This window comes from Drosophila subobscura, chromosome O (assembly GCF_008121235.1).
Source record: "Drosophila subobscura isolate 14011-0131.10 chromosome O, UCBerk_Dsub_1.0, whole genome shotgun sequence".
Taxonomy (NCBI): domain Eukaryota; kingdom Metazoa; phylum Arthropoda; class Insecta; order Diptera; family Drosophilidae; genus Drosophila; species Drosophila subobscura.
The window spans coordinates 15454151-15962468 of NC_048533.1; the positions used below are offsets into that span (position 1 = coordinate 15454151).

General features: G+C 46.6%; 50 protein-coding genes, 2 long non-coding RNA genes, 2 other non-coding genes and 1 pseudogene across 131 annotated transcripts; 32 read left to right on the top strand and 23 right to left on the bottom strand.

Annotated features, from left to right (window-relative positions):
- The first annotated feature begins 1119 nt into the window (after window positions 1-1119).
- On the top strand, window positions 1120-24572 carry LOC117899024 (probable myosin light chain kinase DDB_G0279831). Its single transcript, XM_034808783.1, has 6 exons — window positions 1120-1182; window positions 1275-1986; window positions 21048-21307; window positions 21374-21572; window positions 21638-21744; window positions 21829-24572. Exons 1-6 carry the CDS (start codon window positions 1120-1122, stop codon window positions 21958-21960), a joined length of 1473 nt encoding a protein of 490 aa, XP_034664674.1. The 3' UTR covers window positions 21961-24572.
- Window positions 2452-20379, bottom strand: LOC117897011. Of its 6 annotated transcripts, none has more exons than XM_034805583.1 (6): window positions 5538-5708; window positions 5384-5471; window positions 4936-5323; window positions 4599-4870; window positions 2913-3008; window positions 2452-2852 (listed from the first exon to the last, which is right to left on the bottom strand). In XM_034805583.1, the coding sequence occupies exons 1-6, from the start codon at window positions 5706-5708 to the stop codon at window positions 2683-2685; spliced, it is 1185 nt and encodes a 394-aa protein (XP_034661474.1). In that variant the 3' UTR covers window positions 2452-2682. The 6 variants fall into 6 exon arrangements, with proteins under 6 accessions (XP_034661474.1, XP_034661468.1, XP_034661472.1 ...); XM_034805577.1 differs by lacking the exons at window positions 2452-2852; window positions 2913-3008 and adding exons at window positions 3968-4409; window positions 20227-20379 and having other exon boundaries at window positions 5538-5730; XM_034805581.1 differs by lacking the exons at window positions 2452-2852; window positions 2913-3008 and adding exons at window positions 3968-4409; window positions 19239-19320 and having other exon boundaries at window positions 5538-5730.
- Window positions 24573-25433: 861 nt separating the features above from the next.
- Window positions 25434-31229, bottom strand: LOC117897866 (glutamate receptor ionotropic, kainate 3). Of its 3 annotated transcripts, XM_034806939.1 has the most exons (14): window positions 30940-31229; window positions 30565-30728; window positions 29902-30508; window positions 29513-29670; window positions 29223-29444; window positions 28938-29144; window positions 27674-27758; window positions 27341-27617; window positions 27017-27218; window positions 26729-26951; window positions 26553-26668; window positions 26337-26486; window positions 26033-26179; window positions 25434-25693 (listed from the first exon to the last, which is right to left on the bottom strand). In XM_034806939.1, the coding sequence occupies exons 1-14, from the start codon at window positions 31049-31051 to the stop codon at window positions 25487-25489; spliced, it is 2877 nt and encodes a 958-aa protein (XP_034662830.1). In that variant the 5' UTR covers window positions 31052-31229; the 3' UTR covers window positions 25434-25486. The 3 variants fall into 3 exon arrangements, with proteins under 3 accessions (XP_034662830.1, XP_034662831.1, XP_034662832.1); XM_034806940.1 differs by lacking the exon at window positions 26033-26179; XM_034806941.1 differs by lacking the exon at window positions 26337-26486 and having other exon boundaries at window positions 25436-25693; window positions 30940-31228.
- On the top strand, window positions 28133-28672 carry LOC117897867 (protein Turandot Z). The gene is made up of 2 exons (XM_034806942.1): window positions 28133-28207; window positions 28261-28672. Exons 1-2 carry the CDS (start codon window positions 28185-28187, stop codon window positions 28655-28657), a joined length of 420 nt encoding a protein of 139 aa, XP_034662833.1. The 5' UTR covers window positions 28133-28184; the 3' UTR covers window positions 28658-28672.
- Window positions 31230-33920: 2691 nt separating the features above from the next.
- On the bottom strand, window positions 33921-34608 carry LOC117896950 (protein Turandot M-like). Its single transcript, XM_034805494.1, has 2 exons — window positions 34501-34608; window positions 33921-34434 (listed from the first exon to the last, which is right to left on the bottom strand). The coding sequence occupies exons 1-2, from the start codon at window positions 34596-34598 to the stop codon at window positions 33975-33977; spliced, it is 558 nt and encodes a 185-aa protein (XP_034661385.1). The 5' UTR covers window positions 34599-34608; the 3' UTR covers window positions 33921-33974.
- Window positions 34609-41134: 6526 nt separating this feature from the next.
- Window positions 41135-41533, bottom strand: LOC117897127 (protein Turandot X). Its single transcript, XM_034805780.1, has one exon. It carries the CDS (start codon window positions 41531-41533, stop codon window positions 41147-41149), a length of 387 nt encoding a protein of 128 aa, XP_034661671.1. The 3' UTR covers window positions 41135-41146.
- A 2292-nt stretch (window positions 41534-43825) lies between these two features.
- Window positions 43826-45959, top strand: LOC117897839 (BTB/POZ domain-containing protein KCTD12). The gene is made up of 2 exons (XM_034806905.1): window positions 43826-44061; window positions 44097-45959. The coding sequence occupies exon 2, from the start codon at window positions 44130-44132 to the stop codon at window positions 44817-44819; it is 690 nt and encodes a 229-aa protein (XP_034662796.1). The 5' UTR covers window positions 43826-44061; window positions 44097-44129; the 3' UTR covers window positions 44820-45959.
- Window positions 45960-50436: 4477 nt separating this feature from the next.
- Trnat-cgu lies at window positions 50437-50508 on the bottom strand. Its single transcript has one exon. It is a non-coding gene; the product is annotated as a tRNA-Thr (tRNA).
- Window positions 50509-50778: 270 nt separating this feature from the next.
- Trnat-cgu lies at window positions 50779-50850 on the bottom strand. The gene has a single exon. It is a non-coding gene; the product is annotated as a tRNA-Thr (tRNA).
- Window positions 50851-72668: 21818 nt separating this feature from the next.
- LOC117898693 (glutamate receptor ionotropic, kainate 2) lies at window positions 72669-78669 on the top strand. The gene is made up of 13 exons (XM_034808307.1): window positions 72669-73092; window positions 73461-73616; window positions 75395-75489; window positions 75637-75726; window positions 75797-75954; window positions 76022-76697; window positions 76766-76935; window positions 76996-77256; window positions 77315-77446; window positions 77506-77704; window positions 77767-77878; window positions 77951-78070; window positions 78130-78669. The coding sequence occupies exons 1-13, from the start codon at window positions 72975-72977 to the stop codon at window positions 78423-78425; spliced, it is 2583 nt and encodes an 860-aa protein (XP_034664198.1). The 5' UTR covers window positions 72669-72974; the 3' UTR covers window positions 78426-78669.
- A 1087-nt stretch (window positions 78670-79756) lies between these two features.
- LOC117898707 (ionotropic receptor 93a) lies at window positions 79757-83025 on the top strand (the record flags this gene model as incomplete). Its single annotated transcript, XM_034808324.1, has 10 exons — window positions 79757-79946; window positions 80000-80152; window positions 80202-80338; window positions 80392-80500; window positions 80555-81102; window positions 81162-81264; window positions 81324-81472; window positions 81533-81706; window positions 81762-82137; window positions 82201-83025. Coding segments are annotated over 10 exons (2676 nt in total), but the record flags the coding sequence as incomplete, so codon positions are not given.
- On the bottom strand, window positions 82991-83885 carry LOC117898704. The gene is made up of 3 exons (XM_034808322.1): window positions 83809-83885; window positions 83492-83580; window positions 82991-83416 (listed from the first exon to the last, which is right to left on the bottom strand). Exons 2-3 carry the CDS (start codon window positions 83567-83569, stop codon window positions 83096-83098), a joined length of 399 nt encoding a protein of 132 aa, XP_034664213.1. The 5' UTR covers window positions 83570-83580; window positions 83809-83885; the 3' UTR covers window positions 82991-83095.
- Window positions 83886-85116: 1231 nt separating this feature from the next.
- Window positions 85117-123574, top strand: LOC117898689 (serine/threonine-protein kinase Doa). 12 transcript variants are annotated; one of them, XM_034808304.1, is made up of 13 exons: window positions 85117-85514; window positions 86945-87063; window positions 87179-87277; window positions 99234-99441; window positions 120065-120140; window positions 120841-120907; window positions 120970-121083; window positions 121158-121248; window positions 121321-121491; window positions 121559-121728; window positions 121801-121914; window positions 122004-122194; window positions 122264-123574. In XM_034808304.1, exons 1-13 carry the CDS (start codon window positions 85344-85346, stop codon window positions 122389-122391), a joined length of 1719 nt encoding a protein of 572 aa, XP_034664195.1. In that variant the 5' UTR covers window positions 85117-85343; the 3' UTR covers window positions 122392-123574. The 12 variants fall into 12 exon arrangements, with proteins under 12 accessions (XP_034664195.1, XP_034664190.1, XP_034664196.1 ...); XM_034808302.1 differs by lacking the exons at window positions 85117-85514; window positions 86945-87063; window positions 87179-87277; window positions 99234-99441 and adding exons at window positions 112292-112767; window positions 114764-114984; window positions 115015-115268; window positions 116481-117494 and having other exon boundaries at window positions 121556-121728; window positions 121986-122194; XM_034808296.1 differs by lacking the exons at window positions 85117-85514; window positions 86945-87063; window positions 87179-87277; window positions 99234-99441 and adding exons at window positions 112268-112767; window positions 114764-115268; window positions 116481-118352 and having other exon boundaries at window positions 121986-122194.
- Window positions 112790-114664, top strand: LOC117898708. 2 transcript variants are annotated; one of them, XR_004649160.1, is made up of 2 exons: window positions 112790-113131; window positions 114568-114664. It is a non-coding gene; the product is annotated as an uncharacterized LOC117898708 (long non-coding RNA). The 2 variants fall into 2 exon arrangements; XR_004649159.1 differs by having other exon boundaries at window positions 112794-113267.
- A 1687-nt stretch (window positions 123575-125261) lies between the features above and the next one.
- Window positions 125262-154802, bottom strand: LOC117898688 (mucin-12). The gene is made up of 10 exons (XM_034808291.1): window positions 154459-154802; window positions 153089-153304; window positions 151693-152504; window positions 145386-145509; window positions 134455-134785; window positions 128411-130914; window positions 128250-128343; window positions 127761-128180; window positions 127088-127502; window positions 125262-126411 (listed from the first exon to the last, which is right to left on the bottom strand). Exons 3-10 carry the CDS (start codon window positions 152457-152459, stop codon window positions 125943-125945), a joined length of 5124 nt encoding a protein of 1707 aa, XP_034664182.1. The 5' UTR covers window positions 152460-152504; window positions 153089-153304; window positions 154459-154802; the 3' UTR covers window positions 125262-125942.
- Window positions 154803-155392: 590 nt separating this feature from the next.
- LOC117898695 (nucleoporin Ndc1) lies at window positions 155393-157419 on the top strand. The gene is made up of 2 exons (XM_034808310.1): window positions 155393-155906; window positions 155967-157419. The coding sequence occupies exons 1-2, from the start codon at window positions 155509-155511 to the stop codon at window positions 157306-157308; spliced, it is 1740 nt and encodes a 579-aa protein (XP_034664201.1). The 5' UTR covers window positions 155393-155508; the 3' UTR covers window positions 157309-157419.
- Window positions 157341-158636, bottom strand: LOC117898700 (putative OPA3-like protein CG13603). The gene is made up of 4 exons (XM_034808318.1): window positions 158399-158636; window positions 158157-158328; window positions 157948-158090; window positions 157341-157879 (listed from the first exon to the last, which is right to left on the bottom strand). Exons 1-4 carry the CDS (start codon window positions 158538-158540, stop codon window positions 157569-157571), a joined length of 768 nt encoding a protein of 255 aa, XP_034664209.1. The 5' UTR covers window positions 158541-158636; the 3' UTR covers window positions 157341-157568.
- Window positions 158637-158663: 27 nt separating this feature from the next.
- Window positions 158664-159247, bottom strand: LOC117898703 (putative OPA3-like protein CG43998). Its single transcript, XM_034808321.1, has 2 exons — window positions 158915-159247; window positions 158664-158842 (listed from the first exon to the last, which is right to left on the bottom strand). The coding sequence occupies exons 1-2, from the start codon at window positions 159223-159225 to the stop codon at window positions 158692-158694; spliced, it is 462 nt and encodes a 153-aa protein (XP_034664212.1). The 5' UTR covers window positions 159226-159247; the 3' UTR covers window positions 158664-158691.
- Window positions 159248-159276: 29 nt separating this feature from the next.
- On the bottom strand, window positions 159277-159936 carry LOC117898702 (putative OPA3-like protein CG13603). The gene is made up of 3 exons (XM_034808320.1): window positions 159737-159936; window positions 159509-159677; window positions 159277-159450 (listed from the first exon to the last, which is right to left on the bottom strand). The coding sequence occupies exons 1-3, from the start codon at window positions 159876-159878 to the stop codon at window positions 159282-159284; spliced, it is 480 nt and encodes a 159-aa protein (XP_034664211.1). The 5' UTR covers window positions 159879-159936; the 3' UTR covers window positions 159277-159281.
- A 369-nt stretch (window positions 159937-160305) lies between these two features.
- LOC117898697 (pyruvate kinase) lies at window positions 160306-164433 on the top strand. Of its 3 annotated transcripts, none has more exons than XM_034808314.1 (4): window positions 160306-160459; window positions 162491-163880; window positions 163942-164098; window positions 164163-164433. In XM_034808314.1, exons 2-4 carry the CDS (start codon window positions 162512-162514, stop codon window positions 164173-164175), a joined length of 1539 nt encoding a protein of 512 aa, XP_034664205.1. In that variant the 5' UTR covers window positions 160306-160459; window positions 162491-162511; the 3' UTR covers window positions 164176-164433. The 3 variants fall into 3 exon arrangements, with proteins under 3 accessions (XP_034664205.1, XP_034664203.1, XP_034664204.1); XM_034808312.1 differs by lacking the exon at window positions 160306-160459 and adding an exon at window positions 161731-161942; XM_034808313.1 differs by lacking the exons at window positions 160306-160459; window positions 164163-164433 and adding an exon at window positions 161731-161942 and having other exon boundaries at window positions 163942-164102.
- Window positions 164434-164551: 118 nt separating this feature from the next.
- LOC117898698 (pyruvate kinase) lies at window positions 164552-166557 on the top strand. Its single transcript, XM_034808315.1, has 2 exons — window positions 164552-164705; window positions 164765-166557. The coding sequence occupies exon 2, from the start codon at window positions 164939-164941 to the stop codon at window positions 166463-166465; it is 1527 nt and encodes a 508-aa protein (XP_034664206.1). The 5' UTR covers window positions 164552-164705; window positions 164765-164938; the 3' UTR covers window positions 166466-166557.
- A 238-nt stretch (window positions 166558-166795) lies between these two features.
- On the top strand, window positions 166796-170980 carry LOC117898692. The gene is made up of 7 exons (XM_034808306.1): window positions 166796-168192; window positions 168257-168912; window positions 168975-169163; window positions 169225-169812; window positions 169873-170421; window positions 170485-170655; window positions 170719-170980. The coding sequence occupies exons 1-7, from the start codon at window positions 166984-166986 to the stop codon at window positions 170864-170866; spliced, it is 3510 nt and encodes a 1169-aa protein (XP_034664197.1). The 5' UTR covers window positions 166796-166983; the 3' UTR covers window positions 170867-170980.
- A 145-nt stretch (window positions 170981-171125) lies between these two features.
- Window positions 171126-172637, top strand: LOC117898699 (protein suppressor of variegation 3-7). The gene is made up of 2 exons (XM_034808317.1): window positions 171126-171540; window positions 171596-172637. Exons 1-2 carry the CDS (start codon window positions 171506-171508, stop codon window positions 172590-172592), a joined length of 1032 nt encoding a protein of 343 aa, XP_034664208.1. The 5' UTR covers window positions 171126-171505; the 3' UTR covers window positions 172593-172637.
- Window positions 172638-172786: 149 nt separating this feature from the next.
- On the top strand, window positions 172787-173498 carry LOC117898701 (tRNA-specific adenosine deaminase 2). Its single transcript, XM_034808319.1, has one exon. It carries the CDS (start codon window positions 172889-172891, stop codon window positions 173372-173374), a length of 486 nt encoding a protein of 161 aa, XP_034664210.1. The 5' UTR covers window positions 172787-172888; the 3' UTR covers window positions 173375-173498.
- A 598-nt stretch (window positions 173499-174096) lies between these two features.
- On the top strand, window positions 174097-186904 carry LOC117898694 (leishmanolysin-like peptidase). Its single transcript, XM_034808309.1, has 9 exons — window positions 174097-175010; window positions 182669-182817; window positions 184105-184135; window positions 184217-184299; window positions 184374-184485; window positions 184547-184932; window positions 184987-185400; window positions 185475-185767; window positions 185831-186904. Exons 1-9 carry the CDS (start codon window positions 174885-174887, stop codon window positions 186289-186291), a joined length of 2055 nt encoding a protein of 684 aa, XP_034664200.1. The 5' UTR covers window positions 174097-174884; the 3' UTR covers window positions 186292-186904.
- LOC117898705 lies at window positions 179794-180289 on the bottom strand. The gene is made up of 2 exons (XM_034808323.1): window positions 180123-180289; window positions 179794-180052 (listed from the first exon to the last, which is right to left on the bottom strand). The coding sequence occupies exons 1-2, from the start codon at window positions 180279-180281 to the stop codon at window positions 179894-179896; spliced, it is 318 nt and encodes a 105-aa protein (XP_034664214.1). The 5' UTR covers window positions 180282-180289; the 3' UTR covers window positions 179794-179893.
- Window positions 186905-186933: 29 nt separating the features above from the next.
- Window positions 186934-188883, bottom strand: LOC117898696 (zinc finger protein weckle). Its single transcript, XM_034808311.1, is given in 5 exon segments — window positions 186934-187047; window positions 187049-187127; window positions 187188-187537; window positions 187596-188579; window positions 188637-188883. Coding segments are annotated over 5 exon segments (1653 nt in total). The 5' UTR covers window positions 188823-188883; the 3' UTR covers window positions 186934-186993.
- A 198-nt stretch (window positions 188884-189081) lies between these two features.
- On the bottom strand, window positions 189082-197509 carry LOC117897212 (bestrophin-2). 5 transcript variants are annotated; one of them, XM_034805917.1, is made up of 8 exons: window positions 197019-197509; window positions 194151-194369; window positions 192847-192957; window positions 192030-192786; window positions 191574-191966; window positions 190242-190899; window positions 190096-190140; window positions 189082-189678 (listed from the first exon to the last, which is right to left on the bottom strand). In XM_034805917.1, the coding sequence occupies exons 2-8, from the start codon at window positions 194219-194221 to the stop codon at window positions 189365-189367; spliced, it is 2349 nt and encodes a 782-aa protein (XP_034661808.1). In that variant the 5' UTR covers window positions 194222-194369; window positions 197019-197509; the 3' UTR covers window positions 189082-189364. The 5 variants fall into 5 exon arrangements, with proteins under 5 accessions (XP_034661808.1, XP_034661810.1, XP_034661807.1 ...); XM_034805919.1 differs by having other exon boundaries at window positions 191724-191966; window positions 197015-197509; XM_034805916.1 differs by having other exon boundaries at window positions 197015-197509.
- A 1025-nt stretch (window positions 197510-198534) lies between these two features.
- LOC117899425 lies at window positions 198535-216356 on the bottom strand. Of its 3 annotated transcripts, none has more exons than XM_034809421.1 (11): window positions 216207-216356; window positions 214427-214611; window positions 205234-205479; window positions 201860-201966; window positions 200644-200753; window positions 200496-200574; window positions 200334-200431; window positions 200063-200254; window positions 199856-199998; window positions 199645-199790; window positions 198535-198926 (listed from the first exon to the last, which is right to left on the bottom strand). In XM_034809421.1, the coding sequence occupies exons 2-11, from the start codon at window positions 214511-214513 to the stop codon at window positions 198812-198814; spliced, it is 1323 nt and encodes a 440-aa protein (XP_034665312.1). In that variant the 5' UTR covers window positions 214514-214611; window positions 216207-216356; the 3' UTR covers window positions 198535-198811. The 3 variants fall into 3 exon arrangements, with proteins under 3 accessions (XP_034665312.1, XP_034665311.1, XP_034665313.1); XM_034809420.1 differs by having other exon boundaries at window positions 205219-205479; XM_034809422.1 differs by having other exon boundaries at window positions 198535-199790; window positions 205219-205479.
- Window positions 216357-221859: 5503 nt separating this feature from the next.
- LOC117899424 (synapsin) lies at window positions 221860-241799 on the top strand. Its single transcript, XM_034809419.1, is given in 11 exon segments — window positions 221860-222023; window positions 222392-222744; window positions 222819-222982; window positions 223078-223149; window positions 224401-224544; window positions 224613-224717; window positions 235870-236087; window positions 236444-236540; window positions 237796-237963; window positions 238031-239495; window positions 240695-241799. Coding segments are annotated over 10 exon segments (3027 nt in total). The 5' UTR covers window positions 221860-222023; window positions 222392-222518; the 3' UTR covers window positions 241063-241799.
- On the bottom strand, window positions 224314-240333 carry LOC117899427 (tissue inhibitor of metalloproteinase). Of its 2 annotated transcripts, XM_034809426.1 has the most exons (6): window positions 240323-240333; window positions 233651-233812; window positions 225601-225829; window positions 225450-225535; window positions 225160-225378; window positions 224314-225092 (listed from the first exon to the last, which is right to left on the bottom strand). In XM_034809426.1, exons 3-6 carry the CDS (start codon window positions 225731-225733, stop codon window positions 224898-224900), a joined length of 633 nt encoding a protein of 210 aa, XP_034665317.1. In that variant the 5' UTR covers window positions 225734-225829; window positions 233651-233812; window positions 240323-240333; the 3' UTR covers window positions 224314-224897. The 2 variants fall into 2 exon arrangements, with proteins under 2 accessions (XP_034665317.1, XP_034665316.1); XM_034809425.1 differs by lacking the exon at window positions 240323-240333 and having other exon boundaries at window positions 233651-233879.
- Window positions 241800-243901: 2102 nt separating the features above from the next.
- LOC117899426 lies at window positions 243902-244880 on the top strand. Its single transcript, XM_034809424.1, has 3 exons — window positions 243902-244246; window positions 244312-244625; window positions 244686-244880. Exons 1-3 carry the CDS (start codon window positions 243965-243967, stop codon window positions 244801-244803), a joined length of 714 nt encoding a protein of 237 aa, XP_034665315.1. The 5' UTR covers window positions 243902-243964; the 3' UTR covers window positions 244804-244880.
- Window positions 244871-245762, bottom strand: LOC117899428 (multiple coagulation factor deficiency protein 2 homolog). Its single transcript, XM_034809427.1, has 4 exons — window positions 245605-245762; window positions 245459-245546; window positions 245252-245393; window positions 244871-245186 (listed from the first exon to the last, which is right to left on the bottom strand). Exons 1-4 carry the CDS (start codon window positions 245760-245762, stop codon window positions 245059-245061), a joined length of 516 nt encoding a protein of 171 aa, XP_034665318.1. The 3' UTR covers window positions 244871-245058.
- A 198-nt stretch (window positions 245763-245960) lies between these two features.
- Window positions 245961-260338, top strand: LOC117896251 (UPF0691 protein C9orf116 homolog). The gene is made up of 4 exons (XM_034804421.1): window positions 245961-246190; window positions 246253-246465; window positions 247804-247814; window positions 260328-260338. The coding sequence occupies exons 1-2, from the start codon at window positions 246052-246054 to the stop codon at window positions 246456-246458; spliced, it is 345 nt and encodes a 114-aa protein (XP_034660312.1). The 5' UTR covers window positions 245961-246051; the 3' UTR covers window positions 246459-246465; window positions 247804-247814; window positions 260328-260338.
- LOC117899028 lies at window positions 247290-247848 on the top strand. The gene is made up of 2 exons (XM_034808787.1): window positions 247290-247416; window positions 247488-247848. Exons 1-2 carry the CDS (start codon window positions 247412-247414, stop codon window positions 247846-247848), a joined length of 366 nt encoding a protein of 121 aa, XP_034664678.1. The 5' UTR covers window positions 247290-247411.
- Window positions 247804-266698, top strand: LOC117896249 (serine-rich adhesin for platelets-like). 12 transcript variants are annotated; one of them, XM_034804416.1, is made up of 11 exons: window positions 247984-248087; window positions 250173-250354; window positions 255155-255175; window positions 255308-255633; window positions 255701-255826; window positions 255886-256005; window positions 256076-256467; window positions 257030-257230; window positions 257293-263701; window positions 263850-264314; window positions 266334-266698. In XM_034804416.1, the coding sequence occupies exons 2-11, from the start codon at window positions 250351-250353 to the stop codon at window positions 266478-266480; spliced, it is 8211 nt and encodes a 2736-aa protein (XP_034660307.1). In that variant the 5' UTR covers window positions 247984-248087; window positions 250173-250350; the 3' UTR covers window positions 266481-266698. The 12 variants fall into 12 exon arrangements, with proteins under 12 accessions (XP_034660310.1, XP_034660311.1, XP_034660302.1 ...); XM_034804413.1 differs by having other exon boundaries at window positions 263850-265031; window positions 265083-266390; XM_034804414.1 differs by having other exon boundaries at window positions 257293-263542; window positions 263612-263701; window positions 263850-266390.
- Window positions 266699-266914: 216 nt separating this feature from the next.
- Window positions 266915-270441, top strand: LOC117897302 (glycine dehydrogenase (decarboxylating), mitochondrial). Its single transcript, XM_034806049.1, has 6 exons — window positions 266915-267152; window positions 267216-267294; window positions 267497-268023; window positions 268082-268815; window positions 268872-270201; window positions 270264-270441. Exons 1-6 carry the CDS (start codon window positions 266976-266978, stop codon window positions 270372-270374), a joined length of 2958 nt encoding a protein of 985 aa, XP_034661940.1. The 5' UTR covers window positions 266915-266975; the 3' UTR covers window positions 270375-270441.
- A 186-nt stretch (window positions 270442-270627) lies between these two features.
- LOC117897837 (ruvB-like helicase 1) lies at window positions 270628-272329 on the top strand. Its single transcript, XM_034806901.1, has 3 exons — window positions 270628-271584; window positions 271643-271841; window positions 271902-272329. Exons 1-3 carry the CDS (start codon window positions 270768-270770, stop codon window positions 272254-272256), a joined length of 1371 nt encoding a protein of 456 aa, XP_034662792.1. The 5' UTR covers window positions 270628-270767; the 3' UTR covers window positions 272257-272329.
- A 1070-nt stretch (window positions 272330-273399) lies between these two features.
- LOC117898317 (serine/threonine-protein kinase par-1) lies at window positions 273400-322835 on the top strand. 13 transcript variants are annotated; one of them, XM_034807613.1, is made up of 16 exons: window positions 273402-273954; window positions 304829-305173; window positions 305245-305444; window positions 305512-305729; window positions 305791-306391; window positions 306772-308001; window positions 308951-309616; window positions 310439-310808; window positions 310891-311160; window positions 311227-311358; window positions 311563-311692; window positions 311781-311926; window positions 312389-312451; window positions 313057-313178; window positions 317530-321691; window positions 321750-322835. In XM_034807613.1, exons 2-16 carry the CDS (start codon window positions 304959-304961, stop codon window positions 321802-321804), a joined length of 8580 nt encoding a protein of 2859 aa, XP_034663504.1. In that variant the 5' UTR covers window positions 273402-273954; window positions 304829-304958; the 3' UTR covers window positions 321805-322835. The 13 variants fall into 13 exon arrangements, with proteins under 13 accessions (XP_034663512.1, XP_034663504.1, XP_034663507.1 ...); XM_034807616.1 differs by having other exon boundaries at window positions 312398-312451; XM_034807615.1 differs by lacking the exon at window positions 273402-273954 and adding an exon at window positions 296570-296709.
- Window positions 322744-347109, bottom strand: LOC117898316 (solute carrier family 23 member 1-like). Of its 13 annotated transcripts, none has more exons than XM_034807601.1 (31): window positions 346754-347107; window positions 345574-345884; window positions 344445-345513; window positions 343588-344385; window positions 342681-343530; window positions 342392-342612; window positions 342105-342326; window positions 340832-341152; window positions 340316-340730; window positions 339822-340252; window positions 339521-339750; window positions 337871-339456; window positions 337534-337802; window positions 337291-337472; window positions 336555-337188; window positions 336279-336350; window positions 335008-335792; window positions 334673-334931; window positions 334380-334603; window positions 334199-334316; window positions 333903-334133; window positions 333652-333836; window positions 333039-333577; window positions 332519-332982; window positions 331068-332456; window positions 330679-330969; window positions 330000-330611; window positions 329075-329936; window positions 328543-329014; window positions 328054-328482; window positions 326861-327996 (listed from the first exon to the last, which is right to left on the bottom strand). In XM_034807601.1, the coding sequence occupies exons 1-31, from the start codon at window positions 346959-346961 to the stop codon at window positions 327466-327468; spliced, it is 15210 nt and encodes a 5069-aa protein (XP_034663492.1). In that variant the 5' UTR covers window positions 346962-347107; the 3' UTR covers window positions 326861-327465. The 13 variants fall into 13 exon arrangements, with proteins under 13 accessions (XP_034663499.1, XP_034663500.1, XP_034663492.1 ...); XM_034807604.1 differs by having other exon boundaries at window positions 330679-330936; window positions 337303-337478; XM_034807602.1 differs by having other exon boundaries at window positions 337303-337478.
- LOC117898322 lies at window positions 341951-366854 on the top strand. Of its 3 annotated transcripts, XM_034807641.1 has the most exons (4): window positions 341951-341961; window positions 355543-355999; window positions 363749-365584; window positions 365651-366854. In XM_034807641.1, the coding sequence occupies exons 2-4, from the start codon at window positions 355940-355942 to the stop codon at window positions 365966-365968; spliced, it is 2214 nt and encodes a 737-aa protein (XP_034663532.1). In that variant the 5' UTR covers window positions 341951-341961; window positions 355543-355939; the 3' UTR covers window positions 365969-366854. The 3 variants fall into 3 exon arrangements, with proteins under 3 accessions (XP_034663532.1, XP_034663531.1, XP_034663533.1); XM_034807640.1 differs by lacking the exon at window positions 341951-341961 and having other exon boundaries at window positions 355383-355999; XM_034807642.1 differs by lacking the exon at window positions 341951-341961 and having other exon boundaries at window positions 355383-355999; window positions 363749-365533.
- LOC117898324 (leukocyte receptor cluster member 1 homolog) lies at window positions 348127-349398 on the top strand. The gene is made up of 3 exons (XM_034807648.1): window positions 348127-348320; window positions 348382-348481; window positions 348538-349398. The coding sequence occupies exons 1-3, from the start codon at window positions 348298-348300 to the stop codon at window positions 349336-349338; spliced, it is 924 nt and encodes a 307-aa protein (XP_034663539.1). The 5' UTR covers window positions 348127-348297; the 3' UTR covers window positions 349339-349398.
- Window positions 349591-354736, top strand: LOC117898319 (protein slender lobes). Of its 2 annotated transcripts, XM_034807629.1 has the most exons (6): window positions 349591-349891; window positions 350126-350212; window positions 350279-353309; window positions 353352-353571; window positions 353635-353862; window positions 353928-354736. In XM_034807629.1, exons 1-6 carry the CDS (start codon window positions 349855-349857, stop codon window positions 354387-354389), a joined length of 4065 nt encoding a protein of 1354 aa, XP_034663520.1. In that variant the 5' UTR covers window positions 349591-349854; the 3' UTR covers window positions 354390-354736. The 2 variants fall into 2 exon arrangements, with proteins under 2 accessions (XP_034663520.1, XP_034663518.1); XM_034807627.1 differs by having other exon boundaries at window positions 350279-353571.
- A 2636-nt stretch (window positions 366855-369490) lies between the features above and the next one.
- On the bottom strand, window positions 369491-385432 carry LOC117898320 (DNA-binding protein RFX2). Of its 8 annotated transcripts, XM_034807635.1 has the most exons (11): window positions 384893-385429; window positions 379955-380482; window positions 379531-379897; window positions 372845-372923; window positions 372462-372687; window positions 372207-372374; window positions 371663-372106; window positions 371303-371605; window positions 370920-371234; window positions 370480-370848; window positions 369491-370417 (listed from the first exon to the last, which is right to left on the bottom strand). In XM_034807635.1, exons 2-11 carry the CDS (start codon window positions 380261-380263, stop codon window positions 370283-370285), a joined length of 2715 nt encoding a protein of 904 aa, XP_034663526.1. In that variant the 5' UTR covers window positions 380264-380482; window positions 384893-385429; the 3' UTR covers window positions 369491-370282. The 8 variants fall into 8 exon arrangements, with proteins under 8 accessions (XP_034663526.1, XP_034663524.1, XP_034663523.1 ...); XM_034807633.1 differs by having other exon boundaries at window positions 372207-372687; window positions 379531-379888; window positions 384893-385431; XM_034807632.1 differs by having other exon boundaries at window positions 369491-370414; window positions 372207-372687; window positions 384893-385431.
- Window positions 385187-404230, top strand: LOC117898323 (transcription factor cwo). 4 transcript variants are annotated; one of them, XM_034807643.1, is made up of 5 exons: window positions 385187-385207; window positions 392499-393837; window positions 401013-401136; window positions 401785-402106; window positions 402171-404230. In XM_034807643.1, exons 2-5 carry the CDS (start codon window positions 393779-393781, stop codon window positions 403775-403777), a joined length of 2112 nt encoding a protein of 703 aa, XP_034663534.1. In that variant the 5' UTR covers window positions 385187-385207; window positions 392499-393778; the 3' UTR covers window positions 403778-404230. The 4 variants fall into 4 exon arrangements, with proteins under 4 accessions (XP_034663534.1, XP_034663536.1, XP_034663537.1 ...); XM_034807646.1 differs by lacking the exon at window positions 385187-385207 and adding an exon at window positions 385875-385958 and having other exon boundaries at window positions 393757-393837; XM_034807645.1 differs by lacking the exon at window positions 401013-401136.
- Window positions 385811-387406, top strand: LOC117898325 (mitochondrial import receptor subunit TOM20 homolog). Its single transcript, XM_034807649.1, has 4 exons — window positions 385811-386390; window positions 386424-386542; window positions 386986-387216; window positions 387276-387406. Exon 1 carries the CDS (start codon window positions 385842-385844, stop codon window positions 386373-386375), a length of 534 nt encoding a protein of 177 aa, XP_034663540.1. The 5' UTR covers window positions 385811-385841; the 3' UTR covers window positions 386376-386390; window positions 386424-386542; window positions 386986-387216; window positions 387276-387406.
- Window positions 394858-400185, top strand: LOC117898326. The gene is made up of 3 exons (XR_004649128.1): window positions 394858-394867; window positions 398756-398759; window positions 399136-400185. It is a non-coding gene; the product is annotated as an uncharacterized LOC117898326 (long non-coding RNA).
- A 1105-nt stretch (window positions 404231-405335) lies between the features above and the next one.
- On the top strand, window positions 405336-407285 carry LOC117899029 (probable G-protein coupled receptor Mth-like 11). Its single transcript, XM_034808788.1, has 7 exons — window positions 405336-405857; window positions 405918-406068; window positions 406124-406306; window positions 406370-406642; window positions 406704-406872; window positions 406931-407125; window positions 407180-407285. Exons 1-7 carry the CDS (start codon window positions 405387-405389, stop codon window positions 407283-407285), a joined length of 1548 nt encoding a protein of 515 aa, XP_034664679.1. The 5' UTR covers window positions 405336-405386.
- A 384-nt stretch (window positions 407286-407669) lies between these two features.
- Window positions 407670-409577, top strand: LOC117899040 (probable G-protein coupled receptor Mth-like 11). The gene is made up of 7 exons (XM_034808801.1): window positions 407670-408161; window positions 408220-408370; window positions 408430-408615; window positions 408682-408942; window positions 409005-409173; window positions 409232-409426; window positions 409487-409577. The coding sequence occupies exons 1-7, from the start codon at window positions 407670-407672 to the stop codon at window positions 409575-409577; spliced, it is 1545 nt and encodes a 514-aa protein (XP_034664692.1).
- Window positions 409578-409622: 45 nt separating this feature from the next.
- Window positions 409623-413469, bottom strand: LOC117898321. Its single transcript, XM_034807639.1, has 7 exons — window positions 413028-413469; window positions 412826-412947; window positions 412651-412764; window positions 412340-412584; window positions 411593-412281; window positions 410794-411523; window positions 409623-410737 (listed from the first exon to the last, which is right to left on the bottom strand). Exons 1-7 carry the CDS (start codon window positions 413193-413195, stop codon window positions 410058-410060), a joined length of 2748 nt encoding a protein of 915 aa, XP_034663530.1. The 5' UTR covers window positions 413196-413469; the 3' UTR covers window positions 409623-410057.
- A 1746-nt stretch (window positions 413470-415215) lies between these two features.
- Window positions 415216-419464, bottom strand: LOC117896215 (cytoplasmic aconitate hydratase). Of its 2 annotated transcripts, none has more exons than XM_034804348.1 (9): window positions 419318-419464; window positions 419147-419242; window positions 418183-418352; window positions 417398-418124; window positions 417236-417336; window positions 417054-417170; window positions 416341-416995; window positions 415561-416279; window positions 415216-415489 (listed from the first exon to the last, which is right to left on the bottom strand). In XM_034804348.1, the coding sequence occupies exons 1-9, from the start codon at window positions 419322-419324 to the stop codon at window positions 415379-415381; spliced, it is 2703 nt and encodes a 900-aa protein (XP_034660239.1). In that variant the 5' UTR covers window positions 419325-419464; the 3' UTR covers window positions 415216-415378. The 2 variants fall into 2 exon arrangements, with proteins under 2 accessions (XP_034660239.1, XP_034660240.1); XM_034804349.1 differs by having other exon boundaries at window positions 419147-419239; window positions 419318-419339.
- A 177-nt stretch (window positions 419465-419641) lies between these two features.
- LOC117896217 (exosome complex component RRP46) lies at window positions 419642-420583 on the top strand. The gene is made up of 3 exons (XM_034804351.1): window positions 419642-419804; window positions 419873-420108; window positions 420171-420583. Exons 1-3 carry the CDS (start codon window positions 419696-419698, stop codon window positions 420531-420533), a joined length of 708 nt encoding a protein of 235 aa, XP_034660242.1. The 5' UTR covers window positions 419642-419695; the 3' UTR covers window positions 420534-420583.
- LOC117896216 (CDK5RAP1-like protein) lies at window positions 420544-422406 on the bottom strand. Its single transcript, XM_034804350.1, has one exon. The coding sequence runs from the start codon at window positions 422353-422355 to the stop codon at window positions 420568-420570; it is 1788 nt and encodes a 595-aa protein (XP_034660241.1). The 5' UTR covers window positions 422356-422406; the 3' UTR covers window positions 420544-420567.
- Window positions 422407-441462: 19056 nt separating this feature from the next.
- LOC117897871 (probable cytochrome P450 12e1, mitochondrial) lies at window positions 441463-443457 on the top strand. Its single transcript, XM_034806945.1, has 6 exons — window positions 441463-441588; window positions 441647-441749; window positions 441822-442065; window positions 442120-442236; window positions 442292-442745; window positions 442805-443457. The coding sequence occupies exons 1-6, from the start codon at window positions 441511-441513 to the stop codon at window positions 443393-443395; spliced, it is 1587 nt and encodes a 528-aa protein (XP_034662836.1). The 5' UTR covers window positions 441463-441510; the 3' UTR covers window positions 443396-443457.
- A 40654-nt stretch (window positions 443458-484111) lies between these two features.
- LOC117899041 lies at window positions 484112-494701 on the bottom strand (annotated as a pseudogene).
- Window positions 494702-508318: the final 13617 nt, after the last annotated feature.

Genomic DNA, 508318 nt, shown 5'->3' on the forward strand with positions numbered 1-508318 from the left:
ACAAAGACAAATGAAAAGGCTTCTCGCTGTGGGTCCTGGCAAATGAGCTGGCCAATGAGTGCCAGTGGGACGCTGGGACCCACTGGAATGATGTGCTCTGTGTCGCATCTGCCACAAGCTGGCACTGAACTGGCAGCTGCTCTTGACCAGAGCAAGTCTCTCTGCCTTATTGGTCTGTGTGCTGATTTGCCACTTGAGACCTGTATGCCTGGCCATAATTTAATATCATGCGAAATGAGTTTATGGCAACTGCAATTTTATTTGCATGGCCAGCACTCAAACCTCAATGAACACAGACTTACATACACAGAGTCATGTGCATGGCCAGAGCTGGGAGTTTGTCGCTGATTCGATTTGAGTTTCTCAGTTAATCAATTGATTTTTCCTTCTGCATTTGTGTTTGTGTGTTACCTGTGGAGCTGTGACCAACAGCTTCCATTCCACTTGCATTTCTCTCTGTAATAAATTGCACATTGATTTCTATTGCTATTTCCTCGACTTTTATTGCCTCGAATGCCTCGAATGTAAATGTCGCAGGAAGAAGCTGTTGCTGTGGCAACTGAATTCATATTTCCCACTTGTCGCCGTCGCCGGGTAATTTCCTTTGTCTCGCCTTGAGCGTTTCCCTCTTTTATGTGTAGGCTTCATTAAATTTTCAATTGTCGCGCGCGACTTAATCAATTTTGATTGTCCAACAGCCAATAATCCCCCGAAAAACACTAACGGAATACATAGATGCTCAAATTAATGGTATTTCTCTGTAAATCTTTATGTTGTAGCCAGCAGAAGGGAGGCTTTAAGGGCTGGCTGTGTGGTGTGTCGCATTTTGTGGTTTTGGCATTTTAGAGGAAATCAATGAACCGCCGCCGCCCGCTCCACCCACTGGGCGTTACATTTTATTAGCGCAAAATGATTTCATGTGCCAAATATTTGCCAAAATTGACGACGACCGACTGACCGAGAGAGCGACCGCCCATGGCTGTCCTAAATGGCATTGCTAATGGCCGACATTAACGGGGCGTATGCGCAATCTGCGTTGTCATGCCGGACACGGAGTTGGCTTTAAGTGCACTTTGGCCCTCAATCCCCCAATCCCTCTTGTGTGTGCGTGTGCAGTTAATGTCCGCTCATCGATGGGGCTACAAATGCGATTACAGAACCAAAGTTATCCGCAACTTTTGTGTATGTTTTCACGTTCTCTGTCTCTCTCACTCTTTGCAGGCATCTGGTACAACAGTGACCGTCGCGATTGGGTACGCGTTGCCGGACGATAGTACCCATTGTACCCTGTCAAAGGGTTGAGACCATCGTCACTGCGCAAATCATCTTCAGCCAGCAGCAGCAGCGCCAGCATCAACAACGCCTGCCCCCCGCCACCGCCCACACCGCACCAAGTGAACACCAACAGCAGCAACAACAACGGCAACAGCAGCAGCTGCAGCACTCCGCACCATACACAGGCATCGTCACATTCCCAGCAACAGCATCCGCATCAGCATCAGCATCCGCATCAGCATCATCATCCGCAGTACCAGCACAGACGCAGCAGCAGCTCCAGTCACAACAGCCACGCGGAAAACACGAGTAGCCTGGCCACAAAACCGGCCATCAATTTGCTCGGCAATCAACTGCAGGTCAACTACTTCGAGTTCCCGCCCACCACTCGTCCACCAACGGCTGCTGGCCAGCCACTGTGGGTCAGTCGCGGTCGCAACACAGCCTCCACCCCGGCACTAAACACAAACTGCAGCTCGTACTCCAACTCCAACTCCAACTCGCACTCCAACAACAGTCAGTACAGCTCGGCAGTTGCTAAAGCGGCAGCCACAACAGCTTCTACACTTCTTGCCACGTGCCACGTGTCCGGAGACTCAGCCCATAACAAGGAAGAGCCACAAACACCAAGCAGCAGCAGCATGGGTCGCCGTGAGATAAAACGCTCCAACACCAGTGGCTCCACCACCAGATCCTACGACAGCGGCAGCGGTGAGTAGAAAAATACTTTAAGAATGGAAACCCCCAACGCAGATCTATCTGCGAGTGGATTCGCTTGAATAGAATTCAAAAGAGGGTCAGTGGGTGGAGGCGGGAGTCCTGCCTAATCGCCTTACGTTCAGTGATTGGGGGCCTGTGGATGCCACGGGAAATGGAATTAGGCTGGCAAATTAACTCAACGGAGATTTGTTGTCAAGCTGTCGTTGTCCTGTTCAATGTTATTTGCTGTCCAAGCTGAAGAGGTGTTGAATGGGAAAGGAGCAGAGCAATGAGATTTGTTGTTGGCAGAGAAATAATGAAACAAAATATTGAAAGAGCTTCAAATGGGACGTCCAAATGGTTCGGAAATTAGTTCCAGCTTCAAGTCTATGTCTGGACTGTTGCTTACTAATAATTAATTTATATTGTGGCTTTCATTTCTGACTTTAATTAAATAAAAAGAGTAGACAAAGACCCAGACGGAGACAGCAGAGCCCGTTTTGCATCAGCCTTTTGTTGCAATGCGAGTACGAGTAGGAAACATTTAACGACTAGAATTTCTGTTGCTTCATCCTACAGCTAATCAGGAAACTTTGACTGCAGTTTTTAGTGTGTGCAAAAAGCGGGTCTACTGTCTCATTAAAACTTAATTGTAAATGCTGTGGCTGTGGCAGTGGAACGCAAGCTAAAAGCTTTCTGTGGCTCTGACTAGGAGCAGCTGGAGACTATGTTGGAGAGGCTCTGATCACAGCCCTGATACAGGAAGCACTCGTACATGGAGCCCAGGTTCCGGCTGTACAGACTGCAGCAGAGCTGCGAGGCGCGGTGGCAATTGCTGCCCGGCTGATAGTCTAGCTCCTCGGGATATTGCAGGGCATCTGCAAAAGGAAGGTGTTAGCCTGAAGTTCATTGAAATTTGTTGTTCCATCGACACTTACCTTGCCGATAGGAGGGTAGTGGCTGAAGCCGGGGCGGTGAAGCCTGTGGCACCTCGGGCGCATCAAGGGGATAAGTTTCTTCGAGGCGTTCATCGGCTGCAATTAAGAAGTGTCGGCGTGTAAACCATCGTGTTAAAGTGCACGTGTGAGTGTTTGGGTGAGTGAGTGTTTTAGTTGGATGAATGACAGAGTGACTGAGTGACTGGCTGACTGAGTTGGTGGTTAAATTTGTGTTGTGGTTTCGGTTGGATGCTGCAGACGGGGGCCTGCGTGTGTGTACATTTGTGTACCTTCGGGGGTTGGACTGTTTGTTCATTCAATTAATTAACAACTGGCTATAATTTATGCCATAAGTGTGCAGTGGCATCAGCTGATTGCATCAATTATGAAGGTGCAACATGCAACAACAAAAACAACATAATTATAACCCATTCCCACGAATGTAAGCAGCTTAGGGGCAAGCACAGACCAGCCAGCAGCCAGCAGCCAGCAGCCCGAGGAGTTATATTCCTCTGCAATTGGATGTTGTAGGTGTAAATTGTATGTTGCGGTGGTACGTAATAGATGGCTAATTAAAAGATAAGTTATCAATGGTCGGTGGCAGCTGCCAGTTGCCAGTTGCTATCCACGCTGCACTGGCGGCAACATGGCCAATTGTAATGGTTGCTGGGATTGTGTAATTGCGATTGAATGCAGTGTGTGGCAGTGGTAGAACCCACTCAATTGATATCCAATTAAGCCAGCAGCCAGCGCCCGTACACACATAAGTTGTGTAAAGGACAAATTGTATCGGGCAATTACGAAACTTTAATTCGATTGTTGAGTGGCTGATGATGATGACACGACACTGATGAAATGAAGCGATGATTGAACAAGCAAATAATATACAAGGACTGTAGTTGTCAGCCCATAACCATGAGTTAGTGTGTGTGTATTCGATGGGTTGTCAGTGTCAGTGGTTGAGTGTTTTGTGTTTTGACCATCACCCTTTTATGCATCATTCGCATTCCCTGACTCTTTTTTGCTAAGCGAGCAACAGAAATGTAAACAGAAACTTCACGGTAAAGCAAATGCTTTATTATTATTATAAAGTTGTGACTTATGCGAGTAAATAAATTAAGTGTTTTGTTTTGTTGAGATTTTGGGGTTATACTTTGGCAGCTTTGGCACCACCACGACACGACACGACACGAGGCGACGCCTACGGATAGTTGTCCAACACTCGGGATAACGCACCATCGAAGACGCTCTGTTCAGCGCAGGGATTGATGTCCCAGAAGGCGCCGCTGCAGCCGAACTCCTCGAAGCAGTTGTAGCGGATCTTCTTGCTGTTCTTCGAGCAGCAATTCACGATCGCCCACACGCAGTTGGTGACCTTGGGCGAGGGTGTGGGCCTGGGCGTCGCTCTAGGCGAGTTGGGCGCGGCAGTTTGTGGCGCGGGCCGGGAGTCCCATGGCCGAGCTGTCGTCCTCGTCGATGACCAGACGGGTCGGCTCTCTATTAAGTAATTTACAAAGATAGGGCAATAGGTCAGGATGAGTGGAAGAACAAGCGACAGACAGCGACAGCGATAGTTGGCGGTGGCAGGTTAGCAGCAAAGCTTAATCATTAATCAAACACACACAAAAACACTCTATCTTTAGGCATGGTAACTGAGTTTTGTTAGCGCTTATGACAACCACCTACCTGGACGGGAGTTGCTGCTGGGTTCCCAGGCTTGACTGTTCGATGCAGTCGGACTCCGGCCTGCTCCAGAGTCGAAGTTGGGTGCAGGGCTGCTGGAGCTGGGTCTGGGCTGATTGAATATCGAGAAGTCGGCCAGCGCTGGGTCCGAGTTGTGCTCCAGAAAGTCGTCCCTGCTGCCGATGCCGTTTGGTACGGCAACATTGTCGTCGTTTTTGTTCTGCCAAATGGGCAGTTTGCCCTGCAGCTGCGGCTTCTTACCCGACACGGGCAATCTGCAAATGGGAAAATGGAATTTGAAAAACGATTTCTACAGGCTCCTGTCTAGGATCCTGCTCACCTTTGAGCTGGCTGTGCTGGCAGATAGTAATAGGATGGTGCCGGTGCTGGGTGCTGGAAGTAGACCGATTGCGACGGCGTCTGGTAGTAGTTGGACGGGCCCCACGGTGCATAGGCCTCACGACGCCTACGGCTGTGGTACTTCTTGGGGCCAATCTTTCGCAGCCACTCCTCCTTCGTGGGCTTCACCAGCTGCGAGGCCTCGTCTAGGTGCTTGACCGGCATTGCTGCCAGGTCATCGTTCAGCACAATGGGCTTGTCGGGAAGCACATCAAAGTAGATCTTCTCCTCCTCCTTCTCAAGCTGGGGCTCACGGCGTTGGTGCTGTGTCCGCGAGTGCTTCCTGTGCTTCTTGTGGTGCACCAAGGTGGTCTCGTTTTTGTTGGGATCTGCAAAGATCTGCCATTAGAAACTGTTGTTTGAGGTGTGCTCGCTGCTCCCTGACTTACCATAATCCTCGCTGACGAAATCCTCCTTGTACATGATCACAGGGTGATCCGCTTGCAAGACACCATCCACCATTCTCATTTGATGGATCTGCAGCAATAAATTTCGAGGGTCATCAAAGGGTCAGACTGGAATTTTGTCGTTTTTTTCGCTTACCTCCACATTGTCTGTGTCCGGGGGCAGGACTGCAATGTCGGTCTCATCCTCCGTTGAGGGTCGACTGGCTGCCTGGGCGACTAGACACAGCAGGAGGGTAAACAGCAGAGCCGGAAGTCCGATGCTGTGGCTGTGGCTGCGGCTGCCATTCGAGGGCAAACTTCGATTCATCTCCTTCAGTTTGTTGTGGCTTCTGCAATTGGCAGCAGGCAAAGATTGTGCATTAGTTTCCGTTTTGCCCTCAAGTCAACTTTGTATTCTGCAGTTCAATCTCAATTACTTGACCCCACAACCCCCCTATACACCACCCAAACACACATACGTAGGAGGAGGAAGGCACACGACAGCCTCCCCTCTGGTGTTGCAAAGTTTTGAAGTTGTAAATTTTGTTGCGGCTTTGTTCTGGCTCTCGGCCTCAGACTCTCACTCACTGGATCGGGATCAGGATCTGGCTTAGTTTTTGTTTGGTCTGGTTTGGTTTTGTTTCGTTTGGTTTTGAGGTTTATTTTAAATTAGACATCAAGTTGAGTTCAATTTTTCTTGGCTTTTGTTCTGCCTTCGTTGTGCTCTGCGGTGAACTTTTGAATTACTTTTTTCCCCCCCGCTCTGTTTCAGTTTCTGCTTCTGTTTCGTTTTCCACTTATTTATGTTTTATGTATTTTTTTATTCTCAGTTTTCGCCAGAGTTATTGCAGCACGTCGAAAGTTTGTCGGCCATAAACCGATGCGGCAAAGGCTCGTTGAGCGCTGCCAAGCGGCAAGGCAGAAACTTTGCCAACCAACCAACACCCTGACACAATGACCAAGTGTTTTAAGCATTTTATTATAATATTCTAATGCGCCGTACACCTCGTTCCCCCTACTAACCGATTGTTAAGTTGAGTTAAATTAAATTTCTATTTCAACGCTTCACTTCTGTCTGTTAGATTCTGACTGAGACGAACACAAATGCCTCTACTCAATATATAAAGGAGGAGCAAAAAAAAGTTTAAACAGCTGCCATGGTCATGGTCATGCTCATATCTCTCTCTCTCTCTCTCTCGATGCCTCACGATTCGCTCTTTTTTTTTGTCAACAGTAGATAACTGATATCAACACAACAAGCAGCAAGATGATTAAATATCAACAATTAGTCACAAGAATTGGTATCTCTTAAGGGAAAAATAATAATAATAAAGTGCCCAACATCTGCGTCAATGGAGACGTTCTATATATAAGTTATTGACAGTTGTATTCCTTCTAGAATTTGGCCCCATTCATGCCCCAATAACAATAACTGAATCATTCGTTTTTATCTCGTAAACAAATGTTGATTAGACTTCGACTTTGTGTTCGAAAAGGAATTGTTTCGCGTTCTGAGAATGAAATGCTTTGAAATTTACTGGAAATTCCCAGAGATCAAACGGCAGTAAAAGCGGGTCCCGGCCGTAATATTCTTCGGAAATGCCACTCATATAATATACATTTGTTAACCCCAAGCCAAAAATAACAATTTACTTTCAAGAACTTAGCATCTGAACAGCAAATGTCGAACTGTCCTGTCAATTGATGAATTGATGAGAAAATGCCAGAAACAATGCAAAAAGAAACAAAACATATTTTTCTCTCGGTTCTGTCTAAGAGTCTTAGTCCAATTAGCGCTGAAAAAATATTGGATTACAGAGCAAAGAAAAATGGCATGGGATGAGCGGAAAAATAAGAGAAAAATACACAAAGGGAAGTACAATAAGTGCAGCAGGGGGCGGGGGGCTTGTTTAACAATAAATGAGCTCTCAGACCGGAGAGTATCCGTGTGTAAATTGGTTTTGCATACCAGGGATTTGCTCTGGCCAATGGCTAATTGCAAAACTCCTGAATTCCTGAATTGCCAAATTGCCTAATTGATTTTGCACGTAATAATTACCGAAAATGTTTGCATATTTTGCGACAAATGTTTTTTTGCTGCGGTTCTCAATTGGGCAACACACTCTTATTCAGTGGGAGTCGAATAAAATAAATTTGCAAAATATATTTCCCCTTTTTTCGAGTGCTGCTGCACTCGGTGCCCATAAAAGTATGCTAAATGTTGGTGTGGATGCAACCCATCTCTGCGGTGGTCGTGATGCTATTTATAGACTCCGATACACACACACTTGTAGAGTGGAGCAATCGGCCTGCTGAACCACACAAGTAACACTGTTCACTGAAGCTGAAAATATCGGGGGCAGCCGGGCCAAGCCGAGTCGAGCCGGGCAAAAACTCAATTCCAAAAATTTGTGTGAATAGCCAACGGAAATTGTAAGTTTGTTGGGCGAATAACCCCCAATTTGTTGCAACAACAACAAAATCGGAGGCAGTTGGAGAGTGAGCCACAAGTGGCAGCTGTAGAAATGAAAATAAAGGAAATAAAGGAAATAAAAATTCCCATCCATCCATAAATTCATAAGAGAATAAAAACCGAAAGCTCGTTGATTGTTTCTGCTCTGGCTACCAAATTCTGGCAGCTTCCATACTCCTTTTTGTGCTGATAGAATTGCCATTAAATTATTCAATATTAATATTTCTCATACACAACGAGAAATGTGGCCGAATGACGAGAAATGGTTCGACTTTTTTAATTGAATTTCGAGTGGTTTTTATATCTGGATTTTATCTCAAAAATAGCATTTGACAATGACTGAATTTTACGCATTTTCTCATATTGTGTCCATCGGCTGTCGACTGAATTTTGTGTGTTTTAAAAACGTTTCGGCCAAATATAATTCAATTTTCTTCAGGTGAATTGTTGTTGGCCTGCAAGGGAAAGTTATTGTAATCAATTCGGCATGGTAAATTGAGTTTCTGGCTAGCTGCCACGCCAGTTCCACTTAATTGGATTCCGAAGATGTAATAAAAAGTTGAGCGAGGACTTAGCAGCAAAGTTCAGCTGAAGAAAATCCACTTAAAGGGGTCTCCGGTGCCGTCTGGCACAAGGTGACACCCAGGCCATTAGCCATATTAAATGCGGCATTTTTCATTAAGCCAAATGTGTCTGTGCATTATTCATGCTGCAAGTGCAGCCCAGTCCAGTCCGTTTACAATTTAAATAATTATATGCAGGGTCCGTGCACTTCTCACCTCAGCGGACAGGCTGGCGCCTGTGATGTGGCAGCCTGTGAGTGCGGCCTCTCCATCTGCGCCATCTGTGGCACTGCACAAAGGCAAATTGAGTTTTGGCGAGCGACAAAGTTGCCACAAAACTGCCTGGCAACAGGCAACACACACACACACAGGCAGGTCCTGTCACACACATGCAAGTGAACGTCGATTACAACTCATTAGAAAGTTATCGGTGGTGGGGGAGATTGCAATTTTCCCAACATCCTACATCCAAATTCAACCCAACTAAACACAACCGAGCCCAACGGCATCGGGTCTGGGTGCTGGGTCGGGCTGTTTGGGACCCCACTTTAACGTGGCCATTTGGCTGGCAAACTGTGTGGCCCCGAAAAGATGATGTGGCCAGCCAACTGTGGCACGGCACCCTCGTGCCATCATAAAAGCTGTCTCCCACCTCGCCCACTTGCCCGCCCTCTTGGGTCACACCTGAACAACGAGGACAAGAACGATTATCGAAGCAACATTTCCTTTGGACTCCTTCAACGTTGTCCTGACCCTCCTCAGTCATTGTTGCTTCTCGGTTTCGGGCCAGTAAGTGTACGGCGGGCAAAGCCATAAAGTGACACGGCAAATCGGATTTCATTATACTTTTATTTATACAAATATAAAGCTGTATAGCTGTAGCTTTTATGTCCGCGAGGGAGCTGCGCAAACAGCCGGAAATGTTCGATCGGAGCAAAAGTCTGCTAATTGATATGGAAATTTGGTAGTCCAAAGTCCCAAGACCCAAGCCCAAAGGCCCAAGTAAACTCATCAAAACTCATCGTTGGAAAACTCATTGCAGATGCGATTAAAGGCAAACACTGTGGTGTAAACATGCAGCGAGGTAAGAAGACGATGCAAAGGTGCCACCAATCGACACCCATCGACACTCTGACCCATATTGAATCGTCTGTTTGCTCTGACCTCAAAATACGCAATAAACAGCCGTGCCGTGCCGTGCCCTCTTCTGCTCGACTTTGCTCATCATTTTGCACTTGTTGGAAGATGATGATGATGATCGGTGGAAAATCGAAAGTGAATTCCCCAAAATGTAATTTCAAAGTTTATTATTTCTGCTTTGTGTTCTGCTTTTTCTTTCCTGCTGTGTTTACGCTGGATTTTATGCAATTTTAGTGGAAATTTCGAGCGTAAATTGTTGCTGCCAGAAAGAACACGTGCGAGGCCGTGCAATTTTGTACTGACATTGTTGCTTCTAATTGGCTTACACTGTCCATCTGAGTGGTAGGAGGAGTAGAAGAGTAGGAGTCGGGGAGTGTGAGTGTGCCCACAAAGGAGCCGACACAGTTATCCCTCTCTATCTCTCTCTGTGTGTCTATTCATGTGTCAAAGTGTCACCCGTCAACTCTTGTCACGTAGTTGCAACAGACACGACCACAGCAACAGCAACAGCAACAGCAATAGCAATACCAACAGCAACGGCATGCAAATAGCCATTAGGTGGGAGGCCAGGCCAGATCGAATCCTGGGCATATTGCATCCCTGCATAATTGAGATGTTCCTGTCGATGCCAAATCAATGGCCCCCATCCCGGCCTGTAATTAAGCTGCTGGAGATCTTTTTGCGACCATATTGCAATGGCCACCGAGCCAGCCACGCTGTGCGTAATGCGATTTGGACGCTCAATGGTGCGTATACGTAACATGGGATGTTCGGTGACCGACCATGGAAAACCGTCAGCTGCCAGCTGCCCCCATTTTTTTTTGTGCACTCTGTGTGCCTTTTTTACTGTCTGTGTGTTTTATTTAAAGCAAAAATGCATTGCATTCTCCATTGTTGCTCCTTTTGCCAGCATTCGTTGCGGAATGATTTTGATCTGACTGGAAGCCCGGGTGGCTTCAGGCCAAATGCTGCCAACTTTTCTTCTTATTATTGTACAAAATGAAATTTATGCGGCACGCACACACACATCAAACACTCGTACAAGGCAGAGCAATGTGGGGCATCAACACGAGAGAGAGAAACAATGCATTTGGAGTGGAAAATAGGTTTCCTTCTTTTCTGTGCATTTATGGCTCGCTTCAGGAAACAATGCTGAACGATGCTTACATAATCTCTACGAGTATTTGCGCAAAAACAATCGCAATGGAAAGACTTGTAGCACATTGGGTTCAATGATTATCTGTTGCACCTTTCCTGCTTAACAACGGACAGCAATTGTGATTTCATCTCCTGGCCACATCCGTCATGGACATCAGCCAACAATGGAATGGACCTTCTCCCCCGCGTGCAGAGTCTATCACAGTTGTCATGGCGCTTTGTTCTATTTATCCTCATGGCGGATGACACAACAGCAGCCGCAGAAGCAGTAGGAATAATAACAAACAGTCACAAAGGCTGACACATTCATGTGAACTTTGCTTCCCTTTGGCTCCACCCTTCCCACTGCTGGTGACAACGGCACCAGCCAGCCACAAATGAAAATTACTAAAATACCCGGAGAACGACGGGAACGACGCCAAAACAATATCCACATGTTAAAAGCCCAACAAGTGCCAGTCCAGGTCTGGGCTGAGAGTCCTTTTGCTACTTCAAGGGCTGCCAAAGTTGATGGCACTTTGGGGAGCAACCACTTGGCTACTTTGCTGCAGTTCTAATTGCAAAAGTTGCCCAAAAGCCAGAGCCCAGCACCAGGGGCAGAGCCAACGAAATTATATGCACTCGGCGGCCGCTCCTTCAGCGCTGGTACAACAAATGTCTTGGCCAGAGGAAGTGGCGGAAAGCATAAATATTTTGTTGTGTAGCACTCGAAAGCAGGGCGGGACAGGGTGGAGATGGAACCGCCACTTTTAAGTGGTTGGAAAATGGAGGAAAGGAAAATGTCGGAGGCAGGAGCAGTGTCACTGCCAGGCTGTCAGTGTGAAATATAGCTGGCAAATAGATTATCAGCTACAGGCCGTATCCATGCTGCAGGTACACATTACGCGCTCCTCGTTTGCCAGCCAGCCCCCTTGGCCATGGCTTAAGCACGGCCAATTGGCTTAATTGTTATGTCAACGCCCGGACCACGCGGCGTATGATAAATGCGCCCAGAGTGAACAGCTGCTTCGTGTGCTTACAGCTACTTACACACATATTTACTGTGGCACTGAGCCCATTCCGAGGCGTAGCTTTCGGAGCGGTTCCTCTGCCAGAATGGGCTCAACAGTCATCCGGCAAATCGGAGTACTATAATGTTATTTCGTTTTGCTTTGCTTTGCATTTGTTGCCCGGCCCAAAGGCAGGGCTTTGGCTTACTTCTATGGTTAGTCGAAAATTAAATACTCTTTTGAAGAGCTGCTCGTACCACTCTGCCTGTGGCTGTCATTTGGAGAGACCCGCGTCCAGTCCATTACATCAATTGCCATTTGTATGCATGTGGAGAGAGTGCTGGTGGCCCGTTCGGAAAACCAAAACTATGTACTCGTAATAATGTCTGTGGCTGGGGCTGGATGAATGCCATAATGGCAGAATGCCAGGATGTTGGTTCAACTGTCGACCGCACCACAGAACGAGCGACGCACAATTGACAGCTAAATTGTCTGTCAATTTGTCTCGCTGACTGAATGCGTTATCCTGTCTGGGCGAATGGCTGAGTACGAGAGCAGAGTCCAGGGTCCAGGGTCCATGGCATTCATGACATTGTTGGTTGGAATGGCCTGGGCCATTGTTTAGTTTGGCCAAAACTGACAGATTGCCATTATCATGGCCGTTGTGGCCGTTACTTACTGCTGTTGGATGCCACTGCGGATGCGGATGTGGATGTCGATGCTGATGCTGCATGCCACACGCTGCTTCCGCTGTTGTGCGACCGCCACTATCTGTTAAACTGTGGCTCCAATTGGACCCACTGTCCACCCTCTTCATTGTGCCCTGTCCCCCACTCGCTTGTTTTCCTTTTTCGGTTTGAATGACAAAAGTTCAAATGTGGTCCCAACCCCGCAGACCGTACATCCCTATCCCTAGTCCTGTCCCTGTGTATGTACCCATCCACATCTTAAATCCTATTTCCATCTACTCTCGTTGTCTCCGTTTTGGGTCTCATGTGTGCCTTTCGAGTCTTTCGCTTCGTTTGCTCGATGTTTGTTTGTGTATTTTGGCACACGTTTATTTGCCCTGCCAGTTGGGCCTACCACTAGACAGCAGGGACAAGGGACCCAGGATTTGCAGTTTATACATGTGCGTATGTGTGTGCGTCTGCCACATTGCTCTCTCGCTCTCTCTCTCACTCTTTTGAATGTTTGCCCAGTTGCGGCAGAGGCAGCGACAGCGGCAGTTCCTTGAATAATGCAAAATAGTGGCATCAAATAACGGCACCAAAAGTGACTTAAAGTTTTAATGAAAATGCCAGGCTCAAGCAAACACCACAACAAACATTCAAACGCATCCTGCTACTCGCTTTATGAGTGCCACACAAACACTCGTACATTAAATATTGAGTGGCTTTATGGCAATGGTCCATGGCGCATATTAAATTTGCTTGGAGAAGCTAAGAAAAACACAGCACAGCCACAGCCAATATGAAATTTAAGCCACTGCCACTTTTGACAGGATATTTTCAAATATTAATTTAATTTAACGTCTCAATTGAAACTAAAAACAAACCAATTGGCTCGGTACGACCTGCAAAGGAATTTATGGGCAAATCAAAATCAACAACTATGGCCTAGGGCCTGGACTGCCTTGTAATAACCTGAAATTGTTTCGGCTTGCTGCTTATAGTTTGAGCCATTTAGTCGGATGAAAAGCCACTCCTTTCTGGGTTGGTTGCTGTGGCCTGCCAGCCTGTCTGCCTGTCTGCCTGCTCGGCTCTGATGAATGACAGATGACCACACACACATTTTTGTGTGTAGGCCTACACAAATGTTGCTGAGGTGTGCTCAGGTCAAGTTGTAGTCATATCAGGGATGGTCTGGGAGCTTGACTGAGAGCTTTTGGTAATCCACTTGACCAGAGATGGAAACGAGACCGAGTCTGCTATAGTTGGTGCGACCTGTTGCTTGGGTAATTGACTTTCCTATTGCTCAGCTTTCATTCGAAATGAGTTGCATATTCCCGCCCTCCAGTGCAAATATTTAAGCAGCTTTCGAATTTGAATTTCCCTCATTACCATAAATCAATAGGCACAGTATGGGCACGCTCCATTTAAGCTGAAAATAACAATAAGTGACTAATGCACGAGATATTGTCACCCTTTGGAAACACACACTTGGAGTCTCGAGCATGCAGCTTGCAGTTTGTCATTGCTGGGTGTATGCTGGGGCACGTTGCACGATTTCAATAAATCTGAAGCGTGTCAAAATTTCCGACTACTCTGATGATTGATGTGGGCGTTGACATAGGCGTGGGCTGAGGCGTTACCGCTGACAGTGTGGAGGGAGAGCTAGACACATACACACAAAACGCGGCCAATTAGTCAAACAGAAATCGTTTGCGGTTCCTACTATTCGGGAGGGGAAGACCTTCGAACCCAACTAATTAAAACACGCTGAGCAAACACACCCGCTGGCCGCTCCGAGGAGCCGTAACTAGCAGCAGGATGGGCTGGGATGGGCTGGGTTCGGCTCCCGAAATGGTAATCAGCACGTGCCACTAGGATTAGCGAGGTCGAGACACATTTTATGCGTTCATTTAGTTTTGCTTATTGATGGCCACGCCCTTGGCATACAAAGCAACAATATTTCGGGAAGGGCTCCATAAAGCGAGTGTGACAAAAATACGAAAGTAAAGTTAAGTCAATCCCAGATATATGCAGGTAAAATGTTGCCAAAAAGAGACAATACGCCAATGATGATTCATTCTAAATTCGCCTGAACCAAAAGGTGATTAAGAATGAGTATCCTGAGTGCAGATAATGAGCTTGAGTGACAGCCAAACAGATGAGATTAAGTCAGTCAGCCAGCCAGCAGTAGCACCAATCCAATCAGTATTGTTCTTGGCAAATCGTTTCCTTCAGCTGACAGCAGTTTTGACACTCTTGAGGTCTTTCTGTCTCTGTATGATCTCATGCTCGTGACATATTTATAGCCTGAAGTCATTACGAAATCATTCTAGACCATAAAGCGTGACCAAATTATTGTTTTATCTTGGTCTTGGCTTTGCCATTTGTGGGACTTTGAACCCGTATATAACCCACATCTAAATGTTTTTTGGTGCTCATTAGTAAGCGGAAATATGCTTAAGATCATCTATTAAACGCCACTCGTCGTAGAACTTCAATTAAAATTGAACCCGTAGTTGCTTCTCAGTTTTGTGGTTTTTTCTAAGCCATTAGTAGCCGTAATTATAGCATCATTTTAGCTAGATGCTGGCAGATAAAAGTTGATTAACAAATTTGACAGTATGATGGAAATGTCGAACTTGGAGGCAGGCCAAAGAACCGCTCTGAATAGTTCAAAAAAATACATAAAAAATACGCAATTGTATCAAGAAACGGAGAAGAAAAACAATATGATCTACATGTGTTTTGGATACGCCAACTTAATGTTTTATGTTGACGTCATGGCAGCAGTTTTTTTGCTCGTCTCGACGCACATGCAAATGCAATCGATTAATTTGTCATTTTAATTATAGGAATTTATTGCAAACGCTTTGATCAAAGTGCCCTCGTTAGCAGTTAGCAGTGCCAACGGGGAAAGTGTGAGGCTCTAGGTTTAATTGATTTTGAGCGCTTTTCAATGTGGGGCTTGAAGTGCCAGCCATTACCATTTCGACTAGGAGCCTTTTAAGCAGATTAATGAACATTTGTCTGTGTGTGTGTGTGTGTGTGTGTGTTTGTTTTGCCATTCTTTTTGCACCACACAAACAGGAATCAATTCAGTTCAAGCATTAAATGGTTTATTGAAGAATCGAACTGGTTTTCATGTGCTTATGTCACTGAATCAACTCGTTTCATGCATCATTCCCTCTGTAATGGTTTTCTCTGTGGCATCGAACACTCATTTAAGTGCCAATATGCTAATCCAAACAATACAGAAATGTGGCTGTGATCTCAGCCATCATAAAACCATGACGACAATTGAGGACGTAATTTCCCTGATGACTTGAACGACTCAAATTATGCTTGGACCAACCACAGGGAGATGCATGGGGAAAAGTGAGTGAGTGAGTAGTGAGTGGGTGACCGCAAAAATCGTGGGAAGCATTTGTCAAACGCCTGCTCGAATATCTCGACCGTATAATACTCTTATATGTATGAACCCATATACCATATATACAATCATCATCATAGGCACGTGCCTGCGGTTTTGACTTTGAGAAATATGCCGCCTCGCCATACATGCAACTACCGACTTCAAGCTCAGCTCAGTTTCACAGTGTAATTTGTTGGAATATGGTAATTAAATATAAACCTGTGCTTAGCACTTACACACGCCTCAGCGCCTAAGCTGTGGCTGCTTCAAAAATAGACATTCATTCACGCATTCATATCCCTACAATAGCCTGAGTCAAAGAAAGTCATGGGCAAATCGTTCTAGGCGATGACGAAGCTACATGGAAAACCCCAAAGTCAAGACATTCCCAAAGTCTCTGACCGATAAGAGATCCCCAACAGCATCACAGAAATGCGGACAAGAGTAAAATGAAAATGAAAAAGCACAGAACTGAGAAAACTCGAAAGAACAGGGGTGGGGAATGGGTTAAAAAATCTCAGCCAACTTGTGTGTAAACAAAAGAATGTAAAAATTAAAAGTGAGCAGTGAAAAGGGATAAACAATGCAGAGCTGAGTGAAAATAGGGGCTCGAGGGGTGCAAACAAAAGATAAGCGGGCGCACTGGAAATTCCAGAATTTAAAAATTGTAAGGCCGTAAAAAAACGAGCAGCACCCAAAGGTTGAACTTGAAATATTTCGTGGGCCAAAAAGGGCAACACATGCACACACCTACACATACTCACATACACATACACAGATACACGTGCAGAGCTTTAATTATGTGCGAAGCGAAAAGTTGCTGCTGTCTTTATCATTGAGATGCTTTCAACGCACTTTTGCGCTCTGCTCCGCTCTGCTCTGCTCTACTCTGCTCTGCTCGGCACAAAGCGAACTCCTCTCGAAGACACGTTTCGTTTGTTGTTGGCCAAATTATGTGCTCCGCTTTCAGCTGGCTGGCTGTGGCTATGCGGCTCTGCGGCTGAGCAACTGCCAGTAAAGACAAACAATATGTAGCAGTTCGCAAACAAAGATACACCCCTGCCCATACCATCCCATCCCATGCCATACATACATACAAACATATCTCTGTATTTTTTTGTGTTTTGCCAAATTAGCAACAACCGGTTTACGCAGGTACTCTGGGCCGAAAGAGAGAGAAAGACAGAAAGAGAGTGAGAGAGGAGCGGTGACAAGCCAAAGGCAAACAAAAGCCGTTTTGCTCATTAGTCGTCTCTGCGAATGCCTCTGAGTGAGAATGCCGCACAGCCAAACAATTTTTTTTGGTCGTCATTTTGGTTGATATCAGTGGGAGATGAGATACTGTGCCGTGGTGTGGTGGGAGATGAGATGAGGCGAGAGTGAAGGCCATGAGAGCTTCCGATGTGCGAACCGCGTATAGCGACAGCACACAACCCACCACTCGAATACGTCGAAAGACGAATGTGTGTACAAGTACAGGAAGAGCTGCCCCAAGTGCTAGTGGCAGTTCCAGTGCCTGTCGGCAGTGGGGCAACAAGTGAACTAGAGCAAGCCGCTTACTTATAAGATGTCCTCTGTCTGGGGCCCTGCCATCAAAATGTAGGTAAATCTGGCAATGGCACTGGGATTGTGTCTGAGATTGGGCGTTGGGACGATTCCAGTTTCTGATATCTGGTCCAGTTTGGGTGCACTTATACACACGAGCCATTAAACGAGTTTAACTGGCTAAATGGGTTTTTTTTGTTATCCATCTACGAGTTTGCATGCCGTTGTTCTGATCAATGGCAACTCCGATATGGATATATATCCACATGTAGATACGAAGCGTAATGGCTTTCTACAATTGTTAATCTGTTGACGCCTGGGAAAAGGCAACAAGCTCTTCATTGTATTTGTTTATTGTTTAGCCTCCCCATGAGACTTGAACAGGCCTTCGCCTTCAGTCGGCGCTGTTAAGTCTCTGGGGATCCACTGGACTTGTCGTTGACGTAAATTGGCTTATCTTTAGTTTTACTGGTCACGCAACAATATTCAAGAATTTTCGGCTTTAACTCAATTTTAGGGAATCCCTAGAGTTCATGGTTATCTGTATTTTTAATTGCTTGATAACCTTTAATATATTATTATAATAAATGTATTTAAATATATTTCTGGAGTTCCCTGAATTAATGTGCCGCAGCTCAACTCGAGCATTTATTTGTTTAATATAATGGCTTTCCGTTGTACATATAAATAAATTATTTTTGGTTATCTAGCAAGCAAAAAAAAACCATAATTGCTATTTGTATATGTAAAAGTCGGAGGTTATCTTTCAGACTTGTTCTTAATGAAATTTAATTGAATTTCCATAAATATATATTTTTGCAGTAGAAATTGTCATGTGTACATAACCATTTAGGTATAATCGTTTTCGTTTATGCAAATCTGTATATAGATTTCAATTCAAAAAGATGTCCAGTTGTGAATCATGGGTATATGCAGCCGAAAGCCAAACAAACTATTATTAGTCTTGCAAAAAAAAATGCTATAAAATCGAAATTTTATGCAAATCAGCAGAAAACGAACAGTAAATAAAGAAATAATGTGAAAAATGTGAGTATCATGCAGCAGCAGAGGGGGGGCAGGGAGGGTAACGATAGAGAGAATGAGAGAGAGAGAGAAGACATCAACATGGATTAATTGCAGTTTTTATATGGAAATATGTTGCACTGGCAAAAAGCTGCAAGCCGTGTAGAAGGCCAACTGGTCGACAATCAGCTGGGTTGGGGTTGGGTGCGGGGGGCTGATGTTGCCAACGCAATAAACCAATTAGGAGCAATGGGCTAAGAGCTGAGCGCCCATTAAACAGATTGCGATGCCCGAGACCCGATGAGCATGAAAATGCATTGAAAGAGGAGTCGGAGTCGGAGTCACGACCAAGCAAATGTCACAGTCGATAAGACCCGCCAGTTCCCCGAGTAGTAGTGGAGCTCGTAGCTCGTATCTACTGGGGGATCAGACTTACCTATACTAAAGATACGAGTATTTATATCTGATTGCGCGTGCTACGCTCTGTGAAGCTTCCCGCTCTTTGTATCTTTGGATCTCTGAATCGATATTTTACTATAAAATTCCAACAGTTTGAACAGTTCTTGTTTACGTTTAATGCTTGCTTCTCTTCTTCCTTTTACTTTCAACAATTAAATACAATAAAATTCACATTCAATTGGCCTAAGGCCTCTTTCGGTTTGCCTGCGCGTTTTTATTTTTTTTGGCGCGATGTATGCGTGCTTTTATGTATCCAATCCGCAAGTAGCATACATATGAATGTACATACATATGTACATATGTATATGTGGTATGTATAAAGTACCGAGCTCTTTGTTTGTGGTTGTCGTGTTTATCGGGCTCACGTTTACTCGTTTTTCGTTTTTTTAATTTTCTTTTCTTTTATTTTTTTATTCTTATATTACTTTTTATTGTTGCTGCTTTTTTATGTATTTCTCGGATATCGGCGTCGAGGCAGTGCTTGCCGACGGATTCTTGAATTTACACTGAACAGATCTCCCATGGGTAAATCTTTATAAACTGGCCGTCATAGAGAGCGAGAGAGGCAGCCATGACAAAGAGAGGTGTCTGTCTCTCGCATTTTTCTCTCCCAAAATGCGGGAGCGGAGCTCAACAATACATATACTGATGTATGTGCATAAAAATACAATTTATTCATTGCCAGACCGTCAGACACTTTTTGCTTGGCCCAGAGCAAAGTCTCTTTTGGTACGTCATGATCATCGTCAGAGGGGGCAAACTCTTTGCCCAGAATGGGCCGAATCATTCTCCAGGGAACAACAATTAAGGTTTCCCAGTTTGCCAGACGCCGACAATCACAGTGCGGGGTCTTTGTCCGTGGCATTCGTGGCGAGAGAATGAATCATTTTGGGAAACTGGGAATGCACTTTATGCTCCGGCGACGATGGCCACATAAGGGACGAGTCTGCCTCTGGCAGAGTCAACAGATGGCTCTGGTTCTAATTAGGAGGAGCACGGTTCGATTGCAGTGAGCATTTATGTAGATGCATCTGCAGTGCTCGACTAATTTGCAACGTTTTGAGTCAGATGCAGAACACAGAGCCAGCCCCTCCTGTAGGCACGACAAAAACACACAAATCAGGGCCTTCAAGTACGAGTATGTCACGTTTTGCATGAATTTACGGACACTGTTACGGACAGACAATGACGAATGCTAATTGCACTTTCCGCCATAGAAAGGCCCATTAAACGCGCCCTGTTCAAACGATTCTGGAGTTTTCCCATTCGTTAATATAAAAAAATCATTAGCATCGCGAAAATGAAGGCGCGTCTGTTCAAACGACCAATGAAAACGCAATTGCAAATGAACAAACTTTACTGTGCTGTTTAAATTCAACCATTTCAAGAATTTACGATGCCACAAGTACTTACGTCAGCCTCTCCAGCAGATATTTCAGATAATTCCTTTGAGGATCCAAAAAGCACTTAATTTTCCGAATTTAAAATTATTTTCCAATGCCAAAACCGTTTTTAAAAGCACGCAGAGCGAAATACATTTTTGATTATTCCCAGAAGTATCACGAAATTAAATGGAATTTAAAGAGCCTATCTAAATGAAATTTTGATAAATGTATTGACTTTTTAAGCAAATGCATCTGGTTTGGTTTTTTTTTTTGAAAATAATTTGGGCAACGAACCATCCACAGATGCCAATTGAAAATAATGAAAGTGCGCACCGTCACCAAATATCGGTTTAGAAATTCTAGTTGCAGCTTATGGGTTGAAAGAGAGTCAAGGAAAAAATGGCTCCAAAAAAAGTATATCAAAAATATTGGGAATGGGTGAAAACTACAGCCACTTAATCAAACTTCATTACAAGCAGAACGTTTCTGCTTGCTGCCGTGGTGGTGCGCGTAGAGGTGGTGTAACCGCGAACGAGAAGTCCATGGTTCGATTCCCGGCGTGGACAAGCAATTTGTCAAAGAAGAAGAAATATATTTTTAATTAGTTTTCACGCTCGTTGCGATGCGATCTCATCATGGCATAATAGTTTGACTTTCCCATAGCCGAACAATTTCCGCATGAATCGCAGATTATTACATGGTTAATGCGCGTATCTACTGACATTTCCAATCATGAGTGACAGTGTTTCGTGCAATTTCCGCACACTTTTTATTTTACAAGCCAGCAATATGAAATTTAATCCGATAATTGTTTAAAATAAAATATTTCCAATTAACGCCCGCCCACAGCAACCACAAATTTTGTTGGGAAATTCACACAGAGCGTGCGGCGGATCGTTCAGGATGTGAAGGACGAGGGCGCGCCGAGTGGAATGACACGGGACGAGGTAATCGAAACGAATGAAAGGCTGCGCTCACTCCGACTACGATTGGAGGAGTCCTACGAAACGGCCAAGAAGGCGCTCATTAACCTCATGAACAAATACGGCGACTCCAAGAGCCAGCGCAACATGTTCCAGCGCTATCCCATGCTCAAGTTGATGATTAAGGTTGGTACACTGAAAGTCCATGCACTCCAGCGGAGTCTGAACAAAGTCTTTAATACTTCCCCACAGGAAGTCATTCGCCTGGAGACCCAGTACTGGACTCTGGTGGACATACCGCGTCAGGAGAAGCAGGAGACTGTGCCCTCGTACGTGATGCGCGCCTGCTCGATCATGGAGAAGACCCAGAAGTCAGGCGAGGGTGTGAAAACCTCGGCCAAACTAGCTGACGAGGCGGCCGAGCGGCGGGAGCGGATGGAGCGATTGGAACGTAAGTGAAATGAACTGGAAGCTTCGGCACATAATTAACTGCATTCGCATCCGTTCTATCCGCAGACATGACGACGGCCCAAATCGAACTCGAGAACACGCAGCTGATAAACGATTTGTATCGCTTGCTGAAAAAGTATCTGGGCCTGAGGCATCTCATCCGAGTACTAAAGGTAGGCGAAACGGAAACTGTCCGACCCCGTGTCGGTGGCAACTTTCCCCTTTATCTAACCGTGTGCTTCTGTGTGACCAAACAGGAAGAGTACGGCAGCTCAAAGATGTATCCGATATTTCCACGCTACACAATGCTCAAGGACATGATAAAGGGCATCATGCACGACCCCGACTACATGGAGGTGTGTCACGAAACACTGGCCAACGCCAACTGAGCCGAGGCCACCGGAAATGGCAGGCGTCGCATGAGTGTCATTTGAGAGGGGCCCAAAACTAATACAAACACAAACAGCAGCATACACAGGCGCAGGACCTAGAGGGAGTTGGATGGAGTCCCTGTACTGATCCGTGTGTATGCTGAATTCGCATGCGAGTTTCTGCCATTCCGGGATGATTTAGAAATTGTTAAGCAACTTCCTTGAGGCTCCTCGGCCGCGAGAGTGCGGGCGAGTGAGTAAAACCAATCCTTTTCGGTAATTTTAGCCCATACTCAAAGGCAAACCAAGACAAACTAATCAAACAACTAACTAACAAACTACACCCGAACCCGAACTACACCCACCACCTACCAACTAACACCACTGAACCACCAACTGAACATGTAACTATTTACACTACTCAACAAAGAACAAACACTTGAATACTCTCCGGCGCCAGAGTGCCAGCAAACAAACTAAAAGGCATTTATTTTAATGAACTTTTGAAAATAAATACAAACAAACTAAAACAAAAACAAAAACCTACAGGATGGCAAGACATCCGACAACATAGATACATATTTGTAATGATGAATAATTGAAAGAATCGCCCAAGATGTTACACGACGAACAGCAAAAGCCTAACCGAAATATTTGTGTAACTTTTAAGCGGAATATAATATTTGTACCCCCTAACCTATGTGTATAATAAGCAAGATATGTGTATGTAAATGTGAAATAATCAAACTAACTACAGCAACAGTTGATTGGGAGCATGGATTGAAGTCTGGCTAATCAATTTCGAATAGATTTAATCTTTGGTTCGGCTCGACTAGGCCCACATTTTCTACTTTGAAGCGAACTGGTTGATTAGCCGCTAGCAGAATTTTGAATATTGTAGTTACGAAAATGTATTTAATTATATTATACGATTCCTATCCCTAGATGTATGTATGTATTACTTACCTAGTTAGACAATATGCGGGAAATATTCCCAATTGATGTGAGCGAGTGCGATAGCTCGTTACACCTTTTAAGGCAACACCAATCTGTGGCGACGCGGAGCAGCCAATATCCTAGAACTAACGAATGTTAACCTCCTGATTTTTGCCGAATATATTTAGTAACAAGCAAATGCTTTAAGTGTGTGTGTATCAAACGTTCAGCTTTAAATCAGTCCTATGCAACTAGCAACCCAGATACAATTACACAAAGTACTCGTACGTACTCGTACGATATGTATATCCACCAAAGGCAATGCTTAATGTGAGTGTGTTTGTATTTATATATGTGTTGTTGTAACTAGCATATGTATATGTAGCTTTGTAACACAATCCACAATCCCTAACCAACCGAAGGACACAACGCAAACACTCGAACACAAAAGACCAAAGAAAAACCTAGACGAGCTTACAACTTTATACGAGAGAGCTAGCAATTCACAAATTCACAATTTCCATTTTCATTCTCCCATATTTTATTATTTAGAGATGAAATCTATTTTATTTACTCGCACAGAAGCAGCAAAGTGTAAATTACACAAAGCTCGCTATGAACTGACACAAGCAGCAACTAGAGGAAGGAGATTTTCTTTTGGCAGAACTACAACTAAAACTACAACTACAATTCTGACACGCCCACCGATACACAGAGGATAAACCTAGCAATTTATACACACATATCTGTACAGTACACAGGAGTATGTATATCGGAGTATTACAGAATATCAAAGATGGACTATTCCTTCTCAATTGAAGTGAAATTGAGTGCATAAATTAGTCGAACAATTGTTTGCGTGTCTATTATGCGCTTCACGGAGCTCAATTGCTGGTTAATTTATCCACTTTGTGACGGGGCATCCTTTTAATGACCTCCAAATGCTTTAAATTGCTTTAAAATATCCCAGCCCTGCCCCAGCGGCCTTTCGGGTCGGAAGTGTGTGGCTGCTGACCACAGACAGACAGCCAGTAAAACTAATTATGAAAAGTAAATCAAAATAGCTACATAATACATAATGTTGGGAAAAATAGCAAATTAATTAATTATGCAGAACACCATACTAACTCAATTTCAATTAGATGGTTGAGCTCTGTTGTTTGTGTAGCTAAGTGTTGAGCATTCAATTTGGATTTTGATAATAGCTAATGCAATTACGAGTGGAGATAAATATGCATCAAAATGGCAAGTGTTATATTGTATGCTTCTTGATATAAAATATATATTAAAAAAGAAAAAGTAAATGAATACACTATATACATACATGCAATGTGAAGCAGATCAGGAAATAATGTTATGAAACTTAATCAAAATCTATTAACAAATATTTGTACGGCTCTCCACAGCCCTGTGTATGTGTGTATGTGCGTGAATGTTACCATTGTAAGCGCATTGCAATATAGGATATAGAAACAACAATTGGGGCGATATTGATATTAATATTGATATTAATGCATACCTACAGAGACATACATATGAACTATAGTTATATACATACATATATGATAATGGTATTCGTATTATTGTACAACTTATACACGAGATACAAAACATATACACTTCTACTCTACTGCATACCCAAATGGGGGATAACGATACATGGGCAGTACATGGGTAGTCCCAGTCCTACAAACCAAAACAACAAACTTCGTACAATTTTACCTTTTCAACATCTCAGTGTCTAACAAAAGCATTAAATGTAACTCCGCAAAAAGGAAGCTACCAATATATTGGATGTATAATTAAATATATTTGTGTCGAGACACGCTCAAATATGAGCCAGTCGATAAATATATTGATATTCAAACGGATACAACTTTGGTTTCTATTCTCAAACAGTTTAACAGTTGGTCAAAGGTTGAATCTTAAAAAGGAATGGAACACTTTTGATCAAATATTTCCATAAATTACTGAATTAAATTAACTTTTTAATAGCCGCAAAGTATTGTTGGGTGATTTTTAGTTAGCCAAGTATGAATATTTTTGTAGGTTTTATTAATTTGGTTTAACGTCTCAAGCTAACACAAAACTGTTATTTGTTTGCCCGCTATTAGAATTTATGGTACAAATAATTTTTACCGATAAATTAATGAATTTTCCTTTCGATCCTTTCACTCTTATATAAGTAGCTTAATTGCCATCTGATTAAAAAATTGTTTAAGCCAATAAAAGGTTAAAGATTTGAGAAATAAAAATGTATTTCAAATTAATTCTGCATTGACATCTAAAGACTTGACATGAGCTAGAAACATCTACGTGGTTTTTACACGGAAAGTATATTAACAGATTCGAAAAGCTTTGTTAACAGAGCCGAAAGCTCTTCTCTTCTGCTATTTTAACAGAGCCTGCATTTTACTTTACACGCTGCCGATTTTTACATTCATAGCATGTCGAGAAGGAGGCTTTTCTCTTCGATTTTTACCCAACTTAAAGCTTGCAAGCGAAGAAAAGAACGAACATAATTTCCCATAAACTTTAATTGGTCAGCAAAACATTAAAAAGTGAGAAATTGTTATAAATTAAGTAACGCTGACATTGACAATAAGTATTACTTCTTGGCATGATTTGGATGTTTGCCTGCTGCCTCACCCTCGGAGGGATCCTCGGGCAGCGAGTCCACGGATATGGAAGAGCCCTTTGACTTTGAGCTGGCTATCGAGCGCGAAGAGTTCTTTGGGTACTTGACCGCTTTGGTATTTCCAGAGCATTGTATAATGAAGCGAATCTCATCTAGCAGTTCGCTCTTGAAGTTCACCTGAGAAGTAGATGCAAATCGATAAAAGTTACGAGTAAAATTTCAGGCAGAATGGCAGAATTAAACCGGTTTAAGGGGCATGCAATCGGCTGAACTATCCACAAGCAAAAAGTATTAAGTTGTCAAAGGATGGAAGCTATTCAATGCAGAGATTAGAATAGTATTTTGAAGAGATGAGAGGTCAGTTGTATGGCTCCGAGTTGTCGCTGTGGGGAGCTGATGAAACATATCCATTATTCGTTATTCAGATGAAAGGCGACCTTTTCATGGCCATTTTTAGTCACGACACATACACCGTTAGGGCAGGTGTTAATATTTTTAGAGTGCCGCCCCGTTTACCTTGTTCTCTCGCGCACTCCAGTAGATGCTGACCAGGCAGTTAACCAGGCCGTAAACGCTGCCAAAGCAGCTGCCCACGAACATCACCAGATAGACGCCGCCCAAATTGGCAAAGCCCAGCGAGGAGGCATCCGAATCGGCTTCCTCCTACAGAGTGTTCAGTGCAGAATAGCGTCGAATATTGTGATAAAAATATAAGAAAATGCGTGTGTGTGTGTGTGTGCGTTGGTGTGCACTACGGGCAGGAGTGAAAACTAAACGGACTGGAAGCCAGGAATCTATTGGTACATATCCATGTCGATACCTTGTTGTCGTCGCTGCGCTCTTTCACACCGAGCATCATCTCGAGCAGGGAGACAAAGATGCCAAAGAAGGAGCCCACGCCCATCACCAGGAAGACGCCACCCAAATTGCTTATCTCCAGGGCCACGGCGCCGGCATCGTCATCCGAGTCCTGCACACACACTCACACATGGACACTGACCCACACGAGCTGGCCAAGATTGATTCAGACACTTACCGAACAGGCACCCCCGCCGCGCTTCTCCTTCCACCATTTGGTCTTCATTTTGGTCAGCAGTCCCTGCTCCTGCATCTCCAGGATGGCCTGGCTGAGAATGTCGCGATATGGCCAGTCTGTGAAAAGAATTCGATTAGAAGCAGCCCCGCTGACACCTGACAATGGGGATAAACTACTCTTCCGCATGGCTATGCCGTAGCCCTTCTCGTCCAGCAGCGCCCCCACCTGGGTCAGAGTGCAGCGTCGCTCAGTGATGTACTCGATGGTGGTGGACTCCATGAGGAAGGCATAGTTGCTGTTCTCAACCCGATCAACACCCTCCTGATTGGAGTTTGTCATGTACTGAGGATTGTCAGTCAGGAATTGGTACATCTTTTGATACGTTGGATAGTTAGATTCCTAAACAAAATAAATTAAACTCTCCTTAGACTCTTCTTTTTCTTCCTTTTCCCATTTAAACTCACTTTAAAAAAGGTAAAGGTGCTGCCGCCATTCTTGGCGCCATAGTTCACGCCGCCCTTGTTCTTCGACAAATCGTCAACATCATTAATGGGCGTCACCAGGGACTCCACGGTGAGGAAAGCTGCCAGATTGGCCGTATATGAAGACACCAAAATCAGAGTAAAGAACCACCAGGAGGCGGCCACAGCTCGAGTCGAATAAGCCCTGCCAAAAAAAGCCATTAGCTAGTTTAGGGCTTCCATGCACTCTCAAACAAATTTTCATTAAATTAACTTGAAAACTTAAATGCCAAATAAATAAATTAATTCTCGCAATCGATTACTCACTTGGGCGCCAGTTCGGAGCCCTGCTGGAGCAGAGCGCCCACCGAGAACCACAGGCAATTGGGAAAACTGAACTGATTCTCCAGCTCCGTGGGCTCCTCAATGCAGGGATACGGATTGTCCCATTCGGCCGGCGACAGGCGGCCCAGCACGAACATACTTATGGACACACCCATGTAGGCCAGACCCAGCCAGAGCCAGACCTCGCCCGAGAATGGCGACATGAAGGAGAATAACTTCGGTGGCTCCTTCATTGGCTTGCGAAACAGAATTCCGATGCCTGGAAGTGTCAATCAGTAGCAGACTTACGGCAAAAACAGTCGCCACAGCACTTACCCAGACTCATAAAGGGTATTGTGAAGTCGACGCCGCTCTCCCGCTCTGATGTCATGGTCAGGTCGGTAATGCCCATGTCAGCGCGCTAATCAAATATGAAAAATTATTTAATCTCCCCTGAACATGTGTGTGTGCACGTATGTGAGAGTATACTCGTAAATATATTATGCATTTCGCAAATGTAAATAGAAATGCATATGTAAATATTGCCGTGTGCGCTCAGTTGCACATTCTGATGGGGCAATCTGTTAATTATGCATTTTAATTTTAATTTATTTCTGCCGAAGTAAGCCCATCACAAAATTCCTCGTAATTGTGATAGGGCTGCTGTGGCTCTTCTGTGCTGACACCAGTGTCAGCAGTGTCAGCAGTGATAGTGACTGCCAATTTGTAAAAATAAACCAATAAAAATGTAGCTTCTTCTCCTGATAAGAATGCCTTTAAAAGCCCTACTACTGCAGCATCATATTTCAGTTTACTCAAACAATCCAAGAGGATAGCAGAGTGAAAAATGTCTCCTTTAATCCACCTAAGGTATGTGATTGAAAAAAGTAAATGAATATTAAACCATTGAGTGTTGCTTTCAGTTGTGTTTTCGCTCTTCTGATTTGCCTAACAGGCAGCATCAGTGCTAATCCGATAGCCGATGATCACGACCGCCTGCTCCAACTCCTGGCTAACGCAAATCCTGCAGATGATGCCGAGCTGCTGCAGAGCACCACAGATGCAATTGCTCTGTACAAGAAGTATGCTCCTTCCACACCGGACGACGATTTGGATAGGGAAGTAAGAAAATTCGAATCGGAGAACATCACGGTGGACGGTGTGCCTATTCAAGGTGGATTTTGGTCATCTATAAGGAGTGCGGCCGATAAAGTACCCCAAGAAGTCAAGGATCAGGCCAAGGAACTTGCTAAACAGTCTGCCAAAGCGCTCTTCAACAAATTGACCGACTATCTTAAAGCAAAAATTTCATCAAAATAAAGTGTCTGCTAAGGCCAGAGACAAACTCAAATTTTAGTGCCCAATTATTATGCTGGAAAAAATAATTTAGGGGCCATAAATAGTGAAACAATTACAAAAGCCATATCTATAATGGCATAATGATAATAATAATGATGATGGCAGCGTTTATGGCCATTCAATGTAAATCAATAATAACCAGACAAGCTCTGGCCAGGGTTTAGCTCGATAAATGGCCCCAACGGGTTGCAATTAGATTTATGTCTACGCATCCACGCTCCTATGTCCACACACAACTCACATTGTCGATTATCTCCCGCAGCATGCCATTCCATTCACCGGTTTTGGGGTCCAGGCCGCCGTATTTGTTGTCCGGCTGCAGGCGGAAAGTGTAGCTGAAGCCCAGCTTCTTGGATAGTTCATCGATGAGCTCGATGCCAAAGCCCTCGAACTGATCGTTGCCCTCCAGCTTCTCGGAGGTCTCCTTCAGCATGCCATAGGGTTCGCTCTGTGCCAAAGAAAGCCAAAAGCCAAAAGCCATCAGGTCAGCGTGTGCCCGAGAAGCCCTTCTCAAACCCACACTCACGATGGCCGTGACAACGATGAAACTTTTGTTCACCAGCGAACGCATATCCGGCTCTAAGGAGAGTGCCGGAGCCGGGCGATTTGCCTGGAAGCCATCCTCGCCACTCCACAGCCCAATTTTCTGCATGCCCGATACTGCCAGCTCGATGACCTCCAGCTGGAAATCCGTGCGCAGTCCCTCGTAGTCAAAGTGAATGGGACCCGTGAGGCCGTTCAGCGTTAGCTGCGGGAAGAGACCAAGAGACTGGCATGAGTTATTCCGATTTGACCCACACCCGGCGAGTGTCTCACCGACTTCATGTAGTTGACGAGTGTGTAGCCCTTATCCCAGGCGCTGTCATCGCCACAGCTCAGGGGCACGGGACGGAAGTTCACATGCTTGTAGGTCTCGGCCAGCAGTTGGACGCCATCGTAGACCAGGGCCATGCTGTTGGTCAGAGGGCACGACACTGCGCAGTGTCAGATAGGAGAGAGAGTAGAGGGAGGAGAGAGGCGAGAAAGAGTCATAAAGGATAACGTCATTTATCATTTTAGTCCCCAGTCGCAGCAGGAGGGGCCATGGGGCCATGCAATTCAATTATTTAAATTCACTCATGCGAATAGATTTCAGATTTGCATAAATTGTCGCGAGTCCAGGGAGCTCTGTGAGTTCTGTGTGCAGAGCTGTGCAGGTGATTTACCGTTTTGGAAGGGCTCCTCGCTCTCGTACAGGGCCTTGGCGACATCCTGCACCTGCTCGTTGTCGGGCGAGACGAGGCGCAGCCCCGTGATATTGGTGCCGGCATGCTGAAAGGGCTCCAGGTCCATGGTGTGCCAGTCCAGATTACCAATCATATAGCGATAGTCGCTGGTCACCAGACCCACCTGCTGTGCCTGCTTGAAGAACTCGGGCAGCGTGCCCATCGACCCCACCACCACGAGCGAGTAATCGTCCGCGTTGCGTATACGCCGCAGGACGTTCCGGTAGTTCCCATTAAGATCCAGCTCGTAGCGGCGCACCGTTATGGTGGGCCCGGCCGTGCCGTACATCTGCAGCAGCTCCTTCACGGTGGCCAGATACTCGCCCGACTCGTACACAATCGTGAAGCTCTCCCAGCCCAAGGCCATCACCATGTCCTTGAGGGCCACGCTCAGCGTTGCCGGATGTGGGTGCAGGTTGATGGTCGGCAGCTGGGCATCAAAGTCCGAGCGGGTGTCCAGGAACGGCAGCTCCTTGGCATCGCAGATGCTCATGGCATGACGGGCAGCCAAATTGGTGGTGGGTCCAAAGACGGCCACAAGATTTTGCTTTATGAACGAAAAGGAAGTTCTAATAGGGTTTGGAACAGTTTTTGAGGACTCACCCTAAGCATTCGGCATAGCTTCTTGGATGTTTCAAAGGAGTTGCCCGGCTCAATAGCCACGGCCACGCCATGCAGCTGCATCTCCTCATTCTCCTCGTTCGCTCTGCTAATAGCTAGATGGAAGATTTTCTCTAGGTCGGGTTCGGTGTTCTCATAGATGAGACCTGCAAATGAACGCACAATGAGAGAGAGTGCCAGCATTTTTCGCTCTTTGTTTTGCTAGCCGAGTTCTGTTTATATTTTTGTTGGTCTTTGCCAATTCGCCACCAATGGCCAATGGCATGCGGCATAAAAATACATGCCACAGAATGTGCGGCACATTTGCATGCCACACAGCACTGCGATTTGCAGCTTATATAATGAGCATGCACCCACCAACATTTGTCCGCTCTGACCGGCAGTCCTGCACGAACAACAGCAAAAGCTGAAGCAAACACAATGCGGAGATGCGGTATCCTGCTCCTGACCCCCACATCCTATTTGGCATATGTTTTTCGCACTATTAATTGCAATCAAAAATGCATAAATATTTTGTGCACTTTATTCGGCAATGAATTCCGCACTTATTTGGTGTTAATTGCGCGATTGTTTAACGTTTTTCTTGGCCCGCACTAAATTTACATATTTTCTGCAGTCTGCCTGTCGTCTGCCGCGATTGGTAAATGGGAGTGGGACTGAGAATTGCCAAGCAATTTGCTGCTGCTCTTTCTGGGTCGTGTTCTTCTGCTAACAGCTGATGCATGCGATGAATTCGCCTCGAATATTTATAGCCTGCGAGTCGCGTGGGGTTTGCTTCATCAATGAAAATGTTCTCGCGCACAACAAGTTTCCCGCCGTTTCACGAGTGCGCTGTTCAAGTGCTCAAGTTTCCATAATTGAATCACACACGTACGTTTACTTCATTGAACAACTTTTGCGCCGTATTAATTAGACGAACTTCAGCTTTTTAGCGCCAATTAAAGGAGGATGCCCCATCGTAGTTCCGCAAGGGAAGTCCGACGGTGCATAAAGTGCAGATGCTTGAAAATAAATCCGCCAGATAAATGGAACGTGCACAGCATACGTTGTGCATCGCACAATTGTACGGCCAATGGGTCAGGATCAGGGGAAAGTAGCTGCACTGGGTTGGGGGGAATGGGTGTTTAAGAAAACAACGATAAATACACCGAAAAAGAAAACAAAAATAGCCAACAGAGAGCAGTGAGTGGGGGAGCACGAAGGAAAGAGATTGAAAACAGCTTTCTACGAAATTTGTTTCGGCTCCCATGGCCATGGGTGTGCAACAAGCGTCGATAAGTGCAGCCAGAGCGCCGAAAGGGAACCAGCAGTGGAGTGGAAAGAAAAGTGAATGGATGCTGGGAGGGGTGTGCCCGAGTGTCTGCCCCACAATGGATGGTAAACAAATTCATTGCATTTTTGCATTGGGTGTTTCTGGTTGTACAACACTTTGTCAGGGCCGTGCAATTGCAGCCGAATGTTGCTGCTGCTGCTGCTGTATGCTGCCTCTATGGCTCTTGCCCCACTCTTTGATTTTGAAGGTCCAACAAGATTTATGGGGCAGGCTTTGAATAATCCATTTAGAGCATGTAAAGCCCTGGTAGAGCGCGAACATCTCTTATTTTTAATAATGATGGTAAGGCAAAATGTGAAAAATGTGAAAAATTGCTGCAGCCAGGCGACTCTTATAGACACACGCGCAAGCATGCTGCCGGAAGGTTTTTATGTTTCCACTTTCGGGCATGTCCTTCACACACACACACACACACACACAATGGCCTTCAAGTGTTAGTGAGCGGGAGGGAGTGTTGGCTAGTAGCAAACTGTTGCTGTCAGGCGTAAAACAAATCAACGTCAAAGGCAAGCAAGCCAGCACCCGGACCTGACTCTATTCCGTGATGCATCTGTATCTTCACCTGCTCCCAGCACGCTTCTCGCCCGAAGCTTCTGCAGTGGACGATGTGCTGTGATGAATGGGTTAGGGTATTCCATGGACGACACACATACTGTCGGCCAGCCTCCTGTGGTGTTAAATTGCCCAGCAGCTAGCTTGGTGCTCTTCTTTGCATTTACATAACGCCATGCCAGGCGTCAATGTATGTATCTTGGGAATACGCACGCTGGCGCTCTCAGCATGCCTGAGCGTGCATTTTCTACTAGGCAAATAGCTGACATTATGCACACGCATACCACCACGAACACCCAACACGAACATGAACAAGAGCACCAAAACAAATATCCACATAAGCAGCAGCAGTTGCATGCAGCATTTGCATTTGCATAAGTACTTGGTTTAGGGTCCTTAAGCCGCCGCCGCCGCCGCCAGCTGCACGCAATTAGCAGTGGCAGAAGCCATTTGTAAATCCATTTGTGGCACGCACGCAGATGCCGGCAGCTATCAAACATTTTGCCAATCAATAGTCCAAGATCCCTTTTACAGGTCAACGATGAAACGTGAATTTTATATATAGTTTCTAGAACTGTTAGCAAAATTCTACGCTGACCATTTATATTTATTCATAAACATTTTATTTTTCCCGTTTTTATTCCAAGAACTCAAGTTCTGAGAAAATTAATCTGAGCTTGGTGCCACTGTAGCAGTCAGAGCCACATTTAATTGACATTTCGGTATCAGCACAAACAAATGTATTTCCTTTCTCAGAACTCATGCTTAAATCGTGCTAATTTGGCACGCTCTGGCGGCTATTGATTAAGAATAATAATTCATTTAATTGCTCATTCCTGGAATCGAAACCTTATCATGTGATTCTGATTTTCCCAATCTCGGGTTGCTGTTGGTCAATCTAGACTACCTCAACCTATGCACACATTTGATAAGACAATGAAATCAAAGTTCATTGGCTCTATTAAGTCAAGATTTCCTCAAACAAATTTGCGATTAATTCATGATGTTGATTTTATGAATCTTTCAGCATCAAATACTTATCAGATGGTGGCTTAAAAGATTATTAAAATAAGCTTTTGTGGTTGATTGAGAGAAGATTAATAGTTGCCGCAGGCAGTGAAACCAAATTGACTGTAAAATGGGTTTACTCCCAGATAACTTCAAATAATCTGGCATAAAAACACATCTATGGACGCACTTAATAGGATTCAGGCATCGAAATAGCTGCTTCACGTCGTTGGAAAATCGGATCAATATCACAATACCCTCTACAATGGCATACAACCGACTAAAAAGATTAAGGATAGTATCAGAATTCTGTGGTATATATTAAATAATAATTATTCAAATAATATATTCTCTAGATTCTGCATCCTGCACAAACCACTCCCAGGACCAGTTCCTAAAGCCTAAAGTGGAAGCTTGATTCATCAAATGATAACATCGTTGTCTTTAAATGAATGCTCAATATATATTTATATAGTTTCAGAAAAATAAGCTCAGCAGATTACATCGATTTAGTCCTGAACATGTAACTGGCCACGAGGAAAACTAAGCCGAAAATGGCAACCTCTTTGTTGATTTCCAGTCCCTTTGAAGACGATCTGGCATGTTCGACTGCCACGCCCACTGCTTGAATTGCTCCCTCTACCAGGACATGCCTCAGAACAGAGGCTTTCCAGCCACCGTTAGCTGGAACTCCATCGATGAGCACTTCAGCACTATTTATGCGTTTGTGCTTCGCCAAGAGCTCAGCAGCGCGCTGCCTTTCATCTTCGGGCAGATGAATATCATCAGAATGCTCCTCGTAGAACTTGGCAAGACTGTCCAGATTGCTCTCCTTTGTGGCTTTGTCCACCGCAGGATTGTTGTAGATGTCAATCAAGCGACGTGCTTCGATCGAGAACTCGCCATCGTCTTGAGCGCACCCAAATGACACCAGGCACAGAAGGACTGCCATCAGGGAACTAAGAGAGAAACATTTAATAAAATGAAGTGTATTTTGTTGTTGTTCCGCTGCGAGTTTTACTTACACTAGACGGATTGAGTTGGCCATTGTTTTGTATGGTTGTTGAGTAGTTGTCGAGCTCACGCTGAAAACTGAATTAATATTTTCATGCAGGCCGCACATCAATTTATATTGGCTGGCTCTGTCAATTCTTATCTCTTAAAAACATTCGGTTGCATTATGCGATAATTGATGTAATGTATTTATTTTTCTTTTTTGCAAAGTGAGATTTCTTGCGATTTCTAGGAAAGAATGCTTAATCTGTAATCTCTTGGGTTTCCAGGAAAGAAAACTTTACCCCGTAATCTAGGATTAAGCTGATCATGCACTTTAGTAACTAACAATGCACCAAGCTCGTATGTATACATAGTACATATGTATGTACATATGTACATGTGCGAATACCTTACGCTCTGATTTCAAATTTTTCATCTCGCTTATACTCCGAATAAACCATATTTTTGGACTGCACTCTGCACCCAGAAGCTCATGGTACATATGTACATACATATGTATGTACATTCATTCATATGTACATATTTACATTCGTTTTGTCTTAAAGCGAAAAACTTCAGTGTTTTAAAACTGAATTGTGCCAAAACCTTATACCGTATATAGTTTACATACGAACGATGTACGGGGAGCGCTATTCTGCGTTCGAAAAGTATTGACAAAATATTTGGAAATGCTTAAAAATTGGTATTCATATTCATCTACATAGTTTGTAACCAACAAAAATATGTATAAATAGCAGCCTACAAGCAAATATCTTCCAAAGGCTAGTTCTGGTTTCGAAAGCTACAAAAACACTTATTTTAAATGATTTAAAAACCCAAAAAACTCCCAAACATTTAAGCAGAGACAAAAACTTATTTATTAGAAGCATTAATAAAGGATTAACGATTGCATACCAAAGGAAAACATTTCAATGCCTACATAATGAGCTCAAAAGAGAATTAAATTCGATTATTTGCATTATTTCTTTATTTTTTCATGAACAAATTGATTAATAAACGTTTTATGGAATACAATTTTTAATAAGGTTGAACTATTTCACATTTCAAGAGACGTCATTAGGTTAGGTTAGGTTGAGGCGGCTGTCGGGGATTGTCAGAGACCCGACACACTTAGGCCGGTTTCGGCCCATTGTGATACCGCATGTTTCGCTCCCTTCTCTCCCGTGAGACCCTATTTTATCCATTATCCCATCCGGATGCCCTTATGAAGCCTGCGATCCGTCTGGGACTTATTGTAGACATGTCCGAAATGTCATTTAGAAAAGGAGAGCCCAAGTATTGGAGTCTCCTTCTACTGAGAGCCGGGCAGGAGCAGAAAAGGTGTTCCACAGTCTCCTCCTCGTCCTCATCTCTACAGCTTCGACAGAAATCGTTATAAGGGGCTCCCAGCCTGTTTGCATGTGTGCCTATTAGCCAGTGTCCCGTAAGGGAGCGTATGACTGAGCTGCACCTACTCCTACTGAGTTTGCAGAGCTCATCGGTGCGCTTCCTATTTATGTTAGGCCATGTTTGCCGAGTTATGCGACATAGTGGCACAGTTTGCCATCTGTCATTTGTAAGTTTCTTAAAATGTTCTTTTTATTCTGAGCTTGCAGGTGGCCATTGGCATACGAATATCCTCCTTATCATTGAGAAGGGGGATTGTTGTTCCAGCTCTGGCCAGCTCATCTGCTATACAGTTGCCTTCAATGTCCTGGTGGCCCGGGACCCATATTAGGCTGATGACGAACTGATAAGCCATCTCGTGAAGAGATTTGCGACAGTTCGCAACTGTGGCCGAGCTTGTCGTTATCGCATTCAATGATTTGATTGCAGCTTGGCTATCACTGTAGATGTTTATGTAAGTCGCTTCAGGGGTTAGTTCCTGAAGACAGCTCAGAGCTTCCTTGATCGCTATGACCTCCGCTTGGAAGACACTGCAGTGATCCGGGAGCCTGAAGGAGTAGCTTATATTCAGCAGTTCGGAGTATATTCCTCCTCCGACCTTGTTGTCAAGCTTTGAGCCATCAGTAAAAATTTGAATGGCTTCCTTTGGACCAGGCGGTCCCTCAAGCCAGTCGTTTCTGTGAGGGATGATTGTCTCAAAGGGGTATCTGTATACTCCCTCGGAACGCAGTAGTCCGTTTTGCAGGGACGATGTTGTTTCCATTTAGGATGGATGCATGGCCGGTGCGATGTGACACCCATTGGTCGGAGTCTCTGAGACGGATTGCTGCCATTTCTGCCTGCTCCTTACCTGCAAGGTCAGGGCTCTGCAGGCAAAGTATAGCATTTAGCGCATCCGTTGGCGTTGTGCTCAGAGCTCCACTGATGCTTAAGGCTGCAGTTCGCTGCACCTTGCTTAGTTGTTTTGTGATGGTCCCCTTCGATAGGGCAGTCCACCACACTATGACTCCGTAGAGCAGTATTGGTCTAACTATTGCTAGGTAGATCCATTGGACTATTCTTGGGTTCATGCCCCATTTTAGCCCAATGGCCTTCTTGCAAGTGTAGAGGGCTATCGTAGCCTTCTTCACTCTGTCTTTGATGCTTAGGTTCCAGCTGAGCTTTTTATCAATTACCAACCCTAAGTAACTGGCACTGTCGCTGAAGGAGAGCCTGCATCCGTTTAGTATTGGGGGGTTGAGGGGCGGGATTTTGTATTTGTTTGTAAACAACACAAGTTCCGTTTTAGAGGGATTAATTCCCAGTCCACGCGACTTTGTCCATTCTGACAATCGTGCGAGCTTTGCGGTCATTAGTTCGCAGAGTGTTTGAGGGAATTTTCCCGAGAAGATAATGGCAACGTCGTCCGCGTATGCTACCACCTTGCAGCCCTCCCCTTCCAAGTCACACAAGATCTTATTGACGGCTATGTTCCATAGAAGGGGAGACAGGACACCGCCTTGCGGGGTGCCTCTGTTGACATACCTTGACTGAGTGGACGATCCCATTGTTGATGTCACTGTCCTGCATGTGAGCAATTGATCTATGAGCATCACCAAGTGACGATCCACCCCCAGGTCAGTCAGTGCCTCTGTGATGGCTCCCGGTATGACGTTGTTAAAAGCTCCCTCAATGTCTAGGAAAGCGATTAGGGGAGTATTCTTTGACGTGAAGAGATTTCTCTACCGCCGAGATTACTTCATGGAGTGCCGTTTCCGTGGATTTCCCTTTTCGGTAGGCATGTTGAGCGCCTGACAGCCACTGAGGTTTAATGGTTTTCCTCAGCTGCAGCCCGACTAGTCTTTCAAAGGTTTTAAGAAGGAAGGACGATAGACTTATTGGTCTGAAGTCTTTTGGGGTTGTGTGAGAGGGTTTTCCTGCCTTGGGTATAAAGACTATTTTAGCCTTTAGCCAAGCGCGGGGATTTTTTCCCACTGTCAGTATCTTCCTGAAGATACTTTGCAGCCAGTTGATGGCCACGTCCCCGGCTTTTTGTAGCTGAGCCGGAATGACTTGGTCCGGGCCAGGCGATTTGTAGGATTTAAAGCTGTTTACTGCCCAGCTTATATTCCGTTTTGTGAGGATGTGCCCCATCGAGGTTTCCGGGCCTTCACTTGGGGTGTCTGCCGGCTCGATGGTCGTACACCCAGGAAAGTGAGTTTCGAGAAGAATGTGTAGGGAGTCCTCGCTAGAGTTTGTCCACGTACCATCAGTTCTCTTGAGATATCCCACCGAGGGGGATGTTTTTGACAGGACCTTGCGTAGCCTTGCGGCTTCTGACGTGTCCTCAATTTTCGAGCAAAATTTATGCCAAGAGGCCCTTTTGCTCTCCTTGTTTCTTTTTTGTATAGGGTTAGCTTACTTTTGTAATTTTCCCAGTGCGCTACCTCGCTGCTGCTTTTGGCTCTGTTAAAGAGAGTCCTGCAGTCTTTTCGGAGGGTATCTATATGTTTCGACCACCAGGGGGGTTTCTTTTTCCCTCTTGGTTTGGTCGAGGGGCAAGCTGCCATGAAGGCCTTATTGCAAGCTTCCGTGAAATTGTCCACAAGACGATTAAGATCGTCTTGTGTATCCGGGCATTTTGGGGCTAGGGGAGTAATTCCTCCATTTTTTGCGCTATACGTATCCCAGTTGGTTTTTCTTGGGTTTACATAGCTAGTGGGTATGGTGCTTTCGAGCGATAGGGTTGTCTCGATGTACCTGTGGTCGGAGAAGGAGTGGTCCTCTAGGACTCTCCAACTTTTTATAGTGTCTAACAGTTTGTGAGATAACAGAGTGAGGTCAATAACCTCTTGGCGGTTTTTATAATGAAAGTGGGGTCATTACCCCGATTTCCAATAAATAGGTTGGAGTTAAGGATGAAGCTAAAAAAAAGTGACTCACCCCTTACATTTGTATCCGAGCTCCCCCATTGGGTGTGGTGAGCGTTGGCATCGCAGCCTATTAGTAGGCTTGTGTCCGACCTCTCGCTATCGCTGACAATCTTGCGAACGAGGTCACTGGGAGGATCGCTTTCCTCATGAGCCATGTAGGACGACACCAGGTTCAGGCGTGTCCCTTGTAGCTCTAGGCTGGCCGCCGTGTTGTCGCCGTTGCTAAAGTTGTGGAGCAGAAAGATATTTAAGTGCTTTCTTGCTAATATGCAGGTTCTTATTTTACCTTCCGTTTGGGCTACAATTAGGTTGTAGTCCTTTGTCGCTAATCCACAGACCCTGCCTCCTACCACCCAGGGCTCTTGGATTAGGACTATGTCTCCTCCGCTCGCGACTAAGCGGAGTATAAGAGCAGCGGATGCTGCTTTACAGTGGTGGAGATTTATCTGCAGAAGCCTCAGAGACTTCATTAGAAACATTCTCCACCACTGTTATATCGGCGTCTGAGTCGTCGAGGATGTCGTCCCGACACATCGCCTCAAAATCGAGCAGCAGCTCCGTCTCCGAGGAGTAGCTCTCTAGGGCCGGCTCCGGCTCCGGGTCTACTTCCGGTGCCTCGATCTCCGAGGCAACGTCCTGCTCAACTGGTTTGTTGGCAGAACGCGCCTCGGCCGCTGCATCCGACTTGTAGACCTTCATGGTCACCGAGCTGAACCCGAAGTTGAGTTCTCCCCTGGCTGCCTCGATCGGGGCTAGCGATTCCTTGTTCAGGATCACTACCGCCTGGTTTGTGGGGGCCCTTTGATGCCTCCACTTTAGCCACCTTCCAGTCTGAGGTTGGCAGTGTGGGGTTGCATCTCTGCAACATCGTTAGGATCCGCTCGGGCTCCTTGAAAGTGGCCGGTACCCATATACGGGCTCTGGGCCTACTTGGCACCTCGCTCCAGTCTACAGCGACGAGCTTCGCCCCTGCGTAGACCTCACCGATTTGCGCCACCGCAGCTTTGTATAGCTTCACGGAGCGCTCATCCTCGCAGGCTACCACTTTTATATTTCCCTGGAACCATCCCATGTCCTTGCAGACTGGGGTGGCCCGGGATCCTTCTCTAGAAGCTCGAAGCAGCGGTCGGCCAGTGCCGCTTCCACCCACTTCCATTGGCTTCTGGGTATTTTTCCCTCCGCGCTGCCTTTATCGAGAACGCCTATCAGCGTCCTCTCCTTGGCAATCTGCGCGAAGGATACGTTAGGTAGAATCCTGGATCGCTTCGCGGCAGGTCCGGGCGTCTCTTGAGAGCGTTGCCTCTTCTGTTGTGCGGCCACCTTCTGTGGCTCCACACTGAAGTTGGGCAACACCGTCGAGGCCCATTCTACTTTTTCAGCCAGTCTGCTGTCGGACTGACTTCTTGGCTGGCGTTCTGCCGACGGAGTATGTGCCCAGCACTTCTCTTTTCGGCATAGCTATACTTTTTGGCTTGGACGCTGGTAGATGGCAAGTCCTCACCCGCCGCTTCACCGGAAGGTTGGGTAGCCGCAATATTGCTTAGCTGCCCTACCATGGTATCAGTTTTGGGTGTTGACTTTCCACCCATCCCAGGTTTGGGATGGGATCCACCCGGATTCGTACCCGCGTCTTTTGCCGTGCAGGTCTTTTCTGCGTCTGAGCGGATCGGGCCAGGCCTTTGGGCCGCTGCCTTCTCCCGCTTGGGATTTCTCCCTGCAGGCATTTGGGGAGTGCCTCTCTCGTTTTTGTTTTTGTTGTTGTCAATATTTGATAATTTTTCCATAAAATTCCCACGAGCTGCAGAGAAGGGGAACGGTCCACCCCGGCAGAGCTCTGCGTTACCCGGGTAAGGCATAATTAGAACAGGGGGCTGCCAAATCCCTGAGCTCTCCGTTCACGACTGGGCTAGTGTTTATACCGGGCCCCCAGCCAGGCTGACTCTTGGCACGGGTCGAGTGACACCTTAGTCCGGCCCGGTGTGGGGTGAGTGTTGGGGCTAGGATGTGGGTAGGTGTTGTGTAGGGATGGGATTGTGTGAGCTACTTAATGAGAGGCGGCACCACAAGCGCATCGTCAGTGTTGCTGCGTCGCGAACACCCGCTGGCTGTCCGGGACTGCTTATTTCGGTACTCTCCCTCAGAGCCAACTTAGTTGATGCTCTTTAGGATGCCCGCCTATTCACAGCTGACCTACCCACTGGGGTAGGCCGTTCGCTATCCGCAACCTGCGACCCGTCCGGTGGCCTCAGCTAGGCCCCCTCTGAGCCACCTCAAAGCCCAATAGGATCATCGGAAAGAGACGTCATTAAACGTGTACAAATATTTGAAAATATATATTTTGTAATTGGCTGTGGGCTCAAATTGATTTAGGCGTCGTTGTATCTTGTGTGATGAGCCTATAGATGAGCTTGGCTATCAAGTTGCCAACCGTTGTGGACAGAAGGGAACCAACCCAACCTCCTTGAGCTGGAACTCCATCCACCAACTTCGAATTGGACTCAGTGTATTTGCCAATGAACTCATCGAATTGTCGTCTATCCTCATCGGGCAGCTGGATGCGATCCGAGTGGTGCGTATAAAAGTCGATTAGTGTTGGAATGTTCCTTTCCTTAGTAGCGGCATCTACTGCAGGATTATTATATATTTCGAGTATCCTGATCTTTTCGGCCTCGTATCGAGCATCGTGCTGCTGCGCCTTGGCGGAGCACACCAGACACACGATCAGGAACAGCGGAACCCTCATTGCTAGACTGAATCGCTGTTTAAAGTCACGATTCAATTTATAGCTGCTAATGGATGAGATTAACTATCTCTTAGTTTAATCATTTATTGGTTTGTAATCTGTCAGATGAAGCAGTGGCAGTCCGCTGCACCGCCAACTGATAATTGTAAATGACTCATTAAATCAATTGCAATTTTGATCAAATATGTTGCAGCTTAGCAGCATGGGATGTCTCTGGTCTCTGGGTGGGGAGCTGATTGCTGATTTGATTTGATTTGTTTTGGCATTCTGGTATTCTGGGCCATGCCAATTTTGACAAGCGCCAGGTCGATTTGCCATTTGCTGCCAATGCGCACAAATCAATTCAGTCAAATCAAATGCACAATTTGCACTGGGAGCCATGATTGACAAATGTAAACCTTGAATGGTGCTAAGAGTTTATTTTAGGGATTTCCATATGTACTCTGGCTGCATGCCCTTGGAAAGTGGGTGGGTTGGGGGTGGCTAAAGCAAAGAATAAAATTGACTTTCACCCATCTCAAGTGGAAGTCTCGCTTTAAGACTTCTTTGGCTCGTGCAACCCTTTTGGAAATTCAAACAAACAAACCCAAAAATAGCATGCAAACGGCTTTCGGTGAGCGAAGGGCGCGACAATTTGACGCGTTGTCAAAACAAAGTGCTCCTGTACACACACACACACTGCAGGGACACAGTTGCTGCTAAATGTATGTGTACAGGCTGCCAGACAAAATCAATTTGAACCGCGGCAGCCAGCCAGACAAACAAGGAGTCAGCACAGCACAGGGGAGCACCCACAAGAGAGCAAAGCAATCACAATCTGAGCACCCTCCATTCCTCTCTTTACCTCAGAGACACACACACACACGCACATACAGATGCAGGCAACGCGTAATGGCGCGTAAAGTGTTGCGCCATCTTAGTGCGTGCCAAAAACCACAAACCTCATGGCCGCGACAGTCGCTTGGACGGGCGTAGGCAGGGCAGGGCAGGCGTCTGATAAGGAAGCGCATTAGGCAGCGAGTGAAAGAGAGGGAATGACAGAGAGAGCGAGAGAGAGACCACATCAGGAACCGGAAATGAGTCGAGCAAGCGGTCGAGATGGGCAAACAAGTACAGACATGCGGCAGGGCACCGCAAAAGGGGTTTGGGTGAGTTGAACGCACTTGCTGCCAGGCCCGACTCTCTTTTCATTGCAATTAGCAATGGGCTCGCGTGTATTGGAGTGTATCTCCCACTCTCTGCCACTTCAAGGGGATAACAGGCCTGTCAGAGAGAGAGAGAGAGAGTGGGAGAGAGAGAGCGTAGGCTAACGAGCTGCGTATGAGACTGAGCCAGGAATTCGCTGTGCCTCTTGTTGTTGATTCAACTTGCAACGAGACTTACGCACAAAGTTGCCTGCCTGCCTATGAACAGGGCTCATGAAATGTTAACAGCAAACAGGTGAGCTGCCAGGCAGTCTGGCCTCAACTGCAGGAAACGAGGCCCTTGGTGGCCCATTTGGCACGAGGCCAAAACTAGCCCAGGCAGCCCAACCAGTTGCATTGTCGGAGGCACTGCGCGATGGGGTGCTGTGGTGCTGTGGTGCTGGGCTGCCTGCTGTGGCATGTTAATGTCAGTGTCACGGTGTCAAATTGTCAGCGCCTGTTGCCACTGTGACCCTGCTGCTGCCGCCACGACCCAAAATAAGAGAAACAGAATAGTTGGCATGCCGAGCCATGAACTACGAGCATGTGTGTGTGCGTGCGACGCCTTAAAGTATGCCACACACAAAAATTAGTTATGGCAGGGACGTGCACTTTGCTCGGGTGAAAATCCTCAAAAAATGAACACACTCTACGTACTCGGAATTCTAATGTTCTGGCAGTGGGATGCCCTCAAAGGGCATCTCCAAGCATCTCCAGCCAGCAGGAAAGTCAACATGCTACCAGCTAAGACAGAGACACTGAATCGGCGGAAGGTAATCCGGCATATTGGCCATTAAGCATACGCCCTGCGGACCCACGTAAACCCTCATCAAATTAATAACATTTGAGCGGGTGGGCAACCCTTCCCACGCATATGCCACAAATATCCGTGCACATTTTTTAAATTTAACCACTTGTTAAACAATAATATCCAATATCAAAACAAACGCAGCGAGTGCGCAGGCCAGAAGCGAGAGAGAGAGAGAGAACAGTGCTCCCTCTCTCGCTCTCTCTTTGAGATGTTTCCACAATGCATACACACAAATGTACACCAACACCAACGGGCGAGTGAAAAGTGGCAGAGGCCGCACAGCACAGAAGTTTGGCCAGGAGCAGGTCCATCCCACAGTTCGACACGAGAGCTGAGCGAGTGCGGACGCGTGCAGCGGCTAGCAAGCGAAATAAAACACATTGTGAGAGGGCTGTAAACAGTGCTGTAAACAAAACAAAAACTGTGTGAACTTGAGAGAATTGTGGGTGGAGTGTACGTGCCTGCCATATGCGTGTTTGGTGGCTGCGCGAAGGTGCCACAGATTAATTAGCAATTAACGCTCACCCACTGCAATAAGCGACGGCCGACAACCGACAACCGACGGCCGACAACCGACGACCGACACTCCACAGGCCGCAGCATGTCCGAAATGATTGAACTAAATGTTGGCGGTGTCAGCTACACGACCACGCTGTCCACGCTGCTGCAGGACAAGTCCTCGCTGCTGCACGAGCTCTTCAGCGGCGAGGGGCGCGAATCGCTAGCCAAGGACAGCAAGGGCCGCTACTTCCTCGACCGCGACGGCGTCCTCTTCCGCTACATCCTGGACTATCTGCGCGATAAGGCGCTGAATCTGCCAGAGGGCTTCCGCGAAAGGCAGCGCCTGCAGCGGGAGGCGGAGCACTTCAAGCTCACCGCCATGCTGGACTGTATACGCGGGGAGCGGGACGCGCGTCCGCCCGGCTGCATCACCATTGGGTATCGGGGCAGCTTTCAGTTCGGCAAGGACGGCCTGGCAGATGTCAAGTTCCGCAAGCTGTCCCGCATCCTGGTCTGCGGCCGCGTGGCCCAGTGCCGCGAGATCTTCGGCGACACGCTAAACGAGTCACGGGATCCCGACCATGGCGGACCCGACCGCTACACCTCGCGCTTCTTCCTGAAGCATTGCTTCATCGAGCAGGCCTTTGACAATCTGCACGATCATGGATATCGTTTGGCCGGCAGCTGCGGCTCGGGGACGGCTGGCTCGGCCGCGGAGCCCAAGCCGGGCGTGGACACGGAGGAGAACCGCTGGAACCACTACAATGAGTTTGTCTTCATCCGGGATTAAGGCCATCAGCCGACTATGCCCCTTACGTTAAGCCCACAGCCCCACAGCCCCCACCCAAGCAGCTGTCTCTATCCTTCAGTGTTTCGTTATGTCCTGGATTCTGCTGAGGCCCACAGGCAACGACGTAACAACAAGAACAACCAACAGCTGACATCGACAGCGGCAGCGACAGCGACATCGACATCCTGTCGTCCGTGCGACCTTGTACTGCCTGCCTCGTCAGTCTTACGCTTTAATGAGACATCCATTATGCGCATAGGAGATCATAAATTGGACAGCAACGAACAGTTGGTGAGCAGAGCAAAGCCAAGGAGAATCCAAAGGTTTGAGTTTCAACCCACCTCTCGATATACTTACTATACAAATGGGAACATTTCAAATGTACAATTGAACAAACACAATCCACAACACCCACCCCTAAGCCTAGACAATTATTTAGAAAAACTTAAGCTCGAAGATCTGCGTTTTGTTTCCTTTATCTTCCCTCCTTCGATTTGCCTGCTAATTAAATGCGAGCTTCACTCCTAATGTCCGGGGGGAGCGGCAGAGACCCATCAAATTTGATATGTTGAGCTGCTGCGCATAAATATCGCTGATGAATGAAGACGAATTTGGATTTACGAGCAGACAACAAAGTGAAAATGAATTGGCAGCGGCAGAGAGCAGAGAGCGGGCAGTAGACACGCAGCAGCAAATCGAACATTTTATTAGCCCCAAAATCCGTTAATGCATTGCAGAATAAACAAAACGAGTGGAATACATAAAACAGAATCGAAGAATGGAAGTGAAATGAGATAAGAAACAGAGAACGAGCCACAGACAGTAGACCATAAAGTAGGGAATATTCGAATAAATGGTCATTTAGTTACTTAAACAAACAAACTCAAGCCACACTGAACAACAATTTGAACAATACGGGTTACTCTCTCTGAAACTAACGAAATATTGTAGAAACAGAAGACACAAAACAAACAACAAAACTCAAGCTCCAGTACCGCGGGGCATACAATGGTAACAGAAAAATGGTAAATTTAAAGTTTTATTAGCCTAATAAATGTCGAAACTTGGAAAAACAACATAAATACTATAGATATCTGTATACATAGCGGCATAGGATAAAGGCAAAAAACATCTGGCGCCCGAATATGAAGGCCCATGCAGAAAGCCAAACCCCCAATACATAAAACTCAAACGCAAATCGATATTAGAAGCATATTTATAATACAAATATCTTACAAGGGCTGTCACAGGACAGACTCTTAGGCAACAAAAAGCTATCCAAAGTGTTTCCGATTTCCGGAATGCTACGAATAAATCAACCAAAAATGTGGACATATTTAGATGGATGACAGCCACAGAGAACGACCAGTAGCATAGAGCTCTACTGTTTACTTACTTTCTGGTTAAACGAAACTCATTTTTGTTCCTGGAACTAAAACTCTGACAACGAGAAGTATTAAATGTCAGGCAAAGGCAATTACAAGGGTGTGATTGTCATATGAGATGCTTTTGAAACACCACCACCACTTCGATTTATTGGTGAGTTGTAATGAGAGATGCCAAAAACAAATGGACACGAAGTACTTCCAAAAACCGATGGGAATACAACACATTTTACCCAAATAACATTTGCTGAACGTTAGAGAGCCCCTCTTCATTATTGATTTTCAGCACTTTGAGAGCGACTTCAACAGACTCATTGAAATACATATATTTCAGCACTTTCCCCCTCTTTGGTTTGTTGTTGATCTCATTTCCATCTGCTCCAATATTTGTTAAGTGATGCGCCCGGCGGTGAACTCCAATGAAAACAGCAGGGCGCATCGAATAAAATTGAAGCACACACAAAATAAATACGCGAGCAAATTGTATAAAAATACGCGGATAAATTGTTTAAAAATCGAATTGCATATGTACATATGTACGTACAATGTAATCGTAAACAATAACTTGGCTATGTGCATGAGCAAACTATCGAGCTGCATTATACATACATACACTGATGACGAGGCTCACACAGATATTATGAATCAATATACACATACATATATACATACATATATATCTATACATATACCTAATTATATATTAAAACAATTGTCGATATTGAAAGTATCTTATAAATGTTTAGTATTATATGTAATTGAATCCAAGTCGAGAACATGAGATGGGACGGAAATGTACGCGTATTGTATTATTAATTGAATTAAAAACTAAAACTAAAGCTAATTTAAACTAAACTAAACCGAATGTAAAATGTATTTAGAAAAGCGCAAAGAGTAAAACTGCTAAAATAGCCTATCAAGTGCGACTAAGCAACACACATACATATGTACATATGTATGTACAAGTATGAACATATGTATGTATGTAAGAAGGTATAACTTGCAACAGGCGAAAACCAACAATAAATTAAAGAAAACAAAGAAAACGTAGGATTATTTTATGTATCGCATGTGGTTTGGGCTACTGGGAAGTGAACCCCGTAAACTTATTTTCCTTTCTCTGACATTGTGGCATAAATCGCACAACTCTCTGACATTGACGGCGGGTAAATAAAATATATAGACTTACGACAGCTCATTAAAATTTACGAGCAAACAAATAAAATAATACACAAAAACACAATAATGTAAACAAAATCATAAAGGAATCAAATATACATTTGAAATAAACACAGCGAAAAGTCGGCAAACAATGGCAAACAAAAGTTTTTGCGGCCAACAAGGCAAACAAACATCGGTCTCAAAACGTTGGCAGGGGAACAAAGCCGAGTTTATAAATAGCTAAAAGTCAAAGAGATGAATGGAGGAGACCATTAAAGAGGCAGCAACAATTCCGCATTTGTTTAAATTCAAAGCAGGCAACAGTCATTTCTGCGAGGCGGTAGAGCTGCTGTCAGAGGTCCTGCACAGTCAGCGGCAAGGGAAGGGCAAAGGGAAAGGCAAGACAGAGAAATGTTGAAATTAAAAGGGAAAATGCTTTCTTGCTGTTTTTTGTAATTTTCTTTATTTTGTGTTTGTGCGTGTTGAAGTGCGCTCCAGAGCCAGAAAGGTATACATACCAATAAAGGAATCAGGCAAAGGGAAAACGAAAGCGAAAGCAGAAAAAAGGCCTGGCGAAAGTTGGCGCCAATGGGAAATGCACTGCCTTAATGGAGCCCACCCACACAGGCACACAGGGCGAACACAGCGCGCCGTTCGCCATCTGCATACTAAGCAACAAGCAAAATATTCTTTGGCGTGAGCGAGGGGGAACGAGACAGTGATAGAGAGTTGTCGGATATTGACTGTACGGACGTAAGATGTACACAATATGCAAAGTGTGGGTTCCGGATAAGGTAAGTCAGTAAGAATCCACTCCACAGCACACACTCCACATCCATTCAGTTCCAGGAAGACCGAATTTTGGTATCTGCTGTGCGCATATAAATTGCAGAGCAAATACTTGGCTTGGCTTGCTCAAGCTTCCCCACCCAGCCTACCAATTCCACTCATGCTCCCACGAGGCACCAATCTACTTTAACCATGAACAGACGATGTGATCCCCGCTACTAAGGATACGGATAATGGAAAACCCCTTTCGATTTGTTACACATAACTTACAGATCGGAACATCTATTTTGAAGTATTCCTCCTACTGTTACATACTTTTCCGTGAACACATCATACCCTTGTGAGTTACACATACAAAGTGTTTCGGGTCGGGGCCATCCTGGGTGTGTGCTGCGAGCTTCTGACAGCAGGGAAATGAAATGATGCCTTTTTGTCTCTTACGGTAAATTACCTTGATTTGATTTCGCCATAGCGAAGTTGGCCCCGTCTGATTAACATTTCCTCTCTGTGCGCCGCCCAGTCGTCGTCATCATCATTTGCAGCAACAAAAGTGCCTCGAAAAGCGCCCGCACCCGTCACTGGCACTGGCACCAGCACCCTGTCAGTTTCAATTAGTTTCAACTGGATGAGAAGAGCGGCCCTCAACTGAGTCGATGCACACGGGTTGGGCGCCATCAAATAAAAAGGCGCAAGGCGTTCCCACCGAACTTGTCGCCTGCGTGCCTTATTAATTCATAAATTTCGCATAGGTCGTGGCAGGATGCTTTAAATTTATGTCATTTCATTTAGTGGCGACGCATCGAAGAATGCCAACACTTGGAGCTCGTGTGGTTACCCAGTTCCGTCGTTTTGTCTTCCACGTCGGTCCTTTTGAAATGTGTGGCATGCTTTACCGGGGCACAATTAACACATCAATTTCCATGGCTGAGGCAGGCAGGCAGGCGCTTAGCGTGCTTGAGCATTTAATTAAGAGCCCAGCCGGTTGTGGAGTGGTCACAATCATGGCATGAGCTATGGCATGATCTGAGCACCAACCTGTCTTTAATCTTCTGTTAAGGGATTGCCTTGCTCTGTCGCCCAGAGTAGTATTTATGTTAAAATACACCCAATCGTTTGGCAATAACTGTTTGGTATTGGGCTTGGTATTAGACAAGATAAGTTACGTTGAAGCATAAATACTTTTAGTACAAAAAAAAACAATCATCTGGCAAGTTCGAGGACTTATCATTTTGTTGACAACCAAACATAATAAAAAATATTTTAAATGCTTTTCCAAGAAACAAAATGAAGTCCATTTTTTCCAAGAAGCAACTTAAGGTCAAAATAGTTCAATAAAATTGTTATATCCCTTCAAAAGACGAGAAGTTTGGTTAAACGTTTCATTGTTGTGTCCAGGTCCAATTTTGAACGACAAATGGGGGTAATCTTTACGCACTTCAGGTTGTCAGGCATCGGTAAGTCCTTGGAAGCAGCGTACGAGTTTCTGCTTTTTCGCGACCCCATAATCATCAATGGATGTACAAATGTATACTCATTATCAGGCAGTGGGGTTATCTAGAGGCATTGACAGTAGATTCCATGGTCAATCTTTGATTGGGTAAGATACTGGTTTCCATCTTCGCAATTTGCTTAAATTTATTGTTATTTCCGCTCTTTATGGCGCCACAAGCATTTGCTCCAATTTCCCACCAAAACAAACAGGAACCGCACACACAGAAGTGTCGGGTCATATGTACATAAGTACGTCTGTACATATTGTATGTAGTATGTGGTATGTACATAATCATTGCACGTTCTCCATATGCTCACACCCACACAAATGCAAAGACATAATGACCGCATCATTCACCATACAGAGCCCCGAAACCCTATTTACAACTCGTATTTGCCGTTAGTTTTAAAGGCCCAAACGTGCGCAACGCCCTGCCCTTCCCTGCCCTGCACTGCGTGTGCGAGTGGGCAGTCATAAAATAACAGTTGGGGCCAGCCCAGAAGAGGGCTCAAGAAGTAGTTAGGTATGCCCTTGACGCAATGTGCTTTCCTGCGGCCCAAATGGCAAGCTTATTACTAACCCACTCAACCCTTAATCAACCCCCCATACATAGGCTTCAGAAATACTAAATTATGGGAGGGTTCTTGAGGACCAGCAATAGAAAACAAACTACATCTGAGTGTTCTCAAAGGCAGTAATGAAAAATGTACATAATAGTTAACCCTCATATTTAAATAATATTTAAAAGAAAAAGAAAAAAAGAAGTGAAACTAGTTAAAGTTGTCCAGCTTGCCTCCTGTGAGGGTTGAACTCACGGCCTTTGGTTTACGAGACCAACGCTCTACCACTGAGCTAAAGAGGCACTGCGAAGAGCGGCGCCAAATGCCTTATATCACCCACCCCGCTCTGCGCTACGAGTAAATTCAGAGAGAAAGAGGGAGCACGAGAGAGATTCTTATCACACAGATCGTGACTTATCGTATGAGCTGCATGAGAAAATGTAAGGAAATGTATTAAAATGTGTTTCGGGAAAATTTAGAAAAACATATGAGAAGAATTTAAAACTTCAACGGTGGAAATAAAGAGTGAAAAAGATAACAAAAAAAAAAAGATTTTCATTTACATAGAAACCTGCCTCCTGTGAGGGTTGAACTCACGGCCTTTGGTTTACGAGACCAACGCTCTACCACTGAGCTAAAGAGGCTTCGATGTAGCGGTTGCCAAACGGCGCATACGAGACAGCGCTCAGCAAATAGTGCACAAAGAGAGTGGCGCGGCAGAGCAAGAGAGCGCTGCGTCACAGAGGCATGCGCAGTGAAAATTCTTAAATATTGAAAATCATTTTTCGAGATTATTAAGTAACAATTCTAAGTTTAGGCATAAGAAATGCATCAGCAAAGTGTTTCAAATACACCATTGTTTTATTGGTAGTACATTTAGATAAGATAATGGCACTGCTTTTATCTGGACCCTGTAGATGTTTCTGATTAGAGTAAACACACAACTATTAGCTAATAGAGCACTAAAATTTCATAATTGCAGTATGCATTAGACAGTTAATATGCGGCCATCCATCATGATGACAAAACAGAATTTGATGCTGCAATTTGTTGCCAGTGTGTCGCTTAGCGTTGACCAAGACGCATGAACAGGAACATCACTCATTGTCACAAACACACAACCACAAACAGTCGGAGCTTACATTATGTGAGTGCCACAAAGCGGAAATGCTTTGCGGCAGCTCCAAATGAAAGCATTTCCCTTTGCCAGGCAGTGCAAAAAAGTGCCCAAAAGATGAATTCAAATTTGCCCACTGCCAGCCAGCCAGTGGGTTTTCCTTCGCATAACACGAGTACATGCCATTTCCAGTTTCCCGGCCTTGGCTTTGTTTCAACTTGAGCCACCAATGACAAATACACTTGTCACACAACACAATTGCGGTGAATGATAGTCACCCACTGAATTCCCTGAATGTGGACAAATATTGTACGAGAGGCAGCCAACGAGCTACCCAACAGATGTCTGCGATATGTGAGTGACAATTCTATTAGTTGCAAATTGAACTGGCCCGGCCGAAACCAAGCAAGAGCCAGCCAACAACATGACATGGAAGGCCAATCCAAGTGGCGGAGGGGCACGCAAACGAGCCATTAACACCCGCCATAACTGGGGCTATAAACAAGAGCTCCTGTGACGCAATCCCAAAATAACTATGTTCGGTTTATACAGCGATGAGATTGTGATGTCACCGCGTTATGTTGTTCTTCCTCAATGGCAACAGCTGATCTAATCGAACCGAATGCTCATGTCAAAAGGTTTATATGAGATTATCCATCTTTCTACCCTAACTAGACCAATAACTTTGTTACTATCTCCGTATTTTAATCGCATAAACAATCCGGCCTAAGGGCTCTATGGGTTGGCCCATAACATGTCTGTTTTCTGAGCCCTCTCCGACTCTTTGCCAGTTGTCAGAGTGATTTACGCACAGGCGCAGGTCAAATTAATTGCCACTAATCAAGTGATTTGAATTTTTCATGCGCGAGCCTCGTAAAAAGGATTCCCGTGTTCTTCTCAAAGTTCTCGTTAGAAGGGGGCCTAAAGCAATTTATGGCGTTTTATAGCATCACTAATTGCACGCAAGCACGGGCTCTGATTAATTGCTGTCAAAAAGTGGGATTGGGAAAGCCAGAACTCCGTTTTCCCACATGTATATTGATTTTCTTCCCGCACCATCACACACGAGCAGATACATGGCTGATGAATGAAGCTAAACGGCAGAATTTATATCCCGCCCAACAGTAAAACAATATGGGAAAATTTAAGTAAATGGTCAGGGAGGCACGCCCAAAATTCTTTGGGCCAAGAAGCTAATTTATGGCAAGCTGCTCCCAACAAGTTGTGACCCCTGGCATATGCCACTGCCGTCTTCATTTGGGGTTTGATTTTTAGAGATCTGGCCAAACTGTCGAAATTCTCGAAGCGGCAAGACCCATTCCTGGTTGAGATATTTGCGGTTTGTGCGTAGATACGATTGGATGGGCAGGCACCAGCAATGTGTTTTGGATTAGTAGAAGGTCTCCGCTTATGTATGTATGTATAGCACTATGTATGTACATGCATAAATAAATTGTATCTCTGACCATGCTCATTTGCATATCGCTGCTGCCACTTTTTTATGGCCGTTAATTATTCCAACTTCCAGATGGTTAAATACAAATTAAACGCATTTCAGCAGCTAATAAAATTTAGTGGTCTCACGTAATATTTATTTATTTATGGCTGGTCATAAATCCAATTGCTAAAATAATCAAAAGTCATCTGAAATAAATTAAACGCCCCCGCCGCAGGCCTCTGCCTTCCAGGGCTCTGGCCGCCGCAGATAGCCGAGATAGCCATAGCGAACAGAGCGAGCCACTTAATGAGGCACGAAAAACAATTTGACAAAAGCTGCGGGCGCCAGCCGAGGAAAATTACCATAAAGAATGCATGAAATTTGCAATTAATAGAGCAGGCAGTGGGGGAAAAACGATGGGGGAAGGGGCAGTTCCGACTGCTGAATGGTGTAATTAATTGAAGTGCAAATAAACAAGGCATCGAAACAGAAGTAACCGGAAATGGACGGCCCAGTGTCTGCTTTTGCCGGGCATTGTTTAGACCGGACTCTAGTTGTGGTCCATTTCAACAGAACAAAGTGTGTCGGACTGTCAGCCGGGCACTCGCTCATACAGTCAGTCGTCAGTCAGTCAATCAGTCAGTCAGTCAGTGAGGTCCTTTCTCCCTAGCTCACATTCACACACACACACACTCGTATTTGAATAATGAAATTACCTGGCATGCTTTCAGAGTTGCGTTGACTTTCGCTTCTGTTTTTGTCTGTTTGTGAAGGGTACTTTTTTCTTACTTTTTTTTGTCTTCGAACGGCATAAAAAGAACAAAGCACAAAACAAACTACCGATACACTCACACAGATACCGTATGGATATGGACGATGTTATGGACATGCCATGGGCCGCATCCGCACCACTCCTCTTCTCGATTGCGGCTTTGCTTTGTGCCAACGAACGTCAATGGCTCTGTGTTTATGACTGTGTATTAGTGTAGAAGAGTGGGTTTTGTGTCTGTGTGTGTGCATGTGTGTTTTGCGGTATTTTTCTCATTTTAATTTTTCAATGGAACACCCAACAAAGGGATTCTGTTCGCTTTGCTCGGAAAAGTGAGCTGGAAAACGAATTTTCTTGGATTTACATCGACACGATCGAGAACAATATTATACATATTTGGTTACAATAAAAATACCAAATCAAACAACAAATACAATAAAATAATCTGCGCAAAGCAGTTCTCCTATGATTAATGAATTTATTACCCTTGAGTCCCAACCCGTTCCTTATCCCTTCCTTATCGGAGGTAACTTTATGTACATGGCTCCAACAGATGGCTGACAAAGTCTTAATCGATTCCCATTTGGAATGGTGCACGTGGGGAAAGTTAAGGACTAACAATGAAGATGTTTATGATGATAAAGAGGCCGCCCCTACACAATAGAATTCAAACATACCGCTTCGCATGGCATAAATGATGGTCATTATTGGCATGTTGTGTGGACCCTCCAGGGCCATATCGCCCTGACATTGTTATAACTAACCGCACAGAACACACAGCCGTTGGCTATTCTACAACATGAGACGATTCTGCTACTGCTCTAATAAATTCGATTAGATTCACCCACACAAATACACCCACTGCACCCCACACTCGAGTTGAATTATTGATTCGTCCTTCGGTTCGCATAACTCCATTAATAATTCCTCACTGGCATTTAAAAAACGAGAAGGAAAGCGATTGGGAGAGGGGAAACTGGAAACAATGGGGAAACGAGAGCCGCGCATAGCCGTGAGAATGAACATTTTACCGGCTTTAAGTCTTGTTAACTGCCATCGACAGCCACGTCCGCACGTGGTAATCTGTATATGGGTTTCCCTCTGTTGCCATGGACAGTAAATGAATTTTAAAATAACCTCAGTTGACATCGTTAAAAATACGGCGAAAAAACATTGCGGCTGTGCAAAATTAAAGAAAAATAACAAAAACAGCAACAAATTAAAGTAAAAATCTGAAATCCCACATGAACCACAGCTCCAAACCCAACCAAAGGGTTTCAAAAAAGAAAACAAAAATAAACCACAAGTCTAAATAAAATGGCCGCCCCGGAAACGGAAAAGGAAATCAGTCGCATTTAAATTTGTCGGGGTGGAAGGAACGGGGCGTCAGAAAGGAAAAGAGAAAACGTAGTTGCGTTACCAGTAAGCAAATTAGCTTTGAGAGTCCCAAAGAAGAGGTGTGGCAGGGGCAAAGGGGGTCCCTAACTGCCAATTGGCATGAAAATTCATGCAAAATCAAAGCAAATTAAAGTGAGAGCCCCCAAACGAGAGTCACGAAGTCAGCGAAGCGAGACGGCGGAGGGCGTTCCGGAAAAAAAGAAACTCCAGGAAACCAGAGGCATGTCGCTCGCACACACCCAGCCAGAGAAAGACGAGGAATAAGAGTGGAAAAGAGGGACCACCGTCGGCTCCTGCCCCACAATTTATAACGTAAAACACATAAATTTCGAATTTGTCACAAGAAATGTTTGCTGTTAGCCGCTTTAACGGTATTTTGGTGCAGGCAAATGAAAATAAATCACCGCACCCACAAGGAGTAGGAGTCCAAAGACTGCTCGTATAGGCGATAGACACACGAAGAGGCAGCTGCGACCAGCGTGCCGTATGAGCGATGTTGAACTTGAACTTCTCGGTAATTTACGGCACAATTTCGTGCAAGTCTATCTGCCTAGTGCCGGAGTATATGAAAATGCATTAAAGCGATACATATTGATATTAAATTGGCAAAGAAAACACCAACAAAGAGCATTTAACCAAGCGCTGGCGAGCCTTAGACTAATTAAGTGATTAAGCCTAATGAGGCTTAGATACTGAGTGCTTAATCTTCTTAGAAATAAAGTTGTTAAATAATATCAAGCATTTATAACATTATTCTTGTGAATACTTAATATGAATTATGCTTGAACGTACAGAAATGTTGATAGTCAGCTTAAAGCTGACTCAATTTTTGCACAAACCCAAAATAAGTATCAAAGTTCATTAAAACAGATTATTCAATAAAGAACTTTCAACAACTTTCGTTTGTTTTAAGATAAATATAATTTATTATTCAATAGATGAGTGCGCACACACGGAAACAAATAAAGTGTTACCTATTTGAATCAACTAGTAGCTTACACAGAATTGTGATTAAAATTTTAAATTGAATGTATAAAGGATTTATTTCAGAAAATCGAACATTTATTTCGTCAGTGTACAAATTTTAAGTCTCTAATATCCTGCTAGCATCTGTTCTGTAAAAGCATTTGTGTGATTTGCGAGCATGTACCAACGCTCATTCAATTCAGGTAAATTCAAGTCGGTATTGAAGCTTTTTTTGAAGCACCACCAGCTGGTCAACTGTTCGGACTCTAGTTTGAATTGCTTTTCGCAAACTTGTTCTATTTTATTAAATTTAGTATGCTGTTCAGGTCAGTTGCAAAACGAACTTGTTAAGTGAAAGACGTAGAGGAAAGCTGGAGGAAAGTGTGGGTGACCGTGCCCCCATCTAGAGATAAGTGCCAGCTGCATGTGTCCACAATGGGAGACTATACTACAACTTTATAGAATATAGGTTCTGCTGCCAACTGCAATGCCGCATGGAATGGAATTTGCAATTTGCCACACGTTGCATTCTTTGTGCACACACATACATATTTATGTACACACTGTCCTACCTGGTATAGGTCCATGTGCCAGAGATGGCAATCGTGTGACGGGCAATGTAATTAAAATGCCATTTGGTTTGGCAATACCGGGGAATACATTCAATTATCGGTGGCAGAGTTCGTGAATGGCATTTATGCGGCGTTCCAATTGAAATTCGATTAAATCTCTCAAATATTTAATTAAATTCATTTGTTCTGTCCCAAGCCGAAACGTTTTGACGAGCGTGTAATGAAATTTTCCAGCCACGTCTCTCAATTTCGAATGAATGGCAAAAGCATTGCTCGGAAAATGTATACATTCAATCAATTCATCCACTTTAAAGTTGAAAGAGTTGGCAGCTGGTGGTGTTTCAATGAAGTATCTACACGCCATGTTCGCAGAACGGCAGCACAATGCAAAATGGCGTAAAATTGCACCCAAAATAAACAAAGAACAGGGCAAAATATACAAAATAAGCACTTTTAACTTTGATGTTTGATTTCGGAGCAATTTGCAAACTCAAACGAGCCCCAAAACCCTGCGTATTCAACCGCTGATGAAGCAGCTGAACCATCCCATGAACAAGAGGAGCAGCCAGAAGAGCAACAATGTGTAATATACAATAGGTACATATATAATACAGCAGCTTTCCATTTATTGACTTTTTTTCTTGAACAACTTTGTTGCTTTATGTGTATTCTGTTGCCATAAAGCGCAGGGTAGGGCATGGCGGGGCAGGGCCGACAGCAGCCAGCCGCTAGCAGGTTGAAGGCTGAAATTTATGAAATTTTTAGGGGACTCACGCAGTCCAGACCAAGGACCAATAAATCATTTAATGTGATCCCTGGGCACAGTCCCAGGACACAGCCCTCGAGCAGGTGAGGCTGAGGCTGGAACTGGCTGTCGATGGTGCGCAGGAGCCACCTGATGTTCGCTTTTAACGGTTTCCGGCTGGCCCCAAAAAATATTGTCTGAAATTTCCGGTGCCCAATGCATCGATGATGATGTTCTCGTTGACGATGATGGCGATATTTATGGGTTTATCAAAGTAAAATGTATGGGACTTTCGCTCGACTTTCTCCCCAAATTATTCAATTAGCAGTTGTCGACATGCGGGAGCGGTGGCGGTAGAGGGAAGCGGGAACCGTTGGCTCCGCTCCATTTCCCTAGTCAATCAATAAGCCGGGAGCATCTGCTTATCGGTCCGCAGCAGGCGGGTCACTAAAGCATGACCTTCAAACATCCTTTCACACATTTTCCCTCCATTTACGCTCCGCTCTTTCCTTTTTTAAATGCCTCACATTAAGTATAAAAAAATGTAATAGGTTTCCTTTATGGGTCGCACGCTTGGACGCTGCGCCGCTCAGGTTTGCTCCTCCCCCATCTCTGCCGCACACTGAGAGACAGCAATAGCTCCCAAAAAAAAACACAGGGGGATGGGAGGTTGGTGTGGCTCCTGCCGGTTGATACAAATTTCAGCATTTTATGACAAAAACCATCCAGCCAGCGGCAGTGCCGCAGCATGAGCATTTGAATCGATAAGCAGTTTGAAGCCTTTCAGATTTCAATTGTTTCGCCCTCCTTTATTGTCCCTGGGAAATTTTTTATGATAACCAAATCCATTTCAATGCCATCAAAAATGAATGAAAATGGTTTAAGAGCGGAGAATATGGTTGGGCAAATGGTATGGCATTGGGTATGGCACATAAATGGATAAAAGGAAGGAAATGTAGAAGGGAATGAGGCCGAGAACGCAATGATTAGAAATGCAAATGCATCCAGTCCCAAAGCAGACATCAAATGGCCAACTAAAAGCAGAAAACCAAACTTGGTCTTATTTTGCCTGCCCTCCCCATTCCCCCTTCCCCTTTGCTGTAAACTTTCTCTGCATATTTGGTTATTTTCATGACTTTTAAGTGGGCAGAGGGACAACAACCCGAAACGTCGCCAAGTGCCCGGACCTCGGCTCAAATAATTTATTAATGCACAAATGCCGCTGCCAAGTTTTGAATTTTAATTATTTGGCCATGTAGCGGAGGCCGGAAACGCGCCAAAGCCAAAAGGAAACACGTCGAAGGCCGGACCTGAGGACGCGGAAGTAATGCAAGAGGCCAAATAAAGTGGCCAAGGAGACATTCAAGACGAAGATGGTTAGTTTCGGTGGCCGCTCACCAGAGCACTGCCTTGTATAAATACAAAAATATTAAGGCAAGTTACCAGAGCTGCTCTTGGGTTGAAGTTTTATTTATCTTCAGATAAAAAATACATTTCGAAAGTCCAAAATAAACTCCCAAATGCAATATTTCATCCCTTTTGGCATAGAAAATCGAATCCATGCGCCCCTTTTAGTGCCCATTCAATATTATTTGCCATTAAATCAAGAGTTTAATCAGCGATACCATTTGGGACTCTATTATTATAGGCAAGCTCCAAGACCTTCGAGGTACCTTCACAATCAAGCGCTGAGGTTTTGCGATTTTCAGTGAAATCGTCTAATTAAAAGACATACTGACTCCTTGAGACAGCGACTTAAAGAGCGAGGAAAAGCGAGGGGGAAACGAGGAGATCTCTTGGCTAATCCTCAGCTACTTATGGGCCGGCTTCAACGTCTTTGGGTTCGCTTTTGCTGGTTTTTAGAGCTTTGTGCTCCCTCAACACGGTTTTATGGCCCAAGGCTCTTGAAATTAGCGCGTCGGACAGCCAAGGCCGAGATCCCACCCACTGCCACCCATTAGCTGTCGTATTGATTTTTTGCTCGCTTTTTTTTTCTTTTTTGACAAAACTCTGTCAGGAGTGCCTGCCCTAGCGCCTGCCATCATAATTGAGGGCACAATCTCAGACGCGCGGCGTTAATTAATTTGTATTGCCTTTAAAGAAAATATATATTTCAAACCGTAATTTTCCGCTGGCACTTGAATTTATGCGTATTTTCCTGACAGGCCAGGAGGGTCTTGAAGGAAATTAAATTCATTAGGAAACAAGTTCATGTCCAACTTTCAACAAAGTTCTGATTTACTTCCCGTTTGCCACTCAACACTTGTCGCCGTTTCGTTTGGAAAATTTGCCTAGCTAAAACAGTGGCAGAGTTAAATTGGATTGTGTTCACATCCCTAGGATTTTGGCGACGTGTCAAGGACGAGTTAAATTTGTAGAAAATTCCAACTGCCATGCGGACAAAAAAAAACAACGAAACCTTAAAACTCGAGGACAAGTTTTCCTGCAACTTTGTTGTTAGATTAAAAGCATTTTCCGACAAAATGCGAAAGTTCTCACTGCCACTGCTCTGTATATGGTGCCTGTGTGTGTTTGTCTGTGTGTAGATGAGTGTCAGTGTGTGTGTGTGTGTGCCTATGTGGGTGTGTGGCGCAAAGAGCCAGAAAGTCGCATTGGTTGACTAACAAAATGGAAGTGGTGACTAGATGAAGCAAACCACTGCCGCCGGCAATAAAAATCTATTACATTTTGTCAGACACAACTTTGATTTTACGAACTGACAAACTAAACACACACACACACACACAGATATAACTGAGCACCAGAGACAAGCCCACAGATACTCGTAGTCCTGCATTCCTGAGTTTCCATTCCTTTGACTGCCATCAAATAAAACCCAACGCTTGAGAGTTTTCTGTCAAGCGCAAAACTTATGCAATGGTTTTTCTTTATTTATTATTTTACGATGCTACACCAAAGAACTTTGACGCGTCTGGCACATACAAACAAACTATGTACATACATACATAATGTAATAAATATTAGCCACTCCTCAAGAGACACCAGTTTGGCTTTGAATCTGGCTTCCTGCCTTGGGGCAACATCAAAGGGAAATCTCTTCATCGAAAAATCCGTGCATTACATATTTTATCGTCGAATAACACGAACATATCCGCATACGTGCAACATTCCCTTTTTATGATCCGGTTTCATATCTTTTTAAAGACCAGATTTATGTAAATTTCCATTAAATGGCACAAAAATAGTAAATAAAAGAAAATCTGATGAAAAGTGCTCGATAAACAGATAATTTGGAAAGGTTACACATCCAGTATTAAATTCGATGCCAATTTAAAAAGAAATATATGCAAATTGTGGGGAATAAATGGATGAAAAGTCAAACAAAAAATGAAAAATGGAACGCGAAAAATGTTGAAAAAACTTTGGCGTTGGGGGAGCAATTTGTAGACCATTTGCTGGGTTTATGGATAAAAAAGAAAACTTTTTAATTTCTTCATGATGCTGGGAGAAAAAAAGTAAATAATCATTCATCGCTGCTGATGTGTTGCCCCATAATGCTGAAGTAGCTGAAGAAGGAGGCTTGGGGCAATCGCTCACTTGTGTACGATTGCAGCAGTGCCATCATCATGTGCAGGAAGCGGAAAATCACATGAAAATGCCAACTTGAGGGCTCCCAATGGGGAAACTTTGCTCAGCATTTATGTGCAAATTTTGAGTTAATTAGTTTGATTTCATGCTCCAAGTGTCAAGCAAGCATCCAACTACGCATTGCCAATGCCATTTGCCAACTCATTAAAACTTCCCCAAGTTCCCGTGCCGCAAGTTCCACAGTTCTGAGTGGTAAACGATTGCTGTCAAACAAAAACAAAACAAAAAATTCCGAGCAATTCTTTGTGGAGGTCTCCGCTGTCCTCTGAGGTCCGTTAAATATATGTATATATAGAAATCGATTCTAGGTTAAATTATATGCAAAATGTCTTGACAAGGTCAACTGCTGCTGCTACTGGGCCACAGCCTTGCTTTAAGTTTAATAAACTGTGAAATTTTAATTAAAAGCAAACAAAGTTTGGATGATTTTTGATGGGCTTAGCAAAAGAAAATTATGAGATAAAAGGATTTAATTTAAAGTTTTGGCAAATGGGTAATTACCCACACTACTTGGATCCGTATTGTTTTAAGCTGCTTTGACAAGTTTAAACATTTAAGAATTATTCGAACAATTTATCTGCCTTTAAATGTGCAATAGAAAATATGTACGTACATCCAGTTGATTGTTGCCCGCACAAGTGATGGGCATTTCATTTTGAGCTGACAAAACCCAAACAACGGTTTTCCCAATTAGCATCGCTCGCAATTTCACACTTTCCTGTGACGACAGGACATGCCTCGAACAGCACACGAACAACAGAATCAGAAAGAAAACTACATGACAGCCATGTAAATGCGATATGTAACATGTAATTTCATTGGGGGCGTTGACAATGACAATGACACTGAAAACGGAATGGCGAATCATCACATTGACGACGATGGCGATGCTGTTGCCGATGCTGTGGACAAGGATGAGTTGAATTGTGGAACGAGGCTCGATGAGGATGCTCATGTCAATGTCACGGGTACGGGGTACACACGGGCTTCCAACATGTCCCTCTGATTAGTGCGGCTCTGGCGACAGCAACAATCAATATTAATGCATGTCAGCATTCAGAAATGTTTCTGGGTGTACATGAAGCAAGGACATGGCCATAATTATGAACCCATCAACGCAATAGTTGGCTTTTGCTGGCTCAGTTAAATTTCTCGTTTGCCGCGTTGATTCTATTGACGGAGCTCCCTGAACCGTTAGGGGAGTGGGAAGGTGGAAAAGGCAGACCCCAGACCCCATCATCATCAGCATCAAATTGTCGCCTGGGAACAATTTGTGTGCAAAACTTGGCTGGCATTCTCGGCACTCGGCTCTCTCGGGTGTCCGGAGCACCGTTCCCTTGAGCTGACAATAAATATTTTTGCTTTGCTGTCAGAATGAAAATCAATACGCACAGGAAATGCTTACATATTTTGAGATACATACACACAGATACAAAAGGCGACCAATCTGTAGTTTACATTTTCATTCCGAATTTGCAGGGCAATTTCCAGATTTTATGACCACTAAATTGCACGCACACACAGAACCTGAAATACGTTATGCATAAATAAAATGAATTTCAGTGACGTCATTGGTACACACACAATGAAAGCCAAGCCTCGAATCGCATTTCAAATTTGTGCCAAGGCATTTCGAGTGTAAATGTGTCCAGGGCCACAAATTGTGGCTAGTCATCTGGGAAGAGGACGGCCAGGAGGCGGCAGAATTAAGTGCTGACAATAAACAATCCCATGAATAATAAGCAGAGCGTAATTGAGAAAATTTTAGATGGAGAGAAGCACCTAAGTATAATTTCTAATTAGGAGAAATTAAACAATAAATTATGTCCAAGCAGACAAATTGCCGGTACGTGGGAATCTGTATGGGAATGTATCTAGAATTCTGTAAATATGTAAATAATAAATATAAAGCCATAATCTACTATAAAAGTAATCCTTAACGATGCAGTCTCAAAGATTGAACAGCAAATCTGCTTGAAATTCAATTTTATGGTTCAAAAACTACTTGAACCACACCATAAATTTTCCTTAGTTTTAGCGTAACTTTTAGTTTGTCGTTTTTGTGTTTAATCCTTGGAAAATTCATTGTTGGCAAAATTCAGAGCGTAAAGCAAACTTGTTTATAACAAAAGAGACAAAAAACAAAGGAAAAATAAATCAAGAGAAGAGCTTAAATATGCAAAAAGGCAAAACAACTAAAACTTCAAACTAATGAAAACACTCTCATTGACAGGACCGAAGTCGGAAGCAAAATTCAGAAAGTAAGAGGCATGGAATGACCTTAAAGACTACAAATTTCCTGTACCGTTTCCATGGAGTAGAAACAATCTGATTTTGGGGAAATCTTACCTAAGCACTGGCCCACCCAGCTGTCAGTCTGCGGTCTGTGGATGCCTTTTCCTCCTGCCTTGGAGTACTCAAACCCAACTCAATTTTCAATACGATAGAAAGAAAATTGGGGAAAAATGGTAGGACGCTTGAAAACGAAGGAGGATGAACAAAAGCAAAAGTAATTTCAGCAGCACTAAATCTGTGGCATATTACACAATACACACCACACAGGAATGGCCAGGGCTGTGAAGAGAAATCTGATCCACTTAGTTGCCAAGAAAAAGCAATAAATTCTTATGAAAACAGTTGAGGAGCTGCGACACGTCCCTGTGCAAAATGAATTGAACTTTTGGTCAACGTGGAAATTGCACTAATATTTGGGCCTGCCATTACACCCCCGAGCGGAGCGGAGCGTCCCGATTGGTGGCAGATGAGCCTACGGGGTCAGGCCAGAACAAACACACTGCCCGATGCCTTTTTCGATAGTTATGAGTGTGAGGAGCGGGCGAAAAAACTTCACAAAGGCGAAACCAAAATCAAATAAACCCATGCGATAGGCTCGGAATGAAAATAAAGTGCGAACTGGCTGGCTGTGTGTGTGTATTGGTGCATGTGGAGCACAAGTCCCACAAGGACACTTGGACAACATTGAGCACATAAATTGTGGACCAAATTTTCGGCAGCGTCTGGATAGCTTTAAGGCCTGAAAACGCGTCGGCGTCGAGCAGATTGAGGCTGGCCAGATGGAGGCTGACTTGGAACCAGTCATTTCCCTTGGCAAGGACACGGCCTGGCAGTAATTGAAATTCAGTGTTGTGTCACGACACAAAACTTAAACAAAACAGAACGGGCAGAACAAGAAGTCAGCGCCAGGCCACGGGTAAAACATTAGATTACCTCTGCCAGCCGGGCTTACATCAAAGTTTTCCAACCACAGACCTGACCTGACTGTTGCTTTTCCAAAATTTTGAGCTCGCTGTGTGCCTGTGTGTGTGTTTGAGTGCTTCAGAAACCTTTTGTTGATGCAATAAAATGGTGAAAGCCAAAGCCAGAACAGTAAGTCGACATGCAAAAAGGATACATGTTGTAAAAAGCGCATAAACTTGGCCAAAAGTGTCAAACAAAGAGCAAAAGGCTCACTCACACACACACCAACACCTGTACAACTTAGTGGGGATGGCGGAGTGGCTGTGGGAGGCAGCGGAAAGGTGAAAGTTAAGGGGCAAGGCCAGAGGGTGAGGCTGAGGCTGAGGCTGGGCCCAAACAAAAGGTAGGCGAAATTGAAGCCGACTTGATGGGCTGTAAATGGCAAACTTTTCTTTTCGCTTTTCCACTTTTTTTTTCCCATCCCCTACCCGAGCTCCTCCCTTACAGGTGCTAAAACTTTATCAGCATATGCGTGTGCTCCGCGAGAGTGTGTGTGTGTGTGAGAGAGATAGTGGAGAGGGAGACTGAAAGTGTGATAGCGAGAAGGAAGCGTGCTGAAGTATCCATCTATTGTACGAGTCGAGTCCTCAATGCTGTGCCTTATCTTTGCATTTGAATTAGTCTTCTGCGCATAAACAAACGAAATTGAATTTTCCCCACAACATTTCTGTGGCAAGAGCAAACAGTTTAGGTGGAAGGAGCAGAGGGGCTTTTCTAAGAAGTTTTCCCATATATTTAGGAGCGCAAATGGCAGGGGCGTTCCAGGAATGTGTAGGTGCTATTAACGATACAATGTTTCACGTGCTGGCACATACAATAGCTATGGTTTTCCAGCGAAAATAATGAACGTTTTTCACTGTAATCGGTTATCTAGTTTCCCACTTTCATCTATCAATTTACCACAAACAGATAACTAAATATTTAAATTCAACTTAAAGTCCTTCGTCTTGGCTGACTGAGTGTCTCTCTAGAAGTTCCCAACTATTCGTCCTTCAAATTGCTCATTCTTCCATTAAAGTTGGCAAAGAACGAAAAGTCCACTCATCGCCTGCTCCGACGTTGTGTCACAGTCGAGGCTACCTAATGAAAGCCAGCCAGAAACTAACAAACTGTCGTTATTTCTTTCAATTTCTTGGCATCCCTGAAAGTTCCTTGAACGCCTCAACGGGCCCAAGCCTTTAAAGCCATCCACGACGAAAGTTATTTTTTGGCAACATTTTCGTGGCGTCTTGTTGGGGAGGCGGAACGTGTTCTTCGGCGCATGTAAATACGAGTAGTTCGAAATAGTAAGAATGTCTATGAGGATGCGTGTCCTGTTTTGGCAGCAACTTGTGTGTGCCTGCAGGACATTTCGTTTCAGCGAACTCAGCTCCATTCGGGTGGGTTCAGGCCAGCTTTAGAGCAGAGCCAACACTTGACAAGACAAAAATGCTGATTTTATTTTGTGTGCCACATTGTCACATGGTAATCAGGGCGATAGAAGTGATAATATGGGGCCACGCGCCTAAGAAAATAGAGCAAAGGCTCAGCCAGACTCTGGTATTACATGGCCTGAAGGAAACTACAAACAAATCAGCAAAACACCATCCAACAAGACAACTCTATGCAAATGAAATTGCGGAGTACTCCACACTGCTATGACATAAGATTCCTGAGCATTAGGTTTCCCTCTTATCATTTGATTCTTCAGCATTCATTCATTCTATCCATGTCTGAGCATAAAAGTCTTAAAGTCTGAGAGTCTTGAGTATTAAGTCGTAAGTCTGTGATTGTCGTTTAAGCCTTGAATCAGAAGTCGCAAGTCTCTTTTCATAATCAAATTGTTTGTTGCACAGCACTGAAGTTGTTATCCTCCCGGTTGGTGCGTTGCCTGGCAGCATTCCGTTTTGCCAGTCGAATCCCCAGTGACCCACTTTTGGAAAGAGCGCGCCGTGTGGCGCCAAAAGTGCGCTACGCTAAATTAAAACCGTCAACACCTGCCACCATAACGCCAGAGTTGGCCAAAGAGCCAGATGGGAGACAGGAGCTGCAACTGATATTTGCATGAGTTTTTGGATGGGAGCTTTCCTCTCAATGGTTCTGGTCGTTTATAATGCAATTTAACTTTCCATTGAAAGCTAGAGAATGTGAGCGGAAGTGTGAGTGTTTGTGGGAAGTGTGTGTGTGTGTGTGTGTGAGAGCATTTAATTAAACAAATTGCCAGCAGCAGCAGCAGCAGCGCTGACAAGTTTAGCAAACAGGCAAAAGGAAACATGACAGGGACAGGATCAACTTTACGACACAGTCAGAAGTCAAATGCCACAGCTGATGAGGCCAACACATACACATCGACGAGCAAAGGGATACGTGCCACCACATGCAGAGACTCTGTCAGACATTTTCAACACTTGCATGGTAATTACTTTCCACATGCCGCCTGCCTCCTGCCGTGCCAGCTTTCGGGGCAGACAATCAAAAACTTTTGCCACCAAACAAGTTTTTCCGTGCACACAGAAAAACATTTAACACGAAAATAATAATTTCGAAAAGTTTTTCGAAAACATTCTTTAGTTCAGTCTGCAGTCCAGTCCAGTCGACTGCTGTTGGGTGTTGATTGAATTCAGCCCAAAACTTTGTTCTCCAAATTGAATGAGGCATGTGGCAGGGATTCTCTACTATTAAATTGTATAGCAAAGTCAGTGGAATCCATTAAGCGTTCTCCAGTGCGGGCCAGTGCAAAGTTTTCGATTGCATAACTGCCGGCAGGAGCAACAAGCCCGAGTCCGGGGGCAGGCAGATGGGGAATGCTGAACAGCAATCATGAATATGCATGCGATGATGATGAAGATGCTCGTCCCATGTACAAGTCTCTGTGCATGGGCATCTCTCTGACTGCCTGCGTGGGTGTATACATTTCTGTGTGTTTTCTCTCACAACTCTTTCCCCAGTCACAAGATGGTGCCACTGAAGAGGGTTGCACCTCATTCAAGACTTCAGCTTATGCGTGTACCTATACATATACACACCTCTGTGTATTTTTGTGTGTGTAAGAGAGAGTATAAAAAACATACAGAAGCGTGTACGGTAGGTTGTTGGATGCTGAAACAGGTTGGTATTTAAAGTGCTAAACGCCTTGGGGAACTGGCAGAGAGAGAGGAATGAAGGTGAGTGAAAAGCAAACACTTCCACATCAGCCAACAGCTCACGGGTTTTACCTTCTGTTCACATGTGTCTCGGCTCTTATCCCCCATGGATTATCCTTGTCATTTAGTAAATTTCAAAGGCAGGCAGTTTGATCAGACCCAGGCCAAAAGTTGCTCTTATGAAAGCATCTCACATCTCAATCGATTTCAGCAAGGAAAAAATGTCTACAATTTCACAGTTCAATGTGGCTGATGGTATGGCTAATAGCTGGGAGATGGTATTACATTTCATTTCTCTCTCTCTCTCTCTTCTGTAGCATTTTCTGCAAATACTTTCGCTTATTTACTTTGCACTAGCTGCCTCCACAGTGCATCCTCGAGCAGTGGCAATGTCAACGGATACGCACTTCCCTTGATTGCTTTAAGCAACCAAGAAATTATGTTCAAAAATCTGTAAATGCTGCAAAACAATTCGAAATGCAATACAAAAAAAAACGTACATTTAATGGGTAATTTAAAATATGTTCATATGTCGGCCATGAGGCATAAGGAAATTGTAAAGAACAAACAAGAATTTTAACCGTCTGAGGCTGCCTGCGGGGTTATTGGCTGTTGGTCGTAAATATGTCAGGACCAAAAACCCATCTACACTTGGGCTGAGGAAACTATTTCATCACGAAGATTTAATCGCAACCCTCAAGCCAAAACTATTCCAAAACCAATTTCTGTACAACTTTCATCTGAACTTTGTTTGGCTTGGCCGGAGCTCACTCACACGAACAAGTTCTGACGAGTGTCAGCCTCATGGTGTGCCCGCTCCAGAGCTCCAGGTGAGCCTGGCTAATTGAAACATTTAAACTCAAACAACTGGGAGCGCTGTAGCTATAGGTGGGGAATAAACTCGTAGTAGCTGCTGTATTTACTTGTACTTGTTCGGTTGACACTGCTCATGGCGACGACTGGTGGCAATCACACTGATAATCCATTTTTAATAGACTCTCAACCGTTGTCAGAGCTGGTGAGTGGGGAAATTGTACAATCTGGGAGGCAAGGACACGCGCTGGGAAGGAGCAGGAGCAGCAGCGGCGCCAGCCAGATGTTTTTGTAAAAGGTAAGCTGCGCTGGCAGCCATTTGAAATTTCCGCTGGCTGTTTGTTGGGGTACACGACTGACGGAAGGGGTTGAAAGGGATGGGCGACAGGAAGTGAGTTGGATAAATCCCAGCCAGTGAACACTTGGAAAAGGATTGTGAGTAAAGTGTGCAGGCTAATTGCCTAAATCTATCCCACATGGCACACACAAGCTGGCAATTTGTAGGTCGACTCTTTAATTAGCTGGCTAACAGGCTGTCGTCTAATTAATGAAAGAGCCAAGCGGCAGTGGCGGCGGCAGCGGCACAAGTTGAGGCCGTAACAGTAGCTGTAACACCGTAACGGTGGCAGCTTGCCTCCAAATTGTATGAACAACATTTGCATAATGTGGCCACAGTCAAAGCCAAAGGCTCAGTGGGGAAGGAGACGCCAGGCGGCAGGCTTGCCCGAGACCTGCATGTCGATGTGTATCTACTTGGAGCCTCAAGGATCGGCGCAGTGCAGTCCTTTGCATTTTTAATCAATCGCTGTAACCTATCCTCATCCTCATGCCAGCCCCCACAACCCTCAATCAGCAGAAAGTGAACGCGCGTGGCATGAATAAATTAAAACGATTTCATGCCACATTTTTTCTCAAAGATTTATTACAAAGAGCAACCGAAGCTCTCGAACCGCTCCTTCTCCGGCATTTCGCTGCTCTTGCTGCTGATGATGATTATGTTGATGATGATTATGTTGCTTCTTATTGCTTTTCCTTCACTTTGTTTCTCTTTTTTTTGGGTATGGTATGCTGCCAAAGATTGTTGCATATCAAATGGCGCCTAAGTGCTGGGCGTGTGCCACCGAAGAGACGTGTGGCAGGCGGCGCCTCGTGCGTCCCACGCAAACAAATCAAATCAGAATCGAAGACGTCTGGCGAGGCGAGGCGTCGTGCTTTTTCGGCTTTTTACGGCCTCGACTCCATTTATTTAAATTCAATTTTATATTAGCGGCACTCACTTTCGCCTTTATTGCCAAAGGAATGACTTACAAAGTGGATTTGAAGGCGCTTATAAACGTTGGGGCAGAGTAAAAGTAAAACAGAAACAAGGCAGAGGGAATTATACATTGTCCTTCAATGTTTCCCTGGTCATCTCCAGGCTGACGTGTGCCACTCGTCGCAGGTCGACTCTGTCCTCGTGCTGCTAGTCATCTCTCTATCAGTGTCAGACCTGTGACGTTGCTGTCGAATGCACTAAAAATACTAATAAAAGTGTCCTTGGAGCGTACAAAAAACTACAGAATATGGAGAATATGTATAGGCAAAGCGCCGCTAAGAGAGAGAGCGCACTAAAAGCAGCTTGAGTGGCTTTTTGTGCGCCATTTAATTGACAGGAGACGCAGCAGCAGCTGCCCCCCGAAATGCCCTCCGGAATCTACTTCGGAACTACAGCCCTGCCTCATGAAATTATGAATTGAGCTGCAGGGCAAATTTAATTTCCAGCTAGAGTCGGAATTAAATATAAATTAAAAGCTTTCCCCGAAACAAATTCAAGTTTAAAGTTAAAAATGCTCGCTCTTAATAGCAAACATTCTGCAAATCACTTTGCTGCATGCCGCAAATGGTTAAGCGGCTAATTAATTAAAAGTGAAAACACAAAGCGGCAACAATTGTTTCATTTTATATTTTTTCTGTTTCGTTTCTTTTTTGTGTGTGTAATGAAAAGCCAAACAAAGCAGAGGGATAGATGCAGCAGGACGTCGTAATATCAGCATGGCGAAGCCACTAATGAAAGTTCCTCTTGTTGTGGTTTTGTCTGTTGTGGTGGGTTTCGGTTGCTGAATGTCAGGCAATGTTCAAAGCTGAAATAGTGCACACAAAAAGAGCAAGAAATTAATTTGGGTACAAAACATAAGGAACATTGTGTGGCATCTACAACTCACATTCTTTTGCACATTCTGTCGAGCAACCTGCATATAATAAATGCATTCCGTAACAGTAGGAACATCACAATTCAGCCACTCCAAGTGGATGCTCTGCTCGGCATTTCCCAGAAATTGTCCACAATGCATTGCACAGTATAAATATTTTAGTTTGCTCCGGGCTGACCTTCATGTGGGTCGAATGTATATTATTCGGCTTAGGGAACATTATTAGACCTAAATGTCTCGGACATGGCCAACAAACCTTGTCAGCATTTGGGGGATAATAAAACAAACCCAATGGCAGGGCTGACGAAGGCTAGACAATTGACAGACAGCCAGCCAGACAGACAGACAGATGGAGGAGAAAGTCAAAAAGCCAGTCACACTTCTGACCTCATTCAAGTTCTTCGGGTTCTGCGTGTCTGGCGAGCAAACAAAATCAAAGTGCACTCTCATGCTTAAGAGAGCATCAAGCAGGGTCACGCACACAGCTACACGTACAAACACACAGATACTCGTACTTCTATGGTGGAAATTCCACTGACTCTGATGCTAATAATGCGCTGCACACTTTTGGGAGCACCTGGTGGAAAAGTGCTTTCCGGGTTTAATTTAAAATAATTACCGCCGAATGCCAGAGCCAAAACTATGCAGTAGTTTCGCTATCTGTGTGTGTGAGTGTGTGTATCTGTGTGTATTGTGAAATTTATGTGCGGCATGTCTGTGTTTGGGTTGGCCATGTGCGCGTTATGTTGAAATTAATGAGCCAGTCCATTGCTCTACTTCATTGCCACGACAACGCGCGGCGACAAGAATACACTGAGCGGAAGAGCAGAAAACACACAACACAGAGAGAGAGAGAGAGAGAGAGAGTGTGACAGAAGGAGTGAAACGAATGGATGGTGATGAAGTCGCACAGACGAAAGCGGAAACAAGCAAAACCAGCAGCTTCCGGCGAATGTAAATAAGGCACTAACCGAAAAACCCACTGCCAAAAGATATGCATGATTACACACAAACACACACAAACACGGACGCAGACACAACGCAAACACAGACACAAACACACACACACACATGCAGTTCGCGTTGGCATTTCGCTGCCACTCTGCGACGGACTCCATCCAACTCATTTGAGGAGGCAACCGAGCTCAATGATATTTTTGCGCATTTCCAAGCGCGACTTGCTACGATTTCCCACGAAAACGACATTCTGTATTTATGGCCAACAACAAACAGAGCAGCAGCAGGCACACACACACATACAATGGCATACTATATGGGTATGTACAGTGGAAAAACAAAACAAAGTCAAGGTAGCGCGCTTACAATTCAAAATTGACTTTTGACATGTTTTTATATGCCACAAAAATTAAAATAAATATTAAAAAATAACAAAGAAATTCCACGAATTGTTTACTTAATTATTTTCTTAGTTAGTTCTTCAATTTCTTTCAGTGCATTTGTGTATATTAAGCAGCAGAGCTGTGTGTTATTAATGGCCCCTGCCTTTTGTTTGTTAAATTGTTAATACTCGCACATTTACGCGCCTGCAAATTCACATGGCCATTGCATTGCCACTGCCACTGCTGCTCCAGCTCTCGCTTCCACTTCCGCATCCGCGTCTCTCTCTCACTCCCTCTCTCACTCTTTCTCTGTCTGTCCTTTTGTGTCGTCCGTGCACTTTGAGCCGTAGGAACGCGGTCAACGGCATAATGAGCTTCTCTGTTTTATTTATTTGCTACTGTTTCGTTGGCAGCTTCCTTTATGTTTTTTAATCCTTTTTCTCTTCGGCATGTGAAAAGAGCTTATGACGAAGGTGGGTCCCAGGCTTAAGGGCAAAGGCTGAGGATGATGCTACTTTTTGTGCTGCTTTCAAAGGAACCCCAGCCCAACCCAACCCTATGGCATTGGCATTTCATTCATTGGCTCAAATCAGCCGAAAATCTCAGCTCAGGCCAAAAGTATCGGGCTTAATGTCAGCTGGGATTTAATTCATGCCATTCAATGAAAAGACTGAAGTATTTTCGCTGTTGTGAGGATTGAATGGGTGGTAATGTGCTCTGCAATATTTTATAATATATTTATTTTAATCATACGGGAATGTAGAGCCACTTTTAATTGTTAAGTTGTTGCTGGATCATTTATTGTACATATTTATTGGTGAATTTTGTGAAAATATAAAATCCAAAATTACACTTTTCCATTTCTCACACATTTCACTTTCATTTCCCAAAGGAATATTTCCCCGCAAGCTCACTGAAAGCTTCACAAAGCACATTACCAAAGCGATTTTCAGTTAAGAGTTTTTCCGAGTTTTCCCACCAGCTTCCTACCCTAAGTGGAAAGCTTCCTAGCAATGAGGGAGCAGCATGGTAATGTAACCCTGGCCCGTGCTCAGCATCCACTGCGCAGCTGTTCAAACTGTCAGCCGGCATTTGGATGCTGGCCCACACATACACCACCACCACCACCGTGGGGCCCACTCCAAGCTGAAGGCTCTGCAACAGGATAAAAGAAGGCAAATCAAAGGTTGCCTGCTCAGTGGATGTTCCATCCTCACAGCAAACGGTAGCGCAGGCAATCAGCAAAGAGATAAGCCAAACAGCAGCAACTGAGCAAAAGAAAAACAGAGCGGAATTTGCCGCCTTGAGAAAATGCTTGGAATCTGTTGTTAGACACGAAAAGATAACCGAGTGCTCTGCTGACAAGTGCGTCAATTGCGGCAAGTGATTTATTAAGTTGAAATTGAAAACTGCGATTGAAAGCCATCCAAAGATGCGACGGAGAGGCAAGGAGAACAGGCGACTGCTGGTGCTGCCGCTGGCGCTGCTGCTGCTACAATTAATCTGTAATTGCCGCGAGTCGGAGGCTCTGCCAGACATCATCAAGATTGGTGAGTTGCGGATATGTATCCTTGAGTGGCTGTCACAAAATACCGCTGCCATCCGAAATTCCATCCAATTTTACGCATCGCATTGCTACGCGTATCGATTTTTTTCACGTCATAATCAAGAGCGCCGCGTGCCTCTGTATAAATGTTTGTGTGTGTGTGCGTGGTTGTGTGTGTTTTCTAAAAATACGCGAGTGTGTAAGTGTGTATCTGTGTTTTGTTTGTTTACCCGTACCCGGTTTAGCTTCAGTTCCCCATTCCCATTCCCATTCCCACTGCATGCAAAAAATATTGGACACATTTGTATTTACATATCTGTAACATGATTTTACCTTTATCTTGTTCTCTTTTTGTATCATTTATCGCCGCAGGTGGGCTCTTCCATCCCTCGGATGACCATCAGGAGCTTGCCTTCCGCCAGGCCGTGGACCGCATCAATGCCGACCGCTCCATTCTGCCGCGCTCCAAGCTGGTGGCCCAGATCGAGCGCATCTCCCCCTTCGACAGCTTCCATGCCGGCAAACGGGGTGAGTGGTGGGGGTGGGGCCATGACAGGTGTTGCTTTTACCTCCTGCATATTTGATTTGCACATTTTCCCCCATATCCATTGCTCTTTGTTCTGCGATGATTTGCATTTGTCTTTCCCCTTTTTTATTTTTCTTATTTATCTCTTTACTTGGAGCCTTTTGTTTCTTTTTGGTATCCGCATCTGCATCCGTATTTGATTTGCGATTTATGTTATGTTAATTGACGCCTTGGGGCGAACATTCTCCCTCCCTCTTGTTCTGCAACTTCCAATCAATGCAATTTGCTGCCATTGTTGCACATTTCTGGCGCCCATAAATCATGAATAATTTATTGCAACAAATACTGGCAAAAGGCAGGGGTAATGGAAGTCAAAATCCAATCAAGTAGAGTAAAAGCTGGCTATTTTGTACTCAATTATAAACATATTTTAGCATTATAGAGTTTCCAACTTGATCCTGTGTCTGCATTGCCATGGAAACAAAATGCACAGCCCTGCCCCTACTTCGGGGCACTAAAACTATTATCTTTATAAGCTTAAAATTACGTTTAATGGAAGGCAGCATCAAAATCAAATCAACATCATCAGGGGAGCAATCCGAGCATTGTTTGATGATAAGCTCAGCAAATTTTCAGCATGCACTTTCAAGTTTAATATCTCGAAGAAAGCGCAGAGAGAGAGAGAGAGAAGCCAAAAGTTAAGCATTGAAGATGAGTCGTAAAGCGGGAGGGGAGCGTAAAGGGAGCCAGCCCGACTGTCGAATATTCCTGTGATAAATGAGACACAAACGACGCTGAAGGTTGTATGTAACCCCCCCCAAAAAAAATACCTTGCGGCCCATTAAGAGAAGCCGGAGCCAAAACACTTTTCCAGGCACGACAGTAACGAGTCCGGTCTGAGCTGGGCTGAGCCAAAGCTGAGGCACACACATGCAGAGACACACACATGTGTGTGTGTGCCCATGAGGATGTTAACCGCATCACCGACTCGAAGCATCGAAGTGCATCTCTGCAGCAGCAGCAGCAGCCGCACCTGCACTTACACGTGCTTAGTGGGTTTGATGAGGCAAAGGATGCTGACAGACAGCCGGCAAGGGTTGTCATGGGAATGTGGATGCGAGGCTTGGTTTTAGCTGGCAGGGAGCTGCCAAGTTGAAAGGAAACGCCAAAAAGGCGAAATGAAATTATGTCATACTCAAGTGCATTTTAAATATGCGAACGAGGCTAACTGAACATTACCCTAGCCCCCAGGCCACATTACTGTGCGGCGGCTGCTACTTGTGGGGCTCTTTTTGTAAGTTTTCCCTTACTTTTTTTTGTTTCTTTGGTGAATCCGTGGTAGCCAGAGTCAACCTCAAAGCTTGAGATTATCTGCCGCCCGCCCCCACACAATACAGATGCAGGGAATTGGATTGGGGATTGGGAAATGGCAAACGAATGAGAATGAAAATGAGAATGAGGATGAGAATGGAAACGGAACCAAGCATATTACTTGAAAATCAATTTTTGTGACTTTTAAGCTCTTTGGGGGATTTGTGTTTCACTCAATTTGCCATTAGGCAGGGAACTACAAAACTTTTTTGTGTGCTGCAAGCGGAAGAACATGTGTTCTGCCATCCGAAGTAGGAGTTTATGCGGTTTGGTTTGATTGTCAATTGGATTTTTGGGCGGGAATTGGAATGATAATGATGTTTCCGAGTCCACCCAACTACTTGCAACTGCAACTCGTACTCCAACTCGTTCTATATAGACCAAGTGCACTCTTTTGTTTGTCTTTCAGTTTGCGGTTTATTGAACATTGGTGTCGCTGCCATATTCGGACCACAATCCTCGCATACCGCCAGCCATGTACAGAGTATTTGTGACAACATGGAAGTAAGTATGAGACTGAATGTGAATGTGTAACTGTGGAATGTGAATGTGTGGCAGATGGAATGCAATTCCATACAAAACTAGGATAGTGGCAATAGTAGGAATGGAAAGCCTTTTGATAAAAGAGACACATCCCAACACTCATTCCAGATACCACATTTGGAGAATCGCTGGGACTACCGACTGAGGCGTGAGAGTTGCCTGGTGAACCTTTATCCGCATCCAAATACGCTCTCAAAGGTATGAATTTGCAGCAGCTTCCTCCTTCCTTTCTCTACATCCTTCTGTGTGTGTGTGTGTTTGAATTAAGGCTTATGTGGATATTGTACGGCATTGGGGCTGGAAGACGTTCACCATAATCTATGAGAACAATGACGGCATCGTGCGACTGCAGGAGCTGCTCAAGGCACACGGCATGACACCGTTTCCCATCACAGTGCGCCAGCTAAGCGACAGCGGGGATTACCGGTAAGGAACAAATATACTTGCAATATTTACATGCCCCACAATTGTCGCAACCCCCACCCACAAACAGGCCCCTGCTGAAGCAAATCAAGAACTCAGCTGAGGCCCACATTGTCCTGGATTGTTCCACGGAGCGCATTCACGAGGTACTCAAGCAGGCACAGCAGATTGGAATGATGAGCGACTACCATAGCTATTTGGTCACGTCCCTGGACCTGCACACCGTCAACCTGGATGAGTTTCGCTATGGTGGCACGAACATTACCGGCTTTCGGCTGATCAACGACAAGATCGTCTCGGATGTGGTGCGCCAGTGGAGCATCGATGAGAAGGGATTGCTGCGTTCGGCCAACCTGACCACAGTGCGCTCGGAGACGGCACTGATGTACGATGCTGTGCATCTGTTTGCCAAGGCGCTGCACGATCTGGACACCTCGCAGCAGATCGACATTCATCCGATCAGCTGCGACGGGCAGAGCACCTGGCAGCACGGCTTCAGCCTGATCAACTACATGAAGATTGTGGAGATGAAGGGCCTCACGAATGTGATCAAGTTCGATCATCAGGGCTTCCGCACCGACTTTATGCTGGACATTGTGGAGCTGACACCAGCGGGCATAAGGAAGATTGGCACCTGGAACTCCACCCTGCCCGATGGCATCAACTTTACGCGCACTTTCAGCCAAAAGCAGCAGGAAATTGAAGCGAATTTGAAGAATAAAACTCTGGTGGTGACCACTATACTGGTAAGGATATAGCACGAGTCTTTCGGGATCATTTAATAATTTCTTAATGGTTATTTTACTCTCTGCAGAGCAATCCTTATTGCATGCGCAAGGAGTCAGCGGTGCCGCTCAGTGGCAACGATCAGTTCGAGGGCTATGCTGTGGATCTCATCCATGAGATATCCAAGTCTCTAGGCTTCAACTATAAAATCCAACTGGTGCCCGATGGCAGCTATGGCAGCTTGAATAAGTTAACGGGGTAAGCATAGCAGCTACACAAAAAGAGTTTCCTAAATTCAATTCCTAATCCATCTTCTAGCGAATGGAATGGCATGATACGGGACCTGCTGGAGCAGCGTGCTGATCTGGCCATAGCGGATCTCACCATCACCTTTGAGCGGGAACAAGCTGTAGACTTCACCACACCCTTCATGAACCTGGGCGTATCCATCCTCTATCGCAAACCCATTAAGCAGCCGCCCAACTTGTTCTCCTTCCTGTCGCCCCTGTCGCTGGATGTTTGGATCTACATGGCAACTGCTTATTTGGGTGTCTCCGTGCTGCTCTTTATACTGGCCAAGTGGGTTGCGATTATGAAATGCTCTTTTAGTTGCTAACTTAATTTGTTTTCTCTATAGATTCACACCCTACGAGTGGCCCGCGTACACCGATGCACATGGCGAAAAGGTGGAGAGTCAGTTCACGCTGCTCAACTGCATGTGGTTTGCCATTGGATCGCTGATGCAACAAGGCTGCGATTTTCTGCCCAAGTAGGAATAATTCCCATAACATTTCTTGCTTTGATTTAATTCATTTAAATCTTCTTTAGGGCTCTATCGACTCGCATGGTGGCTGGCATTTGGTGGTTCTTCACGCTGATTATGATCTCCTCGTACACTGCCAATCTGGCTGCCTTTCTGACTGTCGAACGCATGGACTCGCCCATCGAGAGTGCCGAGGATTTGGCCAAGCAAACGAGAATCAAATATGGAGCACTCAAGGGCGGCAGCACAGCGGCTTTCTTTCGAGTAAGTGCGAAAAGTTTTCTCAGAAATGGATATATATTTTCATTGTAAACTTCTCTTGTCAGGACTCTAAAATCTCCACATATCAGCGCATGTGGTCGTTCATGGAATCAGCTCGTCCCTCCGTATTTACAGCCAGCAATGGCGAAGGCGTCGAGCGTGTGGCCAAGGGCAAAGGTGCGTCCAAAAGAGGAAAATTAAACTTAATTTTGATTTAAATGTCCCCATTCTATTCTCATATTTTCCCAGGTTCCTATGCTTTCCTGATGGAGTCGACCTCCATTGAATATGTGACCGAACGCAACTGCGAACTGACGCAAGTCGGCGGCATGTTGGACACCAAAAGCTATGGCATTGCCACACCACCAAGTAAGTCATTAAATATAGATCCATCTTGTGTAAATTTCAAAGATTACTCCCCTCTTTAGATTCACCTTATCGCACTGCCATCAATAGTGTCATATTGAAGCTGCAGGAAGAGGGAAAGTTGCACATACTGAAAACCAAATGGTGGAAGGAGAAGCGCGGCGGTGGCAAGTGCCGCGTGGAAACCTCCAAGTCATCATCGGCGGCCAACGAACTGGGACTGGCCAATGTGGGCGGTGTCTTTGTGGTGCTAATGGGCGGCATGGGCGTGGCCTGTGTCATAGCTGTCTGTGAGTTTGTCTGGAAGTCACGCAAGGTCGCCGTCGAGGAGCGTCTCAGCGCAATACTCAATGAATGAGAAAAGTCATAAACCCGGGATGAATGGGTTTGAAGTTGGAGTAAGATCAAATATGAGGTGGTAATGGTAATGGAACTTCAATCAAAAATGCAAGTAAAAGCGGCATAAAATAGAGATCACGAAAGAAAATAGATCCAAAATGCTGTCGCTATCCCACGCAGTCGTAGTACTTAGATATTCGATATTCAATATTTTTGGGATTACATATACACATGTGTCTGTATGCGAGTGTGCAAAAGAGAGGGAGAAGCAGCCACCAATGAAATGTTGCACCACGTTCAACAGAATTTTCAGGCGACAGACACGAAATCAAAGAAATAAAACCAAAATCAAAGCCAAAAATATATATACACTAAAACTACAATCTATGTATATTAATTCGTATATATATATATTTATACAGGTTCAACTTATACTCCCACTTTCGTATAATACTCGTAATAAACATATACATCAAGTAAACACTAAAGGAACCACAACGCAAACAGCAACAACAACAACAAAACTTACAACAAATCGAAAGCGAAAATCGAATCGTATTGCATTTATATTTGAAAGCATTTTTGGGAATTGACCTATAGACGTAATTGTAGCTAAATTATATATACACAAACACACACACAAACACACACACAAACACACACACACACACACACTTGAGCAAAGATATATACAAAGCCATAATCCAGACGACAAGATCAGCGTAACCCTAAGTATATCTGGACACAATTTACACCAACCAAAAAACAAAAACAAAAAAGCGAAACGAAAGAAAAGTTAAAAATAATTCCGATATTTTCAACGGACCTTAGACAGTAGAACTAACCTAAGTAAACTGTAACTTTTAGCTAAGACATTTACAATACCTGTCTATACCCCTTCCTCCTCCCCCTTCCATGTAGTTTCCCGCCCCTCATGCTCAGACACATTGTAAGATTGTAAAATGTAATTATCGCGCATACAGGCAATTCTGACAAAAACAATTTCATAAAATTACTTATAATTAAATAAAGCAAGTTAACAAAAATATCATCACCAAATATCTATTTATACGAAGCGGGAAACCCCATCCAAATCCGATACGATACGATCCCATGAACACCTGCGACCAATTGAACGTTTGGGCAGCTCATGCGGCTTGTCCGACGCCTAACCGCAAACCGTCAATCAATCCCTTCAGCCGACTCCAGTTCACTTTCTCCAGCAAATTAAATTTTCATGGGCCCTGCACACACGCTGTCTGCCACACTGCTTGACTCCCTGCTCGCCCCACTGCTTGCCCCACTGCTTGCTGCATGCAGTCCACTCGCGAGAGTGTTTTTAATTGAAATTTGTGTTATCAGAAAGAGGTTACCTCGTTGAGTGGACTGCCTGGCCGCCCGCAGTTGCCTTTCAGTTATCCTGGCGGCATGAGGTCATCGGCTTGTCTGCTGCTCCTCTTCGGATTTCAGCTCCACATCCTATCGGTGCCTGTGGCGGCCAACGACTTTTCCTCATTTCTGAGCGCCAATGCATCGCTGGGTGAGTTCGGTTTAAATAAATCCCCAAATCTTTAGTAATCAGACTGTGTTTAGCTGTTGTGGTGGATCATGAGTACATGGCCAGGCATGGCCAGAATATTATGGCACATTTCGAGAAGATTCTAAGCGACATTGTCAGAGAGAACCTGCGGAACGGCGGCCTAAATGTGCGTTACTTTCGCTGGAGTGCCGTGCGTCTAAAAAAGGGTGAGAACTTTGCTGTTCCTAGGAGCATTACTAAGTACATTTATGGCAGATTTTCTCGCTGCCATTACGGTGACGGACTGCGCAAACACCTGGAACTTCTATAGGACCACACAGGAGACTTCAGTGCTGCTGATTGCCATCACAGACTCCGACTGTCCAAGGTTGCCGCTGAATAAAGCGCTGATGGTAAGCCAAATCGGGTTTGTTTCTGGTTCCATTCCGTTGCCTTTGTTTCACAGGTGCCACTGGTGGAGCATGGTGATGAGCTGCCACAGATCGTACTCGATGCCAAGGTGCAACAGATACTCAATTGGAAGACGGCAGTGGTGCTGGTGGATCAAACCATATGTGGGTACCCATGACTCCAAATGCTCCAGCAATGAAATCCTCTTTGCCTTCCAGTGGATGACAACTCCGAGCTGATCAAGTCCATAGCGCACGAGAGCACCACCAATCACATTGCGCCCATATCATTGATTCTCTACAAGATTGACGACTCCCTCAGGGGGCAGAAGAAACGCGCGGCACTGCGTCATGCTTTGTCCCACTTTGCGCCCATCAATCACGAGCAGAAGCATCAGCAGTTCCTCGTTGTGTCCAAATACTACGAGGACATCATCGAGATTGGCGAGACAATGAACATGTTCCATGTGGGCAACCAGTGGATGTTCTTTGTGCTGGAGAAGATGAGTCAGGGCTTTGATGCCAGCACGGTGACCATCAATCTGGCGGAGGGTGCCAACATTGCCTTTGCCCTGAATGAAACGAAGACGGACTGCATGGACACGCTCAACTGTACCATCGCAGAGGTAAGTCTGTCCCTGGTGACGGCCATTTCCCAGATGACAGTCGAGGAGCAGTCCTTATACGGTGAGATCTCCGATGAGGAATGGGAGTCCATACGTTTCACCAAGCAGGAGCGGCAGAATGAGATTCTGGAATACATGAAGGTAATGCTAGAGATGTTTCCGTTTAATAAAATGCAAAATACAAACCGATTGCTCGTTAGGATTATCTCAAAACCAACAGCAAGTGTGCCAGCTGTGCCCGCTGGAGATTTGAGACAGCCATCACTTGGGGCAAGAGCCAAGAGAATCGGCAATTTCGCATGGGTAAGTCCAGTCTATTCCCCTTCCTTAGCTCCGCCCTTACATTCGCTTCGAACTCGTAGCCCCCACGAGGGATGCCAGGAACCAGAACTTTGAGTTTGTCAATTTTGGCTACTGGAGCCCACTGCTGGGATTCGTTTGCCAGGAGCTAACATTCCCACACATCGCGCAGCACTTTCGTAACATCACCATGGACATAGTGACAATGCATGTGAGTGGATGAATCGGGAATATAAATCGAGATCTAAATATTGTTTACCATTTCTCGTAGAACCCGCCCTGGCAAATACTGACCAAGAACAGTCAGGGCGTCATTGTCGAACACAAGGGCATTGCCTTGGAGATACTGAAGGAGCTGAGTCGAGCCCTCAACTTTAGCTATTATCTGCACGAGGCCAGGTCCTATGAGGATGAGTATTCCAGCAGTCAAAACACGAACGAGAGCGTAAGTGGAAGACTCCCTACCCTTCGCTGACTCAATGGCTTTCTTTTCTACAAAGGACGAGTTGTTGGGTTCAATGACCTTTGGCCTGCCCTATCGCGTGGTGGAGATGATTCAGGGCAATCAGTTCTTTATGGCCGCAGTGGCCGCCACCGTTGAGGATGCCGATAAGAAGCCCTTCAACTACACCCAGCCAGTGAGTGTTCAGAAGTACTCCTTCATCACTCGCCAGCCGGATGAGGTGTCGCGCATCTATCTGTTTACGGCTCCATTCACCACTGAGACGTGGGGCTGCCTGGTGGGCATCATCTTGGTGACGGCACCCATGCTGTATGTCATCAATCGCTTTGCGCCGCTGCAAGAGCTCCAAATCCATGGTCTATCATCGGTCAAGAGCTGCTTCTGGTACATTTTTGGCGCGCTGCTGCAACAGGGTGAGTAAAACCACCGCAAAGGTCAGCCAATCCCATCTCTAATTGAATATCTGTCCATGGCAGGTGGCATGTACCTGCCAAGAGCGGACAGCGGGCGACTGGTGGTGGGCTTCTGGTGGATCGTTGTGATTGTGCTGGTCACCACGTACTGCGGCAACCTGGTGGCCTTCCTCACGTTTCCCAAGTTCCAGCCGGGCGTTGACTATCTGAATCAGCTGCAGCGCCACGAAGAAATCTCACAATATGGCCTGCGAAATGGAACCTTCTTCGAGAAGTACGTGCAGAGGACAACGCGCGAGGACTTCAAGCAATATTTGGCCCGTGCGATTATCTACAACAATGGCCAGGGCGAGGACATCGAGGCGGTGAAGCGTGGCGAGCGCATCAACATCGATTGGCGCATCAATCTGCAGCTGGTGGTGCAGCAGCACTTTGAGCGGGACAAGGAGTGTCGCTTTGCCCTGGGCAAGGAGAGCTTTGTGGACGAGCAGATTGCGTTGATTATGCCCTCGCAGAGCGCCTACTTGCACTTGATCAATCAGCACATTGATAGAATGTTTCGCATGGGCTTCATCGAGCGCTGGCACCGGACCAATCTGCCCAGCGCGGACAAGTGCAACGGGAAGAGCATCCTCAGACAGATCACGAATCACAAGGTGAACATGGACGACATGCAGGGATGCTTTCTGGTGCTGCTGCTGGGCTTCATTGTGGCAGTGTTCGTGGGCTGCATCGAGTTCTGGTTCTATCGATTGTACGTCCAAAGCGACAGCCGCAAGCCGACCGTTTTCACCAATTGAGAACATTACACGGACGTGGAGTCGCGTCGGGTTTTTGGGTTTACAACTTGAAATTTGTAAAATAGTTTGTTTAATCTTTGAAAATTACTTTATGAACATCAACTTTATGCATTAAAAGATAGCGACTTGTTCATCATCCCAGGGACACGGTTCACACTTTACGTGGAGTTGGCGTTGGGGCCACGACGACGGCCGAAGCCTTGGACAAAGTTCACGAAGCGGCGATTGTACTGGATCCTGCGCTTGGCGCGGCCGGTCTTCTTCTTCTTCTTCTCCTGCTTCTCCACCTTGGGCGTCTGTCCCTTGACCTTACCGGCACGAGCCAGAGAGCCGTGCACCTTACCACCAAGCATCGGAATGTTGATGTCCAGCTCGAAGGAGCTCAGAGCGGTCACGGGCGTCTCGTTGGACAGGGTGGTGCCCTCGCAGTTGAGGCTCACCTCCTCGGCGTTGAAGCCATGCAGCTGGGCGAGCTGGTTCTGCATTCCGAAAAAAAACAACAATTAGGTTAGGGCTGCGCTTCTACTGCTGTTGCTGTTGTTGTTGTAGCTCACCTTGACTCCAGCGATGGTGGCATCCTGGGACACCTCCAAAGCCTCGATGGTTTCAAATCCACGTACGAAAAGCTGCATCTTGACGCGATCTGCAAGCGAACGACGATAAAGAGACACATTAGTTTCCATTGTGGCACAGGCGTAGCAAAGCGAAACACGTGTGCCAATTCAATCACTCGTTTGAACAGTTTTCATGCGTTCAGCCTTTGGCATTTTATGCTCGGCACATTCAGTCCCCACTCGGTTACACATTTTCAGCATATTTGTTATTGAATATCCATTTTTTCCATATTATTTAGCAAAAATTATTCGCTCACCTAGTCACTCGGTGTGTGCGCGGATCGAAAAAGAAAGATGGCGGTGCAGGGTTGCATTTACAGTGTGACCGCGGAATTATCGATCAAATATACCGATAGTCCCTCAAAAACACACCTCATTTTAAAAAATATACCGTAAATATACAGTAGTCTTGAATCAGATTCCTCGATTTTAATGTTCTATTTGATATTACTAGCTTGCAAAGACTTTCACCACTGAAACAATAATTTAATCAGATTTAAGAATTAATTTTGCTTAGTATAAATACTCATTTTTATTGGATTGTTTACCTTATGACCTTATATTTTACAAATTTGTATTTAAATTTTTCATTTAAATCACCCCTTGTGGAAGCATTGGAGCTTTGTTCAGTATGTAAATGTATGTAACATGTAGAAACACATGTATGTTAACTGATGTCATTGAAAATGTTTGAAAAATAGCGCGCGCAACAAATGAGGAAAAAAAATTATATTATTTTCCATAAAATTGCACAAAGGGAACATAAGTAAATATTATACTAAGCTCGGAGTGGCTTGGGGCAGTTTTCTATCTTTACAACATAATCGGGGCTATACTCTGGCTTATATATTGTAGTTACTCCTTTCTTAAGCTAAGGAACACCGGAAAATGATGAAAAATGCATCATTATCGTCTAACTAATCACCTATGGCTGGTGTTTTCATTAATTTTATTTCTTTTCTTTTATTTATATATATTGTCCATAATCATAAATTAATATATTTTATTTTAAATTTAGTTGTTCTCATTAGCTGTTCAAACTCCCTTCGCAAAGGAAAAGAGCTTTCAAAACTCCCTTAACAAAACAAAAGAGCTTTCATGGTGCGAAATTTTGTACCAAAAACTAAGGTGTCGACAACAGGTAAATACGCCACAAAAATTCCAGTGGCGCCAGGTAAATTTCACGTCGATTTTTCATACCCCGTAAATGATTTCTTTGAAAATAATAATAGAAAAACAATTTTAACTCAATAAATTGTTTGTGACGTAGCTAGACCACCATTTCGAGGTTTTTCATTGGTTGAAAGTTGGAAACGCTGGCAATTCCATTTTTGCGGCTCAATATGATCACAGAAATCCCACTATCGGTATTTTTGCAGTGATATATTTTTTAAGCGCCAATGTCTTTCCGCCTATCGCACAAAAGGACCGATATTTTCCTAGCCCAACTCTGCCTATCGATATTTTCAAATATCAACATAAAAACCCATCCCTGGCCAATAATCAGCAGCCGACGCGCTTCGGTTTTCCTAAAAATTCAATTTGTCTTGCAATAATGTTGCAAGCGTATCAATTAGAGTTGCTCAAATAAACACACAACATGCAGAGCAAAGCATTCCATGCGAGTGCCGTCAGTGAGAAGTCAATGTGCAATATATGTAATCCGTGTCGGCTGGAATAGACAGGCACAAAAGTGCGCCAAAAACTCAACAAACCAGAGGACAGAGAAATACCGTGGCAGACGGACTACTGCTATCAACACCTGTGCTGCATTCACTCAAAGGAACAACCCATGTACTCGAGCATCGCACAGCCAGTAAATATAACCTGGCAATCGCTGACCCAACTCTTGACAGGATTGTGGAAACGCTTGTATTCGCCCAGATCGCCATATCTAGCGCTGCCAGCACCCCCTCCCAAGCCAGCAGGTACAACGCAGTACCAGACACAGAAAGAGGAAAAGGTAAGATAGCGGAAAATCGACGCAAATGAAGCCTAACCATTCATGATATCTAGCCAAAAGAGCCGCTACCTGCCGATATCCAAGGCAAAAACAAGCCACACACACAAACACACAATATCGTGTGAACGGCTGATTTGCACCAAACACGCGCGTAGCAGCGTTGCCATTTCGTATAGGAAATAGTGGAAATGAAATGTTTTGTTTCTTTGGTTGAAATTAATCGTGCCATAGCGACTGCAATTCGAGTCTTTTAAACAAATGCCGCTTTATACTATGTACAAAACAAAAACAACAAAATATATGTACATATTGTTGCGCACACATTTTTCCAACGAGTTGGCAGCTCTCGGTCTCAGGCGTGGTGAATTTAAAAAGCAAGTGACCCATTCCTTCCAGTTAATAAGCAACAAATTTTCAAATACGTAACATTATATTCCCACTCACGTTTTATGCTATTTTTGTTGGTAGACCTTTTTAGTTTTAAAGTTATTTTTGGACATATTACAATGAAAGGAAGTCGTAAAAACTGGTCAATATTGTGGAAAATTGATAGATAAATCGGATAAACTTATTGTGTTAGCGCTGAAACTCCTAACTAGCTAGTAATATTAAATAGAACATCAAAATTGAGGAAAATTATTTAAGATTTACGGTATTTTTAGAGTATATTTAGGAAATGCCAGAGTATATTTCGGTATATTTCCGAGTTTCTGTCGGTATATTTTATCGATAATCGGTCACACTGGTGGTGAATTTTAATAAGCAAGTGACGTGAATTATTGAAAAAAAAACACAATTTGCGTAGAAAGGATTGTAATAATCCTAGTTATCGGTGGCTATTGAGGTGCAGCAAATAGTAAAGCTGCCCCCCGAGGGTAGAGTTGCGAATTACGGCCGTGGGCAAACAAAGTTGTCCAACACACGCGTCCACAAGCAGCTGCGTAAATTGGAGTGGAGAGAGACGCGCTGCTGGGTCAAAGACAATACAACAAAAATCAATTTAGCGCTGCTTTCCAGCCTTTCTAAGAGTCTCTCGGCGTGCTAAACCCAATAGCCAGAGTTGAAAGGTAGTTCCTGCATTTAGTTTTAGGTTTCTCCACAATGCTTGCATTGCTTGCACCACCCACCCCTCCCCCAAAAATGTGTCTGCTCTTCGAGTTGATTTCCCCACACGAACAGCATTGCAATTTATATGTATGTATGTGCACGGGAGTGTGTGAGTGTGAGTGGGGACGTGTGTATATGGCGTGCCAGCTGTATTTCCCACTCTACTCACCTTTGCACGGCGATTCGATGGAGGAGAGGTAGAAGCAGGCAGCTGCCAAACACTTTTCTGCCTTGTAAATTCCTCCAATTGCAACACGTTTCCCTTGCACTTCATTCAGATAGACAATTGTAACTTATCCGGACTCGCATTTCGTTCTTTAAAGATGCCCAGAACACGGAGACGCCACCACTCTAGGGATCGCTCCTCGGCCGGCACACGGGACAAGAGGAGACGACTCGACACTGCAGACCATTCGCCACCCATGCCAGAAGCCCCTTCGCCGTAAGTGCTATTCCATCTATCACGCTCTCTCTCTCTCTCTCTTGGGAGAGTTGTGTTGTTTTGTGTGCATGTTTCATGGGAAAATTTCAATTATTATTTGCAATTTTATAAATAGGCCCCGCATTACCAAAACACATCACACCAGGTCCGCGGCCAAGCGTAGGAGGCACGAGCTAGATGCAAAGAACGCCATCCCCATACCCAAGGAGCCCACGTAAGTTTTTGCCTCGGTTTTTTTGTTGTTTGACCTTTTAGAAGGCTAAAGATTAGTCAGAATTTTCATTTGCAAAAGGATTTCCACCACAGGGAAGTTTCACTCTTTCAGCTATTTGTGTTGTCGTAAATTGGCCATTTATTTGGATTATATTTGGATAATACGGCAAGATCCCACCTGTGGGATGTTTCTTGATGTGCCATCTTAGGTGTTTTTCTGTTTATATCAGAGATTTCCTGGCAGTTTCTTTACTTCCAAAAAACCTACAAAAAATTACCATTAAATTGTGGAAAGTACCAACTTATGAATGAGGAAAAGTGTTTCCTGGAAAGAATAGTTTATCTACAGTCGGACAGCTTCCACTTACCGATCCACGGGTAGTCCCAAGTCGTTTCTGATCCATGGCTATTTCCAGGGTGTCAGTGTCAGAGGCGGTGGCCAGTGCCAATCCAGTCAGAGTGTCCTGCCCACGCGGCTTTTGTTGGGGACTCCTTGGACTCGCTTTCTTTCAATGGCTTGTAGGCAGTCGTGTATTTAATGGCCAAGCAGCAGCAGTCATGGCAGCGAAAGACAAATTAACATTTGGCCATAAAAGGCAAGTGAAATTTGCGCTTGTTCCTGAACAGTCCGACAGTCAGCCTGTGGCTGGGAGGACAAGTGTGATGGGAGAGTCATCCTCTTCAGTCGGCTTACTGTAAATTAATGCGGATTCAGATTCAGCGATTTCTTTGTGCGTTTGACCCCCTTCGGAGGCGTGCTTCGAGGCTATCGTATTGCAGTGGAGGATGGGGGGAGAGGGACGAGGCGGGAGTGCCGCCGATCCTGGAGGGGCGTCTGAGAGTGTCTGTCCATTGCTGCTGCATTTCCTTGCCTTAATTTATGCGCCTGCGTATTTAAAGCGTATTTGCATATTACTCAAAGCAACTCGCAGACAACGCAGTGAGGCGCAACGATGTTGTCGCATTTATTATTGTTTAATGCACTTGGCTTGGCCTTTTTAGGAATTACCGCAGATAAAGAGCAGCAGCGGCAGCAACCAGAAACTCCGCCTCCCCCGCCACAGGGGGAGTTGTCTCATTTAACAATTTATCTGCCACTAGCAGCAGGAACCAGCCAACAGCCACAGGCGATTTCTTTGTGCGATAAAATGGCGTTTTTCATGTGCACCACTCGTCATTGTTTATTAACCTTTTGAATTTTGCAATAAAACACGCTTAATAAGTGTTCTTGAACCAAAGAGAGAGCGGGAGATTAATTGCCAAAGTCTGGTCTCCGTTCGTGTTCCTGCTGCAACGCGGAAGTATCCCCCAAAATGTCTCAAATGCAGCCCAAATATGAAAATCACAACAGAATCCGTCCATGTCGAATAGTATTGAAATGCTCTTCCGCTTTTCGCATTTGATTGCTTTTGATTAATTCTCAATTTCAATCAGATTTTATGTAAATTGTTACAAAAAGAAATTTCGGATCACGCATCGCATTGGTCGCGGTCTGCGGCGAAGGCGAGACTCTGTTGCGGCGAATTCATACCACACCAGCGACATGCTCGATCGATCAACTGTAAACTGGAAATGTGTGTATGAGTGTTGCGTGTGTGAGTTTGTGCGAGCAGCGAACTCGAGCAGCGGACGCCAACCGACACTTGTTCGCTGCGAACATATCCCCAACGAAATCAAACCGAAAACTCGCACGCGAATGAATGGAGGTGCTTGCTGCTGCCTTCTTCGGTCGTCGTCGCCGCCGCTGTGCAACCCAAACAGAAAAGTGTTTTATAGAAAATATATAAAAAAGTAAGGCCTCATGCTCTCATGAATCGGCTAAAATATTGTTCATAATCTTTAAACAAATGCAGCTGTCAAGTGTGTGTTTTGTGTGCACTGCATATTGAGTGGCCAGCGAGTAATCGCCTGTGATTTGTGTTTTGGTTTATTGTTTGTGTATCCTGGCCAAAAATTTAAATGTTTCAATGCCTTATGGAATTTTTAATTGAAAAACAGTACTCGGTCGTACTTAGTGATCCTCTAATGAATGCTGTGCACACGCTTTGGGGAAGAACTTGGGCTACTTTTGGGTTAACTTTGGCCCGATAAGATACCGCAGTAACAGTAACTATGACGCTCCGTCTTATCTGAGAAGCGACTGTGGGAGTCTCAACTGTGGGGGAGAGTAGTTGCAATTGGGGGACTGGAACTGAATCTGGAACCGGACGTGTTGATTGTGCTGTTTTGTTGTTTATTGTGCAAGGGATTTTGCACGCATTTCCGATAGATATCATTACTCACACCCATGGCTCGTGGGGGTCTCGCTGCGTCGCGGTTTGACTCAGCTCAGCCGCTGCGCAACAAGTTGTTTGGGTTTGATCCAACATTTGTTCGCAACTGTTTTTGTACCCTTGAAGAGAGAAGGGAAGGGGCTTTAAACAGATGTTTACAATACCAGAAAAGAAAGGGTTTTGGGCTAAAAGAAGCATCTGAAAAGGCCAAGAAAAATAATTGAATACGAAAAATGTGTAAGAAAAATCCAAAAGGGTATCCCCAATACGTTTCAGCATTTCTTTCGGTTTGCTGCTGTGGCGCACGAAGACTTGTGTTTCCTTTTTGAATCAGGTTAAAAAAGTAAAAATTGTGAAAACTGGTCGGTGAAGGAGAAGGAGGACCTGTTGGCCAGTTTGGTGAGCTGCTGGCTGGCTGGGTCTTTGTGCTGCAGACACTTTCTACTAACGTATTTCTCTCTTGGCACTGCACTGGCATTGCATAAAGCATTAACTGGTTGGTTAGGCGGTTCGTCCGATGTGGTAGGGGCCTTTGGGGATGCGGATTCCGGTCTGCGGGGTCTTATCAATGAACTTGCCAATTGGATTTGTGTGCGGGGTAATATCGTTGTCAAGGTTCAGGGTTATTTTCGAGCAGCAGCTAATTCAATTGTTGGCTGGGCCGGGTCCCTCCCCTCGGCTGCTTACTGCTGAAGCAACAGAAATGAAATGCGGCCAAGAAGAAGTCGCATAAATGCAGGGCCCCCGCAGAGTCTCGCCCCCAAAAGAGGCCACACTTACACTCACACACACAGCCAAGAGGGGGGTGCATTGAAAACGTGTTAATTACAGCGAAAAAGTCGAGGCACGGGCCAAGGGATCGTCACATCTCTTTTGCCTCTGGCTTGGGGTGTAGTACGTTGGGGACAGGCGAAGTGTGTGCACAGCATTCGGAATTAGATCTAAAACACAATCTCAACTCGATTCATTTAAGCAGCTGAATGCCGCGGAAATGCCAAACAAATGATAACGATAAAGATAAAGCTAAAAAGATATATAGAGAAACGATCTACATACAAAGCGAACGCGTTTAAAGTAAATGCTTCCAGAGCAGCTTAAATTTCAACGCCTCCCCCAAGTCGCATCGAACTGTGGAAAGATCAACTCAAATTACGAATAATTAACCAGAGAAGCAAACGACACAAGTAACACAGTGAAAAATAACAACAAATAAACAACAAAACAGCTAACAAAATGCCCATCGTTGGACAGCAATATGGTAATGGCTTTCGGCCATACAGCTCCTTTCGAGTGCCGCGCGGCAGTTGCAGCAACAACAATAGTCCCAGTGGCCAAGTGGCAGGTTCTTTAACCTCCTCCCAGCCACTAAGCAGCAATGGATCCAACATCAACACACGTGTAATGGTGAAATCAACGCCAGGTGCAGCGGCTCACAGGAGCAAGAACACAGCAGCCTCATCCTCGTCCTCATCCTCATCGATTCATCAGCAGGGAGTGACAGCCACAGCAGGCGCTGGAGGCAACTTCGTACGCCAACAGCCGTGGCGCAGCAGCTACTGCAGCATCAACAGCAACAGTCGCCTCAAAGTGCAGCAGGAGTCGCCCCATCCCAGTGCCCAACAGCAGAGATTGGGAGTGACCAGCAGCAGCAGCACATTCAAACCGCTGACACCGAAACTCATACGGAGAATTGAAACCACCTGCTCATCGTTGCGGCATGGCAAGGCAAGGGCACCACTGCCGCCGAGCAGCGCCCAGCAGCAGCCGCCACGTCCTGGACCCACGCCCAGCACTGCCAGAAAACAGTATCAGACAGCAGCAGCATCAGCAGCTCCCAGCCAGATGGGAACACCCACGAGCCAGAAGCGCACCCACCAGACGGCGGGCAAGTCCGCCAAGGAGAACTGTCCAGGGGTGCGCCTCACGCAGCGCTCCAGCAAGAATTATCCGGCACCGCAGCCACCGACAGCCACAGCCGCGCGTAGCAGGCAAACCACAAATGATCTCACAGGAGGACGAGTCGGAGTAGTTGCCACTCCTCTGGCACAGCGTAGGCAGCTGCCGGCCACGCCCAAGCTGAGCTTAAAGCAGCGCAATGGGTGCACCAGCACCACAAGCAATGGTGCTGGCGGCGGGAACTCCTCGACCGGCTCCAGCGACTCCCACGACTCGCCGCGACTGAAGAAGGCCTTCTCGAACAAGTTCCCCCAGGGTCTGCCCTTCGAGGAGGAGTTCTATGGCAGCAATCGCAATCGCTCCTACTCGCAATCCTCCAGCAATTATAGTTTCTACAGCTCTGTGGGCGCTGCCACCACACCGCACGACGACGATGATGACTACGGCGACGGCTACGAAGATGTGGAGGACATTCATGCTGACGAGTTCCAGCGCAAACCTGCCACCGATGAGTCGCTCTACGTGGATTTCTCCAAGCTCGTTCAGAGCCGCCAGCAGCGGCAGTATGTGCCAGCCAGCTCCTGGATCCGGGCATCGCCGGAGCACAGCAGCAGCAGCGGTCAGCTGACTCCTGCCCAGCAGAGGCGCAAGAGCACCAAGTACGCCCGCTCCATGCACGAGTACCTGTACAGCGATGACCACCAGAACGTGTCCCAGTCGAAGCATCGCCTGTCGGTGGTGGACGAGCCCGAGGATGGATATTATAGCTATGCGGCGGGCACTCCCGAACCCGATACGATGAGCCCAACCACTCCCCGGACGGACATCTATGTGGCAGCTGCTTCGTGGGCTCCCAAGCCGCTCTATCCCGACCGCGTGCTGTTGCCATCATCATCAGATGGGAACAACAATTACAGAAACAAGCAGCAGCAACCATCCCAACAGCAACAGCAGCAGCGCCGTCGGTCCGAGCACTTGGGGTCCACGACGTGTGAGTATAAGTGAGTGTCTCTTCAGCATTCAACATTCAGCGTTCAGCATACGGTATGCGGAAACTGGAGCCTAGGCCTTGAGTGGTACACGTCCACTCCTCTTCTCTCTCTCCAGCTGCTGACTAAGCGTTCTGTCCGCACTTCATTTTCAAGTCCAATCCCCACCATGCCTCCCTCTTCAATTGATTCTCGTTGCTGTTTTTTTGTATTTCTTGGCGCTGTGCCGCTACGATTCGGTTCAAGATCTCTCTCCCAAATTTGGTCAAGCACACCGCCCCTACTTATGAGCGGTGCCTCTGTCTCTGTGTGTGCTCTGTGTGCGGTTCTGTCCAAATAGTCGGACGACTCATTAGACAAGTCAAGCGCCGGGTTGTGCAACTGCTGCTGCTTCGAGATCTTTTAGCTGCGATCCACAGGGCATACTCTATGTGTTGACTTAGGGTTTATGCCCCAAGAGTTTTGGCCTCAATTTTTAAAAGAACTTTCTAGGCATCCCTGCCTGCCAGTTTTTCCATTACATGCTGGCAACTTTTTCCATCTAAACTTTATATACAGCAAACAATTAACACCTTTTCAGACATCTGCGAGCTAATCTAAATTTATTTTGATAGCGGAAATTTGTATAATTTTGATAAAAGTGGATTTATGCAATAGATAAACCCGTTCTGAAAGCTGAAACTAGTTTTCCTGCACTGATTTGTGTACCCTTGCATAATACACAGAGGAAAGGATCTGCTAGAACCCTAACCCAACTGCTTCAGTTAGTTCGAAAGTAACAAAACAATATGTTTATTTTATGTTGCATAAATCATAACATTTCATAATTACAAACCGACTACGAGGTACAAATTATGTCGCGACTCCCAACGTCACAAGTCTCATCAGACTGCAACCTTCCTTTATGGTTTTCTGGCTTACACCTTCTGTATTTAGTAGCTTTTTTCGATCTCTTAATTGCCAATATCCTTTGGGGACTCATATCTCAGTAAATGTTTTGTTTTTTGCCTTTTGCAATTATGTCAGCAGCTGCCAGCAGCAGCTACCTGTAAATGGGTCTATTAGGGTCTGGCCGGCTGTCCGCGCATGGGAGGGGCCCCGCGGACAGACTTCTGTTAAGCCGATAATGTCTTTTGGCTTTGAATTTGTCGCTTTTTTGTTTGCTTCTGTTGTATATATTTTTTGTCGGAGCTCTCGAGTTCATTTATCTGACGTTTATCACGATCTAAAACCGGACCTGTCTCCGCAGACCCATATACGATCATAATCGATGTTGCTACCGCCATCGGAACAGCGCCTAGCCATAAAGCTTAGATCTTGAGCTTACATTCAGCAATCAGCAGCATTCTCGAGCAGTTTCCGACAGCCAGCAGCAGCAGCAGACAGTCCCCCAATGAAAACCATAAATAAATCGAACAAAAAATAATAAAATAAAAACAAAAGTAAATAATGGATGCAGCAGCAGCAGCGCGAGCCAGTCAGGGGTGGCTGCATGTCTGTCTGTTTGTCTCCGGACGCTGTTTAATGTTTATACGAAATGATTTTAATGCATTTTATTGACTTCCTATAAACAGTCAGAGCCCGAAAGGTGATTGACTACTCGGAATAACAAAACCTCAACCCCAAACCCCCAAAACCCCTGTACAAACCTCTCGGATAAGTCAACTTCAAGAGAGAAGCAGAGAGAACAGCGAAGCGCTTCTAGACTTGATTTAAATCGAAGCGAAAAATTCTCAGCGCTTCCTTTTTTGGTTTTAAGAGGGGTTTTAGAGGGTAGGGGGGATTTTGGCATATTTAATTTTTGGCCTGTTGTTGAATTCGCTTTAACTGTTGTTTGTTTTCGTTAACAGTAATGGCCGGCAGCCAAGCAGGGAGGTGGAGTAGCTCTCTCCCTCTCTCGGGGTAAATTACATTACGTTCATTGAACCGCGAGCCCCGATCCGACGAACCCCAATCCGTTCCGAGATCTCTCTCTGTCTCGCTCGTTGACTGACGGATCCAAAGCGACTTTGAGTCAAGTTTTTGAGACATCAGACAGGCATTACTTGAACCTGACTGACCGTCAGCTGTGAGTGTGGAAAGTCGCTTCCTCTGTCCATGGGATGGCTTCTCCTCGTTATAGGAGTGGTGACTCTCTCTCTGTGTCGAACAAAGGCATCATCTGCTTTATTTGCAATGCTCATCTTTCTGTTTGAAGTGCTTATTGACGTCTGTTTTTTGCTGTGTGTGGCACCCAATGACCTTGCAATTGGCCAACATCAACCCAATGATCTCCTCCTGCCACAGTCCACTGACAAGTGCCCCGCATTCGGATAGCTGCCACCCAAATGGATTTGCATAATCCCCACCGCTGTGTTTGGGCCGTTAACATACTTGGCCACTTACTCATTCTTTTTGTTCAAACAAAACTTATAACAATATTTGTAACGTAACGGCATTTCTTTTGTCAGTTAAGGAGCGCGCGACAATCATTTGCATGCCCCCAAAGACCACTACGCTTACGCTTACCCCCTGACGTATACCTGTTCTCGAATCAAATCGAAGCCAAAAATTCCGGTTTCTCATTATGTTTCAGTTGAACACCAGAAATATACGTATTTATAGTACTGACCTCTGTCGCCTAATCAATGAGCAGCTCAACAGAATCGAACAAAGACTAAGAATCGCGTATAAAGATAGTTATTCAAGTTCTATAAATCAGGGATGGGGCACATCTTCTGAGATGTCTTCGAAAGTAGACGGGGAGAAAAGATAAATGATATTTCAAGTCCGGAGCTTCTTTGGAATAATTATTCTCTAATGGGATCAATGTTTTACTTTATTTATTAATGGATTAATAGACAAATGGATAAATTACAGGAAGTCATTTAGTATATCCACAGCGAGTTCCCGACCGACCGAGGGGCTCTGCAGTATGACGTGCAACCGAGCAACGGTTCTTGAGTTTACAAATCAGAAATAATACAGTAGATAGCGAAATATTTATGTTCAACATCGTTGTTTTTCATTTCAACATTGTAAGGAAATATATCGAGAAAATCTCCTCTGATGTGAGCTGTCAATCACAGACTAAATATTTATTGAGCTGGTAACACATATTTGGCATGTTCAATAACCAGACCTTCAAAGATCAGCCGCTCTTTGTATTCGTTTGGGTTTATTGATCCGAAATGGGAAATATCTTGCGGATAACTCACTCGATGAACTGTCAATCGAACACAGAAATAAACATTTATTGAGCTCTAGTATCAGTGTGTCATAACTGTGGTTCATAAACCCTCGAAGGCTTGAGCCTTGAACTATTTATTCCGCTGTAGCAATTTTCGGGGGCTATTCAACCTCTAGCGAGGCTTTACCTTTTTATTTTGCTTTGAATTTTCGAAGTGACGCATTACTTCTTCACTTTAATGGTAGCGAAAATTGGTATCCAATTGTTAACGCTTTTTTTAATGTCATTTGTACTTTTGCTTGGTCTTTAAACGTTTAATTTGTTTAAGCACAAAACACCGACAGAGGGACAGGGTGTGATGATGGAGGGAACTTCACATATGTGCGCTACGCTTTTGCTTAATGTATTTATGGCAATTTCAGGGTCAAAGCAAACAGCGCCGACGCCGCCGCCGCCGCACCACAAAAAAGCACAACCGATGCGACGGAGAGGGAAAAATCTCCTCCGTAGCACCCTCCCCCTCACACCCGCAGTTAAATGTTTGTCGGCGGTGCAGGCAGCCACAGCCAAGCTCTCTGGTGGGTTTAAAGTGTCTCAGTCTCAGCCTCAGCTGCGGTTCGGTTCGGTGTGCTCTATGTAAATCATGACAAAAAAAACAGCAACAAATAAACTGGTTTTCGAATGATTAATTTCATAATTCGATAACACAGCACAAATCACATCTAAGAAACTATTTTCTGTGCATGGCGCTGCGATAGTATTCTGATTTTCTGAGTCTCCAAATGGCATTTAGCACCAGAGATGGAGATGGAAATGTACTAAGCAGATGGATAGTTCTTCATTAACTCCGTATTCCTATGGAATTTATTTCTTTGTCTTACCTGCTAGATCTCCATGCGCAAACAATATAATTCTTGTCGTTAATTTGTTTTAGTTGCAAGACAACTAAAAAGGTGGAAAGGTGTTTGTGCAAATTGCCAGCCATTAAGGAAGTTGGTCAAGACATTGAATGATGTTTGTCTTTTGGTTAATTGCATTGCATTTGGCATTAATTCCGAGAAGGGGAAATGTTGCTTGCATAAAATAAAACCCAAGAATCGGTCAAGGTCGTCGGCACAATCAGGAAAATGATGTCCACATGGTGTGCCATGATAGCAGCAGAGACTGCGAAATGGGGCTAGGCCTGGCCATATAAATGTTGTATCATCTTTATGCCAGCAGAAAAATCAAGGCTAAATGACACAATATAGAATCAAAAGGCAATATATGTGAGCTGGCAGACCCTCAAGGGCAGTCCTTTGTATTGCGAAATGCTCTGCAAATATGGGTGCGAATGTTGTTCCCTTTCCGATCATATTGAAACTCCATTTTGTATAACAAACGATGTGTCAATCACCTCTGGGAACCTCTGGCTGGAGTCTATCCAACTTTGTAGCCGTATCTTATCGCCTTTCCCATGGTACTGGACTGTCATAAGTTATGACCACTTAGAGCAATAAAAGCAGTCAAATTCCATACAATCACCTTCAGATCATCGAGATAATCGATGTTCCATAACACCCCTGAGAAACATAACTAACAACTGTGGCTAGATGTTATGTCGGGAAAGCAGCGCTTCATGGATATTTATCTTATCTGCTTCGATTTCATATCAGAATTTTCCTAGCCTGACAAGCCCTTTTATAACCCTTTTGTTTACTTTGGTTTTATTTCTTCAAGTTCTTTTGGGTCAAACGTGGCTTTCGATTTGTTCATTTGTTTTGCCTTGAGTGGCATATTTTATTGAGCCAATTATCTCTAAAACACAGACATAGACACACAGAATGTCTCTGTCTAAAAAATGATCCGACCCAAATCGGGCGGCTATTATGAACTTGGCTTGCCATTCGCTTCCTACTTCCCGCACAAGTGTGAACACTCTTTTCCACTCTGTCCAAAATCGAAGCTGAAATCGGATTCTGAATCTGTATGTGAATCATTAATATCCAATTATAGTTTGCCATAAAAGTTGTTCTAATTTGCACGCAGCGTGTCATTAATCAAAATGTTGCAAGAACATGCTCGCTCGCTCCTATAGAGATATTCCTTTTATTAACTACCGTAAGCTATCCCCATAAGGGGATTCTCGACAGACGCCAGTCAAAGATCACTTTGTCTGTCAGCTGCTTTCTGGTTTTTTGGCCCAAAGCAACAAGAGGTAGAGTCTGTTTCAAGCCTACAGCACTCTGGCCTCTCCACTCCACTTCACTTCGCTCCGAGCTGCGTGTGTGTTCAAGTTGATTTGCTGAAGTGTGCGCAGGCGTTTGAGCTTTTGTCATGGCGTTGTGCGAGTAATTGGTAGACAGACACAGTACACACAGCTATGGTCAAAATAATAGGGAAACTTCGTTAAGAAAAAGCTTAGGAATATTTCATAATAATTGCAAACAGATAAATAAAAGCTAAGAAAATCGAATTGTAATGGAAACAAAACAAAGAAAGTATGATCTCCCTATTTGTATGACCGCTGCTGTAAATAGCTGTAACTGTATCTGTAACTGCATTTGTATGCGCCTGCCTCTGTTGTATGTGGATCGCGGCTCGTACTTGTAGTCAAAGTCACTTTCAGCTTCACTGCCGGCTGCTGCTCGCCATTCCACTCCACTCCGCTCCGCTCTGTTCGCTCTGTGTTCGGGTTCTGCTTCCACCATAATTTGTGCCCAAATTTAGAGACCCAACCGATAGATTTTGTTTCTGTTTTTTTGGGTGCCACGTGGGCGACAGCAAACCGACAAAAACTTTCGTAATCGCTCCAATGAGAGTTGCCTTATTAGCATATGGCTCTGAGCGCAGACTTCTGGCTCTTATGAGAGAATATCCGACGGCGCAGCAGAGCAGAGCCACTGCATAGGTCAGTTATCTTCCGATCCGCTGATTCATCCGCAAGCCAAGATCTTTGGCTGCTGCCCACCCGCGTCTCGATTCGAATCGATTGGAACCATGAGATTTGGTTTGTTGTGTCTGGGGGTGTGGTGTGGATGTAACATGAACATGAACATGAGAGCGATACGCTCTGGCTACCTATTGCCTGCCAATGCTATTGACACAGTTTCTGGCCTCGAACGTTGCTGCTGCCGCTGCTGTTGGGTTCACCTTCTCGCGGTAGTACTTTGGGGATTGTGTCATTTCCCCAGACCAGATGAAGTACTCTCAAAGGCATTTATCCAAAGGTGGGCTGCCAGCTAGATAGCCAGCCAGGTAGCCATCCGGGCCAAGTTGATTAACTTGATTGGTAACGCAAAACTTATTCGCCAACACACGTCTCACAGCTGGGCCCAAGAATCCGATCGCGAGGAGACGTGCGACGACGGGTTGTGGCAAGGCGAGCGTTGAGCGTGGAGCGTGGAACGGCTTAGCGCGCTCGCTGCTGCTAAGTAGCTTTCCATGTAGACGACTGACGTCTGCGACTGCCTGACTGACTGACTGCCGGTTGTCCAATTCTCCTAATTCTCTGACTTTGTGGCACTTGGGCGTTGCTCCAAGGACGGCCGGCCATTCATCCGCACTCGCGGGCACATCAAGTGTTAAGTAATACTCCGACCACACTCCATATTAATCGTATCTCTCTTTCCCTCTCTCCTGTTCTTGCAGTTTCGATGACAGCATTTCTTCCCGCCGGCGAAAGGAGCGTTCAAAGCGTTCGCATCGCAAATCCCCCGCCACGGGCCGGCGACAGCATCAGAAATATCGCTACAGGGACGAGACCTCGCACTCGAGCTCCCGTCGCCGTCATCGCGATCGGCCCAAGGATGAGCGCGACAGCGGGCGCAGCAACAATCGACAGTTGTCGTTGGCTAAGGTAAAAACTTTTCATTTTATCATCACACGGCATACACACACACACATACATATCCGAAACAACAATGAAAATTGTAGGGACTCAGGGCAACAAAAAATAATCAATAATACAAAAGAAAAAAGCTAAAGAAAAGCAAAACAAAAATGGTAAAAGAACAAATTAAGACAAGACAACTGACAGAAAAAACATACCACAGATTGACTATATGTAAACCTCTACCCTACAGCTATGTAGATACTTAGTACCCCTTACCAACAGATGCTTATACCCCAATGTATGTAGATACCTATCCCAATGCATTTCATTGGCCGGCATTTACCCTTGTGTCTCTGCCTTCTCTTTGCCAAAACCAAAAGCAAAACTTGTTCCTCGATGATAGATCGTTGATCAGTTGTTAAATCACCGCAATACCATAAGATTCTATACTCTCGTTACGCGATGCGATGCTGTTCTTTAAGCGATATCTGGAAAAGTCCCAGCAGGTGGCCGATCACTTTGAGAACTCGCGGATACCGTGTTATATCAAAATGCGTGAGCTGCCGGCACCGCCAATCAACGATCACTGCCGTGATCTACTGTTCGAAAGCTCTGCACTGCGTTATATGCCGTATACGGAGGATTGGATTGTGGTCGAGTACTTTGCGGATCACGACAGTGATTATCTTGTAAGCTAAGCCAGCCCTGAATCCAAAAGCTCTTTCCATAATACTCTCTACTCTGTTCGGTTCTGTTCTGTGTGTTGTGTTATCGATCGATCGATGGATGGCTGCTCCTCCGACTGTTTGCCAATCGCCTCCGCCTCTGCCCGTTGACTAACTTAATCGCTTGCCTTGCCTCACATGTTGCCTGCTTTACGAAATAATACAATTTATACATGCATACCTACATATATACACTTGATTCTCGATTACATGTCGAGTGCTTTTCGGATTGCTATCACACAATCGGGGACGCCATTGCAGGCACTCGCAGCAGCAACGACGCTCGAACGGAGGAGCCTCTTTCTTATCTATGCGGCATTCATTCTGTGTGTGTGCTAAATTTGTCATCAGATTTGTCACTTGCTCTTGCTCTTGCTCTTGTGTGGCTGCTACAGTAGATGCACTCTGAATGCCCAGTGGCAATGCCAATGCAGCAGCAACAGTCTGTGTTTGTAGGATGACTGGGATGCAGTTGGACTGCACTTGAGACTATCATCCATCCATCCATCCAGCATGAGTAGTGTGAGTGCGTGTGAGAGGTCTGATAACAATACTTTGGAATTTATGGAAAAACTTGCATTGTGCCTGTATAAATCAATTGATTCGAGAAGAAATAGTGACTGGGGTAAAACATGGTTAATATTGTGCCACCGAAAACTATGTAGATCCAAGATTCAGATAAGCCTTTGAATATGTTAAAGTTAACACGATCCAAGACGATATATACTCTGCATGTTCGTGGAATATGTTCAACATATTCCAGCAAGAAAGATATCCAGAGAAGTTTCCAAACACGTACAGATTAAGCAATTTCTAAACTCCCAACATCTATCTATAGATCCACTTGAAAATCCCGACCAAAAAGACTCATCATGAATGGTATGGCTATAAGAATCAAAATTATACCGAATAGCTGATTAGATAGTGCTGTCTGGCAACGATTCCTTCAATATGATGAAATTTTAGCAACAATTCTTAAGCGCTTTATTCTATCCAGCAATTAATACGAATTTGCTTAATGAAGCAAAGAATCTTTATAGTTTTCATTCACTGTGTCGGCACACTTCTCTGTGTGTGTCTGTCTCCCTCCGCCTTATCTGTCTCTCCGTCTCTGTCCTAGTTATATGTATATTTTCGTTGATCAATTGATCATTTGACATTAACTCGTTGTTCCGTTCTGTTCGTGCTGCTCTTCGGCTACTCGTCAGCTTTTGTCAGTTGCCCATTCCGCCGCCAATTAAGTGGGGGATTGCTGAGTAACGCGCATAGAATTTCCACCCGATCCCCCCTCTCGATCCGCCAAGATTCAGTTCTTTCGACAATTGGAGCAGCAGCAGATAATCTGCCATGCGGCAAAAACGAAAGCGAAGAATGGCTTCAACGAGGACGAGGATGAGGATGCCTACTACAATGGGTATGATGATGCTGTTGGGGATGATGATTGTGTGGCCATCACACGTTGCCTGATGCTCAAGCGGCAGCGTAATCACTTCGATCTGGTGGCACTGTGCGACATGCCCGTGGATCGATATGCCGGCGACAATTGGATACTCGAGGAGTACTTTGTGGATCACACGGATGACTATCTTGTGAGTGGAGCAGTGCCAGAGTCTTCTTTCTGTGTCTCTTTGTTGTGTTCTGCATGCACTTTGTTGTGTGTGTTGTTGTGTCCCTTCTCTGCAACAGTCTTGTCTCTCTTTGTGTGCCTCTTGCCACTGCGCATGTTCGTGCCACCACACAGCTGATGATGATGCGCGCGCAGCTTCTCTTCTAAACACTTTTTTTCGTGTTCTACGCTGCCCTGCGCCGCCGCCATTGGAAAATTATAAATAAAGTTTTTTCTTTCTTCGCTGCGTGTTTTTTTTTCGGTTTTCGGTTGAGAATTTTCAAATTTGAGAAAACCGAAACAGATTCAAATCTTCGTTTGTTGGCAGCAGAGTGTCGTGTCGTCCGTGTTGCCGCCAACATCAACCGTGTGGTCTGGTCTGGTCGTCGTCGATTCTCGGTTGTCGGATCTTTCGGTCTTTTGGCCACTCGGTCTACCCAAAACGTGTAACAACGGTACGATAGGAGCACATCTTTCCTCTCTATATACATAACTTTGTATATATTTGTATACATTGTATCTTTCTCTCTCTTTTTATCGTTTCCTTTTCGCGAACTTTGTTTATCCGTGTGTTTTTGGGGATACATTTAAACATATACTATGTATGATACCTGCAAAGATGTATAAAAAACTAACAAGAATCGCACAACGAGCGCAAACTGACATAATACCAAAAAAACAAACTAAAACCACGCAAATTTAAGTGTTTTAAAAATAAAATTGAAAATAGCAACAACATCAAAACCAAATACACCAAAAAAAACATAAAAAGTGTTAACAAAAAGCAAACGATACTTTGTGAGGAAATTGTTTTAAAGAAAAAGGAAACCAACACCCGAGAAGTGTAGTGCAGAAAGTCCCAAACAGATTTCAATAGATTGAACTTTGCACTTTTCCAACATAGTTTTTGCAGCTACTTTTTCGATGGGGGGAATAGATACAGACTAGTGCAGCCGCAGAGATAGAGATTGATGAGGCAGAAACAAATGAGAAATGAGAAATGGATGCAGTAGGAATCGAAACAAATAAGAAATGGATAAAGAAGGAGAAGAAGGAGGAGCAGCAGCAGCAGCGGCCAAGCAAATCAAAACAAAAACTCAAAACTAACAAACACACACACGAGAGAGCGAAACTAAATGAGATGAGAAACAGCACACAAAATGGAGCACACACGTGTATGAGTGTGTGGCATATACATAGCATATATGTACATATGTTTTGTATATGTACTCTATATGTATGCGCCACACGGATCAGCGGGGATTATTCATCAGGCTGATGCCTGCCACATCATCATCATCATGATCATGGTGATCTTTGTCGCTGCTGCTGCTGCTGCCACAGACCCTCTGGTGTTCCTCCTCGCCGCTAGTTTTTTCTATAATTTTCTCTGTAGTGCTATTTTTGTAGTGCTTGCATTTATATTTAGTGCCACAACAAAATTTATAGATATAGCGAAAAATATATGCAAGATACAAAACATGTACAATACGCCTCAGAGTACATAATAATCCCATAATTTCGGACATGTGTTATGATGGAACAAAAAGAGTCAACAGTGGGTTGGAATGGTTTTTCCCTTAGTTTTTCCCATTTATACATATTATTTGCACGGTGTGTGTGATTGAACAGTAAAAAACGATTGAGATAGAAACGCTTCAAAAATATCTAAAGATTGAGAAAAACTAATTTAAAAATGCAATCAATGTGCAAATACTGCAATTATCGCAGGCCATAGATGCACCAAATGGAAATTATAAAGAGATCAACAGATCATTCACACCTCTGATAGAGTCTTTACTGTACACAGGAAGAGGGGGGACCACTGGCGTCACACGTACTGTGTCTTGTGTACTACGTATAATGCCCGGTCCGGTCCGGTACGGTCCGGCGGCTGCGCCAATTTACGTGCGTCGTCGTCTATTTGTTAAAAATAAAAACCGATTTTCGAACAGAACACAGAACCGAACGCCCAGTGAGATATCACACATTAGTGGGTCTAGAGATCGGCCAAAGATCTCCAGGGATCTCCGATGTAGCAGATGGATGATATATGCACATATGTAGGGCAAGGTGTAGAGGCAGAGCGAGATGGAGGAGAAGTCTTCTCATATGTGAAGGCGGCGCCGCGATCAATGAGCTCATTGCTGTTTACGAATTGTAATTTTAAGGTATATAAATACACATATAAATATGTAGAAATACATACAAACAAGTGTACAGTGGCAGCTCTTTTAGAAGGATCTACATAGATCCCATCCGTCATGCAAACGACATGCATGTTGTTGGTTATTTTGCTATTCTCGAGCATTCTCTTTTGCAGCATTCGCTTGTGCATCAATATAGAAGGTACAAAGAGAAGCTTCACTGTATGTCTCACTCCCTGTCTGAAAATTGGGGTAAACCAGAGCGCTACTATATATACAAATGAATCGAATGTGGTATACAGTAAATAGGTAGTTTGGGGCGCCAAGAGGGAATATACAGGGACACACGGCGATTTGTCGATCATTGACGATCATTGGATCAATTAATAAGTCAAGTCGTAAGGCAGTTGCCAAAATGCCAATGAGACATTGACATTGAGCGTACGAGATCCGTCCCGTTCCGATTCAATCCGATTCGATTCGATTGTCTTGTCGAGCGGGGCAGCCACAGGTTTCCTTTGTGGCCAGCGCCAGCTGCCTCGCGAGTCTCGTCCAAGTAGTCAATCGAACGCTATCCAACGCAGTCCGTAACCGACCGCCAGTGCAAGATTAGGTAACCGAAAGAATTCCCATTCTTTTTTTTATTCGCTGTACACCCGAAGAAGCACCAACCGCGAGAGCACACTGGACCCAGAGTCAAGCAGAGCCACCGCCCAGGCAGAAGAATGTCAAACGAACTAAGCGAAATGATCGCCCTGGGGTGTCCGGATCTTACGTCCCAGAGCGAGCTGATCCTCAACACCGAGCGGCGTCTCAGCATCAAGCAAATGACGGCCACAGATTTGTCCAATCTTCGGGCTGCAGCTGCTGCGGAGGCTGCGGCCCAGGTCCGAGCCCAGGCCGAAGCAGAGGCGCGGGCCATTGCCGAGGAACAGCGGCGTGTGGCCCATGCCGCAGAGATCAAGGCCAGGGCACGGGCCGCCCTTGAGGTGCAGGCACAGCTGCAGCGGGTCATGGAGAGCGAGAATCGCAGGCAGCACGAAAAGGAGGAGAGAGAGCAGCAGGAAGCTGACGAGGAGGAGGAGGAGGATGAGAACGGTCCGGCCAAGGGCTCGCTGCCCACGAATGCCGCACCACGCGATCGTCTCACTTCGCTGCCCAACGTCCTGGACGATGGCGGGGCACAGGGCACCTCCAAAGAGTCCTCCCCCGAGAAGAGCACTTCCCACCTGGCTGACTCCATTGAGCTGCTGCGAATGCAGCGTGCGGCACGCGACGCTCGTTCCAACCGCAACAGAGAGCGCTCCATATCGCCAGAACAGAGGAATCGCGAGCGCAGCGCTGCCCCCGATCGTCTGCAGAGTTCGGCGAGCGTGAGCAGCATCGATTCGACCAGCGTCAGTGCCTCGGTGTCCAAGGCAACCAGCCGTCGGGGCAGCACCTCCAGTGCGGCCAACGAACCGGCGGCTGAGCCTTCAGGGCTCGCGCCACCCAATTTACCAACAAAGTTTCCGCTCACAAAGACCGTGTCGGCACCGAGCATGATGAATCGGCGACGCAGCAGCCTGACAGCGCTCTTTCCGGGTCCCTCGCCACTGGTGGCACCCGAGCCCTCGCTCCACACCAATCCACAGCCAGTGCCAGAGTCACAGTCCACGGCACAGGAGGAAGTGCATGAGACACCCAGGTTGATGATTCGAAGAAAGACACCGCCGCCCGTGGGTGCCAATCTGGGTGTGAATCTGAAACGAGTGACCGCACCCAGTGGCTCCGTTACCATCAAACCAAAAGAGTCACCCATGCTGGGCGTGGTACTGCGGAAAGTGGAAAAGAAAGTTGTGCCCCAGAAGAGCATCCTGGACGATGACAAGCCCCTGTATCACTTCTCCATTGTGCGCAGCGATCACAAGGAGCATGTGCCGGCCCAGAAGCCGATACCAAAGCCTGCACCGGTAAAGCCCAGTCCCGGTGGCATTCTCACGGGGCCACAGGTGGTGCGGACCGTGAGGCAACCAGTGCCCGTCAAGCCACAGCGTCCGCAGATGGGTGTGCCCATCACCATCACGAAGATCCAGGGCGACAAGATCATTATAATCAAAAAGATCATTGTGCCGAAGAACAGTAAGATACCGGAGCAGTATCTACAGGTTGGTGCCAACGATCCTCCTCATGGTGCTCGTCGTGAACGTCGTGATTGCTCTGTGGTGTGCTGTTCGGTGTCTCGTCTCTGTGGTTCCGTTTCCCCGTTTGGTGTCTTCCTCTATTTTCTGTGTTCTGTTTGAAAACTATTTAGAATTAGAATTTACCTCGATTGTTGCTATTCTCTTGAACATTCAACACACACACACACGAACATAAATGGCATATACCTTTTGTGGATTGAAAGCTGTAGGGCTTAGGGCACATCAATAGGTAGTAGATTCAGTAGGAACCATTCGGTATGGGTTGCTGTTGAACTGAACGGAAATTGCCACTCACGCGGGAACGTAGAATGAACGAATTTCATGTCATAGTATGGTACTGTCATTCACGCCTGAACGCAGATTCCACACCATTCCAGTGGAGCGAAGCACAACTATTAGGCAGGATGAATGTAACCCAAAGAATGTTAATTAGGATATTTCATCTATGGTTCTATCAGGGGTTAAAGGTAAAGTGGCACTTGTTCATTTCTTTAAGTTTTTTCTTCTACGAATACCTCGAATCTCTGATCAGTAGTTCTCTCTCTCTCTCTTGTCAATCTCTATCTCTGCAATGGTTTAACGTATGTCTCTTTACTCTACCGAAAACAATCAATCGAAATAAAAGCTAATAATAATTAATACACTGCCCACAGCGGCTAAACATAAACACAAACAAAATCAAGTCCTACGCGAGTTAAAAAACGATTTAAAAGTGGAAACCTAAATGAGTGAAGATGTTGCTAGCCAGACATCCTCCGCAGTTGCAGTGCCGCCACCACATAGCCCCTCAAAGCCAAGCCCGAGCCCAATCCCAAACCCAACGACTGCTGCGACTACGCTGAGAGCCAGGGAGGATAATTCCAGGGAATCTGTGCCACCAGCCCACACCAACATGCAGCAGGCGGCAGCTCCCCCAAAGCCCACACCGACGCCACCGGCGAGCGGGCAGCAGTTCTTCCAGCAGGTGGTCTCCCCACAGTTTGCATCGGTGCTGTCGTCCAGCATACCGGAGACCAAGTGTGCCGTGCGGTCGCCCATCTCTTCGCCATTGGCGATCCGCAAGAATCGGCCGCTGCTGCCGGCGAGTCCTAAGTCGACGCCGCCGCTGCCGAGGAAACATCATCCGCTGGCCTACAATGCAGCCACTGGGACAATTAGCGCCTCCGGCACGGCGCTGCCGTCGCGCCTGATGACCACAATTGCCTCGAGTCCCGCCTCGAGCTTCTCGCTGTCATCCTCCTCATCGCCATCCTCTTCGCCACCGCCGCCAGTGCCGTGTCGAGCGCCCAAGAAGCAGCCGCTGCCTGCCTCTGCTTCGACTTCGACTGCATCTGCGGCTGGGACGGAGATCAGTCTGGACAAGCTGCTGCAGCAGCAGCAGGAGCTGCAGGAAAAGTCAGCGGCCGCCACGAACAGCGCCAAATTGGATGCCAATTTCTACGATGCAGAGATCGAGATGATGAACAAGTATCTGAAGAGTTTGCCGGACTACAGCGAGCTGGACAGGAAGCTGCACCAGGAGTTCCAGGAGTGTGAGGATCTCTACGATCGCCTGAAGCGACAGCAGCAGCCGCTGGCCAAGTCCAACTCGCAGCAATCGGTGAAGACCGCTCCGGTGGGACCAGCAGCAGCAGCAGCTGCCTGTTCCTTTGGATCATCTGGGCCACTGTCCAAGTCCTCGTCCATCAATTTTGCACAGAATCCCAGGGTACAGCCGCAGCAACAGCAGCAGCAGCAGCCGCCCCTCCGTCTGGCTTATCCCTCGATCTTCGCGCAGAACGGAGCGGAGCCCAAGCTGCAGCGCAGCATCTCCAGCTCCAACATGCCACAGAATGTCAATCCCTTCCGTCCGCTGCCCGGCAAGAACTGTCTGCAGAGCGGCTCGAATCTGTCGCTGAACAAGCAGCTGATGAACGACTTCTGGAGCGAAAACCTCAGTGGTGGCAGCGGCGGCGGCTCCTCTCAGAAGCGGCAAACGCCAAAGCGCACTTTTTGGAACTACGAAAAGATCTGCGGGGCGCAGCTGGGGGATGCGGGACAGCCCTTCAAGGTGGACGCGAAGACGGCCAAGAAGTTGGCCATCTTTGATCCCACTGTGGCGGAGGCGGCCCAGAAAGAGTTGCAGCGGCCACAGCAGGCGCCACATGCCCACAAGCTGCAGAAGAACGCCTCGCTGTCGCATCTGGATCTCAAGGTGCGGCAGGCCGTCACCAAGGATGATCTCTACAAGCTCATTTGCAATGAGCAGCCACAATCGCCAGCCACGAATGGGAATCCGAGTGGGACACAATTTGTCAGTCGAGTGCCCGTCAAGCAGCAGCAGCAGATGCCACAGCCGTTTCCACAGCAACAGCAGCAGCAGCAGCTGCAGGCACTGCCCAAGAGTGTCTCCATGAGCCATGTGCCAGGCGCAGGTCTTCAGCGCACCACCAGCCGCACCCACATACCCTGCTACATGAAGAACCTGCCATCGCTGAGCAGAAGCACCTCCAATTCGGCGATACTGATGTCGCAGACACAACGAAAGGAGGCGCCGCCAGCAGTAGCTCCTCTTTTGGCTAAGCAGCAACCTGCAGCTGTGGCCAAGAGTTCCAGCAGCTCCTGTGTGCCCTCGCCACGCTGTGCCGCTGCCTTCTTTAGACGCCCACAAGAGGCAGCCACACCCTTCAACACTCAGCAGCAGCAACAGCAACAGGTGGAGACGTCATCGGTGGGTGATTCGGCATCGCTGGAGCGAAAGTCGGAGAAGAGCAATAGTACGATCAGCACGAGTAGCTTTACGGTCACAAATTGCTGCACCACACATCTGCCGCAGCTCTCAAAGTTCACCTCCTCGTTCCATATTGCACCATCAACGACGACTAATGCTACGGCAACAACAACAACCTCACAGCAGCAGCAACAAAGTGAACAACAGCCAGCAGGGGCTGCAGCGGCAGGAGCATCATCATCTTCGATGGCTGCCAACAGCAACTCGGAGATGCCAACAACAAACTCAGCAGCAGCAGGAGGAGGAACGGCTACGTCAGCCACAAAGCGCCAGAAAGATGTCGAGAACAAGCTAGAGAAATGCCTGAACGACATGCTAAAGTTGAAGACCAACAGCAACAGCATCATGTCGCAGTCGTTGACAGCAGCAGCAGGAGGAGGTGGAGAGCAGCAGCAGCAGCACAAAGACCCGAAGATCACGGGGGCATCCGTTGGCGAAGGCCCCACGAACGCCAGCAGCAGCAGCAGCGGCACTGGTGGCAGTGGCGGGAACAAATATGGGGGCGAATCGCAGATACCCGTGCCAGTGCAGCTTTACGACCCGCAGAAGCCGTTGATGCAACAACAGCAGCAGCAGCGGATCTGCTACCCCATTGGAAAGTCCAATTCTACCTCACAGCTACCGATGGGTGGCTATCAGCGATTGTTGCAGCAGCAACATTTGCATCCGCAGCAGCAGCAACAACAGGAGCAACAACAGCAGCAACAACAGCAGCAGCAGCAGTACCCACAGCATAAACGACCCTTCCTGAATTGGAATACTTTTGCCTGTTCGGCCATGAATGGATCCAGCGATCCCTTCATGCAGCAGCAACAGCAACATTTGTACCCGCCACATCTCAGCCACAAGCTGCAGCAATCGTACTCATCCTCCCATGTGGCAGCCGCATCCAAGCAAACGCCCAAGTCCGGCCTGGCGCTCTTTCTGCAGAAGAACACCAACAAGGAGAATAAATTTGGACAGCAGCAACAGCAACAGCAACAACCATCGCTGCAGCCTCCGCCTGGCATGATGCCTCAAATGTATGGCGCCTACCAGGCGCCGCAACCACAACCTGCCTCCAAAATGAGTTATCCTCGCTCTGGGGTCGGCGGACCGCTGACACACTCTGTCTCGTTTAGCTCTGCCCAGCGACCCACAGCCATGCAGCAGCATCAGCAGCAGCAGCAGCAGCAGCAGCAGTTCCACCATCAACAGCAACAGCAGCAGCATCCGCCACATTCCAACTTTGGGCTGGGGATGATGAGTCGCAATTACTATAATCTGCCCAAGCAGCAACAGCAGCAGCAGGAGCGCAAGCCACTGCAGACCTTTGATCCGTATGCCTATCCCAAGCCGAATCAGATGCAGTCGTCGGTCAACAAGTACCAGCAACAGCCACAGCAGCCAACGCATCCGCATACGCAGCAGCAACAACAGCAGCAGCAGCAGCAATTTCTCAATGCTTCCGTTGGGGTTGGAGCAGCGCAAGGGGGAGGTGCCGCCGCTGGGCTTCAATATGATCCAAATACAAATACGCAATTGTATTACGCGTCACCATCGTCATCGACAACGGCAGGCATGCAACCGCAACAGCAGCCACCGCAACACCAACAACAGCAGCAACAGCAGTTGCAACAAAGCAATTCTGTCATATTCAATCACTCAAATCAACAACAGCAACCACATCATCTACAACAACAACAACAACAGGCACCACAATTACACCAACAACAGCAACAAAATGAAATGTCCAAATCCGCATTGGGATTGCACTTTATCGAGGTAGATTCTACATAGAATGTATTCCACAAATCATACATATTTAGTGTGTTCTTTTTTGTGTGTGTTGTTTTTTGTTGCACTACTAACAGCATACTGCTCTCTCCCCGCTGCTATCCTTACCCATACTCAAGAACTTGCCACATAAATAACCAGATGACTCAGACTCGCTGCGATGTGTGCTTCTCCAAAAAAAGGCCTCTGACGAAGAACACGATGATGTTGATGTTGATGATGATTCCCATTCCCTTTGCCATTGCTTTTGCCTTTTCTGTGGCCCCAAGTGTCTGTCTGTCTGTTTGTATGTACTTCCTGTACTTTTGGTGGCCTTTCAAGTGTGAAACATCCACAGCCCCAAAAACACCTCCCTGATGATGTGGGGTACTCTTCTTTGGTCTTGGCAAGCAGAATCTTGCACCAAAACCATTGCACAATCGACAGACTGAAAAAAAGGGGAAATTCAATGTCAATTTCCTTGGGGGCTGCTCTCTATAAATAGTTGCCGCGGCGGCCACTTAATTTATTGTCTGTTTATTTGGTTGCTATAATTTTTTTTTGGCTAATCTTTTAACTGCTTGATGATGCTGCCACTGCCACTGACGCTTCTGCTCCCACTGCTGCCGCTGGTTTATTGTTTAAATATTGCTAAACTGTATGTAATTGTTTTAATAACTAAACAAAACAAAATAACACTAAACAATACGCGGAACGGAACGCGTTTTTAGCAGAGAAAAATTGTGATGTCTAAAAATATGTAACACCAGATGGTGGATGGGATGCGATCTCTTGTGGTCTCTCTCTCCATCCTCGAGAGAGCCACTGTCGCTCTCCTTCGATCTCTCTCTATACGACTCTTGAATGCTCTTACTATCCTAAAACTTCACCAAAGAATGATCCCACCCATGACTCACTCTTTGAGCGTAAAATGTTAAAGAGGAAAGTGCTCAATAAGTAAGGGTATTCCCCCTTGTGCCAATTGATTCTTCTCCTGGCTGTGTGGCTTTTCGGTTATTTTTCCTCTGCAGCAAACAATAATAGAAACCACGGGAAGAGGAGGCCTCAACCACAGCCACACACTCAGTTCTCAACCACACAGCTCTCCCGCACGGACGGTTTTCGCCGTCGCCTTTGCCTTTGCCTCAGCCACAGCCAGCAGCTAGCTACTTTCGACTCTGACATCGGCGATATTTTCAATCTTTATAATTAGTATTTGTGGCGTGCGCTTTCGTTGATGTTGCGCTGATTTCGGTTTTGTTTGTTTTCTTCGAACAAATGCTCAGCGAATCGTGTGGCGTTCCCTCCTAATTCACCTTAAAATTCTCGGATAACTAAATGGCTCAAAGTGCGTGTGTTTCCCCCTCCAACAAAAACCTCCAACTTAAAGTGCAACTGCAATTGAATGGAATTTGTAAATAGTTTTTAAATTGTCGCTGATCGGATCTGATCTGAACAGTGGACCCGTGGGGGCGACTGCTTCTTCTGTTGTGTGTCTATTTCCGTCGAAGCTGCCGCAAAAATCTCTTACAATTTCAATTATTTTTACACATAAATCCGCTCCGCTCTCCGATCCGCTCTGTCTATACTATATTATGTATATATAATACAATCATATCTACAAGAAAAAACACCCGCTCTCTCTATAAACAGCACAACAAAATACCAAAAATTAAAACAATTAACGAAATAGACAGCCGATCGAACGAACCCCCTCGATCGATTCTTCCTTTACGGTATTTAAATATTATCCGGATTGTCGTCATCCGCCGGATGACAGAGAGAGGAGAGAGCCCCACGCAGAAACCAATACACAGGGAAAAGTGGCCAATATGGCCACATTTCTGAATCGTTTTCATCGCGATAAAAGCGAAAAGATTTTGCCAAATTCAAGTGAAAATCGTAAAACAGCTGATGGCGGCGAGGCAACGGCGACGACAACGACAACGCAGCAGCAGCCGCAGCCGCCGCGACAGCAGCGACGGTACATGCGGAGTGCTACCGCTGCCAGCGTCACACAGCTGCTCTCCGAAAGCTGCAATAGTCTGCTGCAGCGCTTTCGACGCAATCCAAGCGAACGACCTGATAATAAACAACAGAATCCACAACAGCAACAACAACAGAAACAGAATCCACAACAACAACGATGCAGCATCAGCAATCGGTAATCGATGCAAAAGGAAATGAAGCAAAAGATTTTTATAATTTATTTTTAATTTTTGCCTTCTTTTTGCTTTCCTTTCGTCGACAAAATAAACCAACAACAAAACTCGGTCAAAATTCTCTGTCGGCGGCGATCATCATTTATTCATTCTCCCTCCTTCTCTATTTTCACTTGAGTTTATTTTCATTTGAATTTCCTCGGTGTCTGATCGGCGTTGATTTGCGGCAGAGTGGTCGTTGTCGACGCGTAATTACGAGTTTTAGTTGCAGCGCAGCCGCCTCGCTCGCATCGCGATACGAACATTAGCCACAATCTTTCTCCTCCTACTCGTCGGCGGAGAAGGCCAATTATGTAAACTTTTCGAGTGCGTTTTTAATCGCGTTGAACTTCGGGGCAACCGCTGTCTGCCACCGCCTGATCCCTCGCCGCTCTTTAAACTCTTAGTAGTTCCAGTGTGAAAGAGAAAGAGACCCTTTCAATGCATCTCCAGTAGTTCCAGTGTTAACGAGCACTCTCTCTCTCTCTCTCTCTCTTTTGGAAAGATTCAGCTCTTACCCGCCAGCAGTAATCGTGCAAGAAAGTGTGAAAAATATTGCAATTAATCAAATCAACAATGAATGCCATAAAGGTGTACTAATTTCCATTGAATTTTGATTTATCTTTTTCAATACGATTATGGCAGTCATAAATCATGCAAAGAGTCAATTCTGTGATCTGGAGAGAGCTCCACAGGAGCTGCAAAAGTGTTTTCGTTCGAGCTGTTGTCCAGAGTGTGCCATAAGCTTGTTATGGGAGTATTTACACCCCACATAACCGATTAATGGCAGTAGAAGAACATTACCTCAATAATGAAGATTCCCCAAAGTGTGTGCGCTCTTACCATTTTCGCCAAAGCTTTTGATGGCACAAAAGTTTGGCCAAACACAGCGTTGCGCTGCAGCGCAACTAAAAGCAAAGCTCCCGAAAAGCTTATCCGATTCTGCAGCGCCTCTCGCTGGTACTTCCTTCGTTTCGATCTCTCTTGTAGTAGAACTTTTAAATAACCGTTTGAAAAAGCATTCACTTTGTTTTCAATGCTTTGCTCTCTCTTTTAATATTTGCCCTGCTCTTTCGTATTCTCTCTCGTTCTCTCTCGTTTTTGAATGCAATTACTCCTTTATTATTTATATTTATAATATGCGAGGGAGCGCACGTTTAAAATAAAACGTAAATTGTGTATTACGCTTTGTTCTGTTTTTATTTGCCTTCAACAACACAGAACTTTTATTGCTCGCTCATTGCGTTCCATCGGCAAAGGCAAGAGTTCAAGGCTTTTCTTGTGAAAAGCGCCCGTCTCCCCCTCGCCCTCCTTGCGCTTCACTTTCGATCGTTTCCCTGTTTCGCTGACGGAAACGAATTCGTTTTACAATTTACAAAAACGAAATGGAATGCATTCTGAATGAAGCATAAGAGTGCGCGTGTGTGTGCGTGTTTCGCGTGCGTTTTGAACCGCCTGTCCCAGCTGGCAAACAAAAGAACCGTTCTTCCTCATCACTATCCACCCACCCACTCGTCTACATATGTTATCTGCTCTCTTCACTCACACTCTGGGTCTCTCTCTCTATCTGTCTGTCTCTTCCGCACTCTCTCTTGCTCTCTGGCTGGCGCGCAAGTGCGCAATATTTTCACACTTTTCACCAAAAATAAAAACGATTCCTCAATATTTTCATTTTCTTGTGAATGCGAATGCCTCGCATTTCCTTCATCTTCTGCTCGGTCTCTTTTTGGTCGTCGCATGAATTTTCCGAAAATTTTCCTCAGTTAATTTTTAGTCCGTGTCGTGGCAGCGCGTCCCGTCCGAGAGCCGTTCGTCGCGAGCCCGTCCGTTCGTCGCGTTGAAAACGAAAGAAAAGCAAAGCATAGAAAAAGAAAGCAAAAGGAAAATACCTCCCATACCCACCCTAAAGCCAAACAGAATCTGAAAATTGTTTGGGATCGATCTCTCCCTGAATTATAGAGCGGCAGCCGCCATAGTCGAGGAGGATACCAAAGATAGCAACAAAAGCAACGATCCAATAACAGGGCGCAGGAGCTCCTCCAAGACTCCCACGAATGACAGCAACAACAACAGTAGCAGCAGCAAAAGCAAGACAAATCCCTCACAGAAGCAAAGCAAACGTCGCCGCAGCTCGGATAAGTCCTCCAGCTCCTCCAGTCGGAGAAACGCGGAAGCGGAAAAGGAACGCGATCGGGAAAGGGAACGTGAACGGGAACGGGATAACGCCATGAGCGATCGCCACAGACGTTACTATCCAGGCGGTGGACTGGGCTACCACCCCACCAGCAGCAGCGGGAGTGGCAGCAGCACCGCCGCCATTATGGGTCGCTACCAGAAGAGCTCCACCACAGCAAACGCACTGGACAGACTGCGCACCCACCTCAGTCCCGTGGGCGGTTACTACAAGCCGCTGATACGTGGTCTGGGGGGTGGCCGGCGGGACAGGGATCGGGACCTGGATGATGTTAGTATCATAAACACCCGCAAGCGAGAGCGAGCGAGAAAGTGCTACAGAGCGGTGTGCAAACCAATGGATGCGACGGACCCCAGTCAGCCAGACACATGACTCACCTGTTGGGCATTTCATATTTTGGAATACTTCTGCAGAGGAGAGATCTTCTCACCTGTCCATGACTCAGAGTCAGACCTAAATCTTTGACAAGTGTAGAACTGGTAACCTGTGCCGAGGCAAACATTGTAGACATATATGCAGAACAGTGCTTGCAGTGCAGTGGCAACCTCCATTCATTGCCCATTGCCACACATACTATATTATAGAAAGTTTTCCCTCGCGTATAGACTGTCAGATGTATATATTCGTATACTTGTAGCCATCGGAACCCACACGGTCTGCGTTTTATAGCGAGCGTGTTCCTATATATGCCTCCCCCCCGCCCGATATATTCTATATCTCACAGATTCATTCTGTGCCGTGTGCGTTTTCGTTTGCGTTTACGTTTGTCGAATTTATTTTCGATACCAACAGCCTCTGGCCACTGCCTTCCTCTGCCTCTCTGCTATATAGGAAGATATATGCATGTATTTTGGGTCTAGTCTGTGTATCTCTCGCTGAGATCTCGAGAGATGTGTGTATAATTTTCACGATTTTTTCTATGCGAGTTTATGTATAAACTTTGAAGGTCGTCGCGCCGTGGACGGTTTTTTGTTTAGATTTTTTTCGCTTGAGGCATTTGAAATGAAAATAAAGGGTATCTCCTTAGGCCACATGCTTCACTCTCTCTCTCTGTTGCCACTCTGCGTGCGTGCATGCCACAAGAATACTTGACCAACAGAGTGAGAGAGAGAAAGCCGCCACTTTAATTTCAGTGCGAAAAGAAAAGGCACCCGAAAAGACCATAATTAGCCATTTCCGAAAAGGCCGTTTAAATGGTTCCAACATTTGGCTCCGAGTGCACGACTCTTGTCTGTAGGGTCTAGGTCTTGGCTCTGGTGTCTGGCTACTGGCGTCTGTCGTTTGGCACTTCTTTTGTGGAGCGTGTGCTCAGCAGACAGAGCGTAAAGAGTGTTTTACGCCCGTCGTTACCGTTGGTTTCACACGAGCGCCGGTCTTAAGCACTTTCCCTCTCCATTAACCATTTAATCCAACGTTCAAACCATATCTAAATCCCACCTGTGCACTTCTCCGTCTGGTTTTCTCTTTGGGTATGACGCACAGCGTCGGGATTACCAACTGGACAGAGATAAAACGCCCACCACATCGGGAGTGGGATCGGGAGCTGGCAAACAGTCGGCCATCTCCCGACTGGAAAATAAATATTCGGACGTACTGGAGCGTACGGCTGGGAGACGTCGCCACGAGGAGGATCGCGACAAGACCCTGGAGCCGGACGATTACGGTGCCAGCAGTGGGCTGATGCGTTCGGCCACTGCCCACCAGTTGGCCAAATCGAAGCTCTCCTCGAGCTCCTTCAATGCCGCAGATCGCAAGGAGCGAACGCCGTACCGCACGCGGGCTCAACGGCAGCGCGCCGGCTACATGGCCGACTCCAACGACAGTGGCTACCTGACCAGCGGCAATCGCTTGCTGGACGAGAACTACCCGGTGGACTACAGCAGTCGGTATGACTACCACGATGCCCTGCGTCTGGGCGGTGCCTCGGGCTATCCCTCCAGTCGCTACGGCCGGAGAGGAGCAGGCGAAGATGAGCCGGCATCAGCAGCAGCACCATTTGGTGGCCGCACGAGTCGCGCCTATGGAAGGACAAAGACCAGCGAGAATCTGCTGGCCGCCGAGATAATGGAGAGCGGTCGACAAGCGGCAGCGGCATCCATGGAGGATCATCCGTTGAATTCGAGGAACCGTTTCGCCCACCGCCGCAAGGAGCAGCCCCCGCCTGAACTGACGGCCGAAGAGCGTGAGATCCTAGCCGACGATCGCTCCTCGGAAGACAATGCAGCCATTCTGATGCTCCTGCGGGAGGACAATCAGTTCCTCGAGGCCAAGAAGTTTGAGGAGCGCATGCGCAAGCGCCGTGAGCTGCGGGAACGCGTCAAGCGCGAGGAGGAAGCGGCCGCGGAGGCCAAGAAGACTGAAGCGGCGGCCGCCTTGGAGCAAGAAGCCATTGCCAAAGCAAAGGAGGCAGCAGCAACAGCAGCGGCAGCAGCAGCAGCTGCCCTGCAGGTGCCAAAGGAGGAGGCGGCACCCAAGAAGAAGTCGCGCAGCAAAAAAGTAACTACAGACGACAGCGATGATGATGGTGACAGTGGCTCCTCCAGCACGTCGGAGAGTAGCTCTGACGAGGTTGATGGCGATACAGAAACCGAAACCACCACCGATTCGGGGACTGGTGTGCAACTAACCCACACAACATGCAACACAGCCAACTCCACCACCAACAAAACAACAGACAAGGCCAACACTCCTCCTACTCCTACTACCTCTGTCAATGGCACTACTAGAACAACTCCTCCATTAGCCACCACCACAACCACCACATCATCCACTAGCACTTCTGCTCCACTCTCTAACAACCACACGGCGGCAGCGGCAGCAGCAACAACAGCACAGGCAGCAGCAGCAGCAGCAGTTGGCTCTAGCATCACCAACAAGAGCCGCTTTCTGCCCCTCCACTCCTCAGATCGCAATAACAATGACCTGTCCAAATACAAGCCCACAAGCAACCTCCTCACGCACTCCTCCAGCTCCGGAGCTTTGGCCTTTGGCGGTATCGGGGCGCGACTGGCGGCAGCGGATGCGCGTCGCCAGCAGCAGAGGTACCAGGGCGCCAGCTCCCGCACCGCTGCCGTGCTGAGCGAATTCGATCGCTACAAGCCCAGCCTTGGATCGGGTTCCGGTTCGAGTTACCTGTCCGATCCGTACGGCAGCAGTCGGCGTACGAACGGTCTGGCGTCGGGCAGCTCGCTCTATCAGCGGCCCCACCTGGATGCCTACCACCAGCAGCAGCAATCCTCAGCCTCGTCGCACTATCTGCAGCAACAGCAGCAGGATCACTACCTGTTGTCGAAGAGCGCCACCTCATCGGCGCTGTTCCACAGGTCACGCATTCCAAAGACACTCTCGACCTTTGTAAGCAGACGTTGTAATCCCCCATGCCATGCCGTCTTATCGATGATGCAGCTTCGTTGAGCTTTGTTTTGCGCCGGCTGCCCCTAACTGCAACTGCAACTTCTACCCCCCTAAATCTCAAACCCCCCCGTGCCTTTCAAAACTACTCGCCTTCAAACAGACTTACAGATCAAACAGCTAACAGCCCAGTGGATCCCGGTGGATCGTGTTCTTGTTGAATGTTAAACTAACAGCGAAATGTTAAGCCCTGCCTCTCGAGCGATCGTTTTGTTTTGCATGCAACTAAAACTAAAACCAGGAATAAAACGTAAGAGAACATTGCATAACCCTGAACACACAACACCCAACCGTTTAAAATCTTAGATAACTATTGCCGTAGAACGGCAGTTATATGAACCTGAACATGACCTATAAATGTAGGCAAACTATTAGCTTTTTCCCGATTTTTAAACTGATATTTTATCGATGTATTATAGCCATACCAACTGAGATTGTTTGCGTGAACTTCCTTCTCTTGCAGTGTTGAACAACACATGTCTAGTAGTAGCACCTCTAAGTACTGTGACCACGAAAACGACTGACCTTTTACCAAAAGACTTTTCAGTACTTTATTTGTTCTTTTACCAAAATGAGATCTGCTTCTCAGCAAGAAGCTTTAAAAATAATAAATAAACAAATACAAAAGACTAGCAAAAAACCCAAACATTTTAAGGGTTTCCTTGTTGATTTTTTATTGCCCTCTACACAGACACAGAATATAGATGAAAGTTTCTATATGCACACTCAAACATTTTTATATAGAACTGAATAAACATATATATATGCAGCGTTATGTATGCCATATGCGTTATATTTATATTTGACATATTTTATGATCTTTGTTGTAATTGTTTTGTTGTTGAATATTAACCATTTTTGTAAAAACACACAAATCTCAAAACAAATTTGTCCGAACTAATTTTCTTATCGAACAAACGAAACGTATTTTTCTCGTGTTTTTTCTGAATATGATGATGTAAATCACAATGATGATGATGATGATGGGTTTATGATGATGATGTGCGCTCTCAACATGATGATGATGATAATGGATGATGATAATCGATAATGGAATGATTGGATGATTGGATTTGGTTGGTCTTTGTGTGGAATATTTACAATGGATGTAAATGGTAATGCAATTGCTGTGGTGCCAACGCTGGATCTTCATCCTCCTGTGGATCCTTGTGGACTAAATTAATTGGACCTGTGGACGACTGTCTGTGGACCATCTCCCCCTGCTGCTGCCGGACAATCGGATCGAATATATATATCTATTTTTGTTTCTTTTTTCTCTTTCTTTTTTTGTTTCTTTTTCTCTCTTTCAAATTACATACTTATTGCCACACACGCACACACAACGCACTCTCTGTGTACGCGTCTGTATCTGCCACCCATCACCGATCTGCCACATCGACAACAACAACTACGCCCCCTCGCCTCGCCCCGCCTTGCAACAACCCACTACCAAATTCGCTCGCTCCTCGTCTGCTCCGCCGTCGTTTCGCTACCTCTCAACGGATCAACGAATGCACCACCCATCAATGCAATGCAATGCCACCACCAACCAATCAACCAACCAACGACAACAACTACTGCAACAACAACCACGTCCACGTCGTCGTCGTCTTCGATTGCTCCTCCGCTCCTCGAATGCTCGCTTGCCCAAACAGACAGCCAAGCCCGTCATCCAAGATGATGCTGATGGTCACTTAATTTACCACACCGGAGACATTCTCCACCACAGATGTTCGTGACAATTTTTTGTTTTTAATTTTTTTCCTTCCATACTTATGTTTAGAAAAAAAAGAAAGAAAAAAGAAAAACACTTGATAGTCAAAAGTTAAAGCCAAAAAAAGAAAAAATAACTAGAGAAAAGCAAAACAAAAGGCTATTTGTGCTCCTACTCTCTTCTCTACTCGTAACTCTCTTATTAGTTCAAACTCTTTCCAAGTTTTCTTTATTATTTGTTAATTATCCACACACACACACACGCCCCACACACACACTCGCCAACAGAAAGGTCGAAAAATCGTGTCGCGTCGCGTCGCATTGAAATTTTTCACACAATTTTCACGCCAGTTACTTCCTTTCAAGCAATTTGTCTTTGAATTAAACTTTTGTCTCAAACTAAATTTGTTTCCCCCCATTTGGAGAAAACTTTCGCTCGCGCGCCACCCAAAACATATAATTAACGAAATAATATTGAAAATGAAAACAAAACTGAAACTCATTTGCGCACACTTTGTTTAGAGTCCTCCGATTCGGTTATTGGGTGTGTACACACCAGACCTCATCGTATGATTCAGTACTCAGTATTTAGTTACAAGTTACTATACAGGTTTTAGCTTTAGAACAGACAGTACTAACTAACGTTTAACACCAACTACTCTTGATGCAATTGGCTGAGACACTACTACAAAAACGCCTTCCTTTTGCCAAATTTCAGATAAGATCATGGCCACACTCGGCGAGGGCACCTTCGGACGTGTGGTCAAGGTCAAAGACATGGAGCGGTAAGTGTGAAGTTTGAAGTGATTCTTAAGCGCTGTAATTAATGCTTTTTCATCCTTTTCAGTGATTACTGCATGGCCTTAAAGATTATCAAGAATGTGGAAAAGTATCGCGAAGCTGCCAAGCTGGAGATCAACGCTTTGGAGAAGATTGCACAAAAGGATCCGCATTGTGATCAGTGAGTCTGCTGCAATCATATTTCCAACTGTCTGAACAATACTTTAATATAATATATTTCTCTCTATCGTACAGCTTGTGCGTGAAAATGGTTGACTGGTTTGATTACCATGGACACATGTGCATAGTTTTTGAAATGTTGGGTCTAAGTGTTTTCGATTTTTTGGTAAGTTAACTATAGATTGAGAACTAGATCTGATTTGTCTAATTCTCTTTGTTATTTCCGATGATTGTTTAGCGCGAGAACAACTATGAGCCATATCCGCTGGACCAAGTGCGTCACATGGCCTATCAATTATGCTACTCTGTGAAATTCTTACATGACAATCGTTTAACGCATACAGATCTCAAGCCGGAGAACATCCTGTTTGTCGATTCGGATTATTCGGCTCACTATAATCATAAGATTGTAAGTAGAGATCATATGCAGCTCTCCACCTGATCCATAAATTATAACACGCTTCTTTATCCAGCAGAACCGGGAGGTTCGACGTGTCAAGAACACGGACGTTCGTCTGATTGACTTCGGTTCGGCCACCTTCGATCATGAGCATCACAGCACAATTGTCTCGACGCGACATTATCGCGCGCCCGAGGTCATACTGGAGCTGGGTTGGTCACAGCCATGCGATGTCTGGTCCATTGGGTAAGAAGTTTATTAAATGCCTGCCAGATCATTTGCATATTTAATTGAACTGTAATTATATTCTTTATGTAGCTGCATCTTGTTTGAACTTTATCTGGGAATCACACTCTTCCAAACGCACGACAATCGCGAGCATCTGGCCATGATGGAGCGCATCTTGGGACAAATACCATATCGCATGGCACGGTAATACAATGCAGCTCATGCTTTCACTTTCTAAAGCGCAGTTCCCTTCACCGAAATCGTCTAATGTGTAGCAACCATACTCTTTATAGCAAAACCAAAACAAAGTACTTCTACCATGGTAAGTTGGATTGGGATGAGAAGTCCAGTGCGGGACGCTATGTGCGCGACCACTGCAAGCCGTTGTTCCTGTGCCAACTGAGCGACAGCGAGGACCACTGCGAGCTGTTTGGCTTGATCAAGAAAATGCTGGAGTATGAGCCATCATCCCGCATCACGTTAGGTGAGTGAATCGACACTGCTTTAAAAATTGGGATTTGTGCTAACCGAATCTGTTCATTCATTCTTTCAGGTGAGGCCCTACGCCATCCCTTTTTTGACAGGCTGCCACCGCACCAGCGGGTTGGTGAAATGAGCAGCAAGCAGCCCCTCTCTTCGGGCAGCAGCAGCCGCGAGCGATCGCACAGTCTGTCCAGATGAGAATTACAGCGATTTGGTTATTGTTGACAGGCAACGTTAATCAAGCGTCCAATCATGCAAACATACACAACAACAACAAAAGCAAAAACACAGCGCGACAACAGACGTCCAGGGACAGGAACGTCCTGGAGCAGCAGAAATGGAGAGCAAGCGCAGCGACCACAACGGCGAACCCTATTTTAAGTGCTAAAAGTCTTTTACTTAGTTTTGTTAACTTGACTTGTATAGAAATGTTTCTTATACAAAAATCCTACACTGTTTTCTCATATACATACAATATTCTATCATATTAGAATGCGCACATTGCTGTGCATCATTCAGAGCTGTGTAGCGCCACGAGTGCGCCTGTGCATTGTATCATACCCGCCAATAGTGTTTGTTTTGTAATGATAACCAAATCGTGTATAATATTGATAGTGCGGTGCGTCTCCCCCATCCACATCCCGACACCGACACTGCTTGGTAGTGAACCAACCAGCCCCAGCCTAATTGTAAATGTCATTGAAATGTGCGCACCTCGAGATGGAAGCAACACAACGACTGCAATGATTAAACGAAGATACAATTGTAAATGTAATAAAATAAGAAGTCAGTCGCTAACGCGCTAGTTGAAATGCATATGCATCCCCCATCAGCAGCACCCACCCTGTCATTGGGATCTCGGCTAAGTTGTAATTAATTAAATACAAAATGTACACCATTTACCATTTCGAGAGCGTGATCTGTAAGCTAATGCATGCCATTAAATCACTCGTACCCCACACTCCACTCCATTCATGTACCGATGTACATATGTAAGTGTAAAGTGCAAAGAGCAATTGTTATGCCGCCCCCCTCCCAGCCCCGTATGCATCTAGAGCGTTTTTGCGTATTTTTTGTGTAAATTCGGTAGCAGACCAGGCCCAGAGTCATTTCTCTTAGAATACGAGATGTTTTCAGATGTGTAGAATTATCGCGCCAATCCGTTTTGTTCGTTTTCGTTCTATTATCGAATATCGAAAAATCAACACATACATTTATCCATTGCATACTATAATATCGTCTGGACCCTAGGGAGAGTATATGTATGTCCATATACTAAACATACTTAATTCAAATGATTGTGAGTTAGTTTAATATTACATAAATATTAATTATAAATTACATTATTTGCAATTTAACCAGATCACCAGCCTATAAGATAAAAAACCAATATTGTCAAGTTACTACAAATTGAAATAAATCTTTAAAAAAACAACAAGCTTTTTATACCCGGTACTCGAAGAGTAAATAGGGTATATTGTATTTGTGCGGATAACGGTTGTATTTAACGCACAGAAGGAAACGTTTCCGACCCCATAAAGTATATATATTATTGATCAGCATCAATAGCCGAGTCGATTGAGCCATGTCTGTCTGTCCGTCTTGTTTGTCGGCTAGTTCTCAGAGACTATAAGAGCTAGAGCCCCCAAATTTTGGCACCAGACTGCTGTATGCTCACACTGAAACCAGTGTATTTCAAAAATGAGCCCCGCCCCCGCAAAAGGGCGAAAACCTCCCAAATCTACAATTTTGAAGATAACAGAAAACTAAAAACGCCATTCCATAGGGAATGACCATATCTATCAGATCACCAAATTGGGATCCGATCGGATCATTATTATAGCCACAATGATTACTGGTGATCTATGCGCGCTATTTTTCAATGTTATCACTTAATAAACATGTCTCTCTTAATAATTTACATACATTTACATACTGTAGACAAAGTCTCGCACTCGCTGGCCCATTGCGTGTGCGCTGACTTGGCCATGGGCGCAGGCATAGCTGTGAAGTTCAAGGAGGTCTGCGGCAAGGTCGATGAGCTGCGTGCCCAGAAGGCGGCCAGCGGTGATGTGGCTGTGCTCAAGTATAATGATCGCTACATTTACTATCTGGTGACGAAGCCACAAAGCTGGGGAAAACTAACATACGAGTCGCTGCGGTCATCTCTGGAGCAGATGCGCGAACACATGGTGAGTGGCTTGCGCTAACGTCCCTTCTCGTTATTTATACATTTACGTTAAAAAGACATATTCTTATCGCTTTAAATATCAAAATATGTCTGGTCGCAAATAATTCTGGAAATTCGACCGATTGCGAGGACACGCCTCACGTCCTGATGGGTTGAGAAATGGAAGAGTTCCAAAATTAGTTTAACTTCTCGAATTAATCTAATTTAGTCCCAGTAGTGGCAATCGATCTAATCTTTAGATCTGACTTTAACCGTCAGCAGTGAAAATGTAGTTCAAGACATCAGCGAAGATAGCGGGGGCGCCACTGTGGAAAAGATTGGTGTGGTTGTGAAAACTTTTGTTGTACAACAATAACAACAACCAAAATGGAGAGCAACTGTTTTGTTGTTTTGCGCTTTCATTTTTTTGTCGGGCGATCGGGGCGTACCTCGGCTTTCTGTGAATCGAAAAACATCCTGGAATTTACAGAGTCCTTAAAAAGGTTCGAGGTGCTGGGATGTATTTATTGTGCACCTCCTGCGTTGGTAGTTGTCAAGCATCCATTTGATGCTTAATAAATAGCATCCCAAAATAATGAACCATTTCGTTTTGTTTTTCCATTTATTAATTTATTTGTTTTTGTGGTTCCGCTAAGTGTGAATTCGTTTCTTGCATTCTGTTGTACAATTATAATTTTACAATAGTTCCAACTAAATAAATAATAACAATTTATAAATATAATTTCTCTTTATATGCTTCTTTACGCGATTTGCTCAGTGTATGGTGGTGCGCTGCTTGCATTTGGGTACGACATAAATAAGTTGTTGTATATTGGGGTTTACCGAGCACAAATGTGTATGGTATGAGAAACAGTAGCTGATTTTGATTCGTTCGTTATTTTGTTTTTGTATGGACTTGTTTGGTAAAGTCAAAAGTACGTAATTGAGTAATTGATGGTTATCCAGTGCTGAACTTAGTGGCTAAAATGTCATCTTAGGCTACCTATTTATAAAAATAGTGGTTAGGTCTACAAATTGCAACGAAAACAAGAACCTATATGAACCTAAGATCTATACGCAATAAATAAATACTTAACATGTACAATCTGTTATGGATAAGGGATATATATAAATGATTTTATGTATATACAAAACAACTTAAATTCTGCGCCGAAGCGCTGTCTAAGAAGCAACAAAATCTATCGCTCGCTTATGGTTAGAACCTTCCTTTGTAACTTGATTTCGATTAACATTTTCTTGATGCATTATTGTCTATTTCAAATGTGTGGCAGCGCCGCCCGGCGACGCAACTAAGCAGGGAGTCATGTGGGTCTGTCTGTTAAACAATAGAAAACAACCAACTCCAAAGCGACACTCTGTCTCAAGCTGAGCCAGAGGAAGACATCTAACTAAACTGATTTTCTACTTGTACATTGATACACATTCATATGCGGTAAGTATATATATACTAAGTATATGGCCAGGCCAAGCTGAACTCCACTAATTCCCCCTACTTATGCCCAATAACGAGCGTATAGTTCGCTGTGATCACTGTCGACGACAACGCCGACAGCGCTGGTCATTTGGCCAGCTTCAGGATCTCTGTCCTGCCACCAGCTGCCAGTTCTGATCCTCCATTGGAAGTCACTTTCGTGACTGTTGCTCCGGCTGTTCCCATGCCCCCTGAAGCGGATGGTGGAGCGGGTGCAATGCGTATGGGCTTGGCTCGCTGCTGCTGATTGAAGAGGCCACTCAGTGTGGCTGCCGTGCTGGCGGTCAGCACCATGCTGCTGGCTCCACTTGTGTTGGCCTGCTGCCGCTTGCTCCGCGCCAGTCCATTTATTTTGTTGTTCGTTGAAGAGGGCTGTGGGGGCGATTGCTGAATTACTGATGCTGCTGCTGGTCCTGCTGCCGGAGGAGAAGCAGCGGATGAGGATGCGGCCGCCGATGTGGCTACGGATGTGTGTGTCGAGGAGGCTGAAATGTTATCCAACTCAGTCATTGCTTCTTGTATAGCCCGCTCGAGTTGCGAGTTCAGTTTGCGGCTCCTTTGTGGTTTGATGATGGTTGGGGAGCGTGGAGTGTGGAGTGGAGTGTTTTGTGGGTTTTTGGGTTGTGTTTTTTATATATTTTTTTGCGAGTTGCGAGTGTCGAGTGGTGATGATGATGATGTTGTTGGTTATGCATATAAACACACACACACACACACACACGCACACAGAGTTATACACGTTGGGGTTGGCAGGGCAGGATATAATTTTGGTTCAGGTTCAGCGCATATCAAAAAAAAGAAACGAGAATATTAATTAGCAAATTAAAAAGTCAAATACACAGAGAGTAAAGTAAATCAAAGATAAATTAATTAAAAAGGCTAAAAACAACAAAAGTCTATCTACTTATCAAAGGCTTAATCAAACTCTCAAAATAAAACAACTACAAAATTATCGGAAAAATGTGCTACAAATTGCTAGGACAATAAATGAGCATATGGCAAATGGTAAAATAAAACTCTATCTAAAAATCTATAATTAAAAGGTATAAAAATTACATTAATTTAAAGGAAATATAAAAAAGAAACATTATATCTATATTCATTCTACTTCGAATAATGTTTCTAGTCTACGGTGCTGGTCCTCTGGCGTTCCCTAAAACTTCTTCCAATGCCCTAGGTCCCCCCTCTGAGTTGTGTTTGTTCCCCCACTCTTCAACCGAATGGATGCTCACTTTCTGGTATCCTTTTGGGCCTTGTGATGCGCCTCCAGACCCTCGGAGAGACTTTGCAATGAGTTGACGGGAATCAGTTCAGAGGTGGAGCGGCCACCGCCACCGAACCACTGCACCCAGACGTGATCGAACTGCTGCGAGGGCGTGCACACGCCGTCAGGCATCTTGACAATCTTCCCGGGCCAGGCGGGATGGCCACGCGCCGGACCCCAAATCAGTTCCCCAATGGCAAACGATCGTGGCGGCATTAACGGAGTGGCAGTGGCACTGTTGCATGTGCCACGGCCAGAGCTGCGCTGTGGGCGACGCGAACGTTTCGTTGGTGTGGTCTTGGCTTTGGTCTTGGCTTCCGGCATCGTGGTGGAGGATGTGGCGGCTGGAGCCGTGGCTGTTGCTGCTGTTGTGCTGGGCGACTCTACGAAAGGCACACAGAGGCACATAGAGACTTGGACTTGGGTGGACGACATGGGGCTAAATGAAGAGGCGATCCCAGCACCAGAGGATGGGGAGGATTACAAGCAGGCACAGCGGAGAGGATTAAAAGCAGTGTACAAGGCCGATCATGCAGTGGTCAATGCGCCGGGTGGCGTCTTGGCCATGTGGATGGTTAGTGTTTTGTGGTGGATGCAATTAGTGCTGGACATTAGAGGTGCGCTGCTTACGGCGGCCTTACCCTGGTAATCAATGTTAACTACTTTGTGGCTATGGAGGAAGGTGGTGGTGCTGGTGTTGTGGTTGTTGTTGCTGTTATGGTGGCTGTTGTTGTTGTGCTGCCCGACTGGCGGCTGTCGAAGGTGCATGAATGGGCGTTGGCCCTGGCTCTGGCCCTGTGCCCCCGCCACATGAGTGGAGCCAGTGGACGACGACGATGACGACGACGAGGATGACGATGTAATGGACATGGACATGGGCATGGAGGCGGTTGTGCTGTTCGAATGGGAGCTGGAGTTGGCCAAACGCATACCTTGCCCCATCAGGCTCATCCCGTTCTCGGCCGTCGCCTGCGATGTGATGTGTATGCGTCGTATCTTTGGCTCCGTATGCTTATACATTCCACTTGGCTGCGTAAAGAGATTGCTGCTGTTGCCGAAGCCTAAAAAAGGAAAGAATAGAGAAGGATTAGAGTAGTACTTAATCATGCATGATGATCCTCAATGCTTACTCCTCTCACAATCTGTGGACGATGGCGACTGCCGACTCTCCATACTCAGCGGGGAGACAGCGGCATCCGGTTCCGAGCTGGAGACGCATTGCACCTGCCGCGAAAAGATTTTTAAAGAATGAGTCAAGAGATCAACACCAGAGATGAGAGTATCCACAAACCATATCACTGCCAGTGCTCCGATGACTGGGCGGTCGCTCCGGACTGCTCGGACTGCATGTGGTGGTGTCTGGCGGACTGGCCGCCGTGCCCTGGCGACCCATCGATGAGTCTGTCGTCAGATAGGTGGTGGCCTGCGCCTGTTGCAGACTGATCTGCTGCGCCTGCTGATGCTGCTGCTGCTGCTGTGATGGCTGCTGCTGCTGGATCTGAATGGTGGTTGTCGTGGGACTCGCCTGCACGAAAGTGGAGCCGCCACCCTGCTGCCCCGTGGGCATCACCAGGCCCATGGGCGTCGAGTATATCTGTCCAATGGGACTCAACTGGCCATTGGCACCCACAATGTACTGCTGGCCGCCGCCTCCAGGCGAGATGAAGGAGGGCTTGCTCTGTGGTGACGGCGTGCGCAGCATCACGGGCCCCTGGGGCGTCATCAGGCTGGTTGTGGGCATGTTCTGGATCTGCAGCAGCGTGGCGTCTGGTGCCATTACCAGGCCCGCGGGCATCAGCAGCTGCTGCCCGATGAGGTTCACCTGCTGCAGGATCTGGCCGTTCTGCAGCAGCAGCTGCTGCGTCTGCTGCGGACCCGAGGAGTTGGCCTTGTTCACGACGATGCCCTGAATGCCGGGACTCAGCTGGAACTGCTGCTGGAACTGTGGTGCAGATGCAGAAGCAGCGGCTGCTGCGGCAGCTGCCGCCTGCTGGTGCAGCATTCCGGGCGCCTGGCTGGGTATGCTGGGCGAGATCTGGGGGGAGATCGTCTTGGCGGGGGATCCACCACTCGACGGTGGCGGCGTGTGGCACACGGAGCTCTTACGCTTGCGCGGCCTCCGCTTGGACTCTGGCGAGCTGATGATCAGCGTCTGGCCATGCGGTGGCACTGCCCCAGGATGTGGCATGGCCCGCACTTGCTCCAGATGCTGCTGCTGCTGCTGCTGTGGATGATGTTGCTGCTGCTGCTGATGGACGATGTAGCCGCCATTGGGTAGCGTATTGAGCAGCACAGTCTGGCCACCTGCTCCTGCAGCTCCTCCAGAGCTCTGTCCCGCCTGCGAAGTGATGATCTGGTGGTGCAGCAGCTTGGCCCCAGAGTTGAGGATCACCGTGTTGCTGCTGCCGCTGCTGGAGGTGGCTGCACCCACCGGCGAGGCTTGGCTCACAATGTAGCCGCCTCCCGGCTGCGAATGCAGCTCCTGGTGCTGGTGGTGCTGCTGCTGCTGGATGATGCCCGCGCGCTGGTGATGCTGCTGCAAATGCGGATTCCCCTGCTTGTTGTGCTGTGGCCCCGGAATGACCAGCAGCTGGCCGGAGGAGGTCATTATCAGCTGACTGCCGCCATTCGTGGCGCCTGCCATTTGTCCGGCCATCGCTTGGAGTTGCGCCATTCCGGCCTGCGAGCTGCTCAGCGTGGTGATCGGTCGACCCGTGATCCCAGTGCCCGCCGTGGTGGTCACAATGCTGCGCGTCATCGTGGCCACGGCATTGCTGCTGGCCACAGTCAGCCGCTGTCCGGCAAGAGTCTGCTGTTGCTGTCGCATCACACGCAGCTGTGGAGCGGGCGCAGTAACCTGTCCCTGTATTTGCGCTTGGGTACGCATCTGCAGGATCTGCGGCTGCTGCATCTGCATCTGCTGCTGTTGCTGCTGTGGCTTTGGTGATGGCGAGGGTGTGCTCTTGCCCGAATCCAGCAGCGAGTCTGTGGGCGAGGACAAGCTCTGCCTGGGACTCTCGTGACTGGTGGAGATGGCGCCCACTTGCTCGGGCCGCTTCTCCACAGCTTCTTGCATCACAGCTGCACTGCTGGAGACGGGCGACTCCTGGGGTGGTGGCACCACCGTGACGCTGGTAATCTGTGGCTTCTGTGGCCGCGCAAAGGCCTGCGTGTCCACCTGCAGCGTGCGCTGTCCGGCATTCCCATTGGTGGAGACATTGCCACCCACCGCTTCCGCTTCCCACTTGCCAAACACCGAGAGCCTTCGTATCCTCTGACGCTGTATATGCAACTGTTGAAACTGCTGCTGCTGCTGCTGCTGGGAGCTGTGCACAATGGGCTCCTGTGGCTGTGCTCTGGCTGTGAATGTGGCAGACACTGTCACGGTTTTCGCGCCCGTATCCAGGCCTCCACCCAGCGTATTGTGCAGCAGGACTGTCTGCTGCTGCATGTACCCAGCGGGATCGTCCTTGAAGTTCGGCTGCTGCTGCTGCTGCAACAGTGGTGGTGCTGCGGGTGGTGGCAGCGTCACGGGTAGAGGCAGGGAAGAAGGCGCAGCTGCTCCTCCTGGCTGCTGCTTTATCACATGTCCTCCGGCTGAGCGCTTAGGGACTCCAATTCCAGCTCCAGCTCCAGCGACAGCTCCAGTTCCTCCTATTCCTCCTCCAGCTAATGCGTGACTAGTTTGCATTACAGTCGTGGGCGTGGGCGTGGATGTGGGTGTGGGCGTGGCCATTCCATAGGCCTGGCTCCGTGGGGGTAATTTGTTATTGCCGTATTTGTGGCAATCAGCTTCTGGAAATGGAGCAACAAATTGAAAAGGCAAAGTCAGTGAAAGGTCAAGACAGCATCCTTCGTTTTGGTTATGCAAAGCGCGTCGCGTCCTTAAAGTGCCCGCAACGTGTCCCTTGCGTGGGGGACAAACACTCGTCACCCCCCCTGCCCACACCGCTCCACCCCCTAAAGGTCGTGCAACTACAGAGGAGCCCAAAGCACAAGGATGCCAAGCGGAATGGCTATGGGTGTGGGACTGGAGGGCAGTCTGACGACCCGAATAAAATCAAAGCACACACAGAGCCAGAAACGTGCTGCTGCTGCTGCTCCTGCTGCGAAAGTCAGATGAAAGTAAAGGGCTTGCGTGGGGCAGCTCCAGTGGTTTTTAAGCAGCGGTTAGGATATAATGAAGGACTTATAATTAAAGAACAACCAAAAAAAAGGACACCAACCAGCCACTCTACACAATTTACGCCCTTTTATCCAAATGCAAAAGATGAACCCGAAAGAGGAAAACAAATTCTAGAATGCGAAACTTTTGATACACTGGAAGGTACTTTCATGCATTTTTAAATGATTTTTACTTACTAATAATAATAAATTTACTCAACCTTCACACATGCAAAAACTTCCCTTAATTCCTGCCATAAACTTTGGCCACTTTATTGCATTGAAATAAAGGATTAAGGCTGCAAATGTCATGGCATATGGCAGTGCCCAGCGATAAATACTCTATATTCTCCCTGCGTGTTAAGTATCTCTAATATTTTAAATGGTAGCTATATGTGCATGTAAATAAGGGCAATGCCAGCGACTCCCCAAAGTTTATCCGCCATTTGCAGAATTACAAAGCTGGCAAAAAAAAATGTCACAAAAAAACCGGCAAGAACCCAACACGCTGAATCTGTGAACCCAGAAAAACCAGCCAAAAACCACAGAAAATTTAAATTCATTTGGCAGTAAGCTCGCGAAGGGGGTAAAAGATTTTTCGCAAATATTTTTGCCACACCCCACACCTCACACCACCCACGGAGCGCACGGACGGACCACAGTTCCTGACCAACTGCTACGCCACTCGGCTCCTGCCCTTGGTCCTGCCCCACAGCCCTCTTCAATGCTGCTGCAATGCCACGCGAAATTTTCTAAATCGTGCAAAACTTTTGCTTTGTGTGGCGTTTTTAATGCGACGCTGATTGGCCCTCGCAATCGCCCACTTCCCAGCCATAAGCCGCCATTCCCTGGACGAAGGATCCTGCAATTGCCTGCTGCATACGTTGTGGGGGGTAGTGGTGGGCGTGGCTGGTGGGCGGTTCGAAATGGACGCGCTCTCGGCTAAACTTTTGCCATCAAGTCCCTTTTGTTTCAATTAACCTTTTCATTTGAAAGTTTTTTAACAATGTTTGCCGAATGTTTGGCCAACTGCTCAACGTTTCATCCTCTCTAGCCTCATCCTCCCCGTCTGTTGCAAATGTGGCAAGAAGGTGAATGGTAAATGGTGGCTGTGAGTGTCTCTCTCTGTGTGTGCCTGTGTGTTTTGGGTGTCGTGTCGGAACCCTTTTCCCGAAATTGGCAACAGTTTTGTAGTTGTTTTCCTTTTTCCTCCAGCAAATATCTCAAATGGAAATCAAATTGCTTTGAATTGCTGGAAGAAAAAGCCTTTCAGGAATGCTGTAGCCACCACCATCCTCCCCCCCACAGGGCTGCCGCAACGATAAGGATGGGCATCCCCCTCCCTCAGACCGGATGCAGAGCGGTGTCAATAGAAAGTTTTTGCTGTGAACGCTGCTGGAATGGTTGAATGGTTGATTGAAAGGAGATGCGAGCAGCGCATCCCATGGAAATCAGCAACGAATTGAGTGTACCCTTTAGTGAGGGGAGAAGAGCATTCTCACATCCCTTAGGTTCCTCAGTCAACGATCTAACACCTATCACTGCGTTGACTTAAGCTCTCTTAAGTGGTGGCACTTGCTCTCCCCAACAACAAATTCAATTTTGGGTGCTCTGCCACAAACGACACTAACCGACATTGCCTGGCAATCTGCTCACAAATCCCCCACTGAAAACTGTCCAAAAACTGCCTGAGGGCATTTCTCAAGTGCAAATGTTTCCCAGTCTTTAATAAAAATAACATTTATTTAAGGCTTAAAGCGGCTTAAACAACAACACAACAGCAGCAGCAGAAACAGTCGGCTGGGGGAGTGGCAAACATCCGAGAAATGTCTTTGAGTAACGCGTTGGTTTGGCGGAACGCGTCAAGTTCCTTTGTCCCTCGCTTGGTGCCACACACACAAGAGAAGGGCAAATCAAAACAGGCTAAAGGAAAATCAAACAAGGGGAAAAAGGAGTCAGGCGATGGGGCGGTAGGGAGTTGGGGTTAGCCAGGAGACAAACAGGGAAGCATCCGAAATGCACTTCCTGTCGTGAGGGAGAAATGGGGGGGAACAGCCACTTCCCGTTGCCTGCGCCCCAAAAGCTGTCTTAAGCTTGTTGAACTCTCGCTCCAGCTCCTGCTACAGCTCCTGCTGCTCGTGTGTTTGCTTGCTGCTGCTCTTTCGTTCTCTATCTGCTTCTCTCTCATTCTCAGTTTTCATCCATGTTTGTTTCCCAGTGTGCATTTTCACTTTATCATTGTCTAGGCATCGTTTTTCACTTGGCAGCAGCAGCCACATCCAACATCCAACATCGAGCACCTTTTCCACTTGGATCTGTTTGCACTTCCACACACACATGCACATCCTGAAATGTGTATACACACACACACACACACACACACATGCATATGTATACGTTGCTGTGTCCCTGCATGCTCCATTTTCCCCCCTTCGCTTTTGCCTCTATGGTCTATGGCTGGCTTTTCCTTGGCCTAGCCTTTCGTGCACTTTTCGCACGTATCTACACTAGTTTTCCTTTTGCCCTGACCTCTCATCCTTTCCCTGCAGTCTTTCTACCCCACCACCCCTCTTGTGCATCCTGGCATCGTCTTCGTCCTGTTCATCGTCGTCGTCGTTTTTTTTGTGCATGTTTCTCCTTGCAGTTGCGCAAAAATGCAGGCAGCCAGGCAGTCAGGCAGCGGCAGCGCACTCACATTCTTTCTATAGCATACTTTTGTGCTGCTCGGAAAAAACGCTTGCCCGCAGGGGAGCTCTGACAGCCCAGGGTTGCCATGGCGCAGCAAATAAATGACTAAAGCGTCTCTGGTCTGTCATTCCTTTAGGGCCATCAAAAGGAAAAGTCATTGCCAAGCAAATCATTTCATTTGAGTGGAGCGCCGCGCTGGGAGATTTTCTTTTAAATTTATTGAATCTACTTTTTGCAGCGTGGCCATAGCTTTAGCTTTGCCCTGGCAAATCGTCTGGCAACCCTGGCCCCGTGGCAATCCTCAAATATTGTCGTTTCGTCTTTCGTCGTTTGTGTTTGTCGTCGCTTAACATTGATTAAGTTGGAAATCTGTTGGTTTGGGCACACGGACATGGGTTCTATGTACTCTACACTCGCACATACTCGTGTATAAGCATTTCTTTTGGTCTACATTTATATGTGTGTTCATGTGTATTTGCTCACCTTTGTTGGCCATTTCAGGTGTGGTTGTTATTGTTGCATGAACGGTTGCTGCCGTTGTCGTTGTCGCCGCCGTTCTCATCAGCGTTGAGAACACATCACTGACAGCTGCTGGCCCAGATATGGATACAGATACGGATACGGCGGGTAGCGTAGTTGTCGTTGTTGTTGTCGTCGTCGCATCTTTGACACTCTGCTGCTGCTGCTGCTGCTGTTGCTTCTGAGATTCAAGAAATCGCCGCTGGTGCAGGCAAGGTGTCGTCGTGGTCGTGGCTGTTGCTGAATCGACTGTGGCTGCAGAAACTGTTGGCAGCTTCAATGGCATGTTGGGCACCTGAAACAAAGCATCGAATTGCATTAATTAGTATAAATGCTGTGCAACAATCAAATTAGACGCCGCCGCCACAGATGTCAAATCGAGAATTTAATTAAACCCCCACCCTGAATGAAATGCCACACACAAACACACAAACACACACACTCACACACATCAATCCAATCGAGGGGTCAAAGCAGAGGGTGGGAGTTGGACTGCCCGCCCATCAAATTTGCATTGAAAACGTGAGTCGCATATGCGAGAATGTACACTCCGAGTACAGGGAATGTATTCCTCTTATCTTTCTTCAATATATTCTCAAGTTCATATTATTTTCAACCCCCTTGTTGATGATGATTTATAACCCTCAAATCATTGAGCAAGAGTTTTAGTACTTGCCGATGATTGATATTTAATTGAATTTCCTCTAAACACTTTCTCAATTTAGTTACAAATTTGTTTTTGCGCAATTCCGGGAATGCCTTGGGGCGTTCATTTATGATTGGCCTTCATCAGTACCCGTTAACATATTTTAGACATTTTTCCACACCTATCCACGATGTTATTTAACATTCTATTCCATGATTGGTTGTTATTGAAATCGTACACTATTTCTGCTAACAAATTATATTACGATTGATTCTATAAGTTTCGATAATTGCCATACCACTTTCAATTGAATCCCAAAACTAGATGTCTCCATCTTACTTTTAATACACTTTAATTTGATTTGGAAAAAGGTTTTTTACCCTATTCCTTTTTCCACATCGCACCATGTATTTATCGGATGCAATTTCAATAGAAATTATCCCCAATTCGCAGACAATTTGTATTCAATTTAGTTTTGTAAAAGGGTTGCTCATGGAAGGGTAAGTTGTGTACCCTTCTGCCATCGACGTTTTCTCTAATTTGCAACAATTTTTGAAATCAGATACAATTTCACACTGTAATTTGTAGCTGCGGGGCAGGAAGCGACAGCCACTCTGGCATTCCCTTTAATCAGCACTGCCCCATCGATGATGTTTTCCCTGTAATTTACATTTAATGAAATTCGATTCAATTTCGCTCACATTTCGATGTTGTGGAGTATCCAAAACATTTGCCAATGATTAGTCGGGGGCACCCTTTTACATGGGGATGGCAATCGCCCTCCCATCTAATGTGTTTTATAATTTGCGGCAAGTATAATCTGATACCATTGCAGAGATTCGTTCTACCCTGCCTTTATTTGAATTTCCCCTACGAGGATTATCTCTGCGGGCTACTCGACCTTGGCCCCGGAGCTTAGTCGCCGTCCAATTAGCCTTTTCCAAACACAGTGGAGTCCCCCATCCCGCACCATTCGTGGCGTGGTTGTACGCATGTAATCCAATCAAATGCACCAGCAGATCCATCATTATCGGCGTTGAGCAGATCAAAAGACACGCTCTCCCACTCTCCATTCAAAGGTTGCCATGGCCCCGCCTGCACCTGCTGTAAACGCACGGAATTTATGCAAATGAATCGCCGGCAAAAGGCTTCGATTTGCACGCCTCCTCGTCCAACGAGGACATCCCCCCCATTGACATCCCCCGTCAATGGATGATGATGGACGAGGCAGCGGCAACGAGAAGCGCGACCCTTTTGGGGAAATGGCCACTTTTTGTGGCACTTCGAATCAGTGGCTGAAGGAGAAACGAACGAAGTGGTTGTGGCTCTCTGGTTCTCTGGCAATTGCTTCATTCGCTGGCCGAACGTGTCGCAACCATTTTGGGTCAACAATTTGTAACGATGCGAGCCGTTTAGGAGCAGGAGTCCCGCGACTTTAAGCGAGAGAGCGAGCACGCATTCCACAGACCAAAGTTGGTTATTATTAAACATTAAAATGTTTCACTGACTGACTTCCATTTTTTATGCGAGGAAAAACCCAACGGAGCAAACAGCGGAAAGCCAAAGGAACGCGCAAAGCAATTGGCGAAGGCGAGGCAATAAAATGGTCCAAGTACCAACGGGATGAAAGCCCTGGGGCATGTGGCATGGGGCAGCAGCAGGAGCAGGAGTGGTGGCTGCCCCCCGAGGGAGATCTAGTATCTCAAGTGCTGAAATTAAATGAATCATTGGCCAGTAAGTAGAAGATAATGAAACGTGAAACTGGAGCTGGTGCGGTTGCTGGTGCTGGTGCTGGAGAGTAATGAAATATCTCGAGGGCATCTCTCAGGGTAATCGTTTGATTAGAGGAGAGCACGAGCTGCCCCACTAGTAGTTTCGCTCTACCTCCCTGCCCTGCCCTGATTTGAGAGGCAATTAATTTATATTCATCTCTGAAATGTATTAATTGGCCCACGCCTCAACAACGAATAGCAAATAAACCCATTAGAAAGCTGAGTCCCGGATAGAATCCCATCCCACTTGCATCCATCCTTGGAGGAGGCAGCCTCATAAACGACTAAGCTTTTGATTCCTGGTCCACTTGAGAGTCAGGAGCTTTGCTTCTGTTTATTGTGTTGCTTTTGTTGCACAGCCTCAAGTGCTGCTGTTGCTGTTGCTGCTGCTCGTTGCCCGCTGCCGTTGCCATGGCTTTGGTTGCCACTTAGTCAAAGGCAGTTGCCACACAGAAAAGCAAACATAATTTCAACTTTTGAAATGCAATAAAACCGCATCTCATCCCACACAGACCCAGACACAGTGCTCCCTCCTTCTCCTCCTCTGCGACGCATAGCAAAAGCTAACAAATGTATGTAGAACATTTGCATTTGCCAACTGGGTCGTCGTCGCCGCCATCATCCTCAGCGTTGAGGCGAGGAGGGACACTGTCGCCCCCTTTCTATCGTGTCGTGTCTCTGGGCTTTGCAAATTATATGAAAAAGAATAAAATAAAATTGTAACAAAAAATCAGAGGGAGAAAATGTGTACAGACTACGCAACTGCAACTGCAATCAAATGTTGCCATGGCACCAGGGCCCCAAAGCTCTGGAGCATCTGCTGTATCTATATCTGTGTATCTGTTGTATGGCCTGCCCTTAAGCCCCATTCAATGCGAGAGCATTCGAACATAATATCCAAATTTAATTGGCATTTAATGGAAAAATAATTAAGCAAAAGCTGTGCATGTTGTCGACTGCTACTGACAGCAGCAGCAGCCGCAGCAGCAGCAGCAGCAGCAACAGAAATTGCAGTGGTAGCAGTAACAATGGTTGATCGACTAGATGATGACTCCCTTGAGTCAAAGCTTATGCAAAAAGTTCAAAATATCAATTAAAAATTGTTGTAACACAAGTTTTAATCGTTTAATTGATTTAAAATTATACAACGATTACAGAACATCCGAGTAGAAATTGATTAACAAGTTTTAGGTTCGATTAATCAATAGAACTCACAGAGACCGCTTTAACTTGTTTTCATTTAAAGCCAACTGCTTGCATTTGAGCGGCATAAGTGGACACAAAACAATTTTTATTTATACAATAATTACGCTTTTAAATGTCAAACTATGATGCATGATGCATGCTGCATGAATTATGTACGCCCTCAACCCCTCATCAAAATTGTCACATTTTGTGGACCAAACCGAGCATATCCTTGCGTGACGTGACCCTTGGGCAGAAACCACCAAAATGGTTATTAGCACAGGAGGAAGGAGAGCAGCGAAGCGTTGAAGCGACGCGTTGACACTCTCCACCAAAGCGTGCGGCTAATGAATAGACATACATATGTATGTACATGTACATATTTACATACATATAGTTGTGTTCGGTACATAATGGATATCCATATACAAATATATAACTATAATTGCCGCATTTACATATATAAATGTATATTCAATGCGTGTTTCATAGATGTATGTATAACATGTATTTTGCATATTTTTGATGTATTAACTGTTTTAGCCACTGGCATGAGCATAGCAGGTGGGCGGGCGGCAAAGGATACGGGGGGGCTGTGTAAATTGTCTAACACGCAACAAAGTGCCAGTGAAAATACCAACAAACATTGCACTTTTCCATGCATAATTGTAGAAATTAAAACGAACTGTGCCGCCAGACAGTGCACTGCACAACCCAACCCCACACCCCCTTGTGTGTGTGTGTGTGTGTCCTGGGGGATGGTGGCTGTCCAGGAGTCGTATAGTGGGTGTAAGTTGGGGGTTTGAGGCCAGACCATAGACCGACCGACCGACCATATGCAAACGAGCTGGGCGGCGAGACTTATGCTTGGCTGTGGCTCTGCGGCCCTCTCTGGTGGTTGCAGTCGGGTTGCAGGTGTGAAGCGCATGCACAGGTGCATGAACGGTGTTGGTTTTCATTAACGTCATAATGCCCGACAGCTTTAATCCTTTGCCAAGACTAGGGGATGGACTGTCTCGGTCTTGCAGTTGGGTGCAGTTGGGGGATGTAGATACTGGTGGACACCGACATGGACACGGGCACACGGGCACCTCCTCCGGGCAATTGTGCGCGCACACAGGAACAACTGGAACAACAGGAACAGGAACGGGAACTTTGCGGCGCTGCCGGATATGAGTAATCGCTCAGTCACGTCGTGGCATCAGCAAAGTCCTTGGCTGCACCAGGACCAGCACCAGCACCAGCACCAGCACCTAGCTGCAGCAAGATTTTCAACCAAAAAGGCAAGAGAATGGGAGAAAGTCGATACGGCCGTGTTTGTGTGCAATGTGCATGACGCAACCCACAACGGAAATCGCTCAACGTTCGCTTGGAGCGCGCGCATGCAACGCTCTGGTTAATGGTCGACAGGATGGACCACCTGCCTCATGCCCGTCTCTCCCATGTCGATGCCATTTCCAACTACAATCAATTGAAATGCAAGAAGCCTTCAAAGCAGACACACACACACACACATATACAATAATCACCCATACACAACAGAACTCGTTCATTGGATAGGCAGGAGTCTCGCTTCAAAACGGACATTTAGGGAAAATTGAATTGACACAATCCATTTGGGTTTTGGGGTGCGCGTCGAAGCCTCACAACTTTTTAGGTTTGTCGTATATCGATTTGTGGACAACTTTTTTCAGGGCCAACAAAAGTGCCATTAAATGTGGACATACTTGTACATATACGAAAATTGTGGGCTAGCTTTTGGATGGGACTTTCTACACATTCTATGTTGCTTTTGCCTTAAATTTCTTCTTTATTGTAGTCCAATTCATTGCAAGTAATCTGTAATCTCTTGTGGCTCTAGTCTCTTCTCTTTTTGTTTTAATTCGTAATCGAATGTGTCTGTTCGCCTGGAAGATATTTGTATGTATATTGGGCGAATAAAAGGAGCTCCTTTGGGGCAGCTTTTTGGGGAGTGCTGCACACGGCCGATAAAGGGCATTTTATTTAACTTTTATTGAACATTCATTAGAATTCATCTATAAAGTGCACTGAGAACTCTCTTTTGGCAGCAATCCCTGATTATAGTTATATTACTTCATCTTCACTTATAGAGACCTTCACTCTTCAGACTCCCATTCTATTGGATTTCCTTCGAATGAGTAAGAGGATTCCCCGATCCCTGCCCCCGACATAACTCATTCAATTCCAAGAAGTAAAAAGTTTTTACTAGTTTCTTACTGCCACTGTGTCAACGTCAGCGTTCGCTGCTTGAGGACACATCTTCCAGTTCATTCCCTCCCTGCTGTTGATGCTGCTGCTCATTCATCTGTTCCTTTTCTGGTTTCTGGTTCGGCTCCTGGGGTCCCTGCCACCACGCTGTCTGCTCATGGCGCGTACAACATTTAATTTGGACTAATGAAGTTTCTATAAAAACCCAGGCGGCTTCGCCTCTCTCTCGCTCTCCTCGCAAATTCAATTTTTGCCACTAAAAACTTTTCGGAGGGCGAAAAGGGAAACCAGTAGAGTGAACACTAAACTAAAAGTGGACTGGAGTGTGGAATGGTTTGGTGTGGCAGCAGTGAAGGCAAGTGGTGTGGAATGAAGTCAAGACGAAGGAAAGACGCAGAGGACATGTCTCGAGACAAGCCAAGTCTCAGGTCTTCCTGCTCTCATTCGAGTGACGTGCAAATTACCCCCGAAAAAAGGAAAGACAGAAAACAAACGACTGACTTCAGGAGAGAGGGAGGGGAGTGAGTACTATTCGCGTATTTCTCTGAAAGATTAAGATTGAGGCAGAAAGGTATGTTGCATCCCTGCCACCTGCCACCAGCCACCATTGCGCCGCCTAATTGTTTTAGTTGTTGTTCCATGAATATGCTAAATTGTCTGCCACAGTTTTCGTGCTTGCGCCCTCTCTGCAAATGTTTATAAATGCAAATTGGCCGAAAAGTGCAACAGCAACAGCAGCAGCACCAGCACCAGCAAAAACCAGGGAGAATCAGATTGGGGCTGATGGACGCCACTTTCCGGACGTGCTTGGCTGCCTTTCGGTGTGCGTCAGAAATTTGGAATGGGAATGGGAATGGAAATGAAAATGGAAATGGTATTCGGAGGCGACTCCGGGGACAGCCCTGAATGAATGAATGACAGCACAAACAAGATAGGAGCAGGCGGCTGAATTTGTGTACGAGCGAAACTTATGATACCCTTTCTAAGGTGTAATTATTCCACGCTGAGCAATAGGTCTAATCAGTGTCTCTGTCTTGCTCCCATGCAAAAGAACATGCTGAAAAATGAAAAAACAAAATACATGTCATGAGCATGATGAGGCAAATCGCTATTCGACTCGTGTTTCTCTGATAAGGTTTGTTTTTCTGTGGCAAAAAGCTAATCTTGACAACCGAAATCTGTTAGATATGAAATAAGTGAGTATTTCCTTATGCTTCAATTCTTTACAAATATCAACATAAACTCACATTACCCCGCTGGTAGAGTATGCAAATGTAGAGCGATGCGATGCGATGCGATCTGTGGGTTTACTTTCGTTTTCTGGCCCTGACATGGCCGATAGCTACAAAACAGATTGTCCGGCAGCCAACCTTCAGGCACATTCAGGGCAATCAAACCATCCGACTTTGTGATTCCCTGCCTCTTGCGTGTGTGCGTCGTAAACAGCAGCCAGAGGGAAACGAACCAGCAACAACAATTAATATTGCTTTTATTTTTATTGTAAGCTGTAAATTTTGTGGCAACAATGCCGCTGACATCGTTCGGCGCACGCTGACCTTCTCAAGTTTGTTTGTTTGTTTTTTGGTTCGCTTTTGTAGGAATGGAATCTGAATGTAGAGAACTGGGGCCAAAGTTTTATTTGTTTGCTTGAGACCTGCCTGGGACCTGGGTCCCGGTACTTGCCCTCGCCAACTCAGAGGCCTGCGCCACTTGCCACACAATGCTGCTGCGTGCAATGCTCTCGAAATAGAAGTCCATTGGGGACGAGGCAGCAGCCGCAGCCGCAGCAGCTGTTGCGACGACTCGACTGCTCTCAGCTTTTTGTTTTTTCGCCAGTGGAAAATCAATTTCAATTGTCTCGCACTTATCGGAAAATATACAAAAACCAAATAAAAAACCGATAAAGAACGAGTCAATCGTTTTTTGTTGTTTTGTTTTTCGGTTTTTCATTTGCACTTTCAGCAATTGAGAATTTCAATTGTAAATAATTGTTTAATTATCGACAATTGCAGCGGAATCGAGCACCGAGAATCGAGAGCTGCGAACCGAACAGACAACAAAGCATTCTGCGTCATTCCATAAACCGATTTCTGAGTCACAGGAAAATACAATGTGTGCGCACATGTATGTACATACATATAGATAATGATTAAAGAGCAACCAGAGAGTGATATAATTACGCGATGATGCATGCCTAATGAGGGACACACGGTGTATGCGCAACGCATGGATTACGTATACGCCCATTATGTCCATTTATTATACATTAATCGCATTGGGCAAAAAAGGCGACACCAATCGGATTACACACTCTTTGTTGTCATGAGAAAAACTTTTCTCTTTCAAAGTTTACAATTTTTTGTAATTTTTTATTTTACAGACTTTTCAAATTGGATATCAGATTCGAGTACGAGTACATGGAGCCACTCAAAACTAGTTATGTCTCAACTCTAATTGTCTGCCATCATGCCTGCCGCTGCCTCAGTCTCTGCCTCTGCTGTTTCTGCTGCTGCTGCTCCATTTGGCCTTTTCAGTTTGCGCCTCAACTTTCCAATCGTAGCCGAAACACTCGCAACTTTGTCTCCTCCGACATCATAATTTGCTCGCTGGCTCTGGCTCAACCTCAAGCTAAGCGCCTGACTGCCTGACGGCCTGCCTGCTGCCATACGATACCATGGCTCAATGCTCAATCCGAACTACAGCTCTGCAGCTCCACAACTCCACAGCTCTGTAGCTCCATTGAGTGACAGCCGCTTTGTCTAGCTTTCTGGCCAAAAGAGACTTTCACCAAACAAAAACACACACGAAGAGAATATGAGCGACAGAGAGAGAAAGAAACAGTGACAGAGACAGAATGAAATCCCTAACCTACCACACCTTAAAGCACAAAAGAAAGGCTGCTAAAAGCAGTCAAGACGACAGCATAAAATGGCAATAATCAAAACAGAAATGCGAACAAATCAACGAGCGTAGACTTCATTATGTGGGACCATCAATCATGGCCAAAACGTAACGCAAAAAGGGGCAGTGGCAGTATGGAGGGAGCAGAGTTGATTGTGCCCCCCCAAAAACATGAGACGTGCCACAAAATCACCAATACCTTTGTACATAAAGCTAAGTTATAGCCAGCAGGGCGCACACGTACAAACACAGAAGACAGTCCATCGACTCTTGTGGTCAAGAGAATGTGCGGCAAGAGAGAGACAGAGAGAGAGAGAGAGAGAGAGAGAGAGAGAGGACAAGCACTATCGGTGGCACAATGAAGTGTTTAGTAAACAAATTGCGGTTTCCCCTGCCTTTCAATAATACGCATTTTAGATCAGCTTTGCGCACTCAAATCGGAGGCTGCACGGGGGCTGGGGCTGGCAAACAGAGGGGGCCAGAGGAGGTAGGAGCAAAGTTATAAGTGCATTGCACCGAAATATCGATTGACGGAGCAGCAGCAGCAGAAGAAGCAGCGCCAACAAAAGACGACAATCAACGCTGGCGCGCGATTTTCACAGTTCCAGGCATTCAACTTAAAATGCGTGTGTGTACACTGTGCGAAAAACAAGAGAAAACTCAATACAGATAGAAAGAGAGAGGGCGAGAGCGAGCTTCCCAATGAAAGTGAAACTCTTTTTGGCAGAAATGCAACTTATTCACCAGAAATTGTGTGTTTTTGCTTGAAAATTTCGCCAAGTGTACACACTCCTCAAACTTTGGTGGGGAGCATATTAAAAGGACATTGAATGTGCGCGCGGGGGCGGCCAGGCGCTTGTTGGCTAAGTCACGGGATGAGAGACGGTGTCGAAGTCGGGGTCGGGGCGTTGGCGCTTGACGGCGGGCATCAACGTCACGCAAAAAAACCAAAGGGAAACCATAAACTCAAATTAATGACCTCGGCTGATGACTGAAGGAGAGAAGGCAAATGAGCGAGGAAGGGAGACAACAGACAAATGCTGAAAGGCGAGACAGAACAGAAGCCAATAACAAAAGCAAAGCAGGGCAGCAGCAGCGGCTGCTCTGCAGCAAAAATAATCATAAGAAAAAGACGAAAGACGAACAAGAAGAAGCCGAAGCAGCAGCAACAGAAGCAGAACAACGGCACATGGCCATGTCGAATGTCTGGGTGTGATTTACCGTTAACAGTTTTTTGTTGCTGTTGCTGCTGCTGCTTTTGAAAATTAATCTTATTGCAGGCGATTTCACTGCGATTTACACTGCACACACACACACACATGCATACTGCGTTTGTCTGTAGATAGCGTATATACAAATTGGAACTGATCCAGAGAGCCAAGCGGCAGATGGTCACCAATGCCAGGTTGGGCGGAGGGGGGAATGGAGAGTATCCAACTCGGGGTTTGCTCTGTGATTATGCAGTCGACGTCAACGTCGTGCTGCCATCGTCGTCGACGTCGTCGTCACAGTCGATTTGTTGTCAAACTGGTTTTACAAATATTTTGCGTTAATCTGGAAGCCCCACTGATGAGAGGGCTCGAAGAGGTGCGGTGGAGCTGCAGTTACATTGCAGCAAAGCTCAGTGAAAGTCCGTTGAATGCTGTGTTCTCCTCTCCCTTCTCCAGCCCACTCCTACTTACTGCCTTCTACCTTTTCTCTCTGTCTCGCCAGCACGCTCTCTCCAGCTACTAGTTAGCTCAGTGCACACATCCCCTCTCTCGCTCTTTCCAGCTAGTTAGCTCAATGCACATTCAATTAGATTTAGCTCTGGCTTCAGTTTTAGCTTTCGGTTTAGCCGTAGCTTTTGCTTTGGCTTTGGCTTCGGCTTCCTACCCCTTGGCTCATTCATGGCGCTCCTCGGTATTTACAGCCAATTATGAGACAAACAAGTTGAGAGCGCTGCCCGGATAGTGATGGCAGCGTGATCACAATCAACTGCAATCACGGGATGCTTTTCCCTGCCTTGAATCAGATGCGCTGCCCGGAAAACGCAATCACAGAATGGCATCAGAACATAAACATTTCCCCGACTTTCAATTTCCATGATCACTCACGCCATTCATTAGTTCATTCATTCCATACCAGCTTTGAGTAGATTATCACGGATTAATGGGGCTTACCTGTGCATTGAAATCGAATAGGTATTCCGGTCGCAGCGGACAAGGTAGACCGCACTTGCAGGTACCCTGTGTCAGCAGATAGTCCTTGATTTGGAATTGCGTGCGAAGCGTTTTTCCCGTGGGACTGCAATAGACATAAAAAACATATGATATGAGATGAGATGGCAAGATACACAAGCAAGAGTGCTCTAGATTTACAAGAATTCCAAGTATTCATTCCATTATTCAGTATTTAAACGCACAATTAGTTTTATGGAAATCATGCAATTACCCCAAGGTTACCCCCTGTGCCACCTCTACCATAACCAAGCCCACCCCCTCGAGGGTGCAATTAGCCGCACTAACTAACAGAACAGAACAGACAGCAGACAACAGACAGGCAGTGGGGACCAGGCAAAGGCCAACAACAACTACGACAACAGGGTAATATGCGAGTGTTTGATTAACAGCTCATTAACATAATGGACATTAACATGACAATGTAAGGTGACTCTCTGGTCTGCTCTCTGTTTCTCTTCTCTCTCTCGGATAAATTAATACCAATCAGAATTGCTCGCTCGCTGTCTGTCTGTCTGTCGAATAAGTGCGATCCGATCGGAGCATAATTCAAACTGGTTTTGGTTTTTGCGTTCTTGGTTAATTTATGAGAATTTTTGGTTAAAGTTACAGGGCTCCCACGTGTTTAGTTGAGTACTGTGATAGGGGCAACATTCGCTTAAGAATGTTTAAAAATGTAGCCTCATCTAGGGCCTCCACAAAACACCCTTTTAAGTCCCATCCCCTAATCCCCATTGCAACCTTGGATTTCCATCCAAAAGTGGGTTTCCCTCTCTTTCGGCATGGTTCCCAGAGATTACGATTTGCTTTTGTTTTCCATATGCGCATCTTAAATGCCGTAAGATACAAAATGTGACACAGATACAATTTGGCATACAATCTTGACAATGAAGACGAAAATATTCTCCCCTCTTTGTACCCAGAGCACACTCCCTATAAACGAAACGAAACGAAGCGAACAAAGGAGAACAGAACTCCGCACCTCATACAAAATAACAAAAACAAAACGAGTACTACTACGTCATCCATTCCGTTTAAACAGAACGCGCCTATGCGCCATCAAAAAATTATAAAAAGGCAAAAAAATTGATTTAAATTTTTTGAAATTTAAATACCGACAAAAACAGAAAAAGAAACCCCAAATGAATCCAGTTATAGGGCTTGCGAAGGGGTTAGAGAGAAGGAGAGGACCAGAGAGGCCTTGGCCAGGGCCAGGTCCAGGGCGGGTTTTCCTTTCTCAATTTTGGTTACCCTTTCCACTTATCGGCTACCCCTGCTCCTCTCCTCCTTTCCAACAATCCCCCCTACTCAATGAGCCACGCCTGACCACAAATCTGCCGACATAAATGGGTTGTCGCATGTGCGCTGCTAGGGTTTTAAAAAAAATCGCAAAATAAAACCAAAAGGAAGCACATTGGGTTTGGCAAATCTTTGGATACCCTTTAAAATTCAATTATAATACAATTATAGAACCTACTATGTTCCCCACGTCTACGAACTTTGCGCATTTATTGGGCATTACGTCATGTGCATTTTTTGCTTTTTGGTTCTTATCGATATCATCATCATCCGATCTATCTGGTGTGCCCAGTCATACTAAACTACATATGACAAGTTCTATAAGTTCCATAAGTTCTTTGAGTTCGAAAGGATGGACAGACATGACAGTTATTATTTGGCTGTCCAGAATACATATATTCCTCGAGGTGCGACATTTCAGCGTTGCAAACCAAACTCATACGAACATTACCCCCTGAAAGGGTATCACAAAAAAAAACCAGAATAAAGAACGCAAAAAAACAAGAGGGTAAGAGAGAGAGAGGGAGAAGAGTGGAAAAACGGAGCTGCTTATTAATTGTAAAGTGTGAGCACGTTGAAGGAATCAAGGGCGCTGATGATGACGCCGTTCGAGGAGTATCGGAGTCGGAGTCGTGGCACTCAAGAGAGACGACGACTGATGTCAGGGCTCAAGTTTTGTTGCTGGGCTTACAGCACTCATACCCCTTACCCATACTGGAACCCATTCTCTTGAACCCCGTATTCGTATTCGTATGGGAAATCTGAATAATGCATGAAGTGTGAAAGCGGCAAGGGCATTAAATGAAACGACAACGACGACAGCAGCAGGAGCAACAGCAGCAGCGACAGCAACAGGAACAGGAGCTGGGTAGGAGCAGAAGCAGCAAAAGAGACAACAGCTACAACAATATAATTGAGCGACAGCAACATTCAACAACAACCAGAATCGTGTTACGGGTTAAACGAGTATGCGAATTGTCAATTGAGTGGCCCTTTTAGCCCATCCTTTTGCGAGAACAGAAGATCCGATTCCGATCCATACAGCAAGGAGCTGCAGTTGTTCCCAAGCCTCAATCGAATGGAACCCCACATGACATACCAGAGCCCTCATCATCTTCATCAATGGCTGCAGCAGCAGCATCAAAACTGGTTTTCTGGTTTGTTTTATTAATTATTTTTAACTACTTAGCAAAGAAAGATAGAGAGAGAGAGAAAGAGGGGGCCCCATGGTTGGTTCCGAGATTGGAAAAATCGATGGCAAGTCGATTGGCAGACGGCACGAAGGAGCAGAACCGAGAGCCGAGTACCGAAGGGAATCATCATCAACGCCAGCAAAGCTTATGGCTCAATTTGTATGCAGCTGGCATCGTGGCAAGAGGCAGGCTTAAGAGGCAGCACCAGCAGCAGCCTCAGCCGATTACTAGCCGCAGGAGGTGGCAGGAGAGCTCGACTTAGCTCATTAAATTCCCCCGCTCTTTGCCGCACTCCGGGGAACTCTTTTACTCTTTCTTATTTGCTGAAAATGCGCTAATAACCCCGCTCTCCCTCTCTTTTTATTTTATTGTAACCACATAAAAGGCGTCGAGTTAACGAGTTAAAATAATTTAATAAATTACACACAAAACGCCAAGTGCCAAAGTCGAGTGGCCAGCCATCAGCCACCAACCAGCCAGCACCCACTCCCGTGTGTCTCTACTTTAAGGCCCTTCGTCTGGGGGTCTGGCATGGCGTTGGGCAACTGTGTGAAAAGGTGGAAAAGCTTTACGCCCTATGTGACCTTGAGTGCACCCTCGAGCCACGAAAAGAGTAGACGCCGACAGCTGCAGACAGAGCCAGAGCAGAGCCTATTACTAAATTAATAATCCCATCCCAAACACGGCTCAAACAACAACCGAACCTAACTGCGACCTGAGACTTGGCCCAGAGGCGGCGCATGAAACTGTAAAAAAAATTATGGCACAAAGGCAGTGACAGGAGCGGCCAGACAAGGACACGGCATAGACACACAGGCAATTCCATCCAATCCTTTCACAAGAGTTTACTTGTAGTCTTTGTTGGGCCATGTCCTTGACAGAAGATAAGCAAAAAGAAAGCCAGACTCGTTGTGCCATTACAACCCACAAAGAGGTCCTCTCCCGTATAATGCAGATTGCCGTTTGTTTTTTAAGGAAAGATGATTGAAATTTGTATTTAATTTCATCTAAAAGGATGGATAACCCGATAAGTAAAAGTCACTGTAAATATTTGTTTAGTTTTCTGGGATTTTCTCCTCCATTATCTTCAAGTATAAATTATGCCCCCACTCTTCAAATATAATACAAGTCAGAAATTTTAGTTCCTTCTAGAACTATGTACTTTTCTCACGATATTGCCAGCGACAAATTTGTGTGGTGGGCGTTGACCAATGTCAACAAGCAAAGCAGCCAGCGGCTGGATTCGCAACAAATGCCTAAAAGTAAGTACAATAAACACATTTCAAAGGCCCCGAGTGTCTTTATGTCGTCTGTCTGTTTGAATGACTGACGATGCAGGCAACGGAGTGGGAGGCCAACTGCTGATGCAACCTACGCTGAAAGACGCGCTTCTCAAAGGCAAACGGGAGGTGCAGACAAAGAGGTTCGGGTCGGGTCGACAGGCGGCAGTTACAGGCTTGTACCTCTTGGCAGGGTGCTGCGCGGTGTGAGGAAAATAGGAAAACTGTTTGCTGACTTACTGCCTCTTCTCAGTTGCCTGGCAAATTCTGTTCCATTCCGCATTCTTTTGCAATACGCTTAGCGGGGTGCTCCGAGCTCGAGCCTCGATCTCCAGCTGCCGTTTTCGATTTATGATTTATAAACGCATGGATGGATGTACGGTTATTACATACGACGACCCAGGGCACAGTGGGCGGCCTCCCGCTTTTGACTTTGACCCGGTCACAGTCATTTAGCACTTGAGCAAACATTCAAATGCTTGCCTTGCCCAGCAATTATTGATTTAGTGGACAAATCGGCCCTCCCTTCCTCCGACAATGCCAGCGCACATTCCGCTGAAACATTCTTGACATGAAATACAACTGAAGCAAAAAGTACACACGGCGCACAAGGCCAGGACGAGGACGGAAGCTCAACAAAAACGTGGTATTCATGTACCTATGTATGTACCTCCACCCCTGTTCTTCCACCTGGTTATCTTTTTTCGCCAACAAAATAAAAGAAAAGTAAACTCTAAAATTCGCAAGGGGGATTGTTCCACGGCGCGCACCGCACACAAAACTTTTAAGGCAAACAGCAGCAATTCAGGAACCTAGTAACACGCAACGTGGAAATGAGCAGCAGCTGCCAAGCCAAGCCAAGCCATGGGGCAGTGCCAGTGGCAGGGTGGACAATGACAACGCTTGACACACGATGTCATGTCGTCGCAATGGCACAAGTAAATACCGGAGTGCATGGCCAGCGGGCCATGAAAGGCGGCAGCCACGACGACAGCCCAGCGGTGCCGTCAAAGAGTGTGTCCTGGCAGGGTAATGGCCCAGTGCATAAGTTTAACTACAGCTAAAGAAGGAGTTGTCTGGCTTTGATAGTCGAAACTTTAAATATCCTTGCTGGCACAGAAGGTTTATATGGAAATCCATTGGCAGTCCCTCGGTTTTATAACAAATTTAGAGCTATAGGTTTTATGGTTATTCTTGAAACACATTTTGTATTGGCTTAAACTCAAATGGAAACTATTTGAAGTAAACATCCCAACAAACACACTTTGAAGGCTGACTGGAGAGGCTTTTCGTAACCTCTGGTCATAGTCACATAACACTCTTTTGCGAAGGCTTAAGAGCATGGTGGCAAGGTGCCAAGTCCACAAGTAAATGGACTGCAGAGGATTAGCTGTGGCTTCTGGAGACGGTTTGTCAGAGACAGACAGAAAGCTTTCAGGCGGTAGGTGAAGAGAGTTATAAAGTATAATACGTAATAATAATGATTGCCGGGCATAATGAAATCCCCTCGAAAGCGCAAACAAACAGAGAAACATGACAGAGAGAAAGAAAGACTTGTGTGCTGTGTGTGTTCGTGTTCCACAGGAGTTTTCAACCATAATCTGTGGGGAGATAGGTGGTGGTGCTGCTGCTGTTTCTGTTGCTCCAGGCATGCGATGGTTGGCCTAAACCAACAGATGAATCCCCCCAGTTCGCACACTCCACACTCACCACTCGCACAACAGCTGCGAGTCTAAACTATCCCGTAGAATAGAACTCTGAACACGGACCTAAAACCAAAACCGAGCCCAGAGTCAAGCCACTCGAGAAGTGCCAGAGCCACTTATAAAATCAACAATTACCCAACCACAACAGGGCTCAGTGCCCAGGGGCTCTGTTTGCTCTCAAGCCCGAAAAAAACAAGCTAAAGACCTTCAGGCTATCAAAAGTTTCATAGCCGCTGAGAGGATTGGGGGATATATCCATCTGCACATGTACTCGCACTCGTACTGGTACTGTTCAACATATCTGTGTAAATATTTGATTTGAGTTTGTAATTATGTGTGTGCTTGATGATAATGCCGCCCCTCCCAGATAATGCCTGGTAAACATTTGCCTGCGCGTTGCCTCGTGGTGCTGCTGTTGCTGCTGCTTCTGCTGCTGGTTGCAAAAACATCGACTGACATCGGCTACTGCAACACAAACCGTTTTCCATTCCATTTCCATGCCCCCTCCTATGCTCCCCCTTTTTGGACAGTAGCATTTCCTGTGCGAATAGTACATTTTTATGGTTTCTCGAATGCGTTTCGACGCCAGACAATAACCAGATTGACTTTTAGCCGGTCGGTGGTGCTGTAAATGTCATGTAAGTACCACACAACCAGCCACGACAAGTGGCAGAGTGGCAGGAAGAGACACGACACTACACCACTCGCTTGTAGTTTGTTTCTCCCCATTGGTTTGTGGGAGTTGGTGGGGTAGTGGAAGTGGACGACTCACCTGATGTAGGCCACTTCATTGTTGCTGGTTAAACGACGCCAGCCTGGAGCCAAATTTCCATTGTAGTTGACATGTTTCCTGTTCATGTTGCTGCTATTGCTGCTGGTGTTGTTGGTGTTGGATTTGTTGGCAACATTCTTGGCATAGAGCTGATTGTTCTGACTCATTTGACGCGAGGCAAGTATTGTTGCAGCAGTTGCACTAGTTGCAACAGTTGCCGCTGTCGTTGCTGCTGCTGCCGCTACAATTGATGTTGACTTTACTGGCAACTTTATTTGCGCCTGGCGAAGTTTCGTTTGCTGTTGCTGCTGCTGATGTTGAAGGAGTATTTGGGGGCTGCTTGTTGGACAGACAAATATATGATGCTGACTGTTGCGATGCTGCTGCTGTTGCAGTTGCTGCTGATGCAGATTTGTTGTTTGCATCATGTTGCCATTTCCATTGCCATTTACCAAACCAGCTGGTAGTATTTGTTGCATCTGCTGCTGCTGCTGCTGTTGCTGTTGCATTGCTGTATTTGTAACGACCCGCGATACAAATTTTGTCTGTTGCTGCTGGAAAAACTGATGATGTTGCTGTTGTTGCTGCTGATGCAGTGGCAACATGTGCTGATGTTGCTTAAACATGTGGATCTGTTGATGCTGCTGCTGTTGTTGTTGGAGGTGCATCTCACTGGCAACCGTTTCAGCACTCCCGATCATATTCAATTTGTGCTGATGTTGCTGCTGCTGATGTTGCTGCTGTTGGCCAGCAGATGTTGCAGCCATGATGCTAACAGTAGCGGTTTAAGAGCTACTCCTCCGATTTAGGGCCTGCAATATATGTAAAAAGGATTACAAAGAGATTCGTTTATTAGAGGCCAACATCTTTGATTGATTCTTAAAACTTAGTGAGATGTGCACATATGAAAGATTTAGTAGTTTATTCAGCAGTAAATATCTTTTTGGAGGCCCTTTCAAAACCCGTTCACATGGGAGTGCTACTTCGATTATAGGGTTTCTGAGTGACCCTGACTCACGGCCTCGTATTAAATTGCGTTTTAGCATTAGCTTTGCATTGATTTCCTCTACTATTCTAGTGTTTGTGTGTGTAAATTACACGGCGACAAATCACACACACACACGCATAGACAATCTGCACGTTTATACGATGCGTAAATAATGAAGAAGCCAATTGGCCGTTTTGTAGCTGTAAACCTGAGACGAGATGATTGGTTTATGCGTTTACTATGCTCTCTGCGCACGCATGGACGGACGCACACGCACGCACTAGCCTCACACCTCTTACACATTGCAATAAACGAACCCGCATAAACGTGGGCAATCAGCTGCCGCCGCACCTCTCTGCCACTACCTATTAATATATATACTCGCGCGTATTTTTGCTATCTGCTCACCTTTTAGCGTAGTTTTCGTTTTGCTCATTTGCCAGCATATTAAATTAATTTTGAGTTATTGTGTAAACGAGACGCGGCCGCCATGTTCATGTTTTATTTAGTAATTGTTGTTGTTGTTTCTGTTGTTTTTTTAAAGCACTTAATTTCATTTTTTTTTGCTGTTGTTGTAGGTTGTTGTTTTATTTGGTATCCACTTTTTGTTGTTGTATTTCTTTGCTGTAATAATGCGACAACGACTTTTGTATTTTTGCCTTGGGGCCACTTCTGCTTTCTGCCTCAGCTGCTGCGCTGTTTGTTGCCGTTGCTTTTAGTACAATCTGCTCTGCTCATGACTTCATTTGGAATTCAGAAAACGAACGTCGCGGCGCAGTCAACGGCAGCAAAGAGCGAAGAGCAAAGAGCGAACAACGCGTAAAAGTAGGTGAATGGAGCATGAAGACGCACACCAGGCCAGGCACAACCAGAGGGGGGGAGTTGGGGGATGGTTAATGGAAAGGGTGAGATGTGGATGGAGTGGAGTGGGGTGGGTAGACCACAACGATTCACCCGCACACACACACTCTCAGTCGCTGTCTCACTCTTTCCATTTTTTACGTTTTTTGTTGCTTCTGAATTATTTGCACGGTCTCATATGTAAGTATTTTTGGTGGGTATTAAATACCAAATTGTATGAAATTGAAACATGGCATTTTTGTATAATTAATGCGTATCTATTTCTGTGGACACCACCTGCCCTCGGGTTATGCTCCAACGATCAGCAGTCAGCAGAGGCAAACAACATAAAAGGCAGCAACAAAGCAGGGAGTCTCTGTGGCAGAAGCAGCAGCTGTTTGCCTTGGGCAGTGGGATGAAAACGAATTGGTGGTGTAGTGTAGCCGTTGGCCGTTGGCTAGCAAAGCGATTTGCCTTTGGCTGTTGTTGGTATTAGTATTGGGCAATCGCGCACACACACGCGCGCACGCACTACTACACACAGATGCAATCATAAAGCGGAGGGAAAACGCGTGCCTATGCTGCGGTTTACTGCTGTTATAATATGTACAAAGTGACCTCAATACGCATTACACTACACAACACACACCGCACACACTTAATTTGGCAGCTGCATTTCGCTTCCAAATCTTTATTAGGCACACAAACGACAGTCGCGTCGCAGTCCGATTACACCAAATAGCAATTAAATATGAATTAATTACAACAATTTTGTGTCGCTTGCTTTCTGTGCTCTCTCTCTCTCTCACTCTCTCGCTCGCGTGCTCCCTCTCTCTTGCGCTCTCTTTTCCATACGCGCACACGAATAATTTTTTTCTTCTCAGCTCCAACTGTATTTTGTTACACTTATTTGTTTGATTTTTGTATTTGGCACCCACCTAATAATTACACTATTTATTCATCCGCTGTGCATGGACACATTTGTTTGGGAATATTTTTTGATAGCCTTCTTGTCGACTGAGCTGGCCAAAATTCCATGCACTTGGGATATTGATATTTCGTATATGGATATTGGTTGATTTCAACGGAACGCAACTAATTTGTCTTAATTGATCAAAAATCCGACATTATTTCTGTGTTTTGTCGCTGTCGCGGCCCGAGTTTCCCACACTGTCGATATGGATATTTTTTTTGTGGGAAATATCAACGGAATTTTCTGAATTCAGAAAAAAATTCGACAAGGTTGCGTTGTTTACGTCCGCCGACTTTTGCAATGCAGTGTGACCGCGGATCTGAAGGAAAAATATACCCCTCCTGACCCTCAGAACTATACCGAAAAATACCATGTAATTTATATAATATACTAATGAAAATATAATTCTGTCCACACAGTAACTACATAGCTACATAGCAACAAAAACTTTATGGATTGTAACATCTTTGTTATATATCTCTTTTATAAACTGATTAACATATTTTTGCCAGATTAAAGCATTCGAATTAAAGAGAGATTCGTCAAACTAAATTACGCTCTGCAACTCATTTTTGCGTTTGTAGTATGAGCTCTGTGCCTCTCTTTCTGGTTGGAAATATTTGGCGGGCAAATGCGTTTGTTTTGAAACAACTTTGTCAAGGATGACTCCACGATACGGTGACCTACGCATCAATTGGGGTTCAATGGTTTTTTCTTTATTGAATTGCAGACTTTGGTAGTTGATTTAAACTGATTTGTTTCAATCAAAAGAAATGTCTAGTATTTATTTGATTACCTCAAGCAGATTGGTAGAGTATATTTCGCTTATCCTCGTACGGTAGAGCTAAAAATGCGCGCGCTGCAGTCCAGGGCTGCCAAAGCCAGACCATCGATATGATCGATAGTGTAATCGATGGTTTGGCAGCCCTAGGCGCGTTGTTGCCGGCTTATTGTTGCGATTTCTTGCGAATTTTCAAATAAAAGTAAAGATATTAATGAAAGCGTTGCCTTTGCAATGTCCCACCTGTCAACGATCAATGCCTGCAAGCTGCTGCTGTTCCGGCGATGTCTGCAGGCCGTGCTGCTGACCGTGGGCATCCAGTTCCTGCTGCTGACCATCTTCCTGCTGTTCGTTAACTTTCAATTGCTGCGGCCGCTGCACTGGATCACGGGCACGCTGAGTCTGGTGTGCAGCTTCTACACCTGGTTCGCCAGCATACCACTCATCGGCGCTGTTGTCCTGTACGGCGTGATCCTGTGCCAGCAGCACCTGGCCGAGCGATCGTATTGTGCCAGCCGATTCCGCTGGCTGGTGCACTATGGGCCGCGCAAGCTGCTCTTCCTGGGCGCACATCTGCTCGTGGGCTGCCTCACAGCATGGCTGTACACGGGCTACATGCACACAGACTATCGGTGGGTACTCCACGTGCCATAATTAACTCAAATTCTAATCTTATTCTTCGCATTCCCCAGACATTTGTGGTACAAGTGCTATGGCCAGGAGTGCATCAGCGCCTACCACGTGTACCTGCTGGGCATGGGCATCTTCGCGGGCTGCTACTACTTCGACTCGGTGCACATGCGGCAGGAGGTCGAAATCGAGTTTCCCATCGTGAATCATTGTTGGGGCGAGAAGTCGCGCGAGTTGCTCTACAGCAGCCTGGCCCGATCCCTGTTCAAGTCGCTCGTGCCCACGCTGGCGTACACGCTGCTCTTCTGGCTGTTCGGTCGTGTGGTGTGCCACAGGCTGAGCCACCTCCTGGCCGTGGACTTGGATGAGCGCCTCGAAGGCTTCTTTGGCGTGGCCACCAACGGGCGACTGCTCTTCTACGGCTGGCTGCTCACTGCCCAAATTCTGAGCAACATGCACCTCATGCGCAGCTTCTACAGCATGTTCCTGTCCGAGGAGTTTCCCCTGGCAGTGACCAAGAATCGGGCTCCCTTCGTACAGGAAAGGGAGGTGACTGTGGTCGCTGCCCTCGGATTGACCAACGTTTACGTGGTCCAGTGCCTGGCTGCCAAATACCTCTACAATCTGGTCACAACGGGAGACGTGGCGAAGCGTGCGGAACTGTTCCAGCTCACCGAGCCGGGCAATCGTCCGGCCAACTGGCGTTCACTGTGCGACCAATGCCTCAGCTTGCTGGGCAGCTTCACCGACGAACTCATCGACTCCATGCAGAAGATAAGTGTGCTCAAGGGTTCGCCCAGCAGTCCCCCATTGGCGCCAATCAGCGACAACGTCAGTGCCAGTCTAATGGCGGAGCGGGTGCTCACGCGACAGTACAACCAGATGCATGGCATTCGTCCGATGATCTCGCCTGGGCGCAATGCTCTCATCGATCGACCCGTGGACAGTATTCGGCGAGTGCCCAATTGGTGTGAGCGCGCCTCCATGCAAATAGAACAGTCGCTCCAGCTGCTGATCAACCGTGTGCCCGGCATTGTCTATCTGTTCACCGAGCCCGAGGGCGCCAAGACGACGTTCCTGCTGACCCACTCGCTGACTTTGGTGTACGTTATCCAAGCGCTGTCCCAGATATGTGTGCTCTCGCTCAAGGAGGATCAGTTTGGTGTGGTGCAGACCGACCTGCCGGACATCATAAAGGCGATGAGTCGCCTCAAGGGCGAGCTGGACAAGCTGAGCAGCGTGGCGAGCAATCTGCGTGGTCCGGGCTCCAGCTTCAGTGTCCTGCGCGGTGCGGTGCGTCGCAGTCTCTTTCACATTTGCATCTCCTTCGGCGACTACATTGGCGAGCTGATACCCTCCGGCGAGGAGTTGCATCAGCTTCAGACACTGCTCAATCAGGAGTAGGCATCACCACCACTCATCCACACTCACATTGCGTCAACTGTTTTGCATCTCTCTTTAGTTTTGTTTGGGTAACAATAAAAATTAATAAATACAACTAGCAATGTACAATCATCAACTGACTTTAAGCTTAGACATAGTTCGTAATGGTAACACGCGATTTGATCATGAGTGTGGGCAGCTCTGGCTCTCGCCCTCCTCTACTGCTCCAGGGCCACGGCATACATGAGCAGCGACAGCTCCTGCTCCAGTTGTTGCGGATGTCATTGCTCGGCCGCTCTCGCCGGCGGTGCAGCGATCACAGTGCCAGCTGCCTCGCCCAACGATTGCTCCAGCTGCTCGGCCACTTCATCGATGTGCTTGAGCGCCTCCTTGGCCTTTTGGTTGCCACCATCGACAAAGACTTGGGTTTCCAGGAAGTTTAGAGCCCTAAACGCCATGCCCCCCGTGGGATCGTAGACGCCCTCGTACTTCTTGGGATTCCTCGCGCTGGCACTCTGATCCGGTGTGCTCGGATCGAAGGGCACGTACTCCTGCAGGCGCTCTTTGCTCCATCGGAAAATGTTGCGCGAATCTAAACGGAAAGGCAAAGAAAAGGTTCGATTAATTGGAACGATTGCTGTGTGGGTGTTTGGTTGAGACCTAAATCAGCCAGAACCCTCGTCATTTCACGGATTTGTGCATCCTGCCGCTCCAGCCGAAAGTTCATTTCCGTCAGCGTGTTCGTCATTTGCATTTTCTCCATTTGGATCTCCTCCGTTTTCTTGGTTTCCTTTATGGATTGACTGGAAGAGAGGAGAACAAACTATGAAGCTACACAATCAATGCATGTGGAAGCTCAGGCTACCTACCGCGAGTACTCAAATATCAGCAGACCAGCGCCGATGGTGAAAATGATGAACTCGCCAAGAAGATTGGCACCCAGCTCGATGGCCATGGCCTCGTTCAGCGGCGGCACATTGACACTCCGTCCACCCATGTTCAGGGCCCACATCTTGGTCTTCACCTCCACCCAATTGTAGACTGTAGAATATATAACAATTGGAGAGGCTTTAATGAAATCTAATCACATCATAGCTGATATGAGACTCACACTGGGCCGGCGGCATGCAGATGTACTTCCTGAAGAAGGGACTGGACTTGGCATTCGACTTGAGCACATTGGCAATGGGTTTGCTGATCTGCTTGATGGCCAAAACACCGAGTTTGGCCGCCGGAAAGACGCCAATAACCATTGTATTTCGCCTTTGGCCAAAATAAAAACTATTACAAAATATTCACTATAAATGCCAGGGCTGCAAAACAGTGTGCGGTCTGTGTGCTTGGCGATGGCCGATAGGCGACGACCGATAGGCAATAGTCATTGGTGATGGCCATTTCAAATTTCTAGTAGTCGTAGCCATCCAGTGCAGCGTTCATTCTGCGGATTTCCTTTTCGTTTCGCTCTATATTTGTGTCCAGGCTGCCGATCATTTCATCCAAAAGCATTCTCTGCTCTCTGTGCCGGATGTGCTTCTTTTCGTCCTTTAGTCTTTGGCTAGGAAATGCACAATGAGCACTGGACATTGGATAAATGTTTCTTTGCTCAACAGTGTGGTCATTTGCTTACCGCGAAACCTCATAATACAGCAGGAACACTCCAATGCTAGTTACAATAACCTCACCAAGCAAATCTGCACCGACTTTCGTCGCCATGGCGGGTGTCAGAAGCGGCACTCGCTTCGGTTGTTTCAGTTTCAGAAAATGCAACTTCAAACGAACCTCCAAGTTGTTGTACAACTGTCCCGGGGGTATGCAAACGATCCGCCTAAAGACGGGATGGTGTTTGGCATAGCTCTTCAATAAATTGCTTACCGGCCTGCTTATTTTCTTCATGGTGAAAATGAAGACCTTGCCAATCGGAAACGTGCCAATTACCATCTTAAAAACTTACAATTTGGGACATAATTTGGAACAATTGGCTAAGCGTAGCCTACTCAGATCAAGTCCCATCGATCAGATCCAATTTGTTCCATTTTGGTTTTGAGATGAACAATTTCTTTGTCTTGGCGCGCAATTCGCTCATTCAATTCAACGATTCGGTTATTCAGCTCCTCCCTCTTCTGCTTGTGCCTTTCATGTTTCCGCTCGCTGTTTCTCGCTTGCCTAAGGAACGGTATTTTAAAGCTCTAATCTCTCTCTCTCTCCCCGTAGAAGTAAAAACCTTGCAAACTCGTTCAATATGAAGGAAACGCCGATCAGGAATATGAAAAGCTCGCCGAGTATTTCGCCACCCATTTTGATGGACATGGCTCGGGTCAGGGGCGGAACCCGCTTTGGCTGTCCTATGCCCAGCATCCACAACTTGGAGCGAACTTCGATGGTGTTGTACACTGTGAAGGCACACAATGATTGAACAATAGTTGTTCTTTATCTATGGAGGTCTACTCACAGGTGGCCGGCGGTGCAACTAAATAGATTCTAAAGGCATTATTCTTGTTGGCATATTGTTTGATAACGTTGCTGACCGGCTTACTGATGTGCTTTATGCACAACAGGCCGAGTTTTGCTATTGGGAAGGCGCCCACAACCATTTCTCATTTCGAATTTTGACTAAATAAACTAAACATGCTTGATGGCAAAAGCTTACATTTCAAAGTAAACGTCCATATACTAGATGTAGTGGTATTTTCCAGGGCTGCTGCAACAGCTCCACTGGAAAAGCTCAGTAACGAAGGGCTGGATAAAATGCAGAATTGCAAAATCAGCTGTAAGATCTAGCTTTTTTCAAAGTCAAATGATGGGAAAAAATTAAAACCAGTGGGCAGCGGTAAGCATAGATTAAGAAAATTACAATGAAAAGTAATGCTAATTCGCTTTTTTTTTTTTTTTTCTCTTCAGCTTTCTGTTTCTTAGTACAAGCCAGCTCAAACATATTGGCAGCACTGATAACACGTACGTTTACCAGGGCTGCTACAACTGGAAAAGCTCAGTAAAAATTCTGGCGCCGGTCGAGCGAAAAGAGAAGGCCCCAACATTCGCGATTCAGAAACCCCTACGAGCAGCGCGTTTTGAGTATTCGTAGCCTGTGCATTTAAGTAAATTGAATTAATTCCAAAACAGGAAGAGCAAATACATCTTTCACCAAGCTCGTCGTTTCCCTTTGTAAAACCAGGTAAATATCGAAGTGCAGTAGTTTACTGTCGCTGCTTTTACAGAATTCCAAGCTTAATTTGCATATTGGCAAAAAATTAGCGGGTTTTCGCACAGATTCACTGTTGTTGATGATGATGATGCAAGCTGTTTCTCCATATTATGTGGAACGCTGAGTTTCGCTTCCATACTCACACAAAGATAAACGCGATCCGCACAGTCGCGTCCGTTCATGTCAGCCGGCCACTGTGGCGGGCAGAAAAATATGTAAAGGTGAAATAGAAGTCATTCCATAGAAAGCACGCACACAGCGAAATGGCCATACCGACACATACAGTGAAACACGCCATCGGGAAATGCAGCAATAATCTTGAAGCTGTCTAATTATTGTAAAACTTCCATCGAACAGTCTTATCGGTAATTTATTGTACATTGTATGTGCGTACGTATGTACATATGTATGTATGTACATAACTCTGTGTACAGATGTATATGTATGTATGTATGTGCCATCTATGACGGTGGCAGTGGAAACAGAGATGAGTAATTTACATACAAACAATCTACGGAAATGCCGGTTTTATTCCATGGTGCCAACGTCCTTTGCGGGGCAAGTTCAAGGGCAAATCCGCAGTTTGTGTGCTGGAAAGTGCTTTCACTTTCGTTTATCGTTTAGCATTTATCCCTGCGATGAAAGCTGTTCACCTAAAAGTAAAAGCTTTCATTACACGCGCAGAAAGCGTGCTGCTCACGAGTAAAAGCACCCACACATGCATAGATATGAATGTGCTCACGCACTTGCATAATGACCGATGAGAGAGAGAGAGGGCTTTGATATTTTGTGGATTTGTGGAAGAGATTAATGATTCTATTTCAAGGTCAGTAGCAGACTGGGACATTTGCTGCCGGCTGATAAGCGTCGAAACAGCTGATACGTTTTTTGTTTACACTTATACAAGCGAAATTAAATATATATAGAAATGTATTTGTATGTTCATATACAAATTATTAAACACTCGACAATTCGTTGAACCTTCTGGCAGCCGGCTAACAACAAGCCATAAACCTTTAAAGCTCAGCGCTCTCCTCTCTTTCTTTGCCTTGGATAAACTTTTACGAGCATTGTACCGTTTTGCTTCTCTCGCTGTTGGCTTTTTAGGGTTGGTTGTTTGTGCCTGTTGCTCTTGCGAATTCGTTTGTCCTCGTGTGTTACCGACATTTCCGAAGCTCAAAGCTGCTGCAACCCGATAAATTTTCCACTAGGCCACAAAAAAAAGTTCTCTGCCGCCGCATTCGAAAATTTTTCCTCGTCCTGAACAAAGCAGTCGGCGGCATCCACAATTTTAGCCTCATTTCGGGTTGCTTCTGCTTTTGCTGTCTCCGTTTCTGCTGTGCGTGTGCCCGTTGCAAAATATCCCAACTGTCGTTTGTTCAATACTGCTGCTAACCAAGTAGGCAACAATATGGTGAACGTAACCATATACGATGAGGCGCCCCAGCTGAAGGTATTTGAGAATAACTCTTCCCCAGCCCCCACGCCAGCCCAGTGCTGTTACGTTTTGATCCATAAAGATATACAAAATTAGGCAGTGCATGTACACATAATCAGTCAACTGGCGGCTGCCCGATATCAGTAGATTGCCAAGAACAGACGAAAATTAACGAATTATGCAACGGTTTCGTTGCGGCTGCGGCTGCAGCTGCGAAAATATACGAGCAGTCGCCTCCCTCGTCTCGGTCTCGGTCGGCAGAACTGACCTTCGGCGATGCAGTGCCAGCGCCAGCGTCAGCGCCGATGCAGGAACGCTATTCCGCCCACGGGCGGCGGCTCTCTTGCGCTCTCTCACGCTTTCACGCACTCTCACCCCACCAGCATGCAGCATTCACAGCTCATCCATCAGTCGAAAAACGACAGATATGACTGATATATCTGACCTATCACTCATTAGGATGGGGGTGTTTCGGGTAACGAATGCCGATAACGAAGCGCGGGAACTGTCCTTGAACTTTCACTAATTAAATCCGTTTTCGTGTGTCTTTTTTGTTGTTGCAGCCCAATCAAGTACCACAAAACATGGCAGCCGCAGCTGATACCCAATTGGAGCACATGTGCCGCCTGCAGTTCGACTCGCCGATTCCCCATGTGCGTCTGTCCGGCATCGTGTGCACCATCGGCCCGGCCTCGAGCAGCGTCGAGATGTTGGAGAAGATGATGGCCACCGGCATGAACATTGCCCGCATGAACTTCTCGCACGGCTCCCACGAGTATCACGCCCAGACGGTGGCCAATGTTCGCCAGGCGGTGAAGAACTACTCGGCCAAGCTCGGCTACGAGCACCCCGTGGCCATTGCCCTGGACACCAAGGGACCCGAGATCCGTACTGGTCTCATTGGCGGCAGCGGCACCGCCGAGATCGAGCTGAAGAAGGGCGAGACCATCAAGCTGTCCACCAACAAGGACTTCCTGGAGAAGGGCTCCCTGGAGGTGGTCTATGTGGACTACGAGAACATCGTGAAGGTTGTCAAGCCCGGCAATCACATCTTCGTCGATGACGGCCTCATCTCTTTGGTAGTGCGCGAGGTGACCAAGGACTCGGTCACCTGCGAGGTGGAGAACGGTGGCTCTCTCGGCTCCCGCAAGGGCGTCAATCTGCCCGGCGTGCCGGTGGATCTGCCCGCCGTGTCCGAGAAGGACAAGTCCGATCTGCAGTTTGGTGTGGAGCAGGATGTCGACATGGTCTTTGCCTCGTTCATCCGCAATGCCGCCGCTCTCGCTGAGATCCGCAAGGTGCTGGGCGAGAAGGGAAAGAACATCAAGATCATCTCGAAGATCGAGAACCAGCAGGGCATGCACAATCTGGATGAGATCATCGAGGCCGGAGACGGCATCATGGTGGCTCGCGGTGATTTGGGCATTGAGATCCCAGCCGAGAAGGTGTTCCTGGCCCAGAAGGCCATGATTGCCCGCTGCAACAAGGCCGGCAAGCCCGTGATCTGCGCCACCCAGATGTTGGAGTCCATGGTGAAGAAGCCCCGCCCCACTCGCGCTGAGATCTCTGATGTGGCCAATGCTGTGCTCGATGGCGCCGACTGCGTCATGTTGTCCGGCGAGACAGCCAAGGGCGAGTACCCCCTGGAGTGTGTCCTGACCATGGCCAAGACCTGCAAGGAGGCCGAAGCTGCCCTCTGGCATGCGAATCTGTTTGCCGATCTGGTGAAGGGCGTCGCCGTCTTGGATGCGGCTCATGCTGCTGCCATTGCTGCCGTTGAGGCCGCCACCAAGGCCAAGGCTGCCGCCATTGTGGTGATCACCACCAGCGGAAAGTCTGCCTTCCAAGTGAGCAAGTACCGCCCACGCTGTCCCATCATTGCCGTCACTCGTCAGCCCCAGACGGCACGACAGGCTCATCTCTACCGTGGCCTGGTGCCCCTCATCTACAAGGGTAAGTGTATGCAGTCTGCACCCTAAACTGTTACTAATAATTTACTCTCTTTTGTGTGCAGAGCCAGCACAGAGCGACTGGCTGAAGGACGTGGACCAGCGTGTCCAGTTCGGTGTCCAGGTGGGCAAGAAGAACGGCTTCATCAAGACCGGTGATGCCGTGGTCGTTGTCACAGGCTGGAAGCAGGGCTCCGGCTTCACCAACACCATTCGCATTGTGTAAGTGGCATTGAGATGCAACGTAAAAGAGATTCCCAACTAATTTCCTACAAACTGCTTGCAGTGCCGTCGAATAAATCTTTTGGCTGAGGAAGTACCTTGATGCGTCGCAGTAGCAGCAGCAGCAGCCGCACTAGCAGGCGTCGCATTGATTAATGTTAATAACCAAGTTAATTTATTAATTGCGTATATTGGAATATCGAAAGCAGGAAAGGAAATGGAGGATAAGAACCGCTGTCAAAGCGCCGCCACAGGCCGCCGGACACACAAATTTAATTTATCACTGTTGAATAATATAGAATGTTCTTCAAAGGGAATAATAAATTCTAATCATGTATGTACGTGGATAATCGTGAAAGATATATCTATAAACTAGCCCCCCAATAACTTTAGTTTGAGACGCTCAGGCAGCAGTTTACTTTTCCTTTTTGGGTTAGTTTTTCATTCCAATCTAAACACAAATCGAACTCAATTTTGTCTTTGTATCCAAAATTTGTTCAAAATTGCACTATTTGTTGGATTTGTAACGCGGAGAGCGGCGACGCCTCCGTGTCAAACGCCTTGGTCTGCCACCAGCTCCTGCAGCTATGCGGGTAATGCGCAGAAGGTACGTTTCGCCACCCATCTCTAGGGATAATCTGTAAACTCTTCCTTCGGCTGACTCAGGGCGCCTCCCCGTTGGTGCAGCTGGATCGCGGACCCTTTGCCACACAGCTGGAGTATCAGTCGCGACTGCAGTTCAATGCACCCTGCTCGGGATTTCCCCTCAGTGGCATCATCTGCACCATTGGACCGGCCTCGAACAAGCCCGAGGTGCTGGTGGAGCTCATACGCGCGGGTATGCGTGTCGTGAGACTGAACTTCTCGCATGGCTCACACGAGTACCACTGCCAGACGATTGAGGCGACGCGCAAGGCCATAGACATGTATGCCAAGCAGGCGGGTGTCTTCAAGCCGGTGGCCATTGCTCTGGACACCAAGGGACCGGAAATTCGAACGGGTAAGCTGGCGGGCGGCGACACGGCGGAAATCGAACTGAAGCAGGGCGAAACCATCAAGCTGTCCACCAACAAAGAGCTGAAGAAGAAGTGCAGCAAGGAGCGGGTGTATGTGGACTACCAGAAGCTGCCGAGCATCATCAAGGCCGGGAATCGTGTGTACATCGATGACGGACTGATCGCCCTGAAGGTTAAGCAGATCGCTGGCGATGAAGTGACCTGCGAGGTGGAGAACGGCGGCAAGCTCGGATCGCACAAGGGCGTAAATCTGCCGGGTGTGCCGGTGGATCTTCCGGCCGTCTCCGAGAAGGACAAGGATGACTTGAAGTTCGGCGTGGAGCAGAAGGTGGACATGATCTTTGCCTCCTTCATACGCGATGCTAAGGCACTGGCCGAGATACGCAGTGTCCTGGGGCCAGCGGGCGCGCACATAAAGATCATCTCCAAAATCGAGAACCAACAGGGAATGGCGAACATTGACGCCATCATCGCTGCCTCCGATGGCATAATGGTGGCTCGCGGAGACCTTGGCATCGAGATACCCACCGAGGAGGTGCCCCTGGCTCAGAAGGCAATCATAGCCAAGTGCAATCAGGTGGGAAAGCCCGCCATCTGCGCTACCCAAATGCTGGATTCGATGATTAGCAAGCCGAGACCCACGCGGGCCGAGGCATCAGATGTGGCCAATGCCATCTTCGATGGCGCCGACTGTGTGATGCTGTCGGGCGAAACAGCCAAGGGAAAGTACCCCGTCGAGTGCGTCAAGTGCATGGCGAAAATATGCTCAAAGGTGGAGGCGGTTCTGTGGTACGAGAGCATTCAGAACAACGTGAGGAGCGCCATGCGGATGACGGCAGCCAACCAAATGTCGGCAGTGTCTATGACGATCGCTGAGGCGGCCACCTCGGCTCATGCGAAGGCAATTATTGTAGCCAGTCCGTGTTCGATGATCCCACAGCTGGTTAGCCAGATGCGGGCTGTCTGTCCCATCGTTCTGCTCATCGGCTGCAAGTCCCAGGCGCGTCAGTCGGTGATCTTTCGCGGTGTTTATCCTCTGATCATTGACGAGATGGCCGCCGGTTGCACGGACTTTCAGCAAATTCTGCAGTCGGGCGTTAAGCTCTTGCCGAATCTGGAGATAATGCAGCCCGGCAAGAAGGTAACCGTCGTAATTGTAGACGCAATGAGGGCCGACAACGTCAGCTTTCGGCTGTTCTCTGTGCGGCAACAAACCAAAGCGGAGATACAGAAACAGGCTGGGGACTGCAAACGAAAGCCTAAAAAAAAGTGTATTCGACTCCTTGGAGCTGAAAAAAAGAAGCAGGCTACAACAAAACGCAAGAAAAATGATGGCAAATGCAAAAAGTAAAACTGATGCAAATTTGAACATGTAATCAAATATATTTGACATTCACAGGTGAGCGCAAGTTGGCTGCACATCATAGAGCGGTCGTGCTGCTTGCCTATTTTGGCGGTTAACTAAATCTGAATTGAACTACTTTAAACTTTGAATTATAGAAGACTTGTTTTTATTTAAGAAATTATGTACAAATTAGAGTTTATTTATTATCAATATGTAATGCAAAGAAAAGGGAGTACATTTTGTAGTTCGCAAAGTGTAGGGTGATGACAACTCTGTGGGAACAGTCACAACGATTAGTTGACAAACAGCTGTTGGGCGGCATGCTCATACGGACTGTGGGTGGGGGTTGTTAGGAAACTACTAATAAATACAATGTGCACGGGGGAGTTGCAGCCAATTGTGAAATATTTGCATACGAAGCAGGAGCTGTACACTTGTAGCGGGCCAGAGACTTGTAGAGCTGCAGAAACTTGTAGAGTGCCAGGAGGAGCTGACCTTGAAAGCGAACAAGTGAAAAGAAGCAAATGACATCAATGGCTCTGCCGGGTACCAAAGTCACGGTCGTCGCGACATCCACGCACGCGGTTGTGCAGGCCCTCGAATCGTATATTCAAAATCAGAATTTGCAAGGAGATATCGCCGAATTGGATGACATGCTGTACGATCTGGTGGACATGCACAAGGACAATGAGTTGGCCTTGAAAAAAGTCCTGCAGTGCATGTATAACTTAATGCAGGCCAACAGCAAGTGGAATGTTCGATTCGGCGCAAAAGTGTTTCACAAGCTTGTGGCCGTGGTGATATGCGCCAACAGTGAGGACACAGCCTCCCGCAGGCAACTGGTGGCAAATGTGCTCGTCTGCGTGCAGCTGCATCAGCGAAAGCTTTCCGGCTCCGACGGGAAGTATCTGCTCGAGCAGCTTTGGTGTCTCAGCTTGAGTCGCGACCGTCAGCCATATGTGGCGCAAATTCTGCTCCATCTCTTTGACGACTTCCTGGCCAAGCTGGGCATCCCATTTTGCCAGAAGCTTTTGGACGTCATCATGAATCTGTTGCAGTCGGACATGCGTGAGGACCGCCGGTCTGCCTGCTTTGTCATGCGAAAGATCCTGCTGGTCGATGAGGCTCAAACTCGCGTGGGAGGGCCCAGGATACTCGGCCCACTGAAGTGCTGCGATAGGCAGTGGTCCGCCTATGTGGACATTATGGAGAATCTAGAGGAGCAGCAGTCGCACCTGGTGCTGCCCACGCTGAGTACGCTGCTGCCACGCCTGGCCCTCAAGTCCCCTGAAGTGGTTGACACCTGGGCGCGCTGGTTGCGCATCCTGTGCATTCGTCTCTTGCAGGAAAACAATATTCTGGTGCTGAAATGGATACTCAAATACTTTCTCACCCAGCTGAGCCTCTACTGGCTAAACAGTTATGGTCTGGTCTACGAGTTCCTGGCGGCCACCAACCGCACGCAGCTGTTCAACTGGGAGGCCAAAGGCCACATGTCGGAGAAGCAAACAGTGGACTTTATTGGTTGTCTGAGCGTTGAGCCATTAATACAGCCACTGGTACAGGTTCCCTGGCACTGTGTTCCACTGCTGCATTGGTTGCGCTGCATACGTCCAGAGCAGATGCCAACTGTGGCCAAGGAGTTGCTCTTCAAGCTATGCGCCCGAGTGCGCATCCTACAGAATCCCACACTGAGAGTGTTGGTTATCGAGCGGCTGGTTTTACTCTTTCATGTGAGTATCGTGGAGTCTACCCATCGAACCTGAGCAGCATCAACTCCATTTTAATTTATTCCAGCACACAATTGAAGGTCTGACTCTAGGCGATTATATGATCTATGTGGAGACGCTATACAATACCAGCGATGCTTATTTGGATCACGCTCGCTTGACGCACAAAATCACCAATTGCCAAAACTTTGGGGTCCATTTGCCGTACTTCAGCAAGCGTTGCTACGACATTATAGCGGAGCACAGTCCAAATGCCAATCTCTTGCATGCATTTTTAGTGCAATTAAAAGGCGTACCCAAGGCACAGCACGGCTGGTGGCGCCTTGTGCCCGTCTTCCTAGGCGGCGACTTCTCCGAGATCCATGAGGAGTACGCGTTCTACTATTCCCTGTATGGTTTTGATCCTTTGTTGACCAAACCCGGGGCCATGAGCCTCGAGAAGATGCAGGAGCATTTGATCGATAGATTCAACTGCGAGTCGCGGGAGGAGAAGTCGTACGTGCTTGAGCAATGTGTGGATCTCTATGTGAGAACCAACTTTAAAAATTGGGCACAGATCGAACAGGCCAAGCTACGACCCCTGGATCTGTTGGACAGGGGCACCGATGAGACATTTTCCCGTCTCTGCTGGCTATTGGCCTGCCAGCGAGAGCGATTGCCAGACGATGCCGTCATCTTGCCAGCTCTGGTAGCCCGTTTGGCCATTTGCAACCGAGTCAAGGCGTAAGCATTGAGCACATGGGTTTATTTTGTGTGGATTTTACTTCCAATTGTTTGGGTTACAGCAATTCCTATGTTCGTTACATCCTCAAGTATGCAAATGCCTATTTGCCGCAGGAAGAATATGAGAAATTCGTAAAGGATTTGCTGCACCAGCGGCCGAGTTGCCTCGAAGCGTTCGAGAACTTTACATTGCCGATGCCCCTGGTCCTCGGACAACTGCTCAATGGAGAGACAAGCACAGGAGATGCACGGTGAGTGCTGCAAGTCTTTGCAATGACAACAGCAGAGAGTTATATTTGTACCCTTTTGTAGCATTGAGGCTGGCGAAATCTACCGCATTGCGCACATCTTTGACGAGAATGCTTTTAGTCGATCGAGATTTTTGAGCACCGCATTCCATCTGCGCGACGACACACGCGACGTGAACGGACTGTTCCAGGAACTGCTCTGGACCAACAAGGAGCTGTCGGCGAAGAAGCCGCGCTATTTTGAGAACTCCAAGGAGCACAGAACCAAAATGCGCATCTGCAAGGCTCTGCTCTTTCTGGGCTCACCCGATCTTGTCAAGTGGTCGGATCTACTGTGGGAGGCACTGCTGTGGTCCAATGATCAACTCAATATAAGCTACATGTTCGAGTGTCTCGTGTCCAATATGTTGCCAAGCATTGAGCCACTGCTGGCCAAGTTGTCGCTGTTCCAGGACTTTTCGCCTGGGCAACATATGTCGCTCACTAGCGTGGCCCATCTGTACTGCATGGCCAAATGGGAAAGCCTAAAGCCAGAGCAGTTGGATGCCATTTTTGCAGCACTCTTGCCACTCACCATGGGTTCCCACTTTCAAACGCGTGTGCTGGCCCAATTGGTGCTGCACAGGCTGGCGGAAAAGTGCGAGAAAAGCGGGTAAGACACAAACACACACTCAGAGCTTATCGAATGCTTACACAATTATTTTCGTTGCAGCATTGTTATGCCCATGGCCGTGGCCCTAAAGACCTCGATAGAAGCGACGTTTGGCAAGAAGTTCGCTGAGCTGCGAAAGGAGCCACGTCTCGTGCTGTCTCTTATAATGACGAGTCAGCATTTAAGTCCCTGTTTTGTGGCCGAATCCATTCTCTATATGACGCATGCTCCATTCGATGAGTGCATCAGACCTGCAGTGCTCGCGGGCACCCCTGAGTTCGAGGAAGTTCTCAGAGGCATTCGTTTGTTCTTTAACTCGAAGAAGGCTGGATCACTGGCAGAGACAACATTCCACCACGGTGACGGAGATGTTGCCATCAATGGGAACGTGCAGCGCAAAATGAATCCCATTGACGATATATATCCCAGCTCTGATTTGGTCAGCCAGTATCCCATGATTGTCAATAAGCAACTGATTGTGGTGGCTTCCCTTATCGACAAGCTGCCCAATCTGGGCGGTCTGGCACGCACCTGTGAGGTGCTGGGTGTGCAAACCTTGGCATTGGCCAACAAGGCTTTGACGACAAAGAGCGATTTCACCAACTTAAGGTTAAGCTTCTGGCTGGCGACACACTTGGGGTAATGCGGATCTAATGCATATTGATATTTCAGCATGACTGCTGAGAAGACGCTGGACATTATCGAGCTGAGGCCCAGTTGGATTGCTGAGTATCTGATGCAAAAACAAATGGAGGGCTTTAGAGTTGTTGGCGCCGAGCAGACAGCTCACAGTATAAGTTTCGCCAACTTTAGGTTCCCCAAAAAGTGCATCCTGCTGTTGGGGTGAGTTTTTGTTCATCAGGGAAATGGCGATCGATATATAATCTTTTTGTTTTTAACCTACAGGCACGAGAAGCATGGAATACCAGCAGATCTGATTGGTTTCCTGGACTATGCCGTGGAAATACCCCAATTTGGTGTGGTGCGATCTCTGAATGTCCATGTAACAGGGTCCCTATTTATTTGGGAATATTGCAAGCAGCATTTCTTTTAAAGAAGAAGAATCCAGTTAATGTCTAAAAATGATTTTTTTTTTGGTAGTGCCCGTTGCGACTTGACCCGTTGGCAAGTAAGCCTCATAACCATTTTAAATGCTATTTAATTATCATAGTTCAGCAGTAGTAGTAGAAATAGTAGTAGATTCGTTCAGCCGTTTGATCCGAGTTCTATGTTGTTGACAAATCGGCAAAAAATTAGAAAACGAAGAACCATATCCCGCACCCGCAACCGTAACCGTCCGCTTCGGCCACTGTTCAATTTCAAATTACGAATTTAATTAACTTTATTGGCGAAAGCGAACACGCACGACCTGCTTGCAAGACAAACAAAAAAATGTTTTATCCACTGCTTTTTTAGCCCTTGCATATTATACACACATAAAATAGTGTCCAGCGTTGAATTAAAGCCCGAAAGTCCGCGTTAGCTTAAATTGGACCGTGGCAAACATGCATAAATAACCACTTATACCGTTACTCGTGTTCTCGTTCTGCAGTTCAATGAAATAAATAAATAAAATCAATAAAAATGTCTATCGAGTGTCTGCCAGTGTTGGTAGGTGCAATTTTGTAGTCGAAGTTTGCCAACTCTGGACAGCTGATAATAACAATAACAAGAAGTAAATAAAAAAAACAGCATGAGTTTTTCCGAAAATACTTCCGACTCGGAATGGTAAGCCAAATAAATTAAGTCAACTTCAGCTTGAAATCAACGCAATCAATTACAGGAAGGAGGCCAAGGTAAAAGGGGCTCGAAAGATCAAACAAACCGCAAGGCAGGACATCGAAAAGAAGTTTTCTGCAAAACCAAAATATAATCAAAGGTTCTGCGACAAGTGGCTGAACATATTCGAGCCGTGGCTGAGGCGTTCCGAGGACGATCCAAACAAGCCCTTCTGCCGCGCCTGCCACTGCCGCCTGGACTGCAATCGATGTCATCTCGTCCGGCACGAGCGGACCACGAAGCACAAGCGAAATCTGGAGTCCCTGATTACCAAAGGCGAGGGAGCGATACGAAAAGAGTTGACTGTGCGGCAAGAACGGAGCAAATACTTCCAAAAGCGACCCCCCCAACCATCACCCGCAAAGTCCGAAGTAAATGAAGCTGAGCACTTGGAGGCTCCAGAACCCATCAGCACCACCACCGTGCACGTTATAACCACCGATGTGGGTGCTTTTCCAGCCATCACCTCCAGTAGCGTTCCCAAACAAGAAATTCTGTCAGAGACAGAGACAAGCGGCAAGCCCAATGTCGAATCTCATTCAGGAACTCTTCCGCCAGAGGCCGCTGCATTGGGCACCGAATCGCCGACGACCACCAAGCACACCAAAGGTTCCTCTCCATCCAATCAGGAGGGTCTTAAGCTGCTCATGCAAATCCATCAGGATAAGAACGAGTTGATGGAGTCCTTCCGCGAACTGATGGGGAGCAACCAGTCGACGCAACCCCCGCCGCCCAAGGAGAAAAACCACGTGGACCTGTTCTTCGAGAGCGTCAGCTCCAGTGTTAAGGCTCTGTCGCCTAAGCTCATAGCGGAGGCCAAGATGCGCGTGTCGCAGGTCATTTGTGAGCTGGAGCTGCGTGGCCTCAAGGATGATAGTACAAGCGGGGATGTCATTGAGATGCCCCTGGCCACGCCACCAGCAGCTAGCTTGTATTTGCTCAGGCAGAGCAGCAGTGGATGCGCTGTGGTGCAGCAACCACACTTTGGCGGCCTAAGCTGAAATGTACCAGAAACAATAATAAAAATAGCCCAAATTTGTATCGTAGTTTAGCTAGCTTTCCATCGTGTCAACCGGTTTACAAAGGATTGGATTCTTGGTTCGAATCATTCAAAAACTCAATCTTCAAACCGAACCCTCAACCGATAGTAATTGTCAGCTCGTGCTCATCTCTAATCAGCTGTTCAGCGCCTGAAGTGTTGTAAAGTGCTCGCCTTTGCCTCTGTTCTATCGTCGTCGTCTTTTGTTTTGTTGACTTGTTTTTCACCAAGAGTTCCTCGGAGATTTTTCCATGCCAAATGGCCACTTTTATGGAGGAAGCGTTGGTGGAAGCGCGACGGGCACGTGACGCTGGCGAGGTGCCCGTCGGCTGTGTCTTTGTGCACGAGGACAAAGTCATCGCACGTGGCGCCAACGAAGTGAACGTCTACCGGAACGCTACCCGTCATGCCGAATTCATTTGCATCGATGCCACCTTGGCCTACTGCCGGGAGAAGAGCCTGCCAGCACGCCAAATGTTCAGCGAGATCATCGTGGTGGTCACCGTGGAGCCGTGCATCATGTGCTCGGCCGCCCTGCACACGCTGGGCGTCAAGGAGATTATTTTCGGTTGCGAAAACGATCGTTTCGGTGGAAAGACGGTAGTTGATGTCGGGGCCGTGGTGGGCCAAAGAATCAAAATCACAGGCGGCGTCCGTGCCGACGAGGCCATGGCGCTGCTGAAGGAGTTCTACAAGGGCGACAACCCGGCAGCACCGACAGTGGCCAAAAAGAAGAAGTTATAATTGCTATAACATCAAAACTATCCAAATAATTGCAGTCGAAGTAATGTTTATTATAAACTTTAAGTGTAGTCTAAGATATGTATGTATATGGCGTTATGAACGGTATGTTTAAACATAAATACAATTACAAGGAAGCTACAACATGGATATGTGTGTAGTGCTGGCTGTGCCTATACAATGGTAGGAAGACAAATCAACAAATGTTTTTTATTTGAATGCCCGGGCCTGCAAGTCAACTGAGAGCAATTATTCCCTTTCAGGAAAACAATAGAATTTCTTATCTTCTTACGTTTTGCGCGCTATTTTTAAATAATTTTCAATGACATCAGCTAAATACATGTGTCTCTACATGTTACATACATTTACATACTGAACACAAAGCTCCCTTGCGTCCAGAAGAGCTGATTTATACGAAAAATTCAAATACAAATTGGAAAAATATAAGGCCATAAGGTACACAATCTAATAAAAATGAGTAATTATAATAAGCCAAAATGATTACTCAATCGGACTAAATTATTATTTCAGTGTTAAAAGTCTTTGCAACCTAGTAATAACAAAAAGAACATAAAAATCGAGGAAAATAATTTATGATTCACGGTATATTTACAGTATATTTTGAAAATGCAAGGGTATATTTCGGTTTATTTCCGAGGGCCTTCCGCGGTCACACTGCATTTTTTTGTTTTGTTTAATAATTTTTAAAGCTCAAAAAAATGTTCAACTTGAATGGCGAAGGTGGCGCGCGGACGAAACACCGAAAGCAGAAGTAACGCCAGATTGGTTTAAGCAGGAAAAGGTGTTGTGCGTTGACCCAGTGTTTATTAAAGATACAAAATCTTGATTTACTTTGATTTATTAACAATGACAATAATATTGCCCAAGCTACCCTCGCATAGGACGCTCTAACACTGTGGAGTTGCCGCCACCCCCTCGCGACAATGTTTTTATGTGTTTAATGTTTTGATCAATGAAAACATTTGAATTAACCTAAGAGGATTTTTAACTGTGTTGCGAGGATAAATAAGCCAGGGAAGTAGGGACCGTGCAATGCATTCTGCCGCCGGGAAGTTCATGAGAATTTGACATTTATGTGAAGCCGCTTGCTGCTAAACAAAAACAACCAAGTCTAAGGCTGCTGCAGCGGTGTGGGTCGAATTCGCGCGGACACACCCACCCAAAAACAAAAGTAGTCCAAAGGCCCCAATTGTTCAGTGTGGTAGTTTATGCACAAACATATAAATATATATGTGATTGTACGCGCGTGTGAGTTTGTGAGAGTGTGGAAAGGCACTGGGGGCGGGTAACAGAGGGACCGGTTTGGCAGAACGCGATTTACGAGTAATTGACAAAGCAAACAAATATTCGCGAACAACAACGTGAAGGCGCGCGCTCCAATCGGAAAAAGATTCAGCATCCTGTGAAGTGACTGCAGCGGCGAAAACCATGTCCATCCTGCCCAGGAATCTATAATTAGCGATTTTCAGAGTACGCGTTCCACGCCCTAAACATGGTCATGCCCCCGCTGCAGACCCAACCGGGCACATTCCTAGTGGCCCTTGGCCTCTGCTGCTGCTGGCTTCTGGCGACGGCCAGGGCACACAACTGTCAGCACCAGCATCCCAAAGCCCATGAGGTAAGTGCCGCCAAACGTAGGGGAGAGGGAAGGGCGAGGTGTTGCCAGGAAACGAATGAAAAGCAAACACACAAATAAAGAAAACTCCGCAAAATGTGTCCCTTTTGTGGGAGCTTCGCGTAAAAGCTACTTGCAACGAACAAAGGGATACATTTAAATGTTTCTTAATGTCAGAACGAAGCATCATTATTTTGTCCACATATTTTTGTCATACATATATTGTCAACATATTGACTTCGGTAAAGGCGTGGAAGAAGCTGGAAGAATGTTTGTTGAGTTTGATTTTTTCAAGCAAATTGAGAAAATGTTGGGGAAGACATCGTTTTTATAATATTTTGTATAAACGGAATACTCGGAAACTCGCTCAGACAGCCTCTGTTTTGTGAGTCACAAACTCTGCTCATTAGGCGTAAGCTCCTAATTGGTCTTATTTACAAAAGAGGCCTTTCCACGAATACACATAATTAGTATGTTATTAAAGTTTACTAAAATGAGGTTTCTCACGCAGCCACCCGAATGATTCTGGTTAGCAGCCAGAGCAATGGAAACCGCAACTTATTGACTAATGCCACTGGATAGGATAATCATATGCGCACTTAAGATTCAGCACGGCATGCAGTGTGGTTACCAGAGGTTGGCTCTGTGGTTGGCTAGGTGGTTGCCACACAGCTAGCACCTGCAGCTACTATATCCATGTATAATATGTATAATCTGATCTAGTTATGAATTAGGTTTAAAGTCAAGTTGTTTTAGCCACATAATCCGTATTCCAATTGTTGCTGAACCTTTGCCAGTTCGGAAATCGATGTTTCGGGAAGCATTTTCAATGCTTCGTTTTAGCTTCCATTACTGTTGTTTTGCTTGGGGGATTTTCTCATATTTAATTTATTTCCAATCAACTGAATTTTAATTGGCATGTCGCCATAAATAAAGGTCGCTTTCAATTGTGCAAAGGGGAAAATTTACATGACTGGTACTACAGTTGTTTCCAGTTCAAGTTCGAGTTCCAGTTCAACTTGCGCTCCTCCCTCCTTCGCAGTAAAAGTGACTTGAGAGAATTAATTCACGCTGTCTGCCTGTACCTATCGATGCTGTCGTGGTTGCACGGCGGGCAATTAACTTAATTATCTGTAACTTAAACTCTTATTAGTGAAAAATATACCGCTAGAGGCCATCTCCCTTTCAACCCAGTGATGTCTCACTCTCTCCCTCTTCCACCCTTTCAGATTCATCCTGTCACGCGCCGTGATTGGGAAGATTAAATAAAATATTATGCGGGAGATACATATGTATGTACACCCAAACCGCAAAGCTTACGTTACTTTTATAAACGATTCGTGTACACAATGTACATATGTATGTATGTACGTTCATGCATATGTACAGCTTAACTGTCCTGTTGACAACAGCCCGAGCAGCACTCGATTCTAATTAAGCTGATATAAAGTGAGAAAAAAGTGTACATAAATAAGACAGCCCGTAGCACTATGTAAAATATTCCAAATTTAATCATTTGTCACGCTGCACTGACAACGATGCTGTTTAACTGTTGAATGACCGAGCGGATGAGCTGATGAATTCATACATATGTATATGTAAAGCTGCACTTTACTCGGGCTTTGAGAGTCTACGTTACAACTTATTAAAGTACGTGTACAATCGATTCAGATTTATTGAGAATTGTTTGAATTCGCATTTGTCAGCAAGTGAGTCATGCGTCGACTTACAGATAAATTGGATGTTTGTCAACTGTAAGCTCCCTTTAAATTAATTCATTGCTGCAATTTTTTATGCTGCTGAAAGTTTTGCTCTTCGCTTGATTTACGCTCTCTCAATTTTCGCTCGAGGAAACTTCAAGTAGATAAGTGTGAGTGGGCGTAACTTCAGGAAAAGTTTGTTCTCGACTTAAATTATAATCTTTTGGGAAATACCAGGCTTTGTACATAAATACATTTTATGTACATTTATGCATTGTGTGGCCTAAGTAACGGTTGCACATCCCATAAATGTTAAATGATTGATTTAAATTGCATCGTGATATGAAAAGAATCGAGTAGATTACGTTTCCCCAAGTAAGAAGAATTTGTTCAGTGCAAAGAAGCCTTTTTTCTGGAGCGCCAGATGTAAATGGAGCTTTTTGTTCCGTTGTTCTGCCTGTCATTTTCAATAAACGACTCGTTACCCATTGTACAGTAATTGGCGAATTATGTGCTTCTGTTATACAGTCTCTCCGCTGCTGCAACTCATGTATCAAGCAAGTGGAATGACGGAGGAGGAGGAGGAGAAGGGGAGCCTAGAAAGTGAGAAATATGACGGGCATTACAGCAGAACTTGTTGCTGTTGCTGTGGTTCACTTTCAATGGAATTACTGAGAGCAGCAGCAGCCACTGTCGGATAAGCAGGAGAAGAATGAGAAATATTGTGGGGTGTAGCCGTGGGGAGACCGTAGTTATGAAAGCAGTAGAAACAGCCCGTCAACAGGCAAATCAGCATGCGAATAAATATCTTGAATTTATCTTCCCATCGAGGCAAGTGGAAACACGTTTAATGAAAGCAAAATGTAGTTAGCATGAATCTACCTGCATACAGCCCGCTTCAGGGCCATTAAATGAAATGTGTTTGAAACAGACTTGGCAATTGCTAACAAGCGAACAAGTGTCAGGAGAAGAGAAGCTTCCTCATCATCGTACATGTTGAGTTGCATGTACTACAGTACAACTTCTCTAAAGACAACTTTAGTTCTCTTAACCATTATCTTCTTTTATAAATAAATAAATAATACATTAATTAAGAGAACAAACATGTATAGGAACAAAAAATCTGGCCTAATTACAAAAAAACGTTTACGATTCCAATCATTAAGAAAATACTATGACGAGGCCTTGCTTCAAGTATCTGACATACATATTTGTGGTTAAATTTCAATACAAAATTAACATGATATTCAAAATGTGCAAAGATAACATGGCAATTACAAAAAATAAACATACATAAATATATAATGGTACGTGTTCCACTTTAAAGGTTTTTTTTGAGTACGAGAAGTTCGACTGTACCTTGTACTGCAAAAGGAAACGTTATGATGGTCGAGGCCATTGGGATGGGATCCCTTGCATAAGCCAATTTAAGCTTGGCACTTTGGTATCTGGAAACAGGCTTTTAGCCCCATCCCCCCTCCTCACTCACCGCTTATCCACGCTCCATTCTCAGCGTGCCAATTGCTGGCATTTCAATTTGAATGGAACGCTCTCATGGGGGTGTATGTGCCTGAAAATGCAATTATTCCATTGCTGTTGATTGAAAGGAAGCTAGAAGGCAAACCACGCTAGAACGGAACCAATTTATAACAGCAAGCTGCGTAAATTCAATGAGACGAACACTTGCTAATGGCCCTTAATCCGCGTGATCAGCTAGTGCTTGGGGCGAGGCCATTGAATGCATTTAATATTTTCGATTAAGCAACACAGTGTCAGGCCAGGGCCGGCGCCAGTCGCCCCCTTCCTCTACTTCCAATGCGGTCAAGCTGTGAGGTAAGAAATAAATTGAGTAAAATAATAATCAGCAAACAGATGAGGCAGAGAGCGGCACGGACAGACACCAAAAGAGAGCATCGCAATAGCATGCAAAGTAGAGATAGGCAAAAAAATCGATGCTCAATATTACAGCAAACAATTAACGGAAAACGGAGAGCGAAGAGCGGAACAGTGTGCGAGAACACCTGAGAGGGAGAGTGGCGTGCCAATGAAAGTGAAAGCAATAACAATATGCTCAATGGGGAACAACAACAACAACAACAACAACAACACACTCACTTGAAAGCTTCGACGGGCCAGTTCCATTGATCCGCCGAACTTGAGCGAGCATTGAACGCCAGGTGATGGTGACAGTCATAAAAAGCAGAAAAGAGGGGGAAGAAAGAGAGTCGAAGTCGGAGTCGAAGAAATGTTGTCATGCACGACCGACTGACAAACAGACAGCCAGCCCGACAGACAGAGACGTAAATAATTACTCAACAGCCGATCGATGATCGATTCCCGCTCCCAAAATTAGCATGCGCAACTGGACAAACCGCGTTGTAGCCTCATAATCCGGCCAACTTGTGGTGCACACCCCCGGCGCATGCTGCCGCAAGGCACAAGCTGGACTGGGCAGGGGCAGGCGTGCGTGTCTTCAGGTTTTTTGCTATTTATGCCAGTTTTTGTGCAGCTTATTTGTTTGGCTTAAAAAGTAAATACGGGAGGTAATCAAGCAGGCAGGCGCAGGCGCAGCCAACTGTGGTTTTACCTGTACATTTCTCTTTTCTTTATTTGCTTTGATACACTTTTTGTACATATGAATACCCTGGCAAGAGGGTATTGCAAGTTTCGGCTGCAGTTTGCAACGACCTGAAGGTCAACGGCAGCCGGTAATAAGACACTGATACCACAATATTTAAGTCGTTGATTTATGTTCAAAATCGCGCCAAGGAAAGTCCCCTTGAATCCATAAAAAATCTACAGAAATTCCCGCTCACATGAAATCGGCTTTGATCAAGTTTTCGATGAAATCAGTAAGTGTATTTGCAGCATCGGTTCGCAGAAGTAGGCCGGTCTTCTTTTCTTTCTTTTGTGCCTTGCTATAATTTCTGCCTTAAACGTGAGTCGCATATCCAAAGCTGGACACGCTCGAATGTGGCCCACAAACCGAGAAAATTTGTTAGATATTCCAATCTGTGTTAGTATGCAAGCCAGTTGGGCATTACGTCTTATAGCAGATTGAATAAGCATATGCGCATACTGCCATAGTTAGAAAGTGTGTCCCTAGCACCCACGCGAATTTCCCAAAAAAGACACAGCAACTTTAATTCTTTGAGCTTGAAAATCATAATATTAGATAACTTTAAATCATTTAAAGTATAAAACTGAGCCATTAATCTCAACAACACGCATTTTGCGTGAGTACCAAGTTGTATGTAATCCATATTGACCGAATTCTACGGGAAATTTCTCTAAAACTCTCGCTTCAACTGGGCTCCAATTCCACAGACTCAAATCGGAACCAGCCTTGGAAGTAGTTTAAAATCAATTATGGATTGATATTGCTTATAATATGTACTCCGATCTGGAGACTTACCAAATACGGACATGTGTGATTTACATTCGTAAAACGCTTTAAAGCTGAGTATATTAAATTGGGAATAAATAACCTTCTGCGGTTACTGAAGAACTTGCAAGCATCTACTCTCATATCATACAGAAAAGGATGCCAGCCACCGCTTTCGCGTTTCACCATTCTAAAATGGATTTCTAACTGAAAAATACATGCACATATTTAGATTTAGATATGGATTTTGGATCACTAATGGTTTTGTTAAGATACGCCACAATATTGATCATATTACGCTTCCTATCGACTGCTTTGATGGCGCACTCTTGAATATATCCCAGCTCTGGTTTAATAACATCACATGCCAGCGAATTAAACTTGTAGGAACCCTCCACCTAAGGAATTTTTGATTATTGAAACAAAAGATTGCGGAAGAGTCTGAATAATGATAAACTCACACAGAAATAGGTTAAGCTTCCCAGGCATACTGCAGAAAAATAAACCCTGAGTTGTGTTCTCGTCATCCTCTCAATATTTACTGGAACTTCAGGTGATATTACCCAACTCTAAACCACTTTATTACTTTGCAGTTGATTTACTTTTAATTATTCGTAAATATATAATTAAATGTGCATTTATAAAACATTTACAGAGCTTTGATTTAATCTGTTGAGAGCTCTCACAGATAGATGTGTACCAAAATATTTGCCCATTTGATGATTGTTGTAAAAGCGAAGCTATGAAAGCTAATGAAATGCATTCACTCGCATACATCGAACAATGCCTTTCAGTTGCATTTACCGCTAAATCTCTCTCTCTCTCTCTCTCGCTCGCTTGCTAACTAATAGCTGTCCAAAACGGTATTGTGCGTCATACTCTTTCACCTGCCAAACGTTTCGCAGATGATTTGTAATTTGTGCGGTTTTTCCAAAGCCTATTGAATGCATTCAACCGCAGAGACATCGAGTTATTGGATCAATGAAGGGGCGATACGGGTGCGAGTGGAGTTTTGATCGTCACGATTGAAGCCGACGTAACTCTTTGAAGGCTTACTTATGCGCTGCCCATTTTTATCTCAAAGATGATACTTTGACGGGGTGTACAGGGGGGTTTTTGAGAGATGATATAGCACATTGTACCTGCACGTGACGAGTGGCCCTTGAAAGCTTACTCATAAATGATGACTCTCATCCCGAAGATCAGCTGCGCCTGCCCACTCCCCTTCAATCACTCAATAGATCGGATGAGTACCGCCTGTTTCCCCTTTCAGCACTTCAATCAGTGTGTGCACGCCTCTGTGTGTTCAGCTCATTTCAATGCCAAACTCTTTTGTCTGTCTCTTGGCTAAACATCGCCATTTGCCATAGCTATTACCATTGTTGTTCTGCGACAAATAGGAGCTGGTTCTGGTGCTGATGCTGGTTCTGGTTCTCTGGGTACGTGCAGGTGTCTCTTGGTGCCATTTAGCAGCAGTCAGCAGCTGTAAACATTCTCCGCCATCGTGAACACCTCACCAATCACTTCCCACGGCATCCATCGTTTATGGTAGGGGAGCGCATGGCTTTTTATCAATTAAAGCCAAAGCTGCATTCTCTGTCATTACATTCATTTGGTGTGCAAATTAGCTTTATTATAATTTCAATTTTCTTGTTTCTTTGTTGTCTGGCTTTCACTTTCTGAACGTTCTTGATGGATGCTGCTACTGCTGGCGGGGGGTCCCCTTTTATTTATCCCAGATAAGCCCTAAGCCACTCAGACCATATCATTTTCACTTTTATGGACCTCCCACAGCATTTGTGGAAATTTAATAGCTTTCAAGACCAGTAGGCCCTCCCCCGCCATTAGTATGCCCACTCGAAGAGGGGAGCCCAGACGCCGCAACCTTTAATGCTTGATGGGCATAAATATATTTTTAGCATGCTTCAGTCTTCAGTGTCTATGTGTGTGTGTATTTCTGATATACTCTCAACAAATTTATGCCGTTGAGTGTCGAGCGACTGCCGTCTGTCTGTTTGTCTGTCAAGAGATTATCATCGCAATTCAACGGCTGGCCCTGCCATGCATATTCAACGAAGACGACAGACATCTAATTTATTCCTAATAATTGGCACACATTGCACAATGACCGAAAAGCATATTTATTATTATCTTTATTTTGGGCAAAACAAAAGGCAACAAACAAAACAATACTAGTAAATGAGCAGAAATAACAAAAAATACAATATAAGGGAAACAAGCAACACCAATCATTGACATTTTGGGATTGTGCGATGTGCCAATCGTTCGACATTTTGGCGGGCAATTTAAAATTAATTTCCCTGCAATTTGCACAGACCAATTACCGTTTTGCCTTTGCCTTTGCCTTTGGGTTTTTGTGTGGCCTTTATGTGACATGTCGTCATTTAAAAGTTAACAATAATAACACAAAACCAGCAACAAAATTGAGCAGTTTTCGCTTTCGTTTAAGCTCCGCTGAGTGATTTTCTTGCCCTCCATCTGCAGCTCCCTCTCACTCTCACTCCTACTCTTACTCTCCATCTTTATCTCATTATTTATCTCTCTCGCTTTTATAGGTCGTTCATGGCGTGCGCATCCAACTGGCTGGCGATGATGACGACGCCACCGGCAACAGCGACGCAGCCGTGCATAGCGTGCGCCGGCGCAGCGTCTACGCCGAGCAGCCGCTGCGCATTCTGCTCGTCTATGATGATTCCGTTTACAGGTGAGTTCCAGCCACGGCACCAGCTCCAGCTCCAGCTCGAAAAACTCCAGGCTGAAAGCAGTCTTTGGCCCAGCGAAATTTGTATACTCTTATGGCTCGGGCAGCTTCAAGGTCAACATTTTGTTGGGGAATCTGCTAAACAAACGAAAAAACAAGCTTGCAAATATTGATAAATATTAATATTCATACAAATATGAACCAATCGATGACCTAGTTGCACCGCAGCTTTAAATCAATTTAGCAAACTCCCTCGAAACAGACGCTGCATTATGGCTTTATTCTTTCAGCTTCCTTCTGTGTGGAGGTAACATTCCCCGTGCCTAAATTGATAATACCCTGCCGTACGCAAGGGTATGGAAATTGGCTTTAATTGCACTTTAATGGCAGGCAGCCAAGCAAGCAGCAAAACAGTTTACAATCTGACTTGGCCGAATGTCAAGTTAAGGCCTCACAAAAACGACATATCGTATCCAAGAAAACAGTTCACTCTCTTAACTGTGTGTGTGTGTATCTGTATCTGTGTATGTATGTGTTGCTTTGGCCATGCACCGTTACCGAGTTGAGTTGAGTAACACTTGAAGTTGAAATTGGTTTTGCGGTGAGGTTCGGTTCGGGTTCCGGGGCAGCCGCAATTTGTCCAAATTAACGCAGTTAGGCGAGGTGCTGGTTGCTCTCCTAAGGTTAGCCTCCACCATCCACACGGCCCAGTACCAATTTACAGCAAGACCGAACGTCCAATCCCAGCCACGTCGATCTCGATTGGCGAGCAAATGGCAGTACGGACAAGGTCAGCGGGAAAACTAACTTGACTCGATTTGGCTTACGATATCAATCTCGTTATTAACAACTAAGTGGCTGCAAGAGGTGCAAACAGTGCGTTTCTCAAGTACCTGTCTGAGTATCTGGGGAGTGTCTAGTATGCCTATTAAATTATAAATTAGAGTCAGCATCCATCAAGTCTTTGGCAAAGAAGAAATTATAAAGAGAACATATTGATTGGTTCACTGAAAGGCGTCTAGCCATGTTGTCGTCTCTTATTCATACGGTTGTCAACTTTGAGCAGACTCCATCAATTATAAAATTCTGAAAATCAACAAAATTTAATTTCCTCAAGGAAATGGACCCCCCATTGGCACTCGTAAACAAGTTGTTGTTGCTGCTCCCTCTCAGGGCATGGCATTCTACCAATAATAGATCGTCTCCCCACTTGTTTTTGCGACAAATGAAAAACTAATCAAAGCAAAATCCTTGTATATTTTCATGCCTACGCCCTGTCGCCCCCTTTAGACTGGAGGAGGAAAAGTTCAACTTAATAAATGTAAGAGGATATTTCTATTTCTAATTTTCGTAGGTGCACAATTTGTGCTTTGACATTTAATAATGCAAATGAATTTTGCAGGACACAGTGCTGCCGGAGGCCGTGCAGTTCTGGGAACAGGCCCTGATGGTACGAGAGACCAAGGGCATTATTCGTTTGAATAGGTAAGTTCAGGAACAATTCCAATTATAAATTATTCATGTATTCATGTCTCATGTTTGTGCTTTGTGTTCTGCAGAAAATGCGACAGCACGCAGGTCTATGTGAAGAACGGACACACCCACTGCATCGACCAGTGCAAGGCAACGACAATGTGCGGCGAGGTTCAAGTGCCCAACGAGCATTTGGATGTGGGTTCTGCCTCCCCGTAAAACTTCCATGATTCCTAATTATCCTCGCTTTGTGTTTCAGGTCTGTCGGGTGTGCAATGCCACTGGGCAGAATTGCCGCATTGATAGCAATACCCAGCCGGGAGATGGCATCGAGAATGCGGACTTTGTGTTCTATGTTTCGGCAAGGCAGACGCAACGCTGCTTCAAGGGCCTAACAGTGGCCTATGCGGCCCACTGTCAGCAGGAGGCGGCACTGGATCGTCCCATTGCCGGGCATGCGAATCTCTGTCCCGAGAGCATCAGCACCAAGCCGCAGGAGCTGCAGACACTCATATCCACAGTCAAGCATGAGATTCTGCATGCCCTGGGCTTCTCCGTCAGTCTCTATGCCTTCTTCAGGGATGACGAAGGACGACCGCGCACTCCCCGCAAGTCGGAAACGGGCAAGCCGTACCTGAACGAGAAGTAAGCTCGGACACTAAACTGGAATCGAACTCAAACTCTGATTGCTCCTTTCAGATTGCAGATCCATCAGTGGAGCAATGAGACCATACGCAAGGTGGTGCGCGAGAACTGGTCTGTGCGTGGTGGCCATGTCAATAAGGAGATCGATATGATGGTGACGCCTCGCGTCGTGGCCGAGGCGCGTGCCCACTTCGACTGTGACCATCTCGAGGGGGCTGAGCTAGAGGATCAGGGCGGCGAGGGCACCGCCCTGACTCACTGGGAGAAGCGCATACTCGAGAACGAGGCCATGACTGGCACGCACACACAGTCGCCGGTCTTCTCACGCATCACCCTCGCCCTGATGGAGGATTCCGGCTGGTATCGGGCCAACTACTCCATGGCCACTCCCCTAAGCTGGGGCAAGGGCCTCGGCTGTGCCTTTGCCATGCGCAGCTGCAAGGACTGGATACAAATGAATCATGCCAAGTAAGAAATATAATGCAGCACGCCACTGTGTTATCACATCGTTACTTATTGTTTTCTGTGTGTCCCTCAAACAGAGGCCGCTCCATACATCCGTTCTGTTCGAAGGTGAAGCAGGATCCGCTGCAGACCGAATGCACAGACGATCGCAACTCGGTGGCGCTGTGTAATCTCATACGGCACGACTACGAGCTGCCCAAGAGCTATCAGAATTTCGATAGCCTTCAAAATGTGAAGAGCGGCGAGGAGGGCTTCTACGGCGGCTCCGTTTCGCTGGCGGACCACTGTCCCTACATACAGGAGTTCACGTGGCGCAGCAAGAACATCATAGTGCGCGGCTCTCACTGTCGCTTCGTGGAGAATAATCCAAGTAAGAATCAAGACTGATATTTAATATTATTTATGTTCTAAAGCAACTTCCTCGCCCTTGCAGAGCCGGAGAAAAACTTTGCCCTTGAGAGCTACGGCGATGGCTCAAAGTGCTTCGATCATAGCGAGGCCATGTGGGAGGAGCGCTCCTGCCATCAGACGCGCGAATGGCAGCACTGGGGCAGCGGCTGCTACAAGTATACCTGTTTCGATGGTCGCCTGCACATCCTGGTGGGCAACTACACCTACAAGTGCTCGTTCCCCGGCCAAAAGCTCTCCATTCGCATAGAAGCCAATGGCTGGCTGCACAAGGGAGCGATCATGTGTCCGCCCTGCCATGAGCTGTGCGGCTCGCACTTTGCCGCCCAGGGCAAACAGTGTCGCCCCAGCGAGGAGCCCGATCCACTCAACAAATATCCGCGCGACAATCTTGCCTGCGGTGCGGAGAGCAGACACCAACGTTCTGTGGCCATAATCAGTGCTGCACTCTTACTGGCAGCGTGCCTGTGGCTGGGTCATAGTTAGGCTATCCCCGGCCCGGTTTCAACTCTCGCTGATCCACCTGGGTGCAGTTTTATTTGCTCTACGTGTGTATTTAGTGAAATTTGTACATTTTAGCTGTATATCCATAAGCTCAATTCGTCTATATGTAGGTCCTATGTAAGCGCCCCAATGTCCATTTCTAGCTATATATTTTATGTGTAAATGTGTGCTTTGTGTCCATCCCTACATGTGATCTTTGCTAAGTTTGTCCGTGAGAGAAGAGAACATTCTCGGACAGCTCTAGGTTTCTCGAATTCTGATCTAAACATTCCAAAGCCTGATCGATGAACATTAATTGATATTTTGTTATTTTGTTTTTGCGTCGGCAACGAAAAAAAACCTTGTTATTTATTATAATTGTTTAGTTCTCGTTTTTCGAAATTCGTTAATTTGATTTTCATGTGATTTATGTACTCGATGATTAGTTTCTCGTCTAAGTTTAAACTCTAAAAGTGTTTCAAGCTCAATTTCAGCCTGCCTATCGAGCATTTAATGGTATGTAAATGTAACTCTGCCCTCAAATTGTAATATTCTGTAGTGGGGATAGACTTGAATTGTTAATAAACCAACAGAGAATATGAATATTCTATTGAAAGAGAGTTTTACGCTGGTTTTCTTCCCCATTTTGTCTTTAAATAAACTTTATTGTAATACGTTCCTATTGAATACGTTTTGTATGGGGTCTCACAGATCCCCAACCAGTTCGTAGAGTATCTCATTCTCTGCTGCCGTGTCCTTTGGCTGGAGATTCACTGGCACTCCCATTCTTTTTGGCCTTCTTTCTGAAGCGCTTGGCGGGAGTTTTGATGCGTTTAGAGCTATTTAATGATTAAATATGTAATAATTGTTGAGGGTTGAGTCTTAATCATTGTACTTACGCCTTTGCCAGCTCTGCGATGACGGGCAAAAGTGTGGAGCGTGTCACGCCTTTGGATTCCTCCTCTTCCAGCTCCTTGGGATGCGCCTTACGCTTATGCGATCGACAGTTTGAGCCATTGGAGAAGTCCTTGTCGCAGAAATTACACTTGTACGGCCGTATGCCCGTGTGCAGGATGAGATGGGACTTTAATGTTTTGGTACGCTTGAATTCCGCACCGCACAGCTCACACTTGTACTGCCGCTCGTCGGAGTGGACTATTTTGTGCTTGTTGAAGGTTCGCCGCGTCTTGAGTTTCAGTCCGCAGATATTGCACTCGTAGATGGTGGCACTGTGAGTGTCTGAATGCACCTGAAAGTGGGTTTAGAGATAAGTGATGCTCGCAGATGGCTCCATGGTTATACTCTACCCTGAGTCTGGCCTTGTTCTTGAAGCCCCGATGGCAGATGGGGCATTCAAAGGGACACTCGTCGGTGTGGACCAGCTTGTGATCATTGAGCGCGGCAAGAAAATTGAAGCTCTTGGCACAAATGTCGCAAATAAAAGGCTTTATCTGCTGATGGATGCCTTCGATGTGGCGCTTGAGGGTTCCCGGCGTAGTGAAAAGCTTCGAACAGTGGGGGCAGCGATTGTCCGCCTTGTCCTTGGCCGGCAAGTGGCTGCGCTGATGGGTCTGCAGCTGAGGCACTGTGGGAAAGCTTGCACCGCATTCCATGCAGTCGAGATTTGGCAAGTCGTTGGGCATGGTATTATGCACCTCCAGCATGTGCCGCTTGTATGCATTCGGTTTTTTGTAGGGTTTGCGACAGATTTCGCATTTGTATGAGTAAATGGTAGGTTTCTCGTCCTGCGAGTTTGCCACGGAGTCATCCTCCGCATCCGATTCTGTGTCCATGGCGAGCGAGCTTTTGTCATGTTCTACATCGAGCGGAGTCTCTGGCGGCTCTTCCTCATTATATTCCTCGTCTTCGCTTTCTTCTATTATGTCGGACTCCTCCTCGTAGCACTCCTCTATTATTTCATCCTCCATGCAGCCTGCAGCATTTTCCTCTGCCTCAACGTTTTCATCTTCTGCTTTGACATCCTGCTCTGGCTCCTCCGCCACCTCCGCCTGCACCTCCTCTTGTACTGCCTCTTTCATCACTTTCTCCTGCAAGCGCCGAGACGGTGCCACGGTGACTGCTCTCGACATGACATGCTTCCACTCGTCAGTCAGTAGGCCGCAGTCCGTTCGGAGCTCCTCATAGTCCACAGACCCATCCTGCTTTAGGTTCTGCAATCTATGGAAGAGCGTCTGAACGCGTCGCACACGTTCCGAGAACTCAATCAGGCACTCCATTAGCGTAAAGCACTCGACACACAAGTGGTTGCTCAGCTCGTCCTCCATTTTGATCTGAAACAATAAGTTTGGCTTAAATCTGTATATTTTGCCAAAGTGAATGTATCGTACATCCACCCAGAAGTATTTGCCAATGGCCATGGCCAACATACTCGTCCAGGAGGACTGTTGTTGGTCCTCTTGCCTCGCATAGACGTCTGCGTTCTGTGGATGATCCTTGGCGCACAGGCGGCACCATTTGTGCCAAGCGGCTGGACCTGCATTGGCTGCTGCCCCCTCAGCTCCGTGGTTGGTCATTTTGAAACAGCAATCATCGAATACAAATTATAAACTAAAAATTGTTATTTATGTTTTGTAAATGGACGCGGTAGGGCAAAAATAGTGGATTCTCAGATGGTAGGGATGCCACATCACTAAAAAAGGATACAATTTGTGGTATTTTGAAAATACCAAATAAAATAGTTTCATGTTAGGATCAACAGGTGTCGCTGTTGCTAATCACATCTGTGTATGAAAACAAATTCAAATTTTCAAAATTACCCAACAAAAATAAAGATTAAGTGCAGTTCTTTTACAAAAATAGCTTATATTTGTAAAAATTCAAATAACTTTCTACTTAGCGTTTAGTATAGTGTGTGTTTGTGTTATCAACAGCGTTAGATACATGGGTCCATCCTTACTCAAGCTCGTCTAAACGTTATGAGCATTCTTAATTTTTAGAATATTAAGTTGATCGGCGTTAAGCTTAGCAGCTCGGCTAAATTAGATAATGCACTAGACTTAGGCTACATAATTGTACGACACAATAATTGTACAACAAAATACTACTGGGCGTCGCTTCAGCTGCCATTGGCGGCATTCTCCGACTTCATTGTGGAACTGGGCCCAAGATCTCCGGCGGCGAGCAGATCTGCACTTGAGGCCGCAGCCGTGAGTACAGCATTCGCTTGGGCAGCCATGGAAGCGGCCACAGTCGCGGCATCAACGCCCGGAGCTGTGCTGATGGTGCGTGCCAGATTCTTTTGCTGGCGCACGAGCTTTTCCTTTTCGCGGGCGGCCTTCAGCTTCTCAAAGTCATCGCCCTCGTCCTCGGGCTCGGCAGCGGTGCTGCTGGCCAGCACATCATTAGAGGACTTCAGGTCCATGTTCTCCACTGCAAATACATGCGGATAAAGAGATAAGTCGTGTTATAAAAGAAGAAATGAAGGAAGAACTCAAGTAATACGTGCAAAGACTATAAACAGAGCTAGGACTAAGGCAAGGAGCCGAGGTACCAATGAATTACGCTTGGAACGATGTCTACCTACACGGTAGCCCGGAAAAGCTACGGAGAATACAATAATGCGGGGGAGACGGGTCTAAGCTTGGGTTAGTACTTAACAAGGTGTGGGGGCAGCGCTCTCAAAAAAACACATGCCAATTGTTACAAATAACTATTTAAAAATAAAACAAAAATTACAAAAAAAAGAGATAACGTAAATGAAAATATTGTAAACCAGCAACGATTACGCAGAGCAAGCTAAAGAAGGATTCGAACAAGTTACTATGGCCAATGGAGGATGAACATTACCGTTCGTGATGAACCACCTGAAAACCTGCGGTGCATCGGGTCTCTCTTTATAATTCGCGAATTGATTGAAAAAATGAAGATACACAAATGTTAAATATGAGTTTAAGAAGCACCCTACCCACTCCAGCATCCGCTTCATCACTTACCCGTCTCCCGGCTGGCAGCCTTCTGCTGGTCATACAGCGACTTGGTGCTGTCTCCCACGGGGGAGCTGGGCGCTGTGGCAGCGTTCGACAACAGCGAGGGACTGCCTCCGGCTGGAGCCGACGTGCTCAGCAGAGCATCCACTCCTCCGGGCGGGAAGAGGCTGGGCTCGTACTGGGACTGGGCGCGATTGTACTCCACAGGACGTGACGGAATGTCCACGGGCTCGGAATGAGCCGGCGGTGGCTGCAGTGGTGCAGAGACTCCGCCTGCCGTTCCCGGTCCAAAGATATTCATGACATTGGGTCGCGGCTCGTTGGCGCGCATGGAGGTGATGGTGGCCTGCTCATCCACCTCCTCGATGACTTGTTGGGTGATGCGCAAGCTTCCAGCTGGCTTGCCAGCCGACGTGGCCGATCCCACGTTTCCAGCCGTGAGACTGGCCGAACTGGCGCTGGACGGGAACTTGTAGGGTTTCTGATCATCACTGGGCGTGGCCGATCCCGGCCGACTGTCGTCGCGACTGAGGAACCTCTTGAGCGCCGAGGCCACAGTATTCACGCGGGACAACGTGCCCGACACACTGACCAGCGAGGGGGACGAACCCAAGCGCATTTTTCCATTGCCTGCCGAGAAGTGAATGCCACTGGCATCATCCGCCTGCAGGAGAGAATTGGTACGTTAATGAGGGAATATAAAACATAATGAAATTGTGTTGTGCTGTCGGTTTGCCTGACACCATTCAGTGCGGTAAAGTTTTACTTTTGGTGCAGTTGAAAGCGTTTTGAAAGTCGTGCAGTGCGTGGTGCTGTTAGGAGGCTTTAGGCTGTAGGCAGATTGATTAGAATAGTTAGAATCAAAAGTTAGTATGCATAGTCTTAGGGCCTAAAAGGAGAGAGAGAGACACAAACACCATCTAAGATCAAGCACCGTGTACAAAAATTATAAATTAAATTTGATTATAGAAAAATATTTATGTTATCTCTGTAACTCAGAGATCTCCAAAGATCTCCGGACCTCTTCCGTACCACAATGCTTGATCTGCTTAACTTTAAACACTTTTCACATTCGTTTATATTTTATAATAAATATATTTTTATATAACTACCAAGCACCGTTGTGATTCAGAATGCCAATGAGAGGAGTGTGATCCCAAAATGAGCGAATAGGAGGTTAGAAACTTTTGATTTTGATTAGATTTTGTTTTTGTTTTGGATTTTCGAGACTGGTCACATGGACAGATGAACGAATTGTTGTTTGACTGATAACCAATTGAGAGTCTGGTGCCAATGGTTCGTAACGCTAGAAAATGCTGCCAACGTTCTGATTCTAACCTCCTCATCTGGCGAGCCCTTGGGAAAGTCATAGGTCACTGTCTGCAGTGGCACGCCCTCCGCCTGCTCGGCGACAGACGGCATTGTGACCACCGATTGTGTTGTGGGAGCACCGGCAGTAGTGGCGGCAGCGCCATTATCATTACCAACCATTTCATCGATGCGCACGGAGGACATCGTCGAGGGCATGGCCGCACTCTTGGGCACCTCGATCTTGGCAGTGGACGGCTCCGGGTGATTCTCGCGGAAACGCTCCGCCGCTATGGTGTAGGGCAGCTCGTTGGGGAAGACCTCGTCCCAGTACTGATCCTTGAGCAATTCGGGATGATCGTGATGCATCTCGTCGACAATCAGATAGGACACCTGCAGATTGCGATCAACCATCCAGTTCACCTGCAAGAAATATTTACATAAAGGTTAAAAGGAGGTCCTTGGATGAGTCTGTGTTATGTTTACCTCAAAATCATCATCATCCTCGCCAAAAGGATTGATCAGGGACTCGGCCACCTTCAGCCAGCCCATGTAGAAGAAGAACTGCAGCGTGGTGAAGACGGGGAAGTACAGATCCACCTTGTTCAAGTAGCTGGTGTTGCCCACCACCTTGCCATCGATCCACTGCTGTCCCATGCAGCAGGTGAGAAAATATGAGTACACGGCCAGAGTCACCACCTGGGTGTATACCAGAGGCACACTGATCGTATCGTAGCTGATCAGGAGACCGCACTGGCCCCGGAACTTGTTCAGCTCATCGATGATCGTCTTCACGGCAAAGTCATCACGGATGCGTCCCTCCTTCCGGGCGCGTGTGATAATGCTGGCGGCCCAGACAATGGGCAGCCAGTGCTTGGAGGGCCTCGGAAAGGATTTGTTCATGGTCTCGATGATGGTGCGCTCATTGTCGTTGAGCAGACCAGCCTCCACCAGATTGTCGAGGCCCGGGAAGCGCTTCTTCACACGCGGCGACACATTGGCCAGCACCATGGTGAGGCAGAGGCACGCATATCGCATGATTGTGCGCCTCATCATGCGTCCACGCTCGTCCTGGCCGTGCACATTGGAGCTGACAAAGACGGCGATGGGATCGGGCCAGGGTATCGAGGTGTACTGGTTCCACCAGCGCGTCATCACAATGGACACATAGAAGCCCAGCACGAAGGATAAGGGAATGAGATCACTATAACTATCGCAGTACTGAACGATGGCCTCGAAGGTTCTGCAAGTGGTTCAGTTAGTAAATGTGTAAAAGATATAACAAAATGCTGGGTATACTCACTCTTTCTGTGCGGGATTCAGAGCGAAACGATATACCATATTGATAACATAGTAGATGGTCAGGAAGGCCAGCAGATCCAGCCAGACCAGCTTGTAAATGCTTCCGCGCCATCTGCAAAAGGGAAAGGATCATAAAGTTAAATTGGCATGCCACTCGACTTATATTTATTATGCGGTAGATACATCAGCCTATATAAATAGACTCAACACGTCAGGCTAATCAGCATATAGCTGAATATTGACCCTTATCGGGCCACAGTGGCAATCGATTGTTACGGATTCTCCACGGAGTTGATAGCACCTCCAATCTGATTATCCTCTTCCGTTTGGCAGCGTCACTCTGTCTGAGGATGAGGCATGTGCCTCGGTAACTGGAACTCCTATGATTGGCGACGTCAGGGCCAAAGTTAGCCCTCAGATGTTATGGGCCGATAACATTGGCCACTTGTTGTTGACAGTGAAACGTCATAAAATACATTTGGCTGGAGCACAAAGTGTAAACATTGCCTCCCGAACTGCTGTGTGCTGTCTACGTCCACGGCATTTGCACAGCTTATCAGTCGAATAATGCGTGATATAATAAGTAAAGACTCGTACGATATCTTATTCCAACTGGGAATGGCCAACAGCGGTTGCCCTTTAATCGGCCAAGCAGATAGATGAAGGCAACAAAAATAACAATATTTATATGGTTTTTGGAAACTTTTTGAAAAGTATTTTTAGAGTAAACGCAGCTGATTCACGGTCGCAGTGGGAGATTCCGTCTCAGGTGGATGTAAACAAATGCTGATAACGCATTTATTAGATCATCAACAGTTCCATTGATTGACCTATCATTAGTAATAATCGCAATAATCATGCGTTATCAGTTACGCGTGGAAGCAGGATACGGGGAAAAGGCACCCCACGAGTGGCTCTTCATTATTAAATTATAACTCACACAACAAGCCCTGACAGATGTCAGACATAGCGTACATTCATGTGACTACATCAGGTTCAGATTACTACCCACACTGATAGGGGACAGACACACTCTCTGTGGTGGAGGAGCAATTTCAGTGCAGTTTTGCATCATGAAAGAAAGTGGACAAATTCTACAAGTGTAATTTGCATTTGCCGCAATTGTTCGGACTGCCGTTCTGTGTGTTCTGTGTGGGGTTATCCCTACCAATTGTCTGAACTGTGTCAGTGCTCTATAATTAACAGACAGCTAGCAATTTCGCACTCTCTATCTATATATATGCTCAATGACTTGCCCACTTCGTGTGAACAATGTATATACGTTAAGACTTTAACTTCACTCACCTGAGCAACAATTTGAGAAAACAGCCAAAGCCGCGACAAGTGGCCACTTCACCTGTATACGTAATTGTCATTTTTGCACTCTTGTTTTATTCCTCTACACTATATTCGTATATGTTTTGTAGTTCTTTATTATAGCTGAGATTGTACGGTTGTAGTCCCTCGATGCTGACTCTCTCTTATCGCGCCTCAGTCATCACTTTTTTTGTCAGAATTCATTTGCTAAAACAAAATGAGATAAACCAAATTGTGTTCTTGTTGAGTAAAGAGAGACACAGAGAGAGACCTTTGCGTTATGTAAGGTTAGATGTGAGTAACTTTACCAGGAACCGCAGTCCGGAAAAACAACATCAACTACAACAACAACAGCAACTATAATGCAATTTATAATTCAAAAATCGATATATTTTTTCACAATTAGACATGCGATGAAACAAGCAAAAAGGGAAACAACCTACAAGGCGGAATACAATTGAAATGCATTTAACATTTAAGAGAAATGTCACAGTGTGGGTCTGGTTACATTAATTGCTGCAATTTATATTAATACTACATACATAAATGTACATATATGTATGTATGTAAAAGTTTATCTTCTATACCGATGCGAGTTTAAATGGGTGGAAAAACGTCAGACGCTTGCGTGTGGGCGATGCCAGAGCCACAGCCTCATGCTAGGCGGTATCTCCATTTGATTTCGAGAGGTGTCCATGGGGGTCACTCTCCAGCGATTAGATGCCAATTACGAGACAGACAAACATAAAGTTCTGTATTGAATGGCACTTATTAATGTTTGGCATATACTCGTAAGACAAGGGAAAACAATATGTAATGATAATCGAGTTCAGATGAGCTCATTTGTTGGTAAATACTACACACATATGTATGTACATATGTATGTATGCATGACGATGTTTGAATGAATTTCCGTCATAAAAGAGAGACAACGAAAAATGCGAGAATTTCTGCGAACCAGCGCCAGCTAATGATCAGAAATCACACCACGAACTGGGCATCAAGCTCCTACTATGCCATATACTTGTATATATGTACATATATAAATATATAAGAGCAGCTCTGTGCCATGTGATCCCAGCATTTAGTGGGGAGAACATGACATCATTTATAGGTAGGCCTGACGCAAGGTAGAGTTCCAAAATGATCGCTTATTCTACATGGATTTTATTTGTTTGGTTTGCTGTATTGGGCCCTGGCTCATAAATATTGTACAAAACAATTAGTTAACTTTTAATACTAGAGGTTTTCTGAAATTGATTAGAAAATACATATGTACATACGAATGTACATATGTATGTATGTACATATGAGGGTTTCATTTACTTAGTTCCCTTGGTTTAAGCTGCTGCCAGAGTGGCAGATGCCTGAGAGCGTGTTTGTACTTGGATAAACAAACAGAAAGCGCGATAAGAACGAGACTTTCGACTGGATATATAGTAGGTATAAAGCGAATGCATGATTTGGATGTACATATGTATGTACAGTAAATAAATTACTGCCAAATGCAACAAAGAAGGATAATAATTCATTGAGTTCATGTGCCGAAATGCTGACATTACAAATCTTTACAACAAGCAGACCCAGCCGGAACCTAATTGAGTCCAGTCTTGAGTGCAGGGGAGCCCTCAATCGAATTCGCTCACCAAACGAAAGTGCCACTCGAAGTGATATACAACTCATTGTCTTCTTTGTCACATACGCTTTCCAATTGTTTATTGCATGGCAGTTATCAATGTGCATTCTTCAAGAGAACTGACCTCTTAGCGGCGTATAGTAGTAAATACTCATGATGCATTTCACTGACTGGGAACAATATTTGCCGAACAAACAGAGCAAAGACAACATTGTTGACCTATAAAGACGGAAAAATTCGGTCAGTCATGTATGCCGCGATATGACTGGGCATGTCATTGGCTTTATCTTTCGTATTTGCATAATGCTCAATATTCTTTACAGTGAATCAAATCTAACGACAACATTCGAATTCAAATCACCGAGGTTAATGACATTTTCAACGAGTACAAGTATTCAGGCGTCTGTAGAGAATTGTCAGTGGGCCAGAAAGGCGCGTGGCTAAATTTAAATAATGCTCAATATTTGCGTCTTTTGGCGCAGCAAACACTGCAGTTTCTTGAATGCTTCACGAAATTTGGGCATAAGCTGCAGAAGAGTGGGTTTCGTTGAGGGACAGATTGAGGTAGAAAATAATTATAATATTATTATTTTGATAAATTTGTTTTTGGGCGACCTATCTTAGAGGTTTATAAATAGCTATGTTTCGATGGCCAAAGTAATTTGCGTTGAGACTGCAGTTGGCAAAGATGAGTCATGAAGCAAAAACATGCACAGATATGTACATACATATGTACTATGTACAAACTTATGCAAATATGTACATACATATGTACATATATGATATCCTATGTACAGTGAAAATTCTGCTGGTTAGACACTCTTCAGTTTGTCGTATCGTATGTTTAAGCACAGTTTTACATCAGTTATATCGGAACTCAAAATTTTATTCTTCTACTCTTCTACTCTACTACGAAATTATCTTTTCTTTGCTTTGCTTTGCTTTCAAGGGAGATATCTGGAGCCATGGAAGCTGCTACAACAGAGATAACTTCCTTTTATATGATTTCTGAACAAAGGGCGTTTGGGATGTTGCAAAAACAGTCTTTGCTTTTGTTGTTCTTTGACTCTCCAATCGATTTTGAATTTTGTTAGTCACGCGGTGGAAGCACAGTTTATAGTTGTATTTATAGTTGAGTAGCTGTTTCTATGGTTGTTGCTGTTGTTGTTGTTGCTATTCCCAGCCATGCACTGTTATTAAATCGCATCACGGTCACTTACATTTACAAGCGAATGCTATTATTTGTGCATGTTGTTGCTGGGATTTACGGCACGCAATGCAAAGTAGCAAAACTGAATAGATTTAAGCATTAGCCCCGCTCAGGTAGGGTATGGCGGCTGAAGGTAAGAAAACAAAAACCCTTCCCACTGTTCACACACAATCACAACAAGAAGACACACGCACGGCGTACACTGAACACGCACACTTGGACGGGCACGCGGTCGCTTTTGGTCGCTTGTTCGCTTGGGTTTTTGTGTTTTTCTTCAGTCCTCGCCTTTATGCTTCACTATTTTTTACGTTGTTTCCGACGTTTTAGTTGTCGCTGTCGTAGTTGCCGCCGAAGTTCTTTCCACACACACAGACACAAATGCAGCCATGCCCGACACAACAGTCATTCAAACAAAAATCGCGTACGGGGCCCGTGCTCTGCTTTGGTCTGGTCTTAGCCGTTCTCTCTCTTTTTTCCGAGCACACTCCACGACAGACTGTTTTGAAATGAACCAACAGCCAACAGCCATGCGAAAATCATGCACGGAGACCATTAAGAAACTATATAAGGTGGTCTCGTCGGCTACTTTCGCTTTTTTTTTCACCCTAGAGTTCAGTACATGCTTGCTTGTCGCCTCCGCACTATATGCCATTTAAGTTTTTGAAGCAGGAATGTTGCAATTTATTTTAGAATAAAGAGCCTAAGCACACTCCATTGTCGTTTGACTCCCACTTATTGCTCCCACTTACTGACAGCACTCCTAGTGTGCCGATCTGCCGACGAGACCACCTTATATATAATAATCATGGAGACGCCGACAGCTGTTTTGAAAAAGAGTGCAAATTGTCGGTGTTGGTCGGAGAGCAGCCACCCGAGAGCGAATTGAAGCAGGCAGAAACTCGTTGTGAGAGCGAAGGGAGATAAGCTGAGCGCAGGGCTGGAGTCGGCGGACATGCGGGTGGGCGCCTGACTTGATTTTATAAATCATTCATGTGTAATTGAGTGCCTGAATGAAACTTTTTTAGAAACTGTGGCATATCTTTAGGCACTTCCTTACGGCATCGAAGAATCAACTTCAGAGTGTGTTTGGTGTTCAGTGTGTCGTTTAGCGGATGAATTATACGTAACACAGGTCTTTAAATGAGTGCCCAATCTATTGAACTTCAAATTTAACGAAATATTGTGGCTTCCAATTTAACATGAACATTTATCATAATGGTGTTCTGTTAGAGATTTTTGAAATTGTATACTCTCAGGGATCAGAGTCGGATTAATAGTCTCCAATAAAAGAAAGTTGTATGCCTTTCGTTTGTGTTTTTTTTTAGTTTTTATTAAATTAATTGCTTTAATTTTAAATTAATTACAATTCGTACGTTTAACGCGTGTTCCAAATGGGGTTGGTTGGTTGGGTTTACTTTTCTTAACATTTTAGACTATACTGTAGTTGTGTGTGTACTTTAAAATAAATTTGTCTGCTTCTGTTTATTTTTACAAGTAGTTGAAACATTTCGCTAACACACATTCGGTCGCACTTATGACAGACTAATGACTTATGTTAAGTAGTTGTATTATAATTAGGGCAAAGGGTACGTTCAGCGTTTCCTTTTAGTTTAGTATTTTACAGCGGCATCATCTCTATCGTTAGGAATTTGGAAAAACTTGTAGGGTGAAGAAGAATAATCTTATAATCTTGTAGTTATATACATTTGAGACGCAAGATAGAGGGGTGAGGGAGAGAATCTTAAGCTAGCTTACAGAACTACTTTCATTATGGTCGCGTTCCTATCAATTGGGTTTATCGGTTCAGATATTACTGGGCGGTCCCCGATGGGCGCGCTGTCCGTGTAACGTGGAGTGTCTAGAGCCGGGACGCGAGTGCACAATTGCATAATCGTTATCGTTATCGATTGGCATTGACCTTCGAAGTACGTTGGATAAGTTTGGATTTAATACAATACAATTCAATTGCATAGAGAAATACGAGTAGTAGCTCAAGAGAAATCTTCAAGACGGATTAGTTAGCAAACTCCTTGAAACTGACGGTTAGTTTTCGTACGACTACGAGTTTGAGTACGAGTACGAGTACTCGTATTGTTTTCGATCTATTGTTCTGGGTAAAAGTGGGAGCAGGAAACTTAGTTGGAGTGTTAGTTTATATCAAATGGAAGTTACTATCGGTTAATTACAGTTGCAATACTAGGCACGAAATGGTTTATCATTCTCTCTTTTGTTTTTGTTTTGGTTTTGACTTTGTTGCAGTTTTGTGAAGACACACAAGAGGCTGTGTTGTGATTTTTGTCTGGCTGTTGTTGGTTGGGGGTTGGTTTGCTGTCCAGAAGGGCGGGCACTTCAGCAGAGGTTAACGTTAACAAGAACAAGAGATACGAGTACGAGTACAAACGAAATACGATACATAGAGACGCAGATACAAGATACTTTTGTTGTAGGCATGCTGTTTGTTGTGTGGGTGTGTGTGTCTGTGTTTGTCTTGCTTGGGGGCTCCACAGCTACCGGAAAATAATTTGTGAGAGCAGAGCAGGTGTAGAGAATAGAGATGTTCGTGTGTATATGTATGCGTGTGTATCTGTGTGTTGGCTTTTGTGTGGCTTGTGGAGGCAGCTTAATATCTATCAGACCTATTTGAGTGTATCGTCGAGCCGCCGCTGGTGTAGCCCTTGTGCGCATCCCGACCATGCAGCGAATACCGGGAGCCATACTGACTGCCGTGCCAGCTGCGATACGGATCGTATTCCTCGATGATCGATGGCTCCTTCTCGATGATCTGCAACGTGCAAAATGTGTTCTATTAGCCAAGATTTATGTACACATAAAATGCGAAAAACTGACCTCTGTGTTGGCACAACTGCAGCTCATGGCCGTGCAGAGGAAGATGTTCATGAGCAGCATGATTAGGAATAGGACACCCAATGTAATGGTCAGCCAGAGCAACCAACTAGGTCGTATTCCATCCTCGCAGCTCGACGAGATTACTGTTCGCATATAGTAAATCAATGAATATCCATAAATCGCGATTCATTTGAAGCCTCTACTTACATCTAGCCTCTGCGGGATCCAGAACAAAGACTGTGGTGCCGGCCAGGCTGGAGCCCTCCTCATTTGGACCAAATTTCCTTGGTGTATTACCGCCCTTGGTGAAGCCAGCCAGGGCCACATCATTGCAATCATCGATCTCCACACATCGACCATAGCACTGGATCACATCGCACTGCAGATGCACCTCAGAGCCTGCCAGACACAACAAAAAGATAGAGAGAAAGTTAGCATCGAGTTGCTTCAACTGTTAAGTAGATCCAATGAGTCCTACCCTCAGGAAACTTGAACATCGAGGTGAGAGTCGCCTCGGCAGCTCTTCCATCCGCAGTGGGCACAAAGCGACTGATAATCGTGGCATCGTAGGGGCAGCTTTTGGGCAAATTCAAATCAGATACTAACTGTTTTCCAGACACTTTCTGAGCGAGCAACTTACCCGCTATCATCGGTGAGCTTGAGGGTTCGGTTCTTCTTGTCAAAAGCAAAGCAGTTGCCGACACGCAGGCCATAGGTATCTGGAAAAGGGGCATGGCAGAGCGTTAGTAGTTGGCTCGAGGGAGAGCACTAGAGAGAAAACAACCCACCATTTGGCTTGGAGAACTCGGCGCGTATCTTGTACTCATGCCCGTAGACCGTCTCACGCACCCGATGATCGTTCTCCAGAAACTTGAGCACCACATGGGCATTGTCATCGCTGCAATTAATTATATAGTTGGAGATGGTTTCTATTAGCTAACGGGAGGTCTGGGACTGCTCTATAATTAATGCTCTATGAGCCAGTGGCTAATTAAAAGCGCAGACCCAATAGAACCAAAAGCTCTGGGTCCGCTGCAGTTCAGTTGCAAATTCTGCAATGCTGCAATTATGCAACAATTGCCGGTCATTGCGCTATAGACGGTGGGCTTTGTGGGCCAAATATACACACAAACAAACACACAAATATATGAATTACATCTATAACTATTTGTTGTTTGCCTTGTACACGCTTTTGCACGATTTTTGTAAACAATTTCTTCGCTTTTGATTCATCGTAGTCGTACTCGTACTCGTATCACGAGCTTAACAGAGCGCAACGTTTTGGAAAAACCGTTTTTTATGCCATTTTTATATCCGACTTGAGCGGTGTATTTTCTATAGCTAAGCTGGCATTCCATTTCCATGAACACTTCTTCGAGAGAGACTTGCGTAAGTCGGAACAGAGGGGCAGCGAGTCATTGGCACTATGCAAATGAGGCAAGAGGCTCGAGATGGTAAATTAAATTGTTTCTCATTCACCTCCAGATGATTATCGGTGGCCCCTTGAGTCGTTTACCGTTAATTGAACTGCTGCTAAGTAAACAATAAAAATTTGTTTGGATTTGGAGGGAATTTCTGCGCGAAACTCTGCCCGAAAGCGGCAGAGATTGAGTGAAAGAGCCCCCCTATTGTGGGCAAGAGCTTAATGGCCTTGAGTTCTAATTCTACATATATAGAGAGGGAGAAATTTGAACAATGGCAAAGTGTTCGACGAAGAGCAACACCTACATACATATGTTCATATGTAGGTACAATCCCCCCACACTCTATGATCTATGGCCAGTCAGCACAATTTGCTGCGATGCATTGATTCCAGTTCATTTGTTGTATGCCGACTGGCAGAATGGCAGAGTTGTTGCTTGGCAATTGGCAAATCGGTGTGGAGAATGGAGAACTTGGAGCACTTTGGGCTGACGGAAGCCTGACCAAAAAATTACAGCCCAAGCGTTTGGAACTGCGATTTAAGTGCAATTGTCTAGACAGGTTGGGCATTCAAAAACTTACCGAGTGTAGCCAGATTTGCCACAGGTAATCACATAAAACTTATCGTCCGCCAATTCCAGAGTCTTGTGCACACGCACTGCCAGCTGGATGGATCGCTCCTCGGTGCGCTGTGGGGAGGGAAAGATTGGGGGAAAGGTCCATTTAATTGCCGGTTATTAAAAGCCGTTAATGTTGATTGGTTGGAAAGGCGAGCTAGGACCGAAATTTGTGCCCCACCATAAGAAAAAGAGAAACAGAAGAAACATAGAAGACTGCACCATGATCGTGGCTGCCTCATACTTGCACTTGTGGCATGTTAATTGTCACATGATGCAATCGCGCAACAAGGAAATGCAAAATGCCGCCAAGTGTGACGCATTTTCCACTTGTTTATTTTCTCCTTAGCATTTTCCACTCCAACTTTGTGGTCGCTCTCGCTCTCTCTCTTTCGTTTGTTGGTTTTCTTAGCTGCTTGTTGCTTGCTTTACTCTCCACTTAATGAGTGGCACTATCATTGGTTTGCAGTAATTATTTTCTATTCACTTTGAATATCATCCGAGGCTCAGCGATATGTGACTGTGACTGTGGAGATTCTCTCTGCGCTTGGGTGGTCAAGAAGTGATCTCCAGCGGTAATTGCTCTCTGGCCACACATGGATTTTGTAATATTTATTTGCACTTAAGATCGGCCTTGACCCGCAACCGAAATCGGATCTCATGTAACCCAACAGCTTTCCATAAAAAGATATTTTCTGTTGGCTCCAAAATACAGAAAAAAAAGTACAAGTTTCTTTGTCACTTCTGTGGCGGTTTACATAAGTTTTTCCACAGCACAACAGCTGGCTGTAAAACTGGTTTGCACATTGTCCAGTAAATAGATATAAGTAAATGGTTAAGTTTTTATATTTATTTATTATTTGTTTAATCGTTTTGTGTGGTGCGGAGCCCACGCCTTCTGGTGTTTACTGTATTAAATGTTGTCAGCTCATCTGGTGAATGATTTGGCTTGATTATTGTTTGTTGGATTTGCTTTATTGGTTATGGTTATGGCGTTGGATTGGCTTGGTTGAAGCAGTTAGCAAATAAACACAACATATCGAATCAGTTATAAATACCTCAAAGCAGCAGCAGCAGGAGCATCGCCAGCTGCTGCTGCTGCTGCTGCAATCACAACTCTCTTCAATGGAGGGGAACGCTAGGCTGTTGGCAGGTTGGCCAATGATGTCACAATCTGTTGGCCAACTCATGCATCACGCAGTTGCATGCCACGGCGGATGAGCTCATTATCAAGTTATTATTATCAAAAGCCGAGAAAATGGCAAAGTTGATTTTCCATATGCCCATTACCCGGGCTAAATGTGTTGAAATTGCTTGATGGCAAATTGCTCTGAGGTTCTTCTCTGTTCTGTCTGTCTGTCCCTGCCCACAGTCTCTCTGGCCATATTGCATTTGCAATTAACATTTAAATGTGTACATAATGGTGGCAGACAAAGAACCATAACAGCCATCATCAAATAATCGCTAACAATTTCTGTCTGCCTGCCTGCCTGCCAGCCCACTCGCCACGAAAATGGCAGAAATAATAGCAATAATAACGTTGCGTTGGTAATAAGAAATAGGTTCAAGTACGGCTCGAATTGTAGTCGGAGTCAGCCCACATCCAACAGCAACAACAATAACATCTTGAACTCTATGTAAAAATTGTTTCTGCGGCTTTGGCATCTTGGCCATTGTCAGCGCCAATTTCATGCTCTGGCAAGTATCTGCAGACCAGAGCGATGCCTCAACGAGAGAGAGAGTGGGAGGCAGGGAGACTGGGAGTGGATGGTGCTGCAGTCTGTGGCCAAGGTCAGACAAGGCTGAAGACTGCCGGCATTTCGAGAGCAATTAAAGGAAAAACGAAAATATTTGCAAAGAAATAGAATCAAAATTGCGCCGCAGCACAAAAAACATTCTTTTGACACAAATTCCACGCAGAGGCAGGCGGCAGGCGGCAGGCGGCCACAACAACGGCTTGGAATGCTGTCAAAGTCGAAGCGTGGAAAGCCGTGTCTGGGCATGTGAACTCACAACAGTCTCGCCCCAGTCGGAGTCTGAGTCTCAGCCTCAGATCTCAGAGGCACAGCCCCGACCTGTAGCTGGAACTAGACGCCGGCGCACGCTGCTAAGGCACTCCCAGAGAACTGGGCAAAAAGAAACATGCTCGATGCTTACGGATGCTTATGTACGTGAACATATAAAAATAAAATCCAAGCCGCGATAAGCGTGATTTAATTTTATGGGGGACCTCCCTTTTTTTTTTTTAGACAAACGGAAGGTGGGCCCTTGCCCAGGCCCAGGGAAGAAGATCCTGAATCTTCCCTCAGCATCGAGTGCGGGGCCCTACTTCTACGAGGCAGAGGCAGAAACGAAACAGAGAAAACAGAAATTGGGATCGGTCGGTGCGATTTGACATTGCAATTAATAATGTTGTATGTGCTTGTACTTATAAACATGATGCGGACTGCCCTGCCCCCCTGCCATCCGGGTGCCCTGCGGCTAATTTGCATTTCAACAAAGTGCATAGGGTGCGAGAGTACGAGTATTGCGAGCGTATCCACTGTATAGGATGACTATGGCTAATGCGATTTGCCTTTGTCTGGCATTGTCCGAGTGCGTGTAGCGCAGACCCACACGGAATTGCAGTCGTCGCCTGTCAACGCCTGTGATGCACGTAGGATTAAACTTGATTTTTATTGCCATCGTTACTATATAGACTGACGACTACGACTGCGGCCAGTCCACCACATCTTGGTACTGGCTTTTACTGCGGCCCTAGCCGATTTGCGTTGATTTGGGGCCAAGACTCAACTGCAAAGTCAAGACTCCGGTAGAGGCGGTCGCAAATTTATGCGCATGCGTGCCCTTTTTAGCCATACAAGGTCTCTGCTGCTCTTAGATTCTCTTTCATTCTCTCTCTCTCTTTTTGTCTCTCGTTAAAGTTAAAATTTGTTTGTTGCGCCTGCTTGAGAGGTTTTCCAGCTGTCTGCGATTGCCTAACAATTCACAGTTGGTGATTTTTTCTGTATGCCTGAATTTTTGGTGGTAATTTACAAATTATAGCCAATGGCTGACCAAACTAATTTGCCATTTAGCAGGCGCAAAGCAGCCAACGAAAGACTTAGGCAACGAACTTGCCAAGGAGGAAGTGCTTCGAGAGTTATAGAAAGGTATTTCACGGATGGACAATTACAGGGAAAAAACTGCTTAACTTCCTTTCTTTTCACTTTCTTATCAGTTGCTCAATTGATTGATTAGCTTAAACATCCCGATCTTTGTCTTCGATTGTGCCTGGTTTAGTGATTAATTTTGGTTAGGGAAGCGATGAACGGTTATGCTTACATTGCTTCCACTCACGTTGCTGACGAGAATGCCGCAGTAGTCGCTGGCTCCCTGTTTCGCCCAGAGGTTAAGGCTGAAGGCGACCGCATCGCTGCCATCGCCCATGGCCATGCAGGCCGGAGTGCGAAAGTCCCGGGCATGCACGGCGCCCGTGTAGCCGGAGTTCACCTTCACCTTGATGTTCATCGTGCCCGCCTTGCAAGTGGCCGTCACATGGGGCGCAAATTCGCTGGGAGACGACGCCGGTTCCTGTGTGGCAGCCTGTGTAATGGAAACAAAAGCGTAGAGATTTGGTTAGATTCTTTGGCTAATAATTTTGACCTGATTTCTGGACCCTGGGAACTAACGCACATGGTCCGAAAATTAACGCCAACTCATGGGACAAAATACACAACGAAAAAGCAGCAGAAAAGAGCAGAAAAAAGCCGAAACAGCAGCCCCAGCGAAAGAGGAAAATTCAAATTAATTTTAAAAGCTAAACCAAAGAGTCGGCCCGAGTCGCAATTAATTGCAAAAAGGCAAAGGCAACAGCAACAGCAAGAGCAACAGCTACAGCCCCAGAGATTGCTCAGAACTTTGGGCCAACAAAGCTGCCAATGTTCTGCACGTTTTGGGTCAGCACCGTTCCAGTCGCGCACTGTCAAAGGCATTTGGCTCTAAGATAATTTATTGGCATGCTCGACTTGGGCTGCTGTCGCTCTGTCGTGATAATTGAATTTGTGCTCCAGCTTTGGGGGCTAGCACAGAGCCACAGAACGTTAGGGAAACGGAGCTCGTGGTGACTGGGGAGACCGTGGACTGTAGGCGCTAGATAAGCAGCACAAAAGTTAAGTAAGTCATGTCATGACAATCGCAGAGAGACGCCGCCTTTGTGGTCCAGCCGTAGCACACAGCCACAACTGGCCCTCGGGCCCTGGCCAACTCACAGCCGAATCTCTATTGAGCCTGTCCCGGGCGAAAGGCGCAACTGTTCTCCGGCCTTTTTGATTTATATTTACTTTCGAAATGCTGCAGCCAATGTGCCCTTCGGCTCAGCTCAGCTCAGATCGGATCAGCCCAGCTCTGGGATCCGCTGAGGTATCGCAAAAAAAATATGAAATTTTGTTCAGTCATTAAAGCAATTAATTTTGCAGTCAATCCTTCGTTGGCTCGCTGGCTACTGCTACTGTGCGTCAAGTGAAATGCAGCCGGATGACCCAGTTCGATCCGTTGGCGCTGTCAGAGCCAGGCCAGAGCCAGGCCACAGTCAGCGACAGAGCCAAAAACATGTTGGCCAGTGTGCCACTTTCTATGGCAACTAGAACATCCACTTTGCATGCCATCAGCAATTTATTGTATCTCAATGCGCGGGCCACTTTGTGCCAAAGAAGAGACAATGAAAGGCCCGCGATGGCGGACAGGCCCATATCCAGCACCGATCAGGAGTTCAATGCGCCGAGCACACGTTCGAGGGTCACATGAGAGTCTGCCTGGGTCTGGCTTGGGCCCTGTGGCTGTGTCTCTGCCTCAGCTGCAGCTCCAGCTTCGATCCAACTCCCATGACAATTTGTCGCTCGGCAAAATGCAATTGTTTTGCATGGATTTTTGCCAACTGGAACTGCAACTGCAACTTCAGTCAATTAAAATACTTTTTGCATGCTCGTTTCACTATCGTTTCGAGCGGGAGGCGGCGGGAGGACTGCAAGCTGCGAGCTGCGGCGGCTTGTTAAAATAGCAAACAAAATTTTTAACAGCATTTGCCTTTTGTATTATGCAACACGCTCTGATTGTGTTTGTGTTTGGACTTTCCATGGTGGAAAATTTACAAACTAAAACCGAAACACACAATTAGACACTTACGCTGCCAGTCACGCCATGGCCAATGAGCCGCGTTCCGGCTGCGGCTGAGGCTCTGATTTTGATGGATTTCCCAAGAGCCTAAAGCCCCGCAGGACACTTGGGCTAATGTCTGCAAAGTATGCACCAGCGATTATTCAAAAATTCCTTTTCGACCGCATGTAAATCGTATCGAAAAATCGAAACGTAGGCCCCAAAGCCAGGCACAGCTGGAGAGCTGACTGCCAAGGATCATTAAGTGGGTCCAGAGCCATAGCCACAGACACAGACACAAGACGTGGCCGCTGCCGCTGATTTATATGGCTGCAAGGGGTCAGGCCATAAACCAAAAGTGTTCGGACCGCCGCATTTAGCCACTTTAACTATTAAACCAAGTGACGTGAGCAATTAGTACAGGAGAGTCAGCTCAGCTCATGGCCCGCTCCTTTCCACTCTGGTTGCTTTTTCGCAGCGGCAATTAGCCGCTTAAGAATGACAAAACTGCCGAGTTCATGTGAGAAATGGGGCTTACGGTGGAGCTGGAAAGGCACCGACACCAAAATGCTCTGCAGCACAACAAAAAATCAGACATTAAGGCATCGGATTTTATGGTTCTTTGGGGGTTTTGCCTCTCTATTTGGATGGAAATAACTTTAATGGTGGACTTTTATTGAATTTATCCAACGATTTTTATTACTTTTAAGTGGGGCATTAAAATGTTGCTGGAGCATAGCCATCCAAACATGAATTTTTGCTCTATGTATGAAAAACATTTATGGAACAGTTGGAAATCTTTCATATTTGTAGTTTGGACTCAATCAATAGGGCTGCAGATCGTCCTTTCTCAGGGCAATTAAATCACAAACGATTGTGATTTATGTGGACAACTAATTGAACTCAATTTACGTGGCTGGGTGTGTTTCTTTTATGCCCGTTTTTGGGCACAACTTCAACATTTCGCAAGAGTTGTGGCTTTTTTTATTGTCTTCTGTTTGGTTTGCTGTTTTTGTTTCTGTTTGCTTGCGATTTTAGTTGAGCGATACAATCGCCAAAAGACTTAGTGCAGCTGCGCATTCACGTAGCCGTTCGAACAGATTGGCGAACACACATATTCCGATCGCAGAGAGTCAAAAACATGTGCAACAAGCTCGGATTAGAAGCGAAAACAAAACTCGTGCATAACAAAAGGAAGGGGGTCTGTGTCTCTCTGTCTCTGAGTATGAGTCTGAGTCCGGGCTCTTAACATATTTCGCGTGCATTTGAATTTCCGCTATGTGGCGCTCGAGCAATAAAGCTCAGCTCAAAGTAAATTATAACATAAGGCCCGAGCCAAGCCTCGGTTCAAATCGGATCGGATCGGGGCCCCGGACTAAGCCCCAGCTGGCCCAGAGTCCAGCTCGGGCTTGGGTCGCTCCGACTGCGGCTGATTGCAAATTGTCACGGTATTTTCGCTGGCAGCGCATAAATTGCCGTTTAACTCGCATTACAGTCCACCTAGGTAGGAGCGGGCACCAAGAGACGCGTCCGTGGACATTGGGTATTTATGTTTAGTGCTGGCTTTTTTGGACAGAGCTTGAGCTTGAGTTGGAACTGATGCTGGGACTGGGACTGGGGCTGGGGCTGGGCAGGCGGCCGAGGCCTGGAACTGGCCAAAAGCTTAATGAAGCTGACAGAGGCGAAACTCGTTCCGAGCTTTGGCTGATTATATAATGCAGACAAGCGACCAACTGACAGCTGAAAGGGTTTCCTTACAGTTTTATCTACCCATCGTTTTCGGCTCGCCTAGCCTAGGGTTCAACGCCAAGCACAAGGAGAAATATTTTGGGAGAGGAAAGCAGATGAAAAGCAGTCGGCAATTAATGTCGCTGTGGCTTCAATTAAATTTCAATTGCCGGCGCGCTTTTCCATTGATGTTCTGACGCGCTAATTCCATGGCACGTCCCGGACTTGGGCTTAGACTGGGACTCCACCTGCGACTCCACCTCTGACTCTGCCAGTGGCTCTGCACGTTCTCGGGCGACGCGACCCGGACCCAGAGCCAGTGTTGGGACCCCCTTTCAGCACTTGCTGCTGCTGATGGTGAATGGGTCAATTCTTTGGCTCATAATGAAACGCTGTCGTACCACTAATATAATAATAAGCACTTGTCTGTCTCCCTCTCCCTGTCTGGCCTTTTGTTGGCCATGCCGAACAGCAATCAATAGAAAGAGCTTGGTAACTTCTTCAAAAAATGTCCGAACAACATTCCAATGGGGTTCTGGGCGACGAGACCTTTGCTGGTTATTTATGTACCTGATTAAACACCGTCGTTCGATGTCTGACTTCAATATGGAACCGTCTCGAGCCACAGTAGCTCCATGGCTCAATGCCATGTTTCGTTTTAATGGATTTTCTCCATATGCTGCCGGGGCAATTATGCTAAGTACTTTTTATTCTTGGCCTAAGCTGAGGCCCTACAAGGGCTGGCAATGTTTTGAGAGCTTTCTTTAAGTGAATTAGCCTCCTTTTAAGCCCAAAACTGAGTGAGTGCCGAAAGTTCTGGAATCAGTTCATAATCTTTAACATTTGTTTCCCTTTGTAGGAACCATTAATCAAAGGTTTGAATGGGAGAGCAGATGGAAATCAGTTGAGATTGAGGTGCAGGTTTTCTCTGAATCTTGATGGGATGGCGCCGCAATTTCAACTTTCGTTGTACCATTTTGGGGCCTCGATTTACGCCTGAGTCATCTTTTGGTTGATTGAAATAATAGCTTATCGTGATTTTGACTTGGCTCTAAACTTGTCACACTTTCTTTGACCATTGCCTTAATTGCTGTCAAATGTTGCCTCTTCTGCACGAAAAAGCCATTCGCAGAGTTTTCCCAGAAGCAGAAACCACACCGAAAGCCCTCAATTTGTGTGCAATTTTCATAAATGTGCACTTTCCATGCGCATCATTTTGCCTGGACAGAATCTGAAAGGAAATTCCGCCAAAGCACATACACAGCCAGATACACGAAAACAAAACATGGCCAAATGAAACTTTCTGGGCATAAAGCCTCAATGACAGTCGGCAGGCAGCGTGCACTGGCAACTCTGCTGCTGGCAACAGAACAGGGAAATGGTTTTTCCCATTAGTTTCAAATAAAACCTACTTTTACCGCTGAGGCCGAAGCTGGAGCATAGCCAAACAAAGGTAGAAACAATTGCTAAAGTGTTTTTGTTGCTGCTCTTTCGCTGGGAGCGAGTCGGTGAGTGACAGGCCGACCGCCTGGTTGAGAGGAGCTCCACAGAGCCACAGTCAGCGGCAAGCAGCGCAAAACCAGACCACATTGGAGTGGGATTGCAATGTGAACAATGCAAGTTAATCAAATAATGAAATGTGCTAACCGACCCAGAGGCAGCCCAAGTCAAACAAAAGAAAGAACTTTCTCCATGCTGGTGGCAGCTGGCTGCTGGGTGGTGGCAGTGTCTACCACTGATGACCCAATATGCCAAACACTTTTGCATAAATTTTAATGGATTTCACGCTACAATTCATCCGCACAGCATTCGCATTGGGCGAAATAATTTGCACTGCAAAATCAACGCGGCGTTAAATTGCGTCAGCTCAGAGTGGCTAAAATTGTTTTTATTTTACAGACGGAAATGTAAACATACCTATACATAGGTAGTTGACATGAATATAGACCACTTTTCGTGGTCAGTTGTTTTTTGTAGAAATTGACATAAACACAAAACTTTGCGGGCCATTTCCTTTCGGCACTCCCTGCGTAAAAATGAGAGAATTATGATCAGAATCTAACTGCGACTGCCACACTCAATCTAATGGCAGCAGACTCCAGCTACAGCTTCGACTGTGACTCAGTCTCTATCTATGTCTGTAGAACGGCAATGGCAAGCAACGGCTTCCTGTCCAGACACAGATACTACTAACCCACTGCTGGCTGAGGTTGCGTGCAGTGACCAAACTGGTTGCCCCTCTTCTAATTGCCCCAGTCGTGGCTGCGCTCCGAGTATGACAACCAAGCCATTCGGGGACCAACTTCCAGATCCAGGACCAGCTACCAACTGCGGGCAGTTCAGTCCATTGCATCCGATACTTGTGGTCAATATGTAAGGGGTTTGGTCTTGGTCTTGGACTCCAGTGTGGTCATATTTTCTGTTAATTAGAGCATAATGGCTTATGCTTAAGCCGGCGGATATTCATTGGCATGCTGCGGTTATCAGCTGCAGACAAAAAATGTATCTGCTGATAGCTCTCCAGGGGAGCGAAGCTCGGCCAACTGTATCTGCCACAAACCGTTAGCCCTCCGCACACTCGTCGAGAGGGAAACAAAAAACTAAATACGGAATAATAAAACAAGAACACAACCCAAAGAATTTCATTGAAATGGTGGCCCAGGCAATCAGCAAGTTTGTTGTCCAAGTCTTTTGTCTAGCAGCTGCTTTTTCTTCCCTTCCCTACTTTACGGCTGCTACCGCTGCCTCACGCTGCCTCATCTCGGGTTCTAAGAAAAAAACACATGTGCGACTAAGGCACAGTAAACAATGAATCATATTTTTGAGCACATTCATATGCGTATCAAAGGTTTTATTGCCTGCAGGCCACCGCATCAGTGGATCATCAGAGCAGGGGGCAATGGCAATACGGAAGGGGCAAGTCTTGTGTGGGGCACTTCAATTGGCTTTGGCAGCGGTTGTGAAGCACGTGCTTGTCAGTCAAGAATGGGTTTTGCGGTTTGGTTTTCATACACTACAGAAATACTGGGTAGATAGGTGGATGGCTCAAGTTGCTCTTAAATTCTAACCACCTGTCCTTAATATCATTTCCATTGCTTAGTAGATTTTTAATTATTTTATTTTCCATAAAATTCTACTAACCAAAAACTATAAAAATGCATAAATATTCAAATTATTTCTTTTGTGCAACGAAGATTAAAAATATTTCTCAACCAGAGTATATGGGGCTTCTGTATTTTAAAAATTGTGTCTTTTGGCCGGCTTTTTTTTAACTTCAACAGTTTAAGCCGCAGGCCAACACGGACTACCTGCGGTCACATTCAACGCGTCACTTTCTGCCCAAATACCCGAGATACATTCTGTTCTGTTCGTTTTTTACTTGTGTGCTTTATATAAAATGAAACGTAAATCGCTGTTTGGCTTGGTTGGTGGGTTGTTCTCGCTGGCAATCGCTGTCTTATATGGCTGCTGGCAGTCCAAAGCCATGACGACATGGCCCATACAAAGAGACTTGTTCAGTATACAAACTCCTACCAATACATGCTCGTATGTACATATATTGCCATATATTCATATTGTATTGGATTTGGATGGCATCGAGAGAATTAGCATATTTCAACTCATTTTCTGTTTGTGTGCGTTGACATTGAAACTGATTTTAATGGCCCGTAACAACAACAACAACAGCCACATACACATGGCCATGGCAGTAACAACAATAAAATTATCACCAAGTACACGCACTCACTAATATGCAATCCAATATTTAGCCACGAGAAAAAGGCGTCAATTAAAATGAGTTATTCGTCGGCTAATTTTGGGCATCTCTATGTCAAGTCAAGTGTGTGTCGAGCATATTAATGGGCAAAGCATATGGGAAAAGCATATCAAGTTGTTGGCTTCTTGGCTTTTGGGCGAACAACCTTTTTGGGGTAGGAGAAGACATGACGAAAAAGGCGCAAGTTCATTTATTGTTTAATGAGTGTGAAAAGCGGACCGTGTGGAAGCGGCCAACGACTCAGCAAGCAGCTAGCAGCATCAAAAGTACCGTAAGCACAGCCAAGTTTCAATTTTAACAGATACTTAACACGCACCCATACAGAGAGATTTACTTTCGCATGGGTGGTTCATTTACGTGTATTTCTGTCTGCCTTTAGGGACACTGCAGACGGGCAGACTTATATCATCATCATTGCCATCATCATTATCATGCCAGAAACCATCATCTACAGCGCCAAGACTGCGTTTTGTTTGCCGTTGCTTTTATGCTTCAAGGTTTTGTGAGTTTTGCATTAACCGAAAAGCCAACTAAGATGCCTAAGTAGTTGTGGTTTCTGTTTGAAGTGTTTGAGTCTGTCTGGGGACACAGCGCGTTGTAGGCCGAGTGCTTTTGCCAAGCCCAAAGAGCGTATTTTTACGCCTACACCCCAGCCCCGGCATTTTTTATGATGTCATTCGCATTCGGCCGCTGACTCTAAGGAATAGTTCAACACACCCGTTATCATTTGGAAGGGGATACAAAATATATCAGGGGGCGTTTTATTGATGTTTGAAATGCAAAGTGTAAAGAAATCAATTAGGCCAAACATAAATGATAATCAAAGTGGCTTATTGAAAGGTTTTTAGTGCTCTAAAAATGGATAAAGGGGATTCTGAGGGTACCACTATAATTGAGTGTTTGGAACTAATTGTATACGACATAGCCGTGAGGGAAGGAAAAGGAGAGGAAAGTCCGAAAACTTCATAAGAAAGAAGAGTTTTTCGTTATATTCTTTCAGCATAGGCATTAAAAGGTTGCTCTTGAAAGTGCTCAGGCAATCATAAGGTCACTGACATAATATTCATGTCCATTTTGTATTCATGCGAACAATTCTCAGCAGATTTTATAGGCAAAAACTTTATAGACAACTCCTCATACGGGTTTTCCAATATATGTAATTACAATTAATAGTTTCGCAATGAAACTTTCTTTTGTACTCTAGAAAATGATATATGATTTGTAGTTCCCCCCAAGTGCGAGTTATGGTAAGGCCCCAATACACCACAATCTAGACTTGAACCAATTTCAATTGATGCCAAGCCCTGAAAAGCAGTCAGGGCCTGCTCTCACTCTGATGGATTTGTGCCATTTAATAGGAAAACTGAAATCAAAGCAAACCAAATCAAAACTGAAACCAAAACCGAAACCGAAAAGCATTCCTGAAGCGCTCACGAACAATGGACCAAGTTAGGGAGTTGGGGGCACATAGTACAGAGTTGGGTAAAAGTTAAGATATCGGTCAGTGGCACATTCGGTGTGGCAGCAGAACTGAGGGCCAAGTGAACCACTAAGACTGCTGCCGCTGCCCGCTGAGTTATAGTTATGGCGATGGCGATGGCGATGGCAATTGCTATTGATAAACTGGCCCAGCTGCAGTCATTGTGGAGTTCATTAATTTGTCTGCCCTGGAAAATTGCCGTGGAAAATTCACAGAGCCGAACCAAGTCGCCATGAAAGTGGGGAAGGCAAAGAAGCAGAGATAGAGAAAGAGAGATACCGAGGGCCCGTAGTTAACCTCGTTTTCATGGCTGGCCCCCGAGAACATTATTGTATGCAAATGAAAAGTGAAATGTCCAGAAAGTGGTCTAATTATCTTTCACTTGGTTGTACGTAGTAGTTGGATACACTTACCTGTCCAGCCAGCAGTAGGATCAGGGGCAGGAGCAGCAGCGTTGAGGCAGTGAGGCCAGGCCCAACATTTTTAGGCCTTTGTATCATCGTGAACGTGTGTCTCGATGCGTTCGTTCCCTCAGTCTTTTGTTTGAACAGCAACAGGAGGAGTGGGAGTTGCGGCGTCACTATATCCTTTTGGGTAACTGCAAAAACCCACTCGTTTAGCATCTAATTGAGCAATTGTGCAAATTGTTTTGCTTTGATTGTGGCTAATTTCATGCGGATCACGCTCAACTCAGGCAGCAGCTGCATTCCAACAAAAGTTACTTTTAAATTACTCATCCAGCGATGAGCATGAGTCAACGTAACTTTAGAGAACAATTATTAAATTGAACCGAACTGAAAACTGAGCTGTATACGAAGCTAACCCCAACTATTTCACTGCGGCTGCGGTTTATCAGCTCGTTTTCATCTCCCCGCGGCTGCATTTTCAAGATGATTTCGAGATTTTTTGTGGCTTTCGGGGCATAACTTTCTAGGGAAGTTTAAGTACGGAAACGTGACACAAGTGCATCAGTTTTCTAATCTTTTAATATGCTCTCTCTATCTGGAGGAGTTTCCCCTGCCCAAAAGGGCCCAAACGCGTCCACTTCTCACGTACTCTGATTTCGTTATCAAGTTAAGACGACCCCGACCCCATCGATCTGTGTCTAATAAGCTCTCAGATGAAGCTGCATGCCGCTAGTTTACTTGGAAAAAGGTTTCGCAAATGGTTTCAAATGAAACAATGAGTCGGAATGCTGAAAACAAGTTTGTGCGAAATGTATATTTGTGCGGCCGGGCAAAAAGCAAACACTGACATAGCTGAGAGGAGAGCAGATTGGAGCTCTGGCTGGCCCTGGCTTACGTCATGGTGCTCGAAAATGACAAAAAAGCAATGTCCATAGGCTAACAATTATTTAAATGTGACATTTTGTGACATTTATGCGTAAAGTGATTTAGATTTGCCGTCGATATAGATTCCAAAATGTTTAATGTGTGGAAAGGAGTCTATGTTTTACTTTAATTTCCATGTTTCTACTGACCAAAGTTATTTATTACCCACACATGTGATTTACGACGCTTTTCTAACAACAAACTCGAGCGGAAATGGCCAACACACACCCACGCCACACACACCACACACCACACACACACGAACACCTGGTCACACTCAAACACACATTTGGCCTTTACTATTCTCAAAATAACTCATAAATTAAAACATTTTTTATGCAACCTCAGCCACAATGTGCAATACTCGCTTCCAAGCTAAAGCTTTACAGCAAAAACTTCGTCATTTTAGTTTAATAAAAAAACAAACGAACTTAAGCTAGGCAGAGCACTTGCAATTAAGAGAGAGAGAGATAACAGAAGAGAGCCGTCTTAAGAGAGGAAACAAAGCTGCAAGTTTCTCGCAGTTTCGTGCAAATTCGCTGGCGCTCTAAAATTATTCCATTTAAAGTTCAACTACAGAAATATTCAGGAAACAAAACCGCACATGAAATTATCCATAATCAGAAACAATTTTATATTATTTAACATGTATATTTTATATATTTATTTGGGTTCACTTTAGAGGTTTTTGTGCTCTGCGGATGGCAGCTTCAGTTTTTTGCTGCTCTTTTTAGGTGAGCGACGTAGACACGTGAAAACAAGTTTTATGCAACAGCTTATTGTTTACTTATTGTGGGGGCTTTTTGTTTGTTGCTCAGTTCATTTTGTTAACTAATGTTTTGGGTTTATAATTCCCTAATACCTCTACTACACTTTGAACACTGTTGTGCGGGAAACTATAAAACGCGTAAACTGGAAGAACTCTGAATGAAATTCACTGCTTTATGTTCCGCTTGACACGTTGGACTCGACTGAACGGTTCGAGAGTTTGTTGGCAACTGATTCGAGCAGACGGAAATAGGCAACGTGCTGGCTCTAAGCCAAGCTTTGCTGCTCTTTAGCTTCGTTTTCAGCTCCGCTGCTTCGCTGTTTTGTTTTCTTTTTTTTCCTCCGTTTCGTCGCTCTTTCTCTCATTCTTTTTGGTCACATCTTCCGTTTGTTTTTGCCGTTTCTGCTGTGTGTCTGTTTGTTCCCATGGTGGTTGGATGGTGGTGCCGGATCACTGGAAAATGATTTTCAAACTGCAGCTTTGCCGCCCAAAGCAACAGCTCGTCTGGCATGACCCCTTTTTATCACTGTGCGCTGATAAAAATAAAGCCATGTGCGTGTGTATCTGTGTGTGTGTGTGTGGTGGTTGTTGGCATTTGTAGCGTAACGCAGACTTCAATGAATCGATACGCCCGTGTGAATCTCCAACCGACTCATGCGCAGTAGCTCCACAGGGGATGGCACTTCTCTCGGAGAGCGGACAGTGTTGGTAAACTGCTTAGATATAACGGTAAATATTTATATTTCTTTGATATTATTTACTAAAAGTGGATAAATAAATAATATCTGATGTTTTGTGGATATTATTATTCAATTCCGATTTTGGTTTCGCATTTTTTAAAGTAACAATTAAGTGTAATTTTTTACGTTGTGTATAGATTACTCTCTCACTCTCTTGCTCTCTCTATTCCTGCTCTCTCTGTCTTTACACTCATTTTCCGTTTGGTGGGAAATTCTTATACAAAAACCAAATTCGCTGCTCAGTGAAAATTTCATCACCGTCGTCGACAGTTCAGTCAAAGCAATTTGCTCTGTAAATTCCAAAGCACAGTCTTGCCTTTAAAATTTGCCTAAAATATCTCTTTTGTGTTCACTTTTGATCTATCCCCAAACAGCATTAAAGTTCATTCACAACTTGACTGAGATTCTCGCGCATCGCATACCGAAATCGTGGGCAGGAAAATTCAATTGGAGTTCTTGATTTGGTAAAATGTGCAACTCAAACTCGAAAGAACTGCCAAAAAATCGAAACACGGCTAAAGAAAAATACTTGTAAAAAATTTCTGTATCAGCCAGTCAGCGTTGTTTGTTCGGAGTATCTGTGTGTGTGTGCGTGTGTATTTCTGTGTGTATTTGTGTGTGCATTTGTATATGTGGCTGTGTGTGTACGTGATAAGCGTAGACAGACGCCGTAACAACAAAACGGGGACCCCCAGCCCGGGGCCCAGAGGATAGATAGAAGAGGCAACATAGCTTTATTGAATTACAAGTAAAACAAAGAGAGAGAGCGGGCTGAAGCGACTAAGTCGGCGATTAAAGCGTGCTGTGGAGTGCCGGGGGATGAGGAAGGAGGGAAGATACGCAACCTGCTAACCCACAAACCCACTGCCAGCGGGGGTGCCACTGGGTGGTTTTAATATTGCTAATTGTTTGCAAAAAGAAATGATATCCTAGCTATACATAGAAGCAACCCTATCCATGAGAACAATTTGCCACTGACCGCCCTGACGTATGCAAGGGAAACATGTTTGGTGTTTTCCGGTGATCCGTTTGGGGAAGCGACAATTTTGTGGTAGGCTGCACAAGTCTTTGACCCCAAAATAACTCCAGGGAAGAGGCTCCAGGCGAAGTTAAACTTTTGGACGAGTCGGAATCAAAACAATTTGCGTGTCGGTTAACAGTCACACAATCTAGGTCCCTGGACTCACCGACTGCGACTGCGACTGCTACTCCCTGACTTGACGCAGAGTTGACATTTTTAATTACCATCGAAAAGACATTAAGCCCTGTTTTATGACAGGCCAACGCACATGCCTGGCGCACAGTCAGTGCCGGCGTCGGCTCGAAACTAACCCGAAAGGAAATGCCGCACGGAAAAGGGGCTAAACATAGCTTCAGGTGCTCCAACTCCGGTTGTGGCTTCCTCCTTAGAGCTTTGCGAAAAAACGAAAAATGCGAACAAAAATTGCTCGCTCTGTGACGCTCTCTAGGCTTTTCCTTTTCCCCAGTGCAGTTTATATAACTGGTTGACAGTAATGCAGCGGCTTAAGCTGCAATAAATGGAAGGGAGAGAACTTTAATTTCGCCCTGACGTTGATGGATTGCGGTGGCAGACTGTGTTGAACCCAACACCAAATAACCCCAGAATCAGCTCGACCAGAGGTTAAGCCATGGCATAACTTTTTTTTTGCCAGCACAGATTTATGCTGGCTACCAAAAAGTTGCGGGCCAACAGCCCAGAAACACTTCAAAACCACAAACTTGCCGAGGGACGCAGAAAGAACACAACTGAACAGGACCGAGAACCGAGTACCGACAACCGAGACCCTCAACACGTTACTGTGATTATTAATTCAAAAAGTTTTCACACATACACACGGGCCCTAGAGAGAGACTGGGAGTGGGACAGAGACTGGTAGTCTGGCAGACTGTCGGGCATCCGAAAATATTCTCCAAATCAGTTTCACTGGCTATTCACCAGTGGCTGGAAAAGCATTGCGATGGCAGCAATCAAATGAATTATATAAGCAGACTCAATCAGAGTTTACATTGGGAGAGCCAGCTGCGCTTCAAAGCCAGACAGTTGATGGCCCTGTCCAACCTAATTGGCACACTAACGAGAACGAGAACGAGAACTAGACTCCAAGTGGAGCATAATTTAATCAGGCTTAAAGTCACTCGGTAAATAAGTTAATCCGTGGAGTTCTGGCGTGTTTATTCGGCATGGCAGAGGCACAGATAGACACGGATAGAGAGACAAACAAACAAAGCAAACAATTGAGGCCATCAATAATGAAATCGATTCGGGGTTCTGTCACTGACAATTGGTAAGTTTGCCGTCAGCCTACCGGTGAGCATTTCATTTCCGCTGCCATGCTCACCGTTTCTCTTTGGCACTGGCAGGCGCTGAACTTTGACATTTCGCTGCACGGCCAGCCAGCCAGCCAAATGCCAAATGTCAGAGAAGAGCGGCACATGTCCTGCGGCGAGTGCAGCCCCAGTGCAGAGGGTGGGCTAAGCTGAGAAGAGCACCTCGAGGATGCCCTCAGCGAGTGTGGGCGCCAAGAGCGGAGACAATTTAACGCGACAGACTCTGTGGCGTCCTCTGAGTCTACGTAACATGCCCACAGACACTGCCACAGTAACTTATTAGGAAGGCTTATGTCAGGAATGGGATTAGGTCTCTCAAATTGGATATTTTTGCCTTTGTAATGACTTTGAAATTATGTACATCTCATCAGGAATAGAGTCTCAAACTGTCTCGGCTCTCTCTCTCTCCCAACGAACCAGTCGACTTTAGGCTCTAAGCCTTTGACCCTCAATTGCTGCCACAGAAAGTTGCACAACTCCTGCTTTGCCCTTGGCTGGCATACATATTTCAGTTGGGATAAGTGAAGCAGAAATTTCTAATGTGCCCTGGGACATATTAACGCAATTTACGCACACTTATGTAGCTGGGTTCTTGCCACAAAAGGGCTGGATGAGGTGAATTTGTTTAGGGCAGGGAACGCTCTTATTTACATACAACATTTTGTTGCAAAATGTTGGGTAAAGCCAGTCGTTTCGTGCACAATCTCCAGCACTGCCTGACGACTGCCCGCTTGGCTGTGTCGGAGTTGTGTGGGTCCTTGTGTTTGTATGCTTTGTCCTAGTTAGCGGCCAGTATCAGTGCAATGAACCAAAAACAATCTTTGGCTTGCCACCCAGCAGTCGCTGGCAACAGCCACAAAGGCGACAGCCAGTTGTCCCTAGAGATGGCAGACTGTCACTTGTTCAGTTGGTTGGACAGCAGTCGGATAGCTGCCTCGATTTCACGCTCTTTGTTGTCCGTTTGTTTTGTGATAGTTGCGGCCAAAACTTTTCGAGCTGAAACAGCAGGAGAATTGGGCTTAAAGTTTTCAGCCCTTTCTTATGTGTTTTCTTCCCTTTTCATTTCAGATTAAAGCTGCAACCAGAAAAGGTTCTTTAGGCAGGCAAAGCCGAGCATCAGCGAGCATCCGAGGCCAACTGTTCGACTCCATTGTCGACCACTGTCAATATTAGCGCCATTGCAACTGCTGGGTGTGGGCGAATCTGCGCCCCGCCACCGGTAAGACTGCTCCAAGCCTCCAGCCACCAAACACTCTAACTATGTCTAACTCTAACTCACCTAAGCTTGCCTCTATCACACGCATCATATGCCACATATCGCATTACCTCACCTGCCCTGCTTCGCCTTCACTCAGCTTTTAAGTTTTCCATTATTTCTCGTATGCTTTTTAAAGTGGCCGCACGAAACTTCAATCAAATGGGAAGCACCACACGCATAATTTCAAATTGTACCCACAGGCGTGATTCTGTGTGGCGCGTGCTCGGCTGCCACCCGAGTGTGCCCCCAGACCTAATGTAAGGCTGAAAAGTTTCAAGTGCCTGCAGAGCCCGCAGGCCTCGACAATAAATACGAGACCCACGATGATGACGTTGTGCGACATTCCGGTCTACAAGTGTCTGACACTGTTGACAGCAGGCCACCCAAGGCCCCAATCCCCAGTCCAGCCGCTTTTCTGGCCCTGCCAATCCTTGGCTGAAATTGATTTTCGCTGCTTTGTGTACCACCAAATGCCACACAAAAGACTCTTGGCAATATAATGGCTGTTTTTTGTGACTGCTCTTTGTCGTGGCAGCCATGCACATTTCCACTTGGCCGGCCATTGTCCTCAAAGTGTCCTTGGCGAGTGCACCTGTTGCAAGAGTTTACTTAACCTGCACAACGTACACCCTCAACCTCATTCCCATTCTCATTCCCATTCTCATGTGCAGTTTATTTTTATGTTCTGTTCTGTTCTGTTCGCAGTGGCCGCATATTTTAATAAACTTTTGGTTTAATCTTTTCTAATTGCAACGTTTTTAATGGATCTTTAGTTTTCACTTAACTCGACCTCGACTCAGCACCTTTACCTCCGTCCGTTCTTTGGATCTACCCACTCATTCACAGCTTTTCCTATTAGCAAAATCAACTTTGCAGAACCCATTGCTCCGGCAGTTCTGTAAGTGAACCGAATGGAGTTGAAGTCGACAGCATTAGAGAGTTCATTAAATACAAAAATACAAAATGTACTAATCGTTATCCTAACCAGCTGACATATGAAATTTGAAATGGGTTTTTCCTCCCACACCATTGCAGAGGGCAATCATAATTGCCATCATTATGTGATGATTTTTTACGATTTTTACCATCTTTCACTGTGAAAATTCACATTCGAAGTGGCCGCATGGACCACGCTCAATAGCAAATAATTTCACCCAAATCAGGGCGGAAATAAACAATATCCATTATCAATTGGTAATGATAGAACCAGATGAGAAACCGATAAACACTCAGACAGATAGATGTCCGTTTAAGTGCCTTTATTTTATGTTTAAATGTGTAACGCTTTAAATAAGTTTATGCCTTAAAGTACGATCAATGTCTATGCACTACAAATTCGGGAAATCGTTTAGTGAATGCCAAAATTGAAAGCACTCTAACTAATTGTTAACCGATAAGTGAAACCGTTACCGTTACCGATACCGAAACTGAACCCATAAAATCCACTTTGTATTTCCCCTTTTTCCGGCGTGCCGCAACTCTAAAGGAAGCGAAAAGCAGCACCCTGAATTTCTCATCGTTCAAATCTAGCTTCACTTCCAATGTTAATTTCCTGAAGAGAAGGTAAAGACCTTAAAAAGGAAGTGCCCCCAGTCCCAGGTGCCAAGTTCCGACTTGGGGCGGGCGGGGGCCTCGATGAACGAAACTAATTTGAAATTTCATATGTTTGTCTATTCTTTCCCCCATCTCTCTCTCTCTTTCTCCATTTCTCTCTCTCTATCTCTTGTGGAACTTTGTATGTTCTCGTGTACGTACCACCTTTTGCCCTACCACCCAACTGCGCTGCACAATTAAAATTGTCTGCTCGTCCGGCGGTTGGCAATCGACTTGCAATCACCCGATCAATCAATCAATCGAACCAATCGAACCACCACTACCTGTCCAACCACACACCCAACCACTAACACATTCCACCACCACACGATGCGCAGATTCAGCTCGGGAGACTTGTCTTCCGAGGTCGACGATGTCGATCCCAATAGCTTGCCGCCAGCGGCTCGTCCCATTCAAGACCAGCCCACGAAGCCGACGGTGCCGGTTGCCGGTGGTCCTCCCAATATGCCGCCTCCGCCGGCACCGGGCCAATCGGCGCCTGGCCAACCGACTGGAGCCGCTCCGGAGCTTTCCCTAAGCTTCGGTGCCGGCAAGGCGCCGACTACAGCGGCTCCGGCACCACCTCGTGGTGTCAGTGCCCCCACCAGTCCGGCCAAGTCGCGCGAGAGTCTGCTGCAGCGAGTGCAGAGCTTGACGGGCGCTGCCCGAGATCAGGGCGCCTCCATACTGGGTATGATCTGGCTACAATTTTGTAGATTAAAGTCCCTTGCCCATGTTCCGGATGTTATAATTTCTACCCAACAGGAGCTGCGGTGCAGAGTGCCACACAACGGACACCGGCCTTCAACAAGGACAAGTATTTCACGCTCCTGGTGCTGGATGACCAGAACACGGACTGGTCCAAGTACTTCCGGGGCAGGCGGCTGCACGGCGATTTCGATATACGCGTAGAGCAGGCCGAGTTCAGGGTAAGCTGCGCCCAGCACCTAGGGGACCATTTTGCTAATCGGAATAATCATTGTTCGTGTTTTGTGTGTGTCCTTGTGTCTGTGTGATTTCGCAGGACATTACGGTGGTCTCCAGCGCAGATACCGGACCGGTAGTCACCATGGCCGCCTACCGCAGCGGCACTCGGGTAAGTTATCCCTGTCGCCAGGGTCTGTTTGCGCTTAATTAGTGCAATGGCCAGTCGTCGCTTTAGTCCTTAGCTGCCATCCGTTTTTGCGTTTATTGCCCGCTGGGCTGTCAACTCTCCTTTATATCCACCACAAATACACAAATAAGCCGTGGCAGTGGGTGGCTCAAGGACTTTGGTGTCCAGCCAGCCAGCCAGCCAGCGCCAGCGGGTTTAATCCATTGCCCGACCACCACTTAAGCATTGGCAGTCTATCAACGGCCATTGTCTCCCTGTTTGTCCTGCTTTGAGCTCGACACTCTGACGCTCTATTTTTTACAGTATATATCCGAGTCGTATTTGTTGTTGGCTCCACGATGCTGCCCAGTGCACTGGCGCATGTATATCAGTGGCAATAAAAAACACTTGTGGCACGACTGCGAGGCACTTGGGTCGGTCAGTCAACTAGACGCCAGTGGCAATAAGCTGCGTTGATGGAGGGAAACGTATTTGAATGTAATAAATAATTTTTAATTTGTACCAGATCCACGTGTCGTGCATTGGTAGCCATAAAAAGGCGAATAAATTAAACGAAGGCGTAGCTAATTCAAATGGAACATTTTTAATAGCGCACAGCAGCAAGCATTTCTGTACCCATTTGGATTTAAGATCCGTTGTTAAAAGTTTGTAGTTTTTTTAGTCCAAGCTAATAAAGGTTTAGTCAAAGTCGGAAAGCTATTTCATTTAAAAGCAAGTTTTTAAACATTGGCGCTCTGATGATAGCTTCCTAATAGTTCTTTTAAACAAAATCTTCGTGATATTTACAGTCAGTTAAGCCGCGACATCTACATCCCAGCTGGCGCCACTTGATACTTTTACATTACATGGCGGAGACACGCCCACAAATGTCAATTCTACGTGATTTCTACATTTATACTCTACGGTGTTTGGGGCGCCTCTGCCAATATCAGCGGGCACTTCTTGAACTTCGCTCATTGATGATCAGTTTATCGGATTTTAAACATATTTTCTGTGATCAGCAAAGAATTGTCCGTTCAATAAATTGTTTTATTGAAAGAATATGTAAACTCCAAAAGGGCTTTTTCTGCTAGTCTAGCACTATATCTAAATAAATTGTTTTTATTCGTATATTTTCCAATGAAAAAAATTACAAAAAAATGTGTATTTCGATCGTTTTGCATGTAGCGTACTAAAATATAATTAAATTCCATTTTGTTATTTCTTTTTTTTGGAATATCACACCAAAAACAGGTTGCGCGTTCCTTCCGGCCGGACTTTGTGTTGATTCGCCAGCCGCCGCGTGACGGTTCCAGCGACTTCCGCTCCACCATTCTGGGCCTCAAGTACGGCGGTGTGCCCAGCATCAATTCGCTGCATTCGATCTATCAGTTCCAGGTGAGTCGTAGAGTCGATATAGGACACTCCTCGAGTGATGGATGCTGATGTACGTGTTTTGGTTGTAGGACAAACCCTGGGTGTTCTCGCATCTGCTGCAGCTGCAGCGGCGTCTGGGCCGAGACGGCTTTCCACTGATCGAGCAGACCTTCTTCCCGAATCCACGCGATTTGGTAAGTGTACACGATATATAAACATTAAAAGCTAGACACTAATTAAGTAGCTGCTCGAAGCTCGGTTACATTTCAAAAGCATCAATTAATAAATAACACATTAGGCATAACGTACGTATTAAAGCTCTGGACAGAGAGAAACGGTAGCATAACAAGGATTAGGGGAGAGCGGGGATCCGCCTACGGATTGCTGAGGCACTTTCTGTAGAGTTGCGTGCGTCGCCAGCGGCAGCGGGAGATGCTGCCATTCACCGTGTGCGTCACATGGGGCATGCAGGCGCTGTAGTCGCGCTCGCACTTGCCGAACGGCGACCACTTGCAGCCATCGGAGTACTCTCGATGGCGTAGGCACTGCTGGCCAAAGCAGGGTGATACCTGTCGGGGGGAAAGCGAAACCAGTTAGCTCGATCAAAGGAACATCCGCACATTGATAAATACTCACAGTGCAGTTGCAGCTTTTGCCATAGCCGCCGCTGAAGCCGTGACGCTCGGTGATGGTCATCTTGGTGTACTCCTTGTAGTAGCTGCACACGTTCAGGGTGGGCATGCGTCCCGCTATGATGTAGACCTTTCCCAGGTCCAGCCTGATGCCACACATGGAGTCACTGTTGGGCGTGGCTAGGCGGCCATCGCGCAGCATGCGGCGTGCTTCGGGAGTGGCCTAGAGTGGAAGAAGAGTATTGGATTGCATTACCCTTCCAGAGAAATGTCAATGCCGCAGGACTGGCTCACCTTGTATGTGCGCTTGATGTGCACCTTGTAGGTGGTCCTGCCCGGATCAATGGTGTCCGATTTGCGCAACACTCGCAGCTGCACAACTGTCAAAGAAATGCAAGCATTTACATATTAAGTTCCCCAACAATTGGCATTCGGTCTGACTCACCATAGTCGGCCTTGCAGAAGTGCGTCTGTGGGTGCGAGGGCATGCAGGAGCAGGCGTCTGCTGGACGACCGTTGAGCGCCAGAACAGCCACCAGGACGAGCGCCAATAAACCTAAATATTTTCTGATATCCATGGCTTCGAGAGATTTGCTTCTCCGCTGCTACTACTCCACAGCCTTGCAGCTGATAAAATGACTTTATGTCGTTCTCAGTGAATCCCCAAGTCTGCTCTAAAGCGGAAAGAGTAAGAAAAGAGGGAACATTGAGATTACGTTTTACGATGACGACAATGTCTTAATGGGTTAGCGTACATGCATGTGTGTGTGTGTGTATTATGATTATCAGGCAGAAGCAGAAGCAGGCTGAAGGTCGCAGAAAGTTTAATTATGTCTGTCTCACTTATGCCATTCAGATGTGTGGGTTATCGCCAAGATGAGGCTGAGAAGGAGGCCAGCAAGAGCAGGTCGTCCATCAATCAAGATGTCAATGCAATGCTCAATTATGCATATAATATATACATGTAACACGTACACCACACACACACACAAATAGCACCCTGTGTGACAGCAATTAATCGCGACTTCTGTCAGAGACACGCACGCACGCCTCAGGGGCGGATCATCAAGAGGCATTATGGCTAAAGCACTCGACTGTCTTTCACTCTGCCACTCTGCAATGCTTTGGCTGTATTCTCTTTTCATCAATGATTTACTTGTGACTTACGCAAAGCCCGTTCCGGCAGTCAATTTAGAATGCATAAATCCTACGAAAAGTAGTTCAATTGCCGGAGCATTTCAATTGAAAATTGTTTATGGGAAATTCATAGAAAAACTTGAGAACCACAAATCGAAATCCATTACAAAACGGCTGCGATACGATGCGATATGCGCACCCCTCCTCCCCCCCATATACATACATATATTAACGCAAAAATATTGTATAATATCGAGAGTGGCAAAGGAAGGCAAAGTAATCAGCTGCGCTGCAGCTCTCCCCGCTCCAGTCAGCGCCGCACTGCTGTTGTCGAACTGATCGACAGAGATAGTCAGGTCGTACGAATATATAGACAAGCGGTGCATATACAAATATACATATAGTATATATGCATGTAGCCATATGCAGGCCAGGCCAGGCCAGCCTATCTATCCATGTGCAGCAGTTTGCCCTCAGTTCCAGCTCCCCGATCCCCAATCCCCAATCTTCCATCTACAGTCTCAGTAGCGCGGCATCGACAACCCGGCAGCTCGGCAATGTGGCAATTAAATTGAAATAAAATTGAATTAAAAGCATTTTGCGGAAAAGCCACTAGAAAACATACGCACACATAGGAGACTCCTTCCACGTCTACGTCTACTCGACTGGGGCATGGGGCACAATCGCAAGAAGTAGCATGCGTGAATCGATCGAGGGGGCTGTCGGGTCGCGGGCCATTGATTGAATGCAACCAGGCAGTCAGCCAGGCAGGCATAATGCATCAAACTATTTATTAAGTGGCAGGCCAAGCGGCGGCCAGACAGGCAGACGCGAGCCGCCTAATGGGATAAACTGGAGCAAAGGAGCGAGCGATGGGATGGGATGGAATGGGATGGAGGTTGTTGGAGGTGTCGGTGTCGCAATGCCATGGGAGAATATTTCGTAGATGGAAAGTTGCCCCGTTTCGCCCAAGCGCTGACACTTTGCCTGGCAATTAACGGCGCGGATTTGCTTAACAAACAGCCCGACAAGTCAGCCAGCACTAATACCCACCGACGAGAGTGACAACAAACAAACAAACAAACAAGCGGGGCATTCATCCAGCGCAGCAACAAAAAGTGGCACACACCACACACACACAGACAACACACACATTGAAAACGTCATCGGCGTTTAGCCGATAAATCACCTCCGAGAGCCAATTGGCAGCAAGAAAAGCGTTTTAGAGGCACTCGAAATTCGCACGATTTCCTTTCGAGCTTTTTTTTTGGAGTCACCAACGAGTGTTTATGTCTTTATTTATATATGCACTGATATCTGAATACACAATTAGCGTGGCCATATATCAGGCAGGCCCATGTAGCTTTAAGCCCGCAGCAACAGGGGCTGCCTGTCGACAAACTTTTTGTTGGTGCTGTGCGTGGAGAGTGGAGTGGGAGCAGCTCCTGGTGTTTGCTGACAAGCTCTACACGTGTCAATTAAATGTTATATATTATGGCACACGGCATCTTATATCCCCTTGCAGTTGGTGCCACCATTTGACGTCACTTTACGCCACGTCTAATTGACACAGATGTTTGCTCGGACTGCCACTGCCCCCGGCTGTGTGTCGTCATCATCATCATCATCGATGTTGACATTTGACACTAGTGTGATTGTCAGTCGGTTAGAATTTCGAGCGGCTGCCGTCCAATTATGCGGGGCCACCAGCCCCAGAAACAACCACCAGAGCAACAACAGCAACAATGTGCCTCAGTCAGCAAACAATTTCGAAAGATATTAAGTCAAATATCAGCTCGAGTTCAATTAGCATTGATTTCCACTCTGGCCTCAGGCATCTTCAAGAATGCCAGTTACTCGTACAAGTAGGGAAATTGTTCTAGACGGTGAATAGATACCCTTTTTGGGGAGAGGGATTTCTCGGGAGATCAACAAAATTGTGACAAACTATTAGGTTTCAACAATTTTTGACAGAATTTGAGAAAGGTTCACAAGCGACAAGTCCAATTACCATTTCTAAAATTAAAGTTAAGCCCAATTCCGTGACAATATTTATTTTGGATAATTTATGTATTTGAAACATGGCATGGCTACTGTTTCATGAAATTTAAATCATAAGCAAAGCACAAAATATGCAAATTTAATGATTATTAACACTTGCGCAGACAGAGGAGGCAGACAGGCGGTGGGACAGACACAGGCAGAGATTTCCCAGGTGTATTCAAAGGGATTCACTAAGCACAGACATGAAAAAGGCCACAGAAACGTAAATAAGCAGAAAATACAGACAGAAAAAGGTTTTCCCGGCTCACAAACTAAAGCAGCTAAAGCGCCTTTCGGCCGAAGTGCGGTTTTGTGGGACGGATTTCCATGGTTGGCCGAGACCCGGAGCCGGACCCGGAGCCAGACCGAGAAACTGCGCCAAAAACGGCTCACAAAGCAAAGCCACATAATTAATGCGATTCTGGTTTGCTGTTTGGGTGTTTTCCGAGCGTTGAGTTTCCAAATCAGAGCTAAAAGCGGAGGAGCAATGCAGCGCTGCGATGTTTGTTTTATGAGCACTTAATTGCGCCATAAATGGCCGATAATGTCGGCCTAATGTGTGTGGACCCACAGCATTATTGACAGCTACAGAACAATGGGGGAAATGCACCAATATAAAAATGTATTTATAGCATACGGATTCTCCATTTTCATTGCACTGCCAGGCACTTCAATTTACGATGCTCGATATTTTGCGCCCATACAAAATGTGTGTCTAATTAGCTCTGCGTGTATCGGCTTTCGAAAGCTACATTTTTTAGTACCCTTTCTATGAAGAGCACTCTATGAGCACACTTACATGCTTGAACAGTTCTATCTATGTGCATACTTATTTAAGAGGTTCTAGAGTCTTTGTGTTCTTTGGAATTTCGATACATCCACCCAAAAATGTTCACAGCTAGAGGCATCTCTCATGATGAAACTTAAGCACTTCTGAGTATTTTCTTTCTTATCAAATATTTATCCCAGGAAATTTGCATTCTCGGCTACGTAACTGTCTTTTCTCAACACCTCTTTGGATACCATTCAAAGCAAACATCATTTGTTAAGAGGGTGACAGAGCAGTCGAGTTGTACAGCAAATGTTCTTGCTTTCAGCGGTCATTTACTTTTTGGTTTTGCGCTTTGTCGCAATTCGCTTTTTCTGTTTGTTTGTCATTTGCCGATTGACTTTCTAAACAGTCGGGAAGGTGGAATGGGGAATGGGTTCGGTTATGGGATCAGATTCCCATATAGAAACTGCGCAGTATTGGAAATGCTTTGGAATGCTCATGCAAAATTACAAGCCAGATGATGTCACCTTGCACAGCTTCTTCAATGACAGCGAGGGGGGGAGTGTAGTCGAGCTTATCAGCTGAAATTAAGATAAGTATCTCTTAATTAGATCAAGTAAATGCTTGCTTTGCATCCGAGTTATGGATAGAGGGGGTACATGTGGGGTAGCCAAGAGTTGGCATGTTCAACTTTAACTTTTTTTGCTGCTGCTGCTGCTGCTGCTGCTGCATTTTTGCCAATTTCCATAACGATGCTGAAAAACTTTCTTTGCCCAGCGGCAGCTTTATGGCTTTGTGGCGGTGGTTTTTCCAAACGGCCAACCGACCAACCAGCAAACCAACCAACCAACAGACCGAACAATGAGAGAAAATTAAAGGAAAAATATCAAAGTCACGATCGGGCAATGCCATAATCAGCCAGATCAATGGCGGCCCAAACAAAGGGAGTCAAGTATTTTGATTAATGCTTGCCCTCCCCCCATGACCCCTGGTCCGAACAGTCTGCATCTTGATCTTTGACACGCAACGTTTTGTTTTCCCCCATTGCAAAAGTGCACTGCAAACTGAAGATAGCGATACGCTCTAGTCGACCATTAGCATTTACATGCACTCAGAGCCACCTGTGCCACCACAGCCAGAACCAATGGAATATAAATAATTAAATGTGCATACGAATCGGAATCCGAGCTGATAAGAGGCGCTGAAGTGAGTGCTGTGTCTCCTATCAGCCTCTGCTAATTGAATTGCCAGCAGCTGCCACCTCAACTGCAACTGCAACTCCAAGTGCAACTGCAACAGCCACTGCTGCCTGCCGCTGATGAGATGCATTCGCTCAGCGTCTGACAGATCTAGTCAGGTGTAACGAAACCTGGTCTGGGATGGGTGGGGGAGCAGCACACCACCACTATGCTTGGAATGTTTATGGGTTTATGCATCATTAAATCATGCACAAGTATGTATGCCATCGAGAGATGGCATCATTATGCCGAAAATAAGTCTTACGCAGGCCCCTCTTATTCGGCCACTCGGTGCATGCGGCTCGAGGTGGCTCGATTCTCTGACTGTGTAAAAACAAACAAAATTTGCAAAATACCCAAAAACCGAAACAGTTTCAACACAAATTCGTCACGTTCCTGCAGGGTTTCTCTTTACTTTACGCCCACGCCAATCTAAATTAAAGAACAAAATTTCTCGACTTAAGAAAACAAACAAAAATTTCGCCTCTCAGGCTTTGGTTTTTCGTCTCAGGATGCGTAACGATTCAATTAAAAATGCTAATGTGTCGCGCCTCTCGGTTCGAGTAAACAAAACCTCAATAAAGAGGGGGAGAGCATCCGAGAAAGGTCGGAACCCCGGTTCACGGACCATGACGCCGGCCTGTCGGCTCGGACTTGGAATCGGCTCAGACCAGGCACAGCTCATATTGCATTTGCAGGGCCGAGAAAAACATAAATTTTTAATGAGCAAGACCCAATGCCTTTGGCATTTCATATTTATATAAACATGCATGCATGTGTATGCCACACACACACATATGTAAACAAAATTTGTTGCAAAAATAAATGCAAATACAAAAAAAATACCCAGACGACAATGGTGTTCTGTGTGGTCTTCTGGCATTCCCTTATCAAATTGCAGAATTTGCATAAAAAGCAATAAATTTCAAGCTTGCATTTTTGGAAATTCATCAGTTTATGGAGAATTGAATTTACATTGAAAATCGATTGGTTGCGACTTGTAACAATGCAGATTCTGGAAACACTAAGATATTATTTATTTATGATATGCTCCATAGATCGTAATTGTGTAAAAACATTCTGTCACTCTATTTTGTATCTATAAAACTTTAAAACTCAGAGAGCTAATTACAAATCAATTGTTCATGCTGGTCAAGAGAGTCTACAGAGGTCCACATATGCCTCCCCTCTCAACATACCCTCCAGTAGCGAGAAACAATTTGATTTCATGTCAGATCTGGAACATTTTGCACATCAAAATTGAATCATATTTCATCAAGACGAGTGGTGATTTATTTTCTTTTTAATACCCAACATTCCATGGGCATCCCATTCAAATTTGTGCCTTGGGCGACAGATCTTGTTAAGGAAATTAAAAGGGAGAAAAATAAGAAAATGAAAACAGCTGACAGACAATCAGACAAATTGACGGCCCATGGCCCACACGCAACCAGAAGACGGGAGTCTGCCCTGTGACAGACTCAAGGAATGGAGAGACTAAAAAGAAATCATTGTCAATAAATTTGCTGGCTGACTTGTGAAATTTACGCAAAAGCCGAACAACAAGAGCGGCAGGAAAATACTTGAAAGCTGCAGAAGAAGAAGAAGCGGCTCCGAAGATGATGATGAAAAGTTATTAATGGAAAGGAATACCAAAGACTCTTTGTCGCCATGTCGGTTGGTGTCTGCGGCTGTTGCTGTCTCCTGCATTTCTTTTTAATTGTACAATAATATTAAATTGCAAAAGTTGCACAAGCAAATTATTAATGGTTCCATGAGTCGCATGTTGAGGATAAGCCCAACAGTCGTCGTCTGTGGGTGTGTCAAGAGTCAGGCAAGTGTGAAGGAATAAACAATCATGTTTGTATCTGTATCTGAGGCCGTATATGGATATATGTCTGACAGACTCTTTTTTTGGGGCCTTAAGTGCACCAGCGGCCGAATATGGGGAATCGAATGATGTGCGAAGGAAAAGCTTCCACAACCGTATGACAATTTCATTTTAAATGCCAGCTGGGTTTTCCTCGAAACGAAATCCAAGTAGATCAGCCACCGCAGCGATCGAGTTGGCATTCTGGGAATCGCTGAAATGGTCGTACTTGAGTAACCTAGCCCACTAACCGGGTTCCATTTTCATTCACATGCTCGCAGAAACAGGCACACAAACAGCTGTTGCGGTTACGGCTTTTGTGAGATATAAAAAGCAAACAAAACAACGCGAAATATACAACACAATACTCCTACGAAATTTGTTATATTGGGACGGCAGGAGGGCAGTAAAACGAAAAGAAAAGTCAATAATTCCAAGAAAATCAAGACAAACAAAAGGCAACATACATTAAAGGCAAAGTCAAATGAAGGAAAAATGGTGAATCCAAAACAGAATATACGAAAAGGGGGGAAAACACTTGAAATGCATTTTCACGCACTTTCCACGCTGAAAAAATTCTTTTGGTTAATTTTGATAGTTTTCTGTGCTGTGTTTTTGCGGTAAAATGATGGCACTCAAATATGTGTGTACAAATTGTAGAAACCAAAATATTATATGAGTTTTGGTATTTTTAGCCATTAAATGGCCAATGCCAAAACACATTCATGACGTATGCGTAATATGAAAATATCCCACGCAAAACGGAGCCACAGAGGACTTGCCTTGACATCCAACAAATTCCATTTACAAGGGTTTTGTACGAGTCTGAATATAATATATGCAATTCGTACAGTCCACCCATATCCAGACAACTCTCATGGCTGGTCAAATTTCATCAACACAATAACCTTTTCGGGAAAATTTCCACAAAAAATAACTGCAAAAGAACACTGCCACGGTGGGTGTTCGGCCGCGGGGAAGTTCCAGTGTGTCTTTACGAGCAGACGACATTGCACAACGAGCCGCATGTATATTTTTTAATGGCTGCAGTTTGTTTACAAATTGGCGACATTAAAAACTATTAAGAGGAATCGACAGGCGGGCGGCCAGACGTACGGATGGCCGGACGGCCTCCTCCAAGAAGAAGGGAAAACTCTTGACGAAGGCAAATAAAAACAAATTATAAATAAACGCAAATAAATAGAAAGATACGTGTGTGTGTTTGTTGCGGGAATGGAAAACTGTGTCGCTGTGTCAGTGATGCTGCGACGCGTCGCCACATTTCCCCGCGTTCGCGTTTTAAATAGCCAGCAAAACGCGCGTTTGTCGCGCCGCTGTCGCGCGTTTTGCATAGCATCAATTTGTCTTTTCTAAATGCCAAATGCTTCTTGATAGAACCCCCAAAAAAAAGAGCCTAAAATTAAAGTATTTTTACCTTTGAGCAGCAGCAACTTGTTTGTCTCGGAAAATTGCACGTACTGTTGTAGCTTCTGGGGCTTTTGTGTTCAACTTTAACCCAATGGGAATTTATTTTCACTGGCACTCTCACGACTCGTCGTTTAATTGCCACTGCACTTGATCTTATATGGTGGTATTACTCGGACCCGCGCGACTGTCCGTTGGAGCGTTCTACTTCGCTGCGCTGCTTTTTCAGTTGTGATTGCGTTTGGTATTGGAAAAAGTCCAATACCAAACGCAATCAATCCCACTCAAGTCCGAGAGAGAGATAGAGCGCAACGAAGCAACGAATCGGCAAGCCAACCGTTTCTTCGGTTTTCTTTGCCGAAGCTCCGATCCCACTCAAGATCGCTCACTCAGCCGCTGAGAGCATGAGAGCAGACGAGTGCGATTGCGATCGCTTTTGAGCTTTTTTCTGGTCCCCCGCATAAGCTGCTGTCGGGCGATCAAAAGCGTAATAAATTCATTGCAAATGAGTAAAACATTGCACCGAGTGAGAGTGAGAGAGAGCGGCAAGAGACCATTCCATTGCATACATATTTCAGTGCATTATTTTACCTTGGCAGCTTTATTAATTGCGTGCAGGGGCCTGGTTTATGCTCTCGGGCATAGCATGGCATAGGCAATATGTATGCACATATGTTTGGCGCCACGGTGAGAGCGCGGCAGCAAAAAAGCGCATCTGTCAGGCCACAAATCAAGCAATAATTTAGTTATACTTGCCCACCGATACGGCTTACTTCCACTTCCTAGAGAGGGTAGGGTTTGTCTGGCACACACGTGCTGTGCTGTGGGCATGGTCATGCTTCATGGTACGCCCACAACACGTTGCCATAATCTGCATACACGACTAGCCCTAACGCCACCATATACTCGTATGATGAGTACGAGACGCACAAACAGACATACAAACATATGTACTGGTCTGGTACATATATCGCTCACTCACCATATCCCACTCCCTCTCAACCCGACTCGGATGCGTCACAGTGCATATTTTAGGTCCGCTGATATAACTCGATAGCAGGCATCTAGACAGCGGCCACTCGAGCGGAATACGTAGCAGCTTCCAAGAATGCCTGCTATGCGGGGGTGTGGTGTGACGTCTGGCGTAGATTCCTCTCCCGCTCAGCCTCCCCTCACTCACTCTCTCTTATGCTGATATTCATTGAGTGATTTGCTCTCGCTGCCGTCCTCTGCCTCCTCCTGTCAACGCGACTGTCTCTCATCGTTTGCGACAATTCTTCTTTCTGCTTCTCTGCGTCATGGTTTGTTATGATTTTCCTCCCCAGCTTTATTTCGGATTGCATTGCCATACCCCGGTGCGCGTAGAATAGAAGGGTATGTTCAGTTCTTGTGAATGGATGCAACGGGAAGAGGATTACAACCATCACCACAGTATTTTTCGTATGTTTCCGTGCAATGGCAACATTTTGTGGTTTTTGTGAATATTTTGTATTCATTCGCAAGCAGATTGATCGATCGATCATATGTAAATGTATGTAATAACTAGTTAAGAGGGGATCTTTATGTCGGTATCTTGAAAAATGGTCCGAGTATTTTGTTTACTGGGTTTATCTTTGCTGATGTCATTAAATTTTATAAACAAATATTTCTCCAGGGCAGTCCATATGTTTATTTATGATTTATCAGCTGTTTAAATATGGCAGATGATTAACATGTGGGCCTATGCACATTTACATATTATATGTATGTGTTTGTAATTATACTATCAATCGGCAATTCCATTGAATTATTTAATATGAAATTATTCAATAGATGCTGGCAGGGCCTTGTAGTTTCTCTCCGGTATTTAAATCAGAATTTGTTCATTAATAACTTAAAAGAATTTTCCTGAGTAACGATATGGTAGACATGAGACGCTCGCTCGATTCGTGGAAATTTGCGAGCAATCAAAGACCATTTCCATGGCCAGATTCAGAGTCGGAAATCGAGCAAAAACAAATACGAGAAAGACAAATGAATTTGGCATTTATCCAAGAGATTAATAAGCGGCATGGGTACGTGCGCCCTGCCTGGGCTGAGATTTCCGCAGCAAATAAAATCAAAAGAAATCGAATACAAAGTGCATGGGTCCGGTCCCATCGGCATATTGTAATTTATGTAATGCCAATCACAATCACAGACAGAGCGAGACACAAATTGTGATTGCATTCGACCTCTTCCTCATTGCAGTTCCAATTCACCAAGTTCCCCAGCGTGCTGAAGGCCGGACATTGTCATGGCGGAGTGGCCACCGCTCGGCTGGAGAACCAGAGCGCCCTGCAAGATGCCGCCGGACTAGTCAGCGGTGCCGGCAACGATACGCATTGTTATTGCACCATCGAGCCCTACATCGATGCCAAGTTCAGCGTTCACATCCAGAAGATTGGCAACAACTACAAGGCATTTATGTAAGTGATGACCACAAACCGCAGACGGGGCAGACGCCGCGCACACAATGCTGAAAGCCTCAATGATGATGGGTTGGGTATCGGGATGGGTCGGTCGAGTGGTCTGGACCGACAATTGACCTTGAGCTCAGCGGCAACTGTCAGCAGACAAAAGCCGCAGCAATGCAATTGCCAATTATCCTACCAAGTGCATTGAGCGGCAAAAGTTCATTGTTTGCCAACCAAAATGCGACGAGTTCAAAGATCTGTCTCTCCCTCTCGCCCCCAGTTCCCCAACTGCGGCAGCATCGAATTATCTACGCTCTTTTGTGGCATGCTAATTTATTACGCTTGCTTGCTTTCGATCTCTTTAACAGGCGCAAATCCATCACCGGCAATTGGAAGACCAATCAAGGCTCGGCCATGCTGGAGCAAATCACTTTAACCGAGAAGTACAAATCCTGGGTGGATGAGGTAAGTCATCAAGGCAGACTCTCGAGATACTAAATCATACAATAAAACAAATGACTAAACGACTTGGGTATACTCTAGAGCGGCGTTAAAATGATTAATTAATTTTTTGAGAGATAGAAAAAGGACTGATATTCTTCACCTTTTATTTAAAATTACGACAGGTCAAATTTACATACAAGTAGATCTACCGTAGAAGATTGCTTCATGTCTGCCAAAGAGAGTTGTCCGCTAACAAATATGATTCGACTCAAACACATTCCAAATGCACCAAAGAAATATAGGGCAATCCTGCCCATATTTTACATTGAGAGACTCCTTCACCAGTGCCCCATAGGCCAGCACACATTACCGTTACAGCCTCCGTTCTGGGCCATGCCAAAGCCAAAGCAGCTCAGCACAGCTTAGCCTTTTGCACACATTTATCAAATTTTGCCAATCAATATGGCTGAGGCTGAGGCAAATCGCTTTAAATTATTTGCGGCATTTTGGGTGCACAATTTTGATTTCGGCTGTGGCCTGATTTGCCCAGTTGGGGGTGGTGCTGGAGGAGAACGATTCGGGTCTACGCTGACTGCCGTCAGTCGCTGGCTGTTTACTGTGCCCTCGAGTGTCGGCGGCGCTTTAATTAGAGCTCATGAATATGCAAATCGCAAGACAGTTGAAACGGATTCAGCTGCAAACACTGTACACGTGAGTGTGTGTTCGCTATGAGGTAACGGGAATGGAACAATCTGATTGCTTGATGAGGTATTTATGTCTCGAATCGTACATGAAAATGCCATCGATTGAGGTATTCCATCAACCAGAACTCCCACCCATAGATGGCTCAGTGGCGCTTCCTTGGAGCGGAGGCTGAATCACTACGATTCGCTTTCCGGCACTGCCTGCACTGCATATGAGCATTAATTAATGCCATTTTGTTGCACAAGTATTCCCCGTTCAAGGCATTCGTGTTGTGCGGATTGTGCGGCATGCGGGAAGTGTTTAGGGTTCATGTGGGTGGGCCGATGATGACGACGCGTCGTCTATTTCAGTTTTCTAGGCAAGTCAGCAGCAGTTTTAATCAAAACAAACTGTGTAATTAAAACCAACTGCATCAGCCCACACAGCGCAGTCTGTCTCTCTCTCTCTTTGGACCCTGCCACTGGCTGTGACTCGGACGGGGGCATGAAATCGAAACCACATTTTGGGGCCATGACTCAATCGCGGAATCGAGCGGAATTCTAATCACTAATGCAATTGGGTTCACTTACAGATATCGGAGCTCTTTGGGGGCATGGAAGTGTGTGGAGTGTCCGTGGTCGTGGCCAAAGATGGACGCGAGTACATCATCAGCGCCTGCGATAGCACATTTGCGCTCATCGGCGACAGTCAGGAGGATGACCGCAGGCAGATTGCCGATCTGGTGTCCGGCCGCATGCAGGTGGGTTCCACAGCACTCTTAAGCATCTCCAAAGAGGCTTTGTAACCAGCTCCCATCTCTCCCTTAGAACGTTTGCCGCCCGAGCATGGCTCAGACAGGACCGGGCAGGCTGCCCTCCCGCTCGTCCGTGTCCTCGCGGGCCGAGAGCCCCACAGACGATGGCATGGCACCAACACCGCCACTTCCAGCCGGACCACGGCCAGCACCCATGGGCGGACCACCGCCCATACCGGAGCGCACCTCGCCAGCAGTCGGCTCCATTGGGCGGCTGAGCAGCCGCAGCAGCATATCCGAGCTGCCGGAGGAGCCGTCCTCCTCTGGGCCGAGCACTGTGGGAGGAGTGCGACGCGACTCGCAGACATCGCAGGCATCGAGCATCTCGTCGGTGTCCAGGGTGGGCCAACGTCCTCCGCAGACGCAGAGCTCCGTGGTGGAGGATGCGGAGGACACGATGAAGAACCTGAGGAAGACGTTTGCGGGGATATTTGGTGACATGTAGGAAATCGCTAATAAGAAGCGCGGCAGAACGGCGAGCGAGACAAGCAGCGGCCTGGGCAGTGTGCCCAGCAGCGCAGGACCAGGATCAAGTGGAGGCAGCGCCTTCAGTGGCTCCTTCCTGGGCAAGCAGTTCTCGTTCGCCTCGGGCGGCAAGTCAGGCAACGGCAATGGCAATGGCAACAGCATCGATGTGATCTCCACACAGCCCAGCCGCCCGACGCAGGATGAGCCATTGACGGCCAGCTCAGCCGTCCAGCCCGGCAGCAGCGTTTCGGATAGCGTTAATACAATTACGGATACAAATATGGATAAAGCCGCCGGCGGCTATAAGCCGGTGACCAACTTTGAGCCACAGGAACGGGTCAATCCCTTCGACAAGGAGCCGCACAAGTCATCGAGCGTGGCCAGCATCGCTGGAGCCGCCTCGAACAACACCACCTCATCCTCCTCGTCGATCTCATCGTCATCGATCTCATCGCGCATCAATCGCAATGGCAACTCCATCAAGTCACCGCCCCCACCCTCGGGGCCACCACCGCCGCCGCCCACCGTGGCCACGGTCCACAGCAATGCCAACAGCTCGAGTGGCTATCGCAACAGCTTCAGCAGCACCCTCAGCAAGGACAAGACCAGCTACGGCAACTACGGCAGCTCCACCTCCATCGAGACCATCACACGCATGGACACAAACACCACAAACACCGCAGCCACCGCCACGGGAGCGGGCGAGGCCAGCGGCATCACGGCCATCACCAGCATCAGCAACAGCGCTGCTGGCACTGTAGGAGGTGCAGTAGCTCCCCCCACAACAGTCGGCGCAATGACCACCTCGGCCACCACCAACGATTGGCGCTCGGCCATAGGCATACGCTCGGCCAGCGTCTACAGTGCACCGGCGGCAGTGACCACCACAGCATTGCCAGGCGATACGTCCGGCTATGACTCCAACTCGATTGCCTCGCAGGCGGAATACAACAATCCCAGTGATCTGCCCTCGTACACACGACCCTCGTACACGCGCTCCGAGAGCAATGGTAATTATCTCGCTGTGGGCGTACTCCTCGTCAGCCTAACGCTGCGCAAGACCTAGATCCAGACATTGGTCCTACAAAAAGCTATACTCATATCTATATATACGCTCATGTCATTTAATCTCATTATCGTACTAATCAGCTACACCCCATTTAGGTATATACAGATACATATATATATATATAGGCATATAGAGACCAACTAACTGTAACTTATTTGTACAAGTGTATGTGTAAAACTCTTAGCCATGTAGGCAGCCAAGGCGGTGTCAAAGTGTTAGCCCTAAAAAAGCGACGAAACGCAAAGCAATTAGGTGTCTTTTCTTTTGTTTTGTGTTTGGCCTGAGCCTCTGTTGTTGTTAGCCTACCTAACTGTTTTGATTTTCCTAGTACGCCAACTCTCAGAGTGTAAGCCAAATATTACGAATACGTATACGAGCTGCGAGCCGCCCCCAAGTGTTTGTAAGTCTCTCTCTCTCTCTCTCTCTTGGCCAGTGCTGCTATCGCTTGTCTGCACGCACCTAAATACAAACACACCAAACACACACATGCACGCACAAACAGAACAACAGCAGACAACAACAAACAGTAAAGGTAACAGTACAAGTACAGTAACAACTCGCTAGAGTGCACCGCAAAACTTGACTTCTTTTCCGGCTTCTGGGCACGCATCGCATCGAAACAACAAAAAACCCAACAAGAGAAAACAAACAACAAATATATAAAAACACAACAACAACAGCAACAACAAAGTCTAAAGTCTACTCGAAGCTTCTAGTTGAACTAAATTCTTGGTAGTTATGTATGTAATGCAACCATTTTGAGTTTACTGTTGTATTATGTGTATGTGTGTGTCTCAGAGTGTGTGTGTGTTTGTATTGAAGTAAATGCAGAGTTATCAAAAGATGTCTAGAAACGAAATTCCAATCCCCTGAGGGCGAGGTGTCAAGCATTCCCCACATAAATTCTCATTCCCATTCGGTCACACATCCATTCATGAGATTTTTTTTGGTAACACTCATTTGGCTCATTCTCCATCCACCCACCCGAATCAAGTTCGTATATAGAAACGTAAAGCAATTGGCTCACGTAGTGCTAACAATAAGTGCTCAAGACTGCACCCACGCCAAATTGATGTGCACTTTGAATGTCCCAATAAAACCCAAAACTATTTTACTAATCCGCACCATCGATTCTTGCAGCCTCCAAGTCATCGGATCTGGACATTATATTCGGCGATCCCAAGAGCGCCAGCACCACCAACGCATCTTATGGCACTGGCAAGTTCACAAGGGCCACCGGCTCCATCTCGGATGCGGATATGATTTTCGGGGGACCATCTTCGAACTACAAGACCGATCGCTTCGGTGCGGCCAAGAGCATGAGCATGAGCTCCAGCGGAGTGGGTACCGGCTCTGGGCCCGGTGCGGGCAGCTATAAGATCTACGAAGGCATACAGAATGCGGCCTTCAGTGACTTCAGCGACACGGGCAGCATGAGCAGCATGGGATCGGCCACCAGGCGCTGGAGTGCCGCCAGAGAAGACGATGATGAAATCGATTTGAAGTGAATCGAAAAAGGGCACTCTATCCTTATAGCCATCACCTATCATCATTCACACAAACTTATACTATGGAAATCGGTCTGTTTTCTGCCTCTGAAGTTTCCTGGTTTCATGCGAATGAACACTAAACACTAAACATAAACATACTCATGCCCATACTCATCTATCCACTGGGTTACTATCCTTTTCACTATGTATTCTAACTATAAATGTGTGTCTTGTTACTGAATATTTACTGTGAACCCATAGAATTCATTTGCCATATAAGAAGGAAAGCGAAAGAACGAGGAAAGCAGCAGCAGAAGCAACTCTGTAGACACTGTAGTACACTACTAACTCTATAATTATAACCACCAATGCAACAACAATAATGCAAAAGCCCGTACATATGTAAATAAATATGTATATGTGCAAAAAAGATGACTTGACTGGTTTTGCAGCATGATAAAATGAAATGGAAAATAAACATATTTAATTCCCATACCTAAAACATTTTGAAAGATTTTCCAAAAAAAAACATGAAAGTATATACATATATATTAAATATATTATTGAGACAAATATTGAATTATATATACCCCACACATATTATACCGATTGAATGTTGAGGACATAGAAGGTATCCGCAAGCGTCTATATATTAAATGTTAATGGGAGAACTTTTAATCGAAAAATGTATTAATGAATTTGTTATATGAACCAACATGAGACATGATATAATATCAAAAAAGAACTAAAAACAACAAAAAAAGGATAAAAGACAATATGCGCAAGAGTATGATAAACAAGCAAAAGTTTAACACTAACACTAAAATAATATATGATATGCGTTATAATTATAATGGAAAAATCGGTTATTGAACTACATTCATACGAGTATATGTATTCCGAAATTACTATGAGCAAATGTTACATACCAAACACACACACAAAGGCGAATGCCACTTACACACAAACTAAATGTTTATTATGGTAACCAACCAACCACAAATATTACGACTATGATTATCATTATGATCTATTAGCAGTTAATGTTTACGAACGAACGAAAGCTACTGAAGGCTATGGAGAGATGTACCAGAGAAGGACAAGCAATGTTAAGCTAGAAACAGCAACAATAACGAACCAAACATATTCGAATCTCTAAGGATCCACCAGTGCGGATCCACAGGAATAACAATTATAGGGCTCGCTCGGTACAGGGAGAATAGGAGCAGCAGCAGATGAAGAATATCTAGATAATATACAATACATAAATAAATATTTATACATAAATGTTGCGAGCGACAACAACGAAGTCATATAATAATCCTTCAAGATATATTCAACTGATGCAATAGCTTCGTAATCGGTCGGGTTATGCATTTGATTTAGCTGCAATTGTTTTTAGAACTGTTCTTTTGTTACGCACATGTTTAAGCATTATTTATACCATAGACAATTTTACAAACGTGTTCTGTTACAATTTAAAATAATAGACGAATTCCATATCGAAACAATTATTTCCATTGGGTTGTATTCATCTCCCTCTCTCGCTCTGCCTAGCACAAAAACTAGGTAAATATATAAGAGCATTTTATAGTACATATATTTAATATACAAAGTAAACTCGAGATATTTGTTACTCTCTTCGATTTTAGTAGAATGCAACAAACATTTTTAATCTAAACAAATTTACAACTTTACAAGAATAATAATGCAAGAAACACACAACTATTGTTTTGGGTTCATCCTATCATCCTATCATCGTTTACATACCTAAATATATTATAAAAAATATACAAAATATGTATTTAAGTATAAGCGAATCTTTGGCTACATGTACTTTTTCGTAAACCGTATACATCATCAATATAATCGAACTGGCACATATTCACAGAATGTTTTATAAACAAACATACATATATAGCGACAAAAGTAGAACAGAAAGTACATAAATAAATACAGGCATCCATCAACGGAACACCATTAAATGATATATCATGGCACACCCAACCCACAAGACACCCCATAACTACTCGAACAACATACATAAATACTTACATATATCACGCATCAAACGATTATAAAATGCCGACAAGAATGCTGAAAAAACATAAATTGAAATGCAAACGAAATACTCAAAGCATAAAGCGATTAGCTTACAAGACTTCTAATCTGTTGCTAAATACTAAACCAAATAAAAATACTCGAATTATTGTGAAAGTATTGCAAAACATTGTACATGTATGTATTTATATGTTGTCTGTAATTGATGAAAAATCAACATGATCCATTCCGAGCAACATGCTGGAATGATTGCACTCACAAATTTATTGCAAAAATCTATATACACTTGCATCCATACTCGAACATACAATAAATTATTCCAACAACAGCTAGGAAACAGCAAAAGCATTAAAGTAACAATAAATGAGTTGATGATTGATACAAAAGCAAAGACACAAATTGTTTTCCACTCTCCTCAACCCTCCTCCGTTCTGCATTTCATTTTCAGTTTCCATCTCCACTTGAACACGCACAATTTCGCGTGCGTTTACCTGTCAAATTGAGTTAGCATTGACATTTACAGAGTCGTTTTCCTGGAAGCGACGATCAAGGTGAACTACTCCTTGGGCCGGAAAAACGTCTCTGGGTAATTTCAGGCTAATGACACTGCGATGGTAGGAAAAACACTCTCGCTTCTGTGCCTCAATCGACTTTTATGGTGCAGCGATGCCTGCCAAATGATTGCCTGCTCTCAGCACCTAAACCCTCTGTCGTCCCTCCCTCCAGCGATCTGCTGCCTGCCAAGGCGGAACTGCAGTTTGGCATCGCAGATGGGCGACAACGGATAAAAGCCAGGCGTTTGGCCAGGCCCAGACTAGTCACAAATCTCAACAGTCGGTAAACGCACGCGATCCTCGAAATGCAGCAACCAGGCTCGGATTACATCACCTTCTCTCTACTTGGCTTGGTCTGCTTCCTCAGCCTTGGGGAAGCGGCCAGCAGACAGCTGCAGATTTACGACATGGATATGGACAATGAAGTGTCGGGAAACAGCACCGAAGGCCAGCACACTCCTGGCCTGACGCTGGAGAGACCTCTTAACTGGCTGAGGCAAGCCCACAGTATGTTTGGCAGCCCCGCAGGTCATGTGGTCATTCAGATGGCCAAGGAGCTTCTTCACCGCTCCGCGGGCAATAGTCAAGTGGGTGATTAGGTCGTCAACTTGTCAGCTTCTCTGAGCTCAACTCGGATGTGGTTCTCCCTTAGGTTCTCAGCCTGAATCTTACCAATTTGCTGATCATCATACTGCTCAAGGTGCTCATCTTTTCCGCTGGAATACTCGGAGCAGGACATTGGAGTGGCTATGGCCATGGGTATGGTCGCTCCAACGGACGCAGCGACAATGCATATGGCATGGGCCTGGAATCGGGTGATGACTACATGATAATGGGCTTCCTGGCCGCCCAGGGAGCCGGTCGCGACGAGTGTCTCTATGCGGCTGCCTGTGCCTGCCCCAATGCGGCTTATGAGTACGCCAAGGCGGGACGCGCTCTCCTGGGTGCCATCGAAGTGTTCGAGGGGTAAGGTTCATACTCCATTTAAGTCTGTGAAAATTATTCAGTAAATTGTTTTATCCACAGGGCACCCGCAGGGAAGCCTCGCTACAACGATCTAATTGTGCTGATGGAACGCGCCGCCTACGATGGCTATCGGGGAGTGGCCTGCAACACCACCCAGACCTGTGATGGGCTTCTATGAGATCCCATTCCATCCCTGCTACTACCAGCAGCTATTTATGTTCATCTTTAAATGTTTATTATGTTGTAGTACAAATGAAGTGCAGGTTAGTGCATTCCTGGCCGTAGCCGAACTTGGCTGGTGGCTGGCGGCTTGTGGGTTGTGGCTTGTGGTGTACAGTCTCAAATGGTTCAGCTTGGAAATCAAATTAGTTGCTAAATATATTTTAACTAATCTACATCTATTATTGTGTCTACTACGGAAGATGGTATCGCCTTAGCGCAACAGATTCCTCTCCAAGTCAGGCTGCTCCTTGCCGCCGGTTATGGCCTTAACGAACTCCGGATAGTGCAGCAGCCCATCGTTATTGTCATCGGCAATCAGCAGAAACTTATCAATGGCCTCTGTGGGGGCACAATACACATTAATATTTTGGCCATCAATTAAATTTTGTGTGAGAATTGATTACCTATAAAGTGCTCTAGCTCATCGGTGGCATTCTGCAAGTACTCATCCCGCTCGCTCTTCTTGAAGTAGTCGTAGTTGTGATGCATCGCAGATTGTATCATCTCCAGGCCATCGAGAGCATTGTTATTGTCATTGTCGTGGGCCTGTAATTGCAGAAACATATTAATAACTTTCACTTTAATGAGGGTGTTCCCTGTGGGTGTTCCACCTTGAACATGTAGAATATCTTTTCTTCCTCGCTAAGGTCATCCAGATTGGCCTGCACACCCATTTCCTTGAGATCATCATCGATGCGACTGAAAGGAAAAGTCAATAATGAGCAGAGAATCAACAGTAGTTGCGGCCCCCACTTACTGCTCTTCGTGGGTGAGATGCTGATCCACTCGCCGTGTCTCTCCGCGCGGATGGTGCGGTCCCCGCTTCAGGGCCAGAGCTCCATCGAAGCTTTGACTAAAGTTGGCAATGCAGATAATAAAGTTTAGCACATTCGATAGCTTGCACATTTTGTACATTCAATTGGGAAGCTCTGACAACACTTTGTGCGGAAGGGAAGTGTGTATTTGGTGGTTGCTGGCCCAGCCAGCCACAGCTGTCAGCTGTCAAGTGTCAAGTGGTGGGGCAGTGCGCAGCCGCTGACTGGCGACTGGCAACTGTCAGATTCAAACTTAGCAACCTCTGAATCTGTTGTGTGTTTGTTCAATAATATCCATTACTATCGGGTTGTAGTACCTAGCCACACGTCGACTTACATCAATTTTTCACTAAATAATTGTTAAATTTTTCTCAGATTTCATTGGCAAAATGTGTGAGCCTGCCTGTGACGATTTGGAGACCTTCAATCCCCAAGTGGAGTTCCAGAAGTTTCTCAAACGCAAGCCCGTCATCCAGACAGCAAAACTCTATGAGAATCTACACAAGCGCGAAGACATAAAGTGTCCCTGTAAGTATCCTGTCTGTGCCACAAACACAGACTACCTTCTGATTCTGTTTGTTTCTACGCAGACCGCTTCAAGGGCTATGGCGTGGAGAGCGACACCAATACCATGTACCGCACTTGCAACTCGGAGTACGGTTACTATGCTCCCAATGCCTACACCATACCCAAGCGCTTCCATCCGCGTCCGCAAAAGTTCTCCAACGAGGTGGCGCGCTTCGGCATGTATCGCAATTTCTCCCTGAATACCCACATAGATCGCACATTTTACTAGATTTTTTGTATCCATGTCGAAGCTAAGCTCTTTGCTAATCTTGGCAATCCCTTTATGGTTTTCTGTAATTTTGCAAATCTGTTTCAGACCAACAATTTTGTACAACCTTTTGCCATTTAGAAACCACTTGACAACATTTATATCCCTATAAATCGTATTTGAAAAATAGTTTAAAATAAATTATGGATTAATAATTATAGATTCATTTTATAGTCTTTGGTATTCAGTGAATACTATTCACACATCTACGAGTATGGCTAATTGTGATTGCGGGAATCAAGACTCAGTTCTAGAAACAATTTATAAATTGTTTAAAATTATTAATTGGAAATAATTGGAATTGTGAAATTTTCTGTTGCTTTGCTGCTGTACTTCCATCTTCACAAAAGGCTGCTTTGAGTTGCCAAAAGATTGCGCACTTCTTCCAATCTTCTGGCGTTGTCATTGACGACCTCCTCCTACTTGTTGTAATCTGCCGAATTGACGCACTCTTGAATGACGTTTCAGGTTGACGCATTGCTTCCAAATATTCCATTGAGTGCAGTATTCAATTTCGGTTCAACAAATATAATTTGTTTGTAGTCTTTGGGCTCTTCTTGTTTTTGTACGTTCCTGGCTGTGTCCATCCATTGTACTAGATTAATATCTATGCCTTGATGGCAAATTCGAACTGGTAGACGTCTTCAGGTATTTAAATTGAATTGTACTGTGTGGCCAACCTGCTTCTAGAAACAACATTCATGGCAATCAAGTACATAACTTACTTGCCTTGATTGTTATGTTAATTATTTTGTATATACTTTTCAGTACGCATATATATTTTTCAAAAAAGAAAGACAAAGCTAAAAAAACAAAACAAAATCAAAGAAAATTACACATTTCAACGTTAAAGTTTCAACGTTAAAGTTTCAAGTTAACAACCAACTGCTGGGAACTATCAGAAAGCCAACGAAATGAGGTGAGCCATGGCCGTCATTAGCATAGTTAAAGCCGCGATAGCCCAAATTCGAACTGCCATTCCTCGAACAGTGAGACCAAGAAACTACTCGCCAAATTGCTGTGCGACATTTACGGCAAGCAAGAGGAGCTGGCACGAAGCATGCTGCTCTCTGGTAGAGGCATGGATCCCTATCCAGAGGATTTTCCTTCAAGATCCTTAGTAAAGAAGAAGGGACAAATGTCCCGCCTGGTCAACGGTATGACGGGTGGTCGTGCAGTCTTGGAAAAGCTGGATGTTCTCAAGCTCGCCGATGTCGCTGATATTCTCAAGACGGAGATCCTCCTGATGGGCTATATGCTTCAGACTGTCCTCATAGCCAGGGATCGCAAGAAACGGCAACAGGAGGTGCTGTGCAAGTTCATCATCACCTCAGTGGAGAGATGTAAGTAATTTTTCTCTCAGTGCAGCTACTGTCAAAATATGCGGTGGGTGGGGGGCTGCAGTGCGCACCGCGCATGTCCCACGGAGTGACAGCTGTGGGCTTGGGCCTGCCTCTGCTGGCCATTCCTGGCCCAGTCAAGTGCGGACCTCTCAGCTGTGTGCCTCGTTAGTGCGGAATAGGAAAAGCCTACAAACAAAATTCAAGCTGAACGCTGAAAAAATCCTCGCTAGCGTCACGCAACGTGCATGTATGTGTGTGTGTGTCTCTGTCTGTGTGTGCGTGTGCGTTTGCTTTATTCAATGAACTTTGTCTGTATGCGTGTGTTGTGGGCAGGTGAAGCGTGTGCGTGTGTGGGCGTGTGCCTCGGGGGGAGGCCACGTTGATGACGACACAAGATGAGGCGATGGTGGCTGACTCTGAGACTGTCTGACGAGCCATACACGCACACCCCCCCTTTCACCCACACACACACTGAAGCATTCTCTGCCTGCATGGCTGTGTGTGTGTGTGGACACGCGGTTTGAATTAACAACGTGTAGATGTCGGCGTCTCTGCTGATGTCGGGTCGGACTTGGCCTGGCCTCCACAAGCATTTCTGTCCGCTTTATCTATGTTTTCATATCTCTCTCTCTCTCTCTCGCTTGCTCCCACTCTTGTGTATGTGTGTGTGTTTGTGTGTGTGTGGTGGTGGGCTGCCCCATGTTACCCTTGACAAAAATACTCTCGTAGTGTGGCAACAGCAACAAGAACCACCGAAACAAAACAGCCATAAAAAACGAGCGCGTGCTAAAAGTACGAGTAGAGCATTCCATCAGAGGCAACCATTTATTTATTTATGATTATTTCACCTTCGCACCCATTCGGAAATGCATTTGCACTTTCTAATTGAGTTTTCTGCGGCAGCGGTAGCGGTAGCGGCATTGGTGAATGTTATGTGAATCCCGACCGTGCGTAATTGAATAATATACTTTTATCGATCGCCGAGACAAGAGACGCAACGAGACCGAGGCCCAGTGCGGTGTAATTAAAAGCTGCAGGAAATCGAAATAATGCACTCATGCCATGCAGAATTTCATTAAAACCTCAACTCGATTTCTTCCGCTTCGAGCGCGACTTGCTTCCAATTGCCTGCGATGTCCGAGCGCGCCATTTTGTCGGCCCTTTTCCTGTTCCAGGTGAACGTGAAATGTTTCCCCCGCCCCGTATGAAATGGCTTTGTTTTGATGAGTGCCGCACATGTGTCCTGTGCTGTGCTGTGCTGGCCATGCCCGATAATGCTGCTATTTTTGTTTGCCATTGTGGGTTGTAGGATTCATGTCGTGCTGCCACTCATGAGCTCAGCTTTTGTGTGTGGCAGAAGGAAAAAAGTTGATTGCGGATTGCATAACTACAAAGAATGTCCCACAAAACAGAAAGTGAAGGCCGTGTGCGGCTCAACTGAGAACAGTGTTTAATCCATACATATATCTGGGGCAAACCCATTCAAATCCCTCTAGCAGTGAGTCGTCAACTTTGATTTATGACTGAGAGAATGAGAGTGAAACTACAAGGAAAAGTCTGAGCGATTTAAAGAACTTAATCAAAGCAGAAGTTGAGCAATGTTCAAACAAACTGCTGCTGTGGAGACCCAATTAATAGCCACTTGGCAAACATCAATAGAACAAGTTCCCTGTGGGCACTGCCACAGCCTCTGCCCCTTTTCTCTTGTTCTTTCTGCCACAATCTGGTCTTGGGGTCATGTTGGTCTTAAAGCTATTGCCTTAATTAAATGCCACACTCAGGCTTAATGCTCTGCTTAAGCCTCCTGTTGGAGGTTGCTTACTCGAGATTACATATTTAAATTCTTGGAAATTTTAGAGCCGAATTTCGGCGCAAGATAATTACTTAGGCGAACCACTGACAGAAGCGTAAAGCGTAGGGCAGAAAGTGGGTCAAGACAGCCACCAGTAAGCCAGGGAATCGATGATACGGCCAAGTCGTACAATGGCATGGCTTAGACCACTAGCCTGGCCAGGCATTGAGAGCTGGTTCTCGTCTGCAGTTGCACGGTTGTCAAGGTTTTCCTTTCTTCTCTTTTTACGTGTCTGAATGCCTGTGGCTGTTTCTGTGAGAGTTGATTGTGTTTTTTTAAGATAGTTTTCAATGACATTTGAAGTCAAAGTTATATAACCGTAGCATGCCACAACCTTATATACGTACATATATACCATATACTACGACTAGTTGTAATCAGATATGTACTGTGTACATATGTCCTGTGTAGAAGCATGCTTATGTCTAAGTGAATCTATGTACGTGTATTTATGTAAATCTTGTGTAAATAATACAATAGGCCACAGCAAAACAACAACAACAACCACAACGACAACAACAACTAAAACAAAAATGTAAAACAATAACTAGAGAATCCCCACAACAAGAACAAACTACTTACAACTACAACAAAGAGTCGCTGAGACAAGGGCAGTGGCTGAAACCATAGCATACCGACAGGCGCACGTTTACTTAACATGGGTAACTATGCCAAAAGCTGCACCAACCAACACACCAACCACCAAACACTCAGTCTCTATATATACATAGTCATACATATATATAATACACATATTTGTATCTGCATAACTGGAGTGATTAATCCACGATTCATGTGTTTTTTAGCGCCTCTCAAAGTCAAATGTCAAACTAAACAAAGCCAGAAAATATTCCTAAAATACATGCTTCGGCTTGTTCGTTTCCAAACTAAACCTAACTCTTTCTCCATATATCTTTCTCTTTATCCGTATCTTTATCTTTGTACATTTAACAACGAAATACTAACGAAATATCTGCGAAAAGGTAATTTATGCAAAAGAAGTTGAACAGACAGAAACAAAACGCTGCTGCATATTTCATACGATATTTGTCCAGCATCACAAACGGCAAAAAACCCACCCACACATGCACACCCACACTTATCCATACACCCACTACCAAACACACACATATTTATTTATATATCAGCATTCTCGTACACGTGCACACCCCGTCCAGGCATATTACTCATGCTGAAACGCGCACAATTCTAATTTTGGCAGCCGCTCGTAATTAACATTTGCATTTTTGTTTTTGTAACTGAAAGAGTTATTTTCCCCCAACCAAAGAGTTGGCATAAATTTCCATTATTTCGTAGTTGAAAGGGGGCGTTCAAGCCCATTTAACCAATTCATCCAGCCTTGCTGGCATTTAATTAGAATTTTCCCACTACCCATTTTTTGGGGACATCCTGATATATTTTTGGTTTCTCTTGCCATTTTTTCTCAGCATTGTTGACTGTATTTTTTCCAATAAATTCCCTAAATGCTTCCTTTGTCACAGAAACATATGTACATACATACGAATGAATGTAAAACTGTTGCATGTTGGCCAAGCTTTTGCTGTTATTTTTCTACTCTTCACAAGCATTTGCCAGCCACACAATTTCCTGTGTGTTGTACCTCCGTCTTTGGTTCTTGATTTTTGTGTATTTTTATCTTTGACATTTTTCCATCAAATTGTAATTACGGCGCCGATGTTTATTTTACACTCAGTGAACGGCATCGATGACGCTCAGAGCGTGTCTATAGCTATGCAAAGTGACACCAGCTGATATGTGGGTGGGCGGAAGGACCCTGAGACACACACACACTTTAATTTTATGAGAAAGGACACCTTAAGTTAACAGATAATAACCCAATTAATGTACGAATAATAGCTACAGCTGCTGTGCACCCTGCTGAAATGAGTTTAGTTCCATAAAAGATACCTTTTTGATTGGGTAACATTTTAATTCCCTTGGAAACTTTTGGGCATACGGAAGAACCCATCGCAAAATTCTTGAGTAGCCTGACTGTCACAGGCACAGATCCCTCATCAAATTCAACTCAAGCTAAAAGAAAATTACGAATAAAAATGGAAAACTTGCATGTTTTTGTCAGGCAAAATGTTCAGTTAAGTTTTGAGAGCAGAGCTTATTGAAATTGACAGACAGGCAGGCCTGATTGGGAAGCCTAATGTAAATTGATTGCCTGTTCTGGAAAGGCACCCCAACAGGACACGTGTCGTATGCGTAATGCTTCTCTTGGCAGTTTAATCAAAGTTAAACTGCACTAATTCTTTAAACATTATGCAAGTGGCCGGAAAGCACATTCCCTCTACACTCTCAGGCTTAATCGCGTGTTGAAGTGCTTTTGTCTGGGTGCCGCGTGATAAAAGAAAATTGCAATCGTTAAACCGATAAGCCGATAAGAATTGGGGTTAAGCATTGCATTGGTTTAATGAACCATTGAGGATTAACTTCACTGCATTACACGGTCTCATCTCATCTCTGCTGGATGGCCGCCGGCCGGGGGAATTCATTAGAAGATTCACGCTCGAATTGACACTAATGGCACTGAACGTGCCTGCGCATCCAAGTGCAGTTGGGATTGGGTTCGTTTTCAAGACAGCCGCAGACAAACTGACGCTACTGCCGCAGTCTTTCTCTGTTTTTCTCTGTCTTTCCCGTTGTCTCGCTCTGTGTGTTCCCGCTTTGGGGTCATGCAATCCCTCGGGATAAATACGGTTTAAGTACACAGCTTTTCCTGCTCTTCAAGCTCTGCTTTCGCACAGTGGCTGAATGCCGGTATGGGGCAAATGGCCATTATATAGAGTGAAGTAAATCTCGCTAGAACTGCTCCAAAGGTGTCAGAGCGAAGATAAATTAACTTTTAGCCATGTGTATGGCAATTTTTCCAAGGGAGTGTTGTGCTTCAGCTCTAGAACCTGAATCGTAAAAATACTCCGGCTTAGGCGCTGCAGAAGGTCTTATAGTTTAGTGCCGAAGTTTTTAAGAAGTTTTTTCATCAGCAGCAAATGTCTTTCTGTTTATATGAAAACTATTGTGGTTGGAAATCTTTCTGCAAAAAATGTAATCCGATTGGGTGTATTTGAGTGGTCTGTAAATGCATCAAAAGCATCGGCAATCAATGCTAGCTTGGTTCTTTTCTGTTTTGTTCATTTAAACATAGAAGAAACTTGAAATCTATGTAATATTTACTGCCCTAAATGAACATTAAACTAATAGTAAAATTGTAAGTTAAATTAAACTAGAAGTAAAGTCAAACATGAATATTTTTGTACACCAATTCGTTTCATTTTTGTCAGTGTATAAATGCCCGCAAAGGGCCAGTTACTTTTGGCTCATTAAACCAGCTGTCTTGCATTGCGTTTTCTTTTTTAGTTGGGGGCACACAAGCACAAGTGGCGCAAATACTCACACACTCACACATGACCACACGCACGTGATGCCGCTTGTAGCTTTGGCCCAGCCTGGTCAAGGTCTGACTGAGCATTTGGCCAAATTGCTGGCTGCCTAACAATCACAGCCTTGACATGCAAACGCATACACACACAGACAAACACTCGCACACATCCCGGCCACGCTATTCTCGGGGTGCATTTAAAATAATTACCAACAAGAAAGTTTTTTTTTCATTGTTATTTGCACATAAATCTCTCATGTAAAATGCATTTCCACGAGGAGCGAAAAAAAGATAGCACTAAAAAATATGAGCCCCCCGTGGATGTACTCAGACCCAGACTCAAGCTCAGGCCATCCGTCCATCCTCTGACCATAAACAATGCTTTATGTCCGGCGCCTAATTGGTGCTATGTTAGGGGCCCCATTATATAAGAGTTGGCGCAATTACTATTTCATTAGCTGAGTCCGGGCTTGCATTGGGGCAGACGAGTTATGAACTTGATGAGAGGCATAAGAGCAATGTCGAGCACCCGCTTTTAGCATAAGTATTTTCCTCAATTTTCCTTAAATAAACAAAGCCGCTGTTTACTTGAATTTAACTTTTAGCCAAGTCCTGGCAATGGCTCCCATGATTGCCTCTTCATTATGCAAATGCCTTCCACCAACACACGCACTTTGCTGGAATAAACTTCTTAGGTACACCCAACACACGCACACGGACACACACACACATACTTCTGCTCATGTATGTACATTTGCTCAAGTATGTAAATAAGCGAAGAAATTCGAGGAAAACATGCCAAAAGAAATTGCCCATCTAACTACATGTCGACAGAGGCCATTTTCTTTGCCAAACTTATTCGCTATCTATATTTTCTCTGCACCTAAATGAATTTCCCAGCCAAAATTAAAGCAGCCTTGCTTAGAATTCTTTAACCTTAAATTACCTCAATTGCCAGGGGAATTATTTAAATGTTAATTTTATTTTCCCACCAAAATTCATCGTGTTTTTTTTTTGGCTATTCTCTCAGCATACGCTTTCCGGGCAACTGAGTAAGCAGATTTGAGCTTTAACATTTGAATCACGTTTCACTTGGCAATATGCAGCAATAAGCTGGAAATGAAAAATAAAGCGGAAATCAAATTATCAGCCATAAACTGGGGCTACACATCCAACCAAAAAAAGGAAAAACAAATAAATTTATATCGATTCCAAAAGCAAACTTGAACCGAAAGCGGAAACGCAATCTGAATTTATTCTGCTCTCATAAACTCTGCTTCAGACACAATATTATTTTTTTATTAACTTGACCTTTAGTGTAGAGAGTTGTGTGGGGAATAAAACCAAAGCTATTGGGGTGAAGGCAGTACAGCAGATGCTTCCAGTCAAAGAGATAAAGTTGAAGCCAAGGCAAGCCAAGCTAAGAGGATATTGTCTTGCACCATGAGACTGTCAGCTTGACAGTGTAAGATCTCAGCAGCTAACTATGTTGTATAACAAGCTGAAAGCTGAAATGTCAGAGCTTGCTCTACATAGATACACACACACATGTACATATGTACACCCACCCACACACACTCTGCACCGCATGGCACCCTGCATACCATTTGTCTGGCGCAATAAATGTCATGGTCAATTTCACACAAAGATGTGTGAAGGATGAAGGATGCTGTTAGTGGAGGAGTGACTTGATTCATTTTAGCTGTGGAATGTTGGCTTTTTTCTTTCCCAATTGTATGGCACAACAGTTTTCATTCACATGTCCACTTAGTTCGTTCGCATGTCTTAGTTTCGCTCTCGACTTAGTTTCGCACATGGACATTTCGCTGTCATCTCTTGATAACATCCGGATCAGAATACTTGATTGATTATGTGTCTAACCTATATAAATATATCAATATATATATATTCTTTGTATTCTTTCTTCTTCTCTCTTTTGCGCGCTCTACTAACTCTACCAAAAAAACAAAAAACGAAAACAAAAATCCAACTAATCTCTTTCTATGAATATCTCTCTCTCTCTCTGTATAAAAACGTAATTTATGTACATGTAAAGTTTGCATACTGCACGGATATTGTAAGTCATAGGGATTATACAATTATCTGCCCAGAGCCGAGACCGATTTGAATAGAATGAAATGAATTAAAGTTACTGTAAAGATTGTAGCCAGAGGATTTACTAAAGAAACATTTCACTTGACTCTTGCAGACGATGCACAGCCTAAAATGCGTTTTAGCCTCTCACCACCGCCACAGAAAGCCATTTGCAGCAGCGCTGCCAGCCTAACCTCCCCCACCACCACCAGCAGCAGCAGCAGCACCACCCTAAGCACCACCAGCAACAAAAATAGAAGCACCACCAACCAGCACAACATGCTGACACGCAATGGAGCAGCAGGAGGAGGAGGAGGAGCTGGCTCCACTGCTGCTGCTGTCACCGATGAGGATGCTGCGTCGGATTACAATCAATGGCTGCATGCCATGAAGCTGGTCGCCCGTCTGCCCGGTGGCACCCCACCCGAATTCCGGCGCAAGGTAATGTATCAGCTTTCAGCTGTCATCTGTCCTTGATTGTCCTGATTGATTGCATTGGCCATCACAGCTGTGGCTCTCGCTGGCGGACAAGTACCTCAAGTCGAAGAACGTGGACTGGGCCAAGCAGCGGGAAAAGTGCTTCTGCGAGGAGTGGCGCGAGGATGACGAGGAGCTGGGCATACAAATCGTTAAGGTGAGCATTTGGGCACACAGCAGCTCTGGCCAGGACTATATGTTCCCCGACTTTGCTAGGACCTGCATCGCACTGGCTCCAATTTGTGCACTGGCCCCGCGGGATCCATCAACCAGGCCAAGCTGAAGCGCATTCTGCTCGGCTATGCCCGCTACAATCCGGAGGTTGGCTACTGCCAGGTGAGTGCTCCTCAAAGGCTCTTTGTCTGCTGCCTTCACTCGAGTGAACTCTCATCTCTCCTCGCATCAGGGTTTCAACATGCTGGGCGCTCTGATACTGCAGGTCATGGACAAGGAGGAGGAGGAGTCCATGAAGGTCATGATCTATCTGGTTGAGGGTGTGCTGCCGACGGGCTACTTCTACGGCTCGATGGGCGGCCTCCAGGCGGACATGGGCGTGTTCCGTGAGCTGATGCAAACGCGTCTGCCGCGCCTCGCCAAGCACCTGCAGCGCCTGCAGGGACCCGTGGAGAATGCCTTTGAGCCGCCCTTGACCAATGTCTTCACCATGCAGTGGTTCCTCACCATGTTCTGCACCTGCCTGCCCATGTCCTGTGTGCTGCGCGTCTGGGATCTGGTGCTCATCGAGGGCAGCGATGTTCTACTCCGCACCGCACTCGTTCTCTGGAGCCTCCTCGAAGAGTGAGTAAATTGTCTCTCTCTCTCACTCTCTCTCTCTGTCTTTTTGGGGCTGTTTGGGGGGTTTTTCTTGGTCGCAACTGCAGCCCCTTCCCTCATCCCATTTCTTGGCACGAATTTGTGTCAAGGCTGCTGTTAGAATTTTGGTAAAAACTTTTTCTCGCTTGCCAAATGCAATTTAGCAGTTTCGGTTCGTTTCTGGCCACCAGAAATGTTATGTTCTGTCATTTGGGAACTTTTTATGGTGTCTTTTGGGCAACAACAACTAAACCAGATATCAACAAGGTTAGCAAAGGCATAAAGAGACTAGACATAGTGCTGAGCCAGATGCAAAGCCAGCTCGGAGCTGTGTGAGTTCAATGTCAACGGGTTGAGTTATGAAATTCAAAGAGGAAGACTTTGGGATAAGTTTTTGCATTGATTTTGTCATTAAGAAAGGCAAGAAATTGTGGCTAAGGCAGCTTAAGTGAGAAAACTTTGGAGGAACAAAGAGAAAACTTAGATGTTTCGGGGATTATATTATTATTTGCATACCTTTAACCAAATCTCTTTCTCCCCTTTGCAGACGCGTGCTCAGTGTCCGTTCAGCCGATGAGTTCTATGGCAAAATGGGTTCCTATTCGAGTGAGCTGCTTAACGGCCATTTGATCGATTCGAATGGACTGATCGAAAGAGTCGTCAAGCTAGGACCCATTGCAGATCTCAGGCAGTTGAGGGACAAGCATCTGTACAACATTGCCCCACTCCGACACAAGCAGGGAATGCAGTGAGTATCAAATAGGCAGAGGAATAAAAACACAACAGGATTCAGAGCTTTGTCCATTTCAGACTGTACTACGATGACGAGGAGACGCATTCGGATGAGGAGCGCATTGCGGTGGCCACCGTCTGGGGCCTGAACTGGGGCCGTCGCGGCTCCGTGGGACCGGCAGCGGGCAGGCAGCCAACGGAGCAGAAGGATCGCATGGCCCTGGACATTTCGTTGCTGAAGAAGCAGTACGACCGATTGAGGGAGCGCCAGAAGCAGGCACACGTCATCCTCACCACCGCCTGCTCCACGGCAGCGCGTCAGGGAGCGGCACCCAACACTGCCCTGCCCTCGGTGACGGTTAATCAGCTGCTCCTCGGCCGCCCGGCCATCATCACCAACAAGGGCAAGAGGGTGAGTGCTCCGCTGGGAGCCATACCACCTGCCAGGAAGCCCTCCCTCCCGGCTGTGCTGCACACCAAACCCTCCGCGGAGAAGACGCTGCGACGCGGGGAGACGCTGCTGTGGCGGGACACGGATGACACTCGCAGACGCCGCGACAGCCTCACCTGGAAAGAGATCAAAGCGGATCGAGCCATGATGCGTGAGGGCAGCGTAAAGACGCTGAAGGCGCCGAAGCTCCGCTCGCGATTGGGCAAGAGCGACAGCTCCTCGTACAGCGAGGACAGCGATGGCGAGCAGGAGGACGAACGCCCCGGCGGCGGCGGATCCAGCACGGACACCAGTCTCTGCGACGACGATGATCCCAAGTCGACGGAGAAAAGTCCCAAGCAAAAGGCGAGGCTGGCGCGCAAGCTGAAGGAGAAGACGCAGCTGTCGACGGGGTCACGGGAGGCAAGCTTGGAGCGCCAGAGACCCAAGTCCTGGGCACCCAGCTCCCATGAAATACCCTTCATGCTGATGGGCACCGAGAGTGGGGATGAGAAGGAGTCGGCAGCCAAAGAGGAGGCGGCAGTTGCAGCGGAAAGTGCCAGCAAGCTGGAGCCACTGCATCTGCTGGTGGACTTGGAGATTCCTGGCATCACCAGCACCAGTCAGCTGTCGCCGATGCCGGACATGGCCAGCTATCTGGGCACGAGCTGCATCAGTCCGCTTCCAACGCCCCGGCCGGTGTCCATCGATCCCTTGGCCGCTGAGGCAGCAGCTGGAGAGGAGCAGGCCGATGAATCCACTGCCCGCGTGTTCGATGTCAGTGACGATGGCGTTACCAATCAGTATTTCGAGCGGGTCAACAGTGCAGAGCGTCCGAACCGCCTCGAGCTGTCCTACTCCCTCAACGAAGAGGAAACGGACGCCCGAGCGGTGTACATGGAGCAGCGGGCGCAGGTGGAGGGACAGAGCGGTGGGCAGGAGTCGAAGGCAATGCCCTCGCCTCAGCTGAGGGAGGAGCCTGTGGATGATACGGATGACAAAGTGCCACAGATACGCGATGACAACATTCCCGGCGAAAACAAAGACGACTACAAGGAGGTGTTGAGCATGACGATAGAGTCCCACAAGCCGCCGCCTCCGACAGCCGCCAGTCTGAGCAATGCCAGCCGAAAGCGTAACGATCCGCGGCGCAAGACGCTGACCAGATCCTCAACGATTGATATTGAAGAGCGTTTCCAGGCGCTGGAGCATCGCTTCAGCCAGGAACAGTCCTGTGATAAGCCCAAGTATATTCCCAGCACGGCCGCTTTAGAGGAGCGATTCGAGACCCTGGAGAAGCAGCTGAGTGCCGAGAAGCAGCGCAAGGAGCTGGAGGAAGATCCATTTCCTGGAGTGGCTGAGAAATCCGAGCGAATTCCAACAACGGCCGATCTCGAGAGCCGTTTCAATGCCTTAACCAAGCAAATGAGTTCCAGTGAATCAAGTTCCAAGGCACCCATCGACCTGGGCGACGCAGAGCAGTCCAGCAGTGGAAGTGGCGCGAAGGAGCAAAAGGACAGCGAAAAGACCAGCAAACTCCACAAATCAGAGGACGCCCAATCAGAGGCAAAGGAAACTGCAACAACACCCAAAAGTGAAAGCAGCAAAGGAACGGAAAAGGATAAGAGTAAGGAGGAGAAGGAAGCAGAACAGCCACGCCTTAGGAAACTGCCCTCGACAGCCGAGCTGGAGGATCGTTTCAATGCCCTGGAGCGGAAGATGAGCGTCCAGAAGAGTAGCCCAGCCAAGACCAAAAAGGAGCCGCCCGATGAAGAGCCAGACAAGGAGGAACCAAAGACCCGAAAAGAAACAGAGGAGGAGAAACCCAAAGAAAGTCCGGCCTTAAAGGGTGCCGAAGAAAGCGACAAGCAAAGTGAAACTGTTAAGGCTAAGGACAAAACACCCACGAAGACGCCCGAAGAAAAAGAAACGTCTCAGAAAGTGGAAGCCCCTGCCGGAAAGGACAAGCCCGACAAGACAGTGGAATCAGAGGAGGAGCTGAAAAAGAAACCGGAACCCGAAAAGGTAGAAAACTCACCCACAACGCAGAAGGAAACTCAAGAAGAATCCGTAAAGACTCCACGCAAGTCGCCACCATCCACAGAGGAGTTGGAGAAGCGTTTCAATGCACTGGAGAAGCGACGGAGCACAACCAACCTGGAGACGTCCAAAGAAGCTGAGCCAGCAAAATCCACAGCCAAAGATCAAAAGTCGACAGAAGCGCAGACTCGAAAGGAAGCTGAGACTCCGCCAAAGGAAGTCAAGGCGATGAAAACCTTCGATGAAAAGCTAAAAGAAGTGAACACTTTGCTGACAAACGATCCAATGAAATCCGAAGAGGAAGTTCGAGCTGAGGAGAAGCGCAAGGGTTTCGAGGAGAGATGCAAGAGTGCCAGCAAGACATTGGAAGCCAAGGAAGTGGATGCAGAACCTCCAACAAAGAACATTAAGGAATCTTCTGACCCTAAAGTAGAAAGTATTCCAGCAAAGAAAACTGAGGAAACCGCACAGAAAGATCTCGGCAAGCGACGTGCTTCGGAGCCGCCTTCTACAGAGGATCTGGAGAAGCGCTATGACACTCTGACACGTCGCATGAGCAGCAGGAATCATTTGTCCACTCAAAGCGAGACGGTGAACCAGGCACTCGAGCGGATCGAACAGGAAGTCATCTCAGAGAGCGGAGAGGAACGAGCGGGGGAGAAGAAACAGCCGCCGTCCACAGCGGATTTGGAGAGCCGCTTTGAGGCGCTGCATGGCAAGGAGAGCAAGGAGACCAAGGCCAAGCCCAAGTCCCCGCCCAAGCTGGTGGATGTAGCCATTGAGGCGCATATACCTGAGCCGCCACCACCTCCACCACTGCCACCGGCGGAGCTCAGGATACTGGCGGCGCCCACACTACACCAGCAGCAGGCACTCATCGAAGAGCTGCAGAGCAAAATGCAGGGACAAACACCGGGAGAGGAGAACCTCAAGCCCAGCCAGATCAATCCAAAGAGGAAGCAACAGCAGCAGCAGCAGCAGCAGCAGCGACAACGGCAGCTGCAAATGCAACAGCGACCCACAACGATGGGCGATGAGACCTCGGAAGCACCTGCAAACACGGCTTACTACAGATCGGGAAATTATGAACCCTGGCAGCAGCGAACGGTTCGTCGTTTCTCCGATTTGCCCTCAAGGGCCGATCTGGAAAACCGACTACAATTCCTGGAGAAGCAATTGTACAAGAAATTCTACAAGCAGCGCTGTGCAAGTGATTCCGAAGTTGCATCGAAGTCGAATGTCCGCGAGTGCAGTGCTGATGGGCCCAGCACATCGCGCCAGGCACTGGCCGAAGGCCAGCTGGAGCAGCGTGTCCTGGCGCTGGAGAAGCAGCTGAGCGAGAACAGTCTCAAGTTGCTGGAAGCCATGCGCGAGAAGTCAGCGGCGGCTGTGGCAGCTGTGGTGCCTGTTGTGGCGCCCCGCAGCGATGACAGCGGCTCGCCGCGTCGGCTGAGCACGGACACAACCGATGCCACCACCGGCAAGGAGCTGGTGCGCTACACGCAGAACTTTGGCGAGCTGGAGGAACTGGACTCCCACAAGCCCATCAACATCAGCATCAACATCAAAATGATGGTCAACAAGGACACGGAACGGAAGAGGAGCGAGTCCAAGCCCACCACAGAGGATCTAGCACGACGCCTCGAGCAGTTGGAGGCGCAGTTGGTGGAGGAGAGAGCCAAGAACGGCACCGTCATACCAGAGAATGAAACTCTAGAGGCACCACAGATGGAAGATGAAGCCTCCAAAAAGCAGGAGAAGGACTGCCACAACCAGAATGTCAGAAGCGATGAGACGGTTAGATTGGAGGACGCTCCGCCAGAGACCATTGAGCCGGAGACGGTGAAGGAGACCAAGACCCTGGAAAATGAGGAGATAGCCCTGGCCCGTGCCAAAGAGGTAGAAGTCGATAAAACAGTCAAAGAGGAAGTGGTTGAGCCGAAAGTTGAGGTGCAAGAAGATAATCCCAAGCCGGAAGATGTCATCAAACCCGAAGTTGCTGAAGAAACCTGCACCAAAGATATCAAAACCCTTCCAGCTGAGAAAGAGAAACCAAAAGTCGAAGCAAAACAATGCTGCTCAGATGAGGAAACCATCTCGAAAGAGTCCTCCAAACAGCAGCCAGAAAAGACCCCAACTAGCAACGATTTCTCCAAGGAAGTGCCAGAGAAGGTGGCAATCGATGACAACGATAAGGGATTACCTGTGGATGGGAACAACAAGACGGTGGTGCTGCTCATGGACAATGAGCCAAAAACCTCAAGACTCAGACGCCTGACCAGAGCCAACACCGAAGAGCTTGAAGATCTGTTTCAGGCATTGGAAAAGCAGCTCAGCGAACGGAACCTAGTCAAGTCCGAGGATGGTCGCTTGGTACGAGCTGAGAGCAAGCCCTCCACCGAGCAAGTGGAGCAGGCGCAGGCCATTACCGATCTGACCAAAGAGATTCAGGATTTCGCCAGTGCAGACCCCGAAGAAAAGCTGGAAAAAGAGCCAAAAGCAGACAAGTTAGAGGCAGAGCTAGATGCGGAGGTGGAAGAGCCAAACGACTATGACTGGGGACCCAACCCGGTCAAGCATCACCTGAAACGGAAAACTGTCTACTTACCCTCGACGAAGGAGCTGGTGGCCCGATTTCGTTCGCTTGAACGTCAAATAAAGCTGCTCGAGGATGTGGAAAAGATCGATGTGGAGCAGCGGCTGAAGGAAATCGAGCGCAGGATCAAGCTGCAGTACTCGCTCTCCCACGAGAAGGACCTCAACAAGTATCTAGAGCTGTGCGAGGGCAAGGGCCTGGACGAGCTCGAAGTTGAGGAGACGCCATCCAAGGAGGAGCCACCCGCACCTCCAGCCAACCAACGTTCGCGCAGTCCTGCACGGAAGGTGGCCACCAAGTCGCCGTACACTTCCCCATCGCGCAAGACAGCCACCAAGTCGCCGTACACTTCTCCATCGCGCAAGGCCTCCAGCAAGTCCCCGTATGCCTCGCCCTACACATCTCCGTACACATCCCCGTCTCGTCAGCGTCAGAAGACGTCGCCGCATTCATCGCCGACGCGAGTCGCATCCGAAAAGAAGATGAAGCGAAGTCCCTACACCTCGCCAGTGCGTCGCCAGGCGCATCCCAATGATCTGCCCATCTCCGATGATCTGGAGTACAAGTATCGAGTGCTCGATCTGGTGCGTTCCAAGTCGAAGGAGAACCTGGCCAGGCGCATGAACGATCCCAATCGAAAGCCGGCCATTCATCCGCTCGAAATGCTGCTGGATCCGAGTCCCGATGGCAGCGAAATACCCACAACCGGGGAGCTGGAGCATCGCATTCGCCTGCTGGACGAGAAGCTCAGGTCGCCTGTCCGCCCCTCCCGACACAAGTCTCGCTCCCGCTCCCCCACCATCGAGGACATGAAGCGCAAGAAGATGCTGGAAGAGCAGCAGCCCCGCACGCCGGTGCACAACCTGGAACGTCTGGTCAGCTCTCCGGGCAGGCCGGAGCCCCCAACGGCCGAGGAGCTGGACGTGCGCATGCGGGCCCTAGAGGAGGAGCATAGCTTCGACTTCAAGACACAAAAGGACTACAAGGCCTTTAACCAAAAGCTCAAGGACGTCATATCGCCGTCGGTCTCCTTTGAGGAGTTCAAGGCGGCCAAGTCGCGCGAACAGAGTCCTCGCCGTGGGGGTGCCACCACGCCAAAGTCTGCCCTGCGCCGCGATGACCCCGATGATTACTCCACGCACACGCACACAAGCACGCACTATCGACCCACCAGTCCCAAGGTGATACGGTTCCGGGACGAGGACGAGGACTACTTTGAGGAGGCGCCGCGCCCAAAGTCACGACAGTCCAGCGAACGAATGGTGGGCACCACAAATGAGGTTTTGGCTTGTTTCTCGGAGAATATTAAAATTCTTCAACGTATTCTTAAGAAGACTCTTGCAGATCAGCCATCAAGCATCCGCAGCTACAGCAGCAGCTCCACAGAGGCTCTAGATGCTCTGGGCAGTCGCCTCATGAGGGTAAGTAGCCAGTCGGAGGGGGAAACTCTCTCGAACACCGAATCAAATATATATTTTAAATACTCCATTTAGATACTCCCTGCTGTGAAGCTATATTCCTACTCCATCCTTTAAGATTACCACTAAAAATCCATTGTATTCCTTGTAGGAAACATCTCCCATCACACGCACTGGAACGCACACGGGCGTGCCGCTGAGGACAACAGGTGAGAACATCAACGATCGACTCAGTTCCATCAAGAACACCATCAAGTCCATCGACACGCTGTGTGAGGAGAAGCCCTACCAGAAGGAGAAGTGCCAGCGATACATCGACTCGCTGTTCTCCGACTCGCTGTATTTTGCAGCCAAAAAGAGCTCGGCGGAGGATCTCGCCCACAGTCGCAGCGAGAGTCGGGGCCGGACCATGCAACGGTCCAGCGATTATACGCCGTCTATAAGGATAACATCGGAGCATCGTTCGCTGGGCTCGGCCGAGTCCCGGCGCTCGTTGAGCCCGCTGGGCAGGGACGTGAGTCCGCTGCATCATCGCTCGCATCGGGACCTCAGCAGGGATCTGTCGCCGCGCAGGCGGCGCGAGCAGGAGGAGCGGGAGGAGCGCGAGAGCAGTAGGGTAAGACGTGATAATATGTTGCCAAATTATTTTGCTGATAATCGTAGCGAACTAAGTAGCGGGAGTAGTTTAACAAAGTTTCACAAAGTAGATAGACAACTAGAAGAGACGTGCGCCAAGTACGCGGACGATCGACGCTCGGCCTGCAGAACACCGTTGAGCTCACCATACGAGACCCGATCCACAGCCACACGGCAAACCACCAACTACAACTACAACTACAACGCCACAACAACAACAACAACAACAACAACGACAGGCACAGGCACAGGCAGCACAGCAACGGTTACCGATAGCAGTTTCCCCCGGCCCGTGTCACCCTACCGACAGCCCTACGATCCATACAGGCGTCCAAATGCCCCTGCTCCCGCCTACCAGCCAGCCAAGCTGGATATCCGCCACACCACGGTGACCTCGACCTTCTATGATCGCTTCCTCACGGAGAAACAAATCGAGAAACAGACCCTCTCCCGCCCGCCCAGCCGTTCCCCGGTGGTGTCGCCCTCGATCACCGCCAAGAGCTATAGCGATCTCTACCAATCGGTCTCGACCACGAGCAGCACCTCCACTCCCATAACAACCACCACCACTGGCGTCACCTCATTCATGTCCAGCAGCTATGCAGGCCCCTCCTCATTCTCCCTGCCCGGCGGCAGCAATTACTCATATCTCAGCACGCACACGGCCGCAGCCGGGAAATCTCTTTCGCCTGGCGGCAGCAGTTCCTCCGATCTGCGGCTGCGTAGCACCGACAACTTGCTTGCTTCAACCACAACATCCGCTTCAGCCAGCACCACGACATCGATCTCTTTTGTGCCCTACTGCTTCGCCAGCAGCTTGGGGAGTCGCTTAAGCGAACCCATTACCAGCACTAGTGCGAGTCAGACCACCACCAGCTCTCTGACCTACTCCACGGGGGTGTACAATCCCATGATGTCGTTCACTTTAAGGGAACCCTTGACCAGCAGCTCCCTGGGCGGGACGGGTACTTCCTCTCTGCTCGGTCAGTATCAGTTTAAGAGTAGCTTCAGCTCAGGCTACACCCCCAAGACACCAACTGAACAGGACAAGCCATAGAGAGAGATACACCACACCAATTGATCGTTAACCAAAGGTTGTCATTAACAAAAAACTCGTATCACACACACACCTAACCTCACTCCGCATATGGACCGTTTACAGAGTCAACTGTGCAGCTGTTCGCACTCAAAATCAAAACAGATCAAGCTCAAAAAACATTTAAAACATCACAGGAGAAGAACAAGCGTAAGGCAACACCATAAAGCAATATATACACACACACACACGTACATAAATCTACATAAATATATATACAAGATACAAACTATGAAATTCCGATATTTACTCTTCCACAAATTGTTAAGGCGAAAACTTTGTGCACCAAACCATTTTGGCTTCTTGCAACTTACCTCATCTACACATTGACAGCACATCAGGCAAACTTAGCAAACGATTTTTTATACAATCTACTATATATATATCTACCTACATATACTATATATATACAAGAAAAGCAAAGAATATACCTATCGGAAATTATAACCAAAGTGTGAAGAGGAGGCAAAGAAATGTTACGAGTATCTTACTTACAGCATCTTTTTTCAGCGTTACAACAAGTTTAGCTAATTCATTTAAACTTTAATGAAATGTTTCTGAAACAACACTCAATTAAACTTAAACTTAAACCCCAAACTTTTTCTTAAATATTGTCTAACAAATACACTAATATACAAAATACACTAGCCAATCAAAGAACACAAACAACAAACAAAACAAAGTTATGCAACGGTGTAAAACTCTAAAATGCATTTTTGGGCCGAGTTAGTCGTGGAAACAACAAAAAAAGAAACAACAAAAAACATTAATCAAAGAATGTTAACTGACTGACACGAGCCGTAATATTAGTTTACCAAAACATTGTTATATATATGTATATGTATACCTATACCGCGATTCCGAATGATGTATATTATATATTGAATCATATATCGGTTGCAGTTGTTGAATTCCAGTAATGAGAAAAACTCCACCTTGAGTCGGAGTCCCAGTAAAACGCAAAAAAACTCGAAAGCAAGTGTAAACAATTATCTCGCAAGGCAAATACGGAACCGAAAGTTATTCAAAACACTTAATAAAATGTTATGAAATGCATATAACGATTTAGAATGGAATGGGATATCCTGTGTTCCCCTACCAGCGACCTTGGATAGAAATATTATTACTACGAAATGCAATTGTTAAGTAGGCAAAAACTCAAATCAAGAACGGCTTCAGTTTACACGAATTACATTTAATATTTCTGTGGTTCAATTGTGTTTGTTTACATTTTTAATTCTTTTCTGTGAATGCTTAACCAGTTTTTATGTTAATGTTCGAAAAATTCAACCTATTGAAAATATTTTTGTTACAAATTGTTAAAGAGTTTTAAGTTTTGAAATAAAATAAAAGTAAAACCAAAAATAACAAACGATTAATTCTGTCTGTTGGGAGCTCTCTATAATCTCCGTTGATAAGGCGGATGGCTCCATCTATTCTTTATCAGCCGAAATGGGAGAATGTGTCCAGCATCGAGCTCAGTCATCGATTGAAATCCGCCTGCCGTGGACGTGCCTTTTCCCGAGTCTACATTCAGTTCGAATCATGCAACGATTTTTGGGAACGAGCAGCCGCAGCCTGCTGCTTAGGTGCCAGCATCGCTATCTGGCCACCACACCCGTGGAGGAGGTGCTCTTTCCCACAAAGTCCGACTTTCCCAGTCGCCACATTGGTCCACGCAAGACGGATGTGGTGGCCATGCTGGACACACTCGGCTACAAGGTGAGTGGACAGCCACAGCCAGAGGTCAATCCACGTGCCAATACCAATCCCGATTCCCCTTAGTCGCTGGCTGAACTTACCGAGAAGGCCGTGCCGAAGAGCATCCAGCTGAAGAGGGACCTGAATCTGGACAAACCCCTAAGTGAGTAGTAGTGGAAAAACAGATCCGAAAATAGCTGTCAAAACACTTGAGTGAGCAACGGACCGCACCGGACCCCCTGGCGTGTTTCAGTGTTGCGCTGATAACAGCGATAAGCCTGGTTCAGAGAGGTCCGACTTATCGCTGCTGTTGCCCCTGCTGTCTGTTGTGCTGGCTGACAACAATTTTCCACTCCGCATTGCAGACGAGCACGAGCTGATCCGCCGCATACGCGACATCTCGCTGAAGAACCAGCTGTGGCGCTCCTACATCGGCATGGGCTACCACAACTGCCATGTCCCGCACACCATTCTCCGCAACATGTTCGAGAATCCGGGCTGGACCACCCAGTACACACCCTACCAGCCGGAGATCGCCCAGGGCCGTCTCGAGTCGCTGCTCAACTATCAGACTCTGGTCTCGGACCTCACCGGCCTGGATGTGGCCAATGCCTCGCTGCTGGACGAGGGCACCGCCGCTGCCGAGGCCATGTGCCTGTCCACGCGCCACAACAAGCGGAAGAAGCTCTACCTCTCCAATCGCGTTCATCCACAGACTTTGGCAGTTGTCCAGACACGAGCTGAAGCTCTCGAGCTGGAGATTGAGGTGGGTCCCATTGAGCAGGCGGATCTGCCGAGTCGAGAGCTGGCTGGCATCCTCCTGCAGTATCCAGACACCCATGGCGATGTCAAGGACTTTGAGGATATTGCTTCCCTGGCAAAGAAGAACGGGGTAAGGCCAGGCCCAAGCTCATTTCTTTGACCCAAAAACTATCTAAGGTTCATTGTAGACCCTCGTTGTGGTGGCCACAGATCTGCTGTCGCTCACTCTGCTCCGACCACCGGCTGAATTTGGGGCCGACATAGCCATCGGCACCTCTCAGCGTCTGGGCGTGCCCCTGGGCTATGGCGGTCCCCATGCTGGTTTCTTTGCCTGCAAGCAGAGCCTCGTGCGGCTGATGCCGGGTCGAATGATTGGTGTCACCCGCGACATGGACGGCAACGATGCCTACCGCCTGGCACTGCAGACCAGGGAGCAGCACATCCGGCGGGACAAGGCCACCAGCAACATTTGCACGGCTCAGGCACTGCTGGCGAATATGTCGGCCATGTATGCCATCTACCACGGGCCGGAGGGCCTCAAGGCCATGGCCAATCGCATCCATCACTTCACCCTGACCCTGCAGACGGGTCTGCAGCAGGTCGGCCACGAGGTGATCAACAAGAACTTCTTCGACACGCTCCATGTGAAGCTCTCCGGCAGTCTGTCTGTCGAGGATCTCAAAGAGCGCGCCGAACACAAGCGGATTAATCTGCGTTACTTGGATGATGGAACAGTCGGTGTGGCCCTCGATGAGACAGTCAGTGTGGAGGATGTGGACGATCTTCTGTGGGTGTTCAAAGCAGAGACAACGGTGGAGCACCTGCTCGCCCGCCGCGATGTTCTGAAGAACTCCATCGAGAGCTCAAAGTTCCTGCGTACTTCGCCCTACCTGCAGCATCCCATCTTCCACAGCTATCACAGGTAAGCTGCAACGAGTAGAAGTTGCCTCTGACTCCTCTGATTCCTCTGTGTTACAGTGAATCCCGAATGGTGCGCTACATGAAGAAGCTGGAGAACAAGGACATCTCGCTGGTGCATTCGATGATACCGCTCGGCTCGTGCACCATGAAGCTGAACGCCACCACGGAGATGATGCCCTGCTCCTTCCGCCACTTTACCGACATTCATCCGTTCGCTCCGGTGGATCAGGCCCAAGGCTTTCATCAGATGTTCAACGAACTGGAGCGGGATCTGTGCGAGATCACTGGCTACGACAGAATCTCCTTCCAGCCGAACTCCGGGGCACAGGGCGAGTACGCCGGCCTGCGTGCCATTCGCAGCTATCATGAGCACCGCAAAGAGGGACACCGCAATATCTGTCTGATTCCCATCTCCGCTCATGGCACGAATCCTGCCTCAGCGCAGATGGCGGGCATGAAGGTGGAGCCCATACGCATCCTGTCAAACGGCTCCATTGATATGGCCCATTTGCGGGCCAAGGCCGAGGAGCACGCCCACGAGCTGTCCTGCCTGATGATCACCTACCCCTCGACAATGGGAGTGTTCGAGGAGACAGTGGCGGAGATCTGCACCTTGATCCACAAGCACGGCGGACAGGTCTACCTCGATGGAGCGAATATGAATGCGCAGGTCGGCCTGTGCCGGCCCGGCGACTATGGCAGCGACGTTTCCCATTTAAATCTGCACAAAACCTTCTGCATTCCCCATGGAGGCGGCGGTCCTGGCATGGGTCCTATTGGCGTGAAGGCCCACCTGGCGCCCTATCTGCCCGGCCATCCCGTGATCAGCCCGCTGAGCAGCGAGGAGCACAGCTTCGGGGTTGTCTCCGCGGCTCCGTTTGGCAGCTCTGCCATCCTTCCCATTTCCTGGTCCTACATCAAGCTGATGGGCAGCCGGGGTCTGAAACGGGCCACCCAGGTGGCCATTCTCAATGCTAACTACATGTCCAAGCGCCTCGAGCAGCACTACAAGACGCTCTACAAGTCTCCCAGCTCGGAGCTGGTGGCCCACGAGTTCATTCTGGACATTCGCGACCTGAAAAAGTCGGCCAACATCGAGGCCGTGGACGTGGCCAAGCGGCTGATGGACTACGGCTTCCATGCCCCGACCATGTCCTGGCCCGTTGCCGGCACCCTGATGATCGAGCCAACCGAGTCCGAGGACAAGGAGGAGCTGGATCGCTTCTGTGATGCCATGATATCCATTCGCGAGGAGATTGCCGAGATCGAAGCCGGCCGCATGGACAGAGCTGTCAATCCCCTGAAGATGTCGCCCCACACCCAATCCCAGGTGATCTCCGACAAATGGGATAGACCGTACACACGCGAACAGGCTGCCTTCCCAGCGGTAAGATATTTTAGATGCTAATTTACTTTCTTTCTTAAATTAATTTAAATTTGCTTTTTCAGCTCTTTGTTAAGCCCGATGCAAAGATTTGGCCCACGGTGGGAAGAATCGATGATGCCTATGGCGACAAGCATTTGGTGTGCACTTGTCCGCCCATATTGCCCGATCTTTGAGTTACACTAAACTTGAAACGATATTTACACTTTTCTACGAATTTTTAAATAAAACTAAACTTAACTAAGGACGATCAGCGTGTAATGCGCTTATTTTGAATGTAATTGTACCAATCACAACCACGGTGCTAACCGCAAAATTTCAACGCTACAGCGTTGCCATGCCAGTTTTATTTCGTTTTATGAAAGGGTATATTTCGGTATATTTCCGAGGGTCTGTCGGTATATTTGATCGATAATTCCGCGGTCACACTGGAACAAAGTGTGCTTCGCGCCGGCAAACAAATTTTCGTGTTTGACATTTTCGAGTTTGTTTAATCAATATCACGCTTGACTTCACATTGTGCTGGTGAAAAATAACAGTTAGCAGAGCAGAGCAATATACAAAGCAAAATGAAAATCGAGGAAGTAAAGAGCACTGTGCGCACACAGCGCATTGCAGCCCACAGCCACGTGAAGGGCCTCGGCCTGGATGAGGCCGGCACTGCCTTGCAGAGCGCCGCTGGACTGGTGGGCCAGAAGGCTGCCCGCGAGGCGGCTGGCATAGTCGTGGACCTGATCAAGTCCAAGAAGATGGCTGGACGTGCTCTACTGCTGGCCGGGCCACCCGGCACCGGAAAGACCGCCATTGCCCTGGCCATAGCCCAGGAGCTGGGAAACAAGGTTCCCTTCTGTCCGATGGTGGGCTCCGAGGTGTTCAGCAATGAGATCAAGAAGACGGAGGTGCTAATGGAGAACTTCCGCCGCTCCATTGGCCTGCGCATTCGCGAGACCAAGGAGGTCTACGAGGGCGAGGTGACGGAGCTGACCCCCGTGGAGACGGAGAATCCAATGGGCGGCTACGGCAAGACCATCAGCAACGTAGTGGTTGGCCTCAAGACTGCCAAGGGCACCAAGCAGCTGAAGCTGGACCCCAGCATCTTCGATGCCCTGCAGAAGGAGAAGGTTGAGGTGGGCGATGTCATCTACATTGAGGCCAATAGCGGTGCCGTGAAGCGTCAGGGACGCAGCGACACATTTGCCACAGAGTTTGACCTCGAGACCGAGGAGTATGTGCCCCTGCCCAAGGGCGATGTCCACAAGAAGAAGGAGGTCATACAGGATGTGACCCTGCACGATTTGGATGTGGCCAATGCCCGTCCCCAGGGCGGCCAGGATGTGCTCTCAATGATGGGGCAGCTAATGAAGCCCAAGAAGACCGAAATTACAGGTGAGTTGGACAAGAGTCTTGGACGTAACTGAAAGTAATCCCTCTCTTTGTTATTTAGATAAGTTGCGCATGGAGATCAACAAGGTGGTCAACAAATACATCGATCAGGGCATTGCCGAGCTGGTGCCTGGAGTTCTGTTCATCGATGAGATTCACATGCTGGATCTGGAGACGTTCACCTATCTGCACAAGTCCCTGGAGTCGCCGATTGCGCCCATTGTGATCTTTGCCACCAATCGTGGTCGCTGCGTCATTCGGTGAGTGTGCCCCCCCGCCTCTCCATTGGTTGTCCACGATAATAATGCTCTTCCCTGCAGTGGCACCACCGACATTGTCTCGCCCCATGGCATTCCCTTGGATCTGCTCGATCGCCTGCTGATCATCCGCACTCTGCTCTACTCCACCTCGGACATGGAACAGATCATCAAGTTACGCGCCCAGACCGAGGGCCTGCAGCTGGAGGACCCGGCCTTTGCACGCCTCAGCGAGATTGGAACCAACTCGACACTGCGCTATGCCGTTCAGCTGCTGACGCCGGCCCATCAGATGTGCAAGGTTAATGGACGCACTCAGATCACCAAGGACGACATTGAGGACGTGCACTCGCTGTTCCTCGATGCCAAGCGCTCATCGAAGCACCTTTCCGAAAAGAATAATAAGTTTATGTTGTAAGTTTCACACATCCACAATAATTGTATTTCCATTACCACGGAATTAACATTAAAACTTAAATTTAAATGTTAAATTGCGACTTTGCCGGCTAATGACCAGGGATGGGTACAACATAAACATCATTCTGCTACCTTTGAGGAAATATTAGAAATCTCAGTCTCCATTTTTAAGTTATCTCAACGAAATTAGGCAGCACAGATACTGAGATTTTGTCTCGAGAGCGAGATAAAAATAAAGAAATAAAAAGAATTTGAGTCCCATTCAGCCAATCTAAAATTAAAGGATATAGGGTATGAAAATTTCCATTCTACCGGCGTTCAAGCAACAAGTGGTAAAATAACGTAACATTCCTTTCCCACTTACGTTATTGCCGATATTTTTATATTTCCTTCTCTGTTTAAACTTGTTCATCAAACTCAAACCAATTCTAATTCTAATTCTAGTGTTCGTTCGGCAAACAACTCTTTTTTGAGCTCAAAATTTTCAGTAACTTTTTATAATATTCAACACAAAACTGAAGTACCTGGTCAATGCGGACTCATCTCTGCGACCAACCAATTTCGCTGTAGCGATTAAATATCAAAAAAAAAAAAAAAATAAACTTGTTCATAAAAATAATCCAATGTAATAGGTCTGCACAGTAAGCCTATCTTGTAGAAAACCTATGTATCTATCTTATAAAATTATATGTTAAGTGCTGGAAGTCCTCTCTAGCTAGCAATACGAAACAGAATATCAAAATCGGGAATTTGATATTCCTTGACGGAGAACGATTAACCCATTGTCGACATGTGAGTAATTCTTTACAACCATGGTATATTTTGGTATATTTTTGAGGGCCAGACGACATCTTTGATTGGTCACACTGTTCTAAACCCAAAACCATGCAAAAACTTCTGAAATTTATTGGAAAACATAAAAACCAAATAAAAGCGTGCTCTTAGAACTAATTAATTCTCTAGAAAATCGATTATTCTATCTTATAAAACTACCTTTTCGGGGTTGAAAGTCCTAGATAGCTAGTAATATCAAGCGGAATATCAAAATCGAGCAATATGATAACCCCTGCTCACGCAAAAATGAGTATTGGAGACCAATTGGGAAAAATAGCGTTTGTGAAAAGTCAATTCAACATGTGAAATTCCAGTTAGGAATATAACGGATTCGGTGGCGCAACCGAAAGCTCTGCTCTTCGCGTAGGTGTGTGGCTTACATAGTGGTTTCTAGGTGCCTCGTGTCGTCTCCGTAATATTCGCGACGCCGGTTGCATTAACGTTTTTTGGTGCGTTCGATGCGCCGCGTACTTCTGCTGTCCGCCTGATTGTTTATCCTCCCACACACATGGACGGACACACACACACACGCGTGATGTGAAATCATAATAAAGTGTGACAGTGTTGTAGTTATTACATGTGTTCGTGTGCATTAATTAATATTTGTGTGGAACCGAAAAGCCGGATTGTGTTTTGGGGCCTGGAAAAGCCCATGCCATGGCAGGATCTTCGTAAAATGGAAACATTTGCAGGCGGCGTTTGGATGAATGAACAGAAGCAACACAGAATCGGCGGCAGCTAGAACGAAACACCCACAGGCAGACAGACAAACAGTGAGAGAGAGAGGGCGCGCTGAGAGAGCCAAACAAACGTAGTAAGCAGAAAGCCAGCCAGCCAGCCACCAAAACAACAAAGAGAACAGAAGGTAAGTGCGTGAGTAATTGTGGGTGTGCGTGGGTCTGTGAGTGCATGTGTGTATGTGTGTGGAGGCCGCACCTCACCAAGCTGACGGCAAATTAGCGGTAGCAATGCCTGTGTGTTTGTGTGCGTGGGTGCTTGTTACACTTTTTTGGCATTAACTGTTATTATTATTTAAGTATCAAGAAAGAGATGGAGGGTGGAAGGGGCAGAGATTACATAATTTCGGTGTTTCTCCATTGTTGTGGCTCTACTCTGCGAAAGAAAGCGAAAGCAAGAAGCCGCCGGGCTTCTGGTCGATCGCTCTTCGTTCTTATTGGAATTCGTAGATAATTGAGCTGCCCGCTTTGGCCCGATTTTTCTTGCCGTTCTGCTTTGTGTTTTTGTTTGTTTTATTTATGAATGGGATTATTGAAATTAATTTCTGATTTTGATTTTTGTGCGTAACCAGTTGTGCGACTCTGAATTCCACTGATTAATGTCTCTATCCCGCTTCCACACATGTGATCATAAATCAAATACGAAATACAGCAACAAAAAAAAAAAAGCAAGCGAGATGAAAGATGGCACGATGAACTCCCGCACTGCTTGCTCAGGCAGGGCAGCCACAGCAGCTGCAGCTGCGCTTCTCCATCAACCATACAAAAGCGGTTTTTATGTGAAATTTTTTAAAGGCGAAAATTTGTTGGCCAAAAACATAAAACAGACATTTTATCGCCCACTCTCGACTAGTCGCTCGCGCTCCACTGGCTCTCTCACTCTCCCTCTCTTGAGATCTTATTTCTCGCTCTCTGCGAACACTAACAATTTCAAGGTTCCGTTAACTTTTTCTTCTCTTTTGAAAACACTTGTTTAGTGTTTTGATATTTCCCTTTTATGTTTCGAACAGGTCATGTACCGCTTATTCTTCAACCTCTCATCAGAATTATGATTATGATACATGAAGAGTATTCAAATTCGTATGCAACAAATTACACATTTATCTTCTCCGTTCATTTCATTTCATTATACCAAAAATATTTTGACCAAAACGGCCAATACATATGTATACAAAGCCACATGCATACAAACGACTTGAGCGTGGCAGTGTTGACGTTAATGAACTACAACAACAATTATGTTATGTGTTTGTACGGCATTTGCACGGCAACAACAAAACGCTGGGCATTTCACCGCACACTGTTATACGCTGAGAAGAAAAAAAAGTATCCTAAAACTTCCGACCTCTGAACTTTAGCAAACTTATGAACTTAGGTGAGTTTCAATTTCAAGTTACGATTTAAAGTGCAAATCGTATGACTGTTTTAGTTGTTCAATACCAAATGTAGGGTATCCTAGGCTTCGGCTGCTGTATCTTTGTTGCTGTATTGCTGTGGATACTTTTTTTTGGCACGACTTGTGCCAGCGCCTGGGTCTGGGTCTGGGCAATAAGACGAATTTATGCTTGTCCATTTGCCTGCAATTAGTTTCGAGAAGTCAACAGCGCGGTAATATTTAGTTGTAGTTGTTGCTGTTTCTTTCTGCCTTACGCTAAGCTACTTAACGTCACTGCCGACGCTCTCGTAGTTATTTATTGTCAGACTGTGCTGTGTCGACAATTTGCATTGCTGAAAAGCTCTTTCTAATATACCCTTGCAGGGGATGTTATGATTATGACTACGAACAGAAGTGGGAAGTTTTTACGCAGAACATGCATATGTAGATATGTATAGTAGTTACTAAGATCGATATGTAAGTTCGTAGCGCAAAGATTGTGTCACCAAACCATAGAAAAGAACATAAGTTTTTTGTCAGTAGACAACTGAAAAGGGTATTAAAGTCGCGGCAACCAAAGCAACATTTTTTTTGTATTTGTTGAATTTGTTTCTGGTTTTTGCGTTATGCTTTGGCGTAATTGTTTGCCCTTCGGAAGGTTGTTCCCTGAGCGGTGTGCGGTTTCTTTTCAATTGGCGCTGCAGCGCCCACATTATGAGGCGGAGAGCGAGCGGTGAGTAATTCTAAAAAACATTTGTTGGCCCAAACAAAAGCAACAGCTGCGTTCTGCCGCTGCCTCTGCGACGGCTGTCCATTGTGAATGTGCAGCAGCAGCAAGGCAGCCTTGTAAGCGCCACCCACACAAAGCCATTGCCAGCAGTAGCGGGGACCACACAAAAATTTGTATAGTCAGAGCATTGCAAAGACATCCAACACAAACACCAACACATAGTTTTCGGTCTATGTGTGTATGTGAAAGAGCTATACTACCAACTATGACGTGAGCAGCAGCAGCAGAAGAGTCTCAGCAGCTGGCTGTCAAAGTCGCCTACGTACGCTTCAAGTCGCGCTTTAAAAGCGTCATATGCTCAGCTGAGCGCGTCTCACTCTTGGGAACTCGTTCTCTACTTCTTCTCTCTTATGTTTTGTGACGTTCCTGGGCTTTGAGCACGTGTCCGCTCATCACTGCTGGAGATTTATTCTCTTCTTTATTAAGTACTGTCTGAACGAGGCAGTGCCATGATAACGTAGTTCTTGAGTATTTCGAAGCTTATATCAAATATCGTTGATAATGGAAATGGATTGTCCGATTGGGTTCTGTGCTTAATTTTTACTCATACTGTTAGATTATCATTGCATTGGAAAAGTTTATATGATATCCAGCATTGATAAATTGCTCTTCAAGGGCAATATTACTGCTGCCCTGTTTGGCCAGTACTTCATATGTTTCAGTTGGCAGCAGTAAATGGGAAACTTTGTTATGCTCCGCACAGCGTGCAATTTCAATCTTTCGTATTCATTTCATTGCACTTTGGGCCACACCACAACAATGTGAGCCACAGAAACAGAAACAGAAACAGCAACATTAGCAGCAGCGTGAGCGAAGCAACAAAAATACTGCCGACAGCATAAACTTTGCCATTTCTGCTCTTGCTTCTGTGGCTGCTTCTTCCCGTCGTGCTCCTCTTTGTTGCTAACCTTGTGCCAAAAAAAGAGAAATTGAAAAACAACACAAGAAAAACTTGCAATAGAAAATGTTTCTAACACAATTTTCAGCTTGCCTTCAGCGGAAAGAGTGTAAGAGGCATGGGGAGGGGCTGGTGTGGAGGTGAATGACAGATACAGAGCAGAGCAGCGAAAATTGAGTGTGTCCGAGAAGTACTTCATTTGTTGTTGCTGCTGCTATTTTTTGGCTAGACAAACGGTTACGCTTGAGCTGGGCTGCTAGATGGCGCCCAGCGGTTGGCCAAGCATGCAACACGTTCTTAATTAATTTCTCATTTCAGCCATTAGCCATTAGCCAGAGAGAATCGTTCGATCGACACCTTTTCCTGTCCATGTGTGCCGCCTGAGTGTATGCGAGAGCTGTGTGTGTGGGCGAGGTTTCTGCTGACTTTGCCAGCGATAAATGAGTGAGTGGGCCCGTTATAACCGCTGCGGTGAGTCAACCACCGCCCTCTACCTCTCTTCGTTTCGAACTCTCAACAAACGAAAGCCTATACAGTGGTCATTCGCAAATCAGGGCATATTCACAAAATACATTTAGTAACTCGAAAAAAAACAAGAACTAAATAATAAACATTTAATAATTTTTACTTTCTTAATTGCCAAAACCTCTAGAATCGAGGTGCTTTAACTTCTGAGCGACTACTGTAGGCGATCAATAAGCACCCAAAACGGTACTTGACTTGTTCTTGGCTATTTGTGTGTGTATGTGTTTGAGAATGTGTGCATACATGTCTCCTTATGCATATACTCGTATATGTACATACGTGCCGATAAGGTGCCTGTAAATATTTGCAAACAATTGAGTGCTTCACCTGAACTCTCGCAATCTCTCTCCCTCTCGCACTCCTTGCCTTTTTCTTTGCTTTGTCACTCCACTCTGTGAGAGTTAAGAGGGGGCCTTAAAGTCTGCGCTTATCAACGAATTTCCACTACGTCTCAATTTACTCATTGCCGCACCTTTACCGCAAAAGCAACAGAAACAGCAATAACAACGAAGTGAAGAAGAGACGCGGCAACAAACACGAAGAAGAGCAAGAAGAAGTGCCCAAAAAATTGCATGATTCATGTGCTTGGCATGTCGCAGCGCAGTCGACGTAGACGTTGACTTTGCTGCTTTCGTTTTGTTGCGGTTAGGTGGGGTGCTATGGGATGGTGTGGCGGCGATAGTGGTGTCACAGTGGGGTGGGTTAGGGTGAGGTGCGATGTGGGGTCGCCTGTTTCTGCCGGCTGCTTGCTTGTTAATTTTAATTGATTTTAATTTGATTTGTCTAAAGCGAATTGTGTTCACACCGACGTCAGCGTTTTTTAGTGATAAAAGTTTCTATCTCTTCCCTCACTTCCCCACTCTTTGGCATCCTTCAAATAAATTGCATTTTTGAGTGCATATCAAAAGAGGGGGAGGAGAGGAACAGGATGGATGACCCAGTTACGCCTCAGACAAATGTTACTTGGGGAAATATTTTACTTAAATGTTGCAGGAGCGAACCACTACATACACATGTATGTACATATGAATGTACATATGTATGTACATATGTGCATGCATTGCTATGGCACTGCCTCTCCCTCACAAGTGCTACCTTAGGAACAAACACTCTTGAGAGCTGTCCCAGCTGTACCAATCTAACCCATTTTGCTCTCTCTCTCTCTCTTGGTTTCGTTTGCCGACGCTCTCTTGAGGATCTTTCACCTGAAGTTTGTTAGCTCGTTGAGGCGCCTGCTGGGAGACTTGAGTGGCTGCACCCGTCTCAGCCGCAGCTTCGCCTCTCCCGCTGCTTGTGGGCTTAATGAAATCCGCACACAGGAACATGCACACACACATGGATTTACTGCAATTTTCAGAAACGTTTCTTTACTCTTTCGTATACCCTTTCCGCATTGGGGTGTTTTGGTTTCGATCAGAAGATGGCACGTAAGCTTTTGAGACTTCATCTAAGTACTACACAATATGTGTATGAGACTGCATTTGAGAGGGTATCTGAAGGTATCTCCACACTCTCCTGTCTTTAATGCATTTTTCCGCAGTCTGTTGTCAGTCAAGCAGCGAAGTAGAAGTCGCTGAGATGAGTTGTTGGTGTGCATCAGTGTGCATATGTATGCGAGAGTTGAGAGGGATGTGCAGTCAGGCATCGACATGCTTTTGTTGCCCTCATGTCTTCTGTTGTCTTTTATCCTGGCCATAAAGTTCAAGGAGCTGCCTGGAATGGAATTTTGCCCCCGAGCCACCTCCTCTCCTGCTTGCTTTTCTTATACATTTCTTAAGGCATCTTCTTAGCTTTAGCTGGACGTGAACCGCAGCAGGACACGGATGGGATGCCTGGAATGCATTTTTATGCGCATTATTAAGTCGGACGAGGGATTGGGTCAGGGACTGGCGCTTCCAAGAAAAAGAAATCGCTTTGGCTCTCAAGTGAAGCGTTTAGAAGTATTTATTGTGAATTCTTCAAATGGTTTTTTGCCCCCCGACAAAGGAGAGGATTAGTGAAAATTTACGAGTTGGAAATTTGCAATGCATTGCAATTCCGGGTGAGGGTTTTTGTTAAAAGCAAGGTCCTTGCCGGTACTGAAAAGAATTTACTAATTGAAATCGATTGAGAACAGAGGAGCTCAGTACTCTATTTAACTTACTCAACAGAAAATTAAATCAGAGGAAGGCATGCAGTCAAGAAGCGACTGAAAGTATAGCATAACAAAGAGAGCAATGCTTGAGGTAAACTCTTGACCTCTCTTGAGGCAGATCTTGTGGTAAACCAAAGCAAAATCTAAGCTTCAATTTGAAGAGAATGAAGAATTCTCAATCACAAAGCTCCTTAACGCAAAAAACAAAGAGAATAAAACAAAGAAAAGATCTACGAGTAAATATAAGTGGAAAAGCTCTCGTCTGTCCAATTTAAACGAATATTATGTTTAAGCTTTAACCGTTTTACCAGCTGATTTATGTCATTACTTTTTGCCACCGTGCAGTACCGTATGCGACTTCGGTTAGTTTGTGTGCACTCATCCATTGATGCATTTCGTTTCGGAGCTCAACGAATAACAGGAGGCAACAATTTGCCGTAAATTTTCCCATTCCCCAAATGCCTCATGGAGCTTGACACCAAGAGGGGGAGAGAAGAGCAGGTGAAGAAGAACAGCGGCGCCGAAATGCGCAACGTCCAGTTCTGCAAAAAATATGTCCACAACCAGGGTTGCCACCACAACCCACACATCTCTGGCGCCCCATCATATGCAATCATTTTAAATCTGGGATAAAATGCAGCCACTTTGCCATGCACACTCATCAAACCAAAAAAAAAAGTTGCGACTCGGAATATTTATGTACATATATTTACATACAAATGTACATCTGCATGTGTATGTGCCTCATAAACCTCCAATATGTGTGCATATAAATATAAAAAAATATTTGGGTTATATGGTGGGTTCACCGTTGGGCGGTGAATACCAAAATGCAAATAAAATAAGTTACAGAAAAGCGGAAAGCAATGACAATGAGGATTTTAAATACCTTTTTCAATTGATTATTGCTTTTGGTGGTCTGCTTGGTAGTCGGATCGTGTAAAACTTCGATTTGAAAATATTGCTAATTTTGTAGAGAAATATATTTCTATAAAGAGTTGTCCTTTCGTGGTATTTTCATATGATTTTATGCAGTATTCGATTTGATCTTGACAGTTCCAGTAAATATATGATGGATAAGCAGAAGCCACAATGAGATCAAGATCGAGTATAAATAAAGAAATTTTTAAATATTACCATTTAAAGAGGGTACCAAAAGATCAAAACGCATGAAGGATGGGACAGTGTTTCTCTCCTCTCCTCTCCTCTATCACTCTCTCCCCCTTTCCCACCATTACGGAGCCGCTTGCCTGCTGATGAGTGTGGCAAATATGCAAAGCTCACACACACACAAATGTATGTGCATGCAGCTGCAGACTTTTGGCATTGCCCTGCGGTTCTTTGGAGAAAAGGCAAAGGGAGAGAGGGAGGAAAAGCAGTCAGAACTTAGCGAGCGAAGAGAGTGGTTGAGGCGAAGGCATAGGCAGAGTCAGAGGCACTAGCTCGGTCGCTGGGAATCCTAAAATGCTTTAGCGTGGCAAAATCAATTTGGTGCCATTTGTTAAAACGCTTTATGCGTCCCTGTATTTGTGAGGGGCGCCCGTAGATGTGGCTGACTGAGCATTAAAAATGTATGCATGTGTGAGAGCAGTGAATTTCGAGAGAGGGATTACCGGTAAAGTGCAGGCAGCGAGAACGAAATCTTGAGCGGCTTTTTTTGTGGGCTGAAGGCCAGACTCGGTTCTCATAACTGAAAACAGCTCTGTTTCTTAAGTCAAAGATTACAGTATTTATCCCTACTGCAACAGGGTATCATAGTTCTCGATTCCCATTTTTCCTTCCTTTTAGGGTACTTTTTCGTCACCACTGCTGCCGCTGCGTTTGCGAGCAGTCTTTGCTTTTGTGTTTAGCGCTCAAATATCGGTCAAGGCTGGGGCATTGCTGCCAACCCCAACCCCAACCCCAGCGCATTTAGGCGACATTTATATGTCGCCCGCTGACTGATGCTGCCTTTGCCGTTGCCACTGCCTCATTTCAAGCGAAATATGCCACTAAATGCAAACGTTTCGACGTTGCAGCAAGCTCGCCCATACCCATGGCTACGCCCACGCCCACGACCACGATTCGTCTCTCTCTCTGTCAGGTTCGCTCACCTGTGATATCACGCTGGTGGCGTTAATGACATTTCAGTGCAGTGCTCCTCCATCCTTGCCCCCCATTCCTGCACCATTCCCATGCCTGCCACACTTTCTGTGCATGACAAGGGAAAAAAAAACCAAGAACAAGAATAATAAGGTCAAGGATAGTTCTGGCATCCATATGGCGCACGCCATGCCATCGGGGCGTGGGCCCGCATGCCCCAAACACATTTTTGGGCTTTGGGTCGGTTCCTGCTTCCCGTTTCTCCCGTGGGCGTGGCAGTGTTTAGCACTGATTAAGTGCCACAAAAACCCTGCCCAAAATGTCCGATGGCAGTGGCAGTCGTCGCGTGTTTGTTGTTGCACCAAAATTGCATTTGTTTTGTGCTGCGGCGTGGCCGTCACATTTGAGCCGGAAGTTTGCGTGAGCTCTAGGGGAGGCGTCCACGGAAGGCAGGGGCAGTTACTGTGGGCGTGGCTGTAATGCTATTTCGTTGATAAATGGAGAGGCGGTTTTGTTTTTAACCAAAAACATAAACTATTATTGTGCAAATGTGGAACGGAAAGGACTACTGAAAAGATGTGTCGGTCGACTCATAATTATATTATTTTGGATGTAAATAATTATGTAGATATGTACATACATACTAATGATGTACTATGTAAATACCGTTGAATATAATGTATTAAAAACCATTTAATGACAAGAAATACCAACAAAAAGATAATAACTGCTGTCTCCTAGGACTCTTAAAATAAATAACTTTAGGATATTAAATATGAGACATAATTGAAGTCAACTGATGCTTCGTGAAGCCTTCTTGGAGGCTTCAAGAGACTGCTAAAAGTCTATAGAACAACCACCACTCACTCTTTCTCTCTCCATTGACTCTTGTCGCTATACTCACTTGATGCCTGACTAGAAATTGAAACTGGAGATGGTTGGGGATGACAACTTGTGCCAAGTGTATGCAAAACGTTGCCACTTAACATAATGTGAGAGTTTATAGGATGCTATTTATGATGAGTACATATACATATATTTCCCTGGAGCACTTTGGTTAATATAAACTGTTTTAACTGTAATAGGTAGATAATATCAAAGGGAGCATCGATTCCAAGCACAGTTCAACCCAAAAGAATTAATAGAAGGTACCACAGTTCCACCAATTAAAGCAAATTTGCAGGACAAAAATCCATTAATCGAACGGATCATTTCAATTAAGCCCGTTCTCGGCGAAAGATTTGTTTTTTTGCACATCATATAACTATATAGCTCAGAAAATAATTGTTGCTTTAACTTTAATACTTTCCATTTATTATATAAAGAACCTTTAAATTAATATTCAACAGCTGGGGCAACCACTCGCTCTTCTAAAAGACAAGCACACTCCACCCCCTTGACTTTTTGTTTCTGCTCTGCACTCTCCTGAGTGCACAGTGTATCCATTGTGAAGCTTATCAATTAGCGGAGCCCCAAAGAGGAGCTCAGTGGAGCTCTCAAATTAATGCCGCATGTATAATCCTGTGGAGCGTGATTACCGCGGCAGCAAACGCTAGCCCGCAACCGACACAACTATCAGCAGAAGGCTTTGATTAATTATATGATCCGTGTTTTGGTTGCGAACAGCCACAGGACCACCATGGTTTGGGAACCTTTAGCTTGCGGCCGCTGTAAAATTAATTAAGTCGAAATCAGACACACAGCCAAAGAGAGAAGAGCGAGAGGGGTGTCCTGTCCGGCTGCTTATATTATTACGCATTCGAAAGTGCCTTAAAGTAAACCTAATTGGCCACCCCTCATTTGTGGAAAATGTGGGAAAATGGGGAAGTGAAGCTCGAAATCTTATTGCAATGCAACAAACCAACTAACCAACAAACAAATCGCGCAATCAGCTCGAAAGCAGCTGCAGGAAATTTCTCGACAAATCCAACTACCGAGTATCAATGCGCCCCATTGAAAAGTGCTCAAAGTGCAGCCGGCGGCCCACTGCCCTTCCCCAATGTATCCAAACATCCATAGGGTGAGGTTGGGGTGGGTAGCCGCTGTGGCGTCTCCCATGGAAACCACAAAATTTGGTGTAATCCCATTTAAGCAAGCTGCTTTTCAGCAGTTGATTTGCTTTGCTTTGGCTTTGGCTTGGGGCGTGCTCAAAATCTGCTATCAACACTTGTTTATAGAGCAGATCTCTCTCCCTATCTGCTTCTTCTTTTGGAGGAGATTTTCCATCTAAGAATTGTGTGCCCGAAACGAAAAGCAATTCAAGGCTTACGCATTTGTCGTCTGAATGTTGCCTCTGCCACTGCCACTGGTCTCTGGTCTGGTCTGGTCTCCTTCATTTTTTGTGGCACTTCTTTTGGTTGTGCTGCTGCTGCTGCATCTAGTGGCGTCTCTTAATCCATTTGCTGCATTGCCAGTCACGCCCACCGTCGTATACCCGCCCTGGCAATAAAACTTTTACCCAAGTCCCAGCCCTTTTCTTTCGCCCAAGACCCTAACTTTCTTCTTCGTGCTAGACTGGCTGCAATTTTTCCTCAACGACAAAAAAGGCGCTGATGGCCACGACGAAATCGAAAACGAAGACTCCGACAAGGAGGAGGACCACGGCCTGAGGTTGTCGTCAATGAGCTTTACTCAGCGATGACAGTGGCTTTCGCTACCCTGTATGTGTGGGTATGTTCGTGGGGTTGTTGGGGTGTACTAGGCAAGTGCATACTATCGATCTTGAAGAAATAAAAGCTTGATTTGTTGCTTTGATATTTGATTTTTTTGCTTTTATTATTATTATTGTTTAATAATTTTTAATCTCCCACTCTGTAGGGTATGTTGACATTCCATCACTTCTCACGTATCCCGTATACTTTTCCTGTTTATTTCATACTATTTGCTTGAATTCGTTTCTTCAATTTATTTTCGGACTGACCTACATTGATGGCTGGCTGGCTGGCTGCCTGTGGGGCGGCTTGGCTTTGGCCGCACATCTTTTTTGTGTGTGTCTCCACAGCGCACATCCCATCTGACGCCTCTGAAGAACTCTTGGCTGAACGCTTTGGCCAAATAGAACTAGAACGTCATACGATTTTTGATTATAACGTCAATGAGGCGACATGATGCTCACAGCTGCTCTTGGCTGCTTCTACTTCTGCTGCTGCTGTCGATGATGCTGCTGTCTGTCTGTCACCTCCTTTGTAGCGACATTTCTCGTTTTTAAAAATCTAAGAAAAATAAAGTGAAAATAAGTATTCGAAATGGGTGGGTGACAGCTGGAAAAACGAAGAACAAACCAAATTGATTTCGTAGCTACACACATTTCCCATAAGCGAACAGACATTTTACTTTCGAACTGTGACCATTTGCCACGAGCATTTCTGCATTTCTTACGATTCAATCCAAGCAGATGATTCAAAGAGATATACGGGGGAATCAAAGGCAAATAATCAGGCATCAGGATTTGCTTCAACAGCCAACAGTCAACACAGTGGAAATCTGTAGCTGGACAAACAGATACTCGAGTACTTTGGAGGATTTGCAATGTGCGACTCCTTTTCATGCATTCCCACCGCCCAAAAGGGGTGCACAAGGCCATACAAAAGCTGTCGAATAATGTTGTCTGGCGACAGAAGTTTGCTCTTTGTTCTCGCTAAAAGACTCCACCTCTCTTTACCACTAAATCTTTTATTTTTATTTTTCTGTACTCTCACTGGAAACCGTTCTGCCACTCTCTTCCGCCTCTGGGCAATGGCTTCTCCACTGTCTTTTGTTTTCTCTCTCTCTCTCTCTCTCTCTTTGTGGCTGGCTGTCTCTATGCGTTTCATCTCTTTTATTTTCTGTCTCTTCTTTCTATTTCCCTTTTCATTTGCTGTCTCTTTTGTGTCTCTTCTTTCTATCTCTCTTGGCACTCTGTTTCCCGTTTCCTGCGTTTCGTTGCGCCAAAAATATGAAAATTGCTTGCTGTTTGTGTGGTCTCTGGTCCCCCATCTCTTTTTCCACCCAAAACACACACACACACAAACACCTCTATCCCCTCTATCCCCTCTATCCCCTCTATCCCCTCCTTTGTAGCTGCAGGGGTAACCCCATCGATTCAGTTTCTGGCTTCTGCCATGGCGCACATTCAGTTGTTGTTTTTATTATTATTATGGCTGTTGAAATAGTTTTATGATATTGTCTTTTCGCTTTGATTTGACGCAGCATTCTGGGGCGGGGGTAAAGAGTTTGCTTATAAGACAGAAACAATCTGGCCTTCGTTGTGGTAATTAACATATTTTCATTTGGAAATATTTGGCCATTTATTTAGATACCCCACATCCTGTTTCTGCCCCCTCCTCCTCCACAATAGACAAGCGAATCTCCTGAAAGAGTTCGAGAGGCGCTTTCCCTCTGTTTTTGTGGAGCGTAACTATTGTTCTGGTGGAATGTTTGCTGAAAAATGCAGGCCATCAACGGATGGATTCAGATTGCCAAAACGGTTGAAAACAGTCGCGCCCCCCTGCACACCAGCTGGGGACTGCCTCGGGGGAGTGACATTGACATGCAATATTTTCCCGCTTTGTCATTTCGAATTGATAGATTGAAAGATTTCAAAATTGGATGGTTTTTCCGCGAGGATTTACTGGTAGTTTGCGGGCAAACAGCAACGTATTTTTGTATTTCTCGACTGAAGTGGCAATTTACCAGCGAATAAATTTCACAATAATACATATAATCTTCACTGGCATGTGTATCTATTCCAATTTCCTATAAAATGAAACATTCAAAAGAGGAAATAGCTGTGCGCTGCAACTTTTGTTCGATTTTCAATGCATTTTTTTTGCCCATTCTGCTTCCTTTTCGCATTGATTATTTTATTTAGAAATATTTTTTTATGTTACATTTTCTTTGGAAGATGAAATGGATTTTGTAGTCGCTTCAAAGGAAAATTATGGAATAAAAAATAATTAACTAGTCTTATCAAAAAAAGGTTCTAGGCTCGGTTAGTTTATATTCATGCAAATCGTATAAAATTACTTGTAGCAGTGACTTAGAATTGCAGTAAAAATTTCCCATACGTAAAAGGAATACTGTTATACTTTGAGTAAAAGTTTTACTATCACTTTAAGCGCCATCTAAGTACAGAATAGGAAAATTGTACACACGCGCACAGAACACATTGACGCACATCGATACTTAACTGCCGAGAATTTGTACACAAATTCGATTTACAAAGTTCAATTTATTGTAAATGTCACGTCATTAACGTAAATCAATATTATTTTGTCTATTGGTGATTTATAAGTGTAACTTCCTGATTCCTCTACTAGACAGGCTTTCACGGGCACACACGGGACACGCGAAGTGGCAGTCATGCATCAGGGTTCCGGTGTGCCACGTACATTTATGTACAAAAATATGTACATGTGTACATATATCGGGCTTAATGAGCATCCCACGTGAATGTACACTTTGAAAGCCTGCATAAAAATGTTTTCTTACAATTTCCCTCCCCCATCAAAGAGAAACATATTTTCATTCATAATCCCCTCAGTATCTGAATTAATGGAAATTAACTTGATTCATGGAAAAAAGCAAACCCTTTCAGCAGCAGCATAAAAGTTTGGGGCGGAGCCACCGCACTGCACAAGTGGTAATTGCAAATGTGTATCTTTAAAAAATGAATATGAGTGTGTGTACCTGTGTGTAATAATAATTATAATTTACTGGACCAATGCCCACAGATGTTTGTTTTTCGCTGGACCACACTTTCGGGTGGTAGTCAATTAATATTGGGTTATATATGCATATTAAATTTATGAAAAAGCCTTTGGTTAAGTGCATTAATAACTTTACCCAATAAGGAAGCGATGGAACCACATCCACAACTCCCTAACCACTGAACGACCCAGCAGAGCCATTAACTGAGCAGAGGTTTGTGTGGTTTAAAGTGCATTTTTGGTAGATGGGAGACCGATTTTTTTGTGCAGATTATTATGGCCAGCATGAAGAAAACAAAACACGATAGTCGCTCTTTTAACCATAAAACAAAATTCAACTCTTACAGAGAATGTGCAAGTAGTTTGAAATAAATTATTCCACCTTTTAAATGTTATGCATAAAATTCTGTTAAATCGATTGACAGCAGCCCAAATATCACCAAATGCATTTAAATCCCACAATTCAACGCTTCGCACAGAATAAATAATGAATTATTATTAAATTGCCTGAAGTTATGTGTGTATATAAAATTAAACACGTTGCCCATGAAAAAAAACGCTTTCGGCAAACTGAGCAGCGGAAGCATGTTTCATTTCACGGCCCATTGTTTGTTGTCCAATTTCGCAAATACAATTACAATGAATTTTAATTTAAAATAAATAGAAAACAACTTTCTTTCCACCAAAATGGCCATCGAACCCACGCGTGCATGGCAAATTATTTTATGAAACAGAATTTGGCTCATGGTTAATGACGTCTTTCGCTGATGATAGTCTACAATTGTTGATCGCATAATTTGAATCCAATTTAACTTTATGCAACCTAAATCCACTGCTCCAAGAAGGTTTATCTGGGTTGTAAATATTAACTATAAGCTAATGGTGGTTCCATCATTGCAAACTTTTCTAGGCTACCCATAAATCAATGAAAATCAGTTAGGTTTAATGTGTATCCCACAGATTTACTTCTCTCAAACCTGATAACGTTTACTTTTACTCATTGCCGTTGGCATACTGTAACTGATTTTTAGCCATTTCGATTTTCTGTGGTAAGAGATAATACAAAAATAAATACGTAAAGGATTTAACTAAATATTATTCCACCAATTGTTTGTGGCTTTTTCGTTAGTCTGTCCATCTGTCCTTTAGATTGTGGCACTTTAAGCTGGGAACAACTCTGTTTGGCTGGTTCCACTCTTGTATAAATTCATTAGGAAAACTGAAATCGGGGCAAAACTGTCGAAATGAAAATGAACAACCGACAAATGGACGGTTTTGGTTTGCTGTGGTTTTCTCTATGTGGTTTTTGCGCAACTGTGTGTTCGGGCGGTGTGGTGCAGCAGCGGTAGTAGGGTAAGGGATGTGGCACTGGCACACGCCCACACGCAATGCATTTGCTTGTGTGGGAAAATTCACTGCCAGTCGTCATTTGTCTAATTTATTTTTGCAAAACTTTCTGTTGTTTTTCTTCGCTGCAGCTACACTCATTTATTTTCGTTTTGATTTCTTGCGAATTTAATTAGCACTCATTTATTTGACGGCTTATAATGCAAATGATTTACACAGGAAATGAAATAGAGGGGAGGAATGAACACAAATATTCTAAAAAATTCAAGTGTTTTTATCAGGGATTACAAAGTGACATGATACATACAAGAAGTTTGCCAAAATACATACATATGTATATCAGAGAGGGCTTATTTTCAATCCCCTATTACCACTTTCTAAATCATAAATAAAATGAAAATGCAACATTTTCAGTGCAAATATACCTTGGCATTAAGTAGAAAATGCTCTCTCCTTACATTCGAATGAGGGGGATTAGCTAAGGATGGCTGTCGTTTCCATGAAAAATAGCTGCTCTGCTTGTTTCCCTATAACTCGAGCACACAACATATTTTCCCCAGCACATACATTTTCCAACCTCCTGCTTCTCCCTCCTCCTATTCAGCTAATCCCTGCCAGCATCGAATGCCTCTAGCAGTCGGAAGTTTTAACATTTCTGAGAATGTTTTCCATTTTATTTTATTATTTTTTGTTTTACATGTACAATGTATGCATATATTTTTTAAAAGGCACGAAAACTAAAACTAAATGGCAACAACAGTTGCGAAACAGTGCCGTGCCCCTTCCTTCCACTCTGCTGTGCCCCTGCCCAACGAATCCTTCCCTGAGAGAGAGAGCTCTTGAGGCAGAGCAGAGCAAAATAAAAGTTGAAAATGCATTTTAATTACATGCGTCTCAGTGGCATGTGCCACGCCTTGCTTCTCCTCTGAATCTGCTGCTGCTCCTCCTTCTCTTCAGTCTGCTCTTTAATTTAATGAGTAAAAGTGCTTAAAGCAGCACAAAAAATAAGCAATTAAATTAATTTCTCGGTTTGTTTCGGCTCTCGGTTGAGATGCCCAGAGTCCCCGTCAGCCTCAATGCGTCGTCCCACTGTGGTGGACAGCGGTCAGCGGTAAAAAACAGACGACAAAAAATGACAAACAAAATAAAAACGAAAACAAAGTGTGCCAGCAATTTCGCTAAAAAAAAGACCAACAAGAGTGCCAGCGACCTTCGCTGTGAAGGAGATATGTATGTAGGCAAAGGCGGAATGGGGGAATGAAGCATGCGGCATAACTGCTGGGCGGCTTGGGATGGGGGGATAAGCAGACAGACAGTTTGTCATTTTTGCGTGCATTTATTTTAAATGTCGAAATTAATGAACAGCCCCAAAAGCGCAACATTTGTCAGCACAGCAAAGCTCTATCTTCCTCTCTCTGTCTCTCTTGCCACAAGCATCGTCTGTATCTGTGTGTGTGCGAGGGTACAAGTGGTGTACTGTGTATCTATGTGCGTGCCAATACGCATGCAAATTGCGCCACTAATTGGCCCAAAAGCAATTGGTGAAAAATGCATTTTCTTATTTCACTCTTCGAGACAGCTTCTCGCGGAATTAATGGCGGAATTTTATGCAACGATGCATGCAAAATTGAGTTTCTAGTTTCAAAACTTTTCCAATTAACAAGAGTTGTCTCACTTTCCCTTTCGCTGTTGCCCCTCTCCCTTTTCCCCTTGCCACTCTGTGCCCCAGTTCGTGGGAAACACTCTTTCTGGATAGTTAGGGGAATAAGTGAAATTTATGTATTTATTGCATCGTAAAAAGTAAACCAATATTTCGCTCCATGACTCTATAAAACTTTATATAAAACAAAGGGCGAGAAAAAAAGGCTACTCTATCCGTTGGCTATTTTTTTTCTCAAATACTCTGCACTCTCGTAGAGTATAAGGTTACGCATACTCGTATTTACATTTCTGTTTAAACACAAAAAAAAAAGGCCATAAAAACATATGATTTATTTACTAAGACTTCTAGAGAAAGATCATTATTACCAACGCCTAAAAGCGGATTTTTCAATACATTTTTAAACGTATAAAAAAATTGCCAAAGGTTTTTATCTCTTTGGGATTTAATCGATAAAAACCTCTCTAATCGAAAATATCGAGTGTGTCAATCGAAACGAATGCGCCGATTTGTATTATAATTAATTGCTTCCTGCTTCGATGAATTTCCTACTTATGGATCAGAAAAGGGTATAAGCTCGATTTCCATTCAGTTCAGAAAGAATAAATCCAAGTGGCGGGTCTGCTTTTGTCGGAACAACTACCATAGAATTTTTAAAATGTTTTATTTGCTCAACAAACTTTTTATTAATGTTTGTCGCGCTCCGTTGTCGGACATACGGCGCCCCATGCGTCAAGGAAGTGATTTTATTTTGTTGTGCAGGCAGCTCTTTTCGTTTTCGAAATAAACACATTTTTATTGCAAAATGTTTTGGTTGTGGCTGTGGTCCGCATTTTATTGCGCCATGGTTGCCTGTAAATCAAATGCTTTTTACACCAACTTAAATAACTTGCCAAAAAAGCGAGACCATGAATAAAATGCCATAATAAATACAAAGTACAACATATAGGAGTTGGCCAGCAGCAGGAAGTATTAATGCACATAATACAAAAATAGGGGAGTGCATACAGTGCGTTTCAATACTGTAAAGGATAGTGTACGTAGCTCTCAAAGATAATTATGCATTTCTTTATAATCGGTTATTTGTTTGAACTCAATTATAAACTCGAATAGTTTTGTTTTCTTTTTCCGTAAGTTAATACAAAAAATGTTTGCAAAATGTATTTATCATAAATTAAAAAAAGCACTGAAAGCACAAGCTTGCATCATGTAACTTGTACATATTCTCCTCTAATAGCCTCATCCATTTCCCTCTACGCTGAGCCACGTAAATAACCAACTCCCTGGTTTGTGCTGAGACAAACACGGTCAAACTCAAAACTGAATTTAAAACTTTGTGAAACTGTCTTCCTGTGCCAAATATTCCCTATGGGCAGGCATTGGCCTGCCACTCGCACTCAGCAACACGTTCGAAGACAGCTATTGTCATCTGACTCCTATTATACTCTTTCCCATAAAATACTCAATATCACATCCAAACTTAATAAACGCCACACAACCTTAGAAAACATTTCACACGAAAATTGTATTTAAAGAATTGATCTTACTTGGAGCTCTCCCACTACTGTGGAACAACCTTTAATTCTATGTTCTAATAGAAATCTGTTTGATATCCTGTAATATAAAGTCCCACGGTGTCTGAAGCAATTTCTCTGTCTCATTTTTTTATTCTTATCGATCTCCGAAAAAGTGTAAATTTATAAACTTCTGCATGGCTATATCCCTGTTGCAATCTGTGCCACATTCTAGAGTGTAGAATACAGGAAATAACAAGAGGCAAACCAACACAGAAAATCCTTCACCACACATATTACGTATACGGCTCGTAGCCTGGTGGCAGAAGACTGAAAACTGCAGCTGTGCTTGTACTTGTGCTTTAGTGCTTCTGTGCAATTGTTCTTGGCCAGGAGGCCTCTTGTCTTGGTCGAAAGGAGTACAAAATGTTGCTGATTAAGTGGTTGCCGCAAGCAATTTGCGTCAAGTGAAGCGCGTGACTTTCAACATGTGTCACACCGTACTACAGTACTACAGTGCTACAGTGGAGACCGTGGAACAAAAGGGAGGTAGCACAGAGGCAAACAGAGCACAAAAACGAAACGAAACGAAATGAAAACAAAGCCACAGCAACGTGCGACAATTACAACCGTAAATTATGCCACAAGCAACAATAACAGCAGTCAACCACAACGCCACTACGCCCAGCCTCGTCACGCCCACCTTTATCGTGGACCGGCGGTCGACTGGCAAACTTGGTTGCCGCTAGTTGGCCACAAAAGAAAACCAGCCCAAAACGCAGCAAAAATGGAGCACCAACAACGAAAACAACGGCCACAACGGCAACGAACGGCAATGGCCAACGTCAACGACAACTCAATTAAGTAAATGAGGGAAAACCGAGATGTCGTGTTGCCGATGCTGTTGCTGTTTATGTAGCTCTTGGCAGAGAACGCTTTAGTTGTGTAATTAAGTGAGCAAATCACAAAATAATTATGCTCTCCAGGGCAGGAGCTTGTCGCCCACTAAGCGGCCGAGCGAGATCCACTCAATCACACGGGCCGGGCAATCACTCAATCACTCACGCACTGAACGAACAAGCATGAACAAGCATGAACACCCTTGAAGGGGAATCTCTTGCTGTCGCTGAGCAGGATATACTGACATTCTCGCCTCTGATGCTGTCATTGTGCGAGTAATTTGCCAGTCTTTTAATTATGTCCCATTTTTCCCAGGCTCCTGCTCTGACAATTAGCCTCGAGGGCAAGCCTAGAGGCTACACTTCAATTTCATGCAAAGTCAATTACGCACAGCATGTAAATGGGCTCACACGGACATATGGGCGCACAAACACGACAACTGAAACGAAAGATGTCACGAAAGATGGACACGAAATGTGTCCGAAAGAGGGCTAGAAAGAATGTTCAAAAACGGACACCAACATTGACTTCAGCAGTCGAAACGTGTGGTGTCGAAACACTACGTAGACCCTGTGGCGTCCCCTAAGCAATGTTTTACGGTCACACCTGCCTGCGCCCTTATGTGCCCTTCTCTGTAAATAAGTAAACTAATTAAAATAAAGAAAAAAGTACAAAAAAGAGCACACACACATGGTAAATGCGTGAAGGCCATTTTGTAGTTAAATTCTTTACGGCGGCGCCCATACATCCTCTGGCCATCGTCTGCCCATTCACATGCAAGCAAATTTGCCACGTGCAATGGAATGAATGAAGGCGTCGGATGAAATGGAAGCACAAATAAAACGAGTGTAGGAAAAGCCAGGTTCTCTTTGACGAAGTTTTTATACCCTACCAGAACAGTAAAATCCATTCGTGATATCAAAATGGGGACCTTTGTTTGGTTTCATGGCGATTAATCTTTGAAAGATTAATGTATTTGCTATTCTTCAGATTATACAGAATGAATGTAGTTAATTAATTGTTTTGGTTGTATCTTCAGACAACATTTTTGACACATAGATATATGTATGTATAATATTTGTACACACCCATTCAAGAGTCCCATAAGAGATCATCACATCTTTCACTCACTCTTTTGGTGCAAGAGAGTGTACCCAGGTTCATACCTGTATTCCTAAAAGAGCAAAAGAGCAGTTGGCATAGTGGGTGGCCAAAATGGATAGGTGTGTTGCTGCTGCTGCTGCTGCTGCTGCCGTCTGAGGGGTAAACTTTTCAACTTCCATTCGAGCTGAGCTTTTAATAACGATGGAGCGGGACGGCACGGGACGGCTCTCCTCATCCCCAGTCACGGTACATTTATGGTAAACTATTTTAAGTATGCGTGCGCTGTCGGATCGAGCGAAAGTTGGCGATTCATGAGCACCTTCCATACGCGCCAGTGCCATGCATGGGACGTGCGGGGAAACACTCTCGGTTCCGTTTCAAACCCGGACACGGACCCCGTCGCAGTCGCAGTCTTTTAGGCATTATTGAACCAACACAGAGAAAAAAGTTGAGCAGTCGGCAAAAATGGCATTTCCGGTTGGAGGAGTTGGGCGGCACGCAAAAACAAAATTCCAGCATTGTCGCGAAAGGCAGGCACGAGTACATGTCTGGGCACTCACTAGCCCCCTCTCGCTTGCAGAGTACCTCCCACACTTTGATTTACACTGTACTTGTTGTTGTTGCTGCTGTTCTGGCGACGCTTTTGGCATGCAACTTTTGCACTTTCCTTTTTTTCCCTCCTCAGTTTTATTTATTCTTTTTTTTGTATTTTTATTTGTTGAGTGACTTTTCGCCTCTGTTGCTGATGCAGCGCCAAGTGCATTCATGTGGCGAAAACGAGGCAAAGGCGAGGTCTTAACTAGGTCGATCATTTGTTGCCGAACACCTACACACACACACACACACCCACACACTCACACTCGCACTTCTTCTGCCGCACACATTCCTGTTGCGTGAGCATATGTGTGAAGACGGAATGGCGTGCGGAAATTATATAAGCTCACTTTGTGCCACTATTAAGGTTTGACTTACTGCCTGTCCTGGTGCTGGTCCTGGTGCTGGTGCTGCTGGTCCTGTCTGTGGGTCCTGGTCCTGGCCTTCCAATTACATTACGCCGGCAAGCTCGAGGCATGCTCCATTTCTTTGCCGCTTCCACAACGGATAGGATATATGACGGAAACCACTTAGTAGGGGGTAGCAAATATTTGCCCTGCCATCGACAACGACTAAAAGGTGATAAACTTGGCATAATGAAATATTTAATGTTTGAACTAGCATTTGAAAGGTTATCTAATGCAGTTATGCTGTTCTAGCTGCCGATTTTCCACACTCAGCACCAGCATCATCATCATCAGCAACATTTCTGGGCGGCGGCTGATGTTTACTCAACGTTGATAAGCTGGGGAAATATTTTGCATGCTTTTACCCGTATGCAAATGCCAGTTCCAGTAACCAGTCTCCCAGTCAGGCCTGCCTCCAGTGACAGGGGAACGAACATTCTGTCGGGGCTTGTAGTAGATGGATAGACCTATGGAGCACACGAACCATACATAGTTTCGGCACTGTCCTACCGTCTTCTTGTGCCGTACCGTACTTCTGCTGTGCGGCAGTGTGTTTACAAGCTTTCGACTCTCTTGATTAATGCTGTTGGCCACACAGCTGTACATTGAGTAATACTCGTGCCAAGGAAACCTGCCCTGCCCTGCCCAGCACTGCCCTGCCGGCCTCTGCTTGATGGATAGACAAGAATTCGAAGCTAAGCCGCCACTCCATCGCTGTCTCTCTCTATCTCTGTATGTGAAGGGAAAACAATCTTACACTCAACTCAAAGTATGTCGGGTGGCAAGAGGCCTTTTAGGTTCGTCTATTTTGTGTTGGCCCCAAGGTGCACGATTTTCGAATAATTGCTTTCAATCGGTTTTGTTCTAGCCTTAATTGTTAGATCATTTTTTAACGCTAAAAAGGGATAACTGGTGTAAACTGGTGCACTACCTTCCGCAAGGGCATGAGATTAGCCACTGAATAAAGCCACGTGAGACAAAGATAGACTGGTTGGCATGCAAAATGTATTGCGATCAATGTACGGGAATACCCGTTTTATTCCTTGTGTTAGAGATTATATGAAAAATATCTTCATCTCTTACTATTCTTGGAATATTTATTCATACTCTCTTATTGGGGATGACCTTTGCACATGTACTCCATTAAATATCGTGTACGCAAAAGCTGTGCAATGGGAAATAAGGAAATTATTTCTAAATAAATCAATGGCTCATTTGCCTCATTGGCACCACTACCGCCTCCTCGGCAGCTGTTTACATGGGCTATATATACACGCACACGCACAAGCACACAGCTCTACATACACAAAGGGTAAGGAGAATCATCTGGCTTATAGACACCCCAAATCGCAGTATCTACACATGCCGTATGTACTATATGCAGTGATCGTGATTGCGATCGTTTCGTTTCACACATAATGCTGAATGCCTGCCAGAGCCCCATCCATGGCACGCGCCTCGCTCCGAGACACGTGAGCAACCACAAGAGAGAAAGAAGGAGCAGGTTTCCCCTAAGAGACATAGACAGACAGAGAGAAAGAGAGGGAGAGAGAGCAGCGATCGGGAGATTGGGAGAGTGCATTTATTTTTAGGATAACAATGGGCCCCAAAAGAGTACCGGCACGGCACGTCGGCGATATTCAGCGGATTCCGCTATACGTATTTTCCTCGGGAAAAATCGAGGAACAATTTTCAGCGCTGTGTCAGTCGAGCGCATAGAGCAACGCGAGCAAGGCATCATCGTCTCGTAGACAGTGCGCGAAATATCTTATATATAAAGAGATACATATATTACCTATATATAACACACACATACGAGTATATACAACTCGTATCCACATATATGTGCACGGATATATTCCAATGGTATAAAGATATATATATCCGAATTACGATACTATATAAGGCAGAAGAGTGTGGAAGAGAGTGTGAACGAGAGAAATCTTTCAGTTTTTGACCAAAAGTAAAATGTGAAATGTGAAAATTTAAATGTTCTTCTGTCTCTGTGTGAGTGTGTGTGCTGGTCATGAAAATTGCAGCACAAGAAAACGGCAATAAATGTGAGCAAAAAAATAAAATATAAATAAAAAAGGAAAAGCAGACTGATTTGGAGATACCAAGAACTATCTGTGTGCTGTGTGTATCTATAATACCATTATCCCGAAAAAGAAACGAAATAAAAACCAAAAACCAACAACCAGAATCGAGTAGCAGACGAAATAGATGGTGTTGCTGCTGCTGTTGCGTTCTTCTAGATACATTTCGATGTTGCCGCTTCCTCGTTCCATCCCATCCCATCCCATCTGAACCGATCCCCATTCCATCCCTCTCCATCTACATCTACATCTACATATTTACATACATATGTATGTATCTACTCGTACACTCTCGTCGCCATGCTCTTTAGTGTTTTTGGGGTATGTTTTTGTATCTGCTGCTCCGATGCTTTTATTTTGTTCTCTGGTCTTTTGCTCAAATAAAAATTCCTCTTGCGTGTTAGCTAAAAGTTATTTTTAAAAATTTCTTTTAATTTTGTTTTCACATTTACGCGGAGATACGAGATTTTAAATACGACTACTATGAGGAAGGAATGTTCTTCTCTCAACTTCTCAGCTTTCTCTCTCGCTCGTGTCTCACCGAAAAGAAATATTACAAATTTCCGCATCTCGTTAGATGAAAGAGAACTGCAAATGCAGAGAAATTAGATTTGGAAAATTGCAAAATAAGTTTTCATTGCCTGCCAGATACAATTAATGTTACATCTATCACCCAGTACCCCGGGGGAGGGACCTCACCCAAAACTTTTCGCCTTGTCGGAGTCCAGCCAGTATTTTCGTTAATTTGCTTTAAATTCAGAAATAATCCAACTGCTAATTGCAATTTATAATAATGTATAAACGAGTGCATTTATTACGCTTTATATTTTGCGCACTTATGTGTTAAATTTTGGATATGGTTATTGTTTAATGGTCATTATAATCATCAGATTAAAGTGCGGTCCCCTAAAAGCAATTGATAGTTCAAGTGTGCACTCTCCCTCTCGCTCTCTATCGCTCTGTCGCTGATGGGGAAATGTGCAATCTGCTCAGTTTCCCATCAAAGGAACTTTCAATTTGCCTTATGGATCCCCCATCAATAATCCATCAAGGCTTGGCTCATAATTAAGAGTTGCCTGTAAGTAAACTTGAATATGTATCTGCCTCTACCTCTCCGCCTTCGTTGAGTGCACAAAACGTTGTACGAAATGGCAATTAGGCAAGGCATTTATATCACAGCAGTCCGTCGTAAGCAATATCCGTGAAGGGGACAGACATACGGACAGACAGTGCGACTCACCGACAGACTGACTGACAACAGCCATGCAAGAACGCAGTCAGTCAACAAGCAAGCCGGTGGCAATGGCAACAATGTCACAACACTCAAGTGTCAAACAAAAGGCGACGACGGCAATGGTGAAAGCTCCGTAGCCAGCCAGAAGGAACTCAAGGAAAATTGGGTGATGCCGGGAGTGCGAGACGGTGAGAGAGTCAGAGCAAACACACATATCAAAATTTACACAATTTTCTCTTGATAGACCATAGAGAAGCACATTCAGAACGCACCAAAGATACGAGTATGCATTGAAATTTGGGTTAAATTTTGGCAAAAGTATCACAAAACTTTCCATGACAATGGCAGAGTGAAAACTAACTTAAAAGGAAAATAGAAGTCAGCCTTAGCCTTATTCAAAAATACGTAATTGAATAAGCTTATAAAAGAGATGAAACTAAGTTAAAAAGAAGCCAAAAAAGAAGCCAAATAATTAGGTGAAAGCATTCAAGACTTGGTCTTAATCTTGAAATGAAACAAGTAAAAATAGGTGATTTATGTAACTTTTACAGTACATTCCCGCTCTCGAATGAAAAATATTCCAGCACCGTGTGCATAGGAGAATGCATTTAATGGGGATTAAGCTATTGTTTAACGAAATGTACCTCCTATTAGCTATTTTGCTACTTTAAAACGTATGCTTTTTGTGTGTAATTTTATCAGCTTCAGAGATACATGTGTACATACAATGTAGATAGTTTCACAGCTGAACTCATAATATCATTTCCGCAGACGCTGTTCGCATGATCCGAAGCCTTTGATAGTCATTTCCCCCGTGTACGCGAGTGTAAATGAAAAGTTTGGCCCGCGGCTGTTTTTCCACCGGCATAAAGGGCGGAGCGTTAAATTCGCGTTTCCCCAAACACACACAGACACTCGAACCACAAACACATAGGAGCACGCACACCGACGATGTTGTTCTTTTTTGTTGATGGTTGGAAAATTCAACGCTAGAAAAACTTTTTCAGCATATGGAAGCAGTGGCACTGGCACTGGCACTGGCGACAAGCGAAGGCGAAGGCGGCCGTTCATTGCACGGTTCCTTGTGGCTGCTTTGCTTTCTCATCTGCATTTGTGTGTGTGCGCCTTTGTATCTGTGTGCTGGTGCCGCAACTTTTGTGCAAGCAAAGGAAATGCTTGACATGTCTTGTTCCTTTCGCCGGCTTGCTTATTTTGTTTTATATTTTATTTTTCTTTTTTGGACGTTTCTTTTTTGTGCTTGGCCACAGGCGCATTAACAGAGCGAAAGTACGAAAACAAAATGCTATAGCTCGGTGTGTCTGATGCGGACTGCATGATACCCTGTAAATTAGTTTGTTGCTTAAATCTTAAATATCTCATATTTGAAATTATAATTTAACTCAAATTTCAAAAATCAAAATGCAACCCAATTTCATGCCAGAACGAAAGTAGATTTGAAGATATACTTAGGTTATTTGAAGGGATATTTCTGGGACATAGGGAAAGGATATAAACAGTTACCTTTTGCAACAGCTTAAGCGTTTTGTATGGATCGAAAATGCTTCCTTTTCTGCCTGTTACCAACACAATCACACGCCCACTCACACAATAGTACCTCGGCAATTAGCAAAATAAAATAAAACAGACGTTGTTCTGTACGTTTAATTTTGTACTTTTCCTTTTGCCGCATTTTAATTATGTATTTGTTGTTTGATCGTTTTTATTTATTTTTTCCGCTTGCCTTCCGTTTTGGCTTCGGCTTTTATTTGGGTGGAGGATTACCCAACACAAGGGTGGAAATGGAAACCTTTTGAACCTTGAACTTGTGAAGCTCTAGGACACAGCTCCCACAACGCGCAGTGGGATTATGAGAATCTGTGCCAAGTAGATTTCCCATTTTATGCCTGAATTTCGCGGTCTCATGGCCTTCTCGAATTTTGATAAATTTCATAAATATTTTCATAGAAAGAGGGGCAAGAAACAATAAATTGTCCGATTCTTTTTAACACAATTAATGCTTATGTTGATGCTTATTTGGGTTGGCTTTTGGTCTGTGTCTGGGTCTGGATCTGGGTCTGGGTCTGTGTTCCCCGTACATTGAACGCAGATGCGAGCCGGAGATGACTTCTCTGACTTATTGACACTTGAAATTGCTCGTCGCTTGGTTTTAATTGCCAAAGGAGACATCCAAATATATTCATAAAATATAAATACATACATACATATGTATGTACAAACACAGTATATGTATTTATTCGACAAGTAGACGGCAGACATTCTTTTCTCTTGTGAATTATATTTTCGGTTTTGCTTGAAATATTCAATTTGAACAGATAGAAATTGTTTTGACAGTGAATTTATATTTATTCTAATATAATAAATTAATGTAATTGCTGTGATATATGAAGTGGTCAAGAGACCGAATATAATGAATATGTAGAGAACATTTTGTGTATTTCGTTATGATTTGTAGATATTTCAAGGTATTTTGCATTCTTTGTTGCGAATTATTGTGAGAATTCCTTGTTGGATACATGATAAATATGGTAAATACACTACAGAAGAATATCTCTTCAGATAGTAATTGCGTTAAGTTTAGTAATTAAAAAATGTTACTGTTTGTTCATAGAACAGTTTCACAGGCTCACAAAGTTCATTCGTAAAATGTGTCCTACTACAACAAACACATCGGGCGCTTCCCAATTTCCGCCAGGAGTTTCCCAATCCAATCTAAAATTTTTGGACTTTGCCAGTAATGGTATTGATATCGTGCTTGTCTTCCGAATTTATTTGTGCACTTAACTTGTTTTTCGTTAAAGCATTTCCGAGAGTGTTGACAGTCTAATCAATGAGCTGGGACTGAGACACCAATTTCGATGGCGTTTATTAGAGCTGCTTAAACTCAATAAGTCTTATTATATATATTTCTCTATCGTATTTCCTTTCTCATTAACGTAATTGGAGAGTGTTCATTAATCATTCCAAATTCTGAGACAGTTGGGACTTCCCTTATCCTTGTTGCCACTCAAATGTCATTAAATGTATTTAATTGAAGAGCAAACAGAAAATATGAATACATCAGCAGGGAAATTCGTTTAATTTCGCAAACAATCACATTTAAATTGGATTACTCGCATTTGAATATCAATTCTGTGTGCGGTATTCCCTTTTAAATACAAATAATTTGTCATTCTGCATGGGAATCCACTCGTTCTGCGCTGTCTTTTGTCATCGTCTGACCTCTCATGACTGCTCTGCTCCACACACACACACACATGCAATCCACAGAGTCCACCCAATCCTCCTCCATCTGTTGAAGTGTGGCACGAATTCTGCACGATTCCAGCTGAAATTCAATTATGCCATTGAATTGATTTCGTTTTCGATGAACACCAGATTCATCCGTCAGTTTATGGCCATTGATTAATTCATGCCATTATTCTCGATTATATGGGACATTTCTCGCCTGGATTGATGTCTGCTCACTGGGCCATACGCCCGCCTACAGACTCTGAACTCGCATTTAACCAAATAAAATATATACCAAAAATCACATGTGTACGGAGCACAGAGTATTCAAAAGAACTAGAGAGAGAGAGAGAGAGAAAGACAGATCTTGTCAGAAATATTCCTTTGCCAAATGTCGCGCTCGACTTGACCCAGAAAAATATTTTCATTTGCATATTTACATTGCCTATCTGGATGAAATTTATTGTTGCTGTTCCTTATCCTATCTCAAGCAAAAGCAAAAAAAAAACTGAGCCAAAATAGCTTAAAGAAAAGATGGCCAAACATTTGAATACCCTATGCCCGAATTTGCATGTCAATGAAATTAAAAATAACAGCAAATAGTTCGAAAAGATTCGCTTTTCTCTCACACAAAGGAGCTTAGTAATAGAATTGGCAATAGAGAACACAACCTTTTTCCATTTCTCTCTCCTTTTTCAAATCTGCATTGCGAACCTGTATTCAAATTGATGATACCCTCTCCCCTGTAGGGTATAAATAAGAAAATATTTTCCCTTTACGTAAACGACAACGATGCTAGAAATTCCAAACTGACGGAAAAGCAAGCGCAGATATTTCAACAACTTTTGCTCGGCAGGAAGGATGATGGGCAGGGGGCAGCTGCTGCTTCTGGTGTTTATCTCTGGTGCTGCCGTGCCGTGCCGGGTGCCTCCGCCTTGCCACATCTCGCAGCCCCATGCCTCATGCATCCACATAGTTAGTTGTTTCCCTAGCTGCTCAATGACATGTGCTGTCTGAGTGCCAAAAAAAAAGGAGAAGAGAAGAAATGGGGGAAAAGCCCCGTCTAAATAGAAGGAAAGCGAGCCAGAGGCCGCCGAGACTGGACGCCGCACAATGTTATTGTATCTTGCAGATGCGAATTGGATTGGCGAGCAGCGAAATTGAACGGCGGCATCGGCACAGTGCCGGTCGGGTTCAGCGCACTTTAAAGACTGTTCGTTGCCCTGATTTGATTTTGGATGTGGATTTGGCGCTCTGGCTCTAGATCTTTTCTTCTTCCCCCCAGTCCCAGATGCCCAAGATACGATATACGGGGCTATCTATATATCAAGCAAAGTGGGAGATACATACATATATGTATGTATAATTGCGTGTAAAGATTCATTTATTTATGTGTGTGACAGCGCTGAAAGAGAAGTGGAGGAGCAGCAGCAGCAACAGCAGCACGCGTGCTGCGCTCGTTTGTGTAATCGTATCTTAAAGATACAATTGCAGCCCCACCATTGTTATTGTTGTGGTGGCGGCGACAGCAGCAGCAGCGGCGGCGGCTCGAGCCAAGCACTGCACATGGCTCTTGCCAGGTTCCTCTTCGTGTGGCGGCACACACTCGAGCAGAGCAGAGCAGAGAATCTCCCCTTGAGTTTGCTTCGGTTCGGTTCTGTTGTGGTTACACTTTAATTTACTATCCATCAAGTGCACATTTATAATTGGAACAGTGCCAGTGCCACTGGCAGAGGCAGTGGCAGAGCTAGTGAGACTCTGACTCTCTCGCCTCGAGTGGCTTTCAACTATCTCTCGTTGTCTGTATCATCACCATCTCTCCCCCACGGTCTGCATCTGTATATGTAATTGCTGGGTCTTTATTCTTTTTTGAGTCCTTCCTTTATTCCCTATTCCTATTCGTATTCGTATTCCTATTCCTGGCTTGTAGGTCATAACTGTCAGAGACAAAACGCGCTAAACCTCTGGCTCTAGGGAGTCCTAGAGAGGTTAGATGCGGATGCGGAGTCCTCTCGTGATAGTTGCACTGCTCATCCACAATGCTGATAGATTAGTCCCCTAACAGTGTCGCATTCTGGGCTCAGACAATACACTGGGAAGTGGGGGAGTAGGTGGAGTGCACCCAGCAGCGGAAGGAAGGAGAGGAGAGCCCTGCACAAGTGACCACTTTAAGCCCAGACACTTGGGGGACTCTCCAACCAGAGAAGCCAAAGAGCTGGCCGTGACGTTCAAAATTGCATAAATGTCCCCAGCTACCACGCCCCCACACACATACACATTCTATGTATGGATGTGTATGGGAAAGCCCTGGTTCGGAGCAAACCATCGAAAAGTGTTCGCTCACAGCAAACTGTCAAAAATCGTTGATAAATATCAGCAAAGAATCTTTCAAATAGCTTCCTGTCCGCGAAGGGGAACATTTCTGTCGCTGTAGACAACTTTTGGCAGCTCATCAAGTGCAAACCCATGAAATATTTGCACAAGTATATTCGGAATATAATATTTGCATAACTCAACCATTTCTAATGAGCTGTAAGCAAACATCGCAATTACTGCAACATTTTAGGGTATTATCTATGAGTTTTTGTGCGCATGGTTATGCCAGAAGGTTCAGGCAAGACGACAGTTCCAGAGTTTTTCCTAGCAAATCCATTCTGTAGATTTTACTCTATGAGACAGTGGTAAATTAACTTCTTGTAAATGTGCAATCATAAATAGGTAATTTGGGTGCAATCGGATGATTTTTCTGGCCATTAACGAAGAAAATAATAGTGAGACTCGTACTGCTACTGCTAAGCTACTGTGTAAGAGAGGTTACTCTGTAAGAGTGTGTCTCAACTGGTTAAATATCTATGTAATATCTCGCAAATGAGTAATGTTTCTTTATGGCCTCTGTAGACTTGACTTGATTCCCCAATAACACCTTAACGTTACGTCTACTCGTATTACTTATAAAATAAAACTATTTACTAGCAAGCCAGCCGCCCGTACTCATGTATCCTTACAACATTCACATAAACCACCCAAATATAACGGGTATTAAACTCTTGTTGGTGCTGGCCCTGGATACGGATCGCCTTGCCTGGGCATAATTAAAATCTAGGTCGAGTGCAGATTTTTCGGCTGCTCCTCCTTTTTGTGCGGCACCCAGGGTAAAAGCGCAACCACACAGCCAAAGAGAGAGAGTGACAGCAACAGCAGCAGAAAAAGCATTACCCCAGCCATCCCACGTCGAATGTCGTGTGTGCGTCGCGCTTCGTGGATAATTAATTGATTGCCCATTTGATTGAACGTTTGATGGATGAGTGCCGTGCTGCGCTGGGTTGTGCCGTGCTTCTGTGTAGACTCTGAGTCCCCTGAGTTGACATTTGTGCTAACGGGATTCCGTTTTCTCTTCTCTTTTTAGTAATTTGCATCGGCTCTTAGTGGTGCAGCCTCGACAGAAGACCCAGCCCCAGTCCTAGCCCCCAGTTGCAGTTCCTGCCACAGACGCAGACACACCAAACCACACGCACATATACATACAGCCCACAGTCATGGTGATAAGCAAACCCGAAACGGTGGCAGCCCCACCCAATGGAGCGGCAACTGGAACTTCTGCGGCTGCGGCTGCCGCTGACCTGGATGCAGGCAGCAACAGTCTGGCACATCCCTCGGGAATACCACAGGATCAAATAGACAATATAATGAGCGGCATTTCCAACACGGGCGATGTCCGGATGAACAATCACCGCAAGAAGCTGCGACAAAGGTGAGTTAGTTAGTGTTTAAATCAAATGATTCGAATGGAGTGTAACTGAAGATCTGCTCATCCCTTTACAGATTTGATATTATTAAGAAACTAGGCCAGGGCACATATGGCAAGGTGCAGTTAGGTATTAATAAGGAAACCGGCCAGGAGGTGGCCATCAAAACCATTAAGAAATGCAAAATCGAGGCAGAGGCCGATCTGGTACGCATCAGGCGTGAGGTACAGATCATGAGTTCGGTGCAGCATCCCAACATTATACACATCTATGAAGGTAATAGCCCTAAACCCTTGCAAACCCTACAGAATGAACGCTAACTATTATCTGATTTCCCTTTAAGTATTTGAGAATCGAGAGAAAATGGTGCTGGTCATGGAGTTTGCCGCTGGCGGCGAGCTCTACGACTATCTGTCCGAGAGAAAGGTCCTGAACGAGGAGGAAGCGCGACGCATCTTCCGGCAGGTGGCCACCGCCGTCTACTACTGTCACAAGCACAAGATCTGCCATCGGGATCTGAAGCTGGAGAACATATTGCTGGACGAAAAGGGAAATGCAAAGGTGAGGGAGTCAAGTGATGATTAAATGTTGCAACATAATGCAAGATTATCTTCCTTTCCAGATTGCCGACTTTGGTCTGTCCAATGTGTTTGATGCTGGACGTTTGCTGGGCACCTTTTGCGGCTCTCCGTTGTATGCATCACCCGAAATTGTCGAGGGCACACCCTACCAGGGACCGGAGGTGGACTGCTGGTCACTGGGAGTGCTGCTCTACACTCTAGTCTACGGCTCCATGCCCTTCGATGGCTCAAACTTCAAAAGACTCGTCAAACAGATCAGCCAGGGTGACTACTATGAGCCGCGGAAGCCGTCGCGCGCCTCCACCCTCATCCGCGACATGCTGACGGTGTGTCCAAGGAAGCGGGCAACCATCGAGCAGATCTGTTCGCATTGGTGGGTCAACGAGAACGACAATGTGTCGTGCCTGGACCTAGCCGAGGATCTGGCCAACCAAACGCCCGTGCGTCTGGATGTGCTCCTCTCCCTTACCCCGGCGACAATTACGGCGGACCAGATGGTGGTGCCATCCGCTGAGGGGGCGGCCGCTGCAGCCAAGGCGGCGGCCAACGAGCGCGTGCCCCGCTCCCATTCGGTGGGCTCCATACGCGACATGGGACCACCCAACACGGAGGCAGAGCGCCGTATCCTGGACATGGTTGCTGGTAAGTTGACGTCATCAATCGCCTGTCAGTCGCAGATGCTTGTTCGTTCGAATGCGCTTGAATGCCCCCACGTCAGAGAACCCCCCGAAGAGAAAACCCACGCTGAGATTCTTCTTCTTGTGTATATATAAATGGAGACTAACTTGCCACACACACAACCACCACACACAACAACCACCCGACCACACACTAACTGGTGCCCCACCTGCCACGTCTCCAATCCCAAACCTCAAACCATAAACAACCACATACAAAACCAATCACTCTCGACTTTCGAGTATACTAAACACCACTTGAAACTAAAGTCATTTAACCACAAAACTCATTAAACCACACCACCCTTTCTCTCTCTCTCTCTCTGTCTGTCTCTGTTTTCCCAGCCGGAGGCGAGGCCGCCCTAATGCCATCGCCCACACGCACCATCACGCCTGCCCAGAGTCCCGTGCAGACCAAACGGAAGCTGCAGCCCACCGTCTCCACCGAGAATGCAGCAGGAACTACGGCTAAGAAGAAGGAGAAGCCTGCAAATAGTTCGTTTGTGATCAGCGGAGCAGCAGCAGCGGCACCACCACCACCGACTGAGCCGATGCGTCCCGCACCTGCACCACCGACCCTCATGGAAGCGGAGACTATTGGCCATATACCCGAGGAGAAGCCGAGAATGGAGCCATGCTTCTCGCAGAAGGACATGCAAATGGTGGGCGACTTGTGCGAGCAGCTGATGGAGGGAGAAGCCTCTGGCACGCCCACACCCACACCGACACCCATCCCAACGCCAGCACCTGTCACCGCTGCACCACCAGTGGCTGTATCCCGGCAGCCAACGCGCGGCAAACTGGACGCCGTGGCCGAAACGCCCGAGGAGAAGGATGCCACGAAGGTGATCAAAAAGTTTGTGAACAAGCACAAAACCGCCGACCTGGTCAATGCCATCAACGAGAGTGCCACGGCAAGTGGAAAAGTTGTACCCGCACCAGCAACAGGAGCAGTGGGAGCTGCCACCTCTGTGCCCCCATTCGTGCGCAAATGCAGCCTGCAGGATGAGTCCACGCTGAACAAGTTCAATGCCGAACGTCGCAAGTCACGCATCCTGGAGACCGCGGAGAAGTTCCAGCCACCGCCACCGGTCACGACGGGACCAGGAAGTCAGGCGGCGACCGAGAAGCCCAAGAAGCTCAGCATACCCGGCGTGAGTGTGGGCAGCTTCAAGAAGGAGTTCGAGCGGAAGGCTACCAATCCGCCAGCCACCGCAGGACCCACGCCTGGGGAGCTGCGAGCCCAAGAGCAGGTGGCCGCAGCGGCAGCTGCTGCCCAGGAGGCCGAGTCCCAGTCCCTGGCCACACCGCCAGCCTCGCCAGTGGTGGCCCAGTCCCTGGAGGCCAGTGACTCGAAGAACTCGGTGACCTCGATCTCTCTGGACGAGGCCCGACGTTCGATGGAGAACTCCATAGCCCTGTTGCTGCAGGCCCAGAACGAGTCCAACAAGGAGGTCGACCAGCTGTGCGCCCAGACGGAGACAATCGGAGTCAGCGAGCCCACACCCACCAGGGAGGAGCGCGAGCGTAAGTTAAAGAACGCGCGCGCCATCATCGGAAACGCCATTCAGCCGGGTGAGTGGCCAAGACTTCGCATGTACCTCCTGCCAGAGATTGTGATCATAATTATGATAGCCGTACTTTAGTTAAGCTAAACCCTGCAGCGCTTTAAAGTTGACTACTAGCACCTTAGCATTACTACATAAAACATTATCTAGCATTAAGTGAATCCTGAATCTGGTGTTGAGTTTGGAGCACAAGTCGCAGCGGCCAGTCCATGGGTGGAGAGATACATATATCTGAAATTGAAGTAGAAGGTGAAGCCAGAAGCCATTTGTATACCCTTCATTCTTAGTTAAACGTTCATAATTGAAAAATATCCATTATCTATGGATATAGTTTTGGTTTTCTTTTGTACTTTGTGATTTCACTCTGTGCAATTCGTAATTAAATTCATTTATGCTTCAATTGGTAATTTGTCACTACTGCAAGTCATTCTTCTTTGCACATGCGATGCACAAGCGAAAAGTGCAAAAGAGAATGCCCAAGAAGAAACGTTATTTAAGCACTTAAATCTGCCACGACTTGTGCTCTCGACTCTAACTCCAGTCCATCCTCTTGTTTTCTACACTTTTTATTACTTTTTACTTTGACATCTATTTAATTTCTTTCGATTTTCAATGTGTATGTAAACGTTTTGCAAGCGGAGTGCTGCATGGATTATATCTGGCTTTTGGGAATATAATCTTCTGCTCACACTCACTCACCGTACTCTCTCTCTCTCTCTCTATCTGTCTCTGTCTGTCTCTCCATCAAAGCGAATCCAAAGCAAATTTCCCTCCTACCTACCTTAATTATCATTTTCGCTTGGCCATTATCCAAAATGGGTTTAAATCCTAAAGCAAATAAATGCTCCGCTCTTTATCATGCTCATGGAATCTGTCATCTGTCTGTTGTCCAGCTATCCATTCACCCTCCACATACATGCATCATCATATTCATTGACTCATCATCTTAATTTTAGTGATACGCAGGCCGGCACCGTTTTGTGGCATCGGCAATGGCAATGGTAATGGCTTCGGCGGTGGCAGTGGCATAGGCAATCGCGGTCCCAACAGTGCACCGATCCGTGCGGAAAGTGGCAACAACTTTACGGGCTATCTGACGCCCTCGCCTCCGATATGTGGTCCGCAGACAGCGCCGCCAGTGCTGATCTCACCCAATGCTTTGGCGGCGGCCAAGCAGACCATACAGCAGCGCCTCTTTGGGAGTGGCCTGCCCAGCAAATCAAACCAGCCGACATCAAAGCGACCAGCCACGTGGCAGCCCCAGGCGGCCTACAGCTCGGCGAGCATCTTCCAGCCTGCATCCAGCAGTAGTCCGTTCAAGATGCTCCAGCAGAAGTACCAGCAGGAGCAGCAGCGAGGTGCTGCTGGGGCTAGCAGTGCCATGTTTACGCCGCCGCCATCGCCGCAATATGCCCCACCAGCCAACAGCAGCAGCAGCAACGTCAACAGAAGCGGCCACAGCAGTAACAGCAGCAACAGCAGCAACAACAACTGCAACACGATGCCTTATGTCAATTACAATGTCAATTCGCGCACGAGACCATTTCATAATCAAGCTCAAGACACACTCAATACCAATGCCAGTAGTACATCTGCCATGCCAGCGGCCATGTGGCTGAAATGTAAGTCTTGGCGGCGGCACCACCACCACCCCCAAACCGATGGAGAAAAAACCCCTCCCCCCACCAAACCCCCCAGAAACATGTGCTATGTGTGTGTGTGTGTGCCTGCCCAGCAATCCACTCAATCCGTTTCCGTTTCCTGTTCCCGTTCCCGTTCCTGTTGCGTTCCTCAAATATTATTTTGTTTTCCCTTTTTCGCTGTATGGACACTGGTTAGGCTGATGGATTTCCCACGAACTCCCCCATTTGTGGCATGGAAATCTCTGTCTAATCAGTGCGATAACATCCTGGCTTGGTATTCCACCTCTCTTCACACCGCTCTCTGTAGTCCTGGCGCTGCTTTCCTCTACCTTTTTTATTTGTTCTGCTCCCATCGTGAATCCTTTGGGCTCTTTTTTCTGTTAGACGTTGTTTGTTCTGATTGTCGTTCTCGTTGTTCTGGTTGTCGTTGTTGTTGTTGTTGTTGTTGCTGCTGTTGTTGTTGTTCGTGCTCGTTGTGTTCTTTCTATCTTTCAATTTCCATCCAATGATTGTAGAACTCTATCTGTATCTGTATATCTGTTGCCGCTGAGCCTTTGCCTCTGCCTCTGACTATGCCTCTGCCTCTGCCTCTGCTGCTGTTAATTAACCCACAACAATGTAGTACATGAACCCACTTTAACCCACTGATTGTTTGTTTCTTTTACAAAGAGAAAGTTTCTATTTCTGTTACTGTTAACTTATGCTTCATTGCTTATTCGTTCCTGTTGCACCACACCCCACCACAACTCACTCCCACCAATAGATCAATAACTAATTTGAGAATCTCTCTAATATCTGCAGCTTCCCCCGGTGCCGACGGACAGCCGGGCACACCCGGAGCCGTCAAGACTTCTACAGCCTCAATTACCCTCAAGTCGGCCACCCTGCCGCGTCGCAAAATCAATGCCAAGTCGGAGGTGCAGCTGGAGATCAAGCCACGCATCCCAGAGCAGGCACCCCAGCCGGCAATGCGTTTCAGCACCGAGATGCAGCATCCGGTGGCCGATCTGCGCAGTGCTCCGCCTCGCGAAGGCCCCATACCGTACAGTCCCATTAAGACAACGCTGCCGGGGCGTGCGACCAGCCTGGAGCCCAAGGAGCATGTCATCACCATTCAGCGACCACCCACGCAGCATGCGTACGGACGCACCAGCTCCAACACAACCACGCGGTAAGGGGGGAGAAAGCAGTAGTCCAAGATATATAAGAGATGCTATAAAAGTATTTTCTTGTTTTACAAACCTCTTCCGCAGTTCCGGCTCACTGTCACGCCAGTCTACGGTTGAATCCGAATCGGATGCGACCACCACCACGGCCACAAATATGTCACAGGCAACCGTTACCGGACAGGGCACCTCCCAGCCCATCAAGAAGAGTCCACGTGAATTTATCATACCGATTGCCGTCGAGGGCGGTGGCTTCATCACACCCAGGGAGCGCAGCATCGAGCCATCCGAATCGAGTCACACAACCGCCTCCAGTCGGTCCACGTTTAGCCGACTGCGTCCGTCCCGTCACATTGGGTAAAAGTTTTTGCCATCGAAACTTGTGTGCAACTTGCGCTTGAATGAATTCAATTTTGCATACAGCTCCCTGCTCAGCGAGGCCGTCTTCGATGAGGGTTCGCCATTCCAGAAGATGCGCACCACCTCGATAACACGTGACGGAGGCCCTGGAGCCGGAGCCGATGAGGAGGCACGCTTCACCCCACACCGACTCAGGTTCGCCAGCATCCTTTTCGCTTAGTCTAAACCAAAGGTTGTGCCCCAAAGACCCCACCCACGGCATGAATACGTAACTGGATTGCAGGATTGAATCAGTCTTCTCTTCTCACTGCTCACTACCCCCGGCTCCTTGACTGCCTTTTGATTCAGTTATTTTCATCATCTTACCATCTCTCTTTACTTTTTTTGACACACCCGCAGAAGCTCAAGACCTGTCAAGAAAATTAGTCAGGACAACGACTCGCAAAGCTCTAACGAAGAGGATGATGACGACGATGATGGCTTTGAGATACTCACGGCGGAGAATCTGTTCTCGACACTGCTGCAGCGGGTAAGACTTTCCTTTAATATATACTTCCTGGCCTGGCCTCTGGTCTGTGGATTCGTGGAAAACTATTATAATTCTCGGAATATTGCAGGTGCGAAACTTAACGAATCGCCTCAACGTCAACAGCGACCTGACAGTCGGTTTCCCCAGCCATTCGAGTCGCCTGCTCACGGACATCTCGCGGCAGGCACAGAGCCACAGTCCATTCTGGAGCCAGGGAGTCTCACCCTTTGCCAGGTGAGTGCTGTCCGAGCGAGTGGAGTGGGTGGAGTGCTGCACAAGTGGAGTGGCAGCCAAAGTTGATTGCCACCCATCCAGCCGCACAGATAGACAACTAGACAGACAGACAGACAGTCCGTTAGTCAGTCAGAGAGCTTATGCAAACGTGTCCCAGCGTGGCTGCAGTTAATAATTTCATTACCTTCTGTTGGAGTAGTCACAGTCGAAAGTGATTTGATTAAGAGTCCACTCCTGTGGCAGTTCTGCACCAGACTCCATGACCCATCCAATGGAAAGGACGTGATCAGAGTGTCGCGTCCTCTTCAGCTTCTGTATCCATTTTGGATTTGTGCTTTTACACCACTCAAAACATTGTTAATTTTGTTATCCATTTCTTACATGCTGCCTTTCCACTTGCCTCCCTCATCTAACAATAACAAATTCAACATCCACCAATGCTTAAACTAATCATTCACGAAGCGTGCATAGATCTCAAGTTAGTTATACGAGTAGCTATAGCGAAACGGTCGAGAAGAAGCAAGTGTAAGTACCACCAGAAATCGAACTCGACCACAAACTCGTTTGTTGGGGCCTCTACAGTGCGTTTTGCATGCTAAAATGCGGTTAAAAGTGTGTGGAAACATTAATGGTTATGCAATTATTTCGATAAAAGTAAATAAAAACTCAAACACATTTTGTAATTGAAGATTCAGCTTGAAAGCAACATGAAATGAATTTATCTCTGGCTGTAATCGCCGATACATAAACTCCATTATCCATGGATCGTTTTACTATTATTCACATGTATCGATTGTAAAACGCACTGAAGGCATCCAACAAGCTTGCCAAATCCCCCGCACTACACCATTAATCCGCAATCCATACACAATAATATTTGGCTGTTGTCACACCTGCTCCTGCTTTCAGGTGCGGGGAGCGCTGGCTGGGGGCCTTGAACATTACGGTGGAATGGCTACGCCGGTGGCTGGGCTCGTGGCCGTGCGGCCACAAATGCTGCCTGTAAGTTGGCCCATGTAATGTGCAAGTCCCTCGGCTATACGTTCGTCTCGACTGTGTCGTCCTCTAGGTGGGAAGAAGGCATTGTTAGTGCACTTGTTTGACTTTTTTCCCCCCTCTCTTCCCGACAGCCGCCTGAACAGTGGCAGCAACAGCGGAGGCCTGGGCGCCCCTTGGCGCCACAGCATGTCCCGGGACCTGGGCAGCGACATGGAATCGATGTTCTCGCGCACCGGCGCCACGTTGCCAAGAGGTGAATATCACAGATTAAAGAGTAAATACCTAGATCAGTAGTGGAGACAGTCGAAACAGGAAAAGTAAACCGAAAAAAAAAACAGAAAACAAACAAAACAAAAGCGAAAGCTGAAAGCTGAATGTTGAATTCTGATTCAGAAGCTGGCTGTCCAGACATCAGACAAGTCTATAGAAATGTTCTGCAGATTATGCTACGTAAATAAGAGTTTATTTCAATTTCAATCTACCTATGCCTACATCTATATCTATATCTACATTTACATATTCGTATGCCTATACCTACATATTTCTAGTAGTTTTTTGATGTTTGCTAAAAAAAAAAAAAAACCCAAAAAAAAAAAAAAAACAAAACAAATTGAATACAGATGAAGTGAAAAATTACCTTATCTCTAAATAGTCTAAACCGTAAATCGTAAATCGTAAAACCGTATAGTAAAGTCATATAATGTGCAGCCTGAAACCCCCTCAAAACAAACCAGAAAACAAAAACCAACAGCAACAGCAAAAGCAATGAAACACACAAAACCAACAAACAACACAATAATTATTAATTAAGTGTCTACTGTAATTATCAAGTGAAAATGCCAATTAATACTTAAACAATGACAAAACGTTAATTCTGTTGAAAATGATATGATTATATATTACACATACATTAAATATATTTTTTTTAGTTTCTGTTTTGTGTGCGCGCACAGTTTTTAATAGCATAATTCCACCATCTCTATATTCTACTATATTCACTCTATATCTATCTATATATCTATCGCTCTATCTATCAAGTGAATTCTATATCAATCTGCTGTCTGTCCTAGAGCACAAGTCTTTTGTTATTAACCCTTAATGCCGCTGATGCTTTTCGAACGATTGGTTTCTGTGTAGCCCACAATTACATACTCGTAGTCGTATTTATTGCTCAACAAGAACCAAACGCCCCCCAAGACGTGCCCCCCTAATCGTTCTCTTCTCCTAACTTATGCACCACTTATTATTTGCTCCCCCTTCCCATCTTTTATGATTTGCCTTTCAATGATTATTATGATTATGTACAGCTCTCTCATGCAATGATGATGAAAATGAAGCTACAAACAAAACATTTCAAAGAAAAAGAAAACAAAAACAAAAGAAACAAATTTGTTAAGTCAATAATGTGAAATGAAATCGTATTCAAAGTTCTGTATACCTGTTAGCTACATACATACATGGAATATATTATTGATATGCTCAAGGATATAAACTCGTTATCCTCTGTAGAGAAATGTACGACCCCCCAAACCCCATCAGACCCAAATGTTATAAATGTTATTCGAAAAAAGGAAATTGTAAATGGATGATGATGATGTTGATTCAAGGAAATTGTACTTAATCTTAACGACCATCAAATAAACTAAAGCAAATGAAACAAAACACCTAATAAATTTACTACATTTTGCAGTGAGAACCATCTAGATGACAATAAAGATTGCAACTTGCTTGCAACCGACAAAACAAAAACCAATAACAAAGTCTAATGAAATAATACAACAAAAATATATTGTTTTTTTCGTTGTTATTTGATTTGTGTGGTTGTGGACCACTGAGATTTTGTTTTCGCAACCAAAAGAGTTTTCTTTAAAAATAAATACACTCTCGTATATTTCCTTTGGTAAATTGATTGTTGTACAGTTTTTTTTCTTATGCAAATGGCCCCGCTACCTTAAATTTGTTTTAGTTTTTACCAGTTATATATACTCGTATACTCGTACTCCAATTCCTATCATACACCCACTCCAAACAAACAAGAAACCAACAACAACAAGCAAAATAGAAACAATAAACATTTCTTATGCGCTAACAACCCAAAAAAACACACCCACACAACAACAACAACAAAATAATAATCAAAACGAATATCCAAGTTTCAAGTTGAGTTTCCCAGTTCTCTTCTTTTTAATATGTTTTTTATTAGTTACAAACAAGATTAAACCAAAAATAAAGAAACCGAAATTAAACCAAACCAAATTTGTGTTGTACAAGAAATTAATTTGTTTAATACCACTAAGCTCACACGCACACACACACCCATACGCATATGCCAAACAACAACAACTACAACTACATGCGCACCAAAAGCCACCAAAACCACTCAAAAAGCTTCTCAATGTAGTCTACTATGTCCACCGCTGTTAAAAACCGCCAACAAGCCAAAGCTACTAGGCAAAAAATAAATTAGAAAAAACAAAACAAACAAAAAACCAACCAACCAAACACTAACTTGGCTCTAAAAACAATCTGTGTTAAAACGAAAACCAAAAACAAATTTCTGAGTTCTGGGCTTTTTTTTCCAAATGTAAATAGTAATTATAATTGATGTGAAACAGAGCGCCATGAAACGATCTTTAAAATACAAAAAAGACAAAAAAATTAATAATAATTGTTGTAATAAAATTGGCAAATGCAAAAGCAAATGCAAAATGCAAATGTCGATGAAAAAATGTCCAAAACTTTGAATACGATAATACTGTACAGAAGTGAAAATATCTCAGCTACTAATCGAACTTGTTTCGTTCATCATCATTACGTAGAACCAGCCCTAACCCATGAAACCCAAGCCACAAAACTCCCCAGTCTCATGATCAATCCATCAAACCGCAAGCCTTAGCCCGTAGTCGATACAGAACGTAACCGTAGAACCGTAGTTCTGTATCTGTAACTGTATCTGCTGTATCTGTTAGTGCGCCGCATAAAACTTTCGAATGATTTTGAGTGATAATTTTATTATTGGCCGTTTAACACACACAATTTCGTACTTACTTTCGTTTGCAGTTGGTTTAACTACTTTAACTACTACCACGCCCACAAAGCATGTTATAACCATTAACCAGAGTCCGTTCAGTACCGCCACTGTCACCGCCACCGCCACAGCCACTGCCTCTGCCACCAAAACGCATCCCGCCATAATTGCTACGACCAAGACAGTTGCCGTTGCCTTGGCCGGCAGCGGGCCCAGCACTCCGTCGAAGCTAACCATAACCACCACCACCTCCAGCAACAAACTGCGGCAGCAGCCGGCAGCAGCAAATCAGAAAAGCAGCCACTACCATCCAGGCCAACATCCAAGCAACACCAAAAACCCAGCGGGCAAAAGCCATCAGTAGCAGCAGCAGCAGCACCAGCACCACCAACACCACACCACTGGCAACAGTGCCAGGCACCATCAACAGCAGTCCCATCAGCACGAACAACACCACCACCACCACAGCAGCCACAAGAAGCCCCAAGAAGCCATAAAGCTATGGCAGCTATGGCAGCTCTGCTCTGCCAATTGTCGGCTGTTAATGTGGGGGTGGACGCAGTGGATGCGAGTGTTGGTGTTGTTGCAAGTTGTTGGTGCAGTCTGTGAATGGGAGGGGTGCTGCGTGGGTGCAGCTGTAAAGTGGGTGTGTTCTGGTGGCAAAAATTTAAATGCAACTCTTTTATGTTTCCCAATTCGATTTACACATTTGTTTATTGTTTAACAAAATTGTTTGTATTTCATTTTGGAGCCTACGGCAACGGAAACTACAAGCAGTTGAGGAAAAACTTTTAATTAAAACCGAAAGCAGACAATTGTATATTTTCTGGAACAATTTGCTCTTGTCACCTTCCACAATATGGAAAGCGAAACTTTGTGATTTTTTTTCATCTTTAACTATTGTATAATTTTAAATGTTAGAGCATTATTTATGCACTGCTCCAGGGAGCAGCGACACCTTCCAGTCATCTACTCAACCCAACTGAATCCAACTCAAGAAACGCATTCCTCTGGGGCCAGAGCTTCAAGCCTACCAATAAGACATTAAACTAAAACAATTAAATATTAAAAAACTTAAAAAACTAAACACCTAAACACTTACACACCCAGACAACACATGAAACTATTTTTATAGACACTGAAATAAAATATGAAATTGAAATTGTTGAGCATTTGTTTATTGGCCAGCTTCTGCCCGTTTGTGTCCTGCACGTGTCCTAATCCCCGTTGTAATTCGTTGATATTCGTTAACTCTGTTGGATAATATGATAATCCGCCTGCCAGTTTGTTTGTTCAGTTCAGTGTTTCGAATCTACTCGTAGTCCGGCGAGAAGGAGTTCTTTTGGTTGCCAAAACAAGACACAAAACGTTTACAGATTACTTGAGCCCTGCAACCGCTGGAGCAGTCAGTCGATGGATGCGCTGTAAGTAGATCCCACTAACACTCGATATCCAGCAGCCGACAAGTAAGTGAACCACTAATCGAAGCCACTAAGTCGTTCTCTCAGTCTGCCTGTACTCTCAAGTGCCATCGATGTTCATCTGTGTCCTTTCCACTCTTTCAATCTCCCCACAGGTCACCACCAGGGCAAAGGCAGCTCCAGCAGGCCCAGCTCGACGCCGGCGAACGTGGAGAAGGTAGCACCAACATCAGCAACAGCAGCAGCAGCAGCAGCAGCAGGTGGCACCTCTGAGGAACCTCTGGACCTGGCCGACCTGGATCTCTCGCGTCTGCGGCTCAGCAAGAAGGATCTCGAAACTCTGTCCAGCATTACGCCAGGTCTGCCCAAGTGCTTTCAGGAGCAGCTGCTGGCCAAGCTGCCGCCCACCCAGGCCCGCAAACTGTCCCGCACCCTGAGTGTGCAGACAAGTGCTCCCAGCAGCGGCGTCACCCAAAAGCCCTACAAGCGCAGCCAGAGCGGTGGCCGCGGCTACTTGCCGGATCAGCCAGAGGAGGACTTCAAGGCCAAACCCCTCACAGATGCACCCAAAACAACGGCGGCCAGTACGGCCATCTATCGACGCAGCCTCAGCAGAAGCCAGGCTCTGGCCCAGACGCAGACACAGTCCAATCAGGAGGGGGCACAGCCTGCAACTGTGTCGACTACGACCAGCAAGAGTCGCAGCAGCAGTGTGTGTCGGGACGACTACGGCAAGTCCTCGCTCTGCAGCAGCAGCTACACCAGCGACATCAGTGACAAGTACAAGTACTACTCGCCCTACTTGAGCAAGTCCAGCAATGGAACGACGACGACGACGACGACGACGAAGGAGGTGCCGGAAAAGCGTTATAGCGCTGGCCTGGGGCGTCCGCCAAGTGGCTGCATGTCGCCACCGCCGAACGGAGCACTGCCGACGAGCGTGCCAGTGGCCGAGGGCAGCAGTTCCCTGCGCGGACGCTCCTCGCAGCGCCGAATCTCACGTTTTCTGCGGCCCGACTTCTTCGACGATCCGCGCGACCGTGAGACCCAGAACGTGTTGCGGGAGATACGCGAGAAATCCAGCGACCGCATGGAGCAGGCGGATCAGCGTCGACGCAAGCACAGTCTGCCCAACGTGGAGCAAGCCGATCAGCAGCCCACACTGGAGCCAGGGCCAGTCCGGTCATCGATGCGTCACACCCGCAACAAGAGCGTGGAACTCTTCCCAGATGGCGAGGCGACACCCCAACAGACAGGACAGACAGCACCGGAAGCTTCAGGCAAGCGCTCGGGACTTCGGCAACGAAGTGTGTCGAGGCCACGCGAACTGGAAACCGACCTGGACAAGCATGAGCTAGCGGACAAGATTCTGCAAGAGTTGCAGCTGCTTTCCGCCGTGCGCACCCAGCACGAGCAGGGAAAGATTCCCGATGTGGAGACGGACAAGACAGAGGAGACCTCAACCATTCGTAAGGTGAAGAAGGTGAAGCCCAAGGAAGCCGCCTCGAATGATGCGGAAGCCAGCAAACTCTCAACCACTACTACAACGACCACGACGACGCTGGTGCGCAAAGTCAAGAAGGTTTCCAGGAAGACAGACGAGCCAAAGACGCCCAGCACGGAGACAGCTGCCACAGAGATCCCCGTGCCTGCCTCCACGCCCAAGGAGACCAGGCTGAAGCGTCCCAAGTCCTACCCCATGAAGGACCTTGGTCTGAGCCTCAAATCCCCAACGGAGCTGCCCGAACCCTCTTCATCTGCCTCGGCCATGCCCAGCAAACTTCCCAGCAAGCTGCCGTCAGCTGCGGGCAATGAGTCCCAGACTGGAGAGAGTGCGCCACGGGAGAGCCGCCTGATGCGTCCCAAGAGCTATCCGGCCACCAAGCTGGCCACGCCCAAGGAGCTGCGAAAGGTTACACGCAGTGGCGCGGCCATTCCCACCATTTCTGAGGCGAGTCCAGCTGTCACGGCAGCTCCCTCGGCCACTGGCACGCCCGTCAGCTCCAAGTCCACGTCGGAAGAGAAATCACTTTCGGCCACGCCCACCGGCACCATGAGTAACGTGACCGATACGAAGGACACGGCCTCCTCCTCAAGCGACTCGCGACCCACGACCATCAAGAAGATCATCAAAGTGTCGAAGAAATCCAAGCTGGTGCCACCAACGCCAGTGACGCCAACCACAACGCCCTCAGCCACAACAACCACAAATACGACGGCCACAACCACACCTGCAGACAGCTCCAAGGAGTCGAGTCCGGTAATCAAAACGAAGGAGAAGTCGCCAGAGAAGAAGTCCAGCAAGGGACTGCTCTACGCACTGGGCCAGAAGTTCGAAAAGCTGCGAGACTCGGCCATGAGCAAGGACAGAAAGACGGCCACATCCGGTGGGGCCACAACCTTGGCATGCACCCAGAAGCAGGGCTCGCCCGAGGAGCGCAGCTCCCCCGAGAAGGCCACGGTGCTGCGTAAGAAGAAATCGCTGGAGCCAGAAAAATCCATTGAGCTGCCGGCGGAGGACAAGCGAGTGGACAAACGGTCCCGCTTCGACAGCATGCTACGGTCGCTGCGGGAACGTTCTGTGCCCCGCTCCCAGTCCAGCTCCAGGGCGAGTCCCAAGCGAGCGGCCAGCGTGGAAGAGCTGCATGCAGGAGACACGGATGCAGGCACCGGGAAGCAGAGTGGAGCTGTCAACAAGATGTTTGGTGGACTGCTGCGTCGCTTCGATCGGGAGAGCAGCGAACAGCGGCGTGTGCGGAGCACTCGATCCACCAGCAACATTGAGCGTCAGGTGCGCGAGGAGCAGGATGCCCTGCTGCCGACATCGCCCATCTATCAGAATGTGGTGAAGGCCAAGCCCACCGTCCTGCCGCCGGGCGCCAGCGAGGAGAACTGCAACTGCGAGACGGCATGTCCGGACTGCAGACAGAACCAGGGACAGGCCAATAGCCTGAAGCCCAACAGCACCAGCAGCAGCAGCGGCGCCACGCCAAGCATCAAGGAGAAGCGCAAAGGTCTGATGTTGGACCTGGCCAGTGCGCAGGGAGCCAGTGGGGGGGCGGCGAGTGCCGTGACTACAGCCACAACCACCACAAGTGGCAGCAGTTATCGCGGATCCAAGACCAATCCGGCGCTGATCAATGGCAACGGGGGAATGGGACTGTACTCGAATCTGCCACCGTATCCGGGTGCCGTGAAGAGCGCCTCCTCGAACAACAGCTCCAGCCAGCAGTCCGTGGAGAATGCCACCAACAACAACTCCACGAACACCAACAACAACTGCAGCTCGCAGACGTCGGGCTATCGCACATCGTCGGCGCATGAGATCAATCGGAACAATCCCCTGCTGACGCCCTCCTTCGAGAACATTGCCAACTACTCATCGGACTCGCGCAGCTACCAGGATGACTGCGCCTCCACCTCCACGTTCCTGTCGCCCACCGAGGAGCCGGAGCTGTACTTTGACAACTGGTCGATCTGCTCCGAGGACAACTTCATGCTCCACGCGACGCCCTCGCCCACAGTCTCCCGCCTGTCGCGGGCCTCGCTCTCGTCGCCCACGCGCTGCTCGGAGAGCTCCGATCCCAACGAGAGCGTCATCGATCGCATCAAGCGACGGAGCTTCTACAGCCGCTTCAACGAGCAGAAGAAGCCGCGTCGCACCAGCAGCATCGTGGGTCCGTCGGCGGTGCGGGACTACTACAGGGAACAGCAGGCGGCGGTGAAGGCTCGCTCCAGCCACAAGTTGCATGTGGCGGAGGTGGAGCCGCGTGCCCACTCCCCTGACATTGCCCAGCAGTTCTTTAGGCCGCTGAAGCTGAGCCCCGTGGGCACGGAGCTGAAGCCACCCATGTACCGCTCGCCCCTGGACTACTCCACCTCCTCGTCGGGTGGGGCGACAAGCAAGCCCCGCAAGAGCCTCAACGACATACGCAACACCTCGCCCTCGTTCCTCAGCAAGCGGTACGAGGTGCACGACTACAGCTCGGTGCCCATGCGATACAAAAGCTCCTCCAGTTCGAGTCCCAGCAACGGAGCCATCGCCAGTGGCTACTACAACACCTACAATCCCAAGCGGCGCTCCTCCTACACCCTGAACGGCAGCCTGCCCACGGCCAGCAGCAGCAGTGCCGCCGGCAGCAGCCACCTGGATGGGTATGCCACGCTGGGGCGACGCTCCATCCGGCCCTACGATCATCGAACGATGTCGCTGCTCGAGCCACCAACAACCAGCAGCAGCAGTGCCGCTGGCAGCAGCGCCTATCAGCGCAGAGAAGCACGCACTCCTGTTCGGGATTACACCTCCAGCATTTCACGGTAAGTGGAACCCTAAGGCATTATTGTTCCTCATTGATTTACGTTGTGGGTGTTTCAGTTCGGGATCTCGTTACCGCACTTCTTCGGCGACGCGCAGTCCGACAAACATTTGATGTTCCACACCGCAGAATGGCTTCTGCATCTTCTGCTACTACTCCAAACGGAAAAAGGCCAGCAGCGGCCAGCTGGGGAACGGGCACGGACATGGCCAGGCCATGAGCACGCCACCCAACACGACTGCCTCCTCGTCGATATCGGCCTCATCGTCGCGCGCCAGCAGTGGCGGCAACAAGAACAAACAGCTCCAGCTACAGCCTGCCCAGAGCCAGACGCAGTCTGCCCATCATCACCATCACAATACCCCACATAATGAGCACAACAAGTTCTAGACTGTAGAGGCCCAGTACCCGCATCCACTTAGTTGTAGAGAATTTTTGATAATTTTTTGATATGGCCAAAGTTATAATCTAGAGTGCAGTGCCACCTTTGGATGCTGCTATTAGTCGTAGGTTTGTTGTAGTTCGGATATAGTGGAGTTTCAGAAAATAGATCGTAAACGTGCAAACGATTTTCAAATGATTGTGCCTTGGTTCCTCGACGGTTTTAGATTTAGTCATAGCCGTATAACACGTTGATTTTAACTATAAGTGTGAATGAATGACAAAGAAACAGACAGAGAGAGAGAGAGAGGGGAGATGAAAGATATGGAAATGTTTCACAAATATATTGTATATGTATTTTCTATGCTATTTTTGTGAAGGAGTAGACGGAGATGGTTAACCTCGCGCCGAAAATGCGTTAAAATTTCAACAGAATAATTTTAACACAAATTTTGTTGCATTATGCAGAACGAACTGATTATGAGTGGTTTTCGAGAGTTGATTAGAGTTTAATTGGGAAAAGAAAGCCTTCGTTTTGCTAGGTCTATTGATGTTATTGCGAAATAATAGAAAATATGAAAACTGTGAGCGGAGAGCGGAGAGCGTACAGTGAAAAGTAGTTACAAATCAAACAATAAGCGAATTTAAAAACAAAAAACAAAAATCTTTAGCTCGTTTTTGGGTAGAATCCGAATTGGAAGTGTTCAAATTGTAATTAGGTCGTGAGAGAACGAACAGCGTGTTCTAACAAATAAGTAATAAAACACTGAATTACAAATACTTGGAATTGCATTCAATTACTCTCGGGAGTTCCCATCGATCGATCGATACCAGATCGTTTGGGCTATAATTAGCTCTGCTTCTGCAGCTTGTAGGTGGGCATGAAGGGTATGTAGTAGGTCCACTTCCAGCTGCGAATGGTATCCATGCCGCAGGGGAAGTCGTAGTCTGTGGCAGTGCCGTCGTTGATGTTGTCATCGCCCAGCGGCATCTCGTTGGCCCACTCGATGAGGCCGCGCTCGGCCGGCGTGCCAGGTATTATGTTGTCCAGGAAACAGCCAAGGACACCGCCCACCAATATGGTTGTGCCCAGCAGCACGGACAGTGTCGAGTCGACTGTCTCGTTGCCCGTGTCAATGGCACCTGGATGATTCTGCATCCAGCGACACAGCACCATGGGGAAGAATATGGACAGGCCAAGGATGTAGAGGTTTCTCGACGATCGCAGATCCACATACTGCAGCGTGGACAGGCCGAAGGCAATGATCATGCCGAACATCACGCAGAATATTCCGCCCACCACCGAATCGGGAATGAGAATGAAGATGGCCCCGAACTTGCCAATCACCCCTTGGAGGACCATTATCAGAGCCGCCCACTGGATGACGCGACGCGAACCAATCTGGAATGCAGATGAATCCATCAATAGAGAAGTCATAGCCCAATGTGCACAATTGTACCAACCTTTGTCACTCCGATGGCCCCGACATTCTCTCCGAACGTATTCGTTCCGTTGCCAGCACCCCAGAGTCCGGCCAGGACAGTGCCCAGTCCCTCAGTGCCGATGCCTCGATTGATGGCATGGAGCGGCGGCGAGTGGGCGCCCGACATCTGCGACACTGTCGGGTAATAGCTCAACGACTCCACCGTGCAGGCCAGCACGCCGGCGAGCATGCCCAGCACACCTGACAGCGTGACCGATGGCCAGCCGAACTGGCCCGGATACGGCACGTAGAACCACTTGGCGCTGGTCAAGACATTCAGTCGGACATCTGTGCGAGAGGGATGCGACGGTGGGAAGACATCGGTGGCTGTCAGAATGCCGCACAGTCCCCACATGATCATGATTGTGAGCAGCACTGGGAACAGGCGAAACAGCTGGAACTTTCGCACCTCGAAGCCGTGACCCTTGCGGTAGGCCACCACTGGCACGGGCACATTGGACATTATTTGCGAGAAGAGCGTCAGCATGGCAGTGGTGCTGCAAGGATAATGGATAAGTAATTCGAAGAACGAGTGTCGAGAGTCACGGCTTACCCCACGGCTATGCCCCAGTGCTTGGAAGCCGTTTCCGCTGCATGCTCGAAGAGCGTCAGTCCCACCAGCGACACAGTGGGCACAATTGTCAGCGGGGTGACGTACTTGAGGATCTTGCCCACGAGCCCCGTGTAGCCAAGAACGACTTGGACCATGGCGGAGACAGCAATGGCGCCGGAGAGCTCACGCATGCGCACTTGCCACAGCTCCTGCCGTTCGTCCTCGTCCATGGCATCCATCTCGGCCTGGGGTGGACACTTCCACTGGGGCAGAGCGAGAATGGCGAGTGTCGGCACCAGGAACGAGATGGTGCCGCCCTGAACAATAGGCAGACGCACACCCCACGTGGCCTGAACGTACGTCACAATGCCCGTGACGAAGATCATGGTGGATATGATGATGCCGCGATTGGCATCCTCGTCGGACATGCACAGCGCCGGCGTCAGTATGAACGGGATGGAGACAATGGCCCCAATCATGGTCAGATAGTGCTGGAATGCGAGGAATATGCTCAGATACCAGGGCGGGTTGTCGTTGATGGCATAGAGCAGCTGAGGCTTCGATCTCTCGGCATGTGTGGGCGTTGTTGTGGTTGCAGTTCCCACCGGAGGCGCACGATTGTGCGCATCCCCCTGCAAAATTGATGTAACCACATACTATAATTATATTTTATTAATGCAAATACTTATTTACTTATGCTAATTAGCCATTTGCTGCTTCGGAGTACCCACTAGTGTCTATCAGTCACTCTGCGGGTAATCTCAGAGTGTGGGGAAGTTTTACTGTTTTATTTATGAGCATCACAATTAAATTCTTGCATTCATTTACATGCATTTATGGCTCAACAGAGTCCCAAGGGGCGAGGGTTTCACTTTTCATCGAAAACCGAGTTTGAATGACAGCGTTGGTCGGCAATCGTGATTAATTGAGCGTGATTATCAGTGCACGGTCCATGGGACGCTGAATGCTAACTTTTTTCTCCCATCTACTCAGATATTGTTTTAATCAGGCCATAAATTACCAGCTGATTAGTTGGGACAGTTGATAAATCAGTGTACTGTCAATTTCCTACATTGTCTACTGAGATATACCCTCAAAAATGCGACAAATTGCAATCGGATTGTACTTTAACGCCAACTTTCGCCCTACAAAACGATTAGCAAATAGTTTTGAATGATCTGTGAATTGCTTGGTGTTACATTGTCGAGCATTGTCCCTCACATAAGATGTGCAATGCCAATGGCAAGCAGGCAACAATTGAGCACAAAACAAAAACCGATAAATATCAGAGCAAAAGCTTTCACAATTGAGAGCAATTATGCAGCGTCCGTTGGACAGCTAATCGCATTTTCTTACATAAACCCACGCACATGTGAAATTGTTCTAGGCCCGTGCCGAAAACAAATACAAGCAGTTATTACTTACGGAGGCGCTATCCTCGACGGTAACATTGTTCAACTCCATGATCAGGCGATTTCACACTTTACGCCCGCCATAAACTAATCAAGAAGAACGCGAGGGTTAGATGTGGAACCTCTCCAAATTGGTTTGGTATCCCGCCTCGAAAATCGACAACTGCTCGCGACAAAGGCCCACGACTTAATGCCTTGGCGGACTCGCGAAGATCTATCAGCAAGCTGTCGAATTTCTCTGTCAAGTTCACAGTTGGATCGGAGACGGTGGAGAGCGCAGCGCCGCCAATTGAACAGCTATAGAAAGCATCGGAGAGCAGCTGACTGCAGTGCATTCGCCTGCTCTCAACGGAACGAGCTATTAAAAACAATAAAAGGAGAATAATACAGAAGAATAATCTAAAGATTTTGTGGCCAAATTGAAACCATACATTTTTACCCTTTTAAGACTGAGATCTCAAATCCATCTTTTCTACTTTCCGGAATGGAAAGATTCTTCATAGCGACTCAGATAAACGATCGGAAGAATGCCACGAAGAAGAGATAAGCAAAGACTATTTTATGGCACTCGAATGCTACCCTATATAAGTGCCAAAGCGTGTCCTATAAAGATATCAGCCAAAAAATTGGGTAAATGTTATAAAAATAAAAATGTTTTTCAAGTCTTTGGCCATGGCTGTAGGTTACGAGCAAAGTTGCTGCAATGTAGCCCCTTCTTGGTCTAAAATTTATAATTTAAACATTTTTGTACTCTGGCATATGCAAGTAGTAATCCTATTGTGTACAATACATATATAAACAAAACTGCTGGTACACCGTTCTTATCGTGCTTATGAAAACTATATGAAAGGGCTATGTGTGCAAAAATTATAGACTGAGCTGAGATGTACACATTTAGATATACTTATCTAATTCTTTTTCGTTGCTTTACGAGCATCTTCACAATAATATGATACCTTTTTTAAGGGTATACAACCGTTGAATTCAATCATAAATGTATGGCATACTTTTGGACTTACGGCTACAGTTTTTCATACGAGTACTCACAATAAAAGCTAGACGGAGGCCGCTGGCGTTCTACTGCGTTAAATTTAAATTGCAGCCTCAAAGGAATCTTCTGGAAAAGTAAACCTGCAAACAGCGATAACACACTTTTATGGAAAGAAATACAAGATTTATTTGATTTATATATTTTGGGGGGAACAAAATTGATTTTTGCATTTTATTTCAATCGGAAAAATAACGTTTACATCTTCATCTGTAAATATTTAACTAAATCACTACGCACATACATACATAGTTTAATACACATTAATTTAGTTTTGGTGGTTTCTCTTGTGTGTGTGTTGTGTGCTGTGTGCTGTCGGGGTGCTGATAATTCCAATGCTAGTCGCACGCACTGTCCTTCTATGTTCTACTATAACACACCGTTGAATATTCTTCTAGAATTTGATAGAACTGTTTGTGTATTGTAGTATAAGCATTTATAAAAAGTACATTGTATGCGGTAGATGCACTATTCTCCGATACAAAGGCATATGCAGAGGGGAGTGGACTGAAATCTGGCTATCTGGTTATGCCAGGGGAAGTGCGTATCTTCTGCATGTGTATGTGTGCACGAGTGTGTGGCGATGTGTGTGGATACAAGTTTATCTGCTTATTCTTGAAGATCATTATCATAGTTTTTGTTTTTCTTTTTTAACATTAATCATTACGGTTCCTTTAAGTAAAGCACACCAAGTTCTGTTGCAGTCTCTCTCTTACAAATAAAACAACTAATGGCGTAAAACAAAAATTATAGTGTTTAAATTAAGGTGTCGTCCAGTGTCCAGTGAGCAGTGGCAGGGCCAAAAGATTGAGAGGTGGGAGGGGCACAGCTGCAGGGGAAATGCCATAACCTAGAGCATCACTATCATTTCCATTTGGCAGCTATCAGATCTTACTCTTACTCTTCCTCGCCATCGTCATCGCCAACGACATCGCCGTCAGCGTCGGCATCGGCGTCGCCTTCCTCCTCTTCCTCTTCCTTCGCATGCCACACACTGCTCTCGTTCTCGGTATCACTCAAAATTTCAACCCCTTCCTCGCCCGCCACTCCCAAGAATTCGTCAGATACTGGATCAAATATGCAAACCTCCCCATCGGTCTTCATTACATCCACTTCCGGAACTATAGGATCATCCGTTCCCACCTGGGCGTTTGCTGTGGCTGTGGCTGCTGGCGCCGTGGACACATCCATTGGGGGCAGCGTGGCAACAGGATTGAAAGGCGCATCCAGATCTTCCAGACCGCGTGGCGGCTTCAACTTGGCCAGCTCCTCGCGCAAATGACGATAGTGTCGACGCAGAACCATAGAGTTGAATGATATGGTGCGGCTAGCCCGCTCTGTATACTGCGGCTTACTAAGCTCCTCAATCCAACCCTCGATCTGTGTGCAGACCTCCTCGCGCTTCATCCAGAAATGTTTGTGTATGACCTGTCAAAGGGAGTTAAGTTAGACAACGATTTTTCACATTTTGTGAAAATAACTTACGTCTTTGAAGCAGGGACTCGGATTGCGTATCTGTTCGAGCATCGCCCAGCGTACGCAGGCCTGATAGATGTTGCTATTGTACTCCCGCGACGAGTTGGTGCCACTAGGCGTGCCACGACTACGCTCGAAGCCGGGCTCATTGAAGTACGGCTCTGGGACTAGGATCAGCGACTGGATGGAGACGAGCACCTGCAGGAAACTGGAGGTCTGCGCATTCCACTTCTCCTCGGGACGGCCATGCCAGGTGTTCAGCACAGACAGACACACTTTGCCATCGTTGTAGAGATTGGGATTAAAGCGCACCGAATGGCGCCCCGTGGTCTCCAAATTGATGAGCATGGGCAGATTGGGATAGTCTGGCGGAAAGAATACATCGAACTCGAAGCATCCATTGGCATACGGTGTGTCCGATGGCCCAGTAATGAGCACCTACAATGATACATCATAATGAGTATTTTCTGGTTGATTTTTGAAAGGGACTACTCTTACCTTCATGACATCCAATCTATCCGTATCACAGCGCACAAATACAGAGCTACTATAGCTCAGAGGCAGGCTGGTGGACAGTGTGACCGCTTCTTGGGCCAGCCGCTTCACACGCGACGGATGATAGCGATCGCCTGCCAGTCGCACCATTTTCTCAAAATGATGCGACACCACAAATCGAAAGCTATTGTTCTCCGACTCCACAATCATGTCGAACGTGTCGAACTGCCGCTTCTTCATTAGCTCCAGATAACGCTGCTCGATCGACTTGCTTAGGGGACGTTCCAGCTGGCCACTGCCATCCACGTTGGTGCTCTGCATGTTGATGAGAGCATCGGCATCGGTGGTCTTCTGCACCAGCACACTCGTCTCCTGTATGTCCGGTATGAGCAGCGCCAGTCCCTCGTCATCGCCATCGTCAATGTTGAATGTCAATGGCTGGGTCTGGCCCTTGATGTTCGACTTCTTGTTGACTCTGCAAAGGCGATTAGGGTAAGGAAATCGATTGTCGACTGTTTTATCGTTCTTAACTCACTTTAAACGCTTGGCATAGGTGTCTACGCAGGTCTTCATGTTCGTCAGCAGCTCCGCAATCGGTGGTGTGCCCTCGCCGCAGGCGCTTGGCGCCGGCTGGAGCAGCGACACGAGAGATTTGGACAGCGAGAGGGCCCGCAGCAGCTTCAGTATGGCACGATACAGGGGAATGTGTCGAGTTATGTCCAGCACGGAATCATTGCGCAGATACGAACTCAGGGCAGGAATCAGACACGACTGCTGCAGCAGGGTCTGGAACAGGGCGGGCAGCTCCCCGGTCACATCGCGCACATCGTGATAGGCGAGTATGTCCTCGCCGCACATGTCGCTGGGTATGCAGTCGCCCGGATTGATGTAGCTGGCCAGCACGAGCAGCAGCACGGTGACATGCTCCTCCTCGCTCTTCTGCCGCAGCAGCGCCTGCTCCACGTTCCACGATTGTGTGGTGGAGCCAGTTCCGAAGCCGGTTCCCTTGGCCCAATACATGTGGCTCTTGTCATCCGAGGTGCCACTGGGAGTGGGCTCATCCGCTGCACTGCTCTTGGCCCCAGAAGAAGTTCCGTTTGTGGTTGTGGTTGTCGTGGTGTTTGTGCCACCTAAGCTGGCGCTGGCACTAGCGCTGGCACTGCCACTGCCACTGGGTGAGGGCTGATTGATCGGTGCTCCAATTCTGTTGTTGTGCGACTGATGCGAAAATATGCCCAGACAATTGAGCACTAGATGCATGGCCCCCACCTCGATTACCACGCGGCGGAGCAACATGCCATCATCGGTGGACAACGGCACAGTGTCCAGCAGCTGGCGGAATACCTCAAACGGTAGCGTGGGCAGCGAGGGCGCCAACGAGAGGCCGTAGATGTCATCTAGGAAGGGAAGGTAATGCTATAAGCTTCTGAGATATTAATTTTGATTAAAATTATACTCACTGCCCTCGCCGTCGCCTGTAACACCCAACACCAAACGCAGCAGGCACTGGGCCCGCAGCTTGTCCCTCAGCAGAACATCCGAATAGGCAGGCAAACGTAGGAACAGTCCAAAGGCGGCCAGCGAATGTTGGGGAACTGAGCTGACGGGCGTTTGCTTGGCCACTGGCTCACAAATGGTGTCCTCCAGATCCTCGTATATCTCATCGTTTGGCTCCAGCTTCACCCAGTCCGCTAACGGTGGACTCTTTTCCTTTTCGGTGACCACCATTACCGCCTTGCGTCCCGAGTGCTCCGGATACACCGTGGGCAGATAGTGAGCCAACAGGGACAGGCCACCACTGCTGGAGAATCGTTGCAGTGGCGATGGCAGCGGCTCTGTGCAGGCTGCCTTTGTCTTCTTGTCATCGATGGTCTCATCTCCGTGCTGCAGCGGCACCAGATCCAGTGTCAGACACGGTATGGCCAGCGAGTGGCCGGCAGCCTCCAGTGTGGCCAGCACCTGGGATATTGTGGCATCACCGGAGAGCACTATGTTGGGATAGTCCGCAACGACCAGCTGATTTTTCTTGGCCACATTCGATTGCAGCAGAAACTCCTCAACATTGAATACATCTAAAAAGGATAAAGGAAATCAACCATGAGTGGGACGCTAAAGAGCTAAGCAGATTTCTAGTCATACTGGAAGCCGCGCTGGTTGTCTGCGTTTCCTTGTCCTTGTTAACGGCCAATAGGTTCTTGGCATCCTTGATGCGCTTATCCTTGGCCGCCACAGCGGCACCCACGCTAAGGAACTCGAGGCTGCTCAGGTCCACATTGCTCAGGTTGATATAACAATTCTTGTCCCAGTTCTTGTCCTGTTTGGGATTGATGAATTTGCCAGCAGCTCCTGCGGCACCTGTGGTACTGCCACTGCCTGTGGGCTCGCCAGCGCGCGGATCTGTTGGTGGTTTGTACACTAAGTTACTATACACTAGAGGGGGGGAGGCGGCAATCAATAAGTAAATGAAAATACAAGTAATCAAATAATAGTAACTGAAAAAGAGATCCCCAGCCAGAAGGACAACTCACCGCTGACGCAATTCATGAGAATCTCCTGGCAGGTTGTGCTGGTGGTCACATTGAAGTGCATGTCGTGGGCACTGCTGCGCTTGGCCGGATGATTGTTGACAGCCGCCACCGGCAGGCTGGTGCTGGTGCCGCAGTTCGAAGCCGTAGACCCAGATCCACTTCCACCACCACTCATAATGGTGGATAGAGTGTCCCGCCGCTGCAGCGGATGCTGGCTGCGAACGGCAACGGTGATGTGCTCGTTCTCCAGCAGCAGCTGCAACACCAATTGCCGCGTGAAGCCAGAAATGGTGGGGCGAGTGCCGTGCACAGTCCGCAGCGGCTTGCAGATGATGGCACCGATGAGCAGGGAGGTGAGCACTTCCTGGTTCTCGGGATGGCAGGCACTAACGCGCGTCAGGAAGTTAATGGTGGAGCGCTCCAAACGAATGAACGACTGCTGCATGGGCAGCGTCTTGCTGAACTGCGAAGAGTGCGTGTGGCACAGGAGCTGCAGCAGTGGCTTCCAGAACACAGAGCCCTGCATTGTGCCCAGCCAGTTGCGCATGGGTCCCTCCGCGCAGCACTCGGCAAAGAAGTCCAGCACTTTGGGCACAACCGAGCTGTTCAGAAGCGGAGTGTTGGGGTTGTTGTGGTTGGCACTTGGGGGCGCCTCTGCCTTGTCAAAGTCGGTGAGGGACGAGCCCTGCTGGCCATCAGTTGGTGCCGCTGCCTGAGCTGCAGCTGGAGCTGGAGCTGAAGCTGTGGGAGGAGCTTCTTGCTGCTCCAAGCCAGCCAGCAGGTGAGTGCAGTACTCGTAGACGGCGTGGGCCAGCAGCTTGGGCAGGCCAGAGTCCAGCATTTGGTAGACAGCCGCCGGGGACTGGCAGGCGAGGGCCAGAGTTTTCAGGAATGTGGGACGTTCGAGGAGAACCGTAAGATTCTCACTGCCCTCGCGACGGAACCAGGCGCTGCCGCTCTGCACCTTGCTGTCATCGGTCTGACCACGAGCCGGCGGCTCCAGCTTCACTCCCAGCTTGACGAGCAGCTGATTGAACAGCTCCGGCTTGATGAAACACAACGCACAGAGCAGCGAATCAAAGCTGCTCTTGAGGGGTTCATCTTGCTCCAGGACTGACACCCATTCGAAGCAGGTCTCAAACAGCGACGAGGACACAAGCTGCGGCAGTTCTGGCAGCTGATACTGGACCTGCACCCGCCACAGGATCGAGGCAATCACCTTGACGAATCCACTCTGAGGGTTATTGCAGCGCGCCTGCTTGCTGTAGTTGTCGTGCAACTGCATGATCCAGTCGATGAGCACGCGCAGCTTGTCTACCAGATGCTCCGCGGAGCCAGTGACCACTTCGTGGATGAGATCGCAGACAGCATCGCTGGAAAGCTTAAAGACTGCCACAGGAAACGTTTGTTAGTGGGTTGGTCAATGAATAAATGCAGAGAAAGAGACTCACCCTGGGGCGTTGTGTGCCACAGCAGCGTTCGCAACAGCTGTAGACTGAGCTCGTGATTGTAGGCCCCCAGCTTGAGCAATATTGTCTCCAGATGCTGCTGGGCCAGGCTCGGTATCATTGGCATGATGTTCAGCAGCGAGCAGCAGGCCTCCAGGAAGCCGGGATAGGCTGCCGGATAAGCGGCAATCAGGTCGGCCAGCTTGGTATCGGGCTGCAGAGCGGCCACATGGAAGCATCGCGATAGGATGCGCACCCAGCCAATGCTGGTCTTGGCAAATGCATCATCCTCCGGCATGGCATCGGCATCTATGGTTGACATGGCAGCCGTTTGAAGCGGCGACGAGCACGATGTCAGCGAGTCCATGAACGGACCCTGGGAGCGTAGACCCTGCATGCGATTTCCGAATATTGTCTGGCCGAGCACGGCAATCTGCACGAGACCCACATTCCCACAATCCTTGGGTCTGCAAAGCAATAATCAATCCATGTTCTAGCTGTTATAGCCATTTTCTCTACTCACTTGTACAGTCTGATCACAATGCTGGTGGCCACCTCCGCCTTGGACAACTTGAGGCGAATGCAGGTGAGTCCCGTGGTGGCCATGGGCGCACCAATTGGGATGGAGCCCACGCCATAGTCTCGCGACAGTTCGAGGGCCACGGCCGAGGGGCAGGAGGCCAGATTTGAGGTGTGCGGCACCAGCTGTACTTCCTTCAGCAGAATCGCCGTGGGCAGCGTGATGGTCAGGTCAACATGCGTCTCATTAGGGTAGAACATGTAGCTCCAGGCCGGGGAACGCGGACGCCGATGCGTCGCATTGGGATTTGATATGAGCACCTCGGCACTTTGGGCCGCATCATTCTCGGACACAATGTGCGAGAAGGGGGCAAAATTGATGAGACCATCGTACTGGGCACCGCTTCGCGGTGGATGCTGTGTCACTGGCGCCGATGTGGCGCCCGTGCTGGTGGTGGTCTTCTTGCAAGCACTGCTGGCGGCCATGTGGGTGTTCAGCTTGAGGCGTGTATTGCGCGTCATGTGCTGCATAATCAGCGAGATCTATGCCGGATATAGCAGGGGGGACACATTCATTAGTTTCAGGAGGCAGGAAAATCTCACTTATAGATAATTACCAATCCTGGCTGCATGTTGATTATCGTCTTATTGAGCCGCACCAAGTTGTGGCAGATAATGTGTATGCCGCCCAGCTGTGTGAAGGTCTGCACGGCTGCTGTCACCTCCAGCACCTTGGATATGTACCACAGGAAGGGCTCCGATAGCGGCAGACGCGGCAGCGTTGCATTCCGCTGTATGGTAGCTACATGAAGCGATGGTGAAGAAAGATCATTAGATGTTCATCTTGAATGGTAGACAACAGCCTTACTCTCTTCGAGGTATTGGCAAATTGGTGCCACTACCAGACGTGGATTAGAGGCCTTGTCGCTGAGTGTTATCATCAGGCTGAAGACGGCATCGGCAATGGTATGGGGATCATCGAGTACAGTGTTCGATTTGAGCAGCAGAAATCCACCAGAGGACATCATCGTGAACGTACTCGTGGAGCACTGGGAGAGCGTGCCAAAGAGTCGCTTCATCGTAGGGAATTGACGCAGAACTGACATTGAAGGGAGTATCGAATTAATGAAGGAAATTTGCAAGTGGAAAAGTGTAAAATCATACCCCAATCGGCTATGCAGGGCACTTTGCTGCGATGCCCTTCCGTGTTCAGTTGCTCTGCCTTGGTTTCATCCGTCTGGCTTTCATTTGACAGCTCTTCCTCCTCCGGAATGGTAACCTCCTGCAGGGACAACCATTCGGCAATGAATCAAAGTGAATTGCCATAGAGAGAATGAACACTTACGCTTGGTTGCCTGGGCATTTCCGTGAGCACCATGTGCGAGGATAAGCGTAGCAGATTTATGATCAGCGAGTTGTCGCAGATCGTTGCATTCTGCTTGATGGGATTGTCTGAGCCCAGGACATTGGCAAACAGATTACTAAAGTTGTTGCCCGGATTGTTGGTCTCGTTGCCACGCTGGCACTGCAGCTTCTCGCCATTGGAAATGTTGTTGAAGACCAGGAAAGCTACAAACAAGATATAAATCAAGCAAATTGAAATGAAAGGGAAAGAGGAACTCTTTTAGAGACACTCACAAACACTTTCGGTGATCTTGAGGGCTATGTTGAGATCTCCCTTGTCGTTGGGCATCATGAGCAAATCGCGCACCAGCTGATTCTGGGCATCAATGGGTCCCTGCTGGTTGCTAATGGCACCTCCGGGTTGCACCAGTTGCAGCACAACATGTAGCAGGATGTCCTTAAGCTGACGCTTGCATGGAATGCCACTGCTCTCGGTCTTGCCATGCAGCCAGAGCAGAAGCTCATGCAGATGCTTGCAGATGGTGGGTCCAGCCTAAGAGTTGTGGTACCACACATGAGCAGGAGTATAAATCTTGATAATGGATAAAATTTGAACCAAAAATACATACACAACGATTCGTGATTATGGATGAGCTCATGCCGTAGCCGGAGAAGAAACGCAGCAGCATCTTCTCAAAGTTCTCATCGTTCACAATCACCTCATTGATGCGCGTGCAGTCGACATCATCGCCAATGGGCTGGGAATTGCAGGCGAGCAGCAGACACTGGAAACCCAAGCACCACGTGCGCAGCTTAATGTCATTGTGCCAGGCTAGGGCCAGTAGCAGTCCTTGGACCGCATTGGCCCCAAACGGTATCTTGGGCACGTCCGTCTGGGAGATGCCCGTGGTGTAGGGCTTCTCGGCCAGCTCGCAATTGAGCGTCAGCCACATCTGCAGCACCTGCTCCAAGTGCACCCACGTGTCCTCGTAGTGCAGATCGGCCAGTATCGAGTCGAATACATTCTTGAACATCACATAGGTGTTGCGGCCATTGTACTCCGATCCGGACCACAGCTGTGTCAAATACTCTGGCCAGGGGGCCGCCTCGGGCGGTGGCGAAACAAACTCGTTGGTCAGTACCTGCGGCAGGGAGGCGTACAGATCCAACGACGTGCGATTGGTGAGGCGTCGCAGCTGCGTTTCCACATGCAGCTCCAAGCCCACATCCAGCCGCGAGTCCAATGCCACCGAAATGGACTTGCAGAAAAAGTTAAAGGTGCTCTTGCAGAGCGCATTGCTCTCCTTCTTGGTCACGGGCTTTGTGCGCTCGATCATGTCAATGTCATTGAGCATATCGTCAAATTCCGCATCATCACATTCAATTAAGGAGGGCAAGTAGTTGTATTTAACAGCTGCAACGTACACACAAATTGGAATTTCTATGAGATGCGCATAGCTTCATATGGTAAAAGGAATTATAAACAAAAGACAGAACTAGTACAGTTGGGGGGAAACAATAAAAAGAACTACATTTGGGTTGGAGCAGAGACTATAAAATACCAAGATATTGATTGCCAAAGACTGAATTTGCCAAGTCTTTTGTGCACTCCGACTTCATATTGTTATTCGATTCTGGGAACTAACTCAGCTGCACAAGGCATTCACGAAGAGACGAGGGGTATGGAATTTTTTGTTTGTCCCTTAAGCAACATCTTGGTAATTGTCTAGTCTTTGTTTGGATGGATTTTGGGTTGGGAGTGTATGGCTGGGGTTTGAAAAAATAAATCTAACCACCTGGCAGCAGGACATATCTATGAATATCCATGCATATTTAAAGGTGCCAATGCCAGGTGGTTGGATGGTGCTATAATAAATGAAATGTCTTTGGTTCTTTTTACCCTCCTGATAAAACTCTCGAGCTGTCGGCATTAGCATCTCGAACTGTGCCTCGGAGCATGAGGAAGACGATGCTAAAAAGATGAAAAATATTTTGATTCTTGCTTCTGCAGCTTTCAGTTTACAAATGGGAATTCCGAGAGAGATCTACATATCTACTGGGGGACTGGGGCTGACTAGTAGGACTGGTGGAGTGGGAGGACAAAACATGCAACATTCGGGGGACATTTTGGAACACAATGGAACGAGTGGTTAAATATGATAGGTGTTTCGCTTACATGTAAAATCACTGAAAAGATCGCGCACTTCATGCACCTCTGGCTCTAGCATGGGCCGTGGCGGCGCATCGTTGGTGGGCGTCACATCGCTATCCCTGTACTGCTTGTCCGCATCGAGGAGATCCTGCAGCAGACATGTAATGGCATGTACAGCCCACGGCTGCTGCTGATCGTTCCACACGGCCAGCCGAACGAGCTGCTCCAGCTGCGCAGTTGTTACAATCTTGCACAGCTGTACTGAGGGACGGCAGGCGGCCACAAGGCGAGCAATCACCTTGCAGGTCAGCAGAAACTGATCCATATTACAGTCAAAGTCCATCTCCAGCAGCAGTGCAAACAATCCACGAATGACGACCTTAATGTTCGCCATGCGCAACGTCTTTAGGCCCTTGTCAAAGTTACTGTCCCGTTCAGTCTCGCCGCCAGTGGAGCCTCCTGCGGCTCCTTCCGCATGCTTGGGCGAAGACGTGGAAGTGGCCGCTGTCTTCGTGGCGCTGCTGCCACTGGGCAGACCACCGCCACTCGGCATAAACATGCTTGCCGCAGCCATAGAGATCTTATTGGCTGCTGTTGAGGTTTTGGTGGCTCCACTGCTCTTGGCTTTTGTGGACAGCTCCATAAATATGCCAGGATGCTGTCATAAAGAATGATTCATTAATATTATTCTGAATATATAGGGAGTTGCATATTTAGTTAAGAGTTATCTTCCTCTCAACCAGCTTACGTAGCTTCTTGCATTTGTCATTACCTCATTTTGGATCATGTATATCTTCTTGCCCCAATCTGTGTAGGGCTGAACAGAGTACTTGCTCTGTTGGATAATGCGCTTCTTGAAGCAGCGCAACTGTTTGCTATTTGGCACATTGCTGGGCCTTGACTTGGTGAAGTCGCTTTCGCAGCTCATGAAATCCCATCGAGCGGCAGCTGCAAAAATCAGATTAATTAGTGTTCTGGGACTGTTTCTGTTTGCAGCACTCACATTTATCCTTGCGCTCATTGTCGTCCAGGCACACAGAGAGGAAGAGGAGCAGCCAAGTGATCAGCTGCAGATCCGATGTGCTGCCCATGGTGGCGCTACGCTCTGAGGCACTGGCCGAGGTGCTCGGCTGCTCCGACTGGAATTTGTAATGCGGCGAAATGGGAGCCAGCAGCTTTAAGAGTGTCTTGAGCACGGCATCAATCACAATCGAACGACAGGCACCCATGGCAATGCTGCGGCGTCCCAGATACGTCAGCAGGAAGAATATGCTGTATAACAAGAAGAAGAGTTAGGTCTAAAGAATCGGAATGAAGGGATTTAGGGCTTTAGTACTAACCGATCCTGGGGAAAGGCCTTGCAGTTCTGTGCCGAAAACAGGCTGCAAAAGGTGTCGGCCAGGAAGTCGCCCCACCATGGCTGGAAGCAGCACATGACAACCAGAAGGGAGCAGGTGGCCAGCTGCAGCTGGGCATCGCCATAGACCACCAGCGAATTGAACAGAGCCTTGGCTGTGGCCGCATTGAAGCGCTGATAGACGGGCAGGATGTTCTTGATGCCATACTCGATGGAGAAGTGCAGCAGCACCTCCACCAAGGTGAGGCTAAGGACACGAAGTTTGTCCTGCGAGGCGGCGCGCAGCGTTTCCTCTGTGAGCGGACCCGTTCTGGGAGGTGGTGTGCACACCACATGGGGGTTGACGGCTCGCTCCAGACGCAGCACCACATTCCTGATTACATTGATCTGATACTGGAGCAGCATGCACTCGTCGTAGAGGGACACAACCTTGTTGCTGTTGTCCACATGACCAAGCTCCTCGTCGCGCTGCTTGTTAATGAACGCCTGCAGATGGGCCACGTTGGAGAGCTCGCTGTGGCGCATGGGCGCGAGGACATCCATCAGCTTCGAGCTGGCCAAGCTGTAGCGACAGTGCACATCCTCGTAGAGAGCATTCAGCGACTTGAGCTGCGCCTGCAGATTTTGCGTGGGCTGCTTGATGAAGCGCATCAACTGATCACCATAGCCGTCGTGCTCGAGCACAACGGGATGGCCAAAGAATCGGCCCAACGGCACCTTGCACTTGGTGGACGACATCCCGATGCGCCCAATGATCGTCACCTTCATGAAGCGACAGATCGGCGGCGGCTGTATATCGCTTAGCACCAAAGTCTTGGTCTGGATATCCGCCACCTGGACGAGACGCGTGCAATCTGTCTCCTCGTCAAAGCACCAGATGTCGATGGTCAGGGACGTGAGCTCGTCGCAGGAGGGTATCACTACATCTGTGAGCAGGATGTGCTGGCCAAAGTCCAGCACCACAAACCGCCTTGCGCCAGAGTGCATGCGATCGATGATGATCATTTGTTTGGGCGGCGGCGTGATCAGTTTGTGCCAGGCGATCGGCTGGCACGGATTTGCGCTTAGATTTTCCATAATCTTTTCGCATTCGGCAGCATCATCGAGAACGACAGTGCTGTCGCCAGCTCCCCCTGTTCCGACTCCGGCCTGCTGTGGTGGTGTTGCTGCTGGTGTCACTGCTGCTGCTGCCGCCTGAGTCACTGACTGTATAGGCAACATCCCACCAAACGGCTTCAAGGTCTCCAAAGCCAACTGAGCTTTGCATGTCGGAGTCATTTCCCAGTTATCCAGCTTGCTCGAAGCATCCATGGCATGCTGATGCTTCTTGAGAATGTAGTTATCGAACAGGGAGAGTGGGTGGAGAAACTGAGACAGCTTCACCTTGTCCATAATGTCAGCCTTCTCGTTCTTAACCTCCTCCTTGAGGGCATGCTCCAGGTCGGTGAGCGAAGAGACAGACTTGTCTTTGAAGCCATTGACCAAGCCAAACGAATCAAAATCGATCTTCCCCTCCTTGTCCGTGATTTCCTCCACCATAGACTCCACATCGTTGACCAGATCGTTCAACTAATAAGGAATAGAAGCATTAAACATATTTCATGTGACAGAAGTTATGTGAATAATGTCTTACCACATCGTCATTCTTGTCCTTGGCCACCAACAGCTTGGGTATCAGCACATCCTCAATCACTAGACTAGCGGCCGCTGTCCCACCCACACTGTCGAAGTTGTCGATGCGAGTGGCCTCCGATGTTTGCACACAATTAAAATGCAATTGGACCACTTCCAGAAGGCCGCGCAGCTGATTGCTAATGCTCTTGCCTCGTATCAGATAGGGAAACGTGCGGAAGTCCACGCCATCTACAATGGATTTGGAAATATTAAGACTCACCTCAGCTCAAAAATCAGAATCAATTGTCGTCGCAACATACCAATTGAACTCAAACGCTTGATGTCCAGTGCCGTCACGGGCAGAATTGTCGAATTGCTGCGTATCACATTCGTCAGGGATCCCACGGAGGAGCTGGCGCCATGGCGATTGAGATTGGGGAAATCAAAATCAAATATCTCTGGCTCAAATGGGAAGCCATAGAGACCAAAGCGTGTGCTTAGCAAGGCGCAGCAGGGATCCCAGCGCTTGTCTATTTCGCCGGCAATTTCCTTGAGCAAATTGATGGCCTGCTCCGATATGCTGTTGTTTGACTCGGCCGTAGATGTGGCGCACGTGAGCATCGTGTACCAGCGCACAACACTGCCGGTGTGTGCGCGAGGCAGCTCATGGAAGGTGTTTGTGATAGCCTCCTTAATGGCATAGTCCAGCGTGGTGACGAGTTGCAGCTCCGTGGGCAGATTGGTCACGCCCCTATACAGATACAGAAACAGAAAAGGTCAGAATTATTGTGATTTAGTCTGGGTAAATACTTACTCTGTAAGCATTATTATCAGCTTGGAGCACTTGTGGGCCGTGCTACGCTCGCTGTAGATGATGCAGTTGCGCATCAACTGCTCAATATGCTTCTCGGCCAGGGAAATGCACTCGAACTGCTGGGCCAGCAGATCGGGAATATTGGCTGCCGTCTGCTTGTTAATCTGATCCTTTAGCCGCTCGGATTTCGGCGAACGGAAACGGTTCAGGCGAATGAAGCATATCCAATTGAGAATGTCGAGGGCCAAGTTTTTGGTCAGCGGCGTGGATCCCGAATCGCTGGCAATGCGTAGCAGCTGCTCCATAAGGACATTGCTCTCCAGCATGGCAATGCGCTGCATCCTCGAATTGTTGATGCGGCTCTGCGACTTGACAGCCCTCACACTAATGGAGATCTCATGCAGCCAGTCGCAGCCTACGAGAGAGATGGAGAGTGGAAAGAAAGTTATGGATAAGTATTTGTTGTATGAGCAACAAGAGATTTTTTAATGATTTTGAATGAGAACGTGCAAATACCTTCCCTACTCAGTCCCCCAGCGAACGGAGTAGGAGACGGACCATCTGTAGCGGGCAGGAGCTCTGGTAATGTTTGCATTGCTACTTTGCCTAATTTTACTTTTGACATGTCCAAATTTACGAGGGTAAAGCCATCTTTAAAGAGTTTCTTGAATTGGTGTTTTTTGTTATGAGCTTTCTGAGATTTTTGCTTGTCTAAGTGTGCACTCCCATTACTCGGAAAGGTAGGAAAATTCGGATTCGAGTGCATATTCGATTTATCTTGACTAACCAACACCTCTATATAATGCGGCCGGCGCTTGTGCCGTCTCGAGGGGGATGCTGTAAAAATTTTGCAAAAGCAAAGCTTAAAAAGTAAAAAAAAAAACACACAAGAAATAAACGAGAAGGGACGTGTGAGACGCTTCTTACGCGTCACAACTTTTATACCCGGCACTCAGTACTACATCTGCAACTTAGCGGTTATTTGTCAAATTTTACATTTTTTCTTCATCTGTCATCTACATCAACAACACTACTCACGCCAACACGCTCCTTTAGCTCGCCACCCTCCCCTATAGACACACACTGCAGAGTCGCGGCAGAGTCAGCGGCAGAGGAAGCGGCAGAGGCAGCGGCAGAGGCAGAGGCAGTGACGTGTCAGGGGCCAGGCCATAAACAGCGCGAAGCAGAGTGTGAATGCTGCGGGACGGGGTGGGTTTGGCTACTGCAAATTAATTTCTTCATTGTGGCTATAATAATGGTCCAATCGTATCCCAATTTGGTGATCTGATAGATATGGTCATTCCCTACGGAATGGCGTTTTTAGTTTTCTGCTATCTTCAAAATTGTAGATTTGGGAGGTTTTCGCCCTTTGCGGAGGCGGAAGGGGCGTGGCTCATTTTGAAATACACTTGTAACAGTGTGAGCATACAGAAGTCTGGATGCAAAATTTGGTGGCTCTAGCTCTTATAGTCTCTGAGTACTAGGCGCTCATCAGGACGGACAGACGGACAGACGGACAGACGGACAGACGGACAGACGGACAGACAGACAGACAGACAGAGACTCGGCTATTGATGCTGATCAAGAATATATATACTTTATGGGGTCGGAAACGTTTCCTTCTGTGCGTTACATACAACCGTTATGTGCACAAATACAATATACCCTATTTACTCTTCGAGTACCGGGTATAAAAAGCCACGGGGCCCACAAAAACTACAACAAAATCTATACAGATAATACAAGGAGATGCTTTGGTTTGATCTACTAATCGTTCAGTGGTACCTACCCCTTGTCTTGGTCTGTCCCTCTTTCGATGGATCAGTCACCGTCTTGATATGCAGCAAAAAGTTGCGTGTACGAGTTTTGAATAACTTCGGTGAGGTCAGCGTGGCAGTGCCTCCTTGATCGCACACATCAATGCAGGACGATAGCTCGATGGGACCGGCCAGTACCTCTGCGTTGTGCGCCAGTAGATATTCCTCGCTGAGTACGGGATTTTCATTGGCAACTGAAAAATCAAAAAGTAAGACTGTCAGAGATGGGCTGAGGGAAGAGAGAGTTCTGTACACATACTGTAGGAGAGATCAATGTTGTCGTCAATGACGTTCGGCTTGTAGCTGGCATGGGGTCCCTTCATGCGATAGCCAAAGCCATTGGTATTCTGCTTGAGCAGGGTGACTTGTATGGCAGCCGGATTGGAGCATTGCTGGTAAACCGTAAACTTCAGATCAATGTGACCCAGGGATACGGGCTGTGCCAAATTCAGTTCAATGATATGCTCATCCCACGTGGTACTAAAGAGTAAACAGAGCAAAAACATATCATTTAGTGTTCCAAGTGTGTTAATTCTTAAAGGACTTACGCATCGTTGTGCAGGCGCCAAGTGCGAGTGTAGTCACGCTCATCGCCGCCATGTCGCATGTTCTGCGATTGCTTGCGCTGCTTTTGCACTTGACCTAGATCATTCCAGCAGCTGGGCACTTCGGCAGAGTAGAGCGTCAGCTTGTCATCGAACTGTGTAAGGGCATGGAACATTCGTAGGTCATCGAGCGTCAGATCGGTGGTTTTGTAGGCCAGGAAATTGGCATTGCTCGAGCCCATCGACTGAGCCGACGGCGATGTCTGAACCGTTTGGTGTGTGGCGGCTGCTCCTGATGTGGAGGCCCCCGTGCCCTCAGTGCCCACATCAACACTTATGCTATCATTCGCTGTCAACAGCCTGCCATCCTGCTCGTGACCCACCGCCATGGTGCGACCAGTGCCGTCTGTGACACTCAGCTCCCCTGCCTGCGTTGTCTGCGTTAGGGTAGTGCCGCACTCATCCTCCAGCTCGAGCAGCTCATCTCCGGAATCGTTGTCGCCCTCATTTAACGAGTAGAAGAGCAAACCGCCTTGGCGGGAGCAACAGCAGAGTCTGTCCATGTTGCGGCAGTAGACGACAGACTCAAAGTGTTCCCCCTCCTGTTCGATGACGGTGGTGGTCTGGAAGTCGGCTAGCGAATATATTTCAACGCTGCCATCGGCACACACCACACAAATGGCGCCCATCTCCTTGTGCTCCGGTGAGGTGTTGAAGTGGGGCAGAACGCACAGCTGCTTGGGGCACTTGGCCCGGCTGAAGGTCATGGCTAGGGTATAGTCGTGCGATATCTGCGTGTCATCGTAGTCGAAGAGTAAAAGCTGAGCAGCCACACTGCACTCGGCATTGTTGTCTAGGGAAGGGTACAGAATTTAGTATGAAACTGATTCAGTTTGCAATGGCAACTTACCCGTATCCATGCATTCATCTGCCTCCTGTTCCTCCTCCTCATCCTCCTTGGCCACGGTGGCCATGATGATCTTACTGCCCTCCGTTTCTGGTGCCTTGGTGCGCAGCAATTTAACCAGCAGCTGATTGCATTTCGGAGTTGATGGCATTATCTCGGCTATCTCCACAATCTCTTGGGCCGCACTGGGCACGGCACCGTTCTCGCCGCTTACCGCCCCCCCATCCAGGGCATTCATACGCTTCACGCTGGTCCAGCTCTCCACCACACAGTCGATCTCCTCGCTGGCCGCCAACTTGTCGCTGCTGCTGTTGCTTCCGTTTAACATTATATTATTATTATTATTGTTGTTATTGTTGTTGTTTGTGCTGCCGCCCAAGGAGTTGCCATCGTTGTTGTTGTTATTATTATTATTGTTGTTGTTGTTGTTGTTAATATTCTGATGTGTCATCTCGGCATCGTCGACAAGTTTGTCCATGTCGTTGCCCATGGCGGGAATACTGCCCACATTGACGGTATTCGAGGTGACCATCAGACCGCCCAGTGGATCCTCCAGATTATGGTCCAATATCTGCGACAACGTGCACAGATCAAAGTCATACAACACAGAGGCATCGTCCGCATGCTGGCTGGCACCGTTGTTCTTGTTGTACGTCATCAAAGCGGACACAAAGCCATTACTGTCAAAGCCATCGGCAAATTTCTCATACGGCGTCATTGCCTTGTTGTCATCGTCCTTCGACTCGAGATTCACTTGGGTAACCATTCCACAACCGCCGCCATTGGCTTCGCTCGAAGATGCTGTAAAACGAAAAATGTTATTTGTTTCTGCAACCCATAAACATATTTATAATACTCACTGGTACTTGTGCCGATCTGTGACGAGGTTTTCTTGAGATTTCCCCCAACGCTCGAGACGCTGCCACTGTCGTTGCTCACGCTGGCCGATGTCTCACTCTGGCGATCCACCTCCACAATATTCAGCACCACCATGCGTAGGGCCACCTCGCCGCTGCTCTGGCGCACACTGACGCCCAGCACAATCTTGGATCCCACCACGCCTGCGCGCAGCGTTGATGTGGAGGTTATGTGCTGGGCATTAACGCTGCCAAATTTGCCGCTGGTCTGATTGGAGCCAGCATGTGAACTGCCGCCACCACTGCCGCTGCCAGAGCCTCCATAGTTGGCAGCGGAATAGACGTAGTTGACCTTGGTGCGTGCTCGGGCATTGGGCAGAACGCAGATGGCCGTCACGCGGGCCCACTCGAAGCTCTCCTCGAACACATCCTTGAGCAAGGTCGGCACGTGGAAGCTGTACATTAGCCTCAGATGGCGCTCGATGCTCCAGACGCTCAGCTCGCCCGTCTGCGAGCAGCTGGTGCACAGCACATTGGCATAGTCGCTGTTGGAGATGATGTCGAAGCCGAGGCCTGGCGCCGACAGGGCCGGACTGGTGGCATACGTGATGGACAGGGGTACATTCTGCGTATACTCGCCCTTGACAAACGGACAGATGGGCGAATGACGCTCATGCTCGCTCCAGGGCTCGTCGGTCTTCTCCCAGCAAACCAGGCAGACATTGCACGTAAAGCACATGGCACGATCCTCGCCAGAGGACGACGGCTGATGGTAGAAGCCGGCCTGTGCCATTTGATCTGGCAGCGCCCACTTGTAGTCCATGTGGGGCCACTTCTCGAATGTCTGGCGTCGCACGGCCTCAGAGTGCATGAGCACGCGCTTGAAGTTGCTAAAATTCCAGCCAAAATCGGGCACACGCGACCCCATCATCATGTCTGTGAGGCGCTCATTGATGGCGGATGCTATGGCCAGCACTGGAATGTGACGCTCCAGACGCTTCAGCAGGATGACCACGTTGTTGGCCACCAGCTTCATGCTGGAATAGGGCACCTCCAGGCATATTGTATTCCACTGCAAAGTCAAAAGTGTGAGTGAAAGTCTGAATGAAGGAAAGTGCGTGATCAATCTTACCCGCTGAGCCTTGATGCCCTTCTTGGCATTTAGTTGGGCTTTGTTTATCTTCTGGGTAAGCTCGTTGCTTATGTCGCAGGGACACTCGAGACCCTCGCTCTCCAATTCGTTTATGCAGTGCTGAAAGATGATCGCCTCGGACAATATGATCTCCAGCTTAATGTAGTCGTCGTTCTGGCCAATTGGCGCCTGCAATATGGTATCCAGTAGCAGTACGCCGTTGTAGTCGCCGCGCAAGCCCACATTGTGGCCATCCCAGAACAAGATTTTATCTTGCAAGGGCATGTAACGACCATGAACGACGCTCTCGCCTATCGGAAAAAGTAACGGAAACGGAAATAGAAATATAAACCGAATCAACATTAGAATCAACATGCTGCACTTGACACAACACCTACCCCACCCCCGTACCACTATTACTGCACCATGCGCAGTCAGCATCTTCGATTTCGCCATAGAGGGGAAATTGCAAGTGACTAATAAAGCATAGAGCAAACAGCGACATTGTTTTATTCGATGCCACCGGCTAGTGGAACTGTGAGTGAGGGGGTCGGTTCGATGTGTGTGTGTGTGTCTGTGAGTGTGCAGTAACTGCGTAATAGAAGCTAAACAAAAACAATGCCCATGCTGCTTTCTGCCGGACACAAATGGCAACTATAAACATTTTGCGATAGGGAAAGAGGAGACTCAAAGTATACAAAAAATTATGCTGAGGCATGTCTGTGCGTAAGGCGTGGCAAATATCAGATTAGGAATTGAGCAAATCTTAAGGGAATGTTAAGGTTCGACAAATTACAATTGGGGGACTTCTCGCCTCAAGTGCATAAAAAATGTATGCCACACGCGTACACACACAGAAATGTACACGCACAGACAGACGGGCAAGTGCAAAGCAATTACTAAATGCACTACGGTGGTCGCTCGTTGGCGTCAAACCAACGCCAGGAATGTAAACGACAACATTTTAGAGAGTTTAATGCACTTCTCTGAAGTTTTAATTGACGGAAGAAAAACATTTCTTGCAAAATTACCCCCATGTATGTGTGTATGTGCGTGTTAGTTCTGATTTGCAAGTGTGCACTGTAATGACATTTGTATTTCTGCGTGTTTGTTGTGTGCGTGTACGGGTGTTAGTGTGTGGTATGTGTAGCGCAATTTTATTTTCTTTGCTACTGCTTACCATTTGTACTCAATTTATAGGTCTGCAATACAACTCCAGAATTGACATCCAGAACCTTCACAACATTATTGCAGCCGAACAACAGCAGCACATTCAATTGCGGATGGTAGACGATGTTGCGCATCTCGAAGGGACGAGCGGGTGCTCCGCTATTGTCGCCCACATCCAAGTACCCGTCCTGCTTTAGAACACGCTGCTCGGTGGCCATGCTGTTGCTGTAACTGTTGGCACGCGAGCAACCGCTGTTGGCCACGCACTTTGGGTTTATTTTTTTCTGGTTTCAACTTTGGAATTTTTCACAATTACTTTTGCTCGGACCAAATCTGCTGCTGTGTTCGATGATGGGGCTGTCGATACTTTCTTGAAAAGGGTATGTTCGGTGTTGTTGTCGATATTTGTTGATGAGTGTTGCTATCGATGGTTGTTGATGAGGGCATGCAAGGTGTTGCATTGGAAATGTTCTATAATTTAAACAATATAATGCTTAGTTAAGAAATGTGGTCGTTTGTAAGAGTTTAACAAATTATAAAATGTAGTGCGGTTTAATTTCATGGATTAATATGTAAGTGTAGGTATAAGTGCATAGGCAACAGAAGTAGGAACAACAGAAGGTTGCTCCTCAAGATGACTTCCGATGTTCTTCCTTTCCTTGACTATCACAGAGAATTACAGTTTTACTGTATCTTTTTATATTAGATATCTTTACTGCTGTTAATATACCTACAAGCTCTGCAACAACAGATGAGGAACTATCTCCAGTCCTAATCAGATAGCTATTGTTACAAGAGTAATGTAAGATACCCACACTATTTCCACTATCGATTGTGGCCACTATCGATGTTTTCCCAGCCCTAGTTTCCAGCGGAACCATCAATAAAATATCCCAAAATATGCCTCCTCATTTTAAAAATATACCGTACTCACATTCCTCGATTTACAGAACCATATCAAATATTTTATGGTACAGATGAGTGCCATTAGCTTTGCACCTGTGAATTGTCACACAAATCGCAATTCGAAGTCGGAAGATGTGTTGTGAAATGATTCTAAAATAATAAATAGAGTGATTCAGTAATTTACTGCGCCTGCTATTTCATGTTCCGTTTCGTTCCGATCCATCTGACGGGTTCCTACAGCTCTATGAGATCTATGGCTGATTGTTGTCTTTTGAGTCACATATCCTTTTAATTCGAGTTGTTTCGAATATTATGACTTTGTGAAGAAGCTTATCCCTGTTATCCTAGTGAACTAGTTACAGAGCCCCATGGGTGCTCGAAATGCAAACGAATGCGGTTCCTTGCATGAACTGGCACATCACTGTGTTTACTGATGCTTGCGATAGTATCGATGACGACTCTATAGTTGCCCATCTCTATGAAAGTATATTGTAAATATTTTCATTTGCAAATCTAAATTTGTTTTTATTTGAAAAAGAAGATTTGCTTGTGCACTCGCTCTATCGCAACATTAAATTAAAGCAACTTCAGCTTGACAATTTCTACCTTTTCGAAGGCTACTCAAGAGGAGGAGCGAGATAACAAAATATGAATATTTTACCAAAGAAACGGTGAGCTGAGCTAGTTAACAAATGTAACTATTGACTTACCTAATTGGAATGTTTTTCATAGCTGGCATGTGCGCACCAAGGACAACATTGCCCGCGTGCGCCGGGATGAAGCCGCCGCAGAAGCAGATAATCGCAAGCGCCAGGAAAAACTTGAATTAGCTGTAAGTAGTCGTTTACATGGCATTTTCCAAATAAACTCAATCATTTGATCATTTAGGAGAGCGAGGCACGCATTAATTTCCTGCGCCGTCAATCGGGCCTCCCGGAGAAGGCCAGAGTTCCTGCCCGGGCCGAAGATGCAGCTGACACCTCCCCCACCGCTACCACTGCAATCGAATCGAGGGGTGTGGATCTGTTTGCGGACTACAAGACGCACGTTAAGACCACAAACAAGGATCTGGAAAAGGAGCAAAAGGAGGAGCAAGAGAAGTATGAGAAACAAATTGGATACCTCACCTATCTGGGCCAAGACACGAACGAAGCACTGAAAACGCACAGTTGGTACGAGGTGGCACCCAAGCGGCCTGAGGCCGGAGACCTCAATGCCATTGAAACTCATCTCCAGCAGAAGCTCTCCCACGACCCGCTTACACTCATAAATGCTCTACTTCCACCGGAGAAGAAGGTGCCGAAAGGCGTCCGCAAAAGGAAACTAACTCCGTCACCGGATCCTTCTGCGCCAGAACCATCTCCAACACATTCCGCACACAAATGGAAGAAGCACAAGAAAGGGCACAAAAAAAGCAGCAAGAAGTGTAAACACAGTAAAAAAGGAAAGGAGTCGGAAGAATTTTCAGTGACAGCTGCGCGGCAGAAGCGGGAGAAGCTGGAGATGCTGCGCAAGGAGCGACTGCGTCGAGAATCTGTTGAGCGTCAACGATCCGAGGCCTTGTTTGCACCACAGGAAGCTGCAGTGCCCGTGCCTGCCAGCACGCCGGCGGCAACTCCAAAGGTTGTTCAGAAGTACAATAGTCAATTTAATCCAGAGTTGGCCAAGCAAAATATGCCTTCAATGTAACAAATCACTTATAGAACAATGTTATTTCTATACGCAGCAGCAACGAAGTAGATTCGATTTTTATTGTAAAAATACATTTAAAAACGCTATAAAATGTTTTGAAAGTAACTGTCTTCGCGTAAATGAATTGGTGTTGAAAAACGTAAAAAATCTCCGATAAATTTGGTTATAATAAATTTCCAATACCGCAAGTTGAGATCTAAAATAATATCAGAGCAGGGCCTGTGTTGAAAGCAGGTGACAGGTGAGCGACCATCGCTCAGTGGCCTTAGGCCTCTAAAATTGTTCACCTGCATGGTAAACGTATTGTTTATTTGAATTGCGTTTCAAATTTAACGGCCACAGCATGGCTACACTATCGAAATGCTGAACCGCGCTCAGTGTTGTAAAATTACCACAGTCGGCACATGTGAAATTCAGCGTCCCCGCGTCATCGTTTTTGTTAGATTTTGTTCGTATAAATTGCAAATAGTGCAGCCTTTCAACTGATTGTTTCAACTAAACCGCAGCAGCACAATGGATGAGAATACAGAGAACACAGAGGGAGTGCGAGGTAAGTGGTAACATGCGGTACAATACAGAATTCTGATTGCTAATCAGATAGTCAAGGGAAACGCCGATACCGTTTGATATGGTTTAAAGCAACGGGACCGGCACGGGCAGCCGTCTCAACAAGAGTCGGTCGCCATTTTCGTAGCAGATAATTGCAGGTCCACATGGACATGTGGTTGCCCCCTTCTTTGGCACACTGTCCCACTTATAGTACTTTGAAATCCTTTCCCTCTAGTCACACGGGCACGCACACGCCGCCTGTCTGCTCTGGACACCGACAGCCGCCCCGGAACACCGCTGCTGGACACGGCATCCGAACGCGGTAAGCAATTATTGTTTATTGTCATTTGCTGTAGCCTAGACATCCTCGTGTTCTCGCCATTTCCAGGCACGGCCTCGCCTCGCCCCACACGCCGAACCCGTTTGAATTCGGCCACAGAATTGCTGCGTACTCCCACCCGTACCACACGCGCATCGGTGGTACGCGGTGAAACCCCAGAGCCGACCACTCCAGCGTCCGTCAAGCGCGCTGCACGCACACCGGCAAAGACGACCAGAGCTGTGCGCCAGCAGCAGCCACTAAAAGAGGAGACTGTGGAGGAGCTGGAGCCCGATGATAATGACAAACCATCAAACAACCCGAGCCCCGCACCGGTGCTGGGCTCGCCAACAGGCGAGAGACGCGTCACGCGTTCCATGTCCCAGACCCCTCCAGCTGCTTATCGTTCAGCCAACAACACGCCACTGCCGGTGTCGGAACAGCAGCAGCAGCAGCCACTGCAACCTGATGCCAGCATTTCGGCTGAAGAGCAGCCGGCTGTGCCGATAGCTAACAAAAATAAACAATCGACCGGCGGCCGAACGAGGCTGGCAGTTAGGGTCGAGAATCTTTCGGCGTCGACTGTGACAGAAGCTCTCAACAAATCGCTTGCCTCAGTGGTGCCAAAAAGCCCTTCAACGGAGTTGCAAGTGAAAGAGGTGAGGGAGGAAACCAGCAGCAGCAGCTCTCCCCAGAAAATGGAAGCACAGGTCGAGTCACTTGCTGTGGAAATGGCAAAGGCTGAAGACAAGCAGGCTGCTGAGAAATCCGAGACGCAGATTGAGTCACTTGCTGTGGAAATGGCAAAGGCTGAAGCCAACGCCAACATGGAAGCGGAGGCTCAGACTAAAACTCCTACTAAGAGCCCCGAGAGACGTGAAAGTGTAGATTTATTGGAGAAAGTGTCTGAAGATATAGAAACAATCGAAATTCCATCTGAACTGCTCAAGAGCGGAGAGGCACAAAAAGACAAAGAGTTGGATGCTGAGGTCGAGTTGGAGCAGAAAATCATCGAGAATGCGGCATCCAAATCCATCATTGAGGACGAAGTTTTTGAATCTCCAGCCTCTCCAGATCCAGAACCACAACCTCTAGATAGCAGCCCTTTAGCCCCCAAGCAGTTGTTCATGGAAGATAAGCCGCGAGAGGAACTCCAGCAGCCGCCCGATGTAGAGCCAATGGAGAAGAACAACAATTCAGCCTTTAAGGAGCTGGCCATGGAAGTCGATGAAGAGGAGGAAATTCCATTTAAAGATGCAGAGCCAATCGAGGTCTCCACCACCGATGTGATTGAGGCAGCAGCTGAGCGCCAGGAGGAGACGCCACTGGGCAGCCACCGTCTAAGCCATGGCTTGAAGATCATTGACAACGTTCAGCTGCCAGCTCTAACGCCTGGCATCAAGGCACGTCTGCTGACATCGGACAGCGTGGATTCCAAGAAGTCGGTGTGCTTCGAAAGCGACTCTGCAGACGCCGAAGCCGATAAGGTTAAGTTCCCTAAAACTCCGGCTCGTAGCAAGAGCAGACCGGCCTTTACGTTGGATATATCGCAAATGATGGCCAAGGCGGACACTCCTACTCTGAAGCCAGATACAGAGACACTTCAGAAGGCGGATACTCCATTGAAGGCAGAGACCCCACTGAAGGCAGCCGCTTTGAAGGCGCGCAACAGTTCCACACCCATACCGAAGGACGATCGAGAGGCTTCCATGAGTATGTTGAAGCCAGCTCCGGCACGAATCGATTGCCTAAAGCCATGGGACCAGGTGGAGGCCGAACGCAAAGAGGAAGCATTAAAGGCGGAGAACAAGGACAAGGACAAGGCCAAGTCAGAGCCCAAGCGCTCCAAGAAGATTTCCAGCGTACTTCGCATGAACAGCGACGATGAGGAATATGAAGACTTTGAATTCTTGTCCGAGTACGTTGACAACGAAGTGGAGGTTGCGCCTGATGATTACGTGTCTGGTGACTCCATGGCAAGCTCGGAGCGGCGTGAACTCGAGGAGAATGAGATTATCGATGAGGGCGAATCTGTGGGCAGCCAAGACACCGATGAGTCCTTCGATGAGCAGTCCGAGGGTAACGATTCCTTTGTTGTGTCGGATACATCTGAAGTTGGAGAGCTGCGTTACTCCTCCAATGAGCTCGAGGATGAAGAGGATGAGCACAGCGAAGAGAAGTCACCCAAGGTCAAGAAGCAACGTGCACGCATCATCATAATGGAATCCAGCGAAGACGAGCAGCCGGAGGATAAGCCAGAGGAGGAGGAAAAAGAGGAGAAGGAGAAGCCGGAGCAGGAACATCCAGAAGTGGAAGAGAAGCAGCTGGCGATGCCAAAGAATCAAAGCGATTGCTCCTCGAATGCCAGCAAACTGAGCGAAGCTGCACAGATCTTAATTGGCAGCCAGGAGCATTACTCTACCTCTGAGACGGAGCTCGAGAACTCGCGCCAACTCTTCCTTAACGAGATCAACAAGTCGGAGTGCTTCAACAAGACCGCTCCACGCTTGGACATGACTGCCATGGAGGTGGACTCCACAGACGATGAGGCATCGGACAACGGGGAGACTCCAAAAGCAGACATAGGCAACCAGAGCGTCTATGAAGTGTTAGACTCCGAGGAAGACGATGAGGAAGGTGCTGAGGAAGAGCAGGTCGCGTCGGAGTCTTCTTCAAAGAATAAATCCTCATCCTTTGTGCGTCAGCAGAAGCAAAAGGTCAACGATGAGGAAGCCGTGTTGGCCGAGCTGGCGTCCAGTGACCTGACACATCTCGAAACCATGTTCAATCCGCTCCAGAAGTCACGCCGCCAATCGCTGTACATGCCCAGCCCGGAGATGGCCGCCAAGGAGCCCAAGCTGCAGCGTCGCAGCGAACGGGGCATGGTCAACGACTTCTGCCCCTCTCAGTCCTTTGTCGAAATGTTGGCCGAACGCAAGAGTCATCAGTCTAAGCGCAAGCGCTTGTCCAAGAGTTTTTCAGGCGCAGCCGAGGAGCTGGAGGTCATGGAAGTTCGTCAAGAGCACAAACGTGCCAAAAATACGCACAATGAGTCATCGGGATCAATGGAAGAGGAGTTGCACGTTGAAGAGCCAGCCAGCCTCGAAGAGGCTTGCCAGTCTCCCAATAAGCAGAAAGAACAGTCGGAGGGGCAGCCCAAGGAACCAGAGAACGATGAGGAACTCGCTGCTGCCACAGAGGATATCCCGCCAAAAGAGGAACCAGAAATGGTTCAATCAAAGAATGAAGCTGAGAAGGCGCAGCCTTTGGGTAAATGGTCGAAAAATGCTCAACATTACATGGAGTTCTGTGACTTAATCCTCCAGAGAGCCAACGAGGCCAAGTTGGAGCAAAAGAAACAGGTGAGTGCCTCAGCACAGTCTCCACTTTGTTTAATTACTAATTATTTTCCACACTTTGAACAGCAAATAGCAACGGGCAAGAAACAAAAGAAACCAAAACGAATTGTTTCAGAGGCTGTTCTCACATCGGTTGTCGCGCCTCAGACAACCACTGCCACAGTCTCCTCCTCCACAGGCCACGTCCCCAAGCCAGTGCAACCCAAGAAGGAAGTGAAGCGTCTGCAGGCAGCTCGCCATGCAGTCAGTCACGCCGTAAACTTGTTGGTCCCACAGCCAGCGGCCAGCAAAGAGGTAAGAATCGAGACACCAAGCATATCCTATCCTCCAGACATTAATCTACCAATCCCCCACCACAGCCTCGTTCGTTGGTTCGCAAATTGTCACCGCAGCCGCCGTTGGATGCTAAAATGAAGACAAAGAAGATTATAAAGAAGAAGTCGCAGCCGGTGTCGCCAGTTAAGAGTTCTGATGAGGAGAATCATCACAAGTCGTCCGTTGTCAACCGCATCAAGACCAACGCTGGCTACGTCACCGTTGCCATGGACGATGCTCCAGAGCCGCGCATCGAGCTGATTAAGACACGCTCGGGCATTATGCGCGTGGAGCCCGCCACACCCAAGCAAAAGTATTTCCGCGAGGAGCCCAACTCTCCGCCGCCAAATCGTAATTTCCGCGAGGTGCGCGTCCCAGCCGGCGGCGCTCACAAGAAGTCCAAGCAGCAGAAGCAGCAGCCGAAAGGAGGGGGACATGTGGCCACAGAGAATCCTGCCATGCTGTCGGCGCTGCGCTTCAAGGAGCAAATTTTTGGTCGTAAATAAGCTCATCATTCACACTAGACATTAAACATTAGACTCTAGTATTATTACACGAAATGGCAGGCGGCAGGGCATGCAGGGCACATTTTTTCTTTTTTGTTTTCTTTACCATCTTTTTTTCGTTCTATTTTGAATTTTTTTTTTTTTTATTTGAAATTTCAATGCAATTGGATTCGTTATCTGTGCTTTGTTTAATTGATGGAATCAATTTATGTTTTGCATCTCCCCGAAGTAAATGCAGTTGGGCCACTTGCACCTGCCCCCGTGCACCTTGCCATAAAAGAAAACAAACTCTGTATTAATTTTCACCTACCACAAATACATTATTATACGCCTGTTATACATTACAATCCTCCAAAACGTTAAATATATGACCAAAAATACTTATTTCTTCCAAAACAATACTCTGGATTGGTTTTCAAAATAATGTGACTGAGTGGCCGCCAAATTCAAACCATTAATCGCACAAAAGTATCGATGTCTATTGACTAAATATCTCAACCTTTTCAGTTTGAACCTTATTTTGTAAGCAATCTAATAAAAATAAGTGGTAAAAACAAGCCACACTTGTGGGGAATTGATTCTTCAAAGGATAACAGTATAGCTGTGAATAGCATTGAATATATAACATTGAAATTGCATTTTCGTCCTCGTAATAGCGTACTACAATCGAGCATAAGACTGTGTTGATCGTTTTATGCTATTTTTGTTGGTTGACCTTATGAGTTTTAAAATTAATTTGTTAACATTCCAACTAAAGGAAGTCTTGAAAAGAAACCAATCTTGTTTAGAATTGATTGATAAAACGGATACAATTATAGTTTTAGCGAGGAGACTCCTAAATAACTAGCAATATTAAATAGAACATCAAGATCGAGGAATATGATTTAAGACTACGGTATATTAGCGGTATATTTTTAAAATGAGAAGGTATATTTTGGTTTACTTTTGAGGGTACGACGGTATGTTTGATCGATAGTTCCGCGGTCACACTGTCCGCTGTCTGCTTTCCACCGTCATCCGCGCGCTTCGCTGCCACAAAAATCCATTGAAATTGAAACAACAACGCCACCGTCGCAGTCGAAGATTCGTCTCAGAAGTTTCCGTTGATATTGCCAACATAAATAATATCCATATTGATATTTTCGACAAACAGCCACATTTTGCGCGGTTCGTCGGTTGGTTGCTTTTCGCTTGTTTTCCGTGTTCGGTTTTGAAGGTGTTTTTTTATTGAAACTGTGCGCGATTGATAAATGAGTCAAGATGATAATAAATAAAAGTCAAACAGAATCTTAGAGGAATTGCATTTGGCTAGGCCATCATTGAGATTTTGTGAAGAGAGAGAGAGAGAGGCGGGATAAGAAGCAACGGTTAATACTTCCCCTTTGAATTTTGATCCGTGCAACGGTTAATCGCACAACGAAAGAAGCGAGAAACAACGGGGAACGTGAAGAGGAGGAATTGATCAAAACAAAGCGTATGCGGCAGTAAATTCGGCAATTGGCAGAATCTCCCACAACTACACCAATCGCGAAAAACCCGCAAAACGCAAAATGTTCGAGCTAGAGGACTATTCGAGCGGCATACACGAGGGTTTCTTCAACAAATATGCGGTAAGTGTCGAGGGGGGTGGCGGCAACAGCTTAATAACGTTTTTGCACATTTTGCCGGCCGGTTGCTCACACCGCACAGCAAACACACCAACACAATCGCACGAGCGCTCACACATTCGCAGGGGGGGCTCACACCGACTCGGGCCTTTATCGCTTATTTTCAAATTTAACGTTCGTTTCGTCGACAAAGCAGCTCTCGGTGCGAGTTCTGTGCAGTTTTTTTTTCCTAGTATTTCCGCACTTGGCACTCCCCCTCCTGCATACCCACCACTCGCTCTTTCTCTCTTTTTTATATCGCCCCAAGAACAGTTTTCGCGTTCCACACATCTCACTCACTCTCACTCTCTTGTGTGGCTTATTCGCCGCGCTCTCATCTGCCTGCTCACTCACTCCAAAGCTTTGTTGTTGATTTTACATTCGCCTTCGCCGGATTTAACGTATAATTTTGAATTTGAATTCGCTTGCCGTAGTTGCTAAGTATGAGTGCGTGGTGCCTGTGTGTGTGTTGACTTTTGATCGTTAAGCTTTCAAATTGCTGCTGAGGCGCTCATTGAACTGATGATTAATGATCGGGGGGAGGGATGGTGTGCGGGGGGCCAACACCGGAACAGCAAAGCAAAATGAGGGAATTCTACTTCTACTTCCTATTCTTAATTGCGTCTGGGGAGTGGTGAGGTTTCATTTCATGCGGTTATAAACTGTTCTGTGTTTGCTCTTATAATTTTTACAGCTGGGTGTTGGTGAGGGACTTGGCTAGGTGGAGACTCTTTTTAACAGTGGGAGCCACTGTTATCTTGGCCGCTGCTAGCCCCTCTGTTGCTGCTGTTTCTGTTGTTTGTACTAAAATAAAACGACATCGCACAACAAAAGTGGGAATCGAATGGAGGGGTTTGCCCAGTATTCCCAGCCTAATTCCGCTGTCTTCTGCGGATCCCAGCAGCAGCAGCAGCCCAAGACTTCCATTTGTTATACATAAGTCATGCGCAATTATTTAAGTTTATTTATTTATTGCCACACACACACACACGTGAACACGAACATGCAGACATGTGTTCATAAGAGTGTACTTATGTATTTGTTGAGCTGCTGGTTCGTTGGGTTTCTTCTGTTTTTCTGTCTTTTGGGGTCTCTTCTGCTTTTGTGTTTTCAACTTTTGAAGGCCAAGCGTTCAACCTCGAACCGAGTTTTGTTTTAGCCAAGCGACCGCGAGTCCGGTAATAAGAGACAGAGATGGAGCCTCGGATGGGGATTCGGACTGGTCTGCCCTGTCCAGCCCTGCCCTGACCTCCTGCAAAGTTGGGAACTGTTGAAAGTGCAGGAGCGGCGCCTGGTTTCCACAGCATGGGCGCCTGTTCAATGCAGCATGCAAAACTCCACACATGCAAAGGGATACACAACACACACAAACACTCGGGGGGGGCGACACAGCCACAAGCCACAAGTGTGTGCGAATATCTCCGTCTTTGTCTACGTAGGGGAACAAAGAAAAGCAAACGAAATGAAACCCAACGAACGTTTTTATCTGATGTTCGATGGTGTGAGTGTGTGTGTGGTTGTGGGAGCAAGACTGGGAAAAAAAGCAACAGTCAACATTCGCAAATCAAAAGCTCCCTCTCTCTTTCTCTCTCTCTGTGGCTTCCAGAGAATTAGCATGTTTCCGCAACCTTTGTTGCCGCAACACGGCGCAAAGAAAGACAACATCAAAGCGCTGACAAACTTCAAAGTTCAACGTGCTTTCATGTGCGCCGACTTCACCCAGACAGTGGGGGTGGGGGTGGTGGCAACGACACGCCCCCAAACACCTACCCCCAAAATGCAGAGCATATCAGCGCCTATATGCAGGCAGGCCTGTCGTTGTGCTGCCGAATATGAGCTCCCAGCTGTATGCCGCATAGATTTTCTCACGGCCCCCACACACACACAGAAACAGGCACACACATGCATAGATACAGATGGGAAGTCTTTTTTGTTGCAAATTGCTTTAAGAATGAATAGAAAAAACAATTTCAGACGAAAACTATAACAGTTATAAAGGGGCTTGCCAGCAAAAACGATTCCTAAACTTCGAAGTTGAGAGCAAAATAAAAACTATCAAGCAAAAAGTGCAAAGAAGAAGATTGACTTTGAAAATATAAAAGATGGAATAGAATCTTTACCGAGAATTCAATCTGCACAAAAGCGCAAATCTTCAAAAACCATAAACTAACCAAAAACAAGCCGATTTGCATAATTTGTACATATTTACATATGTATGCACATATGTACATGCATACATACATACATATGTATGTGTGTACGCATATGTATCGGTATTTAAAACTTTCCAAAATTAAATGAAAACATTTTCGGGGAATATTAATTGCCTGGACCAGATGAGGCATCAAAGATTTCTCCCGATTGACTTAATAAATGAAAATAACCCAAGGAAGCAGCAAAATTTCGCACTAAAGGACAGATTTAAAGACGATTTGTGCGACATGTGATGTTGGCCTAAGGATATATTCGGCTTGGGATTCTTACAGGCTACAGGGGACTGCAGGCAGGCAGGCCCTGGGATTGAGGAGAGCGATTTTTATTGCACCATAAAGTAATTTACAAACGGGCGCTCATGAGCCCAAGGAAGATGTCTGCCTACCTGAGTCGGCCTTTTTTTCTTTTTTGGATTCCTTCTTATTTTCCTCCTTTGTGTGTCATTCCCGTCATTACAAGAGATTTTAAGGTGAAAGCGGGGAAAGAAATGCCAAACGGAGCAACAATAAAGGATGACGGCAGATGGAACTGCGACGAGCAGCAGCAGTATGAAAGTAAAGGAAAATATTGGAAAATATTTCGTATACAAATTGCACAAGGGGAAAATGTCGACATGTTCAGACATGTCCGAAATTGCCTCTTGCTGCCGCTCCTTGCCGCTGCTGCTGCCTTGCTTCGTTGCACAGCATAAAAAGGTCAATGGGCGGGCAGCTGCTTCCAACAACAAAAAAGAGGCAATAACTGCAGCAGGAGGCCCAGAAAGGAGCAGTAGTCAGTAGGGGTAGGGGTAAGGGTAGGGGTAGGAGTAGGCCAATCAACAGGCCGTCTCTTTGCTCCAAGGAGATGGCTTTACGATGGGGCATGTCCATACCCCATGTTTTGTGTGTCCCGTATCGGTTTTCCTTATCCTTTCTGTGTACTTTTGCTCGCCTGTTCGATGCATTTTTATTTCGGAATATTTTTTCAACTTTTTTCAAAAAAGAAAAAACAAAAAAAAAGGAGCCTAAGAGGAGGATGAAGAGGAGGTGGAAGAGGAGCAGTACGTTCCTTTCGTTATTGGTTTTTGATATGTGGGTATAGTCTGCCACTGCTGAGCGCCTCATCTGTTGACTGGTGATTTATTGGACTCTGAAGCTATTAAAAAATTGTGAAACATTGCTTCCCTCTCTATCTCTCTCTTTCTCTCTCTCTGTGTATGTGTGGGGGCGGTGTGAAAAGTGGAAGCAGCAGCGGAGGAAGAACAGTAAGCTAATTAGAGAGCCAGGAAGTGTTTGTTTTCCGTTTTGGCAACGTGCAGCAGTACTCGCAACTTGCAACAGAAAACATCATGGGTTAGGGAAGGGAGAAGGGGAAAGGAGAGCAAAAATTGTAAGAGCAACACAGAGAGCAACCCCTGTGCTCAGAGCTGAGTTGTTGCAGCTGCCTGCCACTGCCACTGCCACTCGAACACACAGCAGAGGGCACACCAAAAGGTTATCACACACAGATACAGGCAGCGCACACACACTCACACACACACAAGAAATAAACTCAGCGGAAGGGTAGGAAAGCGGGAAGGGGAGAGGAGCAGAGAGCATAGCAGTACAAGGGGAAAACTGACTGAAACTGAGTGAGAGGAGGGCCTTTGCCTTAATCGAAACCCTTAATCATTTCATCATTGGGGTCCTGGCCCAGACCTACAACCGAATTCTTTTAGGATGATCATCCATCGTCCTATCTGTTGGGTGTAATGCTCAATTAAGTGTGGAAGGGGGCTGTGAAGGGCAAAGGGGTACACAGAGCTATTGCCAAATAGATATCAATATTGGCGGATTTAACCATGAAATGCGAATTCGATTCGATTCATGATGTAGGGGGGAAATTGCTCAAACAAGAATTTCGGGGTATGTTTTATAAACTGTGGCAAAGATTATTATGCAAATAAAAAATACACTAAAAGTGATTGTAATTTGTAATGGGGAAGGTTTCAGGGAATATTCTTAACTATGTAATTAGAAACTAGACAAAGATATTGCAAGGGGTTAAAGAATATTGTATACATTGAATACATCATTTCCGGTTATTCTTTAGGGAATAGTTTAACAAGAAAATATAATTCAGGCATATTTTCATTTAAATTTAACAAAAATTGAACAAAGTTCAATCTAATTTTACAAATCTCTCTGGCAAGAGTATGGCTACGATATCCTGCCAAAATGTGCACTAATTTTAGTGGAAAGATTATAGGTATTCCGTTAACATTCATAAATCAATCTCCCTTTATTTTCCTTCCTTTTTAGTTGTGCACATGCCCAAAAAAATCAATTAAACCAAATCGAAAACTATTGTCTTCTCCTATTGACTTGGCCGAGAGAGTCTATAATCAATTGTTGAATGGAAGAGTGGCACAAACAGAGAGATGTGGCAGCTGGTTGCTGCCTCTGCTGCAATTCACTTCTGTTCGCCTGCCTCTGGAAGATTAGCAGCTGTCTTCTCTCTCTCTCCCGGGGTCTCTGGTTGAGTCTTTTTGCGGGTTGCCTGGTTTCCCTGCTGCATTCGTAAAGCAACAATTACACAAAAGCCTTGGGTCGCTGATGCCTGGTCCTGCCGCTTATCAGGAGGCAGGCAGCACCTGCTTCCAGTAGGATGCGTCATCTGCTTGGAGGTAGTGCGTCATTTTCAATTGCGTCAAATGAATGAAAATAAATGGAAAATAAATACAAATATGGAAAAGGCTGCACTTGAATGGCACTTAAATTTCCATGCCCCCTCCCCCCGTTTGCTGCCACTGCCATCCCATTCTTCTGTATTTAAAAAAGCCATCAGACAGGCAACTGCCATCAGCAGGGCGTAAGGGGTGTGGCCAGACAGTGGGTGTTGAGGGGGTGCAACGGAGTAGGTGGATAAAGGTGCGCACGTCCCCTCTTTATTCGGTGCAAATATCCCACTCTCCCACTCGCAATGATAAAGGCTGCCAAAATGCTTCACCTCCACAAATTTATGATATCCTGTTGAATTATGCAAGTTATCACTCTCGTCTCATGGCGGGGCTCTCCAGAGAGTCCCTCTCCACAGAGAGAGAGAGAGAGAGATGAAGACAGAGATGTGTCTCAGCCAAAATATGCTGTGTGCTGTGTATGCTCTTCTCTATCGATTTTTCAGAGTCGCCGCATAATAAACATTAAGGAGTTTCTCCCCCCCTGTGGGTGATGGTGGTGAAATGGTTCAGGGGTCAGGTCAGTTCTGCTGCTCAAGGACACCTTGACATTGGAACACACTGCCGCCTCCTCATCCCCCAGAAGGAGCGCGCGCGCCTTTTTTAACAGCCTGCCTGAAAGCCGGTAACTGTTAAAAGTTTGCTGCTGGCTGTTAGGCGCCTACTACTAATCTTTCAGCTGCCTACTACGCTTTTTCCACCAAATCAACGACAGCGCCGAATAAAGTCCACAGAAACGAAACAGCAACAGCCACACAACAGCAGCGGCAACAGAAAAAGTAAAACGCAAAAAGTACTCGATTTCTGGCTGTGCCTTTTCTGTTGCTGCTGCCTGCTGCCTGCTGTCTCTGTTTTCATTTTTCTGTTCTCAGACTCGCCGCATGGCCATGTTTTGTCGCCTACTGTACACGCTCTCTGGCCCAACTTCGCCTCTGTTATGTGCGGCGTTCTATGTTTCTGTATAACTCTGCTCTCTCACTCGCTCTCTCAGCAACTTCGGTCTGCTTCTCTTCTTCGCTGCTGGCGCACTGCTGAATGTTTCGCCGCAGCGCTGTCGGCGCAGGCCAGGCAGAACAGAACAGAGAAGTTTCCCCTTTTTTCGACTCTCTCATCTTCAACTCTTGTTGTTTTTGTACGGCTTTAGTTTCAATTTTTGTTGTACACTTTTTTCCTGCTGTTGCATACATACACACAAAAATGCATGGGAACAGAGAGTCTTCTTTGGTGGCTGCAACATGCTGCTGGCAACATGTTCTGCTCTGAAAGTAAATCTAATTCTGAGTCACTCCGGGGCGCCACCTCCACCTCCACCTCCAGTTCCAACTCCTTCTTCAGCCCCAATTTATAATGCTGGTCAGACATTGCATAAAACTTTCAATTTTGTCTGATATCCGGTTTTGGCGCTGACTGGAATGGCCTTCTGGATCGCCTCCTTCTTGTATGCACGTGTACATATGAATGTATTTATGTAGTAGTGCATGTAATGTGTGTTTATGTGTGCGCCTTACAGTGAAGACTCGAGACAATGGAATACGCTTGATATTGTCTGTGCTATCAAACAGGGATCAAGAATTTTTCAAAGGACATTTTAATTATGGTGAGATGTTTGTAACGTTCTAGGACGAGAATGTGTAAGCTGGTTCGTAGATACATATGTTTTCGTAGATCATATTTTGTGCGGTATCCACTATTTTCCAATGGAATTAATAGTACCTCTTTGGGTACTTTTGGATCCACTTTATGCAATGTTCCTTCGTGTACGCCGCAGCCTGTTGAAACTGTTTACATTTTAACGACTCCCTCCGCTGTTTCTGCTGTTGTTGTTGTTTTGTCTGGTTCTGGTGTTGCAACATGAGTTATTTTTGTTGGTGGTCTGCTATCCCTGCCCCTGCCCCGTCGCTGTTGCACATCCATCGCACACACATCCCTCATCATCTCTTGTGTTTATGTTGTTTGTGCTATATGGCCCCTCTTTTTCTTCTTCACTATACTTCTCTCCTTTTCTCTCCCTCTCCTCCTGTTCATCCGTGCCTGCCTGTTTGCTCCGTTGCCTTTTTTGTTGTTGTTGCTGTGCCTTTCCTGCCTGCCTGCTTGGCGCGCAAAACCGGTTTTCGGGTACATCTCTCTGCTCCTGACATATAGAAAATGAAAACTTATACGAGGCAAACATACAAACATACATATACATATGTATGTATGCATATTTACATACATACATACGTACACAGGCATATCAGATTTAGGCAGAGATTCTGATTCAGACTCAGATTCATTCGACTTATGTTACATATTTAATGATTATAATGTATGTGTAAATATGTATGTATGTGTGTGCTAGCTAATGAGCGTGTATGACTGTGTGTGATGGAATGTTTGAGAGATAAGCGTTACTATAATTTTCCTGGCAATGGCATGGAAACCAAAACGCGGGAAAATTTGAATTCCTTTTACATAAATGGCGGGCAGCAGACAGCAGAGCAGAGAGCCTTGAAAAAGTTGTGGCAGGTTGTGGCATACGGAGAGAACGAGATGGCAAACAGAAAGTAACCGAAAAGTAGATTCTTGAACCACTGCGATATAATTACAATGTAAATATATAATGTTTACATGTGTGTTCCACTCTTGAAGTTTAGTCGCTCTGCCTTACCCCACCCCTTAAATATACCTTGTGTTGCCCAATCAGCTGTTGCAAGTGCCATGGCAGAGTCGCCTCGCCAAATTTACCGCGAAACATTAAGCTGATGGCTCTGTATTTTTACGGAATGATTCGCTAAATACTTATGTACATCACTTGTATCTTGCAGGATGCGGCTGGCCCTTCGCTGGACTTTTACGTTTCCGACTCCATGCAGGACATGCTAGACGTGGACATTCGTGCGGAAATAGCCAGCACATTGGCCACCTCCAGCGACTTGACCTCGCTGGATCACGCACTGGAGACCATTTCGGCCATCAACAACAACACAAGCAGCGGCAGCAACCTGCCAGTGACATACAACACGAACGCGAACTTCCTGGCCAGCAGCACGCTGCACGCCTCGCCCACTGCCAAGTGGATGGGTTCCTCGGCCAACTTCTGGTCGAACACCGACTACTACGCTGATCTGGGGGCCTGCGTCAATCCCATTTCGGTGATGCCGCTCATCAACTCTGCCTCGTGCTCAGCTTCCTCCATGCTGGGGTCGCCACGCAGAGGCAAGTCTGCCACGGCCACACAGTCGCGGGCTGTGCCGGCATCGCCGTGCGCGGACCGGGACCAGCACAAGTCACACCTGACCTTCTCGCCGGCACAGATGAAGGTCAGCGCTGGATCGCTGCGTCGGGAGCAGGTGATGGCGCACATACCCAAACAGATTTCGGTGGTAACTGGAACCGGGAGCACAGCACCGGGCACCATGGCCACAAATTCGGTGCTGCAACGCCGCAACTCATCGGCGGTCGATGCGGTCCGCAAGGATCTGGGCACGGAGCTGCGCAAGGCCCAGTCCAGTCCGTCTGAGGAGGGTGGCCACAAGTCGAAGACCTCCTCCACCCTGCTCACCACTGGAGGCGTGTCCACCAACACGATCAAGCTGGCGCCCGGCATCGGGGGCCTGACTTTCGCCAACAGCGCCGCCTACCAGAAGCTGAAGCACCAGTCGTCGGTCAAGTCGTCCAACGGTTCATCCCCGAACACGGGCAACGGCATGGTCCTGAAGCGAGAGGAGGCCGCAAAGCGCGGTCTGCTGCAGCAGGGAAGCACCACACCAAAGAGCATCGCCTCGTCGGCCCATTCGCCGCACCATCAGATGCAGAGCCTTGGATCGCCATCGTCCGTCTCGTCGATGGCCTCATCACCGCTCAGCAATGGCAGCAACCTGGTCAACATCGCCAACAACAGCAGCGGCAGCGCTGGTCTCGTCAAGCCGCTGCAGCAGAAGGTCAAGCTGCCGGTCGTGGGCAGCGCCTTCCCCAAGCCGGCCTACTCCTACTCCTGCCTCATTGCGCTGGCCCTGAAGAACTCGCGGGCCGGCTCGCTGCCCGTCTCGGAGATCTATAGCTTCCTGTGCCAGCACTTTCCGTACTTCGAGAATGCGCCCAGTGGCTGGAAGAACAGCGTGCGGCACAATCTGTCGCTGAACAAGTGCTTCGAGAAGATCGAGCGCCCGGCCACGAACGGCAATCAGCGCAAGGGATGCCGCTGGGCCATGAACCCGGAGCGCATCACCAAGATGGACGAGGAGGTGCAGAAGTGGTCGCGCAAGGACCCATTGGCCATACGCGGGGCCATGATCTATCCGGAGCACCTGGAGTTGTTGGAGCGCGGTGAGATGAAGCACGGATCGGCTGACTCCGATGTGGAGCTCGATTCGACGTCAGAGATCGAGGAATCATCTGATCTCGAGGAGCATGACTTTGAAGACACCCTTGTGGATGCGATGCTCGTTGAGGAGGACGAAGATGTCGTTGATGAGGATGACGATATGCTGAGCGAGTTCGATGCCGAGGATGAGCCACTTGCCAGCCACCCCTCTGCCAGCCAGTCGAACCACCACCTGCCCCTTGACCACGCTCTGCTCGCCCAGAAGAGCAGCGACTTTGACATTGAGGTGAGTTTGGAGAGGCACCTGGTTGAGAAGTCGTCGATGCTATACGAGAAGGTATCTAGCCTTGTTTTCCCCACTCTGAACTTCCCTTTTCTGACGCTTTGTCTTCCCCTTTTGCAGGTCGATGAACTCTACGATTCCATTGACATCGAGGACGATAAGGAGGCAGTGCGCCGCGTCATTGCCAGCGGCAAGGGCTCGCACATCATCGAGCTGAATCCGGCCGATCTGAATGCCAACCACAATGGCTACCACCACCAGCAGCAGCAGCAGCAGGCGAAGCGCGCTCGTCTCGATATCAATTATGCCATCGGTCCCGCCGGCGAGCTGGAGCAGCAGTATGGCCAGAAGGTGAAGGTGCAGCAGTTGATGCAGGCCCAGCCACAGCCGCCCACATATAGTCGCCGCAAAATGCCGCTGGTCAATCGCATTATATAAAGGGGCAAAGCCCAAGCGCTCTGCACAAACCACATACCATGCACCATAATCGTAGCATGGATGTTACACGAACACACACATAAACACAAATTATATAGCATACACTTAGTGCTAGGTACACGCTACATAGTATAGGAACCCCCCCACATGCTACGCTTAAACGTATCCCTAAGAACATTTTCGGTAATCTGTTGTCAGTTGTACCATTCCCCTTTGTAACCCAAAATATCCATCTCAACTGATTGAAAATCAGAATTTATACAATTTATTACTTTGGAGAAGAGCTCTCCACTTAAGCTTACTTTGAATCTATTTGTAGTCCTAATCTCTGGTCGATTTTCAAATAAATCTATACAAATAATTGTACAAGATTTCTCGAAAGTTTTGCCCCACGCCAACACTTGACGATGCATGGCCTAAGTCCATGTACCCAATCCCCCCATGACGCTTGAGCAGATGAAAGAAACTCTCAACCATGTGCAAGTTCCAGTAGTTAGTCCTGACGATGCATTAAGCTATCTGTAATGTTCATGTTTTTGCAGTTTTGTACTTTCTATTTTGATCTCCGCCCCCCTCCCCTGACCCAGACTAGCGGGTAGAGATTTGATCCTTGATAAAACTTTACGAAACATCTTGACGCAGTTATTATATATAGAGTGAGAATATTGACAATGTGCAACACAACAACAAGCAACAACGATTTTTGGACAACGAAATGGGAACACAATGTTCACTTTTCCACCTTTTGTTAAACTTTTGTATCCCAAATGTGACAATTTGCAGCATTTGCAAGCATTTTTCAGCGCATCTGAATGCCGCCGATTCCGAATCTGAATTCCAACTTAAAGTTAGGTAATGTTGTATAAAAAAAACAAAACTCCACAAACAACACACACACATATAAACAACTTGCCGGTCCAGTATTCGCATGCGGAATTTTTATAGAACTTTTGTATGTATTTTGTACTATAGTATCCTATATAAAACGAGAAAAGAATCTACAATTATTGCTGGAAAGAACAGTCAATTATTTTTCCGAATATATATATAGTAAGATTGTAGTGGATTGTAAATAGTTTTCACACAATTTAAGAATAGGAATAAGACTAAAGAATAAACATTTGTATACTATATGTGAAGTATATATGCTAGCTATAGCTATAGCCCGTAAGTGAAATTTGTATGTAAGCCAAACCACAACCCGTATTCCAAATGAAACGACAGGATCCGCAAAACCAATAAGACTTGAAGCGAATTTTGATCAAGCCTCAGATTTAAAATAGTACAAAGAGCCGACCAGTGTGTACGGACAGGGCAGGGCAGATAAAACGTAGCCAGTTGCTTATGACTGGCGTAGTTTTGCTCACTTGAATATAAATCATTTTTTGTTTTGTTTGTTTTCCTAACTTTAACTTTTTGCATTCAACTATTCCACGAACGAAATCAACACAACATTCATACACTTTCTTTCGTTGTAATACTAGCACTTAAGTAGCATTAAACAAATTATACCGATACCCATTACCATATCCATATCCATACACCATACGCACCCATACCCGATACAGATAAATACCTATGTAAATGCCTAAGCTAAGAGAGAACAATTTTTGTATAGAGTTGTTAGAAAATCAATTGATATTGAAAGATTGAAACCAAAAAAAAAAAAGGAGAATATATAAAAAATAAAAAATTGCTATAAAATTCAAAAGAAACTTGAAACACTTTCATCCATGTGTGATTCGATGGATTATTATTTTGGCTTTGCAGTTTTTTAATAGATTGAATTTAATAGATTCCATTCATTCACCAAAAAAAAAATTTGGGATTGTGTTCCCAAAGTAGGCGTTCAAGAAATTCATCTGTGAGGCTCCTGTCCTGTGAGGCAAAGTGTCCGCTTCAGTTGCTAAAATGATTTTCAGTGTAAAGTGTAATTTTCGTTTCAAACTGAAATTTGTTCAGTTGTAATATCCGAAAAATATTAGCAACAAAATATTTCGAAGATTTTCAGACATGTCCGACAACTTAAAGAAACTCGGCGAAATGAAGGACGTGCAGAAGTCCGCGAACCAGGCTACTGCTTCGTCACCGGTCCCCAAGATGAAGGAGGAGGATGACGACCCGAAGTGTAAGGTGTGCAAGGAGTCGCTCAAAGAGAGTGCTGAAGTTATGAAGACATTGCCCGGCATGTGGGGGGGCAACAAGGTAAATGTGTAATGCCAACCATGCACTCGCAATACCTATTTTATCCATCTGCAGGTCAGCGGCGCCTGTGCCTTTTGCCTTTTCGGGCTGACATCCTGAACATTTCAGATCAGCTACACGCAGCAGCCCATTTCTTATTAGATTAAGTTGTGGTGCTGGATTTACACATACAAAAGATTAACAGAAGAAGAGAGATACTCTGGGCTTGAGTAAAAATAACAAACGTAACAGAAAGAAACAAATAACAGATAAACACTACAAGCACTTCTCATATTTAATGGTAAGGGCAGTATGAGAAAAATATTCTTGTGCAGATTTGAACTGAAATCTTTTGAATATGAATCAAACTCTAAACTGGCTTGCCCTAGTTTGGGAACGTTTGACACTTTCTGTTCTGTGTCCATTTTATCGAGACTTAAATATCCTCCAATACACTTCTTTCGGTTCTTTTACCATCGAAAGGCACGGGAGCCACTAGAACCAAGTTCGACAATCAATAAACAGCTTTCGTTTCGTTTTTAAAGGACAATTTTTATTTCACATATATAAATAGTTTTTGACATTTCAAAAGTTTTGTTATTTGTTTTCCCTTTGTGGTGTTTATTCAACAACCAATAAAACTTAGGTTTTAGCTAAGCAATTTGCATATTGAGCAGATCGTAATTGAGCATCGCTGCCTGGACAGAAGCAGGAGCAGGAGCAGTGGCAGGGGCAGGAGTGGACAGGACAATGGTGCGAGAGGAACTCTGTGTCAATGATATCAATGTTTTTGCACATGTCCCCAGTCCATTCACTGCCAGACCGGACAGATTCGACAAGAGCCGAATATGTATTGTGTGGTTCGTTCGTTCGTTAGCTCGCCCCTGCCAGGCAGAGATAATGTCAGATGTGTGTGCTTTATTTAGGACTAGACAGTTGGATGGAGCACAAAGCCATCCGCTTGGTTACTCGGTTGTGCAAAGCAAATCGCATTTTGGTTTGGTTCGTTTGCATCTTGTACTCGTACACATAAAATGGCATAAAATACTTTGAAAAGCGCCTCTGTTAAAATATATTGTATGCTGCTCCCCTCGAGCATTTTGTAATAAAATGATCCACTTGTAGTTAAAATATACATATTACGTTCATGTTTCTTAATCTCTAAATATATATATACTATATACTATACAGATATATGGTATAGCATATGGTATAAGGTATATGGTAAATTGTATTGTTTCAAAATTGAGTGTTGATTTTTGCACATTTAAGGCCTGTTGTTCACTTAGCTTAGGTTTGAGCTGGATATTTTTACTTTAATGCACGTTGAGCAAGCTGTTTCGCTAAAATCTATAAAATCGAACTCTCTCGCTTTCGCTTTCAGTGTGCGTGAAGTGATCTATGTACCTGTGAGTGTCTTTGTGTGTGTTCTGTGTATCTATGTGTGCGAATGTGCGCCGTGCGCTGTGCGCTGTGACATACAAGATACAAGTTAGTTCATTGAAACCAGACAAAACTGATGCACTCTCCGCTCTCTCCGCTCTTAAACAAACACAAGGAGTTAACGTTATCGTTGACAGTAGTAGTAGACGACAGTAGACAATAGACGTTTGAGTTAGACATAAATTACAGATATTAATGCACATGTACTTAAACTAAAATGTTTCTTATGAATACACGGATCGATCAGAGATCAAAGATCAGAGATCAGATCAGTTGATCGGGCGGGCGGGCAGGCAAGGCCAGGCGTTGCTTTTGCGGCTTATGCCTTGCTGCCGCCGGCTGCCTCCTGCCTGCTGGACGGCTCTTCACTTCAATGCGGGGGCAATGCTCATCTCTCACTCATAGCTATGAGTCTTGAGTCTGCCTAGAATGTTACTACTAAAACTGATCGACGACTGACTACGCTTAGAGTCTGGGAACTTAGGACTACAAACTAACACACGGATACGTACAACACACGGGGTTCGACTATTAAATGCAGAGCTGAATATATGGGTGACGGGGGGGACTGGTGCACACTGATCGGGATAACAATTACGCTTTAACGGATTACATAAAATCGTTTACTATGAATACTAGTTTCATTGCTTCCACTTTCACTTCCACTTTCATTTCCATTTCCTCAACTCATTCCTGCTTCAGTCGCTTCGCCTCGTTGCCAACATCCCCGCCACTGACCGAGCTGGGAGTATTCTGCTGCTGCTCCGTTTCGCTGGTTATGTACGCAAACTGGCACTCGAATTCAAAGTCCATCTCTTTCTTCTGGGGAACATTGGTACGATTAGTGAATCGGGAGTGATATGAGTTATGCCAAGGAATCTTACCATGCGCTCACAAATAACTGCAATGGCCGTCTTCTGCTGCGCCTCGGCTATCTTGTGCTCCACCAGATAGAACATGTACTCGTCGAACAGAAGTCTTATCAGGTGGAAGCTGCCAAAGCTTGAGGCCGAGCGCAGCGTCAAGTCCCGAATGATCATCGAGCTGTAGAAGCTCCACTTGAGCAGGAATTGGCGGGCGGCACGCGCATATGTTGGCTTGCCCGTATACTCCTCCATGGCTGACTCGACCACGAGCTGCAGCCAGCTGGCCCACTGCTCCAGCGAGCTCTGTTGCTGCAGTGCGGCCTTGAAGTCGCTCTCCAATCTCTGCACCACAGACGGAGCACACTGACTCACCCAGGCGGCTTGTTCCTGCATGGACAGGAGAGAGTTCGCTGTTCAGTCTCCAATAACTTTAATTTATTTGGTTGCTCGATGCTCACCTGTACATTGTGGAAATCCACGCGATTCAGATCGCTCAGCATTTGGGAGATTTGTGCTCCGTTCTGGAGCACTGCACGTGCGGCCTGCGCCAGATGATTGAGCGAGGTGTAGCGACGCAGTGTCTGGCAGAAGGCGGAGACGGAGCTGGTCTTGATCTGGGCCAACTGCTCCGGCACACCCATCATGCTCTCGCACAGCCACAGCTCCAGATTCTTGGCAAAATTACGAATGGCCTGGGTCAGGGCATTCGGTATGGAGCGCAGCACATCGGGAATAATGACATCCACTGTGTTCTGGTAAAACTGATAGTCCACCTGCATAAATATTCCATTAAATATTAATACAGGGTTCAAAGAAGAGTTCGTTCGCCCATTGCACCCACCTCTCGTACGAATTTTTGCACTTCTGCGCAGTGGCACAACAGATACAGCTTCGTCTTGCTCAAGTACTTCTCCTCCTCGCACTCCTCCAGATTGTTGTTGTCGCTGGCACGCCAGAAGTCGCGCAGCAGAAACTCCACGGTGCCAAATTCCAGATTCAGCACGGCATCCAGGAAGGACTCGCAGTGCTCACGGTACAGGGCCCTAAACGTGTCCACATCCTCCAGCGTTAGCTCAGTGCTGAAGCTGTGACTCAGCTCGATGGGCGGAAACGAGGGCAGGGCACTGCTCCCATCGCCAATGTACTAAAGAATGGAAGGGATTAGTTGTCTCCTTTCGATTTGTTCGTTTGCGTTGCTCACCTGGATGCATGCCTCGTAGGTCTCTGGCTTGAAGCTGTGCTTCTTGGACGTGCCGTTCCGCTGGCTGGTGGACCCTGCCATGCCCATGCTGCCATTGGAGCCCGCCATCTGGCCGGAGGTGCTGCTGCTGACGCTAACCAGGGCCCCGTTGCCGGAGGCTGGCCCGTAGCCGTGCATCGACTTGTTGTCCTCCATGGAGTGATGGTTCAGCAGGGAGCCAGGCTTGATGCGGATGCCATAGTAGTGGTACTTGGAGTTGCCGCGGGTACCCAGGCGACGTGTGCGCAGGCCGGAGAACACGGAGCGTATCAGCTTGCCGAAACTGGCTGCATTCACGGGCTCCAGCTTCTGCTCGTTGCAATGCTGCATGTAGTGGTTGTACAGGGTGGACCTGGGCAGGCTGACACCGTCGGCCGTCTCGTAGTTGCGTGACAACCATTTGATCTGCCGGCGACAGAGAGAGATGTCAGTATGGCAGTGATGCTGCTCGAGGGCGGAGCGTAACCAGGGAAACCCATCCATACTCTGGGATGGGACTACCTACCGTTGCCGAGGCAATCTTGTTGCTGTTGCCGAGCGCACTCTGATCCGAATCGGGTGAGGCGCCTCCGCCGCCCGTCCCGAGGCTGCCGCCGCTGGCCGAGTTGGTGGTCGTCGTCGAGGTGGGCGTCTGGGGCGTGCTCTGCGCCTCCTGGATGTAGGCAACCTCGTGCTGCAGCCCAAGGGTGGCCCAAGGGTTAGTCAATGTAGTCACAGTTGGCTCAGGTGGCTCCCACTCCCGTCCCCGCTCCCTACTCACCGTCAGGCTGTGCGGCGAGTCGCGGCCGTGCGACTGCGAGGAGCCATTCAGCAGCAGGCCCTCCTCCACGGGCACCAGGTAGGGCAGTGTCGTGGAGTGGGCCGCATTGCCCGCCGTACTGCCCCCAGCCGACGGCGTCGTCACCGCATACTGGCCCGTCGACGTGGTCGAGTAGTATGTCTGACCATTGCCCTGGTAATCGCCCACCGGGCAGAACGGATATGTCCTGTGGAACGGGATGGAAACGGAGGCGAAAACGGAAAGGTCAAGCGTTGTCATGTGCTGTGTGGGTCAACTGTGCTTCGATTTCTGCTCCCATCTTGCCCCCCGTTTTGTGGGGGGTTTGTCTCTGGGGCCTCTAATGATTTCTAACGATTTCTTACATTTGCGTCTGGCTGGAGTTGCTGTGGTACAGCTCCGAGTCCACATATTGCACCTGGTAGTTCTGCTCCTGGCCGGAAACTGAAAAGTTAACAGAGAAAATAGAGAATTAGCATGGTAATGTCTGTTTGGAGTATACTCAAAGCTGATTATTAGAACTGAGATTCCATGCCGATTGCTCGAATAGCCGGCGGCATTTAGCAAAAGACATTCAAGATTGTTGCAATGGGAAAATACCGGAACCGTTCACAGGATAATCTATAAACTTATTGAAACTAAAATGTAATTTGAGTTCGATTTTTCTATGGGTTCCATTTGAAGTTTTATTGTAAAGCTTCTCCCATTGCGCCAGAACTTATTCTTCGGCAAACAGCAACAGAAGACAATACAACGAAAGCTTTTGGTTGTGCCTATAAAAGTTGTGGGAGATCGAGACTCGCGACACAAAATTCTATGAACCAAATCCCACAAAGATAATCCTTTAACATGTGTTTGTTTGATAGCAAATAAAAGCTCTAAAACCTTAAAATATATATTTAAAGAAGAACAGTGATTTCCATTTATGGGCTGTTCAGGCCATCATCCGTAAGTTACAAGAGTGTGGGCTAGGTAATTATTTATGAATATTTGCATCAATTAGGTAATTAGATTGGGAACTCAAAAAAGACTAGAATGTGTTCGGAAACTTAATACAATGCCGGCTGGAAACTGGTAACTTAAGCTGAAAGTATAGCTTTAATTTAAAGTAAGACAACGGAAGTAATTAAATATTTCGCGTACGAACAAGCGGAGAAGAGAATTAGTTGCTGCAAATGCATACTTGTACACACGGATGTTCCCTTCTTGTGTTAAAAAGTTCCACACGTAAATACCCTAGACTTTACTTAAACTTTGAAACTTTGAACCAGAGGCTGGCAGCATAATGAAAGTATCCTTCTGACTCAATCAACGTGGAAAGTGTTTTGTGTTCTTGTTGGAATAATGCTCTCAAGATGCTCAACATTTGACTCTCGACTTTGTCTCGACTGGCCACAACCAGGCGGGCACTTGACACCTGTGCAACCTGCCGCAGACACGGATGCATCGATTGGGGGTGTAGCAGGAGGAGGAGCAGGAGGAGTATACGAGTATCTCTTGATATTTACCACCGCAATAGGACAAATTGTTGTGACGTCTGTGGTGGTGGTGGTACATGGTTGCGGTTGTGGCAGAGACACTCGCCACAGAACCCGCGCCTGTGCCTGTGCCCGTGCCTGTGCCCGTGCCCGTGCCGAGACCCACCGAGATCGAATTAGAGACGGCCGCACAGGAAGCTGCGGCTGTGGAGAATGAGGCTGAGGCGGCTGATGCTGGGGAGCCAGCAGCTGGTTCAATGGCCAAGGAGTTGCTGTAGCTGGCGCCGGCACTGGCACTGGTCGTGGCCACGAATGTCTGGTGATGGTGGTGGTGATGATGGTGATGCAGCTGCAGCTGGAGCTGGGTGGGTGGCAGTGTCGGCGGCGGCTGGGCGACAGGCAGCGGCTGCTTGCAGCGGCACTTCTCGAGGAGACTCGTGTAGTTCAGCGGCGACGCCGACTCGAGCTTGTGATGATGGTGCAGGTGGGGCTGATGGTGTTGATGGTGCTGCTGCTGCTGGTGCTGCTGCTGTTGGTGGTGGTGACGCGTCTGATAGTCAAAGCCGTACCGCGAATGCATTCGTTTGGCTGTAGAAGCTAAAGCAGCTGGCAAAATGGTTTCACTCCGATTCCGATACTCAGTTATGATCCCGGCTGGACCGCGTGGCGTCTAATTGTTACGCTTGATCTTTGGACACTTGACACAAACAGCCAGCACATGACCGGATGTGGCATTAAGGGATACGTATGCAGATGAGAACGAGCACAAGGACCGCAAGGACAAGGAGATGCTGTAAGCCGAGACGCGACCTGGTTGCTTTGGGCAACTGCCCAACAGCCCAACGGAGCCCGTGATGCCCGTAGAGACAGAGTGCCGGGCCGGAACTGTTGCCGAAAGTGAGAGCGAAAGTGAAATCTTCGACTGGCGTTGCCAACGCGTCTCGTGGGTGGGTTCAAACCGAAACCGAAGCGGGAGCAGGGAACGGGACTGGGCTGGGCTGGACTGGGATGGAAAGCTGGTTGCTGGATGGCTGGTGGCGTCGTGGAAACGGAGCAGCCAGTACGTACGAACGGTAGAATTACAACTGAATCAAAAATCAAATGTTATCCTAGCAATATGCCTTCGAAAATAATGATGAGGACAACGGCAACGACGATGGCGACGACAGCGACGGCGGCGCAGCAACGAATTAAATTACAACAACGGCGACGGCTACGGCTACGTTGGCGGATGGATGCTGCGGCAGTGGTTGGGTGGTTGCCCGGGCGCTCACTCGCTCCCTGTGGATGGGTGGGTTGCCTGGCTGCTGCCATGATCCGGCTGCTGGGGTGCTGTAGCTGCCTGTAGCAAGTAATCCAACCCCAGCGACAAACCCCCGCGAACAGGTATTATTTTTCAAGCGGTGCCGGCTAATTCCGGGCTCAAAGTCGTCTTTCTGGGATCTGCACAAGTGGTGGTCTGGCCGCTGCTCCGAGCGGGACAGGGATGGCAACACGGTCCGGCGTCAAGGCAACGCAGCTCGGCCAATCCCAGGCAGCTGCCCCCCGCCCCCCACCAGACTTCTTGGTGGTTGCTAGGATGCCTACTCTCTCGCTCTCACACCTCCACCACGCTCTCGCTCTCTCACTCTGTCTCTCTCTCACTCGCTCTCAGCAACCCCTGAGCAGGATGCTGCGGATGTGGATGTCTCCTGGCCAACCAAATCGCTTGCTGCCTGCACGGCATCATCAGCACCCCCATGCCCCTCAATCTTCCTTTCTTGGGGTGACACTCGAGGCTTGGGGGTGGCATGGGGTATGCTTTCTGGTGGAGAGGCTACCAAGGAATGATGGATGCTGTTCCGTGTGTGTGCGTGGGCAAGTGCATGGAATTTTTCCATATTTGGTTGCCGTGGTCAGGGGCACATTTTTCGGCCACTTATCCTGTTCCTGGTCCTTTCGCTCCCACCTCCCCGGTGTCACGGTTCAAGTTTGACTGTTGGACATGACATGACATATTTCAGATATTAATTTTGGCCCTCCAGTCGGCCAGCCCCCCCAGCTTGCGGCTAGCACTGCCACCCACCAAGTTGGAAGCTTTTGCCACATCCCACGCTCAACAGTAAATATTAACAGCAGCCCCTCGGGCACTACCTCTCACTCTCTCCCTGCCCAGTCGCAAAGGAGCAGCACTGTGGGACAGGTGCAGCATTGCAGGCTGGGCACTGGACTTATTCACATTCTCCTTCTACCTCGTTGCCAGTCGAGCCGAAATCTGTTGTGGGGTTTTTTAAGTGGACCACATTCTAGCCAAAACATTTTGGTTTTCAATGACTTTCGGGTTGAGTGGCAGGGAAATGGAAAGAATCAGGTGGAAAGCTTGCTTTGATAATTGACTTTTGATATGAAGTAGATTAGCACTCAACCAGATTCCGAATGAAGAGTCTGAGGCCTCAACAGCAGCTGTTGCCTTGGGCTTTCATCAGAGGCAACAGATATGCTACGAGCATTTTCGGGGGTATAATGGAGGTTTTTCTTTAAGAATGTCACAGAAATGAACTAAATTTTAATCATAAATCATTCTTAGAAATTTCAGAATGTTCTTTGGCAGATTATTTGTGGAAATTAGCGTATTCCCTAGAAGCAAATATATTGAATCCGAACTGAAACGACCAATCCCTACACAATCGCATCCGGAAGATGGGAAGATCAAAATATTTTCGTATTATCAAAAAAATGCATGAATAGTCCGTCATTCTTGCTAGTTTTGTTGGGAACTTTTACATCACAGCTCCTTCAATTTTTGCAGAAGAAAGTGCCTAAACAACATACATTTCGTGTGCATGACTTAAATTTTGCTCAGGTTTTTTACTTGTTGTTGTTGGAAATTTAAAAAAAAATCAGATAAAAATCTCGTGTCCAATTCAACCATTTTCCTATGCCATAACATAAACAACAACAAAAAGATAAGGTCGATCCTTTGAATGTCGCTGAGCCTTCCCTTCCCCTCCCTTTCAATATTGTGCCTTCGAACGGTTTATTACATTATCAACTTATCAATTTTTGAGCCATCTTTGCCACTTGTCAATTTTCCCAGTACAGACAGAGACAGCATTGGAGTGGCAGGAGCATCCAAAGCAACAAAACAAGTAGAAAAGATGAACACAAATTGCCAGGATAACGAGGATGGACAAGTGCAGGAGCACATAGACACGGTGGCAGAGGGAGAGTTGACAGGGGACTGCAGCTTATCCTGCAACATCTACTACAACATCAACAAACAATTAACCTTTCTGTCGGAGTCGGAAGGGATGAGTAGCATCATTCGATGGGGTTGGGTGGAAGGCATCAGGCATTAGCTATGAAGAGGTGGCCTTTGTAGAGCTTCCTTTGCCGTGATGTCCTTTGCGAGATAGCCTTCAATGGCATGAAATTTATGAACTGCGACTCGCATTTATTAAATGAATTTCCGCTTATCTTGATTTTCCACACACAACTTCCTCCCGTTGTCGTTTGGCACAATTAAAAGAAGACCGGCATATGCTGATTTTCCCTCACTAAAGTTGGAATCTCCCACTCCGCTTCACCCACACAACTGGCCACCCAGCCAATGATTCATTCTGCCCACTCCCAGCTTTTCCAACTGGTATGGATTCCTGTTTTGTAGTATTTTTCCTATTTTTAGTTGCTGGCGTTATTACATTTTAAGCTCAGCATCGTCTTCCGCCTCGTCGATTCGATGAGGACCTAGTAAATCCGTATCAATTGAAAAATACAATACAATATATTGTATCAAAAGGTGGACTGCCTGCCGGAACCACTCCTCAACACGAAGCGGGTATACTCTTTCCCCCTGAAACCCTCAACAGTTCACGTAGTAGTCTGAGTTGAATGGAAAAGTTTCCATGCCCCGACGATGGTCTGTCGGTCTGAGCAGAGTATTAGCTGACAGCGGGCGGTTATTAGTGAGTCGTCGACTCATCCACGTGTGGAGTGCACATCAAATCACATCACCCCCCGTCTAAGGTACATCGTTGAAGCCCTCTCAATTTGTTGTGATTACTCGGATGTTTGTCCTGTTAGGGTGGTGGTAATTTGTCCGCTAATAAAATCAAGTACCAGGGCAAACATTCGACCCTTTTCGGGGCTGTGGCTCTGATCCCGGCCGGAGATAGTTCCTCACCAAAAGTGTAACCTCGATTAATTCATTGTGCGGCACTCGAGTGGAATACAATAATTATGTGTGCAGCAGCAGCAGCAACAGCGGCCAGATATCACTCGCAGTGTGTCGCCTTCCGCCCAGCTTAGTCTGTCTGTCGGTGATTCCCAGCCCAGCTGCACTTTGCCACAAAATGTGTTCCTCTTGTTACGCTCTCGCTTCGCTTTTGTTACTTTGTTTTGCACGTGCCACGGACACAGGTAGCATGGTCCATCATCCGCCACGGGGTGGCGTACCCATCCATCCATCCAACCACCCATTCATCCTGTGACGGTCCCTGTCTATGTCTCAGTCCCTGTCCCTCTCCCTGTCCCGGTTCCTGTCCGCCCTCATCTCTGCTCGTTTCAGTTTTCAAATTAAGTCGCTTTAATTGTGATATCAAGCAAGCGTTTAAAAAGCCCCGGATTTTAAGCTGGTCCTTATTTTCATCTCACTCATCCCGCAGCTCACTCCCTTTCGCCCCACCCTCTCTCAAGGGACAGGACATGCTGATCCTGTCATTACGTTTGTTTCCAAAGCCGCGACTTTTGCTGTTTGTTGTTTCCTGTTGGTTTCCGCTTTGATGCAAGTGCAGCCATTGAAACCCAGTCCAGTCCGGTCGTCCTTCATTCGGTTTCGGTTCCGGATTCTCTTTCTGTTTCTGTTTCAGTTTTGGTTTCTGTTCGGGCATGTAACCCCGAATAAATCGGCATAAAGCAAATTTGCACGTTTTTTGCCTGCCAGACACTTTTTTGGCGCTCATTAAAACAATATGTGGCAAAATTTTTTCCGTCATTCCGTCATCAGTTTTTGCAGACATTTTGTTTGTCGGTGAGCAGCATCAGTTGATACTTTTCAGACTTATAACGATTGAAATCGTTTGCATTACGTTTGAATTGGCAATAATAATCCGTAGAAATTACGTGGAAAATCGAGGATGAGTCTATGTATGTATAAAGCAGCTACTCAAAATCTGCGTGAAACGCAGAATGATAAGCAATTATTTTATCTACTCGATTGTGGAATCATGACATTATAATTGGAATGTTAAAGAATACACTTCCCCCGTTCTCTCTCACAGAGTAGCTTAGCAGTAAAATGGTTTTAGGCCAAAGCTTCCCGCCATCACTCTCTTTTTTCTCTATTTTCCCCGCTGTCTTGTAAATTTAAATGAAAATTTTGTTACTTTCTGCATAAATTATAAATGTACCAAAATCGGCAGAACTCTGCACATATGTAAGTCCCCTGAGATCTATCTATAAGAGGGACAGACTGGGATCTAGCTTTAAATCTTTGACATGTGAATTCTAGCAAAAACATCGATGAGAATCGATCGGTTATGAGAACATTTTTCACATTAATTAGAAATTAAATCAAAACTAAAGCTAGTACGCACCCGTAACGGTGATGAATGGCGTGCCGTCATCATCCTCGGTGGCCTGCACCACGGTCACTTGGCCATTGGCCACCTGCTGGGCCAGATCGACGCCATTCTTGATGGCGCTGAGGTCCGCCATGCTGTGTATGGGTATGGAGTGGGTGATGGTGCTGCCATTGGGCTCTGTGGTGGTGATGGTGCCGCCGATGTCGCTGCTGTTGCTGTTGACCACATGCCCATGGATATGGGTGTGGGCCTCGTTGCTCGAGTCGCTGGCATCCATGGGCAGGACGACGCGTATCACCTCCAGCTGCTCGGCTGCTGTGGCATTGCCCGTGACTGAGTCGTCGCCTTCGCTTAATTTCTTCTGCAGGAGCTGGCAGTTCTGACAGGAAAACAGAGTTAGTTTCAGCCAAGATTGGGCAGCTGGGCAAGGACTTACCTGCGTCATGACATCCTCCAGGGTGGCGGAGACAACAACACCATCCTCCGTGCAGAACTCGAACTGCTCGGCATGCGTGGGCGATGCGTTCACGGAGCTCGCTGTGGTGTGGTTGTTGTTGTTGGTGCTGCTGTTCTCCACCTCAACGGTCAGCACATCCTCCTGCAGCAGCTGCTGCTGTTGCTGCTGCAGCTCCTCCGCTGTCTCCGCCTGGATGGCATCCACAACGACGCCACTGGCGCTGGCACTGGCCACGGCAGAGCGCGTCGAAATGATGAACTGACGCTGGGGTGCCAGGCGCGTGGTCATTTGCTTACAGTTCTATTTATTGCTACTTTGTTTAGGTTCCTCCTTTCTTCCTTCCCTTTCGTTGCACTTTCAGTGTGAAATTCCTTTTCTTTTAAGCTCGCTCTCTCTCTTTCGTTCCTCTGTGTGGCTGTCTCTTTCGGACGTAAGGCAATGGCGGTGCGTGGGTTTATTTTATTCACTTGATTCTGTAGGTTTCCTTTCCTCTTGTGGTTGCTGCTGCTGCAAGGAAAGTGAAATTCATCAATTTGTGTGGATAATAATGCTGCCCCCAAGTAGCAGGTCCTCAAGCAAGTATCAACCCCCCTGCCCCCTACCTCCTGCACCCTTAGGAATCTATTGTTGCCTACCCCCCGCCCCTTTGCTGTGTGCTGGTGGTGGTGGGTGCTGCTTCCGCTGGGGCGTTGCTATGAAATTAAACTTTTCGCAGGTATTTTCTTCCTGCTTTGATTTCCTCGGCGGCTTTGTTCTCTGCGTAGCAGCAGCAGCAACTCCGCATCAAGAATGGTATATGAATACACACTACACACACACATATATTTGCAAGTACAGTGGAACCACCTTTGCAGGAAAGTCTCCTTTGTGTTGGTAAGGTTGCCCGCTTGGCAGGAGTTCACTGTGTGCCGTGTATATCCCTCGAACAATGGCATTTTTGGCCGCCATTTTGATTTGCCTGCAACTTTTTTGCGGCATCTTTTATCACCGATGCTGTGTAGCACACATTTGGGGGCAGCAATTTAAGGATCTCACCAAAAAACAGGAGCGTAGTCAAGTGCAAAAAGGCAAAGGAAACAGACCCAAGCATCACGACATAAAAAAAACTGAAGCAAGAAGAACGGAAGTTGGAAAATTCTCTCACAAATCTCTCACTAAGTGTGTCTCTCCTGCACCCGACAGGACTCTGTGCACGAGTGGGGCACTTACATAATCCCAAACACCTTTTGGAGACACGGCTACGACGCCTCTGGGCCAATTAAACGAGCGACAATGCCAATTGCTCGGGGCAGAACAGGCAGCACATAGATTGCCTTGAATCAATGATGGATTCAAGCGTGTAATACACATTTCACTCTGCCATGAAACGAATGTAATATCATCGTTAATTACGAGAATTCATGGCTGTTTTTGCCGACTATTCTCATGCACATTAACTGCGTATTTTCCTCAGTTTATGGATGCAAAAGTTAATCAATTGTCGCTCTGGCTCTGGTTCACTTTTCTCTGATTTAATTATGTTTTTCTCAATGACAGAAATGGCCTTTTAATTGCTCGACGACGGTATTGGCTTACATTTTCACACTTCTTGCTGCACTCTTGCGCTGGGGCCACTTGCTCCCATGCACTTGTTCTCAGGGCAACCGGCTCAAAGTAAATAAGTCTGGGAGGGTATGCCGCTGGCAACGTCAACGTCAAGCGTCCATCCCGAAAGGGTATTCCCATGAGCTAGACGGGAAGCTCGGCGGGAGTTGGGAGCAGTGGGGATGCAATAGGGTTGGTTGGTGGGAGCACGGACAGGACAAACGGCCCGGCATACGTCACGTAGTTTGGAGTCGAGCTCAAAAAGTTGTTGTTTATAAACAATAAACGAAGTCCGGGAATCGCTGGAGTTCTTTATAGCGGCAGTCGGGGGTGGCAGGCTAATGCGTTGTTCCGCCCCGGGACGGAAATGCAAAAGTGGCCGGGGGGGGGGTCTGGTCTTTCAGTGCACAAATCAAACGGCGTGCGAGTCGAAGCTCATAAATTTGACGCGTGAAAAGTGCAGCTTTTCGAGGGAAGTTTTCCAGTCACGACACCCCCACACAGACACACACACACACACACATTGTTTACACCTGTACACACACACATGCAGAGACAAAGGCACTGTGCACACACAGATACACCTGTAAAATAAATCACTAAGGACGCGCAATGGCAAATTATTGATCAAATAACTTCCTCTTTTTTTTGTTGTTGAGATTTTTTTCCGTTCTTGGGGATTTCCATTTTGTATACCTTCGAATAGAGTTCCGCTTTGAGAGCTCCGGGCTTGGGCTTTAACGCTGCCACATTAACGAGTTGTGTTATGTGGAAAATATTCTATTGTTTTTCTAGTGCGATTGCCAGCGGCTGCGGTATTCAACCCGATTGCTGCGCTTTGTTTGAGCGTGTAAATGCAACTACAACATGGGGAAAAGTTTTTCCCTCAACTGGCCAAGAGCCAGGGCCAGCAAAGGCAGCAGCAGCAGCAGCCAGTGCCAGTGCCAGAGCCAGTGCCAGAGCATTGGCAATGACAATGCCATAGGGGGTTGATAGTTTTGGTAATAGGGAATCGGTCAGAACGTCAGAGCGAGATGGAAATTCATTTAAATTTTGTGATGGAATAATGGACCCTGAAATGAGGCGGTTTACGAACACAATCCACATGGCACACATGGCTGGTCGGCTCCACAAGGAGAACAAGAGAGCAATAGATCCGAATGCTAGAAAACTGAAATGAAAGGACGAATGGCAGGAGTGTGACTGTGTTTGCGTGTGTAGCTTGAAGTGGGTGCATGCATAGTTGGCTGCATTTCGGGACATGGCATTGACCCCTTTTTTGGAATGTCCACCTACCCCCGAGCCGGGCCACGGATCTCGGAGGAGGCAGCTCCGATGGCAGCTGCGTTGGCATAGGAACAGGGAGGCGGAAGCTCACAGACCGTGACGCTTTCTTTGCATGTTTCATATTCAGCAGCTCCAGGTGGATGGAATCCTTTGGCAGGACGTGGCACATGTCACATCTGCTGAATGACTGCAAGGCCGTGCCATATGCCTGGCATGCAGTTGATGGATATTTGAAAAATTCCCTTCCCGTGCGTCTTAAAGCTATTGCGCATTCAAGATAGTTATCCTTCGAGAGGATTCAATTGGCAGCTAATTGGAAGTTGGATGCATCGGCATGTTCCAGCAGACACGAAATGATGGTTAATAGCCAAGTTTATGTTTCCAAGCAGAAATATTAAAATATTACCATGAAAAACTAAGTTATTTAAGTATATTTAAGCCTATCTCTAACCAAAACATTGGCGAAAATGTGAAATAAAATGATTTGTTCAAGAAATGATCGATAAGACTAATAAATGATCGCTTGGTAAATTTTTCTCGTAGCGAGTGGTCTCTGATTCCATTGTTCTGATCAACTAAATATGTACATCGGTTTGCTTATGGGATACTTGTGCAGAGTATAATGGAAATATTAGCCGATTCGATGAATTTTGACTTGGAAAAGATCTGCAGCTACCAAAGGAAGGAATTAAATACGACGCTTGACGCTTGTTCTTTTAGATTTTGTAAACGAGTAAAACGTATTCTATAGCTCTATAGATTGGTGAAACAATAACCATTAAGCCTCTCTATTATACGAGTAGTTACTTGATTACTTCCTTAAAATAAACCAATTTATATGTATCGAGCGTACTTATTATATATGTATAAGAACTTTAAAACATGGGAAATTAACATTTTCGACAGCAAACTGAATATTATAATTATCCAATTCTGCACTGAAAGCCTGCCGTTCCTCTTGTTATAAATATTGTTTGTAACTTGGTAATTTAAGTAAAATGTAAAATAATAATTGTAACTGCCAGAGTTAAGCTTCCCAAAGCTAAAGCTTGCCTCGAAACCATTTTTTCTCTCTGAACTTTAAGCTGGTTATAGCTCGAATTAATGGTGGAAATATGTATGTACATAGGATTGATTTTTAAGAATTCTATTAGCTTCATTCTACATTTTTTGGTCCGAAAATTTAACATGAATTTCACAAGCAAAATTCTTTCATTTATGATGTTCCCATAACATCTGATGAACAAATTGACAGCGACATTTATGAGAATGGACGCCCGTCCGTCCACTCATCGAATGAATATGATGACGACGCTGACATGGGAATGTAATAAGGCGGGCGTTCGCTTGGCGTGCGGCAAGCACCGCACTTTCCCCCCTACTCTCTTGGTTTTCCTTTTTTGGTGCTGGAGGAAGGGGGAGCGGGACAGAGTCAGTCAAGCAGGACGAGGCAGTGCGAGGCAACAAAGCGGAAATGCACACTGAGATGCCGGGCTTACACCTGGCGGCCAAACGCGGTGTAATGTGCAACCGGCCATGGCCATGGCTGTGGCTGCGGCAGTGGCAGCGGCAGCGGCGCACACGCCACATGGATAAGGACACGAATGCGAGGGCGAGGGTGAGGGCGGGTGTGCGGTGGCACATGTGCGTACCGTACCGCCCCTGGCAGGGTGGGTTCTTGGCTGCTGCTGCTCGACCACGACCACGACCAGGACTCGACTTAATTGTCTCTAAATGGCTGAGAGTCTGCGACCTGTGAGCTGCGAGCTGGGAAAAAGCGTGTAAATGAAAATGCGGAAAAACCGCTGGCTGTCTGATTGGATGGGTGGGATGGCTGGCTAATTTTCTCATTTTCTCCATCAATGGAAATTCGTTGAATTCCCCCGTCGTGCGCTCAAAAAGCTACGAAATGAGAAAAGTTGTGCTCGCTTTTGATCTTTTATTTTGCGGCACTCGAAAGTTTTTCTTTATAATTACGTAGGGGGCATGGTGAAATGCGCCAGGTGAGGGACGGGACGGGACACACGGATTCCTTCTAGAACTCACCATTATGTCGTGGTAAGTATCCAAAAGAGTATCCCGGAGCTCTGCTCCAGTTTCCAGGTACATCCAAATGTTCCTCCGAATGGGGCGATCCTTCACTTGCGACTCCTGGGATTCCTATAGGAATTTTTCTTTTCTTCGGGGTTTCTTGGTTCCTTTGGGGTTCCGCGCAGTTGGAGAATGTGGAAAATTGTATTACGGTGCAGAAATGAGACCGGAAGGAAGTGGCCCGAACAGCGACGTAACCGTAACTTGTTGTGTTTGCGTTTTTCGTTGCCTGGCAACAGGCAGCACCAGCACCAACAACAACAACAAACAGTGCTCGGCCACGGCTGCTGACATGTTTCTGGCCCCCAAAAGGCCGAATCACGCTCTCCAATCGCCGGGGTGGTCAATCGCTGGCCAGGTCAGTCACCGCTGGGGTGGCTACTCTAAAACTAGTTATTGCACGGGTTCTTATTACCTAATTACTAAATTAAACATTTTGCACGAGTTTTGTTGGGAAAAACAAAAAAAAACGAAGTCAAAACAAAATCATATGGCGCATGTGACCGTATGTGACTGGGCGCCAAAATACCAACAAAATAGCACCAAAAGTGTTGTATTTTCAGTGTGACAGTAAGCTGAAGAAACAAAAACGCCAACGAACGGATGTACAAATGTTGCAGCAACATGGAAATTCCAAATTCGCAGCATTCAGTGCTGGTAAACGGTGCACAGGCCATTCTCCTGGATACGTTGACACACAGCACTTTGGCGGTTGATTTGAAAAAACTCCACTTAAAATAAACCTCGGAGACTAAACCATCGACTCAGCCTTGAATTTATCAGATTTGTTCATTATAATTCCTAACGCAGCCGCACAGCTTAGATTCCTTTTATTTCTACCCAAATTAAATTTTTAGTTTAATTTATACCACAAATTTCTTTGTTTTGTAAATTATTTTCGATTATGCTGTCTTTGGGGTCCGTTAAATTGTTGGCACTGGGCACGGCGGGTGCCCTCTTCCTTGGTTACTGTTTCTACTTTGATCGGAGACGCACATCGGCGCCCGACTACAAGAAGAAAGTCTTCCAGAGGCGCCAGCGGGAGGCGATGGCCGCCAAGCGGCGAATTAGGTTCAGAAACGAAGCACAACGGACCGGAGCAGGCGGCGACGTGGACGATGACCAGCTGGAGATGCAGACGCGCTTCCTGCACGAGGTGCAGCGGGGCGAGCTGCTCATCAAGGAGGGTCGCGTGGACGAGGGCCTCACGCACCTGTGCACCGCCATAAACCTGTGCGCCAACCCGGGCGCCCTCCTGGAGATGCTCGAGGCCAATCTGCCGGAAGCGCTCTTCCGTCCGCTGATGATGCGTCTGTCCGAGATGAATCAGCGCGAAAGCAGCAGCGAATCCACCAGTGAGACGGAGTCCACCGATCAGCTCAGCAGCAGCAGTGCCACCACCAGCCAGCCCTTAGCCCTAGAGCCCCAGTGGCACTGACTGCCGCTGAGTGAGTGGCAGAAACTGTGCGGAAACACACGGAGCTATTGCAGCCTGGGATTTTGAAAGGTTTTCCTTGGTGTCGCTGGAAAATGCAAAAACTTTCGCTCTCTCTCAACCTGTTGGATTGGCTCTAGACTGGGAGGAGGACTTGTGAGTCGGGAAAGGTAAGGTGTAATAATCGTAGTTCTTACCAATTCCAATTCCCAATTTCAATTGCCATCCGATGCATCATCAAAGCGGGCTGTCAGCAGCAGGCAGGCCCAAGCACAAGCACCACCATGGGCACGCGTTTCCACAATGTTTTGAAAATGTGACTGGGGGAGACGAAAGAGGCAACCGGCAGAAGCACGTTTTGTCGTTGTTTCTGTTACGCGGTGAGGTGCGATGGCAGCGTTGCTGCGAGTCAATGGCAGCCTTTCATGGTGTTGGCTCTTGCCGCCCACATACAGCAGTTGGGATGTAAGCAACACACAGGCACACAGACACACTGGGGACTGGATTCATACACATATTTGCATGTCTTTATGTACATCTTGGGGCAGCTGTTGCAACGTGTTTGTGTCTCTTCCACTCACTGACAAAGCGTTTGTTTCTCTCGACTTATCAGCCATAAAAAAGCCTCCATGTCGTATGCGTTACGTGCTTAGACCTCGGATTTACAGCTTACAAGGAAAAACAAGAAGAAAACCAAAGGAAAACGAGTGAAAACAAGTGGAGAAACATGAATGGAAAGACGTTAAAATATAGAAAATCAGAGGAAAAATCATCGGAATGTCTGTTCGAAAATTGGCAGAGGAAAACCCTGTGCAGCAGACTGTCTGGCGAGAGTTTCTTGCAAGTTGAGTGAGAATCTGTAGTCCAGGAATCCGTGCTAACACTTATTCATTTCCTTTGCAGAAGAGTACGCTGCCAGCAGGCACTCGTGTGTATCCCACATGCCCGATCCGTAGCACATGCAAATTCAATTAATGCAAAAATGCCATTCCATACATACAAATCTCCGTATATGTAATGTACTCGCACACACATGTATGAGTAAGAGTGTGTGTGTGCATACAATTAACTCGACTGCCCGCTCTTCCCAATACAAAATCAAAATAAAACCAAATAGAACCAAAGTCCAGAGAGTTATAGGCGGGACTGGCGTCACCTTGTCGTTGCTTCGTTGCTGGAATCTCGAGCCGACTTTGCCTGATTTATCAACAGCAAACGGCAGTGGCAACATTTCAATGCAAAACGTGTAACAATTTGTAAGATTTACATAACCCAGAAGCCCAGGCCAGAAGTAGAACTCGTAGCCACAGTCGTAGCACTTGAATTCGATTTGGTAGCTAATGAAGTTGAACAAAAATAACAAATTAATAGTAAACAATCCATTAAGCAATAAATTAAATATTTACGGTAGTTTAATATACAAATAAATGAATAGTTAATGATAGTTCAAGCTTAAATTCAATTAATTGAACATACATAAAAAAGAAAGTACCCTCAAAATGTATGGCAATACGAATTGTAAAAGTATTCAACATATGATAAGATTTCCCTAGCTTTTTTTACATTCAAATTAAATATTACTTGCCCAACTAGATACATTTTTACCCGACTAAGATATGGTAATTTCATCTTCCCATAATGACACCTGAAAATATATTATTTTTTGCTTAGAAATGAAACAAATAAATACATCAAAATAAAACATGCCAAAGGTGCAAATAATTATTGTTGCTTTGAGATATTTAGCACCTTGTTAAAGCCTCATTAAGAACAATTCAAAGTGCCACAATTGTTTTTGTTTTGTGTCTCTCGGGGATTTCTGTTTTCGAATTCCAGAAATTCATCCAACGTCCTTGAGCTGAGCTTCGCACTTCCACCCACCTGACATTCAGCGAGCCCTGATGTAGTGCCTATCTATTTGCTACTACTAAGTGCAAGCACAGTACATGCAGCGTAGATACTTGCACATAAACACATACCTGTGTGTGCACTCGCGTGTGTGTGTATGAAATAATATAATTATTTGTCCAGCTGCGGGCGCACGTGTCGTTGCCCCTGTCCCTGTCTGTTGGGGCGCTCGCTTGGCGCTTTTTATAAACATTTCTCGAGATTTCTAATCTACATAACAGCAATGGCAACAAGAAACAAATAGGAATATCAGCAAAGAGCAGTAGCTACAATCGCAATTTCTGCTCACATGCTCATACATATGTACATACGTATGTATGTACCCATGTATGTACAAATGTATGTATGTACATGCTGTGTACTATAGCTTCAGACCCGTTCCACTTGAATTTGTTTGTGTGCTTTTATTTCTACTTTTTATTATTTTTTACCTTTTGTTTTTTTGTAGTGTTCTTATCAGCAATTATTATTTTATTTTCTTTTGGATTTCACCTCGACTTTGAAATTAAAATTTCGCAAGATGATAAGAATTATATTCTGTCATTTCACGCGATCTCATGTTGTTTGTTGTTGATTCTGATGTGGCGATAAGGCCCCAGAATGTTTTGCAGCCCCACTTGAAAGCTTCCAATTAAGATATAACACGATTAGAGCCCACGCTAGCTGCACCAATTCCCTGGCTGTGGCCCTTCCATGGTCTGGTGATTTCGTCAATGCCAGTCCTAATTCCAGGTGTGAATTGCACCTGTGTGTGAAGGCACAAAAAAGGCATGAAATTTGACTCACGATTATTTGTGGTTATCATAAGCGTTTGATGCGTGGCCCCAGGCACCGTGGCAGAAGCTTTGGAATTTGGGTAAACATTTGGCTTGGGATATTTCTCTTGCACTCTCGCAACGCTGTGCATCTTCCGGGTGAAAATCGTAATGCTACCCATTCCAAATAGTGTCTCCAGGCACTTTTGTTGGGGCTTTCCAGCCGTTTTCACCGCTCGTGATTAAACTTTAACCAGCAACCAAGTTGGGAAGAGGCAAACACACTAATCCGATGAGTTTTCCTTCTCTCTGTGTGCATGAGAGAGGCAAACATGAAGGCAATCTACAAGTGTTTGCCTTTTGTTATGCTGTTTCGTTGCTGTTTGGATGAAAAGCAAACCTTTCGTCACACTGCAAATGTCTCTGGCTGTTTCCCCTGCATTTCATGCTAGTGGAAATTGCGAGAGCCCAGCCATGTAACGCCCCTCCGATTAGCAACACGTGAGCAACGGGGACCCCGTACAGTAAATAAATATGTTACAGCCACAACAACGGGTGGGTGTGTGGAGTAGATGGCCGTGCTCGGTGCTCGTTGCTCGGTGTGTGAGGCAATGTGGCCCCATGAGTAACTTGAGCCACTTCCAGCAGTTTTTATGTCTTTGCACGTGCCTCACAGTGGTCGGGGCGGTGCGGGGCGGGCTAGTGTGTAATTTCCGCAGCGACCTCGGGCCGTATACGTAACGAAATGCCATACGAGTGCACGTGCCACTTATAATTAGCTCTGAGATCAGCAAACACCGAAAACAAAACAAAAGCACGACACAAAAGGCCGCTTTGGGTCCCTCGAAACATGGGATACCCTGGCAAATCGTCAGAGCTATCTAATCTGTAGATTATATTTAACATAAACATGCGAAGACAAATATATTTCCAAGTGAAAGTGAAGTTCCAGCATACTCGACTTCGGTTTAAGTTTGACAGCTTTAGTCCCTTGCTGATTTTATTAGAAAAATGTCTCATGAATTATGCGAATTATCTTGTCAAATGCTAAACCCATTCGATACTGCCACTGGCTGCAGACCAGAGTGGCAAGTTTTCATAACAACAGCCAGGCTTGAGGGTCGCAAACTACTTAATCTTTCTACCCAGCGTTTTGTTTAGTCTTCTTAGCAAGCCCCCTCCCTGACAGGGTATAGGAGACCGTGGATGGTCCAAAGCTGGTGTTACGCAAGCCCAGTGGTTAATTGGACACGTTTATGTCATTTATCACCACGGATCGCGGCTTTTGCAATTGTATTTGTGTGAATGTGTTTGCGTGACCTTTGGGGCCAGAGCCGGCTCTAAAAATAGCTGGAGCTGCCATTTAAATATAATCAACACGCTGGAAAATCCAACACAATGGAAATGAAATAATCAAATCCGAATACGAGTCGAGTCGAGTCGAGTCGCGACGAGTCGAGTTGAGTCGGCTCTAATGTAAACACATTGCGCTTTCTGGAGGCAAAAACATTTCAAAGACACGTGACCAACAACAAACTTGAGTCTTACATTGTGTGTCTGTGTGTGTGTGCACAGTTTCTGTGTGTGTTTGTGTGGAATGGCTGACATGCTCGGCTCGCGTGAGAAATTACGTCATGCGCCACGAATTTCGTGTGTGTGGTGTTTTTTTGTGTATTTGCCACTTTCAACGTGTCTCGATTAAAAACGTTAAGCTTTGGCCGTTGATGGAGTGAGAGTGAGTACGGTTGACAGACAGAGAGAGAGTGAGAGAGAGACAACGATGACGGGACAACGCAGCGTATGATTATTATTTCGATTATAAAAACGAAATGAAACGAATAACAAAACGAAAACCGAATAGCAGCAGCAACAAAAACAACGCACTGTTGCGCTCTGTAATAAAAACAAAATGTCGGCCGACATGCCCGAGTGCATGTGTGTGCGTGAGCGAGTGTTTGTGTGTGTGTGTGTGGTGTGTTGTTCACATTCATTCGTGCCGATTGTTGTTGCCAAGCGCTCTCAGTCGCCCTGTTGGATTTCGCTTTGGAATTTGTCACGTTCACGTGTTTTATTGTATGCCGCTGCCGTGTTCGCTGGCCTCTGCTGCTCGGCTGCTGCTGCTGCTGCTATTGCCCCTCCTCGGCTGCTGCCTTGGGCTTTTGCGTCGTTGATTTTCGCTTTATTATTATTATATATTTTGAACACTTTTTATGTAGTTTTTTGAGTGCCCAAGGAACATCGAATTAAAGGTTGGGCACAATTCTGTGTACCTTCTATAACTAAGAGCAAATAGATCTTATTTTTGGTCACCCAATTCACACTGTGTCTGTCACTGTAATGGCAGACCGACCGGGTGTGTGGGTTGTGGGTGCGCCACTTCGATCAGAGATTTGTACTTGAAAAACATATGGCTGGGCTTATTAATAACAATCCGTCACAGAGAGTAAATGCTTATTAATATAATTTACACGCAACATATTTATGCCTGTCCCAAAAAACAATACCAACAGCAGCAACAACAACAGCAGCACCAAGCTTTGGTTGTGTAAGTGCGCCGACAGGCGACTGTGAATGAAGTCTAGTCAGTGGCAGCGCACAGTGCTTTGAGATTCATTTGAAAACTGTGCTGAATCCAAATAAAACAATAAATAATTGGGATTTTCGTTTCATTGTTACTCTGTGGGTGATAAGACATTTACAAATATCAAGGTAAAAAGGTCTTTGCGAGAACGTATTTACGAAGAAACGTAAGAAACGAAGAGGGAAAATAGTTATACAAAGGTTAGCTGGCAGCTCGAAGCGTAAGACTAACTTTATGACTCATTAATTGGATTCTTTTAAATGTTTTGTTGTCATAACATAATTAAATAGGAATATTTACGCATTCGGCGACTTTAACTTCGAAATATGATGTAAATCGGTGTTCATATTTCTTACATAAGTTAATTAAATGTTCTTGATTTTGATGGCTGGTTCGCTTTGGTAGCTCTTTAATGTTTGGCTTGTGTTGGCTAATGAGAAATACCTTCAGTTAGTGACAATTTGACCACCTGGCCCCACTGTGGCACTCACGTTCGCCGCGCACGAAATGCGATAACATCGGCGGCACACACATGTAAGTATTTGGGGCCGAAACGTGGAGCCCGGAACCGCCCCAACCATCGCTGAGCGCTCTCAGCGCGCTCTTCTGCGCTCGCATGTGACCTACAATGCTCTCTCGTGCTCTCTCGCTCGCGCTGTTAAGTAGGTGCAAATGTGTGAGTGTGGAAGTGAGCGCCGGAGTGTGCCTCCGACTGGCAAGCGAGGCATTGGCTCATTTTAGTCATTCAATAGTCATTCAGTCGAGCGGACGCGGACGGCAGAGCGTATACGTACGTACGGTGACTGTGCAAATAACAAATAAACGGAGGAAAAAACTGCTTGAACAAAAGCAACAACAACAGCGAAAAAGAAAGAAAGAAAGAAGAGAAAAACAACAGCGGCCAAATTAGCTGGAGGCAGCAACAAAATTTATTATATGTACAAAAGTGCCACAATAGTGAAGCACACGCACACGCATACCAAATCGCTCATATGCTCTCACCTACAGCTGTGTGTGTGTGTGTGTGTACATGAATGTATGTAGGCGGCTCTGTTGCTGGTAAAATTCCACTGTGAAAGGAAGTTATTGTTGCTGCCGTTGCTGCTGTTGAGTGTCGTGTCGAGTGTGTGTGTGTCTGTGCGTACGAGTATTAATAAAACCAATAAAAGTTGATAAAAATAAATATTTTATAAAAGCAGAAAACGTGTAAACGGCCCGTGTGCCGAGCAGCAGTAATCACGTTTTTCGACATTTATTCATTGTTGCTTTTTGCCTTTTTTGTTTTGCGTGGAACTCTTTGCATCGCCGCGAGTGACAGACAGACCGAACGCGAGAGAGTGTCTGAGAGAGTGACTGTCTGAGAGAGAGAGAGAGAGAGAGAGAGGCCACAGTGGATGCTCCAACAAGTGCACTTTTTAATTGCTGCCTGCGTCCCCCAAAAATAGATGTAGAGCTGCTGCTGCCAAGTACAAAAAGGAGAAACTGACTTTATCGCTGCCTCGTTATCGCCAGCACACACAGAAAGAGACGAGCAAACAAAAGGCTAACCTATCCGCTGATAAGACCCTGACAGTGCCCACAGTCCAGTACCAGTACCAGTACCAATACCTACCCGCCCGCTGTACAGACTTATCGGTAGCATTCGTTCCAACATAAATAAATGCAATAATAGCTCGGGAATGTTATGCTATATCTAAGACAGCAACAACGCAAGTGCAAGGAGTATTGGATATTCTTGGAGAGACGTGCAACAAAAGTGTGATACCAAATTGTACCTAAATAACTGTAAAAGTAGCGGCCAATCCTTGTGTAACAACCCACCAAAAGGAGTGACAGAGCGAAAGAGAGAGAGAGAGCGCTGTGCTTCGCCGTAGATTCGCCAAATTCGCCGCCACCGTCGACAACCTGTTTGCTCAGCCATAATTCGCCCTCCTCCCCACACGGCATTTATCTTGGTATTTGTACAATTATTTCTGCATTGACGTAAGGAGCGCACCCCACCTTCCACCATTCCACCGCAACTGCAAGCCACGTTGACGCAGCAGCAGTCGCAGCAGCAGTCCAGGACAGCAGAGTTAGCAGACGCAGCCGAGGCAGAGGGCGCAGCAGCAGTAGGAGCAGCAGGAGGAGGAAGAGGAAGGTGCAGGAGCCGCCACAGCAGCATGGAGCCCTATTGGAACGAGGCGAACGGACATGCCGCACATCCGGTTAAGTATGAGAGGTAGGTATAAAAAGGGATCCCGCCAAAGCAGCTCCAAAACAAAACCAAAAACAAATGAAAAAGAAAAAACACTCACTTTCACCTGCGCGCTTAAGTCTATGCATTAATTAATGGTTTAGTGTAGATTTTAGTCTCCAATTTAGTTGTTACCTTAAGTCGTCTTCTTCTTCGTAGGCGTCTCCATCGCCGTCGCCGTTGTCTGGCTTTGTAACGGCCTTCGCAGTGCTTGAGTATGTGCGTTTGTGTGCGTTAGTGTGTGTGTGTGCGAGTGTGCGTGTTGTGGATTGGGTGTGGATCGTGTGGGATCTATTTATAGCCTTTGAGCTAGAAAACATTTGCAAAACACTCGTGAAATGCGAAAATCGGGCGAGAAAACATGCTAAAAACGTGGGCAGAAGACGACTCTGTCGCCGATCTATTTTTGTCCGGATTTCTGCTTTAGTTTTATTTCACTTTATTTCACTTTATTTCATCTTTTTGTTTCGGGTTTTTGCAAACAAAAAAAAACACACTCAAGCATACAAAAAGCAACGCACGACCCGCCAAACGTGACGTTCCGTTCCGTTCCCCCAAAAACCAATCTCCCTCTCCCTCTACGTCTGCCCCTGCCTTTGCCCATTCCCCCGCAGTCGTGTGTTTTTTTTTGTGTACGAGTATTTCTGAACTTGAATTTCATTAAACGTGTCCGAGTGAAACCCCAATTCGGATTCGGATTCGGTGTGTCTGTCCGCGTCCGCGTCCGCGTCCGCCTAGTGTGGCCAGAGACTCGTTCAATAATTTAGTCGTGGCCCCCGAATGGTCGCGAGCTTTGGGCCCGGCTAAATGTCAACGGCCAAAACATTGCTATAAATATCAGTTAATAGCACCTCCTCCACCACCCTGCTCCATTGATTGGCCATCTAGGAGGGAAGTGGGGTTCTGCACACGTGTTTGTGTGTCTGCCTTTGGGGGGGGGCTGTCTTCGTCTTCGCCTCCGAATCCGTCTCTATCCCGATACATATCTGTGTGGTGTGTGTGTGTGCTGTGTCCCGTGGGCGTAGGCGTAAGCGTAAGCGTTGGGTGCGGGTGTGGGTCGTGTTGCCAGTCGGTGTCCTTTTGAAGGTCAACAAGTTTTGTCTTTCACCCATGTTCCTCCTTGTTGTTGTCGCATTTATTTGATTGAGTATTATATTGGGGTCTATTTTGGTATTCACTGACCACTCCTGCGCAAGCTCTCAACCCTATAAATATCCTACTGCGGCCAGCCCCCAGTGAGTTGTTCATCAAATATGCAGCTTGATTTGATTTGTTTTCCCATTTTCAATTCTGATTCAGCCCCCACAATAGATACACAATGCTTGGTGCCACTTGGGGGAAAGTCTTGCCATAATTGCATACGATATGGTATGCCTCACGTGTGGCTAATAATTACATGCGTCTGGCCGTGATAATTATGTGGAAGCGATCACCAACTAATGATACAAACAGTTTATACACAATTTCAATAATTAAATTCAACGATCGCTGCGGTGCGGTGCGGATCGATTTGTTTCGGTTCGGTTCATTAAAAAAAATTAGAAATACCTTTCGACGCGTGATCAAACGAACGTTTTTGTGTGTGTGTCGCCTTATCAACTGTCATACGAAGTAAACACGCTTTTGTCGCGTCTCCGTTTTCGTTTTTGTCGTCGTTCAAGTGTTTATAATTTGCATTACGCGCCCTCCCTTTTAATCAACACCAAAGAGATGAAAAACAACTTAAAACAGAAAGAGACCAAAAGAGCGAACAAACAACAGAAGCAACTGAAAATGAAGAAGAAAGATAAGGAAAAAAAAGAAAAACAAATATTTAAGAGTGATAAGCAAACACGCGATAAACAGCAAGGCGGGCGTGACGCACAGCCACCCCGCCACAATCTAACACCAATGGATGGAGAGTTCGAGAGTATATCTAATCTATAGAGTTTTCCATGCGTCAGTGAGATCTCGGGTTTGTTGCACGACGAGACAGTTGCTCCAGACCCACCTCTTTCCAGGCAGACAGCCACATGATAATAATGATGATACTGATGATGAGTAGAAGCGGAGAAGGAGGAGGGCTTAGCCACTTGCAAACGCAGCTGTCTCTCGTTGTTTTCGATTTCGGGATCTTGTCAACGACGCCATATATCTATGGAACTACAACGAATGTGATGTGTGTGATCTCCTAGTGATCCCTTAGTGACCATGACCAGTCCAGTGTGTGATAAGTGTGCGTGTTTGTGTTTTCCCAAGTGGAAGGAAGAACGAAAGAACTCTGATAAAGTGTGTTTGTTTGCTGGCTACGTTTGTGTTACATGATCCCCATGCTGGATTCGATTCCAAGTGCCAAAAGGGACAATCATGTAGGCTAATCAACTCACAAATGTTCAGCAAGACAACACGTCAAAGCAAACAACAAGTAAATGTATCTATCAACCACGAGTATCTACCATACGAGTATTTCCAAATAAACAACAAACGCATGCTGCAGGAGGCTACTATAAATAGCCCAACGAAGTGTTATAAATTATACAAATATTTTTAGCGGATGGCGCTGCCTGCTGACGATCTTACGGTTCTCCTATTCCCATGCCGATTCCAATTCCAATTCCGAAATCCTATTCCGATCTCGATTCGCATCGATCCAATTCGTTTCGCCGAAGCGTCGTCGGTCTTATCGTTGTCGTCGCCATCGTCGTCGTCGCCGTCATTAGCGTCATCGTTCTGTTGGTGTGGCGTCCATTGGCATTTCGGAGGCGGGCACGTAGCCACGTTTCCCTATGCAGCCACACACACATACACACACAGATTCCACACACTCCTCTGGATGATGACCCTCCTCCTGCAGGTCACCACCACACGGGGGAGAAACGTGCCGCAGCCGCAGCAGCACATACTCGTACATACATTTGTATGCATTTGCATGGTGGAATTCACACACAAATTCTCATCAGTGGAGGAGGGACACGGGTACACGGGAATACTCTGGTCTCCATGGTGGTTTCCAATGATTAATGCATTCAACGTCGACGTTTTTCGAGGTCCGCGTTCGCGTCCGCGTGACTCATGGCTGGGGATGCGGGGCTCTGGGGTCTCTGCACATTGCATTTGATTGCCACTAAACGATTTGAATAGTTGCTCTCTGTGAATATATGTGAATGTGTTTTGACCCAGTTATTACTACATGTTGGGTCATTTGTGGCAGTCTATTAGTTGGGGAATGCGGATGGGCATGGAAGCGTACGTGTGGAAAATTTTCAAAATAATTGTTACATTTTAGAGGAAAAATTTACAAGTGGAAAAGTTCACAGAAAAAGTCACATTGTATGTTGATTTTTTGGAGTTGTTTATAATTGTGTGGGCTAATTTGATACAACTTTTATAGGAGGGACTCACACAGAATCCACCGAAATATTTCCTAGAATCTACATCAATTGTTGCGTGAGTGTACGCAGATTCCAATTCCAAGACAACTTTGTTGATGAATCATTGCCAATTATTTCTGGAATTCCCTTGGAACAAAGGCTGCTGCTACTTTGTGGCGTCCCAATTAGGTTTCCATACAATTTTCCACTCTTCTGGCATACATACGAGTATCTCGTATCTCGAAACTTCGTTTTGCTGCGTGTGCGTAAAAGCCAAACGACACACCAGACCAGACCGACCGCCTTCAATTGGCCGGCCTTTGTTGTGTGTCCAATTTGTTTGTTGTTTCTCTCTCGCTGTGTCGCCCCGCATTCTGTATCTCAATCTGTATAGCTAGCTGTGTGTGTGTGTGTGTATCTGTGTCTGCTTATATTGAATTGTTTTTCGCTTAGACAGCACGCCAGAGTGCAATTTACAATGTGAAGCGGGGTGAGCATTGGGGCCCTTGTATTATTGCCCTCGTTGTGGCTCTGTTGCCAGGCGATCCATCCGGCACGTGCACACGTTTGTGGCTGGCAAAAAAAGAAAAGAGAAACCAATTGAATTTCGCTGAAACCAGCACTCTACGACCAGTACTCTGTGGCCGAACTTTTCCGTCTTTTGTGTCTGGGCATTGCCCAATCTCATCATTATATCACGTGCCCGCTCAGCCATTCAGTTTCCACCTGAATATACATGAATATTCACGAGTGGTGGCTTCATTAAAGTTTCCATTCAACGTTGTTCGTGTTCGCTGTTCGACTCTCACGTGATCAGATGTTCCGGCACTGCTGCTGCACTTCTCTCGTATAATTTCGTGCTAATTTCCTGTGCTTGTATGGGTTGTGTACAGGTTGTTGTGTTATCTTATCATCAGAAATATCTACCCCCTCCACGACTCAAGGTCAGCTGATCAGAGCCAGAGAACCCCGCCCACTTTTTGCCAATTAGTGCCCCAGAGATTGTCAAGAGATTCTTATAATTGATTTATCAACAAAAACGTCACCGTTTCTCGAGTTGTTTTCCGTCCATTTGAAGTATTTCTGATTTAAGATTTCACAATTTCCATTGCCTAATGTCAATATGGAAATATCTGACACAGATCTCCATCTCTTGTGGCATTGGATGCCAGTCCGTTCCGTTCCGATCCGTTTGTTTGCGTTGTGTTGTGTAAGTGGTGGACCAAAAGATCTATAAGAAATATATGGAATCATGAATCACTCACTTTACGCTGTGTCGTGGCCTGTGAGTCAGTGGTATGACAGATTTGGGGGAGATTTACACATATTACAGCTCCCCGTATCTCTGTCTGTAAACTGTAAAGTCTGACGTCTTTCAGGGAATTATAAATTAATAAACTTTACTTTGAAAGTTAAGGGGAAGTTCCCTGCAAAGATTAGCCAAAGATTAAACTGAGTCAAACTGCCAAGAACCAGTTGTATTCGGCTTACTCTATCAGTATTTATGGGCGACCTCAAAAGCCCACAATAATAGAAAACATCGTCACGTGTAGCGCGGTGTTATCTTATCAACAACATTTTGGGGTTTAGTTACCTTACAGCCGTCCCGATAAGTGCAGGAAACAAGTCATTTGAGTGGCATATCGATAGGATGGCGAGAGCGTGTGCAAACTGTTGTTAGTAATTATCATTATCAGCAAAAAACCCATGCATAGAGGCAGAGATAAACGTGAATCGGGAAATGGGAAACAAACGGGTGAGTGGGTGAACGGGTGAACGGGTAAACGGAAAATCGTTGTAGGAATGCTGTGCTGTGTGTGCTGTTCATGCCTTTGGCAAGCGATGGGCGACTGATCAGCGGAGACTGTCGTCATGGGTCCACAGAGACTACCTGTAGATGACGATCTCTGTGTCGCCTCGAAGCATTCTATAGAATGTATGTACAGACGTGCCTCATTCCTATATTTACGGGGGCCAATTACTTAATAGTGCGACAACAAAGAAAAACGTAAACAAAACGGTAGGGTAGGGGAACTGCAGCGCCAAGAGCGAAGAGGAACCCACCCATGGGGCAAGTTGCCAACTTGTTGGGGTGCCATCGCATGAATCAAGCGAGTGATTGGTGACTCTCGCTGACGCCTGGCCACAAAACTGAAGTGCTCTTTGGCCACTGATGTAAACCGAGCAGGAGTACACGCCCTGTTCACGGGACCGCCGTTCGTTGTCCCCCAAAACTAGAGAGGGAGACACCAATCGGGCGGGCAGAGTGCAATCAACTCGAGAATTCGCCGCCCAAGGCGAACATTGGATTGAAATCTGTGCTGCATTACTCATACGCAGCGTGAGCCGGAGTCGAAACTCTGAAATACTGATAATTGGCTATGGTTTACAAATCAAATAATGCAAATTGTGCTAAACGCACAGACCAGATGAAAACAAGTTAGTAGAGGGAGGAGCTAGCTGTGGGAGAGGCTGTGCCAGTCCAGATAAACAAGTTCTAGGCGCCATGGACTGGTGCGTTCTAGTATATCTTTTTCAAATATGTACAAATATGTAGATATGTGTGTATGTATATGTATATTTATGTATGTATATGTATTTACTTAATGTTTGTTTTCTGTTTTGGTCGCTTATCGCCCCAGAGGCAGTGGCAGAGTCAGAGACAGAGCCACAGCCATGACACTTATTCTTTCTATCGTTTGCTGCTCGTTCATTTATTTTCGTTTCTAGCGTTTTCGACTTGTTTCTTCTTGGCGTGCCCGCGTTCATTATGATTACCCGTATCCGCACCTCAAGCGATTTTTGTTTGTTTTGGTTCGGGAATTGGCATTTAGTGAATTTTTCTCTCTAACATTTCCTCTGTGGCGGCGCTTGGCAACAGTTTTCCTGTTCGTTCTGTTCGAGATCTGGCTCGCTCTCGCTCTCTCTCTCTCTCTGTTTTATTATATTTTTGGCACATGGCAATTAAAACGTGTAGATGCTATAAATAGCCGCTCTGATATATGGAGTGCATATGAAAACGTGAAAACGTGTATGGGGTTTGGTATTGGCTCGTTTCTATTGGTTTTCCCACACAATCCCACACGGCAGCTGGCGAGACTGATATTTCCAATGAATAACATTCTGTGTGATGCCAAAGAGAAGCTGGCGGAACTATTTACGATGGGAGGGACCCCACATTCAATCCACAAATTTCGGTGTGTCTGTGTGTGATAAAGTGATCCTGGATGATCCTGGAATAACAACAAACAGCTGCCGTATGCTAATCGTATTTTAAAGCATATTTTTACCACTTTTTTTTTTACTACAACACAAAAAACAGAACCTACAAATCGCTCGTTTGATTTTAGCCAAGCGACGGAGCCCAGCCCCTCCAGTGCCCCAGTGCCAGGCAGAATGTTGGGTGAATGTTGGCTCAAGATCCTTCGATCTCGATGCCACTTGGTGCTTTAATCAACGTTTAATGTTTATTATGTTCTCTCTGTTCCGTTGCAGCCGTGTTGCAGATTGTATTTTTTAGCTTCTGTATCTCTGAGATAATCTGAAAATAAACGAAATAAACACATTAATCCATAGCTCTAATTAGCCATAGTTACTACTCCTAAGTCAGGCTAAGTTATGCGCCTAATAAATGCATTACTAAACCAAACGAAAAAATCGAAATGAAAAAAACAAAACTAAAACAATGAACAAAAAAATACAAGACATGCAAAAAAACCAATACATTCTTTGAACAAAATTTGGACTTATTTGTGTTTCTTTATCTTTATCCTTCCCACTTCTTTTGCATATCGAAAAACGAAAATATAGCGAAGCAGCTGTCTCCAGTTTTCCTTATTGCACAGAATCTAGTTTAAATTTTTCCACCTCTGCGACGGCATACAGCGAGGACGATGCTGAATATGCCACAGGAAGACGTAATAAAACATCGAGGGTAAATATTACAATTTTAGAGATCGCGAGAACTCGCACCAGACTCCGATCTGATCTGATCGATCACTCATTGATCATTTCAATTGTGAACATGAAAATTGAACGAATAAAACAATCGAAAAAAAGCGAATATATGTAAAACGAATATTAAGACGGACGATCGACGACCGACGACAAGATCAAAGGATCAAAAGAGAGAGGCTTTAGCGCAGCGCCTGGACGTCTTCTCGTCGTTGCCACGATGTCGATTATCACGCACACTCTCACACCCACACAAACACACACTCAAAACACACATTCACGCACAGCCACGCCCATGAGAGGCCGATGCCTGCCCACCAACTGCCCAACGACACCGACGACGCCCACCGCCCACCGCTTTTGACCCTTTTTTATTGTACGCCTACAAAAAGTTTAAACAAAAATTACAATTAAAATGAAAACCAAAAGAAAAGCGATTGAAAATAAAGAGAAGAGAAAACTGAAAATGAAAGTGAAAATAAAATGAAATTGAAAAATGGAAAAGAACCAATCATTACTAGGATAAAGCCTAACTCTCCCTCCCCCACCACGCCTATAGCTGTACACTAAGTGAACCGAAACTAATCAGAGCTCTTTATCCTCTCTCTATATCCTCGTGTCCGTATAGCAAGACCCACTATCTCACCGTATTATCGAGAAGCGTCGCCGCGATCGCATGAACTCCTGCCTGGCGGACCTCTCACGCCTCATCCCGCCGCAGTACCAGCGCAAAGGCCGCGGCCGCATCGAGAAGACGGAGATCATCGAGATGGCCATCAGGCACCTGAAGCATCTGCAGAGCGAGTGCCTGCAGAAGGAGAGCGACTACCGCAGTGGGTACATGGACTGCATGAAGGAGGCGGCCAAGTTCCTCTACGACGTCCACATGCAGGACTTTTGCCACCGTCTGTTGGGTCGCCTGCAGGAGCACATCGATGACATGTTCAAGAGTGAGTTGATTCGATATTTTACACCATGAAACCACATGCTAATCTCTCTTTGTCTGTCCTCCAGCCGAGTGCTACAAGTCCACGCGCACCTGCCACATGCCGGACAATGTGAGCGCCTCCAGCGGCAGCCCCCATCAGGCGTACCATCCGCCACTTTGCCACCTGCGTGACATGCTGGGGGCCTCGGATGTGGAGCACAGCCAGGATCACAACGATGTCAAGGATCTGAGCTTCCGCAATCATCTCAATCAGCTGCAGCGGAACCAGCAGGCAGCAGCCGCAGCCGCCGCCGCTGTGGCTGCCAATGGCAGCGGAAGCTCCTCCAGCTCCACCACCCTCGAGGTCGCCAGCAAGCTGCCCATGACCAATGGCAGTGGCAGTGGCAGTGGCAATGCCAATGGCGACAATGTTCCCACCAATTCCACGGGCTCTCTGCCCGGTGCAGGCAGCAGCAGCAATGCGGCCAGCTCCACCACCTGCCCCAGCACGGTCACCTGTCCCACGACCACGTCCGCATCGGTGGCTCAGAAGGTGGCACCGCCCATGGCTGCCCATCAGCAGCAGCAGCTGCCACATCAGGCGGCAGTGATCACGTCGACGGCACCGCACCACCACACGGACAGCAGCCACCACGACTTTGACTCGTCGCGGGAGCCCATCCTCCACACGGACACCTCCAACATGCACTCGCCACCGCCGCGGGACCTGCTGCTGCAGCAGCTTCCGCATCTGGGGCACAACCACACACAGGACAGCCTGATGTCGGTGCGCATGCGCAACTACTCGGAGTCGTCGCACGAGGTGGAGCACAACAACAACTACAAGTACAAGAACCACATCAAGGAGCGCTTCGTCCACGAACTGCATGACGAGGAGACGAGCAGCGAGCACTGCCCGGTGACGGCCCACCTCCAGAGCGACCACTCGCACATGCAGGCCCACTCCGATCACTCCAAGGACGGCACCGAGCCAGAAATAGCTCCCATCATGGCCAAGAAGCGCAAGATGGCCGAGGCGGCAGCGGCGGCAGCAGCCAACGGGGATGTCCACTCCCTCGACGTGCACTGCGAGGCCAGCAATCCGAATCCGCCCCGTCAGCTGCTAATGTTGCGCGAGGACAGCAAGCCCTCGCCCTCCTTCAATTTCAGCGACATCAAGGACATCAAGTCGGAGCTGCACAACAGCAACTCCAACTCCAGCCCGCTGCTGGCCAAGCTCAGCGCTGCCGCCGCCGCCGGAGCCCAGCTAAGCACTCCGAGCAGCACCACCACCTCGCTGGCGCCACGGCACTCCTTCACCGTGCCCATCTTCGCACTGCACGGCCAGGGCAACTACTACGTGCCCCTCAACGTCGACTACAACGCCCTGGTGCCGTTCCTCAATGGCATGGATCTGCTCGAGAAGAGCTACTCGAGCATGCCGGTGGTGCATCCCATCAACATCAATGTCAACTTCATGCCCAGCTCCCCGTCGGCCTCCCTGCTGGCGGCCGCTGCAGCCGCAGCTGCCGTTGCAGCTGGCAAGCAACAGCAGGCAGTGGTGGCCGCATCCGCAGGTGGTCCACTGTCCTCCGTGGTGGGGGCCAACTCGACGGCTGCCCAGGTGGCAGCTGTGGCCGCAGCGGCCGTGGCCAAGGCCAAGCTGGAGCAGGCCATGAACAGCAGCTGGTAAGGGGCAGGCGGTGGATTAGCAGATGGAATAACTACCTCAGTACTTCTGTGAATAATCATCAAATGATTAATCTCAAATCAAACAAACAAAAACCAAGCGACATCTGCGCCAAGGAGAGAACACTAGAGGATAGAGGAAAATGCGAATTCAGATTTATTATTTTTGGATTAGATCGGAACAGCCTCAAAGGCTGCGCAGACAAGATCGAGTTGCAAAAGGGGAGAAAATTATAGGAAATAGTTTTGAACAAAGCTAAGAAGCAAGACAAAAATTCAGCATAAATAAATGTCTATTATAATGCATAGAAATCTTAAAGTAACATAAAAAGAAACAGAAAGAAATGTGTACAATGTGTACCAAACCGTACTAAATATAAATATAAAATATGATGCCAAGAGTCAGTCCCACGTAAAAGATCTAATGGATTTTAAAAAAGAATAACAAAAAAAAAACAACTAATTGTGAACTAAATGTATTTTTTTAGGAGTTTAACGTTTTTGCAGTGTTAATTACATAAGTGTTGTGGTTTCAAATCAGGTAGTCTATAGCCAAGTGGGGGAGGCAGTCCTGCACCGGGAGTCCCCCTCCCAAATCAAACGTACATATTACAAATATACCTATATATTATATGTATAGTAAACCACTAGTCAAACGGAGGACGATGTATGTAAAACGTAAATGGAAAAGGATGTGCATATGAAAGAAAACAAATCAAAATGAATTATTATTATTATTATATAGTGTGTATGTATTGTATAAATTCTATGTGTAAATATTGTTAGCAAAATCAAATTGTCATTCGTTTAAGTTTGTATTTTAGCGACAAATTATCTTAAGTTCGTTGTTTAACACACATCCCATGGAGGAGCTAAAACAAAACCTAAAAAACAAAAAAAAACAATTAAAACAAAAAACCCAAAAACTTTTCTATTACAGAAAGAAAGAAAGAAAGCCCAAATTTCATTCTCGAAATGCGGTCCTAATACTATAGTTAGTTAGTTATTATTATTAGTACTATCAATACCTACCGTCTAACCCCCTACGTTGATTTATTTCTTTGTGTTTTTTTTTATTCTTTTTATTTGTTATCCCGCAACGGAATAAAGGAAAATATTAAACTTGTTTCGAGACTCGACTGTCACTTGTTTCCTCCGATCTACGAGAGCACTGGGAAATGATTTATAATAATAGTTGGCTAAACCGAAGGTTTACCCATGCAGCACAAAGATTATTTACTCTTTTTTTTAATTGTGTACGGACTGTATGATTACGGTACTGTTAATATACAAATACGTTACTGTTTAATATATTTTATATGTGTATACAGATGTAATAAAAAAGCTAAAAAATGAAAACCCTGCCTTTGCATTCCTTCCAGAGAAAAATATGAGTCGAGGACTGCGTGACGTTGAGAGTTTTAGATAATGATGGAGGGGCCAGAAAAGAGTGATTTAACCACAACAGATAAATGCACATTGTATATGTACTAGTTTGTAAGTCTTGGAATTTTGTGAAATCATCAAACCGAGAGCCAGTTCGAGTTTGCGAACAAGTTTATTCAGTATCAAGTTGTGCACCGGATAAGTCGTGCAGCAAAATATTATTCAGAATGCGTGAGGCACTGTGTTGGTGCAGCTTTTTGGGCTTTCTACTGTGCTGCATTGCAGCTGACATTCCCGGTTGCAATTTTTTCGATACTGTCAACCTAGCAAACAGCCTGAAGTTCCCGAACGGATCCTATAACTACGAGGATCTCATCATTCCCCCGACTCTCACGGGGGAGTACGACTACGAAATGCAGTTCAACGGGAACAGCAGATCGGTGCCCAGCCACACAAGAGGATGTGTTTGCAAGCTGAGGCCTTGCATACGATTATGCTGTCATCGGAGTAGAGTGATAAAGGACAACAAGTGCTCGGCCCATACGCTGAACGAGTTATCCTACAACATGACCCTGGATATAACACATAAACACATTTTTGAGGATTTTGTGGTGCAGGAGGAACTGCCATTGCCATGCAATATTCATTATCCATTAAACAGAATTGAATATTCGACAGATCATTGGACACTATTTGAGGTTTGACAGATTACAACTTTTCTTTATTTCGAATAAAATCTGATCAAATTCATTGACCAGAATGGAACGCTGCTGCGGCAATATGACATGAGGTACCTCTCCAAGCAGGACTACTGTCTGCAGCCGCGGAAGTCGGGGAAGCAGAAAGGCTACAACCACATCTTAGTTCCTTACAACTGCGTCATTGAACCGGACATGACAATGGAGTATGGTAGGTGTATAAATAGAATCATTACCCATGCAATTTCTTTGCATTTTATTTCTAGTCAAGGCGACATCTGTCTTATTTATGGCCATTACCATTTCCGTCTACCTTTGGCTGCCCCAGTTTCAATCCCTGACTGGAAAGTGCTGCAATCTGTATTTTATCTGCTTGGCAGCCACCTTCCTGCTGAATCTCTTCAGCAATTTCAACGTGTTTGACAGCAACATTTCATGCTCTATTAATGGTAAAATAATTAAATTATCTCATCTAATAAATGTTTGATAAACAAACACACTTTCTACTCCAGGTTATGCAGGTTATTTCGCAGCGATGGCCACGTTTCTCTGGCTGTCTGTGATAAGCTTCCATGTGTGGACCCGATTCGCTGTGCGTCACTTTCAAGAGATTCAAAGGTCTCGCCGCAGTAATTTTCTCAACTATAATCTCATCGTCTGGAGCACTGCTGGAACACTTACTCTGGCCGTATTCTTGGTGGACAGACTTGTACCATTTTTCAGTACATCAGACAAAACTTTACCCATGCTACCAGCTGTGGGAGTGTTCTCCTGCTGGATCTCAAGTATATCTTTTCAGCTTTAATACCCTCCATTGAAGTATGTAAGATCTTTTATTTTTATCAGCTGAAGGTTGGTCGGGAATGCTCTATTTTTATTCACCATTGACGTTATTGATATTATTCAATATTACCATGTTCGTTATGACGATCCATCACATTTACGTGTCGGAAAAGATCAAGCCAAGATCTTTTAACGGAATCGAAGAGCATCAAGTGTCAAAGCACCGAGCCAAGTATGTGAAACACAAATTTTTCTATATTAAATACCCATTGCTTTATATATTTCTTTAGATATGGCGCGTATCTGCATCTGTTCATCATTATGGGCTGCAGTTGGTTACTGGAAATCGTTGCCTTTATTTGTAAAATTGAAAATGTCTTCAAGCCTTTGATCGTAGTTAATGACGTCATAAACTGCAGTCAGGGCATCATTATATTCTTCGTCACATTCTGCAACAGGAGCATGCTCAGAGTCATTCGTGAAAGGTGAGTGCTGCCGCAGCACCATAATTATATCTTCAATCAATAAATATCTTTCAGAACCCATCCAGATTCTAAACCGGCTGAACCGTCTAAGTTCAGTGATGTTGAGTATGGAACATGCAGTTTAACACGGGACTGCCACCTCATGCAGGAAATCAATTGAATATCCTCAAATTACTTTTAAGTTTCTTCTGATTTTCAACTTCAATAAACTGTCGATCAACGTCTCATTGCCATATCAGCTGTAATCCGTTCTTCGAAAGGCGATTTTGATGTAATTCCATCCCATACTTGTAAATTACAGTCTGATATCAAACATTTATTTATATGCGTGTATCCCCAGGCACACAAAAAGTGCATACATACGCACTTTAAACTGCTGATAAATGGAAATGCTTGCCTCCAAGGAATAACTATAATTGTTTCTTTGGTAAACGATTTTTGATATCATTCAACGGCGTTTCAAGTCGTCGCTTATTTTAGATCGAGTCGCTGAAGCGGCCAGTCGCTATAACGTTTAACTTGCTTCATAAATAAAATTTTCGGAATGAACAGCCTCAAATTTGGTTGCACCCTGCTGAGCATTCTCATGGCAATTGGTGTGCAAGCTAAGGAGATTCTCGATTGCGACTTCTACGATACGGTCAACATAACGAGCGGCTTCAGGACAGTCGATGGATCTTATCGATTCGAAAATCTCACAATTCCTGCGAGTCTGACTGGGGAGTACGACTATGTGATCGAACACGATGGGGACAAGAGCTCTGTAGCCAAGCACATGCGAGGATGTGTGTGCAAGTTGAGGTCCTGCATTCGATTCTGTTGTCCGAAGGAAAAGCGTATGAGAAGTTCCCAGTGTTCCAAGAAGGAGAACGCCCTGTCCTACAACATGACGATGGATATAATGCAACACGATGGTACATTGGTGTGGAAACATATTTTGAGAGAGATGTTTGTGCAGGAAGACCTTCCTCTGCCATGCAATGATCATTATATACTGGACAGAAACTCTCCTGAAGATCAGTGGACTCTCTTTGAGGTTTGACAGAGTATAAATCTTCTAACTTTCAATTCAATTGATCAAATATTATGTCTAGAATGGCACTCTCCTGCGACATTACGATACGAGGTACCTCTCCAAGCAGGAGTATTGCCTGCAGCCGCAAAAGATGAACAATGGGACACACCACAACTATACCATAGTGCCCCACAATTGCATTATAGAGCCTTCCATGTCAATGGCTTACGGTAGGTCTTTCAAGAGTGTGTGTTGCCAAGAGAATGTTCACCCCATTTCGATCTTTCAGTCAAGTCTGTCTCTGTAATTTTCATGACGATTACTGTTGCCCTGTACCTGTGGCTGCCCCGATTCCGTTCGCTGCATGGAAAGTGCTGCAATCTGTATTTTATTTGCTTGGCAGCCACCTTCCTGCTGAATGTCTTCAGCATGTTTGACGTATTTAGCTACAGCTCGGTTTTGTGTCGGATCAATGGTAAGACGAGTCCATATCCTAAAATTCTGATTACTGGTGCTACACAGAAGTGGATTACATTTCCAGGATACGCTGGGTACTTTGCAGTGATGGCCACGTTCCTCTGGCTGTCGGTGATTAGCTTTGACGTGTGGAGACGATTCGCGCTGCGACGGTTCCACGAGTTCAATCGGAACAGACGGAGTAGCTTCCTTAACTATAACATCACCGTTTGGAGCACCGCATCTCTACTGACTCTGGGCATATTTCTGGTCGACGTTTTCGTCAAGTTCAATCCGCAGAATTCCATCTCACCCGGTGTGGGAGAGTATATGTGCTGGATGTATAGTATGTATCTGCTGTTAATCACTTTTTGGAACTAAACGATGATGCTCTGTTTATTTCTACAGCGGATGGTTGGTCGGCCATGTACTATTTTTATTCGCCGCTGTCGGTTTTGATACTTTTCAATGGGATTATGTTTGCGTTGACGACCAAATACATTTATGTGGAAAACAAGGGGAATCAGCAAGTGCTGAACCAGAATGAAAGGCAACGAGAGTGCAGGAACCAAGCCAAGTGAGTTGGAGTTACGATTCCCAATTGCATAATTGATTACAATATTCCGAATATTTAGCTACCGTGTGTATCTGCGTTTGTTTGTCATAATGGGTGGCACTTGGTTTTTGGAAATCATTGCATTTGTCTGTTATATGGAGAGGGTTCTAGAGAACTTCATCACAGTCGTTGACATTGTCAACTGCAGTCAGGGCATCATTATATTCGTGGCCACATTCTGCAATTGGGACATACTCAAGTCAATCCACAAGCGGTAAGATCCTCAAGAGAAGAGTGAGAGTATTTTGATTACAAATTGTATTAATTCTTGCAGCATCCAAGACAGGAACAGCACAAGTACGGACTTTACCAGCACCAGTCGGACGCAGGAGTCTGACAAATTGGGTAACACCGAAAGGAATTAATCGTAATTCTATTATACATTTCAAGAAATTGTATTTTTTGGAAATATATTTTAATGTTTTGATTAAAGTTGTATATTTTTGATGCACACCCAGCAGAGGCGAGGGGCGGCCACTAACTAAATTAGTACTGGCATCGTTAGTACAGTAGTTCATAGAGTTGCTAACTAATATTAATGTACGTATGCAATAATTGAATTTCAATTTCAAATATCAAAATTATACATATGCATGTATGTGTACGTGTATATGCGATGAGCAGAGCCTGAGCCCACTAGAACCTAGATCGTAGATTACTTAAATGACTTCAGTCGAAATTAGGACCGTTTGCAAAAGCGTTTCGTTGCACTAAGTAAGATGTACGTAAATGTAGGTAACTAAATACTAAATACAGCACACGTTTTTTTGTGTTTAGAACTGAACTAGATGCACGCAACCATTGCGAGTTGTACGAAAAAAATATGTTGCCTGAGCTATGGCAGCTCAGAGCGTCCCTTGGGGTGTGCGCTTCAAGTGAAACTCCACCATGTTGTCGAGGTCGCAGATATACGACTTGGACTTCTTAATATCCGAGTTGAGCACACGCAGATTGGAGGCATAGTCGGGTAGCTTGTTCAGGCTCTCCGTCATCTCCTTGGCCATCTTCTTGGCCATTTGGGCAAAGGTGAGGCGCGCCTTGCACAGACGCTTCAGTGGATTAAAGAGCTCGTGCATTTCCCGAAGCTCGCCATAGTCAAGGACCTGCCACTGGCCGCTCTCCATGTTCCAGGTGAAGAGGATGCGACACTCGTACTGGCGGTTGTGGAACATACAGTCTATGCGGCCAGTGCAATGCAGGCAGTTTGTCAGCGGTGCGTAGGGCTGATCCCGTGCCGAGAATTGCGCCATGAGCAGGCAGCTGACCGTCTGGCTGAGCGGGCAGACGCTTATCACCTCGTACGCCCAGTCGTAGAACACATTGTAGATCTTGTGGTGCTTCTGGCACAGCAAACTAATCACATAGTACGTGAAGGTCTCCAGATCGAACGAGTGTTGAGTGATTACCACACTGCTGCAGCGCAGGCGCTGATACGAGGCGTGCGAAATCATTTGCATTTCCGAATAGCACGAGCCGTGCACTTCCATGGGCAGCGATGTGTGATATCCCGGCGATATGCAGTCATCTAAAAACAACCTATGTGTTATCTTTTACATTTCCATTACTGGTGTTCTTTCTTACCCTCCTCGCTGGTGATGACCGAGGTGGCATCATCCTCCTCCACATAGCGGCGTCTCAGTTTCTTGGTGCACACAGGCTTCTCCGGCATCACACCGCCCTGCACTGGCATCTCCACAATGCGGGGCTCATCGCGTCGGGGCGACAGAAAGGACAGGCCCGCATTGGGCGACATAGAGCCGCCAATCTCAAACCGCTTGGCCATGGACACCTGTAGCGGGGAGAGTGCTCCCAGCGGTCCCACAGGCTTGTAGCTGAGCATCTGCTGTGTGGCCTGCGAAAGCGGCGGCGACTTCTGGTTGTAGATTTGAGCTGCCACAGCAGCCACAGCAGAGTTGGCTGCGCGGCTGGGCGAGCGCATTAGATTCGAGCTGGATGGCGGAGAGCGAAAACCCAGATGCGGTGGCGTTTGTGATGGAGGTGCTGGATGTGGCGAAGAGGACGGCGAGGCGCAAGGCGAGTTATGAAAGAAGTGCGCCGTGGGTGAAAAGCGATGAAAACTGCGGGCCGTAGAGCTGCCTGCAGAGGAACTAAAATTTGGAGCCGAGGCGCGACCAGCCGAACGCACTTTAGTGAACGGGATGATATTCTCCACGTTGTCCTCGGAAAACTCGTACTTCTTGTCAGCCAGTCGACGCTTACGAAACGTGGAGATCTTCTCGCACTTCTCATTGTCCTCAGAAAACTCATAGGCGTTCGATTTGTCCGTCATGGAGGTGGAACTGGGCGTACTCTAAACGGGGGAGAGCAACAAAACTGTCAGATTTCGACACGTACATTAGAATATGACCATGGCAATTACCTGCACGTCTATGGTGGTGATGCCATTGCGATAGGACTTGGTGACTATCCGCTGATTTCGTTTGCGTGATTGTCCAGCCTCTCCGCTGACTGGGCTCTGCTGCTTGGCAACGGGCAACGTGGTGTCCGGCAGTGTCATGCTGGACCCAATCGCAGCGCTGCAGTTGGGTGTGAAGACGAGCTTTTCATAGGATCGTGGCGAGCAGCAAATGCTGTTAGCCTGCAGCTCATTGTTATTATTATTATTACTATTGTTATTGTTGGATTGGCCTGTGCGCTGGGTCTGCTCCGATTCGATATCACTAAAGTCAGCTATGATGCGTGCCACAACACTCTGCTCGTTGCCGGACTCAGCCTCCGAGCCTGAGCCTGTAAAGACTACAGAGGCGCGATCCTCCTCGCTGGCCACTAAAGTGCGTGGCAGGAGGAAGCACTGGGGCTGCGACAGTGGCAGGGACTGCTGGGGATAGGGCAGGACGAGGCTTTGCTGAGTTAGGTAGCTGCTGGTGGACACGGCCGGCGTGTCAACATCAATGCGGAGCATGTGCATAAACCCATTCGAAATGATCAGAATGCGCTCGGGGCAAAGCAGATTGATTTTTGGCTGGAATCCGGGATCCGTTTCAGTCGAGGAATACTTGGTATGCACAGTCAAATGGCAATTCAGGCAGTGCGCGTTGTAGAAGGAATCTGCAAAAGAAATTGTGTACTCTCTACTATGATTGATTGATTGACTGATTGCACATACATGGACCGTCATCGTTCAGTTTTTTGCACTCCAAACAACCAAGTTTAGGAACTTTTACATATGTGATATAGCTATCTTCGCTCTCCTCCGTGGCAGCGCCATGCACAACCAAGATTTGTTTCCCAGCATTCTTCCACTGCGTCATGCTGACAGTCTTAATGTTGTCCACCACATGATCATCAAAGAGGCGTCGCGTAAAGAAGTAACGCAGCTTTTTGTACGGCTGAAAGATCCAAAAGTAGAGACTGCAAAGCAAAAGAGTAATTTTTCAGCAATTTATGAATGTTTAGCAGCTGGGTGACGACACTCACGTGTACTTGTAGCCCATGTTGAAGGAGTAGTGGTTGAGCGTGGAGCTGTCGTTACAGACGACCCGATGGCTGAGCATGTACTGGCCGCAGGCAGTCAATCCCATGAATATGTGACTGCAAGTATTTGCTGGGTTGTAGACGCTAGCGAGAAATAATAATGATGCGAGCTGCTTACCCCTCCATGACATTGCTTGCTATAACGTCCTTGAGATACAATTTTAATCTATTTGGCACCCGGTCGTATGGAAGTTGTTGCTTTTGGCCAGCACGTGATGTGCCCGAGAAGAATCCAGAACGCTGCGGATGTCGAAATACAGTTAGAAAAATGTCGGTGTGTTTTCGGGGGGGGGTGGTGTCCAATGTGCATTCCTACTCACCTCCCTGTCAAACAGCATTTGCGCCAGGTTTCGCGTTCGCGTGTTGAGCGATGGCGAGGGTGTCGGCTCCTCTGACGTCTCATCGGAGCTGTCCACCGTGGACATATCATCGTCATCCGAAGATACACCGGACAATGACTCGACATAATGTTGATAATCAGTCTCCATTGCCTCCCCAAACTCTCAAAATCAGACTTAATTTATTCTTCCTTTCCGTCTAGCACTACGCCACCGACAGAAAAACGGCACCGTTTTGGGCCCGTGTTGCGAAAACTGTCAGCCCTACAGGCCCCCCTAACGCCTCACAAAACAAAGGAAGTCACGACTCTGGCACATATCGTCATTCGAGGTGTTCGATCCTTTTTTGTAATGAATTAATTAAGGAATTGAAAAAATAACTTAACAAAATTTGTTGTGTTGGTTTGCGGCAGTGTGACCTGCAGTGTGAACCGCGGACCTATCGATAAAATATACCTAATCATTTTAAAAATATACCGCAATTATACTGTAATCTTAAATCATATTCCTCTATTTTGATGTTCTATTTTATTTTAAGAGCTTGCAAAGACTTTTAACATAGAAACAATAATTTAATCCGTTTGAAAAATCAATTTGGCTTATTTTAAATACAACTTTCTATTGGATTGAATACTTTATCACCGTATAATTTACAAATTTGTATTTGAAATTTTCAATGAAATCACCCCGTCTGGCAGCAAGGGAGCTTTGTGTTCAGTATGTAAATGGATGTAACACGTAGCGACACATGTATGTTAACTGATATAATTGAAATTTTTTTAAAAATAACTGGAAGTGGAAAAGAAATTCTATTGTTTTCTAAAAATTGCACAAAGGGAACATAAGTAAATATTATAATAAGTTCGGAGTGGTTTGGGGGACAGTTCTTCGATCTTTACAACATAATTGTGGATAAAGTCCGGTTTATACATTGTAATTATTGCTTTCTTTTGCTAATGAATACCGGATTAAGATGAACACTATTTAACATATCGTCTAACTAATCACCGATTCTTTGATTTTATTTATTTTCTTTTAACATTTTATATTTAGTTGTTCATTTTCATTTTCCTGTACATGGTATGGTATGGTTCATATAAACTGATTCCGATTGCCATCGACTGGCTTCTTGCTAATATTGAGCGGCTGATTTTAAATTTGAGTTTCAAAACTATGATAAATAATTGGAGATAATCTTCTTAATTATTTTTTAAATTTTAATTGTTGGATAATTTTTTGTTGACTAGAGTGTATTGTAATGTCTTTCCAGTGATATTTGCTGATTCCACCAATTCCTATAAATGGATTTATAGTCCCATCCATCCCATAGAACACTCCAGAGCTGACCCAAAATTGAAATAATCTAGAAACTGGCAACGTGACCGAATGTTCATTGACCCCATCGGGAATGGGGGTCAACATGTTTGCGGAAGCCGCTCGAGTTGGCGGTGCAGCCAAGCCGGGTTCAGTGCGCCGTCCAAAGACTGGACAAAGTGCAGCACAAAAAACTTGGAAAACTTAATAAATTCATATCAATTCGGCATAAAAATGTCGAGCATGCCAGAAAACGAATTGCAGGTCTCAGCGGATTTTGGCAATAGCCAAAGCTGATCGACCGCACACAGGAAACTTGATGCGCTGGCAGCGGCCATTGAACGGCCCTCTGAGCTTATAAGAGCTGGATGACCACTTCCCAGGTTTTAGTTCTTAACCATACGTTCTTTGATTTGTGGCTTTTGGTAATTTGTGGCGAAATATCACAATAAACTGATCATCGCAAGGACTGTGTGTGTGTCGTTTCGGAAGTGTCGTGCAGTTGTCGCAATGTCCTGAATTTATATCGAGTTATCTAAGGAAATAGTAGCCGTGATTTTACATACAAATGCTTCACATATCACAGTTGCTGTTTCTTTTAGATAGCTCTTTTGTAAGCAGCCTAGATCTCCAGGGCAAATCGAGTGCGAAACATTCCTTTCCGCGTTTTGTCTTTTGGTTTCAATTTATGGGATGCACCAAGTTCAGTTTTGTCACATTTCAAGCATCACTGGGCTTTGTTTATCTCATAAGAGCGAAATTAAATCAACTGTGGAAGGACACACGGACTCCATGGAAGCTGCCTCAAGGTATGCATAATTATTTTATGTGCTAATATCTTTTCGTTTTAGTTTAATTGGATACCAAGTGTAGGCTTAATTTATTATTTTGATTATTTTGACCAGGCAGGGACCACCACAATTGATAGACTTAGGGGACTACTACAGATTACAGCGTAAAAATGCAGAAGGAATATACATATGCATAAAGAAAATAAACAAAACTGAAGAGCGCTCTACTTAGGAGAGCATCTTGCGGATCATGTAGTTAAGGATGCCGCCGTTTCTGTAATATGTGATGTCCACCTCGGTGTCGAAGCGCAGAATTGCCTCAAACACAGTGCCGTCAGCCTAAGAGAGAAGGAAAATCAACATTAATTATAACAATAGATAAGGAAAACATCCCACAGCTTGAAACTTACCTCCACTTGAACCTTCTGGCCAGGCTTCAAGCCGCTCTCGGGCAGAGAAATGTTGTAGAGCTCGCGGCCATTCAAGTTGAGAGTCTCAGCGCTTTGGCCAGGCAAGAACTGCAGTGGAATGATGCCCATGCCCACCAAGTTGGAGCGATGGATGCGCTCGTATGACTCTGCAATGACAGCCTTTACGCCCAGCAGGAACGGACCCTTGGCGGCCCAGTCGCGAGAGCTGCCACTGCCATAGTCCTTGCCCACGACCAGCACCAAAGGAGTGCCCTCCTCGCGGTAACGCTCGGCGGCATCGAAGATGTCCAGCTCCTCCTGGCTGGGGATGTGCACGGTGCGTGGACCGGTCTTGGTCACCAGCTTGTTGACCAGGCGAATGTTGGCGAAGGTGCCGCGTGACATGATGGCATCGTTGCCACGCCGCGAGCCATACGAGTTGAAGTCACGGGGTGTGATGCTGCGATCGGAGAGGAATCGAGCGGCCGGCGAGTTCCTGGCAATGGAGCCAGCAGGCGAGATGTGATCCGTGGTCACAGAGTCGCCCAGGAAGAGCAGGCAGCGTGCCTTCTGGATGCTCTGCTGCTTGGGCAGATCGCGGGTCATGCCCTCGAAGAAGGGTGGCCGCTTGATGTAGGTGGAGTCGTTGCTCCACGAGAACAATTTGCCATCGGAAACTTGCAGGGTCTGCCAGTCCTCGGATCCCAGCTCAATCTTGCCTGCAGATAAAAACAGAGTTAAATAAAATCATTTTATATTAAAATATTGTTATGTACTCACTGTAAACCTCCTGGAACATGGCTGGAATGACGTGCTTGTTCTCAACCTCCTGAATTTCGTTTCGCGTTGGCCAGATGTCGCGCAGGAAAACATTCTTGCCATTGGCATCCACGCCCAGCGGCTCCTTCTCAAAGTCAATGTCCACACGGCCAGCAATGGCGTAGGCGATGACCAGCAGAGGACTGGCCAGGTAGTTGGCCCTGGTGTTGGGATGAATGCGACCCTCGAAGTTGCGGTTGCCCGACAGGACGCCAGCGCAGACGAGGCCGTTCTTCTCGATGGTGTTGACGACATTCTCGTCCAGCGGTCCCGAGTTGCCAATGCAGGTCATGCAGCCATAGCCGACAATGTCAAAGCCGAGCTTCTCCAAATACGGAATGACGCCCGACTCCTTCAGGTAATAGGTGACGACGCCAGAACCGGGCGAGAGCGATGTCTTGACGTAGGGCAAGATGGTGAGGCCCTTCTCCACGGCTTTCTTGGCCAACATTCCCGCTCCCAGCATCACCGAGGGATTCGAGGTGTTCGTGCACGATGTAATGGCTGCAATGACCACGGAGCCATGCTGCAGCTTGTAGGTCTTGCCATCATCCCACTGGAACTCGCCAAAGGCAGCCCGGGCCTCTGGTGCAATGGCAAAGCCCTTGAAGCCAACCTGAGGGAATACATTTATTTAATAAAGTGATTTAAATTGATGAAATAACCAAACTTACTGGGCTGGACAGGCACGACTTGAAGTCCTCCGGCATGTCGGAGACAGAAACGCGATCATGCGGACGCTTGGGACCCGACACAGATGTAACCACAGTCGCAAGATCCAATGTGATGCTCTACAAAGAAGATTTATATGTTATTTGATGGAAAAGAGTTCTGCACTTCTGTTGTTTCTATTTACCTGAGTGAACTTGGGATCTTGGGCCGCATCAGCGTAGTCGCGCAACTGCTGCGTGGCCTTCAGATACTCCCGAATAATGTCGATCTTCTTCTCCGAACGATCTGCAATTTACAGGGAAATATAAACCAAAATCGAATCAATTCAAGAATCCACTTTACGTACTTGTCTGCTTCATGTAGCCCAGGGTATTCTCATCGATGGGGAAGTAGCCAACGGTGGCGCCATACTCGGGACACATGTTGCTGATGGTCGCACGATCGGCAATGCTCAGCTCGGCCACGCCGGGGCCGTAGAACTCCACGAATTTGCCCACAACACCCAGCTGACGCAGATGCTTGGTGATGGTCAGTACCAAGTCGGTGGAGGTGACTAGGGGGCTCAGTTTGCCCACCAGCTTGTAGCCAATGACTTCGGGCAGCAGCATGGAGATGGACTGTCCCAGCATCACGGCCTCCGCCTCAATGCCGCCCACACCCCAGCCGAGCACGCCCAGACCATTGATCATGGTGGTGTGGGAGTCGGTGCCGACCACGCTGTCGGGATAGAGGATCTTTGAGCCATCGGTAGCATCGTTCTCGAACACAACGCGGGCCAAGTACTCCAAGTTCACTTGATGGACAATGCCGGAGCCGGGTGGCACTATCAGCATGTTGTTGAAGGCCTTGGCACCCCACTTCAAGAAGGTGAAGCGCTCCTTGTTGCGCTCAAACTCCAGGGTCTGGTTCTTGCTGAGGGCGTCGGGAACACGGGCAAAGTCCACCTGCACCGAATGATCGATAACCAAGTCGGCAGGGCAGATAGGATTGATTTTCTCGGGATTGCCGCCCAGATCCAGGACAGCGTCACGCATGGCAGCAAAGTCCACAACAGCGGGGACACCAGTGAAGTCCTAGAAACATTTAACTATTATAAATTAATTTTCTTGGAAGGATTATGGAAGAGCTCACCTGGAGAATCACACGCGCTGGCTTGAAGGAGACCTCCACATCGTTGGAGCCCTGCTTGAGGGCCGGGGACCAGCCCAAGATGCTCTGCACATCCTTCTCGAGAATGTGGAAGTTGTCGCAGTTGCGCACCGCCGACTCCAGCAGCACACGAATGGAGTAGGGCAGCTGATCTGTAAAAGGGAACCAAAATCGAATCACTACTGTACACACACACAGAACTAACTGCCCAGTCACCACGACTCTAATAAAAGGCTCGGTCTGGTCTGTAGATAGCGTATCAGTCAGTGGCACTCAAACAATATCTTTTACATCGCCCTAGAGCAGATGTGTTTGCTAGTTACCTCATCCCGCCACGCGCTGTCTCAGCAAAAACATGCCACTGCTCAGAAGATGCCTCCCTAAGCATCGGACCACGACCTCGGGAGTCACCCCGCAACATTAGATTGGGCATTTTCCATACCCCCTAGCTGATAAGTGGGCACGTACGTACATAATACAATAGCTTTAGTTCGAGTGGCACACGATGTCCGCTATCAGCATTTGCCGGTAGCATAGCCGGAGGTGTGTGCGTGTGCGTGTGTGTGTGTATGTGTTGTCTGGCTTTCAATAGACGAGCCCCATTATACGCAAATCACTATTGATAAACTTTCGCTTTTAGCTCGGCTCCAAGCTGATATAATGCCTTGTTCGCAATGGCTACCGGAGTCACCAGGCACCTTCGGATTGACACTACTTGGACTTGCAAATGAATGTGGTGCGCACCAGCAATATTGTGCATTGGTGTGCTGTTGGAGTGTGTGTGTAAGGGGTCAAACTTCACATTCAACAGGTGTCTGAAGTAGGACACAGCGACAGACAGTCCCCACAGATCGAGATTTGACTAGTTTTAAGCCACTCTCCACAACGTAAACAGCCACGCCCACTGTGTCAAGTTAAGCCTTGATTGGATGCAACAACTACTTACCATATTTGCTGTCGATGGAGACCAAATCGAAGTACTTGTAGGTGGTGCCGGCCTGGTTGAACGACTTCTCGAACTGTGCAAAGGGATTGGCGCCTGCTGCAGTTGAGGAGTTACATAAGCATCAGGATCAGGACCCCTCCTGGGGCAATATTTGTGGGTGGAAAAACTTACCAGACATTTTAGTGGAGCGGAGATACTTTCACCGTTTACTTTGACAAACTTTTTAAAATTGCTGGACAAAAATGGGGTATGGACAACAGGCTAAACGGCGCAGAAAATGAAAAGAGTGATAAGAACAATCCACCCTACTTGCAATATACCATGAAAATGTGTACGAGCTTTGCCAGGTGAGCTTTGTACGAGTCTTTTGAAAAAGCTTGGTCGTTTTTTCCTGTTATCCATACCTTGACATGACCCGGTTGTAGAGTCGACTCATTTTTGCGTTTCAAGTACGGTAACTACAAATTTACCATACATAACGTTAGCCAACACTTGTCCCAAATCTATTCGCACGCGCACGTTGTTTTAAAAATAATAAAACAAATTAAAATGAATATACCGGGCAAAACTGAGAAAGTAGCAAACGATAAGTTGCGCGAAATGCAGTGCGAGTTTAATCCACTCTCGCGCTGCGACGGCTCCGTCATGTATTGTCAGGGTATGTGCATCGTTAGCATGGAGTGTGTGCGGCCGGCTAATGGCATTCTGTGTATTTGTTCAATTTAGGAGCAACAGTTGTTATATCCGCTGTGCTGGGCCCCATCGAGGTGAAGACACAAAATCTGAGCATAGACGGAAGCTATCTGGAGTGCAACTATCGGCCGAAGGCAGGTCTGCCGCAGGTCAAGGAGCGGATACGAGAAGCCGCCGTGCGGGACGTGCTGGAATTGGCCCTGCTGTCCGAGGCCTATCCGCGCTCGAAGATGTCGCTGCAGATCCAGGAGCTAGAGGACAGGGGCAGCGTAAGGCTATAAATACTCTGTAGCTTATACAGCCCGAAGCTGAAGAATTAATTCCTTTGCAGATCGATGCCTGTGCCCTGAACTCCGCTTGTCTGGCGATGCTTATCGGTGGCCTGCCCCTGAAATGCAGTTTTGCGGCAGTGCACTGCATCATCAATGATCAGGGCGAGTATGTGCTGGACCCGGATCAAAGAGAGACTGTGCATCAGCGAGCCAGTTTCACCTTCGCCTTCGACTCGCTGGAGGGAAATCTGCTGCTGGTGCAGACAAAAGGATCGTTCAAAATAGCCGAATTCAATGACGTGGAGAGCCTCTGCCGATCGGCCAGTGCGGAAATCTTTCAGTTTTATCGCAACAACATTGCGAACTACCATTGCAGAAGGCCCGAAGGCCAGAAGACCAGTGAAGAGAATATGGAAACGTAATTGTAGGCGATTAAAAATTAGGTTTGATTAAAGATCAATTTATTGTGTAAGCCCTGGACTCGTTCGTTCTGCTGTTAAAGCTGCCAATGCTGCTGATTTGCAGGGGAGTTCCCTTCAGGACCTGCGAGTTTGACTCGTCTATTCGTGCCACCACAAAGTCACCAACATCTATGGACCTTTGCGGTGCGGTTTCCGTGTCATCTGTGGGCAAATCCATGGCTGGCACAATCACCTTGATGTTGGCATCGTTGCGTCCAAACCAGTGGGCGTCCGAGCGCTTGCTCTTGCCCTCGATGAGTATAAGCTGCTGCTGGCCCTCAAAGTGTTTGTGCAGTTGGGTGGCTCCCTCGCGGAATGCCTGAACCATGCGCTGCAGCCGCGCTGTCTTCACAGCCACTGGAACATCATCCACGTAGCGTCGATGCGCCGTGGTCTTCTCCCGCATGCTGTAGGCAAACAGATAGGCCACGTTATATTGCACTCTGTTGATGAGCGAGACGGTGTCCTCGAACTCCGACTCCGTTTCGCCACAGAAGCCACAGATAAAGTCGCTGGACAGGCCCACGGTTGGTAGGATCTCTCGTATGTGCTCCACCAGCTCCAGGTACGCCTCTCGGGTGTAGCCACGCCGCATCCGGGCCAGCACCTCGGTGTTGCCCGACTGTGCTGGCAAATGCAGCTGCTTGCAGACATTGGGATAGTCCCGAATGACACGCAGCACCTCGTCGGAGAAGTCCTTTGGGTGAGGGGAGGTGAATCGTATGCGCATCTCGGGCACAGCCTCGGCCACGCTCTGCAGCAGCTCGGAGAAGGGAATACCGCCTGTTTTGGGCTTGTAAACGGTTTTGAAGCCCGGCACCATACTGGACGGCTCCTCCGCGGCCTGTCCGGCTCCTTTGTCCCTGTACGAGTTGACATTCTGACCCAAGAGAGTCACCTCCTTGACGCCCTGCTCCTGCAAGGCGCGTACCTCATTGACAATGGATTCCAGTGGTCGCGAGCGCTCCCTGCCACGGGTGAATGGCACAATGCAGTAGGTGCACATGTTGTCGCAGCCGCGCATGATGGAGACAAAGGCCGTGGGCGACTCGGCATTAAGTCGGACTGGCATCACATCCGCGTAGGTTTCATCCAGCGAGAGGAGCACGTTGATGGCCGAATTTCCGTAATGCCGAGAAACGGCCAGCAGCCTGGGCAGATCCTTGTAGCTATCCGGCCCCGCAATGACATCCACACACTGCTCCTGGTCCAGCAGCCGCTCCTTTAATCGCTCCGCCATGCAGCCCAGAAGCGTTATTTGCAGTGGCTGCCGCTTGGTGCCTCGCCTCTGCTTCATGGCCCGCAGATGTCGCAAGCGATTCCATATCTTCTGCTCAGCTCCTTCGCGCACGGCACACGTGACCAGCATGACAAGATCCGCATCCTCCAGCTCCTGGCAACGCACATAGTCATGCTGTTGCAGTATGCTCCACACCACCTCCGTGTCGTTGGTGTTCATCTGGCAGCCATACACCTCGAAGTGAACTTTCCGCCCATGCCCGTGGAAATCGATGGAGTTCAAATATGGCACGTCTGTCTCCACTCCATCCAGTTCCGCCTCTTCGTTCAGTTTCAGCTTGGAGGCGGGTTTCACTGTGAAAAAGTCCTGAAGTCCGGGCCCGCGTTGAATTTTCTCCATAAACGTTACACGTGCTGTCGCCGGCTCCGACTTGGTTTCTGCGGCTGCCTTCGCTGCTGTGGCAGGTGCAGAATTAACTGCGGAGCTGGCCGAGGCAGAAGCATGTCGCACATGGCGGTAAATCGCCTGGCAGCGCAGTCTCATCGTCAGTTTTTTAAAATTATTTTTGTTTTGAAAATTATGCAAGCGCAAATTAGAGATCACAGTGACCGCGGATTTATCGATATAACATACGACAAAAGTATACCGATATACACCTTATCATTATCAAAAAATACCGTAAATATACCGTTCTTAAATCATATTCCTTGATTTTGATGTTCTATTTAATATTACTAGCTAGTTAGGAGTCTCCGCTCTAAAACTATAATTTGATCCGACTTATCAATCAATTATTCTCAAGATTGGCTAGTTTTGATGACTTGTTTTTTGCATTTATTGGAGCCTGAGATTTCCAACATATCCTCAATTCGAGGATATCCTTCCCCCAATGGTCACCCTGTTAGAGATGGACCAAGTTCGAAGTCCAAGCAGCTGTTCATGTATGCATCTAGCATTAAGCGCTAGATGGCGAACTGGTAGTTCAAAGTTATGCCGCTAGTCGCAGAAACGAACGTTAAATTTGACTAGAAAGGAATGGATTGGGAGTTTTCAGTGAAATTAAGCTGCAAGAATTATTGCTACACAATACACACGCAACCGAAGTATGCATCTTCCAGCCGCACATTTGAGACTCCACTGAGCAATAAGAAATTAGCATTAAGACCCTCATTATGTGCTTAACGTGGTCAAGTTAATAATGCACAGGTGAAGACAATGCAATTGCACACATGACAGTCAACGAATGCCTCCGAAAATCGGGTAGTGTGCGTGTCTGCGCCTCTGCCGACATTTTGTGGTTTTGTGGGTCAATAACTGAATAATTGCATCAACTCCAAGGCGTACGCACACCTCACCCGTGCTGGCTTTATATGCATACATACATACATACACACATATGTACGAGTTTATGTATCCTTTCATGTATCGGCTGTAAGTGCGGGCGTGGATGGGCGTGGAGAGGATGTGCGCCTAGCCACATATTTTGTAAACACTTACAAGCAGAAATATTTTAATGAAAATGAAATGAAAATTCCACTTTCGGCCAAAAGAATTTCGTAATTACAGCGAAAAAATTCGGTAATTAAATTCATGAAGTTTCTGGCTCGAAGGCAGCCACTTCTAGGGCCCCAGACCCGGAGCCAGACCCACTATTCGGGTGGCAAGGATCCACTAAGTGTGTTCTGGTCTCTGTCCTGTGCCTTCTGCTTGCCGCGCTAGGGTTCTGTTGGTTAAGCATTTTCTTGTATTTTGTCGGCACTTTTCCGCTAAAGTTATTTTCCCATGAGTTTTCCCCGACTCTAGTACGCTGCTATAAATCTTAGAGCTGGGTCACGCTGGAGCCGGGGCAAGGATGGAGTTGTCTGTGTGTGTTTGTGTGTGTGAGACGAAGGAGAGTTTTCCCGGCTTGTGCATACGCGGCGAAGCTTAAGCTGAGACCAAGTTGGGCAGGACTTTCCGCTGGCTTACGTCTCTCAAGCAACTGTCAATAAATAATAAATAATTCAATTGTACAAATGCGAACGATATTTAGTTGTGGCAATTAATCCGACAATTCTGCGACGGAACACGCTCCTGCCAGTTGACAATTTGTGGGATGAAGTCAGCGATTTGGTTTGTGGCTGAAACTAAGATTATAGCTCTCAGTATTTTGTATTTTTGCTTGTAGTCTTCGCACATGTTCGCTTGAATCCCCCTGAGCCACACCCACACACATATTCACCTTCAGGACTCAGCCCATCCACACCGCCAATGACACTTTGAGGCCCCATAACGCGGGCACACGCATAATGATCCGTTGAATGGCTCAATGCATGGCCGTGGCCGTGGCCTCCAAAGGCGAGACCTCCACCCAACGCCAAGACCAAGAAAGTTTGCTTACAGATTTCCATTTTTCGGAAAGCCATTCCCCCCCCCTCCAGGTTCCAACCTGCTTCCTGCCAGACCTTGGGGGCGCATTCGGCGTTGCAAGACGGTGGAGGGGTAGGGGTCGGTGTTAACGGCACATCTGAGAGTAATTCTCGGTACAGAGAAACAAAGGACGAAAAAAAAGTAACAAGGGAAAACCAACGCTAATAGAAAATGGCTGGCTGTCGTCGTCGTCTCTGTCTACGTCTCCGTTGTCGTTAAATTGAAATTGTCGCGGAAATAAAAATTTGCATATTTTAGCATTGATTTTGCGGCACCTCCACCCACCCTCCGGGGCGTTCGCTGGCTGTATCCCTTTGGGATACGCGTCGCATGCGCAACGTTTAATGCAGTCAATAAATTTAGCTAAGTTCAACAAAAATTGCGCAAATTAATTACGGGCGAGTGCATAAAACAAACAAAAGCCCAATGAGCGGGCACTAAACCATGCACAGCCCTCAGTACCCAGTCTCCAGTGGGGTCTTGTGTTTCTCATTACTGACTGCCAGCTACAGTTGTTGTCTCTAGTAAATCCTGACGCTGTCACAATAAAATCCACTCAAGCTAAACATACGTCAGCCAGTGACGAGCCGAAGGAGAGCGAGCGAGAGAGCTTCGACTTTCGGCTGGAGTCCAAGCCAAAGTCACACAAATTTATGCGCTGGACAGGACCAGAACCAGAACCAGCATCAGCAGCAGCAGCAGCAGCAGCACCATGACCAGCACGAGGACGAGAACGAGGAGGCATTGGAAGCGGCAAAAAAAACACAGCATTTCCTTCTATTTTGCCTGCCGCCAGCCTCGTTCTGGCAGTGACTCGAAGGAGGTGCAGGATATAATACAAAACTGCTCATTGATTTATTTACGAGCTCCACTGATGGGCTGGGCATGGGGCGTGGCAGGCGACAAGTTGCAGGCACTTCAGCCAGGGATGCAAAGCTTTGCATTTGGGATTCCTTTAATAGGAAACTCAAGCAAAAAAGGGAACAAATGCAGGATAGACCTCTGTTTGCATCCCTGCTCCTGCCACAAAAAACTGCAGCTAAAATGCTCTAAATTTCCCCGCTTGCCTTGGACATCCATCCTCCTCCCGAGCCGTTTCCTTAGGCTCTTCTTCCCGTTCCTCTTTGGTCTTTGCGCTGTGACTGTGACTTACATAAAGTGGACTCGACTTGGTCGTCGGGTCATTTAGGCGCAGGCCGTAGATCTTTTAGAGCAATGGCTTTTGACACTCAATATAGGGGCCCGTCGGATGTATGCTCGGGGATGCCGCTTAAATATTTGATGCTGGCCAACCAGGGCCTGGCTTTAAAGGATACAAAACGAAATACACACATACAACTGGCTGCCTGCGGTGCACTATGGGGCATTTGACCACTTTTCCTGGCCGAAACTCATTTGTCAAAAGTCAAAAAAGTAATATTTTTTTAACGGATATTCATAGGGATAACATCAGTCCGTAATGTTACATACCCAGAAAATTAACAGTGCGCACCACTGTTAAGATAACAGCTGTTAAAGTCAGCTGTTTGCTACGAACAATATAAAGTTATCGGAAAACTGATTTTTTTTATGAAGTTTAAAGTGCAAAAATTGCTAAATTTACCAATTTAAGTAAATTTTTTACAACATTCTTGATTCAGACAGGTATTAAAAAGTTGTTTGTGAGTTTGAAATTAAAAAATTAACCTCATAATATGTTTAATGGCTAGTTTTTTAACAAGTCCATATTTATGACGAAAATTTGTCTTTGAATAGACATACAAAGTGTTCGGTTCCCGCCGGAAGCAATAAACTGCATAGATATTGTAGAGTTTTCAATTCTTAATCCAATTTATGTTACTTTTTCTTGCGCTTTTCTGCGTCTTCGGAGATATTTAAGTTTTCGTTACATAACCTAAAGTTTGGAAATTTGGAGTTGTTTGCAATGTTAAACTCAGTGAAGAAGAAAGTTGTGGAAGAAGATGTCGATTTGCATTGCATTTAAGTGGTAATACCTGTCACTAGCTTTGAGACCGATAAGGGATATTTGTAGACCCTTTGAAGAACTTTTTTTCACGGTTTGTCGATTAAATTGAACAATTCCACGGAAAAATTGAAACAAATCGTAAAAAACTGTGCAGATTGGATCAATTCGTGCTCAATCGTGCAAATATAATAACGTTGAGACATTTCCAGTATATCTGCACTGACGTGCAGTGCTATTGTGTCCAACATTCAACAAATTAAAGAAAAGAAGCTGCTTGCCGTATACAAGGAAGTCAATGTAAAAATCCGATTATCTTCTACTTTACAATTTTTAAAAATCCGGGCACAACTTTTTTTGTTTAATATGGCATTGCTTTACATATTCCCATCATTATTTGTTTAATTCAATTTAAAAATAAAATAAAAATTCGATTTTACCCTGAAGAAAAGGCGGTGCCACGCCCATTTTTTCAACATACCTTCCTTTCACTATTATAAACTCATATCAAAAAACTAAATCAAAAAATAATGTTTCGTTTGGAAGTTATTAATTAATGCCACAAAAAGTGGTCAAATGCCCCATAGTGCGGTGTTTGCTGGTAATTTCCATTGTCACGTGGCGGTAATTACCGGTGTTGCAGACACAGACGCAAATACTCGCACAGACCTCCTGGCCATGGCTTTGAACTGCACGCCCGCCACTCGATTTCTCTCTCGTTTTATGCACATGTTTGTGTGCTTATTCGTTTGTTTGTTTGTTTGTCTGTTTGTTTGGGTGTCTGCGTGTGTGTGTGCGTGTTGGTTTTGGCCGTATCCTGTCGCGTCGCAGCGCGCTTCACAATTTCAATTCATTGAATTTTAACAGCGCCTGCAGGCTGCAGCAACAGCATCAGCATCAGCACCAGTCCTCAGGCGTCCTTGCCCTGCGAGCTCAGTTAACCGAAAGTTTGTAAAACGTTATGTGCAACATTTGCTGTCGGGCTGGAGGGGAGAACGGTGACCATCGTCCCGACACCGTCCTGCTCCTGCTGCTGCTGGTACTGGCACTGGTCCATTGTCAATGGTTTTCGTGTAGGTCGGTCGGCAGCCTCCAGCCACCAGTCGTAGGGCTCAGATATTAAAACGTGTTTTATCACGCGCCGCCATTTCGCGGCCGGGTATTCAGTCCAATTGCGGCCAGATTGCACTTTTCAAGTGCGTGTTAATGCACTGCGTATGTGTGTGTGAGTGTGGGCGGGTGGGTGCTGACGAGAATGGGCATGGGCTATGGCTTAGACAGGAACTTAAAGCTGATGCTGACGAAGGCAGTTTGTGGGGCTCAGTGGCCATTCAAATTAGAGAAACGAGCTGGCAAATGTCACTGCAGAAGAAGCAAAACAAAAAACGAACCAAAGGGTTGATGCCTCCAAGGGAACCCACAAAAGGCAGGGGGTGTGGGCGGTTGGGGGGAGGGTTTATTGTGGGGCATATCCTAGTAGCAGCAGCAGCAGCTGTTGTTTGTCCTTTGCCGCCATTTTGTGCGTGTGTGTGCAAACCCCGTTTGCTTTTGCCGGCTCCCCCGTGTGCTCGACGAGCATTTTGTTACATTTTCGTTTTGCAATTTCATTAAATTCCAACATCCGCCATAAATCTTCCACTCTTCAGCACGGCTTCTGTGCTTTGAAGCGATAAAGGTACGAGGACGAGTATGTCTGCGTGTTAGTGTCTCTCCATCTGTGTGTGTGTCTGTCAGTGTGTGTGTGAACCCAGAGATCCCATCACACAAGAGAGCGAGAGAGAGAGGAAGAGAGGGCGAGCGTAACGTAACCCAAAATGGCCGTTGAAGTGGTTGAAAGCGATTACGCTGACTGCCAAAGGTTGACATGCCTCTATATGTGTGTGTGTCTCTGTGTGTGTGTGCTTTTTGGGGACACTTCTCGCTTGGACCTTGGAGAGTATGGGTAGGGTATGAGTAGGGCACTCAAAGTTATGTGGGGTTCGGTTTGGCCTGCTGGGCTTTAAGTTGCCCCGTTTTGTGGGGCACAACATAAACTTGCCTCACTTACACCACCCCCAGATGCTCCATTAATGTCCCCGATTCCCCCAAAAGGAACTTTACTCCTGACATTGACGAGTCATTGAGCGCTCAGGCAGGATGCTCGTAGCTTGTTGAAAGTTATCCCATAAGGAAAACATAACTTAACAACAGATTAAAAGCGAATAAAAGGGAACACGAGCGGAGCGGGCACTGCATTCCCGCACGGATCAAGCTCATCGACATTCATCGACATTCCTCGTTGAAATACGCTAAATATTATGACAGCAGCAAATCATTGCACAGATAGTAACCCCAGCAACCACACAGCTACAGGACTACCACCAGTTAGAGGCCAAGTACAGAGAACAGAGAACCGAGAACACAGGAACCCCAGCTGTTTTGGCCCGTCTGGCGCTTATTAAACTGAAATCCTCGCCTCAAGTGCCTGCCATTGTTTCTGCAGTTAACAATTTTTGCAAACCGCCGCCAAGCAAATTATTATTATTTTTCTTTCTCAACCGGCTCTGGAAAAGCTTAGAGTTTCAGAGTCGCAGTTTTAAGAACTCCAACGACCATCAAATGCCCTAAGAAAGTGGTGTACAAAACATCTAGAAATTGTATTTATAAAGTATAATTTTGATAGCAAAATGTTGGGTAAAGTGGCACAAATAATGTAAAATTTGCACATCCATCTTAGAGCATAGAAAGCGCGGCTATAACACAACTCTCCGCTGCCGTTTTAGTATCATTTCTTTTATACAAATATAATTTTTTTATTTGGCTCTGCTGCCAGCGCAGTTGGTTGACAATTTCATAAGCCAACGAAACGCGGACTCTGTGTCGCCCAGGGGCGCCCCTTTTCTTCTCCATCTCTCGCCTACGTCTCGCTCTGCTCCGGTTCCATCCCGAGCTCTGGGACCTCGCGCGTGGCTATATAATTGAATGTCTCAGGTGTTTTGTCAGACATTGCTTAAGCCTTTGCTGGGGATTTTCTGCCATGTTCCCGGTCCAAGCACGGCCAGGAACCCAATTTCGGATTGCCTTTTTAAAGGTCCCTTAAAGTGTTGCATGACTACGTATTGGGGTGGATGGGGTTTCGGGCCGCGTGTGACATTCAAATCCGCGTGCCTCATTCGCCCCTGCCCCTACAGGGCTCGGCAGGAGGGGCGGGGTTTGGCCCGTAGCCTAATTAAAACATTCATCTTCATTTTCACCTTTTGCCTAATTAATTCACACAAAAATCAACTAAATTAATATGAAAACCAAGCCAAAGAAGCTGACAAGCTGCTGACCAGGCTGCCACCTCCTTCCGCCTCTGCCACCCGCCTCGACTCTTCATGTTATTGCTTTTGCCACTCCGCAATGTTGCCGATGTTGTTGCTGTTGTTGCTGCGGTTGCTGCTGCTTTTTCGGACGCTAACGAGAATTAATGGTTTGCAGTGTGGCACACAATTACGACAGAGGGAAAATCTTAGGTAAGCAGCAGCAAAATTGTCACCCAGGCCCAGGTCACAAACAGCAACCAAAACCCAAAAAAAAGAGAGTAGGAAGAAGGAAATACAGCTCCACATAATTGGCTTTGGGGGCAAGAATGTATCCGGGGAGGGGCAGGAGGGGGTTCTCTAGGTGGGCCGTGTCAAAAACTGCTCAATTTACGCGTCGTGAAATTAATTTATGCCCAATGCAATAACCCCGGCAACGTCAATAAAATACATTAGGGCCAGGACTACTTGGCCAGGGATTGAGTCGTAATGGGGTGGGTGAGGGGGTGGCTGGGCATTGGCATTGGCGCCCAGGGAAGCGGGCAGCAAACGGCACTCACTAAGGCCAGGGTGCTGGCTAATTGCGCTTTGTCAATTTGAAATTAAAATTGCTACCCAAACACATTTACACATACACAAGAAGGAACCAAAATATATACTCAAAGGTGCGAGCACTGAAAGAAAAATTTAGACAGGAATAAAATAGAAGAGAGACAAAGGAGAAATATCCACAATAATCCGGTTGATAATATTGATTCCATCTTAATTGTTCCGCGAAGTACTGCCGAACGCTAAAGGATTCCAGACTCCTCGACTTGATGCTGATATATTTACGTGTGTAATGTTTAAAATTCGTTATAGCTCACAGTTTTTTTTTTGCAGTGCACACATCTATACATTCCCAATCCCCCAGCGACTTTTTACGTAGCGTAAGAAATGCGCCTTGCAAAAAATTTCCATAATTTAACGATCTAAATGCAAGTGGCGCAATTGAAGCGTAATTAGACTCTGCCACTCACTCACCCTCGAACACACACCCACACACACACTACACACCCACAGGTTCTGGAACTGCCGCTAATTGGTTTCTGGTCAGCAGCGGTGAAGCTGAGCGAGGGGGGTGGCTGGATGCCAGCTTTCAGCGAGCGCCAATTAAAAACGTGCTCACATTATGCTTTATTGACTTCTCCCACTCTGCCGGAGCATCCTCCTCGCATTGCGTATTCCCCGTTTCCATTATTGCAGCATTCTTTTTTCGGTTTGTGTATCTTCAATGCCCAAAGGACGAGCTACCTGCGGAACAGGGGCAGGGAGCGGTGTATGTGGGCGTGCCTTTTAGCAATAATAACGTCCTCGGTTGGCCATAAAACAAATCATACAAGTTTATGGTCACCTTACCTACATTGTCCACTGCGAAACTTTATCTTTTTATATGCAGCATTATTGCCACAGATTAGACACGGGATTTAGTACAATGTCCACATAGATACGCACACACAGGTAGAGGGGGGCGAGGGACACACACGCACATGCACGCAATGGTGGGGTAAGAGGATTTTTTCGATTGCCAGCAGAACGAATTAAATATGACCATTTGTATAATAGCTCGAAAGACTCGAAAGAGGGAACTGAAACTGAAAGAGAAACATCCAAATAATGGTACAAGGGATATCCTAATACAATTGTGGGCAGTCGAGGGCTAAGCGGGAGAAAGGGAGGAGGGCCATTGCTGGCCAAACTCAAATGCAAAATGCATGACATTTTCTGTTTAATTTTCAGTTGGCTAAGTGCTCGAGCTTAACCCCGGCTCTGCACGACAGCAGCAGCAGCAGCAGCACCAGCAGCAGAAACAAGAAACAACAACGAAGTTGTGTTCCCGGGGAGCGGCTGCTCTGCTGGGGGATTTGAACGGTTTTGGCCCAGGGATTGGTTGGGCCTACCCTGAAGATTGTAGCATCAGATCTACAGCCATTGGGCCTCAGATTACGGACAGCCTGGCCTGTATTTAGGTCTATTTTTGTTTACTGTTTATATGTTTGCGAAATTCTGTTCAGATTTTTAGGTTGATATTTTAGTTACATAATTGTAAACGGAAATAAAACATTTTGTTGTATTCAAATGTATCCAGAAAATCAGTTTCATATTTAATATTACACAAAAATTCTTTCAGCAAGTTCAGTAGAACTGACAACTGTCTGCTTAGACTCTCATTTGATGAAGTTATTTCTGGACCAAGTGCCATAAATAACATTTTTTTTATAAGACATGAAAATGTGGCAAAAGCCACAGAGGAAGAAAGAAGAAAAGGGAGCCTGAAAGAACGCAGGCGGAGCAGCAAATGTAAATTAGAAGCCAACTGTGACTGTCTAGATAAGAATGTACTTATACACGAGTATATATGTATATATATTTATATGTATGTGTATGTGTGTGTGTGTGTATCTCTCGGTGAGAGAGCGAGGTGTAAAAGGAAGTGCTGCCGCGTCGCTGATTGCCCCAGCACCCATCCGTTACCCGCTGCCGTACACGATTCGTGCGCGACTGCGACTCCGACTGCGACTGCGACTGCGGGCACCAGTGTGCGGCATTTTATTTCGCATTAAGAGATTAAGATCAAAATTAAAATTTAAATTACCACGCGACACGCTGCGTACCATCTAAGTGTCTGTCTCTCTGTGTGTTGGTTTTGTGTGTATCTGTGTAATGTCAACATTTTCTTTGTGTTTTTTGCCCAACTTCTTCGCTTTTTTGATTACCTTAAATTGCAGCAGCAACAACTGGGCTGATTTGGCTGCTCGGGGAGGAGTCAGTATTCTTTGCGTATGGGAAACATGGTAAATGTAATTAATTTGCTGTGTCTAGCCGAGGTCTGAGAGTGTTACCTCCAGCAATTGGGAGACGAGAGAGACTGCCTGATTGACTGACAACTTAATTGGCTTTCTCGGAAATCTTCTGGCAAAACTTGCAATAAGGCAACTCGCTTTACTTGCACGGCAAAAGGAAAATCTTTATGAAAGGGAGCAAGCAGCTGGCTAAAATGGTTGCAACTGCTGCCGCTAAGGCTGCTCCCGAGCTGATTGAGCTGTAACCGAAACTTGCCACAATGTCAGTATCAGTGTCAGTATCAGTGCGGCGTTAGAGTCTCTCAGTTCCACCTGGGGTCTACCCACTGGGCTGGCTCTGCCACTGACGCAATGCTAAATCCTTCCCGGAATCCTTCCAGCTCTTTGCAGAGCCATAGAAAAATTTATGAGCACTCAAGTTGATTCAATTTAAAATGTTTCCCACTCCCTAACAACTTTCTCCTTTCTGCCTCTGCCTCGCCCTCTCTGGGCTGCCTTCAGCGCCAGCCACAAAATGTGACGCTGACATCTCATTTTTTTTATATTTTTAATTAGGCTAAGCCCATGCCTAAAGCCAAGTTGCCAACTGTGCCAGGCTCTGGCCTGGTCTGGTCTGCTCTGGTCTGCTCTGATCTGCTTCGGCTTGGACTTGTCCTCCCAGTGGCTAATTGTGTGAAGGGGTTGAGCAGCAACTGAGACGTGGCTCGGTTTCCGCTGCTCTGGAACAATGCAAAACTTTGCCTCTTGTTGTTTTGGACATTTGCTTGTACACAGAAAAAATAATAACAAATAACAAGCAGGGAAAACTAGCAGCAGCAGAAGAGCAGTCGGTGTAAAGTTTGGCGCATTTTGAGCGGCATCAATTTTGACATTTACCTGCAGCAGAAGCTCTCTGCTCTTGCCACCCGTTGGTGTAAGCCGATTTCAAGCAATTTCCACTTTGGTGTTTTTCGGACAAAACTTTTCCTGATATGCCCAATCAGAGCGGTCGGGTGGGTGGGTGTTTAAAATTATGAAAAGCCCAGAAAAAAACAGTAACTAAAGTCGGTGGCAAGGCAAGGCAAGGAATGTGTCAGGATGTGTGTGTCTGTAAAAATTTCAGCAACTCTTTTGTTTGCCTCAATGAGGTTGCTGTTTTTGGGTGTTGCCTTGTTGTTGCCTCAGCCTTTGCTGGCAAAGTTTTTGGCGCAACGGGCACGGAAGTTGCAGCATTTCAGACGGGGGTGTAGTCGGGGGGAAATCGGAAGTGGCGCATGCAAAGTGCAAAAGCTCGTTGAATATAGCCGTGCATTAAAGATGCCATAACCGTGTGTGTGTGTGTGCTTGTGTGGTGGGTAGGTTGGATGTCAAAAGTTTTGTTAAGGAAAACCTCATGTGCATCTAATTAAAAATATAAAAAACTTTATTTTAAAGCCGCCAAAGAAAACTTTGTCTCCTGCGGAAATGAGTGTGTGCCTGAGTGTGTGTGTGAGTGTGTGTGTGTTGGCCATAAAGCGAAGGGATTGTTGCCTCCTGCTGCTGGTGCTGCTGTTGTATTTAAAAGTTCCTTGGCATGTTTATCAGCCTGAATGTGCTAAGGGATTTTTCGCAAATGAGCTGCCAAATTGGCGTAACTTTTGTGCGTGGAAGGTGACAGCACAGCCCCACCGCCAAAACGCAAAACTCAGAACTCAGAACACACGAAGAGAAACAGAAACCAAATGCAGAAACTTTTCAACAAAAAATTTCGCATGCTTAATTAGTTTTTTGGCTGCAACTTTTATTTGAGTACAAAATTGTCAGCTGCCTGGAAAAGTATTCCGTGCTGCATGGAGTATTTAGATACAAACTGATCCGAATTTAAAGTTTTCCAAGGGGTGGCTGCGTTTCATTAGACCCCAGGATGTCGGGACCAGCTGCATAGCTCAGACACGCCCACTCACACACACACGGAAACGAATATGGAAAGGGTTTGGAACGAAAAATAAGATTACGCCGAATGCTTAGATGCTCTTTTCTGTGTCTTATTTATGCGGTTAATATAACTGTATACGAAGGTTCTTCAGTTGTAATAAATATGTGTATTTGTTTTGCAATTTATTATTAATTTATAGATAAATTTCTCCTTTTCAACGGGTTATCCAAAGGGAAACAGCCTCTAGCCTCTAGATCTAAATGGTTTGCTTTCGCCTACGAAATGCTCACTAAACCAGCGGCAGGGAAACTAAAAAGCAACAAAAAAAGACCGGGAAAAGTAAAACCAAAACGGCAGTGTAAAGGGTAAAGCAACACCACTGACTAGCACAGACCAGACCCACAAGGACAGATCCAGTGACAGCCACAGGCACAGCCCGTTTGAGTGACTGACTCTGCCTTCGACTTGCACATGTTGTCCACCCCCCAAACAGCCAGCTCCAGCTTCTGCCATTACTTCTGCTTGTCCCCACTTCTATGTCTGTTGCTGCATTTTCTCCGTCTCCTCCTCCGCCGCCTTCTCCTCCTCATCGTCGATGTCATTAATGCAACTGGAAGCTGGAACCCGCCTTGACCCTTCTGGACACAACGGAATCCCTTCTGCCACTCCTACTCTGGAACACACTCTCCACACCAACCCAAAAACCCATTCCGTCTCCAAACCACCTCCACTTTCCTCTCCTTCGATGTTTGGCGGTGGCAAAAAATAACAAACGAGCACAACATGAGCTGAAAATAAGATTTTTGAGTCGTTTCGTTTTGTTGCGTTTATGTTTGTCATGGGTGTGTGTGTGTGTGTCTGCATCTGTGTATGGGCATGTGTGAGTGCTCGTCCTAGTCTTGGTGCTGTCGTCGTCGACATCGTCTGGCTGACTCTGCGCCTCACTGGCTGATGTATTCATGAAATCGTGTGATTAATGGCTCGCACAACATTTGCACACACTGCCCGGATAGCAGCCACGAGAGTCGCTCCTTCTCCTGTTCCTTGTGCATGTTCCTCCTGCTCCTGCTGCTCATCCCCGTGCTGGGCGACAGGCGGCGTATCTGTCTGCGTGCAGATAAACATGCCCGAGCACGGGCACAGGTCCAGCCCAGGGTGATGGCAGGGCAATCTCCACCAGCAACTGCTGTGCATGCAAAACGAGCGAAAGGATATGTGTGGCAGATGCAGAGAGTATGGGGAGACAGCAACACCAACAGCAACACCAACGACGACGACGACGACGACAACGACAACGACGACATTGGTCACAAAAATTTTCCGGCTCTGCGCGTTTGTCTGCCATTTTATCTGAGCCAGGCCGAGGCGAGGCAAGCGAGCGAGCCATTCCGATCCGAGCAGCATCATCCGAGGCGTTGAAATTAACAAACATCCTGGGCTTCCTGGCATCCGGGCATCCTGGGCTGCGAAAAACAAAAATGCGTCGTAATTAAACCGAATTTAATTGCTTTCGCCAGGCAAAGGCCCCAAAATGGATCCGCTACAGCCACGGGGCAGCCCTTATAACTATGCTATAATCTTTGACACTTTTATTGCGGCTCTAAAAGTTATTAACTTGATTTAATAAGCGCCTTGGACAGCCAGCAACAACAGCAACAACAACAGCAGCATCAGCATCCGCATCAACCGAAAGGAATTTGAATGTTTAGCATTTTACAGTTTTATCTGGGGGGAAGGCAGAGGGAAAAGTTTGCCAAATGAATTTGATCGCCTTGGCATTCAGAACGTGGCTTTAATTAACTCATTTTTCATTGAAAATGCCAGCGGGGAGAGCCAAGTCGGGGGATGGCTTGGTAATCTTATCTGTTAGGTAGCGTATAAAATACCAAAAGGATGCTCGCGGGCGTCGAGGCGGCCATCACTCATCCGGGGCCCAAGCCTTTGTCTCCAGTTCATCCTCCCTCCCCCATCTTTCCAGCTGATAAGCTGAAGGCGTTGGTTGCTCTCGAAGGAGTTTTGGCCAACCACAACCTTATCAGCGTGAACAAATTTGAATTAGGAATTTGAATACAGAATTTTTCATCAAAATTATGCGAGGCAGCGTAGCTACACGGGGGTTTTGCCTTGGCTTAGCTGCTGCTGCATTGATTAGCTATGGACTAAGACCTTCCATTTTTAAACTCTCTCTGGATTGCATTGCTGCAAAATATCTCAGCAACTTTTGATGAAATTCCCTTCACATAAAACGTTCCTTGACAGGGCAATGCTCGCTGTTGTTGCTGCCAAAGACTTTGCAAAGTTGTTTCAATTTTTAAGCAAGCTGCAGTTGAAGCAGAAGTTTTTGCATGGCTGCCGCTTAGGTGGGTCAAAGGTAAGACCTTCGTCCAGACAGCCACACCAGAGCCCAGACACAGTTGCAGACACTTTTTATGGCCCACACAAAAACCTCAAAATTGCAGATTTAATTTTATTTTATTGCACTTTTCTCCCCAAGAAGCCAAGGAAAATTGTTTCTTCATGCCATCGTGAGTGTCGGGGCAGCAGCAGCCTCATTGTCCTGGCCAGGGACAGGGTGCAGAATTTAATCAAGCAAATATTTGGAGACACTTCAAGTAAAGTCAAGAGCATTGACCATAGAGTTTGATCCAGGTTTTATTCTTTTAAACTCTCTTTCTTTGACTAGAGCCTTTGGTGTGACTGCATCGAACGATGCCTCATTAATAAACATAAGCAACAAATTGCTCGACAAAATCAAAAACCAAAACCATTTACAACTTCAGTGAGCAGCACTACAAAACCAGGAATAAAAAACAACAAACAAAAAAATGAAATAAAATGGAAGGAATGCAGAGCAAAGTGCCCCTTGGCTGGGGGCCATTCTCTGGCATAATATTTGTAATCAAACGCAGTCGGAGTCATAATAATCAAGTCGTAAAAAACGAATCCATTTTCGCGCTTGAATAAACAGCGCCAAGGAATGGCAAGACGAGCAGCAGGACGAGTAGCGGGACCAACTCCAGCACTGAGATACAGACAGAAAGCAGTAAGAATGGCAGTAAAAACAATAACAGTAATGGCAAGAACATTTTTACACCTTCAAGCCCCTGGCCAGAAAAGGGATCAAGGCTAAGGATGGCGACCACATTTTGTTATCCAACAGCTTGGCTATAAAAAAAGGCAGCAGCACAAATAGCTCAATGCTTTTGGCCAAATTTTACGACTACCATCCAGGATTTCTCAGTGCTGAAGTGGATGGGAGATGGTAGATGGTAGATGGCAGATTCCCTTCTCGACAACCTGTAAATTTTGCGCTTTATTTAACAAGCCAAATGACAAATCTGTGCATCGCCATTTAATGATCGTAAAACTCCAGCAGCCATCAAATGCTGTAAATTATAATGTAATAGAAAAATAATAAGCGACTGGATGCATCGAAGATGTTATCATCGTAAATCGCAGAGTCGTTAAATGAGTCCTTCTCGAGCGCAGGAAGCAGCTGCCAATGAAAAGCCTGGCGTTAGTTTTCACACCCGCAGTCGCAGTAGCAGTCCCAAAACTTAGCAGAAGGGAAAGTGTCGGTGGCGAAGTCAAAGTCGAGGCGGATGCAAAGCTCTGGCATCATTACACTTGAGTGTTTTACAACTTCCGCCGAGTTCGTCATGGCCGTAAAGTGTAATCTTCATGTTTTTATTACAACAATGATGGGTGTGTGGATGTGGGAGGGCATTCTTGTCAATGGCACATTGAGGACATCAAATTGACAGCTCCTTAGAGTCGTAAAACTCAGAGAGCCCCAGCTAGCCAGTCCGTCTGCCACTGTCTGTCTCTCCCAGAGTACATATGTTGGGGGTAATGATTGTCACCGGCTAAACAATTAAATTGAGGTTAGGAATGAAGCATAAAAAGCGCATAAAAGAGCCATAAACCCGCACGGGCCAGACAGAGAGTGGGCCATCCCCTGACCCCTGACGATGTCGTCAACGCATCGTAAACATTTTAAGCTACAGTTTATTTTCATTTGGCAAAGGATAACAGCGAGAGACAGAGAGAGAGAGAGCGAGAACATGACCCCTATGCGATCTGTGGCCTCGTAAAACTTTGCTGATAAGACACTCCAGCCCCGCTGGCAATGATAATAAAATTATAATTTACCCTTCACATATGCTGCTGGGCTCTTGCCGAATCCACTTGGGAATTGGGTCTCGGGTTTTGCTGTGGCACTTGACTTTCAAGGTCTGCCATTACCGCCTCCATTTGAGGCGCTCTAAACTGCGCTAATCAGCATTTAAAATTAACTAAATGCCCGGACTCGTAAGCCAAATTTGATGAGTTTGCCCTCTGCTCCCTTTCCTCTCTAGCGGCTGTAGTAAAATTGGGCATGGCATGGGCACTTTATGTGACTGGGTGATGCGTTTTTCGTGTCGCCAAGAGGCACTGCGGATGCTTGAGTGTGTGGCAAGTGTCATTTGATGGTTATAGTTCCATCTGTCAGCGTGTTAAGTAGTTGGATTTGAAGTCAGTCATGGCAGATAACTCTTAAGGATATAGTAAATAAAAGTATTATGGAGCAAAAGCAGATATATATTTGTGCTTTATTTTTCAAAGATTAACTGAATTTATTCCAATTTTATTTGCTCTTAAATTCGCTTTAAGTTGCATTATCATATGTCGCTTTTAGGTTTTAATTGATGCCCAAATAAGAGACTGACACACACCCCCATAAAGGGGCGATTACTTCCGCCATTTTCTATGATGAATTGCTACTTTGCCTCAACCAACAACCATCCACCCACCTACACAGCTCCCACTCCGCCGCAGAGAGAAGATGCGCAGACAAACATCACCACAGAAGGAGGAGAGGCAGGGGGCAGCGGGCAAAGCTGTACACACATAGATACACATTTATCCAGCTGTCGGCGGCGTTGACAGCCCCAATGCTAGAGTGCACAGGATAAAAAGGACACGGCCGGCAGTGAGCCGGCTAAGGCAGGTGAACCCGAGCCGGGAACAAGAGCGCAAGCTCTGCTGCTCCTGCTCCTGCTGCTGGCAGCAATTGGTGGCAAAGCAGTGAAAGGACACAGGAAGTGCACTTTGGCAGTGCCCACAGGACACCACCCTCGTTGTCCTCATCGTCATTGGGGTGCTTTTGCCGCTTATTTATGCCTGGCAATCATAAAGCGCGCTCCACTCAGCGCCAGAGCCAGAGCCAGAGCAAAAAGAGAGCGAGAGAAACAAAAGAGAGCGACAGAGAAAGGTAGAGAGAGGAGTGCAGGTTATGGGCTTCTATAACTCAGAACTCAGAACTGGAAACTCGGAACAGGACGGACTCGGGGCACACCGTGAGTCGTGCGTCGTGCCGCCTCTTTCTGGCCCATGTCTGCGTCTGGGACCACGACAACTTTCGGTGGCTGTTTCGTTGGCTGCTCCACTCCACTCCTGTCCTGTGCTGATGTATTCCATACAAATTGCAAAGTTTTAGTGCTTTTATTTTGCCACTGGAGCTGGAGCAGGCAGCAGAAAGCAGGATGGCAGCATGGCAAGGGGGCAGGCAGAATCCATCCATCAATGGCGTTTGTGGCAAGCACAGTGGCAAAGTCCTCTCTTTTGGAGTGCTTCTGACATTTTTGTGTCGGTAGGAATAGCAACATTAGTGGGATAAGCAGCAGCAGCAGCAGCAGCAGGACCTGTATAAGGATCCCCCTTTCTGGCGACATGCGGCGAAATTTGTACACATTTTCGTTGCAAAATAAACGACTGTCCCTTTCCGTTGGCCAACACTGTCTGCCCTTCTCACTCTCTCTCTCTCTCTCTCTCTCTCTTTTGCTTTCTATGGCAGTCAGCTGTTTGTTAAATAATAACATAAAATATGGCTGTCCTTGAACAATTTACTTTTATTTTACTTTTATTGCCGCAGCCTCCGTTCAGCCTCAACATGTGGCGCGACTCTCTCGCTCCCTTTCTCTCTATGGCTGCGCTTGTGTTTGTGTGTGGGTTGTCTGCATTGTTGTTGCGCCTCACTTTTAGCTTCATTAAATTTATGTTGCAACCCCGCGGCAGCCCCCCCGCATCTATGTCCCACTCGATGTTGCTGGGCCTAGTTGCACGTGCCGCGTCGCCGTAAAACAGATCGTAAAACTTTATTACTTGCGGCTTTTGTGTTGTTACTGTATGTGTGTGTGTGTAACTCTCTCTCTCTCGCTCTCTCCCTTTCACTCTCTGTATTGGGTCTCCTTTCTTCTCGTCGTCTCTGCTGTCAGCTGTCAAATTGAATTTGTTTATATTGCCAACAGCGATGGCAGCCCAGCTCCCAGCGGCCTGTACTCTGGGCTCTCTCGTCTCTCGGCTCCTGATTCCAACAGGTTTCATTTTCACTACGACCGGAAATCATTGCGTCATGCTGATATTTTGTATTTAAACGCCTACTTCCCCGCTTCCCCGCTTCCCCACCCATCGCTGCCCTTGGCGGACTCTCCCTTTTCCGGGGCTGTCATGCTCAGGGCCTGGTGTTTAGGCGGCAAAAGTTGATTTTTGTTGGTTTAGGTCAGTTTAGTTAGCTGCCTTTGACAGCTCAAAGTCGAGGTCAACTTTTGTATGCCCCATCATCAGCTGTCGTCTGCCGCTGTCTGTGTGCGAGTGGAGAGTGGCGGGCGTGGTGTGTGAGTGTGCGAGCGTGTTTGTGTGCCCATATTTATGGGTCCCGCTGGTCGAGACGCGAGACGGGAGACGGCAGACCCGATGCCACGCGTCCTTGCCCGTCACTTGCCCAAAACATAAAAAATCGATTTTATTATAGCCCCCGTCAGTCTGGGCCGCGTCTATATAGATTTTCTGTCACGGCAGATATTGCCTTTGTCTGCTGCGCCCCCCGGTCCCCTCTCTAACCTTCGCCCTGCCCTGTGTGCTGTTTGTGACAGGCTTGAATTTTGTGTCTGCCTCTGGGTCTAGTTTGGGGCATGATTTTTAAAGCGAAAGAAGTGAAAGCGGATCTTAGTAGTGATGTTATGGAGATGAAGAAATGCATAAATTGGATAGATAAAAGTTGTTTCATAATTTAGATATATTTAAATAATTAATAAAGCTTTTTAGAACACAACCCAAGGTCAAGTTAATCAATTTTGTGTCATAGAAAATACGAACAAAGCTAGCAAAAAGCGCGCACAGATAAACAAACCAAAACAGAGAGACAAAGAAAAAAAAACATAAACAAAATTAATCAAATTATCTCATGCTGAGAGAGCTTTGCCAGAGCTTTATCTCTCTCTCGCACTGAATTTATTAAAGAAATGAATCGAGTGAGCAGTCTTCAATATGTTGCCGCAGCAGTTGAACGCAAAAAGAAAGGCCTCGTGGCAGATCTATCAGCTGTACAGAAATGTGGCCAGCAAAGTAAGTGGATATACATTTAGTTAACACTTTGAACTACATTAATTGTTTTTCCTTGCAGACTTCTACAGCTGGGGAAACGATTAGCTTGGAGCAGGCCAAGCCCTATTCGGAGGTGCCGGGTCCAACTAAGTTCCAGATGATAAGAGCTTTTATGCCGGGCGGTAAGTGAGAAGCGGGCAAAAGCTTGCCCGCAAAGCTCTCTCGCTGATTGATCTGCCTAATTCCCGCTGCAGGCCGCTATCAAAATGTGCCCACCCATGAAATGTTTCTGGATTTGAGTCGCCAGCATGGAGGGCTCTTTCGCTTGCCCAGCATTGCGGGCACCGACATGGTCTTGACCATGAATCCCCCAGACTATGCGAAGGTCTTCCGCAACGAGGGCCAGTGGCCACACAGACGGAACTTCACCACTGTAGAGTACTTCAGGAGGAAGCGCAGACCAGAGGTGTTTGGGGAGTACGATGGCTTGGTCTCTGGGTGAGTCTGCAGGTGCTTCTTGGGATCGTTTCTTGACATTTATCATTCAATTAGGAACGGTCCCGCCTGGGGCAAGTTGCGAACGGCTGTAAATCCGATCCTACTGCAGCCCCGCAATGCCAAGTTGTACCTGAAGAACCTCGTGCAGGTCAGCGATGAGTTTCTGGAGCGGTGAGTGGATTTCTCCTTACTTGGCGGCTCAATTTCCGAGTCTTGTGTCTTGCAGCATTCGCCTCATCCGCGATCCGGTTAGCCAGGAAATGCCAGATGACTTTACCGAAGATATTCGCAACTTGGTGATCGAATCCATAGGCTCGGTGGCTCTGAACACCCATCTGGGTCTGCTGGGCGAGAACCGCGATAGCCAGGAGGCCAAGCAGCTAAAAGCTGCCCTGCAGGACGTCGTTGAGTTGGGCTTCCAGCTGGACATGCTGCCGCCCATCTGGAAGTATGTGCCAGTGCCAAAGTTCACGCGGCTGATGCGCTCCCTGGACACCATCACGGACTTCTGCTGCGTTCACATTGAGGAGGCGCTGAAGCGCATCGAGGAGGATGTCAAAGCGGGTAAAATCTCCTCGGATGTGGGAATGGAGGCAAGTTTGCTGGAGAAATTGGCTCGCTTCGATCGCCAAACTGCCGTCATCATCGCCATGGACTTTCTCTTTGCTGGCGCAGATCCGGTAGGTTCAACACCGATTCTCCGATTGAAGCAGCTGGAAGTAATTCTTTTCCTTTGAAGACCCTTGTCAGCCTGGGTGGCATTCTTCTCAGTCTGGCCAAGAACCCCGACAAGCAGGCTCGCCTTCTGGAGGAGCTCAAACCGATACTGCCGGCCAAGGATTCGCCCCTGAACATGGAGAACATGAGCAGTCTGCCCTACCTGCGCGCCTGCATCAAGGAGGGCATTCGCCTCTACCCCATTGGACCGGGCACCGTGCGCCGCATGCCCCACGACGTCGTGCTCAGTGGCTATCGCATCGTCGCAGGCACCGATGTGGCCATAGCGGCCAACTATCAGATGGCCAACATGGAGGAGTATGTACCCAGGGTCCGGGAGTTCTTGCCCGAGCGCTGGCTGCGTGACGATTCCAGCTCGAGACTGGTGGGAGAGACAGCTACGCCCTTCATGTATCTGCCCTTTGGGTTTGGGCCGCGGGCCTGCGCCGGCAAGCGGATCGTGGACATGATGCTGGAGATAGCCGTCGCTCGGCTGGTGAGGAACTTTGAGATTGGCTTCGACTATCCCATCGAGAATGCCTTCAAGTCTCAGTTCTTTGTTCAGCCGAATATTCCCTTCAAGTTTAAGTTTGTGGAGCGCAAGGAGGAGTGATGATGAGGGGGATGCGGATACGTATAAGAATGAAACGACCAAATAAATGCACTTCACAGCCAGCTAAAGACTTTCAAGTGGTTTCGGACGCATACACATGTCCTGGCTGAAGTGTCCTGTCTCTTCAGCACATTACACCAACATTCACCACTCGACGCTGCCTCTGCGAATTTTTATGGCTGTCCCAAAATTACGATGGCATTTGCCGGACCATCTGAAGTGGACACTTGACTGGCTGGAAGTCACCAGAAGAACATCTCTTGAAGAGGTCTCTGATGGGGCATGAGGGAGTGAAAGTATTCCAAATCGGGGATAAACACACACATGTGTTGGGTAACCAGAGAGTGGTGTGGGTATAATATTGGGAGAATTCCTCAACAGGATTATCTAGTTCCTGTTTGTTGATGTAGAAATCCGAATGTGGGGAAGAAAAGGTTTCTTAAGGAACATGTTCATCACTGCAAGTACTTTATTCTCGTACTTTAGAGGATGTATATTTTAAATACATTTAAATAGCTGACATTATCGGAACTGTCATGGGAACAATCCAAGATAATGTCAAGAAAGAATCATTGAATAACTTAGCCAAATTTTGCCTTGAGCTGAATTTTTTGGATTAGTTTGTATAATAGCTCCTTCTTCTACTTCTTACATAAATTCTACACAGAATTCTACGCAAAGAATTTCATGTAAAATTTGTTTAATCAGCCTGAAAGTATGCAATAAATTAGAGCACCGATCTCTAAAGATATTTTCAACATTTGTCAGCCACGTTCCTCCATGCTTTCCACTTAAAGCCGTAAATACGGGGCGGAATTTGTTAGAGACATTCAATGGGTACGTCACCTTTGCCCCTCCTTTCTTTTGCACTACCCCACTGCCCGCCATCCCCCCGCTGCTGCCTTCGTTATCGGTTGTAGTTGAACAAACAAATGCGCCGACATAAATAATGCAAAAGTATTCATTTTGACATCGAATAGACAAAGTTGCATTGAATTTTCATGTTTGTTCTTCCGTCCGCCATCGCTGTGCCATGTTCCCGCTCCCCCTTACAGTTCCCCTTTTCCTATCCTTTCTTGTTCCCTGCCATTTCTTTCCTTTACTTGGCCAGCACTTGGACAGGACAGTGCCGGTCTTATCTGCCTGGCCTGGCCCCTTCTGACCCCGCCAGTACCCTTCGTCCTGGTACTGTGAATCGTTCTCGTCCTCGTATGTCCTGGATTTTATGCTGCAGACTTTAGTTGGACTCGTTTGTGCCGTCGTCTTGTGCATTATTAAAACTATTCTGATGGCGCTTCCGTGAGCCCCCGCTGGATGGGGTCCACTTGAAATGTCAATGCTGGGTCCGGTCCTCCAGTCCTCCAGTCCTCTGGTTCTCTGCTGCTCCGCAGTGGCTCCTTTGGCAGAGTGCATAAAGTTTTATCGTGCCTGATGGGGTTGGAGGTATGGTGCTGCTCCGTCACGTTTCCTTGGCTGGAACTCGCAACTTTGGCCGAGAACGAAATGCATTTGCAATTGCATAAATGAACAGTGTCGGCTGGGATGGCTGGGTGGCTGCGGGGCTGTGGGGCAGACAAAACGAATGGAATTCATTATTGGCCAGCAGATGCACAGAGAGAAGAGGGGACTGCATTTTGGATGGGGTTTGGGGTATGTGAGGTGTTGTCCTTTAAATTGAAAATGCATGTCAAGTATCAGCCAGCACACACAAATCACAGTTTCAGCGGGAAATTCGCAATTTTCGATGGCTGCCTCCAGGCGGGGCCAGGCCAACATTTGCACTTTATGACATGCACCCAGACGTGCAGCATGCACCATCCTGCAACCTGCAACCCCATAAACTGTGCAATTAGGCAATGTCTCCCAGCCGGCAATGGCTCCACCTCCCACATGCATCTTGGCAATTGGAATTTTGGCTTTTCGCATTGAACTTTGACTTGCCATCAACATGAGAGCAGGGAGAGAGCGCAGATACATGCATTCTGGGCCGAGGCACCACTCCCACTGCCCCATTGCCCACTGCCCTCCCCCCATCTTCTTGTCCAACTTGACATGATGGCCGTCCATTGCCGAGCTGCCAATTTGCAACAGCACGGGCGTGGCAAACGGACCACGTCTAATGATGGCATACATAACCTGCCTGCCCGTCTGCCTGGCTGCCTGCCCGCCTTGGCACACGCCCACGTCCCAGCTCCAGTCCAGGATCCTGGGCAACTGCTCGACCAGGTCCTGGTCCTTTGCAAGTGTCATGTCACACAACGCACTCGGCTTGCTTGTCAATTTCGCAGCTGGGCGTGGCCAGGACAGGGGCACGAGCTTGTGCCTCCGACTACGAGCATGAGCATGACTTGAGCCCCACTGCCAGGCATTAGCATGTAAAAGGCAAAGTTTAGAAATAAAAAATAGCAAAAAAAAAAACAAACCCCACACACATTGCAGTGCAGGACAATCAGCAGACAGCCAGGCAGGGCACACACACACACACGCACACCTCTCTCTCTGCTGCTGCTTCTCTCTGAGCCAGTGAACCCGCCCTGACAGGCGTCCATGATTAATGGTTGTCAATGGCATTCTGTTGCCACTGCCTCTGTGGCACGACTCTCCTTGGTTGGGTTGGGTTTGGTCTGGTTTGGCTTGACTTGGGTTGCATATAAAAAGTAATTTTGTTATTTTAAGAAAAGCCCTCGCAGGCTCTAAGGATCTGTTCTGTTCTGTTCTGCTCTGCTCTGTTTGGAGGAAATTGATTCGGCGTCGCATGCCGCGCTGGGCCGCTGTGTCGCTGTGTCGCTGCTTCGCTTTTTCCGTTTTCTTTTTCCAGGCCGTTGCCACAGGAATTCCCCAAACAAGACTCGTCTCGCAATTTTGCAACCTTTTGCACCCCGCCAGGCGGCAAGCGTGCCCCAACCCAGCCCAGTCCTAGATGGTGTTAATGGCATTGGCAATTGCAGGGCGGTGTGGGACTAGAAGTGCCACAAAATTTAATTTATTATTTCGAAAAGCAAAGCATTTCTAATCGAATTGTATTCGAAATAAGCGCTCGCTGCCGTGGCAGGGGAAATTGAAAAATTGTCGCCCCTTCAATTGGATGGATATCCTTCTGGGCGGTAAGATAATGTTCTGCAGTGAATGAAAATTTGAATTGTTCGATTCGAGCGGGTGAATTATGTTCATCAGATTGTGTGGCATTAATGATGTGCTGCGAGCACTCAGGGAAACCAAAGTAATTGAAGCTCCAACTGGGGGTTAAGTGGGTGCGGAGGTAGGACTCTTAAAGCTGTGACACTTAAAGCGCCCGCAGGATCAGCTCAAAACGGAGCTGAGAGCTGACAGTGCCACCTACATTTGCTTCACGCACCCACTGGGGCTGCGTCTGTTGTGTATATATTTTTATTAATTTTCCAAATGAATTCCTGACAACGACAAAAAGACAATGACAATGGCAACGGCGGGCACGATGACAACAGCAGCCAGACAGCGGAGTGGTCCTGAACCCAGTCCGTTTCGGCCAGCAGAGCAGAAGGATAACCAGAAAAAAGGAACAGCCAAAAAATGGGGGCAGCCATTGTCGCTGCCATCGTCCCGTGCTCCGCCTTTGATTCTCTCTTTTTTGGCAACTGTTGGCGACATTATTACGTTACTTACTTTACGCCATAAATGTTGTTACGTCATGAAAAGCTTCCACGCCACCACCATGGGGGCTAAAAAAGGGGCAAAACAATGAGGGCTGCCATGAGGAGGATAGGAGTGTGGCAGGAGCTGCAGGAGGAGGAGCAGCAGCAGCTGGAGCAGCAGGAGGAGACGGCTGCCATCATTGTTATGTGAATGTGACGACTTTTTGACTTCCGCTACGCTGATGTGTTTCCGTTTCCTGTTTTATGCACAACTTTTGTCCGCTGTCTTCAGTTCCGTTCCTTTGCTTTGCTTTGCTTTGCCGTGCCGTAGCATGCCTCACTCTCCTTTGCTGTGTGTGTTTGTTGTCCTTTTTAAAATGTTTGCCACTGATGAAATGTAAGCAAAGGATAACAACACAGTCCCCATACCGCACACACTGCCTGACGATTTTCCGCCGCGTTGATTTGCACCGCTATCCCCCGCAGCAGAAGCCCTTCCTGGCCCCCCCACTTCACCCATACGAGACTGTGTATGCATCCTCAATTTCCTTTTTATGTTATTTTAATTTTATGTTATTGTTATGACACAATGAAAATAAAATTGAATTGACACTGATGTCCTTACTTCCTTCAGCCTTCAGCCCTTAGCCCTCGGTTGGCTCTTCGCAGTCCTCAGCCTCTCTCTTCGGGCTGATAACAAAAGGGCTCCCTGTCCAAAAAAAGAAAAGTCTGTCTGTGTGACAGTTGCCCCTGACATTTTTATTGCCCGGACACACACGCACAGCTGTAAGCTGTAAGCTTCAAGCTATACCCCAAGTCCAATCCAATCCAAGTGGCAGTCAGACAGGATCACAGGATATTCAAATGGGCCATAAGTGCGGTTAAAGCGTTTCACTCGCTCGACTAAATCTCAATCCGAGAGCAGAAACTTTCAATTTTTGATGCTGCCAGCTGGCGACATGACCTCTGGTCCGCTCTCTCCCCCTCGCTCACGCTCCGCTCCAATATTCCGCCATTCAACCTTCCCCCTTGAATCGCTGACAATATTATTTGTCGCGCAGGTTCAAAACAATATCATAAAGTAATTTATATGCCTGGCAGTCGGGCAGGCAGTAGGGCAGGCAGTCGGGCAGCAGGCAGGACGTGGGCGTGAGCGTGGGATGCCTTCTCCACCGATGATATATGGGCGAAATGGCTTTTTAATGACAACGACGACAACAGCAGCTTGTACAAATTACAAGCCCACACACACACACATACGTAGTACAGGGAGGAGGTGCAGGATGAACGGGGAGCATGGGACCGAGATTGTGATTGACCAGACCTCCTCGCCTTTGTCGTCGTCGTCGTGCGTTAATTTTGATTGTCTTTGGGCTGCTGCCTGATAAATGGGTCACACGTCCTGGTACGGGTGCGAGTGCGGGTCCCTAATAGATGGTTGTTGTGACTGCAACTTCATCAAAACTTGTTCCACTAATGGTCCACAGAAATCCTTGGATGTGCATTGATTTTGGCGCTTCTTCATTACTTTTGGCGGGGATAATAGATGCATGAATACAGTCGAGCTGCAGGACCTACTTTTGTCTTGATTTAACTACTAACTGGCTGCTGCTTTTGGTGAGAGCCTAAACTGATTAAAGGGGTACATGGACTGGCACTAAAGGGTACCCCAAAGGCCGCCTCTTTGGCAGCATTCACTCTTCATACTTTTAAATATTCATTTAGCCAGAAGCTGAACCTCGAAAAAATCCGCTCGCAGGCTCTGAGCTGGCTACGGCTCTGGCTTCGCGTCGGTTTCCCGGACGGCTCTGGCTACTGGCTCTGGGTCTGGTCTGGCCGGGCTCTGGCCTGGCTTCTGGCCTCGGTCTGGCCATGGCTCGGCTCTGGCTCTGACTCTGACTCTGGCGTGGCTGTTGTGTTGGCTTTGCGCAGATAAGAGAATTGTCCTGTCAACTGGAATGATATATGCGCCAGCGCATTCAAATTGGGCTAACAGACGAACCAGCCAACAGCCAACAGCCCCGGCACTGCCACTGGCTTGGCACTGTCCATGCGATTGAGGATTGTGGGCTGCCTTCTGCCCTCCGCCATCCGCCTCAGCTTCCAAGCTCCCAGCTTCCATCCTGCCTGCCTGCCATCTCTCCATCTACATGGCCATTTCCATCTGCAGCTCCAGTCGGGCGGATGTGTTTTTCTCGCACATCAGCGTGCGTTTCCTATGGAACGCTGATGATAGTCCTCCCTCCCTTGACAACCCGTTGCCCCACCATCCCCTTGACATTTTCTTCATATACACAGAGATGTGGGGGGATTCCTTTTTGGTTTTTTTTTTCCTGCTGCTGTTTCTCTTTTATTTTTGCATTTCTTTTCCTCTATTTTTTTTGAGCGGGTTTGTCGAGTTGAAAAATTGGTGTGAAAATTCAAAAGGAGTTGCGAGTGTGTGAGTTATGTGAGTGCCTGAATGTGTGTCTGTGTCCCATGTGTGTGTCTGTGTGTGTGTGTGGGGTGTTGCAAAATTACTTCGTGTGTAAAATTATGCGAATTGCGTATGGAAAAAAGTGCGAAAAAACGAACAGAAAAAGGTGAGAGCGAATATTCATGCACGTAGCCGGGGATGGCACAGGACCTGGGACTGGGGAGGGGATTCCGAATGGGATTGGAATCGGGTGCGCGCCGTACCCATTGCGGGGCTGATGCGGGTTGGCATCTCACTTTTATTGCATTTCAACACTTGAGTATGCGCGCATGCAGAATTTCTCATAATAAATGTAATAAATAAAAATGTAACTTGAAATGTGACAGTTTCGCTTGAAACGTGGAGCAGGGGGAGCAGCAGCAGCAGAGTGGAATCCGTAACACCAAAAAGAGAACAGGTAAACCCAAGCACCAGGCACCTTCAGCCAGCCAGCCACATAAGTTATTAACGGGGCCCAGGGTGCTCGCTCGCTCTTGAATATTGCAAAAGATATTCCCCAGGAACTGGAGACTGGGAACTCAAAAATTAACCGGATAACTGACAGCCGGAGTGGATACAGCTGTCCGTGAAGCGAGAGTGGATTCTCTTGTCCGAGCACCAGCTGAACGATGACAGTTTGCCTATGAAAATCATTCACTTAAAGCATTTCTGCCCCCCCCTCATGAGCGATGCCTGGGCCCTGGGCTACACATTTACTTAAATTTGCACAATTATCGTCTAGTACCACGTAGTTTGCTGGTTCTGGCTCTTTCCCTTGGCTCACTCGCTATTAACTTGCCTCTGATTTCAAATTTGTCAAACTACGCAGTAAATACAACAACAACAAACGCATTTGCTCATACCAATCAATGGACTAACCACTGATATGGGAAGAACTATGTTAAATGAAGCAACGAAGCGATGTTGCTCTTACTTGGGGGTTGAAATGTTTGGAAACTTTCACATAGACATGTTTAAATTTGTATATGTTTCGACTGTTGATTTATTTATTTATTATTATATTTTTAATACGTTATTAAATTGTTAAACGAATGGATAGACTCTTTCCTGGATACATACAGTCTGTAGCTAATTTTATTAATGAAGATAAATAGGTCAACGCAGAGATAATACTCTGGCATTGCAGCAGGAACCATTTTGATCGCTTTTGGTTGCTAAAAATAATAATTAAAGATAGCTCAACATAGTCGAGACTTGTCTTCCATAAGTGGACAAAGTCCTAGCAATTATAATTCAATGCTCTGATATGTTTCATTGTCCAGGCCGACTGCCCTTTGGTAGTGTATTTAAAGTTCGTGACATTCGAATTGTTTCATGCAAAATCAGCACAAAATTTTCACCGCAAAGAGCAGCGTCATCAGTTACGAGTTCGAGTTGGAGTCAACAGCAAACAGCAACAGCAGCGAGAATGAGGCTGAGTATGAGAACCACGAAAAACGAGAGCGATTGGGGGGACAATGAAATAATTGACGCCATTGATGCCATTGCCAAAACTCAAACCTAAAAACCAAAAGCCTGAAATCTGAGAAAAGGAGAGAGAGAAAGAGACATAGAAGGACTAAGTGTGGGTGAGAGGGAATGGATGGACGAGCAGCATACAACATTCTTTGGGAATTGAGCTCATTATGGCATCAGCAGCCGCATCACGAAGAGCGAGTGCCGTGCACGGCCCCGTTCCCTGCCACGCCTCCATTAGTGTAAAAAGCCATGCCCATGGCTATGCCTACGCCCACTAGCACGCCCACTTGTACGCCCCCAGCTAAAAGTCAGTGGCGGTCAGAGGCAGACGTCTAATGGAGGCATGCGTCGAGGAGGAGGAGGAGGAAAGGGCTGAGAGGATGCCTCTGCCTAACGATTTCAAATTGCGTCAAAGATGAGATACTTTAGAAGAGCACAAAAATACACTCAAAGCACTGCATGTGTGTGTGCGTGTTGTGTATCTGTAGAGTTCCATTTGGGGCTAGCAAATGTTGCTTAAGCGGGAGATTGATGCTCGGCCAGCAAGTGCCATGATGACTGCCAAGGCGGCTCCCTGCCCTCCTCTGTTGGCTTAGGTGCCCAGCTATCCAGCCATATCGAGCGTTTCGGGAATAACCCATTTCCAACATACTCCCCCCCGTTCGGCCCAGCCACCCCTTTTGGCCCACCCACCCCTTACTACGGTCTTTTCAGAGGGAAGTGGCCTGCTCTTTGGGGCGTTCAGGCTGAATAAATGGGTGTAAAGGGCAAACAAAATGATTAATTGCCCTGAGCTTTGATCGCCTGCATGCACAGTAGCAGCAGCAGCAGCAACAGCAGCGGCAGGACTGGAACAACGAGGAGTTGTGGAAGGATATGCCCAACAAAGGGTGCAAAGGATGTTGATGTACATAGTTGTGTACCAGGCAGGGGCTGGGGGTTAAGGCTACAGGATTGGGTCGGGCTGCTGGTGCTGCTGCTACTCTCTGGCGTTATAACAGAACGACTTTGCTTCCGTTTGAATAAACAAACACGGAAATGTAACCCTTGCTCGAACAGCACGAGAAGCAGCAGGAGGAGCGGAGCCCAAGAGCCCAAGAGCTGGGTCAGGAACCAAACTAATGCTGACCAAATGGCCAACGGCTAGTCGAGGCATGCCCCCCCACCCGAAATGTTTGGTAGGAGAGCTAGGCAAAGTATCACTCAACAACAAAGCGGCGAGCTGCGCGTTTTATCCTTCGAAATCCTCTAATGAGAAGGGTTGAAAATTGCTGTGGTCGCTGCTGTGGCTGCTGCTGCTGCTGCTGCTGCTGCTCGTCCAGATAACGTGGCCAGCAGCGTTGGTCAGCAGTGGCCGGATAAAAGGATAATGCGGGTCTCCAGCCCCACTCGCCCACTCTCCTACACTGCGCCTGTGTCTGTGTGTGTGTAATGTAGCATGGCTCTCCGGCAGTCGCAGTCGGTCGGAGTATTTGTTTTAAAATTACATAAAAATTGCGGCGCAAAGAAAAAATGGAAAGCGAATGCCGGAAAAGGACTTGGCTGGGGCAATATGAAAAGCACATTTTAGTGGCATAATTTCAGAGGACATCGTAAACTACTTAGAGCTAGGCCTGGAGCCCGAAGGTTGCCAAAGAAATTTAATGAAAAACGTTCCACAAGACCATAAACATTAAGAAATTTTAGCCGGCAACTCGCTCGGCCAGAAGGTGGATGGCAGGCAGGGAGGCAGGGCTGAGACCCAGACCACGCCCCGTGCCACACGCTCCATGCCGTGGCCCGACCGACCCGACGATAAGCAGACAAATCGCTGAGAAAAATACGCAATTTAAATGCATAACACACACAGGACATGCCTAATGCCAATAATAGAAAAGGAAATCCCGTCACAAATCCTTCGAGCGTTGCCGGGGCATGCGAAAAAAATTATGTTGCCTACGTTATGGAACACACACGGACAGGGAGATATGTACATGTACATACATGTGTGTAAAAGACGTTGGAAAATATAGAAAGTAATCTCGCACAGAGGCAGGCCGAGAGCGAGAACGAGAACGAGAACGAAGACGAAGACGTGGCTCTGGCCGTGTGTCCCTGCCTCGGTTCTGGCAACCACCTTTGGCGACATTTTGTTGCAGATTAAGTTCTATTCGCACACGGCTGACTTGAAATACGATACACGCACACACACACACAGACATGCTCGGTGTGTGTGTGGCTGGCTCAAAGTAATTGGGACATCCTGCGAGCATATAAAGTGGATATAAAGAATCCTGTGTGGCATGAACTGGGGCAGGGGCTGGATAAGACCGCCTTGAGGCACAAACAACGCACCGGCTCTGGCATTTTTATGTGTTCGAATGTCTGCCCCATCTAAAGACTTCCACTCCCCCACTTCCCCTCCTGCCTTGCCCTGCCCTGGCTGTCGGTTTGCCGGGAATTATAACAATTTTCATGCTACTTTTTCTGTTATTCTTTTTTATTTGTTGTCGCGCCGAGCTTATGATTTCTGAAATATGACACATGAAAAAGGGGGATTCGGAGGAAAATGGAACGGAAAGCTCAAGCTGCAGCTTTGCCCCAACCCACCCGGAAAATATATTAATAAATTTTCATGTCCCATATTGGAAATGTTGCCAAACTTTTTATATAATTCTTAGAAGACTTTCCTCGGGGTGAGGGCGGGTGAGAACTCCCTGGAGAACCCTTGAAGTTCATTTAATTCCAGAAACAAACTGCAGCCATTTGAAGCTCCTCTCTCTGCGTCCACTCATCCATCCATATCGCTGGGGCTTAGTGTCAGCCATTGTTGTGGCATCAACATTGCGGCCAGCAGCAAGCCAGCAATCGCCAGCACCAATCGTGCAACATCGTTTCAGTGCAGCTTCACACCAGATGCAAGGTAAATATAATACAATAGAACGGAATGGAATTTTTATCAAATATAAAACAAGAGCTCCCGCAACAACAACAGCAACAAACATTGTGAAATGCAAACGTTGGGGACATCGCCAAAGCCAAAATCGAATCCCAGATCGGAGTCCTGCCACGACAGAAGCCATTTGTCAAATGCGAGGCGGCGTCGGCGACGCTGAGCCGCAGATAAAACCGTTCGGAAGGCACAAAACAAACATCAAACGGGACAAACAGCGGAAACAACGGGAACAAGCGAAACAAAACATGAGCGAGCATGAATATAAAATGCGACACACACAGCCACAAACACATAGAGACGACAAAAGGATGCGTGGCCATATTTTTCACGCATCGCTCACACCAAACACACACACACACAGAGCAAGAGCAGGAGAGAGAATGGGTGTGGGCGAGAGCGGACTTGGCGGGGCATATCCTTGCGCCATAATGGGATTATGGCCGATTAATGCATTGACATGTAACGATTTTCGATTGAATTTATCGTTTTTCGGTGGCTCGAGCCATTTTATTCATTTACGCCCACACGAATGCAATGATATTTGCACGCACGTACACAAACACCACACATGCCCCTTCCCCACCCACACACACACAGAGCAAGTGTGTGCGTGAGTGTGTCGCTGCGGGTGTTAGAAAACAAAAGCGGCTCTGAAACAACCAAAGGACAACACAACACACGGGCCACAGGACCACGCTGGACACGGGACACGCCACAATATGCAAAACAAAACCATCATCAAATAGTGGCTCCAGTTTTTCCTTTTTTCACATCCAATGAAGGGTGCCAAGCCAATTCTCAGAGTGAGCATCTTAGCTTGGAGATAGATTTTGCCCTGGGAACTTATTTGTGGGATACAAAGTTGTTTGGTGGAAGACAACTATGGTTGGACACTCAAATTTTACACCTTTAACTGATCAGTATATCAAAAAACTTCTCTGATAAACCTATAAAATATATATTTATATGCAGTAAAATCAGGGGTACGAATGCTGCCTAATTGCTTAATTTTTCAGCGGAAAACGAGACCATAATCTAGTGCCAAAAGATACTTTCCGTACCTGCAGCTACTTTATTGCCAAGTCAAGATCATCTCAATCCAATTTGAACCCAAACTCTTGCAGTGTATGCTGCCATGCCCCATTGAAATGATATTCCGCCACTCCATTGCCACTCTACAGTGCCACTCTTGCCTGGGATTGTTGTTACTGGCTATTGCTACTGCTGCAGATCCTGCCACCAGTCGGCAGGCCGATGTTGCTGCCACACTAGTGGGCTGCCAAGTGCATTGTTGTTCGCGCTTTTTAGACAATTAAAACTAACAATGGAGACCGCTGGCCAGGAGACAAAAGAGTCGGCCAAGAGCAATGCCGACTGTGATTAACACATGTAAAGCGTCGCAGTTGGCGATTGCGAGTGCCGGCGGGGTATCCCAGGCAGGCAGGCAGACCAGAACCATAACCAGAAGCAGGGAGAGTGCGAGAAGGATATGGCAGCACATGTGACTGTGTCCGGGTCTGACTTTATCAATTGAGCATCATAAGCCTGGTGCCGGGGTGGAAGTCGAATTTCGTGGCTCATCTCAGGGTGGTGGTGGTTCGTCCGCTCATCCGCTCTCGGTTCATTTTCGCTGCAACTGTCGCCAGTGGCGTCGATTAAGTCGTAATTAGATTTAAGGATATGGCACCAGCCGCCCGGCAAGATGATGAATTTCTCCACTGATGCTGCCCGGCATGGTGCAACCCCAAGGGGCCCTCGGTCCTCGGCCCTCGGCCGGTCAAATGAGCAGTCGCTAGTTGGCAATCGGCAGTCAAGCAGCTTATGGCATGTTGTGCGACGTTATCAGCAGGAACAGGAGCTGTAGCTGTAGCTGGGGAGTAACAGGAGCAGGAGCAGTCGCAGTAGCAGGAGCAACCCCTGTGCGTGTGTTAATCAGCGTAATGGTGCCTCAGTCCCAGCTCACATGCGGAGACTCCGTCCGTTCGTGGCAGCATCTGGGCCTGCTGGTGGTCTCTAAGCTGCCTCACGATTCCTTCAACTTTGCCTCTTCTTGCGTATTATTAGCAACAGCGGAAAGTATCCTTTGTGTTGCTTTCTGTCCTGGCTGGTGGCACTATTAGTGTTTGTCCCACACTCCCTCTTTCTGGCTCTGTGTCTGTCTGTCACTGGATTTATTGCAATCATTAATCTTCTTTGCCGCCCAACCCCCGACGACTGCACTTGCCTCATCCTCATCCTGCTCCCCACCCTCACCAACACTCTACCCCTCGTTGCGAGTGAGATTTTATTAAATTTTTGTTGCTTCTGCTTTGATTTTATTAATTTGGCCTTTGGTGCGTGGACTGGCCAAAAGCGCTGCCATTACGTAGTCCTGGCCCAGTCCTGGCCTGATTGACGTCTGCCAGAGACTGCAAATGTTGCACAGTCTTTGGCTTATAATTGCTCAGCACTTGAGTGGGCGAAGGCGGAGCTGGAGCTGGTGCTGGAGTCAGAGTCAGAGTCGAAGTCGGAGGGGGCAGCGCTGGTCATTAATCATGGCGGTGTTGCAACAACAGAAACCTCTTTCGGGGATTCGCTTCTAATGCAAGCTGCAGCGCGCATTCCCAGACGGGGAGGACTTTAATTGCTTCAAGGGATTTCCCCTCAGACTCTGCTCCTTACCCAGGGGAAAGGAATTGCTCTGAGCCTGCTCGCAACTGGCCACAGCCATTTTTTCTCATTTTCCCTAACATTTTAAATGCATTTTTTGTGTTTGTTTTTGTTTTTATTTTTAATGAAATAAAAGCTCTTTTCTCTGTCTCTTTTTGGGGTGTGAAATATCATTGTTATACTCTTACAGAGAGGCTTGTTTGATTTTGAGCAGATGTTGGTCGTGGAGAGAAGAATACATTTTGCGTTCCTAGGTGGAAACAATCAAATACAGTCATCGTAAAAATAGCATTAGTGATTGACACTGTGAAAGAGATTGCTGCCAAGAGACATATTTGTTAATCTTAAGTTCTTATATATTTTCCTGAATTGTTTTTAATATTTTGGGAGCCCGCCAATCCTTACCTTTGCCATCCTAGATTATTTAAACTTAGAACCAGACCCGACTTGGCCTCCTCAGAGGCCAAAAGAAGTGAACCAAATCGTCGTCTAGAGTTGGCGATGTAAGTTTTATTTTTGCATAGAGATTTTTTTATATCTACAATTACAAGAAAGGAGATGGGATGCCCTTTATGTCATAAAATAAAAATCATTAGGAAAATCTGATTTTCACACAAACTTTACCACTTTAAGTCTGTGCGTTGCCCGAAAATGCAAGTTAATTCCGTATGCCATCCCATTCCGTATCGAGTGGACTTTAACCAGGTTGAACCCTATGACAGACTGCAGGGGGTAGCAGCGTGGGGGGCGGAGGGCGGGTGCAACCAGCAACCACAGCTACGTATACGAGTACTTATTTATTTGCTTCTGCGTGAATGTAAACGGTTTTTATGCGGATGCCAAACGTATTTCCAATTGGTTTGTGATTACAAAAGCGTATCGGGAGAGTCATGATGTGTGCACACATTAAATGGCGTCGCTACCCTGCGCCCCACCGCCCTGCCCAGCTCGAGTTGGGGGGCATGCCATACGCACACGGATATATGATGCGTATCTGCGAGATACATTCCAATATAAATACAAACAATGAGCACAGAATGCGGCCCCATACACATTTAACAAACATTACACGCATCGTCTGTCTCTGTCGCCGCTCACCCGCTCAGCCGCTCTCCCGCTATCCCGTTCTCCCTCTCCGTGTCTCTCTCTCTCTCTCTATCGCTCTGCCTGTATGCGTGTGAGTATCTGTGTGTGTGGCAAATGTGCGTGTAATTGCAAATTCAATGAATTGTTTACATTTCTTTGCGCTTGTTGGCATCAGATCCGAGCCCGCCCCCTTTTGTTGGCCATGTTGTTCACTTGAATATTTCCCTCCTCCTTCCCCCCGTGTGTTTTTTCGTGCACCGCAGAAAAAAGATGATATTTCCGCAGTAAAACAAAAACTTTGAAGGATCACTAAAACATAGAAAACGAAAAGTAGTCCAATAATTAAATATTCCAATTCATTTTTGTCATTCCTACGATATTATCGTATTCGTATCTATTCTGAAAGATAAATTAAAAATTGTTTAAATGTTAATTTCAAATTGCTTTTGGTTTTTCCAGAGCGCACCTTTTTTTGCCGAGTGTGTTTATGTTTGTGTGTTATTTCTGTTTCGCTGCTGATTTCATTTATAATTCGTGTGCAAAATTAAATTAAAGCCAACTGACAGCCAGCGCTGTGTCCGTTCCCGCTGCTTCCCCCCCGCCGCTCTTCGCGTTGCGTTTTAGCTGGCAATCATTTCCATTAGCCACGGCAGCCGGCGAAAATTTCACATAATTCACAACTGGAAAATTGCTGTCAGCCGGTGGTGCCAGCCAAGAAAAAGTAGAAGTAGAATTTGAGCTTCGAGCTTCGAGCCTGGCATGGCATGGTTCCCATAACTTCTGTGTCTCTCCTCCATGCCCCCCCTCCTCCATCACGCATGCATCAAAGTTGCAGCAACAACAAAAACAGCAGCAGAACAATCAAGACGGCGCCCAACAAAAGGCTAATTGCAATTTGACTGCGTTTACAAAAGTTTTCAGAGCCCCGCTTGTGCCACCATGCCCCAGTTGCATCTCGTCCTGCAGGTGCAGTTGCAGTTGCGCTTTCAAATTGCTTTTTTGCCATGAATAATTTAACTTTTTTGACTTTCGATTTAGAGAAAACACGAAAACCGACAAAAAAACACACACAGAGCCAGCCAGCTACTGAAATTCTTTTGACATTGACAGGAGGAAACGCAGTGCCGTGAGTCCCAGTCTTGCCCCTCTCCGGAGTGAAATTCCAGCAATTGAAAATCGTTTTTCCCCTCTTGTTATGGCTGGTGGAAAAAGCATTTTTGCTGCGTTCTTAATAAGTAAATTGGCGCAATTTGCCACACGCGTCATAAGCGAAAAGGGCAGCCTGGGAAATGGCACAGCTGCAGCGTCAGAGAGTCAGAGTCGGAGCCAACGAGGACAGCACTCAAGGCACAGAGAGACAGAGAGAGAGAGAGAGAGAGCTCGAGCACTGATTGTCCTCCAGGACAGCTCCCAGGGGTCACCAGGGGGCCAGCGAACCCTTCGCCGATTCATTCATCATTCATCATATTAAGTGTTTTATTACAGTGTCTCCAGCTCCCTCATACTCTCTCTCTCTCTCTCGCTCGGTGTCTCTCTAGCTGCTGCTTCTGTTGGATCAAATCCCATTACGGTAATTAAATCTCTTCCATGTGAAAATTACATAATTACAACTCACACACGAAGAGAGTGAGAGAGGGGGGGAGAGAGGAGGAATCTGTATTTAATAACTCATACTTTCGTATGCGCACAGTCCATAAACGTATTAAAAATAATTTACTTAATGTCAAGGAAATTTTGAAGCGCCCGAAAATGTAATTCAACACTTTGTCAATTAGTGCGTACCCCCCTTGCCCATCACCCCGCTAGCCCTTCCACATGGTCCTGCCAAAATTCTGTTGAAACTTTTCGAGTGGTGGCAAACACTCAAAGGGTGACTCCGGAGTCCTCTGGTCATGTGCAACCCCTCGAAAAACTTGACGCATATTTGCACACACATTCGAGATTTGCGCTTGGCTCGAACCTCCCCAAAGGATTTGGACCACATTAACATGGGTAATTAGGAAAGGGAGTGGGTGGACGTCCAAGTTTGGTTTGTTTTTGTGGGGGGGAAAAGGCATTTATCAAATCAAAGTTGTTGGAGATTGGATTGCCGGGAGTGGGGTGGACTGAGTTGGATATTGAAGAACCATGTTCATCAGAGTTAGCCAACCACCAGCAGCCCCAATTCGATCGATCAGTGCTAGCCCCCAATGGAACGTCCAGTTGGTGGCCACAGGGTAATCGTTGGGTTAGCTTCCACCCCCAACCACCAGCAGATATATTGAGTATCGATTAGAGGCCACATCCACAGCAACACCCACATGCACATGCACATCCAGTGCGGCTGGCCGCAACCAAATCAATGCTAATTTCAGCCAAGTTATGGCACCACAGCCAAACAAAACCAAACTGAGCCCCATCAGCCGGGGAAACATGCCACATTCTGCAGACAGGTGCACAGACAATTGCACAATTGCAGCAGCTGCAGCAGTAGAAGGAGCCGAAGGGGGAAAGGGGAGGTTGAAGTGGAGCAACGACAACAATTTTGCGAAATGAATGCATTCGAAAATCTAATCATTTGTGGACCCTGCCAGGCATATCCATAAAGCAAACCGAAAATCGTGAGCCAATGATAACTCAGAATGCATATTACAGCCTGCCAGTGTCAGGATTAAGCCTTTTCCTCTGCCACTCCCAATAACCCAAAAAGCATTCCCAATCCGGATCCAGCTCGAAACCAGATTAGAGCAGAGTGGAGCAAGCCGCAAGCTCTGCTTCGACAAACGTTTGTTTGGGGTTGTCGTGCCGAGTATCTTTCGGATACATTGGCCAAATGACAAAATCATAATTGCTTTTCCACAAATTCTGTGGTCGCACACAAAGCTCCGAGCTCCTCCACCCCATCCAAAAAATATCCAACCTGACAATGGTTTAAATGTATTGATAATGCATATTATGCGAGTGTAAAATTAACAGCCAAATGGAAGTCGGACAACCAGACAGTCAGTCGGATGCTGATGGGGGGGACTGGCTGGCAAATTATACAAAGTGTCCGGCTCCTGTTCGGGATGCGGTTTTGGCTTGGCAGGACCGCTGGGGGCAGAACACTGCACTGCTGGAGTGCACGAGACTAGCTGGATGGGATGGAGGCTGGCGATGAGGCGTTTTATAATTAAACCACAGTCAATTACAGACAAAAGCGTCACTCCGTCGACAATGGCAGAGAGGCAGACCGGCAGTGGCAAGGGGCAGTTGTGATAATTGGGTTTTCATATTGAAATTGGCCAGCAATGATAGCCTCTGGCTGTGGCGAACAGAGAGGGGGCAGGGCAGGCAGTCCCGTCTTTTGGGCCAACTGCTCTCAGGCACATTGTTTGTGCTGTGTCGAATGCGATTTGTAATTGCATTTCACGATTTAGCGACAGCCAAGACCCTCAGATGAGCCGCCAGAATAGGGCAGGTCTGCAGTCCAGAGCTCTCATCACTTTTTGCCAGCCCCGACAGTTGACAATAATGCCGCGAATAATATGACGAAATGTAGAACATAACCGCCGACAATGGCCACTCCACCTGAATCCCCCAGTCGATGCCCCGAAGCCAAAGTCAAACCCAAAACCGAGACCCTAAACAGCCTCATCGCAGACGCTGAGTTCCAGAACGTCAGCGGAGCGGACCGTCCCGTCAAACATAAAAATTTACGACAAAAATTGCCAGGAAAACACATGCTCCACATATTTGCCGGACATTTATTGAAGTTAAGTTCGCTGTGCGGGGCATAAATAAAACATAATCCTTTTGCAGCAATGCCGCAGAGATCTTTGCACAGGGATCGGAGCACAACGCAAAAAAATGAAGAGGCCAACGAGCAGCAAGCAGCTTCAGCAAGTGGAAACAATGCCATTGGTCGGGGCAGCAGCAGCAGTAGGGCCTGTCCCTGCTCTGTGTCTGTGTGTTTGTGGCATAGTTGTGGCCGAGGCAAAAAACGCGCCATGAACCTGTGCGCATGTGCAATTGATCGAACAAGACTGATGGAGCAACTGGGATTACGTATGCTCCTCTGCCGCCCCAAGACCCTCCTCTCTCTAGCTCTCGATTTGCCAGCCAGTGGCCAGTGGCCAGTTCCCAGGTTCCAATTGAGTTTGCAACTTTTTGCTGCAGCAACGGATTGAGGTGGATTGCTGCCGCTGCTGCTGCTGGTGCTGCTGTTGCCGTTGGTGTGTCCAGATTAAGCGGACTGGTCGGGGAATTGGCTGGGGCTCTGGCCTGGGATGCCTGGCAGAATTTATTTAATCTGCTGCGGCGTCGGTGGCGGCTGCTCAAAGCCAGGCGAAATCAACGCATAATAATTTTTCACATGCAGCAGATCGAGACAGCGACGACGACAACGATGAGGACAACTGGCTACTGACTTACATACCCGAAACGCGCATTTATCAAAGCCCGAAAGGAGACCTGAACGCAGGCCAGAGGTGTATTCAGAAGGAGCAGCACTCATGAATGAAATTCTGATGCGGGACGGAAGTCACCGTTCCCCATTCCCCATTCCCCTTAGAGTGCACCGCATTTGGGAGTGGCCACTCGAGAAGCACTTTGGGGACAGATTGAGAGGTCATTAGGTAAGTGAGGAGCCCTCGAAATGGTCATGATCTATGACAGAAGTCCACTGTGGACAGTGCAATGGGAGAGGCCCCAAAAAGATATCGGGGGACTGACCCACATCTACCTTTGCGCTGGACCCAAACAAAAAACAATGATAAATTGAGCGAAAGTAAAGGAAATTAAAAGCCATAAGGCCTGGCCCTTCCGCTCCCATTCCTGCCCAACTAGATAACCAAATCGGGTGGAAGAGCAGAAAGGGAAACGAAAGCGGAAACTCGGAGAAAAATAAAAATAAATTCGCGACAGCGGAAATGTCAAAAAGACAAGGAAAAAAGTGGAGAAAGGATAAAAGTAATTAAAGGCAGTGACCAGAGAAGAGACAAAGGCAGAGGCCTGCCTGCCTGCCAGGCCCAAAAAGTATGCCAGCCAAGTCCCAAAGTCCTGGCTTTCCCGCGAAACTCTGAGGACAACTAAGTAACCGAATTCTACGAGCAGCATTTTTAATTATAAATTATTCAAATTCACAGACATAAATCATTGGGTGCGTGCGCCTGAGGTTCCCGCTTCTGCTTCTGCTGCTGCTCTGTATTGTTTTCTCTTCCTGTTTTTTCTCTGTTGTTTTTTGTTTTGGGCTTGCCAAGATCTTCACTGGGGCTGGGGTGGGAAAAGTGGGCAGGACTCTCTGGATTCGGATTCCGACTGCGGCCTGGGGCTGGCTCTGTGCCTGGGCATATCACACGCATCGCACCACATTCGCAATAATCCTGATTTATTGCCGTTTTGTAGTGATTGCACGAAGATTACGCGACAACAAATAGATCCTTCATTCCCCGATGCGGCCCACAGTCAGTCACGAAATGCTAAATTGTAATCAAACAATGGCAGGGCCCCGAACAGGATGAGCCGCAGAGCAGCCCAATGCCAGCAGGAGGATTCAGCAGCAGCAGCAACAGCAGCAGCGGCAGATACGGCCAAAAAGTTAACTCGCTTAATTTACAAAACAACAGGGGCAGGAGCAAGAGAAGGAGATGGTGGTGGGGTACGACTATGGATTGGATGGAATGGCAGCAAATGAGATTTGAATTTAAAGATTAGGCGCTTCGGCATTCGGGCTGGCGCATGTCCTGCCGCGCCTGGTCCTGGTCAAATGTGGCTGCAACTTTTTGCCGTTTTACCTTTTTGTGCTTCGTTGGCTATACCAAAGAGAGACAGAAAGAGAGAAACATAGAGAGAGAGAGAGGGAGAGACACACGCAGAGCAAAAAGATAATGCCAGACAATGGCAAAAGTTGTTCGCCCCCACACCCACATCCTCACCCACACCCATGCCCATTCCCATCCTGCCGCCAGATAAGCGCAGAGAAATCATTAATTATCCTTGTTTCTTGTTTTGTTGCCTGCCCTGACTTTTGATTCGCTCTATCTCTCCTCTTTCCTCTCATTTCCCCTGCCCGCCTCTCCATTTCTCTGTCGTCGCTGCTTGGAGAAAAAAATATTGATTCGTCTCTAATTTTAATGAAAAATCTGTGCCTTTTTTTATGCGTTTGTTCGGTCTCCGCTTTTGCCTTAATTTAACTTTTTTGATGAGCACTCGGCGATAGTCCTTCTTTTTCTTAACGCTTTTTCTTCCTTTTTCGTTTCTCTTCTCCCTCCCGCTCTGCCTCTCTCGCTTGTTGTTTTTCCTGTCGGTTATCGCAGTTTTGTGCTTGGCTGCAGCGCTGCTGCCCTCGAAAGTGTCACGCAAAACCATTTTCCAAAACTAATGATGGAAGGTATTTTAATTATATTCCCTGGCACCCCCCACCCATTCCCCGTCCACTGTCTGTGTTGGCTTTCCATTATTTTCCTTTCCGTTCTTTTTTTGTGTTTTCTGTTTTCTGTGCATTGCTGCAGAAATTTTCTTATCATTTTCATTACTTGCTGTCTTGGCTTTTGCTTGACTGATTCTGATTCTGTTTTTGTTTTCCCTGTTCGGTTACTGGGGGTTTCTTTTTTTCCTCTTTCTTTTCCCTGTTTCTTTTTTTCCTTCCCAATGCAATTTGCTGGCCAGCATCATTAGTAAGATTAATGAGCAAACGGCAACATTTTAAAGATATATCCAAGAGGGGGAAGGGGATGTACTGGGAGTGGAAAGAGTTCTTGGGAATGGGTAAAAAGTGTCCTTGCCCCCATGTTGATTACAGTCGCACCACGTGCGAATTTATATGCAATAAGAATTTGAAAATATATGTGGGACTCTTTCACACACACACTCCCCTGTCCCCTGCCCCCTGCCCACTCCTGTTCCCTTTTCTCCATGGGTATTTGAGAACATTTTGAGCATTCGCCTCGCCGCACAACAAATTTGGCGTCGCGTACATTTCATGCATACCAAAGAGCTTAGACCAGGAGCTCCTCCTCCAATGATAGAACCAGTAGCTGCAGGAGCTGGAGATGCTGTAGCTGAAGCTGGAGCTGGAGCAGGTGCCTCGAAGGATAACACGCGCGTGCCGCCACTGCCGCCGCGGGTTGCAACTCAGGTCAGGTCTGGCCTTTCGGATCGGGTTCTCCCGCCTGTCGCTTGTTTATCTATTTTACTTGCTTTCTCTTCCCAAGAAATCCACAAGATTAAAGCAGAAATCCTGTGCAGCAGGCAGGGCATGGTGTGGCGGAGCTCAGCTGAAATATTTCGCTCTGCACAAATTGAAATCCAAAGTGCTTTCAGGCTGGCGAATTGCGGTGCCATCCGGCTTCAGCCACCATTCCACCATCTCTTTCCCAGAACCGTACTCTGACAGAAATATTAGCATTTGCGGTTCTCCTTTTCCTTTTCTTTTTCTTCTTTTTTTTCTTCGAGGCTGGGGCATGTATGCTGCCTGGGAATGTGGCAGGTGTGCTGCAGCCATAAGGTACATTGAGATAGCTGTGGAACGTACGACATGCGGGTGCGAAAGCCGCAAATGGAGCATCTAAAATCTATGGATAGAGTGCACATCCAAGGCCATAGGAAAAAGGATTTCCGAGCAAACGGAATGACAAAGATCGCAAAAAGATACAAGAAAAGTTGTTTAAAATACGTAAAGATGAGCAATGAGATGCATTGTTTTATCACCGTTTACTCAAGAGATTATTGCCTCAAGCTCAGAATTATAACGTAGCTCCCTACCTTACTCCTTCCCGACACCTTGGTCTAGTCTCGACACGTTGCTGGAATTTATGCGCATTTTGCCTAATGCTAACAAATTCCAGCGCTGTTTTGCCACAGAGATATGGCCCGAAAATACCTGCGAGGCAGCCGCAGTAGACTAAATAAACCAAGAGCCAGGAGCAGACTGGTAGCGGGGAACTGTCGGCATGTCTGGGAGTGCGACACGCGCCGCCACTTGCATGGAACTCTCCTCCATCTGAAAATGGGACTTGGAATCGGATTCGCATTCGGCTGGGGGAACTGATCTGCACACCCCTTTGATGTTGTCACTTCAGCGCGGCTGTCATAATTACCAAAGTGAAAATTATTAATTTGGACGTTTAAAACAAAATGTGCATAATTGCCAGGGGAGACGGCGACCACGAACTACGACTATGAGTGTCCAAAGAGATTTATGCAAGCTCTGCAGAAAAATTGTCTAAAACTCGGCGGCCTCCACCGAATTACGCGGAAACCGCGGACGGACGGACGGACGGACGGACAGGCAGCCAACAGCCAACAGCCGAGCAGGCAGCCAGGCAGCATTTGCCACACTAATTGCGTATGCGATAAATCTTGTCAATTAAATTATAATGTTTGCATGCGGCTGCCGATTCAATGCGATGCGATGCGATGGCAGGCCCAAGCCCAATGGCAGGGGGATGTGCGAAAGCGCTGAAGATGCAGCGGCAGCAAAACGATCTCAGCGATTATCGAGTGTTTTATCACCTCGGCAGCAGGCGGCAGGCGGCAGGCTGCCTTTGCTTCTGCTTCCCATCCTGCAGCATCCACTCGCTGGCTGTATAATTAAAATGTTCACAAGTGCCAGAACGCATTGGCCAACGGCAGCGAAAGGAGATGCTGACAGCAGTGAGGTTCGTGAATCCACAGGAACAGCAGCAGCAGCGGCAGCAGCAGCACCGGCGGATGGAATTTTGAGCCGCATTAGTTGCGCTGCATTTGCTGCTCATAAGAGCTGCAACTGCTGCCTGCTGGCCTGCTGCAACAGTTGCAACTGCAACGAGCCCAAATTGTATTGGCAGCGGCGCCGCTCGACTGCCGACTGCCGAATGCTGTATGCTGCCTCCGTGGCTGCTACAGCGACGCTGCCTGCTGCCATATCAGGTTGAAACCGAACCAGTTGGACCCATAAATTTCCAGCTTGTCAGCTTTTGATATATTTTCATAAATTGCTAGAGTGCATTAATTAATTAAGCGAATGCGGGCTGCATTTTTTGGCACAACCGAGCCCCAGCCTTTGGGTGCCTTCTGCCTTCCTCTTCCTCTTTTCAGCCAGGAAAGGTCTTTATTTCGCAGTCGCCCTGAAAGTAGGCAACACTTTTTCGGCACTTTTCACTTGTCCATTCGGGAAGGGGAATGCGAGTACGAGAAAAAAATCAAAAACTAATTACTCTTCGCCATATAATTAGCCATTTTATATAACAATTTAAATAATTCGCCTGCTGACTTTTACACAAAAGAGTGGCAGAGAGTAGAACGGGCAGGGGGTGGGGGGAAATATAATAGTTCCATGGCTGACTGTTGAGACTGTTGAGAAAACAAAAAACAATTTACTGCACGCCATGGTCAGAAAGAGCCACAGAAACAGAAATAACAACGGCAAGGGGGACGGTGATGGAAGGGGAACGTAGAGCAGGGGCAGTTCAGAAAATTCCTTTAAAGTCGTCAGCTGACATTTGAGTGTAATTTTCGAAACTGATTTTACATCGAAACCAGTTAAATTGTCAGAAAAATCAACTGTCAGCATGTCAAAAAATCGTTGGCTATGCAAATGCACAACATTGGCTGGGAAAATGATGGTGGAAAATGCAGAGGAAAATGCGTTCCATCGGGCCACACAAAACACTGTGCTCTGTGCGTGTGTCTTTCTATCGGATTGCTAATGCCAACAAAATAGGGACAGATAAAATTGGATTTTCTCAAATCAAACTCACGTTGCAGAGAAGCAGGGAGGAGCAGTCGGGCCTTATGGTAGACCACAGATAGTCGTAGAAGCGGCACCTGATCCACCTGTGATGTCAGAGCTCTCTAATTGGCTGGCTACCACGCTGGCTGGCCACTCAAATTACCTAATTATGAAACGAAATATGGAATTCTCTCCCAATCCCAATCCCAATCACTTGCCCAGACCTTTGTTCGGCCACAACAATGATTTTCAGAGCCAGTGCGACCGCAAGGCACAATGGACAACAACAAAAGAGGAACGACAAGGCACGGCACGGAACGGAACTTCATCCAACTGTCAAGACAATGGGACGTTCGTTGAAATGTTGAGCAGCCTATAGATATTCGTAATCGTAGCATAACCCAACCCAAGCCGCAGTCAGAGCCCCGAACTGACCAGACATGGACATTGCATTCAAATTGTTCAAATTGTGTGTGAGTGCGAGCTGTCAACAGTGTTTAATTTTCGGGGGCTCAGGGGCTGCTCTCCTGTCGTGTCGTGCCGTGCCGTGCCACATGCAACAGACCAGAAGAGACGCCAGTGCCGAGTCCCGAGTCCAAATCCAACTCTGACTCTGACTCTGACTCTGAGATGGAATCGAAGTCGTGCGACCTGGCCCAAAACCGCAATGCACTTTGACCAGGAAGGGCAACAACGAAGCCTCGCATTATTACTATCCTGCGGTGAGGTGGAGTCTCCTTCTTGCTTCTTCCTGCTCTCTGTCCTACTCCTGCTCCTGGCCTGGTTAGCAACTCAACAAGCTAACAAATTAACATGCTGTCCTTGCATGTGTGTTCTGGCTGTTTTGGCTTTTTGGTCAGTCGCTGGAATGTCACGCAAATGCCAAGTAACGGTGGGGCGTCCTTTCCTGTCCAGCATGGTCGGGTGTTCAGGCTCCTGCTCCTGCTCCTGCCAGTGGTATCCTCTCCAGTGGTGTCCTTTTGCATGCAAATGCACACAATTCGATTGCAGTCGCCGTGCCTGCGGCTGTTTAATAGCCACACCTGTTCAATTAGTCAATGTAACCACAAATTCTGGTTAAATTATCGCATTAAAATGTTCGTGCCTAACCCCAAAGTGTGCGTGCGTGTTCGGTCAAGCTCCCTACCGCCCAGACCCCTCACTCGTACCGGTATCCTACTTCTGGTAGAGTACTGTTGTCCCTGCCATTACTTTGAACTGCCGACAGTTAATCAGCGCCTTGGCCCTAACCTCAAAGGTACCAGCGACCTGGTACAGCCACAGCTACAGCTACAGTTGTATCCTGGCTAGGGTTTAATCGGTAATTATCAGCACCAACTGACACTTACACTGGGAACGACTTACGCATGCGTGTCCATGTCCTGCATGGAAGCAGGCTGGATCCGAGTGGATCGGATCGGCGCGGATCGGTTTGAGCCTGGCTTATGAGCAGCGAGTGCATGTCGTCATTATTAAATAAGAAAAAGCCCATGGATGATTTGAAACTATAAAGAATACTAGATACCCTTCAGGGTAAGCCGAAAAGATTGATGCAAAAATTATGAAAATAAAATAAATAAAAGGAGAATTTGTAGGAAACATTGCCCAATATAACAAATAGAAACCAAAGATGGATGAATGGAAAAGCCCGAGAGAATTCTCTCAACAAATTCAAGCAAACTTTTACTGTGGATTCCCATTAGTTCTTGTTTTTCTGAGCCGCACCAGAGCCATCAGAAAGCTAAGCGACACTGGACAAGTTATCGAATATTGAAACAAGTTTAGGCTTCCTACCTGGCCGGCATGGTGATGTGGCGGGGGATGGGGGACTCTCTGTGGCTTTGACAAATTATCAACTGTCACTGCTTAATTTTTGGCGCACTCGGCGGAGTATTTTTTGCTGTTCTCTTTATATGTATATATTTTTGACTCAGGTAGCTCACAGGTAGAGCGCTGCAGCTCTCTCGGTGGGTCCTGTTTTCGCTTTCGTTTTTGTTTTTTCCCTGCCACAGTTTCGCTTGGAGTTCGACTTCGACTTTGGCTTTGGCTTTGAGGCTGTTCTTTTTGCATTTATTTTTTCAGTTTGTTTTTTAAGTTTTTATCTGTGGAACTGGCGACTCACATGATACTGATATCGTGGGGGCTTCATTAATTGAGAATTGTTGTTCAGCCGGAGCCTGTTTTCCGGTTCGCGTTTTTCCATTTACATAATTTATGATAAGCAGGCGCGCGGCTGGGCAAACAATAATTTTGAAGAAATACATTAATGCAATCAATGGGGGGATGTTGTCTGGAATGTGACTCGGACTCTGCATTGGACATGGAGCTGGAGTTGGAATTGGACTTCAAGTTGGACTTGGACTTGAAGTTGGCGGCTGCCATTGATGATGATGATGATCGTTCCCCGTCTCCTGGCATAATTAAGTTGTGCCTGCCAATGCCAGTGGGCACAAGGTGGGTTTAAAAGGGATTCGGACTGGGACTGGTACTGGTACTGGCCCTGACACAATGCATTTGATGAACTCTACGTGTGAATGTAAATTATTTTGAGCGCAGCGGGCGAGCGACACTTGCCAAAGGCTCAACCTACACTCCACATCCAACTACAACTCCAACTTCAACTCCATCTCCATCGCTGACTCCTACTCCTACTCCGACCTGCATCTGCAGCTCCATGGCCAGGTGCTGCTCTCTGCTCTTTCTCTCCTTGTTTGGTGTGTTCGGTGCGATTGAGTGCTTTTAAGTCATTTGTGTCACGACATGCTAATTTCACATGAAATCTCTCGCCGACGGCTCGACCGTTGGCCTGGGCCATGTCTGGTGGTTTTTCGGCTTCAAGCCTTGACAAACACACTCCACACACACACCAACACACAGAGCACAAGAGGTGAGGCATAGATGGAACTACCCAGGATCCCTCCTCCACGCTCTCCCTCTCTCTGCCCTCGTTCCCAGACCAAAACCAGGACCAGGCCAGGCCTGTGTGTGCGCGCCTAGACATCAACAACAACGTCGTGCATGTCCCGGCCACGTTCGCATCTACATTATGAGGAGAAGAAGAAGCCTGCTGCTGCTTCTGCTGCTGCCGCTGCCCCAAGAGCTGGGTGGAGGAGGCAGACCAACAACGGCACCTGGAGTGCAGCACTCAAGTGTACTTGCGGTTTTTGCGTCCATTGCTGCCAATGACATTTTGGCCAGCTAAAGTGCAAAATTTACCGGTGCAAGGCAAAACCAGGCAACCAGAGGGGGGCTGGCAACCAGAGGGGTGGTGGTAGATGAATGGATGCCGGGTTTCTCCTTTCGGCCAGCCGCAGAGTCAACGCCTTGCACTGGAGAACAATGCCTGCTGTCCGAGCTGTGCGAGCTCTAGTTGGAGCCGAGCCTGCCGCTGCTGCAAGTGGATTTGCTTTGGGCATTTCATACTCCAGCTCCCTGCCTCCCTGCCTGCCACCCACACCCACTGCTTGAAGCCAGGCCAGGCATAGGCATTGAGTGCATGCTCCTCCTGCCATGATTAGATGCCGTCGTCGTCGTCGTCGTCGTCTGTGCCTGGCCGGTGCAGTTATTAGGTTGTTAGTGGCATAGTCCATGCCATTTTCATCGATTTATGCACTTCACAGCATCTCGTAATGTGGGCTTTTTTTTGTGTTTGTTCCAAAGTTCGAACGTTCGTACGAGTGCTCCATGAGGTCCTGCGCACCGGCCGGAGGGACCTTTTGCAGTGAGTGTCGTTTGCTTAATGGCCCAAGCTTGCTCAGGCCTCCACTTGTCTGTCCATGGCCCCACCTGACCATGGCCAGCAGCTACCGGTAGCCACTCGCATTTTGGGGGGCTTTGTCTCGGCCACTTCATAAACAGGCAGATTTCGGCTTGATGGACAGACTGCTGGACACCAGCACAAAAGTGGAAGTGGAATTTGAGGGATCTGAATACGGAATCTGAGCAAGGCAGATTTATGCACTCTTGAAGCAGTTCCCTGAAAAAAATGTAGCACTAGCAACAGAGGCAGAACATAAAGTTGTTGAAGAAATTTAAAATAAATGCTGGTTGAATTTTACCAGGAAAATAATCTAAAATATTCGTAAGTGCGAATATAAATGATCGTGTGACATCTATAGAGTTGAATGTGAGAGGCAAAAATGTGGTTGAATTTCAACTGGAAAATCTTGCTCTGATTGGGGATACCAGTTTATAAGATTAATGGTTTAAAAGAGATTTTAAAATAGCTAAACAAATCATGGAAAACCTATTGGTGGATGACCATCAACCTGATGGATTCAGTCAATAACTGAACCACATAAGTCTCGCTTCAGCCATTTAAACTCCATAAATCATCGAAGTTATGATCTTTGACATTTACACCCAAACATTTATTTTCCAATTTAATGATGGAAAAAAGCAAACTGCACCTGTAAAAGTTTTTCAAGTGGTTTCAGTTGCACCTTCGAGTGGAGAGTGCAGCTCGTCGGCAGTTCTGTTCCCAGAGCTCTCAGGCCAGCAGTCGTGCCTCATAGGCAGCCAGGACTGGGGACGTATACCATAAACAATCTGAGTTCGGCCGAGTCGTCTATGCCGGCGGCATTGTCGCTTTGAAGTACGCCAACTATCAAGATCTAAACGCAGTCATTAAGAACAAACAAAACGACTTTATGGACAGCAAAAAGTACGAAAACACAACGAAACCAAACGAAGAGAAGGTGAAGCTTCTCCTTCTCTGCTCTCCTCTACTCGCCCCTCCATCTTTGGCAATCGATGGCAGAAAGGCGAAAGCGAGCGCGATTGTGAGCGTCTGGGCGATCTTTATCGAACTGCAGACAACTAATGATCTAATAAAACCGAAACCAAACCAAACCAAACCAAACCACAAGCACCGGCACAGGCACAAGCAAACCAAAACCAAACTGAAGCGAACCAAAAACTACAACCAGTTGGCGTGGATTACCGGGACAGGACAGGACAGGAGCACAGCTCCCGATTGCGATTGCAGCAAAAAAAGTATCTCCTCTACCGAGCAGCGACATGAAAGAACAAACGCTGAGCCCCCAAACAAGCCGACAAGTGGAGCGGGGGAAGGCATTGGAGTGCAGTGCAGAATGGAGCGGAGATGGTACAGAATCTGAAGCGTTTATCTATGATCTTATATCATGTACTTTCGACATTACAATTGCGGTAAATGCTTCTAGTTTTTAGTTACAGCGCGTACATGAGGCAGCCGCTTCTTTATCAATGGCCAGCAATCATCGGTCAGACTCGGCTCCATCTCTGGGGCTGCACTCCTGCTGCTGCAGCTCCTCCTCTTCCTTCTCTTGGCGGGTAGGGGAGTCACACAGCGTCGTCGTTGGGTCTGGGTCTGAGGCAGTGGCAGTGTCGGATCCACAGAGCCAGAGTCTGACTCCTGTTTGGCTCGACTCGAGTCGACTCTGCATGCAAATGCAGCTCCCGAGCGGTGCTGCCGATCTGCATACCAAGCAATAGCGCTTGTCCCGCTGTCCTCTCGCTCGTCTCCAGATCGTTGGCGGCGATTGTTTGTAGCTGTTTCTCTGGACACAATCACATCCCTGTTCCCCATCTCCGACTTTGGGTTTTGTGCGACTGACTGCAGAGTGGGGGCAGGAGCAGGAGTAGGGACTGGGGCTGGGGCTGGTCTCTCGGTACGCAAATGTGGCTGGCCGATCATTTTGATATAGTTCGATAACAATGAGGAGACTGGCAGACTGTAGCCGAAGCTGAGAGAGCTGGAGAGCTGGGACGATCCCGGCACTAGCGGTTGCTGTCGTCGCACATCGTCCGCATCCACATCCACATCCATTCCACTAACAAGCAGCAGCCGAAGCAGCATCTCTGGGCATCGTCACCGGAACCGTTCAACCTTCAGCGGTTTTCGATACGTCTCCCAGCTCGGTCTCTCGATTCAATTCGATTCGTTTGGTTTGCCGCCGCCAATGGTTGGATCTTCCTCCCATTTCCCTCTCTTTCCCCCCCCTCTTGGACTGGCTGCACTTGGCTCTTGGCTGTTGGCTGAACCGTTTTTATGGCTGGAAGCGAGCGCTGCTTCCTCCTCCTCGTAGCCAGCGAGCGAGCGAGCATATTATCATAAATATGTATCAAATTGACGTTGCATCTTCTTGAATTTTCATCTTATGGCTACTTGTCATTGTCTTTGATTTTCCCTCAACTCTGTTGTTGCTGCTGCTGCTGCTGCACTCATTGTCCGTGGCCATTGAACTGGACACTGGACAGAGGGCCTTGGACACGGGATTGTCTTTGATAAGCCGACATTTTGTCCTGTGCAAGTTCCATTTCATTTCTTCTCCTCACTCTTTTTTCCCCCTTTTTTCTATTTTGTCAATTGTCTGTTTGGTGCCTTATAGGAAGGGAAACATTGTTTTATTTCTTAGTTGGGGCTGCAGCAGCAGCCTCATTCTGGGAATCATCGTTTAGGATGTGTAGGAATTCGCCATTCTGCGATTGGGTTAGTCGGTATCTCAGTGGGGGAGTGTGGGGCGGCTGTCCCCTCATAACTTGAAACTCGATCTTCCCCACTTTCCAGTGGCAGTGTCATGCAAGTGAGTTTTAGAACAACTTTTACCACTTAATTCACGGCACCATCTAGCCAAGATCTAGGCTCATTTATTCTATATTCCCCTCTGTCATGCCAACAGCTGTTCTTTCGAGAGCTGGACAGACAGCTCTGGGGCAACCTATGGATGGACATTGTAGCTGGCTGCTCGCTGCTTCTGTTCCCTGTCGCTTTTCCAAGAAAATTAACTAACCCAACAAGCACATCCCATCCCATCCCATTTCCATTCCCAATCCCATTCACTTCCTCGATACAGCTGCAGCGGAGGAGCGATCCAGCGATCCAGCCAAGCAGCCAACTAGCGATGATAAATGTTCACTTAATCAGCATTTAGCGTAATTTCAGCTTTTACAATTTCTGCAGTGGACTGGCTAAAGACGAGCCTGGGCCTTCCTTCGTTTATCTGCAATTCCTACGTTTTGGACCCAACTTTTGAGCTCTCTCGCGCAGCTCCAACTGCGAGTTAGCGGCCAATTATTTATGACATGAAATTACAAATTCATTTTGTTTAATTTTTCACAAATGCTCTCCCTCTCATGCTCTGGTCGTGGCTCTGCCCTGCACTGGCACCTGTTGACTAACCCTGAGCCAAGTGAGAGTGTGCGTCCGTCATTTCTATGGGTTTTGGGATCGGGTCCTGGCCTGGCCCCTAGTCGAAGGTTTCTGGTGTGGTCCTGGGGCAAATATGCACCCCGAAACGTAATTAACTCGGCCTGGAATCGTAAGTTAGTCACCATTAAACAATTTAAAATTCTTAACGGCTAGCGGACAGAGCGGTAGATGGGTGTACGTCTCCTCCCCGCGAATTCTGAGCAGGAGGAGGAGGAGGACTACCAAGGGGAGTCGAGGTGAAGGTAAATTGCAATTAGGCTTCTGGCTTCTGCAAATGCAACAACAGCTACAGGAACACTCAGGAACCATCGTAGGCCCATTCGGTTCATGTATTTTATGGCCTGCGGGGCCATAGGACTGGTCAATGTCTTTTGGTCTGGTCTGGCATGGTCGGGTCTGGTCTGGGTGGATATCCAAGGCTGGGCGAGGTGGCTGCAGGAGGCGGGCATGGGTCCGTCGCAGCCGTAGACGATGACGATAATTTCATAATAGCCCTCGCTCTCCCTCTCTCACTCTCACCTTCTATCTTTCTGCTCAAACAATGTTGCTGCATGCGTGTGAATGAGATGGGGCAAAACACTATGCCGCACAGGGGCGTGGCACATGCAAAAGAGCGAGTCAGCAACTGAGACTGCCACTTGAAGTTGGAACTGGACTCGTACTCGGACTCGGACTCGGACTTGCTCTGGGTCTGGGTCTTGCTCTTGGGGGCCCATCAGCTTTTGTACAACTGCATTAGAGAGGCACGACATGGACTCCGACACGGAATGGTAGCTGAAGGGGGATGCAGAGGGGGGGCGGTAGGTATCCCATCAATTAAAACCCGCCTCACGGCATTCGCAAAAATGTTAATAACAATAATAAACGCTGCAGCAACCAATGTGGCCGTTGCTGCTGTCGTTGCCGATGCCCCTGCCCCCTGACGCTGCCCCCTGCCCCACTGCCATTGCCGTTGAAGGTTGTTGTTCTCCTCTGCTCGTGCTGTTAATTATTAAATTGCGTTTTTGTTGCAACATTTCATTTGACGTAAACTTTATTGAGTTGTGGGGCAGGCCTTAGAGAAGCCTCAGAGAGTCGAGTCGGGAGTCGAGTGCAGTGCCACACCGCAGACCGAGAGAATGTTTGTCATTAAAGTGTCGTCCTCGGCAATTTGTATGAAATGCTGGCCACTTGTCACTCTATTCCAGGTGCTCAGCTTTATCTCGGGCACCACTTTGGGCAGCAAACGAGCGCCAGTTCCCGAGAGGAGATGGCACAGAGGCAGTGCAACTTTTATGGGCATTACGGCGACTTATGTTGTTTGCCAAGGAGCAGAGTAGAGCAGAGCAGAGCTGAAGAGAGAGTGGCAGTAACACCAGTAACCAGTGGAGAAGGTCCTTCAGGCGAGGTGTTCATGCGTGCGACACGCCGAGCAGGTCCTCAGGTGGCACATGCGAGTGTGGGTGGTGGCTGGTGGCTGGTGGCTGGGGGTGCAGTGACCCTGCCCTGTCTGTCAGTGCACCACATTTGAATTTCAAAGTCGGGCCAACAGTCACACGCAGAAATTTCATATGAAAATCCACTTTTTCAGTTTATGAATTTCTCAAAAAGCTCAAAATGACAGTTGCTCCCGTTGCTGTGGTTCCCCCCCTGCCCTCTGCCACTGCCACTTCAGACTGACTCTGGCCTGAGACTCTGGTCTCTTACTGGATCTGAATTCAGAGCTGTGCCTGCCCCGTGCCCCCTGCCATTTCCCCATTGTGGCATATGCAAATGTGTAACGCATTTCGTTAGAACTTGTGCCAAGTGGCACTTTGTTCAGCATATCAAAGGATTGCCTTCTTTTTATTCTGTTCCCCTTTCGGTCTGTTGGCAAGGGTTGCCGTTGCCCCAAAGGATGGACGGAAGGGGGCAGATTACAAGAGTAAACCTCAAGTTTGGACGTGTGATGGGTTGATTTTGATGCTGATGCTGTTGCGAGTACTTTGCGTGATTCAATAAACCATAAAACCACTTTGCTCACTAATAATAGATACTGACAGTTTATAATAAATTCTGTCTTTACCATAAGACTCATTCTGTTCTTCTCTGCAATGGGAAAAGGCAGTAAAAATACTATGGAAACATAACTAGAATAACTAGAATGCGCAACTAGAAATTGAGGACCAGGGAAAGTCGCTAAAAGCTACTCAGACCAGCAATGAAAATTTGTAATTAAAGATAGGCAATGACGAGAACTTCTGTTTGTCTCTTTTTGCTGCCATAGAAAGTGTACATATATTTTATGCATTTTTAAGATATGTTTAACAGCTCTCAGCTATGCAGAAATCTTGTCAATTGATAGCTGAAATGTTTAATGTACATTCTGCAATGTAAACAGTAGATCAGGAGTACATCCCGAGTACATCCACATTCCTATATTCTTCAGTTGATATTCTTTTACTGCGGGAAAAATGCTGCAAAATGCTGCATGCCGCCTCATGCAGTTTGAATGAATAAAAGTCAAATTTTTTGCGACAGATACGACTATATATTTTATGCTGTGGGCAGCGGCTGACGCCTGATGAGTGTCGAGTGCTGAGGTCGGGGTAGCAGCAGCACCAGCGGCAGTGGCAGTGGCAGCTCCAAGCGAACGCTTATGAGAATTTTGTGTGCTAAGTGGCGGGAGCTGGAGGGAAGGATGAAGCAAGAAGGAGAGTGAGAGAGAGAATGAGTCGCCACATGCTGTGTGTCTCTGTGTGTGTGTGTGTTGTGGAGTGTATGATTGTGTTGGTGTGCGCATAATGCGGGAGAGCCATAAATTACATTTGTAGGCGTTGGCAGGTGTCGCCAGGGCTGTCTGGAATCGCGATAAATCTTCATGTGAAATAAATTTCATAGAAATTGCTTCACTGAATTTTGTTGGTTGTTGCCTCTTCGTTGCCCAACTTCATTTCATGATGTTGCTGCTGCTGTTGTTGTTGCTGCTGTCAGCGGATGTAAAGCGGACAGACGAGAGAGACTCCTGCAGGACTCTCCCTAATAAACTGAGTTTGGCTCTGCATATCTGCTGGCCAAACAGTCGAGGACTCGCCACAGCATAGTTTTCCCCACTGCACAAGCTGTTGCACTTTTTCGGTTTCCATCTAGGCTTTCCTCTATTTTTTTTGCTGTGGGAAAGCTTCAGCCGCCGCTGCCGTCGGGACTGAGAGCAGAAAAGTCAAGTCTGAAATTCCGGCGGAAGTTCGCATGGAAATCTCTCTTCTGCCTGCTGCAAGTGTGTGCTGTGGCTGTAACTGTGGCTGTGGCAGTTGCAACTGAAGCAGAAGCTGCAAGCTGTAGCCAGACGGGGAAGGAGCGGTTACAGATGCAGAGGCAGCGGCAGTTACACCAACGACAAACAGCAGGCACATAAATCATACGCACTGTCAAACAGAAGTGCTCCAATTGTGGCCTAAAACATTTGTACAACTCATGAGTGGCCCCCTAGACATGACAAGCTCCATTTGAGTTTCAAACGTGGCCGCTCCCACTCCACACAACACCAAACCACACCAGACTACTCTTGGACTCCGTACTCCGGACTACGGACTCTCGGTCTTTCGGTCTCTGTCGGTCTGCTGCTGCGACTACAGCTTGTACTTACATTCTGGGCTCACATGTAGCTCATTTTTTATGATCGATCAGTCCATTAAATAATGAGCCCAGCCTCAGCCAAGTCAGCCAGCCACAGCAACAGTCCCAGTCCCAGTCCTACCTTTGGCAGTCTCTTGAGCCAGCAGAGAGTCTGCCATTTATCGCTCCCTGGGCTGTGCTTTGGACCTGGGCCTGGACTTCGACACGGTTCAGTTTGAATTCCATCGTGATTTGTAACGACATTTATTTGCTTCAGCGAAATTAGAGACAACAACGTTGGATCCCCGTCTCTGTCTCTGTCTGCTTCCCTGTCTGTGCTGGATTTGCTGGCTCATCCTGTGTGTCTGTGTGGAGTGTGTGTGACCCTGCCCCTCTCTTCGTATTACTATGACTATGGCAGAGGCAGTGCCTTGGATGTGGATGGTAGCTCCATCTTCATCGCAGCAGCTGCAGCCTACGCATTTCTTCGTTTTGCGCCATGTTGATGGCTATCTTTGGATGATGACGACGATGATGAGGATGCCATTCGCCCATTCGCCCGTTCCCCCGTTTATATATAGATAGACTGACTGCCTATGCTGCCTGATTAGCCGGTTAATTCAGTTAGGCAGGCATTTGGCCAGAGCTGCGACTGGGTGTGGCTTCCAGGCTTATTGTTAGCCGATCCCGAGTCAAGTTGGACGCTGATGTGGGCCCTTAACTGATGGCATTCCATGGAACAATTTTAGAAGGGATCGTGTGCAATTTTAGCTCAGATTTCAACAGAGATATTTGCCATGATTTGCCCCTGCCCCGGCCCCTGCCACTGCCATTCCCACTGCAATGTCAAATCATTTCCTGCACATTTCTCACAGCCAGAAACAATCGACTCGGCGCACTTGTTGTCATCATCCAGAAGCCATTGGCCAACCAGCCAGACGGCCACATTGGCAAGGCAATGGCAAAGGTAAACGGCAAACGGCAAACGACTCAATAAGATGAAATATATGGCGAGCAATAAAAATCGGTTATAATGCTTTGGGAAATTCTGTTCTGGCTACGCTTGCGCCACGGCTCCTTGTGCTACTGCGACAACTGGCCGACCCAGTCCAGTCCGGTGCGGGCCAATGCAGATGCCGACAAAGCGGCACAAAGCAGGCGCCGCTGCAAGAGATCCCAGAGATCCCAGCCAGTACCCTCAGTACCAAGTACGTTTACCAAGATGGTAACCTGACCATCATTAAGAATGCCATTTGTACCAATAAATTCGAATGGCTTCGCATTGTGGACGAGCTTCCCTTTGTGGCTGTGTCGCCGATGCAGTCGTCGAGCGATCGATCTGGCCATTAAATTTAACAATTAGAATTTATCAATGAGCCCTGACCGAGAGCCCAGACTTCACCAAGATTTAATTATGCCAGTTTTCCCCCCACCATTTGGCACTGGGGCAGGCGGGAAGTCATAACTTCAGCTGCTCCCCTCCATCCTCTGGTAGGGCAGAATGTGGCTGTGTTGCCTCATGTTGCAGCCGGCGACAAATTAGGCGCAACACGGCAAACCACGAGCAGCATTCCGCTGTGGCCAGCTCCAAATCCAAATGGGAAACCAAAGCCAAAAGCAAATCCGAAGCTGAAGCCAACATGGCAATTTCCAAAATTACATCGTGATCTTAAACTGCGAAAATTTCCAAAGTGCAGCAAAGTTCAGAGCAATTTTGCACTGCGGCAAGTCGGGGCAACAACAGGCAACAAAACGGCAACAAGCGCCCGCCAACAGCAGACGGACAGACAGACGGACACGGACACCAGCAAGAGAGCAACAGCAAAAGCAACAACAACCTCTATACTCGTACTTTGGCTACAACATGAAGGAATTCCTTTGGAGATCTTGGTGCAGCGCCTGCGCTGCGAATTCAAATTGCTTCGTGTGCAAGAAAATTAGTCTTGCCTGCCTCAGTGCCTCAGTGGCTCGGTGGCGGGATCGGGATCGCTGGCTGGCTCTGGCCAAGAGGCACAGCCGCCAATAACAACCAGAAGATACGAGAATGGAGTGGGAGAAGGCAACTTGTGTGTATATATATGTAGATATATACTTAATAATAAGAGCAAGTTGGCGGCATCCTCAGCTCAGCGCAAAACTAATCAAGGGCTAAAGCTAAATCCAATCCGATTGTGGCTAAAAACAGCAGGCGCTCTGGTCTCTGTGGCTCTTGGGCTGGGACTCGGAGAGAGGATGAAAAAATAAACTGGCTCAGACTGAAGAGCAGAGCCCGCGGTGGCTGCAGATAAGGAAGGAGCAGCAGCAGCAGCAGCAGCCATGACTGTCTCTGTCTGCCTGCCAGCCATGGGTATCAATGAGTTTTGGCTCCCTCTCTCCCTCTGCTGCTGGATGGTCAGTTTTTGGCATTGGAGTTGCTCTTGCTGTGGCAGGGCAACTGTTGATGTTTTTAGGCGGTCGCACGTCGTCAGCGACAGCGTCGGCAACTTCGACTGCAACAGCAGCAGCAGCAGCAGCAGAGGCAACAGCGGCAGCAGCGTTCACTACTTGCGATTCGTGAAGTAATTACTATAATTACCTTCAAGGTAGATTTTCCAAAACGATGCGCGGGGCATGGTATGGTTTGGTATGGTTTGCTACGCTACAGACGAGACCCAATGGTAGAACCCAAAAGTTGTTTGTCCGGCCTGCCCCCTTCTGTCTTTTGTAATAATTTTGTTGCTGCCGTTGCCTTTGCCGTTGCTGGGCTGGTTGGCTGCTCCTTTGCTGTTTGTTGCTCGTATTATTATTATATGATACACCATTGCAATGGCCGTTTTGCTGCTGTCTGCTGTCTGCAGTCCATCCTGCCATATTCCCCCTCTCGCTCTGTGCATTTCGCTTGTTTGCTGCCAATTTCTTATGTTGCTACAGTTTGTTCTGCTCGTTGCAGTTGCTGGAGTTGGCCAGTTGCCCCCACTTGGCCACTTTTTTCCCCCGAGTTTAATCGGAAATTAAAGCTAAAGGGGCTGCCTGCCACGACTTTAATTTTCGTTGCAGTTGAGTCTCCCTTTCCCATTCCAATTCCCATTGCCATTCCCCCTAGAGTTTCCTACTTGTCGTTTGTCTAATACCTGGGAACATCTTGGGAGCGTAATTGTTTGCCTCATAAATCATACAAATTTCTTTTCTTTTTTTTCACATTTCACTGTAATTTTATGGTGAACTAGGAAGAGATGGAGGGGGTTGGGGCAACACATTTTCACAGGCCGCAAATTAGTTCGGAGAACTGACAGCAAACTCTATCAAGAGATACGAGAGCAACATTCCATTTTACTCAAAGTTAAAGTTACATTTTGGGACAGATTTCTGGGTTGGTCTTCGCTGCCTCTTCATTAGCAATCCACTTCACATCGATCGAAAGGAAAGCAACCACCGCCCCATTACAACTGCCACACAAACTTTTACATCATTTTAGATCTTTGACAACAAAAAAGTGCCCGCACTTTTGTGGAGTTTGCTCGACTGCAGTGCGGAGTTCCCCCTTTTGAGAGCTGAACAGAGTTTGCCGAATTCGAACTAACTACACTTTAATGTAATTCATACAATTTCCATTTGTCTAACCGTCCATTAATCATTCGCACGCCGCTGAGCACAGCCAAAGGAGTGGAGAGAAGAGGAGAGGAATTGTGGCAGTTAGAGCCAGGCCAGGCCAGGCCATGCACAACTAAAGGGAGGAGGAGTGGCTGTAGGTCGTGGCAGATTGACTCCCCGGACCTGGCCAAATTTGAAGCTTTGTTTACGTGTGACAATCAGGCGACAAGTTGGAAATCAAAAGCATCTCTCCTCTCCATCCCCTGCCTCCCCCCAGAAAGTTGAACTAAAATTTATTCATTTGGCCTGACAACTTTTGCCCGAAAAGCGAGTCCCAAGGATTCTTTCCATTGCGGTGGGCAAACTTATTAGGCGCAGTGAAGCATGCCCTGCAAATTGGTACACCTTGACGCTTCACTGGCTCCCGGCCAAGACAAAAGGCGGCCAAAAGGCGGCATCAATCCCCGCATACACACAAACACTGAGGAGTTTGGGGACAGAGACAAAAGACGAAAAGTTTCCGTGTCCCGATCTGGGCAGATACTTAACGGCGATAAAGACAACGCTTGATTATGAGAAGCCAGCGAGAGTCAGAGCCCATAGCCATGGCCATGTCCATGGCTGTGGAATTTATTTGTGTTGTATATTTATTTATGAGCTTGTCTCCACGGCTGAGCAGAAACAAAAGAGGCCAGAACCAGCGACAAAGTCAGGCCAAATCCCAGGCAGAATCACTCAAGTGCAAACGGAAACGGGTGCCCAGAACTTGGTCCTGAAGCGTCTGAAGCGGGCAGGAAATCAGCGATTAAGCATCCAACTAACCAGTGAGCAGTGAGCCAGTCGGGAGGAGCAGTAACCCAGAAGCAATCCAGCAGCAACCAGTTGGCAGTTGTAGGCAGACTTCCCGGTGACCGGCAGGCCCTTCAAATCGCAAGCCCCCAGGCTCAGGCCCATGCCACAGCCAGCCATGGAAGTGTGTAATTTTTGGTATTAATTGCTCGGGCTCCGCAAAACTTTCCAGCTTCCAGTAATCACAATGCCCGAAGGATCTACATCTGCTGCGAGAGAGCAGAAGGAGGAGGATGAGGGGCTGTGCTGGGCTTAGGAAATAATTGTAGTATCGTCTTGTAATTTGCTTGCAGCCATGTGGCTCCGCCCAGCCGACATTGGCAATTGGCAGGGCGGCTATTTCAATCTGAGAGACGATGCGATTGCAGAAGAAACAAAAAGAGTTGCAAGATTGCAGATAAAACTGTAAGAAAACACACAGGATCGGCACATCTATTTGTCTCAAATATCTTCAGAGATAGTCAAAGAATAGCAATGGATCTGCACACCATTTCAAAGGGAAGACTTTCAGTTTTGCTTACCATATTGACTGTGACCTTTAGTTGTTGTTCTGATTGTTGTTGGCTGCGGGGCGGCAGTCGCAAATTTATGCTCGCATGGCGCCTCCGATAAGATCTTACACCCGAAACCCAAAAACTCCTTGCTGGCTGAAAGTAAATCGTCCGCCTGCCACCCACTTGGACGTGCTGAAAGAGCAGCCACAGCAAGGACAAGCACGAGGACATGTCGCTGAAAGCATTATCAAATATTATGCATATTTTGTAAGCTCTAATATACATTTTTTGTTGCTCCCCTCTCCCTCGCTCTCTCTCTCTCTCCCACACTGCTGAAGTGGAAGTTGGTATTGCTATTTCGAGCTCTGCTTTAGAATGTCTACAAAGTTTGCTTTATCTCATGCATAAATCAGTTGCTAAAATAAACAAAAATTGTATATGAAAGTTGACAGGCCGTGGAGTGAGCAGAATATGAGTGTGGAGGGGCATATACCCGTATATGTATATTGTGTGTGTGTGGGTTGCTGAGCAGAGTGGAGTGGGGGTCCTAAAATGATTGCCAGGCAGATAGAGAAATTGAAAATTGTGCGAATACAGAAAGAAAGCGAGAGGAAAGCCAGAGGAGAGAGATACAAATATTTAGCTAAAAGAATTCTTCAGCTCTTCAAGATTATGTTTTATCCAGTCCTGCCTGCTGTCAGCTCATTCTTCACTCACAGCTCTTGCTCTTTTGATAGTGATTGGGGAAGCTGTCTCTAATGATGCAACCCACACAAATTAAGCTAATGAGACGGCCACCCGCTACAGCTGCTCCTACTCCTGCTGCAGTTCCACTCAAAAATCTGCACTTGTGCCACTGTCAGAGCCTAAGAGAAATGAGCCTCAGCCGAAATCCAACAATCAAAGGGAGCGGCGTAGAGCTGTGGGGGAGGCTCCGGCTTATGGCAAGGCTCTGCCGCTGGGGCTTCTAATATGTCTGTGTTGAATAGCATTGGATGGGATGGGACTTCGAGGAGGTCTGGCCTCGGAATGGCACTGCTAACGCGTCGTTCATTTCGTGTCGTTTGGTTCTTGTCGTTGTCGTTTGTCCCTTCATTTTGACACGATAACGCGCACGGTTGCCCCCGACACGACCACTGCCACAGCACCTCCATTACTGCCACAGTCCACCGTCCAACTCCTCCAGGGCAGCTCCACCGCTGGCCGAAAACTGGGCCCAACCATCTTTGCCAATGCGCTGCTGCTCGACATCTCATAAAGTACATGACAGGACATTAGAAAACACAAGAGAACCAGCGACGCCGACGCCGACTCTGACGCCTCCACATGTGCAGGAGGGAGAGTGGAACAGGAAGGCGTGTCCCATGCAAATTTTGCAGTGTCGGTGTCGCCTCTACACGCAGCAGCACCACCACCGCCACCATCATCATCATCTGCATCTCCATCTGCATCTACATTGGGGCCAGCGAGGAACGTTTGTCGTAAACATGAAATGGGTTTATATCGTTGCTAAAATTATTTGACATTTCTTGGACTTTGTGCATTTTTACGAGCACCAGTTGACATTGTTGACTTGCCCCATCCGATCCGATCCGATCCGACCCGATCCTCCCGCAGCCGCTGCTCAGGCCTTCAGCTTAGATGTTGGCCTCGTGTCTCGTGGAGCGAACAGAAGTCATCAACCAGATGGATACTCTATTAAGGAAGTATCAAATGTTGTCTGCTCTTGCATAAATATATCTTTCAGTTATTCATGTGGCATCTGTATTAGTTTCTGGAAAATTCTAAGGATTAATTCCCATAACGATTGCCATAATTTTCTCCCGTTTTCTCTTGTCTGCTCAGCGTAGAGCATCAAAGATTCGCCTTGACTTATCCAGCTGCCTGGGCTCTTGTTTGGTTGTTTGTTCATTTGACTTATTGTTGGGATGCTTGGCGTTTGCTGCGACAGGGATGTGGACATGAAGCGTGTAGAGTGGAGCAAGCAGCATGCAGCATGGAGCTGAGTAGAGTTGAGCTCGTGGGCGTGACATTCGCTGGCTGCTCGAGCAGCTCTGGCCCTGGCAGACGTTGACAAGAAAACGCCATTTTCTGATTGAATGTCACACAAAAGGCAGTGCCAGCAATGCACACACACTGGATGGCCCCTGGAGATGGGAGAGCAGTTGAGTCCGAGACTGGGCAATGGGTCGTCATCGTTGTCGTCGTCTTTTCGTAGAGGGTGGTGGCCCATTGGAACGTGGCCTCCGGTGGCCGGGAGAACTTTTGCCTGGCATTTGGCTTATCAACATGCACACGAAAATGGCCAAAAGGGCAGGCCAAGTCAGCCAATCGCAGAGCGCAGCAGCTGCATCAGGGCCAAGCACCGAAACGCCAACGCCACCGCCGCCGCCGACAATGTTGAGGATGTGGATGATGTTGCAGGATGAGGGTGACGGCGTCGTCGTTTCCAACAGCAACAAAAGCAAAAGGCACCATCGAAACAACAGCAAAGGCAACGGCTACAGCGACGACGCCACTTTGGACATGCGCGCGCGCCCAATCTTGCATGCAAATGCGAGGTGCCCCCAGTCCCCTGCCCCCTGTGCCTGCCACTGCACCACCATCTCCAGCCATGGCTGCCTCGTCTACACCCCCTTGAGGCAGGGGAACGGAGGCAGCGGAGGTGGCGCAGAATGTTTGCGTGGCACGCAACATGCAAACATTTTTGAGTTAAGTTTGGCGCTCCTTCTCCTCCTCCTGCTGCTGCTGCTCCTGCTGCAGGCCTACGGCCACAGCCTGCTCTGCTTTGGTCTGGCTGGGTCTGGTCTGGGGCCTGCATCGGAATGGGGCCGCTCCTAAGTGCAGCACACTACGCACTTTTGACTCTTGATAGTGTTAAATGCCACACACACAGTGCCACAGCAACAACAGAAACAACAGCAACAATGCAGCGCATGTCAAACGGCAATGCCAAAACAAGGGAAATTTCTTTTCAGGCACGTCGCGTCGGGCCCCAAGGAGGGGGGAAGAGGGCTGATATGAGTGCAGAGTTATTACTGTGTGTGGGTGGGTGGCAGGGAAGTGCATGTCTAGCTGGGATGGTTGGTGGCGCCTGCCTGTGGGCGGCAGAACAAAGTTCATGTTGCGCCCAGCTAAAAGGCAGGGGAAAAAGTCAAAGATCTGACTGGATGGAATGACCAAATGAACGCCTCCTGCAGCTGGGATCGACTGGATCTATGACCAATTAGAGGCTAACAAAGAGTCGCCTTTTAATTTGTCATTTTGCTGTCGCTGTTTCGGCACTCAAATTGGGGGCAAGGCAGAGCTTAATTTGCGAACAGAACGGAACAAAAAGAATTAATAATTTAACAAAATGTCGCATGTTGCACAAAATAATTGACAAATTTTCATATTTAATTGAAGAGCGGAGCGCAGCTGTGGCCGTCGCCGTTGCCGTGCCGTTGCCGCTGCCATTTTGTCTGTCACCAGGGGCCTGCCAGGAGTGAAATTCATAAACAATGATATGTCAATGTGTGCGAGTGTGTGTGCCATGCCACATGCAACTCATATATTCACGCACACAGCTGTATATGAAATGACAGACAGACAAAGAGAAGGAGCAGCAGCAGCATCAAGGAGGAGGTGGGACCCCACTGGACATCCCCACCGCAGTGGGAATTGCTTTTTGTGTGTGGATAAAAATTGCGAAATTAAGCAGAAAAAAAATGTTAAAATGCTGACGTCTGATTTGTGCCCCAGCAAAGTTCGCCAGAGCCAGAGCAAGTGCCAGGGATGGGACAGAATCCGAAATCCGAACTCGTATCCGAATCAGAATCAGAATCAGGGGGAAATGCAACATTATTATGCATTATTATTATTTGGCATGCCCGATAATGCAGCTGCAAATGAAATGTACACAAACATACACACACACAGACAGAGGGCCATTGCATATAAATAAAAATTGAAAAATTATGTACATTATATTAAAAAGCCAAATAAACGACAAGCGGAAGCGAAGCCATTTAAGTGGAAGTTAACATCCGTCCGACAATGCCAGCGAATGGCAAACATTCAGCACACACACACACACTCACACACACACACACATAGAGCTCACACACCCACACATATTGGAGCGAGCCATGCTGCGGCTCATCCTTTGTTTAAAATAAAATAAAATTGCATATTATTTGCGTATCGGACATTTCAGTTGTCATTTCATTGTCGTGTTTGTTGCTGTTAATGCAAAAATAAAAGGCCACCACCACATTTTGCTCTCACTCTCCCGATCAGGCCACATTCGTGCCACATTCCGCCACTGCTGCAATGTTGTCCTGTGTCAATTTCATGCCACATTGCCGCCTGGCCCCTAATGCGACCAGCCAGAGATAATGCCAGCCATCGAGCCAACTCACTCCGCAACGTCGCAATCGTCGGACAACTAACATTTTAATAGTGCTCATGATTTCCGAAAATTGAAAATAAATTAGTTGTATATCATTTTTGGTCAGTAGTGCATCTTCCCCTCTGCCTGCATCACTCTCTTTGCAACGCTTCCGCTCCAGCCTCTGATTGTTTGCATAATTAAACTTTGGCGTATATCCTGTCCCTAAATTGACATTTCGAGAACTCCAAAATGGGAACGAGTGCCACTTGCATGATGTCACAGCGAAAATACTCTTTCCTTGCAGCATTTAGACCCTCAAATTATTCCAGCTAGTGGGGAGTGCAGATTAATTACAGCATCCCACAAAAAGATGTCACATCTCAAGGATACTTTTTTATAGGCACATAAAATGGATTCCCCTTCCTTCGACACAAAGCCAATACCTATGCTGGACAGCCCCACACATGGCCGACAGTAAGCGGGCTTGTCGGCTGCCTAATTAGCAGCGAATATTTAAATAATTTCCAATTCGATAAGCAGACAATTTTAACTTGAGCTGTCAGTTAGCGTTAAAACGCCATTTTGTTTGCCTGCCAGTCGAGTTCCCGTGCCCGTTTCCCCCTCCTTTCTACTCGTTCCTCATCACAACCGGATAAATGCCGAGAAGTGCTAAATTATTGCCAATTCAGTTTTTAATTTGTGCAGTTTGTTGGCATTTCTACCCCGAAATAAATGCAAAAGTCAGACTGTGTGCTCAGGCCCGTTGTTTCTGGTTTCGAATTTAATTGACTGTTGCAGCTACTTCCCCAACTCCCCACAACCGCCTCTCTAGGCTCTTCAAATTGTCAATTAAGTTTTATTTAATGCCATTTGCCAGCGCCGCTTTTGAGGTTATGGACAGCAGAGGTCCTGGCTGGTTCTCCCGAAAGTATGCAACGCTAATTGTAATGCCATTCGCCGGGCGGCCATTTTGAAATGTGAATAAGTTGGAGCCGGCCCTCAGCCTCCACTCAGAAAAATATTTGTGCAATTTTCGCTAATTAAAAATTAGCGTAGAAGCTGGGAAAGAAATCTGCCCCCTGCCCCAGCCACCTGATTGGCCACCTGGCCAAGTGAGATGCTGCAAAGATCCTGAACTTGTGCTCAATTTTAATTAAACTTGGAGCCGGGTAATTAGAAATTGTGTGTAGGCCAAACTTTCGCCTCAAACAGATGCCCAGAACCAACCCCAACCCCGGACGCCACTGTAGGCCACCACTGTAGCAGATCCCCGAAAAGCCCAATAAACAAATTCCCTGACATGTTTAACACTTTCCGCTGGCAAAGCCCAGGCCAGGATACACAAAAATTAAGGGCCATCTCTGGTCTATGTCAGGGAAGGGGCTGAGAGCTGAGAGCTGAGACCTGGGAGAGCCGTGTGGTGTCTGTGGTGGCAGGGGGGAAAGGGAAAACTTTTGTGTTTAAATTTCATTTCGTTTGGCGATTAGTGTCGCTTCTCTGGGGGGGCGGGTTCCATTGTTGGAATTGTTATGCGACCATTAAGACATTTTATAATTCTTTATGGGCTCGCGGGCAAAGTGAAATTTAACTAATGGAAAAACGAAAGGGCTCTCAACGGGTGGTCTGATGCTTGGACTGAGGCAAGAGGATGCTCGAAATTAGCATTGAGTGGATGCTGGCAGCCACCTCGAGCCCAGGACTTCCCCTCCATTGTCCTGCTTATCGGCAATACATAAAGCGATAATTCGCCGCTTCCTGAGCCGCGCATATCAATACCTGTGGACCCCGAAGAGAATGAAATGAATCTCGTGCAGAGTCCTGTAAAACACATTCACAACTCAATTATCACACACACTCGCACACACACCAAGCCAACCCTTTTTGCTTCCAAAGAGTCTGAGACTGGGGGTTGGCGGCTGCGGGTGGTGGTGAGGTTGATTTACGACACCCAGGCGGCGTCACCTGAGATTAAAAAAGTAAAAAGCTTGTCGAAGCGTCAGGCATGGTGGAGCCTGCAAAAGAATGAAGGAAGTCGCAATCGAAGCCCGTAGCAAAGGGCAAGAAAAGGGCGACAAGCGGGTGAGGGCGCAACTTGGTGGCAAAGAGAAATAAAGGCATTAAAATCACTGACAGCCAAAAGGATTGTGCCGCAATCACACACACACAAAGCACACACACACACATGGTTAACGGTAACGGCTTTCACAAGTGCCTCCTGACGCGGTGCGACCTTTGTTGCTGCTGCTGCTGCTGCCTCGCCGTTTGCCGTCAAAAAGGGCAGCATCATTGGCACCATATGTTGCGTAATTTGTGTTATTGCCACACCAAGTCGCATCTGCATATGTGTGTATGTGTGTGTGTTTTCTTTGTAACCCTTTCAGCCTCAACACTGCCACATCACACACTCCACTCTCTGCCCCTTGCGGATGCCCTTGCTGCAATCGATATTTAGTTTTTAATTTTAATTCCAATTGCTGCATAAAATATGGCACTGCACTTCATTTTAATTGAATTTCGCACACACTCAAAGCAGACATTCTATGTGTATGTTTTATGTATTTATTTATATCTGTGTTCGCGCATTGTCACGCCCTCTTTTTGCAGTGTATGTATAAATTACCTCATCGACGATAATTGCAGGCCATCAATCTTGGCCACATCACCGCAGGAAAATTGTCAACGCGCGCAAAAAGTCATCAGACATGAGCACTTTTCCAGCTTAATGGCCGAAGGAGTAGTCCGTGGTAGGAGGGGAGGGCAGAGTGGAGGTCTGTGCCCATATAGGTGGGCTTCATTAGGGCGCCACATACCTGTGCCTCGTTGGGTGGTAATTGCTGGCACACACTCTCGCTCTCCGGGCAATATTGTAATAGAGTGGCATAAAAGGCAGGAGGATAACCAGAGCCATCCTTGACTGCAACACACCGTTCCCCCCCGATGCCCGACTTCATTAGTTGCTGCTGGTTGTTGGTTGCCTCTCCCCCTACCTCCTCCTCCTGCCCGCAGACTGGGCTGACAGCCGCTATGTCTTGGCCCGCAGCTGTCTTGCACTAGGCAATTACTCTTGGCTAGAAATCTTATCACGCATCCCACTGCTTGGGCCCCACTGCCACTGCCACTCCCACTCTTACTCCCACTGCCTCTGACTCTGCCTCTGCCACTGCCACTCCCACGCACGCACATCATTAACAAGGCCGCTCAGTTCCATTCGCAGCGCAAATTACTCATTAGAAAATGTGTTGTGTGTGTGTGTGTGTGTGTGTGTGTGTGTGTTGTGTGTGTGGCAGCATCTGGGTGGGTGGCAAATCCTCGATGAGGTGGAGGCCACCAGCCACGCATCTAGCGTCCAACAGTAAATACAGGCAGCCCGATGCCGACGATGGGTGGGCAAGTTGACGACGATGCCGATGTGCCGATGGCGAATCTGGGACTTTGTCGGCGGCACAGCACACAGACTGCGACAAAAGTCAAATTTTGTAGATTGCAATAAATCAAATAGCAATTACACGAAATTAGGCATGTTTTCTCAATTTTGCACACACACAGAAACACAGGGACACAGAGACTGAGGCAGGGATGGAGATGCGTGGCACAATCCTCAATCCGCATCCCACATGGAGCATTAATTGCAGCAGCTGGGCAACTGGGAAACGGCAACGGCAACAACGGTGTTTTTGGGCCTCATCCTCATGCTCAATCCCTTGGTCTCGGCTCGGCAATTGGTAAAAGGGTTCAAAGCGGCAACTTGAACTTGTCTGGCGGTGTCTGCGGTGGTTGCTGCCTCGCTGCCTCTCCTCCGTTCTCTCTCTGGTTCTCTGGTGTGGGCGGCAGCATATGTGGCAGCTTTCTAATTATGTAAACTTCTTCCTGCCACCAATGTTGCTTTTGCTATTGCTGTTGTTGTTGTTGTTGGTGATTGCTTGGCTAGTTGCAATTTTCCCAGCCACAGCCGCAGGAGCAGCAGCGGCAGCCACAGCCACAGCCATGGCAGCAGCAGCAGCTGCAACAAGCCCAAAACGCCGTCGGCCCTGACCATGGCCATGACGGGAACGACAACGAGGACAACGGCGACGACAGGCAGACATGGAGAGACATGGAGACAGGCAACTAACCCGTACTCGCACATATAACATGCAGCAGAACCAATCCCGGAGCCCAGACCAGACCAGAAGATCTCTTTAGTACCCGCTCGAACTGCGGCTGGAGTGCGTGCTTCGAGCATATTTATCTTATTTCTGCATCGTTTTGGATTTTTATTACAAATCAATTGAAGCATCATTAGCATAATTTATACAAAGCGTTCGCTTAATGAACCACCGCTTGGGTTGGGCTGCAGTTCGAGGGCTTGAGAGTTGTTAGACCTGAGCCTGGGATCTGGTTCAGCTCTTTGCAGAGATCCAAAGCAACTCCCAAGCCCAGCCTAATCACGATCATCAGTCAAATGGTAAATCCGCCGCTCCAAACGGCGCCCTGACACTTTGACTTGTCTTGTCTCGCGGCAAAAGACTTGAGCGGAGGGACAGGGAGACGGACTGTGGAGTGCCTGCACTGGGGCCTTCCTGGTGCCCCAAGCCCAAAATAGTCGACTGGGATCGCGTATCGCGAACGGCGATCGGTCACGTAGCGGCGCGTTGGTGCAGCTCCGTGGCCAAATGTAGCGCCAATTGCTACGCATTTGCGAGCACCGAGAGGCAGCGAGAGGCACGGAGAGGCACCGAGGCGCCTATAACAAATGCCAATCGTGTCGTGGACGACGCCAGCGATATTTAATTGTTTCTGCGGCGACAACTTATCGGGGAATTCCAATCGGAATTTTTAATTTCTGCAAGGTCTGCCTGGTGCCTGCTGCCTCCTCCCTCCTCCTTCTCCTGCTCCACCTTCTCCTGCTGCTGGTCTGATGAGTGTCACTGCAGAATGCATAAAGGCGGCGGCACTTGCTGGATCGCGTTGCCTTTGCCTCTGCTGTCGCTCCTGCCCTGCTGCTGCTGAGTTTGCTGCCTCTGATGTTGCAGCTTTATGCAAATATGAGAGAAGCGACACAAAGAGCAAGGCGAGGCGAGGCGAGGCGAGGCCAGTGTATTGGGCAGCATCTGAAAAGTTGGCCAACTGTAATTACCGGCCCCGCCTTCGCCTTCGCCCCAGCTGACAACTTTTTCACACCTGTTCAAACAAGTTAATTAACAGCTCACACAACTACTTATTAAAAGTGCAAAAAAAGTATAAATAAATAAAAAACAAAACGCCAGGCAGCGCAGAGAAAGAAAAGAAAAGGCAGGGAAAAAACTGAAACAACGGAGGGTAGAACGGAGTGTGGAGAGCGGGAGCTGGCCCCGAGCCTATGGGAAAGTTTCTAATTAAATGATTGTCATCTCTTGTGCGCCGCGCGTCTCTGGCACTCTCGCGATGGCCACTCGCTGGACAAATGAATGCTGACCACCCGACACGGACGAGCAGCTGGAGCTGGAGCTGATGCTGATGCTGGAAGCTGAAACTGAAGCTGGAGCTGGGACCAGGTAGCGCAAAACTTTTGTCATTATGCAGGCGGAATGCGCAAAACAAAGCCAACAAAAAGCAGCAACAAACTGAAATTATTAGCAACGATGGAGAGGGGTTGGGGCAGGAGTAGAGTCAGAGTCAGAGCCAGAGCCAGACCAAGTTAAAGTCCAGTCCAGTCCAGGTTTGCATAATCTGCTAGCACACAGGCCTTCCCATCTGTGCTGGCAATGAGGTCATCAGCGCCATCATCCCATACATCATCCGCAATGAAGTGATTCCCCCAGCAAACAAAATCTACGTGTAGAGAGAGAAAAAAAACATATTAAAAGTTGCCTTACCTTGAGGTTGGAGCAGGGATGTGGTGGCTGGGGATTGTCCACCAATTTGGGTGCTGCACAGGCAAAGGCGACAAAAAATTAACAGAGTTTCTGTGTTGGCTGCCATGCCGTGTGTTTGCCATTCAATTAATATAACTAATGGAAAAGCAGCTAAAACTTTGGCGACTGCCAGCCGTCCCGGGCCCGAGCCCGAGCTGCATCTCAATTAAGCGAGAAATCTGAAAAGCTAAATCTCGAGACTGCCATGTAATGAAGTTGCTCCGCTCCAATGTTCGTCGGTGGGTGCCAGTTGCTGTCGCTGTTGCTCTTTAAGGATTGGCAATTTATGATGAGCCAACAAGCAGCGGACAGCGGGAGAAAATGTCAATATTTTAGATGAAGATTAGCCAGCAGCAGCACCGGACCAGTGTGCAGACCAGTGGAAAGCCTTGACCGCTTGATAGGAGCTGGCCATGCTAGCCAAATGTCAGCAGATTGCTGTGAACCAAAGACAGAAAGAAGCCTAGCAAAGTCTTCAACTGCATTGGAATTAGAATCGGAATTCCCCCAATGACCTTTTTCTTTCCTCTTTCTGCTGTCCTGCTCCTGGGGCTTATGCAAATGTTCGCTTTCTTTTCATTAGGCTCAAAATCCCGGCCCGGCCTCGACTGTGGCCTTCAGGAAATCGATGCATTTCGAATGGACTTGGAGCGGACTTCATTAAGCGACATCGGAGTGCAGTTTGCAGCACGCAAAAGTGAAACTTTTCCCCCTGTGGTGTGGATGGTGTGGAGTGTGGGTGGTGGCTGCTGCTGGGTGGGTATCATATCCAAATGGTTCGATTTCAATGGTTACCGGGGAGGGTAGGAGGAGGAGGGATATACGAAACAAGAAACAAGAAAAAAACAAGCAAGGCAGCGGCCGAAAGGAAAGCGAGCCAACCAACGAAAAAGGGTTAAAAAAGCAATAAATAAAACAAGTGGCAGCCACGGCGACAGCAACGATATTTGGAGAGTTAGGAGTAGGACGGAATGGCCAACGGATGGACGAGCAGACGGATGAAGGCGGAAGGGGGAAGTGGATGGCTGTGACAGGCAAATCGCCAAACGAATACCGTGGGGGATGCTGCCACTGTTCCTGCCACAAAACCTCTAGCAGCCCCCTTCTGCTACCTCCTGTGTGTGGCATTTTCATTTTGTAAATTTGTTTTGCTTGTTCCGTTTGGCTTCATTTCCGTTTCCTCCACCTCTATCTTGCTCGTTCTGTCTCTCTCTCACAGTAGATTTTAATGCGAAGGCAGAACACATTTTTTTTCGTTTTTCCATTTGCCAGAAAGCGAATGTCCACCCATGCCACTCCCCAGTCCCCCAATCATTGCCTGTCGATAAGAAAGTGCGTGTGAAAAGGGTTCCCTGGCTGCATAAATTTGAATTATAATATTGCAATCCGCCGTACAGCTAACGGGCGTAGCAGGACTCCATCGTGGAGGATGGATATGGACTGGTCAGGGCAGCCCGATGCCTTGGCTGCAATTTGTGTGCGGAATATGTTCCGGCATATATTATGGAGATTTCTTTCTTTCCGGCTGCTGCTGCCGTTGCTGCTGCCGTTGCTCTTGGGGTGCCATCCGATCCGATGACTTCTGCCAATGCATGATATAGTGTAGGGTGGAGACTGGGACTCTGCCTCCGCTTCACACATATCCAAGTGGGGATTTGCCTAAATCAAAAGTGCGTGCTCTTGAATTGATCAAGGTGGCTGGAGCGGGCCAAGTCAGTCAAGTCCAAGTCCCAACTTGGCTCCGACCCCTCAGAGTTGTTGCTGTTTGCCTGGTTGCGGTTCTGGGTTCCGGATTCCGGGGACCACGGATTTGTTTGTTTGCCAGCTTGTTTGTTTGGCAAGCGCCGTGATTTATGGCTCAAAGTTTTTGGCGTTTGTTGTTGGCTCCCTGGACGAGCGCGTGCCAAGTCTTGGATTAGGCAATGGCCACAAAAGGAAGGGGATACAATGGGTGTGTGTGTGTGTGGGTCAATGTGGTGAAATGGCCATTAGAAGGGATTCGCTGTGGGACAATCTCTTGGCCCGAAATCCATGATGCGTGGCCAGCTTAGACGCAGCCCGAGCAAAAGTGCAGAACATGACACTTGGCGTTTATGTTAATCACCTGGCTGAAAGCCCCCGAGCAGCTGCAGCCACAAGGAGTCACCGCCAGCACCGCCAGCACTGGCAGCACCTCCTGCAGCCATCGTCTTCTCCGTCTTGTACTACACCAATGTTGACAATGACAAATACGCACACGAGAGTCCACCAGAGATGCAGCAACAGACAGAGACTCAGCCCCTGCTCCTGCCACGATCCTAATGTATGCAAACATGCAGATGGAGACACATTTGCACTTTTTGGCTAGCAGCAAAAGTACAGCTAATGAGTCGAATTGAACATCGCTTGAGAACTCATTAAACGCACCCAGTCGGACCATCGCTGCTATCCGAGAGCCAAGAGCCGAATGCCATCGCCATCGCCAGGAGACTCGAGTCGGAGGAGATAATGATGAATTTCCATAAGTCGCAGCAACAGAACGCGACTCGCCCATTAATCTTGCCCAGACACGGCATCGGTGATGGTGTCTGTGGGGCAGCTCCTCCCGTTCCTCTCTCCCCCCTCTCCTCTACGATGTTCCTCTTGGTGCTCTGGTGCTGCCCGCTGTTGTGTTGACATGCGTATGCGTTGTTAATTGCGAAAGAGAAAAAAAGGATTACCAGCAGACATCCACTCGAATGTCGGGCCGTTGTCGGGGGATTTCATGTCAGCGTTTAGAAAGTTTAATTTCGCCAATAGCTCTTGAGATTAGCATAGACGATGGGAATATGCATTTAGGCGGTAAATGATTGGCGAAAAAACCAATAAAAGATCTTAAGCAGATGGGCAGACACTTGGCCTCTAGACTTCTCACTTCTGGAGGGGGAAAAAAGGAATAAAATGAAAATAAAGTAACAGAAACGTTCATAAATCTTAGTGCAAGCTGCCTCAAACATTTGGCAGCAAAGGTACCACAGATGATCGAACAGCACCCTCACATGCGATTCTTTTTCCCTTAATTAGCTGCAATATGAATGGGATTATTCGCAGTTCCCAGCCACATGCCAGCGGAGCAACCCCTGCTGCCATTGCAACCCACATAATCCGCCTCATATTGGCCACATCGAATGTAATCAGGTTTCGGTAACTCTAGCCAAAATCCATCGATAACACTTCAATGGTCTTTTTCTTCTAATGCTCTGCGCCCCTCACACCGGCGAAACGTTTTAAATTTCCCTTCCTTTTCGGCCGCAGACAATACGAAAGTCTGACAGTCCGACAGCCTGACACTCCAGGGCACAATGCACGCCTCTCGATAATTAGTAGACATGCCCATTTAGAGGTTGCCCTTTTGCCAAAGAGAAAGGAGGAGAGGGAGGGGAAGGGAAGGGAAGGAGGAAGACGGGTAGCAGACCGTAACGTGCGGCATAAGGACCACCGATGACCATTTCGGTCACGACATAAATCGTGTGTCGGAGCGTCGTTTGCAATTAGCAGCGTTACGTTGTCGAACTCTTAATCAAAAGTATTGGGAACCCCGAAAACTCTTGTGTACTTTTATGGCACCATCCCACGCACACACACAGCAGTCACACTCACACACACTGGCAGTGAGAACAAAACAAAACAAGAGCAACAGCAACAGCAAACATGCGGATGTCCTCTGACACTTCCTGTTTTTCTTATTCACTGATTTTTATTCGCTGTTTGAGGATACGCAAATGACCCATTTGGGGGATGTTATTACAACGGGACAACCAACCAAGCAACCCACCGCTGACGACGAGGACTACGCTGCTCCTTATCCCACCCACCTCCTGCTCTGCTCCTTCATTGCCTCTCATCCACAGCCCCTGCTGACTTGGCCCGGCTTTGGGTTTGGCATAACGGCACATGCCAAATGGTCCCATAAAAAGGATAAAGAAATTATTTTCACATTGAATACAGAAAGGAGAGAGGGAGAGCGAGAGCGAGAACTGCCTTGAGATAAGCAAGATACACAGAGAGAGAAAGAGAGAGAGCGAAAGAGAGAGAGATCTGAACCAAATCCATTGATGTAATTTTTACAGCATTTTGCGTCTTGCTTCTTGAGATTCTGTGGCGCCGTTCCACACCACTCAACGCCTTGGATCCCCATTCCTCCTCCCCCAGCTCCCCTTCTCCTTCAAGGTTCCGTTTCAATCTTTTTTTCTGGCGTTCCACACCCGAAACGAGCGCGCGGGGAGCTGTTTTGTGTGATGTTATGACGGGGGCTTTGAGATTCTTTAATAGTTTGATGTTGCTGCTTCTCCTGCAGTTACTGTTACTGTTATGTCTGTGGCATTGTTGCGGTCAGAGGTTGCGCATACGCCACGTGGCAAGGCGTCTCAGGTTCGCTCCTGCTGCTTCGGAGGAAGAAGGAGACAAAGTCAATGCGAAAAATTGCAACGCGTGCCAATAATTAAGTCGTCGTCGTCGTCATCCGCCTGAGACCCGCTCCCGCTCTCACTCCCTTGCCAGCATCTCAGTTTCCGACTCCAGCCGGGACCTGAGGCCGATCAACAACCCTTTCTGAGGCACTGCCTTTGTGTGGCAGGGCATCAAATTGCAGGCGGCCCCCGCTGCAGTTGGTGTCCCTTTGTTAGACGGGCGACCGACCTCGCCAGGTTGCTCGCCGAGTGTCCTTCTGGCCATTGTGCTGCTGCTGCCATTGTTGTGGGTGATGTTGCTGTTGTTTGCGTTAAATTTTTGGTATACGCCCTTTGTTGTTGCCTGCGCTTTTGTCTGCAAAATTCTAAAAATTAAATGCACAAAAGGCGGATTTTATTTCATCAACAAAACGGGAAACAGCAGCTTCTGTTGTTTGTTAAAGCATCGCCCACGCAACAGCAACAACAACAACAGCAGAAGGAGACATTTTTTTATGCTCTTCTCAGTGAGCACAGTGAGAGTCCACAGTCATCCCTCTCCTCCATTCTCCATCCTTGCTGGCTTCCTACTAGTCTTCCTGCCATTCTCCACAGACAGAGCCAGAGCCAGGCACAACAACAGTTCTAGAAACAGACGTTCCACTCAACGCAGCTGAGCTCTCCTGCACTCTCCACACCATACCATACCATACCGTCCTATGCCATCCCATACCACACCATTTCCATTTCATTCGAGCGGATCTGGACACAAAGGTAGGGCACACAGAGCACACAGGACACAGAGCACCGTAAACTGCAAACTGCAAAACTGAAAACTGAAAACTGCTGCGCTTTGCATTGTTTTCATTTCGGACTCCAGTTTCGAGGGGATTTTCCAGTGGGTTTTATTTATTTTTTCCTCCTCCTTCTCCTCCTCCTCCTCCTGCTCTTGCTTTTCCATTCTGTTGCTGTTGTTGTTGTTGTTCTCGAGTGCAATCTCCTTTGAAAGGGTCCTGCAGGAATGACAGTAGAGGGAATTTGAATTTGTTCTGAAAACATACGCTAAATGTGGTGGTGCCCCCTGTCCGGTGTGATAAATCGTTGCTTATGCAATCGAGTGTTGGCATATTTGCTCGAGTGGCATGCAACATGGCCTCACCTGACACAGGGGTTTTCTTGGGGGCATCTCCCCAATACGCACTGCACCTGGTACAGTCTCAGCCATAACGCTACTATATCCCCCTATCGCATTCCACTCCTCTACTCTTAGGGGTCAGTCGTAACAGTTTCGGTTCCCATCTGTAAGTTTCAGCTGCCGGGAGCACTTAAGTAATTGTAACTACTTGCCCTGACTGATATTGCCTATTTCACAAATTATTATGAGGCCCATTTGGAGGCACATTCCCCCCACCAATGCCAGTCGCTGTCGCCGTTGCCAGCCCACACCACAGCACAGTCCCCAGAGCTGTTGTTACGCCTGTTGTTTAACGGCTTGATGCCAAAAAACGACGCCAACGATGGCTATGAGCCTCATCGCATTCAATTATTTCGGCATTGTGTTTTCCTTTTGCCATCTCTCTGTCCTCTTCAGTATCTCGCTCTGTCTCTATCTGTCTATCTGTTTCTCTGTCTGCCTTTCAGTCTAACTGTTACCCGGGAAAAAAAGCAAACGCCCGCAGTCTGATAGTGGGTGGAGGAGGAGTCGTCTAAACAGGCCGAAGGTTGAATTGGTGTTGGAACTGTTTCGGTGCGTACGCCAGAGTTTAATCTTATCGGCGTGCTAAGATCGCCTCGCACACATTTCGGGGTCCAGAACTACTTCATTTGACTCCAGCATCCTGTGCCCTTGGCCCTCTCTCCGCACTCATCTGGCGAGTGCGAGTGCGGGAGCGGATTGCATAATTTCACAATTTTCCATTTGATGCTCGTTTTGTGCCCTGCCGCCGCCGCCGTCGAGATGTTTGTCTAATCAACTGTCATTTGTTTGACGTTTCCCTCAGGGAAGACACCAACGACACAACTCGAGCTACGATGAGGATGGGACTGTGGCAATGAGTCTGTGTGGAGGCTTAGATGGAGGGGAGTTAGACGACGCACTGAGACCAGGAACGCACCAGGACGCAATGCACAGCACATCGTGAGCAGTGCCACTCTTGTTGATTGCTGCGGGGTGTGCCCCGTGCTGTGTGGGTTGCGGGGGGAGTGTCTCCCAGAGACACTGGCTACAAAAAAGTTAAAAGCCAAATGTGTGGTGCCTTTGCCTTTGCCTGTGCCTTTTCCTTCACTCTCCTCAGCCTCCCTCTGTGTCGAAGCGGTGACAATGACAGCGAAACGTAAACGCAAAGCCAAATGTTGTTTTCAGTGAATTTGATGACTTTTATGTGTGCTCCGACAAGAGATCAGACGTTTAAGATGTCCATTGGGGTGGCGGTGGCCCATTGTCATCCGGAGATTGTTGGTTTTACGGTTACTGCTGCTTGTCGGCCGTTTAGATCCTTTGTACGACTTGTTTGCCGGCCACGGCAATTGGCCAAAGGCGCTTAAAATGATTTCTAATTAGCCAACAAAACAAAGGCACACCTGGGAGTGGAATTATCCAACGCCGCTTAATCGATTATGGGTATTATAGTCATGGGATTATCCTCTTCTATTTTGATATTTCTGCAATTGTCGCCGTTTGTCTTGGCCGCGCTCATTAGCCGAACGTGATGAGATTTTGGCGCTTGGGCCTCGTCGAATTGTGCCACATAAATTCCAATTATGTCAAATGTAATATTTTAATAAACACTTTCGCAGAGGCCGCGCCGCACAGCAGCGGGGAAAGTGGTAGAGCGCAATAAATCTTTCGGCTCTTGGCCGTGTCAGAACGGGCAAGCGGCGCAATTAATTAACGCCTCATTAAAACTCGAACCCGAACCCGAAACCGACTCCGGGCCCCGTGCACGTAGCGGGCCACACTCTCAACGGTGGCCGAAAAAGAAAAAAAACAGAAACAAGTCGAAAAAAACAAACAAACTTTTCTCAACGAATGTGGGAAAATGCCACGGCAGGCTGCCTGCCATGAGCTTTGTTTGCCAAACCCAGCCCAAGCCTTTGGGTTTGGTTTTGGCCAGGTAATGGTAATGGACCAGGAAAGAGAGATCACTCCGCCAGTCTTTGGCTGGAGCGAACTTATCGATGGCTCAATCGCCTGGCTGACTGGCTCACATAATGGCTTGATAAAGAGTTGCCAGACAAGCCCGCAGGGGTACGGGCGGGGGACGGCGACCAACTCCCAGTTGTAACATTGAAAATCAGCTCAAATTGCCATTAAGATTTTTGGCTTAGCATAGGTAGATAGGCAAGGTTTCTGGATGGGGGCTTGCATCGCTTTTGTGGCGAGCAGCAGGACCAAAATGAAGTTGCTTTGCTGGCCAGGATTGGTGCGGTGGCTGTTCAAAGGGTTGCTGCTTTCCTCGGCATTCCCAGGGGCGACATTTTGCGTTTTGGTTTATGCGTCAGATGGGCCAAAGCAAAAGAAGAAGCCGTCGCCGTCATTGTCTTGACTTGGCATCGCCATCTCCATCTCCATCGCCTTCGCCGTTGCCTTTTTCCGCTTCTTGGCTTCGAGAGGGCTTTCTTCTCTGTGATATTTACCCCTTTTTTTATACGATTTTTTAATGTATATATATAAAAATTGCATTTTTAATTATCAGCTACGCGCCCGCAGGTTAGAAAACTAATTCCACAGCAACCCCAAGATTCGCTGGGACGAGCTGTCTTTCGGTTTGAATTACGAGTGTGCCGCAGACAGGATACCAGGGGGGTCATGGAAGGAAGAGCGGGGAAGGGATGGGCAGGGGAAGGTCTGGCCTCGGTTTTGGGATCCTTTAATGGAGGGATGTCCTACCTGACGGCATTGATTTGCCTTGTAGAACATCGGCAATTATTGAACTTTCAACAGGAAAATTTGCATAGAAAGGTGCTCTAATTGAATCCGCCCCAGCAAAGGATTTCCTCTCCTCACCTCTCCTTCACAACAAAGGGAAATGCTGGAAAATTAAAAAAAGAAAACGAGGGAAATAGAAAAGCTGCTTTCCCCGCTCCCGCTCCCGCTCCCACTCCACCCACTCTACCACTTCCTTCTGCTGGGGCTGGCGGTGGGTCTGACTCCGTAATAAGAAATTCAAATAAACCGCGCGCTGTCATCTTAAGCTTTGCCACGCCTCCTACCAACGCACGCCCCAAAGTGGCACAGCCCCCAGTTCGCCCCATCATTGTGGGTTTGGCTAAACTCAAGCTTAGCTGCTTTGGCATTGCCAGGGACCGCACAACAGCCCGCATTGGTCCTCGTTCTCGTTCCCGTTCTCGTCCTGTTTGTGCTGCCTCGTCCTGGCCCTCGACGTGGCCTGCGCTCAGCGTCCTTGCGTACTTTCCAGTCGACAGGATTTCTCAAAGATAAGGGAATTGCTCTGTCAAGTAAAGTGATATATGGTCCGAAAGGACTTCAATTTATACAATTTCTCTTATTTTTTCGCTACTTTTTGCGTTTGCTTTTTTCACCATCTCCTTCTCCGTTCCCTCTTCCCTCCCCTCTGCTTGCTGCTGGTGTTGATATTGGGTTCAGCTACGAGGATGGAATCCGTTCCATTGGATGCTGGGTTGCTGGAGTCCTTCCTTGGGGTTCGGGATACGGGATCCTGGGATCCTGGGGTCTGGGGTCCGCTGCGTGCTCGACAAAAATGCGAATTTGCGAGTTTAGTTTATTTTTGTGCTTTTAGACAATTTTCATTTATTTGTTGTTGCTTTCTGGAGGGGGCTGGAGAAAAAGGCAATACGTAAAATGGGCAAATAGGAATTCATGACCTTCGGTGTGTGCTATAATTTAATACACTACATCCAGCATACAGCATCCAGCTTCCAGCCAAAGGATATTCATGCAATACGTTGTTCAGCCTGGTCGAAAGGAGTCCTGGAGCAGCTTGATCCTGTAGATTAACTGAGTGGCGAGCAGCGAGTGGCAATGTGAAAACAGAATGAAATAGAGCAGGAGTAAAGTCATTAGCCAAGAAGAGTTACTGAACAGGAAGAGCTTGTAATTGAAGTGCGGAATAAACAAACATATAGATGGAATTTCTGTGGAATTTTATCAAGTTCTCTTCTTTTGTTGTTCGTTGAAATTTATTAAAATTATTCTTTATGTGTAGTTCAGCTGAGCCTCCTCTTACCCTACGGAAGACCGCGTTAAGTGCTCCGGCCCCTCCGAGTTTCCTAATGGATATTTACAGAAAATCCTCAGGGCTGTACTTAAAGTGGAAGGAAACATTTTAAATGACAAACAAATAAGGCAAAGCATCTGCCTAAGCCGCTGCACTGAGAAAAAGCTGACTCTAACCATTGGAAAAATATTTAAAAACTGCAAAAATTTAAGAACAGATATAAGAAAACATTAAATGGATTTATAAAAGCAATAGAATGTCTTTAAATCATGATTCAGAAAATGTTTTGTGCCATGATTTTCCCGCAGTGCAGCAGCTAACTCAATAGACAGAAAAGAGATTGCCAAACGAAACAGAAATATGTATTTTAATTTTAATAAATAAGCAAAATGGCGACTCGCAGATTTATGCGGCTGAGCCCCAGCCGCCGACGCCGCCAGTAAATGGAGTAGACGACAATAACGACAACATCCATGGGTGGAGAGGGCGCTGCTATATGGTATATGGGAATGGGATATGGAACCAATTTACGAAACGAAGCATTCAGAAGGACACAAACAAAAAAGAACACCACAACAACAAGGCAAAGTCGCGACTCTGCTGGAAGATGAACTTCAAATCATAGCCCAAAATGAATAACTTTGTTGAATGGCATCTCTGGACTCAGAGCACTCTGCCCTGCACTGGTTTGAACTGCTGTGGTGCGGTCTGGCTTGGTCTGGGCACTGCTCCTGGTGCTGGTCGTGGTCCTGGTCCTGCCACTGATGCTGAGTCGCTCCTAGAGCAGTCGAAAAGGAGCTGTCAGCGGCAGGCCGGCGAGATGTGTGTCTGCAATTGACGGACGCATTGTGCGGCGGCTGTTTTAGGACTGAGCCAACAAAGGAGCTTACACTCGCGCAACAGGGGCCGCACCGCACCCCCCATCCCGTGCTAAGGCGGTGGTGGTGGCGGCATGCCAAGGGGGTGGCTTCTGCAAAAATTTCGGCCAAAGCATCAAAAGCAAGCTTCGATTGCTTTAAAGGCAGCAAAAATAAAGCAGTCAGCCATGAGGACATAAGGGCACAAAGACACAGACATCCCACCCACACACACACTTATGTATATATAATGTATATTCTGAGCAGGATATTGTCGATGGCACAGACAACGAATTTGCGTTAAATTATAATTAGAATTTCTTTTTTATAGGCAATCATCTCTCCCGCTCGTGTGGGTGTTTGTCTGCTCCCGTTTGCTGTTGTTGCTGCTCCTGTTGTTGCTGCTGTTGTAATGTGTCCTTGGGGCGTCGTTTAATTGCTTTTACCAATTTGATTTTCAAGTGCCATTAAGCCAGGCACGCCCCACATGCCACAGTAGCACACCCATGCCCATCCCCGCGACCCATCGCCCGCCCGCATGTGGTGGAAAAACGAAAAGCGAAAGCGAACCCTGGAAAATGGAGGGAAGTGAAAGTAACGCGCGTGCTTCAATTAATTGGAAAATGAATGAAGCGACGACCACTCGCCTTTTGTCTATTTTCAGGGCAGCTCGAACTCCGCTCAATGGGAACCTCCGTCCGTGCCTCCGCCGCAGTGGCAGTTGCAGTTGCAGTGGCACCTCCGAGCGGAAAATTCCTCGAGCCGCCATAATTAATTGCGTGTGTTGGCTGGGAGCTGGGCGCTGGGCGGGAAAAATTATTAATTGCCACAACTGGCAACTGTCGCCATGTTTGTTGCTGTTGCAAGCAGGCAAACTGTCGCTGTCGTCGCGTTGTATTTTCAACAGAATTCTGACAGAAGTCTGCTGCTCGTTTCACGTTTCCCCCAGTGCCAGTGCCATGCCCATTCCCATTGCCATGTCATAAGTCGTATGCAACACAGCGGCTAATTGTTAGCAGCTTCCTTTGGTCACACAGGCTCCTGCCTCCTGCCTGCCCCATGCCAGCGCCCTGCCTGGTGGCTTATTAATAGAAAATTAAAGCAATTATCAGCGCGAATACAACAAAAAGCGGAGGAAAGCTGAAAATATGGCAAAGAGATCGACTGGCTCTGCCGTGCATGAGTAATTCAGAGCCACATGGGCTATGCGAATGACAAAAACACAGGCACACATGCCACAGAATGCCACAGCAGTGGCAGTGGCAACAGCAGCCTGGGGCAGGCAGGAAGGCAGGCAGGCAGGGAAGACTTCTGTGCCGCTTCGTTGCATTCCGCATGAAATTAATTACTTTTGGCACTTTTCATTGAGCAAACACATTCTTTTTTCGTTTTGTTTTTGTTGCTGCCGCTCCTCCTTCTGCGGCTCGGGCTGCTGCCGCTGTTGTTTCATTCAGGGTCCCAAAATGAAAAATTGTTGTAAAAATTAATTACGCGCCAAACGCAGTCACAGAGCCTCAGAGGCAGCAACAAGAGCAAATGGAAACAAGAAAAAGAACAACTGCAATCGGAAGATATCCGTAGAAGGAAAACCAGAAAACAAATCATCATTGGCTCGCTTCAAACACTCGCCAGCCAGCTGGCCAGCCAGCAAACCACTCAGGAATTCATTCATTCATTCATTCGTTCGTTTGTGCCACATCCATCCATCCATCCATCGATGGCACTTCCAGCAACAGCTCCAACTGCATCTCTGGCCATCTCTCCATCTATTATCCATCTCAACGCTCTCAGCGCTGGTCGGCACTTTCAATGCAACCTCGAGCGCAGGCTAATTAAAGTGGTGTCCACCCACCGAATGGACCAGCCATTCCATTCCACTCGTCCAACACCACGGACAAGGCCCGACAACTTGGTCAAGACTGGTCCAACTGTCCATCTGTCTGTCAGCGCCCTGACACTGGCCCTGGCCCTGTCCTCTGGCCCTAGCCTTGGCAATGGAACTGCTCTGATGGAGAGTGAAGCCTGCCCGCCTGCCTGCCTGCCGTTCGAAGCGGCACTTTTGTTGCAACTTTCGCTGCGACTGCTTTCAATTTGCGATTTTTATGCGATTTTTGTTACTCCTCGGACATAACACATCCAATAGATATGAGGCTGGACTGTGCGCTACACACACACAGCTGGGGCATGGGAGAACCAAGTGTGAAGTGGGAATATGTTCTGTAGCGCACTCGCCAGTGCCCCACTGGCCGAATAACGTCGGGATTCCCCTTGCACTATCCTTCATATGGCTATCCCATTTTTACGACTAAGCGGCTGACGCTTCACATATATTTATTAAGACTTAAGGCCCGCACTTGAAGACTTTCTTCCCTGCCCCTACTCCACCGCTCCCCTGAGATCCCCCTGCTCAGACAATCCTCCTGCAAGACCCTCGTCATAATTATATTTTTGTTTTATGGCCTGCAAAAGTGACCAGCCCACCAAAAACGTCTTCAGCCCTGTGCCATAAAACAGAAACTGTTGCATAAATGACACCTAGACAGGATGGTGGGATCCTGTTCGAAACAAACACAATGGGTCAGCAGGGGGGTTGCGCTGCTGGGGGGTGCCAGTGCAGTTTATTAAAAGCGTTTTCCGTTTTGCCGACATTTGGGTGGGGCAGGGAGGAGGGTGCAGGAGGTGGCATATTGGGGGCTTGGGTTCGGAAATAATTCAAATAAATTGACAGCCGCACATTACGCAATGGCCGCGTTGCAGCAGCAGAAGGAGTCCAGCCAGAATGCAACGTTGCACTTTCCGAATGGCCACAAAAACACGAACCCCAACATCAATGCAGCAACAACAGCAAAAGCAACAGCAACAGCAACAGCAACAATGAGAGCAAAAGCAACATGCACGGAGAATGCAGAGACAAATCTAATTGCCGAATGCAGTCGATGCGAAAGTGCAAAATCATGTCAACAGCAATTTTCCATTGTTAACTGTGTTGGCGACACCGAGAACCATAGAAGCATAGATACCCAGAGAACCCAGAGATGAAGAGAAAGAGACAGAGAGAGACAGACACAGCGAACGAGAGAATGAGAATAGAAGTGAGCTGGATGAGATGGGATTGGATGGGATGGCATGGCATGGAGTGGAATGGAATAGGGTTGGCACTGGGGGAGGCTAAGTGCAATGTACGTATACTTGATTATGGTTTTATTATTATCGAGGAGAACGAGAGTTGTGCCAGCTCCTCTTAGCCGTTTCTTTGGCTAATTTCGTAGAAAATCCCAGGCACTTAAATTTGAAAACTAAACCCAATCCCCCAGGCACTCATCCTTGCCGGAGCGGTAGCAGCAGCAGCAGCAGCAGCAACTGAGCACAGATTGCCACGTACAACTTAATGCGGTCTAAGTGCAATAATATTACTTTACTTCATTTATTTTGCGCAAAAATATAACAAAGATGTGACAGCAAGGAAGAAGAAGGAGCAGCAGCAGCATCCAAGACAACGACAACGAAGACAACGACAACGATGGTAAGTAAGCAAGGAAGCCAAGGCTGATGCTGACGCTGGAACAGAATCTGCTTGCTGTAGCTGGAGCTGGAGCACGCAATAATGATGATGTCATTGTCAATGGTAGCGACAGCAACAACGATGTCACTCCACAGAGAAGCAGAACCAGCAGCAGCAACAACAACAATGTCAGGGCTGAGACATCGCCCAAGCGGAGCAGCTGTAACTGAATTAAGCATTAAGTGCGGATATATAAACAACCCTACCGAAAAATCTCTCCATGTGTGTGTCCCCCCCGCACACACAGTATCTGTGTGTGTGGGTTGAAGCGATCCAGCAAAGTTCGTCTTGAGCAAACGGAAGGAAGCATAAAATAAAATGCAAGGCAGCCACAGAAGCATCATCATGCAGCATCATCATCATACAGCTGCAGCAGTCTCAATCTCCTCTCTCTTCTCTCTCTCTTGTACATTCAGCCAAAAATATGCAAGGATTTTAAGAAATTATTATTGTGACTTTTATAATATGGCACAACAGACACACAAACCCCATAAAGTACAGCCCATCTAGTAGTGGGAAATTTGTTGACATGCGCAGAGTGTTGGCCACAGACATTTGCAATTGTTGTAAAGTGTCTTGTTCTTGTTCTTATTCGACTGCAACATTTTCCATAGTTTTCGATATAAATTCTATTGTCTGCTGTAGCTACATCTGCAATACGAAATGCAGATGCAAAACTTTCCCGTTGCTGTCCCTCGTGTTGTACTTTTCAATACCTCTAGACAGCCTCCTCGCCTCCTGCCTCCTGCCTACTGCTTGCCCATACAAATGTATTTGCCATTTTTCCCTTTGGCAGCCCGAACAGAAGACAGTGGGCGTGGGTGTGGGCGTGGCAGAACTGGCCTGCATTGACAGCATTTATATAAATTCTGTTGAAAGGTTTTTGTGTCAGGGATTGTAATTTCGGAACCACATCAAATGCCACCGAAGAAGAGCAAACATTTTTGATTGCAGTTAAATGCATTAAAACTGATTGGTTGCACATAGTATCTACGACTAGAAGTTGCATATTAGTAGTGAGTCTTAATGACTAATTCAAAATGAAATTGCTTTTCGTTTGCGGCATTCGAGTGAGTTTTAAATAATTGAATT

What these genes read in the sequence shown, in the direction of transcription:
- LOC117896215 (XM_034804348.1), bottom strand. An exon ending in CTCCATCGACAGCAAATATG is followed by an intron (nt 418,353 to 419,146) that starts GTAAGTAGTTGT and finishes TCCCTTTTACAG; the next exon opens with ATCAGCTGCCCTACTCCATT. An exon ending in AGTCGTGCCTGTCCAGCCCA is followed by an intron (nt 416,996 to 417,053) that starts GTAAGTTTGGTT and finishes GTATTCCCTCAG; the next exon opens with GTTGGCTTCAAGGGCTTTGC.
- LOC117896251 (XM_034804421.1), top strand. Translation starts at nt 246,052, where the DNA reads ATGTGTGAGCCTGCCTGTGACGATTTGGAGACCTTCAATCCCCAAGTG. An exon ending in CGAAGACATAAAGTGTCCCT is followed by an intron (nt 246,191 to 246,252) that starts GTAAGTATCCTG and finishes GTTTCTACGCAG; the next exon opens with ACCGCTTCAAGGGCTATGGC.
- LOC117899040 (XM_034808801.1), top strand. Translation starts at nt 407,670, where the DNA reads ATGAACAGCCTCAAATTTGGTTGCACCCTGCTGAGCATTCTCATGGCA. An exon ending in ATCAGTGGACTCTCTTTGAG is followed by an intron (nt 408,162 to 408,219) that starts GTTTGACAGAGT and finishes TATTATGTCTAG; the next exon opens with AATGGCACTCTCCTGCGACA. An exon ending in GTATATGTGCTGGATGTATA is followed by an intron (nt 408,943 to 409,004) that starts GTATGTATCTGC and finishes TTATTTCTACAG; the next exon opens with CGGATGGTTGGTCGGCCATG.
- LOC117898693 (XM_034808307.1), top strand. Translation starts at nt 72,975, where the DNA reads ATGCGACGGAGAGGCAAGGAGAACAGGCGACTGCTGGTGCTGCCGCTG. An exon ending in GTATTTGTGACAACATGGAA is followed by an intron (nt 75,490 to 75,636) that starts GTAAGTATGAGA and finishes CACTCATTCCAG; the next exon opens with ATACCACATTTGGAGAATCG. An exon ending in AGCGACAGCGGGGATTACCG is followed by an intron (nt 75,955 to 76,021) that starts GTAAGGAACAAA and finishes ACCCACAAACAG; the next exon opens with GCCCCTGCTGAAGCAAATCA.
- LOC117898317 (XM_034807613.1), top strand. Translation starts at nt 304,959, where the DNA reads ATGGTGATAAGCAAACCCGAAACGGTGGCAGCCCCACCCAATGGAGCG. An exon ending in TTCACCCCACACCGACTCAG is followed by an intron (nt 311,359 to 311,562) that starts GTTCGCCAGCAT and finishes ACACACCCGCAG; the next exon opens with AAGCTCAAGACCTGTCAAGA. An exon ending in TACACCTCCAGCATTTCACG is followed by an intron (nt 321,692 to 321,749) that starts GTAAGTGGAACC and finishes TGGGTGTTTCAG; the next exon opens with TTCGGGATCTCGTTACCGCA.
- LOC117898704 (XM_034808322.1), bottom strand. Translation starts at nt 83,569, where the DNA reads ATGCAGCTTTTCGTACGTGGATTTGAAACCATCGAGGCTTTGGAGGTG. An exon ending in CCACCATCGCTGGAGTCAAG is followed by an intron (nt 83,417 to 83,491) that starts GTGAGCTACAAC and finishes TTCGGAATGCAG; the next exon opens with AACCAGCTCGCCCAGCTGCA.
- LOC117898688 (XM_034808291.1), bottom strand. Translation starts at nt 152,459, where the DNA reads ATGGCTGCAACATCTGCTGGCCAACAGCAGCAACATCAGCAGCAGCAA. An exon ending in AATGAAGTGGCCTACATCAG is followed by an intron (nt 145,510 to 151,692) that starts GTGAGTCGTCCA and finishes TGTCTATTGCAG; the next exon opens with TCCCACGGGAAAAACGCTTC. An exon ending in TATTCGATTTCAATGCACAG is followed by an intron (nt 134,786 to 145,385) that starts GTAAGCCCCATT and finishes GCTTTGTTTCAG; the next exon opens with GTGCCCAACATGCCATTGAA.
- LOC117898705 (XM_034808323.1), bottom strand. Translation starts at nt 180,281, where the DNA reads ATGGTGAAACGCGAAAGCGGTGGCTGGCATCCTTTTCTGTATGATATG. An exon ending in ATCACACATGTCCGTATTTG is followed by an intron (nt 180,053 to 180,122) that starts GTAAGTCTCCAG and finishes ACTACTTCCAAG; the next exon opens with GCTGGTTCCGATTTGAGTCT.
- LOC117898697 (XM_034808312.1), top strand. Translation starts at nt 161,901, where the DNA reads ATGGTGAACGTAACCATATACGATGAGGCGCCCCAGCTGAAG. An exon ending in ATGAGGCGCCCCAGCTGAAG is followed by an intron (nt 161,943 to 162,490) that starts GTATTTGAGAAT and finishes TTGTTGTTGCAG; the next exon opens with CCCAATCAAGTACCACAAAA. An exon ending in GGTGCCCCTCATCTACAAGG is followed by an intron (nt 163,881 to 163,941) that starts GTAAGTGTATGC and finishes TTTTGTGTGCAG; the next exon opens with AGCCAGCACAGAGCGACTGG.
- LOC117897302 (XM_034806049.1), top strand. Translation starts at nt 266,976, where the DNA reads ATGCAACGATTTTTGGGAACGAGCAGCCGCAGCCTGCTGCTTAGGTGC. An exon ending in GAATCTGGACAAACCCCTAA is followed by an intron (nt 267,295 to 267,496) that starts GTGAGTAGTAGT and finishes TCCGCATTGCAG; the next exon opens with ACGAGCACGAGCTGATCCGC. An exon ending in ATCTTCCACAGCTATCACAG is followed by an intron (nt 268,816 to 268,871) that starts GTAAGCTGCAAC and finishes TCTGTGTTACAG; the next exon opens with TGAATCCCGAATGGTGCGCT.
- LOC117898320 (XM_034807630.1), bottom strand. Translation starts at nt 380,263, where the DNA reads ATGACCACGCGCCTGGCACCCCAGCGTCAGTTCATCATTTCGACGCGC. An exon ending in AACTCCAGCCAGACGCAAAT is followed by an intron (nt 372,688 to 372,844) that starts GTAAGAAATCGT and finishes CCCGTTCCACAG; the next exon opens with GACATATCCGTTCTGCCCGG. An exon ending in TGGATTTCCACAATGTACAG is followed by an intron (nt 370,849 to 370,919) that starts GTGAGCATCGAG and finishes CTGTCCATGCAG; the next exon opens with GAACAAGCCGCCTGGGTGAG.
- LOC117898694 (XM_034808309.1), top strand. Translation starts at nt 174,885, where the DNA reads ATGGTCATGCCCCCGCTGCAGACCCAACCGGGCACATTCCTAGTGGCC. An exon ending in TGCCCAACGAGCATTTGGAT is followed by an intron (nt 184,486 to 184,546) that starts GTGGGTTCTGCC and finishes TTTGTGTTTCAG; the next exon opens with GTCTGTCGGGTGTGCAATGC. An exon ending in ATACAAATGAATCATGCCAA is followed by an intron (nt 185,401 to 185,474) that starts GTAAGAAATATA and finishes TCCCTCAAACAG; the next exon opens with AGGCCGCTCCATACATCCGT.
- LOC117898701 (XM_034808319.1), top strand. Translation starts at nt 172,889, where the DNA reads ATGGCCACTTTTATGGAGGAAGCGTTGGTGGAAGCGCGACGGGCACGT.
- LOC117899427 (XM_034809426.1), bottom strand. Translation starts at nt 225,733, where the DNA reads ATGGATATCAGAAAATATTTAGGTTTATTGGCGCTCGTCCTGGTGGCT. An exon ending in ACATCAAGCGCACATACAAG is followed by an intron (nt 225,379 to 225,449) that starts GTGAGCCAGTCC and finishes CTTCCACTCTAG; the next exon opens with GCCACTCCCGAAGCACGCCG. An exon ending in GCAAAAGCTGCAACTGCACT is followed by an intron (nt 225,093 to 225,159) that starts GTGAGTATTTAT and finishes TCCCCCCGACAG; the next exon opens with GTATCACCCTGCTTTGGCCA.
- LOC117896249 (XM_034804408.1), top strand. An exon ending in CGACACAAGCAGGGAATGCA is followed by an intron (nt 257,231 to 257,292) that starts GTGAGTATCAAA and finishes TGTCCATTTCAG; the next exon opens with ACTGTACTACGATGACGAGG. An exon ending in TGGGCAGTCGCCTCATGAGG is followed by an intron (nt 263,702 to 263,849) that starts GTAAGTAGCCAG and finishes TATTCCTTGTAG; the next exon opens with GAAACATCTCCCATCACACG.
- LOC117896217 (XM_034804351.1), top strand. Translation starts at nt 419,696, where the DNA reads ATGAATATACCGGGCAAAACTGAGAAAGTAGCAAACGATAAGTTGCGC. An exon ending in CTCCGTCATGTATTGTCAGG is followed by an intron (nt 419,805 to 419,872) that starts GTATGTGCATCG and finishes TGTTCAATTTAG; the next exon opens with GAGCAACAGTTGTTATATCC. An exon ending in AGCTAGAGGACAGGGGCAGC is followed by an intron (nt 420,109 to 420,170) that starts GTAAGGCTATAA and finishes ATTCCTTTGCAG; the next exon opens with ATCGATGCCTGTGCCCTGAA.
- LOC117898321 (XM_034807639.1), bottom strand. Translation starts at nt 413,195, where the DNA reads ATGGAGACTGATTATCAACATTATGTCGAGTCATTGTCCGGTGTATCT. An exon ending in AAATGCTGTTTGACAGGGAG is followed by an intron (nt 412,948 to 413,027) that starts GTGAGTAGGAAT and finishes CGACATCCGCAG; the next exon opens with CGTTCTGGATTCTTCTCGGG. An exon ending in ACTGAACGATGACGGTCCAT is followed by an intron (nt 412,282 to 412,339) that starts GTATGTGCAATC and finishes TTTCTTTTGCAG; the next exon opens with ATTCCTTCTACAACGCGCAC.
- LOC117899426 (XM_034809424.1), top strand. Translation starts at nt 243,965, where the DNA reads ATGCAGCAACCAGGCTCGGATTACATCACCTTCTCTCTACTTGGCTTG. An exon ending in GCTCCGCGGGCAATAGTCAA is followed by an intron (nt 244,247 to 244,311) that starts GTGGGTGATTAG and finishes GTTCTCCCTTAG; the next exon opens with GTTCTCAGCCTGAATCTTAC. An exon ending in GCCATCGAAGTGTTCGAGGG is followed by an intron (nt 244,626 to 244,685) that starts GTAAGGTTCATA and finishes TTTTATCCACAG; the next exon opens with GGCACCCGCAGGGAAGCCTC.
- LOC117897839 (XM_034806905.1), top strand. Translation starts at nt 44,130, where the DNA reads ATGTCCGAAATGATTGAACTAAATGTTGGCGGTGTCAGCTACACGACC.
- LOC117898692 (XM_034808306.1), top strand. Translation starts at nt 166,984, where the DNA reads ATGACATCAATGGCTCTGCCGGGTACCAAAGTCACGGTCGTCGCGACA. An exon ending in ATTTGCAACCGAGTCAAGGC is followed by an intron (nt 168,913 to 168,974) that starts GTAAGCATTGAG and finishes TTTGGGTTACAG; the next exon opens with CAATTCCTATGTTCGTTACA. An exon ending in AAGTGCATCCTGCTGTTGGG is followed by an intron (nt 170,656 to 170,718) that starts GTGAGTTTTTGT and finishes TTTAACCTACAG; the next exon opens with GCACGAGAAGCATGGAATAC.
- LOC117898316 (XM_034807600.1), bottom strand. Translation starts at nt 346,961, where the DNA reads ATGGCCACCGAGCAGCGTGTTCTAAAGCAGGACGGGTACTTGGATGTG. An exon ending in TTGCCAATACCTCGAAGAGA is followed by an intron (nt 333,837 to 333,902) that starts GTAAGGCTGTTG and finishes CGCTTCATGTAG; the next exon opens with CTACCATACAGCGGAATGCA. An exon ending in TACAGGCGACGGCGAGGGCA is followed by an intron (nt 329,937 to 329,999) that starts GTGAGTATAATT and finishes TTCCCTTCCTAG; the next exon opens with ATGACATCTACGGCCTCTCG.
- LOC117898324 (XM_034807648.1), top strand. Translation starts at nt 348,298, where the DNA reads ATGAATATTTTACCAAAGAAACG. An exon ending in AATATTTTACCAAAGAAACG is followed by an intron (nt 348,321 to 348,381) that starts GTGAGCTGAGCT and finishes TGTTTTTCATAG; the next exon opens with CTGGCATGTGCGCACCAAGG. An exon ending in AGGAAAAACTTGAATTAGCT is followed by an intron (nt 348,482 to 348,537) that starts GTAAGTAGTCGT and finishes TTGATCATTTAG; the next exon opens with GAGAGCGAGGCACGCATTAA.
- LOC117896216 (XM_034804350.1), bottom strand. Translation starts at nt 422,355, where the DNA reads ATGAGACTGCGCTGCCAGGCGATTTACCGCCATGTGCGACATGCTTCT.
- LOC117897867 (XM_034806942.1), top strand. Translation starts at nt 28,185, where the DNA reads ATGTCTCCTTTAATCCACCTAAG. An exon ending in TCTCCTTTAATCCACCTAAG is followed by an intron (nt 28,208 to 28,260) that starts GTATGTGATTGA and finishes TGTTGCTTTCAG; the next exon opens with TTGTGTTTTCGCTCTTCTGA.
- LOC117899428 (XM_034809427.1), bottom strand. Translation starts at nt 245,762, where the DNA reads ATGTACAAAATGTGCAAGCTATCGAATGTGCTAAACTTTATTATCTGC. An exon ending in AGATATTCTACATGTTCAAG is followed by an intron (nt 245,394 to 245,458) that starts GTGGAACACCCA and finishes CTGCAATTACAG; the next exon opens with GCCCACGACAATGACAATAA. An exon ending in TGAGCTAGAGCACTTTATAG is followed by an intron (nt 245,187 to 245,251) that starts GTAATCAATTCT and finishes GTGCCCCCACAG; the next exon opens with AGGCCATTGATAAGTTTCTG.
- LOC117898319 (XM_034807627.1), top strand. Translation starts at nt 349,855, where the DNA reads ATGGATGAGAATACAGAGAACACAGAGGGAGTGCGAG. An exon ending in GAACACAGAGGGAGTGCGAG is followed by an intron (nt 349,892 to 350,125) that starts GTAAGTGGTAAC and finishes CTTTCCCTCTAG; the next exon opens with TCACACGGGCACGCACACGC. An exon ending in AGCCAGCGGCCAGCAAAGAG is followed by an intron (nt 353,863 to 353,927) that starts GTAAGAATCGAG and finishes CCCCCACCACAG; the next exon opens with CCTCGTTCGTTGGTTCGCAA.
- LOC117898700 (XM_034808318.1), bottom strand. Translation starts at nt 158,540, where the DNA reads ATGGTTATTGGCGTCTTTCCGGCGGCCAAACTCGGTGTTTTGGCCATC. An exon ending in CTGCATGCCGCCGGCCCAGT is followed by an intron (nt 158,329 to 158,398) that starts GTGAGTCTCATA and finishes TATATTCTACAG; the next exon opens with TCTACAATTGGGTGGAGGTG. An exon ending in GAGGGTTCTGGCTGATTTAG is followed by an intron (nt 157,880 to 157,947) that starts GTCTCAACCAAA and finishes CTTTCCGTTTAG; the next exon opens with ATTCGCGCAACATTTTCCGA.
- LOC117897127 (XM_034805780.1), bottom strand. Translation starts at nt 41,533, where the DNA reads ATGAGGGTTCCGCTGTTCCTGATCGTGTGTCTGGTGTGCTCCGCCAAG.
- LOC117898325 (XM_034807649.1), top strand. Translation starts at nt 385,842, where the DNA reads ATGCTGTCTTTGGGGTCCGTTAAATTGTTGGCACTGGGCACGGCGGGT.
- LOC117899024 (XM_034808783.1), top strand. Translation starts at nt 1,120, where the DNA reads ATGTCCGCTCATCGATGGGGCTACAAATGCGATTACAGAACCAAAGTT. An exon ending in TGCTCAAGTTGATGATTAAG is followed by an intron (nt 21,308 to 21,373) that starts GTTGGTACACTG and finishes ACTTCCCCACAG; the next exon opens with GAAGTCATTCGCCTGGAGAC. An exon ending in GCGGATGGAGCGATTGGAAC is followed by an intron (nt 21,573 to 21,637) that starts GTAAGTGAAATG and finishes TTCTATCCGCAG; the next exon opens with ACATGACGACGGCCCAAATC.
- LOC117899425 (XM_034809420.1), bottom strand. Translation starts at nt 214,513, where the DNA reads ATGATACAAAGGCCTAAAAATGTTGGGCCTGGCCTCACTGCCTCAACG. An exon ending in GATGTTCAAGTTTCCTGAGG is followed by an intron (nt 200,255 to 200,333) that starts GTAGGACTCATT and finishes TGTGTCTGGCAG; the next exon opens with GCTCTGAGGTGCATCTGCAG. An exon ending in GGATCCCGCAGAGGCTAGAT is followed by an intron (nt 199,999 to 200,062) that starts GTAAGTAGAGGC and finishes ATATGCGAACAG; the next exon opens with TAATCTCGTCGAGCTGCGAG.
- LOC117898322 (XM_034807641.1), top strand. Translation starts at nt 355,940, where the DNA reads ATGTTCGAGCTAGAGGACTATTCGAGCGGCATACACGAGGGTTTCTTC. An exon ending in GTTTCTTCAACAAATATGCG is followed by an intron (nt 356,000 to 363,748) that starts GTAAGTGTCGAG and finishes TGTATCTTGCAG; the next exon opens with GATGCGGCTGGCCCTTCGCT. An exon ending in CGTCGATGCTATACGAGAAG is followed by an intron (nt 365,585 to 365,650) that starts GTATCTAGCCTT and finishes CCCCTTTTGCAG; the next exon opens with GTCGATGAACTCTACGATTC.
- LOC117898703 (XM_034808321.1), bottom strand. Translation starts at nt 159,225, where the DNA reads ATGGTAATTGGCACGTTTCCGATTGGCAAGGTCTTCATTTTCACCATG. An exon ending in CTGTATTATGAGGTTTCGCG is followed by an intron (nt 158,843 to 158,914) that starts GTAAGCAAATGA and finishes TGCATTTCCTAG; the next exon opens with CCAAAGACTAAAGGACGAAA.
- LOC117898695 (XM_034808310.1), top strand. Translation starts at nt 155,509, where the DNA reads ATGTCCCACCTGTCAACGATCAATGCCTGCAAGCTGCTGCTGTTCCGG. An exon ending in TACATGCACACAGACTATCG is followed by an intron (nt 155,907 to 155,966) that starts GTGGGTACTCCA and finishes CGCATTCCCCAG; the next exon opens with ACATTTGTGGTACAAGTGCT.
- LOC117898698 (XM_034808315.1), top strand. Translation starts at nt 164,939, where the DNA reads ATGCGTGTCGTGAGACTGAACTTCTCGCATGGCTCACACGAGTACCAC.
- LOC117898323 (XM_034807643.1), top strand. Translation starts at nt 393,779, where the DNA reads ATGGAGCCCTATTGGAACGAGGCGAACGGACATGCCGCACATCCGGTT. An exon ending in CATCCGGTTAAGTATGAGAG is followed by an intron (nt 393,838 to 401,012) that starts GTAGGTATAAAA and finishes ACGAAAATATAG; the next exon opens with CGAAGCAGCTGTCTCCAGTT. An exon ending in GACGTAATAAAACATCGAGG is followed by an intron (nt 401,137 to 401,784) that starts GTAAATATTACA and finishes GTGTCCGTATAG; the next exon opens with CAAGACCCACTATCTCACCG.
- LOC117898699 (XM_034808317.1), top strand. Translation starts at nt 171,506, where the DNA reads ATGAGTTTTTCCGAAAATACTTCCGACTCGGAATG. An exon ending in AATACTTCCGACTCGGAATG is followed by an intron (nt 171,541 to 171,595) that starts GTAAGCCAAATA and finishes AATCAATTACAG; the next exon opens with GAAGGAGGCCAAGGTAAAAG.
- LOC117897837 (XM_034806901.1), top strand. Translation starts at nt 270,768, where the DNA reads ATGAAAATCGAGGAAGTAAAGAGCACTGTGCGCACACAGCGCATTGCA. An exon ending in CAAGAAGACCGAAATTACAG is followed by an intron (nt 271,585 to 271,642) that starts GTGAGTTGGACA and finishes TTTGTTATTTAG; the next exon opens with ATAAGTTGCGCATGGAGATC. An exon ending in CGTGGTCGCTGCGTCATTCG is followed by an intron (nt 271,842 to 271,901) that starts GTGAGTGTGCCC and finishes TCTTCCCTGCAG; the next exon opens with TGGCACCACCGACATTGTCT.
- LOC117897011 (XM_034805577.1), bottom strand. Translation starts at nt 5,708, where the DNA reads ATGAATCGAAGTTTGCCCTCGAATGGCAGCCGCAGCCACAGCCACAGC. An exon ending in CGGACACAGACAATGTGGAG is followed by an intron (nt 5,472 to 5,537) that starts GTAAGCGAAAAA and finishes TTATTGCTGCAG; the next exon opens with ATCCATCAAATGAGAATGGT. An exon ending in TTTCGTCAGCGAGGATTATG is followed by an intron (nt 5,324 to 5,383) that starts GTAAGTCAGGGA and finishes AGATCTTTGCAG; the next exon opens with ATCCCAACAAAAACGAGACC.
- LOC117896950 (XM_034805494.1), bottom strand. Translation starts at nt 34,598, where the DNA reads ATGTGCGGCCTGCATGAAAATATTAATTCAGTTTTCAGCGTGAGCTCG. An exon ending in GCCAACTCAATCCGTCTAGT is followed by an intron (nt 34,435 to 34,500) that starts GTAAGTAAAACT and finishes TTTCTCTCTTAG; the next exon opens with TTCCCTGATGGCAGTCCTTC.
- LOC117897212 (XM_034805917.1), bottom strand. Translation starts at nt 194,221, where the DNA reads ATGACAATTACGTATACAGGTGAAGTGGCCACTTGTCGCGGCTTTGGC. An exon ending in CTGAATCCCGCACAGAAAGA is followed by an intron (nt 192,787 to 192,846) that starts GTGAGTATACCC and finishes AACCACTTGCAG; the next exon opens with AACCTTCGAGGCCATCGTTC. An exon ending in CAGGTGGTTCATCACGAACG is followed by an intron (nt 189,679 to 190,095) that starts GTAATGTTCATC and finishes ATGTATTTGCAG; the next exon opens with TGGAGAACATGGACCTGAAG.
- LOC117899029 (XM_034808788.1), top strand. Translation starts at nt 405,387, where the DNA reads ATGCGTGAGGCACTGTGTTGGTGCAGCTTTTTGGGCTTTCTACTGTGC. An exon ending in ATCATTGGACACTATTTGAG is followed by an intron (nt 405,858 to 405,917) that starts GTTTGACAGATT and finishes TTCATTGACCAG; the next exon opens with AATGGAACGCTGCTGCGGCA. An exon ending in GGACATGACAATGGAGTATG is followed by an intron (nt 406,069 to 406,123) that starts GTAGGTGTATAA and finishes TTTTATTTCTAG; the next exon opens with TCAAGGCGACATCTGTCTTA.
- LOC117898689 (XM_034808305.1), top strand. Translation starts at nt 104,621, where the DNA reads ATGTCAAACGAACTAAGCGAAATGATCGCCCTGGGGTGTCCGGATCTT. An exon ending in TGGGATTGCACTTTATCGAG is followed by an intron (nt 110,613 to 120,064) that starts GTAGATTCTACA and finishes TTGCCCAAACAG; the next exon opens with ACAGCCAAGCCCGTCATCCA. An exon ending in CTCACTATAATCATAAGATT is followed by an intron (nt 121,492 to 121,558) that starts GTAAGTAGAGAT and finishes TTTATCCAGCAG; the next exon opens with AACCGGGAGGTTCGACGTGT.
- LOC117897871 (XM_034806945.1), top strand. Translation starts at nt 441,511, where the DNA reads ATGTTGCCGCAGCAGTTGAACGCAAAAAGAAAGGCCTCGTGGCAGATC. An exon ending in TACGATGGCTTGGTCTCTGG is followed by an intron (nt 442,066 to 442,119) that starts GTGAGTCTGCAG and finishes TCATTCAATTAG; the next exon opens with GAACGGTCCCGCCTGGGGCA. An exon ending in TCTTTGCTGGCGCAGATCCG is followed by an intron (nt 442,746 to 442,804) that starts GTAGGTTCAACA and finishes TTTCCTTTGAAG; the next exon opens with ACCCTTGTCAGCCTGGGTGG.
- LOC117898702 (XM_034808320.1), bottom strand. Translation starts at nt 159,878, where the DNA reads ATGGTTGTGGGCGCCTTCCCAATAGCAAAACTCGGCCTGTTGTGCATA. An exon ending in AGTTGCACCGCCGGCCACCT is followed by an intron (nt 159,678 to 159,736) that starts GTGAGTAGACCT and finishes GTGCCTTCACAG; the next exon opens with TGTACAACACCATCGAAGTT. An exon ending in ATATTGAACGAGTTTGCAAG is followed by an intron (nt 159,451 to 159,508) that starts GTTTTTACTTCT and finishes ACCGTTCCTTAG; the next exon opens with GCAAGCGAGAAACAGCGAGC.
- LOC117897866 (XM_034806939.1), bottom strand. Translation starts at nt 31,051, where the DNA reads ATGCCAAATAGGATGTGGGGGTCAGGAGCAGGATACCGCATCTCCGCA. An exon ending in GTCAGAGCGGACAAATGTTG is followed by an intron (nt 30,729 to 30,939) that starts GTGGGTGCATGC and finishes GTTCATTTGCAG; the next exon opens with GTCTCATCTATGAGAACACC. An exon ending in AGCGCAGCGACGACAACAAG is followed by an intron (nt 26,180 to 26,336) that starts GTATCGACATGG and finishes AACACTCTGTAG; the next exon opens with GAGGAAGCCGATTCGGATGC.